The sequence below is a fragment of the Anas platyrhynchos genome, chromosome 2 (assembly GCF_047663525.1).
Source record: "Anas platyrhynchos isolate ZD024472 breed Pekin duck chromosome 2, IASCAAS_PekinDuck_T2T, whole genome shotgun sequence".
Lineage (NCBI taxonomy): Eukaryota > Metazoa > Chordata > Aves > Anseriformes > Anatidae > Anas > Anas platyrhynchos.
In genome coordinates this window covers 145073808-145621620 of record NC_092588.1, presented here as the reverse complement: position 1 = coordinate 145621620, position 547813 = coordinate 145073808, and the positions used below count along the sequence as shown (strand labels likewise).

The 547813-nt window shown below is 38.8% G+C and overlaps 2 protein-coding genes and 1 long non-coding RNA gene across 35 annotated transcripts; all 3 read left to right on the top strand.

Moving 5' to 3' along the window:
* Positions 1–8361: 8361 nt before the first annotated feature.
* CUL2 (cullin 2) lies at positions 8362–54752 on the top strand. 6 transcript variants are annotated; one of them, XM_027450502.3, is made up of 22 exons: positions 8362–8517; positions 11130–11268; positions 14503–14605; positions 16432–16526; positions 24958–25063; positions 29100–29182; positions 31938–32024; positions 35440–35536; positions 35629–35739; positions 36984–37146; positions 38327–38451; positions 40054–40161; positions 42265–42324; positions 42715–42843; positions 42933–43019; positions 43563–43715; positions 44091–44168; positions 45592–45658; positions 46267–46469; positions 49245–49346; positions 50097–50213; positions 54259–54752. In XM_027450502.3, exons 2-22 carry the CDS (start codon positions 11150–11152, stop codon positions 54388–54390), a joined length of 2325 nt encoding a protein of 774 aa, XP_027306303.1. In that variant the 5' UTR covers positions 8362–8517; positions 11130–11149; the 3' UTR covers positions 54391–54752. The 6 variants fall into 6 exon arrangements, with proteins under 6 accessions (XP_027306303.1, XP_071889908.1, XP_027306301.1 ...); XM_027450500.3 differs by lacking the exon at positions 8362–8517 and adding an exon at positions 8557–8660; XM_027450501.3 differs by lacking the exon at positions 8362–8517 and adding an exon at positions 8643–8766.
* Positions 54753–68670: 13918 nt separating this feature from the next.
* On the top strand, positions 68671–99443 carry LOC106014495 (uncharacterized). Of its 2 annotated transcripts, XR_011807080.1 has the most exons (4): positions 68671–68840; positions 68956–69052; positions 94154–96323; positions 98780–99443. It is a non-coding gene; the product is annotated as an uncharacterized lncRNA (long non-coding RNA). The 2 variants fall into 2 exon arrangements; XR_011807079.1 differs by having other exon boundaries at positions 68671–69052.
* Positions 99444–100754: 1311 nt separating this feature from the next.
* On the top strand, positions 100755–544543 carry PARD3 (par-3 family cell polarity regulator). 27 transcript variants are annotated; one of them, XM_072033793.1, is made up of 27 exons: positions 100755–101192; positions 148495–148596; positions 248552–248732; positions 276027–276205; positions 290994–291125; positions 322730–322821; positions 325809–325892; positions 334611–334736; positions 336080–336462; positions 346895–347034; positions 348392–348424; positions 348634–348762; positions 352639–352677; positions 365237–365425; positions 365900–366070; positions 376384–376534; positions 383517–383706; positions 388608–388759; positions 389400–389432; positions 389852–389896; positions 396264–396491; positions 402325–402541; positions 425086–425196; positions 443334–443588; positions 528566–528686; positions 538790–538917; positions 542441–544543. In XM_072033793.1, the coding sequence occupies exons 1-27, from the start codon at positions 101073–101075 to the stop codon at positions 542832–542834; spliced, it is 4125 nt and encodes a 1374-aa protein (XP_071889894.1). In that variant the 5' UTR covers positions 100755–101072; the 3' UTR covers positions 542835–544543. The 27 variants fall into 27 exon arrangements, with proteins under 27 accessions (XP_071889894.1, XP_071889878.1, XP_071889893.1 ...); XM_072033777.1 differs by having other exon boundaries at positions 100932–101192; positions 388608–388756; XM_072033792.1 differs by lacking the exon at positions 290994–291125 and having other exon boundaries at positions 100932–101192.
* Positions 544544–547813: the final 3270 nt, after the last annotated feature.

The following is a 547813-nucleotide window of genomic DNA, read 5'->3' as shown; positions in this document are numbered from 1 at the left end:
AAGGTGGTTCTGAACAAAAATTTAAAATCCAGGCACTTCACTGCCATCAGAATGACTGCCTGGATCATCTTTCCTCTCCAACCTGAAATGTCCAACTGTGTCCTACAACATCAAGGAAATACCAGCAATTCGGTAGTTTTTCATTGTTTTTGTTTGTTTTTATTTGCTTTTGGATTTGGTGCCCAAAGTCAGAACCTCTCTAAGGAGTTAAAAATGTGACTCAGTGCCAGCTTAAGCAGCCTCCAGTTTCTTCTAGCATCTCATTCCCACCGCTGAGGCAACCCAGAAGCCTATCTGGGAAGTAACTCGAGTTGGAAACAGTACACCAAGAAAAAAATAGTTGCCTTTAACCTGGATCAACCTGGCACTCTGCCCCATCACACAGAGAACTACGATCTTGACTGAGGGGTTAATATATGAGCAGGGAGTTGAGTGACTTCAGTTGGCACTGACGCCAAAAGAAATGCAAAAGAAACGTGATGCCCTTTGCTAAAAACGTAAATCCTTCACCAAGGTATATTACATCACTATGAACACTGTGTAATCTTCAAAAAACTGATTTTACATATTGGGTTTTCAATCTTTCAGATGGATTTTTTAAAGAATAGAGTTCAAAGAAGTTATATTTCAATTACAATCTTATAAGACACATGTAGTTTTCTTGTATAAAGTACAGAGATAGCCATAGCATAAGTAAGAACAGAAAAATGAATAAGCCGCTTATATTTGTAGATTTCTTTTAAATTAGAATCCAGGCATTTAAAGGTAATATAGGTTAGACTGATAGAAAAAAATGAAAAAAAAAAAAGTGGCATTCTAGTTGAAATAATACCAGTATTTAATATTTTTGCCTTTAAAAGTGATCCCAATATTGACACCTTGACTGATGTTTGTTTTTTTAATCTTACAGACATTTGGTGTATTACATATATCTCTTTCCAGCCCATTCCATGCTTACACACCCTAAACATTAAGAAATGATGAAGTAAAACTTACAGGTTAAAAAAAGTCTTTACTCAAATTATGTCTGAAAGGCCCTAAATGTTATTTGTACAAAGAAGGTAGTTATTTGTATAAAGAAGATAATAACTTACAGGTAGTTTTTTTATACCAGAAATAATTCCCATTGAACGCTTTGCTAAAAGATGTCCAGTAAATTTATTTTCATGTAGCACTTAATGAAACTCCCTGTTAGCATTTTCTACCCATGCTATGTTTTTCTTCAATTATGCAATCTGACATTTGATGTCTACATCTTTGTCTCCCTGAAGAGTGCATGTTTGTAATTATTGTTGTAGGTCATAAATTAATTCCTTGGTGGTTATATAAACCTAGAAAGACTGGGAGCGTAGTGATAGGACAAGGGGTACCGGTTTTAAACTAAAAGATGGGAGATTTAGATTAGGTATTAGAAGGAAATTCTTCACTCAGGGGGTGGTGAGGCACTGTACCTGGCTGCCCAGAGAAGCTGTGGCTGCCCCATCCCTGGAGGTGCTCAAGGCCAGGCTGGGTGGGGCCCTGAGCAACCTGGGTTGGTGGGAGGTGTCCCTGCCCATGGCAGGGGGTGGAACTGGCCAGGCTTTATGGTCCTGCCCAACCCAAACCATTCTCCAATTCCCTGGATTACCAAAAAATAATTGCACCACAGATCTCTTCATGGACCACTCACATTTTAGTGGGTCATTAATCAACTCTACCTCTACCCTTTCATTGCCTCTAAAGGAATTGATGTGCAGAACTTATAGGGTGGTCATACAAAAGTGTGGTCATACCACACAGCCATTGTTTTCACAACTGATTTTGTAAGTGTTGTGAAAGCCAGAAGTAACCAGTACCCTCATGATGCAACAGAATCCTGGCCTGTCTGAAACAGAGAACAGATTAGGCAAGAAGCATACTCTAAAAAGCATTAAATATAATATACTGTGATAGTAAAATATAAAGGTAATGATTTATGTTACCTCTTCTTATTTTATAATCTGCTTTCAAGGAATACATTTTCTAGGTATTATTACTTTGGTGTTTCTTGGGTTTGTAGTGATTTGTTTTTGGATAATAACTTGCAATAATGCTACAATATTTTACTTCCCTAAGCACAGACGCACAGCCTGAAATACAACAATTCAACGTACTTTAAATTTGACTTTTTGTTAGGATTTGTAATTCAAAATCTAATTTTATGAATACTAAACTGGAATTGCAAGTGGTACACTACTACCTGATATGCCATGTAGTTTGAAAGGAGGGCTGCTTACTGGTGCGCCAAAACCTGCCAAAGTAAAGCAGAGTACACCTGCAGCGAAACCATGGGTTATATTGAACATCATTCATCACTGCTTGAGTAACACAATGGTTAAAATGGTTTGTGAATGTGCAGCTAGATGTTTGGTGTGGTGTTTGTAAGAAAAGCTTTATGAGAAGGGGAATTAATAAAATTCACAGTGCCTGTTTCTCATCTGCCATCCCCAGGTTACATCTCTCCATGCACAGTGGAGCCAGGAGGAGCCAAAAACTGGGGAACCCCTTAAATACTCATAGCTGGGCAAGTAGCTTGAGGTTCTCTGAACTGCTGTGTACTCATCTGTCCCATGCTCATCTCATGCTTAAAGGATTGACTGGCAATTTCAGAACACATAAATGATGACATTTCTGCTGCAGCAGAAAAATAATGGCAGTTGAGATCTATTACACGATTTCTTTTATTTCTTCAGCAGAATAATGAACTTTCTCTATTTCCCTGTATAATAATTTCCTTGGTTATAACATGGACACAATATGTACTTTACAGTGTGCTTGATTATTTACATTTTATTACTGTTTGAAGAGATTCTTGCACTTCTTTGGTGTAAAGTATAAGGTTTATGTAACACATTTTTCTGTACTTATAGCATGAATATAAAATCATGTCCATTTGCACACAACTGGCTGAGTTCTATTTAAAATTTCAATACATAAAATTGTACTATTAAAAGTTTCCTGAGTAGGCTGCATAAGAGAAGTACATGGATAACAGAGTTTACCAATATGAAATGCTTCCTGAAAGGTTTAAAAGGCTCAGATAGCTCAATGAGAATATACTGTACCACAGGAATGTGCATACCACAAACTGCTTGCTGTTGTACAACCACGTTTTGCAAACGATTCATGCTGTAAAGCAAGGTAAGCAGATGTAATAATGTGGTGGGTGCTCGTACAGACATTGAGAGTCTGCCTCATGCAGAGGTGAATGCCAGGTGAATGGCATCAGCCATTTGGGTAATGCAGTAAAAGAGAAACACATATAAAGATCTCAGACTCCTTCAAAAATACATTCTGAAAATATGAAAAAATTAGAAAAAATGCATTTGTTTAACAGTCTGGCTGTAGACTATATTTTCTACCACCTGTAAGTTGTTTTTGATGGGGGAGCAGGTTGGTTTGTTTGTTTTCCTGTTAGATGGTTGTAAATGACCATGAAGTTTAAAAAGGGAGAAGAAAAAATGAAAAGCAAAAGCAACTGAATAAATGGAGCTCACCAGCCACAAAAGAGAGGTGTCTGAGTAAGTAAAGAGCAGGAAGAGATTCAAGTGAAAAATAATTAAATGGAGTAGTATTCAGTATAACAGGAGATTATCAAGCTATTCACCGTGTTATTTATGTGACAGAGCCATTATATTTCTTTCATGTCAAGAGTTATTTAGTTCTTAAGCTCCCAGTAATACACATAAATGGCTAAAGCAATGCGTTTTTCCTGGAGAGGAAATCTCCATCTTGTCTCTTTTATCAAATGCTGGCTCAACAAACTTGTCTCCTTGATGATGCTCTTTTGCCAGCTGACTAATATTTATGACCTGTTTTTTTTTTTTTGTTTGTTTGTTTGTTTTTTTTCCTCATTCTACTTGTCTGATACCTTTGCACATTACAAGAGGCTACAGTCTCCATTAAGTATGAAAAATGTGTTTTGCTGAACTACTTGAGAGACATGTTATTAAATAATTTCTTTAAAAAAAAAGCTGAGGAAAGTATCAGTGGACTTGAATCAGTGGACTGATCTCTGTTCTGATTTGAAAAAGATGTCTCAGAAGTAGGCACTAGACATTTTATATTTATTATATTTCAGTGAAGACCAATACTACTTGCCCCCTCCCCACCCCCTTTCTTTTTCCTGGAAACCATTCTGTAAATTCGATTTGTCTCAAAGCTAAATTCTGTTGCCTAAAATTTGTCATCACTAAGGACTGTGCAGTATCTGAATTTCAGTGTTTTTCTTCTTTCTATGTTTTTATACATACCCCACACAGAGATATCAAAGAGTAATATTCTGGGTTTTATGTTTTTATGTTTACTTTTTATGTTTAAATTACTATTTTCTCCATAACATTGTGCCCAGCAAACAGAAAGAAGCCAATTTCTTCCTCTCACAATATCTGTTAAACAATCCTTTTCCACTGTTTCACTACATTCCTTGTGAATATTAAAATGATGATTTGAATATGATTTTGATGTGGTATATACTTATAAAAAGTAGCCATACTGCTTAAAAAAAAAAAAATCATCATCATTATCTGAAGGCAGTTACACAATTTCTGAGTTAAAGGGGAAGGAGAGGGGCTTACTGGCCAGGTTGTTTGATTTACTACTGGTAGCATAAACAAATGTATTGCTTAATCATGAATGAGTAGGGGTAAAATAACTTACTCTCTAACTTATTCAACTTTCTTTCAGTTGTATACAGTGCCCTCAGGTGGCTGTTTCCTCTCCTAATGCAACAGATATTGTATATAATGTTTCAACTCTTCTATGTATTCAGTTGCTATTACATTTTGCAACACGTGCTGTCTCAGGGATTTTATGCACACACAACAAAGCACGAAAGCTACAAACAATATCTTGTTTACTATAGTAAACCTTTGGGGCCAGTTTTATATTCAAATTAAAAACCTTGAAGCAAAATCCCAATGATTGGTTCAACCCCATTGGTAAGGAATGACTCAGCTAGGCTTCCTCCATTTCCAGCAAGTCAGAAAAAAAGTAACATATTTCAATTAGAAGCTATTTTTTTGGTTGTTTGTTTCTTTTTTCCCCCCCCAAAAAAATTGCCTAGATTAGCAATGTGAGCAAGTGTGAAAACATCCTGATGCAGTGTGTTGGTATTTAATTATTATATCTATTTAATCCCAGCCAGTAACAAGTAAGTACCTGAGATGTCTGCATTTAATACACTCACAGAAGAGGATTAAAATCTTGTAATGGAACAAGGGAAAGCTCTAAAAGTCTTCCCTATTTTGATATCTTGCGTTGTGCAGGGAAGGTTGAACTAAATGATCTTTAAAGGTGCCTTCCAACCCAAATCATAATTATATGATATGAAGATATATCTGAAAAGTCCTTTAAATACTATTATTTTGATTCAGACTTACTGCAAATATATATTTATGTATGTATATATATATATAACCCACTGATCTTTAAATACAAGTTCTAAATATGCCATTTTACCTGTCAGTCGTGTTCTGGAATTTCACTAAAAATAATTGTGTGGCAAAAAAAAAAAAAAAAAAAAAAAAAGAGAGAGAAAATAGTTAAAGTTGTTCATACATACATTGAATTTAACTGTTTGGTTACAGTGACATGAAAATAAGTTGGTGCCCCTTTTTAGTAATGAAGGAAAAATTGACTCGTGATTTTTTTTTATTTTTTTTATTTTTTTTTCAGGTCTTGGGGCAGAACAGAACAAATATGGGAGCTGAACTAAGCCACTAATGGCTAACTAATAAATGCTGTTTGAGAAAGTTCAGCTTCTGTCTGTTTTCCTGTTTCATGTACAATAACAGATTTTGTTAGTCATGGTGTATGATGTGCAACTTTAATTCTTTAACTGCTATTTCTATATATTCAGCACTGACACCTAGTGGACATGACTGCAGTGAGATTATTTCTTTTCAAGAATTAAAGGTTTTGAAACATGAAATTATCACACTTCATAAACTCAGACTAAACTTCATAAACTTTATAAACTTCTGCAACTCAGACATATCAGAAAGAAGAAGAAATATTATAAAGATCTAAGAAAGTCAGGCATCATGGCAGGGGGGTTAAGGTCCCTTCAAACCCAAGCCATTCTATGATTTCTCACAGTGTCATTAGGCCTGGGGCAGGCACAAAGAACTAGTTGAGTGACAAGTAAATGTGCAAATTAGGATGATCCATACCTTTACAAATAAAAGGAGGCCTTGACTGATTTCTTTCTGCTGAGGGGTACCAGGCTCTGCCAGCAATTTATGAAGAAACCACAGTTTAAAGGTGAGGTTATTTTTAAACAAACCAATAGGCCATATATTGGTATATTTAATACAGTGTTTGTATTATCACAGGCTTAGGGATTCCTAATTTTGGACCAGAAAAACACAGTGTTAGATGTAGTATAAATATAAACAAAAGAGGCAGCTCCTGCCAAAAGAATTACGTAAGAGAAAACAAACTATTACAAACAGACAGAGAAACATAAGTATCAGATAAGAGAGAACAAATACATATAAACGCCAGGGGAATTTCAGGAAATACTGCAGTGCTGGTAAGAACGATGTGGAGGTAGCTGATGTAATCACAGAGCACTTACCATTTGCATAGGTGGTGTGGCAGTTTTAAGGTCACGTATGCATCTACTGCAAATTAACCCACGTAGCTCACTGACTGAAAGCAAATTAATAACTTATGCAATGAGTAGATGGAAAGAAGATTTCCAGGAAAAACAAACAAACAAAAAAACATTCTGAGTGTTTCCCACATTATAAACATTTTTGTATTTTGATGTTCTTTGTTTGCTTGTATTTACACTCACTATTGTGACACAGAACTGCTGGTGCTGAGGACTTGGTATCCGCACTGCGTTATTTTCAGAGGTTTTAGTTTGGACTTTTGAACTTGTGAACGTTAACAGTTAGAGTTTATCAGCTGGAATACCTGCTGATTTAAATGCCTGTATGTAATGTAATATGTAATAAAAATTATAACATTTTTATTTGGTGCATTTTTTTACAGCTGTCTGTGTGAAGACCACTGGCAAATTGAGAACCTAAAATATTCTTATTTTTTAAAATTTAAGGTTTAAAAAATTTTGCATATATGTAAAATTAAGATATTTTGTAGTACTATAATCATAATAATGTAAACCTGGCATAACTAAATCCAGTTTTACAAAAATACAGAAATGTGCACAATCTTTTCAATGTAGACTACAGAGTTAGCACTCATATATCTTAAGAACTTGATTTTCCATTTTGCGATAAAATACCTCTTTATTCAACATGCGTACTTAGGCTTGCTTTTGCATAACTGAAGAGTTGGACTTGACATTTAAGAAAAAATGGTAGCCCTTGTTTTCCACAGCCAAAGGGGAAAAAAAAAAAAAAAAGAAAGAAAAAGATATTTAAGCATTTGATGTCACTGGGTGTTTACATGCATGTGTAGAAATCCACCTTGGCTACATGCCAGGCCTTAACAAGTTTGTTCTGGAAGTTACAAGAAGTGTGAAAGAGTTTTAAGTCACTATTCAGAAAACGACCGCACTGTACCAGCTGTGTATTTCTGCAAATGCTATTTACACTTGGGCAAATAGGAAAAGAAAAAAAAAAAAGTATTTGAATAGCATGCGAAGGAGGATTCAGGTATGAAAACCACCTTGAACAATAGCAGCAGCTGTGTGGCATTTCCATAATTAAACAAACAAACATGCGGGCTGAAATCAGACACAGGTTTCCCTCTGGCAGGAAACACTATGCATAACAGAAAGGAGAAATTGGAATTATAAATGTATTGTATCTTGAGCGTTGCATGAACTGTGTTAGCAATTGCTATGCTGAATTTCGTATTTTTTCCTTCTTCCATAGCACTGTTTGATGTGTTTTGTTGTTGTTTCTTATTGTCTTCCTATTCTTCACATTCATGAACTTCCTGAGGAAAAAAAAAAAAAAAGAAACAAAATCAAACCCTCAAAACTTATAGTGAGCTATTTCTAAGCATTTCTGGACATGGATGCATTTTAGAAAGGAAAAAAAGCGTTTTGTGTGACGTAATGGTAACTCATGAACACGAAACTAAGGGAAAATATTAAGGAGAACATACTGTCTGAAGGAGTTACTAGTCATTTGTGAGCTGGTAATTGCTAAGGGATCTCTTAAGGCCACAAAAGGGATCAGATTTATTAAAGAGAAGGAATACAGATGTATTAAAGAGAAGAGGGTGGATGTTTAGTAACGTCAGGATCGGGCTCAGGACCGCTGCCCGCCCATCCCCACACAGCGCCCCAGCCCCATGGCGGCCCCGGCGCATGCGCAGCGCGGGCACCGTCGCCCATGGAGGCTCCCCCCACGGCCCATGCGCGGCGCGGGGCCTTGCGGCCCGCCGTGCTTGCCGTAGGGCGGCCCGTACCAATCGCCTCCCCTCGGGCGGGGGGGGGGAGGCGCGGCCGGAAAGCCTCGGTGTACCGGGAGCCGCTGCCCGCCGCTTGTCCTACCGGCGGCGGAGCGAGCCGAGAGGGTAATGGCAACAGAGGGCGGTGGGCGAAGCGGGTGAGGCGGCGGCGGGAGGGAGGCGAGCGGAGGCAGCGGGGCCGCGCCTCACCCCCGGCCCCGTCAGTGGGGGCGGCCGGCGGCGGGGCGGGGCGGGGCGCGAGCGGCTGGGTAATGGCAGCGCCGTGAGGACGGGGCGCGGGGCAGGGGCCGCGGCCGCGCGGCGGGGAGCGGGGGCGGCGGGGGGGCGCGCGCGGCGCGTGCTCGCGGCCGCCAGGTAAAGGCCGCGCCGGGCGCGCCCCCGCCGCGCTGAGGGGACGGGGACGGGGACGGAGCCGCGGCGCGGGGCCGGGGGGTGGCGGTGGGGCCGGGCCGCGGGAGGGAACCGGGCCCCCCCCCCTCCCGTGGGGGTCCCGGGGCAGCGCCCCCGGCTCGGGGGGGCCCCGCTGGGCGCTCCCCGGGCAGGGCCCTGAGGGGAGGGAGCGGCGGGGCCCGGCCCCGCCTGGTTTCGGTTTGGGGCGGGTGCCCGGGGGGTTGGGGTTGGGGTGGGGAGCTTGGGCTGCTGGCACCCAAAATCCTGGTGTTGTACGGAAAAAATTAGGCCAAATTGGTTGATTTGTTCATAAAGGTTCGGTTCGTGTTGGTTTAGAAGTTATAAGGGGTTACCAAGCTCTGCACGAAGCTGTTTAACCCCTCAGTGCTTCCCTGCTTACACCTTACGTGTTCAGCTGACGGTAAATACAGTGGTGCTGGTCCCGGGCCCTGTACTGAAGGGAAGAATTTTTCCTCAGCCTTCCTTCCTCCCCTCGGTTTTGCTCATCTCTAAAGGAGTGCCTGGTTATTTGGAGATACCAGGAGTGTCTTCTAGAGCCTGTAACATGTAACACTCAATTAAGTGTAACTTCATTAACACAGCTGCTTCTTGGGGTTCTTACAAGTTTTATGGGCCATGACAACAGCTTCTTGGCATCATCTGAAAATATCCTTGCATTTCCAGGAGACAAACATTAAAGCTTTTAGAAAAAGACTTTTTTTTTTCTCCTAGAAGAGAGCTTTGAAGTGGGTTGCTTCTACTGAAGTTCATGTTTCTTTGACACATGCATCAGTTTGTGTTTTTCAGTTTACCTTTGGTGGATATCTGTTTATTTTGTCAATTCTCATTGATTTTGTTGCGTAATGCATTCCAACCCATATATGGCAGTAGGAGAAGGCTTTTTTTTTTTAATTATCCAAAGCAGTAATATCCATGTTGCAAATATACCAACCTACATGTTGCTATTGAACTGAAAAGTGCATCCTAGAATCATTAGGGTTGGAAGAGACCTTCAAGATCATCTGGTCCAACCATCGTTTACTAATTTTTATTTTTTCTGCTGGAAAAAAAATCCTGTTCATAAAGCCCAGGATAATACCACTTCCTTGGTGTTATTTGCTACTCAGTTTCTTTATGAAATCAAAGCAAATGTGGGTAGTAAATTGATTGCACTTCAAATGGAAGTTGTTGTGTTGCAGGGTTTGGGAATCGGCCTTCTGAGGTTCCTGAGTTTACAGCAGTTAAGGAGCTTGGTTAACCAGTCAGGGTGATGTTTTGCAGATACAAGGTGTAGAAGTTGCGTTTGACGTGATTCTTATTTTCTTTAAACTGAGAAGCTGCATATTCTGCAGTTTGAAAATTGTTGTGTGCCTGAGAAAAATACAAAGGCAGTAGGGTTAGGGGAATAAGTTGGTCGGATAACCACCTTTTCAATATATTATTTGGTTCTTCCCCTTATAGACAACATGTCTGTAAGGGGAAGGCTTTTCATGCTAAAAGTCTGTCACTATTTTTTTTTCCTTCTGACCGTGAAAATGTGGGAATCAAGTGAGAAGTCACCTGCCTATCTAAATAAAATGAGAATAGGAATCTTATTCCTGTTCTTTATCTCATGATGCCATCCTTCTGAGCAGGATCTGGACTCACTGTGTGTGTGGAATGTCACATCAGCTCCTTGCTGGGTTGGGTGCATGGGACAGAGGCAAATGGGAACATGGAAGAGGCCTTCACAGTTTTTTGTCTTTCTCAGGATATCTTTTCTGAATTCTATTACTCTTCTCCTGGTTCTATTGCAGTAGTTTATTTTTTTGTTTGTTTCAATAAATCTCCAAGTATTTTTACATGAATTTGTTAACATGGCTTCTATATTTTCAATCCATGTTGTATTTGAAGGAGTTTGCTGTTTGTCCTGCTGCATAGTGCAATAAGCTGCACGAGCTGTGCTTACTGCTCTGTGTTGTTTTCTTGTCATCTTGATCAAAGCTTTTGGGTTTTGTGGCTTTTCAAATATAACACCAACAAATGTTTCATGAAAGCTTGAGGTGAACATTGGCTACAAGCAGACAACAGTAATTTCAGATAAACTGCTAATCTGGTGAGCGCGTTTCTGCTCAAAGTTCTCTCAGCTACTGAGAAGCTGAAGCAGTCTGTGAGTAAAAGTGACCAAAAACCTGCAGAAAAGTCAGTTTCTTCATGTGGCGCTGTTGAATGGGTACCTCTGTAAAGTGATGAACTTTGAGGCATGGTGTAGTTAGATAAACTGGTAAAAAATCAAATTAAATGTATTTATTGTGCAACGTTGCCTGATGTGTTTAATTTTTCTACAGATTAACACTAAAGCCCCACGATGTCCCTGAAACCACGAGTAGTTGACTTTGATGAAACATGGAACAAACTTCTAACAACAATTAAAGCTGTTGTTATGTTGGATTATGTTGAAAGAGCGACGTGGAACGACCGCTTCTCGTATCCTTTAAGTGACAGTCCTGGTAGGGTTGTGTGATGTGGCTAGCACGGAGCATGCCTGCGCTGTGTAACAGTTTCAGGGGTCTTGATCAGAAGTGCCTTTTCAGGTAGTGCCTGATGTTAAGCTCAGTGGAGACTGAGCTTTTGCTCGTTTTTACCATCAATATTTAGCTTGTGCTGTAGTTGTTCACAAAAGTACGTGTGTCAGTTTCCCCTATTGTGATAATGATTTTCTCTTACATGTTTAAGTGTGTGTGTTGTGAGGGGACCATCTAAGACAGAGAATTCATCTCTAAACTTTGTTGGCAATGGAGCTGAGGTTGGTTTTGGTTTGTTTAAACATGTCTCCATCTTCTTTGTGCTGTTAAACATTTCTGTAGCCAGGGTTTATAGAACAGCCTTCTTTTCTGCCACTGTTATTAGCTCCCTGGTCCTGAACAGTTAAGAGTGATTATTTTCGACAGATTTCTAGCTGTGATCATACAGGCTTACAGTTCACGTTATAACTGCACAAGTGATATTGTTGTAGTGAAAGGCTTGCATTTTATGTGTAAAACAGGCTTGTAATAAGATCTGTGTTTCAGTGAACTTTTGCAGAAGTAAAGCTGTGCCCTGTGTCTGCGCATTCATTACCCTTGTCAGTAGGGTGAATAATGAGAGAATTTTTGGAGGCTCAGAGCTGCTCCCCGGCAATCTGACTGAGTTGGATTTGATTATAAGGTGGAAGAATGGTTTAGACTTGTTTATCAGTTTTTTAAAATTCTGCTGGGTGGAAAAGGAAGCTTCCAAGAAGACTCTTAGGTAGAAGTTATTACAGCATGACCTTGTTCTTTGTGCAGGAGCTGGGCTCTAAAGCCTCTTCTCTTTCTGAATGTGTTCCTATTTCTTAGACTTGCTTTTCCATTTGCCTGTGACTTTGAGTCTGTGTATGTAAATATATAAATCCGTAGTTGCTCATAGGCCACGTAGAATATGGTTGTGCAGTTGTATGGTGCAATAATCTTTAAGTGGCTCTTTCATTTTAAAACTTTTAATTAATTTCTGGGGGCATGACTCCTCACCTTGTCTTTGAGTCAAGTTCAAATAACACCAAAACATTGGTGACTTTTTTTCGTTAATTAGGTGTGCACTGCCATGCTTACAGATAGTGCTGTAGTAATTCTTCCTAAGCAGATTTTAAGAACCACATGTTTCAGTCTTTAACGAATTGTTAACTTTTGTAGTGTAGAACTTTAACCATTTTAACAAGGACACCCAAAGTGGATTTTAAATTCAGAATAGCTGAATGAGATGTTGGATTGATTCCTCTTGTCATACTTCTCCACTTATAACTTCTTATGTAGAGACCTTGTACACAGGTCTGCTGTTTGATCCTCTTTTTGGGATTTACTTCAGTTGATTGAGCATCAGGAGGCGAACACTTAAGAACAGCAGACTCAGGAAGCAGTCTGGGAAGAATCATTTGGCAAGTAATTCTCTGAGAGATGACAGTAAGGCAGGCATTGTTAAATTCCTGGGAAGGTGACACTGTTAGTGCCGAATTCGGCACAGTCAGGAGCCTTTTGGAGTATTCTCCATGGCTGACTGACCTGAGGGGCTGGTGTGATCTGTAACTTCCAACCTTAAATGCAGGTTGGTACTTCTGCTGCATTAACCAAGCCGTATGTTTTAACATAAACTGTTGACCAAGTTGAGAACAGCTCAGTGAAACTGGTAGCTCTTCTGTACAGCTAGTGTGGAAGATTTTTCTTGGGTTTTAAATGTGTTTTTTTTTTTTTTATCTGAAATATTAATAATTTTTAAATGCCAAGTCTTCCTACAACGTCTCTTGTTCTGTGATAGCTCTTTACTCTCTGCCAAATTTAATTTGAGTAGAGTGTTTCTAAAGATCTAGAGGGATTGTAAAATTGGTGTATGTATCTGACCTCTTCATAGACCTGACTTAAAAATGGGTGAGGAAACGTTGGTTGTTTACTCTATTCGTCTTGCTGCTTGATAAGCATAATGAAGAGATGACCAATAGCTTTGCACAACGTGTTAATCCAGGCTGTTCTATTGATTATAGCACCAGATGATCAGCGTACTCCCTCTGTAGTTGCAACAATGACATAAAGAATGAGCTACAGCAAAGGAATGTGATTTCAGTCTGCAGCACTGTTCTCAGAAGTGATTGCTTTCTCTTATGTGCTGCTTGAGACAGCTGAGGTCAGGCGTGGTACACAGGCTAGCAGTACTTTAGGCCTGAGAAGCTTTGCAATGTGCAGATTCATCTTCTAGAACTAATTCTTGCATCATTGCTTTCCCAAAACTCAAATATAGTGTTTTCTTTATAACTGTGATAGTAATTTTATTGTTAAACATAGCTCATCTTTAAACTTAGCTAATACCTGGAAATGCTAGAACAATGAACTGAGAGCCCTGCTCTGTAAGGGTTAAAGAATCTTCTGGAAAAGATCACTTGAAAGACCATATGTCACTGTATTTAAACTGTGAGTCATCTCCAGCCACCTTTGACCTTCAGATCTCCTCAGCGGTTCTCTGTGGAAACAAGTGATTCTGGAGATGTTTCATTGTCCAGTAAATAAGTGACAGTTACATCTCTCCACTTGAGATACTATTTACAAGAATTTGGTTACTATGAACACCCAATACAATTTTAAGAGTTCGCTTCTAACTGTTCCGTTGGCTAGGGTGTGTTCTTTAAGTTAAGACGCTGATCAAGTTGAGTAGGGAGTGGTAGTTTATAACTTTGATAACTGTACTTTGATAACTGCTGTCTAACAGTTGGACTTTTTTGGGCAGGTAGAACGTCAGGATCTTCCTGTAATTGTCTTGGTGTTTTTTCAGCTGTAGAACTGATTGTTCCACCAACCACACTGGCTGCAGATACAGAAGTATTTCAGATGAATGTTGATTTTCACTTTCAGATAATCATATTTATCTGTAGATGATAAATAAGCGGTAGAAGCCACGTCAGTGTGGAGCTGATAGAAGTTCCAGGATCAGAGCCCTAATGTTCCCTCAGCTTCCACTAATTAAAACAGAGATATTGATAATTGAAGCTGAAAACTTGCTCTTTGCAAATCAGGGATTACAGAAACTTCAGAAAAAGATCAATTTAATCCCCAAAACAAAAAAAACTCTAAAACGTGGGTGGGTAGTTTATGTGACCTTTAAATTTTGTTGTTGAGTTTTCATACTTCAAGCAGATACAAGCCTTGACTCCTAACCCAGAGACATTTATGCTCTGTGTGTGGCCTATCCTGAACCTCTTGGAGAGAGACTTTATACTGAGACTAAAATTTTTTTGGAAAATCATGTACGCCATTTGCACAAGGTAACCTATGCAGTTAATGATGTGTGTGTGGTTATTGTTTGTCCTTTTTTCACTTCAGGGTGGGGTTTTGTTTTGTTCATGTGAAGTTGTGCATATTTTCTGAGGTAAAATCAGAGGTGTCAGTGTTCTGGAGCCAGAGTATACATCTACGAGAGAGACAGATGTCTGGATACATCACAGACTTACTTTTCAAGCCAAGAGTGAATGCATAAAATTTGTAATACATATGTTTGTTCTTCTCTGTTCACTGCTTGTAATCGAATGAGTTACAGAAATGTCTTAATTTCCAGAATGTGTTACAGTTTGTCATTAGCCTTCCCTTCAGTTAAAAACTGCTGTAGCGTTATGAGAGCCAACTGTGTATACTCGATGAAGGAAAAATGCTTGAGAGGGGAGGTGGTAATGGCAAATTATTTATTATGACATATAACAGTACTCCTATACCACTATAGCTGTAAATTAACATACATCATACCTGATGACACACAAATGCAACAGAATTGTGATTTATCAATGCATGAACAATATCTCCTTGTACATTAGTAAAAAAAAAAGAAGTAAACTAGATGTCTGTTTGTCTTTGGTGAAGGACATAAATATAATATATACATATGTAATCCCTATAGGGAGTGAAGAATTGCAAGTTCTGGACAGTATTGCTGAGCGGTTTATTGATGTTTGTTTGATCTTAAGTACCTGTATGTTGTATGTTTGACTGCATAGGCTAGACATCTTAATAGGTCAGTCCACTGGTTGCAGGGAGGCTACCTCTGATGCTTTGGCAGACTAAGTCAGTTCACAAAACTGGCAGGTAACTCAGTCACAAAGTTGTTTCTCGGTTATTTAGTGAGCTGAACGAGCTCACTTAGGGCAGTCAGGCACAGCAGAAGCTGTGGGAAGGAGTGGAAAGCATACATCCAGTTCTTAAACTGGCTATCCATCATTTGTCTTTGAAATAATTTTTCAAAATCTTTATGAAATTCATACTACAGAGGAAAGCACTCTTGATTTGATCTGGTCTACTGGCTTTCCTCTTTTACATTGTTTTGGAACAGGCTTTGTTGTTCCTTGAGAAAGTTTTAAATTGCAGTCTCTGGAGTTAAATTCCTAGGATCTTGTCTGCCTCCACAAATCATACTAATTTGTTTAAATCTAAATTGTTAAACTATATTCTTTTGAAATATTAATATATTTTGAGAACTTTAGTATGCCAGCAACTTCTTAGATGATAAATGGCTGATGTTCCAAAGAATTTGGGCCTAGCTTTACAGAACTTAAGCCGTGTTTAAGTTTGTATGTACCTGTGCTTTGTTAAAGTTGTTTTATTCCAGCATTATTGGTGATTATGAGGGTTTTTCAAATGAGTAATGCATACTGATTTTAAATAGTTACAGTGAGTGAGGCAACTCCTCCAGTGTGCATGTGGCTGCATGAGTTTAAAATTAGTTCATGTCAGTGGAGAAGTAGTTATGTGAGTTATCCACCAGCATATGCTGAGAATATGAACAGTCCTTGTTCAAGCCCGTGCTTTTGTAAGGACAGATAGAAAATTAAAGTATTATACAGATTGTCCTTGTAAAACACAAAATAAAACAACTTTGGCTGTTGTAGTTGACATATCAAAACTTCTACGTAACATTTGGTAGTTTTCAGATCATTGCAAAAATGTTGTTTTCACCGTTATTGAAGCTTAGGTGTGGTCTTAGTTTTGCATCTGGGGTTGTTCCAAAGCAGTAATCCTGTTATGACTTTCAATTTATACTGTTTTCTTACTAACTTTACCTGTGTGTGTGTGCACATATGTGCACACCTGTCTTCCTTCACAGAGAGTTCTGGAATCTGAAGAACAAGTACTGGTTATGTACCACAGATACTGGGAAGAGTATAGCAAAGGAGCAGACTATATGGACTGCTTATACAGGTAAGTTTTGCAAATGAGTTGTTAAACTTCTGAGATTATTACTGGGATCTACATATTAAACTGAAGAATGTTTAAAGACAGCAAGAGGTATATGTGCCCCAGGTGAGTTTTGTACAAAATGTAGTTATAGCAGCAGAACTTAAGAAAACAGGAATAATGCTCCAACAGGTTTTTCTGTGCACTGCTCCTTACCACTGAAGTAATTATCCAAAATGATTCCTATAATTCTGTCATCACTAGCATAGCCTACTTTAGTTGTTTCTGATGTTCCAGTGCCAAATTTGTCAGTGCTAACCAGCCCTGTAGTGAAGCAGCTTGTAATACTAGGTAGTTTTCTACATGATGGCATTGTCCTGTTGAACAATTTCAAACCTTGTCATTTCAAACCTTGGCCGTGTACCTTGGCAAAAACAGGCTCTCCTAGAAGGAAGAGGTATTTCTCACAAGGCTATGTGCTGTTGGGGTCTTTTCAGGTGGATGTGAAGGCTTCAGGTCTTAGAGGCAATGGAAATTTTTCTTTATTCCTTACAGAGAATTTCAGAAGCTAGTAGACTTTATACAGGCAATAAATTTCACTTTTTTTTAGTAAATTATAGCCAAGTCTGCAAATAAAAATACAACTGCTCCCTGTTATTTTTGTACTTTTGATGTTGCCTGAATTGTGAGTGTTCTTTGCTACTAGTGATAGCTTAAGCATGTAAAACTGGCTCCTGCATGAACTGACAGAATTGTAACTATATTGAGATGTTTTGAGATATTCTACGACTTAAATTTTAGTTCCGGTCTGGCTGCAGTTTGAACATACTAGTGTCCATTATGGTTGTGATACCCAGCAAGTAAATGTAACTTACAAGGTACTGCTAATACTGTGTTTTGTAACATTAGACAAGGTGATGTAAGGATTTACAAAGAGCTTCAAGACCTTTACCACTGCTTGAGCAGAATTGTTTGTCACCTTGAAGAATCCATTAAATGACCTCTAGCAGACTGGGAATGGATGTGCTGGAGTCTGTCCTAGGCTTGCAGACTTCAGTTCCGTAACACATTGCTGACCTAATGGGAGGTTTGATAAAGGGGGGAAAAAGTCCCATTTATTGTGTAGGAATCTCATTGATTCTGCTTTGTGTAACAGTTTTTCTGAACTCCTGAGTGCTTCTGGTCCTAAACCAACAAATTAAAATACTTTTCTAGCAGTGTGCACTTGTTTTTACATTTTTTTTAAAACTTGTCTTATTTTTAAACAACCCAGGACTTGTTTTTCTGTAACAGTTACTGTGCACACACTTACCTGTAAGTATATATAAGGTCAGTAACTGCGCAGTGATATTCAGTGAATCCAAACTTTTAAACTGTGAAGTTAATTTCACGTCAGCTCTGTTCATTCTAACTCTTCGGACTTTGCAAATAGTGTTTTGATCCAGAAAAATTACTTAACATCAGACATTCTGTTGGAAATAATTTTACCCTAAAGTTTAGTGGAGTTCTTTTGTATCTTCTTTCCTTCTTCTGAGATTGAGTTTTGTCATGTAGCATCTTTGAAAAGTCTTTAAAGGTATGACTTTATCTTCTATAATAAAACACCTTGTAATGGGAACTGAAAGACACTCTTAAGTGAAGGCAAGAACTAATTCAGTGCTTGATTAGTAGAATCATAATAGCTTGCATGCATTGGAAGCACTTGATTAAGTGTTATGTCACTCTTTCATTTTCCAAGAAAATGTTTTCGCTGGAAATACCTTTGAAGACCACAAATAGATATTCTGTTTTTATAAACTAGTTGAAGTTGTTTTCTTGTGTTCCTGCTCCCAAGAAGGTAGTATAAGGTAGTCAACTTCAGTTTTATCCCAGGATCTAATTTATATAATTCTTTCAGGAATTAAAAATAATAGATCTTTGAAGTTTATAATATTCTTTTATTAAAATTTGAATTCAATTTGAAAATTCAAATCCCACATGCTTGACTTAACACAAGATGATAAAACTGATGGAATAAGGAGTACTTGATGTTGACTAAACTGTAGGGTTTGTTATTATCAGCAGATTAACAATAGACAAAAGCAGTGCTAGTCATTGGGACTTCCCTGTGTCGTGCTACTGTAACTGTTTTCACAGGTAATTGTACAAATTCTGTTTCATGTATCATTATTTCAAACAACAGAGGGGGTTTCATACCCAGCAAATTGAATTTAATTTAAATGGTTGTTTGCTTTTTTAAAATAATTTTTAAATTTGCTCATAATTAAGCATAAAAGAACACAATACAGTTTTTGCTTTGTTCCATGTTGTCTTTTTTGTAACACTTGTTACAAAATATGAATGAATATACCAGCATATTCATCTGAAGTAATTTTCAGATCTTGAGCCTTATCTAGATATTTTTCTCATTTTACATGAGACATCTTGCACACAATTCAAACTGACATTAGTTCCAGTCCTCTTCTCTTGTTTTTTAAGTGTTAAGAAGCTGCTGTTCTTAGACTTGCCTTCTTGCTTACTAAATATGTAACTTAATTAATACAGGAAAGATTTGAACAAACAGTAAGTCCTTTCAGCTTTTCAAACCTAACTTGAACAATATTTTTCTATTGAGATTTCAACTGAAAGGACTGCCTTCATTTTAAGCTATAGCATTTTGTAGCCTTTGGAAGTTTACTTCCACGTCAGGTATGTATTAATGATCTCATCGTGTTGTTACAACTGTTGGAGTCACAACACTTTTATTATCTGCAGTGCTTTGTCATGTCGAAATGGCTTTCATTTATTAGGTAATGCTCAAATTGTGATTAGATGACTTAACCCTGTTTTACAGGTCTGCAGACCAGTGAATAGTTCATCTGTGAATCAGAACAGATATGATTATGAAAATTTCCAGTGCTACGAACTTGTATATACGTATTGCTAGATATGTTAAAGCATCCTGCTTGTATAAAGCAGAGTGGTTCTGCTGCTTTTAGTGTAACTCTGGTGAACAATGCTTTTACTGAAACATGTAATGGTGACTTTTCCTTTAAAAAAAAACAACAACACAACAACAAAACACCTAGGTCTTAAAGGAACTTCTGAAGGTCATCCAGTTCAACCTTATGTTTGGAGTAGGACTAACTTCAAAGTTACTCTAGGTTGCTTAAGGCTTTTGTTGAGTTGAATTCTGAGCTCCTTCAGGGACAGATTTTGCAACTTTCTGTTCAGCATACTTAATTACTCTCATTCTAAGAAAATTTTCCATGTCTGGTGTGCATTGTTTCTTGTCTTTCCTCTGTGCTCCTCAGAGAAGAGTTTATCTTCAACTTTGGTATGTCTTGTGCTTGGGAAGTGGTGGTGTCACTGTCCCTGGGGGTTTTTAAGGAGAGGTTGGACGTGGTACTTAGGGATGGGATGTGGTTTAGTGGGTGATATTGGTGGTAGGCTGGTGGTTGGACCAGATGATCTCAGAGGGCTTTTCCAACCTCAGTGATTCTATTTCACTGAGCTTTCTCTGGGCTCCCACTTGTAAACCTCTGTTGTATTTGGGTACTTGAACTAATATTCCAGGTGTGCTCTGGATAGTGCTGATGAAACAGTGGCATCCCTCCTCTTGCTGACATAGCAAAGGAAGTGGTTAATTGTCAACGCTGCAATGGCAATTTGCTGACTTAGTGCCCACCCACAAGCAGTGCTGTCTGCAGCTGGTCCCCAGGTGGATTTAGCACCAGTGACCCCTGCCTTTCCAGTCTGACAAGTCACTCGCCTTGTAGTCCATGATCCAGCCCTTTCCTGCTTGGTTACAAGGATACTATCAAAGACTTTGTGGAAGGCCACACCAATGGTAAATGAAATCATCTGCTCTCCCCTCATCCACAGTCCCACTTCATCCTATTCCAAGTTACTCAGGCATGATTTGCAGTTGGTAAATCAGTGCTAGCTGTTCCCAGTCGCTTTCTTATCTTGTAACTAGAAATGACTTTCAAGTGTTCTCTGCCATTTTACCAGGGACTGAGGTGTGACTTTGGTGGCGTTTCCCAGATGCTTCTGCCTTTTTTTTTTTAATCATTAAGTGTCCTCTGGTTGTCATAGACTTTCAGACATGATATAGTGTGGCCTTGCAGTGGTGTTCCCTAGCTCCCTCAGGATGGTTCTGTACACCCCCTATCACAGACTTAGTCACATCCAACTTCTGTTTTTTAAGACCCCAGTTTGATGCTGTATTGCATTTCCAGCTCAAGAGGTAAAACCTCCTTAAGGATTGAGTGCAAGTAACCCTTTCTTTTATATATATAAGTTCAAATAATTTATTTTTAAGATTTTACTGTTTATTCTGTCACCTGTAGTAGGTATTTTTGGTGTTTTTTTTTTTTTTGACAGTTCTGTCGTGTTACTGAAAAGCTTTTAAAAAAGCCCTTTTCCTTGGGAAAGAGTGTGTAAAGACTTCTTGAAGTGTCTTGTGGACTTTGGAATAATTTGTTTAGAGAACCCTTCCCCACTTTTTTGTTTTGTTGTTGACTGGGATGATGGTCCAGATAAAAAATCTTGGAGATTTTGCCTTTTTCAAAAGGCAGAAATATTAAGGAACAAATTATTTAGTTTTAAGCGTAAGTGCGTATGAAAGCATATTCAAATCATCAAAAGCATTAATAAGATTGCTACTTGCTGTTGTACAGTAATCTACCCCTTTGTAATTTTGCTATGCACTTAGTAAATGTATATGCCTATATGTTCAGTAGCTTGCAAAGAAGTGTATTTGTTAAATAAATAAATAATTCTTTTGAAAACTATCTATAATAATTAGGATTAATGAGTTATGGTTTTATTTGCTTCCTATGGCTCAGAACAGTGGATGGTATTGTCATGTAGGCTCTTTATCCTTTTATCCATGAGCACTTGCAACAATCTGTGAAAACTGTTCACATTGTTGCACTTCTGATGCAAATTTCTTAAAGCAATTTTCTCAGCACTTGGTTGAGTTTATTTCTGTATGCTGTCCTGCTGAGCTCATGTGCTATTTTGAGGATCAGTATAGAAAACAATTCTTTAAGTAGCTCTTTGTCTCATTTGCCAGTTATGTGTGAAAACTTGGATTGGTGCTTTAAACTGAAAATGGAGAGATCTAGCTAGAACTCTTTTTTATAACTTTTTTTCTCTCACATTTAGAGGAACAATTGACAATTGGTCATAAATAGCGTTTCATTGTCAATTAACGTGTTTTTCCTTGTACAGATTTTACTTATTTTGCACCCTAGAGGATGCTGCTAAAGTTTAAAATATGTAATATTTAAGTGGGGACAAGTTTGGATAAAAAAATTCCATTACTCAAAAGTTTCTTCTGTATGTTTGGAGAGCTTTCAGGGGAAGAAATAGCCTGAATAGGAGGGGTTCACAGTTTTTGCTTAAAGAAGTATGGTACTTCTAGAAATGTCCTGTTTTGTGGTGTCCTGTCATGGGTGGACAAAGATGTAATGAAGGTAAAGTTTTTTTGACTTAGGATGGAGAACAGAAAATTGCAAGGAGTTGTCTTGAGACAGGTACAGTCTCGGGTTTCTTATATTCAGGCTAAATTTCACAACATCTATTTTGCCAATGCTAATATTTGTTTCTTATCCAGGAGTGTGCAATGCAAATCATTAAACCCACGTAACATGTTTAAAGAAAAAAATATATATGCTCTACTAATCCTGACAAGGCTTTGCAATGTCTGTATCCTCAAGGACATTGCATGTTATTGTGATTTGGAAACATTGATTTGGGAATGTGGTCGCTGTATTTAGAACAGGGATCTCTGGATAGATTGGTGCCCTTGGTTGATCTAAAAATACCAAATAAGTGGAAGTTACCATGTAACCTGGCAATCTGTCCCAGTAATTAGCTACCCTTCTAATTATTAATGTTTGCAGTGTAATTTTTTTGGCTAAAATTCTTCAAGAAAGACTTATCTGCTGAATTATCAGGAGCCTTTTATCTGAAAAATTTTCCCCAAAAAATATGCATGTATGTACCAGCCACTTTTGTGCCGTTAACTGGTAATTCAGGTGGAACACTGGCTTTTAGTATTCCACTGTCAAATAGGTGATGGTTTTAAGTGAGTCCTGTAATGCTCTTCCAAATGTTTTAACCTTTTTCTGAAGTGAAACTTCAGAGGGTGTGTTTTGAGGTTTGGGTACCAAAAAGTGTATTGCCTCACTAACACTGTGAAAGGAAACGAACCTTAAAGTTTTTTTTTTTTTCCTCATTAGATAGCATAGCATAAGCCTGCATAGGTGTACTCCCAAATAATTGGGCCTGAGCTGTGTGGTAAGGTACTCCAGATTTTTACCTGGAAGTTGTATCACAATACAACTTTCAATACAAAGAAAGAGTCTGTAACAATACAAAGTAAGAGTAACAATAGAATAACAACAAGGGTAACAAAGAGTAATTTGTAACAATACAAAGTAAGAGTCTGTGGGTATTTTCTGCTATTATCAATTCCTACCCAGTCCTTGTCTCCAAAATAAGTTACTGATGAACCTCATGGGTTGTTTTTTACAAGTAAGAAATGTGGATTAAGTATTTTGAGTAGTTATTCAAGGTGAAAAATGGCTTATCACTTCAGTGGAGAGGATGATGTGAGATTATACTGTTTACACATCTTTTTTCATATGTTTGCTTGTGCTGGGAGCTGATGGTGAGATAAGTGGAAGGGAAATAGGGGCAAGTTTGTTCTCAGTATTTCTGAGCTCTTCTTGAAGGAGTGGTTCTGCCTGTCTCCTTCTCTTTGTTGAATCAGATAGGCCTGCAAAGAAGTACCTGATCTCGGTTAAACTCGTGTATTTACTTGTGGTTATGCTAGTTTTAAGTTTAATCAGTTGCCTGGTCTGAGATAGTTGAGAAGGCATGTGCTGTGAATAGGGAGAGTATAGGACTTTTTCCTTCCAAGCTAGCTAAAAAAAAAAAAAAAGTAGTATGGTACCTGCTGACATCTCAGAGCTACTAGACAGATCTGATATTTGAAGTTTTCTTAGTTATCTCGTTTAAGCATGAATGTAACAAACAGTATAAGTGTAGTTATGACAGACGGTATTAGAAAATTCTTCACGGTTCTCTGCAAGAGAGAGAGAGTGGTTCAATTTGAAAAAGTTACTGTATTTCTTTAAGGAATATTGGCAAGTTGGATGTTTTATCAGGTCATGTGCAAAAGCCATTTTCCGTTCTTTCAAAAACTATACATATGATAATAAATACAGAATCCTAAAATAAAAATTAATTTTAAAAGGCATTTGTAACATTTATTCTTTATAACCGTTCACAAGGTTAATTTATGCACATTCTTCTCTTCTCTTTAAAATTTGTGGTACAGCTATTTGCTAGTTGCAGTTACCATGATCTGAGTAAGGGATGTTACCTAACAAATTGACCGTGTTAAAATTGACATTATTTTTGGATTGCTTCCCAGAAAAAAAATCAAAATACTGAAGAGTATTTCTGTAGCACATGTATCTATGGCAAGTGAATGTGCATGAGTCTTAATCTTTGAGTTGTCCATGCAGTCCTGCTATAAGAAGGATTTAATCTCAAAATGACAGGCATTTTTTCTCAGCAGATTTTGTTGCTGAGTACTACTAGAAGGGCCATTTAGATTCCCCTAAAGTGCTTTGAGTTCACCTTTGTCAACAAAACAGTTTGAGTTCAGCACACATGTTGAGAACATGATTTTGAATACTAGCAGGAAAACAAATGCAAATTAAATTAATTTAGCTTGTCAGTCTTTTATTCTAGACTATAGTTCATTGTACATTGTCCCAAGTGTTGTCTTGGCTGAGGCAATGGAGTTTTCAATAATTCAGTGTAACTTTCAAGTGGTTCTTATAATCACTGATTTTTAGGAGATAGCTTTTATCATTATAAACATTCCCCTTTGGGATGCTGAAGATAGCCAGGATTGCGTAAACCAAGTTTTTTTCCAAAGTAGAAAATGTATTCTCAATTTAAACAGATTATGATGTCTGTGGAGTAGTAAAAATAATAATTGCATAAATTGTTGTACCTGAAATACAGTGAAACAGGTGGTGGTTTAGACTGAAAGCAATGCAAAGTAATAAGCTGAATAGTTAGAAAACACATAAAAGGGGGGTAGGGTGACGGCAAAAAAAAAAAAAAAAAAAAAAATGATGCTTGGGAACTTTTTTCTTCACTTTCCGTGGATTCTTATACAAGTATATTGCATGCCAAGAAAATGCTGACAAAGATCTATCAGACTAATATTTCAATTACTGCCACAGTACTGCTTTAACATGATGTAAGGTGCTTCAATATTCAAGTCATCTGTATTTTAAGAACTTTCTACAGATAACCACTTTTAACCAGTATCATTGCTATCTTTTATGATGTGGAAGACATCCCAGAATTCCAAATGTATTTTTAAAAACTAATAGCTCATTTTTTTTTCCATATTTTGATTAGAATTTGTTTATTTGTACAGGTACCTCAATACACAGTTTATTAAGAAGAACAAATTGACAGAAGCTGATCTTCAGTATGGCTATGGAGGGGTGGATATGAACGAACCATTGATGGAAATAGGAGAGGTAGGTATCTACAAATATCAACTGCATTCAGCTGCCTACAGGTGCAGCTTGGCCCTTTCAAATTTTGACTTTTCTGTGTCACAGAATCTGAATAGTTGATTAAAGTTGAAGATATAAATATTGAATCCTATGGAAAATGAGATTACAGTTGCAAAGTTGAAATATATATATATACATACACACGTAATGATCTTTATGGTGGAGGGCGGAAAGCAAATGTAAAGATTGTTGCAGAACTTCAAAGTGTTATCTCTTCTTGAGGAAAAAACAAATTGTTTTTTTCATGTGACACTACTATCTAGAAAATACTTTGAAGAGGTGATACTTTGGTTTGGGGAAATCTTTGAAATACAACTTTTAGGCTTATCTTTCGTGTTGTCGCAAAGTGTTACAGCTTTTTTGAGAGTAGAGCCTTCAGCAATACTGTACATCTTATTTTCCAGTGCAGGCTCTCTTGTGCTTCAGTTGTAACAGTTCAGATTTTGGAAGAAGAAGTAGGCCTTCTGTGCACTTAACTATCATGTAGGGAGGTCTTATCTATTAAAAAAAAAAAAGGGGGGGGGGAATAAACACAAGTGTGTTGATAACTACAGTTGGCTTATGTAAGTTGGAGAGTTTGAGGCTCATTTTTAGTTATCTGTAAAATGAAAAAAAAAAGTCAATAGTATGTTTGGAGATACCACCACCCTGTGCAATTCAGCTTTGCAGAAGTGAAGTGTACTTTGTTTCTGTCACTTCACAGCTACTGTTGCAGTCGAGGAGCCCTGAAATAAAAGAAAGTAAACTGAAAATTTCCCAGTATATAATCTTTCAGATTTTTCACAGCAGAATATTTTTGTATGTCTTTAGGAAGACTGAAAACACCACTTGAGTATGAATTGGAACAAAAACACAATCCAGAATACAGTTGAATAGAAACTTTTAATTTTGAATATTTTTTTTGTGTATCTGTTTGCTTTGCTTCTGTAACACAATGCTAGCTGGGGAATTGTTCTACTCTATTAACACTCAAAGTGTGTTTTTTTTTTTTCCTTTCCTTTCCTCTCTACATTTATGATTTTTCTCTAAAAAGGAAGCAAATACTTCTTCCTTTCTTGACTTGGAAAACTAGAAAGCTTTTATTTTTTTTTCTAATGTCAGAACTGGACCTGCAAGTTTTACTATTCTTCTAGCTGTTAGATTTCATTATTTTGAGTAGATCTCTTCTATCTTAGTTAAAAGCGGAGAGAATGTGCTGCATGAGGAAGCATCTTCTATCCTGATGAAGATGACATTGCCAGTTGAAGTTGCTAATTCTTTGACAGATTGGGGGTGGGCTGGAAAAAATACCATCAATATGAGACGCTTTAAATCAAGGCAGTTTAGAAAAGGAAATTCTTCTCTGATCTACCTGTACTGTCACCTGGGTTTTCTAATCAGTGTCATCTGTAAGAGCCTCTCAGAGCTTGGGAGAGCGTGATTCTGTGCTGTTTGTGCGGACTTCAAAATGCACTATGCATTTTTCATTATCTCCATGGGCTGAGATTTAACTGACTCCTCCACAATTGTTGGAGGTAGTCCTTAGCTCTGTGCAAATGACTACTTTAGTTCAGCTGCTTTTGGGACTGGGAATAGTTCTGGGCTATTCTGAGCTCCCTGGGGCTGGGAATTTGTGCACTGCTCCATTCTGAAGTATCAACCAAAGGATGGTAGTAGCAATTTTGCATTTTGTCCATAGCTCTCTGCCCTAGGATATGTTTACCAAAGAAGAATAAACAGCAGATATTTCAGCTTCTGAGTGTCCAGTTTTCCTCATATTTATGGAATTATAGGGGGGGAGGAATGATGACACTACTCTTCAAGCTTCCTAGAAGTTGATTATTGGACAGTACAGAATATCCATAGCTCATCATTTCAGTGGGTTATGGGGAGGATCAATGTTTTTAAGCTTCACCAGACAGTCGATGGTTTGAGACAAAGGTGTTCTGGATAATGTCTAGAATTCCACTAACCAATTTTTTACTATCTCACTCCCCACTATTCTTTCCATTTCTCTTTACAAATGCTGTCTTTGTAAGCTGTAATAGTGGGAGGTAAATTTTGGCTCCTGTGGCAGTGAAGTTAATCTTTGTTCGTTACTGATGTAGGAGTAGATTTATAGCAGTTACTCCTTTGCTCTGAAAAGCAGTGGGGATTGGAGTCCTACACACACAATTCAATGCACTTAAACTACAGTGTTCCAGAAATAAAACTAGTTCACATTTCTTGACCTGCAAGGCATTGGCCAAATGTATCAAGTCTTTGTTTTGAAAGCATTTTCTTTCATTTTGGTTCCTGTTTAGGATTCTGCCTTGTATTCATTGGACTACACTAGGGGCTTTGACAAAAGTCCATCTCCATTGTTCATCACTTTAGAACGGACGGAATTATCACTTAAATATTTTTGGATGATTGGGATGATCTGTCCTTTATCTACCCAAGAGCAAATGGGCTTATTTTATGTATAGGTCTTTTCAGTCTCGTGATGAAGTTACAAAAATAATATCCAGTATTTAGAATTTGTAGAAACAAAGTTCTCTCTGTGCACTGAAGTTTCTGTCTGAACATCAGTGACATGTATTCATGAAACTGTGGGAGCTTTTCAATAATCTTAAACAAGACTACGTGCCTGCTTAGTTCTTCTGGGGTATGTCACAATAGGAACATACGAGACTGTGGAAATATGTATGAAATACATATTGGCGTGGCCTCAAACATTTTATCATTCCAATAGGTGTTCCAGACGCTCAGTAATTCTTGTGCTAGGAAGACAGGATGAACTCAGTATATAAAAATAGTCTGGTAGTGCTTGCAAAATGAGATATTTTTTTGTCAATATTTTATGAATGCTTTATGAAGGGTATTGCTTTTTCTGAGTTGAGCTCATGTCAGTGACTTCAGAGTTCTGAGTTTTTAATGAGGGAGAGGACTCATGGGAGCCCTGAGCTAGTAGGGAGTTAGGCTGTCTTCTCTTTTTTTTTTCTTTCATCACGGGGAAACAAATTCTGGAAATTGGAGGAAACTGCCATGTTCTCTATTGTCAGTCTTAGGGGGAGAAGTAAGATCAATTCCTCTTTTCAAGGAGAAAAAGGTCTCCTGAACTGATAGGTCAGGTTGCTGGCTTGATCTGTCTGTAGCTTACTTGACAAGAAAATTCCAGCAGACAGCTTGAAGCTCTTACAAATTGGTCTTTAAAAGAAAGGTTTATTTTGCAGAGTGAATCAGATTGGATGCTTAGTAGCTAGATGCCTACTTTCAATTAAGACATACCTCCCCGATATTTCACGTTTAACAGCTAGGGAGCTGTTAGTTGTGTCAAAGGTTGTTTAGCAGCAAACTCCCTCAGTCCTCACTGGTTTGGGGCAGTTCAGTCTTTCCCAGTTTACCACCTATTGGAAGGTATCTTTAGAAGTCTCAAATATGTGGGGGTCTTCCCCCCACATACCAGGGATCACGTTATCCCCTTTGGACTTTAAATCTGACTTCTGACTGCCCTGTTGCAAAAACTCATTTGAACAATTGCAGCAATGTTTATAAAAATGGGGTGTTTTGGAAGTGATTACTATACCCACGAGAGTTTGAAATATTCAAGCCTGTTTGATCCCTGTAGTGATGTGTTAGGGACAGGGTCACCTGGATGCAAGGGATCTGTATGCTACCTTCGTACAGATTGCCTAAGAGACATTCTGTTTTGTCAGCTGAGGAGATTTGATACCATTTCTATAAATACTGGTGATTGTTGCAAAATGGCGTCTGTTCTTGAGATCTGCAGGGCAAACATGGTGTTGTTCTTCATTCATGTTTTCTCTATGCTTTATGCTAGGAATTGTGTGTCTGCACATGTTTCAGATGTGGAGGGGTATCCAAACAAAATCATTAGATATTCTTCTTTTTAAGTTCTTTATTTTTAAAATCCTGAACTGAGAATTGGGAGTTGTTATCTCTGCTATTTTTTTAATTTTATTTATTTATTTATTTATTTTTACTGATATAAACTTGTGGTGTTGTGTCCTGACAGCTAGCTCTTGATATGTGGAGAAAATTAATGATTGAGCCGCTACAGGCCATCCTTATTCGGATGCTCCTCCGAGAAATCAAAAAGTGAGTGCTTATTTTTTTTGCTTTTACACAGTGTGGGGGTATTGTACTACTTTTTTTTCAAAAAGTCTAACCACTTTGATCAAACTGGTTTATGATTTGATTGTAGATATGTTCTTGTCTGATAATGCTATTCTATCAGCTTTTATAAATGTAGCTATATGACTGCTATTCTTTTATGTGGAAGAAGACTGAGAAGGAAAAAAAACTTCATTTACTGTAACTCAAGTGTAGTGATCTTTTCTGTTTCAGCAACCTGTCTTAATAATAATGTGACTGGGGAATAGCTGGGATAATTCTCCAGGGCCCAAACAATGTCTTCTACTTCTTTCTTGATCCGATGCTGATTGCTTATGGTTTCTGTGCTGTCAGTAAATATAAGGTCTTACGCGAGGATTTGCCAAAGACAGAAAAGCTTCATTGCTTTGCCTGGGATTCAACATAAATTATTGCTTATCTGCAGCATCTGGGTTTCTGTTGTTCAGATGAGTGACTTAATGTTCTTGGTGCTTTACATTAATGGTGAAATTGAAATAATTATTTTTGGACTTTGAGGGAATTTATTGTTTTATTTTGGAGTCTTTGTTCCTTGACGTCCCTGGTAATTACATGGTAGATATGGTTGTAGTATCCCCATTAAATTCTTAGGGCTTTTTAAGTTTTGATTTAAAACCTTTGCACTATTTAACTCCTATAAGATCTTTTTATTTATAAATAACCAGAAATTTTGAAATCAACTACAGACGCTGTATCAGTTTCTACACTTTTACTGCTAGCTATGGTAGTTCTGGAGTTGCCTAATGACTGGGATTTTTTTTTAAGGAATTGCATGCCTCTGTGACTCAGGTGACTAGGCTAATTACATAAACTGAAAGAATGAGCTTATTTGGCAGATGAAGTTACCTTAGGATGTGGACTTCATCAGCCAAAAAGCTGTATCCATAAAGCACTGGAAGACTGATCTCAATATTAGAGCGTTTTCTTTTCCTTCCTGAATTAGATTTCTGAAGACTTAATAACTGGCAGGATGTTTCTCTCAGGTGGTATTTCTGAAGCCAGGAGATATTCACTTCTGGTTGTTGAACCATGCTTTCTTTGTAACCAGTGCTAATGTACCTTCTTTCATATGTTTACCGTAACAATTGTACTACGGCTTTATATTTACTAAATGAAGATTCCCTAATTCATGGTGAATAAAATTCTGCCTTTTTACATCAAGTGCAGTGAAACTGAATATTTCATTGAGAGGTGGAAGCAGAAATCTTAATGTTTTTTCAGCAGACATCTGATGCTGCTTAAAAGTAATGGTATAAATTTACCTTGAGGCTAACTGTGGACCTGGAAAGGATGTTTAGGTCATTAGCTTCACAGGATGTTAGATCTTGAGACGGTAACATGCTGATGTTATTTGTTAAACATTTTCAAACATTTTAAATAAAGCTTGAGTCATTGTCTACAGTAGTTGGGTCTGTAATTCCCCCATACACCTCTTTTTCTAAAAATACCTATCTAACTATCTGTATTAGTTTTGTTCTAGTCATTTTTTGATCTGTATATCATGTAATGAACTATGTAAGACAACTTAGTATTACAGCTGTTCTTCCTGATACCATGAAATGGGGGGATTGCTGTTTGTATCCTGAAGATTGTCTTTGCATGTAACTGCAGTACTGTTGCTGTTCTTTGCTCTTAGTCCACTGGTTGATGCAGGTTGCAAGAGACAATTTTGAAGTCTTTGTTGCAAGTGGCTGTTAAATGTCTTCTAGCGTTGAGTTCAGCAAATCAGGGATTAATGTTTTTAAAGAAATGGATATTAATAAAGTGCATCTATCAGAGGCACAAGAGTATGCATGATTGTTACCTAAAATAAATAATAAACTTAATAAAATTACTAATATATATACTTAAACTTATCCATCAGATGTCTTTAGTGTAGTAATTAAAACATGCATGATTTAATTTATTAAAATTTATTTTACAGAGAAAATAGAATTTAAATAGATGGACAATTGAACTTCTAATACCAGAAGATTTTGCATAGAATACAATACACAGAGTTAATAACCAACAAAGTAGTCAAATGGCTGTGTATAAAAGTATGTTTTAACTATGTCTTTATTGTACCAGGAAAGATATGGAGAGCAGAGCCATGTGTTTTGCTTTCAGTTTTTATGAATATGTTGAACTGGAATTTAAAGGGGGGGGGGAACAAAAACAAAACACGAAAACAAACAAACTGACTAAATTCTTACACATGTCCGCTGTTTTTAGAAGCTATAAACTTTTGCAATACCTATTAAAAATACATTGAAATTAAACACTCAGGGCCTGTGAAAATGAAGAAGCACAGATAGTAACTTGTGGTTCAGCGGAACAAGATGGTTAAACAGCTCTAAGAGTTTGCTAATGCCACGAAGCGGCAGGCAGTACCCTACCTACTACCTTTCTTGTGCTGACTTTACTTACCGAAGCCCTTACTGATCCAACTCAACAGCTAATACAACAGGAAACCATCTAGTCTTAATATTTCAGTGGATTGGCATGATGTATCAGTTCAGCAAAGACTTAGACGAGTGCCAAATTAGTGAAAGAGGGGATGCAGAAGCCTGTGACTGAGCAAAAGGGAGTAGTGTTAGCCCCCTTAAACAGCAGAGAGTTGTTAAATCACTTAAGCCAGGCTTGTCTGACTGCACTTCTCATAATACAGTTCTCTTAATACAGAGTTCTGAATATAACACTTTCTTCCCCCTCCCTCTAGCCCAAGCACTCCTTCTACAAGGCAAGCTGAATATCAACTTACGCATTTTTGTTTCAACACAACAGGAAGCCGACAAGATCTCGAATTGTGAGAAAATTCATCTCTGAAATTCTTAAATAATTTGGAAATTATGCAGGTGCTAGCTCAAATGTTGGTGTGATTAGCACGGACTAACCAGGAGATGCTTCTCTACTAAACACAACTAACACTTTCTAACTAACCGAACCTATTCCTCTCTAAGCTGATACAAATAACGTAACATTTGAAAGAAAATCTATTAGAAGTTAATAATTTCTTTTAAAGTGTTCCAAACAGGCTCTTCTGGTTCAGGACACGTTCTGTAGTTTTAGACAGGCCATTGGTCTGACACAGCAGAACACTTGAATAATGGAATCTTCTTTTAATGAATGTAGGATTTATTATTGTATATTGACCTTTAAATGTGTGCTGTATGGATATAATAGTACACTGTACAGTATGTGTTAAACTTCCACAGTTAGGTTTAGTCTTAAGGCTCAAGATGGAGTTAATAAAACAGCTCAATTTCCTTGAGCTTTTGCTTTGTAGTTTTCTGCATTGAATTTGAAAAAGGGAACCATATCAGCAGCAGAACTGGAGGAGCTTTTATTTCTGGTGCTTTATATTTTAGCTTGATTCCCCACCAAAAATTATTCTTTCATTCTCTTCCATCCTCCCACGCTGTCTTGTGACATCCCTACTTCAAACTGGGTGGCAGCTGCTTCTCTAAAAATTTGCATCCGTACTGCCTGCTGACTACCACCACACAGAAAGTATGCAGAACAAACATCCACCTCCTGGGTCACCAGTTTGTCTCATTCGAGTTCTCATTACTGCAACTTTCATAACAATAGTCCTTAAACCTTCTGCAACAACTGAGACTTCTATCAAGTTTTGTTGAAACTACCCATTTGTTCTCTAAGTTACCTTGAGAGGCGTTCAATAAATGTAAATAAAAACCTGATGATGCTACTGAACTGAGGAGAGTGATACTTTGGAGACATATGCTGCATATCTTGGAAACTGTACAGCTGAAAATAGGCTCATTTGAAGGACAGGTTCATACTGAAGTTCATAACATAGTTCTGTCAATAAATTTTGTGATAACTTTGCTGTAGGTGTGTAATGCTCACCCAGAGGAAACCTAGGTTAAATTGCTTAAAATTCTGTGAGTATGAGGGAAAAGAATGGGGAGTGTTGGCATCTGTGAAGTACTTCTTGGCAATTATTCTATTATTTTTTTTTTTACTGCATTAAACTATTAAAACAACACAATTCTGAAGGAAAACTACACCATTCTGAAGGCCTTGATGAAATCGGGTGAATCTAGCAGTGTGTAATTTTCCTGATACTAAGAATTTTGTTGCAAGTTTATCATTTGATTGGCAATCCCATCCTCACTACCACCCTATTCAACACCAGCTTATTAATTCTTACTTCTTTGTTGTGTACACCCAGCTTCCCCCATGGAAGGCCAGCTCTGCATTGCCATCCTTTTCCTCTATTGCCTTTATGCTGTATGGCCTCTGCATCTAAAAGCCTGTCTTCTCCCTTGCAGCTCAGGCAAGAGCTGCATCTGCTGCCTCTACTTTTTGTTAAAAAACAACAAAACAACAAAGAAACAAAAAAACCCCACTTCTTCTAATGATATGTTGCCCTTTGAATTCCCTAGCCTTGACCTTTGCTGCCCCTTCTCCAACATCTACATGAGCTAAGGTCTATGAATCAAGCAGCAGGGAGCTGGTTCATCCTCAGTTACAGTGCTTTATCACCCCTGTCTTTCCAGGTACAGAAACCTGCATGCCGAGGCAGGTTCCACCATCTCTTGGCAGAGCCCAGCTGTCCAATATGCTTACCTTCTGGTCCCCTAGCTTTCTCCATTCCATGACATTGCATTGTTTTCAGAGCTCATGCATCACACAGTCTTACTGTGCTGCTGGGCACCTCCTGGATGGAACTGCTTCCAGGTCCTGGTCTGGTGTTACACATCCCACTTCTCTTCTATGAGGTGCTGCCACCTGTCCATCATGTAAACAGACTTAGTAGAGGAGTATTGGAAAGAATGTGGGATGTCATTGCACGTACCCTAAAGCAGACCTCTTGTGCTGGCTCAGCTGCCAGAACCAGAGGAAGCCTTCCTATCCCCCAGGGGAAAGAAAATTCTTTCTAGTCATCATGAGCTTAAATCTAAGGATTCTTAGGATACGGCGGTATTTAGAAGCAACACGTATACTCAATAATGTGGACACAGGAATATGGTGTGGTGTGTGTAACACAGTAACTGCTGCTGTGGCTGCCCTGTTAAACCTCTCTGGGATGTCTCTCATGGGCATCCTCTGTATGTTTTTCATCAATTCTAAAATAAAGGCAAGGAAAGATGATTTCTCCATTGTTCCACCTGCAGCCTAGATGTGTGTATGTTAATGCTTGGATTTGAAGTGTTTACGCTGGCTTTGCCCCCCACCCCACCCCACCTCCCCGCTATTAATTTTTAAGTCATTCCTGTAACCCACTCTCCTGAGCCAACAGAGAACTGATTTTCTCTTTTCAGTGCAGACTTGGTAAAATTCCTATATCTACAATTATATATGTGTATAAATGTATTTAAATATTGAAAGCATTTGGAATTACAGCTGTGGATGTTTGCCTGTAAATATACTTTTTTAAAGTAGTATTTTAATCTTATCTACAAGTAGGAGTTAAGGATTTTTTTTTTTGGCAAAGTGTATGTGAAAGGTAGTCTTTTTTAGAACAGTTTGTGTTTCAGGAGTGCCTCTGCTGCTCTGAGTGGGTCTGTTATTTCCAGTCTTTGCAAAGGAATGAACACTGCTAATTGTAGCATGCAAAACACTTTTTTTTGACATTACTTTTGTTTTCAACTGAATGGAACTAAAGAGAATGTTTACTTTATTTGAGCCCACTCGCTTGAAGCTAAGAAATTGACTGGAAAATGCAAGGCTTTCCTTTTCCAACATAAGAGTAAAGATTGTGCCAAGTACATTATTTGTTCTACTTGACATCTGCATGTTGATTGAATAGCAAATATTCTGAAAAGCACACACTAGGCTTCTTGGTGTGATGTTGGCAAAACTTACTTTATTGGCAGAGATGGGAGTGTGAAAGTAATCTGTTCAATGAAGGCTACAGATACGAGGTGGAGCTTAATGTAACTTCTAAAGTTCTTGCTTAGACTATGTATGTAGGTTGGAATACTTAAATCCTTAGCAAATATTTGGAAGTTTCATGATCTTCAAATGCTTGTGAATAGTTTATGAATTGCCACTTTAACAATTTAAACATACAGGAGAGAAGAAACAGCGTATTTATTTATTTTGAAATTAATCCTATTCTTTTTTTGGCCAATTTAAACAGAGGAATTTACTAGAAAATGTTTTCATCCAATACTAAGTTATTTCATTAGGCTATCAGATTCGTTACACCTAGATGTCTGCATTCTCATGAATGTTTGTTTTCACTATTTCAGTGATCGCTGTGGAGAAGACCCAAACCAGAAAGTAATCCATGGGGTTATTAACTCCTTTGTTCATGTTGAACAGTATAAGAAAAAATTCCCCCTAAAGGTAGATACACATTTCTGATTTATATTCTGAATTGTGAATGTTAGTCTAGTATTTGCATTATTTGCACTTAAAAAAATATTTCTCCCCTTTAGTTTTATCAGGAAATTTTTGAGTGTCCTTTTCTGAATGAAACAGGGGAGTATTATAAACAAGAAGCTTCAAATTTATTGCAAGAGTCAAATTGCTCACAATACATGGAGAAGGTAAGAGATTCTTCTGTACACGTGTAGTAACTGAAATACAAGATTACCATTTTATAAATGATTCATGTGTTCCTGTTCTGTTCCATATTTGTTCTTTCTCGTGCTTTCTTACAGTTTGAGATTATTCTGATGGCATGCTGTATCTGAATATAGATTAATAACTTTGCCTAAATACATTATTTTGAAGCTAGCAACCTATAATAAATGATAAACAAATTGCATGAAAAGTAAAAATAAATATAGATATTTAAAAAACAGCAGTTTGATCCTTATTGCTTCCTCACTTCTTTGTTTTCCTTCTGTTTTTTCATAAAAGCACTTTATCTGTAACATGAGAGTTTTAGCAGTGTAATGTTTAGGGAAAACTATATGGTGGAGTAGTTACAGAGCATTTTTTAAAGATTATATATTCTGAAGATTATATATTTTCATTTTGTTTTGCGGTTTATGAAGTCAAGTTTTGGTACCTGTACCGTGGTTGAGAAGGCAGAGATTAATATAAGACTAGGTGTTAGTCCTTGGTGCTGTGCTGTTCACAGTAACAAGACGGAAAAGTTGAAGATAAGGTTGGGAGATTGCTTGTAACTGTAAGAAGCATAATGTAATAGTTAAACACCTGAGGTGAAATTCAGGGACAGGCTAAGGCTTCAACTGAACCACAAAAAAATGCAGATTTATCTTGCTTATTAGTGCTTTGCAGTTGTGCTAGTCTCCCTAGCATCCTTTCATATTCACCAGTTAAAAATACCTTTATGTCAGATATTCGTGATTTCTTTTATGGTAATACCTATTTCATTCATTGAGATTGTAAAGAGAGTTTTTCTGAATAGCTCAGGTGTAGATCTGTACATGTTTATGTACAAGCAAATGGGTTTAGAACAGAAAATTGATTTTTATATTTACATATGTATATTATGTACATACTTGCTCAGAAGGAATAGAAGAAGTGTAGTAGGAGAAATTGGTCACAAAGTCAAAGGAAAAAGAAATTTTGAGGACTAATGAATGCTATTAGATTTCCAGTAGTGACTGAGAAATAGAAGATTATGTTAATTCAGTAACTGCCTGATTCAAATCAGCAAATTCAATTATTCAGCATCTTGGGCGAGTTCATTTTTACCCTTTGGTTACTCATTTCTGTCTCTTTTTGTCTCTTATTCTATGTATTTATACTGTTCTGTATTCATGGATCTAAGCTGTTTGTTAGTATTTCATTTGCTCTCAGTTTAAAAACTTGTCTGTAGGTTTTAGGTAGATTAAAAGATGAAGAAATGCGGTGTCGGAAATATTTGCATCCGAGCTCATATGGCAAAGTGATTCATGAATGCCAACAGAGAATGGTAGCAGATCACTTGCAGTTTCTACATGCAGAATGTCATAATATTATCAGACAAGAGAAAAGAAGTGGTAAGACTTACCGATCTCAAAAAGCATGAAATGTTTTTTATTTTATTCATTTAGCATTGCAATTTATTATTTTTATTCAGTGAACTTTGATGTGCATAACCATTTTCAGCTGATATATATTACTCATTGAGAAACTCAATTCAATTCAAAATGAGGTTTTTCTTTTACCTTTCAAGTTGTCATCATTCTCCCAAATATACAGTCTAAGTCTTCCTTTGCATTTTACTGTGAACAAGCCTTCTTTTGGCTGAAACTCTTTCCCTTTCCTTGTCATAGTCAGCTTAAAAATGCACTGAAGTCTTGTGTCCTGTAGAATTAATCATATTTTATGCTTGTGTTTTCATTTGTAAACCAGTGGCTCTATCTTTACAGATTTCTTCATCTTCATTTGATGGGTCAGGATTATAAAACATTTTGGCTTCTTTCCATAGCCACTTTTTATTGTCCTGAATTTTGTGATCTCTCCTCCCAAATCCTTTTTTACAGAAGCAGATGTTCTTACATTTATATTCCCCCTTTTTTTTTTTAAAAAAAAAAAAAAAAAAAAAAAAAAAAAGCTTCCTGATAACTACATGCCTTTTACCCTTGAAAGAATAGTTATTCTTGCATGGAGGATGGTATCTATTATGTGAAACAAATTATTTTTCACAGGCAGAATGTATTTAATACTAGTGATCAACTTTCAAAGAGTTTTTGCACAACTGATCATGGCTTGGATTTTTTTTTTACATGAATTTAATAAAACCAGACATTGCTTATTTACAGATTTTCTTACCTGAGAAAAATCTCAAGCCACCGTTGGAGGAAAACAATGTCAAGAAGACATCAAAACTGATCTTAGTCGGCTGCTGCTAAGGGAGACGTAGGGAGGCAGAGGATTAAAAATAAACTAGCACAATACTTTTCTTTACCAGCCTACCTGTCCTTTTGGAGTCTATCCTAGATACGCACTATTGGAAGAGTAATGTAGTCCCAGTGGCAGTACTCAGTAAATGTTAATACTAGCCCTGCACTTTCCTTTTCTTCTTTTGTCGGTGATTCAGTGTATGTTAAATATTTTTTTCAAAACAGTTGGTCTTGTTTCAGTGTTTAAAAGTTCTGTGTGAAATTATGATACTATTGTAAGTGTTGATTTTTAGTGTTTCTAAGCATATTCTATAAAAATGTATCTCTGTTGCAGACATGGCAAATATGTATACTCTCCTTCGTGCTGTGTCAAGTGGTTTACCTCATATGATTCAGGAACTTCAAAACCATATCCATGATGAGGGCCTTAGAGCAACCAGCAATCTTTCTCAGGAAAATGTGAGTTTCTTTAGGCAGCTGAAATTACCTATTTGATTGACATTCCTAATGAAATGTTTACCCTTTTCTTTTTAGTATATTATGTTTCTTTAATTTTGTTTATATGAAATTGGTTTGGAACTTTATGCATAAATTGTAGTTTCTAATCAGCAATCTGAGCTGTACAACACATATCTATCCTGAGAGTTGATTGTTGTGATCTAACCAAAGCAACTACAGATAGATATTTTTCATTGTTGCTTGTTTAATGCTGTTGTGGCAAGTAGGTCCTTTTGTTGTATGTGTTTTTTTTCTATTGTTTTGGTTTGTTTTTTTTTTTTTCCCTGACATTTGCTGTTCTCATATGTTAGTAACCAGTGATACGATTTAGTTGAGCTATGTGTTATTTGTAAAGACTTGACATCCTGTCCTGATTTCAGTGTGGTGTTTTTCAGTAATAGTTTTGTAGTTTCATGTTTGTATGTGACGTTTGAAAATACTGTAGCTTAATTGCTCTACCGAAGTGGTTTTGTTTAAACTTTTTTTTCAATCGTGTATTTAAATTACTCAAATCAATTTTTGTTCCTTGAACATTACTGTTCAGAGGAGAAAACAAATATAACACCACATGGAAGCTCTTTTGTACATTTATACATCTTGCTGTCTAGATCTGTGCTCAATGTAGGACTTTAGCTATCCAGTATTTCTGTCTAAAAAAATAGAGAGATATGAGCTGTTGCAAACTAACTTCTGTTGACTGCACAGGAGTCTGCTTACTCCTCATAGCTCCTGTGTACCTTCAGAAAATGGACTGAAGTATTTAGTAGCATATTTTGATTTCCAAAAAAATAAGTATACCAAGTCTATTCTTTCAAGCTAATAGTGTCTCCACAGTGAAATCAATGCAGACCCATGAGGGTGATTCATAGCCTTACCTAGGTAAACTCAAATGTGAAATACTTGGCTCCACTATGTGGAGTACTTTGGCAACAAAACGTTTCTGCTGTGTGACCTGATAATGCACTTGGGGAGTCAAGTGACATAGTGAGTGCATTGCACACTCTTACATTGCAGCCTGCTATATGATCTGTGCAGGTGCTCCTTAAATTCACATCAGTTGTTTCCACACAAAATATTTTGCTGAAAGGTGGCACACTAAATTTGATTGGTAGCTGTTCTTCTACGTAGGAAAGTTCAAACGTCTCATCCAGCTTTCTGTATTCAGAGTCAGTAGAAGAAACAGCTAACTTATTTCAGTAGCTTTCCACTTGATTTCTGTATTTACATATTACCATTAACAATTTCTGAAAGTGCTCATAAATTATGTTCGGTCGTTATGGAAAAGATTAGATAGCATCGGAACAGTATAGACTCAAATATGTGATTGACTCTTAATGTAACCATAGACTTTTTAATTCAAAAACGTGCTCAAGCACACTAGTACAAGAGTATGTCTGCAGAAGCAATCCTCTCAAAGGTTTAATTACTAGTGATTTTAACTTTTTATCAGAAAGAATAATTAGAAAAAAAAAGTACAATTAAAGTAGATATAATTATGTTTGATATTATTATGATAGTAACCCTTTTCTTAATAACTTGCTTTCTGTTTTATCTCCTTTTTAGATGCCAACTCAGTTTGTGGAGTCAGTTTTGGAAGTGCATAGTAAATTTGTTCAACTTATCAACACAGTTTTGAATGGTGATCAACACTTTATGAGTGCCCTTGACAAGGTAATTTTAACCTATTAAGTATAAAAAAAAAAAAAAGCATTGGAAAACAAAATGTGAAACCCTGTTTCAGGTTCACCAGAGTTCTTCAGGGCACCAGCACATTTAATGATAGAATTCTCATGTAGTTTTTCTAGTTTGGAAATGCAGTGAAATAGACAAAATTCTAGTACTGGGAAAAAAAAAAAAAAGGTATGTACAAAGAAAAGCATGGTAATACTTAAAATTTTACTGAAAGGAAGACTTTTTAATCAAAAATCAAAACACAAAAATGGAGCTGACCCACTTAATATAAATTTAAGGTAATAAATAGGCAAATTGTGTGTTGCAAGAGTTTTGGCAACTCGGGAAAAGGTTTTCTACTCAGCACTGGTGAGGCCTTATCTGTGTCCAGTTTTGAGCCCCCCAGTACAAGAGAGACATGGAAAGAGTCCAACAGAGGACCAATGAGATGCTGAAGGGACTGGAGCTTGCCCAGATTCTTGTAAGATTGGGTGGTTCCTTCTCAAAGAAGAACATTTTATCTCATCCATTTGTTAATATCCCACTCTTCCAGATATATCATTGTATCTTTTATCCTGGAGAGTGAATATAATACTTACCTATCTAGATTTTTAAGTCATAAGATGTATGCATACATTACATTGCTCTTTTTCTGGTGTTTATAGTATTCGGAGTTTGTAATTAGTCTTATGCAAAGCTTTTGATAAGTTTCAGCCAAGGCTAGTCCAGAAAGGCATAGAGACAAAGATAGCAATAATAGAGTTGATAGGTAACCATCTGTCTTTGTGATACTGAGAAATTATTTATTTAGTATTTTAAAATGAATGCTTATTTCAGTACAACTTTTCAAGTGCAACTAAAGTCTTCTACCAGAAGGTGGAGTAAAAGGAGACTGACAGCTACTTTTACTGGTACACAGGCAGTGTACTTTTTCCTGAAATACTTCAGTTCTTCACTTCAGTGATCTTTATTACAACAAATATTTAAAATATTAATCTGTTGCCAGTTTTCCATGGTCAATATCAAAATTACTATTGTCACCTCCAGTATTATTACAAAATAGTGCTTTAAGCTTCAGATTTCCGTATTTCTTGTCAAATAATGTATCCCTTTGTCATAGGGATTCTAGGGACCTATTGTCAAATACTGAAATGTTGAGGCATTTTACAAAAACTTGTTTGTCAGTTCTTTTTAATAATAATAATAGTATTTTCTGCATAGGTTTATTTGAGCATTAATTTTTTGTAATGTGATATAGCAATTCAAGAAGTAATTTCCTGTACTCACACTAGTTTAAGTCTTACTGAATTTGGAAGCTAAAGTCACAAAACAGATTAAATTCCTAGGAACATGGTTGTGCAATATTTTTAGACCAGTATTAATGTAAAATGTTAATTTGATAGCTTGAATGTTAAATTTGATAGCTTATAAACTAATCTTGATGATTCTGATATCTTTATTGTGCAATTTCCAATTCCAAACTGCCATTATCTCCTTCCTTTTCTATTTCCTCATATTCAGGCTTTCTTCGGCTACCATGGTTTTTGTACCACACTGCTTCGAATTTCCACATAATCACTCTCAACAATATATTTTTTAATTTTCTTTAGTCTAACAAAAATCTGAAAACCAAAATAGTTTTCCTTTCTTACTGCATACCAAGTATGTTCTTCAAATCAAGCTGTGTTCTCTTGTAAGCTACTGTTGATGTGTGGCTTCTCAAATCTTCATCTGCTTTCCTTAGTTTCTTTCCATCCATAATTTTAGACTATACTTATTGCTGTATACCAAAACCTTCATACTTTGGCATTTAAGTTTCTAATTAATGTAAACAAAAGAGAGAAAGTTAATTCTCTCTCCTGCTTTTTGAAATTAACTCCTATTCCTCTACTTTTTCCACTTCAACTCAAATCTCAACTTAAAAATATTCAACAAATTCTCACACAGCTGTAATCCAAATCCTTTTATTCATTGCTTCTTTTGAGTTTCATAGGCTCTTGGATGGTCTGTACCTGAACATTTTTTTTAACTATTTTAAAATTCATAACAGAAAAAGTTTCAAGTCATTTCCATTTTATGTCTTTGCTTTGTGTTCCTATGTAGGCTTTGACATCAGTAGTTAACTATAGGGAGCCCAAGTCGATCTGCAAAGCACCTGAGTTGGTAAGTGATAAGTATTATTGTAGAATTTAATCATAATACTTCCTTATAACTGTCAAACAAAGTAGCACAGGGATTGTCACGCGAATATCCATTTCTCTAAGTCAGCATCAGGTGTGTATGTCAGTAGTGGTTACTTAACCCCCATGCACATTTGAAGGTATGCAAAAAAAAAAAAAAGGTGCAGTTACAGTTTTTCATATAGAATTTGTGTTTTTGGTGGATGTAGTTGGTGTCTTTTACCTGTGAATACTGCCCTTATAATAGAATATGAGACTATAGGCTGTGAATTACTTAATGTTTTAACCTTCATGTAGAATTTAAGAGTACTTTGGTATACATGTGTTCTCAAGCTTGACAAGTAGGTTTGGGTTTCTCTTTTTTTAACTTGAGCTGGCCAAATACTGTGACAACTTGTTGAAGAAGTCAGCAAAAGGAATGACAGAGAATGAAGTAGAAGACAAACTTACAAGTTTCATTACTGTTTTCAAATACATTGATGACAAAGATGTATTCCAAAAGGTAACTATTGATATTCAAATCTAAACTTTACACAAAGAATATGGTTACACTTTTAAAAATCCTTATATCTGATTTTTTTTTCCATGCAGTTCTATGCCAGAATGTTGGCAAAAAGGTTAATTCATGGTTTGTCTATGTCTATGGACTCTGAAGAAGCCATGATTAATAAACTAAAGGTAATATAATCCTCTTCTAATGCAAAGTAAACAAGCGTAAGAGAATGTAATGTTTAGAGGGAGCAGCAGAGGGTGCCAGAGATAACTTAGCAATCAGTAGATTCTGTTTAAAATAGTTGAAAACAAAAATGAAGTATTTCATAGTGTATGAAAGATACATTGTGAACTATCACTTAAATATTCAAGGTTTTTGGTGTGTGTGGTTTTTTTTTTTTATGATTTTTGGGCAGTTTATGAAGTGTATTCAATAGCCCATTTTTTATGTTGTAAAAGCACAAGCAGCCTGTCATAAACTAGCTTTATCTTTTAATTTTATAAGAAATTATATTGTTCATCTAAACTAGTGTGCACAAAGATAAGATAAATTTGATAATTTTCTTTTATAGCGTTTGTTTTCTATTATACTCGGTGTTCCCTGTAAACAGTGTATAACGCTTCTAAAAATTAGATATTCATATTATAGTAATAAATGCATGATTGTGCAATATTTATTTCATAAGTATTGTTTTCACAATGAAACTTCTTACAATTATTTTTTCACAGCAAGCCTGTGGTTATGAATTTACCAGCAAGCTTCATCGAATGTATACAGACATGAGTGTTAGTGCTGATCTCAACAATAAATTCAACAACTTCATCAAAAACCAAGACACGATTATAGATTTGGGAATTAGTTTTCAGATATATGTTCTACAGGTACTAATGTATGTTTATTATTACTGAGTTACCTGTACTTCTTTTTTTTTTTTTTTGATAACAAATGAAATACTTTTCTAACTAGGAACACTTCTTATATGACACCTTGTGATCAGTGTGGAATAATTTGTTTTCCTAGTTTTAATTTTTAAAATTAACCTGTTAGCACGCTAAGTAGTAGTGATGCAAAATGCCTTGTGTTTTTTACCTGAGTTTGTCTCACCGGGACATGTATAATGAGCAGTAAAACTTCTGGTCTCAGGTGAGCGTCTTATGACAATATACATTGTAAAACTGTTTAGTGGTGTTATTTTTTTTCTTGATATATATATTGTATGAAAATGTTAATGCTTTCATTTTTCCTGATACCCTTAGGCTGGTGCATGGCCTCTAACTCAGGCTCCTTCTTCTACATTTGCAATTCCTCAGGAACTGGAAAAAAGTGTACAGATGGTAGGTTAGTAGGAGGCTTCTTGTAAACATGTGGAAAATGTCAAAACTGAAAAAAAAAAAACACTATGATGATCACTCTAACAGAGGAAAACCTGAGCTATTTCATTTTGATTGTAGATCAAGGCTACCCTTTCTCTAGTTATATGAAATTTGGAAAGGTCACCCAAATGACATCTTGATTTCTATGTATGTATTTGCGTAACTTTTATTTCTTCTGTTTTCTACACTCAGTGATCGAAGAGGAAAATGCTACTAAATACAATCAAGTGAACTGACTTGATTCTTAACTTTAAAAACAATTCCAAATGATTTTAACCAATTACTTATATAATCTAAAAAGTAATATTAAAATTGAATAGACTTGGTATATTAAAAAGCAGATACAGCTTTCTTGTCGTGTATTTTGTATGAGCCACATTTTGTTCAAAATCAAACTCATGGAAACTTCTTTGAACATAATTTTGAGAATTCTCAAAGCATTAAAGGTTTTACTTTGGCCAAATATTCTCTTGCTATTTAACATTATTTCTGTTTTGTACGGGTAGAACATTTTATTAATTTTGATGATATTGTTCTGTTCTAAAAGTTATCTGTACAGTGTTTGTGTTCAAAACATATACTCTGTGTATTTCAGCTTTGCTAGCATATATTTTAATGATGAAGTACATTTTAGGTATAAAAATATAGCAGTTTTTATACTTGCTGTATGCTGCCTTGAGTTGCTATCTGATCTAAATTGTACTGGCAAATGTCTGCTTCAGTGGTGAAGGAGCTTTTTCACATTTTACCACTAAGTGTTAGAACTTAAATAATTCTCCTTTTATTTCTGATGCATTAAGTGGCAGTTGATTTTAGTAATAGTTTCCAACCTATATTCCGTGAATAACATGGGATCCACAGAAGGTAATTGATGACACATTGCTGTTCTTTGTGGGCTTAACATTTAGGACTATTGTGAGTTGTGTCTCATTTGAAAAACTGGAAAAGAAGGGCTTGCATATCAGAAGAAGCTCAGAGTCTGGGTGGCTTGTCTAGCTTCACTGTTTCGCCAGTTCAAAGGAGAAAACTTATTCTTGGGGCACCTGGCTAGAATTAATGCTCTGAATTTCACTGAGGAACTGTTGCATTCAGTCGAGTTACAGTACTTTTAGCTACAATATTTTATGCTTTGAGAGTATGAATGTCCCAACAATCTTTTTGATTGAGTCATCAAGTGGCATGTTAATGCGTTCAAGGAGTTCACTAAATAACTGGTGCTCGATCACCCATCTTCTAAAAGAAGGTGCTGTCATGAACTTATCAGCAAGGTCTGTATCTAATACAGTGAGCATAAAACCAGTATTTCTTTGCTGAAGTGTTAGTGTGATATTAAACTACTGTAAGTTTGTATGTGTGATTAACTGAAGTTCATCTTGTTTTGCAGTTTGAATTATTCTACAGTCAACATTTTAGTGGAAGGAAGCTTACTTGGTTACATTATCTTTGTACAGGTAAAAACAAACGCTTTGCTGACTTACGCTTTGTACAACTGGCAATTGTTTGTTAAAGGTCAAATGACGGCAAACATTGGAGGTGGAGCATTACATTGCATATTAAGTCAGTTTATTATTTTTGCATCATTAAGTTATATTTGCTATTTAGTATTTCCAAAATTTGTTTGTAAACCTGCATGGTACCTGTGATTTGTTAAATCCAGGGAAAACTACAGTTGTACCTTAGTGTACATTCTTCAGTGCCTTTTTTAATCACTATTCTGTGATTCTGTGTAAGCTATTACTAAGTGAAGCTTGCGTGTTGCACTTGAGGGTGTTTGGATTTTTTTTTACTACTTTAAATTGTATTGCAGTATTCAAATTCAACGCTTTCAGTTTTCTCCTGAAAACATCACTGTTGTGGTATTCATAATTAATCAGAGTTCTTTTTTTGCAAACCATATCGTATGTGCCTAAATTTACAACATCGGTTTTCATGTTCCCATGCCATACTGAGGTCTGAATTGCATGTGTGTAGGAACTGTATGAGTAGCTCTAGCAGTTAGGCTTCAGGTGTCTTTTCAGCACGTTAATCAGTTTATAAAATACTACTTGTATCATTACAGGTGAAGTAAAAATGAATTATTTGTGCAAACCGTATGTAGCCATGGTCACAACATACCAAATGGCAGTGTTGCTTGCCTTCAACAACAGTGAAACTGTCAGTTACAAGGAGCTTCAGGACAGTACACAAATGAATGAGAAGGAACTGACAAAAACTATCAAATCCTTACTCGATGTCAAAATGATCAACCATGACTCAGACAAGGTATGCAGTAATGATAAAAGTGTTTCATGTTTTCAGTCTTTTGATTCTACTGTTTGTCGAGGGCTTTTTTAATACAAAACAATCAGCTCTTTTTTTTTTTTTTAAATATATTATGGGCCTTGTTAGCAATTATAAATATTTATAAGGAAGGAGGGGAAGAAGTAGACCATCTTTGTTCTATATGCCTATAAAAGCAGGGTCTGCAAAAAAGGTAATAATACTAGGACTGTTTATTGTTCCTGTTGAATCCATGTGTCTTTAAACTCACTACTGTTGGATGGAAATTATCTTTAAATACATCACTTTCAAAGTAGTGGGATCATGGGAAGGAGCCTGCGTAGTAAATCAAAGTGCCTTAAAGAGATCCTTAAAATAAATTTGTGGGATTAAGAGACTGAAAGTAACAGCAACCATATACTTCCTGGCTGACACGTTACAGGAGAAGGAGGGAGGACAGAGAGCAAGGAGGGCTTGTGTGAGAGGATTTTTGCTGCATTTTGCCAAACGCTGTCATTCCATGAGTTTCATGGAGTTATAATAATAATATCTGAGCTTCGTTTGTGGTTAAGGCGAAGGTTCATACAGGTACTATTACCGACTCTGCCTCACACTTCTGTATGACATCAAATCACTTACCTTTTTTCCCCATGCAGTGAAGGGCACCAAAGTCTGTTACGTAAGTAATGCTACAGAAGTGCCTTTGCATACTGTACAAACTTTAGTATGCACTTACAGCTAGCCCAGAAAGCCAAAGTTACTCAGATAGTATCAAGCAGAAAAAACTGATAAGCTGTTCACTTGGCTTACGAGAAGAAATCCAAAGCTGCTCTGATAGCTGCTTTTTTTTTTTAACCAGGAAAATGTTAGAAAATGGAAAGTGAGATCTCAAGGAAGATCTGATGCTTGGCTGAAGCATAGGACATGCTTCCAATATCTAGAAATGAGCTCAGGTTGGAACAGTGGCTGGGAAGATGTCTGTTAAACCATGGGTGAAATATAACACTGGGAGCTATTACAGAAAACAGTGAGATTTTTCATCATCTTAGAAAGTTGCCCATTATTTAAAGGATTTACATTTATTTATGTTTGCCATATAAGGTTTATCTAGTTTCTTTAAGCATATGTCATTGAAGATTGAATGGTATAGCTTTCCAATCCTTTTACTTTTTAAAGTTTACCACTGCATTTTCTGGTTCTTTAACTTACAGGCTGCTGTATTCAAACATATTTCCTAATTCTGTTTTCTTTGCACTCCATCCAGCAATTTGAAAGCTGATCTGTATGCAGTCTGTCAGCTTACTCATTGGATAAGCCAGTGAAATTCAGTGGCTTAAGCAGTGAAATTAAATATACTGACTTCTCTCTACCTATGTCTGAGCTGCACAGCAAAGTACAATGTATTATATACTGCAGTTTGCTTTTGCTTGTTCTTTTTTTTTTTTAAACAAACTTTTGACAAAATCTTTATTGGTTTTGTTTTGTTTTACACTCAACTAAACAATATATTTATACTCAAATAAACACAACAGTACTAAAGTTTTTAGACATTTTTAAAGCTGTTGATCTTTGCCCTTTCATATTAAATTTTCTATACTATTACTAGATACTATATTCTAATACAGAATGTCTGCAGAATATAAAATTAAAAGTAATAGTATTTGGTATATTTTGTAAATAACTATTGACAGTGTTTGCTTAACAGTTTGCTCAAGTATTTGCTCTTGAGGCAACCATAGTTTGGCAAGATTCCAAAGTCTAAGAAGCCTGGTAACTGTGTTCTGCTGGAAATTGGTAATACTTGTACAGACTCTTGCCTGGAAATTGGAAAGATTGTTCAGGTCATCCTGTTAGTTGAATGCAAAGGTGTTGGGACTGCTGGGAATAGTTACAATTTATTGAAAGAAATGGACTTTGACATATGTAGGGGAAAAAAATTGAGATCCAGATGAGAAAAAAAAAAGAGAAATTGCATACGGTTGTGGAACTGTAGAAGTTGCAGTTCATCAACTGTTTCTGATACAACATAAAATGTTTAGTTTTTTTTCCTTAAGTTCTTTAAGGCAACTTTAGTAATGTTTGTGAAAGTAATAGCTTGCTCTCTTGAGGCTCTGCCATAAATAAATGCAAATCCTACTTTCTTTGCAGGGACAAAAATGTGTTTAAAAGGAGAGTGTTTCCAACTAAGATAAACTGTTGAAGTATTAAACCAGAACTTAAAACAGCTGTTCAATTATTAAAACTGAAATTGCTTTAATTGCTTCTCAGTAAAGAAGTTTTTCTTAGTGTTCAGACTAAACATTAGGAAAAACTCCTTTACCAAGATGGTAGGTATATGTTGGAACAGGCTTCCTAGAGAGGTGGTTGATGCGCTGTGCCTGTCCATGTTTAAGAGGAATTTGGATAACATTCTTAATGATAGTTTAACTTTGGGTCAGTTCTGAAGTAGTCTGACAGCTGGACAGTGATCTTTGTAGGCCCCTTCAGACTGGAACTATTCTATTCATAATATTGACTTACTAACAGTACTCATGTGTATCAGAGTTCTTTATAGTGTTTTGTAAAATAGACTGGATTTCTAGGTTAGTTAAACTGTAACTTTAAAAACTAACCTAATTCAGGCGGCTCTTTAGAATTTTCACCTAAAAATCCACTGAAATTGTTTGTATGCAAGCCCCTACCTGTGATTTTTTTAAGTAAACTGTTATCCTGGTAAATCCTTGCTGCTTATTCGTTTTTGGTTCCATTTCCGTTTTTTAAAAAGATTCTTTATTGCAGGAAGATGTAGAGGCAGAGTCTACATTTTCATTAAATATGAACTTCAGCAGTAAACGAACAAAATTTAAAATTACTACATCAATGCAGAAAGACACACCACAGGCAAGTATTCTTTGATGTTTGTAGATTGAACAGCTTATGAAGCTTATTTTTCTAAAATTGAATTGATGGTATTAGGTTAATAAAAGCAGATAAAAGGGTCTCTGTAAAGATTTACATCATTGTGAAAACATTGTTTAAGTTTACAGTTTAAGCACTGCAATTTTTTCTGTACTTAAAGTACAGGTAGAAAAAAAAATGGGTTGGGGAATAAGAAATAAAAATGAACAAGAACTATTCCTCTTGTACCAAACTGAATTGACATTCACCTTGTCTTATCTAGTGAGACTTTTTTTGTTAGTAGTGTTTATAAAAGTAATTTATTCTGGAAACAGCAGCGCCAATGAACTCTGTTTTCATATGGTTTTGCATCCTTTATCAACTATAATCAACTCAAATTTCGATAATCCAGGTTCCTTCTATATCTCCTAAGACATAGACATATATACAAGAGGTGTATGCGCTGATAAACTCAGTATCGTATAGTAAATTTTGCCCACTTTTCACCATAGCAAAATCTGATTTGGCTGGCTTCCTCCTATCTACCTGCTGACTTCCATGAAACCTTGTGTTCTTGATTTACAGAAGTGTTTTACATTGATCGTTATCTAGGTTTTTATATTAGTTTTAATACTTTTAATAAAGTACTTTTAATACTTTTAATAAAGTAAAAAGTTTAGATTCAAGGTACTTTTATGATGTGTTTATTGATCTTATTATATTTGAAGCTTTACCGTTCTTCCTATATCGCAGGAGATGGAACAGACCAGAAGCGCTGTAGATGAAGATAGAAAAATGTATCTTCAAGCTGCTATAGTCCGTATCATGAAAGCACGTAAAGTGTTGCGACATAATGCTCTTATTCAGGAGGTAAGAGAAAAATCCTCTTCTTAAGCATGATTTTGAGGAAAATCTTCAGGATAGCTGGATAAAACATCTGACCACAAAACTCCAATGTCAAAACTAATACTTCAGTGAAATTGATGAGAATTCCAATGGAATCTACTTTGAACCATAGCACCGGGGCACTTACCTGTGATCACTCAGACCTGTAAATATGTCTTAGCACTAAAGCATTAAGCGTTTCTGTGCTTGCTCTTTCCAGTTGGCTGGTTCTATGCCTGCAGATGTTGTGTCCTATGGGAATCGTTGCCAGAGCTGTAGGTTCAGTTGAAGACATTTGAGTATGGATATTCTAGATGTTACATTTCCACAGAAGTACCTAGCCAATTTGGAGCTCTAATTGTAAAGTTGGATTTTGTTCTAATTCATGGCTTACATTTTAAAAGTTGTCTGAATATGTAGACAAGCACCTCTTAATCTTTATTTTACTAGCAGTACAGTTGTCTAGTTTTTTAATATTCTAAAATAATGATCTGTGAACTGTCATGGACTGGCTTAGAAAAAGGAGCTGTTTCTTTCATTTTTCTTCTACTTTTCCATCTGTGATAGTTGCCTGCCTAATTGCATTTCCTATTCCAACCTAACCTTCACTCATACCAGCTAGTCCCTAGTTTTTCTCAACCTTCCAAGTCATTCTTGTGTCTCCCAAGCTTTGCTGGATAACTACCTCAGAGCAGATTGGTGGGAGAGGAAATAAAGATTCCTGCTTTTCTGGTCCATTTTGAATGTGGTGGAGAGGCATTCCATCATTTTGAGGTCTTCTGTATTCTTTATGTCCTGTGGTGATGGAGAAAACAGTTTACCATAGTTACCAATTATTTTTTATTATTTTCCTAAGCGAAATAAGCAGCTACAGAGAGCTTATAAGTCAGAGCTTTCATATTGACTGGTAACACGAGACATATGAAAGGTTTTGAATCTTTAAATAAATAGTGTTTGTACGCAAACTCTCTGAAAGCAAGCTTAATTTAAGAAATCTGATTTCGAACATGTAAAAGATGAGGAAGCATAGGCCTTGATTACTTCTCAAAATCTTCAGTTATTTGCTCTTCTATTACTTAAATTCATGCAATCATGATGAAATCCTCTAAGATTTCTATATTAAAACTAGAAAATGGTAGGCAAGCCCTGTTTTATCTTTGAAATTATTTTCCCCCATATTCGCAACTTTAAAAAGTTTTCAAAGTGTGCTTTAATTGAAACCCGTTTAAATGGTGGAAGAGAGAACAAACTTGAACAGCTTAGAAACAGAAAAACTACTTTTTCCTTTGTCCAGCTCAGGAGGCAGTATCTGACATGTTTATGCTGCATTTTGCTCGTGCAGTACTCTTGCAGAATAGTACAGTCTATTAACATCAGGAGATTTTTCAAGTTTTTCCAGAAAAGTGAGTATCTTGATAACTAGTCAGCTTAAAAAAACAGTACAGAATAAAGTTTGTGCTCCATTTATCTATCACCAGCCACATCAATGTGTAGTGTTTTTTTTACCCTATCTTTTAACTAAATTTATGACATATAAATTTACGAAAATCATGTCCTTATTCATTTAGTCTGTAGTTCCCAGTTTTTAATATTTAATGTTCTAATCCCCCCAGAATATAAGTAAAAACTGAAGGCTAGACTTCTAAATAATCCTTATCTATGTTGCAATGTACTGTGGAGACCTGATGTCATCTTAAATGAACAACTGTAGAACTTCAAGCAGTAACGTGAAGCAGTACAAAAATCCATTAGAGTTGATTTTTCGTGATTTTTAGCTGTTTGAATTTGTGCCAATCTTCATGCTTCCTCAGCTAAACTTTAACTAGGACATATGAGCTAGGTTCTTCAAAATCTGTTAGATATCTACGCTGCAGTCTAGGATACAGATGGACTCTTGGGTACTTCAGAAACTGTTGCCAGACTGCAGAGCAAATTGTGGGGAGACAGGTTTTGAGTATTTAGCGCTAAAAATGAAAACTTCATGGTAGGTGGAAATTTTACCTAGTTACATCTGCATTGAGATCAGTAACTTGTTTTGCTTTATATTAAATGAGTAAGCCCAGATTGCTAGGTGGTTTTAGGTTGAACATGCTCAGCTTTCTCAGTAGACTGACCTGTATTGCAAAAAAAAACAAACAACAAACCTACTAATACAAAATTCTGTCTTCAGATCTAACTGTCCTGAATAATACATGAAGTATTGGTTATGACAATGAGTCTGAGTGAGGCTGAAATTAGGTGAAATTTGAGCTGATCTAATAGCTTGTTAGCACCAAGTTTCATCTCATTTGAACTGCTGTGGAACTTACCAGACCGTTGGCTGCTAGCCCAACAAAACTATCTCTTCTGAGCTTTCTGTTTGTTCTGCTGGGTGATTTTTACCTGGTGAGTTCTGTTGGCTAACAGAGAGCTCCAGCTCCTCACTGGAGCTGGGACAATGCCAGCCATGAAAAGTTGTAAAGAAAACAGGAAATCCAGCTGAAATAAAAATCACTTTCTTTACAGAACAAACGTGAAACTACAGGCTAAATATATTCTAACACTTGAGTAGTTAGGTCTTTCGTTTCCCTCACTTCCCACTGCCAGGAAGTAGAAAGGAGAAAGTAATAGTAATTTTCTTTTCTACAAGTTGGCCACAAAACTTTAATGTGAAAAACTGTCCAAGTTACATATTCTGTTGCTACACGCCATTTCCTCGCTTATCTAGAAGAGAACGCACAGAACTCAAAACTATTAAGAGAGATCTGAAGTTTAGCCAGCAGCTGCTGTTTCTTCTGTAATGCACATATAGATTTGTTTTTATCATAAATATTTTTTTTATTGTATCTGTTAAAAAGTTCCAGCATAGCCGGATTGAACTTGCCAAATTGTAGGATCTTTAGTGACATAAATAAAGACTCATCCTAATAGTCTCAAATTGTATGGAAAAGGATGTCAGTGCTTCCATTCACACTGCTTCAGTTGTTCTGGTGTCTTTCAGGGCCAGGTGTGGGCTGGAATTTAGTAGACAAAACACAACAAATCTAGCTCACATCATAATAGGGTGGCAACTGAGACAGCAATGTTGTAGTGTAACTTCACAAAATAAATTTTTAAAAGTAAACCTTATTTTGTCTTACAAATTTGATTGCCTAGTGCAATACAGTCTCTGATGATAGGTTGCATTTTTAATGAATTTAAACTGTTAATAAAGAATGAATAAGCTCCTATTATAAGGTCCTAGTCCGACGTTAGGAGAATTTGCTATTTATCTGCATGCATGTCAGTTACTGTTTATAATGCTATAAAGAAAACACAGGATTCACAAAACTTTATTAAATGAAAATGTCTTCTCTATCTGTTCATAATAACAAAGGTGGTGATGCATGAGAGGAAAATTGTGTTCAGGTTTAGAAATAGTTCTGAGAAATCTGGTCAAGTGAAATTTAACCATTTATAATTGTATAAACTATTGTGAAAACTAAGATTAATGTATTTATTGCGTTGGCATTTATTGGCATTTATTTTCCAAGTAAGACTTGAAGGCAAGTCCACAAATTCATAAGCCTTTTGGGAGTCCACACATTAAATATTACAGAACAACACAAGTATATAAATGGAAGTAAAAGATACTTAACCTAGGAAGAGCCAGCATAGATACTGGAAAAGACACAGCTGGTTTTATAATGCTTTCACTTTGCTTAAACTCTACTAATAGTAAGTGAAGAAATGTTAGATCAATTTTAATTTGGATATTTATCCTCACTTGTACCAGAACAAATTAAGCAAGCAAGAGGACTGAAAAAATGTGGTTAATACGCAAACTGAACCAATGAGTTAAGCAGTCAGTTTAAGTCTCTTTACACTACTGTACAGAGATGCTTTGTTTATTGTTATAAATTAACTGTCCTGTATTTATTTAATCTTGTCTTTAAAAGAAATGTAAACTCTTGTTTGTTTTTTTTTTCCTTGAAGTGCTTAGTGAGTTTCCTGTTGCATTTATAACTGTTGTAAATGAAAATAACACATGGAACTTGTCTTTCTTTTGCAGGTGATTAGCCAATCAAGAGCTAGGTTTAACCCAAGTATCAGCATGATTAAGAAGTGTATTGAAGTTCTGATAGACAAACAGTACATAGAACGAAGCCAGGCCTCTGCAGACGAATACAGTTACGTAGCATGATGTTGCTATCCTGCAGGTATGATTGTGAGGAGATCATTGCTGTCACTGTTTGGTGTGTTCCTGTGGGAAGAGGCAGGCCTGTGCCTCCATAATTGGTCACTTGGCAGCCCCTGTTTTTCTGCTGTTTACAACATCACCAGTGCCATGTCATGAGCGTCAATGAAAATGCCTATAGATATTTCAAGCTCATGTCATTATGACATTTCTTAAAACTTTACTAAAAGAATGAGTGAAGTATTGCTGAAATGTGGAAATTTGGTTGGGTACCATGCTTTTTTTTTCCCCCCTTCCCTTTCACGTTTGCAGTTGATGTTTTTTAATGTATCTTAAGACAAAGTAAAAAAAAAAAAAAAAAAAAAAAACCTAAATATTGTAATATGACAGATAACCTAATAATTGTATCTACATTAAAATGTAAAAAAAAATAAAAAAAACGAACATGATACTGCTGCTTGTCAAATAAAAAAATAAAGTTATATGATGTGTCTCTAATTATTGTAAAAATGGATATAGCATTAATCTCTGTAAATAATACTGAGGCTGGTAAGATTGAAAATAATGTTGTGTTCAGGTTTTGAATAACCTCTGAAGTAGATTTGTTGTAAAGACTGTCATAAGACTTGTATATAAAACTGAGTACCAGGTATGATGTTATGTTTGATATGATTGCAAAAAAAAACAAAACACAAAAAAACCACCTCTGTTTAAGTGCATGTCTTGATTTCAGAGAATCACAGAACCATCTAGGTTGGAAGAGACCTCCAAGATCACTGAGTCCAACCTCTGACCTAACACTAAGTCCTCTACTAAACCATATCGCTGAGCTCTACATTTAAACATGTTTTAAAGACCTCCGGGGATGGTGACTCCACCACTTCCTTTGCAGCCCATTCCAGTGCCTAACAACCCTTTCGGTAAAGAAGTTCTTCATAATATCCAACCTAAACCTCCCCTGGCACAACTTAGCCCATTTCCCCTTGTCCTGTCACCAGGCACGTGGGAGAATAAACCAACCCCCACCTCACTACAGCCTCCTTTAAGGTACCTGTAGAGTGCGATACGGTTGCCCCTGAGCCTCCTTTTCTCCAGGCTGAACAAGCCCAGCTCCCTCAGCCACTCCTCGTAGGACTTGTTCTCCAGGCCCCTCACCAGCTTTGTCTCCCTTCTCTGGACTCGCTCGAGCACCTCGATGTCCTTCTTGTAGCGAGGGGCCCAAAACTGAACACAGTACTCGAGGTGCGGCCTCACCAGAGCCGAGTACAGGGGGATAATCACTTCCCTAGTGATTATCTGGCCACTCTGCTTCTTATACAAGCCAGGATGCTGTTGGCCTTCTTGGCCACCTGAGCACACTGCTGGCTCATATTCAGCTGACCAATACACCCAGGTCCTTCACTGCTAGGCAGCTCTCCAACCATTCATTTCCCAGCCTGTAGCTCTGCTTGGGGTTATTGCGCCCCGGGTGCAGGACCCAGCACTTGGCCTTGTTGAACTTCATGCAGTTGACCTCAGCCCATCGGTGCAGCCTATCCAGATCCTCCTGCAGAGCCTTCCTACCCTTGAGCAGATCGACACACGCACCTAACTTGGTGTCATCTGCAAACTTACTGAGGGTGCACTCGATGCCCCCATCCAGATCATTGATAAAGATATTAGAGAACTGGCCCCAGTACCGAGCCCTGGGGGACGCCACTAGTGACCGGCCTCCACCTGGACTTGAATCCATTCACCACGACTCTTTGGGCCTGGCTATCCAGCCAGTTTCTAACCCAATGAAGCGTGCGCCAGTCAAAGCCATGAGCAGCCAGTTTCTTGAGGAGAATGCTGTGGGAAATGGTGTCAAAAGCCTTACTGAAGTCAAGGTAGACCACATCCACAGCCTTTCCCTTTTCTGGAGACTAGACTAACTTCTTCCATTCTTAGTAAGGCCTACTCTGTCTTGTTAATCCCACTCTGTAGGAATATGTTACAAAAGAAAATCAACAGATGTTTGAGGGAATTTAAGTTGCATCATTCACAAAGAGTTAGGAATAGTTGCTGTAAATATTGAAGGTATAGTTCAGTGGCTTGTGAAACCACACTGTTACTGGGAAAGAATATACCAGACTGGTAACTGAAAAGTGTGTTCTTTCTGTAATGTATTGGGTAGAAACACTACATGGGTAGATGCCCATACTTGTTTCCACATAAGCCCGTAATGCATTTTTCTTGTTTTCCCTCCGAACTCTTATGGTTTTACTTATCTTATGTTTTCCCCTGACTCAATCAGGTTTCTGGTTTGAGTGGGACAAGGAGTCTGTGGGCTATTTCGTGTCCTTTGTTGTTCATCAGGGATGGCATGGTGACTGCTCACTATCAGACAAGGAAGGTGTAATTTTTAAAAGTGTTAACTCTACCAATGCAAATAATTAAAGTTTAAGATCATTAAGAGCGTGAACATACTGAATGCTTGCTGCAGAAACAAGCTTCCTCATGGCTATGCCTTCTGTTAGTCATTGATGAGATATATATTAACTTAAAATGTTCTATTTTTGCTGATTTTTATTTGGGTGTATATTAATATATGTATTATTTGTGATTTATTTTTTTTTTTAGTCCTTTTGATATTTCATCATCTTCTAAAAGTCCGCAGAACAAGAATTAATTTCAAAGGGAAAAAACCTTAGGAGGAAGCTTTTTTTTTGTTTTCTTTCTTTTTCTAGTTCTTCACTGTATGAATGGCTTGGCTTCTCTCTGCCTCTCAGATTGTTCCTGTTTCTTTTTTCTTAAGTAGCCTCACATTCATATGTCCTCTGGAGAGTATATAGTAAACATCCTGTGGCTAACTAGGGAATGCATCATGACATGGTAAGTTTTTCTTATGCGGATTTTGCTGAAGGCAAATAAAGGGCAGTAAACAATGAATGGCACTAAACACTTCTTCCATATTCATGGCACTTAGATATAGATTTTTGAAATTGGATTTGCCTTAAAGAACTTTTTTTTGATCTTTGTAGTACAGTAGGTCACTATCCAAAGTGGTAGTTCAGAGTTGTATATGGGTGTTGAAAGACAGCAGACATGCTTATCATGTCTTTAAGTGTAGCAAACAGGAGACACGTTAGCATAGATTTTCACAACAGCAACTTTTAATTTATTTCAGTGTGAAAAAACCTGTCCCTTATAAAAAGTAACTCATTATTACTTATGGGAAAAAAAAAAAAAAAAAAAAGAATAGATGAAATATTCTATGACACAATAGAAAAAAATCAAAAAATATTGCTTGAACACTGAATCATCAGATCCCTTCTCCGAAAAACAAACAATGGCACCAAAGCTTCTGAAAGCAAATGTATTTTATCTTGTAATTTGTGATCTGAGTTGACAGATTTTAAGCTTGTTTCTTTATTAAAGGTTTAATAAAAACTGTATTTAAATTGAATTGCAGTACCAAAATTGTAAGACTTGTGTTTGAAAAAGCTCTACCAAACTTATTTTCAAAATCAGTTCATAAACAAAACAGCCGCTTCACTGCTCCAGCCCAAACGTGTAAGGTTTTAGCGTTACCTTATCTCTGAATTTTTGCATACCTAAAACATCAAAAGTATTATTTTGTTTTTTAGATAAGCATGCTGCTGAGTTGAAACTTGTTTAGTGAGTTAAAAACATTCATATATTTCAGCACAATTGGCATCCCCAGACAATGTCTTTCATAATTATACACAAACTCAGTCTTTTCAGTGCCTCTTGGGAAACACAGCCATAGCTGGGAAACGTGTTGAATTCGACTGTATAACTCACACCTTCCCCTTAAGGAAAGAAGTAGTGAAAAGCCTCAGCCTTCTGTGGTTGGGTTAGGTCACTGAAGTCATCGTTGGCACACAGTGATGCAGCATATCGTGTAGGGCTGCGGCCTGGCAGCTAAATACGTCTGGAAAGGGTAATTTCATGGGTAATGGGTATTAAGACAAGGGCGAGTTATAAGAACAGAAGATGCCTAAAAATGCCATGAATTTTTAACTGACATAGGTGTGGAATTTTTCGTATTTGTTATACGCCTGTTAACATGTATGACCTGCCAGTTCATTGGGATCCACATAGCTGAGTCTGGAAGCATGATACGTTGATATATCTCATGTATTTCTGAGATCAAAATGTGTTTTGCCTATAGTACTGGGCATTATTGATAATTCTTATGCGAACTGAAAATATACTTCTATGAGGTTTAAATTTGTCTCTAGATCGATTGGCTTATTCTAGGAAAGAAAAGTGTGTGCCGATATTTCATTGTGTTCATATATACAGTGCTGCTGGAGCGTGAAAGGTACTTAGATGGGCATAACAGGAGAAACAGTTTTCAAACCTGATAGTTTTCTTTACTGAACATATACTTTGTAAGAAGTCATTTACTGAGTACATTGCTTTTCCAAATTAGGAGCAGAGCAGAGATCAGTCAAAGGAGAAATGCAATTTATAAACTGATATTTCGCAGCTATGCTTCAAAATCCATTTCTTACCCTTAAGAGCAATCCTTACAGCATGGTATTGGTTCATGAGTATCCTGAGGCAAATATGTTAGGACTGTCCGTGCTTTGCAAATGTGATAATTACCTACAGTCAATTAATCTATGGTATAACAACTTATGAAAACACATTCTCCTGAAGCAATTGTCTTTGAACTGAGTATTTGGTTTTATAATTTGGTCTTATAATTAACAAATTGGAAGTTATCCTGCACTTTCAAGCTGATAACAAAACAGAGAGTTTGTATGTTGCTAGGCAAAAGAAGAGGAAGCATCAAAACATTGTTTGGGTATAATAATTTTAAAACAGTGCAAGACTTTGCTAAACACAAGTATGTGTTTATGGTTTTAAAGAGGTGAAGAAATATGACGATAGAAGTCAGCAGGCGCATGTAACATAGAGGTGCATTTCTTGCTGTCTGCTTCATGGAACTCACACTTGCATCAACAGGAAGAAAACAACAGCCAGCTAAAGGAAAGAGGTAGATGAGGAGGCTGTCCAGTTGGACTTGCTTTTAGAAGTACTGAAATTCTATTTTTGTTATATATCTTTGAATGCTTTAAACATGTATATGTGATTAACAAGATTATTACTTAGTCCAGTAGTGAGGATGACTTATTGCACATTTGAGGAAGAAGTCTGTTAGGATATTCGAAGAAGCAGTGCATTTGACATAACCATGTGCTGGTGCTGCTCTTAGCAACTGTAACAGGAGCACGCAGGACAAGACTTGAAAGCTCCTTTGGTCTACCCAGTAAGTCCAGTCTTGTACATGCACCAGAGAAGTGAAGGACTCTTCTAAGCCTGAGCAGTACTAAGAAGCAAGTCAAGAGTTACTGATAGTCACTTCTAAAACAGTTCTAGATCTCCAGGAAATTATTTTCACCATTCATTCCTACCCCTTCTGTGTGACCCTTTTGACTGGAAGCTCAAAAGCTATCAAGGCTCTGAAAGCTGTCAAAGATGAGTTAAGCAAAATATGGTAATAAGTTGAGCAACAGGGTTGTGTGTGCATTATTATTACTATTATCAAGGAAAAACTTTACACTTTAACCACCAGTGAAGTAGAATCTAATGAATTTGCCGTATATAAACCCTTTCATGGCCTAGCCAGAAATACCTTCTGGTATTTTACATTCAGGAGGGCTATACTTATCTCTGTGCCCTTCCTTCCACTCCTCCATTGAGATAAATAAAATAATACACTGGTGTTTCCATAAATATTTCTCCCCCTTATCTTCTCTGTTGTATTGTTATGTAGCAGGAGCAGAAAATTGTGTGTTTTGAGACTACAGAAAGTAAAGTAAGATGGATGAAAGGCTGCCTAATGTCTGCATAGCCAAGGGATCAATTCCTTCAGTCTGACTCTTATCCAACCACACTTTTGATGTATTGGTGTTTACAGGAGCAATGGATACATAAGGAGACTTGGACATGTTTTCATCTGAAAGAGACCTTGTTCTTAGCCCAATCATTGAACAGGTAAACACTGTAATTATAACCTTTAGGTGGAAGCTGGTTGTTCTGATGTGTGTTAAACTAATTTTTTCAGCAGCTGTGAACAGTGGCACTGTGTTCACCAACAATTATTGAAGAGGAGTGATCTGAGGACTGTTTTGAAGTGTGGCAGATTGCTGTTGCCTGTCTTCCAGTGTTGGTTATATCATCTATAACTTCCTAAGTATGTAGGATAAGAACTCTCAGGTAGTTTTCACATTATGTTTCAGTTTCAGTTGAGTTCATCTGTTTTCCTTTCTTCTTTCCATCCACGAACCTCACCTGTAGCCTCATCTCAAAGCTTCCAGGTGAGGTTCTCTCTCTCCTTCCCCAGGTGGGTGTCTGCTGCCACATGTTTTAGTGTACTGGTAATGATGTACGTAAGCCTTGCTGTAGCCACAAATTGAAGGGAATAGATGTACACCCACAAAGCATGTGCTGCTTAAAATCTGAGTCATAGCTGTGAATCAGAAACGTGCCCATTGCAGCTGCTGAAAGAGATTTAGAAAGTGTATTATTCCCGTTGAGAACAACGGTAGTCTTAACCTTCCATCTTCATAAAAGCAGACTGTAGCCTTAAAAAATCTCTACCATTAAGAAGACCCCACAAATCCATCCACTTTTGAATAAAGTAATTGAGAAATTACACAAGCTGCTCATCAGCCCGCTTTCCTCAAGACCTTGCTTGTTTTGGATGTCCTCCCTCTTTCAGAGCACTAGGTACTTAATTTAAGAGGTCCGTATTTTAAAATACACATTCGTAGTTTGACAGATAGGATGGAGGAGGAGCAGGGCACGTGTCCCTGAGCGAGACTGGTGTTTACTGAAGTGGGCAGGGGCAAGTGGGGACATGAATTCCGGCCCCAAATGACAGAGTCTGGCAGTCAGGGCAAAGAAGTGTGGGCTTTTGCATGTGGACTGACAGACCCTCTTTATTCTTTCCCACACCCAGGCACAACCTTTGAAATGCAGACTTGACAGGCAGAGCTGGAATATCTACTTCCCTTCCTGGGGCAGCTCCTGCGAGCGCGAGGCCTGCCTGCCCCAACAGGCCCGGCCCTGCTGGCTGGCTCTGAGGGGCACGGCGCACCTCAGAGCCGGGCGCTGCTCGGGCAGTGTGCCCGGCTGCTACGGGCTCGCAGGTGGCAAAGGAGGCGTCACCCGTGTGGGCTTAATTCTGAGATAGGGACAGAGGCCATAAACTGCCTATAAAAACTCCAAGAAGCGGAGAAATGCTCTATGACTACATAGCCCCTAGCGGCATCTACCACATGTTCCTGCACGGCGTCACGGTGCGGCTCCGTTGCACAAGTTTGAGCAGATCAAACTTATTTTATTCGTCTCACACTTCATTAGCAGTTTCCATTGGATAAAGTTTTTCGTAGTTTACCTTTGATGTATCAGAGGAAGCAACAGGTTGTGTGGGTCACCTGCACTGACAAAGATGAAAATAGGGCTGGTAGAACAGCAGCTTCATGCACGGGTTTGCTTTTGCCCTTTTTGATCGGTTCATAAATCCTGTTGTAAAATAAAATGCAGACTTTGGAAAAGTTTGTCTTCGCAACGTTTATTTTGGAGGGTTTTTTATGCGATGTATAATTCAGATTTCCTGCTGACAGAACCTCTGGGTTTTTATCTTCCAGAATTTCCTTCCACATTGTCTAACCCGGGTGTTGTGCTGGTCCACGTCTGTAACGCTGGGCTTGGCAGAGCTCCAGATGTGGCAAAACTGTTCCTCTGCAGGGCCTGCTGCTGCTGTGGTGGGCACCTTCTCACTGCGTGGAGCTCTTCTCTCTTGCTGTACCCTCTTAGATTTTGCTGCCTCACTAAGGTGTTTTGTACATGGCATTTACGCATAGTGCCTTACATTTATTATTTTTTTTTTAATCTATATGTCAGTTTTCTACTCCTCTGTTTTTGTAGCAAGCAGTTTGGCCTAGCATTCCTCACAGGGTGATTTTGTTACTGTCATACTCTATGCAATACTAAAACAGGATTTATTCATGTGTTCATCACTGGTAATTTCTGATAGACCACTGCTTTGTACATTGATTATGAAACTGAAAAATCACTTTAGATCCTGCCCGTGCAGGCCAGTGTTGGTTTTACTCCTACAGAGCATTGCAGGCCATCAATTAGTCCTCCACGTGCTACAGTGATATAGTGAAGTAACTCCTTGTTGGGAATGCCATCTTTGGGGTTGTTTTGTTCATTTTTGTGTCTCTAAAATGTTCTTTGATAAAATGCTTGTGAAAACCTGCACTAAGCTACATACTGGGTGGAGTGCAGGCAAGACAAAGGCAAGCTGAACTGATGTCTGTACTGATGGAGGAAGCAACAGCTGTTACGTTCAATAACAACTGCACTAAAATCACCGATTGTGAGAGAAGCTACAGCATCGAAGGGAGGCATCTTTCTGTTGCCTTGCTTTCACATAATGGGATCATTAACTTCTTCATTCAACAGACTCTTTGGCTGATTGGGAAAATTGGGGGAAGAAGGCAGAAAGTTGTCAAGCCTGCTTGGGGCAGTTTCCATCAGCAGGCTGTTCTCATCTTTCCCAAATCCGCAGGTAAAATGTAATTTGCCTGCTAGCTCTGCAGCAGCATTACTCTGGATTAGAGTGTGGAAACTTGGGTGCTTTCCTCAAACTGTGTTCTTACAGGGGAATCTCTGCTTTCGTGAGAACGTTTCAAGCCCTGGAGACTGTGGAGAGAGCAGTGTGAAAACACATTCCATTGAAAAGGTCAAATATTGGGAGGCAAGTGCAAAGAAACTAAAACGCAGTGCTTCCCTCTGTTAACAGGGAGGTGGCTTGGGTGCACGCTGGCGGTGCTGCAGCAGGAGCTCTGCTGCAGCCCTGTGCCAGCAGAGGTTGCTGTGTCAGAGGGGCTGGGTGCAGGGAGCCAGCAGCATCGCTGCCCTCAGTACAGCCTCTGCTTGCTCCTGGCTGCTCCTGAGCCCCCTTCCACAGCAGCAGGCATTGGGAGTATGCTGGAGGAGAGGGCATGCGCTCTACTGTGGAGTCAGTATTTGGGGGATATTTGGCAAGTCTGTGCAGTCCAGCAAGGAGAATGGGAGAGCTTAGAGGGTGTGGGAAATTAGGATACAGGGAGAAATAAATTTGTGCAGAGATGCTTGGGAGCTGGGAAGAGAGTGCCACTGCCATCTCATGGTTTTGTGGGTGGAGATGTGGATTGAAAATTGAGACCCTACTGGGATGTATTTCTGCTGAGACAGGAAGCTGCAACCATTTAGCAAATTCGGGGAAGATGCTTTGCATCCCAATCAAATGCCTTCTCCAAGCAAGGATACCACAGGCTGCAGAATACCTCACTTTTCTGCTGCAGTGCTGGGTGGAAACGAGCATCATTCTCGTATGATGAGGAGGCTTGGGGAGCACGGAGGCTTATGAAAGAAATTGATCCTTCCCTTGCAAAGGCAAAGAGGTACAAAACCTGGGAAGCAAGATGCGTGTCTCGGGTTTAACTGGCAAGGATTTGGTAGCAGAGGGCTGCAGGGGTGGCCTCTGTGAACAGAGCCCAGCAGCTGCCCCATGTCAGATCAGAGCCAGCTCCAGCCAGCTCCAAAAGGGACCCGCTGCTGGCCAGAGCTGAGCCGTGAGTGATGCTGCTTGGGCCTCTGGGAGAGCAGGTTGAAGAAAGCAAGAAAAAAGAGAGCAAGGAGTGAGAGCCAGCCCCACAGGTCCCAAGGTCAGTGCAGCAGGAGGGCAGGAGGTGCTCCAGGCACTCAGCAGCAGTTCCCCTGAGGCCTGTGGAGAGGCCCCTGGTGGAGCAGGCTGTCCCCCTGCAGCCCATGGGTCCCACATGGAGCAGATCTCCACGATGCAGCCCGTGGAGGAGCCCCCAGTGGAGCAGGTGGCTGTGGCCTGGAGGAGGCTGCGGCCCATGGAGAGCCCCCACAGGAGCAGGCCCCGGGTGGGAGCTGCAGCCTGTGGAGAGGAGCCCACGCAGGAGCAGAGGGTCTGGGGGGAGCTGCCACCCGTGGTAGCTGGAGCAGTTTGCTCCTGGGGGATGGACCCCGTGGTACGGAGCTGTGTGGGAGCAGTTCCTGAAGAGCTGCTGCTTGTGAGCAGCCCCCACAGGCTCAGTTTGGGAAGGATGGCATCCCGTGGGAGGGACCCCATGGGGAGCAGGGGCAGAGAGGTACCAAGAAGGAGCAGCAGGGGACGAGGCGTTAGGGAGTGACCACAGCCCCATTCCCCATTTCTTGTGGTGCTCAGGGGTAGGAGAGTGAAGCAGGTAGAGGGTGAAACCATCACAGTGTGAAGCTATTCATGGCCAAATCACTGTTAAAGAATCACAGACTAGCTGAGGCTGGCAGGGAGCTCTGGGCCCAGCAGACCCTGCTCACACAAGACCACCCAGAGCAGGGAACCCAGGGCCATGGCCAGGCGGCTTCTGAAAATCCCCAAGGAGGAGACTCCACTGCCTCTCTGGGCAGCCTGTGTCAGCGCTCTGTCACCCCCACAGCACAGAAGGGCTTCTGGTGTTCAGATGGAGCCTCCTGTGGGCCACTTTGTGTCCATCGCGTCTTGTCCTGGCTCTGAGCACCACAAAAACGAGCCTGGCTCCATCCTGTTTGCAGCCTCCCTTCGGGTATTTATAGACATTGACAAGATCCCCCAGAGCCCTCTCTTCTCCAGGCTGAGCAGTCCCAGCTCCCTCAGCCTCTCCTCACAAGAGAGGTGCTCCAGTCCCTTCAGCATTGCAGTGGCCCTCTGTTGGACTCCTTCCATGTCTCTCTTGTACTGGGGGGGGGGGGGGGAAGGAGAGGGGGAAAGGACAGAACTGGAAACAGTACTCCAGATGTGGCCTCACCAATACTGAATAAAGGGGAAGGATCACCCCTTCATGGTAGAAGGGCTCTAGAAGTGTGGACAAAAACAGTTTGGGGATGCAGCAGTGTATGAAATAAAGAAATATACAGACAGAGCTGACAGTACAGAAATACTGGTGGTGTTTTTGTGTGTGGTACATCAGTTTTGTCTAGAGCAGGAAAAAAAACCCTACAAGCTGGGCAGTTAGTAAGCTTATACAGGCAACAAACGAGACACTCGGTGTCTGATTCCACACACACAGCTTGCTGATATCCTCCCTAAGTTCCTCAGCCCCAAACCTCTTTCCTTTGATTTTGTGTGGAGTATGTGATGCTATGGGTTTTTGGAGCCTTGTTGAAAATAAAGGGCTCCTTAGCTAGGGGTGATGCATGGGAGTGGAATTTGAGATCTGAACTTGATTTTGGGAACAAGCTGGTAATAGTGAAACCAATGAGAGATCCAGGTGCAGGTATCAAGTTTTCTTTCCAAATTTCTTGAAATGGGTCAGCAGTGCTGTGTGTGAATCCCCTGTGTGTATTGAGAGGAGTGGGCTGGAGAAAATGGGAGAAGCCCTGAAGCAGTGGAGCAGACCGGGAATGGAGCCAGGGACCTGCACCTGTGGTCCCATTCGAAACGAGCTGCAGTGAATCACTGTGGGGGGAGGAAGATGTGACAGCAGAAAATGGATGTAATAAATCCTGTCATTAGGAGGCTGGTACTGCACTGCTTAATGCTTCCTGATTGTTTTGAAGTTCCTGTCTGAATGTTGTTTGCTATTTTGTAATGTCTTTATGGTTTGGATGTTGCTTGTTTGTTTTCCAATTTTGTAGCAGAAGAAACTCTTAAAGAAAGCAAACTATAGATGTTGCCTTCCCATAATGAATTTGAAATATTTAAGTTTTCTGATTATCAGTTGTCCTAAAGACTTTAACCAGTTGTGTTACAGAATATCATTTTTTATAGAACTACCTGCATTTTCAGCACACTGGAGCTGAAACAGCTTTCAGCATTTTGTACGTCAGCATGGTATAAAGATACCAATATCAAAATCAGCTTGGCAATGAGGTTTCTGCTTGTGATCAGGAGTGAGGGAACTGAGTGGAATTAGGCAATGTGCACCTTTGGTGGCAGTGAGACTTTTGTGAGTTAAGCTGGGGCCTCGTTATTTATATTTATAGTTACAAGTTTTGAAATTAACTAAATATAAAATACATTTAGTCGAGATGCTTTTTTTTTTTTTTTTTTTTTCAAATTTAATAAAACAAACCCCCTATCTACTGCTGTTTCCTCAGAACATTCAAGAGCATCATCCAACTACAGTAAAGTTCAGATATTGCTGAGAAGTTCTGGAGATGCCTGTGGTCAGGTAATGAGGCTTTTTATAGGGAACAGTGATTACGTCAGAACAACTACTAGTTGCAGCTTTTAATTGTGAATAGACCTTATTTTTAAATTTTTCATTTTTAATTGGATTTTTGAGTACATCACTATTATTGTGGATAAATGAGATGCAATACCTGGAGTCCATTTTGTCCACTGAGTGAGGTTAAGAACATATACATTCACTCACCTTCCCTGAAAAACAGTTTTAAAAAAGATGGATGCTAAGTACAGTAAAATGCCTGCAACATGATGCTGTAAGCTGAGCAGGAAATATTTTATACCCCACCTGTGGAAGCACGTCTGCTGTGCTGAGAGGAGTTTAAGAGTTCAGAAGGGGAACCATAAGGGATCCTCGTTTGGTGGTTGCTCACACAGGGGTAGAGAAGCCTGGGTGCACACTTCGGCTCCCAGGTGACTGGTTTTGTCCCACTTTCGACAACCATTGAAGAAATCCAGGAATCCATTGTGGAACAAAGCTGTCACAGCAAGGTGGATCTGAAGTGGGTGGATCGCAACACTGTGGATTTTAAGAAACATGGAGAGATGTGGGAGCAGAAGCCAAGGCTTGCCCCAGGTAGCTGAGCAATGAGGGCGAGCTCTGGGTCTGTCCAGGTGGAGCCCTGGCTTCTTCCATGCTCAGCAGCATGGCCTCACTAATAGCAGCAGGGAGGAGCAAATTAACCTGTGCTTGGTGACTGGTGTGCCCCAGGCCAGGAGGCTGATTTGCATTACCTGGGGCTCAGTGTAGGGAACCGAGCCTGGATCTTCTGTTTCCTGGCCATATGCACTAGCCACCAGGCTATCAAATACAAGGGGTAGGTGAGAAGGCTGCTCTATTTCAGCCCCCTAGGGGGGCTGTGAAACTTCAGGATGACTTGGGTTTGTCACCCTTGGATTTAGCCTGATAATATGGCACTGTATTTTAATTTTGAATACATCCTGACCTAATAAAACCAATCCCCCATCTCTATGAGAAGCAGAGATATTATTTATTTTCCTGATAACATACAACAAAGGTCTTGAAGAATTTTTTGCAGGCAACCCCACTGGTGGATTAGTGCCCTAATTCAATCGGAGTTTGCAAAATACCAACCCTAGGCAGAGATAAACTACAAAGTGGAGGAGATTTTGACAATGCTAAATATAGTGAAAGCACCAGGGGAAAAAATATCTGCAATCCTCTTATATGATTATTAAAACAAAAGCACACACATGAAACCAGGGACATCTTAGAATGGGTGGCAGAGGGAGCTGGTAAGAGAACAGCCTGTTCCAGCTGGATGCTTTGGTATTAGTGCAGTGCTGTAACGTAGTAAATATTTCAGTACTCCCTGTAGGTCTCTGGGCAAGCTGGTAATGAGCACATTGGCCGTTTTCTCCTTCCCACAGCTACCTGGCACGTCCTTTCACCGTCCCTTTCTATTTGCACATTCTGTTCTCTTGCCCTTCAGATTTTTGACAAGCTTCTTGCTCATCCCTACTTCCACAACCCTCATCCACTGCCTTTCTCAAATATGCTTTTTCATCTACAACTGCACCCATGTCTGTGCTGTGGGTTTTCTTGAAGTCACATAGCCCCTTGTGCGCCCTGCTTGTTCACACAGGTCCTTTTGCACAGCATCCATGAGCAGAGCACATCGATTGTGGTACCTGCATCTGCACCAGAGCATCCCTGTGCTAGTGCCAACGCAAACATTTAGAAACAGATTAAAAAGCTCTAAGGAGTGTAACCTCACCTTCTGGCTTCTTTCTTTAGCACTTAATCAATAGCACCTGCATCCCTTCTCCGTGGAAAGAAAAAAAAAAAAAAAAGCATTAATAACAGGAGGTCCCAGCAGGAGACTAGATTGCTGCAGTGATATGAAGCTGTGTGAGAAGCCGTGGTGGGACAGCACAGTTTGCACTTCAGGCTGTTCCAATTAAAGTTAATGTCCTTTCCACTGCCATGCGTGAAACCTTACAGGTGAGGAATGATTTTAATTATGAGTAAATTGCATCTTGTTCATGGGGCTGAGGTCAGTGATTATACTCAGAAGACATAATGAAATAAACATGCGTAAAATTGCATGAGAAAATTAAAACCTCTGGGAGAGGAGCTAGAGGGAAAACAGAACGAAGCTGAATGGTGGAACAAATAACATCAGATTTACAAAAACAGTGGGAAAAAATTATGTTATCTCTTGCTGAGGCTGCAGACAGCGTGGTGGTACCTGAACTCCTCCTGCGTGTGAGTACCAGTAGTGTTATGTCAGCACAAGCTGCAGTGCTTCCCCTGGGGCTGGCTGTCGCTGGTGTTTCCTCCCTTGTTGCAGCCTAGCCTGCAGTGCTCTTGCATCTCCCAGTGCACAGCGTGGCTCTGCTCTGACGATGCCAGCCCTCATTAAGTACAGGACTGGCACCTCGGCCCAGCGGTGTGGCAGGAGGGCTGCAGAATCGCAGGTGAGCTCTCAGAGCATGCGCTGGTTTCAAGGGATGTGCTTGGGTTTAAAAACAGTTAATGTGCTGGGGGAGAACATCCACAGGGCTCCTAGGAGCTTTGCTCTTTGTCCTTTACAGAAATTAAACATGAGATTTTTTAATGCTTTAAATACAATTACACTTGCTTGCATCTCACAAGTGATCTACATTACAGTTGCAGTTGTTTTCAAACACTAAATTATTTTCGAAGTCCCTACTGAAAGCAAGGGCCTTCTGATTTAATGTCTTAGGTTTTGTTCCAGTGAGTAGGCAGTTTGTAATCATAAGCAGTTTTGCATTTAATAACAAACTTTGAAACGTATGTGTATGGGAATCGTTGCAGTTTTTATTTGTTGAATTAATATGCCCTTTTATCCCGATAGCATACACAGCCTTTTTTGATGTTATGAGTCGTCTAACTTCAGAAGTCCATAGCACAGGTGTTTATACCTGAGCTTCTCATCTGCTCTTGTGTAGTCAATAGCAAAATGTAGGTGCTTTGTGGTGTCCTCAGAGCTGGTTTTGCTCCTTGCAGAGAGCAAGGCTCCACAATAGCTATTGCCTGTATCAACTAGATGCCCACCAACTGCGAGGGCGGCTAGGTTATGTGTAGGCAGCTACATTTACGTAGGTGAGCCCTGTGCTAGGAGCTGGGCCATAGGGGGAACCAAGGCTAGGCCCAAAATTTGTCAGGAAAAAATCTGGAAATGTCTCCATCCTGAACTCAGGAATGCTCAGGGTGTGAACAGGGAATGGGAGCTGCTGTGGGAAATCAATTCTTCAGTAAGAAGGGTGTGCTTATTGAGACTGACTTTGGCAATAGAGGTCACAGCGGTGGGTGGTGTGGGAACGATGGGTAAGGATTATTGCTCGCTGTCTCTTCTGATACAAGGACTATGGGATACTGGGGGTCAGGCTAAAAATGATGATGATAATAAAGTGGATTTGCATAGAATGGGTAATTGAGTTGTTAAACTCCTCACGTAAAGGATGTTGTGACTGCTAAAAGTGTGTGTTGCTCAGAAGGAGACTGGACAAGTTCATGGAAATCTGTCAAGGGCTGCAAATACCGAGGAGCCCAAGAAGTCCCAGAGAACAGAGATTAGTGGCAGCAGTACAGCATGTTCTTGTACTGTTCGCATGCTCTGATCTGGGCTGAATCTTAAGGAGACAAGATACTGGGTTAGATGCACCTCAGCACTGACGTTTTACAACCCTTGTGAATGATCTTTCACGTGTAGAAAGCTACTTAATCTTCCTTAATTTGGTTGCATTTATTCCAGAGCAACTATGCATGTTTGCAGTAGTATAGAAACATCTTTTCTTTTCCTGTCATGTTGTAATTGTTTGTTTTGTTGGCCTTACTCATATTTGTTTTTAAAATGAGATATTTATCTCAGGGGAACAAAACGAATGGGGGGGGATGGGGGGAGGGAAGAGGGAAGATTTATGCCAAAGCACTCCTAAAGTGCAAAAACAGATCTCCCAGAAGATGTAGATTTAACTTGCTGAGATCAGACTTTCATCTTGTCTTCCAGAATAACCTACAAAGAGTTGTTTCTGCTTCTTTTTAAATTATTTAAAATGATCTCAGAAGACTTTTGACATTTAATAATTATGAGCTTGTCCTAAAAGCTGATGAGCAGCAACTCCAGGAGTGTGCTGGCATTGCTTACCCTGCCATGAATTAATGGTGCAAAACATGCCAGGCCTCTCTTGTGGGAAGCGCAAAGAATTACAATGGGCATAATAAATACTGGAGACTTTTGATTTTTACTAACTGTTCTTCCTTTAAATGATCTTCCCAGACTTCTTCCATTGTCTTAATGTTCCTCAATTTTCTGAGGGTACTTTTTTTTTTTTTTAACCCTCGGGTGATGTGCAAGGTGACATTAATCACGAAGGAGTGCAGATAGCTACACAACGGAAAGTACACAAATCTTCTTTGCTTTCATGATTAGCAGCTCTAGATAGAGGGGCTGATGCAAATCTACCACGGGTATAGGATCTAATTAGGAAAGTCGTTACCTTGAGGCACTTCTGGTTTTTCTAATCCCCATCCAAAGGGAAGTTCACTTGCACATTGCACTTCACTTTTATCTGCTCTGAGGAAAGGAACTGTACTTATCTCTCCCTTTTGTGTTTGCCTGGGTTGATGATCATGAGGCAGGTGAAAGTGAGCCTGATGCCCAGCTGTGACCGGTTGTGTATCTGGAAAAAGTGAGGTGTGCTCTGACAGCCTGCAGCTTGCAGGGCTGCTGCCACCTCTGGTGAGGAACGCAGCATGGTGGAGCCTGCAGTGGGTTCGTGGCAGGTGAGGGCTGACAGCATGTTGCCTGACCTGAAGGAAGAGTCCATCAAATTGGTGTCATTCATCAGTTTTTGCTATGGGAAGAGCTGAGTGGAAGATCTGGCTTCAATATTTCTGAGTGTGCTGTGTAATTGTCGTTATGCAGTCACAGTTGTATAATTCTGGGCTGTTACCTCAAAAACAAACTGTTTCTGAATGTCCAGAATTCTGCCTGTATCACAGAGATGGTGAGTCCTCACAGAAAGCACTGCAGTCCCTGAGATGTGTATTTTGGACATGCAAATACTCTGCAAACTGCAAAATTCACTGACAAGCGAGATGCTCAGAATTTCCTCTCAAGCATGTGGAAATGAGTGTGCTCACAGCAGTTCTGGTTTTGCCTTCATCTGCTTCAGACACTCTTATCCCATTTCCTAGTAAGTATCAGCTCAGAATTAATGAAAAGCACATGCATGCTGTAGTAAATTTGTTTTTAAAAGCTGTATGAAATGGCTGCCATTCTGCCTGGTGCAAAGACTGTTGTGCAATGTGAGGAAGGTTTGGGGCTCGGCTGTGAGGACCCATGGAGTGAGTCAACAAGCACTGGGTGCAGCAGGAGGCCTGGGGCAGGAGAGCCCTGTGGCTGTGCGGTCTCACTTCTGCCTCTTCTGTCTCTTCCTGATGCTGCTGTCACATCTACAGAAAGTAAATCAGGCAGGGATTTGGAAAAGGCTTCCCTGTGAGCAGGCATGTGTGAAGGGCTTTGCCCAGGGAAGCTTTTAGGGATCTTAAATACCTCTGTAATATAAATGATGGCACTTGTATCACAGCGATGGTAACACGTTGCTTTTAGCAGCAAGGGGAGCTGTACAAATCCTTAGGCAAAGTAAGCGTGGCCCAGACCTGAAATAAAAACAACAGACAAAGCCAACCCAAACAAACTTTTTTATGAGTAAAGCTGTGCTCAGAGTTGAATGAGCCCGTGGCCTTGGTGATAACAGGTAATAAAATATCTGCGATAACAGATACCTTGAGAAATTACCCACTATATAAGGGCTCAGAGGAGTGTGCACTAAGCTCCTTTACATTTTCACCTGCTAGCACTATTCCGTGCTTAGTCCCATGGGTAACATTGAACTGCTCAGCTTGGAAGTCAGGGGAGGAGAAGTGATGTATGTCTGCAAAGCAGAAGTGCTGTGCTGGAAAACAAGTGTTTATTTCTCTTTTTCCTGTTCCCAGGGATTTGCTCCAAGAGAACAATTTTTGCCTGGTCAGAAGCAGGTACAAAAATTAGTGGTGAATGTGCAGGGTGAGCTGACTCATCTTCAAAGCAAACCACCTTAGAAATGGCAGCAGAAAGAGAAGGAGGAAGCTATGTCCAGGGTCTGTGATGCTACCCTGGCACATGGCAGGAGCAGTGACCCACTGTGCAGGCACACAGCAGAGCTCCGAGGCTGTGACAGGCAGGAGGGCTGTGCTGGTGGTGGCTCCAGGTCTGCACGTGGAAAGCACCTGCTCCTTTTACCTGTCCTTCTGCAGGGCTCAGCCTGCAAGTACTGAGCCAGCTACATAGAGGTTCCTGAAATTGCTACCTGGAGGTTCCTGAAATTAACTCTTGAGAAGGTCTGACTCCAAATTTTCAGTCATAAACAGCCACAAGGCATAGCTCTCACATCAGCTGAGCATATTACTGAAATAATTGATTTTTAAATTAAAGCTCTGAAGAAGAGTGAGGAAAGTACCTGTGTTACCAAATGGATGCTTGACCAACAGCTGTTTGAATCAGTATGCTAGAAAGCTTCTATTTCTCTTCATAATTTTCAGACTGCTGTTTTGCCTGATTCTGAAGCAGTAGATGAGATCTCTTGTAGATGCCATGCGTATTATAAACCACACTTTGTAGTTTCCTTGCCTCTTTGAGGTAGATGGGGAGGAGCACAGACTTGGTACACAGAGGTGTAACAGATGCCACGATCACCTTGTGAGACCTGCCTGTGTCCTGCTGAGCTCTGACTTTCTCACAGACTTTGTATTCTTCATATGGTTATATCAAGCAAGTTGACATAACAAAAAGGGATTTAAGGCCAAGAAATGAAATTGCTCAGTCCGACGAACCCTTACTTCAATACCTCCTCACTCACCCACCCATCTACCCACCCACTGCTTTTGCACCGTATTTTCTTATTTTGTTGCATTGAACAGGGTGAGATTCTAGCTCAGCTGGGGTGTGGGAGCTGAGCACTTCTTTAAAAAAAAAAAATAATCAGAAAAATCTCAGAGAGATTATCACCAAGATATGAGGTATTTCTCTAGGCTGTAGTAATGCAATCTAGTCCAGGGACTTATGTGTTCTTCTGATCTGCATTTGGGAATGTTTCTGTCTGAAATGCCTTCAGACCATTGACCTATCAAGCACACATTCCTCACTAGCATGAGTTCAGCACTGGGCAACATCTGGGACCAGCTCTTCAGAGACAGTTGTGATTAGCAGAGTCTGATAGTTCGTGCTTTGGGAAAGGTGTGAGTGCTGCCTGACTTTGTACAAGGAAAGCGAGCTGAATTCGAAGGCAGAACAAGATGTTCTCTGTCTTTTTTTTTTTTTTTTAACAACAAAAAAAAAAAGCCAACATCTGAAAGCACTACAGTAAACAAATTAGAAAATCTTACAGCAGGGTAACCCTCGTGTGGGAGGTAGGACCTCTTTGATAGAGCCAAACAAACAAACCGTAAAAACTGTCTGCAGTCAGTGAGAGCAGGTCTGCTGATTACTCAAAAATATTTAGCATTTGCATTGTCTCTGCTAGTGTCATTCTGATTATACATCGTTGTGAAGCCTCAGAAGTCATAAAATAATCTTATATAAACACAAATAAAAGGGAGAGTGTGCTGTAAATTGCTGCTGCAGCCACGCTCCATGGGATAAGCTGGAGTTCCTCAGCAGGGACCACAGAGCTTGCAGTTCAACCGATACAGGGATCTCAATACCCTCCAAAGGGTTGCTTCAAATATTTGAATTGAAAGATTTGTGATTAATGTGAGGATGAGCATGGTTAAAGCCGAATCAGTTATACGCATGTGTTTTATATGGTATGGTCTCTGTCATTTTTTTCTGTGCATTTTTTGTTTGTTTTGTCATTGTTGTTTTTTAATCTGGTATAATTCTATATATAGGTAACCAAAGCCTGGGTTGCTGTGCGGTACTCCCTGTGCTGCAGTGTGTAGCTCGAGGCTACCTGTCGTTTTTGGAACCCGGACGGCTGCGGGGGACAGTCAGCAGCTCTACACCACGCTTGTTAGCTGGCTGCTTCTGCTGGAATCACCGGCCCACGCAGCATTGCATGCTTGGTGCTATCCAACAATAACAGACAGAATGCCAGACAGATGATGTTGCAGGCTGCAGCTGGCTTATGGGCTGCAGGATCTTCCCGACCTGCTCTAAATGATCAATTGTGAAATTATTAGGGAGGCTGATATACACGGCTGGTTTTTGGGCTTCAGGATAAGTAGTAAACATGGTCCAGGTGCATGCCTCCTTTGCTCCTGTTTATCTATAGAGCTCTGATCAATATACACATTGTTCTTATTTTACGCAACATTCACAGCTGTGTGTTCATGCTACAGCTCATGGACATATTGTTGGGCTCTTGTGCATTACGGTGGTTTCATGACCCAGTCCTCCTCTGGTTCCTGACTGAGGTGCTGAAGTAACAATCGGTGTAAAAGTAGTGTGTTCAGTTTTGGGCCCCTTGCTACAAGAAGGACATCGAGGTGCTTGAGCGGGTCCAGAGAAGGGCGACAAAGCTGGTGAGGGGCCTGGAGAACAAGTCCTATGAGGAGCGGCTGAAGGAGCTGGGCTTGTTCAGCCTGGAGAAGAGGAGGCTCAGGGGCGACCTTATTGCTCTACAGATACCTTAAAGGAGGCTGTAGCGAGGTGGGGGTTGGTCTGTTCTCCCACGTGCCTGGTGACAGGACGAGGGGGAATGGGCTTAAGTTGCGCCAGGGGAGTTTTAGGTTAGATGTTAGGAAGAACTTCTTTACTGAAAGGGTTGTTAGACACTGGAACAGGCTGCCCAGGGAAGTGGTGGAGTCACCATCTCTGGAAGTCTTTAAAAGACGTTTAGATGTAGAGTTTAGTGATATGGTTTAGTGGGGACTGTTAGTGTTAGGTTAGAGGTTAGACTCGATGATCTTGAGGTCTCTTCCAACCTAGAAATTCTGTGAAATTCTGTAAAAGCTGTCAGGTGGACTGATTCATGGGTCCCTCATACTTGACTTTCTTTTCCATGTACGAATCATGGCTTTTGCTACTCTGATATTCTTTTTATCAGTTACCACAAGCTCTCCCTCTGAGTTTTCTTCACGTCCTACTACTGAGACTGGGCAGTCAGAGCTGAGGCTCCCTGGAGCCCTTGCACAGTCCCCGGGGTGCAGAGCTTCTGCAGAGAGTTTCCTTGCGTGTCACTTTGGGCACATTCCATCCCGATGACTTGTTCTTATTTCATCATGTGAAGTTTAAGCTGCTTGTCTTCACCTTGAATGCCCTTCAGACTTCTGCTTCTCTCTCTTATCTTCTCCTGTCTTAACCCATAACCTTCACTTTACCAATGATACTTTCATTTTCCACCCACTTGTCTTTTTTCATTCATGTACAGAGATTTGTGTATGTATATATACACGTATGTACACACTTTTGTTTCATATTTGCCCATATACACAAAGATTCCTCCCCCAGTTCATCAGCAAGATTAGAACCCTCTCCCCAAAATATGCCTTTCTAAGGAAACAATGAGTAACAACAGCGTAGGACAAATGAAAGAAGCTACTATTTATGATTTAAAGGGAGGAAGGAGTGTGATGTTTGTTTGATCTAGATACCTAGTCCCCTTCTTCATAGCTCTTTTCTTTGAGAATTGGCTTTGTTCAACAGCAACTGCATTTCGCGTGTTTGCATGGCACGTTACACAACAGGGACGTGAGTCTAATGATTGAACCCTAACAGAAATATTTCCTAACAACTACTGTAAGTAAAGCAAGTCAAGTGAAATAACATCTGTCCTAAGTGCTTGGAAGAAGAAAATCATCAAAAAAAGGTGTTTTTTTGTTTGTTTGTTTTTTTAAGCTGTGCCTTTCTGAAATAGCATTTCTTATTTTCTTGGTTTTCATGCCCAACCTGGTCAGCAGCAGAGGCTTTCCCACTGGACACTTCCAGACCAGAACTGCTGCAGGCATTCCAGCTGTCACCCTGCTCACTGCAGGGTCTTGCTGGCAGGGCTCTGGAGAGTGTCTTGAGCTTTCCATTTTGAGAGACGTGGTGATTGTCAAGGAAACCCTAACTGATGTATTTGCCATTATATGGCAAATGTATAAAATACGTTTTTTCAGTTTGTATCATGGGTAGGAACATAAATGGCTGTCCGGAAGCTTAAGATAGAGTGTGAAAAGGAGTGCTAAGGGTACAGAAGAGAAGGTGGGCAGCATTCACAAATTCAGGCTCAATCTGGCCTTGGTGACATGGCACAGCTGCAGAAATATGGGCAGAAGATGCAGTATGAAAGCTTCCATTAGCAGAAATCATCTCCAAGTTCATCAGTACTTCTGGGAAGGGGCTGTACCGTATTAATAGATTGGCTAATGTTCAAGGATACTTTCTGTACATCTAAGTGTAATATATATACACTAACACACGGAGCCTTTTGTATGAGTCTCACCAGATAATAGAGTGTGAGAGGTCAAATATTTCAAAACATACATCAGCTTGTTTCTCTGAACAGTGCAGGAGCAGGATATCAGTAGGTAGCTGCTCAGCTTGGGGTTCCTGTTCCCTTTGTGCCACCCTTCCCCAGTGGTGCCTGTGCAATGCACTTCTTTGTTCCTTCACTTTTTACAGAAATTGTGTTGTAGCTCCAATACTCTAAGCAGAAAGAAGGTTTGTAAGGACAGGTAAAATACGTCTGCATTTGTGCAACAGGGAGAAATCAGCAGGAGATGAGATGTTGAGAGAACTGTAATGAACATAAAACCAATGTCTAGTCTGTATTATTTAATATTAAGTAGTGTAATAATTTTTAATACCAAATGTTTTGTAAATTCTTCCTTGAGGACTGAGATTAATATGTGAAAGGGAATTATTGTTTTGCTTTGTTAAATGATAAGTGTGCTTCCTTATTTCTAACTCGTGTGAGTTCATCCTAGAACATAATGGTAGGTAGGTTACACCCACGTGTATGCTACAAGGGCCTTTGGTTCACTGTATGATGTGTACCACACACTGCATGTCTGGATGTAAACCTGGAAGGTTCAGGAACTAAGAACACTTCTTATAGCTCTTCTGGGGGAAGGTTGGGAGCATTTGCACTTATGATTCTGATGAGATCTGCCAGTGCTCCACACTCTGTTTTCATTATTCATTTTGTTGGATGGAGTTTGAAAGACTGAGGGGTTGTTAGTGAACAAGTAGATTGAGCTGAGAAGAAAGTTGTTTTTTTTTTTCTTCTTTTTCTTTTCAAGGATGACTTTCTCCCCCACGAGTCTGTACATGTTTTCAGTAGATGCCAGTTTGAGGCAATATGTGACACACAGAAGTGGCTTGTCAACATGAGTTTTCTTCTTGTACATGATGCTTGTTAGAGGATGAGCCTAGTCTGTACTTTTCTTATGCACCAAGATGAGGGTAGCATTTATACCTATCAGCTTTAGTGATATTTAAGCCACAGTGCCAGTGTGAGAATATATCCAATGTAGAAAACTAAGTTTATATTTACATGTTTTATTCAAGATTCGTTGCTTTATTCATTTCTACTCACTCTGACTCAGTAGCTGTCTAAAACGTATCTTAAATGGAGACCTTCACAGCTGTGCAAAGCGTGCAGCAACCAACTGCGTAAGGTGGCCAGAAGGGGAAGCTACTTGAAGAATGGAGGCTTTTTCCAGATTTAAAAACGTCATATTTAAAATTCTTCTGTCACTGCATCATGGCGTGAACAGCTGCCACCACATCTAACTAGGAGCCCTGGAGGATTAGAAGTAAAAGCTTTGCTCACTGCAGAAAGGAAAGTTGTTGGAGTGGTTTTAAGCCATGGTGTCTGATGGTAGGAGCTCTGTCTGATTCCTCCTTATCTCCCCTTGAGCTCTACGGCATCCCCATCTGCAAGGTTTTCTGCCTTCATGACTTTCTCATGTGCATGGAAACGCTTATGTGTTCCTGAAATGCTGTGCATGATATGGTCTCTCAGCACTTTTTGGCAAAGCTTGAACCCTCTCTGCCTTCATAACTGTTAAAAACCATGGTCCGCCTCTGGCTGACCTGTCCTGTGTGCTGCTGCTTCCGTGTGACCCTGGGCGAGGATCCTCCTGCACAGAGCAGGAGCTGTGAATCTCAACCTGAGCAAGACCAGGACAAAAAGAAACATTTTTTTACAGCAATCACAATGCACAGAAACTCACCACGTTTAATACTAAGCTTGTATATTCTTTCAAATGGGTTTTTTAAAGTAAAATGCATTAATTCAAGGACACACACTAACAATAGTATGTCTTGTCTTACAAAAGACCTAGCAGCTCAAGTAAATGGTTAACCATTGTATAGCAGTTAAAAATGTGTGTATTGTTACGGAAAACACATTAAAACAGATGAACTACCCTCCTAGATTCAATCCTTATGTCTTTTTAAAGCATGTAGCAAGAGTAGCAATGAAACTCTACAGCTTTCAGCTTCCAGAAATATAGTAAGTCAGAAGGACAGAATATTAAATACCGACAAGATAAGGAATAGCAGGTTGGAGAGGGAGAAAAATCTGATTTGCGTAGTTTGGTGTGATGCTGCTTTCTTGCTTTCTTGGATTGGAACTAGTAAGTTATAAGGATAAGCTGTATTTCCATTTTTAAATTTTGCTAATAACGCTGAAGGGTTTATTCTGGGGATAATTTTGACTGACTGCACAGGAAGAATATCTCCTTGACATTATCTAGCAAAGTTTTACCAAAAATGTTCTTAATTAAGTTTAAACTTCCATCTTAGATATTGCTTCTGGTGCTGACGTCGGATAATGGAACTGGACCAGAATCAGAAGTGATCTATTTTAATTGTTAAACCAAATATAATGCATAAAGCTAAGGATTTTGGATAGTAACACAAGATGTTTAGGGGTTACATTTTCCAATACTTGACTAGTGATTTGGGAGCTATAATTTTATGTAAATACGTATATCTCCTGTATTTAATAACTTACATATATATATATTTAAAATCAGTAGTTTCATATCGTACCATATTATTGTTTTCTTTTCTTTGAGCTGTTGATTACCGAAGATGTTATCACGTAGCACTCATACAGTCAAGTCTTGCGGAGATCGGAGCTGGACTGCTTTCTAGTGCAAAGGCATGTATTAGGCCAAGCAGAGTCTTCCAAGGAAGAAACACTAAAGAATTAATCTGCTCATCCATCTCAGCGAACATTTCACCTGACCATAGGTGACTGAATTCACTGTGAAATGGTTGCTGAAGCCAGGGAATAGAGATCTGCGTGTCCAAGGGAGGCAGCACCTGGGCCAGCACGGCGCAATTTAGCTGTCCTTTGCTTCACCAAGTCTTTATGACAGAGCTCCTAGGATCACACTCACTATAGGAAGGAAAGATCTTTTGATAGATCAACGTATTTCTACTTTTTTTCTAAATAATTGTTTTAATGGCAGGCAAGAACAACTACATTTAACCATCAAGAAATAAGTATCTTATTAAAAACAAGCAAGCAGCAAGTTTGACGTTTGACTTAGCATCTCATGCTGATCTATGTGGTTATTTCAAAGGTTTTTTTTTTTTTCTTTTTTTAAATTTTATGGAGGTCTTGCACTATTTTCCAAGCAGCAGCCAAAACTGGCCTTGAAAACCTTGTAAACCATTTCCCTGCTCTTGGTGTGTTCGCTCTGTGCTCTGTTCAGCTCTTCTTTTCAGAGGTGTCTCTTCAGATTGAGATGTCTGTCTCTGGGTATCACCTGGCTTGGTGGAACTGGGCTCACTGGGAAACCGTCCCTGGAGCTCCTTGACACCTTTGAGATGCATTCATGCTATATAATTAGAGTGGTATGTGGTACCTTGATACAAAAATGATTGTTTTGACTGTTGACTCCAGTACCCACTTCCTGGAAGCAGATCCTGTGACTTGTACCCAGGGATATTCCACACCAGCTCAGGGGAATGCTCAGCCTAATCTATGACTGTTGGTGAAATAACTGAGAAAAAAAAAAACGAAAGTAGCATACATAAATCATATCATTTCTAATTATATTTTTAAATTATTTTGGGAATTTTCAAGCTGCTTCATTCACACACAATTACGAAAGACAAAATGCATTCCCTACTTGTGGAGTTACTGGGCTGTTTTTTTTTTTTTTTTTTTTTTTTTTTTTTTTTTTTTTTTTTTACAAATGTATCACTGTATAGCTAGCTGCCAGTTATATCAGTGGTGTTTAAGAGGAAGAGGGATGGGGAGGAGATTTCACAGCAGACAATGATGATCAGAAGCCAGGCAGCTGCAGGAGCTGGCCATGGAAGACCAGGGCTGAGAACAATGTCAAGTTTTTGGAAGGCGGTTTTTACCCAAGAGCTGCTCATCTGGAAGAAGGGCCTATGGGATACTCTTCTATGTGCTGTTGCTTCATGGAGTGATAGTGGGGAACTGAACACCCATCAACCACTGGAAATATATGTGAAACTATGAGAAATCTGTCAGCTCTCTCAGAGCTCCCCAGATCTACCCTGGTGCTGTGGTCACAGTCTGGCTGCATACTGGTCTAAAGTTGTGTGAATTAATCAAGAATCTTGCTCTAGATTGTGTTTACTGGTGATGTTTTTACTGCTATATGATTTTTTTTTTTTTTTAAATCTGCCAGCTGGAGAGGGGAGTTATGCCTAATTTAACAGCCATTGATCACACCGTCAATATTCAGGATCCTAGTTCTTCCTTTTATTGGAAATGAAAACAATACAAGCCACATATATTGGAGATACTATTTTTTATTTATGAGCATCATATGTGAAATGTTGATCTCTGGAAGGCAGGTATGAAAGAGCAGGAGGCGGTTGAGGAGCCCCAGAGCCCCTCCTAGCAGCACTGGAGGCAGTGGGCTCTGGTTGCCTGCCCTCCCAGCTGGCTAAACTCAGGCTCAGAGCATGTATCTGCTGTCATCCTGCCTTTCCTACTGCCTTCTTTGCTCTTCCCAGGAACATCTCCATGAAGCCATAATGCCCACCTCCCTCCCACTGCCTTCCTCACTGCCACCCACATCGTTTACTTATCACCAGTGCAACACCTGCCAGATGCAGCAGTTTTTTCTCATTTGGGCTAGTTTATTCTTAAAAGGAATTTAGCAGCTTATTTTTATCCTGAATGAAGGCTGCAATATTGTTCATGCTCTGCTTCAGTGAGGTTTCATTAAATTTCTACCCTAGTATTAATGATTTTTTTAAACTATCAGGAGTTCCAGAGAAATTGCTGTCAATGATCACTACGTGCTCTGTGTTTAGCAGAGAAAGATGCAGCTAAGAATATTTGCTAACCCATAAATTCCTTAGCAGAATTGCTTTAGGTAATGCCTCCACCTGCCATGAAGTCTCCTGTGCTTCTGGCACTGGAGGACTGGATCGCAGCAGAGGGCAGCTGGACAGCCGAGAGCAGCTTTGCCAAACCCTCTGTCAGCAGCAGGGTGCTTGGCCCCAACCTCAGCCACCGGCTGACACAGCAGCCCCCACGCCACCAGGGCTATTTCTGTTGCTTTTAAGCAAGTGGTGCTGGGCTGCGGGAGCCCACTCCAGATTCCTCCCAGTGTCAGCTGTTGCTACTGGTCATACGTACCCACGAATATCGTACTGACCTAACCCTGCTCAATTCAAGGCAGTCTTCTGGTGGGAAAACAATGAAAGGTGGTCTCTTTCCACGCCTGGGCCATGCATTGGAGCACGGACTAGCAGCAGCTCTGTTGTGTGGCTCTGAAATGGTGCACAGTGTTGTGATCCATTTCAGAAGCGTGCAGCTGCCTAGCAAAAATGCTGCTTTACAAGGAAAACAAGAAAAATAATACATAAAAAGATGAAGGAGTATTTTTGTATTTCTTCCTCTGCCTTCAAAATTCATCGTAGTATGATTTACAACAATGCAGTAAGGCTGATAAATAATAGTGACACGGGGAGAAATTAATGCTATTCATGCAAGACAGAGCGGGAAAAAACATTGTTTAGAAAGACTCAAGGTGAGATGAAAAATGAAAGGTATGATGGAAATCTTTTTTCTGATATTAAAAACTGCAGAGGAGAAACCCCTTTATGAAAGCCCTTCCATAGAGAAAAGGCAGTAGAAAAGCCAATAGCACATGAGAAATTAAGAAAGAAAATCCATCTGGCTAGAGAAAACACAGAGCCTATAAAAAGAAAGCTGTAGGCACAGCATCCCCCTCTGGACACATAGTCCAGAGAGAGGTAGAACTTGCCATTGGCTGCAAAAGAGCTTTTGCTTTAGTCTGGCTTTATAATTTGTATGCAGAGCAAGCTATCTGTGTTCAGCAAGAGTCTGTCAGGGGCTTTGCTGTGGAGGAGGTCACTGCAATGCTGAAGGGACTGGAGCACCTCTCCTGTGAGGAGAGGCTGAGGGAGCTGGGACTGCTCAGCCTGGAGAAGAGAGGGCTCTGGGGGATCTTGTCAATGTCTATAAATACCCAAAGGGAGGCTGCAAACAGGATAGAGCCAGGCTCTTTTCTGTGGTGCTCAGAGCCAGGACAAGAGGCAGTAGTCACAAAGTGGCCCACAGGAGGCTCCGTCTGAACACCAGAAGCCCTTCTGTGCTGTGGGGGTGATGGAGCGCTGTCAAGGGCTGCCCAGAGAGGTGGGGGGGTCTCCTTGGCGATTTTCAGAAGCAGCCTGCTCGTGGCCCTATGCTCCCTGCTCCTGGTGCTCCTGCAAAGAGTTGGGCCTGGTGGGCCCAGGGCTCCCTGCCAGCCTCAGGCAGCCTGTGAGGAGCTGGCCCAAGGAGGAGGCAGCGGTGCCTGGTGGTGTTGGTGGTGGAGGAAGAGGAGCTGGGCAGTGGGGTGGCAGCTGGAGTCTTGTGGGCACAGGAGCAGGTGCAGATGTCCCCAGCCCTGGGGCTGAGCCCTGCTCCAAGGCAGCTGCTCTGGTCACTCCATTTGTCACCACCCCTGGTGGCAGCCATTCTGCCACTGCCCTGAGTGGTTGTACCTTGTGTTTGGGGGTTATCTGACGACATTATTCCTACAAAGAAAACAGGCCTCTTGGGAAGTTTGACGAGTGATCCTGCGTTACTGTAGGTCTGCTAATTACAGTGATCTGCTTTGAACCAATGTGTTCTTAGAAATGTGTCAATGCAAGCATATGCATGGCCATAAACAGGGCAATTCCTCTATTTGCTTTTCTTGAAGAGATTGACAGTATTGTCTTGAGTGAGAGACAGACTTATCTCCACAGGCTAAACTTCAGCACTCTGAGACATAAACACAAACCTTGTCAGAGGACTGAATACAAAAACAGACCCAGATTTCACCCCCTGGGCCCTGGAGCAGAAGGTCGTGGGGCTGAGACAGGCCCTGTACGTGAAGCCTGTGCAGTGTTAGCTTTGGGATTTGCATGTATGAATAATGCAGTGACAGTGACTGTGCCTCAGAGATTTTTTTTCTCCAGTATTCCCAGTGTTTTATGAGCACTAATCCAGACTCTTAATCAGCTTGCTTCAATGGACAAAAAAAAAAGCCCAATGATGCGGAATTTGGTGATGAGAATGACGTTGGATAGGCTGATTCAGAACAGCCTGGAGGTTCACTGTTCTCTAGTGGGTACTTTTTATACTCTAGCACTAGGAGATATGGAAACATGGAAATATGTAATATCACATCAGGCAGATAAAAATTTAATGTGGTGCTGTGAGCTGGGAAGAAGTACATGTGGAGATTCACACTAAAAATTCTCTCCTGTAGTCTTTCCCCAAAACATTTTATACTAGTTGCTATACTGAGCTAGATGAGTATTGATTCTTGACAGAGTATGGCCATTTTTATGTTCTTATACATATGTATTAATTTAGTCTTGCTTGTTACAGTAATGCATTTCCAAATTGCTTCTTAGGAAAAAAAAAAAAAAAAGAGAGAGAGAGAAATGACCTCAATTTGTGGATTGGAGGAAAACCAGCATCCAGTAAAAAAAAGTTATTAACAGAAAGAATATGTGGAAGATGAGAATGAAAGAAACTGTAGTCAGAGGTGCTTTTGACCATCAAATATTATTTTATTGCTTATTGCAATTGAATCTAGTTGCTATTATGCATTATCTTGTAAGTATTTTGGTCAGACTGGGTAATGTCCTCAAGAGCTGTGGCAAAGAATTGGGAAGAAGCAGTGCAAACAATGAAAATGAGCAGAGTTATCACCTTGATTGTGAGAATGACTGTCTATAATCCCAGCACACAGCCGGGGCTCTGCTTCCAGGTTCCTGATATTAATCTGATCAGCAAGTATTCTGACTGCAATGCAAATTTTGAGATGGTGCTGCTGAGGATAGAACTGCACCCCAAGCTAGTTTTGAATTACGTAGCTTAGAAGCAATAATGTTTGTAAGGGGGGTTGGTGAAGAAAATATACCAGATGATAGCCATTGATGAAATTCAGCAGAGGATAAAGATGCCCAGTTTGGATATGAATTTTAAATAAGGAAACATGAATGTGCATTTATCTGTGAGATTTGTTTATGGTAGTCCTGCAAATCTATATTACTTTATTGAAGTCAGAATGTGAACCAGTTTTATGGCTGGCTAATAATCGTGACGACCAGTGTTTCAGACGTTTCTCTGAGCTGTTTATTTCCCCAGGTAGAAAAGGGTAAAGAGGGTAAAACTTATCTGCAGAGATATCACTCAACACATCCACCAGACCATATCATCCTGTACAGCATAGCAGGCTTATTTTTTCCACAAAGCTGATTTACTTGGTCCTGGGAAGCTTGTCTCTGGGAAGCATGTCCTGTAACAATTTGGATCTTGGGTACTGTTGATCCTTTGCTACCTGCTGTTCCCAACCCCGTGTGGGGGTGTGGGCAAAGCTGCTCAGGGCAGATGCCCTCATAGGATGCTCTTCCCGAGCAGCTTTTGAGTTCGTAGCCCTGCCTAACAAAGGTGGCGAGACACTCCCAGAGCACAAAGGGAAAAGGCGATTCAGAGAATAACCTCAAGATTAGGGTGATATAAAAGTGATACTTATGCCACTTTTCCAATCTCTGACTTGCACTCTCCAGTTTTGCTACGCCCAGCAAACTGGCCCACTGTTATGCTTTGGAAAAAGCGTTATTACAGGTTGAGGCAGGTTAGTTTAGGCAACACGCACTTTAAGAAGTCATTGCCTTCAAACGCCCATGCACACACCTACTTCTTTGTCCGCAGATAATTATATGTACATTAGATTATTCTGGATCCTAATTATGACATAAATTTGATAAATTTAAATGAAATTATATGTGCATCATATATAGAAACAGGATTATTTAAAACAAAAAGCTTAAAAGCAGACCTGAGAGAGGCTGATTTCACCGATAGGTTATTTCTACAGTTCTCTTTCATCCACCTGCTGTGTCTTGTTGTAACGCTTACCAGGGCAGGAGCCGTTTCCACAGTCTGTGAGGCTCCGGGTGCAGTGGGGCTCTTCATGCTGGTTGGGGCCAAAGGGGCTAACATCTGCAGGGCAGGAGGCAGCCAAGGTAAGGACTGGCAGGGAAGGAGGGGACTTTGTGAACACCCTGTGTGCCAGCCCACCAGACCTAGGACCTCTCCGTCACCTCATCTCTCCTACCTCAGTAACCCCCTAGATGAGAGATCCTGCAGCCTCCTCATCAGTCACAGTGCTTGGATGGTTGGTGTCGCCTGGTGGAAAAGGTTATCCCGTTCTTACTGAAAATAGAACATTATATTTCCTTTAATTCACACTAAGAAGGAGATATTTTTCAATCTAATAACGTAAATGAAAAGTCAGTGACCCGGGAGCTTGCAACTCTGGCTCTGGCAGTGACTCACTCTCTGACCCTAAATGCTGCTCTGAACTCTGGTTCCTGGTCTGTCAAAGGGGGAGATGAATACTTACTTGCATTTAACTGCAGTGATGCAAGAATTAATTAGCTCTGCTTGCTGAGAGCTCTGAAAATGGGGAAAAGTTACTGTTCTTGATCATCTCAAATAGCTGAAGGCTCATCTTTTCAACTCAGTGCTTACTGTTGGCCCCCTCCTCAGAAGTGAATGGGACATATGAAATCTCCTGGGTTTATTTTTTTGCCTCAGCCATGGTCAGGACACAACTGAAGCTAGGTCAGGGCTTTGGCTGTCTGAGTAGGTGGACAGAAACTGGGTGGTGTCAGAGGGGAGGCTCACATCCCACCTGCTGCTGGGCACATCAGTGCTGGGTTTCCTCTGGGCTGCGTTGGAGAAGGTGCTACAAGCAGCTGCCTCCTTAGCCCCAGGTTACATCTGCCTGCTCTACAACTACATTTTCTCAGCTCTTGTTTTGTTAACATGGTAACTCATCGGTGGAGGCTATTAAGAAATTATGGTTCCTCTGGCAGAACTCAGGCAGCAGCTGTACCAGCGAGAGCTGCTTCAACTTATTAAAAATAAATCAGAGAGGAATGTCATCAGAGAAGAAAATCTTCCATGCCAGTGAACAGGATCTTTCGAAATACGAGTTTTTCATTCAAACTTTTTTTTTTTTTTTTTTTTTTTTTTTTTTTTTTTTTCAAATGAGGCTGCTCACCCAATATTTGTGGGTGCGGCTCGTTCTGAGCTCCTCTTCCTTGGGCATGAGCAACCCTGGGGAAAACCCTCGCTCAGGGCCGGAGGGTTAGGCAGGCTGCGGAAGGAGGAGGACACCTCCATGAGCTTGTCCTACCATGCTGCAGTCAGGTTTCGTACGCCCAGGCTGTAAAACAGTTCTCGTTGAACTGGCCCAAACACGGCCAGTTCTTCCTACAGATTTACAGGAAGGAAGGAACTAGAAATCTGAGTTTTAGATACAGCAACCTTCATTTCTTCATACCTCCATTATCCAAGAGCCCATACTCCATTTTTATTAGCTCATCTTTTACACAGCCTGTGTATTTGCTGTGTGTCCCATGCAGTACATAAATGTTCATACACTGCCCACAGCTTTAGTGCTGTTCATTAACACAACAAAAGTTGAAGTCAGACTCGTTTGCAGAACAGGTGGAGTAGGTCTGGGCAACTCACAGAGGCTTTTGGCAGCTTTAACTTTGTGGTCCATGGACCCCTGAGGTGCTACCACAAAGAAGCAGCAAATAAAAAAAAAAAAAAAAAAAACCTCTTGTTGTCAATAGGCCTTGATTATTTATTGAAGGATCAAAGTCCATTGATGCTTTTTAGGGGAAGGATTGAAAACGGTTGAAACCACTAAACACAAGTTACCCTTAAAAAAAAAAAAGGTAAATGAAATGTGAGTCGCACACTATCAGACACAGATGGCCCACAAAGAGAAACGCCCAAGCAAGATGAAACAGTTACAACTTAAAATTAATCTTTCTGTAGTTAAGCTCATGTAATTTTGTGGTCATTGAATTACAGAATATAAAGAAATGAGGAAAATGCCTGGGGACAAAGTACAATTTTGGTGATAAGCGATTTGGGAATAATAATAATAAAAAAAGTTAGTGCATCCCCCTAACCATAGGTTGAGAAAATTAAATTTATTGCCTATTACATACATTTTGACAAAGTTAAACGTACCTGCATATAATTAACTGTCTTGTAGGTTTTATTTAAGTGACAATAATGAGACCTGCTATTTTGTACCTTTCCTTTCAAGTTGTATCAGCGTGTCTGTACTTGAAAAATGTTAACAGTTTGGCTGAAAAATCTTGCTACGATTGGCCAACCTCTTATAAGCTGCAATCCGATATCTGGCTTGAACACTTAGGTAAATATTAACCACGCTCGGGCAGTCAATTGATATTAGATTTGGGGTTATTTGTCATTCTGTCTCTAGCCTGAGTAAATCACTCAACCTGTCTTACCCATCTCTACATACACCTTCCCTCAGCAGTTCGCAGAACAGACTGTGCGGTGACTCGAGGGTGCCTCCGAAGCCCAGCACTGCAGCGCACACGAACATGAATCTTGCAGCCCGTTGTGAAAGAGCAGAACGGTTTTCTTTCATAGCACAAATCATCATTACTCAATTTTATTTTTACGAGGCTGCAATACCGTTGCCTCAGCCTCTTTTCCCTCCACCCTGGCAGGCTACCACTTATCTCCGCCATACCAACAATGAACTTTCCATGTCCCCCCCAAACCCTCCCAATATCTTCTTGGTCCCCCCCCGACAGCCCCTGACCACCTCCCCCGGGCTCGCTTGCATGCCGTGCCGGTGGTGGTGGTGGGCGGTCGCATGATTTCAGGCTCCTCGAGCTGGAAAACGCTGCCAGAGTGAATCACTTTGCTTTCTTATTACTGTAGTTAGAAGCAAGCCGAAACTTGCCATTTGCAAGGTAACTTTCATTTTGCTCCCTACATTGTTTCTTTGCCCTTGGCTCACAGAGCTGAGTTTTTTATTTGTTTCTTTATTCATTTTTAATTCTCTCCTGTGCCAGCTCTGCCTGGATCCAAAAATGGGCTGAGTGAAGGAGTTGCTCCTCTTTCAGACTAACCTGAAAGCCAACTGAATTCAGGTTAGTGCTTAGGATGTTTACTATTTGCACAGTTATCTATATTTATGCTTTTTGTTTTTTAAAGTGCTGGACTCCCCTGGTTGACATGAACAGTCAAGTTCAGTGCTGTGGGTTATTCCATGGTCTGATGAGAAACTGGTGATGAAATCAGGTGTGTCTGTGGCACAGTCCTGTTTATTTACAATCAAAGCCTAGTTTCCATTAGTATAGGGTAGATCTTAGGCAGCAGCAGTTTCTCAGATCTAAATCCTTTTCCAGGCTCACTCAGGCCTATTTGTGAGGCTTTTTCCCAGGGCCATGTGTCCAGGCCCTGTCTACACTTTGCTATTCTTCTACTGCTTGTTCCCTCAGCTTTCATGAATTTTCCATCCCTCTGTTAGACACATCAGACATCGGAAAATAATACCAAGGAAACTAATCCTTTTATATAGGTCTCTGTTTGGAGTGGTGAGGTACGTAATGGAAGCTGCTGGTCACAAAGTGGAGTTGCAGCTCTGCTTTGTATTCAGCCTGCTCGGCTGCAGACGTTAATGCAGTCGGATGGGAAATCATCGCAGTGCCATAGGGAGGTGGGGACAGGAGGTAGGAGAGGCATGGGGAGACCAAAGACTGTGTTCGTGTTGCTTTTGACAGCAGAGTTTTGGCCAGAGAGACAGTCGTCATGAAGAAGAAAACTGGCCCTATCAGCCTCAGGGATCACTGTTCTCATGATTGCAGGAGAAAAAGGAGATACTTGAGATAATATACTGAGATTTGGGGCAGGGAGGTGTTCTGTGGTATTTTCTCAAGGAGCTCTGTGCTTTACCAGCTCTCTTTCCCCATCAGGTGAGAGTAAAACAGAGACAAGCTTCTGCAGAGTGCCTGTTGAGTAAGGCTGAGCTTGTGGCAGCTGGGAGCGTGGCCAGGATTAGGCAGCTCCGGGAGGGAAGCGCTGGACTCCCGAGGAACCTCTGCCCCCAGGGAGGGCAGGGCTGCCTGGATGTGTTACTGACTCCTTGGTAGGCAGTGTAATCCTCCGAGCAGATATTCAAATAGGAACACGAGCCTGAGCCTGGTGACAGCCAAATCTTACTGCAGTTTGGAGGTAGATCAGGTGCCCGTTGGATTCATTTCTTTCCACTGTAGATGCTGACACCCAGATGGAAATGCTGTGTTACTTCAAGCTTCCTTCTAAGTTAAGGGTGTCACACTGAAGGCTTTGTCCTGGGCATACCTGTGCTTAAAATGGCAACCAGTGCTGTCTGCTGTGACTGACAAAGCCAAGATCTCTGAAATGTATCCCAAATAGAGCCAATTGCGGGTTGTTATTGTCTGACTGTTGGGAAATACATAGCACAGTAACAATATTCTCCATCTGCCCTTCAATAAAGTCTATAGAATTTAATGAAATAAAACTATATCATATTTATTTTATGATTTCACTACAATTGTTACAATACTGTGGGGCAAGCCAAGAAAAAGTTTTAAATAACTCTCAAGTCTCTGGTTGAGTAAGATAACACAATATATGTTTTCCTTCATATTTCCAGAGTCCATACATCCCCCAAGTATGTATTTTTCTCTGAGGAAGTACATCACAGGACAGTTTAGTGCCGAGTGTCTGTGCAGTGTTCCACAACAACAAATGAATGGTTTCCCCGTTTTGGTGCCTAGGAAAACCTGTTAATTTGCTTAGTTGCAGTACCAAAGATACATTGAATAATTTTGCATGCATGGAAGCAGTGACTCCACGGCAGAATAGGCAGACACCAGCAAAATGATGCTGCTAATCCTTCTGCTTCTATAGTACCTGTTCCGACTTTGCCTAGTCATTCAGTGCTCCAAAACAAGTGCTCAGGATTATTAAAGCACAACTCCCCATTGAAACCAGCAATGATGTTTTGCGCTAAGTTAGCGTAGGTAATAAAGCACTACACGAGCGAAATCTAGAGAAACATCTTCCATGTCTGATAAGTCTGGCACCTTTCACCACCACTAAAATTACTTCCAGCCTCCCACGCACTCAGGCTGTGCTTTACAATTAGTCCCACTAGCATCGATGAGAAAAAGCCTCCCGATGATGCTGGCAGCTGCAGCAGAGTTATCCTTCAGTACTGGGTCCCATGCGGCCTGGGCCCACCATGGCATATTAAAGAAGAGGAACAGAAAGAGAAATGATGGTTGGGAAGACTGAGAGGCAATATTAGCAAAAGGAAGCTCCCTCAAGTGCTTTGAGTGGGCATCTCTCACCTCCCTCGGTTGGGTATATGTTGGGCTTATATTAGGGATGAAAAGATTTTTTTTTTTAGTAAGCGGCTGTGATATCATGTATCTGTCTATGCAAAGAGGAAACGTAAATATAATTTAAAAAAAAGGAATATAAATATTACATAAACACTTCAGAAAAAGGGAATAGATGAAATTAAAATCTGATGAAAAAGAACAATGTGAAAAGTTAGAAAAAATCATCATATCCTAAAAGCTTGAGACATTTAAAAAGGTAAGAAAGCATATTCACTGTATCAGAATTAATAATGCAAGAAGATGCTATGGAAACAAGACTGACCTGTAAAGATGGGCAGAATATATTAAAACATTTGTATGATGAACTGCGAGAATCCAAAGTTGTGGTCGCTGCAAGAGCAAAACAAATTCAGAAAATTGCTCTGTGTGAGAGGGTGCCTGGAAGTACAGAAGTAGTGAGAGACTTACGCACAGGAGCTGTTTCCTGTCTGGGAAAACAAAACAAAACAAAACAAAAATGATTAGGTTCATCAACAGAAAAGCCTCAGGTGAGATGGAGAGGATCCATCGAACTGAGATTTCTCACAGACAATCACTCCCTGCAGAGCTTTCTGGTGAGGATGTTTATTTACTCGGCTGCCAATATGACTCTGGCTGAGCAGTGAGCCTTGTGGCAGGTGTGTAACTCAGAGCAAATATTAGGAGGTTAAGTGCTGACATAAATCACATCGTGTGTGAATGTTCACACCGACATCTTATTCTTATGATTTTGCCCATGCACATGCATGGTTATCCAAATTAACCAGATTGCTGTGGATTATAAAGCTTATATGACTAACGTGTATTCAGTTCTTTTGTTGTTGTTTAAAAAATATAAAATTATATAGAAAATCTATATCATAAGCTTTTTTCAGTTTTCCTGATAACCCCTAGGTTTTTTGAGCAGAGGTAAGAAACTCGGTGTGTAAGAATATGCAGAGATAGTCCTCTCCTCGAGTAAGTACACTGTAAAAAAAAAAAAGGGGGCTTTGAATCACGCCGGCCATTGCAGGCTATGATATGACTTACAGTGGTGCTGAGCATGCAGTCTGCCCGTTTGGGACCAGGTCAGCAACCTGTGGGAGAGAGGTGGAGATGAACACCCCTGGGCAGGGACCTCCAGACAGCTTTCCAGCTCTGATGTAGCTGTGTCTGCAGCACTGCAACTTTGCAACTCTAGGAGCTGGAAAACACGGGCTCAGTCCACATCTCTGCCCAGTAGTTATAGGCTTCACAATTTATTCTAGGCGCCAAAAGAAAGTATAGGGAAAACAGAGATCATGTGCTCTCGCTTCAAGCTGTGAGCTGGAGTAAGTACTGGGTTCGGTAAGGAATCAAACCTGGAATCTTCAGCAGCTTATTGATAAATCTTGCAAGGAAGAAAATGCTTTGCAAAACCATGTGTTGAGTGAATCATCTCTATCTGCTGTGTAATCAGCTTAACAGGCTAATAAGAAATAGTTTTCCATTATAGAAAACAGTTGTTTGACCCTGGCAGATTTTAATTATTGAACTCTTGCAACAGCCTATCTGTAATTAAACCTCTTGTCGGCTTCCCTGGGTTTCAGGTGGGGTTGTGCATTTGTAATTTCAGTGGTGTAAGGAAGACAGCCAATATTTCACTCTTTGAAAATGGTTATCATTTCTTATACAGACTGCATAAAGATATCCCATGCTTTAATTCCACTGTCTTTCTGGATTGAACATTGAACTAGACTAATGATTCACTGCTCTTGGATTCATCAATTTGAGGCATAATTTAAGTTCTGAATAATTTACTAGTAAGAAGTTGTGTGGGTTTCTTTTTCTTTTTTTCTTTTTTCCTTTTTTTTTTTTTTTTCTATCAAAAGAGGAAATGAACTGCAAGAAATACCACTGAGGGATATCTATGGCACATTTACCTCTGCACAAGAGTAATTATTAGAAGCAGGGTGCATAGAAGTCCTGGAGCAGATGTCAGGAGGGGTGTGAGGGCAGCACCACGGGATCAGCACGGAGCAGCGGTGTGTGAGCCGCTGGCACACGGGAGGGCTGCGGAGCCGGTGCCTGCCCAGCAGCAGGAGGATCAATAGGGCTAATCCTGTCTGGCTGATGCATCTGGTTTGGTGTGGATGTGCAAGTTTATCTGCTCTAAATTCTGCTCTCAGGTCTGACCATGTGGGCCCTGCAGCAGGACCTGTGCTCATGAGTGGTGCTCTATGAGTCTGTAATCCTAGGTGTAGGAACTTCTCCTTTTTCTGTGGACTGCTGAGCATCTGCTTGATTCCCTGTGTGTCATCTGCTGATGGGCCTGTGCAGAGGACAGTTTGCTGCTCGGTAGAATGAGATGAACCTGACTGAAGACCCTCGTGGCCTTGCGCAGTGGCTCTTGAGCTGCTCAGATGTTGCTCTCCTTGGGGTCGCTTCTGCAGCGTGCTGTAGCCTGTTTGTTGCAGCAGTCAGCAGCAGATGAAAACCCCAAATCTTGTGATTTCATTGCCACTGATTTCAGCTCTTCTTACCGGTTGCACCTCGATGCACTTGCTGTGTACCTGTGCCAGGCTGGCCCGTTGGCGTTGTGCTGGAGAAGGCAACTCAGTTTCGATTACAGATTTTGAATCTTTGCAGACCAGCTGAAGTTGCTGGGCTTTTTCTGGAAAGAATTAAAACATCCTTTTGCTGTAAAACACTGCACGGAGTGTTAGAAAACATGCTCATTTACTGTCATTTTTTCAGTCTTGAATAAAATGTTTTTTTGGCAGGCTGTGACAACCCATCACGTATTTTAACTCCTGGGGATTCTCCTATTTCATGTGTTTCTTCTTTTTACTTATTTCAGCAGCTGAATATACATTTAAGGAAGACAAACGGAAGGGAAGGCAATAAAAGGATGTAAGATGAAAGAAGAAATGGGAGAAGATATGGAAAAAGGAATAAAACAGAGCATGAGGAGGAGAAGAAAGGAGGCTTTGAGGGTCGTTAAAAGAACGTGGGGGAAAGCAGAGCATGAAACAGACCACGTGGCACCTCTGGTTCTTTGCTTCTTACTTCATCTTCCCTACATAAGCCATGAATGATTTTAAAAACAGTGTCCAGATTTCACCTGTCTGCTTTTGCCTGTTCTTTTTTCTGCAGGAGCTACAGGTGCCCAGCAGCACTCAGGTCTGGCCCAAGCACCTATTGGGGAGGTTGGGGAGGCTGCCAGGGAGCTGCTTTGCTGCAGCCCTGGAGGTGACCACACGTGTCCTGGTCCCGCTGCCTACACGGGGCTGTGCTGTCACTGCCTGCCCGTCCCCTGTGCTCCGACACTTGGCTGCTGTGCTACAAAAAGTGCTCCGCAGGTGCTATGGGACTTTGCTCGGGAGCAAACATTAACACAGGAGCAACAGTGTGTGTTTTCAGCGTAAGCAGTGCATTTAGCTCAGTGTGTAACAAACAGGGCATGTGTTCCAAGTGCATGCCTGCATCTGTGTTTCTCCAAATTCCTGTGCAAATTGGAAAGCCTCTGCTGCCATATCAGTACCCCATGCAGTCCTCCCTCTTACCAATGACATCAGGAGAAACTGACAAAAGGATGTGCTTCCCTTCATACCTACCAATATTTTCCTGTAATCATCAATAATCACCAAGATAACTTGCTATTGAAAGCCATGATATATCCCATCCCCTTTCATCACAACACGGGTGAGAATAAAGCAAGGCATTAAACAGGGATCCCTAAACAGGAAGAGCAGCTGAGAAATGTGTTCTTAGCATGTTCATAAACCACTTGAATAGTTGGTACAGTGGAATATACATACCATCGTGTTTTGATAGGTATTTTGTCTGACATACCCCCTGGGTGTTCCTCTTCATGTCACAGGAAGGTATTTTTTTAGGAATGCTCATCAATAGATATAACCTGATTGTGGTAAATAATTTGGCATTGCTTCTGTTCAGAAAATGGGTTCCTCTGACGGTATCTGAATTGGTTCCAGCCCTGGCAAGTACTTGACAAACAGAGCCCAGTGCTGCAGTTCTGTTTTAATGTTGTTTATTCATTATTTGGGTAGGGCAGATAAGGCCCTAGGGCCTGATCCAGTGCCCGCAGAAGTCAGCGAGAGGCTCCACAAGCCTTTTTAGTCATTGGAATCCTGTGCTCTGGGTCTCAGAGTCCACAAATCTGTGCCAGGAGCTTCGTCAATAACTGAAAAGCTGGAAGAAGAGCAATGAGTAAACTTCTGGACAGCCAGAAAGGAGGAAAGGGGATTGAAAGCCAGCAATAAATTCTCAGCAGAGACAAAATGTCTCCAAGAAGCTTTTGTAGGTGCCGATTGAGAAGATAAGTAACCTCTGAAACTTTCAGGAAAGCACCAAGACTCTAAAGGCTTTAAGACAAAACTAAAGTTAACATCTCGGGTCTTAAATTCCATTTACTCTGCAAGTAGCCTGTAGTTCAGTCTTCTGTAAATTAACTACGTTCACCTTGACTTCTTGTGGTGCTCGTAAATCCCCCAAGTTCTACTGTTCTTAGTGGTTTTATTTTTTGCTGATTTTAATGATAATTGATGGCTTACAGAAAAGTTGCTAAGAATTTACTTTTACTAATTAAACATTTATATATTTGCTCTCAGTATTATAAAGAGAGCCAGAAATCTACTTAGATTATCCAGTGTTTTCCATGCTGAAAAAACATTGCGATTTTCTTTCAAAACATTGGATTTCTTGTTGAGAAAATCTGATAGCCATATCTCGAGCTGCCCTTTGAAATTTGTCAGGAATGAAATTCCAGATCTGTTAAAAAGAGTATTTGGTCCATCAGTGCCAGGTTTACACTTGTCTGCTTTGCTGATACTCGTTCCAGCACTGCCCTCTCCTCCGTTGCAGGATTGCTGTCATTCCCAGAGCAGTGCTGGATGCACAGGACAGCGTCCCATGTCTTCTGGCCTCTCGTAATGTGAATTTAATCCTTTTTGACCCGTGGAGTACATGCAGTGCATGGGATGACACCTGGGACTGGGTAAAGCAAGGTGTGTGCACGTTTTATGACAATTTGTAGTTCTGGGAATGGGTCTGTAAAACCCTCAGCATTCATGCAGACTGTGCAGGTATCTCCTGGCAATGCCCCTTTGCCCCTTTCTCTACTCTGGACACCCCTGCTGTCTTCACTCTTTCTACAGAGCACGTTTTTTGCTTTTTACACCTCTAGCCATTCTGCTTCCTTTCCTGTGGATTATTTCCAAGAGTCCACACCAAGAAGTGACCCCAAACTCAAACTCAGTCCTTCACAGTGCTCAGCGCAGTGAAGCCAGTACGTGATACATCCTACAGGAATCACCCCAATCGAACCAACTTGAGGAGGGCTGAAAACCACCAGAGACTTAGTAAGGAAATTGTTAAAACCCCTTGAACATAATTCTGTTTAAACTACAATAAGGCCAGTAAAGATCTAGGGGACAAAGCAGTAAGTTCACCTTTACTTGTCTTCTACCCCTAACCATCTTTTCACTGCCTGAAGTTACTGGAGGCACAGGTTAGAGCCCTGGGCTTGTGGCTTTTCCTTCAAATCAGGGATTCTTCTTTGCTACAATTTCTTCCTTCTGTTATACTGCAAAGACAGTTCTTCTTGTCTACCTAAACTTTGCATGTGAGTCTCCCGAGCATGACATTAACACCTGTGTCTCTGTAATTACTTCTTAACGATTTAAGGACTTTCCATTCTCCAAATCCCTGCCTGTGTTGAGAAGTTGTAGGCAATAATTTTTAATTCAACTTTATTTTTTTCCAGGCCAGAGCTAGCCACAATTGCTTAATAAGCCTTAATGATTGTCTCATTCATAAAAGTAGATGCTAGGAACTACTGCCTTGCTCCTCTGTGGAAGTCCTGGAATTACATAGGAAAAAAATGTGAATTACAGCAGTGGAGAAGTCAACCCGTTCCTGTAGTTATAAAGTTATGCATAGGAAGATCTCAAAAAGCCCCATGCATGCTTGATCTGGTAAGAGCAGAGATACAGTGTAAACCGTCAATGATTTAGAACACCAAAAGTCAGATATTTAAAGAAATGACAAATATCCAAGTTAAAGTTTTAATAGTCTAATAATTGAGCAGGAGGAGAGTTAGGGCAGGTCAGGATGTTAATTCATTAAAACCTAGTAGGGTTTTGTTACAGGTCCTAAGTAATTTTTGAAAATGGCACTTTGTACTTACATCAGGTGCTGCAGGTGTGTTGTTGTTGTTGTTTTTATTGTTGCTGTAGTCTTTTGTTTTTTTTTGACTGCTTTATGTAACCTAGGCCCTCACTTTTTCATTATTAATATTATTATTATTATTTTTTTAATTTGACTTCTGTATGATTTAGATAACTTCTTTTATTTTTTTAACTTAATTCTTTGAGGAACAGTATTGATCTCCAGTTTGACACTGGTCTTTCCAGGGCTCTAAATTAACTTCTGCTTGGATTAAGGGAATGTCTGTATTTGAAACTGCATCAGCTTCAAGCATACTGTAAACTAAATCGGTGTCTTGTCAAACCATACCATGAAGAGATTACTAAATCCAACATGTGCAGAATAATTCCATATCAGTTCCTCAACACTGAGTAGAACTGGAGGATAAACTGTGAAGTAGTTCTGGAAATTAGCAACGTTCCAGTGCCTGGAGATTTTTAACATTCAGATAAAACTTACTTGTAGTAATGTGCACTGGGTTGCGAGATTCTCACTCCTTGTACATTTGTGGTGTCCACACCAGAGATTTCAACCACTTTTAAACAGAACACGGATATTTATCATCAGTAATCATAAGCTCTGTTTCTCTCCATCCCCTGCTCCATCTCCATCTTCTTTCTGCCAGACTGCCTCTCAGTGGAAGCCTTCCAAGACCGTACTGGTTAATAAATGGATTGTCAGGTTCTGGGGTATCTTAGCCCAGAAAAGCTCAACATCCAGACATATATATACCTGCCACCCATACTGCAACATGGTGCCCTCTCATTAAGTACACAGAAAGTACTTGTAATTTTTGTAAACCAGCAGCTCTTGCCAATTTTTCTCCTGATTAGTATAATCCTTTTCTCATAATCTCTTATAATAGTGTTTTATACTTCATTTATCTTACATAATTAGACCTTGGACACTCTCACAGACTTGTTACTTTTGTTTGTTAAAGCTTTCTTCTTTCTAAGACATCAACAAACACTAAACTTTGTAAACTGTATTCAAAATGTTTTCAGAATCCTGTATACGTAATGTGTATGTGTGTGTGTATCCAGCGAGAAAGAAACTCAAATCTCAAAGGTCCTCGCTCTTGTTAGCACTGTCACTATTCAAGCGATAGTCCTAGAGTTTTGGCCTCAAATCAGATTCCAGGATAAATTTGTTTTTCTTTGTACTTCACTACTGAATTTTCCCATTTTAAACACTGAATAGAAAAACTGTCAATATTTCTTTCTAAACTGTTTTAAGTTTTTTTTTTTTTTTCCAGGAGACTGTTAGAACTGCTGGGAAAACTGCCAAGAAACTTGCTAAAGACAGTAAGAGCCGGGATTAGATCACAAGAAAACATGAAAAACCTGTAGCAGTGTCGGAACAGTGAAATAATTGCTGTTGACCAGCAACTGTATCTATTAATAATAAGTTTTACAGCAGTGTGGTAAAGTTCCTGATATGCAACATTATGTTTCAGTGGATACATGCAAATGACTGCTGAAACATAATGTTGATCGTTACAAAGTCTATGCCACTGTAAAATTGCTTCTTAAAGGCAGTATGTCTTGGAAGAGTCTCTATTGACTTCACATTTTTACAGCTGTTCCTGCAAGCTTCTCAGATGATGCCTATTAAATCAAGGATTTATAACTCTTTTATCCTCTCAGTATGTTCTCGGCAGCTCTTATGATCACCTAGAAAGCACAAAAACAGCAGGTTAATGGAAATTTTCAGCGTTTTCCAATAATAAATTTGATAGGCTATGGCCATAAAATTGTGGAGCGTGCTCAGTTGTCTCAGTCGCAAGCTGGAAGCTGTTTACTCCAATTTTATTTCATTTCTGCCTTCCTGAAATCCTGCATGCTGCCGTTCTATTCCGCAGAAGTGAAACGCTGGGGATAAGATAAAATATTATAATAGGGCAGGTGTGCTTTTTTCCTGCTTTCACAGGCAGCCGTATCATTTCTCATCAAGAATTCAGATCCTCATCTATGTCATTAGTTCAGATAAGTCAGGTGGGTAATGGAAATAAAATTAACATGTAAACAAAGCAGAATCACCTGTAGACTACTGCATCTTTGTGCGTCCAGAAGCTTTCCAAATTTGCCACTAGTGGAAAAAACTATGGATTTCAGGGAAATTGGACCAGATATTTGAGGGACCAATACAAACTGACTCCTCTTCTTGCTTCAATTGGAAGTGCTAATTAGAATGCAAAGGGCTAGGGATGCCATTCTCATGATACCGTTGACTTAATTAGGCAATAATTTAAACCCTTGAAGTTTTCAGAAAATCGTTAATTCTGCCCTTTAACTATGTAGCCACAAAACTGGCGATAGCTCTGCCATTTGTATCATGTCTGAAGTTCTGAAAGTTACTAATACCACTGCCTATGGGCACCAGAATGGACTACCAACTGCTTCGTGTCTGTGGTACCACTAATAAATTCAGGGGAAAAAAGGCATTTTCCCTGCCTTGCTGTCCTCCAAACTCCACCTTTGCGCTGCAGTTACTTTGAATTTCACCATTTATACTCAAAAGCAATACGTTGTCAGCCCATACCGAGTGTTCGGTCAGCTGTGCAACTCCATTGTCCTGGGTGAAATCCATGAAAACATGCGAGTGATATCTGCAAAACCTTTTGACTTCTGAGTGCTTTGAGGAGAAAATTGCTGGGCGGTTTCATTGATGCTGGTGGTGGTGGTGACGCACCAGTTTTCTCCCCTCACTCTGTGTTGGTTCAGTCGCGTTACCAGAAACGCAAAGGACCACGAAGAGCACCTGGATTTGTGTGGTGGCTCTCCCAAACATCAGGTGGGAAAGCAGAAAGCGGAAAGCCAAATTGTGTGGTTTAGTGTCTTGGTTTCTTCACACTCACACCTCTGAGGGAGATCACTCAGACACACGCTCTGATTTTGGGGCGGTCCCGCGCGGCCCCAGCAGCCGGGGGCTCGAAGATCCTTGCGGGCCCTTTCCAACCGGGGACATTTTGCGGTTCTCCGGGTCATCGAGCAGGCAGCCCCCTGGATCAAGGCCAGGCATTCCCTGCGAGATCCCCATGGGGCCGCGGGGGTTTTTTACAGGCTCCCTAGCGCCAGCCCGGCGGCTCGGGACCCCGACCCAACCCGGCGGGCCACCGGCACGGCCCCTCAAGCGCCGCCTCAGCTCCTGGCCGGCCCCCGGCGGCTCGGAGGGGGGCTCCCCGCCGCTCCTCCCGGTCTGCCCCCGCCCCGCTGCAATGCCCCGAGCCTCCGGAGCGGGGAGGCAGCGCCGCCAGCGCCCCGCCCGCCGCCACCACCGCCGCCGCCGCCGCTGTGCCGGGGCAGGCGCCGAGCAGGTGGCCGCGGGCAGCGGCATGTGAGCGGCCCCCGCCTGCTCCCCGCTCCCCCTCCGCAGCCAGGCGGCCGCCGGGCCCCCTCGCCTTGCCGTGTCCCCGTCCCCTCGTCGCCGGGCCGGCCGGGGGGGGCGGCCGTGGCGGAGGGCGGAGAGGAGGAGGAGGAGGAGGAGGAGGAGGAAGGCTGCGAGGGGCCGGAGGGACGCGGGAGCAACCCCCCGCACCCCCCCGCAGGATGAAAGTCACGGTGTGCTTCGGGAGGACGCGGGTGGTCGTGCCCTGCGGGGACGGGAACATGAAAGTTTTCAGCCTCATCCAGCAAGCCGTCACCCGCTACAAGAAGGCGATCGCCAAGGTGAGGGGAGACGGAGGCGGGGGTCGCGGGGGGTGGGTGGGTGAATGGATGGATGGATGGGGGGGGGGGGTGCGCGGGGAGCGGCGCCCGCGATCAATATGGCGCTTCCCGGAGCGGGGAGGGAAAAGTCCGGGCTGCCCCGCTCCGCCCTTTGTTCGCCGGTGCCCGGCGGCCAGGAGGCGGCGGCGGCCCCCGGCGGGGTGCGGTTGAGCCGCGGGGGCCGCCCGCTCCCCGGCCGGGCGCGGAGGGACGCGGGGGCCCCGGCGCGGTGCCGGCTCTGCCTCCCCCCCCCCCTCCCCAAACCCCGGGGCCGTGGCGCCGAGCGGGGCCGGCCGGCTGCGGGCCGGGCGCGGGGGCCGCTGGAAATCCAGCCCCAGGCTTCCCGGCCCTCCAGGCCCCGCGGGGACGGAGGCCGGGGGCAGCTCCCCCCGAGGGGCCCGGAGCGACTCGGCGGGTGCGTGAGGCCCCGGCCTGCCGAGGGGCCGGTCCCGGCTCCCGCTGGTGCCGGCCTCCCTCAGCCCCATGTTGCAATCGGTGCCAGCAGGCTGGGTTTGCCTGCCGCAGGAGAGCTGCTGGGGCTTCAGCCCCGCTTTTTAAAAACCCTTCTTCTTCTCCTCGCACGGCGTTGTTGCAAAGTTCTCAGTCAGCCGGTTTGTCGGGACGGGAAACTTAAGCAAGCTCCCTTCCCCCCTTTTTTTATTTCCACCTGGCTCGTTCAAGCGGTGGGTTCAGCTTCGCTTCCGCAGCCTTTCCGGTGGTCTTCACTCAATCGGGACGTTTTGTTTTGGCAAATGCTGGCTCGGAGGCTGTCTGGAACCGCGCCTCGATGCTGGAGGAGCTCTGTGGATAGGACTGCCTGGTCTGAGAGGGCTCCCAGCAAAGTTTTTCAGATTAGTTTCCTCAGTGCTGTGGGGAGAAAAGTAACCGATGTTCCATCACCTCCCTGCTTTATGCCCAACGATCGTGGTTTTGGAGGGAAAAACCAGGAAACGTTCCCGATACGCTTTTATTACACCCCTTGCAACAGTTGTGTCTCTGGCTGGAGGAGGAATAAAAGGGTTTGCTGGGGAATGGCCGCACACCAGCTGTTACCTGCACGCTGCAGCGGGGCGCACGGCGACCTGCCCGCATGGGTGAGGCGGTGGGCGAAAGTGCTGCAGGTAACAGTGAGCACCCAAATGTGTCCCTCAGGGCAGCTCTGGGTGCTTCATCGGGGCGTTCAGATGAGGAGAGTTTGAAGAATTCGTTCTTCAGCGTGCTGACACTGATAAAAATTCATTATTTTGATGTCTCGTGTTCCAAACCCGTGTCCCGTGGGGAGGCAGCTCGGCTGGTGCCGCCCTTTGCTCCTGCCTCCAGCTGTTGAGCTGGGTTAGGGGATGGATACGATGCAGCAGAGGGAAGGTGTGCTGGGCACCGGGAAAGGGCACTGGGAAAGGGCTCTGGTTGCAGGTGGCACGGTTGTGCAGGAGGGAGGTGGCCCACCTGTGGAAAAGCAGAAGCGTTGTGATGTAACTTCTTCAAATGTGCTGGTGTATTTACTAACAAGACCATTTGCAGATGTGCAGGCGGACTTGGCCTGCCCCTTGGTCCCCAGTCCCCAGAGCTCTCGATCCAGGGTTTCAAATGACACGTTTTTATTTATTTATTAGTATTTATATGGCGGTTATGCTGTATGCCAGCGGTATGGACTTGAGGTAGTCATAATTACTGGGATTGCTTCTATTATATGGAAATACTGTGGTTGAAAGCACAGTAAGCAGAGTCCATGGGCTTTTCTCTGAGTGCTGTGTACAGGCACTGTCACCTTGCTTTTAGCTTAACTTCTGAAGCTTTTCCACAGTGATGTGTGGCAGTGAGAGACGGCTCCTCAGCGCCTGGTGAGCAAACCCATGGTGTGCATCCTGTGCTCTCTGTAGCATAACAGGGCTTCTGTGGCAGAATTTCGTAGATTGTTGCCTGTTTGTAGCACTTAGATAGTTTGTGTCTGTGCTAGTGTGGCAAAGGATCAAGTCTTCCCTTCAGAAAGGGACAGAGAGGAAACAAAGTAATTCCCGCACTGCCAGGGTAAAGGTATGTGGGCACATCTGGCAGGATCTGGCAGCTGGCGTCAAGCTGACACTGAGCTCTGCTTAACCACGACTGTGTTGTTAGGAAAAAAAAGCGTATCTGGTGGAACATTATTCAGAATACTTTAATTATGTTTATGGTTTTCATACTGACAGGAAAAACAGCGTTTCTCATCCTGCGAAAAAGAGCGTGCCTGCTCTATGCAGCAGTTCCTGCAGGAGAACCACTTGAAGCACACGAGAGCTGAAGTGCCAGCTGCGCTGAGCCCGCCTCGCGCTTTGCTGTGGTTTTCAGGTTACGGTTAGGAATAAGCTGCCCTGCCTGGGTAGCGGTGGCCAGACAGCAAGGCTTCGTGCTTGCAGGCTGCCACGAGCAAGTAACTTCAAGCTCTGACCTCGGTTTGAGTTTTCTCGACTTGGTGTTATTTAGGTTAAGTAGACGTGCTGAGAACGGAAAGAACGCGGGCAAAAATAACGAAGGTGATAGTAAGGTTCTCCTCTCTGTGAAATGTTAAGACTGTCGAAGAGCATATGGACAGCACACAATTCACTGCAGTGTGTTGTGGGTGCTGCTGGCTTTGCTTAGGATGCATAAATCTCAAAGCAGAAAAAATCAGGCTGGATTAACACAGCTCTCAATGCTAAATCTTTAAGTACTGAATAACTTAATATGGCGGGCTGTGCTCGGGGCTTGATCCGTGCAGTGTGTACAGGAAATCTTTCAGAGCCTTTCCTTTTAGTGCAGGAGAAGCTTTGTGTCTGAAATGTGCTCCGTTTTTCTTCCAGCTGTGTTTGTGGGGAAGGAAGAAGTGAAAATAGATGTCTGAGAAGTCCAGCTGTCCAGAGTAACTGGATGTGGCCAAAATTGATCACGGTCCATGAGATCTTGTTCGCACGGGGGCATACTAATGACGTTTTGTTTGTGGGGCTGGCCTGGTGCAGCCTCTGGCACAGTTTCTGCAGTGAGCATTTAACGAGTACGGTTTGTTCAGGTGGCGACTGGCCTGGGAAGTTTGAGGTGCGTTTCCCAAACTCCTTTTGTCGAGGAGGTCAGAGGCTTGGCAGGTTTTGTGTGTTTACGTAGTTCTGCTCATGGCTTTCTGTCAGATTTTTTGAGGACAGAAAACTGCTGGAGTAAGGTAGGAAGGAGTTTTGAGAGGGATGTCAGCTACACTTGATTTTCTTATCATTAATGGAAAGAAATTGTCAGCTACCCCAAAAAGGACACAGACAGGTAGGTGTTTGTGAAACATAGCAAATGATTGACTATAACCTAATGTGGAAAGTTTTCCTAAAAATAATGTAAGGTTGGAATGCATCAAGGAACCTTTTGTCAAAAGGAATTGTACATCCATCCTGTAGCTTTGCTTTAACCTGGTTCCGGTCAGAGACATTTGTGATTTTTATTTTTATTTTTGATTATTTATTTATTTGTAACCTTCTAGTGTCACCATTATCGTTTTATGTGTGGGGCCTTTTGAGATACAAGCATTTTGCTACTTTTTCTGCAAATGTAAATAGCCATGCATATACAATGGGTAGGTACATATTTTATTTTTATTTTTGTGCGTTAGCTTAAAGTCTTTGTGTGAGGTAAATGAGCACAGTAAACAAGAACTGGGAATTCGTATTTTTTTGGATTTATGGGAATTGTTCAGTCTCCCATTTGGTTTCTGCGGGGGTTGTTCAGGTTCTTTGTGATTGTTCAGTCTGATGTGCTGTGGACCATGAGCCTGTAGTAGCGTCCATAGATCATGAGCCTGTAGTAGTGTTTGTAGGCTCAGTGTGTAACACCATTTTTCTAGGAGAACTAATCAAATTAACCAAAACTACAAATGAACCAAAAATATTTTAGGAGACCTCTTCAGAGAGTCCTTTCCCCTCAGCCTAACCAAAAGGTTGTGGGAGATTAAATGCTGGAGGGATTGCGATACCGTGGAGAACAATGCTTGAATTGTTAATTTAGAAACCACAGCGCGTTAATGTTTGTTAGAAGCAATTGTAATCTGTTCCTTGATAGCATTTGAAGGCAGCTGCTGATATGAGACCGGAACTCAAAAAAAAGTTGGTCGTGTAAGCAAAGGTAACAAGTGTCAAATGCCACCCAAAGTTTAGGGCTCCACCTCGTTGGCAGGTCTGAAATTCATTGGCGGGGAAGGTGGTAGTCTTAGGGAAAGCGTGATGCGCTTCTCTTCTCTTCTTGAATTTTTCTTTTTGTTCCAGTGCCAGCTGAACAGGACTTCTCAGACTGATTATGCTTAAAAACCAGCTGCCAAGCAGCAGGCTGCCTTGCAGATGCACAGTGACAACTTTCGTGCCTCTCATGTTCTGTGGAGCAAACAATTGTGCGTTTGCACGTGAGCATGTTGTGAGGGGATAGTTTTTATGACCTGTTACATGGTGGAGAGCACACAGGAGTGGGTCGCTATGAAAATTTACTGATTTTAAGTGTACTTTGTATTGATCTCGGTGTTTTCCCTACTTAAGACCATCCACTAGGTTTTGGGTGCGGGTGCAGCTGGCTCCTCCAGGGACACTCCTTTGCAGTCACAGTGAAGATGCTTATGGGTACTAATGTACTATAGTCTAGCAAAGTTGTTTTTTTTTTTTTTTTAATTTGACTTCTTTTTGATACCTTTCTAAATCTTCAGACTGTTTTAAGTAGAAAGTAGTATCACAGGCTATTTTCACAGCGTGCAGGAACCTTCTTCACCCAAAAAGGTCCACAACACAACCAGAAACCAGAGAAAACCATCTCGCCCCTGCTGTTCAGCTGACTGGTTGCTTCCAGCTGACAACGTGGGGACGCAGTCTCTCTGCTCCTGCTGTGGTGTGTGCATGCTGGCATGGAAATGCTGTACCTGAGCTCAGCCAGGAGAGCCCTGGTTCCCAATGGAGAATGCCCTTCTGGGTGTTTTCTGGAGCCAGCTCTTGGCCTTGTTGCTACTGTTGTGCTCAAGGCAGTGGTGGTGAAACCCAGCTGATGGGTACCTCACTCTGCTGCAGCTTGGTGGGAACTCCAGACAGCGGTGGAAAGCTGCTGGTTTAACGAGGAAAAGTGCTGAAATGGGTTCCTGCATTGCACGAGAAGCTGCAGGGTAGAGGTAGGGCTCAGCCTGCAGCGTGGTGGTGGCCCTGTGGGTCCCTTGCACCTCACTGTGCAGAATTACTGAGCTCCCGGGACAGGAGGCTGCTCTGCAAGCCGGGCACGAAAGCTGGACAGCACAAAAGCAAGTCCTTCAGCTTGGGAAGTATTTTCAGTGTGGTATTACTTTGTTTTGCTTATGTGAGCAATACCTATCTGTAGCTGGATGGGGTGCGTCATTGCTTTCGGTTCAGCATTACGTGGTTTGTCAATACTTAAGCATCGCTTGCTGATGGCAGAAGTGGAGCGAGTGTTGGTGGAAGAGCCTTGCGAGCGATTTCACTACGAGCAGAAGCAACGTTGGGCTGCCGAGCCCAGTGCCTGTGGCTCCGTGGGAGAAGTTGTGGAAGCCTGTGAAAGCTCTCAGCACGTTACGTGAGTGGTTCCTGTCTGTAATTTGGGGTTTAGGGAGCTGCCAGCCTTCCTTGTCTCGGGCGATAGCCTCGACCAGTGGAAAACCATCTGACTCTCATAGTTCGGCTTCAGTTCTAATGGTTGCAGATGTTTTAGCTGGGTTATAAAAACACCATTGGAAGTAACACTTTCTCAGTTGTTCCAGACTATGACATCTTTCGGTCGTGGCGCATTTAATCTGGCAAAATAAGGTGGAGTAAATGGGGGAGAAACTTTGGCGATGTTAGTTATACCGAATATACTCCATGTAGCTTTAAAACAATTTCCTGGTTCTTCAAAGGAAAACAAACCTTTTCATCCCAGCAGAAATTGAATGGATAAAACATGCAACAATGCTGAACCGATGCTTATGTATATTGAAAATAAAGTGGAATTCTTCTAACATAAATCCAGAGCATAGCACAGATGTTCTCACTCAGAAATGTTTTGTGAGCAGTAAGAAAATAAAAAGTGGAGCAAAAAAAAAGTATTAAAAAAATTCAGCAAGATATGTTAGAGCATCTGTGCTTTTTGGTTTTTGGTTCCTTTTTAACGTACAGTATATATTTTCCTTGTTTCTTTGAGGTCATTTTACTGTAATGCTCAGCAAATCTGGTACTGGAAGACAGATGAAAAAAATCCAGCAAACCAAGCTGCCTTTGAGGGAAGTTACATAATCCAGTGGAACTGCTCAAAAGCGAGAAAGAAAAAAAGGATACTCGAGAGCTCGCAAGCACAGATGTACACAGCACTTGTCAGAAAGACTGATACTGCTCGTGAAAGGGAAATGAGTCAAATTCTGAAATCAGGAAAAAGTCATTTTAAACAAACAGAGGCCAATATGGTGCTTTTGTTCTTAAAATAATCACATCCATTTTGCTTGTTGTAGCAGTGTCACATTGTTTTCAGCCGGTAGCATTAGTTATTTTCTCAGATTGGTTCCAGGTATTTGTTAAATCAGAAATAATTTTTATGATTATTTTGTCACGCTTAGTCTTTTTTTTTTTTTTTTAAGCAGGTAGCAGGAACATGAGGGTGACGTACGTTCCACTTCAGTTTCTCGTTGTGGAGCGATAGGAAGGTAGTAACACAATTAGAGCTAAACAAAAGGCGAAATGCCTCCCGACTGAAAACTCTTGGACGAGTTCCCGTTTGCTTTATTTGCATGTGGGCCTGCTGGAAACGTGCACGGGAGTTTTCCCTGTCTCTGGCTGGAGGTGCAGTGCCTGGCCTCTGTGGTTCACCGTCTGCAGTGCCCGGCAAGTGCCCATGGCTCGAGGAAGTGTTGATGCAGAAGATCTTTGAACCTAAACTCAGTTCTCTGAGTGCTGTGTGAGGCGAGGGGCTTCACCAGGCACATGCACCAGCAAAAGCACCTGTGCTGATGAGGTGCGGGGTTGTTGATTTCACTAAATTACGGCCAAATGGGTGGTGTGCTGTGTCTCAGGGCTCAGGTTGCTGATGGAAGGGAAAATTAATGAAGGCCAAATGTGTTTGAGCACGGGGGGTGCAATGTGGCATCCCGCAGAGCTGGCCCTGGGCTGGCAGAAGGAGAAGGACTGGGGAGAAAAACAGTCTTAAGTAGGGGAGGAGAAAAAGCATGGGATGGCCCTGGAGACTGGCAAAGGGAAAAGCTCTGGGGGCAATGATAAGTGGGTGCAACTCCTGGTTCTGTTTCATTCACACGAGGGAAATGGGAGCTTGCATGGTAGCAAGGCCATGAGTCACTGACAAATAAAAAGAGCTGAAGATAGCAAGGAACTGGTTAACTCAGAGGTGAGCAGTCGATTTAGGAAGTGGATTGAAAATATGTCCTCAGTGACACCACAGCTGTCATTCAAAGGGCTTTCTTTTTACAAAGAAACCTGGGGAATTTATTCTAGCAAGCTTTCCCTTTCGTGCTAATAGGTGTCCTGAAAGTAGTGAATCTCTGACTTGGTAGGGAAAACAGACACCATTTTGGAGAAGTGATGTCACATTTTTGGACATACTTTCCACATTCTCTCACGCTCTGCCTGCTGCTGATGCAGCGAGATTCTGAGCCCTTCGCAGGAGGAGCGCGCTGGTACATCACCAGCAGTTTTCTTTTTAAGTGGCCAAGTTTATAGGATTTCTGTTCCGGGTATGCATGTCTTTACTGAACCAGGGACTCAGATGGGAATTTAAAATGTTTCTGGTATTCTTGCCGAATTACTAATAGGAGAGAGAAAGTTACGTGGGTATGAAATGTTTTAAATGGAGATAGGACTTGGGAGTGTCTGTATATTTGTGTGCGCACCCACTTAGGTGTTTTCATTTGTTTGAAGAAATTAAGCCACACTTACTAAATGAGAAAGTAGTTTCACCTTACCCCATCTTTTTTGCATGTGCTTTCAAAGTTCTTGAGTTACTCTGTATTCCCCTAGGCAAGGGCCACAAAGTTTTTTCTTCCCTATTAAATGTCAGAAGCAATATCCTCCTGGTGAGAAACTTGCCGAGATGCACCTCTTTGTGCGTGTGATGAGAAGAGCTGCTTTGTTCCAGTTCTCAGGATCTTCCTGAGCAGAAGTTGGTGAAATACAGAAGAAATGCAGGGATGCTGGAGCATCTCCGAGATGACTCTGATGTTGCCGTAACATATTAAGGGACAGTTTAAAAAAAAATTGGACCTTCCGAACTTTTAGCTTCTTTAATAAACCACTAAATGCAGCAACAGGGCTTGAGGTAAGGTGAGGAATTGTGCCGGATTATGAGTAGGTGATGGGAGCCCTGCCCCGTGCGCCACGGAGCCTGGCTGCGCAGAGCTCTGGAAGTGGCTCGCCTGCACCCAGCTCCCTGTGAAGGCTCCTCCGAGGCATGTGCAGGAGGCTGGGTGCTCCTGAGGCGTGTTGGGTGTGGATCAAGGTGAGGGTGTGCCCCTGCGGATTTGTTTATCGTGCTGCAGAAGATGGTGCTGCTCTGTAGGGCCAAGGGGACCAGGGCCAGAGGGGAAGAGAAGCCCCAGCACGGGTGGCTCCCCGTTGTCCTCAGGTGGGGGTCCTCCTTGACAGTATGTCAGGACATCTTTTCCCAATCCTATACTGGATATGATTTTTTTTTTCCTGCCATTAAGAATACTAATTTAAGAAGATCAGTATTTCCTGCTCTCACTGGATTTTCTTAACAGCAGCTTTTGTTGCTTCTTCTAGCTTTTCTTCATAAAATCCAGCACAAACAGACATTGCCTGTTATTATTCTGGAAAGTCCAAACTCAGAAATCACAAGAAAAAGTGGACTAGATGAAATAAATAGAGCTTTTAAATGTGATGCCTGTCAGCATGGGCTTTGTGTTGTAAAGCAACACAAAAGTCAGTGAACATGATTTTAAAAATCTGATACTCTGTGCACGTAAAATGCGTGTATGCTTAATTGTTGCTTTAGAAAATAAAAAAGGTAAAAGTCTTCTAAGTATTTTAGACTTAGCCAGCCTGGTCGAAAAAGAAAGCGTCATGCTCTGGATGTAAAGCAGGGTTTTGAGCTTGTTACATCAGGCACTGGAGCAGTCTCACCGCGTGTCCAGCAACCACTCCAGAGCGTAATGCTTCGGTAAACTAGAACCAGATGTTGATGTGTGAAATGTTATTGTATTCAGTGTCTTGCAAACCTCCCCTTTAGTAGTAGAGATGTCAGAGGTGAATTCCTGGTGCCCCTTTTGTTGTGTTGGCCTTGGTTGGTGCTAGCTGGAAGCCCCCGTGCTGAGCTGGGGGCCGCAGGTAACCCATGTCCCGCATCGCATCCGCTGGGGCTGGGGCAATACCGACCTGGCCCTGCTCCCCCAGAGCACAGACATCCCTGCTGGGTGGAATTCCCTAGCTGGAGAACGACAGCAGCAGCGAAGGAGGGCTTTTTTTATAAGAAAAGCTAATTTGTGCTGAGTTAAGTATTCTTTTGATATTTGAATACGGAGTAATTAGCTTGGATGTACTGCTGTTTACCCTTTAGGATTTGGAGAAGTCTAAACAAGCTGCTGAAGGGAACTGTATCGTAAATCTCCTTCTGAAATGGATTTGGCGATCGCGTGCTTCAGACTGAGACCAAATCTGCTTTTTGTGGTGTTTCTCTGGTGGGCAGCGACTGCTGGGAGGAGTGTGGGGCCACCTGGTTGGGGAGGGTCTGCTACGGGGAGATCTGATGGACCCGCCTGGGAGTCCCCCTTCTAAAAATGCTCTCAAGGTGGGCGTGTAATTGCTTATGCATGGATGCTACTCCTCTGGCTAAAAAAAAATAAAAAAATCTCTGTAGTTCAGTATTTACCATAGGCAGCTACTGTACTGGAGAGCACTTTGTAGGAAATGGTTTATTTTCTTCTAAATTATTTCCATTTCGTAATTCGGTACTTGCTTGGTCTCATAGTAAAAAGAAGGATGTTTTTCCTTGTTCTGCCTGAGAGTTATGATTTTCAGATCCAAAATATTTTAATATTAGCTAATTTTGTAAAGTGTATGTTGTGTTTTATAGGTGGTCTGTGTTTTGCTTTCTTGGACCATGTATTATGTCTGCGATTAGACAGTTGTAAAGGCTGCCCTAACTCTAGGTGCTTTCACAGTTTGCTTCTGCTTTGGTGTGTCCGTGCTTTGTTGCCTTCTGAAAGGCGTTGTTTCCAAACGTTACTGAATGCCAAACGTGTTGTAAGTAGAGACACAATAAAAACACAATTTTTCTTGATTACTTTTAGCGATTAAAGTTGCATGTAATAGTGAAATTATTCTTTTTCTGTAATGAATTCTGTTTCAGATGCATGCCATATATATTTAATCCAGAATTTTTCTGTCATTTGTTTTCCAAAAAGTGTGTTGCTCCTTTCTGAACTCGAGTGCAGAGCGTAATAATTCACTTTGTTGCTTTGTGTTATTCTGCAATATAAACTAAAAGCTGATGCAGGAAGCGGAGCTCTGAAATGGAACAGTTTATTACAAATAAATCTCTTTCACCTGATGCTCTGGCTCGAAAAAAGTGGGCTTTCAGGGCAGACCATGCAGCTTCAGATTCATCGGCTGTGCCTAGAGTTGGTGAGCAGGAGCAGCTGAGCTTCGCAGTGCCATCTCGTGCCATCCTGAACATCTTGTGCTCTCCTGAGCACCTCTGGCAAACAGGAGCCAGCCCCTTGCTGTTCACCTCCTCGCTTTGCTGCCTGTGGAGCTGTGCAGTGGGTGGTCCGGAGCATCTGGATCAAAGACCTGCCGATGGCTGAGCCCAGATTTCTCAGGAATTGCCTTCCGATGATGGCAGCAGAAGGATGTACTTTTTTTTCCTTGTAATGTTTTTCAACGTGCAGCTCTTCTGTGTATAAATTACAGAGTGTGTGGGAAGGATAGCATGTTGGAAATTGGTACCTACAGCAGGCAAACAACATGTGCTTACGTCTGTCCTGCGGAAGCCAAGGAAATTCAGAATCAAACCCTGATGTCCGATGACAACATTTCTTCCACCTATTTGAACTACAAAGCTCCCTCATTCCTCTGAAGAAGCAGGCCTAAAATCCAATGAGAGCTGTGAAAGCAAAGCAGTGGAGTCCTCCCCCCGGCTCTTGCATCTTCATAAATAATTTGCTCTGCAGACCGAATCGTTCCTCCTGCTGCCAGGCTCCTTCAGAGAGCTGCAGCCTCGCAGCCCAGCTCTGCTCACGCCTGGCGGTGACACGGCAGCAGCAGGGCACATCCTGGGGCTCCTCGGCCCTGCTGCTCGCCCATGGCCATTACATGGAGAAGGGAGAAACAAAACGTTGGAGTCATTTTGAAAGAAATATAATGTAAATACACAGAAGGAAAAAGGTGGAACTGATAAAAGTTATTTATTTATTTTAAAGCCTGAATTTTAATGTGTGCTATGCTCAGTATAGGAGAACTCCACTGATTAAAATTCCAGGTCTATGTTTTATTATTTCTTAGGTCATGTCAATGATCACAATTGCATTTAGCTGACTTTTTGTATCACTTTTAAAGTAATCTTTATAGTTGTGTACTGTCATAGGACTTGCCCCTCTGGGAAGCCTTTGGAACCCAGTTAGCAAAATCCACTTGAAATTTAATTGTTTAAAAACATGAAAGCTTGTTCTCTTCGTATCTTTATGTACACTTTTCGCCCTGGTCATTGCTGTGGGCTTCAATTTCCAGAGCTGCATCCACACTTACTGCTGAAGAGCTGCGCTGGCTTTGTACAGAACAGGCACCGGTGCTGTTACCGCGAGGTAACCGACCCGCAGCGAGGTCGTGCTGCCGTGGTGTACTGCTCTCTAGGAGCTTCCTGGCTTTTATAGCTTGCTTTCATTACAGGATGAACTGCTTCAGGTTGCCTTGGTTTTTAATGTGGAGGTGAGGTTATGCATGCAGGCTGTACAAGCTGTTGGTAAACACCAGATGCTTTGTGTCCCTGCACAGAGTTAAAAAGCTCCCAACCTTGTGTGCAACTCTGAAAGCAGCATCTTCAGAGAAGTATAATGGGACTTTGCATTATTGAAATTAGTGACAGGTGCTTTTTTGTGTGAAAATCATTCAATTTTGACAAATGTCCAAGTGCAAAGGATCCTCAGGGGTAGAAAGGTGCAGGAATGAATAGGGGAGACTATAAGTGGTGTGGTTAGGATTTAAGAAAATGCTTGCAGGTGGCTTTCGGCTCATTTCAGAGGCATTGGTTGAATCCTGTGGGGAAGATGTAGGAAACACCTACCTAGCCTTGCTCCACCAGTGCTGCGGTTTGAAAGGGGAGAGGTATCTGTTGGTGTTGTCAGGTGTGAAAGGGGAGCGCAGAGCAGGAACGGGCTCTCCCAGAGGAGCTGTGTGCTCGCACAGATGGAGCTGCTTCCCTGGGGAGTGCCAGTTCTCTGCAGAGACCTCGTCAGCAGCCTCTCACAGCAGCGCCTGCTAATTGCAGCAATCGGTGCTTGTACAGCGTCCGGCTGTGGTTTTTCTCTGCAGCTTTGTGTTACCTCAGGAAAGAGGGAAGTACTTCGCTGTGCCCGTCGTCCATGCTGCAGCAAATCCGTGATGTACCCATCGGTTATAACCACGCGTTGTACCTCGGATAGCTTCAATCTGAGTAGTTTGGGGTGAAGCACAGCAACAGGTGAGCTTCAGCTGCGTGTGCAGTTGCCTTGTGTCTGTGGTGCTGGGCTTTCAGTGCAGTTTTACTGAAATGAAGTCCACTGTGCTGTATACACCGCAGCCAGGCCTCTATTGCAGGTGCAGCAGCGCATCCGCTGCTGTCTGCAGCTCTCGCAGCGTTGGGCCATCTGGCAGCCTGGCCTCAGACCCTGCCTCTGCCTGCAGCACAGCACCAAATGGGAAAACGTGGTGTAGGGGTTACGTGGGAGCCTGGCTGAGGGTAGCTGTGGATGCTCCACATGTACCAGCGGGTGGTCAGCCATGCAGCTGGGTCCTGCGCAGTGTGCAGGGACGTCGGCCGCGGTAGTGTGAGCCTGCAGAAATCTGGAAGAACTTCTCGGAGACAGTGGGAGTCCTCGTTTCTGCCTTGGTGAAGAGGTATGAAGGAACTGCACCCACAGGCATGCAGCTGATCAGCGGAGAGAGGGAGAGAGTGTAAATATTTACAGCTGGGCCTCCCTCTTGTGTAGAGCATGCTCGGAAAACATGATTGCTCTTCAGCACCTTTGCCTCTTAATTCGGCAATTTCCTTATGTGCCTTGCTGCCTTCTCCCTTCAGAAAGCAAATCCACGAACAAATGTCACAGTGTTTGTCAAGTACGTAATTAACCCACTGAGCCAACGGGGGAAGCGAGGCACAGAAGGTCGCTGACTTGTCCAGGACCACACAAGCGGCTCGGCACCGAGCTAGAAATAAAGCACTGACCCGCTGGCTCCTTAACCACACGTCTCTTTCCCCTCTCGTAAGGATGTGGTAAAATATGGCTGTGTTTAATCCTTCTGCTCCTCGCTAGTTCAGCCTCTCTATGAAAAGACACTCCGTGCTTCGCCAGGCTGAAAAGGGAATATCTGGTGGTAATTGCCTGTTGAAAAGAAAGTATCGTCCTCTCAGGAAAGCGTGGGCTCTGTTGTGTTAGACTGCTTAATTACTGCTTCTTATGTAATTTATTTCACAGATCTCAATTTACTCATACTGTGGTTGAAACTTTTAGACGGTAATCCATACTTGGCACTGAGGACGTTGATGCCAATATTGCACGCGTGGTGAAATGGTTGTAACTTCAAAATAAAGCAAAGTGAAGGCTTATGTTTCACTTAAGCCCATTTAGATAGCTATATTAATGGAAATTGATTTTTTTAAAGCTAGGTGACACATGGAAGCCATAAGGAGAGGCATCAGTGATGTATTTGGCTGAAATAGGAGAAATTTAGAGGAGGGCAAATATTGGTCCGTGCGGGTGAAACTTAAGTCTGTTTTTTCTCTCATTAAAGTGCTGGAACTTTCTTTTAATGCTGAAGTGTCGCGAGTAAGGTGGTCTGAAGTAGGCAGTAAGTGCTCTAATGCTCAGCTGATGCTGGTAAGAAAAGGTGCTGGGTCAAAAGGCAAGTGCCCGAGTGAAAGACGTGTCTGCATGCCTACGTGCTCCTTTTAGATTGATGGGGTTAATTGCCATGCTCTCAGCTTTGCTCGGGCACTACTTTGCTACTGATGCTGACTGAAAGGAGCTCAGTCTACCACAACTTTTTAATCCCCTCTGCATGCCGTGCAGAAGAAAGCATGTTTTCCCCTTGTAAATGTAAGTTTTTGTGATTGTAATGTCATATCGGGCCACATTACAGTGCCACGTACTTCTCTGTGTTAAGGATAAGGAAACACGGAGAGCTGGAGTAGCGCTGTGTTTGCTATCGGATGTATTAAATAATGATAATACTAAGCCCTGAAAATTGAGATATTACAGATTATAATTTCACTCTAAAACATCTTATAAAGTGACTGCTTTGAGTTTAGCAAGCAGTCATTTATTCTTTTGTGCTTTAAAAAGCGTGCTATGGCACAACTGCAGTTCATTATCCTGCTTTTGTTGAGGACTCAGGTTCTGTCAGCAGCTGACACAGCCGTCGCGTTATCGCCAGCGGTTTGGAAAAACGCAGCTGGTGGGCTATGCAAACGGGCACATTTACTAAACAATTTTAGGTGGCATTATAACCATTGTTCATCGCCTGCCTCCAGACGATTTATTTTCAAGTGACTGTGTATGTCTGTGAGCAGCACGCTGCTATTAGGCATGAGGATGCACAATGCGCGGTGATTTCCTGAAACTGGATAGCCGGAGAGATTTCCACAAAACCTATTAACAAATATCTCTAATGATTAGCATGTATTATTTTGCGTCTCTTCCTTGTTGTGGCAGATTCCTCTCATTCTAGATGTATTTCTTCATTAGAGAGCCCCTGAGAAAGTGCAGGCTGCTTGTATTTAGATTTAACCACTTGTGAAGTTATCCGTGCTGCTGCTTGGCTTGCTTCTCTCCCTCAGCCTTCTCTCCCTTTGGAAACATATTTCTCACCTGTCCAATGCATTGCTGTTACCAGCTTTTTCATCAAAATTAATTCCATCTACTAGTTTATACCCTCTATTTTTTTTTCTCTGTATCTTGCAAGTAATAGTTATATGACAACGTCCACTTCCCTCATATGTGCTCACTATATGTGTGTCAAAGGCTCTGTTTTAGAGAGTTTCCTGGTTCTCACGCCTTGCTGGCTACATTACATGGAAGGAAATCAGAAAGCAGCATCTCATTTGTGGTCATTGCCTCATCGGCTGTGTCCTGCAGTAGAAGAAAAGAGGAGATAGTCTGCAGATGGTTATAAATGATGTATCAACTTCTCTTCCTTTACTCTGCCACACACATCTATATTTTTAGGCTGTCTCGGGGCTTCTTTTTTGCTGTCCTAGAATGAGGCTATTCATTACACCAGGACAGTAATCAAGGAATTCCACACAGCCCTCTTGATCTTGCATGCTGATTACATAAGCTGCTCCTGCAGGCATGCAGTACCAAAGCAAAAGGGGTGCTTGGTGTGCAGCAATAATGACAGCAGTGTGCTCCCTGTCTGGATGCTGTCGTGCTCGTACGGCCGTGCTGTTCTCATATGCATGATCAGGCTGGATGAGGAGGATACAGATGGACAGGTTTTCACGTACCTGCAGGACTGTCATGGGGTTCCTGCAAATGCTGCAGAGGCAGGATTTCCAACAAGAAGTTGAGTTGTATTGAACACAGTGGAAGTGCTGGGCATGGTGATCAGTGCATGTGTGGTGGTAGCAGTCTGTCGGTGCTGCTTCTCTTGTGTTTGCTCACTGCCTGTAGCTTATGAGTGGGATATGTTTCCAAATGGAGACTGGTCTGGTAATGGTTTAAAAGGATATTTCTGTGTCTGTTTTAATGTTGTAGCCCAGGATATATTTATCTTGAGTTTGTGCACCATTAAATAAACCCTGTTTAAACCTTTAGCAGCTAATGAAACTTTCTTTCACTTAACTGTGTTTAACAATGTTGAGGAGATGTGCATCCAGCAGTTGGGTGATAGCAGAAACAAAACGTGCTGTGGGAACTTACAGCCAAGCAAGCTGGGTGCAGAGATCAGTATCAGGAAAAAACAGGACATAATTTTGAAGAAGGGGAGATAATTTCGTTTAAAATGTAAGTAGATAACTGTCTGCTGTACACAACATACTTTTCATTGAAGTACAAATCCTATAAAATCAGGTATGTTCACTGATTCACGGGCTGCCAAACATGACTGCAATCTAAGACAACCAAAGTTCTTTCCTAAGGGAAAACATCATCACCTGAGGATCAGGAGCACTGAATGACACTCCTTCTTTGTTAATCTTCTGTTTCCAGCTGGAATGGGAAATGTTCTCATTTTTTTTCCCCTCTTTTTTTTTTTTTAATAGATTGCAGCTGTAGAGCTAACAAGGATGGGCTGTCAGCTTTCACAAGCCAAGCACGCTTCCATACAATTGTGGTGTTTGCCTCTTTCTTTATCAGTCCAGCGCAAACTGTTCCATCTATTCTTTTTACATAGCTCCTTTCCTTTTTATTGCCCTTGCACAGGGCACAGGCTTGGTTGTTAGCATTCAGGTGGACTGTGTACAAAAAATAAATAGGAGTCATCCCGACTGCCTTGGCCATTGAAATCCCTTATCTGCCTTTCTTGTTTTTAAAGAGCCAATTTACATTTTTCCTTGTATCTCATCTGGAAGTGCAAAGCGTAAAAACTTTACAAACATCCTACAGCTCATGCTGTGTGAATGAATTGAGAAAGCAGTCTGGTGCGTGCCCAGAATTTGGTGTCTACATATAACATCTGAAGGGTAGAGCACCTGAAAAAGAAAATTGTCTCAGCCCAGCTTCTGCTGTACACAATGTGAGTGCCACAGTTATCAAATATAAAGATACTTTCAAGTATTACGGTGAGCATACGTGGAACCAGTCCCCTTTGGGGGAATAATTGCCGTTGTGATGTGTTAGGTGACCAGGGTCATGTTTAGGTAGAATCACCCTGAAGTCAGCAGGTTTCTGTCCCGGCAGAGGGACCTGGCAGTAATGGTGCTTGTCAAATTCTGTAGGTAAACTTGTGTGGATATGCATTTAGGATCTGCAGTTTCTTCAGGTGGCGTCCCTGTCATTGGATTTGTGTCATGTCCTGTGCAGTGGGGTCCCCTCCCCTGCAAGCAGAGGTGGCCTCGAGCCCAGAGGCCTGCCCAGTCCCTGGCTCCCAGCAGGGTCGGTGCTGTGGTAGGGCTGGGTCACTGGGGGTTACTGGTGTGCAGAGGCAGCTGAAGATGGGAGTGGGATGGAGGGACAGAAGGAAGGACTTGTCTTGAGCTGTTACAATGACTGTCCACGTCTGTAAGCCTGCTCTTCGGAGGTGGTGACCATCACTGATAACACTTTCTTGAGTGGCTCTGCACTGCCACCTGTGGAAGGAGGGGTCCTGTGGGCCATTGGGACTTCCAGGGCCAGAGGGGACCTTCTGCCTCGTTAGCCTGTGTGTCGTTACTCTTCCAGGAGCCCCCACATTGTCCCTATGGAGTGAGGTGCCCGAGTGGGTGGCAGCCCCTTTTGATGGTGTCAGGGTGTTCCCGAGAGAAGGGTCTGAGGTGCTGTGACAGGCTTCTGGTGAAGGTGCCACCTTTCTAGGTAAACACCACAGTGCGTGGTTTTGTTGAGAACGTGCACTGTATTTCCAGGCTGAATTCAGAGCTGCGTTTTCTAGCCTTGTGTTGGGTCCTGTGTTGAAGCCAACGTGGTGGGTATTTGATCTTCAAGAGCAGGTTCTGCTTGAACTATTTGGTGGCACTGCAGGGCCCCATGGATCAAATTGTTCAGTGCCTACGGATACTTGCAGGCTCTGTGGTGTCCTTCCTGCTCTGGATAAATAGTTTGAACTAAATATCATCTATATGGAGGAATGAAGAGCAGAAGGGTAATGGGGTAAGAGCCTGTGGTTGACCTTGCAATGGCTTCCTTCAGGTGAAGTCTCCCTTTGGCTCTGGATAATCTCAGGATTGAATTTCATTGGATTTCAGTTACAGGAGCAGGCCATAATTAAGGAGTTCAGCGAATGGCTCTCAGCGTCAGATTACCTTCATTTGTAGGAGTCACTTGAATGAAAATTAAGCAGTCACTTTGAGGGTTGAAAGTTTATGGGCTTTTATTAATTAATTGACCTTTTAAATTGTCACTCTCACACTCACACACGCATACAAAGACCCTACTGAAGTAGATTTTAGTTGCTGTATTTTCCGGAAAGAATTTAAGTTTTGTTCTGAGAAAAAAAAAAAAAGAAAGAAGAAATTTGTGTGGCCAAGGGCCTCCACACATGCTCTGCTTCTCCTCAGGGTGAGGAGCAGATCTGTGTGGAAATGCTCAGTTTCTTGGCAGGCCAGCTGCTCCCCTGTCACGGGCTGAGTGGAGCATGTGGTTTGGTTTTTGGGTGACGATGCCGCTGGCATCAGCAGGTGTAGGTGGCCTGCTTTTCTTCATGGCCAAGGGTTGACGTTTTGGCCCTCCTGCTGGTCCAGGTGACATGGTCCCGGTGAGAAGGATGCTCCTGACTTGTGTATGAATTGCATGAGTGTCAGGACTCACAGAATGGCACCCTGCTTTCAAGAGAAAGAAATCCACAGTCATGTAAAAAGTAATTTTTCTTCTAAATTTCATCTTCCACAGTTCTGCTGAATTGCTATTCATGCATAGTGCTATACCCCTGAGCGGGACACCTGGTGTCTGCAGTGTCTCCTTGTGCAGCTTTGTGTCTACAAGTGTTAAAGCTCTTCAAGAGAAGCCTGTTCAGTGCTGAATGGATTCAATGATTCAGCTGTTTGCGAGGCTAAAAGAAAAAAACAGGAAATCTGAGCACTGTTTCGTGGCGTTTGGCAATCTGCTTTCACACAAGAAATGAAGCTTTTCCAGCACTCACAAGCACTGGTGTCTCTGGGCTCTTACAAATGTGCAGCACGGGCTGCTTTAGCAATATGCACCTCTTAAGCAAGTGGGAGAGGGATTGGAGCCAGCTGGCCCTGAGCTCAGGGTGAGAGATCTAAGAAATCACAGATTTCGTAATTCCATATGTTCAAGAGTGTACGCAATAGCTGCTTCAGCACGTTTACCTACTTTATATTTTAGATTTAGGATCACAAGCAGTGAGTTCTCAAGCATTACCATCAAGTAGCCTTGCATGTTGACGGGTGTCCTTCAGTGCTGTTGGTCTCATTGGAAACACGTGGCGTTGTCACATTGCCTGGAAGCCTTCTGAGATGCACAAGAGGTTGTCCTTGCTCATTTGCTGCGTGGAAGTGCTCTGGTAATATTATAATAGAGGGAGCTTTGATTGTAATCAAGTGCTGGCACAGCTCATGCTCTTTACAGTTAACTTTTTTTCCCCCCAATAAATGATCCCTGATAAATTTGTCCATTTGTGGCAACAAACACGGTTTTGAAGCCTTTAAGCAAGATGTTCATTTTGACATGGAACATGTTACATTTCCTGCATTGAGTCTTGTTGGAGCCCATCCAGACTCCTCCTCGTGTTGCTATTTCACAAAATTAATATTCATCCCAAAAAAGCCAATACATTTTAATAATATTAGTAATTATAAACAAACAAAGCCTTTGCTGTCCTGTGATGTGTTGTATCTCTTTTTATTTAATGAAATTACAGCAGACTTAAAGCGCTTGTTCTGAACGTACGTGATCCCAAATGTAAATCATTGCGAAAGAAAGCGAGCACAGTCTCGTTGCTCTGGGTAAATGCGCTGCTGGTTAAAGGTGTACCTTCGCACTGGGAAACCAACAATAAATCAAATCACAAATCAGCTCACACCGTGCCCTGCACATGAGTCAGGCAGTGCTGGCTGCGTGGGTGCATGCGTTCACGGACTGAGCACGACGGCGTTGTGCTGGAGCCGCAGCTGTGTGGTGTGAGAATTTGTTGAATTAAAACACTCAGAGCTACATGGGAGTGGGTACTGAGGCTTCTGAATAAGAGGAAAGGTTGCGTTGACCCAAACAGGGAGAAGATGTTGAATATTACAGTGCTAGGGCTCCTACATGTCAGGGTTTAACCACGCAGTTTGCCACTACTGCGTATAATGTCAGAGTGTGTGTGAGGTGTCATCACCAGTATCTTTGTTTTTATTTTTGCTTCATATTTCAGGTTCTGAGATTAAAACCCTGTTTGGACTAGAGGAGTTTGTGCAACCATCGTTTTCTTTTGGATAGCCTCGGGTGCTTTTGTAGCACACTTCCTTGTATTGAACACCGTGCTGTCCCATGCCCAAAGCTGTGATCTCCCCCTGGCCTTAAGAACTGATACCCTTAGGCTGAGATATATTATCCTCGCCTCTCCCACCCCAGCTAAATTTGACGGGTACAAAGTTGGTGCAAATAAATCCATGGTTTTAAGGTGTGGCTCACCTAATTCCCAAGTAGCCATATATAACAGCTCAATTTTTGGAGTCTGGGAGCTGGCTGCATTATGCCTGCAACTGCACCAGCACCATAAGCAAAAAGCAGCCGCGTGCCTTCCTTCGGCACGCACACCTCTGCTGCTGACCTCCAGCAGATCCCATCTATTATGCATGCCCTCTTGTCACAGATCCCCCTCACACAGAAGTGTGATCTACTGAGCAGCTGCTTGCTCTGTGAAAAAGTAAGCATATGCGTTGAAAAAAGCACAAGATGCCAAAAATAAAACACAAGCCACCAAAAGCCTCTGCCTCGAGCTCATTGTGTGGCCCCAGGAATGTTGCACTTTTATGTTAGTTTGAACAAAATGCTCACATCTTGCAGGTTGCTGTGGGAGCTGCACAATGTACGAGATGATGCTTCAGCAGTGAGTTATGGACTACAGGCTTCTCTGGGCTCTGGGGAGCACTCAGCTTCACGCTGAGAAATGCTGCTTTGTCTTTTCTTGGGAGGAGAGCTGGGGGCTCCTCTGCTCCTCCCAGCAGTGGCATCTACTCCAATTTTCAATATGACAGCCAGATAATTTAGTGATTTTTTTTTAATGCCAGCCATTTATGAATCAAAATGTTGAGGAAAAAATCACACACATATATACACATATATTGCATTCTAAATAAGCTCAGAGAAAATCTCCAAACCCAACAGGTCTTAGTTCAAACTTAGAAAAAGGAGTGTAAGAGCCGGTGTGTATCTGTCATCTGCTTTCTTTTGTTCCTTTGCTGCTTCCAAGCTGGATAACATTTGACACCGACCCCTGTTACAAATGGAAGCAGAAGTGATTTTAAATGACTTAATTCAACAAAATAACGCCCTGTACTGAAGTGTTTCGAGATCTGCGTGCCTGCTCTTTCCACAGCTCTGAAACCAGATAGCTAAGTGGTGATGGGGTGGAGGCAAATGGGTTTTACACGTGCCTTACTGCTACATGTGAAATGTGGCCTGTAAATATTGAGAGCCCTGGAAAAAAAAGCACGGGAGAAGCACCAGGGTTGTATAACTGCTGCTGGGGAGCGCGAAGCGGTGTCAGGCAGATACACAGGCGTGTTGAAGCAGATCTGGGAGCTGTTCGAAAAGAAATTGTGGCCATTGTTCCTTCTAACGTAAACATTTTGTAACTCTAATTAAAAGGTACAAGAAGGCAACAGTTGTGCTTGCAAGCAGGGAGTTGTTGAATGGTGTGTTGGGGGAAACAAACGCTATTGTTCTGCAATTTATGTAATGTCACTTGACAAATAAAGCTGCTTTTGGGGCATGGCCTTATGGATGTAGTCAGCGGCAGGTAGCTCTCATCTGCAGGCAACCTGCTGCAAACAGGAGCAGGTCTGTAAAGGTGCAGGCTGTTACTTGCAGTGTTTTGAAGCTAATGGCTTGGCAGTGTTGGTAAACTTGGTAGTAAAACTTTTTTCATCTCTTTATAAGAGTGTAAGAAGGAAATCTTTCATTATCCCCATAATATCTTGGCATAAATGCTATCACACACGGTCGAGTTGTCACCAGATGCTGAAATCAAAATGATTATGAGAGCAAATACTCATTTGTGGTTTTGAAATATTTTTTTTTCAGCTGAGGATTTGACAAGCTTGGGGAATTTTGTACCACTGTCGGGGTTATTCTTGAACCTGTTGAACCTATTTTTGTGACCTGCTTCCACAATATTGTTTCTTGCTGGTGCTCAGCAAAATACTGAGAGTTGTTTCAGGGCTGTGAACCTATCCATTTCTAAGGATGTAGTTTACCACTGAAACTAAGTTTTAACTGCCAGGGCTGCTCTGTGTTGAAGTTACGGAGCCAGGAAGATAAACACATCTCTGTGTGTTGCTTTGCTTGCTCTACAAGTCGTGTCTTCATTTATGTCAACATGCTTCTGGGCACAGAGAGAGCACTGGAGGAAAAGAGCGAATATTTTAAAGCAATTCTGCTTTTCAGTGATTTTTACCTGCTATTTTTCTCAATTTCCATTTGATTTTGTAGTCCTGCTCTGCCCTGGCGAATCCTGATGCTTATACCCGCATGCACTGACATTCGTGTCCCGCACTGTTAACATCTACTCTGGAGTGAGAAGAGCTGCTCACACGATGCTGACAGCTCGGGGTTTTGAACCCGCAGCTGCTCATGCCCTTAAAAACGATGTTTCACAGCTGCGAGGTTTTGTTTCCCTGCATCCTTCACATGAAAGTGCCGAGCTAGAGGTGACAACCCTGAATTTACAGCAATATTCCCCTCGGTAGCGTGAACAACTGTACAGTAGCAGTCACGGCAATTGCTGTGAAACCGTAAATCTGGATGGGGATGGGGGGGTTGGCGGTCAAGTGCAGGAGCACGTGGGAATGGGTAAGCAAGGTTCAGGGGTAGTGCGATGGTTTATGGTCGGCAGTGACCTGTGAAGCAGTCTGGGTGGCGTGTTGGATTTCCAGAGCAAAAACCCGGCTCCTTGGCAGCACACAAACCTCTCTGGCTGGGCATCACCAGCATAAAAGTTCAGGCAAGGTAAATCCTGAGATTCTTTGTTTAATACTTGCTTGGAGTTTTTAATTTCTCAGTTTATTTGCTTCAGATGTTTGCGCAAATGTGAGGTTCCTGGAAGTCTCCCTGTGCCGCTATTGCTAGACGGGTACGTGCAGACTTTTAGTGTCCTGAAGTTGTTTGAAAGGAAACACTCCAATTAACAGCTGCCAGCCTTAAAATGGGCTGCTCTAAGATCTGTTATTCTGCACGGTGCAAGTTCAACGCAGACTTTGTTATTGTTATTTAAGATGTGTCTGCTGATTAGGTTCCAGTGTCTGAGCAAAAGTAATATTGGTATCCAGCACTGCAAAAATGTACACCAAAAGGGCCAGGAGAAGGAGTTCTTCCTTTCAGTGCCCAGACTGAATTTATCAGGCCTAAGTTTCTCTTCTCTGGTTCAATTACACTGCATTCAAATATAAGTTGAAAGATTGTGGGGGGAGGAAAAAAGATGTGGGGAAACTCAAGAATCATTTTGTAAGGGAGCTGAGAGTATCCTGGCCTTCAGGAAATCAGCTTTCTGGTTTCTCCATTTCCTCCTAATTCCGAGTGGTTCTCTGCCTCCAGGCTCTCTAGCCTGGGTTTTGAACAGCAGCTTAAGGAGATAAGGACTGCCATTACTTGGCAGTTTACAACCCAAATCGGGTACCACTTTCAGGAGCGGTAGGTGGTTGTGGTGGGAGATCCTCAAAGTTTTAGTGCTTTTTAAAAAAAAATCTATATATCATCAGTGGCAGTTAAATCAATAGCAGATCAAAACCCTATACATGCACCATAATAACGGTGTTTTTTGATCTGAAAACACGAAATGTGCTGGTTTTCCTGTGCAGAGGGAGCCTGCTGCAGGTCGGATGCAGCAGCAGTGGGTTCCCCTGGGTGGGGTGAGTAGGGGCAGGGAGCCCACGCTTGGGATTTGCTTGAGGAAGGGGACAGAGCTTTCTGCTGAGACCCTGCTGGAGCAAAAACTCGAAAAGGTTTGTTTGGGGTGCGGTGAGCAAGTGGTCTTCTAGGAAAGGCTTTGGAAAGTGTAAGCAGTGGCAGGAATGGGGAAGAACCTGACAGGCGAGTAGGGTAGGTCCCATGGAGAAGGGTAGGATGTTGTAGCCAGGGGCAAGGAATAATAAGGCCAGGAAGGATAATCATCCCTGCGGGAACGCCGTGCTGAGCAGAGAGGAAGGTTCAGTTATGGCCCTGCCAGCAACGCTTTGAAGTGGACCAGAAACTCCTGTAGCCTTTGGACAACATGGGTGAGAAAAAAGTTGTGAAAGAATTTGTTTTGCTTAAAACTTCAGTGGACAGGGTGTAAACTTCTGCTGGGGGATGGGACAGGAGAGCAATCTGCCTGCAACCAGCAGGAGCAAGGATGGATTTCTGCTGTTCATGAAAAAGGCAGGAACCAGGAAGGGAGATGCTTGAAAACTGCAAGCCTGTGTCATCCTGGGAGCACTGGGGGAAAGTGAAAGCTGCACGGCTGCACACCAGGGCCAACTGGAGCTGAAGTCAAACTGCAGTCAGGAATTTAACATCCTCGTGTTTATCAGTACAGTCACCCCCATAAAATAAGCAAGGAAACAAAAAATATTAGAAAAAAAACACCCACAGTCAAACAAACAAGAACAAACCCAACCAGAAAGCATGGTCCTACCAAGAAACCATCCTTCCCTACAAGCCACCTTTCTGTGTCATTTGGTTCCATTTCTAGTTTTTAGGGTGCTAATAAAAACAAACTCGTGCAGGCGTCATCTTCCTGTCTTTAAATCCTTGCACAGATTTGTTTTTTGTATTTAATACGAATGCTCAGTATTCGCATTGCTCTTCCTACACAGAAAACAGGGGCAGCAGGCTGTTGGCTCTCTTTCAAACACTGTGCACCTACAGATCCCAGTGAAATCGATAGGAGGGATGTGGAGAGGTTTCTCTAAGTCTGAGCTGCAAGTTATCCATCAATAATTATTTTAAGAAACATCGGGTCTCAGTTAAAAATTCCTGCTTTCTGGTCCCTTATTTGGTCAACGTGGTGTTCTCCGCAGCACAGAAACAAATAGATCTTCCCCTCCTCCCACCACTTACACTGGTGTCTACTCCTTTATAAATTATTGGCATGTTCCCTAGTTAATGCTTTGATGACAACAAAAAGACGCTTGTATCTCATTTCAGTAGACAGCAGTTTCCCTGGGGTGAATATTTCATTGCTTTTGCATTGCTGCATTGTGTTGGCTTCTGTAATCTCCGCTTCTTGCTTCGTAAATTGATTAGATTAATAATAATAACAGCAACAATAATAATAATAAACAGCATGAAGGACAGAGCTGAAGTGTTTTGTTCTGCTGCAGGCATTACGTTATCTGAACGACACAGCTGAGAACAGAAGGGGAAGAACTGGAAGTATCTGCTTCTAAGGAAGGAGCAGAAGGGTTAAAAATAGGACAGCTTTAAAGGATAAAGGGTGGGTGTAATTCAAGTGATGTACAAGATGGGCACATCTGCTTTACGGAAGGGATGCCCTTAGAATGACATCGGCCAGCTGGTTGCAAATCTGCATTTTCTTGTGTGGTAGTTGTGACTTTGGTGAAGTTCAGCGGATCAGGATGCGCCCTTGCTTTAGCTGTGTAGCTACTGCAGTGGGGAGAGATGGGCTGGAGCATCGAGCAAGTCAGGGAGGTAAATGAAGAGATAAATGAAGAACAGAAAGACCTGAGCTAAGTACATCTGCTTGTCTTGAATTTGTGCTGCATCACGGTGTGGAGGTCCTGCTGTGTTTGCTTCTTTCTGAAGAATGTGACCAATCTCCACAGACTCTAGGGCACTCCTGTGCTGGTAGTGCTAACCTTACAGACAGATGTTTTCAGCAGAAATTGCTGATCTCTTGTATGGCCTTAACTCTGAACTACTTAAAGAAGTAGTGTCTATCTCATCCGGCACCAGGGGTTTCATCAAGCCCCCAGCCTCACCCTAATCCCGAAGCTTTTGGTGGATCCAGAACGTTTTAGTGACCAACAAAGCACGGAATCGCAAAGCAGATGTTTCTAGGGGTTCAAATGATGCACATGCATAATGAGGGCAGTCGCGTTTCCCGTGTTAATACTGAACAAACGCAGCACATCACCATGTGCTCTGCTCTGACATCCTGAGCTGGAAGGCTTCCAGGCACTGCTGCTGGACCAGCGTTTGCAGGTGTGGAGTCCATGGCTTTGGGAGCAGATCCGCACCCCGCTGTGCTGCACAACGCTGCATGCAGCATTTGGAGTATTCCTATCTGTGTTTCAAGTTTTCTTCTGCCCATTTCAAGTTTGCAATGTATTGTGAGCGTTGCTTGTGTGTTTTCACCGATACCTATCTGTTCAGTAAATGCATCAATTTAGTTAAAGAGAAGTTAAAATGGTATCTATAAGAATGCCTAATATTGGAAGTTTTTGTAAACTTCTGGAAGGCACAGAATTTCATGAAAAATTACTTATTTTGGTTATGTTTTACTTACTGCCACAAATTTTTTTTATACTTGAGGTTATAAAATGGAGGCTGTTCCTCCAAAGTTTCCAGTAAGAACATTCCCACCAGATGCTGTAACAACAGAAGGGACTGAGCCTCCTGCCCATTTCGTTACAACAAATTTCTCCGGAGTTGTTGAGATGCAATTCTTATTATTTATATAGCGTTATGTTAAATGTACTTTGAGATTTTTAGGTCTGTTGCTGAAGTACTGCTCTTGCAGAGCTGATGTTTTTTTCCTCCTAAATTTTCTGTCATAGGAGGACAGTTCTGAATTTAGAATAATAATAATAAAAACAGTTTAAAAAAAAAAAAAAAAAGAAAACATGAAGAAAATCAAAAATGCCCAAGCAGGTATTCCTCGTACTCCCCCCTCTTCCCACTGTATCCTACTGTTTTGATTTTATTTTTACAGTAGAGGAGGCATATTCTTTCCAGACAAGGTGGGGGAGAGTTGTCCATAATTTCTTTCAGATTTTAAAAATACGAACCTCTTTCAGTCTAAATGAATGGAAACAATATACCAGTGAATTTGTTTGCTTGTACTTAAAATTTTGCTAACTAGTGAATAGTGTGTTTTTAGTGAAGGCAGGCATTTGCAGTAATTTGAAGATATTGCAGAATATCCAGGGCTTTTGGAGATCTCTCTTTGTGATGCCAGGTCTGAACACGGCCTTTCTGTTATTTTGGGGTCGTCTTCATTTCCTAAAGCTCTGTGCTGGAGATAGATGCTGGACTGCTGGGGGCAAATGTGCACTGAGGGGCACCAGGTAGGGAAGCCTGAGCCCACTGCAATGGAGTGCTCACAGCTTGTTCCTGCAAGAGGAATTAATTTGTCATGTGCATTAAAAAAAAAAAAAAAGGAAAAAAAGCAAAGCTGAGCTTGTTTAATACATAGCCCAATAAAATGGAAACTGGTACAGGAGGTGGTACAAGGCCTGTACACGTAACCATACAGTGTGTCAGTGCAACAGACTTTTAGTCAAAGGAGTAATTTCATCAGTGGCGGACAGAAGGAAATCGGAAGGACAGAGGCAGCATCTGTGGCTCATCTTCACATTTCCTTCAGCCCCCTTACTGCAGCGCATCCGCCGTGCCTGTGAGGTGTTGGTGCTCCCAGCCCGATGGCTCTGGGTGTGCGCGTTTATGGGCTTTTTACACACATTGTGAGTAAGTCCTGTTCATTTTGGGTTTGTAGACTACATATCAGAATGGGATATAACTTGAAGTGACCTGGGTGCATGCAAATAGCCATGCAGGACATGTACAACTAGCCTGGATGTCCACAAACAGCTGCCTGCAGGAGCTCTGACATCGGGAGCCAGCAGGCAGGCTGTGGGAGCAGCGCCCTGACCCCACTGAGCTCGGGGCCACGTTCCCATATGGCCGTGCTTTGCTGGGGCCTTTTTGCTGTCCCATAGGGAGCCCGTGGCCGCTGAGCGAGCCAAGCTGGGCCCTGCGGGTCCCTACAGCCCAGAGGAGGCGAGGCTGGGCCTTGAGAGGGAGCCTTGTTGTGGGGAAAGGATGATTTTGTGTTTTAATTTCTAATAAAGTGAATCATCTGGAGAGCTCTTAGGTGTGTTTGTTTTTTTCTCATTCCCCTTCTTTTGCTTCTGAATGGCTGGGGTAAAGTGTTCAGCGTTAGGAACAGAGCATTGTGAAATGCTGTGAATGGTAAAACACGATTTGCTGCAAGATGGGATTTTCTTTGTCTCGTCCAGTGAACTCAGCTCACCGAGGAGGCTGACTTATACTTGTTTTGGTTTTTGTCATTTTTGTCATGGTTTCCATATTGCATGGTTTGCCAGCTAAATCCTTAGGTATGGATCGGTTTTCCACGCCGTGCAGTGATAACTGCATTTTAATGCACCCAGAGCTACATTTCTCCAGCTATCCCAGGCTATTTTAAAGATGCCAGTAAATCAGATTTCGTTTTGTTTGCATTTTCCAAGTGTAATTAGCATTAAAACTTGTGTACACAGCAAAAGCCACTTCAATAATACTCTAAGATTTGGAGCAAAGCAGGCAAAGTATTTTATTTGCTTTGTCCACAGATTCACTTCCTGCCATTGTGGGGAACTTGCTTAATTCTCTCTGAAATCTTCATTTGGTGGGGCCTGTCTTTGCACTGGTGATTTTGGTGCTGACAGCTTTTGAAAAAAAAATAAATCCCTCTAGTTATGTGTGCTACAAACCCCTCTGTTTTCTGGGGAGATAAATGTGTAGTTTTCTGTAAGTGGTTGTTATTTCTGATGTATTTATTTTTGCAATGTGTAAGATACTGTAATATCAACAAAGCAAGTGGGTTATGAGAGCAGCTTCGTGTTCTCCTGCAAGATCTGTTGCAAAATGAGTAGTTGTATTATCTTTTTTAAGGGTCATTAGATGTGATCAAGGCTTCGTGAGAACCAGGCGGAGAATGTGAAGAGCCCTGTGTGAAATGACACCAAGAGCTGGAGCTCCCTTGGTGTCTGTGGTGAATGCTAAAAGGCTCCTGCAGGTGTGGCTGGCTTGGGCAGGAGGCTTTGGTGGTAGCCCACTGGTGGCAGGAGAGGGAACACTGAAGCTCAGGGGATGGGGGGATGCTTTGTCTTGAGCTTTATTTAAATACTCGGTGCATGTGATTGCTCCATGAACTTCTTCAATATGCAGGGAAACTGCACCTCCTCCCTTCCCCACGTTTCTTACCTTCCTGAAAGTAAATTTATGGAGCTGGTATAGACAGGGGTTTGTGCTGCAAGCCTCAGCAGTGCCTTTTGCTGGGAATTGCTCCTGTTGTTCTCTGCTAGACAGTGGGGATGTTGTGTGTATATGTGACTGCTCAGCAGCAGTACAGTATTTGGTCCCTGTATTGCTGCAGCTTTTAAAAACATTTATCTAAGGTCACCTGGTTTACGGTGGCTGGGGCATGTGTTGTCCCCCCCAAGATGCAGTACTGTGCATTCATGTTTTCTGTCATGATGTCCTTGGCCTGTGTGGTTGTACTCCTCTCTTGGCAGAGGGCTTGGAAAACCCTCTATCACTTTGACTTTTTTTTTTTTTAAATAAGAAACAGGGCAAAGTTGGGAAGGATCTTGCTGCCTTTTGCCAGGCTGCAGTGAATTTGTCCACTGAGCCTCCTGCCCTCCCTTACTCACATGCTGTGTTAGTCAGCGGTGCATCAGAGGAGGCCGTCACACCTCGTGGTTTGGGTGCATCTTCGGCCCCAGGCTGCCGGCTCTGACAGCAGGACCAGGTCCGGGGCCATCGGTGCTGCTGGCCAAAGTGCACACCGGTTGCATGCCACGTTCCTTGGGCACCTCGATTCTCTCCCTTTTTCAGTCTAGAAGCAGCTGGATGTAACCCTGCATCCTGCTTTGTCCCAGACTACAGCATAATTTTAGTCTTTTAACAAAACATTTTCCAGTATTGATTGTACTGCAGCAGTCAGAACAGTTTTATCAGCACAAACGGGAACAAAATATGCAACAAAAATGTACGTAGAAAAATCATCTGGGAGAGCTGAGACCTTCGCAGCGATCTTTTCCCAGGGGCAGGCAGTGCAGTTACTCTGCAGATCATCACATACAACCTCCAGTTGCTTCTGTCCTGCCTGTCATAGCTGGCCCAAACTTCTGGTAGTAATTACACTGAAATTCCTTAATCCTGCCATCCCCAAAGTCATTTGCAACAAGCCTGCGAGTTTCCTTTCGCTTGTTGGCAGTGAAGTCCTCGATGTGCATTGAATCTGCGCTCTGGCAAAGAGGGGAGCCCTAAAGTCATGTGCTAGCTATTACATAGGCATTTCATGTACAACAACACGCTTTCATTATTTATTCTTACGTGCCAAGTGCCCTGTGTCACAGCACAGTACCTGCTTTATAGCAAAACGCCTGTTTTCCTCTTGCCTTGTCCCGTGGGTTGTGAGTTAGACGGATTTCTGAACTTTGATTATTTGCTTTGCTTCCTAAGTGGTTCGTGTGCACGTGGAGCTGAAAATTTTGCAAATGTTTGTTAACATTGATCCATTGTGAAGACAGAGCACGCAAGAATCTCACAAGAACAGGACACGGCCTTCTCTGCCAGGATACAAGGCTTGAAAGTGAGTTGGAGCCAGCAAGAAATACACCACAGGCGTGCCATACGGACGGGTTGGCAGGAGACAAGGGCTCTTCGTCGTCTACCCACCATCGCTCCCTGAGCCTGGCAAAATGTTCCTGTAGTGCATGTGTATGGCTTTTCAGACTACTAGTAAATAGGGCTTAACGCTGCATTCAAGCACAGGCTGAGCCTCTCTGGAGGCTGGGGCACTTTCTACTGACTCCAAGGCCGTTTGAGCCAGAACCAATTCTGTGATTGCACGTTTATCTTGGCCTTTGAGTAGTCTCTTTTGGATTTAGTCTGTAATCAAAAGGGAATGCATGAAACAGAAGTCTCAAATAACCTTTCCCTGATCCTGTTTCGCCTGTAAGATTTGAAACAGGAAAGACTTATATAGACAGCAATATCCTAGAGCTAAATTTGAGTTAATTGCACAAAAACCTGCGCTTACCTTGTGCTGACTGCTCTGTTTTGTGAAAATTTGAGTTCTGAGTTGTAGTCTGAAGACAAGCTATGTTTTTCAGAGTTCAGCAGAAATTATGAGTTTTTCTTTTAAGGGATGTAGATCTATTAGTAATGACAAATGCTGTATTTTTTTTTTTTTTTTTTCTCCTTTCTGTGACATTTCTGAGCATCATCTTGGTACAGAGCTGCTGTGTCTGCCCACCCTCCTGCTTGCCTCGGCTAACCCAGGCCCATCCCTGTAATTTAGACTCTTAAGGCCTCTCAATGTGAGACAAAAACCCCAAGCCTCTGAAGTGATTGCAATAGCAGTGGTTTGTGTCATTTCCCCAGACTCTTTTGCTGCTGGTTGGAGCCCACTGATGTTTACTTCTGGTTTGAAGCCCTCTCTCATTTTCTTGTTTTGCCTGCAGAGGTGGCCAGGAGGGCAGAGGGGTGAGGGGGCAGAGCCCATGCAAGGACAGCAGTGCAGCTGGCTTGGGGGCCAGGCTTTAGCCCATCACAGAAGTGAAAAGTGCTTCTTGTTTCACCCAGCTGGCACCAAATTCTGCTGCAGATAAGCCTGGTGCAGAGTTAAAAGCTGGATTTGCATCCACAGTTTGTGGCTGTGGGCATGTCCCTTTAGTGGGACACCCCTGTCCACATACCAGCTTCTCTGGAAAAAATACAGTGAGCTTTAGGAAATTCAGCTAGGTAAATCACTGTAACTTCAAGTGGATCAGCTGTAAGCTAAGTTTGCTGGGACTGATGCTCCATCTCTTGGAAAGCACCTTGATTCCTGCTGAAATCTCGAGCTGTTGTGATAAGCGATGAGCTGTGGGGAGGAGCAGGAAGAAGAGGAGGAGATGTCGCTGAGCCCCTCTGTGTCCCTGCACCTCCATGGGCTGTGCACAGCCTGCTGCCCCGATGCTTGCTTTTCCTGGCATGGCTCCTTGCTCTGTGTCACTTGAGCAAGTAATTACATTTGGGCCTTGCTTATTTGTGATGCATTTGTATGAAGCTACCTTCAAACAGAGCTTTCCATTTAAGGATCTCTGGATCCTGAAGTGTGAAAGTCCCAAACACAGACGTGCTTTGTATGTGTATATACATATACATATATATATATACATATACATATATATATACATATATAAATATATATATATTAACCATTTTGATCATGGTAGTGTTGTGAATCAAAGTGCAGGCAGCTTTTCCATTTTGACCCAGGTCCAACTTTTGCACCCTGAATATCTCTGTAAAGAGTAATACCTGTAAACATGATTACATATGGAATTATTTCTGATGCCTGTCATTAGTACAGTGATCTGAATTATCTCAGCCTAGTGTGTTTCTCTTGGGCACAAGTATAACACTGTAGGCACAAAATCTGTTTTATGATGGAAAGGGTAGCTGTTTTGAATTTTTTTTTTTTTTTGGTCCCTTTGAGTCTTGAGAGAGGCATGTAGTTTATCAAATTCTGTGTGGTGAAATATTCAAGGTTTCAAGGAAGTCTTCTCTTTCTAAATATTTAAAAATGTGTTTGCATCCGTCATCCATGCAAGACTGATGTAAGATTCAAAATACAAGAATTTTTATTAGATTCACTGTGTGTAAAGTATCACTTCAAGACATCAGTGTGCTAAATTCTAATTGACTTGTTTAATTGTACAAAACATGCCTTGTTCTCAATTAACAGCATAAAGACATCTGCTCTTGCTCTCACTTTACAGAGCAATGCAGAGAACAGCTCATACAGATTAATGTGTTAAATTGTATTGTGCAACAGGACTGTGCTTCTCACAGCGAGCAGGAAAAATTCCAGAGTTCAAGACATTTTTTGATTCTTTCTGTCTTTATAATTTAGGAGAGTGTTTGACTATCACAGTGTTAAGTTCGATCTCATCTGATGCCAGAACTGTCTGAAAAGGATGTATTGTTTGAGCTTGAGAGGTCTGAAAGATTGGAGTCCAAGACAGTTTAAAAAATGTATTTATGAACCACGAAAGCTTAGTAAGTTTTCAAACAACCAAGTTTTACATAAAACTAGCTAGTGAACAAGCTTTCTGTTGCGAGAAGAAAATCAGGTTTTTATTTATTTGGCATTTCAATGGTAGTGGGAGCTTTTGTAAGAAGTAATTCCTGCAGTGCCTGGCAGAGCTGGGTCAGAGGCTGGGCAGTGGGAGGCCGGCAGTGAGGGCTGCATCTCCTGCAGCCTGCGTGTCAGGTGCCATCAGAACCAACACCCCTGCCTGGTCCTCTCAAAGGAAAACCCTGTCAAAATTGGTGTTTTTACTTCAAGTTTTGTTTTCGAGGAGCTTGCGTGGAAGAAACTCTCCTGAGGGTGAGGACTGAAGCATTGTAAAGGGCTACCCAATGGTGGAGTCCCCAGCTCTGGAGGGATTTAAGAGACGTGTGGACACGGCATTAAGGGACACAGTTCAGTTTTGGGACTTGGTAGGGCAGGCTGGTGGTTGGACTTGCTGATCCTGAAGGTCTTTTCCAACCTAGGTGATGACATGATTCTAGATTTCTATTCCACTTCTCTAAGCCATCTAAAACATTCCTATTAAATCGCAAAATTTTACTTTACTGTTAATTTTTGTGTTATATTTTGTATTTGTAGGCAGGATGAGAACATTCCAAGTGTGAAAATGTCCGTGCTATTTAAGAGTAGAAAGAAATGAAATCACCTCCAAAATAGGAAGGCTAGAAGAGGTACAAGTCATCCAGCAAAATCAAATGTTACTAGGGCTAAATTTTACTGTTCGGCGCAAACCTCCTGATGAAATCCATGCACGCGAACTTGGAACAGAAGTGTGGCCTGGCCCAGAGTATCGCTGTGAGTCAGCGTCTGATTCATGACAGCCGGGAGAATATAATCCCTCTTCCTCCATTACCTAGTGTGTGTGCAGCATTCATCCCCCCACCTACTTTATGGCCATGCAATCTCTTACATGTGCTTGTATAAACAGTCTGTTTTTAAAATTGAGGGCTAAATGAAGAGGAGGTTTTTTGCCTCACCCTTTTGTTCGGCACCGATGCATAAAAAAGCAGCAAAACATTGATTTCTCCCCCTTCCTACTTAATTTTGAAGGGGCGAGGGGCTCTGGATTAGAAATGCTTTCTGCCTGCAAGATAGCAACGGCCCCCAGCCAACTTTATCTTTAGCTTGCAGCCTGTAGATCTTGCTCTTGTCTCACCAAAGTAAGGAAGTTCATGACCTCTCCATATCTGAAAAAGTTCACTAAATATAGACTGGGGGCTTTTTTGGGAATTCTCCCAGCAGCAAGTCTCATAAAGCCACGGAGAAGCTGAATCCCCTGGTAATGCAGGGGAGGTATCGGGTGTAAGTGACCTCTGTGTGGGGTTGGCTTGTCCATGGGGCGCTGGGGCTTTCGTCTGTGCACACTTGCGAGTTACTTGCCTGTAGCAAAATGCATGTAAAAGCAGCCATAAAACCAGCCAAACTGAAGAATTCTACACTAGAAAGCAAGTCCTCACTACCTGGGAAATGGAAACGCGTGTTTAGGGTCTTGAAAATGCTTTGTTTTTTCTTAGGGTTTTCAGTTGGTTAAGCATACATCAGGTTTTGTTTTGTTTTGTTTTGTTTTCCCCTTTGCTCAATCAAAGCAGAGCATGAGGGAAGAGTGAGAATCCAAATACAAAATGTTTTTGTGGCAGATTTCCTCTTTAAGAACAATATTCTTAGTTTTAAAAATCGGAGAGTGGGCTTTATCTATGCAAGGAGGTTGTGTTGTTGCTTGCAAGCTTCTGTCACTCCAGTTTTTAAAAAGTTTTTGTTTTCTAGTGTATTTTTATCCCAGTTATTGAAACTTTATTGTATTTTTAGCAGTGCTGCTGCTATTAATGTAGAAGAGAAGAGACACAACAAAGGACCCTTGGTTGCTAGGGGATAACTTGCAAAGTTAAATTAATTCATTTGAAGTGTTTTGCAAAAATACATGAAGAGAGGCTGTGGTTAGATGAAATGGTTTAAAACTTCATTTAGCTTGATGTAGTACTGGCTTGGGAGTTGTTTGGGAGTGTATGCTATCTAAAATATATGCTGCAACAGCCAAAAAGATGCTGTATTTTAATCTATTCCTACTCAGCAAGCTCTTTTCTTTTTGCTATCCTGTACGGTTACAGAACAGCAAGCAGTTTGTGCTCCTCACTGGAACCGAAGACACTATTTTAATGCAAGTAACAACAGCAGTGGTTAAACACTAGTAATTCGAAGTTAGCAAGAGATGTTGGCACCTTCCTATCTCAGCCTTTTGGTGTGGCACCAGTTGGAGAGAGCCCAGATGAATAATATAGACAGGTTTTCCAAAAAAAAAAAAAAAAAAAAAAAGACTTGTGTAGTTTCTAAGAACCTGTTTTTTTCTAGGGCTCATTAGCCAGGGTTTGCTACTTGTTTTTCTTCCTCTCAAATGTACTGTATTAATTTTAAAGGAATTACTAACAGAAAGTAAAACTTCAAAACAAAACTTTTCTGTAAATGTATGAACTGCATGCAACTGAGTTTTTTTTTTTAATTTGTTTTTGTTTTTAATCTTCTTTGGCTTTACGAAAAATTCCCAGAAATAAGTACACGGTTTTACTCAAAGTATTTTTATAAAGTCGGTTTCTCAAAGCATGTAAGGAAGTAGAAACTGGATTTTGAAAAGCCAGGTTTGAGCAAGTAACAAATACTTCCTTACTCATCTTCCAGAAAAGGAAAGATAACTACTTGGTTTTTACAGGGCTGGAAGATACAATTGAAGGTGGAATATTGTGTTGCGTTTTAGTACATTTCTGACATACTTACCCTGCATACATTTGAGCCATTGATCTCTGTCTTTTGCCAGGGTTGACTTTGCTATGAAGATGGGAATTTCTAACTTAGACCACATTATAAGTTAGGACTGGGAGCACCAGAGTGTCTAGAGGCACAGATCATGCTGTCCAAAGCTGGAAAAATTAAGCTGCTTTTACAATTTCCTATATGATGTACTCACAGCTCAGTTGAGAAGACTTAAAGGTTTACCTTTTGTTCAAAACAGGGCTTGGCATTGCTTCACTGGTTTTAATGGTTATTTTTTTTTTCTTGCTTTCATTTCAGGTCAAGAAGACTAGCTGGTTTTGCTTCTCTCTTAATCAAGACTTCTGCTTTAATTTTGACGAGTGCAGACATGCTGTTAGAGATTTAAGCAATTTTGGAAGATGCGTAATGGGTTAGAGTTCAGTGCCCTGCTGTTAGCTGCTCCCTATCGCTGTAGGTGACAAGGGAGAAGATAACTAAGAAAGTAAAATGAGGCTCTTATTGCTAGCCCCCAACTTCCTACGTTAGAGGATTCATTTTTGGGGCTTAACTTTGCATGCTTTGTTCATGCTGGGCACTAATGCAGCTGGGTCTGCAAGGGTATCGTGAGGTAAAGTTGGGAGGAATACTGATATAGTGATTGCGGTGTAGCAAATGGAGGGCTGATGCTTTTACAACATTTTTTTTTTTTCCCAATAATTGTCATCAGTGTTTGCTTTAATATCTTGGGAGTGCTCTCTGTTGCTGCTGCTGGCCAGCTATGGAAGTGATGGTGAGCCATAAATAATTACGGATGATGAAGGAGAAGAGTAGGTTTTGAGGAGGGAGAGGAAGAAGGGGGAGGTTGTGGTGCACCCGGCAGCATTAGGGACCAGATGATTTTTGGTATAAATGGCATTCTGGAACTGTAAATAGGGTTTAGGGAAAAGAGAACTTAGTGGGGAGTAAGGGTAGAGTCACTGCAGAGATGAGGGCTCAGGGCAAGAAGAAGTTAGGGTTCACCTGTTAGGAGCTGTTTTCACCACTCAGAGAGTGGGAATTGGGACGCTGGTTTCCTCTGGTTAAATGGGGCTGGCCTTGAGCTTGGGCCAGGCATGAGCTTAGTTATTGATTTGAAAAAGAGGATTACAGCAGGTTTGCGAGGAAGAACTGTAACTGATGACCTTTGACCTTAGCATGGACACAAACTCTCAGCATTCATTCTGTCTTTATTTTCCCCATGAAGTCTCCAACCTGCTATGGTGCTAATTATGCTTTATCATAAAAAACGGTAATACCCTGCAGTGTGGTCAGGCAGCTAAAATACAGGCGTGCTAAACCTAAGGCTACCTCAGAGTAATCTTTTTTTTTTTTTTTTAATCTTTATCTTCAGAAGTTATGCAAACATTTGAAAACAAAGCAAATAATCCTTGAGATTATTACTGCTAGGAGTTTGGAGGTAAGGTGTTTTCTTTCTTGCACCCATACCTGGAGCAAAACCTTGCAGTTCCTGCTCTGGATTGGCAGGATTCAGAGCCCTGAATTCAGAGATTGGCAAATCTGTTTTATTTCACCTTACAAAAATAATAATGATTGTAATCGTATTTATATAGTGATTGTTCTCAACATTTTAGACAAATGCTAGGAGTGCCTAGAAATGAATGACTGTTCCCTTCAATCAGAGCCACAAGACAGTATTGAAGTTACACTGCTTCACAAAGACTGGCCAGTTTGGAAAAGTAATAGCTAAATATTGTTGCTAAAACTTTCCCCCAGAGATGAAAATAAGGCCTGTTTTGGTTAAAACGTCTTGAAAAGTATTTAACAGATAAATTAACATGCTACTATGATTATTTCCACATTGCTTTTGCAGACTAACTGGAAATAAATCTTCCCTGGTGGGTCTGACCCACAGGCACTTGTGGGTGCACACAGGTGTGTGTGAAACAGCCATCCTGTGCCTCTGGTGTCTGATCCTTGTGGATGTGATGATGGGTGCTGGTGTGAGGGTCCTCTGTCAGCCTAATTAGGACACGTAGAAGCAGGCTATGGTGTGATCTACAATCTCCACACAGGTGTGGAGGATGAAGGAAGGGGAAGCATTGCCATCTCCTTGTCCTCCAAATGGTGACAAGGTTGTTGTAGTCTTGGGAGTAGTTCTGTAGGGCACGGTGGAAACTCCCGAAGCCTTCAATCCCCTTCTTTCTTATTAGCAACAAGCACAGAGGTTGGGCCACCTGGCAGAGCAAGGGCAGGTGCTTTCCATATTGGTCTCTAGAGATGATGCATTGGTTTGTGCCCTCCTAGAACACATTTATCCTTGTTACTGAACACACAGTGCTGTACAAGTGCTTTATCTATTCACATCATTTTCATACTTGTCTATTGTCTACTTGTGCTTCTGTTTTCAGGAAAAAAATCCTTTCTGCTTGACTAATTAACAAAACTATAAATCCTATCAAAAACATAAGATACCGTATCGCTGACCTAAAAAGTGATATCTTTCCTGTGATTCACATAACTTGTGCATTCCATCTACGTGGTTCAGCAAAGCTGTTGGTATTGCAGAGCCCTACCCACCACGCTTTGACTTTGAAGCTTCCAGAGGAATAGTAGTCTTCTGGAGAGAGAAGGACTTTTCGTATTACCTACTAACTTTGTAGCTTACAGGGTGTTGGAAATGTAAGGCTCTGTTTGCACTAATGTTTTTACAACTCTCTCTGCATATTAATCGTAGTTTAGAGCTCATATACTACAAGATTAATTGACTCTGCCCACCGGGGAGCATGTATCAGATTTTGTTGTTTCCATCTTTCACGGTGTTTGATATTAATAGCCCCCAAATGAAAGTCTTATTTCCAGTACATTTCTGAAATAAATTAGGCTCTTCGTCTCACGCTGGTTGTCAGTAGAGCAGACAGCTGTATTTGTGCCCTCCTAAATCTCCCCTTGAAGCATTTTGTCAGATACTTTTTTTTTTTTTAACATTTAATTGACATAGGTCAATCGTACACGTCAGTCTGCACCATCTATTTCTGTATATGAAGGCATACGCATGTGGCTGTTTATTCCCGTAAAATACATTATTCCAGTCTAAATCTAGCGCTGAGTTTGAAGGGCTGTCATTGTGGCTGAAAAACCAATGAAAGCCTAAATCCAAGCAGTGCTGTAATGATGGATGGATGTAAGGGAGACGCTCTCAGGAGAACTAGAAAACACTTCTCTCTAATCAAATTCACTCACAGATCAATTGTCAAGCAAAAAGCCAGAGGCTCTGCATTGCTTTCACCCTCGCTGCCCGAATAACGATGTCTCTGCATAGCAGATCCTGCACCATTATAGTCAGTGCGTTTCATTAAGCGTTTGTGAACTCTGGACTCGATTGCTGTGATTCATATCCATGATCTGAAGCTAGTACTAATAATTATAAATTGTATTTCATGAGCTGTTTTGTTGCATTTTGTTGTTGTGTTTACTATGCAGATTTGTGGCATCATCTCTGCATTACAGCAAAATACTCTGAAAAGGACAATTTTCTCTCACCTCCCTTGCGGATTTATCACACTTGGAGGCTGTGGCAGTGCTGGGATAGAGGTCTAGGATTTTTAGGATTTTCCTGTGGAGGAATAAATCCCACAGAAAAGTTACTTTGCAGTTTAAACAGGGTGGTGCTACTGAGTGCTCGCAACATGGATGTGAAGGAGTTTACAGATCCACTCGATACATTTCCCTCAAATATTTTTATTTTTGTTACCCCCCAGGCAAACACGATCACGCAGCACAAAGGAACAGTAGGGGTGGTAAAGAAAAACACAGGGGAGAAGCGCGTTGATCTGTCACAGACGCGAGGCTTCCCCCCGCCTTCGCTCAGGCCTCGGCGCCCCGAGGGCGGCAGCGGCGGCCGGGAGCCGGCCCCTGCCCTTTGGCAGCGGCACCTCCTAGCGGCCGCCTGGCCCCGGAGCCGCTGCCCCCGGCCCCAGCAGCTCCTCCGGGGCCGCCTTCGGCAGTACCCGGGGGAAGGAGGCGGCAGGAGCTGCCCAGAGCTCGGCCAGGGCCCGCCGCGGGGACCGGGAGGCCCCGGGTGGCAGCAGGCTGCGGCCTGAGGGGAGGCAGGGGCCGTGCCCCAGCTCCCCATCCCGCACCCGGGTCCCTGCCAGCCCCAGCCATGCCGTGGGTGTTCGTTGTCTAGAGTACATCTGTTTTACTGGTGTATTTTAGAAATCGTTATGTGCAAGGACATTTATTTCACAAAAGCAAGAGGTTCCTATGTAGAAAGGTTGGAATTAGATGACCCTTAAGGTCCCTCCCAGCCCAAGCCATTTTGTGACCTATGATCTGAAAGTTTATGCAAACTTCATCGTGGTTAACAAAGCTCGCTCACTGTTTTAACAGCACACTTTTGCTGTTTACAGCAAGAACCCGTAGCTCCTTGACGCTTTTTTGTACTCCCATAGTAATGCAACACAACTCAGTACGTGGTAGTGTCCCATTGGGTTACTGACCATACTATTTCAATGTAGTGGGCTTTTGGAGACATTTAATTTCAAAAGTCACCTAATAATTGGCTCATATTCCTTTGGCTATCAGACTTTTATACTGAGGACTGAAGCTGATGGAGTAACGTGATAAATTTTTAAGTAAATCACTGTTATTGCTAAAAGTAGGCATGTAGGATGCATGCAAAAGCTAACATTGCTTTTCACTTCATAAACACCCTTTCCAACATTTCATTGTCTCAGGAAGAATGATACTGGCCAGATGTTCTTGTTATCTTGAATGGATCATTGCTAAGTTAAAGACCATTTAGTGAGGCTGGAAAAGTATTGGTGAATGTAAAAATGGAACAAGATGCTTCAGTTATTAGACGTGCATGTTTTTCTCGTTTTCATAGCTGCTTCGTATCTGCAATCAGTTATGCAATTCTTGGTTGAAGATACCGTATGTATACCTACATGTTTCAAAAAAAAAAGAATCCCTGACCAAACCTTTTTCTTAATGTGTATGTAACCTTCCCAGCTGTAGTGCTCTGTTTCTTGGTTGTACAAAATACTAATACATTTACTTTAGCGTGGTACCTAGTCCAAAGAGCAATTTTATGGGTTAAAGGAAGAAAAAGCCCTGTTTTCTTTACTGCGTGGGGCACAGGGCAAGGTAAACATGCTCCAAAACTGCTAGGTAGGGAGTGACTGCAGGGGGAGTGCCAGCAGAAAAGGAGGAGGTGACAGTCCCTGCAGCTCGGGGCCAGGTAACCTGCGAGTTGTAGGTATCAGACTCTTCCTGATGCATACTGCTGGAGTACTGTCATTAATGCAGGCTTTTTTTTTTTTTGTTTTTTTTTTTTAAATTAATGCAGGCAGTATTTTGCAGGCTTGTGCCCTTGCAGAGACAGTGAACATCCTTATGTTGAAAACCATGGCTCTCTGCCCCTGGTGCAATGTCAGCACGCCTAAGAGAAAGCAGTTGTCTTTAACCTGCTTCCCCCCCACCGTGTCGGTGCAGTGCGTTACACAGGTCTGTGTGTCTGAAGTTCCAGTGGGTCTGTGATGGGGGCGAGATGCCGTGCAAAGCCAGGTGTTTGCCCTCCTTCCCGGCCTGTGGGGCTGTGCAACGTGACTGGAGCCCAGCGTCCGTGGCTTTTCCTTGGCACCTGACAGCTTGTTTTGACGGTTCCCTCCTGCAGTACAGAGCTAGACAGGGAAATGAATGAACTCGTTGGCAAATTTTCAGATGCATTAGTTTTTATTAACCATTATTTTCCTTTCAGCCTGTGTTAACACGCCCAAGTGCCATATGCTGCTGAACAGACAAGTCCAGTCCACGCCCGAGCTGGGTTATTGTGTTAGTTTTGATCCGTGTGTAGTCTCTTGCCACAAAAGCTTTATCTGTTCTCAGAATACTCAAACAGTGAAGATAGCCACACACGTTGTGATATACTCTTAAACTCCAGATGATTTTAAGCAGAGGCTAGAAATGCATGTTTACTTTCCCTTTCTCTTCATTTACAAATGAGAAGTTGTATTGAAACTTAGGGAGTTGCTCCTGCAGCTCCACTCTTCTTTGTGCAGCATCTGTTCCTTTGAGATTTGCACTACAATATTTGGGCACAACTGTCTTGTTGAGTGTTTTTTAAAAATCCTCTGAGGATCTGTGTAATGAAAAGGGTCTTAAAAAGCTATAAATTATATCCAAATTTAAATCACTTCACTTTTAGAAAGGTGGTCTCAGAGGGGCTCAGGGAGCTGCGGTGAGCTCGACGTGACAATGACAACCCATTTCCTGAGGTACTTCTCTATGCTAAGAAATACTCTTGCCATTTCGGCCTTAACAGATGTAGGTGTGTGTGGTAAAAATCTAGTTTACCTGACTTCCAGATGTGCAACAAACTGTCGTGGTGAGTGCAACTGGTGTGCATCCACGTGAAGGCTGAGGTTGGATGATGGATGCCCAGGCCGTGCGACTGCAGGTGGGGCGTGAAGGCAGGAGCTGGGGAGCGCTCGCTGCCCTGCTCCAGCACTGCTCTCTGCTGGAGGCCTCGTGGGCAGGTTTCAAACAAAACTCAACATCTTATTGCCCAGCCCTGGCTACATGATCATAGTCACGCAGATTCAATATCCGTGGTACTTTGGGACCTGCCTGGTGTGGCAGGTGAGGTGGAATCACAGCAGCAGGCATCATCTGGTGGCACGTAGATGTGAAAACACTGCACATCGTAAGGCGGACGGGACATTTTAGGAGGCTGGCTTTCTGTTAAATAAATGGCTTCTTCTGATGAAGTTTATGGTGTTCTCTTCTTGTACAATATGGAAAAAAAAATCCAAAGGACAAGCTTCTTTATTGTAACTTTTGATGTTAAACACTTTTACACATTTTTTTTTGAGTACATTTGCAAAACCCAAGACATATTTAGAAATAAAGGGGTAAGAAATCTTTCAGTGCCATTAGTAAGAACACATTGTAGTTTCCATTCCTGTTTCTAGGTATTGTTTTGCACATATGGTCCTTGTTTCCATTATGTGGGAACATGAAATTGTTAGCTGCAGAATACTGAATGATGCTACTTAAATGAATGGTTTTCTCAGTTTTTCCTTTGTGCTTTTTACAAGTCATGTCATATGGAATAAACAGAATATGAGTGACTGCATTCATACGGGCTTTGCTAAGCTGTTTTTGCTTCCACTCTCAATGTTAGTGTTCACTTAGCAAATATTTATCTTCCATTATAGAGGACTTTGGAGCAGAAAATGTGGTGCTCATGTGTTTAAATTATAAGTACCTTTATAATAGTCGTCAAGTAGAATAGTTAAATGGGTGTACACAGGAAATGGGAGATCTGACTTGCTTAGACTTGAGCTGAGTGATGCAATATTTAAATGAAGATGTTATAAATCAGGTTTAGCATTACTTCTGTCCTCGTATTCAATGAAGTGAACTTGCTAGTTCTTCTGCATGCACTAGTGACAAAGACTTATATATAGCTTTTATGAAAGAATTGTGCATTGCTAATTTGCACAGTGGTAGAGCAGTGTAGCTAATGAGTTTTCTATCAGTGTGCTTTGATACCCCTAAATGCATTGCAGGTATGGACAGTGTAAGTACCCTTTGGAGCAATCACAAGCAAGAGGGAGAGAGATTATAAACATGGCTTTGTTTTCTTCAACAAACTGTGCAAATCTAATTGTAATTTACAAATTTTTGAAGCTAGAGGAAAATATCCAAGCCTGGGATTGTTGCTGTCTTAAACCAGAACAATTCTGAAGAAGGTTTCTTGAAAATACTCATTTTAAAAATATATTACTTTAAATTTTGTTTAATATTTTTTTAATCTTTGCAGAAAATGACTTCTCCACCTTCTAGACCTGAAGTCCTTTGCACTTCTTATATTTTGCAATGAGCAGACCTTTCCTTAGCCCTGTAAGCACCCCTTTCCATCCGCTGTGAGCAGGCAGCATCTCCAGGGGTTGCTGCTGGAGCAGGTCCTTCGTTTGTGAGCCCTCACCTGTGGGCTCTGCACTGCCACCAGGAGATGGCAACCCTCAAGGTCTGAGGTGTCCTGAAGGAAGGATTGGACCAGTTTACCCCACAGATGAAGTTGTGTAAACTGCAGTAAACTCTTGTTAATTGCTGATTTCCACATTATGAATCACTAACTGTTCTAAGCCAAAACAGTATTTTTTTTTGACTGCTTCAGAAAATGTTTGAAGACTGTGCCACTGCTATTGCATAGGAAATTATGAGTGGCTGTGTGCTGGCTGCAAGGAGAAATGCAGCTGAGAAATGCAACTGGACTGAGCTGTGAATTTGGGTACCCTTGTAAAGCCAGTGCACTTGAATTTGTCAGAGCTAAGCTTGGTTCAGTTTCTTTTGCATTTAGCAAATAAAGCATATGAGCTTATGCAGCACGTGTTCTTATACAATGTGTGCTGGGATTTAATTTGAGCATTTAAGCAGTTTAAATGTTTCCATCTTTTTTGTTTAGTTATTGCATGGCATTAATTGTTACAGTTTGGGGCCATCTATTGCTACGTACCTTGTAAGTACAGTAAAATGATGAGCTTTTTGGGGGGTTAAAGGCTGTGTGATATAACTAATCTCTACCAAATGTGACTCCCCACTTAGACCTCTCTTACTTCCCAAGCCTCCCCCACCAAATCTGTGATTTATGGGAAAATGTTAATAGAGCAAAAGGGCCTCAAGAGCAGGGCTGCTCTGTGAAGTTTGGAAAAGGCTTTAATGAAAAGTTTCATTGTTATTTCATATTTACTTACCAAATCCTGCCAGAGTGAGCTCTTGCCAAACTAGTTTTCTCTATTTCTTGTCTGGTCTTGCAAACTTCTTGTTTTGTATCAAGGCCTCGTCGAACAGGAAGAGCGACCAGAATAGCTCAGCTTATGGCACAACAAATAGGTACTGCAGGAAAAAAGGAGGCTATCTGAAACGGCTTATGCAACGCCGAGAGACTTTTAAAGGAACTAATTAGCAAAGTGATGCAGCGTACAGCAAAGCTATTTTTAATGCAGGTTGAACACGCCGAAATAGCACAACTGTGCATCAGAAGTGGGCGTTTCTGTTATTGATTCCTGATTCTGTAATCTCACACGTTTCCTTGTATTTGCCTTGGAGGTGGGAAGTAGTTGTGGTAGGAAGGCAAAAAAAAAAAAAAAAAAAAAAAAAAAGCCTCCAGGAATAGTGAAGTCTCGCTTTGGGTGCAGTTTGTTGTGATGGATGTAGTCCAGTCACTGAGCCAGCGTTGCAGTTCTCTGTTTCTAATGTTTCACTTTTCACCAAGAAGGTTAAGTGATGCACACACAAATTGTAATGTGTACTAAACACGAGGGATCGGACTCTCTCTTAAACCCCAAATTAGTTTCTCCATTTCTATTTCTGCAGTGAAGCCCAGCTGATGGTTCAGTTCTAACTTCAGTTTTGAGCTGGAGTAATCAGCAGTGGAAACAAGAACCAAGTCCTTGAGGCTTCCTAGCTTGTCAGTTCTTATGTGTCATCAAAGCCTGGGTCTTCATAACTGTGTTTCAGTGTCTGCTTTAGGTACCAGAGACGGAGGAGTATTTCATAATGGGATAGATGATGAAGAAAGGTGTCTTCCCTTTTAGCCTGGGAGCAGAATTTGCAAAGGCACATCTTTGGTGGACTTTGCTTTAGAACTCATTTGTTAAAGGTCTTTGAAGTTCCTTAGCATCTTGAAGTTCCTCTGCATGCATGATAATGTGAAGAATGTAGTGCTGCTTTAAATCATTTCTGAAATTTTACTTTGCAGAAATGGATGCTGAGTTATTTCCTATAATGCGCTGCAATGCTAATTGCAGTGTGGGGAACAGCCATACATTAGGAAAATCAGCTAGTTTGGTGATAAATACTTGCTTAGCAGAAATTTAAGGTAACGATCTTAATAGTTACAGAAATTAGAGCAAAACATCACTAATTTAATTTCTGAAATGAATAGCCTAATGTCTGTAAAATGTAATTCTGAAATCTGAGCATCTGATGGTGATAATTTACAGCAGTACTTAAGCTGGATATACTTAGAAATGAAGCAACTTTCATGGTTATCAAATTTCTTCAAAATCATTGACCGACGCTACATATCACATGCAATGTTGGCTTTCAAACTTTGGAAATTGTTTTCTAGTATATTACAAACAAAATTAATGTCACTTGACGTTCTTCCCTGAAGCATGTTGTCCAAAACTTCATGTCCTGTCGAGATTTGAAAATACAAATGGATTTAGAGGAATTCTGCTTGTCCGATTTTTTGTCCTGTTCTATCCTTTAAGAAATCAAAGGATTTTCAAGGTTGTTGCTGTTGTTGTTGTTGTTGTTATTATTCCTTCTAGACACTGGTACCAGAAAAGATGTTGATGTTAGTTCCTGTCTTTCTAGGAGGTCAGGCACACTTTGCAAGATGGTGCGAGTTGGAAGGTCCTCAAATTCGTCACTTTTTGCAGTCATGTCTGTTCTGTGAAAGGCAGCAAAGCTCTGTTACTATTCCACCTGTAACAACAGCCCAGGGCATTGGCTTTGTAAAGGGGGAATATTTGAGAAGCAAGAAAACATAATGCATCATGTTCAGGTGGTGTGTTTGTAGTGCAACTTTTCCCTGTTGGAAAACAACCCCTTTAAGAACAGCAGGTTGAGTACTAGGCTGCAGCCAGGAAATACATGCACAACAATATGCAGCAGGCACTTTGTGGGTGCAACATTGCTCTGTCAGTTCTGGTGTCCTTCTGTATTAGAAGTAATGGTGAAGACTATAAAGGCAGTTTTTCCCAGTTACTGGTGGACATATATATCTGTACACACACACGCGCATATATATGTGTCTGTGTGTTTATGTGTCTTTTCTGAATTAAAATATGGAGTGTTCTTTGTCTAAGATTCAGATATCCCACATACCAACTCTACCAAAACACAGGTAGAAAGCTCTTTGACTGCAATATATTGATTTCTACCTGTAAGATAAGCTGTTAAACCTTTACGGCTGTCACATAAAAAACAAACAAACAAACAAAAAAAAACACGCAAAATAAACAAACAGACATTGCTGCTTTCTTGTACAGCTTTGTACCTGTAGACCACTGTCTGGGATAGCTCGAGGAGGATGTACTTTGCTTTTATATATATAATATATATATATATGTATATACATTTGGTAACATCGGGAACGTTTTTCTTCTCTGTCAGTGATGGCACTGAATCATGCCTGTCCGATGAAAGTGGGAAGTGTCTGTACGTATGTACGTGGGTGATTAAAAAAAACACCTTTGGCTTCATATTCCAATTTACATTTCTTTACATGAATATGACATAAATGGCTGTTTTTAATGTTGAACATTCATAGGATTGCAATGTTATCTATATGTGTGAATAACCTTTTTCCTATTTTAAAAATATGTATATATATGTGATGTTTTTCTTTTTTCTTTCTGCCTTTTATGCAGGATCCAAACTACTGGATACAAGTACATCGACTGGAGCATGGGGATGGTGGGATCCTAGATCTGGATGACATTCTTTGTGATGTAGCTGATGACAAAGACCGTGTAAGTACAAACAGCTACAAAAGAAGCCCAGCACGCACTGTATGTGGTTAGGACAGTATTCTGTGCTTCCAGCACATGTCTGGAGGTGGAGTCAAACAGTCCAAAGGTTTTAGTTTTTTGATACAGCTTGCTTGACGGGTGTAGGAGTTTGTTACTATTATGATTTTCAAAAAAGCTCAGGAATTAGTTTATTTAAATCATGTGCCTTTTTTTTTTTTTCTAAATTCAAGTAATAAAATGAGCTGCGATACTAAAAATAAAAATCTCAAAGGTGAACAATAATGCAAAAAAAAACCAAACAACTGAATAAGTAAGCTAAGATTTTAGCTTTATGTTACCAGTTGAATATATGAAAAACGCATGCTATTTTTAAACAGTGGAGGGTTGATTGTTTGTTCTTGTAAATCTGTTTGGGTAGAATTGCTGGATACACAGAACTTCAGAAAATAACTATACACTGTTTGTTGGGCATTGTGTGTGCTTTTTAAGTACAGATGTAGATTACCATCATCTGGGAGGTTTTTCATTATTGGTCGGTTGATTGCGCATATAGATACACCTGTCTTTAAATTACATGTTCATGGTAAGGTAAGAAACACTGTGGCAAACAGTAAGGGCTTACGTAAATATGCTACTCTTCTCTGCAACATTGCACATGTTTGCTGAAGGTCTTAAAGAGTGCCTGAGCCCGATGCAGACTTCAGTCTGGAAATGTGCTTTAGGACCCTGCTCCCTTCATGGACAGGATCTGTAATTGCCTCTGTTGGAAGCAACAGGCACTCTGAATACTCCTTGAAAAGCGGCCAAATGATGACTCTTCAGTTAATTTTTCAGAAATAAATACTTTGCCTGCAGTCATTTCTTGTGACAAAACTTAATTGTCTTGGTTATTTCAACCAGGACTTTATAAATAAAAATTATGAGAGGAGTCTTGGGACATGAAGACTCCTCGCTGTCTGAAATATTGGGATTACTCAAGCTGTATAGAGTAACAGAGCTGAGTTTTCAGGAATTTCTTCAATAAAAATAGTGCCCATCTAAGATTTCATGAAAAGCTAATTAAAACCTCCAGCTAGTTATCTCATACTCAAGGCTTGAAGTTGTACGATTAGTTTAGCTTTTGCTTACGGGCTTCAAGGAGACTGGTGGAAGCTGTCACTAACTACATACATATATATATATACACACACACACACACATGCACACACATATATATAAGTATGACTTATTTGAATCATGCACTTCTTAGCTCCTCACATGCTCCTCCTCCCTTCAAAAGGAGAAGTTTAAATTCTGGTGACTTCAAGACCTCATTTGTTGGCTGTTACCTTAGCTTGCCGCCTTCAAGTGGGGTAATTCCTCCCAGTGAAACTCTGTGGGTGTTTACGTGTGCATGACTAATAGCTGAAAAACTCTTGACTGCAACTGAAACAAGCAGTGTCATTATTGCAATATTGTTTTTGTGTACAGATGGACAAGATACCTAATAGCTAGTAGTATTTATTTCCGTGTTTGCCAAGCTCATTTCCTCTGATTTTGTGAATCTGGCATATCTCTACTCGTAGCATTTGTAAGATAAATTTCTTTCTTTTTTCTTTTCAAGACCTTGTAAGATTGAGTAGGAAGGTGCAATATAAACATGCACCATGCTATATTGGTCTATATTCTTGAATTAATCATTCTCAGTTGACCTTCACATTTGGTTCTCTTCAAGCGTCTCAATCATTAGTCATTGTTTTTCAGTTTCCTATCTTGCATTTTACAGCTGACCTTCCTGGTTCCCTGTAGGTTTGGATTGTTAGCATTGCGTTTTGCGCTTCCTCCATATCGAGCGTATCTGCTAGTTCTGTGTTAGCAGAACCTGATATCCATGTAGGTCTCGTTTCTGCAAGGTTCTGAGTATAGCTTCAACTAATAGTATCTTATATATATACACACATACTTCAGCTCATCTTGTTTAAAAAACAGATTATGCCTTACATTTAAATTATCTGCTTGTTTAGTTACGGTCAAAGTTAAACATAAGCTTATACATTTTTTTTTTTTTTACGGGGACAAAAATATCCCAAATATTGCAAAACTGAAAACTTAATGCCATAGTTTTCATTTCATCTTCACAAGGAAGATATTTACATTCTTGGTGACAAAGGTGGTTGTGTTGTTTCCTACCTGTCATGTGTACTTCTGAAAATCAACTTGCTATTACCATGATTCTTTAGATGTAAGCATTGTTCCCACAGTGAAAAATATTACAATTTGTGCTTTTTATATTGCTTCTATGCCGCAGTTGTTTGTGCGATGTCATAAAAGCACAGTGAATGTGAAGCAGCTAAGGAGCAGCCTGTCCTCTAGCTAAACTTTTCACTCTTTATAGTCAACTGTATTAGTAATACAGAACTCTAAGAAATGCGAGGAATATATTTACCCCTATTCCACTGTCTCCATGGAGAAAGTGTTCTATCCTATAACAAATACAAAGATCCTTAGAGACAGCAGCTGTTCTGAATGGAATAAGAGAAGTATCTTTGTGACAGTGTCCTTCCCATTAACGTGCAGCCTGATAGGGCGACTTTATTTAGCTTTTTCTGTCCCTGTAATTTGGAATTCTTTTGTCACTTGGTAAAACAGAACAGAAGAGTAAGGGTTAACCAGTTGCTCTTTGGAATAATTTGCAAAGTTTGGTGTTGTTTACTCTTTAAAAAAAAAAAAAAAAAGAAAAGAAAAAAGAGAAGAACACAAAACAAACTACATGGAAAAATTTGAGTTTGCTAAGCTGGTTTGTTCCTTTCTGAAACAGCTTTCCTTAAGCCTTTTAACATAGTTCATTGACAAAGTGCATAATGCCTTCTAAATTAGCTGGCAAGCAACTCCAACATTTGTACTGCACAATGTCACTACACATAAAGTTGGCGATGAAAACTTGGTTAATGCAGTTATTTGCAGTAACACTATTAAAGCAATTAAAGGAAAAGTTAATAAATGCTCACATGAATAGTGTTTTCATGGACATCTTTTTTTTTTTTTTTATGCTTGAAATTAAAAAAAAATGACTAGGTTTTGTTATGGAAGATAGTTTCCAATGGAAATGCATCAGTATTCTCCCTCCCTCTCACCCTTCATGAATACAAGTGGGTAGTCTTTTTTTTTTTTTTTCTCGTTACTGTTTGAGGAAGCTCCTTGAAATGCTTGGGCAGATGAATGATGAATGTCCAAGATCTCTGTACCAGTACAAAAGGAGAAACAATTCCCTTCAATTTGCTTTTAGTGAATGCATAACCTATTTCAATTATTTTAAAAATACACGGCTCTTGTTGTCCATGTAGTAATTAGAACAATATGTTTAAGTTAGGTTGATAAGCTTTTATTTGGATTTCTATTACTTGTAGAAGTAGCCTTTCATTTGAAGGTTTTCAAAAAACATATGTTAACTTGTCAGCTTTCCAGCTGGATAACATAATGGATGACTTCAGTTCTTACTAGGTAGACATTATTAGCAGCAAAAAAAAGTCCCCACCAACTAAACAAAACCCAGCAACTATCTTTAGTGATGCTTTTTCCTGGCAGATCAAAGCACGTGGACACTTCAGTGATCCTCATACTTTGTGTATTACATGGAAGTACTTATTCAGGGGTCCCATAGGCTCGTGTTTGTCTATGGAAAAAAATATTCAAGACATTGTTGTTTCATCTCCTATTTTAAAAGTGTGTGTATGAACATTACTTACTCCCAATTGAATTCTCACTGAAAATGTCACTTGTATTTTGGACAATTAAAAAAAACAACAACGTGTAATTATATGTAATTCTTTCCTTCATAGTAATGCTCAGGCTGTTACTCAGTGAAAAGCTTTACAGACCACAATGTCTGTTCTCTGTGTAGCTACAACATTTCTGAGAAATTAGAGGCTTTGCTTCCCAAGAAAGCAATGAGGAGCTGCCACTAAGAGTCACTGGTTTTGGTAAGCAGCTGGACAAATAGAGCTCATTTGAAACATTGCAGGGTATGAAGCTAAGGATAATTATTAATAAACTCATTTACCCTAATGTATTAGTTTTTTTTTTTTTAGCTCGTGATTAGCAACCCTTAGCTGTAAAGGCACTTGCATCTCATGATTTCACTCATCACTGTCCTAATAAATTCAACACTCTACTTCTCAAAAATAACCACCATTAATTTGCTGTATTTTGGTGTATGCTTGAGTTACAGCCTGAGTAATGCTCTCTAAACTGAAAAATGGGCTTTCTGTGGTAGATTTACCATTTTCAAATATTTGGTCATGTCTGCACCCTGCATAATTCATATTTATGTCCACTTAGTGCAGACATACAAAATGGAGCAATATTGATTGGTAGTGTCTGAAGCGAACTTTGGTGCTTACCATGGTGTTTGTGTGCATGTTGGTTGTATCTGGGTCAGTGTAAGTTGAAGGTGATGTTGGTGCTTGGTGCTGGTGAGGCATTCTTTGAAATTCCTAGAAGACACTGAAAAAAAACGTTGCTCTTTTGAGTGACGAAATGGGATGAATATTCATTTAATATGAACATTAATTAATTGAATATTAACATTAATTTAATAGATCTGTGTCAAAACAAAGTTCATAAATGTTCATAATCTAGAGTTAACTAATTTAAATAATTGAATTGCAGCTGAAATGCAGTGAGATCAATTGCAATTCATTTGCATCCCCTTTTTGTAGAGACCTACCAATGCTCTGTTAGGATTATTGTGAATTTAATACTTACTTGTTTCTTTCATGATAGGGAGGAAGCCTGACCAGTTTCTTTACATACTATGAAGGCATTTTAGGAAATTTAGACATATTATATTTTCCCAGAATAGTGGAAAGGAAATGAACTTTTGTTTTTTGTGTTAAACATATGGTCAATTCTAAATAATACTGTTGTTTTGTTTACTTCCTCTTGGAAAGCACTGTTGAGCTAGAGAGGCATGTGATACACAAAATGTGGCTTTGGAAAGGATGACTCTATTTGTTTGTAACAAATGTTAACTTGAAACCAACACAGAAATAACTCTATTTTGAGCAAATGCATTATGGTCCTAAGGTTAAAGGCCAGCTCGGGACCGGAGAGCTGTGACTGCAATATCTGCTGCTATTGATTTTTGGTCTGTCGCTGTTATTTTTCAGGAGAGTTATGCAAGACCCCAGTTTTATAGTAAATTCTGGGTAGACCAGTGAAAACATGATGCTCATAGAAAGAATGAGATTCTGGTAACCCAGTGTCTGCTTATTCTCTGTGATGTTAAGGAGCTTTTGAACTTGAAAGTTGCACAGATAAACTTGCGTTATCTTTAGATTTCCATCAGCACATAATCAGAATACTCAAAGTAGTGTTGTTTGTTCTAAATTTGGGTCACTCTGCCTCATTTAAGCAAACTTACAGCTGCATTTACATTTGAATTTTCTTTGACTTGGCAACTTAATTTAACCCTAAGAGCGTAAACAGAGAACTTTTTTTGTTGTGCTTCTAGGGCTTTAATCTGCAAAAGGCACACAAACTTTAGAACATCTAGATCCAGTGCAGCAAATCTGATAGCAGAACCTGAAAATGCCCCCAATGCTACTCAAATTTATACTTTGAATGCCATTCCCTTTCATTTTTTTATCTAAACTGACATAGAATTATATTTTAACTACTGTCATGTTTCTCTCTGCTACAGTGTCCAGCTTCTCTCATTTTGTTCTGTGACTTCCTTTGCTGTATCCCAGGAAAGCAGAATGACCTTGAAACAATTTGTTGTTACTCATAAGTGACTTGGCAAAACACGTTTTGAGCATAAGGCATGCTTTTCTTGTAGCAGCTTAAAATAACTTCTTGTGCAGCTGAGCTTGGGAAAGTATTGATATTGGGGAAAAAAACCTCTCATACAATTCCATGTTTTTGTCTGTAAGAAAATTTAAAAACTTCAGTTTAACAATGAACTCTTCATGTCCTCTAGTATTCTGCAGCATGTTTTGTTTTAACTATACTTTGACAGAATTGACAATTTGTTTTTAACTGACAAATGGATGAGAACAGAATGTCTCTGTTTTAATGTCTCAGGTTTTCCAGCTTTAACAGTATCGACTTGTTATTAGTGGGTTGGCCAAAAGATTTTTAGATTCATCTTGCTGATGGATTTAAACCAAAGGAAAATCAATGTACTTTACATAGCTGGTATTTAATGAAGACGTATTTGGAAATAACAGACTCCAAACATAAACATTTTGTTCTCTCAAATAATTGAATTAAGATGCTTGTAATATTTCTAATAAAATAAATTTTAACTTCACAATGTTTATGGATGAGACTATCTCCTATGGAACTGAGGAAATACAGGGCATAATATACTAATACCAAAATGTGTGGATTTTCCAGGCACTAAGAGATATTAGAGCTAACTAAAGGTTTTATCCCATCTTTTATATCTCTTTCAGTGCTGTCCTCCAAATTTATTCCCATTTAATCTCATTTACTCTTCCTAGCTCTGTAAAGACAGCATCTCTATTCATGATCCATTGTTTATTTTGGGGATAAACTGGGATAAACTGCAATATGCAAATTCCCTTGCTGAATCACTGAAGTTGTTGTATCAATGCCCTAATGACTCCCAGGTAAGAGAGGAATGAAACTGAGACAATTTTATTATTTGGAAGTAAGTTTCTATAGAGATCCGAAGAGCTGTGGGTAAGGCTGACTTCTGAAAGTTAAATAATTTGGTGAAAACTGTTCTTTAAATAATAGTGGGTTCATGCATGAGCATGATATACTGGGAAAGACCACGACAGTGTTGTGAAAGAAAGTTGTGCCTGACAAATCTGACAGAATTCTCTGCAGAAAGAAAGACTTCAGCAACAGTGTTTGTGTAATCAAATAACCCACAAACCTAGCACAGGATGAAAAAAGGGTCTTATGGACAAATACGTGATGGGAGGATGGCAAGTAGAACATCCGTGATTGTGCATATTTGCAATTGCCCTGGAAGAAGGAGAAGAGGGGATCTGAATACTGGAGTGACGCGCTCACTCCATTGCTGTGTGCGAAGCTGAATGTTGGTGGTGAAACACCGGCTGGGGAGTTGCAGAAGTGTCCCGTGCTACAGGAGTGCACAATAGTGTGGTTCATGAAGTCAGACGTTGGCAAATGTGATGTGCTTTCAGTGAAAGACTCCTTTAATTGAATACACAGAATAATGAGTTCTGAGCTAGCTATTGTATTTGGGAAAATGTTCTTGGTTTTGTAATAGATCTCTGGAAACACAGCTTCTGCTGCAAGGTATGGCTCTCTGAGATGTAACAGGAGAAAATAAGGCTCCCAGCAGCTTGCCCTTGTGCTTGCCTCTTTCTCACATTGTTGTCCTCTCCTGCCACTTACCTCATGCAGGCTCTGGCAGTCTTGACCCTGTCTCTCAGCCACTTAATTCACCAGGACACTAGAGGACTCACCCTTACAAAAATAAATGAATGCTTTTCTGTTCTACCGAAGGACCTGGCAAGGTGGTGAAGGAAAGAGAGGACGTCACCGGTGGGAGCAGTTGAGGTGTGAAGGAAGAAGTGAGATGAGGGAGAATGGGAATGTGAGCAGGCGGAAGAGCAGGGTGAGACCTTCCCTGTCAGTGCCCAGAGGTTGCTGGTGGCTGTGGAGCCACCAGAGGGGTCCCTGCAGTGAATCAAGGGCAGGGAAGGGAAGAGGCAAGCACCTGGTGCTGTGCGTGCTGGTGGAGGGACTTCAGGCTGCATCCAGCCATCAACCACCCAACTGACCAAGAGAAGTTTTGTACACATAGCAAGAGTCCAGAGGAAGTGCCAATGCTGATTCCAGGTGTAGATTAAAGGCTTCTCCTCTAGCAGTGCTTAAATGGACCAGGACTCTCAGCCTTGCACAGAGGATGAAAGAGACGAACTGTAGATGACTGTAAAATCACTGTTGACTTTGAGGAATTCTTCGCCTTTTCAATGCAAGACCCTAAAAGAGGGTAGGCTTAAATCAGATCTAAGGAAGAAATTCTTTACTCAGAGGGTGGTGAGATTGCCCAGAGAAGCTGTGGCTGCCCCATTCCTGGAGATGTTCAAGGCCAAGTGGGATCGGGCTTTGAGCAGCCTGGTCTGGTGGGAGGTGTCCCTGCCCATGGCAGGAGGGTGGAATTAGATGGGTTTTAAGGTCCCTTCCAACTTTAACCACTCCATAATTCTCTGGTTCTATGATCTGGGGGCATCAGATGAAGCTAAAGTTTTCATTAGCAAAGCAAGTGAAAAGGGGATACAGTTCTTGGATAAAATACTGCCTTTTGTTTTCAAATAAACACGATTAGCCTAACTTGTAGGAGTAGCTACCTGTGAAAGGCTTTCATATTTTTCTTGACTTTAATTGTTATGGTGTATCAGAGTATATGTGATTTTTGGCAGATGGTGCAGATGCTTAAAGAGGTTTTGAAGGGCTGTAATTGTTTTTGAGATGTCGTGGTTTAAAAGTACTCATTATGCTGGCTTAACTGATTATGATTTACTCTTCAGAAAGATGATGCTGGTAAGTCATGGGAACTGTTAATTTAAATACTTAAATTGTTTGTAAGTAGGAATCTCTTTAAACTTCACTGAAAATCGCAGTGTGTGGAAATGGTGATGGTCTCACGGTGTCTAATGCTGGTAGTGCTGAAAGTCGATATGTGGCTATGGATGGTGGCTGCTAGAGAATTATAAACTCATCACAAGAGATGCTTTGTACCAAAACTATTTAATAATTGATTTTTTCTTTCTATATCTTGTAGTAATTATAAGATTCACTAATTAGATGGAGTTGTAGATAATATGAAGAAGTGTTTTATAATTCTTCACAGTGTAAATCTCCACAGTGAATCTAGAATTAGGTCATTATGGCTAACAAATGCATGATATTCTGATATCTTTTCATTAATTTTAGCAAAATCACTTTGTCCTAGAGGTGTGTTATTCATCCCACAACAAAAGAAAAAACTGCAGTTAAGGTTTGTTGTGGGAATTCATTATCTTCTTACTCACTGATATCATCAGGTCTTAAAAGAAACACTTCACAGCAATAGCTTCACAGATATTTCCTAATAGAGATGGTGAGACTCGTACACTAGAGGACTGACCCATATTAAAGCTTAATTATAGTAATGGATAATCTGGCAAGTATAAATTATTCACGGTTGCTTTGTACGTGAAGTAGTGCCATGAATAAATTAAGGAAAAGTTTCTGGAGAAGACCCTGAACAGTGGCATAAGTTTGTCAAAAGAAAGTTTTCCTTTTTGTCTTTTAACCCAGATTTGAATCTGACGCTGTTAGATTTGCAAGCATGTTCCCATCGGTGCAACTTCGCGCTTTGGAGATGTTTTGTTTAATCAAAACCAATAGCAGGGAGTCTTGGTCTTCTACACCCTTGTAGTGTTCCTTGACTAATCTGTTATGCAAGGGAAACATTCCTACCTAAACACAGGCCTGGTACAAAAGCTGCAATCTCAGCTGTCTGATAAGATTCCCACACTGTCACTAGGTTGGGAATTAATTTACATTGCCCTCTTATCCATCCGTACTAATAGGTCTTAGATGAGTGCTGTAACTTCGGAGTTATTTCCCAGAAAGGACAGTAGGGTTCATACATAGGCTTGGACTTCATTTTCTAGAAGGCTTAGTAGCTGAGTACCTCCTAAATAATATGTAGCATGAATAGCCATCTGACAAAGGGATGACTTGAATCAGGTCAAAACAGGGTCTCTAATGAATGGGGCAGCTCTCTCATGTGAAAGGTTCCTTCAGCAAGTGCTTCAGGTCCAAGAAGAAGAAAGTAATGCTGTCTTTTTGGAGGAACTTTTCAGCAGCCTGACTTTTCAGATACCTTGTTAGTAGTAGCCTAGAAAGGAAGGAGTTAAGAAGATGCTTTGAACCCAAAGTCTTCTGCTTCATCCCCACACCCTGTTGGTGTACTTCCACACCCTCCTGGTGTGTAGGGAACTACCTTCCGCTCACCTTCAGCGTGCTCAGCAGGATAGTCACTACATTTTTCAGATTAGCATCACTGCTGAAGCCTGTTTGAGTTTACACAGCAAGAAGGAGTTCTGCCTGCTCTTCAGTGACACGCAGCATTGCAGGACCATCGCCTTTTTCATCTGTACATCCTGCTGGAAAAACAGATTGTTCTTTGGTGGGCTTGACTCCTTGGAGGTTGCTTCACTTCCTACAGGACTGAAGACTGTTCGCTGTAAGCTCGGTTGGAAGCTTGATGGTACTGAGGCTTTGTTTTCTCGGGACACTGTTTGCTTGAAGATCCCACATTTTGGTGGATGAAATGGCAGACACACCTAAAAGGAAAATTACAAAGAAGTCGTCGTCTTTTTCATACGATCGCCGGAGAGATTCAGTGAAGGTCAGGAGACAGTCCAAGTCTCTGAGCTTTAAGTCAGCTACATTGGATGCTCAGAAAAGACAGGCAAAGAAAAAGCAGGTTTGTGTTTGGCTGTTTCTTAAAAAAAATATCTTTACTTCCAAAATTCGTATAAAGATTGTAAAACTTGCTTTGTTAACGTGAAGCGGAAAGCAGTCTGCTGATTTGCAACCTGTGTGTGAGTACGGATGTGTACATACACAAACTTGTGGGCAGGTAAAGCTGGGGTGGCTTCTTTTTTCTTTCTAATATTTCCTGTGAGCTAGTGAAAACTTGTGGTGTGAATTGGATTGCAAGAAAAGCCTCTAACTTCTTTGCTTTTGAGATTTCTGTTTTGTTGTGGGGAGCTGCCTCTGTAGCGTATCACGCACCCTGTGAGCTTTTGGTAGCGTTTTGTCTGTTGTGCTGACACACACGGTGGGTGCTGAGCCTTCAGAAATTATTATTCAGGTTACAAGCAGTGTTTCACTGCTCTTCATTATTATTGTTCCTTTTTTTAAATGTTAAAACGTACCAGACTGAGAGCTTTAGGGAGTGCAATATTTTACTTATTCCAGAACAGGTAGTGCCAGTCAGCGGCAGCACCTGTTCTGGTGGGACCAGTTCCTAGGGTTAGAGGGCAGCTTAATGCCTTGGCGTTATTGCACTTCAATAGTAAAAGGCTCATACGCAGGTCTTTATCTTTTATAGTTGGAATATAATTAAATGAAATTTCTCCGAAGAGCCAGCGTACTGTGCGCTGGAGCAAATGGAATGAAAACAAGTGAGTCAGTCCATGAAATGGCTTTGTGTACTGATCCACGATTTAATCTAATATGAAAGGAGCTCAGGCTCACGGACTTTGCAGTGCTCTTGCTCTGAATTTGTGTGCGCAGGGTGCCTTTTTGAAAGGGTTGAAGAAACTTTCAAGGGAATTTTTAATTAACTGTAGAACATACAAGTTTTTAATACTTTGCAAATAATGCTTCCACAAGTGCTTTAAGTAATCTGGATTGTCATTAAGCAGTATTAGTGAATGTCTCATACGCAAGTAATTTTCAGGACCTGACCACTACATCTGCTCCTAAATTTAGATGACAGTGTACCCAGTCAGATTTAAGAGCGTGAAAGTTATTGTGTCCCGAGTAAGGTTAAAAACATAATGGATTTAATGTGTTTGGGTTCCTATGTGTTTTATTACTATTTCTGTTGTTATTGAATGCTTAGTATATCTACTCTCATCGCAAAAACTGACTATTAGAGTATTAGGATATCGATGCTTCAGTGTGGTTCTTTAATGTAAATTAGAGTCACAGGTGAAGCCCCTTTGTCTGAACAAAAGTTTCCAAACGAGGGAATATTTGAAGAAATGAAGAACACCTTCAAAAGGGCACCAAGCTCTAGTTTTGCTTTGCTTTATTCTCAGATGTCATTTGAGAAGTTAAATCAGAATTCTAACTTTTACGGAGGTATGTGAGCATTAAAGATCATTGGATTCTTTCAGGAAGTTGAAAGACTACTCAAATTATTTCAACAATTTTGTTTATAAGTGCAAATGAGTGAGTACCCCTGTATTCTAATTTTCCCAGACCTTAAGGTTTCTGCAGCCTCTCAACTTTTGGATAACTGCCATGGTTACTGTGTGACCTCTAGTGGTTAATGAAAAATACGCTCAATTACTGAATTCAAGCTGATGCTTGACTAAGTCCCTAAAATGTTTTCTTGTTGGCTTAATTACTTGATCCTCCAAATTCTTTTATTTTTGAAAAGAAAATAATATAATTTGCTTTAAGTTAATCTTTTATGATGTCACTTCCAGAAAAAAAATGTTTTGCTAAAATCATTGCACACTTGGGTGTGTGTCTGAAGAACAGTACTGACAGATGGGGAATTATAAGAGTAGTATTAAAAACTTTTTACTACCTTGGCTTGGTGAATGTATGCTAGAGGATGAAATTACTGAAATGAAGCACTCTCCGTGAAGCCTTGTTTTGGTCAACTTCTATAGCTGCAAAATAACTGTTCTGCCTCAAGAATGCATTTTTTTCCCCTCTAAATGCTCCAATTAACTCTAAAAATTGTTGCTTTTTCCTACAAGCTTGGTCTTGTTTCAATCTGTAGATCACTGTAATTGAGACAAAACCATCCTCACCTCCTCCCTGCTCTGTCCCTCCTTGCAATGGCAGCTAATGATGGATGCATAGGAAATGCTATTGAACACAAAACATGGCTGCTTTTGTTATTGTCAAACTTTCAAAATAGTGAAAAAAAGTTATAGGTTTGAATTTATCGGAATTTGATCAGTGTTTAACTAACTCCGTTCAGTACAGCGTAACATCAGTGAGTATGCTGGCTTCTTCATGGCCTGAGAAGTACATGTAGGTCAATTACTGCAACAGGAGAAATAGTTCTTAGAAGTGCCTTTTTTGTTGCTTTAGTCTTTTTCCCTCTCTCTTTTTTTTTTTTTTCTTGAACATTCTCTTGATGTGTGTTTGGCACCTGCAAATACTTAAAGCTTTGCTTTTCTCAAATGTTTTGGGACACAATAGTAGGCTTGCTGCTGACAAGGTAAGAGGCCTTCCAGGAGTTGTTTCGTGGAGGAACAAGACTGCCTCTGTTTATGGAGACAGGCAAGCTAAAATTAGTTTTCTAAACATTATGGAGGATTGTTATCAAACCCAGTCCATTAAAATCATAACACTCTGCAAAATCATTTTGTGGTGGTAAAAATTCAATTTTGATCTTCTTTCATAACACATTAAGACTCTTATATCACTAATGAAATATTAATGAGAATCTGAGAACATTTTAAAAAGGCATTTGTCACAGTTTCTGTGTCACAATGATATGGCTATGTTTAAAGCAAATTGAACATTTGCTTTTTTTTTTTTAGTTAGTTTATTTATTATAAGCTGAAAACCATAAATTTTTCATAACCAGCAATTTTAAATACCTCATATAATATGAAAAGGAACCAACCTCGTCCTAGAGAATCACCCCATCAAGTTATTTATTAATAAAATTTATCTCTAATGATTTTTCTTTCCATTCCCAATACCTGAAGACTTTGATGCAAATCTCAGGAATGAAACCATTTTTAATTGTTCAAATTTTTCATTTTCTGTTCAAATTAGCACAGTTAATTTGCAGTGAAAATATTTTCATGGCCCTTTTCAGTGCAGTTTATGGCAGGCACAGAGGCACCCCCTACTCTTTCAACTAGGAAGGCATCTCAGCCTTCTTGGCTTATGGGATTTCTGTGTCTGGTCCTTGCTGACTTGCTTTCCACTCCTGCTGGTGGCTTCTGTTATTTTGGTGGAAAAAAAATATGAAACAAGGCTTATCTCTTCTAAAATAGAAAATATGATGCTAATTACTTTCACTGTCTGCTGATACTGTCTATTAGTTGATCTGAATGTAAAGCCACACAATTATGCTGGAGGTGACTTCTCAGCCACATGAGTATTATGCAATGTAATCTATGAAATGAATGACAGTTTTAGGAGAAAAAATTGCCTATTTTTACATTTTGAATGAAGAACAAATTCAGTTATATGAAGTAAAACCCTTAAATAAGTTTTAAGAAAACTGAAGATTGAGATATTTACATGCAGGATAATATATTAAAGTGATGCAGTGCAATTTTGAACTGTTTTGTGAGAACTTCCGAAATCCTATTTCTTTCTGTCATCACCAGCTGTCTGATAACTGTGACGTGGTCTGGCACCTCAGTTGATTAATTATGATCTGAGACTATTTTCCTGATAACTGCTTAGGTTTTGGAACAAGTTTTGGTGGGGTTTATAAACTGTGGTAGAATCCAGAGAACATGCATAGTACTTTTTTTCCATTTAGTCTTATTTTTCGTGTGGAGTTCTGTGGAATTGAGCTGAATAACTTTTTTTTTTTTTTTAACTATATAATCCCGGAACCGTGTGGGATGTGCCATCCGCTATCCCAGTTGCAGAACAATATGAACAAAGAGGGTGTTGTTAGAAAATCTCCAGATCCTTGTGTTTAAATATGACTCAATTAATAGGAGTGCTCCAGATTCCATGTTATGAGCATCTCAGTAGACTATGGCCTATGGATTACTCTCTTTGCTGTCTTGTTAGAAAGAAACACTGGGTGGAAAAAAGGCATTGGGAAGGCTGTGAATGTGAGGGAAGGGGGCCACGGGTAGAGAGTGAGCATTTATCACATTGAACTCTGCTGTTGGGAACGTTTATAATATAACTATGTATAGCATAGTGCCACGTGCTGCGTTTCTGGGGTGTGACAAAGCTGGTGAGCACATCCCATAGAGCCAACACCAGCAACCCAAATTTTTTGTAATCTATTAAGATACCTAAGTTGTAAAGAAAAGTTAGGGGTGGAGGACATCTCCATCCCTAATCTCTAATAATTAATTTTCGGACGTTATTTGTGAAAGCCATAACCTGTGATCGCTTTTCTTCTACTGCTTTACTTACTATTTTTTTTTTTTGCCAGAGCTCGTTTTGAAGTCCCTTGGGAATCTTAAATGTCCTTTCCAGGGAGCAGGAAGTCAGCTTCAAGTGTGAGCTCTCAGGATTTGTTGTGAAAATCTGATCCTGTTTCTTTTCAGATAAAACCAGACAAGCACGTAAAAGAGAAAAAAAAAGATGTGTGCGACAGAGTAGCAGGAGATAAGAGCACGTTGGTTCCTCTGGCGGTTTGGTAGAGGAAATGTAGACCATCAAAACTCAATCACCCTGGAACATGGCCAGATCTGAACTGTGGTGGTTACCTGTTGTTATTAAATGTGTGATTGCAGCAAGGCATGGTGTGTCGTAGCCGGCTGAGCAGGCCCATCTCGAGTTAAATGCAGAGGAAAATCAGAGCAAAGAGGAATGGCAGCAAGCCTTGAGTTCTTGCATTCCTTCTCTTACCGAGGCTTGTTTGTGGAGATTGTGGTAAATGCCTGCATCAGAATAATTCCCAGGATAAGGAAAAAGATACATCTATAGAGCATAAATCACCGTGCCTTGGCTGTGCTCATGCCCTCCATTGCGCCGGCTTCCAGTGCTTGGCAGGAGAGGTGCCCACTGGTAGGGGCAGTAAACTCCCTCCCTCAATGGCATGTCCTGGTGGTTGACATGGCTCCACATACGATCATACTAGCTCAGAAAATACTTTGTTATGGTGTTGAAATAATGGCGTATTGCCAGGAGCTTTTCAGATGTAATTGGTGATTTCCTTGATGCAAGCCAACTAGTAGGTCTTATTTTGACAATTTTACAAGTTCACCTGCTCTAAACTGAGCTACTATTTTTCATTGTCTCTGAATAACTCTTGTTATAACTCATGTACGAGTCAGGTCAATTAACCACAGCTTTGGTTTCCTGAAGGTGTGGCTTTGTGATGGATTTCAGCACATCCGAGGCTGTGGTGCTGCGCAGGGGGAGCTGTAGCCCTTGGCAGGCCGTGGCCCTGCTTTCCACCTCTCCCTGGCGCTGGCGGCAGGAATTGTCAGTTGTGAAGCACCCTGGCTGAAAACACCCTGCCAGGAGAAAGGACGGTGGTGGTGGGAAGGAGTTGGGGGTCTGTTGGTGGTTGCCTGGGGAAGAGGAGCAAGGCCGGGGCACAGCATTGGGCGCTCCGAACCCTGCCAGCCGAGGGAGCAGAGCAGCAGATCAGGGCTCTCGTCTGGCAGTGCATGGTGTCACTGAATGTGGAGCGGGACAGGAGTGATGAGGAGGGCAGAAATCCTTGGGATGGGAGTGCTAAGGCGGGCAGGCCCTGAGGAAGGGAGTGCTGAGGCGTGCAGGGCCTCGGTCTGGCAGCCCCCAGCGGGCGGTGGTGACTCACAGAGGGCTGGGTGAAGCGTGGCCAAAGGGAGCGTGCTGAGCTGATGGATTATGCATGGATTCACTGCACTTGTTATGGCTGAAATTATGCACCTTGCCTTGGTTAAGGCTTTTGATCCGATGTTGAAACATAGGCGCAAGCGAAGGAGGGTGAGAAACAAAACAGTCACAGAATTGCAGAAGGGCTTAGGCTGGACAGGACCTCTGGAGTCATCCAGTCCAACCCCCTGCTCCAAACTGCGCCACTTTGTGCAGGGCCTGTGCAGTCTGTGTCTCCAAGGATGGAGGTTGCACAGCCTCCCTGGGCACCTGTTTCAGCGTTTGTTTCCTTGGTGGAAATTGTGATCCTTAATCTGAGTTCCTGGCATTGCAATTAGTGTGTGTGGTGCCTCTCCTCCCACCACCCTTCACCTCTGTCTTTCTTTTTTCTCTGCCCTCCTGTGTGGCAGCTGAAGACAATAATCTCCCCTGTTGGCCTCCTCTTAAAACTGAACAAGCACAGCTCCTTTGGCATCCCCTCATGCTCCAACCCGTGGCCATGCTTCATGCCATCACCAGACCTGCTGCCGCCTGTGGGTGGGCAGCCCTAAAGCAGATGCAGAACTCCAGACCTGCACCCTCAAGGGCTGAGCAGGGGGGAGCAATTCCCTCCTGCACCTCCTGGCCACCCTCAGGCCAGCACAGCCCTCATGTGAGGGCCTGCTCCTGACTCGCCTCTGGAGTGCTGTCTGGGAGGCATCTGGCCCTGCATTTCCATAGAGCTGCTGTGTACCTGGCTGGCACCCAGCCAGGATGGCTGCACGCAGGTCATTCATTTGAAGTTCTTGGTACCTGCCCCTGATTATCAAGCAAATGGCACACTTTTTTTTTAATAAAATCCCTGTCTGAGTTTTACTGTCTTGGAGTATACGTTTATTTTGTTGCTTGTTTGCTGTTTGTGCAGGATTGTATCCTCAGAGCGGGGATAATAAGTTTCAAAGCACACTGCTGTCAGCTGAAGTAATGCCAGTAAGAGATGCCTGTTCTAGGTTCAGCCATCCTGCTCCAATTAAAGGGTGAAAGACCCAAGAAGAAATTGTGTGGAAAAAAGTAAAAAAAAAAAAAAAAAAAGAAAGGGAGGAGGAATGGTTTCTGGGTTCACCTACTGGTACCTCATTTCAATGCTTATATTCTCAGTGGTTTAGAAGAAACACAAATGTTTTATTTCCTTTCAGTACTTAAAAGTACTTCTCAAGTGTCCTGCTAGTACTGTTAATGTTTTTATGGAACACTTTGACACTTGTGTGGGTTGAAACTTGCATTGTTTTGTGCTGAAAAAACAATATTTTGACTTGAATAGTTACTGAAGTTCTGATTGCATGGTCTTTTCTGTCATTTTCGTACTATTAGAAAAAGCCATGGTTTAATGTTACAGAATTTGCTGATTGAAAATAATTTTGTCACATCTCCAAATAACACGTTTGTCACTTTGGTAAAAGCAAGAACTTTGCCCTGCATTATTCCAAGCATTTTGCTTTACAGGAGGTTGATTTTAACATTTCTTGACAAAAGGGAAGGAAAATTAATTTTAATTATCTAAAAATATGTCCCCTGGCTCAAAGTATAGTTCTCAGATAGAAAGAAAGCAGTGTTTTGCTTTCTCAGCAATTTCTGTCACTTGAACCGTGAGTTGATCATGGAGGTAATAGAACATGGGGAAAATCCAGAGGGAGCTGTCTGATTTCATACGTGTTTCTGTTTGAGCACTTACATTCTTTTGATTTGTGGACTGTAATTTTCACTGACAGTATTAGCAGCTTTTAGAAGAACAGCCACTGACAGATGACATCCATCTAACCAGCTGCTGCCTAATCTGACTTCAGTCTGCTGATGGCATTATCTAACCGATTTGCAGTACAGTAAATATTAATGGCTGTTCATCTGTTATTTAAAATAAAGTAGTGAGAGGGTGGTGGTCACATTTCACACTTATGCTGTAACTAGCGTCACGTCATCTGTTAAGATACTATCAACTTTTGTGACTGACAGACATCCTTAGGTAATTCATTTGGGAAAATTCAATATTGTTTTAATTCTTTTTTCCTCTCACAGTCTTTTCGGTTTCCAGTATGGTCACAAATAGTGAGACGTTCCATGTGCTGTGAATTTAGAAATGGAAAATAAAGATCTTATTTTCCTTGTGAATTTTATGAAAACTACCTTTCAACTTAAATGGATATAATCAAAAAATGATCAATAAAGTTGAGAAAATAACAAAGTAGTATATTATAGATACTGATCAGAAAACAAATTTTGCACAAGGGCTTGGGCTCACGTCAGCCATATGTAGACGGTTAGCTTACTATAAACTTAGAGAGTATTTATTTATTTTTGTGCCAGTCATCTTTAAGATGTTATGGAAAGTTTTTGTAATACAATTTTCCACTTTATCTGTTAATGCTTTAAAATATACAACAGCCCCCCCAACAGACAAAAAACAACCAAACAACAAAGCCAAACAAACTACACAGAACCCCCTCGGTTTTCCATTTCCCAAAAAGAATGCTGAAGAAGATCAAGGTGCTGATGACTCTGCCATATATTTGGCTGTCATTGCCTTCATTCGGGTTTTACTGAGTGCAAGATCAAACATGGAACGTCATAAATTGGTGCTTTTGAGGACTGTGGTGTCTATCACTCCTGAAGTCAATTTGTTCGTTAAGGACTGCTCCAATTTTTCAATACTGTAAACCTGAAACATTCTTACTAAGCTCCCTTAGAGTATCTTCTACAATCCTTGCTTTCCAATATTTAGCATTTAAGTAACTGAATTGCCTGCTCTTCCTCTATTAATACTTGTTGAGGCATACTACATTGATTTCTTTGTTTTGAATATTATGTTATTCTTGTTGCACATTTTTCATCAAAAATAACAGTCATAAATATGTCACCTGTCATAAATAGAAGTCGGCTTTGAAAACTTTTTAAATATTGCAATACATTTTCATTAAAACAAGTTGTCAGTAGAGCACATAATTCTTTCCTTGACACCGTCATACAGCATTGATGAATGACACCCGGCGCTGGTGTTATACTTTATTGCGTTAGTCGAGTACAATAACAGCGTTGCAGATGCAGGACCAAGACATCCATCTTTTTCCTATCAGCCTGCTGCACCTGTTTGATTCACAGGAAAGCGCCAGAGTACTGACGCTGAGGCTTGCTCGCAGACATTGATAGATTTGCATTGAAGGAAGCAGTTGCAGGATGGTGGGGTAGTAGTTTGTTGTCATCTTGGAACAACAGTGATGTCCCGAATCTTTAAAAATGTTAATGCTGCAAAACAATTCACCAAGTTAATTAGTATTGTGCATGTGAAAATATGTTCATGTTTTTACCTGTATTTAATTCCTTTTTCTTCCTCATTCCATGCTCTGTCAGAAACTAGGCGGGTTGACCATAAACACTTAATCTGCTGCTGTCACTATATATTGAATTAAATAACTTAAGCACTGCCTGCGACTTAATACCTTGGTGCCAGATTACTTTAGTATTTAGATACCTGAATGGGTACATTTGCACTACGGAACACAGTATTCAAATTCAACTTTTTTTTTTTTTTTTTTTTTTTTTTTATAATTTTCACATGCATCTTAACAATAGCTAACATCTGCTAATTTGTTTAAAAAACAAACAAACAATAGGACTTGAGTCCTTCCAGATGACACAGTGTGGTTTACTGAGCAAATAAACGCAATTGTAAAGTGTTTTATTCTTTGCATACATAGGACACGACATACATCCTTGTCGTTTGTGTAGCTTGCAGGTTGTGATTGTATGCAGAAGCGGTGCAGCCAGGGTAAGACAGGTCTTCAGGGCACTGCTGTCTAGCCCTTTGCCTTTTGGCTCTCTGGCCTCCATTTAGATACTCAGTCTTTTAAGTAGCCATCAAATGTGAAAGCAGGGGGGTATTTGCTGATAATTGAAGTATTGGCCTGTAGAGATGTTACAAAGCTGGTGTATAATGTGTAATAGTGCAAGGATCAGGTTGAACATCTTGACATGCCCTTTTTTGCCTTTCCCCACCCCTTTCATTTTTATGGCTGCCAAAAGCAAGTATGTTTTTATCTGGAAAAAAAAAAAAAAAAAAAGTTGTTATGTATACCCTCACTTTACTTTTATTAGGTGGAAAACTGCTTGACTGGCCAGTCTGAATGTATTGCATATATCATATAGAAAGGTCAGTGTTTCCTTCTGAGTTCCGCAGGACCTCTCAGATGCCGTATGGATATTGAATCCAGGTTAAGCAAATATTTGGAATGGCTCTTACCTGTTTGTAATTGTTTCCAAATGTGATGGCCTGGTGATACGGAGCCTAAGTAGGCTACTTTTAAATTGCTCCTGAAGTTGATAGGTATGAATTGATGTACTTTGTGAATTTATGTGTTGGTAACTTTGCAGAGATTAACACATTAATCTTTTGCTGTGTTTTAGTAAACGTTTCATTATTCTCATACCTTGCAATTGAAAACCTGTTGCAGATTTGGACTTAGTTTGTCCCAGCACTCAGACTGTTTAGATCAGCATTTTGGTTGGGTTCATAAAACATAGCAGCTGTATTGGATGCTTTGATCAGCCAATTTTTTTTTTTTTTTTTTTTTTTTAAGATTTACTGATTTTGTTTCTAGTTTCTCTGTTATAAGCCTAAAATTGTACCTAAAATTGTACCATATGTATCATAATCTTAAGATAAAACCTTCAATTTTTATTATTTTCTTTATATTAATTCTGTTATATTAATTTCTAAAATGGAGCTTGAATTTTCAGTACTTTATTTCTTTTGTTTTCAAGCTTATCTTTCTGTCGCTACTTATTTACTTAATTCTAGTGCTAGAAACTCAAGTTTTACTGAAAAACTGAAGTGAAAAGGCATGTGGTTTTTTATTGGTCTTGAGGGAATTATTCTTGGCACCATGACAAAATTAGTGGGGAAAAAAGTAGAGCAGTTGGTTTTTTGTTGGTGGTGGTGGTTTTGCCTTCCGCTTCATTATGCGCTTAGGAGATAAATCAATATCAACATCTGTAACAGTGAATTAATTTAATGGAAGAAATTTGGCAGTGGTAAATTAGTGACAAGGCAACAAGTTTCAGTGTAGACAGAAATAAGACAGTACCTTTTGAAAACTTTTAATAATAAAACCTTTTAAGATGATAGACGATTAAAGAAATTCAGAAATAATTTCTAGGTTACTTTTTTAGAAAATGCCAGTGAAGGAGATAAGCACAACTTACAGAAATCCCAGAGATCTTAACGGTGGCGAGCTCTAGGTACTTTGCAAGTCTCATCTATGTACAAGCAGTTATGTCTAATTATGATACTCTGATTAACAGAAATGGACATTGTGTAGAAGAAAATGAGTATATTAAACTTCACATTTATTGAAATCACAAATAGGACTGTCGTTTCAAAGAGCAGCAGACCACTGTTACACACGAGAGCCCCTGGCATACAGTAGCCTGGGTTGTTCAATAAACACAGTTTCCTAAAAGAAAACAGAACAACTTTAAGAATGAACCATGAATGAGCCTGATGTACAGGATCACAAAGCTGAGCTAATAGAAGGAAGGATTTCTCTCCTGGAAGTAAGCGGAACAGCCTGGGGACTTCTGGGAAACAGGGATGTTTCACCCCTTCTGTGGCTGCTTGTGTTTTGGCTCCATCACAAGCATCCGTATTACTGTGGGCAGGTCTGTTTGGGAGAAATGGTTGGTCTGGCACACATCGGTAATGAGGAGAAGGAATGTGGCAGGGCCAGCCCGGCTGTGTTACACAATAAAACTGCTGCAGGCAGGGAGTGGGGCCTGAGTTCCCCAGGAGCAAGCTGAAGGACTTCACCGATTGATTGCTCCTCTTACGTGTTGTTGCTTTTTTTTTTTTTTTTAATGAATTGAAATGAACCCTAAGTGCACACATTTATATATCTGCCCTTTTTTCCCTCTGTTTCCACATGTACTTGTAAGACCTTCTGTGTTCAGATTGTTCTGGCACTGTACAAGTTGGGTGGCACGTAGAAAAGAGGAGGTGTGAGGTGGAACAGGCTTTTTGCAGCAGGGGGAGCATTAACTAGATGCAGCAAATGCCAGGATAGTTGGTTTGGTATGTGTTACAGCAGATCTGGTGGTTTCACTTGGATTTTACTGGGAACATAAGCTTTGGAATTAGATACGAACGTGTATCCTAAATTCCATTTTTAGAAAAGTTTGTGTATTGAAATGAATGACACAGCTCCTACTGATTACAATACAACTAAGATTTTAACTGTTATAATTCCAAAGAAGAGCCTGAAAAACTAATCCAATTAAAATCTCCCCTCTTTCCCCCTTTTTTGGTGGTTTAAACCTCATAATTTCTAATGCTAAAGGAGTGATGTTACTTCTTTGTGGATTTACTACTTTTATTAAGTGACCAGTTTATGTAGTAGTTTTTCAATTTTATTTATATATGTATATAAAGCTCTGTGAACATTGTCATAGCAATTTAAAACAATTATTTCTATTTGTGTTGCAGCCATCGTTGTTATCGATAAGATGGAGAGATAATCCTACTGTTTAGCAGTGTAGCAGTGTGGAAACGTGTTCACTGAGCATTAATATAAGCACTTTGTTGTCTGTTCACAACCCGATAGGTGGAGTACTTCTTCATCTAGGATATATATAGTGAGGCCTAGATGAATAATACGAGAAGTACTGTACTTTGATTTTATTTCCTTAAAACCCTGTCTAATCTTAAATGGGCAAGTGCACGTTGGTAGAGTAATTGCATCACAGACACAATGAAAAGCGCATCCCCGTTCTTGCTATCTGTTTTGAATCTGCCATTTGTAGTATGTCTTGTTGATAGTAGTCACAACAATTTTTAACATTCATCACTTAAAAAAATTGTTAAAACCTTTTCAGAGGGTCTGTTTTGCCTTGCTTAGGCACTCCCACGCCATGTGGTACCACGTCACTTTGTGAGGCCCTTCCTTTGAAGGCTGACTTTAGGGAAAGCGAGGCTAAATTCCCCTGCTCCCTAGCCGGTGGTGTTGGGCTCTGAATGCTCCCGGAGGGGCAGCTCTCTGAGCCGTGGGGTGCCAGAGTTGGCTTCTGTGAAAGCCTCTGCAGTCTTGTTTCCAGATGCTCTCGAAGGTCCGATTTGAAGAAGCACCTTGGGTGCCTAACTGCCTAAATCCCTTGACTCTGACAGAGTCCAGACATCGTACCCAGAGCTGTGAACACGTGTCTCAGAAATGGTTGAACTCCAGAAGAATGCTTATTGTCTGCGTGGCCGCTTCCCTCTCACCCCTTCCTGATAGCGAGCCTGCCCTCGGCAGGCTCTGCCTGGCTTCTCCTTCCACTCGTCCTTGTTCCCATTTGCAAAGCAGCCTATGCAAAACTGGGGAGTGGAATAAAACAGTTCTCATTAACAGCATGCAATTAAGTGGGGAATGATGCAGGTCCTGCATTAGGGCTCCTGCAGGCCTCGATGTAGGCCTTTGTCAGTTCTCCAGTCAGGTTGCGTAGACTTTGTTTTGCTTGAGTTCAGGCCAAAAGAAACTGGTATCCATCCTCCCTGGCTGATACTTAATCTCCTTTGGTGCTTCAATGTGTGTATGCTCCAGGATCGGATTCCTCCGGTTTGTCTTGTCAAATGAATGTCAGCATTTAATGAGGTGAGCTGGTAAGAGTATTAGCTGCATTACCTGCTTCTCCATTTTAACAGCAAGGCAGTCTATGCTATTAGCATCGAAGCTGGTGCAGGTGCCACTATGATAAACTGGAAAAAAAACATATTTTCCATTGAGTGTGTTTGGCTGTGTTGAAACTTGAATGTGTTTAGCTGCCTATGTTAACTGTTTCACTAAATCTGTAAAAGTTTTAAAAATAAACATGATTCAAATAAATCATTGCTTGAAATGTTTTAACAATAACTCAAATAGGTATGTGAAAAGTCAAATGGGGAGTAAAACAAATATACAAATTATGAAGGGGCTGCCACTTTGTCTTATTCTATGCCTTGTAAAATTTTCATAATGACATGTGTTTGTGTGGAGTCACTGAGAACTGACAGGAAGTCAGAATTGAAATAAAAAGCTTTCATTCAAAGTACAGAGTTTCAGACAAATCTTAGCATTGGCTTTGTGGTAAATATTAACTCTTAAGTTATAGTCTGATCTTTTATCTTTGGTTCATTCATTCATTTGAGGAATGTTAGCTGAGACTGGGAACCTGCCATCGCAGCGGCATGCCTGCTCTGATAAAGGCATCCCTAAAAACAGTTCGTAATCAGCAGTTTATATATATATGTGTATGTTTGTGCATGTGTGTACACACATAGGAGAACGCTGCATATCATTTGCATAGAGAGAGCTTTAATTCTGGTAGTGCTTCTGAGAGGTTGCACGTCCAAAATTCATTGCAGTTGTACATAGGTTAAGTTAGGAGCTGCACCTGTGATGTTTACATACTTGTTTTCACGAATATAGCAAAAGACAAAACGTTATAAAATGTCCCCCCCCGCCCCCCCCCCCCCCCCCAAGATTTTGGGCATTATTTTCAGATGCTCTGTGGTTTAAACAACACATACCTCCTACAAATTAAGTATGAACATTTGGGTGCTTTATATTTTCAGACAATCCTAAAAGTTCTTTCAAGAGCCCCTTTGCAGCATATTTACACCTGGCATGCGAGCCCCAGCTCCGAGCTGTCCTAAGTGTCTGCAGCACCTGGCTTGGGGTTGCAGAACGCGCAGGCTTACCTGGAGCTCCTGGTCCCTGCTGCAGGAGCCCGGCCGCTCGTCTCGGCCTGCTGCAGCCCCGTGCTATGCTGCATGATGAGCCTCCTCTTCCAGTTCTCAGCATGTGCATAATGAATGGGAGAAACTGTTAGAGAACGAACCACAGACAGGTATGGGTCATCACAGCCAGGTGTTTAATTGTTGTCATTAGAAAGCATTTGGTGTGCGCTTCTGGAAACATAACAGTAACTGGATCCCTTTGGATTTTGATGGATTTGTCCATTGTATTAAATGATGATTAAGGTGATTAGATGCACAATGTTGAAGCATTAATTTTCTGAACATCTTTATCAAGAAGAGGTAATAATTATAGTCTCCTTGATATGTTATGCACATCATACTCCTGGTAGCTGATTTGTCTGCAACTGTGCAAGAGTTTAATTAACATACTTGAACAGTATGAAAACTTGTGCATTTATAATTATATCTTCAGTAACATTGTTACTGTGCTTTCAAAAAGGTACATTTATCATACGAAAAATGCTTAGAATTAGGGTCAGTCATAATCATCTTGAAGAAGATGCTGGGGGGAAGCAGATGGCATTCATTTTCATCGGGGGGGGGGGGGGGGAACAGCAGCTGACAGAAACTTTTCTGTGTGGACTCAGGGCTTAGTTATGAAATGACTCAGAGCGAACAAGGTGCTTTCCACGGGGCTGAAGCCAGAACAATCCTCTCATTGTTCTCTGTGAACCTTTTGAGGCTGGAAAACTTTCATTTTTCCTCATCTTTAAAAGCAAATCAGTCCGTGTGGCAACTCGCTTGCCATTCTGTCCTCATGTTTGGGAGGAGTACATGAGAACATGGAGACACTAGCTACCTCTTGTGTTCAGTCTCTTTAATTACATTCACGAGAGATTATTTATTTATTTATTTATTTATTTATTTATTTATTTATTTTCCCCCAAGAAGACTGAGAAGCCTCTCGTTGGTTGTTAGTATTTCTGACAATTTTCTGAAATATAATAGGTGGTAGCATTGGTGGTTCGCTGTTGTGCAGAAAGGTGAATCAATATTTCTACCTGTATCTCTTTTAATAAGGTATATGTTTTTAAGACTTAGTTATAGAGGAGACATTTTTATTTTGGATTAATGAAACTTAGAAACTGTTAAGGAAATAAAAGAAGATCTGAATTCACTAACCTTTGTTTTTACTTTCTATTACAGCATTGCAAAATCTGTAGTTTATTTGGAGATAGATATCTAGAGATATGTATATGTTCCATAAATGAAGATGGATTATATATATATAGGCACAATTTTATATTATATATATCTTTCAGTATTTGCTTAACACCCAATAAAATATATTGAAAATGCAATCAAATGACTTATCTGTTGGATACTTCTTTTTTTTTTCAAGCATTTGGGAAATCTTTCTTTAATATTTAAGCTTTATTTAGGGAGAATCCAGCCTGCTAGTTTTAATTTATTGTGTATATATGTTTTGTCTTGAAGGATTCAGATATGATTAACTTCTGTAGAAGGAATACATAGCAATACCTATCACAGTGCTGCAAGGTATTATACCACATTCTGTTACGACCTAAACTGTTGAAATCAGATCATTGCTTGAAAATTCCAATTTCTCTTTCAGATGACACTGGTATAGATTAGGGCTCTTCAGCCTTCTTGGTTTGTGAACTCCTGAACTTTTTCTAATGGAGGTTAGGTACACATTATTACATTTGAATCTCCAACTATTTCAACAATTGGAGACAGAGCAGATGTATTTTGTTTTGAAACTGAAATTAAAAAATACATTTTTTATAATACTTGGAGGGTAAAGAGTATTAATTGTGAGTGATTTAGGTAGATAACAGTATCGTTGCAGAGGTAATTCTATAGCATGTTTACCTCGTTTAAGAAGCCAGCTGCAAAAGAAAAAATAAATTTTTATTTCTAAATCAACTGCAAAAAAATAGATGGAAACTTTCCAGTGTTTGTATAAACATGGTTTGGTGATTTCTGCTCAGCTTTTGTTCACCCACATGTCCGTAATCAAGAGATATACTCTCTAACCTGTAGCTTTTTCCTTGGGTCCAGTGTCAACTCTAAGTGGGAATGCAAAGTATTACCAGTGTTCAGGAAATGTTGTAAGTATGGTGGCTTCTGAGTGCTCGACTCTAGTGTTCTCTGTAAGAGTTTCATATTTAAAAATGACAGTTCCTGTTTGTGTTCAGTGTGGACTGTCTCTGAGGATAAAAGCTGTCCTCTCTCAATCACTTGAATCTTCTTGTTTCCTCTTTTTGCCTGGAATTTCTTTTTGTTCTGGGATGCTTTTACTCTCTCGGTATTGACAGACAGCTGAAGAAGACTTGTCATTCTCCTGGAAGTTTGATTGAGCCCTGAAAGGACTGCTTGGTTTTGTTATTCACGGTGTAATAGAAATGTAAGGCAAAATGTTTTTGCTGGATCTTCTTAATACGCCAGAGATGATTGTGGAGAGATGCAAGGAATAGCTCATTTCCCCTTTCAATAAATAGGTTTTCATTAAGCACAGCATTTACTTTTGAAGGATTTGTAGAGTGTTATTTCTTACAGCATTTTATATGTTTCATAGACCTGTACCATCGTGCAGACCTGTATTTATTTTGCATTGCCTTGGAAGATGCTTTGGGCACTATTATTTCTCTAAATACCAATGCAATGCTCTCCCTTGTGTTATCGCAGCAGGGACTGACCCAAGGTGCCGTTCTGGTCCTCTGGTGCTTGGTACCCGTGGCTCATGTTTGGCAGCCGCTCTTGGGTTACCCCAAGAAATGCCGCTCCTTTCAAAGCAGGGTCTTTGCCTGGAAGATGTTGCTTTTACTGCTGGGCGAGTAGTAGTCATCTCGGGGGAAAAACACTCTTGTTCTATGTGTTTAGGGAGCTACTGCTTGTTTTCTCCCTTCCTCCACTTTAAGCTGTTTTATCTAATTCGGGGTATTTCAAGTTATTATTCTAGACGGTCACTTAAATAAAAATAAACAATTTAAAATACATCATTAAAAAGTATACTGTGCCCCAAAAGGAGTCAATGATGTGTCCCACAGGACCAGAAAATGAACTTTATAATATTATGGACAATTTAAAATGGGCAAATTTAATTATAGCGGGAGTGTGCAATTACTGAATGAGGTATGAGAGACATGGGAAATGTTCCCATCTAAATAATGACCAGAATATGCTTGTTCTAATAATATTCCATAACACATTTAGGGCCTTAGGATTACAACACTTTCAGGTTATTAGAAGACGATGATAATAGTGTGTTTTATTACCAAATTACTACCATACTCTCTGAGGTATGAAGCGATATTAATGACCGTTTTCAATAAGGAATAACATTTTGCAACATCAGTAGCATTTAACCATATTAAAATATGTTGCGTTGTGCGGTAAAGCCCAGGGGTACAGAGATGAAAACTAGGGAGTTTAATTTTGAGATGCAATTGGGAAATTATTTGGGCATTCAAAAAAAGCTTTAGGGCAGAAATATATTAATGAAGTACATTTTTTAAAACTATTTGCAATAAATAAAAAGGTGCGTGTATATTACTTGGTTGTAATTTTGGTTTATAAAAACGCTAAAATCAGTGCATGACCTACATTCTGCTTAGTGTGCTATATAAAATTTCAATTACCAAAGTGTCTGTTAAATCTAGAAATGAACCAGTTAAAGAGAAAATTAGTACATCTCTGTAAATGCGTGATGGTTGGAAGTACACATATCAAAAATATTTCTCAGAATGGAGGCATCTTTATAAAACAGGTGACAAGACAGCATTCAGTTTCTCTATTAATGTATTCTTTTCATGAGAAGCTCTGTGCTAATACACCAATTTACCAACAGCCATTCTTCACAGATTTGTCTGTAAATATTGCAATATTGTTTTGCCAAGGTCAGATGTTCAGAGTCGGTGGCCTCCCTGTCATTGATCTAATCAACTGTAACTCTCATACCATCTGATTAAGTTATTATGTTAATTTGAGTAAATAAGTTCATTCCAGTCCCTCAGATCTGCCAAAGACAGAGTATTTTGTGGTGTCAAAATATGTCTCTGAAGCTAAATAAGCCCTCTGTACATATTGTGTGTTACGGAATGTTGTAAAAACTAAAGATGTGTTTTCCAGTTGAAACATCACTTCCATTTGTTCAAAACAAATCTTAGTTTTATGTAAAACCATAAAAATATGGAAATCATATTGTGGTTTCACAGTAACTGTAAAGTTACATAAAATATTTGTAAGTTTCCATCTTGCTGTTGAGTCAGCAACAGAGGCATTGCACGTGATATACGTACTAATTGTATGTGGTATCTTTTTATGAGATACAAGTATCGTTAAATGGGCACAACAGAATACATGAAGGATTGTTTTGGAGCCATGACCTTGTATTTAATATCAGACGTGGAAGTGTTGGAATTGGAAATCTTGCAGTACGTCTACCTACAAATAATGGGAAGAACGTGCTATGCATAGAGTTAAAGCCTTGGTTCCCCTTAAAGATATAATGATGAACTTCATCCTTTAATTAAACATTGTGAGCTAATTCTGTACTAAATCATTGAAGCTTAAGTTCTATTATCCCATAATGTTCAAAGATCCTGGTTTGAGTGCTGAAAATTCAAGAGGTTACCTTTTAAAAGCCATGGGATTTCTTTGAAGTGAATGTTGGTCATGAGAATATCGTCATTGTGACATTGCATGAGAATGTGTCTTGAAAAACTGAAGCATCTGGAGTTTAAGCACAAACCAGTATCATGAGACTGGATCAAAATCACAAGAATTAGGTGATATTTTAGACTGAAATGACTGAATTTTTTGTTAGGACTTGAATGTCCTGTTTCATTTCCGATGTGATATGTATCCCCGTTTGCCATATTTTGAAATGTGTAGGTTTGTGTCTCCTTCATAACTTGGTGCTACTCCAGCTGTCACTCTGCTGCTTAATTCAAAATTACCTTGGTATTTAAGAAGTTGAAAAATAAAAGTTTTGTTATAGTCATAAAAAGAAACTTTGCTCGAGTGTGTCAGATCACAAACTCTTGAGACTGATGAGTCTGCATGGCTTAGGGCCGGAGGGCACAGAAGAGGTGGTGTCTGGTGGCGTTGATACGGCACCATGGCCTTGGGAGCACTTGTGTCTAAATGAGCTGAGTGATCCCAGAGCCTCCCGGGGAAGGATTAGTGTTTGGTGGCACAGTATGCAAACTCCTTGCTTGGTAACATGGCATGTAATGCAATTTGGGATGGAGCTTTAACTACTCCAGCTTCATGCATATATTTAAGCTTTTTAAATTGGTCTGAGTTTAACATTGCATATTTTCCTGGATGTTGTTTAAATAAAATCACCTTGCTGTATAGATGTGCGCAGTAGGAGTAAACGACTCCTGCAAGTGCTGATTAAAGATGTGATATTGATAAATTCAACATTTGCAGTGTTTCCTTGTGGCAGGAGCTAGCCAGTGAGCTATTCCTTCTTGTTCTGCATCCAGAAGAGGTTCAGCTACCTGCTGTGCTGTCACAGGGAGGGAGCTGTGAGCCTTTTTTCATTACCAGCTGCTGGCCCGTGCCCTGCTGGAGACCTTTCCTGGTGGGAATTCCTTTTCCTGGAAGTTCTGAGATGGGTTGAGCATAAAGCGCAAAAGTGCTGTTTGCTTTATAAACCAGAAACTGACAGAAAAACTGCTGTGCACACTGCATGTTCCTTCATTAATGGGTTATTGGAATGGCATCAAGTTTGCTTTATTGTGTTGTAGCGGTTTGTCAAATAAGAGCCTCGCTTATCATTCAGGAATGCTCTGTGAATACACAGGCAGTTAAGTGTATATACATGTATATGTGTGTGCGTGTGTGTGTTTTTATATATTCATGTAGATAGAGAAATTTGCCATGTATTCACTAGTCCAAAACTTCTCCGTGTTCACGTGCATTCTAGCCTGACGTAAATTCTTGTGCTGTGCCATGTCTTCGCACTCTTGCTCTTTCCAAGGACCTAAAAGCACTGGTGATCCAGCTGTAGATTTCTGCAGGAGGATAACGTCTAGTGGAAAAGTGCATTTCAATTATTGTAAGCCTGTAAATATCTAAAATTATTAAAGATGATTTAAGCTAGAAGAATATTTTTAACACAGTTAGTTTGGCTAGCTTTGAATAAAATGCATCCTGTCTCCATGTACATCTTCATATTTCATAAAAAAAGAGGTGGTAGTAACAAACTTTGTGTTTCTTCGAACCAAAATAGCTGAGCCACAGCTCATCTGTGTGCGGCAGGGATGAAGGTATTTGCCTGAGTCTAGACCTCTCTGAGGTCCATAAGTTTTATTAACGAGCCCCCTATTTAGGAGCGAACCCATGTATCTTCATGGAAAAAAAAAAATATATATATATATATATAAATATATATATATTTAACTTTCAGCAAGCAGGAGTTACTTTTCAGTACCCCTGTGTGGGCTGAGGGTACTTAGACACCTCCCGTGTTCTTTCTGAGTCCTAGAGAAAATGCTGATGGATTTGGCTGGAGAGCACCAGCTATTTTCCTTGCAGTAACCCAAGAAAGATGATGGACTTGAGTCTGTGTAAAAAAGGAGAATGCCAGCAGGAGAAGATAGTTGCAGCGCCTAGTGCCAGGAAGAAAACTGGAGCTACAGAGGGAACAGGGGCTGAAGTGATGTTACCCCTACCCAAACTCAGAAATGGAGCCCAGGAGGGATGTGGAGAGTGCTTCTATTCTTCAGACTTGTTTCTCGTACCCGTTCTGCCTGGGCAGACAGAGCTGTGCTCGGAGCTGTGGCTGGGCTTCCCCCCGGTAAAGCAGAATGTGGGAGATGGTGTGGGGAGAAGAAGGTGGATGAGGTGATCCCACTTGCTGTGGCCCTGGCCACGGGGCAGGTAGCCCCAAGCTGCCTCTGCTCACCCCGCATGGCTGCTGCAGGGCACAGCTGGGGACAAACAGTGACCTGGCAGAGTCGAGGCTGGTCTGAAACTTAGTACCTAGCCTAGAAAAAGGATCTTGAGCAATGGAAACATTCACTCAAGTCTTAGAAGTATGGCAGGCAGAGATTGCTGAATTGTCTCACTTACAGGAACTCGGTTGCGCTGCAGCCACTGCTGCTCTCATCCAAGTCATTATTTAGACCCGGGGAAGCACAAGCACCGCAGTGTTGTTTAATTTACCGGAATAAGTGTAATTCTTTAGTGGATAGTTGAAATTACTAGCTGTAGCCAAAAACATTAAATAGCTCGCAAAGTCACGTATAAAGCTTTGTTCCAAAGCTTCTCTGTTTGTGTTGGGTTATCGGAAGATTCCTCCTGGTAGTTCTGCATAAAATTTTATCTGACTAATATCAAGCAGAGCTATGTGTTTCACAGCTGAGATGGTGACAGGCTTTTCAAAACCTTGTTTGTGCAACTGCTTTGCAAGCGCTGGCTTTGGCAGTGCAGCTGCATTTTCTGTGTGTGTGGAAGATGCGCTAACTGTTCAGCAGAGGTCACTCTAAGTTTGTGGTTGAGACGTTTTAATGATACTTACCAAAATGTACGACTGAAGACATTAATATTATGACTAGGAAATTCTTGTGCCTGCATTAGTTTAGAGATTAAATGGTATGAATTTTAAGAAAGATCTTTTTTTTTTGGTGGAAGTAGAAAGTGGAGGTGATTATACGATTTCAAGGAAACTTGAATAGCCTTAAGAAATGTGGCACGTACCCATAATTTCATCATATTTAGTGTTACTTATCAAGACTTATCCAAATGATTACTTCTGTCACAGCACCTCCTCCTCCTTCCAAAATGTGCCATGCCTCCCTTCCCCAGAAGCCAGGTGTTTCAGGGCTGTTCCCTCTCGCCTTTCTGGACTCCAGTTGTCCTGCATCGAAAGGCTGCAAAATGAAGTCAAAAAGGAGTGTGGCTTGCTTGTTTGCTTTGTGCATTGCTAAGTGGCCTTGAAATCTTTCTCTTTCATAATTCAGTGATTGAATTAGTTTTTAAATGCATTGCATTTGCTATTTTAAAAGCCATTTTGATCTTCCGTAACTACTTTTTGATGAAACAGAAGTTTGTTTTCCCACAGATGATTAGGAGTGCCTGTTACGGAATATTGCTGTGGCAGTCATCTTGTCCAGAGGTAATGGGTGCTCCTCGATGTGCTATCATCATCTCTTCAGTAAGGGAGAGTTGCAAATGATCAGGGCAGCCTTCTCCCCATCGACATTAGTTCTGTTATCCTTATAATGAACCTGATGTGAGAGTTTCAGTGTGCTGGTGTTGCTGTTTTATCCCAACTCTTTATCATCTCATTCTTTGCGGAAATAGTGCCAACAGATGGTTGCAGTTTTGCATCGGCTGCAGAACTATTGCTGCGTAAGCTTAGGGGGCTGTGGGAGGTGATTAGTGGAGAGAAGCAGGTGGACTGAGGTTGCTAATAGGTGTTTGGGAGGAATAGCGAGGAGCTCAGATATCATTCAAGAGAACACGGGAAGGAGGGGTTCACGTTGGTAAGGGCGCTGCACGGGGATGCGCTGTTTGTGAAGTGGGCCACGCTAGGGGGAGTCTTGTGTTAGACCAGCAAATGCAGCCCTCCCAGACATAAATCCTCTCGTTTTTGTTCTCTCTTTGTCAGTTTGCAGTTGGTTTTTGTGGTTGCACTGAGGTGAAGTAAACCGGAAGCCCAGCACGCTGAACCTTGTGGTAGATCCCGTGTATATCTGCGCCCTCAGAAGCCGCTGGTTTCTGGCACTTGCCAGAAACGGGAACTTGGTCAATTAAGTGCCTCAGTGTGGTCCTAGATCATTTCAGTTATATTCTGGCTTAGTCATGATTCACGCTACCTTCTTTTTATAAAGCCAAAAAAACACCTAAAGTGTGCACTGGGTCCGAAAGGGTGGGTGGCGGTGAAGGGCTCAGCTGTATTCCTGTTCCTCCTTTGCCCGTGGTGAAGTCCTCTGAGCGTGCCTTGCCTCCAGAGCAGCTTCTTGGCCGACACTGGGGAAGAAGGGGTTTCTGTGGCTGCTTCTACCTCTAGCACACAGCTCAAACCACCCGGCCCCTCTCTCATGCTCACTGCTCCTTGCATCCTGTAACTCCAGTCCTGCAAAACTCTTCCTGAGGGAAAACCAGAATTCCTCACCAACCCAGTCCTGCTTTTCACCATCGCTCCTTTCTTCTTAGCTTCATCTCGGACCCAATACAATATCTGATCCCACAGCCCTATGTCCTTTCTCCAAAGCCTTTCTCCTTTCAAGCCTCAGGTGCCCACTGGGTGCCACCCCTGTCTCTCTTTCCCTTTTCTCCTGCTCCGTGCACCTCACTGACCACCAGCTCCCTCCACTTGCCCCCTGAAGTCGGTGTGTCCCCAGGCAGAAGACGTGGGGCTCCAGCTTTGGAAAGACTCAGGCCCAGCCTGCAGGTACCAGCAGCCTGCTTGCAGGGGCCCCGGTGGGATGTTGGAGCCCGCAGATTTGGGGCCTCGAGCTCCCTCCGCTCTTCTAGGAGAGGGGCACTGAGCAGCTCATGGGTGCAGCTCCAGGCAAGGCAGGATTACTGACAATTCAAGATGCAGATTTTGAAAGCAGCATGCTGGGTGTGAAGTTGTCATTGCCTTTGTTCCTTTCTCTGCAGGATAACAAAGCAAAGTCGAAGAAGCCAAAGTGCAGTAGAAGTGCTGTGCTAAAGCTGTGTGTAAAAGCTGTAGATGGATTTTCAAAAACATGCTGCAGACGTTACTATTTTTTTTTTCCTCAATGTTTCTTCTCTGCAGCGGTAACTTCTATAAACTGTTACATCCCACACGAACAGTGCACGCTCCAACACAGCTGGGTTTCCCGAAGGTGAACTGTACTGCTTAGGCTAACGTTAAGTTCACCCATATGTCAGTTAAAGCAGATTTTTGCTGGTAGACCGCAATTTATCACAAAATTCCCTTTTAATGGGAGACAAAATAATCCTTTTAAGTTGTCAGCTTGAAACATTTGTGCTTGTTTCTATAAAGATGGTATGGCTGAGGCAGCACGTTTATGGATGTGCCTGCAGATAGAGGAGGACTTCATGCAAAGCACAGAGGCTTGCCTAGGATGGTTTGTTATCTTTAACAAGTTGTATGTCCAAGGAGCTTCATTCTGTGGTGGGCCCGTCCTCAGGTATTCTTCAGTGCATGATGGTTTGGGTGTTGCTGTGCAGATGCAGTTTGGGATTCCTGAAGAAGGTATTTCTGACTTCAATAGCTGCTCCTACTCCTGAGCAGCTTATCTTAAGGTGAACTCACAAAAATTGCAGCAGTGAATGGCTTCTTCCTGTGACAGGATTTTGTGCCTGCTGGACTCTGTTGCTGTCTTGAGAAGGGAAAGATTTTGGTCTGGCTGTTGTGTAAAAAAACCTCTCACACATACCTACAAAACAGACAAACAAACAAGAAAAACACAAGTGAGAACAAACCGCACAACAACAATCCTCCCTCCACCCCAAAAAACAAAACCCAACCAAATTAAAACAAAACAAAACAAACCCAGCACTCTCCGAGAGTGTTTTTATGTGGCCGAGAAAAGCATACATGTGTGGCGGATAAACTTAAGGCTGTTTTGATTAAAAAGTGTCTGTTTTAAACTTGAAATAGATGTGTGTAAGGATGGGAAATGGGGGGCAGCTCTGATATCTGCTGTACTCTCGTGCCTTCGGTCATGATGCTCACCTGCATGGCACAAGATGCTCATGCAGAGGAGATGCTTCTTGCAGACATTTCCCTTCAGCCTTTATCAGTAATGAGAATGCTTTCAAATGGTAAAGCAGAAATTGCCAACTCATCCTCAATTAGGTGATAAAAACTTCATGCATTGGTTTCTGGGCCTGCTCTGGGTTTCTGATCCTGTACTGGGTAAACAAAGGAGAGCCCCCACTCGTGCTGTGTTTGTGGTAGGGCCGTGGGGTTGGGTTTTCCCAGCAAGGCTGAGGAGAGATCACATTAATTTAACCTTCTCATGCTAAGGCGTGGATGAGACAGTTGTGGTAGGAATGTAATTTTAACACCTACTGTTGGGAAAATAAATTGAAATTGTTTAATATGTGGTGCTAGTGATAAGTAGCGTTCTGCTTGTTAGAACTGATAGCCGCTATGTTTGTGTTCTACACGTTCATGTGCTGTATGTGTCCTGTAGAAAAACAGTTCATTGCTACCTTATCCAAATATATATTTCGTAACTATTAATTCTCTGGTGGTGTTCTGCCATCCTTTCAGTGACCGTCCTCCTTTCTAAGAGAAAAGTGTAAAAATAACGCAGGACGAGCTGTGAAATTCAGCAGTAGCTGTGGGCTTCAAAGCACGGCCCTGCGACTGATTGTCCAAACGGGAATCCCAATCCAGAGCTGTGGTCCCACGGGTTAAATACAAGGACTTTATTGTCCCTCAGCTTTGTTCCTTGCAGTCTTTTAACACAGGTAAGGGAGGGTAGCTTCAGAGTCTCTCTCTTATGTGTGGTCAAAATCCACCTTGCTGGCAGGCTTCACGGGGAGGTGTCCGGTGGCTGCCAGCTGTTGCTGCTCTCATGGCTACATGAAAAGCTGCTCCTAATCCCCTTCTTCCCCTCCTCTCCATCTCCTTGCAGACAGCCGTTCGCTATTATTGTTTATGTATTCTCCCTTTGCTTAAAAAGGGATTAGGAAGGGTAAAAAATAAAAACCAGAGGAAGCCCCACCAGCCTGAGGATTCAGTGTCCGGGGGCTGAAGTGCAAGTGGAAGAGGTGAGCCGGCAGTTTCCAAGGATGGAGACTTGCTTGGTAAATCCTCCCCGTAAAGAAACTGAAGGTTTCTTTCAAAGGGGTGCTTGCTCAGTCCTCAGCGTAGTTTATTTAGAGAGCTGTGATATGCAAAGTATTGAAATAGTCACAAGCAGCGAAATATATCTTTCATTTTATTTCTGCTTTGATCAGTTACCGACATTTTGGCTCTGTGTTACCCTCCACGTGTCAGTATTTGATATGCAGAAGGCTAGGGGATGGAGAGCTCTGCAACCTTCAGGTTTTTGTCCCAGCAAAAGACTTGTCTAAGGAGAAATACTGCCAGTTCTCTGAACAACCAAAGGGCAGCTCCTCTGGAGACCTGGTCCTGCGCCTTAGTGTGGTTGATTTTTAGCTCTGGGAGTTGGTGACACCCCTGAGTGCTCGCTGCCCCCTTACAGACGCAGATCCCAAGCTGGGGAGCGAGTTCAGCTGCAAGCAATTACACCCGTGCATACCTTTGACAATCACGTACTGCTGTGGTTGCTCTTGTTTTGGAAGCGTGTTTGTGTATGTTTATGTGTATATACAAGGATTTTGTAGCAGTTTGTGAACAACGTCCCAGCTTGGGTTTTGCAGCCAGTTATGACCTTTTCTGAAGTATTACTCTGAAATCGGTTTTGGACGTAGCAAGGAGTTAGCTAATTTGGCCAGGATTGGGAATTTTTGTTTTTGTTCAGGTTGGGTGTGTGAAAACGGTGCTTCCCAGCTCGCAGTGTCACTAATCCAATTTGTTGATTTAAGAGATACGATTGCTTGACTGCAAATCTAATCTAGCAAGGTCACTGGGAAAATTTGGAATCGGCCAAGCTGGCAGAGAAGGAATGTCTTTGTGCAGAGCAGAGGCTCTGTCTGCTGAAATTGGTTTTCTCAGTGGAGAAGGCAATAGTTTTCTTTAGTTCTTTAGTTCTTTATTTCTGTTCTCACTTTCTCTTCTGAGGATTTCTACATTACTTCATACCTCCTGAAGCATCTTAAAGGAAAAGTGGAGTTTTTCTTGAAAACCTCAATTCTACCAAAACAACAGCAACAACAAAGTGTTACCACCACCAAAACCTCACCCAACTGGCTGGTGTTAGTGAGTGGGTAACGTGCAATTAAGAGTAAGATAAATAGCTCAGCATCTAGGGTGGCTTGGGCTGTGGTAGTATACTATCTACATGTAAAAAAGAACAACAAAATCCTCTTAAACAAAGAAATCACAGAATCACAGAATCATCTAGGTTGGAAGAGACCTCCGAGATCACCAAGTCCAACCTCTGACCTAACACTAACAAGTCCTCCACTAAACCATATCACTGAGCTCTACATCTAAACATCTTTCAAAGACCTCCAGGGACAGTGACTCCACCACTTCCCTGGGCAGCCTGTTCCAATGTCTAACAACCCTTTCGGTAAAGAAGTTCTTCCTAACATCTAACGTAAACCTCCCCTGGTGCAACTTTAGCCCATTTCCCCTCGTCCTTTTTAACTTTGTGATGAGAGTAAGTACGCTTTCTCTGGGAAGGCTAGAGAAGGTACACAAGCCTGCCACGCTACCAAATAGATGCAGTGTTTGTATATTTGATCATACTAAATAAATTATCTTTTAAATAAGGTAGCGTCTTTGAGGTCAGATTTCATTTCCTCCTGCTGGCTCCTGTACTCAAACGTCATTAGCATGACTATACAGCATTGTAAACTTTTTGAAGGTAATGAGATGACTACCCTACACCTAGGGTCTTCAAGATGTTACTCTCATGAACGTAAAAAAACATCTACCATGGTCCTGATTGGAGCCATGTCCGTGAAACTTTAACAGAAGGTCAAGATTTCTGTTCCTCCTTGGGTTCTGCCATGGTGCAGGGGTATCTGCTTGTACTATAGCATCTACACCAGGAACGATACCACATTTTGGAGCTGTTTTTACAAAAAGAGCTAAAGACCATAATTCAGCCTAAGGACTCAATTAGTGGAGATGAGAGCTGAGCAGACGGCTTCAATACTAAGATTTGTGAGTTAGCTGAGACGCTGAATGTTAAACACAGGCTTAAAGCTTTTTCCTTCATGTTTTTAAGGATCTGCAGGTTTCCCATTCCTCTTGTAGCCTTATTTGGTGCCTCCTGGCCTTATGTGATAAGCATTTTTAGAGGAACCCAGTGGGGTAATAGAATATTTCTGTTACAGGTTTACAGTTGCAGAGCTAATAAAAGGTCAGCTGATCAGTGTAGAAACTCCTGTCATCTGTGTTATTCCCACCTTCTGGGAAATGACTACCTCCCTTAATCCCCTAGCTAGCAGAAGAAATCATATAATGACTTCCCTGCTTGAGCGTGAAGTCAGCTGGCCTCGCTGCTGATGGTGGGTGTCTGAATTAATCTGAACTCAAAGGGTCAGGTCTGCAAATTGTGCTCCAAAACGACCTGCCTGCACCCTCAAGTGCCAATTTAGGCTCCCAAGTCTTGCGCCATCCTTTTTTCAGCTGTAAGATTTTTAAAACTTCCTGCTTTTTATTTATTGCGTCCATTTCTAGAAAACATAACATTAAAATTAACAGAATCTTAATTTAACAGAAAAAAATATATATTTTTTTTCTTTTTGCCTCCCTGTCATGGCTTGAGTATTCTGAGCAGGGTGTGGATATACTTTCATTTCACTTGGCCCTGTGCCTTTCCCACCCAGCCACATGAACAAGAGGGAGCATCTTCTTATTCAGAAGTTGGCAAAAATAATGGAGCAGCAAAATTCCACCCTTGGGAAAAATTTTGATATTCTTTTAAGAATGCGAGAAAAGCAGCAGGCTTTGCCTTAAGGTACCAGGGTGAAAATTGATATCTTTGCAGAGAATCTTTCATTAACACATGGAAGAACACAGAGAACACATGGGAAGATGTACAGAAAAGTGCTACTACTTGGCAAGAATACCAGCTTTTTTTACTAGGGATTTGGGGCATTTTGGATATTCCCTCTACATATTCACCTAGAGTTTTGTAGCTAGCTGATGTTTCCTATTTTCTTCAAGTCATTTTTTGTCTTTATTATCTTTGTTCAGAAGCACTGACATTACTAAAAAAAAGTTATTTCATCCCATTATAGTTTAAATTGAAAAAATACGAATCAGTGCTGTATATGAATGAGAAGGAATATAACTGACTGGTGTTGGGTTAGCTTTCTAGTTTTTTATTCAGGAATAAACAGAAAAGTATAAATGATTCAAATATAAAAGATCAGAGAAGTTGCAGCGTAGATCAGGGAGTTTTATGCCAATAACCAATTCTTGATTATATTCAGCACCAGATGCGTGCTTTGAATTTGCCTTCTTTTTTGTCTCTGATTTCTCAATAGACCCAGGCTGGAGTCCCAAAACACGACAGTTTCCAGCATTCATTGCTGTACTCTTAACCCCTGAAGACGACACAGGGAATTTTACGATGACGCTGATGATCATAGCTGGCTCTGTGTCATGGGGCTAACAGAGCTACCAGGCTAGGGCTGTAGCTGACTGCCGCACAAGCAGCAGAGCCACAGCACAAGTAGGGCACCAAATTAACAGGTGTGCCCACATCCTGCCAGTCGCTGTTTCTCCCGATCCTCTGTCCCAAAGAGAAGGGCTGCTCTGACAGCTGGGGCATCCCCAGGGAAAATTTGCTGCCACTCAGTAGGAACCGCGTAGTTTGTGGCAAGATGGGCAGCAGCAGGAGAGCATCACAGAGAGTAGCATAAGGGTACTACTTCTGCATGCTGTATTCTGGAGCCAATTTTTTTTTTTTTTGGTTGTTTTTTAGCAGTGTGAATCAGATAAAATTAAAGTTTGTGCTTCTGTTGTAAAGTTTCTGTTTGGCTGCACTCTTTTACAGCATGTGTAGGACAAGGAGCTATTGTCTGTAGGCATTTTTGCACATCTTGAACTCAAATTTCATGTGAAGAAAGCCACTATTTTTCTTTCAAAACACCTATTGTGAAATTTCTTAGTCTAGAAAACTGAGAGCTATAGTAATAGCGGCTGTATTAGTCCTGAGGACCTGTGCATTGAAGAGCTGAGTGTCGGTGCTGTCCATACAGCTACCTAACAGCGCGGAGAACTGCTGGCGTGCTGTCTCTGCCAATATCGCATACTTGAACAGTAATTTCTACATCGGTGTCTAGTTTATTGATTGGAGATTGTGTAGGCTGCTGGTGGGAAATACCAGTAAGTGCAGCTGAGGTTGAGAAATGGTAGCGTGACTGATAGGAAAAAGAAACCTCCTGTGTTGTTATAGAGGTCACTGTGGTTTGTGAAACCGTATGGAGTGGCTGCATTCCGGAGGGTATATTTTTGCAATATTTAAGGGGTAATCTGCTGGCTGTGATATTTATATTCCCAGAAGAGAGCAATATTCTACATTCTGAATTCACTGTTCGCACTCAAGCTCTTTCGTTACCATTTATAGGGCACAGTGCTTTGCAGAAATAAATCATTTCATACAGAAATCCACTCAGAGGAGGTTTCATTCTGATTTTGTAATTAACATGAATTAATTTACTAACTTGCAGGTAAATAAAGATTATCAAAGTGTTAAAAAGATAATAATCTGTTAGATTAATCTATACTGTGGTTTCCTTTTTTATATGCACAAAGCAGGACTGTGCCATTTAACAGAACAGTTGTTTCACTGCAAGAGCATGTATTCACACACAGACTTTCCTGCCTGGATGAGACTGTTTTTTGTGGAAGTACGCTGGTCCAAAAAGTTCTTAAAATGAAGCAAAGCTAAATGACACACTGTGATTGGATAAATTTGTGATAATAAAATATCAGGGAATGTACATAATGCTAGAATGCATGTATTGGTAAAAACCATTTAACATCTGCTTTATGTTACCGGCAGTGACACAGCTACAGTAGTTTCTCGAGGAACTTGAAATTGCCAACACAGTTACCAGGCTGCCTGGGACTCGATTCTGGCTATATTGAACATCTGTGGAGTAATTGTTTTTCTGTCATTTTTAATTCTTTCCCTATTTCCTTCTTTTTTTTTCTTTTTTTTTTTTTTTTTTTCCTTGCATGTTGACAGTTGCAGTAGGCTGCCTAATTACAGAGTCATCGCAAATCTTTCTTCTTCAGAGCTTTGCTAATGGCAGTTGTTGATTAACGAGAAGCTGCGTTAAGGTGTCATTATATAACCACTGAAACGTTTCTTTCCATTTCATGGTCAGTGACTCTTGTTGACCCCGCTGATTAGATCATAAATGCAGAAATGTCCTCCTGGAAGTTCTGAGGTTCAGCTAAGGGCAGGAAAGAATTTTAATATTGTTTTATTGTCAAGCCATATTCAAAAGTAATACAGAATTCTGTTGATGTGCTTCACCTCTAGGATATAAATTATTCTTGGGAAAAATATTGCTCACAAAGTTAATTCGGAATACAGGCACAAATTAATATAGATTGTTTAGCATTCTCTGATTTTCAGAACTGGTATTTTTACTTATTTTTCTCCCATAATACATGGCATATATAGTTAGGTGTGTATATACACCTGGAAACTTCACCCTTCGGCAAAATTAGTCTTTCACTGTTGAAATTTCACTGCTGATTTGACTCCTTCACACAGTCTCAAAGTCTCTATCTGCAAGTGTAAATAATCCATAGCTGCTTGTGTAGAATGTTAATAATTACCAAGTATGATTAAAATAATCATTAAATAACCAAATGAATCACTCCCCAGGAAGCAATGCTGGAATTAAAGCTTTATCTTTGTATTTTTAATTTCCATATAGTAGCTTATAAGTGTTTCACTCCTTGAGTGTAATTTCTCATGGCTGTGAAATACAAACTGGAAACCACGTTTGGCTCCAGCATCCTATCGTGCCATGCTGGTTATTGAGAGTTCAGTACCTCTAAAATGCCGTGACAGGTAGAAGCAGGATGTTTTGCCCATTCTCATTCAGGTAACCAGGAGAGAACCCACGTCTTTAACCAGTGCAGTACGTCAGAGGAATGCTTTCAGTTGACTGTGGGGGGGAGCATGAGCAATGACTGATGAAGACTTTTGTGCCCCTTTCTACTGAATTGCATATATTTCACTTGCTCCCTTCCAGCCTCTTCCATCTTGTCTTGCTTTTCTCTCAGTTCTTTTATGGAGATAATGCCAATTTCTCATCCTTCCTGCCCAGGACCATATATTACCCAGTGCTAGTCTATGTCCTCCCCCCTGCTGCTTTGGAAAGATTTCCTCCTTTTTTTCTGCTGTGATGTTCTGGGCACCAGTTTGATCTGTTATTAGTAAAAGTGTCTGCTGTGCATGGCATAAGAGGTAGATAAAATGAGCCCCTAACGAAGTGATGATCCTTAGGGAAAAACTGATAATCTGAATTAGAGCACTAAGACTTGCTGGTCTCTCTAAAGCATCAGCTTCTCAAGGTTTCCTTTGTGGTAGTTATTTATGGCAGCTCACTGATCATAGTTTTTCTGTTCATGTTCATTTTGGCAGAGGATTTATTCTGAAATCTTTAAGTTTTGAAATCTTTTTTTCCCCCCCACCAAAAAAGTAAGAATTGTGAACCTCGCAAGATAAATCTGATTTGTCTTTATGGCCTTTCTTCAGCTGAAGTCAAATACATTCAGGTTAGCTTGTTCCCATGTTGCCTTCCTGTCTAAACTTTCTTCCGGGCTAGAAAATTGATAAGTATCTGATAACCGCTGTGGAGACAAAACAGAAACATAAAGATCATATGTTGTGTAATCATCCTGATTACTCTGAACAGTACTATGCTGCAGGTTTCTCTAATCAAGATTAATTGTGATGTAGGCTACGTGAAAAGCCATGTAGAGTGGATTGTAATTAAATAAAAATATAATCATTTTAACATTGTGCCACTAATATGTATTTACAATAGGTAGTACTTTTGAAAAGACTCTTATTCCCTACAGTGATTAGGAAGCAGAGTTATATTTTCTAACTGCACAGATGTTGTTAAAAGCTCATGTTTCAGGCCATAAAGACTTATTATATTCGAGGTTGTACTGCAATAGAAAAATGGTTTGTGCATCTGTTTATTGTGTGAGAGACTAAAATTAAAAAAAAAACAGAAATACTAGGGATTTATGAAAAACCTAATATGTGTTTGTATATACATTTAATATGTGGTAGATAATTTATAGTACGGCATTGGTAACAAAAAAATTGCTTTGACAGGTCTTTACAGCTATATTTAATATAGTGCAAAATAAGAGAATCACCTCTATTTCAGCTTTCTCAGAGTGAGCTGGCAGGTCTTAACTTGACTTCTTTCATGTGATATCTTTGAATTGTTGACTAGAAAGGATTGTACTAGTACTCCATTTTGAAGCTTAATGAATCAAAACATTTTTAGGGTGTGTATACTCAGGTTTTTTATGTGGGTCCTAAATCTATTTTCCAGAATATTCTGTTCTATATTCTGACACCTAGAAATGTAGTAACTTTAAATATTCCTTGTATTAATCATAAGAAAGGGACAAGTCCTTGGCAACCATACAAAAGTATTAAAAACTTGAGCATGTGATTGGATTTCTGCCCATGTGCAGAGTGGCTTTTTTTGGTGACATTTTTCTCTGCCGATGCTGTTTTCGCCTGTCACTGTCCTTTTCCTAGATAGTGCTTTCTCAGGTGCCTGAACTTCCACTCTTACCTCTTTTGGGGATAACGGAGTGCATCTCAGAAGACCTTTGGCTCTTCCAGCCGGTGGATGCTGGCCGAACGAGGGCAGCTGCCCATGCCGGCTGTTGCACTGGCTGTTAGAGAAACCCAGTTTTTGACCGTGTTTCGTTTTGGTGAGAGCCATACTGGTGTTGCAAGTGTACTAAACACTTGTGGGGGGATCACATCGATGCTGGAAAGAAGCCCTGGTGTCATGAATCGAGCTGTCTTGGGCACTTGGCTGAGATGTTATCAGTTCCGTGGCTGTGCTGCGAGCACCAGATGCGGTGGGCTTTTTCTAAATGTGATTTTCTTTTAAAAGATGTGCTTGTTAAAACTGAAGGAAATTTAATTCAAACGTGCTTTCAGATTATATTAAGTCAAGAAAATAAGTGGATAAAAGCAAGGAACTTCTAGCTAGCAGTGTTGTTTGCCTTTCTCCGTCCATCACGGGCTGCAGGCGGGGTGTACACGAGGCCTGAGGCCTGCAGGATCTGATCCTGCTCCCGGCTGTCCAGGCCTCCATCACTCACTGTATAACCTTGGTGTAACCTGTGAGCAGCCATGGGGCTAGAAGTCCTGTGAAGGGTCTGGCCTGAGGAAACCATGCCAGCTTCTAACCATGTAGGAGGTTAAATTTGGCCTGGAGGTTAAATTGTGCCGGCTGGTGTCCAGATGGAGTTTGGAATTTCTTGATTTCTTCCTGTTTTTAAGAATGATGAGAAAATATTGTTAAATGCTAACTTTCCTTGTCTTGTTGTAAACAAGCTGCACCCAATTTACAGACACAAACATTATGTATTTAAATTTCTGTCAGAACTGCAGGAGGGCTCAAACCGTTCCAGGGAGCATCAACACTCGATGACAGGGCAGCCAATGCCAATTTTGCTTCTTAGTATGGTTTTGATTTTGCAGACTGGCTTGAGATCATCAAAGATGTCTGTTAAATGTAGTGTCATCCAGATTGTTTTCTTTAGCACTTTTGAGCCCCATTCTCAAATTCTCAACAGTTCATCACAGTGCTGCCAGCCTGGGCAGGCCGCACTCAGGTACAGATGCAGAACTGCTCCTGGGGCCCTCTGCAATGTTTTGTTCTTTGAGCTTCATGTATGATCAAAAGAAAAGCCTTTTAAAGTGTCATTTGAGCCTAGACAATGAGACAATTGAGACAATATTGAGAAATGAGAATGAGAATTCTCAATATATTGAGAATGAGAAACCACTTATCCCAGGAAATATTCTTCTTCTCACTAAATTATTGTCATAATTAAAAGATACAAAGAATATATATATTTTTAAACAAATTAGGGAAGACCATACGTTTCTGTCTTTCTCAGGACTGGATGCTGGTAACCGAAATGCTTTTTAAATTGGTAATTTGCATTTACGTGATGACCATATGAAAATATAAACACCATACCATGTGGGTCAGGAACCACAGTGCTTGCCAGCTCTTTACTCTGAGTACCTTCACGTGGCCTCTGAAAATGGCCAAAACAATTTTGTGACTGACTTTGAAGGAGATGAGCCACTCCAAATTGCCCATCTCTCACTCATTGCAGTAGCAGTAGTAGAGCTGTAACCAGGGGCAAATTTTGGCAGTTTTCCTCAGGCCCTACCCATTCCTGGCAGAGAGGCCATGAATTTGTTGAGGGCTGGGAGGAGGTTTCTATGGTGGATCCAGCTGAGGGGCAGGATGCAGTAAAAAACGACAACGAAAAAATCATTGCTGTGATTAAATACATCATTTGTTCAACCTGCAACTACACAGTGTCAGAAAAATTGTCTGTTCTAAGCAAACGTCTAATGAATATTATTTATCCAACCGTGACAAGTGAGGCACTGTTGATTTCCCAACTAAATGTAATTAAAGGAATGTTATTAAGCTTTAGCAGCTTCAGTTTTGCAAAGATTAATGAGTGAGTGTGTGGGCTTTATAGTTTAGTATTACTATATGACTCTCAGGTCCTATTACAACTTACATTTCTTCTGTAACGGCGAGTGCTTTTAGAGGGTACCCACTGAACGATGGGCAGTCCTTGTGCTCAGGCACACTCCAGCTCTCTTCTGTTTTTCAAAGAAGACATCCTCACTTTTCTACACCCTAAAATAGGTGGTTTCCTTCCTGTAGATGCAGTTCGATAAGAACTTGGACAGTGAAGTTACATTCATTTCATTGCGACTATTTAAACTGAAATTTAACCTCACGTATTAAATGCTTTGCCGAGTCTGGGTTTGAGTGGGATGAGATGATTGCAGCGGGAAATGGATACTGCTTGGCACTTTCCCAGGCTTCCGTGCATTGTAAAGGTGTTTCTAATGTGTGTGGTGAGTTGTTGACTATTTTGGGAAGGCAGGAAGTGAATCCACCGTATCAGAAGAGAAGACAATTTTTCCATTTTCTTCTCACAGAAGAATGCCAGGTAGTGGGGGATGTTTCTCAAACTCTTCTTAGATCTACCTCATTTAAACTTTGGATTGTCAGGAAGTTACGATATTCCTAGTCAAAATAATAATTTGATGTGGGACTCATTACATATTATTGCTGAATCCTAATTGTGTAGGGGAAAAAAAAAGTTTTCCATCTCCCTGTTATGATCTTCAAGTCGCCTTATAATCTTTGAGTTGCTGATGTTTTCATAAGTCTATTTAACTTTTTGGCTACAAAAAATGCAAATATCTTTATTACACTTCCTTTTTAAAAATTTGGATGGAAAAGAACTTATCTTTTCCTTTTCCCTATCTCTAAATATGTTTTATGAAATTTTCTTTTGAATTAATTATTTTGCCTTTTATTTGAACTCATACTCTCTGTTTCCCATTGGGCTTTTGAAACTCTAAGGGAATCACTGTAATTGCATGAACAGCCTTAACTGAACTGTACAAATGTGTGGACCATGAAACAACATTCTGTTCTTCTATATTTTATGCATATTCTCTCTTCCATCTTTAAAAAGGTGATAGTGCCTGTATAACAGATATATATATATATATTCATACACACAGACTTATGTGATCTAACTTATGCTACTGTCTCTTAAATTCTTACATGAACTGTCAGTCTTATTGTTCCCTGGGAGCTGATTTTCTCTTAAAGATGAAGTCTTTCTAGGAGATACAGTAAAATAAGATTACAGTTAGATAAGTAATCAATATGGATTGACTATAGCTGAGGGCAAGTTTATTTCCTGAACAAAAAGAAATGTGACTTTTTCTGCTTGGGTTTATTACTTTAAAATTAATGTGACTAGCGTAAATCAGAAAGGCTTAGTATGCCAAACGTAGTGTAGCTATTTGGAGTGATACTGAGATGAGACATTCTGGAACAAATGGCAACAAGACATTTTACAAAAGTAGTCATAATGCTGAAACCAAAGCCTGTGTTATCTCTTGATTAGTCTTTGATTTTGTGATCAGAAGAGAGATTCTGGTCCTCAGAGATGGCTATAATGTATTTTGAAAACACGTATGTGATCTGGCAGGGGGTCTCTACTTCAGTAGCTACATGGTTTTTCCTGTCCCCTTCAGAGGTGCTCTGCAATTTACTGCATTTGAGCAAATCAATCCTTCGGGTATAGAGAATGGGCTAAGGAAATAGGTGAGGACACTTTGTAAGTAAAGAAGCTGTAGTTTAAAGAGGTAAACTGCAATAAGTGCTTCCGCCTAATCTCAGAGGACTAGAGGAAAAGAAGAGATCAAATCCACAGAATTAGAGATCAGCAGAAAGAATTCTGTTTTTTGTAATAAAAATGCTTTGTGGGAATTATTCCTATTGAAATACATTTAAACAATTGTTATGTCTGTATAACAGCCTGCCAAATTACAGGAGGTCAGATTTTAACCACTCTATTGTTCAGATATTTTTTTAGGCTGGAGACAACTGGCCTGTTCTAGCACTACAGGATGTAAGCTGGGGACAGTGGGCATGGGAAGTGCTGGTTTGGGGCCGAGATGCACGGACCCACAGATCCCGTTCCCACGAAACGGCTCTGAATCCATAGGTACATGTGAGTGAGGGGTGAGGGTAGGAAGGAAAGCGTGCTGGCAGTCTGAGTGTATATTTAACTACGAAAGGAAACTGGATACCGAAAGAAGAAATAGGCATGAGGAAAGGGAGCCGTGGAAGCAAATGATAACACATAGTTGTGAGAAACGTCTCTTGGCTTTATCACAGAGCTCTGAGGTAGCACAGCAACACTGTAGTTTCACGAAAGCCTCCATTTGCAAAAGGTGTTATTTTTATTTTATTTTATTTTTTATCTCCCCGTTTCCCTATTCGGAAGAAACCTTACTCAAACTACCAAATTTGGAAGAAAATTATTGTTTATGAATCTCGGACTTACCTATTAATTTTCCTGTAATGGAAAACACACAGACAAAACTCCCCCACTCCTGCTGCTGCAGATCCTCTAAGCCCTCTAAAAGTATAGAAAATGCTGGACTTTCTTCTTATTTAAATCATTTATAACATCATGGCTGTTAGCCAGGTAGTCTGTGGGTGGAGCGGTGAACCACAAAGAGTTTTCCTAGTAAACCTTTCATCAATACATTTTTAACAACGGTGTGATTAAAAAGAAATATTTAGTTGCATCAAGAGCATTTCAGACATGGGCTTCTTGATCTGCACTGGGGCTTGGTGTTCAGAAAGAATCTGATTTCATACCTGGTGATTTTATTTATTTATTTTTTGAGTAGTGTTGTCACTTTACAAAGGCAAAAGACATGCTTCCTTCTATGTTTATTAGAGGTGTTCAACTTTTTTAACAAGCTGTCTGGTAGCAAAACACCCGCACTTATTTGATTAAAACATAATTTACAGCTGGCTAAAGCATTTCCACCAGATACGGCTCAGATTTGAAAATTCAAATAAATGAAAACCCAGCTTTTCTCATCACTTTGTGACAACAATTAATGAAAGTTGCTGTTAATTAACACAGTGAAACCTAATTTTATTGGTACTATTTCCTCTGCCCATCTCCCCTAAAACTTTCTGAAGTAGTCTTTTGGAGAATGAATTTTAGAAGTAAGATCAACTTGGCTGTAGTGTTGTTTTAAAGAGGAAGATATTTTCCCTGATTATTCTCTCCTAATTGAATTTTCTTTTCTAATGAGGTCTTTTGCACTACATATATGAAATCCTTTCATTGAGAACAATTCATTTTTACATTACCGAAGTGGCAAGATTAAATCTCTAATTCCTTTGAGGGGAGGAAAAGTTAATAGAAATTTTACTGAGAACAGAACACAACTAAAAAGAAAGGGACTGTTCGGTGAACACAAAACTAGACAAATAAACAAAGCCCGTCCTGTACTTACATGTAAATCAATCCTTATGTGGGGAAAGAAAATGGACATTAAGATATGCTACTGGTTTTGAAGGGATAGTTATACACAGGTAACAGAAGTTGCTTGTATGTGAGAAATTCATGACAAAAATCTTCTAGATATGGCTTTATTTTCTTTTTCTTCAGAAAAAATATTGACATGACTTTGGGATAACACTTATTTTATTGCTATAGAAAATTCAGTTTTCTTTTTGAAGCAGAGAAGGAAGAAAGCATTTTTCAACCCACTTTTTCATTCCTAGCAATAGTCTTATCCCTCACAATATCACATTTTCTTTGTTTATATGCATTATGTGTGTGCATGATGGGAGGTCTATTTAGTTACACAGACGGACCTTGCACACTGTATTCTGAAGTCTGGGAAACAGCCTCCACTTGTGTTGATGTTGGATGCTTCGTTGAAGCTTGTAGCAAGATGTTTAGCTCTTTGGAAATGTCTTACTCATCTTCAGATGGCTTACTTCAGAGCTGATAGATTTTATTTCATTTTGTCTCTGGCACAGGATCACTTACCTTCCTAGTTTTGCACATCCGTATTTTGTCTCTTTCCTCCAAGTAAACTGCCCTTAGAGTGACATCTGACTAGTAAACTCTCTGTCAGTCATGTTGCAATCCACCGAAGAGCTTTTTTACTCCCTTTAAATACAGCTTTTAGGAAAGGTTGAGTGAAGATATTATAGATGAGAAGATGTTGATATTTTTCTGGTTTTTGCATTAGTGCCTTCTTCAGTGTGTTACTATGACTCTACCCGTCTCCAGACCTGTGGTATCAATACATCACTTTTATGTACTTATGCTTCTTTTTTTACCTGGTTGTAGCAAGTGCTTGGACACAAACATCTGTCATTCCTTTCTGTGCAGCCTCTCTCTCAAATAGGAAGCTTTAACAAGAATATGCACTCTATTTGACTTCGGTTTGTGATCTTTTGGTAGGATAATGAGTACGTACTGAAGAGAGAGCACTGCCTAGGGGTACTCTGAATTACCTTCTTCAAAAGTTCATCTGACAGCAGAGGGAGCCTTGGTTCAGACACTTGCAGTACATGCACGCATTTCAATTACGCTGCTACCAATTAATTACCTGTGCATTGCGACTCTTACAGTGTTATGGTTGGTAATATTTTGTGTCGACCACCTAATACTGTGTTGGCTGGCTTGCAGACTTAATTACAAATACATGCTTTACTTTTGCAATCTGTAATGCTCGACAGTGCTGGTACTGGTGATAAGTCTATCAGTTTTTACTTGGTCAGTAGCACACTACCAGCATTAAATCCTAAATGGCAGACTCTGTGTTCACTGTCTGTGCTATCTCTGATAAAACATTAATCATTTCAAGGTTCCATTCAAACCCATTGATAGAAATTGTGAAATGTAATTTAGCTTTGAGAATAGAATTAATGTTTTCTAATAGCTCTAAGATCTTCTATGATTTATTGGTTCCACTGCTTGAGGGTTTTTATAATCTAAATTGGTGATTACAGATGATACACAACATTGTGTATCATAAATAGGAATTATGTGTCTGGTGAAAATGATAATGGGTTTTTGTACCTTGTATGTATATTAGTCTATTCAGTAGTATATTAAAGCCTATTTTAGAATCTGTAGATAATTTTGCCCACATATAGATCTTGCCAGCTCATTCAGTTAGTCAATCTGCTGCTATTTACTAGTTTTTCTGTAATTCGATAAGTATGCATTGCATCAGAACATCGTAAAATTAAGGGTACACCTGTGGAATCTCATTATCTGTTACATGCTCTCCTTTACATCGTGCTTACTATTTTTTGCTTGGTTTTGAGGAAGCAGTTAAGACTGTAATACTGATTTGTGTTATAATAATGTGATTTCTGAGGGAGTTTTAATCTAATGATTGATTGGCAATGAAGGTTGTGTCTGGTAGGTTCATCTGCATCTAGCCAACTCCACCATTGGAAGACACCTTTATAAACACGGAGAAGATGAAGTGGACATCTTTGTGGATAATGAAAATTTTATATATTTGCATTGAAATTTTAACGTGCTGTTATTTTTATTTCCTGACCTACATTTCCCAAATTCCTGCCCTGGAGTAAACTCCAGGCCAGTATGGAGCTGTTCTTTCTGTCCTCACTTGGTTGGTAGCCTTCTGTGATCATTTTCAACAACCAGTGGTTTTGGGAGAAATTTAAAACCTGTTGTGATAAAGGAAAATAAGTGTGACTGCTTGAAAGTGATCTGGAACAAATGACTTGTAATAGTGATTTGTAAGTTCCTCCTCTAAACATTCATTGATTTATTTAAATTTAAATATTATGAAAAACAGACATTCAAATACCCAAATATTGCTTGATTTTTCTTATTCTTAATATGAAGATATGCAATAAAAGCAAATGTTAAATAGTAGAACTAATGCTGTAATGATTTTTGGTGGAAATTAATTATACAATGAAACAAGGTATTTCTTATCAAATTGAGCAAACCACTGTATATTTCTTATTTATGGTGTATACATCTAACCATAGACAAATTCACTTTAGACAAGGCTTTCAATGAAACCAGGAAGTCATTTATTACATCCCTCTTAGAATTTGTAACGTACTCAGGTTTCATAGTGATGACCATTTACTTCTATTTTTATTGTATAAATACTTAGATGAAGAGAAATCAGTTGCTTTCATAGTTGCCAACAATGAATTGAATAATAAAAAACCTCAACCCTACTGAACAATAACTTGATTTAGTTTAGAATTTCTTTAGCAAATGTAGCGGTATTAATCAGGAGAGAATGCTTCAAATATAAAATCTGATTTTCTTTGAGGAAAATCAGTTTGCTTTATCAAACTCTTAAGGTCTCTTCTCCCTTTCTCTCCCCACCATAGAATCCTCCTTTTGCAGCAAGTCTAAATCAGATTTGTCTGAAGCAGTAATTGGTGATTATCTACTAACGGCAAGATATAGTTAAGCCTCTTTGGTTAATCCTATCTTGCTTGCCATCTATAGTGAGTCAGAGCAAGGCAAGTAAGAGAGGACTTGAAATGTGATTTCTAAGATCATTTTTCCTGTGAGGTGTGATTATGTACAAGAGCTCTGCAAATTGTGGAGAGAATGGCCACTGGGCCTCAGCACGGACGTGAAATGGTTGTGGTGGAGACCTGCTCCCTGCCTCTGCATCAACGTGGTCACTGTGTGGTACTGTGATGAGGCAGGAGGACTCCCCCAGTGTTTCTTGGTTTTGTGGAAAAGTAGAAAACCTTTTAGAAAAGTTTTTCTTGTCATGTAAGCTTTCTTGTGTACTCTTGCATAACGTGTTCATTATTTTCACTAATGAAGTGTTACAAGATGAAATTTACCTAATGGATCCCTACTTCATTCTGTATAGAAATTTAAAATGAAAAGTGAGGATTTTTTATGCTTACGTGTTGTTCTACCTTCTGTTAAAAGCCTCGGTTTTGCTTCACACACGAGGAAAGTTTTATGTACTCCAGTACCTATTATTATTATTATTACTATTACTTCTATCTAATAAAAGATGTCCATCTCTCACTTCAAACCCTGATTTGCTTGTTTTATCCATACTTCTTAGCATCACTTTGTCAAGCATGACAGTTTCTGTAGAGGTAATGCTCCTCTGAAAGATACTGAGAACCTTTCCAGTGACCTCTGGTGGAGCCAGGAGGATGATTTATAATTTTATTAGCAAAGCCTTCTCCTAGAGACAGCTTCTTTAGATATTTTATGGGAAAAGACGTATCTTAGAAGTCCAGCTACTAGTTTGTTATATACCAGGAAACCTCACTGCACCCAGGTTCTTGGTTCTTTGGGTAGAAGTCCCACTGCAGTCAGAACAGTCCTATGCAGTGTGGGAAGAGAATAGCAAAATGGTAATGAGAATGTAATTTCACAGTTTATTAATTCATTCTGCATCATCTCCTTATCTAGCCTATGCTGCTCTCAATTTTGAAGAGCAGATCAATGTGATAACTAAGAAATCAATCTATAGGTAATGTTGCATAAAACTAACAACTATAAAGGACCTTTTTCATAAATTACTGATATTTATGCCTTGTGTTCTCTCAAAGTATTTTGTACGGTATTTTCATTTGCTCTTTAGTGACACCATGATGGAAGGAAGATTTTTTACGTAATTAAGTTCTTCATATATAATTTTGTTAGTGTAAACCTACACAGAGGCTTCAACAAGAGCTTTCCCCTTTTCAATTTGCCATACATTTGAAATGATGTTTTCATATTCTTGCATCAGCAGAATGCTTTGTCCTGCATATTTCTGTAGAAAATGTACTAAAATCTCTGCTACTGAGGTAAAAATCTATTACCTCCTCTGAAAAAAAGCGACTTGACTTTATTAGGACCGTGTCTCTTACATTTAGATAATACAGTAGACTGAATTTTCAGGCCATTGGCAAATTTTCTGCATGCATAATCCAGTTTTAGCTACTTTGTGGCTGTTCTTAAATCCTTTTTCTTAAGATGTCAGTTGGGCAAAAGCAAAGCCTCTAAAAAGGCTGTAGCACAACATCTGCAACTTCAACAAACCTTGTGCTTTGTGTGTTGCCTAAGAGGGCCTGGGATGCAGCCAGAATCGAAGTCCTTAGGTCTGCAAGGTCGATGTAGGAATGCTAAAATCATCAAGGTTATGTTAAACAAAGAACAATGAAGGGAGACTGTGCAACAAAGTTGTATTTATGCTTTGGGAACATGCCAGAGAGACTTTTATTGTAGTATTAAAATGAAATAATTTAAGTTGTTAATAATTTTCAATAACGCTAAAACTTTTTATTAACTTTTTTTCTCTGTTCTTGAAATCAGTCAATACGTAGATGAAGTATGGCATACTGGAGCTCATTCTAACTTTTAGAACTTCAGCATTTTTTCCTGTGTGGTTGTGGTCATTACCTATACTAAAATCACAGTGATATTCACTGAAGATATATACTAACTATTGAGTTATGGTTGGAACTTCACAAGTAAAAACACAAAAAATAGGTTTGTTGCCTTTGCCCCCCCCTTCAGTTGGGAGGTGGGTTATGCCAACACTTACAAGAGGATTCATTATTCTTTGTTTTCCATTCCTACAACATGAAAGGTGTGGCTGAACAAAGAATACAGCATCAAAGCATGAAAGATGTGTGCTTGATTTAGCAAGTGTATTAACTTCATAATTTTCTGAATTATGGTTGGGTACAGAGACGATTAAAACTAAATATATTGAGATTATTGCCTCAATCTATACACAACTCCCCTCATGGTGCAGATCTTGCTTTTGTTTTTTGATGGTGTGAAGCAGTTGTCGATTGTATACAACGGCACAGCAGCACTGACTTGGCATGTGGGATTCTCTGACACTGGCACTTAATCAGCTCTGGTCAACTGTGCGTGCACAATGGTGTTTTGGCATAGGAGTAAACAAGAAGCCTGTGTGTCCCTCATTTTCATATTTTTGTCTTGTACTTCTGCATTCTAGGCTCTTAGGGTAAAATGACAGTATGCTGCTTTCAGCATTTCCATTACCAAATCTGTTGTGTGATGATGCGTGAGGTATCCGGCCGGGAAGGTCAAAGCAACTCATTTTCTGCCAATTTGGGTTGTGGGTTGGCTATTCAGAAGTGACACCACGACCGAAGTAAGTTCTCTGGCCAAGAAATGTTGCCCTTTCTGTGTACTTGCAGATGTGGGGAATGAATACATTTTCATGGGTATTTTGTGCTGTGGAGGGAGATGCATATGAAACAAAATAATTAACCTGACTCCGATGTTTGAAATCTGCTTTCTTTTTTTCCTCCATAATTACTGAAGATAAGCTTAAAATTATTTGTTCACATTTTCAATTTAATTAGTACATGTTTAATTTTTTTTTCTTTTTTTTTTTTTGTAATTGTAGTTTCTTTACCTTTCACAAAAGGAATCAGTGATAAGATTCCTTTTTTTTTTTTTTTTTGGTTAGTCATTAGTATTCACTGCTCTATTAGACTGCAGTTCAAACTCTTTCACTTGTTTTTGTCACGGAAGATGATGGAGCAAGGTTGCTTAGAAACACTTAGCCACACTCGCAATGGGAGTTATCAATCTGTGCAGTGCATTCACCTCCACATGCAGGGGAGAAAATTGGGTTTCACTACTTCGCAGGTTTGTTATAGCAGTAGCATGTTTAAAGATATATAAGCATGCATTTTCTCTCATTATATCTAATGTAATGATCTAATATCAAAATGCAGAGTAAAATATTGACTCCTTCATAACAGTGATTTCGAAGTATTAGAGATTTAATTTGCTGATATACCCTGCAAAAATACAAAGCTTTAAAGTTGTTAGCTGAGATGGTCAAGGAATTGTCCAGATTGTCCTTTATCAGTAAGCTGCATAAATTTGAGGTTATTTCATGATCTATTTAAAAAAGATATATATATTTATAAGTTACTAGCTTTAGTCTTCAGTTCAAGAAAATATGTCTCATTTGACGACCAACAGCAATTACATATTTCCCTAACCTAATGAAATTCTTGATCTTTGTAAGACTGGTCTAAAAATAGTCCAAGTCACTCAAGTTATAAAATTTTTGATCTTTTCAACTTTGAGTGACTTGGCCTATTTTTAGGCCAGCAGTAATTGTACACTAATGTGCTAGGAAAGATGAATGTAGCATTTTATCACCCTGGTTTCTAACCACTCCAATTATTAACTTATTAAATATGCTGGAAATGCATATATTTCCTCCTGTGAGTCTGGGATAGACTTCAGTGTCTTTTCCAGAGCCTTAAATATTTCATACCATTGAGATCCTACCACTCTTTCTAACACATGAGCTGTTGTAGAGTGGGTCATTGACACTTGATCCCCTGCTTTATCCTCCTTACTTTATGCTGAACTCATATTCTGATAAACCAAGAAACAAGAAATTAGGTCAAATATAACTGCTGCACAACAAAGTGCTTCTGTAAAGGTATACAATGCTTGCAGCTAGTTTATAAAATTTAGTTAATAAAACGATAGAAAAGAATATCTATAACTACAGTGGTGTCAGTCTGGTAGCAGACCAAGAGAATGGCATTTGGGAAAGCAGGAAATCTTTTAATTCTCACTTTAGTTTTAATATGATTTTAATAAAAATGAAATTTGAGTAATGTTATTTATGAAAGCATCTTACATGCTGATAATGGTTGAATTAGTCTGGTGCCTGTAGGCTTAGATACATTTAAAGTGTATCCATGGTAGAACTTCACATTTGATGTCATTGAATCTGGATTTTCACATGGAAGATAGATGGTTGAGAAAGTATTTGGTGGGGAAATATTTTTAAAATATATACTTAAAATGCTGCAGTCAAAGTGCCATCAGGTCAGCTATGTAACTAGGGAAAGATAAGGAGCCAAAGATTTCCTGAAAGGAACAGCATGGAGAAGTGGTTGAGGAGGGCAGGTAGGATGTACTCCTGCGGTAAGAATAGATGAGCCTAGTTAAATTGCAAAATAAAACATGCATTCTTATTTACCCCCTTAGGGTAACGTTTGTAGCAAGCTAGAGGTATATCTCAGTAAGCACAACACATCTGAGTTGTGACCTGCCTTACCTGCAGTAGTCTGATTGTGTCCATAGCTATTGTGGTCCTTTCTGTGGCTGCTGAGGGAGAACAAGGGACTGCTTTTCTTTGCTTAATTTTGCAAATATGCAAATTAACTGCTTGTGCCTAGGGGAGAATGCTCCTTTTCAACACAATTTTAGTTTGTTTTCTGCTTGTCAGTTCAGATACTTCCTTGCTATTTCCTAAACTTCTTTGGATTCAGATATGCAATTTTGTTCACTGTTTGTGGTACTTGGATCATCCCAGAGCAAGACAGCAACTACCTTTTAGGAAAGAAATAAGAAATAACAGTAATTAATTCTTGGTACTATTTCTTCATATCAATTATTTGCTTCAAATTAAAACTGAACTAAATTGTGAATAGTAACATCCTCTAAGGAGTTCTTCGGCTATTAAAAACAAGCATGTTTTAAAGCTGCTAAGTATCCTGAGAGAAATTCATGTCTTTTTTTTTTTTCTTTCTTTTTTTTTCTTTCAGTTGAGAACTGTTTTGGGTTGCTCAGAATGTGTATGGAAACAATCCAGGATTAAAACCATCCGTGTCACTGCTAATAAAAATTCACTTTTAAGTTGTCTTCTGAGAGAAATCCCAGCAGAAAATGCAAAAACTCCTACCTGTGTTAATAAAAGGAATTCTCTTGGGAGAGTCTGTACATCAAGTAAGACACAGACACAAGGAAGCAGAACCCAAAATATTCTCAAGAGTAAAACTGAGAGGAAAGCAAGCTGAAAACACTCTCATTTTCCGCAGAGTTTGCCTGTTCATCTGCTTTTTGTTCTCCTAGTTCTGAGACGCGTCATCATTTCCATACAGCAAGAATAACAGAATTTTGCACCATTTCCATACAGCCCAAATAAGAGAATTCTGTAAGAATTGCGGTTCCCAAACCACTGCCCGGTGCCTCAAGGCTGCAATGCAGATTCTGCCTTTTTGCTGTGATTGCCACGGGTTGTTGGAATCGTTTCAGAGCGTTTGACACCATTTCTGAATCTTCCTCCCTTGCTCATGTTCCTAACCCAGTGCTTATTTGTGCAACCAGCATGAAATATCGCTGGAAGTAAAGGTGATAGACTGTCTTCTGCTCTCCTTTAGGCTACTGTGAGTTTTCTTTCAGTGCTGCAAGTCTTGGTGGAATAAAACTCAATAAATCAGGTTCACGTCAGCTTAACAGGAACATGGAGGGAGGAAAAGTTCCCCATCACTGACATTTCCGTATTAAACTTGTTCTCAGGTTCTTCAAAACCATTAAAAGATACATGTTTCAGATAAAGCAAAATAGGCAGTTCTTCAGATCTTCTAACAAAGGCAGATTGTTTGGATGGTTGAGGAAGGATGCGATTGCCTCAGTGTTTTGCTGAAAATGGAGTTGTCTGTTACAGATCCCAGGTTCCTCTTGTTTACTTGCTTGCTAAGCTTCAAGCAAAGCTGCAGAGGGACCATTCGGATGACCCATGAGTGACTGCTTTCCTCACTCCCCTTTACTACCCAGTGACTATGAGAATTGAGCTTATTTCATAGCTCTAGGAAGTCAGGAACTTTCTCACCTTTTCTGACCTTTCTTATTGCTGCTCATCACCTAAGGTGTTAAACACCAGGCACAAAAATCGGTTTTTGGTATGATGGTGAGTGGGAACGGAGCTTTTTAAATGTACTTGAACAGGATTTTGTTTTCATAGGTCCTAGTTTCTAAAAGTTAATAGGCAGTTGTGGGTATATGTGCATAGCTCCTGATGTGTGGAGTGCACGTATATTGTAAAGGCATGATTTCATTCCTATGCTGACTTTGGTAGTGGTGTTAGGAAAGAGAATTTTGGGGCTTTCAGAAGGTAGAAATTATTAAAGTTGCGGTTTTTGTGCCTTCCTCTGGAAGGTGGGTGGTACATGCAAGGAATTCTTTGTCATTGTTTTGGGAATGAGGATTAGAGTCCATTAGTGGGGAGGTCAAGGAACACTGCGCAGTAGGAAATCTGTGTGTAGAGGCTCTGTTTTTCAGTCTTGTAGACAGAGTAGAATTGAAGGGAAGCAACACTTGAGGTGGAAAGATTTTAAGGTCTTAAGAAAATTTTGGAAAGCTTTAACAGATTTAATGTATGTTTCCCATGGAGATCTTTTAAAAACTAGCAGAGACCATTATGATGTTTAAAACTAGAGGGCTTTATATTGTTAGGTGGAAATATTCCCTGTCTTGAACCCCAAAAGCTTGTATTTAAGCTGGAGACCCTCACGTTGTCATGTGCATAGTAATATTCTTTTGTTTTTCCCTAATGCAGGAGTTAGTTCACAAATATAGCTTGTTTTAAATACCTTAATGTGGTGTCATTATCGTTCAATTTACCAGTCCTATACCAGCCTAAAGTAGCTCGTGTATCAGTAATTGCCTTGCATGGTACTGCTTAATACTGGGAGCTGTGCTGTAACGAAGGCAATGATCTATACCTCTGTGGAAAGCAGGTGCATCTTTTCCTGCTAAAGAGAGTTGTTTACTACACTTTGTGTTTTATGACATTTTTGTACCTTGTTTTTGAGGAAAACCAATTTTTGCCTCTAAAACAATACACTGTAGCTGTTTTTTGCAATTTTACAGTGAATACATTTTTTTTTACTCTGCTTAACTAGGAGGTAACTTACCTTAATAGGTTTGCTAAAAATGATGGTATAATGGCTGAAAAAATCTTCATGACATCAAAAAAGGAAAAGTAACTTCTACATTTCCCCCTTGTATACATTTCTTATTGTAAGGAAGATTTATGATTGGTAATGTGACCCTTTGAGTTCAGCCACTGTCTGCAGAACGTGATTTCAGCACCTAAAGCAGCAGGAATGATTGCAACGCATGTTTTGCATTTTGATTTCTATCCTGTAATGTTGACCTTTAGTTTCTCTTCATTTCTGTCATGTTTGCCTTCCTTTCTGCATACTGTGTATTGCTGCTGCTTTTTCTTCATATTGATAATGTTTTCAGTAACTTCTGTCTTTGTTCACTGGGATGGTTAAATGCTTTAAAGCATGATTAAATGCCATGTTAGGTGTTGAATTATTGCTAATAAACACACCACTCTAAAATCATCCTTAAATCTCGCTGTATTCTGTATGTTCCTCGGGTAGCATTAACTGTATTCTGTATGCATTTCTGGTACTGTTGGAGCTGCTTTGATTGCATAGAGTGAAACAGAGAACATTGTGAAAAGAGGGAATATTGATTTTTTGTCTACTTAAGCAGCAGTTTTCCAAGTGACAGAGCTCAATTATATTATACTGGTTATAGGACTATTTAACATATGCCTTTTTAGTGAAGTGATTCTGGTCAGTAATGTCCTGTATCTTAATTAAACCAATATTGTGAGGGCAGTTGGATAGAACATACATTTGAAAATGTAAATGTCAAGTATATTGTACCAAGGCTTATCTGTTAAATACTGTTAGGTTACAATCCAGATGAGACTGCTGGGAGAAAGAACAATTGTTCAGCCTTTCCTCTTTCTTTTGTTGCTGTGTAATTGGATCATCACGTTGCCCATTTGATAACTACTGGAAAGTGCAAATTAGAGTAAGTTGGAAGTGAGTGTATAAACATGGTATTTAAATCTTTAATTAATGAGTTGGAGTAGGTGCTCTGCATGAGGTCAGCCTTCAGGCCTCTCACAGAAGTGTTGTCAGAAAATTCCATTTAACATTAAGGAAAATGCTGAGAGAGAAGAAGTGAGTTTTGAATGACAAAGACAGCTCCAGCACTTTAGGGAATTAAAAGCACTTTTAGAAATAGGTGAGAAACTGGCACTGTACAGTGCGGTCACAGTTTGTCTGTCTAGATTTTGTGCTCCTTATGGATTTACCTCGTATTTTGAGGTATCCTGACTTTCCACTGTGTGGGTACATGGGTGTGTGTGTGGAGGTAATCGCAGGTTTACCCAGCAGTGAGCAACAATTCATTGCCTGTTCTGGGAAGCGCTGTATGGATTACAGTTAGGTGTGTCACAGTTTCCGTATTGATCTGAAACCACTGCAAATACAAATAAAATCAAAATTAATGTTAATTGGATCTTATTAACCTTGTGTTTCTGCATTGATATATGCATTTTAGCATACGTTTTGGGTCTTTTGCTTCCTGCTGTTTCGTTCCTTTGCTCAAACCCCAAATAATCACCAGTACTACCATCTCCAGGTACTACAAGGAAAAGGTACACAAAGACATTGCCATCAACTGTAGCTATGCAATGCAGACATGTTTCTGTATAGTGGGAAATATTTTTATAGTTTGGGAAGAATATTCTTTTCCAGTTTTCTTTGTATATTACGTTTCTGATTCAGTTAAATAGCAATGATGGTTCCAAGTTCTAAAAATGCCATGCAGAAGGTATGATAGATGTTTAAAATTTGTTTCAGCAATGTTTTTAGATTTGATAAAAATACAGTGGTATGGTGTGCAATACCAGTACAGTATTATGTCAATGTGATAGAAAGTGTGCATCTTACACAGGTTTGTATTCCACTTTTTTTCCTCCTTAGTTTAGACTACTTGAAAAGTTTTTAAATCTAGAATATGTCAATTGAAATCTTTTTGAAGTTAGTAGAAGAAAAGAACTTCTCTATAGTTCAGCAATCAAGATAAAAATATGACATGCTTTGTTTGAGGGATAAGTAAGTGGCCGTCTTGTTATCTCAGAGCTTCTGTGTTGTTTTGCAGGATGTGACCTTTCTGTTCTGCAAGTCCATGATAAGGGTATCTGTAGCAGTGATTCTTTCTTAAAATAATGCATAGAGACTAGGGAAAAGAACAAGAACCAAAGGCTTCACCTTGTAAAGTTTGATGGTATTTACCTTCACAATAGCAATACTTGATTGATAGTGTATGTGTTTACAGCTGCCAGATGCTGATGTGTTTCTCTTTTTGCTGCTGCTCAGATTTGACAGTGTTCGGACTTGTAAGGTTTTTGTTCATTTGGATTGACGAAATCTGTCAGCTGGGGGAAGTTTGTTGAGTGATCAGGCTGCAGAGGCAGTCTGGGTGTAAACTTTCTATTTTGGAAAAGGTTAAGGAAAGCAAAAGCCACTGCACATTACTTCATGAAGTTATTTGAGACCTTCAAAGTTCTGTTCTATCCTGCACGAAAATGTGTTTTCCAGCATGTTAAAAAGAGGAACCAGCAGGACTGTCCTACCTTGGAAAGATTAATTCAGGCCCTGGTATTTCTGATGTCGTATTTCTTGGGCTTCAGTCTTTTTACCAATGTAAGGGCAGTAACTTAACAGTAAAGACACAAAGTAATGGAGTCCCACAAGATAATTACAGTTTTATGATCATTCTTCTACGAAAACATATCCTACTTTTCCCTTGCTTATGGCAGGCTATGAAGGTATGTCTTTCTTTCTGTCTAAAAAAAATGATTAAGATCTATTAACTTTTTTCAGTTACATAATAAAAGTAACTGAATGTCATATAAACACGTACAGTTGAAATATTCACAAAATGGAGAAGACTTGAACCAATTTAATTTACAGCCAGGATTTTGTGGTTACCATACATCTGTATAGGCAACTGTTGATGGAATAACATGCTTATGCTCTTTAACAACTTTTTGATTTATAGTCTGTTTTATCTTCCAGTTAACAGGGCGTCCCCCCATAAGCAAGGTCCCCACTGTTGTCTTGTTAACTCCCCCACATTTTGCACTGACGATGCAGCTCTGTGGAGGGAATATTTCCACACAGACACATCATATGAAAGACATTTAGTGACAAAGACAAAGCAGATGATAGCAGGTACTGCCTTGATCAATAATCTGACTCTAAGAACTCAGCTCCCGATCTATGATATGTAACTACTTCTGGGTAATTCTGCTCTGCTCACCGGTGGGATTGATTGCATTTTCATAGTCATTAATGTCTGCAGTGCAAAAAATGAGAAATGATAGGGCAAGAGGAATGAGAGGTTACACGAAATGTGCTCTGCATCACCAAGCTGTTTAGTAACACCTGCTAAAAACTTGATTTCTGTAAGACAGAGTACACTACAAATGAAAGAAACCCTTTTTTGCTGTGGACTGACATGGTGCTTTCCCATGCGAAGCATGGGCTCCGACCCTGTTGACCTTTATGCATGTCAGTGACTACCCCTGCTAGTTACCTGTTGACCTGAGGTGAATTTGCTGCACCCATGTTCAGAAAGGAGCAGGTTTGGTGGTAGGCCCGATGCGAGCTTCCTCCTGTTGGAGGAGCGATTGGCACCCTGCCGCTGTCTCTGCTCTGTGGAGCTAAGCCCCAGAGGAGGGATTAATTCAAGTTACTGCATTTATCTTGTCAATGCTTTTCAGATATTGAGCTCAACTTTGGGTTCTGAAAGTCCAAAATTCAAACCATGTCTCCATGGGCAGCAGCGTGGTCATGGGCAGCAGCGTGGTCTCTGCTGCCTATAGACTCCTTTAACACTTCTGCTGAAGGTGAGAATATTATTACCATGTTACTTGGTTAATCTTTCCAACAAAATCTTTACATTTTGTCACAGCTCAGCCTTGGCCAGACCCTTCCTGCACATACCCTGCCAGGTTCAGGGCTCGAAGAGCTCAGCAGGGGCAGGAGGATCCTGGCCGGTGCTGGGAGTGGGAAGTGCGTGGGCCCATGCGTATCCCTGGTGGCCTGCTGTGAAGTGATGCACAGAGCCTGAACCGGTTAGGGAAACAGCAGAATGAGATGCTGGCTGTGTTTTTCTTGGACGTATTTCTTCCAATCTGCAGTTTTTGTTTCTCCTGAGCATTATTGAGGATCCTGGAGTTGTAGCTCTGAAAATATTACCATGTTTGTTGGGCTTTAAATTGCAGTAGTTTACTTTTAGTCTTAACATTAATGAAATTTTGTCTCTAGGGTGAATTTGGATAGTGAGAATAAAGAACTGGTAAAGCTGAATCTCACATCTTTGTTGATATATGGGGATTAATGTCCTGTCTTGGAAATTATAAAACCATAATCTATTAAAAGAGCTGGAGGGACGTGATTTAGACCTAGCTATTCAAGAATATTCAGACTTAAGGTGGAAACAGTATTCAACCCCACTGTATTCTGTATAGAGGGTGGGGATTACAAAATAAATATAATAATAATAATAATAAAAAGTAAAAATAAAAAAATGGTATTTGTCCATGAGCTACTAGGCAGTATACCCTAATGGTGAAGTGGGCTCTGATCTGTAAATAATCATGTCTTGGCTGTACGTTGATCTTAACTGAGAGAAGTTTGGTCATTGTTTTTTCATTACTCAGTTACAGAAATGGGCCAGTTTAAGTCAAATATTGAGCTCATGGTAGGGCAAGCTAGAAATGTGCTAAATCTCATATTTAATTGCATTGGCAAAGCAGTTGTTTCATTTGCTCATCTTTTCTAAAAAAATCATGTAGAGAGTGTTTCCACATCAGTGTCTGGTCTTCAGGAGATGTCAGTGTTTGAGAAATTTGTACCCTTGCTTTTTGTCTAGTATTCATTTTGTAGTTAAATGAGTGCTTGTTCCTAGAAACAGTGTTTTTTAAGGCAGAGTGCTTGGATTTGGGATAACTATGCTCCACATTCAGCTTCTCTATGGTACAGTTCTTGTGGGACTTCAAACAAACACCTGACTTTCCTGTCTTTTACTTTTTTCTTCTATGAAACCTGTATCATACTTTCTAGATGAGGAAAATAGCATCAGGCCAGATCCATTGGTTTGTAAAACACTGCTCAGGCTCACATATCAAGAGTGTCATATGAGTGTGAAAGGTACAACCTGGCATTAGGATGCCCGTTCTTAGTTACCTGCTGTGCATATTGTCTTATTGTTGCTGCTGAGTACAAAAACACCTTTGTGTACTTATGGCTGAAAGAACAGCTTACTTATGAAAGATAGCATAGCTGTTACTTGGTAACTTCTGACTGTGGAAGTCTTGTCCATTTCTTGTCCAGAAATGAGAATTTCTTTATGCTTGTTTGTGCCTGAGACATCATTTCTGCAGGCTGTCAACCTGACTGTACTGCTAAATATGAAACAATCTTGTTAAGAGTTATTTTTGCATGGTTAATTATAGCATTTCAAATAAAATGCATTTTGCATTTATTGTCAGTGTACTCTTTTTAATGTTCCACATCTGTTAAATTTCATATTTAAATGCATATCATCCTTGGCAGTGAATACTTTCTGGAAGCATCTGAAACTATATAAACACAACTTCTGAAATTTTTGGTTTTTCTTCTCCCACCCTGTTTGTAGGATGTATCATGTTTATGTTTTGATGATGATATCAGGCACTTTTTCATCTGTTTACAAACTCTTGCTGGATGGGAACTCTGAAGAACTGTTTTGGAGACATGGTTAAACATCTTCTGGTTAGGATGATCTAAGAAACCTTGTGTTTTTTTCTCACAGTTCTTCAAAGAGTCCTCATAAATTATTTGGGAAATGCCTCCCCATTAACTTTCTTGAAATTGGCAGTGAATAAAATATGTTAACTTGGAGAGAGTGACACAAACTCTTCTGCATTTTTTTTGCATGTGCTTTGTAGTTATCCAGTGAAATTTGAATTCTGCAGGCATTAAAAGCAACTTGAAGATTGAGTTTTTTGCACAAGATGAGATATATGGGGGCCAGCTTTAAGCTGTGTCAAATGTAATATATATTTTTTTTCAATACAGTGTTGCTAGGCATATACAGTATAGAAATAAAGAAATATTTATAAAAATAGGTAACATAAGGGTTGCTTTGTTTTTCAAGCTGTGCCTTTAGGTATATGAAAATGGGATGTCTTACTTGAATAAAATGTAAGACTGGAAACAGGGAATCTAGTTTTCTATTCTAGCTTTTACAGATTTCCAGTGTAGTTTTGAGAAGAAACATACTTGATCGGGCATTGTCCTTCTGTTTGTGAAATAGCTAAACTTAGGTATGTCTAGAATTTATTTTAAGAATACTTTTTTAAAAACAGAGTCACTTTTATGGGCTTAATAGTGTGTTCCAGGCATTTTCTTTCATCACTAAACATTGGGTTGCCTTGCAATACTAAAAAATATTATTGAAGACGTTTGTACGGAGATGTAAACTTACCATCAAACAGTGTTATACTGAAGCTTATCTGTCCAAGAGATGGGTACGTGGAACACATGCCTTAGCTGCTTCTCAGTCTTTGGTGGAGCTTTCTGTCAATAGCAATTCACAGTACGTCCCCGTAGTACTGGGGTGATGTTGCAGAGTTATGCTATGAAGGCAGCCATTACGACTGCTGGGGAGCAATAATAATTATGTCTGAGATCATTATTCTTCATTTACAAGTTGGGTTGAAGTGGGATTTGCCTTGTTATGTTATTCATTGAAAATCAGTTGAAGGCTAGGTGAGTAGTTAAAAAAAAAAAAAAAAAAGTAATCAGAAAATCAATTGTCAGGGCCTTTCGACACAAACATGTTTTCATGCTCTTTTAGAACATTTTTCCACTTTTCCTAACTTGCAGAGACCTTTATGGTTGTAGTGAAAGTGCAGACCTCTTGGCAGTGAATTTGGCATGTTAATGCCACTTGATTTTCATAGCTCCTTCCTGTGGACGTGTTTAGAAGAGGTCTGCAGACCAGCAGGTGTTACAGGGCTCAAGGTGAAAAGCCAGTGTTTTAGACTTCAGGTGTTTACTGCTGTGATTCTCTGGTTTTGCTGCAGCCAAGAAAGGCTGAAGTTTTGCTTTGGAGAACTGGATTACGTGCAAGAAGAAAGCTGGGTGCTATCTTAGTATGTTTTTAATATGTATGTCAAGTCCAAGGATTTTAAAAAGTGTTTGATCATTACGGTATTGAAAAGGTCATAATATAGCATTGTGCAAACATGTAGCAAATCATGTGCTCATGCCACAATGTATTGCTGCGGATTTCAGAGTACTGGATATATTATTAGAGAAGGTGGACTTAGGATGAACTCTGAAAGATGCCTTACGGGAGCAAGCCAAATACTTGAGAACTTTTAGAAGCACCGGAGCAAGCTAGTCTTCTGCCACACACAGAAAGTTCAGAGTCCTGTTATTAAAGATGCTATGGCATTTTGACTGCTTTATTTTGTATGTTATTGATGGAGAGCAGGTAATAGAATTTATTGATGGAAAATTTCTTCCATGAATGGAAGATTTCTTTCATGAATTCCTGACAGTATTTTTCACAAATGTGCCAGTGTTAGACATTTACATAATTTGTTATCTTTTAATTTTTGATTAAAACAATAAATCTGTCATTAGGATTGAGTATACCTAGTAAAATACTGGAAGCATGTCATTGGATTCCTATTTCCTTCTCTTTGCCATCACAACAATAAAAAGAAAGTAATGTACAGTTTACATAAAAGTGATATCAGAAATAGAGTAATTAAAAGCTTTCTATTTCAATTGTTATTCAAGAAAATGACCAAGGGTCCAGTAAGTAGCCAGTCAGGAGAATTATGATTGAGGAGCAACGTAGGTATCGCATTTAATTCTTTGCATGTAGCATATTCTAAATCATCTCTTTCCTGAGTGCCCCTCAAGTTGATGGCTACCAGCATTCACCAGCTAGTAGGCAAAAACTCTGAGCAGCCAACAGGCTGTGGGACACATGATGCCTGGCTTATCTGCAGTTCTAACTTCTTAACCTATCGCTCCGAAGATTTTTTGAAGGTCTTTTGAACAGTAGATTGCTACAAGCTGTGTCTTGGGAAGCATAATGTGAATTACATGTTGTCATCTTGCATAGAGTGAAGATAATTACATGCTACTTTCCTAGTGATGTGGAAGTTTTCTGGAAGCTTTCCATTTCCCTCGTACCCCATGGTACATTGGTAGTTTAGCAGTTGTGGATTTCAACCTTTGCTTTACAGCTCCCTGCATTATTATTTTTTCTTTATAGAGAAACCAAAGAGTTGTTGGTTTAATAAAACATTTTTGATAATTATACACACTAATGCACTTCCTTTTATTGTTGTATTAATGACACAGCCATAACCCCCTACTGAATTTATCAGTCCCAGTCAACCATAAAGATAAACGGGAGAGCTGTGATTTTTAGCAGAATGTTTTGAAATATGAGCAAATTGAAAAATGACTGTTATTACAAATCATGCTTCTCTGCAGAATTGGTATAAAACCCTTCTTAAGTCTAATATATAAAATCATATTGTGGATCATATGTGAACATTTCTAAATGGTATTCACATCTGCTGTATTTTTCTATTAGCGACATCTACTTCAGAAGTGCTTTTTTGTTGTTCATATGTGCACTTTTAGTTTCAGTAAGTGAGCAAAGTCGAATTATATTGCTGTCTTGGGAGTCTCTTTTCTAGTCGTTTATCTGCATTTTTTGGTGGATGAGCAACTCTATTAAAGTGCAGAATAACAGTTTAAAGGAAGGAGTGCAGTTCTTCTGTGAGGTACCACAGGAAGCCTGGCCTTCCTGCAAAAGCCACCTGTGAGGTGTGTTTAAGGGACTGCACTCGTTCCTTTGTGTCGAGCCTTTTTCTTTCACAGCTGTACTGTGTGGGTGCCATATAATGAGCAGCAATCCTGTACTTATCCCTGTCACACTAAAACGAAGTGTAACATGGGCTGAGATCTTATTGTGGCATTATTCCTTTCAGATCCTGGCCTATTAGAAGCAGTGGGCATTAACCACGCAGCGATACGTGCTAGGACTGTGGGCTTCTGCTCAGGATTTGGACATTTTTAAGCTTACACTGGAATTGCCCGTAGTTACATAGTTTCCTTAAATGTACAGCAGTAGGTTTATAGACCCAAGAGAAGAAAGTTTTGGGTGGGTGACAGAAGTGATTGCTCATGGAGATCCCCTGGACATCAGTGCCTCCACAGAGGTCCCTGTCTCTGAGGAGACATTGAAGGACTTGGGGCCATTCGTGCCACATCCTGGTGTGTTGAAAGCACCTGGTCACCTGTGGCAGCAATCTGGCTGAGACGTGAGGGTTTAAAGACAATTTCTGTCAGTGTTTTGGCCCTCTGTACATGGCTGGGGCAGGACAGTGACCTGAGCAGGGCCCGGGCCCAGGCCTGCATTGGTGCAGCCACTATGGCCGTCATGTTGAGTGAGCTGAGCCCAGGGAGCGCTGGGCAGCCCAGCGGGTGCAAGACATGCCAGAGTGGTTTTGTCAAGAAGAATTAGCGCTTCCTGAAGGCTAATTTTAATGTAACTCATTGAAAATAGTACACACACACACACATGTATTTGTATAATATATATATTATATATTATACAAATAATATGTTATTTGTAATATATTTGTAATAATATGTTAGCCTGTTAATGGCAGGCTGATGAGAAGAGGGGTGATGTGTCCAGACGTCTGTCTTTTCTCGGAATGTTTGAATTGGCCTATTTATTATTCTGCCTCTCTCTATAAAATCTGCTTCTTTAAATGTCCAGGAATTAAATATTCACACACTACAGAGAGTCTTTTTCTGGTTTGTTTGGTTTGTCAGGAGGTGTTTGTATCAATCCTTTTGTTTCTCAGTGCAAAATCGATTTACTTTTAGGGGAAATCAGTTAGGCCAGAGGTAAGCAAGTGGGAACAAAGTTTAATTTGGTGAGCTTTGACGAATATTGTATTGCTGTTGATGGCCTGAACCAAACATTCAACTTAGTAAGTCTCATTCAAGTATATCAAGTGGGATGTGGTTCAGTTTCTTGTTTCGTTGTTTTAGAAACACACAGCGTTCAGTGTGTCTAATTGCATCAGACTTCAGGGCAGCACTCCTTGAATAACAAGTCTTTTGACTTCAAAACATTTCATGGTTATCTTGCATTTCTCCGTTTTTTATTTTTTATTTTTTCATTTTGTATAATATGCTGCTTTCACCCTGGATTACTTGGCAATTTTCTAATATTAAATCCCAGCACTGAGATTAAAATCTGTTCTTTAACTGAAAGATATTTCTATCTATGATACTTGTTTTGTATTTTAAAGCAGCCCACATTTTAAGATGAAAGGAAAGTTGCTTTTTACCATATTAATAAAGACCTAATAATACCAGAGTCAGCGATGGGTGGTGGTGTTAATAATTGGCAAATAACGTTTCAGCAGATTCAGGAGTATCTGTGAACTGTGAAATGAAACACTTTCTTTTTAACAAAATGTCTGGGCATATTATTTCCAGGGAGAGATAGCAATAAAAAGGGGGGAAAGGTGTATTAATAACTTACAAAAAGTCATAATTCATAGAAATGTTGCTATCTCTTATTGTGTATCATAATAAATAAATCAGTTCTCTGTTTTCAGACTTTTTATTCTGGCCATTTTGTCCCATGTTTATCTGACAATTGAAATCTTTCATCTGGGAAGGATGGAAACATGCAAAAGGACTCTGGATTACTCTGTGTGTATATATATATATATATATATTTCAGTTTAGCTGACTTTCAGTGAAATACAAGTTTTTTTCAATATTTTTCTTGAAGTTACTGACTTCCTTTATCTGTGATAACATAGTTTTACTTGTTTTCTTGCAGCTGTGCAAAAGACAATTTGACTAGCTAGAGCGTACTACACTTAGAAAAATTAGGGAATTTGTAAAAGTTTAAATTTTTTTTAAGGCAGTCTTAGGCTTTTAAAAAGCAAAAAGACAAGATGAGCAACAACAACAACAAAACCACTTATTTTAGAATATAAATGCATAGAAAAGCATAATGAATTGAAATCCAAATTCAGAGAAGGTGGTGGAAGAACACTATGTTCTTTGCTGTTAGTTGAAAGTTTTTATCTAACTTGTTTTTCTTTAGCCAAAGTAGATTAGTTTTTCATTCATACAGAAAATTAGAGTAGCTGAATTTCTTTTGAAATTTCCTCTTAAAAATGTGCACAGGGGATTTTTGTTCACATGTAGATATTCCTGGTTATTTCTTACATTTAAATATGTTTATTCTGGAACAGGACTGTTGCTAAGATTTTGGTTATCTTTATCTGTAAAGTGGAAACAATAAAGTAAAAACAAAAGCAAATGATTTTCTAGAACAAGTGTTTCACACAAAGAGCTGTTCAGAAACTGCTGTTGTGCTTTAAGTGGACTCCTGTGTCAAATTTGAGCAATAAAGAGCCTGACGATAGATGAAGGTTCATCAGTTTTCTCTGAGTAAATGAAGCCTTTTGTATGTTCTATTACTTGAGGTTTGAAATATCAAATTGTTCTGTTTTGCAGGGCAGACAGAAATTACATGCTCAAAATTGAGAGACTCTAGGATATGAAATACACAACCAATCTGTTTTTAGGATTTTTTTTTTTATTTATCTCAACAATTGTTTGTTACAAATGGAGCAGCCCTTGCTGTAAATTATAAACAGGTTTATTTTTTGTGCTTTTCTCTATCCCTTGTCTCCCATTTCAAAGCACTTCCTATTATACAGAAACCAGCTCACATACTGGCTGATGTGTGTGATGAAATTACTTTAACTTCTGCCATAAGCCTGTATGCAACAAATACTTCTTCAGTGTCACGGAAAACTGAAAAAAATCAGTTTTGATGTTCTTACAGCATACAGATCTCAAGGTGGAGGAAAAGCACCAAGGAAATGTTGATGTAGTTGAAGAGGGGTGCTCATTTGCTATACCTGGAAGATAAGTAGCGATAAGCAGAGTATTGAAACCCTATAAGTTCACTGTCTGCCATAACCAGATGTCTGGCACAGGTAAAGAGAGAAGGGGAAGAAAGAGTATGATGTTTTTTTCTTTTATGCTGATACTTAAAGGGAATTATGTGGGGTAAAACAGATTCCAGGGCAGAAACAGGTTGTTACTAAGAGAGCATTTTGATGTTGCTCCACCTGTAATGTAAATCTGGTGCTGTTGATCTTGATCATGTAAGACATTTTGTCAAGCCTTCCAGTACATCCCTGTGGTGGTGTTTTCCTTAATTAGACACAGATTACTGTTTGCTGCACTGACTTTCAGTGGAACTGTTGTTTTCATGGAGACTACCCCATACTTCCAGCATAGCTAACAGGATTATTTTACTACTGAACCTTCATTTTTTGAAGAATTCAAGGGTCCTTTTCCGTTCAAGTTTTCAAAGCTATTTAATACGTTGACTTTCACAGTCTAATTTTGCATTCTACTTAACCCTGCATACAAGTCAGGTATTTCCTGAAAGGATAAGTATGCTGCATTCTGCCCTCTGGCTGAAGACATTTGTCATTGTCTGTATTTATTTATTTTTATTATTGAAGCCAGTTAAGGGGTATTAATCAAGTCTTTAAAAGCATTTTGATTTTCAGGGGTAATAAACAATAATTAAAGTAATTAGAGAAGAGAAAACAAGTTGTAGGCACCATACTGAACATGGAGCTGGCCTGTAAGAAACGCAGTGCTGTCTTCCTGCTGCTTGGCCAAAGGCTTTTGAGAAATGTTGATGTCATCAGTCACTTCAGAGCCCTAGAGACCCTTTGAAAACCAAACAAATGTTTCAGGTAAGGAATGTGTTGGTGTTGATTCATTTACTTCGCCATTAGGGCGAGTGCATTAATCACCTCCCTATCTTGAGAGCACGAGCAGGAAGCAGGGGGGAGCCCAGGCACGGGCACCTTGCCTTAGGTGTAGGGGCAGGTGGCTTTGTGTGGGGACCTCCATCTGTCCTCCCTCCACGTCTGCTCTCATCTCCTGATGGTTTTAATGAGATCAACTTTTAAGTAGAATTTTCTCTTGGTGGGAGGGACAGAAGAGGGTATTTTATTAGGTTACAGAGTAAAAGTGCCGTCTGTCATGCTGCCCTGTCAAGATAGAATTATCAGACTTTTAATGTTCCTGTGTCTGGACTCTCTTCTGAACCGTGGTATAGCTTTACAGAGCCTTTTCTTCTTTACCTGCTTTGGGGGTGCAAGGAGTGTTTGTTTTAGATATAAGGTAGATTTGAAAAAAGGGAGTTTCTTAACTGTACATTGATGTATGTGAAGTTGTCCTGATTATCTGGACTGGTAAAGCCTTCTTCTTCTTGCTTGCTTGCTTTTCATGTGAAAGATTTGGGAAAAAAAAAAATCAGCTGTAACTGATCATGTGAAGACATTTTGCTGTCTCTGCACTCAGTTTTACGTTCGCATCAGTTTTCCTTTGGTGCATGATTTCATGGAGTAGCACTTTTTGCAATTGCCACTTTTTATAGTGTGGTTGTTGCTTCTCTGGATTCTTAGAGCAGCCCTCTGTTCTTGTTCAAGAAACCTGCATCAGAGGAGGCTTGCACAGCCTCATGTAATCCAATGCAAGAAGCAATTGACTTCACCAGGGTGTATGAGGAGGTCTGGAAATAAATCTCCTCATTCCCCCATCTGCTTAGACCTTTAGGCCCCAATAAGGTGTTGTGTGCAGCTTTCTGAGTAGTAGGAGAGGCGCCTTCCTCATGGAGGAGCAAAGCCACTGTGTTCATATTGAATCCCCTGAACTGGATCTTTCAGAAATACTTCTAGGAATCCTGGAGTAATTTCTTTATTTCTTATGGAACTAACTACATTTTAAAACAATTATAAACATGTAATTTCTAGATAGTATTGAGAAATATTGTTAACATCGTTACTTATGAGCTCCTGAGATCCAGTTTACCTCTCTTTAATTTGATTTGGATTTTCCTGACTTGGCTCATTAAAGTCCCTGAGAGAGATTTACATCAAAATTAATCATATCAATGGTTGAATTGCTTAAGCAGCTCAGAGAACTCAGTTTTGAATAGGTTTTAAGATGCTGTTTAGATAGTATGCTTATGTTTCACAAAATGATTTGTTACGAACCCTATAGATTCTCATCAAAGATGGCCCTCACAGAGGTAGGGGCCTCTGAAAAGGACCTTGGAAATGCATATTATGCATGTACTTTGTATCTTTGTAAAGTTCATTACCGAATGTTGGAATATATGTTAAAAATGTAGGTACTGTAGTAGAAACTTAATAGTTACAAATTTGCTTCTATGGAAAGTGTTAATTTTTATGAAAAGAAGTAAAAAAAAAAATATCAAAACTCAATGGGACTAGTGGTATTTTGTCACTCTATGAATAACTGTTCAGAAAAGATAATTCAAGTTCGACTTTTCCAATAGACTTAAAAACGTGTTTATCAGAGCTAATACATTTATTTGTCAGTTGTTCAGTGGCTTTGCTGAATTGGTGTGTTACAATATCTACTTATCTTGAGAGAGAGTTTAAACTTTTAAGGACTGTTCTGTTGATGTGGAAAAATAAACTATTTCTCCTTTTCTCAACAGTTTTGGTTACTTTTAGAGCACATCTCTTGTTTTTTTTTTTTTTTTTCTTCTCCCACATTTTTCACTTTAAATTGCCATAAAGCCATATTCAACTCCTACTTCTCCTGCTTCCTTTCTGTGGCGATGCAGACCTATAAAAATAGAACTAGTAATTAATATATATGATCGAGTACCTGGTTTGAAAGACGTGATGCAATTACAATAGCAGGACTTCTGTGTTTTATAGAAAGACTCCTAATCGTTCATAGAAAGTGAACACGTAAACCATATTTGCAAAGTACTTTGATATATTTAAAAGGTTTTAAAATCTTATTTAGTTCTTTCTCTTTTTTTTTTTTCTTTTTTTCTTTTCAGAAAGGAGTATAAATACAACATAATATGATTTAGCATAATGAAAAACAGAATCACTTAGAAAACAGAACACAACAGTGTTATGCTCCTGCTGTTTTATTGTTACTCTGAACAGTTAAGGACTGAAAAACTATTTATCACTTTGCAATCAGGAGAAAATACTTGGTGGCCCTACCATTGCGTGACTGCAGAACTTGCATTCTCACAGGAGGACGCCTCCCTTCTTCTGAACGTGCCTTGAAGAACAGAGGAGCCCATCAAATTTCAGAGCACCTCTTTATTAGTTTTGACAGTGTTTCCACTGCACGCTGAGACTTCCCAGGAAGGCAAAGAGGCTGTTCTTGGGGAAAGGGTGCACTGCAGTGCATTGCAAGGAACCTGTGTTCTGGAGGTAGCCAGCCTGCTGAAAGAAACCTGGGTCATTTGTCCCTGTTTTGATGGTTCTCGTGTCAGAAGCTGTTCTCCAGGATTCTTTCAGAGTTTCTGTAACCCAGGAAGGGTAGTAATGCAGTTTTTAAAATTACCTAGTTAGCATAAATAGTATTTAAATTTGAAACTAAATGCAATGAACTCTTTAGGACTCAAAAGGGCTTTTAAATAGAAAAGAAATTCCTGAGGTTATCGTGCATGCTGGGTGTCCAGGCTGATTTGGAACATATTTTGAAGTTTGTATGGATCAGCATGATGTAAATTGTTGTGGAAAAAATAGAGAAAAACATGTGAGATCTGTAATTTGGAAGTTTTGCTTTGAAACATGCTGTGCTTGAAAAGAATAGGTCTGATCAGATCTGAACAGGAGCATAAATAGTGCGAAGTCCAACAGTCTGGATTTTGATCAGTTTCAAAATATTTGGATAAAATATTTTTATTATCAATTTATATTTAATTCTGGCTTAGACAGTGTAAATACAAATATGGTATAAATGACCTACGATGTCTCTGAGCTGCAAGCCCCTTGATAGCTGAGGTAGGAAGTATTTTTGCCCTGGTCTTTTGGTATCTGCTGCTGGAAACTGTTGGAGGCAGAATTTTGGGATGGGCAGATCAAGCACAGCTGTGTGTATTTTTTTTTTTTTTTTTATATAAATGCCTGGTTTTCTAGAAACATTTGAGAATTGCTTTTCCACATGGACCTAATTGTATCTTTAATACACATGGAAGGTATCAGCGGACTTCTCTGCTCAAATGTCAAAATGGCCTGCTGCTGAATGTTATTACATAGTTAATTTGTTTTAATGCCACTTTTATGTACATGCTATCTAGGGATGCGATTTCATCATCAAACAGTATTGGCCCCCCTGGATGACTTCAGAAAGTAGGGATGCTCAGAGAAACCCTTTGGAGACAACTGTAATTTTGGCAGCTGCTCATCACAACAGGAACGATAGGGGCTGCCTGGCACCGTGTGCTGGGAGCCAGTTACTGTGAGACCGGCCCCGTACCACACTGGATGCTCTCCTCCACTGAAGTCATTGTCAGTCACTATTGTCAGTGCACTTGTTCCCCCAGTAGCAAGCTGGGAAGGATGCAAACTCACTGATTTTCAATTTCCCACTTTTACTACCATTCAGAAAAGTATTTCCCTTTCCTGTTCTCTTCACTGTTGCATTAGGGTTTTATATTTTCCAACTATTAGGTGCAGTAGAAAATACTGTGTAATTATAGATGAACCTAGTTAAAATAGGTAAAGCTGGTATATGAACATGGCAGCAACCATGGTGGTTTTTTTTTATTTTATTTTTTTAAACTACAGCAGGAAAGAGTGAAGTGGCTGCTTTTGTTTAGTCCTCTTATGCTCCTAGGCTTATCTTTATTAAAGAGAATGCCTGTTGTATCACAAATTTTACTTGCTGCAAAGTTACTGTGCACTGAAATGACATTACCTGGTTGATTAATATGTATAATTTAAGATATAGAATTTAAGGTAATACTATATTTTTTTCTAAGGAAAAATAATTTAATTTACCAGTATTTTGATTTAGAATTCATATCCTGCATCTCCTCAAGGGAATTAAAAAAAAAAAAAAGAAAAAAAGAAAATGAAAACCTAACAACTACCCCCCCCAACCACAAAAGTAAAATATTCTTCCTTCCCTTTTCCAGAAAGTTGTCTTCTGACCAACAGGCTAATAACTTCTTGCCATGTTCAGAATATTCCATTTGAGTGCTGACAGTAATAACCATGTTTTATTTGGCTGTCAGGAGCCCTGTAATATGGACAGGTAATGTGTTCATTCTCTGTCCAGTGGGAAGAGAATACATTAACCGCCTGAAATGATGTGAAAAGAATGAGAACTAGTTAAGTTGATTTTAAGGAAAATAAAAGCAATGTATTTATTTGCAGTGGTGTCTTGCAAGTTGTCTGTTAGCTGGGCACTGGTTATTCCTTGTGGATATCAGAACACACAAAACAAAACCACAGCCTTTCATTTTTGTGAGCACACACAGCCACGTGCTGTTGAGGTGCCATCACTTGAGATGTGATGACAACAAAGCCGACGTGCTTTATCGTTTCCTGTACATCGACAAGTTCGAACCTTTCTACATCCACGTTACATGAGATTTAAACTGTAACGAAAAATCTGAAATGGAGTGCAGCTTTAAAAGTGCAATACACTTTCTGGGACATCTGGTGTAGAAAAACTGGCTCATCCAAGCTCAGCGTGGTGTGTAACAAGTGGTAGCTGCGTGGGCACCCGAAGGCTGCTTAGCGTGCTGCAAACTCTGAGGAGCCTGACTTGGGGACGAGGAGTAATTCATCCCAAGCCCACGGGAGTACGTGGCATATGTGTGGGGGCGTGCAGAGACTCGAGCAGTGCTGTGTCAGGGGGTGCAGGATGCAGCTCCCTCTCCATCGTCAGCAGCGTGCCGTAGCAGTGAGGCAGCCCTGGCCTTCCCAGCACTCGTGGCATGTGGGGAATGCAGGAGATGCCTGTTTTCTCTAATTGCTCTCTTGTTTTCTTGTTGCCCAGTTGCAAAATGTCAGAATGCATTCCTGATCTCTCACCTGGTGGCAGAGCCATGGGGAAAGGAATTGCTGCCCATACATTGCTTTGGTTCATATCGCTGCCAGCTGCCTGCATCCCACCTCAGTCACCTAGTGAGTCAAGTACTTCTGGCTGCAAGTCTGTAGTGGAAAACAGCCTCTACGTGCGATTTCAGTGTGTTTAAGGAGATCCATGTCTCAAAAGAACGAAGTAGATGGACCGTTAATAGAGGATGGACAGATCTGGGATGCTAAATCTAAACAGCCACCCGTTTTGCAGTCCCTTATGCCTCCCAAAGAGCTGTGATGAGAGCTCTGCCCTAGTTAAAATAACTTCTTTCCTGGTTGACTGTCAGAGCATAACAGGGATAGTAAGAGAGGTTATTTGCTGAGGGAGGTAGAGTTATACTCGGCTGCATTACTAGGTTGTGTCTAAAATGGCTTGCACATGGAAGCTGGGCTGTGTCCCCCTAACACAAGGAGGGGCAGTTCCAGATGAGGCGTGAGGCAGAGCCCTTGGAGCGGGGATGCAGCAGGGTGCACAGCCAAGCCAGCAGTTTGTTCTCTGCCCGGGGGACAATTCCAGGGGAACTGGGGCAGGCAACCCCTTACTGCTTTCTGCTTGTGTCCAGCCTGCATCCTTCTCAATGCTGAATACTTCTGCAGGTCACGCTATGACCTGCAGGCGGTCTGTAGCTGTTTTACATATGTCACATGCGTGGTTATGGTGATTATGAGTACTTTTAACAGGAATTTCCCCTAACTTGCTCGCAGCATTTTAATTAAGATGACACTAGTTTTCCACACAGTCTTCTGTATGACATCAATAAACACTTGACTGATTGCCCATGTGGCTAATGCAGCTGGACAGTTGTCAAGACAATCTGCAGTCTTTTCATGTATTCAAGAGTAAAGACATCTGAGTGTCCAAATTTTATTCCGTCGGCCTGTTCATTTATTCCTTGAGCACAGTCAACTCTCGTTAGGTTGCTGAGTCAAAGATATGAAAATGACCTCTTGTGTCATTTTGATGCAGTTTGAACTGCTGCTTCAAAATAAAAATTGGATCACAGAATGCATGATTTTATGAGCACTTCATACATAACCTTTGTTTCTTGCTTTCAGACTAGCTTTTAAACATTAGCCTCAGTCTAGAAGAGGCTGGTGGACACTATTAACTGCCACATCAGTCGTACGTATTACATCTTTGCAGTCAATTGTTCCTTGATTTGGTCCATGTGGTTAAGATAATGCACAACATGTAATGTTACCATGTTTGAAGTAAGCCTTGTTCTTTGACCAGATGTACTGGGGATTTAATGTTTCTAATATGTTGTAAATGATATTTGATGGTAGTTCTCATATTTATTATCATCTAATAATTTAATAATTGGAAGCATAGCTCTTTTAGTTCGTTTAGTGGAATATTACAGAACTCTATTTTTATCTGCTCCTCTCCATTTCTCAAATACTTCTGTGGTTGAGTAACACAGATGGGTATTTCAGCTGCCTAATTTTAGGCATCTGATTTGTGCTAAAGTTAAGCATTTACGGTCGTGTCTCAGAGCTAGAGGGAGACAGTTCCGCCCCTGCAGCGAGCCATTGAGCGCTAGGCGCTCTGAACTCCCCCCACCTCTCCGGAGAGTCGCATGAGGGCAGCTTCTCAAAAGTAGAATCCCAGTTTGATGTCTGAAGTTAAGCAAAGCTTCTCCAGAAAAAAATAAAAATAAAAAATTACTGAAAGGTGATGTTCAGTCAATGGTTTTATGGTTGACTCTTAAGGTCAATTCGCAAAGTTGCCTGCTGCCTCACAGTATCTAAATGGAAGGCGCTGAGTGCGTAGAAGGCTCTGGTGCACAGGCTGTAGGAAGTACGTCTGGCTGCTGAATAGATGCCAAGCAATTTAGTTCTTGATGCTTTTTGCTTGCTAGCTGTTCTGCTAACATTCTTGCAAAATCCCAGACTTTGGGGTATCAGAAAAACATCTTACAGAATATATGTGAAATGCTACTGCTTTAGGTTTAGCTGGCATCGACAACCAGGTTCTGGCAGGAGTGATTACTGTTTCTCTGTGCAGGAGTATAGTCTGAATATAGTCACAACTTGTATCTTTAAAGCACATGAAACCTTTATTTTGTAATCACCGGTAGTCATGCCTGTTGCAGATAAATGACTTAAATAACACAGAAGGTAAAATTATGCATAGTGTCCATTTTCTTATTTGATGAATCTAATCTTTACAAAGAGGTGTGAGGCTCACAACATATGAGATGAGCTCACAACATCTGTTTTACTAATAGTAGGCTTCAGTCACTGGTTCTACAGGTGGCCATCCTCCATTTCTCCTCCTGACATGCCCCTGCTTTTGCTGATGTTGGCCATCTCTCCTTTCTTTGGTTTTGAAGGGATCACCTGCTGCTGGAATTGGCAAATAAATAGTGGTGGAGTAAGAATACACACACCTCCTGCCTTTCCCCTGGGCAGTCAGGAGGCTCTTCTCTGGCTAAGGAGCCCAAGCCAACACTTGTGGCCACCTTAGTGCATGTACTGTCTCAGAGTTAAGAGTTTCGTGGTAGTCTCTGTGCTGCGTGTTGGCTCCATGCTGCACAGTCCTTCTCTGGGAGAGTTGTCCCATGCTCAGCTTCAGTCGCTGTGGAGGATGCAGCTGCAGGATTTCAAACCCAGCCAATTCCCATGTTTTGGAAAGCAGAGCAGACAGATGATATACGTTAATCAGAAGCCTTTCATCTCAAATTCAGTCATTGGTCTTAATTATTTTATTACCCAAGGAAGCAGAAAATGAGAGGTGGTCCAAGCTTTCTGAAGTCAGTCGTTTAGGGATTAGAGGAAGGGGAAGCAGGATCATCCCCTCAGGTTTCACCATCAAGAGCCTTTTGCCAACACTTTTGATTGTGTCTGTTCCCTTGTCTGAGTGTACTCTGCATGTGAATCATGCAGGAGAAAATTAGAAGACTCTAGTATCTACCAGCTAGATTTGAGCTGTTTATACCTGACGTGCTTGCATATAAGATACACTGGATGTTTCACGAAACAATTAAGAAAAGCAATAACCTTTCCTAGTTTGATGATAGAAAGTAAAAAATGCAGGTTGAGCATGTGTTTTGATGAGAATTAATTACAGCTTGAGTGCTTTAGCTGAATGATTTTTTTTTTTCAGCATTTTGAATTGTAAAATATATGTGGCAAGTGGTCTGTTAAATATTCTTAATTATTGTGGCTCTTCCGATGTAGCATTGTTTCATAAAATTTTGCTTTGTACACAAGAAAATGTTCTACAATAACCTTAGGATTGCATCTGAACACAAAAACTAATATATGTTTGCTGGAAGTTGTATGGAAAAGTACTTCGGTTTTAAGTGGAATTTATAGGGATCAGCAAAGTGTAAATTAGATTCTAATGAACTTTCAATGCAATATTTAGAGCAGGCTGTACTGAGCTGTTTATTGCTTTTGCTCACAGGCCTCAAAAGTTGTTTTTGGCTTGGAGACTGCTCTCAAAAGATGAGTGTGCTTTGCATTTCTTCACCCACCCTTGCCTGTGCTTTTCCACTTCTGTGCAAAAATCTAAGGGGGGAACCTCTTCCTGAGCCACTCTGGGACAAGCCTCATGTGTCCTTCTGGCCTCAGGAGTCCATGAGGAGGTAGGGCATGTGCCTGCCCGTACCATAGTCCCCAGGCCTGTTTTGGGAAGCACTGAGCCCTTGTTAGTTTAGGTGTGTTGTGTCAGGATCTGCACTGCATTCTTGCTCAGAAGAGCAGTGCAAAACACTGAATTAAGTTCTTAAAAATACTTGTACTTGAGCACCTGGCGCCTTCAGCTCTGCAGTGGATTAACACCAGCACCAGTGTTTCCTCTGCAGGTTGTAAGTAGCTTCACCTGGTGCTCCCCCGCTGAAGGTGTTTGAATACACAAGGGAGCCCCTTTACTGAGTCTTGAGTCTTAGGGATGGGCATAGGGTGGGACTAGCACATTCATAGCCCAAAGTGGAGCTAGATTTTATTTTGTGGGAGTTTTGGACAACAAAACTGATCATACTCAGTTGTCTCCTCTGAGGACACTCCATCCACATACCACCGCCTTGATGGGATCCACCTGATGTCTTCAATGTACAGTTTTTAAATTATAAGTGAAGGAACATAGCTGGTAACAAACCCAAAATAAACATCACAGACTCATAAATTCAGCTTCCTTCAGTGCAACAAAACAGACAAAGAGGGAACAAAAGCAGATATAAGGATGGCAGCTTTCTGAGGGAGGCAGGGAGTGAGGGTGGAGGAGCCATAGGCCCTTTTTCAGGGGGCTGGATTAAGTGCTCTCAAAAGAAATATTTATTGTTCTTGGTCTTCAGCACAAGTCATTCCCCAAATTTCATCTAGAAATTAATGACTGGTGAATTCCACTGTGAAGGGGGAGATCTGCTTTGTAATTGCTGGCTCTGAGATGTAGCCCTGTCATCTTCTCCTTGCTGGCAGTGGGTGTCAATAGGGGTCAGTGAATGCTTTAACGCCAGCACTGGCCTGGCTGCCCAGGCCTGCCAGGCCTTCCAGGCCAGCCCCGTGGCCTCGTGCTCCTGTGGTGCCTTTTCTGTCAGCCTGCTCCTCACCTTGGGATGACTGCCCCATGCTGCCACCTCCTGTGGCCCTTCGTTGCCCCTTAATGCCATCAACATACAGGTTTCCTGGGAAAAAGATCATTACCAGGGCACTTGCTGGTGCATGGAGCTATGACCTGTGTTTATGCACATTCTGCTTTCCTTACATGCACACATGTTTATTTTTGACTCATCTGTGAGCAGTATGGAGGACGCAATCAACATGCAGTTGAGGCAACAGAAAACTCAAACAATGCCAAGCTGTTGGTGCCAAATTAGAAATGATAGGCATGATAACCTTTTTTTTAAAATCATTTTCAGTTACTGTGTAACTTCTCTTTCCCCTCTAGAAATGATTTTATTTTTCTCCTTTCTTCATGTTTCACCATGTCACATGAATATGGCTGAAACAGTCCAGGAGGTATTTCCCTTTCTGATAAAATCAATAGCATAGTCCAGGGCCCCAAACCTCCAAAAATCCCCTCAGTGCCATTCACCCCCACCACCCCCACCTCAGAAACATCTATACCATAACACCCAAAGCACAGTTTCTGCTTTTTTGTCCTTAATGTTAGATATATGTTTGTGGAAAACTTTAGCATTTTAAGCATTTTTTTTCCTTCTCTGCATATGGATTTTTTATTTTTGTTACTGAGGTTAGTTTTAAAAGAAACTTGTGTGGTTGGCAGCCAGCGCTGACAGTGCCAGCCTGGGCTGGGAGGCAGCGCAGTGACTCCTCACTGTCTTTTCTCTTTTTGTTAGCTGCCGCTTGCCTTTGCCAGACAGAAGGAACCTTTGCTCTGGCAGGCAGGGAGAGCTGCAGTTTTTCCTGTGTGATTTCTGAGGGAGTTTAGTAAAATTCCTCTTTGGACTGAGCTTTGATTCCTGTGGCCATGTGGTACTGTTAGCTGGGGCTAACCACCCATGCGTGTCCTGGTAGAAGAAAAGCAGCTTGGCAGATTTACATTTCTTGTTTGCATTTTTAGGCAGTTGCACACGTCCACCTTTGAGGAGTAATCGCCTTTTCTTCTGCATTAGTTATTCTGGAATTATGCAGAAAATGGAACTATTACAAATCTGAAACTCAAGGATTTATCATTTGGAGTTTTAGGGGACTTAGAGTAGGATTTGAACCTCAAATGCTCTAAGTAAACTAGCAAGCATTTAAAATTTTGATTTAGATCAGCTTAAGGAGAAAATGCTTTATCAGTGATCTGTAAATTGTATTAGCTACAACTGAAAACACTGAAAAGCTTCCTTTTCAGCCAATTGTCACTTCTCATAAGGAACTGCATACTATGGCAGTGAGGCACACTACCTAGTACTTAACTCCCTTAACAGGATCCAGGAGGAGGCCAAGGCTTTCAAGCAAGTATGCCTGAAGTTAGACATACTTAGCCAGTCAGTTATGCCTGAGCAAACCATAACTGAGACACTACCCCCCCTCCCTGGGGGTTTCTGCTTTAATAGAAGAGTGTTTTCTGAACTGTGAGGGTGTTAACAGCCATTCTTTGTTTCTGGTACTCTTGTCACTTCTACTGAGCCTGATATTTACACGAGCCAAGTCAACAGTGTTTCACTTTTCGGACAATAAGAAGAATGTGGAATGAAATGAGAACTAATTTCCTCAAATTGTTTATATAATGAGTATATTTATGTAATGAACATAATATGAATATATTTATATAATGAGTAAAAATTACTTAGAGATGTGTATCTGGAGGTAGTTAGCACCAATGTTTTCCAGCGAAAGACGTATATTATTTTACTAGTGGATGCAATGCCCCAGTACATACAAAAAGGGGAATTTCAGATCATTTGAGCTGTCAGTGATGGATGGAAAAGGAAAAAATGGAGAAAAACGATCTATCTTTTGCTGTTTACCCTCCTCACTGACCGTGCGATCTGTGCAAACCATCTGTAGGTTCCAAGTTGGCCAGAGGCTGGTCAATATGCTGCAGCTTGTAAACTGGGCGTGCTGGAGCTTCACAACGAGGAGCCTTCACCTCCCTTCCCCCTGCTTCTGGCAGCTGACTGGTTTGCTCTTACTCTTGCTCATCTGTTCCGTCAGCCATGTGCACGTCTTGCGTGTCTCCTTTCTCCCACTCTGTCATTTTAAGCTTTGGGTTTTCACGTTGTGCTCCATTCTGCTCTGTGTTCTCCACAGGAACATTTGAGGTTCCTATCTCATGAATTCCTGCCAAGTTCTGATCCCAGCATCTGTTCCAGACATTATCCAGATGCTCTAATTTTGGGACCTTTAAAGACAGGACTTTTTTCTGATCCTACGTTTCTATGAAACCCAAGTAACCTGAAGCACAGATATGATTGTGAAAACATTAATCTAATAGTTAAACAATAGGAAAGGCATTCTGGAAATGACACTTTTGACCACAAGAGTTTTTGTAATTGCTGGTATGTGCTGAATGTAAATTAATTCACTCTGCTGGGGATAAAGTTACTTTTGTGTAGCTGTGGCTAGATGGAGCTGTCAGAATGTGTAAGACGGTTTGATTTATGTGCAAAGGCTATATGCATTAGACTTCCCTGGTATGCGCTATTCATTTTAGCTACTTATGGGGTTGAATGTTGATGCCCTTTTACTGTTTTAGCAGAGATGATATAATGTTTGGTAATTATTTTGGAAAGTAGAGAAATCATTTGGGATACAACAATTAGGCACAGAGACTGGGAAATAAGGCTGGCTTTTGATGAGGGGTAAGACCATCTTCAAGCAAGGACATTTGAAAAAATAGTGAATGCATAAATATTTCTGATTAAATGTGTATTTTTTGTATTTATGTGGTTAGAATTGTTTTAATAAGTGAGTGGTCTCCAGTGAGGCAGGTAATCTGAAAGTGGTATTTCACGCTGGAAAAGGTGACCCCTAATGAGAAAGTGTTCTGTTCACAAGCTATGCTGTCTCTCATTTTCAGTCTTTTCCTTTTAATATTAATTACTGGGATGTTTTAATTAAAAACAGATCTTGGAGGTATTATCTGCTTCCTCTGTTTAGTCCTTTTAAATGTTAATCACTTATGACAGCATAATTTACAGAGCAACCTGCACGAGCCTTGTGCAATGTGTCTGCTTTGTGTAGTGCCAGACTGCAAACTGCACCCCAAAAGTGTTTTAAAAAGTGCACACAATTGCATAGGTTCAACCTGGCAGGAGAAATACAAGGAAAATAATGGCTTTTTTTTTTCTTCTTTTGATGACTTAAAAATTAAATGAAGGCTTAGTGAGACAGTGTGACAGAAAATCTATTTCAAGATGGCTGGAGCTTCCCAAGAACTGATGCTTACGCTTGGGGTGACCAGGATGAATTCACTCCTGTTTCCATGAGAAGACATTTAGAGAAGAGTGGAAGGTGAGAGGCGAGATTCAAGGGAGTCTTGGTACCCATGGAGAGATTTCATCAAACAGAATTGTGAAGTGTGCACAGAAGAACACTTAAAAAACAACGAACACAAAAAAAAAATAAAAAAGAAAAAAGAAAAAGAAATCAGCAAGGTGAAAAGGCATAGAGAAATAGTGAGGGTTTTTTGTTTGTTTGTTTGTTTAATCTAATATTGAATTTCACATAAACATGTAGTGAGATCTCTGCCCTTGATTTGTCAAGCAACACGAATGGAGCTCTGGGCATGCCACGGGAGCTCTGCCCTACCCAGCCCGAGGCTGAGGAGTGGGAGGAAGGAAGTGGCATGGCAGGGGGAAGGCACAGGGAAGGGACCTGTAGGGTGAGACACAAAAAATGGGTTTTGGCAGTGTAAAGAAGAGAGAATGCACAGGCAGCTGGCATGTTGGCACTAAGTCTCTGTGGGGTTAATGTTCTCCCTCCCTCTGCCCCCAGCTCTTCTCCCCATCCTGCCAGAGCTGGCCTTGCTCACTCATCCTTTGGAAGGCAAAACAAGCATCCTCAAGGTCCCTTCAGCTGTGGCTATGCTGTGCTTAAAATACTTTTCAAGCTGGAAATATTTTAAAGCAAAATAGTATTTTTTTATAGCTGCATATCAGCAGAAAATCACCAAATCTTACTCAGAAGGACGTAAACCTAATAAAATATCTCTGTTATAAGCACAGAAGCAGAGTGAGTGCTCCTTTGATTGTATTTTTCAGTATAATTTGCTGAGAAATGAAATTCGGCAACAAAGCCCTCCCAAACGTGCTGATTTTCAAGGACTTAGCCTCTCCCAGCTACTGAACAAGAAAAGTAACTTTGCTTTTTGCTGGGTCCTCAAATTTAAGGGTGTTTGAAAGCAAACGTTGGGTTCTGAAAGATGTGGTTTCTGTAGAAAGCTGCCATGTTTGAAATGCAAACAAAATTGGGGCTACATTCATTCCTTGTCTAACGCAGCAGTTCTGGGTGAAATGAAGATCCCACAGTGACCAAATCAAATCTCAAACTGTTGTAATATTCCTTTGCAATATGGCCAGCCATTGGCATCCTCTTTTTTCTCTCTGCCTTTTGGCTCCCTGTATTCTTCTTTCTCTGAGATTTTTTTTCCCCTTGTCAACAGCTGGTTTTATTTTCAGTAACTAAAGGTATAGTTGTCAGTTCATAAATCTAAACAATTACTGTATTTATCCCTACAAGGGAATATCTATATTCATACATGGGCATTATTCCCTAAGAGCACGGGAGGTATAGTTCAGAGGGGCTTTTTTTGAGCATATAATAGTAAAAACTAAAGGGAACTATCAACGAGTTGGAACACCATTAATTCAGTAAGCACTGGTCAGAAGTATTAATGCGTTTGTAGGTTTAAGATAAATAATCTTCTACTGCACGAGCGAAACTGCTTGTTCTGTGTGATGTTTCTGAATGGAACCTTTGGTAATCTGATTCCACACACGCTTTAACCTTGTGCAAAATTTAATGAAAAATACAGTTACTACTGAATGTACTGTTTTGCCAGCTCAACAAAAGATGTTAAGTTCTGCATATTTTTGCATAATAAAGATAAGTGTTGACAGTGTAATGATCCATTTGGCATAGATAAAATCATGAATGATTTTAATAACCTTACAACAATATTTGAATTCACTATGAAATATAATATAGGCACTTCAAACAGAGGCAGGCCTGATGCCCTGGTATGGAGTGCCAGCTTCTTATAACCTTAATTTTTCTAGGAGGAAAAAAACAGAGAAACAGAGGGACTAGACCAGCACACAGGAGACAGGGAAGAATTAGGACAGCTAACAAATGGAAGAGATCTTTTTCGAAGTTTTCAGTGAAGCCCTTATATGCAGGTTGACATGGATGGGTTTTGGCAATGCTTGCATCTCCTTCCACAGTTTGGGTATTTTAGTTGTATCATGTGTTGGAAAATGCATTCATCTGTATGGGGTGAATCAAGCTAAACTGTAATAATGGTACAGTGTTCCCAAGTTGGGTAGCTTGAAATGATTGTACATACAAATGTAATTTATCTTGGGTATTTCTTTTTAAAAATGTTTTTCAGGTTCATGTAGGTGATACAGGTGCTTCAGTTCCAGTTTCTGTGTTGATTTAGGGAATGAATTTCCAAAATGACTTCTGAAAATTGAATCTGGAGTCTTTGAAGATTTCACACTAAATGATTTAGGAGTAACGTCCCAGCCAAAGTCACTGCTTGTGTTTCTGTCTATTTGGTTATAATGCATCCCTACATAAACAGAGCACTGTAAGGCGGTGGAGTGTTCTGTGCCAAGTAATCAAGAATCACAGACTGATGCAAAGTGTCATTAGAGTAAAGTTGGGGATCTCCTTTACTATTCACTCCTGTGTTTCACTTAGACAAAAGCACTTGGCTTCCAGCAGTTGTGTTTTGATACTGGATGTGATGGTATTAACTGGCTAGATTTCTTCTGAGGTCTTCAGATGTTTATCTTCATTTCTTCTTGCTGCATTTATTTCTGTTCATGTTTGTTTTCATAAGCGTTTAGAGGTCAGGTTTGAAAAGCCACCAGGCAGCCTTTAAAAGCAGACTTTCAAAAATATCTTGGAATCTAATTCCTAATGATTTTACAGGGTGTAAGTGAGGTGCCTTTCTGCAACCCAATGAGCTGATTATCGTTCAAAATCTGGCCCCAGATCATTTTGAAAATGATTTTGGCATTGGGGTGCTAGGTTTTAGTGAAAGTCCCTGGGGATCAGGTATGGCATCGTTTAACTTGTGGGTGTTTTGTGTGGAACAAACACAGTCCCTACAGATTACAGTGTATGGTGGGTGGATATACTTCTGGATGGGGATGCACCAGGATATTTTTTCTTTGTACAGACATTATTATAATCCTGGCAGTTGTAGAAAGCTGAGAGGCATTTAGTAAGAACTGTAGTACAACGGTTCAGGGATCCTCTCCCTTACTACACTATCAAATGTAATCTAATTGGTGTCTTCTGCTTAAGAGCAGAGCTCTTTGTCTGCCTCTTGCCCATTGCGTACCATCAGCCCCTCTCTGGCAGTGCACATAGCTGCTGGCAGAGCATTGCACGCTGATTTGTAAGGGTGGCCCTAGTGGGCTTCAGGTTGTTGCATTGCTTTCACTGTCGTTATATTTAAAAATAATATAAAATGTTAGTCATGGGGGAACAATCAGGCATTTGCATCAAAGATTTTTTTAGAACCTTACTTAAAGAAAGGGAGACAAGCGTTATTGACTAATGCGCTGATTATTTTTGCCATTATGCATAAAATAAAGAATATCATTATTGTTATTTTAAAATGCCAGAAATAAATGTCTCTTTCTTTGACATTTAAGAAATACTAGATAATGAAGTTAGCTAAAAAAAACATTCCACTCTTGTTTTTCTTAAGGCCTCTGAAAAGTTTCTGGGGGGAAAAAAGGAAGTGTTATACAAAAAGTAAAGGGTATGTAGAGTTTTACCTTTTGAACAGACCTTGACGTTGATTTAAAATAAGCCTTATTTAATAGGTATTGTATTGCACACTGAAGATAATTTAGGCTAATGTCAAGGACAAGTGTTATCTATTCCTTTGTTGTAGTGAGGTATTGAAATAATGAGTGGAACAGAAGGGAATCAGAAAATGTTTGAAGTTTTTCATCTGTGTCTCTAGATGGGTATTTTTAATCACATTCTCCTGGCTTTTGCATGCAAATTACACTGAACAGCACATACTATAAAAATTAAGAGCTGTATTTTACAAAATGTATTTTCTTGAAGTTTAATAAGCTTGCAAAGATTTGACTGTGCCTTAACTAACTAGATACCTTTTTGTACCTCAGCTGAAATTAAAATCTTAGATTTTTCAGTGCTGCTGTTTTGATCCCATAACATTGAAGAAATGTTGAGAAATTGAAAGCCTTTGGTATTTTTGGAGGTTTCTGAAGCCATTTTTTCCTTGGTACTCAAGGGCTGCAGCTCCCAATGACAGATGAGACAACCGTTAAGATTTAATACATCTTTATTTCAGCAATATATCTTGCTGTGCGACACCAGCCCCTCTAATAACCCCAGTGTCTGGATTACTTACTGCATAGCGTCACTGTTTAACTGCTGACCTCTGTGTCAGAAATAAAACACAAAACTCCTCCGTGGCCCACACTGTTGACTTGGAAGTCTGCTGACCTGCGGAGTCATCCCATCCTCACAGGCTCAGCTGAATGGGGAACAGTCTGTGGGTATCTTTCCGAGCTCTGTCCTCTTAAAAGAGGAGGCAGAATTTTATAGTGCACTCTAATAAAATGTAAAATTGCTTCCAAAGTAATATTAAGAACATTGTCCTGAGTGTAGTTCGCATAAATTAGTGCTGAAGGAGCAAAAATGGAGGAGATGAAATTGGCTTATTCAAGTATTCAGATGTGTACCTGCTGCTTTCCATGCATAATGCACTCTCTTCTGATACCATGTTTTCTTTGCACTCCTCTTTAAAAGCAGAATAGATTTTTTTTCCTATTTCTTTTCAAAATGAGCTAAAGAGATACGATGGTGAATCATATACTGTGGTAGTTTTGCAGAGTATGTCCTTAGCCTAGCGTAAGAGGTCTGTTTGTACAAAGGGATTTTGGAAGAAATCCTTTTTGTATAAATTGAAGATTTAAGAAAATAACAGGATAGCACCATATTCTATTTGCTTTCAAGGGACGGGCCGGTGAAGAAACAATCCAGTATAAAAGCCCTATGATAAAACAAAAACAACAAAAAACATGATTGAAAAACTTTCTAATTTAGGGCCGTTTCCCCAGCTGTTCTCACATCCCAGCTGAGCATTGTTTTAACCAGTTTGGTGTCTGCTGTGTGGAGGGACTGCAGCAACTGAAGAAAACCAACTTCTGTCCAATAGTAATATCTTCATTTTTGCTGAGAATCATCAGAGAAAAAATAAAGGTTGTTTAAAAGAAATTAAAATATTTTTATCTATTCTTCCACTCCCATTTTAGCAGTAGCTTTGTGCTTAGTTACAGGCTCAGGAATTTCTTTCCCCAAAATCTCACCCGGATCACTTGCTTTTGCAACGTGATGCACCTGTAGGGTTTCTGCGCTTTGGCTTTTGTGTGGCTGCACCCATCCTAGAGGTCAGTGCATTGATGGCATCGCCTGCTCTTTCGCCAGGACAGCTGATACTGGTGGGGATCAGTGTTCCCTGGAGAAGGTTGGGCTGGTCGCCACTTCATACTGGTGGGAGCCTTCCTTAGCGTGGCGAAAGAGAACAGCAGAAGCACAGCTATCAGGAGCATGAGCTAAAGTCATGAACTGGAGCATTCACTTCACAGCTAATGAAAAAACACCCTGGATACCTGCATACATCATCATCTCCCAGTGTGCTTCATGACATACACTGCTTCTGGCGTTTCTTTTTGCGTTGAATGCCTTCTGGCCATTTGGGACAGGGCTGGTGGATTGTAGGGCTACTAGAACTGTGGTGCTGGGCTTGCTGTGCCCATGCAGTAGTTTGGCTGGGTAAGCAGGCCAGAAGGACCTTGCAGAGGACTGAGTTTGTGCATGCTCTGTATGTGCTTGTCTGGCAGGCCACACACTGGGGCTGGGGGCTTGGTGCTCATTGAGCATATCATGGTATATCTGGTGTATTCAAGGCACATCCAGCCAACTTGTCAGGAAGCTCAGTGGCATCTACCTCTAATTGTGGCCGTAATGCTTCTAACACTGCCCAGTTATTGTCTTGTTTCTTGGTCTAAACCCCAGCACGGAGGTCGAGCAGAGAGCAGTTCAGTGGGAACAGACACGCTGTGCTTTCCAGGGTGCCACAGTCATGCTTGCTTTCAGTCTGTTGCTCAGCAGTACAGGAGAGGAGGGAGGAAAAGTCTTTTAAAAATATGTCATCTTAAACTAATATATTTTAAAAATAGTCTAGTAAATTACAGTATAGTAACTAAAACTGTATTTAATTCCTACTGGGAGAAGATTAGATTGCAATTTAATATTGCTCCTAGAATTTCTCAGATCAAAGTGCTGTAGGCAATGAATAATCAAAAGCAATGTTTTAATAAAAAGCTTGTATATTTACTTCAGAATCATTTCTTAGATTTAAAGAATTATGAAAGCAGCAGATTCTTAAACTATCTGTAAAATTAAAGTGTTCTTTGAACGTGTTCTGATCTTGCAAATCTGATTTAACTTGGAATGTTATGTTGAGCTTCGAAAGGGAAGGGTGTTTGCTTAGTCAGCAGAGTAGAGAATGACTTTCAATTAGATCTGTGATGTGTTTTCCAGCAGTTTTATATCAGGGGCTTTTGAGGGGGCAGAATGTATTCAGCAAAGGCAAATGTGGAGTCCTGCACCTGGGCTGGAAAAACCCCATAGAGCAGTGTAGGCTGGGGGCCTACCGGCTGCATAGGAACAGACCCGGTGGACAGCCTTGTGATGAAGACCAGCTCCATCCTGGGCTATATCAGCAAGCATATGGCCAGCAGGTTGAGGGAAGTAGCTACTTCCCTCTGCTTCTGCACTGTTTTGGCTTCCCCAGTACAAGAAAGACATTTCTATGCTGGCCCAGCCAGGGGCCACCAGGATGATTTAGGGGACCGGGAGACATCACACGGGAATGGGGGCTGAGACCGGGGTTCAGCCTTAGGAAGGGAGGCCTCCAGGGGTGCTGTTTGCTATGCACTCAGCATTGTCTCTGTAACTGCTCTGTGTCAGGTACGGAGAAGAGGCAGCCAGACCTCTCTGAGGCGTGCAGGAGCAGTGCAAGAGGCAGCAGACATGAATTGCAACAGAATCATAGAATCATAGAATCATAGAATATCCTGAGTTGGAAGGGACCCTTAAGGATCATCAAGTCCAACTCTTGACACCGCACAGGTCTACCCAAAAGTTCAGACCATGTGACTAAGTGCACAGTCCAATCTCTTCTTAAATTCAGTCAGGCTCGGTGCAGTGACCACTTCCCTGGGGAGCCTGTTCCAGTGTGCAACCACCCTCTCTGTGAAGAACCCCCTCCTGATGTCAAGCCTAAATTTCCCCTGCCTCAGCTTAACCCCGTTCCCGCGGGTCCTGTCACTGGTGTTAATGGAGAAAAGGTCTCCTGCCTCTCGACACCCCCTTACGAGGAAGTTGTAGACTGCGATGAGGTCTCCCCTCAGAAGATTCAATGCAGTGCAAGGAAAATGAATCTTAAAAGCAAGGGTTGTCCAATACTGGGAAAGGTTGCCTAAAGAGGTTATGGAGTCGAAAGTCTTTAGTGTTACTCAAAACCTTACTGGATATGGGCCCAAACAACCTCCTTGTGCTGACCCTAATTGGAGCTGGGGTTTGGACTAGGTGACCTGCAGGGGTCTCTTCTGGTTATGATTATTCTACATGAGCTTACACTTCTGTTTAAGTCACATAAGATCTAATACAAAGTGTTAATTTGATAGTAGAATGTGACCCTTGAAATGGTCTTAATATTTTTTTTCAAAAGCAATAATGCAATAAAGCTATTAGAGGAATATCAGTTGTTTTGCTCCCTTCTAGCTAAACTACTGTGCAAAGTTGTTATTGAAAGCCAGTTCTGACTTCTGACTGAACTTGATTAGGACAGGTAAAGACTTTCTTGAAATTACAAAGGCTTATGTTCTGTGTCAGCTCATCTAAAATTTAAACTGTGCTTGCCTTTTTTCTTCTGTTAAAGTGTTGGGTGATCTCTTGGTCTGTGTTGAGGGGATGCAGGCTGGAGGTATAACACAGGATGCCTCTTAGATGATATTTTTTCTAATCCATCCTATTTTATGTCTGTGGGTAGCAGTGCCTTATTTGTTTAAATGTTCCTTTTTTTCCCTATTTCCTCTTATCAGTTTCTTAGTACGGTAGTTATGTTTAAATGGCTTTTTAATAAACCATGTAGAAAAATGAAGCTGAAGGAATTACAAATATTTAGATATGCCATGGTGTCATTAAAGTCAGTTCAGCCATCAGAAAGCCTACAAATTGATTTCATATTTAGATTATTTGCCATCTTAATAATAATTAGCTACTACCTTGTTAATTATTTTCCCAAATTTGTGTTTTTGCACTCTTACCTGTTCCTTCACATGTGCAGCAACTTGTATTTCAGGACACTTTGGAGCCTGAGCTGAAATTTGATTTCCTGCTGGGCAAGAGCAGTAAGCGAGTACTTGGGTTTGCACCGTAGGACTGAGAAGCAGCCCATGCTGACTGCTTTGGGTTACGCACGGCTATTGCCAATTCTGCAGAGTTTTTCTAGACATTTGTTGGTGGTCTCTTGAATGTTCTTCAGCTGTGCTCATTGCAAAGGAAGTGTGTGGTTAGTTGTGTGGTACGGCTTTGCTTGAGTGCATAACTTCTGGAGAAGCTTTAGGCCGAGGAGGACAGGTTGCCAGTGATGCTATTGGTTATATTTTCTGTCAGCCTTCTCCATGTCCAATTTCTACATACAGTATGTCTGAAAGTATGCGGCAATGCTCCCACATCAGCAGGTTGAATGTCTGTCTAAAAGTGTGTGCGAAAGAGACCTCTTCTTGGGGACTGCTGGACAGGGCATAACCCTCTGGCATCAATTTTTAGGAAATAAAGGAACTATTTTAGCAAGAGATATATTGGAAGTTAGATTGTAAAATTTCGTTTGGACCTTCAAAATCTCTCTCTTCAAGATCCAAAATTTCCTATGAAAGTTATTTAGTTCAGTTATTAGAACTGAGATCTTCTTGGTGCTAAGCATGAAGGAAGAACCAGCATCCTTGCCTGTGTCAGCACCTGTCCGGAGGTGAGCATAGAGCTGCACCAGTCCTCTGGGCTGCCTTGGAGGTGAGCACCTCTACTGCTCTCTGCTGGAAGCAGAAACACAATCACTTGTGAGAAAGGCAGTTTTTGAAGGGCCATGCTGTAGGAGAAGATGTGCACATGCACTTGAGGAGAGCACAGCAGCTGTAAGCAAGCTGTAAGCTTACACAGTGAGCTGTGTATGGCCACATCTGGATATCATTGTGTGGGCCAGCAGGGGAAGCCTGCAGTGCAGCCCGAGGCACTGAGACACGTCTGGTTCCTCTACAGATCAACTGCAGAGCAATGGGCCTCTGAATAGTAGAACAAATCGGGAATGTCGTTCTGTGAAATTATCTGATAAGCATCCTTCCGGTGAGGAGAAAATATATTTAAAATAGCTCTTAATGATTCAGAAAGATAAGGGACTTATCTTTTGCTTCATGTTAGAAAGAGTGGACAGGATTGTGCAGAGGATATGAAACCAGAGCAACGGTTGCCATCTTTCTGGTGTGAGAACGGAGCTGTCATCCCAACTGATGCTGAAATCAGTCCGAAATCTTCACAGGCACTGATACCTACCCATGATACAGCAACAGAGTTGTCAATATATTACAAAAGTTTTAGAGAGACACTTAGGAATACGTAAAATTCAAGTGATCTTTTTGACAGTCTTACATGTCATAGGGCAAAGATACAGCAGAAGTGCCTAGCTTTATGGATTTTGTGAAGTGGAGGATTTCTGGTTCCGTGGTAGAGCAGGATGACCTAATTGCACCATGTGATAGTGATGAATTGTTTTATATGGTATGAGTATTTAATCAGAATGTAAACAACCATTGCTGGTGTGATTTTTAAAAAAATCCAGTTAATTAACATTTAAGTACTTAATCTAGTCTATTAATTAAGCCTGCATATGTGTTTACTAATTTTTAATTGCCTTAGAATCAAAGGAAATTGTAATAATGAATGTTGGAATGCAGACTGCTGCTGCTGCATCAATATGAAAAGAAATCTTTCTTCTTGCTTTTTGTTTATTTGAGTACATATAACCTGGCTAACATGATATGGCTGGAACAAAGCAATAGAAAAACTCATAATGGTCTCCATTTCAGAGAGAGCTGAAATAAGTCTGGAGCTAAATGTTGGAGAAATTAAATGAATATTTCCATAGGCTGTAATCTCAGCAAAGCTCCTGTCTTTATATTTGAAAGTGTTACTGAATATCTGATACATTTTTGTACATTTTTTTTAAAAACACACAACTAGTACATGCTTTCTCTGGGGATGAAATAGCCTGTTCAAACTGGCGTTTCTTCCTATGCTAGTTTACATTCATGAAGAGCGTGGACATGTATTGAAACCTCTTTTCCATTGCTGTCATAATTAGAAATGTAAACATGTCAGTCTAAATTAAGGCTACAATTTATTAAATTTGTTACAGGATAACAAAGTGGTTTGTTGTTACTGAATTTTATTTCTTAGTTCCAGATTTTTAGTTCAGTGATTGAAAAATGCAAGCAGTGTGTGTCCTGTGCTAGTCTGTTACCGCAGTCCCACTTCTTTGATGCATTAGGTTCAGGCCCCTTGGAGTCGTGGGCTGAGGAGGAATAGCCTAAAATCTTGCTATTACTATTAGTGCTATGATTATTTATTTATTACTGTTGTTGCCATGATATTTGGTCTTTGGCAGTGTTTTTTTTTTTTCTTTTTTTTTTTCTTTTTTTACTTTTCTAATGGATTCAGACAAGCCAAATTGCTCCCATTTTCACCAAATTTGTGTGGAAGATATGTTAAAGAGCTGAACTAATATTAAACAGCTTAGCTGTTTTCTGCTTTCTTCATGCTTTGTTATGGCTTCTTCATCCTGTCTGCCGATTTCTAGTGTAAGAGTGGCTGGTACGGTGGGCTCTGCGGGTCACTGCGAATGATGAGATCTAAGATTGAAAGATGGAGAACAGGAGGCACACCTGGTGTCATGCATTGAGTGTAATCATTGCAGAATAATTCCGGAAAGCAGTACGCCGTCCATTGTATTTGAAAATGGACACTGGGCGTGACTATGGTAACTTCAGTTAAAAAAAGAGAAAAGGAGAGAGAAAAGAGAAAGAGTCAACGTGGAGTCAAAGCTGTCTCCCTGCAGGTGCTGTTGTTTTCAGGCAAGACAGTCATCTTTGTTTTCTGTGCTCTTTGTAAACTTGGTATTTAAAACCTATCAAATTACGATAGGTTTACCATTGACTTTAAGGCTGCAAGCAGCTGGTCTAGTAATCTGTGTTACGTGCTTGGCCAAATTAACACCATCCCTGGCATGAAGCAGCTGTTACTGCTGCAGATTCCCGTGCACAAGGTTCCTGGTGGGTGCAGTGAGCTCCTGGTCTGGCTTCTGTCCAAGTAGCCCCTCACGGCGTCTTTTAATGTATGTGTTTTGTGTCTCATTGCTGCAGAAATGACAGTGGAGATGTGGTTAGTGGTAAGATCACCTCGCTGGTTGTATGTAGGACATTTGGGACAGAAATGCGCAGGACATGGAGCACACAGCACGTCTCACGCTTCTTCACGTGGCACTTTCTGTGGCTGTGCTACATAAATGCATGCCACGGGGGTCGTGGGGTTTGAGTGTTGGGGGCCAGTCTGCAGCAGGATCTGGCCTGGTGCTTGTGTCCTGCATTTCTAGGCTTCCAGAGGCACAGCTGTGGTAATTCCTTACATTGCTCCTTGAAGAATTTCCTTTGAGGAAAAGCAAAATGTGCTGGAGAAAGCAGAAATCAGTGCTCAATGTAAGGGCAGGGTGGGAGATGTTCGGTCTGCCCTTGTTTCCTGTAACCTCACCGTCATCCAAAGTGTGGCATCCCCAGCTCTGGAAATCCAACGTTGTCATTTATTTTAAGTCTTCCAGTCCCCAAGACTCATCATTAGGGATAAGTATACCTTGTAAAACTGTTTTACAACCAACACGCTAACTAGTGTAGCTGAGCTGCAGCAAACCTGTGTTGAATTATCTAATTAGTCTTGAGGAAAGCCAATGCAGCTTGTATATCTTTACAGGCTTTATGCAAAAATGTTACAACTTGGTAGGCTTTTTATTGGAACCGAAGCCTTTTGAAGATTTGATGCTGTCAAAATGGCGAATACCTGTGCAAATACAAAAGATCAAAAGCTGAGCTTGAGATGAGCACCATTCAGTTTTAGATGTTCTGAAGTCATAGGTTGTAGGCTGCTGGAATAGGCAAAAAGCTCGAGGCAACTTATGGTAGAACATGAACACACACATAAACATATTTATATATTGATATGTACATACAATTTGATGTGGTTAATATATATAAAATACTTGCAGCAGCATACCATGATATTTTTTCATTGGCCTCAAGGGAACAGAATGTAATTTGGGGATTTATCTTGATACATGCCCTAGTACAGTAGAAGATTTGATGGTTCATCCTTGGAATTCTTAAACGCATCCTTTGTGTTTTGTTCTGATACCTTGCACATTTTCACTTGTGGATTAGTTTATTTTCAGTTGCTGGAGATTGGTAATTAGCTTGTTATAAAACAGATAGTCAAAGTGCTATGAGTGTAAAGTGTGTTGCTTTTGAGAAATAAGCTTCAGTTTATGTAAGCACGGATATTTCTCAATGAGTTAGAATATTAACCTGTCTCCTACTGTTGAGGTACTGATGGTGTAGGTATTGACAGATCTCTTCTGGTGTTATCTTGTATACAGATTTCTCAAAAATAAAATAGCAAATTGTATGTTAAAAACACGCTCACTGTGTCTGCTGTTGCAGCCTGGTTTTCCTTGTGCTGCCTACCTCCCAAATAACCCTGTAGAGAGATTGCTGACTTTTACCCGTTACCAGTTTGCTCTTTCTCTTTCACACATGCCAGCGCCTAAATTTGCATTAGGTCTGGAATTACTGGCAGAAGATTGCTACTCTGCAATTTCAAAACTACTCATTAAAAAAACGTTAATGCCTGAAAGTAGCTTCAAAGGCTGTATTCCCAAACCATTTCCACTTGGGCTTCCAGTTGCAGTTTTAATATTTATTTATTTTAAACCAATGTTTTTGTAAGTCAGATTAGAGTAATGGCACTAATGTTAAAATCTGTAGGATGAGGTGATGCCAAATTCCCTGAAAGAAAAAAGGAAAAAAGAAGAACGAAAATGACCCCTGAAATGATTCCTTTAGGTTATACGAAGCTTTAAGTGTTGTTATAACAAAATAAACAATTTGCAGAGATCAGCGCAGGTTTAAGCTGATTTGCTCCATTTACCCTACCAATTTGGACAGAAGAATGTAATGTGTTCTTGGAAATGCCTTTCAAATATTACATTATAGATTAATTTATAGGCTGCAGAATGCTGTTATCCATAGGACTTTTCTACCCATCTTGAAAATTAAGTTCTAAAATTAAATGTGTATAAGAGCTGGCCTTTTCTTTTTCAGTAGGTCACTAAAGATAAATCGGGAGAAATTATTTGTTTCAAATAAAAGCCTTCATATACAGTGGAATAAGTATCTCACATTTACTGAAAAACATCACAATGTTTTCCCTAGTTCTCTCACGATGGTGAACACAGGTTTAGTAAATCTTCATTAAATTAGTGACCTGGCTAAGTTTCCAATTGGGCTTCGGTTCGTATTCTTTTCGTGGAGAATCTGAATGCAAACAACAGAAGTATTTCTGGAAATTTGGATAATGAAATTTTGCAAGGGAAGCCCACAACCTAATCATATTAATAGCTTGTAATAGGTGTCAGATTAATAGATGAAAAGAAATTTGTAGTTTAGGATGGCTGCGTATTTTGCTTGTAGCTTACAATGTGTATTAATGTCATTTCTTACTGTACATTTTTATTCCATTAACTTGCATTATCACTCATGATTTGACTTTGTAATAATGATTACATGTAGAGGTATCAAGACAGGTGATAACTTCCAGTGCTCAGGTGTTGGCATTCAGGTAATTCTCTGCATTGCTGGGCAAGATGAAGGGGTTTGCTGGACATGTGTGACTCTGCCTTTCCTGACTTGGTGCCATTCACTCTAGGGCTTGCAGCGTTGGGTTTTGTGTCATGTCAGAGCTGCTGACCCTTGGCACTAGCCAGTTAATGGCTGCCTTTCCTTGGGCCGATGTTGAGATCCAGGCATTGGTTTGGGTCATTGCTGATAGGCATTTCTTGCTATTTGATGGGAAGAATGATAAAATGCTCATCTACAATGGCACTTTGATGTTGCTGAAGGTTTCTTTCTAACAGTAAATTAAATGTCATTTGCAGCTGGTAGCTGTGTTTGATGAGCAAGACCCCCACCATGGAGGTGATGGCACCAGCGCCAGCTCGACAGGCACGCAAAGCCCCGAGATTTTTGGCAGTGAGCTTGGAACCAACACAGCGTCGGCCTTTCAGCCCTACCAAGCTACGAGTGAAATTGAGGTCACCCCTTCAGTCCTTCGTGCAAGTAAGTAAATGATCTCCACATCTTGACGTATTTCATCTTAATTTACGAGGATGCCAAGCGCTGCTACCCATTCATGCTGCTGGGAATGTGATTCATTATCTGTCCTTATCGAATGCTGATCAAAATTGAGAATCTGCATAAATGCCGGTTGTATGTAAGCAAATAAGCCTGTTTTAATAAATTATTTATAAGCTGCTTTTAGGAGCAATAAGCTCTCTCTGTGCTGCCAGTTTAAAATTGTCCTAACACTGAAAATCACAGCAAAATTTCCAAATGCAGTTGCTGCATGCTGTAATGTGCAGTTTGCCAGTTTTATTCCATTAAATGAAGAAAAGGGTAAAAAGAAACTACAGATAGGAGCACTTTGTATTGAACCTGTCAGTGTTGCTAGGTTATGCTTGTCACCTTTCCGTAAAAACACCTTGTGATACATGTATTTACTATGTTGGAGAAAGATACTCTTCTAAAAAAATAAACCCAGGAACATCCCTTTGGTTTGTTTAGTTCAAAATGAGGACAATTTGCTGCAAAATCATGAAGTATGAACTATGTATCACCATTCTTGTTTAGGCAGGATTTTGAATATTTCAGCTTACTAAGAAGGAAAAATGTCCATATGGCACAACAATGTAATTTTCATTGATGTTAAGAGTTCCATGCAAAGAAGACAACAGTAGAGTAAGTGACATGCCCCTCTTGTAGTATCTGTCATTTCCTTCATTAAGGATTTGAAGTAGTGACTCCATTCCAGAAAATTCTTAGCAGAAGTTAGCATCGGTCAGTCCTTCAATATTCTGTGAGTATCATGTTTTAAACGAGGATTTGTAATTCCCAAGAGATTACTTTTCTGTAGATGTTCCTTTAATGGATAAAATGTGTATTTAAGTAATCAGGTAAAAACACAAATGGAAAAGTTACAACTCCATTTAAAGTTTGAGGGATTTTGTACCAGTGTGTTTTCTGTAAAAAATAAGGGAACATTTAAGAATTAGCTTGCACAGACTTGAATGTATATCATTTCAGGCTGTGACTATGTTTCACTGTAACACAGAATTAAATGAGGGAAAGGATAAACGGCAGATGAGAATAAAATAATAATAATAAAAAAGAAACCTGGAATTTTGGGGCCCTTTAGTTTTGCTGTTGTTAGAGTATACCACTGCTAAATGCACATCTCATTTCTATGCATAAGCCAAAGAGCTGTCCTCCTGGGTTTGCAACTCAGGCTGGCTTAGAGCAGATACATACACACACACACACATTTTTTCCTTAGTTTGATTATCTGGTGTATTATTCAGTATGTTGATGTTGGCACATCAAATGCATATAGTGCAGATGAAATTCAGTGATATATTGGACAGCTCACTTATCTTTGGTGTCATTCTGGAGAATGCATGTAATACTTAGTCAGTTCACTGATTGTTAAAAGGACCAAAAAGTGCTTTAAAACCCAGTAATACAAAGGTCTGTAGCCATGCGCTGAGTTGGTAAGCATTACAGTTCTTTTGACATTTTAATAAAATCATGCAAAAATAAAATGGGTGAAACAATTTGTCATAAATGTTACTGCAAATCAGAGATGCTCTCTTACCTAGCTAATGCTTTTTTTTCTTGATGTTGACAATTAGATATATTTTGTTTGTAAATGTTCCAAGCCACAGCCTTAGAATCCCAGTCCAGTAATATTATCCCATATTAAACCCAACTATTTCAAGAATTTCATTTAAATATACATTGAAAATGGAAATAATATCCCTATTGTATTTCCTTTATAATTTGTGAAGTGAAGCATAGCATACAAATGGTATTCTCAGTATTTCAAATAATTATCTTCTTACTGTGTAAGTTCTATTCAGCAAATAAAACCCATCCAGTTTTGTGGTAGATGCAGATCCCGATTATTACATGTTGACAAGGTCATATATCTATTAATTGGATTGGAGATGGGATACAAAATTGCTGTAATTATTGTAATTTTCTAGCTAATTGCAGGGTTGGCGGTGAATATTTTACTTCTAACAAATGAAAAACAGTATTCCGCCTGAAATTGGTTTATAGCATTTTAGACATTTTGTTTTACATCTCTGGTGCTTTTTGCTCGCAGGCTGGGCTCTGTCTCTCGGCAGCCCATGCACGACCGCCCGGCTGTGTGCCGTCTTGCTGCCGCTCACCTGCACCCGGGGGGCTGGCGGCGGTCCCCGGGTCCCCGTGCAGAGGCAGGATCCGAGAGGCTGGGGCTGGGGCTCAGGGGCCTGCTGAGATTTTCGTCTCTTTGTTCTGGTTGCCATGCCAGCCCTTTTGTTTGTTTAGAGATCACGCCACCGCTCCTCTCCCAGCCAGGGAAAGGTTAGCTAGATCAGGTCCAGCTGGAAAAGTAATATTCCTCCGGCTTCCCTCTTTTCCCATGCACAAACAGAACCTGGACTTTGCACGTGGGGGGTTGTATCAAATTGAATCTTCCCATCTAAAGGTGGAAACAACAATGATGCTGGCCCATACCCCCCAGTGTTTTTTTGCGTTGGGAAAAGGCAGTTCATCAAGGCGAGCAGTTGGTTTACGCTTCTCATCTAGCTCTTTCTCCTTTTATTGTTTTTCTGTAACCTAAGTTAAACTTCCCGTTGTTCTATTTCATCACTTGAGCTGCATTTTTTTCTGTAAGCATACAGTAAACAAGGCATTTTTTTGTGTGTGCCTGCATGCTTTCTGAGAAGAGGTTGGAAGCTCGCTGCAGAAGATTGTTAAAGCAGACTGATGTTTATTCCCTGCTGAAATATAAACTCGAGGCGCAGGTGAAAATTGCCAAACCTAATGAGCAATTTGGCAGATAAGACAGGATGTCAGGCAATGACAGTTCAGCAGCGGGTGCACTGCCTGTGAACCAAGTTGTTTGTTTCACAGTACTGCATTTAAATATTGTAAATAAAATTCCTTTTCAGCTACGTGAGTTACTGTGAAAAGGGCCATCTCTTTGTCTAGTGCTCCTTTTAAGTTATTTAGCTCTACCAAATAACCAAGGGTGGTCTTAGTTCTTGTCTCGGTGTGATTATACGTTACAAGTCTCTGAATGTTTCAGTATTGCAGTTAATGAGCATTTTTAACATAAAACATTATTTGGGAAATACATTAGGGGAGGCTGAGAGGACTGATATTTTCCAGTTCAGAGTACAGGAGAGTAAGGGCAGTGGGAGATCCTCTTTCTGTAGCTTCATCCAGAGGGAGGCTATCAGGAAGATGAAGCTATCAGGAAGATGAAGTTAGTGTGTTCTCATATGGGCAAAGTGACAGGGCTGGTGGCAACAAACACAGGTTACAACAAGGACGATTCCAGTTTTTCAAGGAACTGACACAGCTACTGGTGTGGTTCTCCTGCAGGCTGGATGCTGAGCATCTCCTGCAGCGCTGGCCGGAGCAATCTAGGAAATTACTAAGAGCTAGCTGGAAATGGTGCTCTCCAGTGGTGTATTTGCTCAAGTGTATTTTAGTAGCACTCTGGACATCAGTTTCATATTCTGTTCTCAGAAGGAGAGTATGGCAAAAGTGGTCTAGATGAGAATATTATGCAGTGAGCGCACAGCTGGCTGTAAAGACGTGCTGAAAGTGCAGAGGAGCAAATAACTTGCTGCACTTCCCCTTCTTTGTTTAGCCAGCAGCACGCCTGTTGCTCTGAGGTCACCTGTGTGCATGTGTGCTCTCACCCTGCGATGGGAACAGGTTTATTCCTCACAGGTAAGAGCACGCATGCAGACTGCCACTGTGAATTACTTGATATATTAGAGTTCGTGACCTTCCCTGCCTTTGAGTTTGTGCATCTCTCTGTGCCCTCTCAGCAGTTTTCAGTAGTTTAATGGCAAATTAGGAGGATATATCAAGTGTAGTCCCTGAGGACTCTCTTAGGCTGAGGACTGTTCAGTATTTTAATAAATCTGAACTGGAATACAGAGTATTGCATTAAAAGCTAAGAAGGTGTTTCAAGTACTTGGGGTGTCAAGGTTTCAGTTCAGCCTTCACTACACACATTTATAAACTCTTTTGAAATCAGTGAGATATGCATAGTCACTACAATGAGAAAGAAAAAAGTAATTTGCAAGCCAATACTAGTGCACAGCAACTGCATAGGACAGCTAGAAGGATCTGGGCATTATTGCAGGGCATGTGGGCATTATGTTCCACCTTCAAAGGCAAATGCTGTTGTGGGCTCACTGAAGTAGGTGCAAGCAGGAAGACTAAAGCTGGGGTAACCAGTGCTGGTGCCAGACTTAGAGAAATTGTAAACCAGTTGGAAAGCGATGAAATGCAGCAATGAGAAGGTACTTTTGAGACTACAACCAAGCGTTGGAAAGATTGGCTTATCCAATTAAGATAAAATTGATAGAATCCAAGTCTTCAAATGTACAATTTTTTTTGTTTGTTTTCTGTGTCTAGTAAGAGAAAAGCAGTTGGCATTTCTTGGAGAAAAAACATTTTTTTGTAATCTGAAGGCCTGCTAAGCTTTTTCTACACCTCACACAACAAATGGGTCTTTGTGGGAATGGTTCAGAGACATCTGCTCACTGCTAAACACCGTCATGTGCTCTGCTGCAAGGCAGTCACTCATCTGTGTCAGGTCTGTCTGGTTCCTGGCTAAGCCATTGAGCTGTTTTGTAACCACGGGCCAGCCACTTCCTGCATCCCTTGCAAATATGTGTCTTTTCTTAGCATCTTTCAATTGGAGTATTCAAAAAATCAAATACTAAGCAAAACAGTTAAAGGTGTGAGTGTATAAATAAACGTGTGAATTTCAAGTACTTTAAACTTGAAAAGCTTGCATTTCATTTTACTTCTGATTTGATACAAGTATTTATCTATTGAATCCCAAATGCATGTTCTAAGAATTAATTTGTTAATATTTCTGAGTGCCTTCATTTAAGAAACTGGATTTCTGCATGTAGCTTGGCAAAGAGTTGCAGAGGTAAATTTGTAGTAAATTTGTAGTCCAGTTTCAAAAATGATTATGGTTTCAGCACTCTTTCCTACATATGGCCACTAGAAACATTTTCTTTCTTGGATCTCTCTATCTCCTTATTTATCAGTGAGTCAGCTTTATATATGGAAACACAGAGTCATTTTCAAGTGATGAAGAACCAAGGAAGCAAGAGATTAGAAAAGGGAGGCAGAGAAACATGCGTTCTTCAAAAACCAGATGTTTGGAGCTTGATCAGATGGAGTTGTCTTTAAGTACCTGCTTACTAAATGTAGAGAAATTCAGCCACATTAATAATAAAATATTATAGTTTTAGAGGCAAAGCTTGCTAAAGTCACTGGGACTTTTTCCACCAGCTCCAACAAGCTTGGGGTCAGGTCAACTTTCCGTGGTGTTCCCTCAGTCAGAAACGTTCACTGGAACCACTGTGAGGTGTTAGGTGTCCATCGTTCAGTGCAGTAATGGGAATGAATCCCTGGAGATTTCATAACCATAACCATCATTCCCACTTTTAATGCATTGCCAGCTTCTCAGACGTTTCTTTTATGGTGTCAGATAATATTAAAAGAAGCTAAAACTGAGGCTTGCGCTGAGCTGTTGGCAGCTGAGTAAGAAAGGTTTCTCATGCGTCAGAGTCGGAGGAGAAGCTTTAGCAATGTCTGCTTCCTCACCTTCTGGTGCTCTCGCCATCCAAGAATTCTTATCACAATTATCCCCATAGCTCTATCAAGGAAGTGATTGTTTTAAAGCCAGAGTTATTGAATCAAAAAATCAGTACCAGGTGCTGCTTTCTTCCACGAGGCTAAATTTGTTCTCTCTGCAGTGCAGCTCTGACTTGAGTGATCTCCAGTTGGTGTTTTCTCCAAGTGTAGTGCTCTGCTGTTAATTTGGGATTGTCGAACAGTTTAAAAACCATGTGTTTTTGATGAGACCGTGACACGTTTGTAAAAACAAATGGCTTTTAAACTGCTTAAGTTTCTAAATTAACCTTTAATATCTTCAATCTTCTCCGTATATCATCAAATAAAATGCTGTAGCTTCTACTAGGATTAAAAAAATCACAAAAGCAATATAGTAAAGAATTTTCAAACTCACTGGGTTCTCTAAAGAAAACCTTAGTAATCATGGGGCATTTCAGGATTTCTTTCCATATGGTGAGAGCTTCTTTCTTTGAGTATTGATAAGGGGAAGTAATAAAAACACAGTATTGTATCTGATACCTGGTGGTACCGTGTATCATAGCTACAGAATATAGTACAAGACAGATAATAAGGAAGGGTTATGAAGATGTGAAGTATTGAATTTGAATAGTTTAAGAAGTCAGGTTGGATATTAGTCTGAATTTGACATGTTAAATAGATTTAATGATCACTTGAACAAGAAGCTATTATGGAAATCACAGCTGTATTCCGGGAATGTTTCAAAATGTATGTGTGGTGGTGGTGGTGGTTTTTGTTTTCCCCATTCTTTGAATGAAAGGTAATTTTTTCCCCTCAGAGAACTGCATTTTTATGTATAGAAAAATGTTGTGCCGTTTTCTCCAACCAAACATCACAGAGGAGCTGTGAAGTTTATTGTATTTGGGTACCATGGGTTTATTCCCATTGTGATAAAGCTGTTTGTTTATGGAGTTTGTCATCATGCATGTACCAAGAAGTGTAATAACCCTTTCTAGAGACAATTTCTTGATTACTCCTTTAGTTCTTGTTATTTCAATGTAAGCAAATAAGAAGAAGCACAGTGAAGATAAAGAAACATGAGTTTGAAGTGAGTAGGAAATGCCTTTTCACGGTACAGACAACTATCCTGCTATTTATTTATTTTTACTTCAGCGATGCATGTGTATATTATACATGGGAGTGTAGATCAGGTGTAACAGTCCTATTTATCCAACTCATTGTAAAAAAAATAGCATAGTATTTATAGTTACTTATTTTAAAATGTGATAAACACCGTGCTTCAAGGCATCCTTAATATCCAGAGCCACCAGTCCTCAAGAGTGACGGGTGTCCAGGTCTCATTTTGCTTTGCTTAGAGGCACCAGCCTTGGTCTCTGTGGGGGTGCAATGCTGACATGAATTACTCGCAGACAATTTGCCAACAGGGAGAGGATGCAGAGTTTGTCAAATGTGCTTAATGATTCACTTAGTCCTAAGTGGGATGACCTTATTGAAGGGGTGTTGGAGGGCTGGTGAAGAGCTCTGCGCTGCTGGGGGCTCCGTGCCGTGCTGCCGGCAGGGTTGCCCTGGGGCCCGGGCAGCAATCTTCAGCTCAACAGCAGCACTCGCCCCCCGCTGAAAACAAAGCAGCATGTGGGTTATGTTTCCGACCACACGCCCAAGGCTGTAAGATATTATGCCTAAAGTATATCCTTAATTACACTGAATTTATGCTTCGTTGAGAGCGTTGTTGCTTGGTTTTGTTGTAAATTCACAAGGAATCTTCTTCTCTCGATTTTATTTGCTGCACGTGAACTCACGTGGTCTTTTTTTTCAGATGGGGACATGTTTTGGAGATAGACCATCTCTTGCTGATTGCTGGGAAAAAGTTGCTTTCAATTCTCTGTCTTTTGACATGTGCTTTTGAGGGGGATGAAACACTGACAGATGGCTGCTAGTTGAATAGGCTTGTTTTTAGTTTGTATTTTATTTACTCATGCACTGAATAGGACTGAACAATGATACAGAAATGAAGGAGTGGATGAGAAATAACTCACCATTAATTTATTGCTTGATTTCATACTTTAAAACAACCAAATTTGTTCCTTCTCCCACCCGTCTCTTGTTGTAAATCTGAAACAAATTGTGTAAATAAGATGAGCTCCAGCTTCAGAAATGCACTGGGTTCATTTTAGGGGCAAATTAAGTATTTAGGGTGAGAATCCTGCCTAAATCCCACAGAGATTTGGGCCTCCAGTACCACTGGATGCTGCAGAGGTGACAGGCCCAGCTCAAGCCCACGAGCCCAGAGGAGCCGAGCTGCCTGCTGCCAACCCGCTGTGGTGCTCCTGTCCCCTCTGCTCTGCGGGCAGGGACCCCTCGTCCCTCCCTCTGTGGCATTGTGGCCACGTCCCTGGGGTGGCTTTCACGGCCTGGCTGATGCCAGAGCTCGGCTGTTGAGGGTTGGAGGTGGATGTGAGCTCAGGCTGTGGTCCAGGTCGATATTTCTTTCCTCCGTTATGGATTTAGGTAATTAATTCTGTCAACAATTATAGATTTGGAGAAACTGGAAGTGATTGTATAAATGGGAAGGGAGCTGGGGAGTGTGGGTTTTTACAAACAAAAGCAAAAAATGGTGCTTAGGTTAACACAAAATCTTTGTGCTGCTACTTCCCTGCATGCAGTAAAGGGAGGCACGAAGGTATCAATACAAAGCACACAAAGTGTTAGCTTCTGGAAACTGTGCCTACAACCTGGGGACTAGGCTTCTGAAAGCAATCTTGTGGTCAACCATTAAAACTTTATCCCTAATGACGGGATTTGATCCTGCTGTCTGTGCATCAGCACTGTTAACAGGGGGAAGTAAAATCTAAAAAGAGGAATTCAAAGGAAGTAAGAAGACTTCTTTTGGCAGTCGCTGGGCAACAGCTGATTCAAAGCAGGGGCACAGTGGATGGGATGAATATCAACAAACTTCACGTACTGCACCTGAGCTAAACACTCAAGGCAGTCCTCTTTCTCATCCCTGGGGAAGAACAGACACCTTTAGGATGTGTTTGTCCGACCTATTTTACAGCTTATTTCACGATGAGATGGGACATGGCCTAGGCAAGCTGCACTGGCTGGTCTCTATTGATCAGGGAGAAACAGGGGTGACCAGTTCAGAAATAGGTGTCTGCAGCTGTGTGAATCCCATTCTGCTTCTGATTCACAGGCTGTGAAAGTAAAAGGGTTTTTATTTAAAAGTCTGTCTGTCTTTCTTTCTTTCGTTCTCTCTCTCTCTCTCTCTCTCTCTCTCTCTCTCTCTCTCTCTCCATGTTGCCTTAAAAAATGGTCATTTGTACTTCTGGAAAAGTAAAGCTAAGTGGCATTTTGCAAAGTCAGAGGCTTCTAAAATGTGGCCTGCAGAGCAATTTTACAAGGCTCCAGGAAGTTCCTGCACAGCCATAATTAAGCGTGGGAAGTATATTTGGGTTGTATGTCATGACTGCAGATGGTCACATGTTAATTTTTTTTCAGAGCAAAATTGGGTTCAGCAAGCTTTTATGAAAATCTGTGGTAAAACCAATAATGTCATCGTCTCGGGTCTGGAACCGGTCTGTAGTCACTTCAGCAGCACCACTCCCAGCTTGGTAAACCTCAGTAAAGGGGCAGCTCTGCTTCCTCTGGCAATGCTCAGTTCCCGAAGCATAACGTAACGCCACGTGGCCCTGCAGTCAGCCCAGACCTGGAGAAACAAGCATGGCATGGGGTTAATCAGCATGGAAGGACGTTGGTGGCTTTGCTGGTCAGTGTAGCCAAGTGTCTCTGCGTCACGTTTCCCCGTGTACCTTGCAACATTGCTGCTTTGTGGCTGCCCTGGTGGTGCTGCTGTGGGTGTGTGCTGGGGAGATGAAGGCTCTCGATACACCCAGCTTCTTGGTGGGCAGCTGGGGAGAGAAACCATCCCTGCAATACGGGCTATTAAACTAAATGCCTTTGCAGGTCTGCAGAGAGAATGAGGGTAACGGTGAGCAACAGCTACCGAGACTGTTTCAAGTGAAATGATGTTTGAGCCAATGCAAGCGGTTCGTTTTTAGTACATTATAGAGGAATGAAATTGTTTACCAGTTTCTGATAAGCTGGAGCATGAATAGGCGCACGTATCTTGTTAACCAGCCCTGTGCGATGTGCAAGTCAATCTCTCGGTGGTTTTTGATAGGTCCTCTGTTTGTCTCTCTGCTCTTGGGCTTTTTGGCACCAAAATCTCAGAAATGTTTTGAGTATGAAAGCTTTCTCCACCAGATAGAAAACTGATGTTAGCTCTTCAATTCCAATCTGTTTTAAGCTCTGATCTTTAAGACCTTCATTAGATGACACAGGGATTTGAGGTCGAGCACTGTCAGACTTTCACGATGATTTCCATCTGAAGGGTCTTGCATAGTGAAGTGTCTTGATGTTTTATTTAAAATTTTAGTTAGGCTCTTGACTCATGGAAAAATAAATAAAAATGAAGGGCTTGCTAGGAGTGCCGCAGTGAAAAAATTATGGAACTGCTTTTTCAAATGAACTGCGTGACATTTATCCGTGAGAAATATCCATTAAGTAGGTGTATAAAGTTACTGCTCCAGTTTGACACAGTAGGCAATATTTCTCTGAGTATTGTACATGTAGATGATTTACCTCTACCTCTGCTTTAAGTTCACCTTTAAAGTAATAAAACATAAGTGGACAAAGTCTTCCCATAATCCTGTTTTCCCATAGCTCCGTGCTGTGCTGTTTAAAAGGCAGCACTGCACTGAAATAAGTATTTTTATTTGTTCTGCCCATGGAGGGTGGGGAGAAATCAGTTTCTGGTGCTGCTGCAGGAGGGTGGCTGGCTGTGCTTGGGCAGAGACCAGCAGTGCAAGTGGCAGGGCTGGGGACCACAAGTGCCCAGTAAGCAGAGGGCAGGGGAAGCAAACTGCTGGAAGCCTGCCTCAGAGGGGTGGGAAGTTAAAAAGCCTCAGTGAAACCGTCACCAAGAATGCGTACAGGCGTTTGTTTATTGCAGCTTGGTCTGTGTATTTACTGTGTTAGCTAAAGAGTTTGCCCTGTGTGCCTGGTGGCAGTTCATCTGTGCAGCAGTGCGTGGCCGTGAGCAAACCCAGAAAGCCCAAGCCCACAGAGGATGAGTACCAAAAAAATCTCTGTCCTTGGCGAGGCAGGGAGCGAGCAGTTGTGTTCCTGGGGTTGCCAGCTGTGAGTCTGGGGGTGACCTGGATGAAAGCTGCTCCTTTCACCTTGCCCAAGCTTGCTGTGTGGCTCTTGGAAAGTGTGCTTGGGAAGCACAGCCAAACACATACCAGTTATTTATTTATTTTTATTAAATGAGATAACCAGTTATTTATTTATTTTTATTAAATGAGATTTAAGGCAGGTTGCTGTAGCACTAATATTTATTGGTATGTCTGCATGCCTGCTGGTGTACAAACAAGTTTGTTTGCCCTGCGTTTTACCAGAATTATTTTGTGGACGTGCATTCTGCGCATGGGATTCCTGTTAAGGGCTGCAATGAATATTCAATTACTCCTCAAACCCTCGAGGCAGTACATCAGCTTCACTCACACTAAGCAATCTGTGCCGTGCTATATGTGCCATGTACAGGCTTCAGTTTCGTAATTCTCACAGGGCTAGGATTTTGTTCCATGCATTTACATTTTTCGTTTTCAAAGTCAGAATGTTTTACGAAGGGTCAAAAATATTTTTAGTGAAGTATTTTTAATTTGTTCTCATGTTATTGGTTTGTAATCCCCCACCCCAACCCACCCCAAGATTCAGCAGATGTTTAAAACATTTTCTGAGTACATGTGCTTTTCAAGGTTTTTCTGAAAATCAAATCATGTTTACCAGGCACTGAGTCCTTGCAAATTGAGGTTGTGTTTTCCTCTACTTTAAACCTCCCATTCTGGCAGATGTCTTGGAGTTCTAGGACAAGAGATTTTCAGTGTTTTCTCTATGAAAGCAGATAAGATATCTGTGGTGCATAGTTAGAATTCACTCTGAGAGATGCAAAGTAAGTTTCAGACCTCTGTGGGAGGAAGGTCCGTGGACCACGATTTTTTGGTAGAACTTAGTAAATTTAGTAAATAATTAAATCCAGTAATGCAGACGATGCTTTATCAAAAAGTGGTGGCTTTTGTAAGGAAAGCCGTACTTGTCTTTTTTTTAACTTGAGGGTGGCATATGTTGCATGTAAAGAAAATGTCATGTTGTCTTGATCTTACTATGGAAAAGGTTCTTGATCTTAAAATCACAGCTTTAGAAAGATCATTTTCACTCATTGATAGATATGCTTAACGTCCAAGTTTCGCTTTCATCTTGGCCAGAAAAAATAAATGTATTTGTTTCATGTATTTTTTTCCCACCTGTATTGCAATATAAATTCCGTGTTTCCTTACTTGATTTTTTCCACTTACTTTTTCTGTCATTTACTTTAAGACACCTGAAGGATCATTTTTAACGATGAAAAGTAAGGCAATGGCAGTGGTAGGGCTACTTATTAGGGCTCTTCTTGTGTTCTGTGCTTTCAATCTGTAGTTAGCAAGCTGCAGAACGAGAGGTGCCCAGTGTGTGGGGACCTGGGTGTAACCTTTGAGAAGGTTGGCTGGTGACATGGTGCTCCTTCCTCTGCTTCTCACTGCTGACTTCCAGATTCAGAAGCCATTGAAGCTTGGTTTACTTCGTGAAAATTTTAGATTTCTGTGCTGAAAATTTCCATTCATATCAGCCCATGACCAGAAACAGAGATAAAGGAAAACAGAAGGCATGAAGAATTGAAGAACAAAGGAGCATGAATCAGAAAAGCAGAAAGGAGCTAGTGGCAAGGAATGCTTATCTCCCTGAGGACAAATAAAAATACATAACTGTTTCCTTGATGTTACTTTGCCATATAAACAATTAGTCTAGGAGCCATGTAGATGATGTATGACTATGAAAGAAAGTGAGTCAGTTTCTTTTGCCCTCCCTCTGCCCCTTTTGTGCTCTTTGCAGAACCATCTTGAGAATCTGAGACCTGGTCCGTGCCAAAAACAGAGAGAAAAAAATAAATAAAAGAAACCAAACCCTTAAAAGAAATGAAAAGGAAGGATAATCCCACATGATTACACTTTTGTTATTTCTCAAGTGTTAATCACAAAATGAAAAATGGTATTGTGTGTAATCGTAGATTTGTGTAAGTGCATGATGACATTTTGAATTACCTTTCCTGAAACACAAACTGTGGATGTCTCAGACGCAGCAGACATTCAGTGAATTGCAAAGCTTTAAAAATGACAGTCCTGGGGTTTTGATGGATTCTCTGTCTCCTGAAGTCTTGAAATTAAAGTCAATATTTTTCTGTATTTCCAACAGAAGTTAAAGACTAAATGCAGACATTATTGCAGAGTACCTGGGCTTATATAGGTGTTTGACAAGATGATCACAGGGTGTCTTCAGGATTTGAGTTGTGAGGCTTGTTTGGAGACTTGCCGTGGTGCTGCCGTGTGTGTGGTGAACCATTCTTTGCATACTTGGCCTTGTGCTTTTCTCATTTAACATTCTTCATTATTTATTTTCTTTCTTGTTGTTGTTGTTGTTGTTGTTGCTGCAGTTTCTTCAGCTGCACTCCCTTCCTGTGATTACTCTGTCCTCTACAGCCAGTTTTTGTGTTTTTCTCATCCTGTTTCCCTTCTCTACCTGTGTAGCTTTAATCCCCTTTCTTCCCACAAGACAGCCAATTCCCACCCATGCCCCAGCTTGTTTGTAGGTGGAGAGTTAGTAGTTTTGTTGTTGGTGTTTTATTCTTTTAAGGAGAAAAGGGAGAAAATTCACTTCACATTATTTTTGCATTTGTGTTTTGCTTCGGTTCCTCCTTCGTGCAGCCCGCGGCTGTGGAGCAGCACCTGGCTTCTTCACCATGGCGCGGCCTGGTCCCGGCCTCCTGTCAGACTGACTGGAGATGGAGCTGCTGTCCCAAAAACCAGGCTGCCAAACATCCTGCATCGATGTTTTACACGGTCTTGGCCCATCAACAGCGACTGATCTGGCTTGGCTCAGCTAAAAAATGGACATCTTGAGCCCTTTCTTCCCAGAGTATTTCTCCTCCTTACAGTACTCAGTGGCCAACTGCTGGCATAGCTGTAGCAGTGACAGTGCCTGGAATGGTGTTTTGCAAGTGTGGCTCGACTTATCTGGTGGGAAAGCAGCTTATAATATCTCTGGCTGTGCTGAGGGCTTTGTACTCTTCTGTCATGACTGCTTATTGTTGAACCATCAATGCATAAGAGCTAGTTTACCTTACAGATAATGTAATTTTTTTTTTCAAACAGGAAAATAGGTTAAAAATGTAAAGCGCCACACAAATGCTAAGTATTGTTACAAAACGCAAAAATGATGATGATACAAAATTCTGTGAGAAAAGCCATGCAGGAATGCCTGTAGACCCAGGTTTTTATTCCTTTGCTTTTACAGAAAAAGACCCAAAATGCTTATGCAATATTAATTCAGGATATACAGCAAATTGGCGTTTGGAAGCATTCAATTTTCTTCATAATTGTTCTCCATTCACTTGGCAGATTATCAGTAATTTCAGGGAATTAGAGATGCTCCTTTCAGAAGTTTCTAGTGAACTCTTTAGAATTGTCAAACAATGACAAACCTGCCACTTAGGCAGCAATTTTCCCTCTCACTGTCCTCGCACTAATGTTATAATGCTGTTTGGAAAGGCTAGACAACCAAACTGCCGTGTAGTAAATCAGGAGAAATTTTTTTCAGCCTCATGCTGCTGAGTGAATTTTGATCCAAGAGGTTTTTTTTCATGTGTTTTGTTCATGCAAAAGCTTTTATCCTCCCATGTGGGTTTGGGAAGGTTGTTTTTTCTTGGTAGCAAGATTTGCAAAAGTATATTTTGCTAAAGGACTTAATACTACATTTTTGTAGATTAAGCTTTCATTTCTTTAGTAATCTCCAGATGAGTCCCACAGGCTAGTAATTTGAAGTGTATGATGTCCAGGTCTTCTGTTTCCATCTGCTGTAAAATGAAAAGGAGATTGTTTGACGTGGTTGTCAGTGGGAGAAGGGAGTGGGATTCAGAGACCCGGTGGGGTATGTTAGGTCCCCAGCTGCGGGATTTGGAAGCGCTGGGCAGCATCTCTCTGCCTTGCATTAGCGGGACGAGGGGACTGATTTCTCAGTGCTGCCCCTGTGCCAGCTGCGAGTGGCGGCTGACGACATCTGTGTGTGGGATTAGGTTCAGGTTAGGGTTAGGGTTTTGGCTGCCATTCCTCTCACTTTAACTGCTTCCAGGTCTGCTGTGGTGCTGCTGCTGTGGGGTGCAAAGCTCACAGAGGTGTCTAATTGCTTTTCTCTCCACCAGTGTGGAAACAACAGAAACGGCGAGCCTTGATCAGTGCATCTAGTCCAGTAGTTGTTTTGTTTCAGAACATGTGAGGCAGTTTGCTTTTGACAAAGGGTTTTGTTAATCTCAGAAAAATGCAAAGATACCTGTTTGCTTTGTCTTAGTCTGCCCTTCAATAGAAGTACCATAGTAATCACGCAAAAAGTACAATGATGCTTAGATTCCAAGAGCTTAGAAATGATGAAAACTGGACCTGCATCTGAGAGCCTTTCCTCTGTGAGCAGCCATGCCAGCTGTTGGCTTTTTCCTGTTGAGACAGAGCCCCTCTCCTAGAAATCCTGTTACGGGGAGGCAGGGACAACCCTCCGTTATACATGTGATTTCCCATATGTGCTTAGTCCTGGCTCCTCTTTTAAATTTTTTTGAAAAAGTCTGCATTTTGTACATGTGTTGCGTGACCAATGGATTTGTTTTCTCTGCTCCTAAATTTGAACTTTGAGTCTAAGACAAAGGGTGTTGGACATACTTTGGAAGTATTTTCAAATGTTTTAAAAATAAACAAATCCAAGTCCATGTGAGACACAAACTCGAACTATGTTATGAATTAATAACTTTTTAAGTAGCTTTACAAATTCCAGAGAAGAAACACAAGGCAATGAACTTAATTCTCAAAAAAACTATTTAGTTTCAAAAAACATGTGACAAATATTTTTAGTTTAAGTGAGTAGGCTTCATATTCAGTTAAAGATCCCAACTAAATGCAGTGGGTAGCTGTATAAATGCAGATTTACTTTTATTCTGTAGTGGACTTAAAAAAAAAAACAAAAAACAAAAAACATCTGCATGAGTGGTTATAGGGTTCTTTGTTTTAAATAGCCTTTTTTATTTGTAGTGATGAGCAAGTGTGATAGATACTGTTTTAAATTATACATATTTTGACATCTGATATGGACTATTAAATACACTAGCTCTCATATTTGTTAAAATGCCTACCTCTGCCCTCAGAGATTACATAAATATTAAGTAACTAAACAATAATCTATTTCTCTGCTCTCATGTGGTTTACATGAAATTCAATATAGCTACTTTTATTAAACAGTAAAATATGTTTTAGTCAGAAGCTCCACGTGTAATGTAAAAATACTGGAGTTTGGCAAAATATATGTGAACAGTTTCTTACGGTGACTTTCAGATTTTGATCTAAGTGCTCCAAAAAACTTTCCTGCTAGAAGCAGACAGACTCCTTGATGCATGCTGCAGAGAAGCTGATGATCTGTGAGCCTGTAGATGTTCTTCTCTCAGTCATCTGTGCATCTTCCCCTGGTGTATGCTGTGAGAGTCCAGGTGCTGTGTACAAACCTCATAAGGATACATGGACTGAAAAATCAATATGCTAGGGAGGTTGTAGCATCAGAAAGCTTTCTAAATTCTAATGTAAGGAAAAAAAAAAAAGATACTGAGAATTGTTCCGTAGAATCCATCATTCTCAGGTGAGTTAAAAAAATAACTGCATCAGTACAGGAGATGGCTCTTTTCTCCTGTGGCTTTCTTTTTGTGGTTATGCAAGATAACCATCTTCCTTTAAGGAGTGGAAAATAACTGAATTGCATTTCACAGAGCCTTTGTGGAGAACTTAAAAAGAGAAAAAATAAAAGTGAGTTTTACTTTTGGTTGTACCAGCAGCATCTTACAGGTGTGCTGCTACATGCTGGGTAGGGGAATCCTGCCTGGTCACCACGGTGCTCTTGCTGCATTCCTTCACCTACTGACCGTGACATCTGTGAGCAGGGTGCTCTCCTGCAGAAAGGTATCTCCTCCCTTGCCTCTCTGCATGGGGGCAGTTGGATGGATAGCGAGCCTTCCATGTTCCTGTTTCACTTGTGGATACGTTTTCTTGTAGACTGAGGTTGTTCGCTATGATGCTGTGGGGTGCCTGCCATGCAGGGAGGTGGGTGCCCAGCCATGTGCCAGCTGCCCTGACCAAACCTTGCAAGGACTAAAGGCCCTAACAGGCCAGGGATCTTTTTCTTCCTTCCTTTCTCTAATTTCCCTAGAGCTGTTGAACTTTTGTCAGCTTTGTTGCCAGACAACGGACAGGCATTATGCTGTATTTCTGCAGGGATGCCTTGGAGAGAGAGGTACCTGTAGGAGGAACATGAGGCACTTAACTGGGTGCAGGTGGCAGATGTGTTGTAACAACATTTTTCTTCTGCTCTGTGGAAAATGCAATGAGTTGGAGTGGCTTTGCAGGCTACTTTTGTCCAGCAAGCTACTTGCAGTGTGTTTTCTGGGTATCCTGTCCTGGACTATTGATTTTTCCTTCAATCTCTTGGGATTCCTCTTGTTCGAGCATAGGCCTCCAATTATTCATACTGGTGGAAGAGGACGAAGTCACATACAGTGACTGTCCCCTCCTTTTCTCATCTCAATGTATCAATGCATTTTGGGTCGCAGAAGAATAAATACCTCATTAATCACCTTTGAAGAATGAAAAATTCTTAATAGTATAAAATTAGTAATACTTATAATCATTTTTTAAGTAATAATTGTAAAATAAAATATGCCTGCCTTATGTCCCCTTTCTTTGTGGAGATAATCCCAAACTGTAGTAGCACATTATAGGATGATACAAGGAGCGAGGCTTGTGGTGTGGAGACAGCTTGGAAAAGTTAGCTGCTGGGAGTCTGACAAATTCTGGCATGATGTACATACCATAGTATTTCAGTAAATATCTTCTGTTAGTTCTGGCTAAAGCTGTACCTCCAGAAAGAAAGCCGATCTTCATCTCTGGGCTAGAACCAATCACAAATGGTGACGGAAATTGGCAACGGTAAGCCTGAAAAGTCATTGATCCAAAAATTCACAAACCGTCTTTCATGTAGCGAGATTTCTTTTTGAACTCAGCCGAGCTTCTTCTTATTTGCTTATTCTTAGTTTTGAACTTTTAGGAATAATTTTGACTCTCTTCAGCCTTAGCAACGTGACATAAAAAAAGAAGCGAGAGCTGCGTAATTAGGCATGCAGTGTAACCACGGGCTTCCAGGGCTGTAAAAGGGAGGAGGGGCAAACGTTGCTGAAGTTTCTCCAAGGAGTGGTGGGTTTTGTACATTTCCAGAAGAGACCAATTCAGGCTCCCAGTAGTTGTGATGTGTTTGGTGAAGTACATATAAATACAGGTAGGGATCTTCAACTTCAAGCAGCAGCTAGGTCTCCTACCACTCATCAAGCTTGGCTTGAAGAAAGAAGGGGATACGGTTTATTAGTATAATCTGCTTCTAGTAGGGCAGAAGAATTAAAGATGTCCGTTGGTCTGTCACCCCTTGGAGAGCAGCATATGTTCTGTTTTATTGTCCCATTGTGGGCATTATCTAAACAATTTAACTAACAACTTCCAATGTAGTCTAAATTGCCTTACTCTCTATTTGGCTACTGGGAACCCCAGAGGTTTTTGCAGAAAGTGATCTTTAACCTTGAGAGCTAATGAGAAGATTTCAGCGCCTTGTAGCGCTGGAGCATCTTATTCCCCACTCAGGTAATTGGAAAGAGCTTGTTCTGATGCCAGTAGGTTTGTGTTGTCCCCTGTTGCCTCTGACCTACTCAGCCCATCCTCTGACCTAGTAGCAGGTCAGAGACAGCATCGCATCTCTTTGCTGGCTGCCCTCCCATGTTGTGGGCACGGCAGCCCCACTGCTGCGCATCCCCTGCTGATGAGGAGGATTGGTGGCATTTCATCTCGTTGGTTTAAACACGCAAATACTTGATTCGTCTTTGGGGATTCAGCGTGATACTTGTAGCAGAATGATGGAAAATAATGGTCTTACCTTGAGATCTTCATGCCCTGTGCTTTGCCTCTGAGCTGTGTTAGTCCCCATGTGCAGAAGAAGCTTCTGCTAAAAATTATTTGTCTGAGTGTGCGGGGTGACAGGACGTGGTCTTTTCCTAGCTCTTTTGTTCCTCTTGGTCACCAGCAGCAGAAATGAGCTTGGTGAAATATTAACTCAGAGGGATTTGATAACACTTTAAATGAGAGCGTGTTTCTTGAGTTTCAACATGTTTCTAATAATCACAGTAAATATTTCTGTCACGGAAACAAGAACAAGTGCCATTAAAATTACAGAAGCTGTTAGTCATTTTTAATAGTTATTCTGGACCGTGTACACCCTATCTTGTTATAGAAGTTAGTTGTATTTTTTTTGGCCATGTGAGAAACTCATGAATGTGCAGTACAATATATTCCTTCCCACACCTTCTTTTTTCTTTATACTCTATGCATGCAGATATGAAAATGTATGTACAGATCGTTTCTGACAAAAAAAAACACTTTTAAATTATTGTGGTAAAGTTTGTTTGTTTGTTTGCCATAACTATCGTACTTCAATTAGAAATCTGTCTAAATCATTTTCATAATGAAGCTATGTGGATTTTGGGCAACACAGGTTGAGCTTCACCTCCAGGTGCTGATACCCCAAACCTGTTGCCTTCTGCTGCCTCACAGTGGCCTGTGAGCTGGATGTAAGTGTTCATCCTCATGTCTTAAATAACCTTAACTGTGTTTTTGACAATTCTTACACTTCTCTGGAGTGGAGCAAGGCCGGAGCTGGCTGTGCTCACCCTAGACTATTTATATTTAATTTCATTTATTATTATTATCATTAGTATTATTATTATTACCAATCCAGAAGGGTTTTTGACTTTTTACCCTAACCCCTGCAGAAATACTGTAGATTTTCATTCCTTGCTGTGTGCAGTGCTGTTTGCCCTGGGCAGTGTTGGTGGGTAGGGTTTCCTCTGCCAGATGTGTGGGTCAGGGCAGGAGCCTCAGCAGTGCTGCTGATGGGCAGTGATGATGCTCCTCAGCCCTTGGGGCCGTGCAGACCTTTATGGTTTTACAGCTGACTTTACAGAAAAGTCAGCTAGCTCCATAGATCAGGAGCAAGGATGCTGCATGAGGTTCTGATGGAGAGTAGGGTAGGGGAGATATTCCTGTTCCAGCTTTGTAAGGATTTGTGTAACAAGAAGTCCCCTGCTAATTACACACACACACATGCTGAATTGCAATTAAGCATATCTAACTCTGGTACCTGGACACGATCCACATATGAATTTCCACCTCACACAGAAGGTGATGTATGAGGCTGTGTCAGCAACAGATGTTGAAAGTTTGATTCAAGAGAAAGTCAGAAGTGGATATGGACAAGAAAAGCTGACAGGTAGTTTTGAACCCTTAACATCTTGCATGGCAGAGCAGCGGCACTTTCTGCCTACCCCTTTCACTCCTCACATAAAGGCACAGTGGTGGCCTGGGGACCAGATGGAGGAGGCGATGGCACAGGGGCGACCACAGCAGGGTTTTTTTTGAAACTTACTAATGAAAGAACCATGATGTGTAGTATACACATTATTATCATTATTGGTTCTTCCTAATTAAGTTCTTTAAGTTACAATATAAATCCTGTTGTTGCATCTCTATTTTTTCCTTCTGTCCAGGAAAAAATTGCAAACTTCCTTCTCTAAGTGAGCCTTTCCAAGCCTACCACAAGCAATACACAGTTTTCCCAGCATTTTATTATGTGATGGGAAATTTTACCACTCAGTTTAAGGATATTTTTCACAGTTGTGGCAAGAATAATACTTGCCAACCTTCTTGGCTTTATCAACTCAAACTAGCTAGGAATTTGCTCCCGTCTCTGCACACCCTTGTCTGCACCACAAAATGAGTTTTGAATGAAGATGCAAAACCACAGTACCTTCAAGAGAAAATAACTATAACTAAAAATCAATCAGAATCTTATTGTGTAGGGTTGTTCAGTGATGTAAGCAGAAATGCGTCAGCAGAAGTAAAGTTGACTACAGTACTTCTACTCTCACACCAGTGCTTGAAGAAGTAATGAATAGAATGTTATTTGGCAATGATTTGTAACATCTTGGGGGCTGCAAGTGCATTTTCCTTGATCTGCTGCAATGGTGTGAAAATAGGTGAAAAGGTAATCCAGAACGATTTAAAGAAATCCACAATGAATGTACCCAAAAAACTGAGACTGCAGCTCATTAAAACATACTAAAATGTAATTTTTGACAGAGATGAGTAGAACATTTGTAAGATCTGACATTTTTGTCTTTTCTTTTGGCATGCAAAGACATTTGCATTTTAGAAAAAAGCCCAGAGAAAGGAGATGGAAAGAGTGTACATAATTAAATTTTAATTTCAGTTTTAAAGATCTTTCCCTAATTAGCTTTAAAAGTCAGTGTCTAAGTAAATTGAGTTTCAAGGTGCAATCATCTTTTTCCTCCCTGGATCTTAGTATTCAAAAGTAAGAAGAAAGAATAGTAGAGAAAGAAAGAAGACTGTTATTTTACAGGCCTTTCAAGATAAGGATTTAACATTACCTCATTATTAAAATATATGTGGCAGGTTGATGTTTTCTTGTTTTTAAATTTGATAGTCATTGAGCAGGCATGGTAGGGAAAACTGAAAACTTAGGTTCTACTAGAAGACAATGAAAATGATATTAAGTAGGTAAGGATTTTTGTCTCTTCTGCTGTATGATAAGACTTTTTTGATGGAGTGGTTGCTTTCTTTTTAATGTCATCCATTCTTCCAGAGATGATGACATTTATACATTAGTATGGGTGTTTTCTGAACAGGTTACGACCAGAATAATATTTACAAAAATGAACGCCAACAGAGAATTAAGAGAAGGCAGAGGTGAAGTTATGTATTCTTTAGCACCGAGCAATGGTTATGACCATGGGAAATGTTATAATTGTATGTGACACATGAAAGGAAAGATAGGTTTTTTAGTGAAAGGGAGATAACTCAAAACAGAAGGATCAGCCTGGGGAAATAATAATAATACAAATTGAGAAGAAAATATATATAAATTTTTTAAGATTTTGACCAAATAGTATTCTCTTTGGGAAATGCTGTAAATTCTTTTACAGAATCATATGATAGTTATATAAAAGTGGACTGGATTATGTAGGAGAGAAAAACATTGCTCTGTGCCATGAAGAGACAGTTGGGGTTGTACATGCTTTTCCTTTGCTGTCATGTCTGAAAATGTTTCTGTAAAAGTCTATAACTGATAATGTGTGGCCACGTAGTGCTACCATTTAGCAGTCCTCTCTGTACTGCGTGCCAGAGTTTACTCTTTAGGAAAGATGGCATAGTAGTACAGGGTACAGATCTTTATCTTCTGGAACTGCTTTATTTTTATTATATTTTTTTTCTTTTTTAATTCTAGATGCCTACTGTTGATTTTCACTGCATTGTTAATCTTGAATAGAAGTGCTGATTTAGATTCATTGCTGTTAGGGTTTAATGCAGTTTGTAGCAAAGTTCACAATCAGTTACTTTTTTTGTTCTCTGACTCGTTTTCTTCTACGTGAAGAGAAAAAGCATTGAAAACCTTTGTAGCTGTCCAGTTTGCAACAGCCTCGATGTTCTGTGGAAGTTATCATCATCTTGTCTCTAGAGGCTTGCAGGAATGAAAGTTGGTCAGATTTGGGGGATTTGAGGTTTTGAAGGTCATAAGAGATGTTTTTCTCTCACTGTGTCTGGCTGAGTAGAACAACGAGCTGGACCTACTGAAATTTGAACCACAGCTGTAGGAACTGTGCTGGTGTGTGAAACTCAAGGCTAATCTAACTATTTTTAACAGGTATTTCAGTTAAATATTGATGAAGTCTTAGCTTGTAATTTCAAATACTGAAGGCTTAAAGAAGCAGTCCTGCTGTCCTCAGCCCCAGGATGGACCCGAACTCATCCTTCTTCTTGAAGGCCAATGAGGATTTGGGTGGTAGGATGAACCAGATAGGTGACACAAGCAGTAAAACTGTTAAATCTCTTTCTCCTGTCCCCTGACCAGTTTTTTGATGCTGAGGTAGGATCTCTGCATCTGAGGTATGATCTCTCTTATGTGTTCGACACCACTCAATGTACCTACAATGTACATACAGGCTCACTTCAAGAAACTTTGTCAAACTTGAGAAGCATTCTTGTTGAAACCTACTCCTTCCCACAGAGGTTTTTTTTTGTTTGTTTGTTTTACTGAATCATCATTTTTCTAGAGAAAGCTCTTGAGTGTGTGTGGGGAAGAAAAAAAGATAAAATAAAAAGTCCTGTTCATGTCTACTCCTCAGTCTTGGGCCTGATAGCCTGTTTGAGGCAGCCAAAAATCACCTTATGCCCATTTTTCATGTCTTAAAATTCACTGCATGCCAAACTGCAAGCTGTCAGTGATACCAAGGAGCTGAAACATCAGCTGAAATCTTCACAGTGAAAAATTGTCCGTGCTACGCATCTTTTTCTAGTCATACCCTCCTAAGCTGCTGTCTGAGAGGAAATTGATATGGGAACATATATATATGCTCCACTCTGAAAGGCCAGCAGCTCTGGTGTGGCATGGTTGCCGTTCAGAATAAGGCAGTCAGCTTTATGGATGAAATCTGCCAGATCCTCTCACGCTTTTGCTCGTGAGCACGTTTGAAAATCAGAAAAGGTGATGACCCTTTTAAAATAAAAATGGAATTGCTGGCAGGAAGGAAAGGTACAACTCAGTGTTCTTAGCATTTAAAGATGGTTATAAAATGTATATTGGCTGTTTTTATAATTTATAGTGAAACTGCTGTTGCTTTTAATAAAATGAGACTTCCAGTCAGAGTTTCATGATTATGAATGTGGGCATTTTGTTACCCAGCTTGGATTTATCCTACAAATAACCATTTTCTAACATAACTGTGGGCATATACATAACTTAATGGGATTCTCTGTCACACATAATTCTTTCTCAACTTCTAGGGGTTGGACTTGTTGCTGAATACTTAAAGTCCTTGAATAAAGCTCAAGAACTGAGTGATGACTTTCATGATTTTTAATTTAATTTTTTCCTTAATTCTTAGACTTTTAAAACTTCCTGTAATTCATTATTATTAGATTTACCATTTCAAGTGCTTATTTAAAAGGCACCTTAGCTGCTGAAGCAAATCAATATTTACAGTGCATTAGTGCCACAGAGAATTTGAAGCCTTGTGATTAGAGTTCATTGCTGTTTTATCCAGTCTTCAAAGAAACTCCAGACTTCAAACACTATCAGCCATCATCCTGAAATCAGTGACATTGCATTGGTCCCATGCGTACTTCATCTTGTGGTTTAATTATTAAGTTTCTTTCCTTTGATTTTCCTTTTAATATTTCAAAGTATATCGTCTTCAAATCTATAAATTTAAGGAAACCTGAAGATTGTAACCACCAATATATTGGTAGTAAAATCTGTTCAATATATTCTTTTTTGTTATTGTTCTAATGGACGGTATGGAAACTGAGCTAGAGCAGAGTCAGAATAGAACTGAAGAGAGGAGTACAGGAGATGGTATTTATCAATTGTGGTTAACACAGCATGAATAAAATGTAATCCCTAGATCAATACCTGGTGAAGTATTGTCCACTGCCAAGGACCATGCCCTAGAGCTTCATGTACTTGTCCCATTCCAGTGATAAAAAAAAAAATAAATAAAAATTACCACCCCCAAATTTCTAATTTAACTTGGAAATGCATAGATCTAGCACACCCAAATGATTATCTTTTATAATTCATTTTCTTGTGAAGTTTGGCTAGCAATGCAAGTTATGTTTCCTTATACATGGAGCCATTTTCATAAGGAGTGACTAGAGTTGATCAAGTTGTATCTTTGAATTGACAGAACACCATTTTTTTTCGGAGATTTGGAGAAATGTTCAATAAATGTCTGAAAGTACCTCAGTAGCTAACCTTAATAAAATGAGATGGGTCATATTAAAGGTGGCACAGCAGCAAATAATTTTTTTAGAGAAACATCTTGCATTGATGTTTTCTCTGGGAAATTAATATTTGGAAATTCTGTTGCATAATTAACTTTCTGTGTTGTGAAAAGTCTCTGACACTTAGCATGGTTCAAACTGTGATGTTTTAGCTACAAAGAAAAAGGCAATGCAGTGATAATTGCTCTCTCCTCTCCAGAAGTGCTGACTTGAGTTCCATTTTCTTCCCTTTATTTCTTTGTTGGCAATTCAGCTTCTCCTCTTACAGAAGTTCACTGAACTGAACTTTTGTTTTGTCAAGTAATTTGAAGAAAGAGTGTAAAAATACAAGAACATTTTGCTATCGCCATGCTTATATATAGATGTATGAGCATAAGGAGCAAGTGAACTCATGTTTGAAAATGATAATTCCCTGTTGTATGTAGGGTGGGTAGCTAAGGCAAACAGGATAATATGCATGCGCTGCTGCTTGGAACAAATATAGATTGGTATTTCTCTTAAGTGGCACCACTCATGCTACAGACCCACTTTCTTGACCAGGCTAATCCAATAAATGAGAGTGTCCGTTCGGAGCGAAGGCAGCAGCACAGACACTGCTGTTAATGGGTCACTTCATTATGCTTTGCGGTGCTGTTGCCTGTGACCACAGCTGTGGCACCTTTGTTATATGGATCTCCGGTGATTTGCTAGGGTACTTTTATTATGTTTACCATCTAGTGGGAAATGAGGGGCTTTGCTTTCAGCTGCTTCATGAAACTTGAAGTAGTTGAAGACAAGGCAATCAAAGAAAAACCCTCTGTTATGCGTTTTGTGAGTATATACTGAGTAATCACATTCTAACTAGAGTTGACTCAGACCATAAATACTTTTCTGCATAATTAACGTGATCTTTCCTGAAATATTCTTTTAATTATTTCTTGTTCCATTATACTCTCGTATATACATATTTATAAAAGAAAAAAAAAATCTATGCTGGAAATTAACTCTTGTGAATGTCTTTGTTATGAAAATGGAAAAAAAAAAAGAATTTTCAAAGGGAAGAGAAATAGTACAGTGTTAGTGGGAAAAACATTAATTAATTCTCTGTTATTCTCATTTACCAGATTGGACATGAAATAGAATGACTGTGTTCATGTTTTGTTGTGTACCACTTGTGCATATCTCAGCAGCACAAGTCCTGGTTGTTCCAAAAAGCTCCTTGCACATGTACTTTCTCTGTGTGGCAAGACCTGCTAGCTATATTTCTCAGTGTCTTTATAATGCCATAGGAAATAAGATTTTGTATTTTAATGTTGTTCTGTGTAGCTTTAACATAATGACATTGTAAAGCTTAAGAGCAGTCAGTTATCCAACTGCTGTCATTGTATTTTCTGGCTGGTATTGTGACACGTGAACCTTCAGCTTCTTCAGGAACTGCTTGATCATGGCATTAAAAAATAGTCCTGGTATCATTCTCAGATGTTGGCCAGTGTGCCTTCCCCAGTGACTCTGCTTGCTTACGTGCCATAGTTTTCACCTTTTCCTTTTTCACTTTGCATTCAAGGTTCTCAGTGCAGCAGTAAAGAGAAATAAGACTGATAAATCACATCACCTCCATTCTGGTGTTGAGTGGGAGAGTGGTAAGAGGTCGCAAATGCAGGCAATGAAACTTCTGTTTGGGCATGAAGACTGTAGATGTGTGGATATTTGCTGTAGGATAATAAATGAAATTGGAAAAATTAAGTTGTATTTCAAGTGAAACAAACTTTAATGTGCCATCAAAGTTTCCAGACCTGATTTGACCTCCACATATATTAAAAAACCCTATCTCTTCCCAATCAGTCTACCTGCCTGATGCACCATTTATTACTAATGAAATATTTTTCTCCTGTCAATCATGCCAGCTGGCAAGCTAAGGGAATCAAGGTAAATCAACACAGACCTTCCAGACACAGTCAGGGAAAGGAATAATGCAGAACAGAAACCAGTCACCCCCAGAAGTTCTAAGAAAGGCACGGAGAGTGTATTGCCCAAGCAGAAGAGCTTTCCCTGCAGAGGCTGCTGTGCCACCCCTTGCAAGCATGCTCTGGCTGGCAGTGCCCACACTGGGAAGCGTGGCCCTAGTCCACTCCTTGTTTTGGCATCAGGCTCTTTGGACCTTTGGCTACTTGCCCTTTAAAACAGCTTTAAGTTGCCTTAGTTGGTTGCTCAAGCTTATTCTGTTTTTTTGTTTTAAATTTACACAACAACCAACAGATGGTAGCGATACCATGTTTGTACTTATAAAGCCAAAGAGCTGTACAAGGTTAAAAGAATTATGTTTGGCCCTTGTTTTCTTCTCATGTGGTCAAGTAGCAAGGCTGTGGTTTTAAAGGAAACAGACCTTGTCCTTGAGGAACTATGCTGAGGTCAATAACCGGTTACCCTGCGAAACCACATTTGGTCAAAACCACCCATCCAGGGCTTGAAAATTTTTTTTTTCCTATGTGAAAAACATTTTAAATCTAGTCAGAGTTTATTTACTGTCTCTTTTGTTTTTCAGATATGCCTCTTCATGTACGGCGGAGTAGTGACCCTGCACTGATTGGCCTCTCAACATCTGTAAGTGATACAAATTTTTCTTCAGAAGAACCTTCACGAAAAAACCCTACAAGGTGGTCCACAACAGCAGGCTTCCTCAAGCAGAACACCCCTGGTGTACCCACTACTCATGAAAGAAAGGTATATTTCTTTTCACCTCTTCATTCAATAAATGAGAAATGTGCATGCATCTTCACTTCTTTTGTCCTTCTCTTGTGTACTCCAGGCTTAAACCTTTGTTTTCAGACCTTGTCCAACAAACCACATTATCAGCAGAACTCTGTGCCAGTCACATGTGTACCTACTTCTTAGCAAGTCCTCAGTGGCACCCACAGCAGGTGTTACAAATGTTTGATTTTGCCATTAAGTGCCATTGAAGCTCTGATTACTCATTACTCTGTTAAGCAGGGCCTAAATACTGTCACATATTTTCTTTGAATGCAAATAGGCGGTTTATATAATGACTTCTATCTCTGCAGAAGTCCTAATGTCAGTGAATAATCTGCATGCCTACAGCCATTCTGGCTCTGTCTTTCTGACATAGCAATGCTAGTTTTCATTTTCTGAGGCACTAGTCAAGTAATACAAAGCAAAAATTGCAAATGCTGTATTATTTGCTTTCATTTTTTCTTTCATTTTTTCAATATGATTTCAGTTATCTCTACCTGAATTGCTTTACTAGCTGGAGAAGTCAGTAGGAAGCACTCTCCTCAGTGCATTATTGGGAAAAAAAAAAAAAAAAAGAAGAAGATGTAAGAAAGATTCCCTTTTGTGTAGCTCCCTACATTGCCCAATATTGTGATGGTAACATAAAAACAAACTGAAAAGGATTTTTTTTTCCAACAGAAAGTTACCCTATAGCAAGTTGCACTTTCAGTTGCCATTCTGACTGCACAGCATAAGATCCTGTCAGAAAACAGGCAGCTTATTACAGTTCTTTTTTTTTCCTTTATTGTTATTAATTCTGTGTAGTATAAACACAAGCTAAGAAGATGCAGCTAGAACTCCCAAATCCCAAAGAAAGAAATCTTTACATGCTGCTAATGAAGTCACCTATCTCCCATGGGATTTTAGTTACTTCAAAAATATCAATAAAGACACAGGACTCATAGGCATTAAGGTCTGCATTCTTACAGAGTTTTCAGTTTAATCTGGTACCTTTGGGTCTCTGCTTGATCAGGATTTCAGGTAGGTGAAGGTATATATTCTGTCACTTGTGCTGGTGCAGTATAGAAGTGTGTGTTGTTTTGAAAAGTATTTTACAGTATTCTGATTTGGAGAAGAAAAGTGATAATCTAATCCCTTTGAAGTGTTAACATTTTGATTTAATTTTTCTGAAATCATAATGAGGCTGTACTTCATTACTCCACAAGCATGAATGTAGAAGGCCATACATAAATAGCATAGTCAGATTTCTTTAGAGTGTGTGAAGTTCGCAGAAATTGGAGAGAATTGAACAGCAGTTGATCTTTCACACTAGTCTTCTTGCATCATTAGTTGTTCATCATGTATTTGCACTTGATTTTCATAAAAATATTTGCTGTCTACTGGAGCATGGTGACTGAAATGGAAAGGAATTCATATGATCTCATGTAGTGATGGGAAGGTAGGCACAAGAGAACATTAAATCAAGAAGATGGTTTAGAGCTAATGTAGGTTAGCTAGTGCTACAGATATTGTTAATTTCCTTTACTCTTTTTTAATTTTATTTTATACACTGTATACATTAATCCTTCAAATAGAGCAGATCACTGAGTAGACTATTTTTAATAGATAAGATGCAGTAAACAACTGCAATTGAATAATAATTGCTTGTGCAACATATGTTGTGAATTAATACTGAGTTAATTTGTGCTAGATTGTTTATTTCTGTTGTCAGCATCTTGATTCTGTCATGTGAGTCAAGATTTCATAGTGAATCCTATTGCTCACAGGAATTGATATTAGTAATTCTCCTTTCTTGCTCAAATATGAGCAACAATTTAATTTGTGTTATCATTCTAAAAGGTGCTTTTTTGAAGTTCTCTATCACTTACCAAAGTACTGACACTGAATTTTTGTGAATGTGTTCATGTTATTTGAACTACAGCAACTCCTCACTGTTATTGTTTTCTTCAGCTACTCAGATAACAAGAAGAGATGGCTGTGCTTTGTTCCAGACTATTTCATTGATTATAGATGACACAGACATTTCAAGCAAAGCAATGAGAACAATCTTAATTTTCTGCTCTGTGCATTGGACTTAAGCACCCATATATCTTTTGTGGGCGGTTGGCACTACGTAATGTTTTCACTGCAGTTCCCTCTCTTGACAGCACAAGAACATATGTTCTTGGGCTGAAATTTGCAGCACAGTTGTAGATTAGCAACTTTACCCCAGCAATATCTGTATGTCTCTTGCAGAAACAAGAAAAGGGTTTCTGGGAGAGTTGCCAAAAGCTTCATCCACCTACTGACTCTAAGAAGTGACATTACTTTCAGCCCGTCACCTCCAAAGAGAAATAATTGACAGGTAGAAACCCTGTCCAATTTTTAGAGGAATTAGCAAAGGGAGGCTGCATGTATCTGGCAGAAGGGATTTATTTCTCAGGGGCGAGTGAGAGAAGACTCCTTATTGGTGTTTATTTCATTTTGGGTAAGAACAATTTGGAATGGCAGGAAAATGGGCAGATGCTCAAGATTAGATGAAATGAAAGGGGTGGGATTGCTGCCATGCACTGAAGGCTGTGAAGAGCCAGGACATATGCCAGTAGTTCTGGGCAAATAAAAAGGGAAAAGGGCACCTGGAAAGAGGAAAAATGTGGGAGGTTTGAAGGATACCATTGAAAAATTTGTAGTGCCTTTAGGTATTAGGGTGGAACTGAGCTCTCATTTGTTTTTCATATCACTTCACTGTAAAGAAACCTTTATTGTCATGCTGTCCCAGTACTCTGTGTTTCCTTAGAACTGGAATCTCGACCTTTTCTGTTTTCTGTTGCTCACCTGTACTTAGGTCTTGTAAGAGCAACTTGAAACCAGATGTTGATGTTCTCTGTCCTAAAGTACTTACGTATTTGAAGAATTATCATTATTATTGATTATTTAAAAGTTACTGTACTGTTGGTCACTGTGCTCAGCTAGGTAGTTCCTGACCTCTTTCTTCTGTGTCCTTGTCCTGAGCGGTCTCAACAGAATGATTAGGGCTCCTTGTCTGTGCAAGATATTTGCAAAATTGGCTCATAATTATCAAGCACTTCCTTAGGTAAATTCACTTCTCAAGATTCTTTTAAAACTAAATACTAAAATCACTCTCAAATACGTTTTTGTGTGTGAGACATATCCATATTCCATAATGATTCAAGGCTTGACTTAATCACGTCTCTTGCTTCCTTGAGCCATTCTAATGAAACAAGAAATCTCTTAGTAAAAATATCTTCGCAGAGGCCTGCAGTAATACCTGATTTGCAAGCTGTAATTTTGTTTGAATTGTATTGAACTGTACAGTTGAACAGATTGTATGCAGCTGAAGTGTACCACGTGTGATTCCTACCATCACAGTCAAATGTTTTTTGATATTGCTGTTTTCTGAATAACCATTAATTTGGATCACAGTCTTAATAATGCAGTACCAAAGACTATTGGCTTAACGAGCTGCACTAACGAAAATTGGGTTTCCTTTCCCTTAGATGTTTGTGTTAGTGTACAAGAAAGACATATAAATGCAGCAGCCAGATAAATTGCATATGAATACAAATCAGTTATCTGCTTGGATCCTGCTTCTCTGAAATAGGCAAGGCTTATCTAGTTAACCTGCCTTGCTTAGTACAGGGGTATATCATGGCTACCTGGCTTATGAAAATTTTCACTCTGTGACTTTTCAGAGTTTGATTCATATATTGTTGCATCAGAGATAACAGCACTCGTATAGCATAAAGAGGTGAAAATGTGCACTACGAAAGAGAACTCAAGAGAGAGCAATGAGAAAGAAAAATGATTGTGCCTGGGCTTCTGTGCCTCTCTCACTCCTGGATTCACCCACCTGGAGCAAAGCAAATGGCACGCAACATGCTCTGCAGGGTGGATCATCATCAGCAAACACATAGCTGAGTATACTCAGCACATCATTTTTTTTCCCTTTTTGCCTTTGCCATTTAGTCAGCAGCCATTTTTTTGTTTGTTTGTTTGAATAGGCTTCCCATGAACGTATGATGAGTTTGAGAACAGCCATGCCTTGTAGGAATGACTGTTTTAGGATGTGCTTGCTTCCTGCTTGGAAGCCTTATCTTTTTGGGGCTCTGTAAACTGCAGAGGAAGAATCTGTTGCCATATGAGAGTGATCTAAGTCTCATACAGTGTCAAATCCCTTATCTGTAAAACATTGTGTCTCTCACCGTCTCTTCTTGTAGGTATTTTTACTGTTCCTATTGGATTGAGACAGATAATATTCACATTGTTGGAATGCATTTTTTCATTTATGTGAAAGATGCAATGCTTTCTAATTTCCTATTCTAATAGGGTATAAGCATTTCTGTATTAAAGTATGTCTAGATAGGAGAAAAGCATACATGGATTATAGGAGATGTATATACCATACAAAAATGGCACGTCCAATGGTGTGCCATCAGATTCAAAATGAAAACTAGTTTCACTTAGCTTTGAGTCTTTTTAAAGCTGTCTTAGTGAAGTTTGCTCTATCACTGTCACCAAAGACATGGTATTTCAGTAGATTTGAACTGTAACTCAGAGGATTGAACTGTGACTCAGAGCTCTATATTAAAAGAGCATGTATGAGTTTCATTTTATAGCCAGGGAGTCTGAATCACAGAGTGGGCATCATTCTGGGAACAAGCTCATTTCTTTTTGGTCGGGTTTTGTCATTTCAGTTGTGATTGCATATAGTGTAAGAGGAAAGGAAAATGAGAGCCATTTACAAATGCTGATATTAAGTATTTTAATGCAAAAAAAAAATGTTGCTATGGGAGTGAGATGGATGGGTATTTAAACAACAAAAGTTATATGCACCAGTTTTCTTTCTTCGTGATAGAAAATCATTGCTGGCAGCTTGTCACATGATGATGAAATAGGTTAGAGGAAACGTACGCAGACAGTGCAATATGAAATAAACATAGTATGTGTTATTTTTGTCCTGGGTAATGTGTAAAATTCCCAAATTTCATAGAATCACAGAACAGCTGAGGTTGGAAGATACGTCTGGAGATCTTCTTGTCCAACCACTCTGCTCAAAGGAGCATCAACCAGAGCAGCTTGCTCAGGTTTGTGTCCAGTTGGGTTTTGAGTATACTTGTCTCCAAGGTTGCAGCCTGCACCGCTTCTCTGGGCAAGCTTTTCCAGCGTTCAATCACTCCTTCATAATGACTTGTACTTCAGTACGTGCCTGTTGCCTCTTGTTACCACTGAGAAGAGTCTGGCTTTCCATACAGAGCAGCTAGTGATATTTTAGTACAATAAAAATTAAAATCTCTATGGAAAAACTCAGCATTCCAAAATGTGAAAACAAACACAGTATTTCTCACCATCAGCAGCATGTTGAAAATGGGAGATAAAAAATGAAGAATCTTTGCCTGGTGCACAGAGAGATAACAGACAGCGTGTATCACTTGATGCTGTGCTCTGCTCTTTGCCGAGTACTGTGTACACAGGCGGGATTCAGCTATTTGGATCCAAAAGTCAGTCATGACCAGACTTGTTAAGAAGCAGGGGAAAAGCCAACAATAAAAGCAGCCAATCCAAAGTAAGTTACAGTTTTCTCCATCTCTTGTTCTTTTACCTTTTTTTCACTGGGAGATTGCCACTTGTGGAAACCCATTTATCAAATTTCCCCTCTGTCCCCCAAACAAGATGGATTATTGGCACAGGGTGCTAAAGAGGTCTGAGAACTGGTGGTTTTTTTGCACATCCACTCTGAAGTTGAGCAAGTGTGTTGATTGCTCTCAATCTCTGCTCTTCATCAGTGAGGCAGGAAGAATGTCTTTCTCTCAGAGTGCTGTGCTGCCCCATCCCTCTGTCTGTGTGACAGGTGAGCAATGTAGGTGAGAGGACAAGGTGCTGCATCATGAGCTGGGACTGCCAAGGAGGGTCTGGGTGACCCTCCTCTTAAGTTGTAATGAATGGCTGACTTTTCCTCCACCATTCAGCGAAGTGTACATGTACTTGTAAATCCCATGTTTAAATGTTCACCTCTTTTTTTTTTTTTAATTTTGTTACTATCTCTCTGTCTGGGTTTGAGACCAAAAATGCACAGGCATGAAAGAGTAACCTGATAAAAAATTGAATAATTTAAGGAAAGAAAAAAAAAAAAAAGAAAATGAGACTGGATGTTCAGGTGTAGTGATTTTGTTAAGATTAGAAAAGCACATAGGTTTTCATTGGCAGTGGTTGGATCTGGGTTTTGACCTGTTGTCATCTATTTGATCATAACCCAGAGCAGTGTATTTACACTGCATTTGCAGTACACACTTGTGTTTCAAGAGTGTCTGCAGATGCATATTCATATATTTGTCCGTCTGCCTTGTTTCCGTGTTACCAAGGCTGAGCATTGGTGCAGAGCAGGCCTGGATTTTGGCTGGACGAGCAGGCAGGCAGTCGCACGTGCAGTACGAGCCACGCAGCAGCAGTCTGGGCTTTCCTGTAGTGTCCTGATGTGAGTCTGGGTGGTGTCAGCAGTGATTATTCCAGCCTTTTTTTTTTTTTTTTTTCTGCATTTGTTGTATTTTTAAATGAATTTATGTCATTTTGTAATGAATACTAGTCATACAAGAAAAAAAAAAAAGATTTCTCAGACTGAAATTCACTGTCCATAGAACCAATATATACATGTACAAAGGGGCAGTGTGATTGGGACGGAGATGGTGAACTTACCTTTAAAACCAGGAAAGGCTGGGCTTAGTTCTGGGCTAAACCTTCTGGGCTTAGTTCTGTCTTGACTGAATTTGGGCCGAAACAGATGCTGCTTGTCCTGTCTTGGTAAAGCTCTTGGGAAGGAGTCTGGCCAAGGTCTGAAATGAATTTGCAAGTCGGCTGAGCCAACTGCTTCCTTCACAGCTTTCCAGGGAGCCCCACTGAGTCCCGTTTATATTGTTAAATGCAGAACATGGGGCTGATTTTGGTAAGGGCTGGGTAGGCCGGAGGGGACGCTGGCGGTGGCGTGGTGAGGGCACAGCCGCTGCCTTTGGGCCTTGCTGCTGCCTGGGGCTCTGCCCGTAAGGCACTGTCCTTCCTTGAGATAAGGAGGAAAGAAAAATTAAGTTTCATTAGCCTGAGGAGACAGAATGGTTCTCTTATCCCCCTCAACCAATTTTTGTTGTTTTCAGGCATGCAGACACAATTTTCTCAACATAAAAACAGCAGGTTGAAGATATTCTCAAATGCTTATTTTAGAGGTATGACCACCTGAAAGCATTTACCTACACTTAAAAGGATAATGCAGGTGCTTTATAAGATATTCTTCATTTTGAGATCTAAATATAAGATTCTTGTGAAGTTTCCTGTACCTTGCTGCTTCCTGTCTCCCTTAACTCTCCAAATGTATTTTATATTTATAAAATCCTGTTTGTTAAATCCTATATTCAGAGCATACTTTTGAAATTACTTAATTGCCAGCTTTTTTCCTTTCCTGGAATTTAATTTCTTGGCTCTCCCAAGGATTGAAATGAAGGGATGTTAACATTAAGATAAATAAACAGCTTTACAAATGCTGTTTCACTAAATCCAAATTGACATAAAGCATTGGGTACAAAATCAAATATCAGTGAAAATGACAGGACTGTGCATAATTCCATTATAGCACATAAATAACTGTATAGATTCATAAATAGCTGGATATAAACAACTATTTAGAATCCTTTAAAGCAGCACAGCAAAATGAGGTGGGAATTGACTGAGTCAAGAACATTTCAAAAGAGGTCTGATTTTACAGATATTGTTGTACAGGCCAGTTGGAATTGCAACTTGGGAGGGAACTGTAAATCAGCTCTTTTTTAAAAAAAAAAAATATTTTATTTTTATTTTTATTTTGGACAAAATTTTACTAGCTTTAAAAGAAGTCTAAAAGACCTAAGTGATTTATTTTTCTTAAAGAACACTTTCTAGATGTTCTACAGTTGGTCTAAAAAAATAATTCACCGGTGTGAGAAAAAAATGGAAGGGGAAACCGCTTAGAAAGTATTATGTGTACAGGAATCAGAACTGTAGCTTCTTGGCATTTTAAGTTAACTGATTCATTTGTTTTTCTTTAAAATGATGCTATGGAAGGCGATGCCTTTTTAGTGTTGTTTCAAGAAGCTTACAGAAATAAAATCCAGCTTCAGAATTATAATTACAGAATATCAACTGCCATATGTTATTTTGGTTGTTTAGCATTACCTCTCATGAGATTTTATTGTGAGATTAACAAGTAAGGAGTGAATTGAAGAGGAAGCTTTTTTTCCTGTCCCTCAGTCTGAGAAAAAACAATATACACTGCGTGGTAAGTTTTGTTTTTGCATCTGTACTTGCAAAGATCATGATATTTTTGTTTTCCCTTGTAAACAAGAGCGACCAACAGAATGATTTGGATAGGCAGTGTCACAGTTTTTAGTTTACTCTTAATTTAGCCCATGTTCTTTGACACTGAATAGCTACATGTAGCACCACATGTACAGAAAACTGTCTGTCCATCATGGCCCCTACATACTGCTCTTTCTTCAGATCAGACCTTGCTTGTCAATCAAGGCATAATATGGAATATATGAATTGGAATTGCACAACTTTGGAAATTTCGGAACATTGGCTTTTATGTTGTCTTTCTCCTCATTGGCATCTAATGAGCTATTGTCAACACATAATAAATTATTTCTATTCACAGATCCATAGAAGGGGTCATTTCTGAAGACAAGTCTTTCTAGATTTTCTGAAGGCATCAGAATGACTGTAGTGTTGTCATTCTTCACATATATTTCCATTATAACATGGAATACAAATGACTATATTCTGCACTGGAATATTAGATATGCATCTTTTGCATCCTAAGACATTTTTTGTGGGTTGGTGGAAGTGGTCCATGTTCCAGGTTGGAGTTAAGAGGAGGCATAAATACGAGGTAACCCTTTAATACAAGAGTCCTCTCTTTACTCCTAGTAATGGCCTAAGATTAGAAGCTCCTGATAGTTACTTGGTGATTGGGACTGGATTCTTGTTATATGCATTTGGCTGGGCTGTATCCAGGTTATTGTACCTTCTGAGGTCTTGTTCTCCAATATACAGCAAACAAAGCTAGCTTTCAAACTAAACTGTAGAGAGATAAATAAACTGAATCTTCTGAGAGGAAAAGCAAAATCACCCAAGTGGTAGTGTCAGTTTCTTAGGATACGCACATGTTTATAAAGAGTTACTTATTCAGTTCCTGCTCAGGTAAACTGTTGAAATATGGTACAATTTGTTGATAAAAAGCTGCTCATGAATAGAGAGATTGAATCCAAGATTGAATCCAAATCTGATCTCTAGGTAAGAAGTATTTTTTACTGCGGATTTCTGTAAGTACATCACATCTACTGGGTTAATTAATTTCCCATATATAATGGATTTTCCCTGGAAAATAGATGTGCTCTATTAAGAAATGGGGTCCAGTTTGTTTTGTTCCTCATTTATTTATTTAAAGTCCACAAACAAACAAACCAACCCAATAAACCAAACAACAAAAACAACAACAAAAAAACATATTACTGAATTAGTAAACAGATGTGTGTATTAGAGCTGTATTTAAATTCATGACATGGGTGTTTTGTTAATTGCAGCTTTTACAGTCCTGTCCAAGTATGACATTAAACTGTCCAGGGTCAAGCATGGACACAGTGGAGCATAAAAAGAAAGAAGAGCAGCTTTTATAATGATTCAACCAATAAATATACTTACAAACATTTACTTGCCCAAAGTTGATCAAATGAAAATTGTAATCTCAGAAGATGAAGCAAAGACCCGTCTCTCATCAACATGGACATATGGCCTCAGTCCAAGGCCATCACAAGGTATCAAAAGCAAACAAAAACCCTTCTCCAGAAGGTGCAGCATACAAGAAAAAAGATATAGCTAAAAATTTTCAAGTGCCCCAAATGGTTTCTCTTAGTGAAGCTTCTGAACAAGAGGTGAATAACTTGCTGTAGAAATAGCTATAGAGAAAACTTGAGATTTTTGGATCTCCTTCCAGAGAATTGCCATGAAGCAAAGTCTTCAATCTGTTTGACTCTTGTTGTATTGATGTCTAGTAGTAAGAGAAACGACCATTCACTACACTTTACATTAGAGATACAGGATGCAAAAGGAAAGAAGAAAGCTCCCTTCCTTTACAATTTGGAAAGCGGTGTAGTTGCAAATGAGGTAACAGGCATGGACAAGGCACCGTATGGTGTGAAGGACTTTCTGTTGGGTTAGTAACGCTGGGAGTCTTTAGTGGTACAACTGCAGGGTAAAATCACTAATGAGTTTATGCACTGACAGCTAGTAATTAAAGTACATGGATCATACTAATGTATCATTTCATCTACAAGCTGTGGAGTCTTTGATGAGGAGCTTGTTATATATTTCAATTCATCTGAAATTAAAAGTACAACAAAATCGCTTCACTTCTGTCCCCTTTCACCCAAGCCTCCAGCAAAGCTCTTCAGGGACACCATGCTGAACTAAATCTTAAGGAGTTAGATTCTATGTCCTCATTAAAAATACTGCAAAATGCTACTATTAAGTATAGTGGCAATATGGTGATTTGACAGTTTTAGTGTTATATTGATCAATTTCCATTTCAAATATCATAAACCTGCCATGGCCCACAGTCCCCAAAGATGTTTGGTAAAGAACCTTTTTTTAAAAAATTACAGCATTTAATTGTAACTGATGATGCGTGTCAGTACCAGTCTCAGGAGGGCTTCCAGCTGCAGCTCCAGAAGAAATGAGAATTCCCTGCGTGACCCTGATGGCTTCTGCACCATAAAATCTTTCTCTTTATGGTATTGAAGTTAAAAGCAACACATACCTTTCCCAGTTGGATGTTTGGAGCGGGCGTGCTAATGCCAAATCATGCTGAATAGAAGGAAAGCTTTCTGGGTTATTCATTTGCATATTTTACGACATATATATGTTTGTATGTTTGCTTTAAGTAGCAAACAGCATTGCAGCTTGTTCAGTAAGCCCCAACATCTAAGCTGCAGTTATGTGTTTTTCCCTTCCATCACTATAGTTGATAAAACCGTTCTGGTTGGAAAAGACCTCCAAGATCATCTGGTCCAACCATCCCCCTACCACTAATGTCACCCACTAAACCATGTCCCTGAGCACCACATCCAACCTTTCCTTGAACACCCCCAGCGACGGTGACTCCACCACCCTTTCCAATGCCTGACTGCTCTTTCTGACAAGAAGTATCTCTTAATTTCCAACCTAAAGCTCTCCTGGTGCAACTTGAGGCCATTCTCTCTAGTCCCATCACTGGTTATCTGCAAGAAGAGGTTGACCCCCAGCTTCCCACAACTTCCTTTCAGGTAGTCATAGAGAGCAATAAGGTCTCCCCTGAGCCTTCTGTTCCCCAGACTAAACAACCCCAGTTCCCTCAGCTGCTCCTCACAGGACTTGTGCTCCAGACCCTTCACCAGCTTCGTAGCCCGTCTCTGGACATGCTCCAGGGCCTCGATGTCCTTCTTGTAGTGAGGACCCTAAGACTGAACACAGCACTCGAGGTGTGGCCTCACCAGAGCAGAATACAGGGGGACGATCACCTCCCTGCTCCTGCTGGCTACACTATCCCTGATGCAAGTCAGGGTGCTGTTGGCCTTCTTGGCCAGCTGGGCACACTGATGGCTCATGTTCAGGCAAGCATCAATCAGCACCCTCAGATCCTTTTCCTCATCACAGCTTTCCAGACACTCTGCCCCAAACCTATAACACTGCATGGGGTTGTTGTGACCAAAGTGCAGGACCCGGCGCTTAGCCGTGTTGAACCTCATCCCATTGGCCTCTGTTCATCAACCCATCCTGTCCACGTCCCTCTGCAGGGCCTTCAGACCCTCCGGCAGATTGACACTTCCCCCCAATTTGGTGTCATCTGCAAATTTACTGAGGGTGCACTCAATTCCCTCATCCAAGTCATCAGTGAAGATATCAAAGAGAATGGGCCCCTACACTCATCCCCACTGCTATCTTTGAATTAAGTCTGTCAGTTGCAGTAGTGGAGGTCTCCATGCAGATGGGATTCCAGGCTGCCAGCAGCATCTGGAGGTCTTGCACAGGTGACAGGACTGGGAGCAGCAGGGTTAGAAGTGCTCCTAGTCCAGCTCCCTTCTTGCAGTAGTGCCACCACCAGCAGAGCACACAGATAGCTTTTGGCCACAGCAAAGAACCAAGTGTCATTCTTATCTATGACAGGTTGTTTTTCTGTCTTACTGTTTGGCTCTGTGTGTGATTCAAACCCTGGTAAAGCATTTTGTCACATGCTGATGATAGTGCCGGTTTGAGTGGTCTCTGAGCTGTGCTGCAGAGCACAAGAAGTCACAGGGACCACATCTCTTCCAGAAAAATTGCTGAGTAACTTTTAATACCCTCTGTAAAAAGTGATCTGGTGTATGCCTTATCAAGAGAAGGGCAATCTTCTGTGGAAGTGGACTACAGCAGAAATATTTTGGTAGATAGGAAGAATATATTCTTCTGGCCAGCACAGAGATTACTAGGCATAAACTCCTTGCAGAATTCTTGATACAGTATAGCTATACCAAACAGAGGCCTAATTTAACTCTCTTTTACTCTTAGCAAATTTCACCTGTATTGTGTGCTGTGATATTAAAAGACATTTCACAGCAGGAAGTTCCAATATAAACTGTAAGCAAACTGTTGTCCTGCATAATTCAGATCAGAGACACTTAGTGTTTGAATGATTGAAGAACACTTCCTTGAACATCATCCTTTGATGAACTTTTTATTTTTTTTCCTTCTCTCTTACTTTTGAAAAAATCTGGATTATACATGGCTAATGGGGGCTCTGTGGAGAGGGATTTTTGTGTATTATAGAAAAAAGAAGTCTTTTTGTTTGTATTGAAGATTGTAAACATGAATCACTAAAAATAGAATTATCTATAAAGTATAGGGATACAGAAAACGTAAGAGGAAGAAATTTCTATTCATTCAGACTGGTCTGTCAGATAACAAGTTACTGTCAGATAACAATAACTCATGCACCAACTGAATGGAGTTTTATGTGCATAAAATAATCCTTCTTTATTTCTTTGTCCAGGTTTTGATTTTGTTGTTATACCTTTCCACCACTTTGAGCAAGACAAATTGTTGTTTTGGCTTATAGGAACTGTGCCACCTCTGTCACCAAACGAATTGAATAAGAGAAGCAATAGGAAAAAATCAATTTCTGCATACTGTTTCCTGTCTCTTATGGCTCTTGCTGCAGTTGTACAAAGTGATGACTGACTTCCACTATCCCTTTTGTAAGCAAGGAGTTAGTTTGATGTGTGGTTAATCACACTGGAAAACTGGAACATTTCAGTAGTTGAAAGATGTGAAGTTCTTACTCATTTGGTTAACTATTAGTTTAAGTATAGGTTAAACTATTTTATGATGCAGATTTATTAGGCTAGTTACTTGTGCAGGCATATTTTTGCAAGGATATCTTGTGCTGGTTGAATTCAAACTTTAATGTCACAAAATGGAAGATTTCTTTTATGCTACAAAGTCCCCTTCAAGAAAAGAACTTGTCCTCAATTAAGAAAGCTTAAGTTTGATATGGATAGAAAAAGACTGCTCTCACCCAGGAAGCTTTTGAAAACTCTCCTATGTATCACAGTTATATTGAGAGTTCAATTTCCTAGCAAAGCATGTCATACATTTACAAGAAATCAAATTGTAACAGCCAGTTGTAAGGGAATTGATGCTACAGTCTGTGTTTTAGAGTATTGGACTAACACTGTGCCAGGCAAAAGAAATATCAATAGACTAAATAGGGGAAGGAAATACTTATGCTGATGGAATGAAGTATTGATTTAAAAAGGGGTCAAAACTTTGCTGTGTGTGCTATAAATAATAAAACTGTGAATGTGCACTGGTGTTTTTTTTTAGAGATTTTCAAGATTCCTAGAGGCAGTAATACTGCAAAATATATGGAACTACAGTCCTATTTTATTTGCTTATGTATGACTGTAAGAAAAATAGATACTCTCTAAATTGTCTGACTTGGTATTGAGGTAGATATACTAGAAAAAATATTCTGCTTCTGAAGGAAGAATCCTTATTTACAACCTGTTTTTGAAAAGCTGAGGGGACTTTCAGTTCCATATATGTGTTCAGTTGGAGGGCACTAACGGGTGTAAATCAACAATTGGTCTGTAGACTTCGGGCTAAGGGTAACTCCCAACACTAAGGATCTGCCACTTGTTTTTATTGGCTTTTGGTGGTCAGGCTGGGTAAGGACTAAGTGTCTTTAGAGGCTGAAGAATTTGTACTTGTGGGAAAGATAAGCAGAAAATGCTTATAATTTGTCAATTAAAAATCTATAAATATTTTTATCACAACGTGGTAAATGTATTTCAATTTAGCACAGTCTCCACCTGCACAGTCTTCACCTGCTGCAGTTTTACAGATAAGGCTGTATCTGTACATCCCCAGACTAACCAAGGAAACAGGGACAGGGGAAAAAAATTCTCTGAAGTGGGTTTGGGAGCTACCAACCCACTGAAGGCTGTGTTTGGACTTCATGGGTGCCAAGGAAGGGGAGCTCTTGCCACTGAGTGGCCACGTGCACACACCAGGCAGTCGAGGTGTGCATGTGGCTGCTTCTTGGGACCAGCCAGGCCTGCTTTCTCCTTTGTCCGCGTTCCCTTTGTGTTATTTTAATAACCAGCTGCATTGATGATGTGCAAGGACTGGTTGTTTTTTATAAGCCACTTTTTTGTTTCTTTTAAAATAGAAAGATGAAAACTACAGAAGCCTACCACGAGATACTAGTAGCTGGTCTAACCAGTTTCAGAGAGACAATGCTCGGTCATCGTTAAGTGCCAGTCATCCCATGGTGGACAAGTGGCTGGAGAGGCAAGACCAGGTAATATATATGTATATATATATATTACTTTATTCGATCTAATCGTTATGCTACTCCAAAGTATTACATAGAAGTATATTCTTATGTGATATTGGCTCTCTAGGCAAGATTCAAACTCCAGAAGTATGCTGACTAAATCTGTATGGGATTGCTTCTGCTTCCAAAAAACTGCACTAAGCACAAAATTGGGCAGCTGCAAACTATTTCATTTTTGGGTTATACACCCACTTATATAGTATGTGAAATACTGCTGTTCTTCACAAGTAATACCAAGAGGGTTAATTTATTTAGAGATTATTATTTTTATAAATATTTTGCTGTTAAAAGTTAATAATATTATTACACAAGAGACCAATGTGGGTCAGGTTAGATATTGCAGTTTTAAATGCTTGTTATTCTTAACCTTGCAAAATATATGAATAATAAATATGAAGAAACTGCTATCATATTTATTTAGTGTACATTTCTACCACTTCTGATCTTGGGATATTTTGAGACAGTAGTTCCAATTTGTTTTTCCTATATTAATAAGCTGGCAGTCATAGAGGGTTGAAGGTCTTAAATTAATATTGCATAGCAGTCACTTCATGTATTTGTCTGTGTCTGAGATTTTTCAAGAAGTGTCTTGAAATGTACAATGAAAATGCAGCTTTATTCTGGAGACTGGAGGTATAACAGGAAGCCTATACATAGAATAGTGCATATGTGGGATTATTTTCTCATTTTTCTTCTTTATGCAATGTTGAATTTTTGCATTGACATTATTGTACAAGGTTTGTATTTCATGGCATTAGGCTATAAAAACAGAATTTGCTTTATACAGATGAGTTTCAAAGAGAAGTTTACCTCCTGATGTAGCCCAAGCTTTTCACACTGTGCTGTGTGAACAGAGGAAAAGTTTTAAAATCCAAACCTGGGTTGGTATCTTGCGACTGCTCTCCCTTACCCACAGAAGTCATAATTGATAGTTGAAGTTCAGCATGCCTTAATCCTAGGGTATTCCAAACATTGTTTATTCATCCCTATTCTTATTTAAAGAATGTTACCTAAGTAATATCACACAGTATAAAAACCTTAAAAACGAACAAACTAAAAAAACCCTAAACCCTCACAAACCAACAAATGTGAGCTATTAGCTATTTTTGTATCTGTGATTAGCTGCAGATTCATTTCAGCTCATACGGCTCATGAAGAAACTTTGTCCTTGGTCCTTGTATTTTTTCCTCTGCACATTTAATGATAGGAACGGTGCTGGCAATTCCATTGCTGTTTTCCTCTCAGAAGGAGTCCAGGTAGTACGGGTGAGTTTTACTGCTGTCGTCTCCATCTATATTGCAATGGAAAGTTGGTGCCCAAATCTGAAGGTGTCTCCTGTGATAGTGCTGTTTGTTTGATGTTTTCGAGGCATACTTCATGCGTCATTAGATTTTCACTGTGGCAGTTAATGAAACTGTTGTCTCAGCAAAAGAGGTTGGATTGGGAATCTTAATAGTGATCTTCCTGTAAAATGTTGGGTACATGAATATTTTAATAGATGAGCATCCATGTTCAAAGAAGCATTAAGTTTTCTGCTGATTTTAGTCTCTGAACAGCTTAACTAGTTCAATTTATTCACAAATCAGGTAAATAATTGGGCACTAGTGGTAGTCTGAAAGTGCATTTATTACCCTAGTTAACCGGTCCAAGTCTGAATTTGCAAATTTCATATTTCTTCTGAGCAAGGTTTTGGCTTTTTGTTTGTTGTTTTTTGAAAGAGAAAGGATTAATTCTTTCAATGTGTTAATGAATCTGTCTGTATCTGGAAGATGCTTGTGCGATTTCATGCCAGCAGGATAATTAATTAGACTGGAAACCAACTAACAGGGTATGAACAGGAGAAGGCCTGTGGTGAAGAAGGGCTGAAGCACAGCTCTGCAGAGAAGGGAGGGATGGGCCTAGGGGAGAAATTCCCTTCCCTTTGTCTTTAGGTTTTAAACTCTTGTATCTTATTCAGTGTCCTTTGTGGGCTTTTTGTTTTTCATTGGTTAGGCCTTTCACTTCTGTTTGCTTTTTGTTTAATTTAGTGGACTTTTCTGGAAAGCGTGGTGATAAGCAAACCAGAAATTTCAGAACACAGTCACGTTCTTGTTCTTTTAAAAAGACAAGTAACGAGTTCTTGTAACTGCAGGAACTACAAATAGATGAGATAATCATGCCAGAGACAAAAGGCCAGTCTTATCTTACTGCCCCTGGCTTTAAAGCATATTACTCACTCAGAAATATTGTTGAATTTATAAATATTCTAGTTATAAATATTCTATATATTCCAGTTCCAATGCTTTTGTGTATATAGCATTTATTTTTCTTGCAATATAGTTTTCCATATCCTATTTTCTCCCCTTTACTAAAGCTCTGTATTCAAAACTGTAGAAATACTGTCAGTGGAAATGGGTAACCTGAGAGCAGACGTGCAAAATGAGAAGCTCCAACAAAAAGGCTGCAGTGTAGTCTAATCTGGCAAAGTCAATTCATTTAGCGACTTCCAGACCAATGCCTGTGTGTTCAGCACAGCCCTGGAGGCGGCTGGAGAGGTCTGTGCCAGTACGTGCATAAGAAGTAGCAGACGGTAGGTCTGGTGAGAGGTGTTAGGCCATGCCAAGAAGAAACCAGTTGTGCAGGGCTCATGACAGATAGGAGGGATGATAACAGTGCTGGTCCAACCTGCCTCTATGGCTCTGCAGACTGGATGGTCGGAAACACTGCGTTCATCTGGCAGACTCCAGGGGCTTGTTCTTGGATGGCGGCTTTCCTGGCTTGGATTGAGTTGCTTCTCTCAAAGTTGCCTCATCTCCTCATTAGAATATAAGGAGAAAAAACACAGCAAAAATGTCAGGATGATCGCTGTCAGTTTCTACCATACACGAACATTTGCTGGAATTGTGATGTGCCAAACAAGTGCAGTTGTTTTTCTGTGGACAGCGCCTCATTTCCGATAACCAGAACCGCAGAGCAAACAATAGTCCTGCAACATCATGGCCTGCCCTGCAGATGAAAGTGCAAGATACCTCCTTTCTAGGAAATCATTATGGGCTGCTGTAGCAGGGACTAATCAAGGCAGGTTAGATTTATATTCTAGTAGTTGTAGAGAAATACTTCTTTAGACTCGTGTAGGTTTTAGTGTCTTAAATGGAAGAATGCATGAAGCCTGTTAAAATTCCTTGAAGTAATTGCTTTTGCTCCTACCTATTGAGCTTTACTAGGCTCTGCTAAATTAGAATGATACATCAAAGAAGTGGGAAAGATTAATTTTGCCTCCTGCATCCTTTAAGATGTTATGGTTGTATATGCTGGTGAGCTACTTTTACCTGAGGTTTGTTCCAGTTTGTTCTCCAGTTTTCCACAGGGCAAACTGCTCAGTGTAATTCTCAGAAAGCTTTGGTATTTCTTGTGGCCATGAAGGCAGTTATGTGAAACTGTACCAGAGAATCACTTTGCCATTATAAAATCAAAAATCCAAATACCATTTCAGAATAAGTTTAGAAAATTAAGGCCTGTATTTTTTGTTACTGCTTCACCCAGTAATTTCACTAGTTCTGCCATACAGATTGCCAAATGATAATGATAAAAAATTAATTTTGAAATCTTTTAAGAAAAGTTTTTTTTTCTCCCTTCTTCACCTTCCCTTCCACAGCACTTTCTTTTCTCCTGCAGCAACCAGACTTTGAGGAATTACTTGAAATACTTTACTTCTATCCAAATTAATTCATCTATATGGTAATATCACTTTTATTTGAGAAATCTTTTCTTTTTTTTTTTCTTCGTTTCACCTCAAGACTTGCTCAGGGGCTGATCAAATCTGGAATCATGCTGTTTCGTACCAGAGAGACATGAAAATGTAACATATGAAGGAGTTAAATTTTCACCAATTTTTGAAATTTAAGTATACAGAACGCTTCTCTTGGGTGGTCATTTTAGTTTCATTAGTCGAATATTGAAGCTGGCAGTGATCAAGAAACCTTGAATTGAAATAGTATATTCCTTGCTCTGTTGGAGAAGCCTATTTCGCAGAAGGATTAAGAGCACCCTGCTGTTCTGTGCGCTGGGAAAAGGTGCGAGAACAGCAGGAAAGGGAACTTCTACAGCTGCCCTGCTTTGTTTTGAAGCGGTTGATCAGATTTGCAAATACAAAGAGATTGGTTCAATTAAACCCATATTTAAATATATATGCATATATGTATTTGTATTTGATACATATCTATATATATGTGTACTTGCCAGCTAATGAAAGCAAGGTAGGAGATGAAGTAAAATTTCATGGTTATTACAGCAGAACAGGTCTGGTTCCTAAAATCGCAGTGGCTTCCAAGTACCTAGCAAAAGCCAGAGATGAAAGCAACTAAATTATATCCTGAAATGGGATGAGAAGTGGTTGCTATTGCTGTCCTCTTGAGCAGAAATTTGCTGTGCAGAACACTTCTGGTAAGTTGTTTATGACATCCATCCATAGTGATCTTGTACAGTCTCTCTGGTTCCTTTTCCAACAATGAGATCAGATGTTCAAATAGCATATGGTCTTAAATCTCCAGCTATAGAGTACCTGCCTTCAGCTGTTATTTTCAGCACAATAAAGCCTGCTTTTAATATGATTGAATCGACTCTAAAAACATTCAGATGGTATAAATTAGTGCATTTCAGCACTATCAGTTGAAAAAGAAAATCAGAGCTTTAGAGATAGGTTGGTGAATTTAAACCATTTCCTTTGGATTCTTATATGCCAATTTACCCATGTTGTCAAATTTTTCATTTAACAACAAAAGCCCTGATTCTATTTTATGCCTTTATATAAGAATAGAAGGTAGAAATGTAGCTAATTTGTTCTGTTTAGTTTTAAATGTTTCACGGGGGTAAAGCTAATGTATATAATCATCTTTATTTTCACCGGTGTACCTCTTTTGTGTTTCTCCTTGTCCAACAGGTCTATTTTTTACTTTTTTGTTTGTTTGTTTTACTATTTCTGTAATTATACTACATAAAGGTCTGCAATTTCTGTGTTTCATGAACAGGAGATGGAGAGGCTTGAGGGGCAGAGTTTGTTCCTCCCTCAAAATGCTCATGTGTGGAGATTGAAACTGCAGGAAAAGATTGTCATTAGTAAGGAATTCTGCTAGTTAAAGATTTGGAAAAAGGAATAGCTAGGCTTCAGTCTTAACCAGTTCTCTGTTATTCTGCACAGTGTCAAATGGAGTCTAATTGCTTTCCTCCCTATCCGAGTATGTACATTTCATAATGGTAACCTTAATGAATATAGAACCATGACAGCAGATAAAGTGTAAAACAGAAAGATGGTAGGAAATGTTATGTTCTTTAGAACACCTTTCTGTCACAAAGACAGGTATGCTATCTATATGTTCACAGCTCTAGGCCTAATGGAGGGGGCTTGTCTTTTTTGGGGGGGAGACTTCACTGGATTGCCGCAGCCAGCCAGGAGGCTGTCCAGGCACTGCGAGACCACGCATGACCATGCTGTGGTTGATTATGAGATAAAGAAGCGTTACCAGGCAGTGTACATGGCCCCAGCTTTATCATGCAGTTTGCTGTGTTTCTTCAGGCAGAGCTGTAGGACAAGGACAAGAAAGGCTGGACTTGGCATATGCTATCATATTAAGTGTTAGGCCATAGGGTAAACATGGGCAGGTAGAGGTAGTGGCCAGCAGTGACCATTGGTAGAGGACTCACTTATGGTTTATGTTAGTCAAAGAGCTGATCAGAAGGCCTCAAGGTGCTCCTACAAAAGTTCAGTCTCCCCAGTCCCATACCCACTTGCACCCACTCAGCTTTTTCACTACTTGAGGCTGGTTCTTGTCCATGTGATCCTATGTGATGTCCATGTGATGGCTTCCACCTGCTGGGATGGTCAACATTATTTTATGATGGTCAGCACCCATATTTGCACAGTGTTAACTCCTTTAGCTCAGGAACAAAAATGTCCACTTCTGACTCAGCAAGGGCAGCAGCTGCATCTAGCTCTGGGCCAACGAAATGCCCCATGTGGCTGTCAGATGAGCACCATGATGCCTCGGAGCCATGTCTGCACACAGGTGTAATAAAATACATACATTTTTTGACTAATCACACCTTAGGGATGGTTTGTATATATGATAGAGTCAAAACCATTAAACTTCCCAGAAGAAAATGTAGTGGTGTTAGGTATCACTAATCTATACACAACCGCAATTGAATGATTATTCTCTTGACTTGTTTCAATGTTCTCCTCCATTGTATCTATGATTATTATTGTTGTTACTAATACCACTACTACTATTACATTAGAAAAAACACTGTGCAGTGAGATCCAAAATGAGATGCCTGTATTGCCTGTATTTAGGTGTTGAGGTGTATGTGAGGGCAACTGAGCTGCCTCCAGGCTGGACTCCACTGAGACACTTCCAGTGGCTGAGGCTCTGCTGGGTGTTTAGGTGCCCAGGTCCCACAGTAACAAGCTCTTATGATGGCCATGTCAATTTTGTATTTTTATATTTGTGATTTCTGCTTTAGAAGGTTGAAATTTTTATTTTTATTTATTTTTTTTTTTTTTACTGTGAGAATCGGAGTTGCAGGTCTTCTCTAGATTTGAGTCTGACTTTGAACCCAGATGGCTTCAGATCCAGATTTCTAAATCTAAACTTCATTTCCATATCTAAAAGCCATTTGTTTTAGGTTCTAACTTGATCTATGCCTGGTTTTTGTGTAGACTCAAATTCTTTTCCCATTAGAATAGTTGTCACATATGCCGAATTCAGAAGAATCTATGTAGTCTTCTTCAGGTAGCTCAGATATGAGTATGCTAATACACATATTTATTAATATTCTTTAAATGTGTGTATAACCACAGAAAAAGAAGCCTTAAAGAGAAAGGCCCATCTTTATAATGAATACATTAGTATGTAGAGAGATAAAATTTCAAAGTTCAAACTACAATATGTGTCAGTTTTAAGAAAATATGATTGTGGAATTCAAAAGCTTGTGTATTTTTATGCAAAATGGACATTTATGGACATGCCCTGAATTGTATATTTTGGAAGGAGTTTCTTTTTTGTATTTGTCTTGGAGTTATGAACAGCTTTAATGTTATTTTTCTGTGCTGAGGGTTTCGGTTTATATGAGATAGGAGGTTGGAATAAACAGCTTTATTGCTTGGGGACAGCTGTAGTAGTGCTGCTTTTATAAACAGTGTTTCATGCTGGCATCTATCTTGTTCTCCTTCAAAAATAATCTGTCATTTCATACTGTGTATTAAATAGGTGAGACAGTTTCAGGGCTACAGCCTATGTTTGGTTATGTGCTGCTGTGTAGATATGAACGCAGTGGCAGGACGCAGTTCTGTATGTGGAGAGGTGTCAGTAGTCCACATTTAAAAAAAAAAAAAGTTGACTTTACCAAAACAAAACAAAAAACCTCTCATGGATTTTAATTCTTGTCGAAATAGACATGCACCATATGCAGATGTGTATCCGAAACAGTCACTCTTACAGACATGTATACATATACACCTACGTACAGATGGACTGGGCTAAAGTCTGAACAAGACCTACTCTCTTCTGCAAAGCCTTACTGAGGAGTGTTGGCACACGTCACGGGCATTTTTAGGGTTGCTGGTAACCACACACTGCTGGTTTCCTGCCCTTTTTGGATCAAACTATTTAAGTAATCATGTTATAATGGTAGTTAATGGTAATTAAGCTATGATACCAGGGAAGTATGTCATAACTCTTTTAAATTACATGGAGATTCTGTAAGAAGCTTTAAATAAATTATTGCTGTTATTTTTCCTACCATTTCCTAAACATGTTGCAGAACAGTACCATCTCTGGCTTTTTTGACTGCTGCCTGTCCGTGATAGCAGGTCAGATAAGGACATCTGAAGGTCCCTTACTGTGCATAGAAGAATGTTTTGTCTAAAGGGATGTTTGAGATCTTCCTTCCCTGATTTTTAAAACTTGCTTTCCTTTCCTTTCATCGCGCTGCGGGGGAGATTTATCTTCCAGTGTGTTTTCTTCTTAGCACAGGCATACACAATGTTGTATCCCAACTATATAGCTGTTTATAACAGAAACGGTCTCGGTATTTTCATGATGTGCCTGCTGCTGCTCCCATGCTGTGTCCTCAGAAGCCCTGGTGGGAAGGCGCGATGAGTTCTTACTGCTGGAGGTGCTGATGGCTGGCGGTGCCGCAGCTCCCTGGCGCTGGTCCCCAGGCTCCTGACATGGGGCCGAGTGGGGTGGCTTGGCTCAGCACAGATCAGCACACCCCAACGTGCAAGGAGGAGAGCCCAGGGAGCGCTGCGATGGCCTCTGTAATGTGAGAGTTAGCAATACAGACTGCCAGGGTAACGCAGGAGTGAAATACATTAATAAAATTAAAATTTGTCCTCATTCCCTTGGTGGGTAATACAGCTAATGAAAATAGATCTCACCAAATCAAGATAATTTATTTCATTAGTTTATAGCACTAGAACTTTTCAGGGGAGTGCATGAGGTTGGTGCACCTCATGGGCATTTTTAGGGTTGCTGGTAACCACATAATGCTGTTTTCCTGCCTTTTTGGACAAAACTATTTAAGCACAAACCTGAAATAAATGTGGTTCCACTGTCTGCTTCAAAGACCACAAGGTTAAAAGTTTTAAGTGTATTAAACCAATTTTGTTAATTGTGTCTATAGAGGATTCTTCCTCGCCCTTGGTGAAGCTTCTTAATTTAAAATTCACATTCTGCTGCATTCCGGCCTTTTAACCAAAGTGTAAATGTGCAAATGATTAGTTGTATCATTGCTGCTTAGAAAGAGATTCTGCATTTATGTTTCAGAAGATAGTACTGGTAGTGCCTGATATTGATATTTTTAATGGAAAGAAAAAAAAACACTTCTGTGCTCTCATTTTCTCATTTCTTTTCTTCTTCCTGCATGTCTGTTTTGTGATTTGCAATGTATATTTCTACTGGAAAGCTTCTTCCTTTCTTCCTAGGAAAGAAGTGATGCCGTCTCAAAACCCCAGCTCCCCAAATCCCTTTTCTGTTTTATTTTCAGGTGTCTTGATGTCTTTCTTCATGTTCTATCAGAAAGACACCATTTAAAATTGAAAAGTTGTCTCAACTGTATTTTTTTCCCTCTGTTCCTTTCAAATCATAAGAAAATCCAGGACTGAGAATTTGCTTGATTTTGCTGCCAAGCCAAACTTTTATAACTCTGCATTAGAAGTCAGCCTGGCCTTAGCTAAAGCTTCAAGTTAACTTAATTTTCAGTTAATTTGATTTTCATTTTAGAATTTGCTTGCCTTGAAATGGAAAAATAAGTGCTCTTTTTTATTATTATTTTTTAATAGTCTAATTTTCTTCCTGGTACAATTTTTCTTCTAAATGGCAAATGTTTCTTATTTTCAATAAATATTTGTATTAAAAGTTTCTAGTGGAAACTGTAGTATTTTCTGCAATAAAACACAATGAGTTACCCAGACAGAAACATGGAATTAGGACTTGTTGCTTCTCACTGTAGTTATTAGGAGAGATTCAGGTAAATCCTTTGGAGTCACGCAAGCCAATTAATTCCAAACAGAACAGAAATAAAGTAAGAGTGCTTATTTTGGGCAAGGGAAGATGACAGATTTTATATGAATGGGAATTTTAAACTAATTTATTCAATTATAGCAGGATGATTATTTTTCCTTCTGTGAATTATTAGTTATAGGAAGATGCTTGCAGAAGAGGGCCAAATTTGACCTGATGATTGTGGAAGAGATAATTCATTTTCCATTGATGTAAATAACAGTCTGTTATTTTTTAAAAACCTTGCATGGGCAACTGATTTTAATGCCGTAGTTGCACTTTGCTGTAAAGGTGGATGATGGTACTATATAACTTGGAGTTAATAATTGAATTACATGGAGCAATTTGTCTGTGTTTTTGTTTTATTTGTGGTTTCAAATTTAATCTTGATTTTATTGCTTAAGTATGAGTGTTTCGTTATTTAATGTTGTCCTCTTTAGCTATATTAAGTGGTTAATGTAATTTATAGGTTACTTTGAGAAATGTCGTGATTCTTCATGAAATGACACAAGATTTAGTGAGTCCAGCAACTCAGTGAATGGAATTACGTAATGTGACCTAGCTGATGGGATATACCACAAGATTTTAATTTATTTAATTGGTATAAGGGGAAGAAAAAAGAAGATAATAGACCAGCCTTGCCAATTCATTCTTTGACTGATTTGAAAGTAAGTCCATCCTGAATTTATCTTGAAAATACTTGGAGTTGCATCTGACATGGTCAAGCTAGATAGCGTCCAGTCTAGATAGCGTCTGGTGAGAGGACGAGGAGAGAGAACAGGTGTTAGGTTGGGTAGGAAATCAGGATGTACTAAACAGTTATTTACTTTTGTATGTGTCAAATGCAAACCAGGAGAAGCAACGATGTGCCTTTCTTTTAATCTTCTCTTTTTATTTGATCCGATTTAATAAATAAAATTGTTTTTGTAAGACCCAGCAACTAACTGCCAGCTGCCTTGTGGCACTGGTAAGGGTTTTTGCTCAGTCCCAAAGAAGGAAAACTGATTTGTAACTCTCGCTGATGGAAGTTCCATACTCGGGGTATACAAAATTAAAATAAATTCAGCACAGCTAGTGTTTCCATGAGGAAGCAATCGATTGGAAACACATGATGCTAGTGGCACTACAAATATTAATGAACTAAAGATTTCCTGTAATAGACTGCTGTAAAGATTTTGCTTTTGAAATAAATGTTCCTTTTAAGTTCCGATCTTCTGTATGTTATATTTTAAGCATTCCATATTAAGGTATCACTCACTTTCATCCCAGCTGCATATGATTACTTTAACTTCATTTGGGTTGATTTTTTATACTATATATATATATTTCAGCCCAGAGATAGCTATTTTTAAATATGAGCAAAATCAGTTGGCTATTTGCGTTATTTTAGCACATTTGCCACTTAAAGCATTGTTTATTTTCACAGTTAATATTGAGGCCAGCATACATATGTGCAACTATTTCCAAAAGGAAAGAAAAAAAGATATTCTTCAGGCTGTATGTTGTAAACATTCTTACATGCTGTGGAATAAACACCTGTGGAGTGAGGTATTGAGTATGAACAAAACCTCTCTGGTCTTACCAATATTTCTTCAGGGTGCTTGGCAGGGAGCCAGTGTTCAGTCACTTTATATCAAAGCTTAATTTCCTCTTCCTCGTGGACACCCTCATTTGTCTTCAAAAATCTTTACTTTCGTAATGCTCAAGAATTCATGATTGCTTATAATTTCAACCCATTTATCCAGAGCGCAGACTAAATTAAATGCCCCAAAAGAAAGCAGTCATATCTGTGAGCATCTCTATTTAAAATTATTGAAACTTAGACTGACTATTCCATCAAGCCACTTTTATTTATCTTGATTTCCTAGGCAATAATTATAACAACAAAGCGCAGAGTTCAGAAAGTAAACCCATCAGTATTTCGTCCTTGTAGCTATACTCCATCAATATAAATAGCTCTCTTCGTGAAGACTGTTTTAACTCATCCTCTCATCAGAACTGATGGATTTTGCTGGTGATTTGAAGGTCACTAAAACCAGGCTGTGTGCAAAGGCAACATCTGACACCGTCATTCCTGGGCAGGCTAGTGCGGATTGCACGCCCAGAGCAGCCATGCTGCCAGTGCACTGGAAATACCAAACTGTTCCTAGCTGCCCACTTCCACAAGCAGTGTTTTAAAGTGCTCTCATTGACATCACATACATATATAAATGTGTGTGTCTATATGTTTAAATGTATCCCTACATCAATTGTAGAGCTGACTTTAGATAAGTGATTTTCCAGTCACCTTCTTAACATATGCTTATCGGGTATAGTATATCCTCCTTGAGTTTTAGAGGAGAAAGTGTCCTGTGTAATTGTTTGCATATTAAAAGGGGTAGTAAAGAATAATGTTTTGTTTTCTTTGACTTTTACTTTGCTTTAGCCCCCCCAAAACCTGTAGACTCTGTGGGTATATACCTACAGCTAGCCTGAAATCATTGTGGTAGTGTAAGATGCTGGTTTTGATAAATAAGGTAGCAGTATCAATTGAATTCACTTATCAATTTGCAACACGAGTCGTTAGCAGCGTGTTTTAAAAGTAGGAATGATAATTATTTATCTCTATTTTTGATTTGAAGAATATTTTTCAGGAAAAACTGAACTTAAAGCACACAGCAGTTTCTCAAATTTCAGATTTTGTATTATTTCTCTTTCCCTGTGTTAGTACTGGTAGCCTGAACCATGACGGCTTTGTGTGATTGTGGTGGCTGAAGTCAGGAGACCTGGAATAAGATTGGAAACCAGCAAAGCTTTTAACGTGGCAAAGTTGAACAATGCTGAACCTCGGAAGCACAGGCTCGCTTCCAGCTGGGGTGTGCAGCCAGAATAGTTTCAGAAAAGAATGCTTCAAAAGTGCTTAAATAACCAATTCATGCTTAGTTCTGTAGTATTATAAATCTGCAAATGGATTCTGTAAGTCACCTCTCTTATCTCATTTACACAGTTATTTTTTTTTTTTTTAATTTTTTATATTTTTTTCCTGAAGACATTAATTTCACAGTGTTGGATAGCTTAATTTTCTTCTCTCATATTTTAGTAGACTGGCAGTGCCGATATCACCACGTCTGACACGTCATTTTTTCTCTGTACAATACGGTGTATTTTGTGGATCTAGTGCAGCAGTAGACTGGCCCAGAAATCACAATCTGGGATTATTGTCTTTGTGTATCCTCAAGGAGTAATATTTTAAAGTCACTGCATCTGTTGGTACTTAAAAGCACGATTTTAACTTTTTATTTTTGCCAGTTTTTACCATCTGTGTGTCTGTTTTTTGGCTCCTTGATTTAATTTTTCAGTTTAATTTCTCAGTTGCAGTGGGATTTCTTTTCTTTCTCACACATGCTCTTTTTGACTCATCCATGAACTTGCATTAAAAAAATAGAAATTATTTACAGCAGTTGCATTGTAAAATTCTTGGCCTTCATGATTTGGAGGTTTTTTTAATGATAGCTTTTTATCGAGTCTTTTCTAGTAAAAGCACGTCATTTTTGGAAGTGAAATAACTTTTATTACACTTTGTTTAAGTTTTCAAACATTACCTTGGATTAGATTGAAGCATTTTGGCGGGAAAAGCTACCTTGGTCACATTAAACACATTCTAGTCTTTCATACTCGTTTAGTTTTTAATGCTCAGGAGGGAATAATTTTCTTGAGAAATCTGTGTTATAATCATAAACAGACATAATTCAGTAATTTTCTCATGAAACATTGGCTGAAGTTTTGGCGCTAATGACTTGAAACTCACACAAGCAGGAACATTTTTGTTTAAATTCCAAGAAAAATACTAATGAAATATATTATAATAGAAACAAAATACACATACAGTGTTTTACAGACTGTTTTCAATCAAACGGGTGTATCTTCAGTTGATAAATGTCTCATGAATTCAGGCATGTTCTAGCATCTCAAGAATGTACTGATAGAACTCGAGTCATTTTATATGTTTATCCCTGACAAGTTTACAAAAAAAAGTTACAATATGTAAACAATTTTTAATATACTAGGGTAACTGTTTAGCACATCTATCAAATATTTTGCTTCTGTATTTATTTGTGAATATTGAAAGCTCTGCTGTTCTTATCTTTTCTCCGACATATGCACTGTGCTTCTCACTTGAAATATAATGCATTCTTTAAGGTCAAATTTAATGGCTTTTTAAGAAATAAGCAGATGGATTTTTAGCCTTTTTTGAATATTTTTGTAACCAAGTTTTTAAAAGTTTATTTTTACCTCCTGGTGTACTTACTTGCTCATAGTTCATTTTCAAACCAGAATATGGACCTGCTTCCTTTTTAATCTTTTTTTTTTTTCTTTCTTTTTTTCTGGTTTCTATTTAGTATTTTGCGTAGTGCTGCAGAAAATAATGAGTTACATGAAAATATTAGCATTAGAAGGTAAAAACATGTTCTTTTTTAGATACGTGGCTCCAACAACCTGTAATATGCTTTTTGTACTGTGTGGTCTGCCTTGATTTATTTTTCTTAGCAATGATGTAGACTATTAAAAGGCCAAAAGAAATACTTTCTTCCCTTGATAAAGCATTTTTGAAAGGAAACAGTGCTGTGAAATTCCGAGGAGCAGAATTGGTCGTCGTCTTTTCTATCTGCATATGCTGGTAGATTTTCCTATGTGCTGTAACCCCTTTTTACTGTGTTATGGAACTGGGAGAGCGTAGTGTTTTTTCACAAACTTATCTGAGCTTTCATTCTCACTCAATTCATGTTGTGTTTTGCTGAAAGGATTTTGTTTTGAAAGAAGAGGAGTATTAGATCCTTATTTGAAGTTCTCAGTTGTCATAAAAAATAATAAATAAATAAACTTCCCAATTTTGGATACTTTTCCAGTTTTATTAATAAATGTCCAAGAAGACCATTTATAAGGGAACCAGGAACGATTAAACTCCATTCTCAAAACTGAGTTCCAAAATTTTCCCTTGCTCTAAGAATTTTATTACTGCCATGTTTAGCTTCCTGTTCTGCTGGCAAATGTTCTACTGTTACTGTAAGTAATGGGGAAAACTGATTGAGGAAACCAGTACTCATTTCCCATCATGCTGAGATGTGCACTGCGTTACAACACTGTAATGATGACCATGCATGAATGGAACTGATTTAGAGATGATAATATGTGATCAAGAGACCGCTGAGCTTTGTTTCCCTGTGTCTTTAATCTTGAAAAGTTGGGAATTTTTGAGAGGAAAAAAATGGAGAAGTTTTCAGACAAAAATAAAAGTCGAGAATAAAAGAGGATTCTTTTGCTACTACAGTTTGTTGTCCGTAGGGGTACTTAGAAAATGATGGCTGAAATAATCACCTCTTCTTTCTTTTATTCCTTGCCTTCTCTGTGGAATACAAGCTGGTCTTGTTTTCTGGTAAGATGGAGTTGTAGGACCATGTAATTAGAATGTGTCTGCCTTGTCCTTTTGGTAGTGTTAGTTTTCTTTGGACCAAGAGAACTCAAGCAATGCGAAGAGATGGGCACTTGAAGTGCCGGAGAGCAGTCCATCAGTTTCCAGCGACATCCTGTCCCAACCTGTGTGTTGCTCCTACCTGGAGTCTCAACTGACTTTGTCTTAAGCACAACCCATAAATGCGCTCAGCTGTGCTTTACTATATATTTTAAAAGGCTCGTGGGAAGCTGGATATAAACTTTCACGCTAGACAGTGACCCGACTGACGCAAACATTGAACTCCTTGAGGAGAGGAGGTGCTCGTTCAGTTTGTTCCCAACCCTTGCATTGCAGTCGCTTTCTGCAGTGACGTGTAAGGATTGATTTCCATGGCAACATGGCTCTAGCTTGTGCTGCTGTGAATGTGGCTAATGGTAATAGAATTACAGAGTCATTTTAAATCCTGTTATGTTATTAGGTCATCCGAACCATCCTCTTACTATGCATCGAGTTATTCCCTGCAACCTATCTTGTAGTTCTTTGTCTGCGCTGCTTTTACTTGTGTTGAGCAGTGGGGATTCTGCCTCTTCCTTGGGAGACTTTCACCATCACAATCACCCCACTGAGGATTTTCTTGTGATATTTAGCCTCATTTCACCTACTTTCTCCCAGCTCTATGGATTTATACCATGTGGAACTTCCGCTCTGATCTTCTTACTTTACCTATCAAGCAATTGTAGTTAATCTTCTCCTTCCCCTTCGTCAGAATGTAACTGCTTGGTTCTTGTGCTTTTCAGGGTTTTCATATGCGGAAAAGTGGGTTTATAAAGTGGCTTTTTGACTACCTCATTTTGATAGTGTCTGGTGCTTGGTACTCAGATACTATTTAGATGACCTGGATTGACACAAAGAGCTTCCAACTTTCCAGTGCTGAGATTGCTTTGTGTATGTACCACTACAGTGCTGGTTTTTATGCATGTGTGTGTGCCCTGCTACATTCGATGCATATAGCAGCGTGTGATGAGTGGGAAGATAAGTTTTTTCTCATAAAGCTCAAGAGACCATTTAACCATTAAGCTCCTTAACCATTGCCACAAGTCAGCTGAAGTATGCTTTCAGTTTGTCCTGCTTGTTTGCCCAATATAAATGTGGATGGGTGTAGACACCTCTGTTGTCCTGCAGATACACAGGTTGCACACTTCGTCCGCTGTTGTGCTGTACTCTTTCTAAATCCTTCCTATCTACACTCCTTTTCCGCCATGAAGAGAAATAATTTCTAAATCTGTCCAAAGAGACATACAAGTTATTCTGCTCTACTTTGGACATGGCATGGTCTCTGCTGAGTGTAGCTTGGTCAGATCAGGAATTAGTTTAGAACAGGTAAAAGAAAGTAGATTGCTACACAGCAGGTAGGGAGGTGTTGGAGTGATCTGCTGCTGTCTCACAGGGGTGTCTGCAGATACATGAAATCCTTGTACTCTACCTGCTTTCTCAAAAATTGTTGTGAATTTAGTAAGAAAGATGGAATATTGACATCTTTTCAGTAATGTGTTGTTCCCACTGCAACTTTGGCATTCTCACATCATTTTCTTTATTAATATCTTATACAGATGCCCACTTCTTTTGCATTTTATTCATTTACAGAGTAAATAAGTACGTATTACATTAATATTCATCCATACTACCCCAAGAGGGTAGAAGACTGGGAATTGCCATTTTAAATTACTTTTAGAGCTAAATGTGCTGCAAAAATATTAATGCTGCAGTAAAATTCAGGTATATTAAATCCACCACACTATTATCATGCGCTAATTCTTTAATTTGTGGTGACATTTGCTGTTGTTTTTTTTTTAGAGGTGGTGCTACTTTTTCTGAGATTCTTCCCTTTGAGAATTAGATCAGATTAGATTTCTCAGTATGCATTATCTTACATTTATTCAAGTTTCAATTTCCTCAGTCACCAGGCTTCTCAGTCCACCAGTGTGAAATATATATATCAAAAGTCTCACAAAGCTCATTGATTGTGTTTTAAAAGATTGTTTTAAACCCAAGTTTTATTTCACTAACAAATTTTGTCACTTTATTTTTAACTTGCTTTCCAGATTATTAATTCTTTAGATAATATTATCTCACTGTCAGTTCCTTAGGAAAGCATTAGCTTTTCTATTTTAAAGATTATTTTAATGTTATTTTGTTTCTGTGTGCATAAACAATCTCTTTCTCATTTTCTTTTTCTCTGTTCATTATTGCCTTCAACCTGGTTATATGTAGGGAGAGAGAGACAAGTTCATTTCATTAATTTTATAGATTCTTCTTGCCTGCATTGCCTAGAATCCATGTGTACAAGATATTTATTGAAGTTTTTTTTTTTTAATAAATCAAATCAAATTGCAAAAAGGTTATAATTAATATTATTAGAGAACTGTTCTGAGCTTTTACGTAGTTGAGGAATAAACTGTGCTTATGTGTTGAGGCACTGAAAAAATAGTAGGGAACCTGCTGATTACAGTGAATGAAAATTCAGTTTTGAACTCGTGTGTGTTTCTTCCCATGTTTTCTTGTTGTCTTCAAGTCATGTAGTTCTGTGTGAACACCACGAGCTTTGTTAATTTCAGTGAGAAACCACAGCCTTTGTCACAGAATATTTCTCTTTATTTAATTATTTTTAACTGATGTTACCTTTATATTGAATCTGTTCTTAATTATAAGGTATGAAGAGGTAAACAAAAACAAAAACAAAACAAACATCAAACAAACAAAAAACATTCAAAAAAAACACATTGCTTCAGGAAGACCTTAGACAGGCCTGGCTTCATTGACTACCTTATCTGGGCTTTGAATATGCTTTACAGAAACTGGATAACAAGCTCCTGTACGTTTGGAAACCTACAACTTGGCATTACCTTGTTTATACCTGACTAAGTGGCACCTAAGGAAACCATACGTCAAAATTAAAGTGTTTCAATGTGGGGTTTAACAATGCCAATCCCCTTTAAATCCTAATTGACACAAGTAGTTCTGATTTTGGAATCTAGTTCCCCCAAATGCTATTGTTAACCTTTAAAAGAATGTTTATGTAGACAGCCGAATATTAAATCCTATGACTTTCTAATGAAGAGAGGCACTTTGGCACATGGCTCTGTAAGAGGTATATGACTTTTAACATGCTTTTGCCTCTGCTTTTTGGGATGAAAAGAGATTCAACCACTAAAAGTGTTGCTTCTTTCTCTCCCTCCCCCCTTCTGTTTATGCATCTCTTATTTTTTAATGAACTCAGGAGATGGCACTCAAAAGCCTTGTGGTGTCTCTGTCTTAATTTGATGTTGTCTAAGGAAGATGGTGGAATCTGAGTAATCTCTGTGAAGTTGTTTAGATAAATAGTTCTGTGGTGACAAATGAAATTCTGCTGTAAATTAGAAATCGTGAAAGAGGAAAACACATTATGGAAAATAGGTCAGCAGTATACAAGGGCAAGAGGGATTTATTCCTGGAAAGCATGCTTGTTTTGAAGACGGTAAGTGCTGAGATGGCAACTTCAGTAAAGGGACACAATTATTTAGATTAGTTGCAAATGAGTAGGATTTAGGAGGAGGCAGTGGGAGAGGGATGAGATTTGGCATAGAGCAGTGCAAGTTACTGGATGTGGGAGGGTACTTTGAGCTATACGCTAAACAGCAGATGAACGGTATGCCTCCAAACAAAGGTCTGAGGCCACACGGCTAGAGATGTTTTAAGTCCCTGTTGACAAGAGAAGCAGTCTTGGCCGTGCTTTGCTTCCTCCCTTGTGTCTTTGTAAGCTTTTATGAGACTGTTAATTAGACTGAACTGGATCAGCCGGGGAAACGTAACCAATTAAAATTGTTTTTATTAAACATTAATTTTAATTTAGACCTTTTGTCTAGTGACACAAATGCTTGAATAAGCAGAAAGAAGAAGGTGGACAGAGGGATCCAGGGATGAGGATGACCAGCTGGGGAGGGGAAGAAATGAGTCTGCCTCTTTCAGCAGAGCGTGTGGTTTGCACTGACCTCACAGCTTAACAAAGCATCAGGAGGCTGAGATGTTATTATGAACAACACAATGGAAATACAATTGCTTGAAAATATTGCATCTCCATCTTCATCACGTGTTTTGTAAGAGCTTTGCGTGACAGAGAGCAATTTGCATGCTGGGCTCATATTAGGACCCCACTACTCAGAGAGAGCTTGTGCTTTTCCCAATATCTCTCTCTCTAGTCACCAGCCTCCTTTGTGAAAGCTGTGTGCTAACCTGACCAGTCAATGACTTCATTGTCTGACATGAAGAATCTAGATGTTTCTTGTTGTTTTCAGAAATTTCCCTAGGGCTATTTTACTTTCAAAGTGCCATTTCAGCTTCTGGCCTTGTTGGTTGACTCCAGTGGTACTGGTGAATATTTTGTATTTTTCTGAAGATAAGGCTCTGGCTATCTCAAAGAGATGACCTCAAACTGAAAGCATCTAAGGCTGGAGATGCTTTCTAAGCCTGAAAAAGATAGAAAGGAATCTTCTGTGCCTCAGTTTCCTCGAAAGAAGAAAAAAATTGAGAATAACTTTTAATTTGCATCCGGAGGGTGCAATGAAGCTAAAGTCATTATTGTCCACAAAGTGCTTTTGCCATACTGTGCTGGAAGGCACTACAGAAGTACTGAGTACTATTTATTTTAGTTTTGATTTAATGCTTTTGATTAAAAAATTAATAAAATTGTCATAGACCAGATTGTAACCCTGTAGGCACTTGAAATGGAGCATTCGTAAATGAAGCATTTACTGAGAAGTTTGAAATTGTTTTTCATGTTGACTTCAGCAAAACAAATTGAGCAAAGAAAGTGAAAAATGCTATAGTATTTTCCGTTATTAAAATAGTGAATTTGTTTGGTGCCTTAGGTAAAATCCACGTAGTGCAAAAGACCAAAAAAAAAAAAAGCTTCAGTGTAACACAGAAGCCCAACTGAAACAATTTTAGTGGAGTTTCTAGGTGAAGGATGAGGTGGAATGCCAGAAGTGGCATGCTACTCTGCTGTTCTGGAAAAGAGAAGTACAAGATGAAAGTGCAAATGGTAAAATCTCATGACTAAAATTTTGCCCAGCACCTAAGAGACTGGGAGAGCAGGCTTGCATGCCCTGTGCTTCTGCAGTGAGGCTGAGCACCCCACACTGTTGCAGGGGGTTGATGCTTTGGCTCTCTTCTGCTGCATGGCCATGCCCCTGAAGAACTGTGCTGGCCTCTGGGGTCTTGCCTGTTTTTTTTGTTTTGTTTTGTTTGTTTGTTTTTTCCTTTAGTGGAGAGGAAGATGAAATGGGAAGAATTAGCTGTGTGAGATGGTTACCCCATCTGTGCGATGTGTAACACAGAAGACCTTTAATACAGACGCATGGGTATTGTTTCATTGCAGCAATGACAATTTGCATTTTGACTTTAAAAAAGTCAAGAATCAAAACTGTTTGTTACCAAATCCTAGCAAATTAGAACTAACAATAAATCCCTATAAATGAGAGGAGAACCATGTACTTTCCTTTAAGCAAAATGATAAAATCATATAATTATGTTTTTCCAACTCTTTGGGCTAAGTTAACTGGGTGATTTTTAGTAACACAAAAGCCAAACCTTTGAAAGTTAGGTTTCCTAAATTAGATGAAATTCAAAGTTAAGAATACATGCCAACTTTAAACTCCCACTGATGTCAGGACTTTTATCGTCTTGGTAAACATTTATTGTATTTTAATAGTCTTTTTAAAAAGCAAACTCTTTAATAAACAGTCTGATGTCATCTCTTAACAGTCTTGTGGCATGATGAGAAAAATATCCAGAATCGAATTTTGTTATTAAAATGCCCATGTGAGTGAAGTGATGTTTTGTGTGACAGAGAACAGAGAGCTACTCTTTTAGTTTGCCTCTAAATTGACTCTACGTTCAGTACTCAAGGGGATCGAACTGTTCTGTACTTAGCTGAAGCTAGTGAAATCCTTGCATGCTGATACAGATCTGCAAATCAAGCAACAAGGGACTATTTCAGATTAAAAAAAGAAAAAAAAGAAACGAATAAGGATAAAAGAGCTATGAGACCTGTTTGAAAATTGCCTAATGACAAATTCAAGTTGCTAAATAAGAAATGCTTTTTGTGTCTTAAAAAAAAAAAAAATCCTCAGAAGGATGAAAATCATGGTCTTTGAAAAGGTGAGGTGAATAGTAATATATTCAGGAACATTACAGGGAAAATGTGAAGTGATTTATGCAGAATTTTCTCCTTTCCTTTGTCTCAATATCAAGGGGAAACTATGTGACTCATCTATAATACATCTCTGCAGAAATCTTTCAGATCTTTAAACTTATAGGTGGAGGCATGGACATTTATTTTTCTGCAGGGGAAAAAACTGTGTCCCAGTTTCATATATTCATTGTCATTTATTTGGCTTTTAAAAATCACACAGGATTTAATGACTTTTTTTTTTTTTTTTTTTTTTTTTAATTACATACATACAGAATAAGCTAACTTGTCAGATTAAAGGAAAAAGTATTTAAAATTCTGTTGTTCTACATTAGTTACAAGCAGGTGAACTCAGTGTGGCTCTATTTTTAGGAGAACTAATGGACATGCCTAACCTGACCTACTTCAGACTACTCAACAGAAAAAACAAAAACACTGTCGTTGTACCCGTGCAGAGTACCTTATTTCTTCTTCAAGAACAAAATACTGTCATTATTGTTGTGGCCTTCTAAATATGTATGTGTATTTAGAAGCCAACAAATATGTAGGTTTGTTTCCTGGATGCCATAGTAACTCCCTATGTTAGAGGTATATTGTAGTGTCTTTTTTTTTTTTTTCTTCTTTCTAGAAATGTCAACTTCTCCATGTAAAATGAATGTTTTTGTTGTTTGCTGGTCATGAAATCCCAGATCTCTATAACATGGAATTGTGGAGGCAGAAGAACTCAAGTTCTTAAAGAAAACAGTACATCGTGCTATAAAAAAACACTCCTATGGTTTTATATTTGAACTATAGAAATAGTTCAAATGAAGTACCTTCTGCCAATGCAGGGGTGATTGTTTTCTGTATATGTAGGTCTTATGAGTTACTCAGAGGTGGTGGTGGTACATACATGTAGATACATATGTAGGTTCATAGATACATATGTATGTATTAGCATGAGGAAAGATAAGATAAATGGCATGGGATGCCATAAATCAAAAGAGGATTTGTTAACGACAAGTGTCACATTCATGTTGGCTCACCATGCCGGGATGTCTCTGTACATGAGGTAATCCTTGTGTTAATCAAGGTAGGTGATAAAAGAGCCTGCACAAAATGAGGCCTGGCCTTTGGGCTAAGTTTTCCAGGGGAATTTGATTACATGCTGACCTATAATTGGAGCCTTGTTTCAAATAACGGTGATAACTATTTCAATTAAAAATATTTCCTATGACTTTGACGTCAAAGTATGACTTTGAATCTGTCTTTAATATGAACTCTAGTATTTGCTTTACACTGATCTTGGTGGTCTCTGTGTCAGTCTGTGAATCATATAGAAAAAGTATAAAATTTCAGAGATTCAAACATGGAAATAGTCAGTAGATAAGCCTTATTTAAAACAAACAAAGAATATAGACTTTCGTCTGTGAAACTTTTATTCCACAGATATGTTTTGAATCCTGAGAGAAAACAGAAACCAGAATAAAAACTGTAACCAGGCAGTTACATGAAATGAACCCATTTTATTTTTAGGACAACAATCAATCTGAGGTAATTTGATATAGTTTTACATAGATCTATAAGATAAGTATGTCTCTTTCTGATACAGTGCAAATTTCTATAATTTGTTATTGATCAGATCTTCAAAAGCTCTTTAGATGCTTTAGTTAATATTGAAAGTTAATATTCCACATTTTACATATTTCAAATATTTACCTCAGGAGAGAGCAGTACTTTCTGCTTCCATCTAACCTTTTGGTTGACTTTCTGTCATCAGACTGCTTTCTAAAACCTCATTTCAGTGGGCTCACCAACAGGCGGCACTATTGTCACTGAAATGCCCATCAGGTCATACCCAACCTTGGCTGGGCGTTTCTGCTCACAGGTTGCTCTGTAAGTGAACTGTCTCGCAAATCAATTAGGTAATGAAATGTCTTGAATTTTGTAATCCTTCAGATGCTTTGCATCTAAGAAAAAGCTTAAAAAATAGGTTGTGAACTGCAAATGTTAGCTGGTTATCACAGAACGAAGAGGTGAAGCTCATCTGGTATCTTCCAGCAAGAAGAGGTGTTTTGTGGCTCAGCATCCTAAGATGCTGCTGAGACATTTAAGATCTGTTTTAATGGTATTGCCTTTAGAAGTACCTTATCCAAAATCTCAAAGCTGTTTTGCAAAACTGGAGTATTATCCCCAACATACTACTAATGAAACACGCTTTTAAGTGATTTTTGACACTGTTGTTTAGCAAAACAGTGCAGAAGTTGAGAAAAGACACAATGTTCTCTTCATCCTGAGTCTGTCTTTGACATAGTAAATAGACTATCAAGATATTATAAGTTTAAATTTGGGAACAATTTACCCATTTATAAGTGAACAGAAGTTCAGAGCATTGAATTATTATAATATTTTCTAATATGCTCTGACTATTATGACAGTACATATTATTTGTGGGATAAGAGCTGCTGCAAAATGACATACCACAAAATAGTTCCTGTGCTATAATAGCAGTAGTCTTCTTTGAAAAGTCCCTTAAATATGGTCTGGTTGGAAGAACTACACATCTTTTTTATCTACTTAATACTTGTCATCCGTAGAGGAACCGTGCTCTATGAATTTGTTACAGTAGCTATCAAATTACAGTAAAAATAAATTAGTAGATTACAGCATACCTTCTCACTCTGCCAAGCACCTTGCACTGCCAGTAGTCCTGGAGACATCACTGAAACGTTGTAGAGCAGGATGCTGCTTGGTAAAGGGAATACTAATGTAGTTTTCACCCAAATGTTGAATGCAGTTTATGACATATAATTACAGTGCACATTGAGGAATCATAGAATCACAGAATGGCTTGGGTTGGAAAGTGAACCATAAAGGTCATCTAGTTCTAACCCCTCTGCCATGAGCAGGGTCACCTCCCACCAGATCAGATTGGCCAAAGCCTCGTCCAGCCTGGCCTTACCTCCAGGGACGGGGCATCCACAGCTTCTCTGTGCCAGTGCCTCACCACCCTCTGAGTGAAGGATTTCCTCCTAATATCCAATCTAAATCTCCCATCTTTTAGTTTACATTTGAGAATTAGCAATGCTTTAGCCATTTTCTTTGTCTGATCCCATTTTGTGCCCTTTCCCTTGCACAGTTTTGCTGAGTTTCTTCAGTATTTGCAAAATCTTTAATTTTGCAATATTCTTTCTCTGATGGTAGGCATAGACCATTTAGCAACATTAATTCATGCTAACGTGTTTGATCAGTAACAATGACAAAAAAGAGTTTTAGTGCATTTCTTAATGTTTCTTCCTGAGGTATCACTGTAGGGTCATGGTAAAGCCCCTTTCTTTAGAGAAAGAGCCACAGCAGCAGGTAGGATGGGGCTGGCTGTGCCACAGGAAGGTCAGAGGGCAGCATGCAGTGTGTGCTGCAGAGCTGGTGCTTGGCAGGGTCACTCAGTGCCTATTCATGTTTGTCTGGTTCCCCTTTCTGTTTGTATGCTTTTTATTGAGGAGCATGGGAGGATTTGGTGAATGCTCCATCAAACTAAAATTTTTGCTGCAAACTTTCAGTTCATTTTTAAATTTAAGAATTTTAATAATGTGCAATAGTGGAGGCAAACATCCCTAAGACATATTTTGCTACAGATTTGTTATTTATTTATTTATTTATTTATTTATTTTTACTGTAAAGAAGCAAATCAGCAATATACCTCAAGTTAAATTCTCTATTGAGAAAACCTTTTGTCTAACCCACTAAAACTCTTTGAGGGCTCTTGTGTATGTCAGTGCTGTCTGCACCACCATTTATAAAAAAGAATTAACAGACAGCTGTGTATAATCACTGAAAGGATTTTTTAGTGAAAGCTACTTTAAATGGTAAGCATTATTTGTGTTGTGCTTCTGTAGTTATCATTGCTATCTGTGTTATAGGGATGTACATGGTGTAATTGTTACGGAATAGGTGAATATGACTTCAGCGAGATATCACAGATTTTTGAGCCCCAAAGGGGCCCCCCAGGACTTCAGTAAACCTCTAAACAAATACATGTTACAAAATAATTGAGGTACTTCAGGGCTTGTCCAGGTTTTTTTTAGTATTACAAGACTTTAAATACATGTTTTAAGACAAGTCATTAGGCATGAAATGAAATGGTAGTTAGTGAAAACTGAATCAAGTGTTGTACAAGCTTGTCAAAGGGAGGTTGTATCAAACTAATTATCTTCGCTGACTATCTGGTGTTTTGTTTCTTTTGGACAAAAACAAATAAAATACATCTCTCTTATACCTGTATAAACATTTCCTTCTAAGGCATTTTGCAATAGAAATCATGCCATCATGAAGCCAGGCAGTTTTAAGGCTCAGCTTGATCCGTTTATTAAATGGGAAATAAGAGATGATTGCTTGTGATAGCAGGGGATGAATTTGATATTCATCAGGAGACCCAGGAAATCCCTTCCATTCTGTGCTACTCTGTGTCTATGTGATATCTTTTTAGTGATTTGACTGTGCAAAGCAAATTTCATTTTGGAGTAGTGAGGCATATAGAAACTATGTGAATATTGCCATTTCCAATTGTGGGGTGACCCTGCTGAACAACACAGGATTGACTGACATGTAAGAAGAATAATCTCTATAAAAAGAAAAAAAAATCAGCTGATTTTGTTGTTTTGTGTTTTAAGTGGATGATGATTTAATATAAGGTTTCTCCTTCTCTTCTCTCTCCCTGGGTTGCTGATAATAGCAGTGCACCTCGTATAGAACTGATGTGGATTACACAAAGCTCTTATCTAATTATAGGTGCATGTATATGTTTGTGTGCAAGAGGGAGAAACCCTACTTTTTATTCAATAACTTTTGTTTTTTCCCCATGTGATCTTTGTAACCGTTCTTCAGATTTGATTGAAAATTGCCCTTCTCTGGAGATTTGGCCAGTTAATCAAGAAGTGAGAACATTAGCACAAAAGCCTGATGCTGGTATATTTGTGCTAGTTAAGACAGAGGAAATAGGTCCCTTAGGAGCTGTTTCCTATCAAGCCTGATCATACAGAGAGAGAACCTACTTTATGTTGCAAGGACCAAACAAACATTTATAAAATGTGGCTGCCAGGAGACTAATAGCAAATATGGTCTCTTCTTCCATAATCATTTCAGAGAAGAGCAAGAGAATAAAAGGGGGAAGATGAAGGGAAGGGCATGTTTTAATAACATAAGCATTGTTTTTGTTGTGCCCCAGCTGGGGAAAAAATACTGGTATGCGGTCTTTTGGGAGCTTTTCTTTATTGATAATGTATCCTTCTGTACATTAAAATCTGAAGTATCTGTTGAAGTTTTATACTGTTATTTTCTGTTCAGTATTCACGGTGCTTGAGTTCACTACACTAGGATTTAAAACATAAATGTTGGAAAACAAACAAGCTGGACTGCTCCTCCCAAAACACAGAGGCTGTGTATTGCAAGGCTTCTATTTGTAGAGGTGTGTATGTCAGACACATTTATCATACGCTGCTCACGCTGGCAGCTCTGCCTGTTTGCCCTAATGGTGGCAATTCCTTGCCATTTCAGGACCCTGCTTTCTGTTGATAACGCTAGGAGAAAAGCTGAAAGTGCTGTGTGGTGAGACCAGCCAACCCACGTGAAAATACTTCTCTGCAGTTACTGTGCAGACTACTAAAAATACAAAATGGGTTTAATTATGTTGTAAAAGACTGTTTATTGTATAGCCTTCGTGTACCCATGTCAACCCATCTTGTTGTCGAGCTGTTAACAACAACTCATCTTGTTGTCGAGTTGGAGAAAAAATTGCTTTGTGTACAGTGAGAACAGATTTACTACAGCTTACAGCTAAATTTCCCAGGTATTCTCTTTTCACTGAAAACCTTCAAGTCTTTGCCACCACAGGCTGATGAGGCTGCCCAAAGCCTTCTTGTTCCCTCACACAGATGTGGTGGTGCAGCTGGGCTGGCGGTGATGCTGGCTGGCGTCTGCTACGGGCTGCGGCCAGGCCTGGATACTGAACGCCCCTTCTGACAAGTTGGAGGATTAAGCTGTCTAAATTAAGTGTAAGTTAACAGGAAAAACAGGGTAGGAAGGCACAGGCTTGGCTGAGGGAGCCTGTAATTGGAGGTGCAGAAGCCAGAGTAATAAATATAATGCTGTAGGTTGCAGAAGTGAACGAGGAAAATGTGCAGAAAGGAGATTGGTAGTGAAACCTTAGCACAGCTCCATGGACATACTGTGAAAATCTTCACGTACAGCTCCCCTTTCTTTAATGTTAACTTGGATTTGTTCAGTGCACAAGACAGTTGCTGTTTGCATAACAAGTGACTGTTCAGTTTTTTTCCTCTTACTCTAGTCAGCATTGCAGGCCTTCCTCTACGGTGTTCAGACCATTTGAAAACAGAGCTACTCTTTTTCTTTTTACTCTTTTCTTGCCCTTGTCACTAAAATATCCAATCACTTTCTGAACGACAGTGGAATAATTATTGTTTCACTCTGAAGTGGGGAAAAAAAAAACAACACAACTTCACTCCCTTCTTTCAGTTATTGATAGAATGGAGAAATTGCTATCACGTTAGAGATCTGGGCTTTAAGTGTTCAGAGAAGACGTATGTATACATAACCCTTACATGTCTTAGAGCCTGTTTCCCATTGTATCTGACTGAAGTAGATGTGGCAGCACCTACCTGCCTGGAGGTGAAGAATGCACCAGTGAAATGTGGAGAAATATAAGTGAAGGGCTAACTTTATTCAGACTCCGTAGCTGCTGTTGAGTTTTCTGCAGGTAGTTGTCAAAAGAAGAGCTTCAGAAGGGAAGGTGAAGAAGGAAAATGAAATAGATTTGCTTATGTTTTTGGAGAGGCCATAACAATTGCATAGAACAGATGTGTGCTTGTTTGAAAATAAAGAAGTGACCGGTGGTGACTTCATTGCTGGAAGTTTTAGCTGTTATAAGACAGCAGTTTTGGACAGATGCAGCTAAAAGTAGGAATACATCTTTGAAATCCCTAATTCTCTTAACCTACTTAATTATTATTATTAATAATTTTTTTTTTTTTTAAAGCCATTGTTCAAGGTCATAAATATATTGTTTAACCTCTGTCTTAGTAGCCTAAATATATGGCATATGAGCTTTATGGAAAGTTGCATCCAAGTCTTGTGGCACAGCAAGACTCTGGTGGCTCTGGGTGAAGTCACCTCAGTTAACGGCGAAAGGGAACTGATGGCATTTTGTACTGAATGCATTAGGTACATAGAAGTACATTGGAAAAGGTGCTTTAAATTTATTTCGGTGCTCTAAAAATGAAATTACCTTTAATTACTTTATTTCAATTTTGGAAAAATAAACCACTCTGTCTTTAATGGCTGCGTGTTAATTTCATGAGAAACTGTACCTTTTGATATAACAGGTATTGGTGATGCATAGAGATAAAGAAACCTTAGGAGTTTCCTCAAATCACCTATTTCTGAAAAATGTCTGCAGTAATATCCATCTGGGCTCTGAGAATCTTTCTTGCTCTTCTAAATGTCCTTTTCCTTGGTTTACCTTGTGATAGCACGTACAGGTGGAATTTGCCTTTCAAAAGAAAACTACTTTCCAAATAAAGAAATAATTGCTAGATGCAGAGATTTTCACAGCTAGTTACTTTTCGTAGTAAATCAGAATTTTAAGTCAAATCCCTCTGCAGGTGTCCAATTTTTCTCTCCGTTCACTTCAATGTAAATCAAAATCTGTGTTATTTTGAGAAGAAAAGAGTGCCTGATTACTGTAATATTAAAGATTTTTAAAAGGATACATCATGCATCTGTTGATTATGGCAGTACTTTAGTTAGGGCTGTGATTCCTCCTCTGAGCACCTATTTACAGGCACATACATGTTGTTGATACAGATCTGTCTGCTGCCCGGGAGAAGCCAGACACAGGCAAGTGGGAGCCGCTTTTTCTTAATTGCTTGGATAACTGACAGTGTGTCTGGTCCAAAACTGACTGTGTTTATAATTCTTGAAAGAAAGGCACAAAGCTAAATGTGGTCGTGCCAGATAGCTTGTGGTTTGCAGATTTTGATGTGTCACCTTCTAATTTTAAAAGATAGGCTCTAGCAGCAGGCAGGTAAGTTGGCTGTGGTCTTCATCCTGGGTCAGGCAGGGGGTACTTCTGCTGTGGCAGAAGAAACCTCTTGAAGAGACAGAAACTGCAAAGAGTGGAATGGCTTAAGTACGAGCCGATAATTAGGAGGCTCTGGGAATGCGAGCAGGGATGCTATCAAGTCTGTTGTGCACAGTGGGCTGTAACTCTGCTGTGCATACCAAACACCAAAGGAGGACCCCAGAATAGGGTCTGTCAAGAGCAAGTCCAAAGGAAGACCCCCAAAACTAAGTAGGACAAGAGGAAGTTTGCACACATTCAGACACTTTAAAATAGTCAAGGGAAACATATGGGTTTGAAGGGTGCTACAATGTAGGACCCAAGAAGTACTAGATGAATGATGCTTACATGGCAAATACATCGATGTGTTTGCTAAAATGACACAATACAAAGCCAGTCTTCTTGTTGTTGTTAGTGGGGGTGTATCCTTGTAATATGTAGGATGTTATTTCAATTTTTCTTAAATGTGTACATATGAATTGTGTGTTTGCTTGAAAAGCCTGCACAAAGAAAATTGCCAAAAACGCTGCATTAAGAAAATAACATTTGTGTTGGCTTCTTAATATAGCTGAGATACAAAATTGTATTTTTTCAGCAACTCAGATTTTAGACTTAGAGGTAATAACTCTACTGCAAAATTATAGATTATAGAGACCTACTTACATAGGTCTCTATAATCACCAGTGTCCCTAACTTCAAAGCAAGAAACCCACGACAAGGTTCTGTAAGATGCTGTAGGAAACAGGGTGAAACACTTCTTTGTAATGGGAAACTACTGCAAATGTTCTGTTTTCCCTATCATCTGTTTCTTTCTGTTTTTTTCTCCACCCAAACTGTATGTAACCTTATAATCGCAATGAAGATTTGAATATTTATTTAATTTTAACCTTTATTCCTTGTACTCAGTTGTACATACAGAACTTCACCTGAAATCAGTAAATACAGAAGTATAAACATTTGCTTATGACATATTTATGAATTTTATGGGTTATCATTTATAGTGGGTTTATAAGCAACTTCTGCTATATGGAAATATTTTATTTTGAGTTCTTGTTTGCGTTCATAATGTAGTTCTAGGTAGGTTCAAGATGCTGGTTAACCTTTGAAATGTATTACTTGCCTAGTGCTTAACAGAGATAGATGACGAAGAAGTGCATATTAAAGCCTCTCAAAACACAGGATCATCAATCTTCAAGTAGCTCGGCTTCATGCAGCACGCTGCTATCCAGGATGCATGAGGCATATCTACAGCTCATGGAAGCCTGCTGTAGCCAGCCTCCTGCTTTTGCAGACTCTCAGTGGAAATGTCAATTGGACATTACCAACTGCCTCTGCCTTGCTTTAATATCTCTTCAATAATTTAATATATTGTCTGACACTGTGTGCTGAACTCATAACCTATCGCTTATTATTCTATTGACTTGATTGCTCTGACTCTAGAATCTCAGTCTGTGTTTGAATCCTACCACTCACACTTTGTCATATTTTCTCCTTGGTCATACAGGTAATTAAAACCATAAGCTTATAATGAGTAACATAGCCATAATAGGAAGGGTTGTCGGTCATCTTACTGGTAGTCCTTGAATTACCCTGGCCTAAATTTGTACGTACAGCATTCCCGACTTTGACATGAAAATTATACATTCGGTGAATAATGCATGTACTTTTTGGAAAGTCAAATTAAAAACAAAATCAATTGGTTAGCATTAAAGCCTCATGTAACTCTTTGATGTCAGCCATTCCTGGCATGCCATTAATAATGGGCTGCGATAAAATGTTTAAAGAGGTCTTGGTACTTTATTTCTTCTACTGTTCTTAACTTTGCAAAGGAACCTCAGTGAGCTGCCTTGTGTCTTTGTTGGAGTTCCCAGTAACCTTCCTGGAGAGAGCTCTGAAGGAGTTTGCACCCACACTGCTCTGGCTGTCGGCTGCTTTTCTGTCTTAACTTGTGTGCCTTCAAAAAAATACTGCCTCTGATAGCTTCTGAAGCATTGATTTTACACATGTAGCAAAGTTAAGATATAAACCAGACTAAACTGTAAATATCATTACAAAAAAGTGTAAAGTGATGAAAACAATTTACAGCAGTTTCAGGTAGCAACAGAAAAGATTTTTTGTAGTTGTGGCAGCACACATTTCTGCTGTCACTGCGGAGACTGCCTTCATTTAAAAATGGGAAAATGTCATTATTACAATAAGTGAAACTATTGAAGCTAGATTTAATTTTCTTCATTTTTTTATTTTTTATTTACTGTCTAGGATGAGGATCGAACAGAGGAGGACAACAGCAGAGTTGAGCCTGTTGGACATGCAGACACTGGTTTGGAAAACGCGACCAATTTTTCCCTGGAGTAAGTTACTGGCAGAACACATTGTTTTAATGATGAGTCTTGGGGCTGAACACAGACTAGCAAAAAACTCAGAATAATATGAGTTATACTGTTCTTAAACAAGCAGGACAGCCTTTTTTAGGTCATATGTAGTTTGTTTTTATGCAGTTTTCTCCATGCACCCTTTCAAGGCAGTCTTTAAGCGCTTTAAAGAAGCCTGTCTCAAGGATGCACACTGGACGCTTGGCGTTTCTAAGTGCTGATGCTAAGTGCTGATTTTCTGCTTCAGAGAAGATGCTTATGTGATGGAACTCAGAAAACTTGGCGGAAGGAATAGGGTCAGTGCTAGCACAAATAAATCAACAGGCAAGAATTTCAAAGAGGAAATTCTTAATACCTGTCAGCAGTTCGCAGTCTGCTCAAAAGACAGATGTATGTGGGGTCTCATAAGTTACATAGTCAAATGCTTATAATTTCTGAATGGATCAAAACTTATGTTGTTTAGGACTGGGAAATTCCTATTTTTTAAAATTCAGTAAAGGATATTTTATTTCATCACAAGATACAGCAAGCATTTCATTGCACAGAACTGAACCATACCTCACTATGGAATTAATGAGAAAATATCTCTTCTACCCTTAAATTAAACCTTTAAAATTGATTAGAATTAATTTTGAAATAAAAATAAATCTTTTGCTCATATTATTTCTGAATTAACTTATAAATTAGGTACAGGGGGGTTAAATGCTAGATAAAGATCATAGTGACATCTATTAAGCAATACACTCTGAGTTTTACTCCATTCCATTTGCAAAAGCAATTGTAAATTCAAAATGCTGCCTGCTAAATAGAGTTTACAGAACTTCTGTCAAATTGAATGCTTCTTGGTGTTGCTTTTAACTAACTCACTGGCTTTTCATCATATGCTGCTTCATTCTTTTCTGTTTTGATATCATACTTCGTGTGTTTGTTTGAAGTACTTGGCTCGAAGTCATGAGAAAATCTGTGTGAGAAGCAGGATTGAAACAATATCTCGTAGGAAGGGATCATTCCTTTTCATTTTCCATTTTACAGAGCTTAACATTTGAATTTGGAATGGAGTTTTGTAAGAAAAACAGTAGAAGAAAAATGAGTATGTAGGCCTAGTGCATATATTGGAAAAAAGGAAGGGTAGTGGCTCAAGAAACAGGACAAGTTTAATGGTGCAGTCTGCTTATAAAAACCGATGTTCTTTTGTTTAAGCAGGTTTTCCCCTTAGGACATTTCCAAGTGAATCCCATGGATTTTTCTTGTTCTCTTCCTTAGCTCTCATTTTTTTCTCAGGAAAGTCAGAAGAAATGATCATAGGGGGCCACAGGCAAACCAACAGTAGATGTTTTTTCATAGACCTTTTTGGGGTGAGAGACATTGCTTGTTTCCTGTGAGCTGATTTGCATGAAAGTTAACGAAAATTTAGCCTTAATGAACAGTGAGAAAGAAATGAATTCAGCCTGTGCAGAAACTAGGACAGGAAACATTACCAAGTGCTGTAATGCTATCAGTCTTAAAAAGTTTATCGGGAGCTGAAGAATAATACTTTTCTGGCTGCTGTCTCTCAGCTCTCCTACACTTTCAATACTTTATTGAGCTAAACAATGGTAACAGGGATAGAGAAATTCCATTGTGTCATTTCAAAAATGAGTCAAAACCAGACCTAAATTGGGGCATAAAACAAATGTGAGGCCTACCTTAAGAATATTTAAAAAAAAAAAATAATAATGTGGAACAAATGTAGAACAAACTGGATTGCAGGATTTTTGTTGACTTCCTAACAAAATGTGGTCTGGTTATTCTCAGATTCCAGATTAAGCATGGCAAGCTTTTGTGATGGGCCACCATATCATCAAGAGCCTATTGAAGGAAGTAGAAAATCTTTTACTGGTATCAGAGGGCATTGGTCTTGCTCCATTTCTAGATTAAGTTTGATTTGTATGCTTATTAAAAACAAACTTCTCAAAAATGTGTGTATGTATAATACATATGTATGTATTGGGCCAGGAAATATGGGAAAAGTATGTAATACTAGAGAGAGGCATAATCCAAAAATTTAGATTGTGGCTTTTGTTCAGATCTGTCTCTTCCAGATTTGCTAAGAGGTTTGGCCTTCGTGTATTATTTTCTCATCTGGGTATTTATAACTCTTTAGGACCTCTGGGCTGTATTCCACCTTTCCAGCTGTGTGCATGTTTCAAACTCACCAGAAGATTTGGTCCAAATCTATTTGTAGAATCTTTGCAGATCTTTTCTGAACCTGTACTTTCCTCTTTTGCTTTTTCCCTCTTTACAGCAAAAGGTATAATTGAAAACTAGCTGGATGGCTGTTTCAGGAGGACATGTGGTTGTTTCGGAATGTTATAGCTAAATCCTACTGTGGAAACTTTGCCTCGTAAGGAAATACAGATACAGCAAGCTTTCAATAAAATATATGGAAACACAATAAAGCAAATAAATGCATTGTAAAACCAGAAGAATTTAAACAATTATGAATTAAATAATTCTTACTTAATTAAAGGGCATTTTTGTAAAGACAAATATTATGGCTTGGAATGGGGTCTCTCTACTATAAGCAAATAAAGCACGCTAGTACTATGATTAGGTTTTAGGCTTTAGGGGGAAAAATTGTATGTGGTATTTAAGATGTTTCTGCTTGGCACTACAAACAGTTACATTTAACTTCAGAATAAGGAAGAAATAAAGCAACATTCATGTGATGATGATACCTATTTTTATAGAATAAACTAATTATCAGTTGCTTTGATTTTTCACTTATTTTATTAATTGAACTATTTTTGCTGATTGATCTCCTTTCATGCCATCAGATTAGTATTCAGGTATGTAGTATTCAATAATGCTTTCATCACCATGACTTAATTTCTGGAGCATTTTGTTTTTCTGTGTGTGTTTGTGTGGGGCTTTTTGGTTCATTCACGGTACATGTTCACATTCCCTCATTCATCGTTGTCTCACAGTGATATGGTAAAGCTCGTAGAAGTCTCCAACGACGGTGGGCCTTTGGGAATCCATGTAGTGCCTTTCAGTGCCCGAGGTGGAAGGTAATGTATCGTGTAGGATTTTAATTGAATCATAACTTGCTGTGTTTTATCTTAGTTATGTTAATTCTTGTATTGTGTGCCTTTGGCTTATGTGAAATACTGAATTTTTTTAAGAAAGGCAGAAATGCAAGTTTACTGACTGTACTCTGTAATGTAAAGGCTCTGCTTAAAATGAGTTGGAATTGCAGGGTTGTCGTGTGATCCCTTGGGAAACCGAACTATGAGGATGTTACCTTTTGGACTCTTACAAATTATAATCTGCTCCTTTAGTTCAGGTGGATATTTAGGTAACATTTCCCCACTGACTGTTTATAGCCACATGTTCAAAAAGAACAACAGTCTAAACCTGAGGCTTCCTGTGTCTGTGTTTGATAAGAGTGGAATAAAAACCAATTATCATACTTCTGATATTTAGTATTGTCCCATGTGTTGGGGTTAAAATGAAGTTGCAAAAACAGTTGAAACATTCTGGTTTTGGGGAAGATGAACCTGTTTGCATTAACTCACAAGCTGTAATGTTTATGAAGAGTGCAAAGAAAATCTTCTACTTTAAAAAATCAAAATCATTTTGGGGACAGTACACATCGTCTCTAATGCTTTGGTAAAGCAGAGATTTGGCATTTAGTGCCTTTAATCAAAACACTAACAGTCTCAGAAAAATAGCTTAACTTTCATAGTAATTAGCGGTGGGTTTGAAGCTTTTAAGTGTGTTGAAAAAATTATTTATCACAAGTATAAGCAAATTTTATTTTGGTGCAGGGTCAGCACGCACTCTGACCTGGCTTGACGTTTCTGTTCTCACTGCAGATGTCTCCAGCTTCCTCCCTCATTTGGGGACAGCTGTGTGTCTGCTGCTCTAGTGAGCTTTGTCTGCTCTGAACTGAAAAAAATGCTGGGGGGAGAAGCTTGTGTTCGTGTCTTGAAAATGTGGAGGAGCAGCCAGAGGTGGAGAGGACCTCTCTGCTTCCAGAGCATTTCTCCTATACTTTGTATGTAGTCATGGAAGGAAAAGGAGAGGTCATTGCTCACTATTGATTATAAACACTGCTGTTGTGCTGCTGCTTTACTGCCAGCTGTACTCACGTCCCTACATGCTTTCAGTGAGAACAAAGGCATTTTCTCCAGCTGCCTGCTTGCAGTGTGGGGAGGGAAGGGAATACATCTATCTTCAATTTTGGAGGACTTGGTGTGTTCTTTTTCTTTTTTCTTTTTTCTTTTTTCTTTTTCCTTTTTTTTTTTTTCTTTTTTTCCCACTGCTGGGCCCCCATCTCTTTTGAACAAATAATAGACACTTGGTTTTACTTTTGCTAGATTCAGAGGGAGAGCAGATGCTTGGCAGGGATGCTCTTCTGCCCACTTTCTCACTCCAGCACATGGCTGCTCTTTGTCCATCCTCTGGCTGCAAAGCCACTTCTCTGTGCTGCACTGAGCAATCTTACTTGAGCAGGGGATCTGCTCATTAGAAACCTAAATATACAAAAACCAAAGTCAATAAAAGACTTTGATCAGCAATGTCAAAAAAGAAAAGATCAGATGTATCGTATAACCTAGCATATAGCTTTTTACACTGGCCCACCATGTTTCATATTTGTTTGGTGTTCAGTTACGGTTATGCTGTGTTTTCAGTTCTTCCAGTTCCTTTCATTCTCTTTTGAAAATGTTACTTTAACAAGCAATGGTTATTAAAATAATAATTTACTTTCAAAAGTGTAAAAACATACTAATACAGTTCTCCCTCTTTCCCCCCTGAAAAGCAAACACCCTAAACCTTTAAAAAGTATGTGCCACAACTATGTCCTTTGCTTATTTTGAGGAAATATTTGGCTCTTTCATGGTCTTTTGTGGTAGGCTTCAGTTTGGAGTAAGAATCTGTCTTCTGTATTGGCTCATGATTTTGAACAAAATTTGTAAAGATCTCTGCCTCATCTATGGAGATGCTACTGATTATTCCTACTCCTGGAAAAAACGTTATTTTTTATGAAAGAATAAAAAACCCCTCTCAGTTATTCTCTGGGAAATATTCTATTGATTTATCCAGACATGGTCAACACTTTCTTTTAGGGATATATTTGCCTATTATTCCTCTGTTTTTACTTCTACAAATACATCTGTCCTTTATTGGCCCTTTTGACCATATGCTTTGGGTAACAGTTTATTCACCTTGTCAAAAGAGAGAAGGGGTATACATATTCATCACCTTATGGTTGTGAAATTTTTCAAGATTAAATTTCTGTTTGCAAAATCAGCTTGCTTTTTGTAATGGTGTAAGTTCAGTCTTAAGCAGAATATAAGGCATGAAAAATGAAAGCAGAAAGAAAGAACAGAATGTAAACAGGAAAGTGTTTACATAAAGAGAAGAACAAGGAGGAAAAGAAGGAGAACAATGAGATGAAAGCAGAAAGGGAAAAAATTATCAAAATCTGTGAAGAATTGCTGTTAGCATCAGTCTGTCCTTCATATTACAGAAGAAAGTAGGTGCTCAGAGAGGACAGCAAGCACTCAGTCTGTTAAGAATTTAACATTTGAGCAATCCTGACTGATTGAAGAAGTTATGTTGATGCATATTATAGCATGATTTACTGTTATATGGCCTCTTCTACTTTTATGAGACTTTGAAATTTTCTTGAGCTCTAAACCATTGCTGCACTTCTGAAATGGTGCCATATCTTTCTTCGGGAGGAGGTTCAGCTGACACAAGGAATATATGAGATAACATCAGAAATCTCTGTGAATAGCAGTGGGGAAAGCTCCATAGTCCCAAGACTATTGTGAAGTTTGCGTTACTGGAACAGAAAAAGATTTTACTATTTACCTGAAAAAACTTTGAAAGAACTTTCATTAATAAATACCAGACATATTATTTTGATTCAGAGCTGTGAATTTGTGGGGCTTTGCCTGCTGTCCTTCCTATCAAAACATGCCATGGAATCCATGATGAAATCTAAAACGTGGCAGCTAAAAATATTCAGTCTGTGTTTTTAGGTTATATATCCTGAATGTCCTAAAAATATTAAAGAAGTCTTAGAAGGATGGGAAAACTAAGAGTCTGCATTTTCTTACTTTTTGCCGGTTTATATCACAAATTTAACTGATTTAATTAAGAAAAAAAGTTTTATTATAAAATTCATGTATACACAATCCCTGTGCTAGAAAATTCGTACACATTTTTCTGCTCTATGGGTTTTTGATTTTTCTTTTCTTTTTTTTTCTTTTTTCTTTTAGTAGAAGTGCCCTTCACTGTCTAGAACTTATGAAGCAGTTTATATTTCACTGTAAAAGTTTTATTCTTTTCCTCAAGACACAAAACCCCTAAAGTCACATCTAATGCCTATTGTCTATGCTGAGATTCCTTAATATTGCTTTCAAGGTGACATTCTAACAATCACATTGTATTTGATCATCCAGTAGGTATGTGTTACCTGCATCTCCATTTATTTCTTCTGCATTTCCAGCCTTTTAAGTCTCAGAAGTAGCTTTTGGTTTTCATATGCATTGGGAAAAGATTCCTGTGGAGTGAATGTACCATTCCCTCATTCTCGTAGCTGAATTCAAGGCTTTCTTTGTCTGATCTCATCCTTTTAAAAGTTGTATAAACTTAATTTGAAGTATTGTTCAAACTAAAAAGCTGAGAAATAGTTGCCAAAGATAGGAACTTGGTCCCGGACTTCAGGCATCAAAGCTGACAAAGTTATGTTAATATGGTACAGTAGCTCGGTGACATAAATGTTGTGTAAAGGAGTTGATGTCCAATTTAGCATTGATCAGCCACGATAATTTAACTTAAACAAACAAGCTGATTTGCCTACTCTGACCTCCTAGTCTCAAGAAATTTGCACTGTGTTTGTGTTCCTGTCAAACATCTCAGAGCTTTTCCATTGTTGCATAGTTTGTTTGAAACTGCTACACATCTGTTTTTGAATCCATCATTATTTTTGCCCCTTAATCTAGTTTTTGCCTTTTCATGTTAGTGACTTTCATAGACATCTAAATTGGTTATTTTCTCTTCTGCCTGATTTGATTACGTGCGGTTAGTTTGTAGGTAAGAGGTAAATAACTTCAGTGTGTACGTGCAGTGGGCAGTGATGGCTGAATCATAGTCTGGATGCTCGAAGTAATATTTTTATTACTCTCACACTATCTACACTGTCAGTTTTTATTAAGACAAATTATCATCATTTCCATACAGCTGGGTGGCATGTGGGGAGTTCACAATTTCAAAGAACTACTCAGACAAACTCAGGCAATTTAGACGTCAATAAAACACTTGCTGCTTATTTCTAGTTTTATCATTGGTTGTAATTTATACTTAGAACTGAAACGTTAACTCATGTAGCTGAGTTTATTTTAATTGTATAATTAGAGTAATGAACCTTGTGGAAATACAGTGGTGCAAATGCTAATATAATCTAAGCTGTTTACATTCCCAATTATGTATTTAAAACAAATACAAAGATAGAGCTTTGCACTGTGGTGCTGTTTCCCTTTTGTCCCCTCCTCAGCTAATGCTAGTCTAAAACAGAGAAGGTACCAAATTTCCATTTATAAGTGTTGTTTCTACAGGCTTGGAGACTTGTAGAGTGTTTGCAGAGTGCAGAGGTTCACACAACATTTAACCCCGTTCTCAAAGAAGTTGTAAGTTAAGATATTTATAATGGAAGAACTTACATCAGAAAACTTGTGGTCTGACTTTCACTGATAATACTAAGCAAGTACAAATAAATGCACCCATATATTTGTATGCCACATGGTTGTGTTCAAACAGATATGTATGCTCTTCTGTATTTTACAGTAGATTAGTTTATAGGCTGACAAAATTTATATGGTTTCCTAATGTAGGAAAGGTAATTCTGAAACCGTAGTAGAGCTTACAGCTCCACTTTTCAGAATTAATGGTAGTACCATGTGGCAGGGAAGCAAAATCCAATTAGTGTTTAGGTTAGTGCATGTTTGCCATAGCAGCTCTACCCTGTTTGTCTGTGGTCACTGCAACAACAAACATGAATCCCTGTAATGCATTTTTGAGAGTAATTTTCCTGCACCTAACCATAGTTTGCTGAAAAAAATCTGTAGGAAATTGATAGGCTTTTGTTACTAAAATTTTCGGGTATATATGTTTTCCAGGAGTGTTTACCACGCTATGCAGAACTGTGTTCAGTAAGTTGTTTACAGAACCGCGTCTAAAGGGATCTTTGTTCCATGTGTTTGTAAAAAAAAAAAAAAAAAAAAAAAAAGAAAATGAAAAGACAGGCATTGCGAAGATCCTGGTTTCAAATTTGACTCAGGCTGCTCATCCAGCTTTGAATCTGTTCTCAGTGTCTTCAGCTTTATGTGCCTTGGTTAGCCTAGCTCTAACATTTGTTAAAAAGAGAAGTCCTCATGAGCACCATATGTTGTGTCTGAGATGAGCAATCTTGCATTAGTAGAACTTGTAGCCTTTGTTTAATGAGATTATTTGCAATTTTGACTGGTAGCACATTTATGTGTTACATTATTTTACCATTGGTTAAGATTAGTACAATTTGTACTAGATTTAAGGATTTAGCTGAATAAAGTTTAAAAAAAAAATACAAGCCATGCATAAAGATGTCTTGCATTAATAAAATTTTTAATACTCCTTCAGAATGCAAAACAGTGGAAAGTTGTTTTTCAAGAAAAATGCTATGCAAAAAATGATAGACCACTTGCTTTGTGAGTGTATGAGTATGTGAAGATGTTGGGATAAAGTAATCATAGATTTTTGTGTTCTGTATTATTACTGTAATACTGACTCAGAGTATTGTAGTGGATGTGGAATTTTTTGATATTTAATACGTTGGTATTTTGATATTTCTAATATTTAAGCATATAAACAAAAGACCTGTTGCTGTTACTGTGTGTGTTCTCATGCAATCAGTGCATGCACCTCCAAATTCTGTATCTGTGGGCATTACAGTGGAGCTCACCCACAACAGACTACTCCTGGGCATGAAGAGAAAGAAGAGAAAGAGCAGACACAGTTCTTTCCTCTTCCCCTCAAATGTTGTGGGATGGTTTCTCTCAAAAGTAGTATTCACGTTTTTGTATTAGCTTGCTCTTTCCCTTGTAGAGATACCCCTTCAGTAACTTCACTTTGGGGCCCAAAGACATTACCCAGAGAAATTTAACAACTCACAAGTGAAAAAGTAGCCAAACTTGTTTTTTAACCATCAGTTTTAAATGTATGAAAACTGAAGTTCCAATAAAACTCATGTAGAGAGGGCATACAAGTATTTTTTATTTATTAGAGAAATAGAAATACTTTTACTACTAACATTCATAAATAGTATTTTTTTTTCTTTCTGTAACTAAAAACAGTGTATAAAATTTTATTTTCTAGAATTATTTATGATGATGTAAAAATCTGAGATGGTGTTTGACACTTTTATTAGTGAATAGAAGGAAAAAGGGATAGTATGAACATTTTATAAATTTGTTTTGTTTTACTTCATGTGACACTTCCGCATTATTTTGAGCAAATGTTAGTATAATAAATGCAGCACAATGTGATCATTAAACTATTGTTTGACTTTCGTGGACTTGTTTTTTTACTTTTTTATTTTTTATTTTTTTCATGCAAACTGTTAACAGGAATGTGGGAAAGGCAAACAGGAAAACACCTTAAAACGTATAGATAATACTTCCGAGATTATATCCTAAAAGGTGTTTCACTAGCTAGGTTATCACTAGCTAGGTTTTTGCTTTGGGGAAAACAAACAAAGAAACAAACAAAGTTTATTTATTTATTTATTTAATTATAATGGAAGACACAGGGTTGTTGGAAGGAATCTACAAAAGGTGGAACTTTCCAAAACCGAAGAATATCAACGTGGGATGGGGAAGGATAGGACTAGACACATACTAGTATCTGTTGTCTTTTTCAAGACTTTTTTTTTCTGAAACGCTTGTATTCTAGAGAGCTGATACTTTAGCTTTATGGAACCTTTCTAATCATTGTGTTTGCCACTGTTATTGTGAAGAGACAGATTGCTAATTGCAACAGCTGAGCTCAAGTTGAGCCCAATCACAGTTAGCATCAGTGACAGTGACTGCACCCCAGTGGTGCATCAGGAACAAGTGAGGGCACTGAAGGTTTGTCACTCATGGGACCTGGACAAGTTGAAGGTTAGGTATGCAGTATGCTAGGCGTTTGCAAAATATACTGTATGAGCTGGAAACAGAATAGTGTCAGTTAAATGTTAATGTCTGATTCAAACTTCATTTGATGATTTCTGTTGTCAAAATGATTTATGTCGTTTTTCTTGTTCTGTTTGCATGTATAGATCCTTTACACTTCGTATCTTATTGTCTCCAGTAAGTTCCAAAGTGGAAATACTAAAAAAATAAATAAAAAAAAAATATTATTTCTCTTACTCCTTCATCTGGCTTGTAGAAGAAACAGTATGACTATTCTGTAAAATAAATGTCTGACATATGTTGGTGGTAACTTGATAAATGAAGAATTTAAAATGGAAGACTAAGTTCAAGTTAATTTTGCCTTTCTGACCCATTTGATGAAGTGCTCAAGTACATTCTAACTTTCAAGTGCATGAGAAGTCCTTTTAAGCATCATTGACTGCTCATTTTCTTTGAGGTATGTGTGAACTGAAGTGCTATGTTCACTGTAAGTTTTGTTCTAAAAGGCGTATGTGGTCTTGCAATTTCTGCCATGCAGCTAAGGACTTTCCACACCATGCCTTGAAGTGACTTTTTCAAAAGTAATTCTGTTGACTAGGATGCTGTGAATTTGACCCTCTGATATGTCCTGTGGGATTTCATTATAAAGCTGATTTTCAAACAAACAAACAAACAAATGCAGTGTCGATGCAAGAATAATTCTGAAGATTGAATCCTTCTTCAAACCTAGAGTTCAGGTATAGAAACATCATTTACTTTTCACACAGTCCTACCAGTACCTAAGAAATCCACTCTTCAGGATCCATTTCATAATATCAGGTTGAACATTCATTTATATTTCCTTTCTATGAATGTCAGTAAGACAACATTGTACCTAAGCACTAAGCAGATGTGATCAACTCATAGCACAGAAGCTATCAGATACTAATTGTTTTCAGTCATTACTGAACCAATTCCCTGAAGATAATATGTTGAATTAAAAATGACATTCAAGTTTTTAATTTCCTTTTTGCTGTTTTGCAAGAAAAGTTAAGGTTTACAACAAAAGTGTTTGGTTCACAAGAAATTCCTGAATCCTTTGTCCATCCTTTCATTATAGGGTGGTTATTACATGAGATGACCCCACATTTCACTTGCACAGGAGCAGTAGCGATGGCTGTGGTATTCTCTGCTAATTCAGAAATTCGTATCTTAAGTTGAACTTCTTCAACTTTAGTTAACCATCAGAAGAGATGATGACTGTCAGATATGCAGTGCTTCATGAAACCAAGTTCTACTTTTCAAACATCTAGGCCTTTTGCAAGAATAAATTTGATATCATCATGCTGCCTGCACTTTTTTACTTTTAAATGACATACCTGTTTCACCTAGGGTCTTCGTTTCATGGATAATGGATAGTAATTCAGGTAATGTTCATAAATTATTTGAAACTTTGGTATCCTACTCCCAGGTAAAGATGGTTTAAAATTTAGTTTATATAATTATTATGATAAAATATTAAACCAGTAGGATTTTATATGCTGCAAAATGTTAAATCTGTAATCACTTGTAATCTTAATGTTCCAGAACCTTGGGGCTGCTAGTAAAGCGGTTGGAAAAAGGTGGAAAAGCTGAACAAGAAAACCTTTTTCGTGAGAATGACTGTATTGTCAGGATTAATGATGGAGACCTTCGGAACAGGAGATTTGAACAGTAAGTTTATTTACTGCTACATTACCATATTTAATTTTTAACACTGCACAATGAAGTCGTTTGTGGCAATGTAGTATTTATGAAAAAATTGTCTAAGCTTGCCTTGGACATTAGTAGTAGTTTTCAATTAGCTAAACTACAAAAATTCAAGATAATTGCTGTCATTAGAATATATACACTTCTTATTCAGTTCTTTTTTGTGGTTTTGAATGTTACAATCTTCTTCTTCTTTCATTCACAAAGTGTTTGTCATGAAATTCTCACATGATTTTTGCTTTTATACTTGTAATGCATCATGTTCAATATACATGGACAACATGAAGACTTTAATGTATAAAAAATATTTGTGGTTTTGTATATGTGAAAACTAAAGTTACTTTATGGAGAAACTTTCTAGAGAGGCTCAAGACATCATAAATACTTGCTTAGTGGAAGCTTGGAATTGGTAGAATCCTGAAAATGTGAATCGGAAAGACTTTTAACATTGAAATCAGATTATAGTTTACACACAGATAATTAAAAGAGAATGTGGGAAAGAGGTATGCAGAAAACATATCATTTTAAAGATAAAATTTTTCTGAAAACTTAAATATGCTGAGAGTCAGAGGAATATCGTTTAGACTGATCATCCTATACTTTGATATATATCTGATTTTTTTTTTAATTTCTTTAACCCATATTGGAATATAACCCTTTACCATATGGTAAAAAGCAGCTTGTGTCTGCTTACTCTAAGATTCTGAATCAAAACTGAGGTCTGAAGAGACTTCTTGACTTTGTGTACTTCTCATCATGACCTAGAGCCCAATGCCCATCTGTGCAGGATTAAGCATTTTGTTCCTATTAGTGTTGCGTTCTGAAAGACTACTTATGTACAAAAAGTGAAGTGTAATCTGGATTTTTTTACAAGACTGCATATACTCTCAGCAAATAAGGAAATACACAGTCTTTGTATAAGTGTAATTTTAATAATTCTGTCATCACCGTGATTACTGTATCTAAAGAAACAATTATCAAGTTTCAAAGCAAAAGAACACTGCAATCCTGCCATAGAACTGCCTGCCTTTCAAGGCTGTGGTTAAAATTTTTGCTCTTCTGAGTACAGTATTTGGAATGTTAGATTTTAAGCATATTTAACCATTGTATTACCCTAAGGCAATAAACCTTAGCAAAAAGCAGACAAAGTAGACTAATGAACAGATTCAGGTTTTACAGTTTATGCTTGAGTTTCTGCAATGTGTCTGTCAGCTCATGTTGCTTAATTAACATCAGTAATTATGCTTATAATGTCTTGTAGTCTGCCAGTCCTAATTTGCTAATTTTCTGTTCATTTTGAAACCTAGAGCACAGCATATGTTTCGCCAAGCCATGCGTACGCCGTTCATTTGGTTCCACGTGGTCCCTGCAGCAAGTAAAGAGAAGTACGAACAGTTGTCCCAGAGCGAGAAGAACACGTACTACTCCAACCGCTTCAGCCCTGATTCCCAGTATACCGATGGCAAAAGTATTCACAATTCTGGACTTCACACGTTACAAAGAATGTCTAGAGCGGGTAACCAGTCCGATCAGACAGAATCCTACTCACAGCTACCTCATAGTGTGAATTCATCAGGGAAACCACCATCGGGCCTGGTACCATCACCTCAGAAAGTTCTCACCTCCACTGCAAACAGTGGGTATAACACCAAAAAGATAGGGAAGAGGCTCAGTATACAACTGAGAAAAGGTAAGGCGCTGGTGCATTTCTCATACATCATGAGCTGTGTAAGTGTGGTGTATGTATATGTGCCCAATGCCATTATGTTAGTCACGGCAGTCTGCAGATGCGATGGATTGGTTATTGAAACACAGGTGCTACTCATTCATTCTCAGGCCAAATGGTTGTTTTGTGCCCTAAAGCAGTCTTTCCTTGCCTTTGGCATATGCAGCATATTTATAAAAGGCCATTTTAAAGAATGCTTTAACGTTCCTTTCTGTCTCTTAACTAAAAAAAGTGAAGTGTTATGAGTGCTACAACTTCTGTTGGCCAAGACCCAGGGAGCGAAGAACTATTTAACTAAAAAAAGTAAATAAGCTAAAATGGGCTATTTTCTGTACTTTACAGAAAATCATGACTTTATCATGACTTTCAAACTCAGTAGCTAGTTTTGCTGTTAGTTTTTAAAAGTCTGTTGAATTGAGCTGGTAGACTGGAGTTTCTAATTTCCAGCTAACGTGTTTTTTTTAGTCCACTGGGATGTGAAAGTCTTTGTTTAAACAGTAGAGAAGTAACGTGATATTTCCTATCTTGGGCCTTATGCTAATGTAATTCGAATAGGGGTGAGAGACTATTTAAGGGCAGAGAAGAAAGCACTGCCTGCTTCTCTTAACATCTGTATTATATGTATTTACTACATATAAATGCATCGGTGCATCTACACTCATGGAATTTGTATGACACATTAAATGCACTTAGTAAGGAAAATTGATATTTTTTATACAGTTACCATCTAGATGCTTTTAACGGTGTTTAAATTACAGTAAAATGGCATCTAGGTACAAATATTTCTTATCTCTTTGTAAAAGATTTTTTAAAAGATTATACATGCTGCAAGCTCTATGATATTAAAATGAGCATGTTTAAGGTTAGATATAACCTTTGGTCTCTAGGAACAAGAACTTTATTTACATTACACAGCAAAAAATTTACGTGTTTGACAACATTCTCCGTGAACTTGAAATATTTTCCCCTTAGGAAATTTTATCTGCTTAGTGTTAATAATTCTTATTAATTACTTTTTTTTTTTATAGAAAGGTACCAAAGACAGTGCATTGAATGGTAGATATTTTAGTTTCACAGGTGCCAGGCTACTTGTCACATTATCATAATGCTTTCTTTTCTATGAACTTCACATGAACCACCAGATTGCTTCTTTCTGGTTGCTGAATTTTAAGCTCTACAAACTTAGATGACATAAGGTTGAGTTGACAGTTTGCTTCTGTTGTTGATGCTCCTTCAAGAAATACTTCAGGCCATCAGCTCAAATCAGCCTGCTTGGAAAAACTTACTGCTATTGGCTGAGTAAGGAGTTACTCTGCTTACACAGAAGTTTTCAGACACTGCAGTGATTTTTACGTATTTTTTGGTGTCTACTGTCATTTGGACATTATGTAAAATAGTTCTTAGCCAGGAGTGTAAATACATATTTCATATAATTTAAAAGCAACAACAAATGAATATGGAATATGGAAAAACAATATTTTTGCATAAAATGTGTGTGACATAGATGATAAGAAAATGTAATTTTTATATATTATGGATTCTTTGATTGACATGAGTTTACATTTTGGTCCTCTTGCACTGGGTATTATTCCATTAATAATCTCTCCCCACCTCTATAATGTAATTCAGCTTTACAAGCACGAGTACATTAGGTGGTTTTGGAGAGGAGGAGATGCATGCTACCTATTGAAGTGACCTGTAAGATTCTTCAACATCTAGTTCACACCAGAAAAAAAATAACTTTTGCTAATAAAAGCTTTGAAATCCATAGCTAAAATATATTTCAGAAGTTTACAGGGAATATTTGCTCTTAACATTGTTTATATGAGAATAATACTTATGCAGAGATTACACCTTGCTCAGATTATAGAGACAGAAACTGTTTAGTGTTCCATATTTTGTGTGTGATGATATTAAAAAAAAAATATCTGTGCATAAAGAAGGGTACCTCTTTATCACTGCTGTCCTTCATTTGTTAATTTACACTGTGAGGAGAGGAGAGGTAAAGCATCCCATTTTGGCTTTCATTTGATTGCTCTGAGAACATACATCTGGAGCAACAAATGAAGCAAAACACTTAAGTATATGCCTAAGTTGTTTGTTATAAATATGAGTACAATAGGGATGCTAATCATCTTTGATTATTTCTAATGAAGGATGTTGTAATAATACAGGCTTTATGGGAACTTAACAAATGTGCTTTCTTTGTAGCTAACAGACAGTAGTTATTTCATCAATTACCATCATTAAATTAAAAAATGTGCATTAAGGTATACAAGCATGTAAGGCTTCATCTTAAAATTCACTTTAGATTTAACCTGTGCGTTCTGGTTAATGATGTAGTATATGAGAATTGACTTTTTTTCAATACAGAGAGACCTTTATTACAGCTGCGTTTCTATATATTGCATGAGCTATATTATAAAAAATGACATGGTAAGATAGCCCTACAGTATGTGCTTCTGTAATTATGATTTCTTAATATTTATTGCTGTTTTGGCATTTTAAAATAACCTGAACTTTCATAGGATTTAGCTGTTTAATAAAGTCAGAAGAGAAGGTCAGTCATATGTTTCAGTCAATGCAGAATGTTTGTTGGCTTTTCTAAATGAAAATGGATATCTGTTTATCTTTCCTTAAAGGTCAGGGCCTGAACTTTTAGCATATAGATGTAGGGGTTATTACTGATATTCGAATGCTGTTAGGGTGTATAACAGTCTGGCTTAATAGTTCACGCAAATTAAGATAGCACAAGAGATGACAGCCACACTATGTTTATATATATATATTAGTGTAAGATCATACTCAGTATTTTACAAAATTCCAAAAAAAATAATATAAAAAAAAAGTTTTTTACAGCTAATATTTAGAGAAAATAAGATCACTGATGTAGCACACAGAGGGTTAGGAAAAATTTTTATCTCATCTAAAATAGTACAGTTCCAGAGTGATTTTTTTGACTGCAAAAAATTTAGTCCAGCACTTATAAGTAACCTATGATACACCAAAGTATTCTAAGGCTCTGTCTCTGAGCACGTGCAGCATTTAGCCTGGTAACTCAACTGAAGTGTTCAAAATACTTCTTTTCAATTGGACATTGCATTAATCAGATTTGCATTAATTGGACGTTGCATTAATCAGATATTTTTGACTGTACTAAGTACAAGTCCAAAGTACTCAATCTTTAAATTAGCTTCTTCAAATTTGATTGCCCTCAAATATGATAATACTGTGCTGGATCATTTCTAACTATATCTGCCTTTTTTGTCCAGCTAAATTGAATATATAATTATTTAGGTAAAATGTCAAAATCGAGCTCCTGTTTTCTAAGTTGGTCTTAGTTGCACCAAATATTTAGCGATTTTTTGTCTAAAATGTTCAGTGTGTTTGGCCTTCAGTCCATATCTCTCTGCTGCCAGCCAGGGGAACTGTGCTCATCTCTTCCTTCTTGGACCAAAAAGTATTTATCTCTTGTAAAATATTATAGCTTCATGGGAAATAAATTAGTGGTAGAACTACAGGATAACCTTATAACAAGAAACCTGTAGGAATTGACAGGCCCATCACGGAAAGGGCGTAGTAGCCATGTTCTAGGAGATGGTTAGTCCTTAAAGGAAGGAGCCACTTTAGGACACTACAACAGAGAAGAAATGTGTAAATTGTAGATGTGAGCAGGATTACAAGGCTCCTTGCTCTTCAGACTTTCCTACTGGATTCCTGTTCGCTTGCTCTCCCTTCTGTGGTTGCTACTGCACCGTCTCGTATACAGAACCCAAACGCTGCAAGTCCCACCAGGTGACTGGGCATTCAGTGTTGTAGCACCTTTACACTCAGCCCTGCAACACCTGATTTTTTTCTGCAGAAGTCATTAGAGACATAAATAAGATGGTATGGGTAGTTTCAAAGCATGCTAATTTAAGATATTAAAAAAAGATATTAAACTGACATTAATATATATAAAACATAAGGATGTTAAGATACTTGAATGCATACAGAGGAGGACAGCAAAGCTGGTTAAAGGTCAGGAAGGCAAGTTCTGTGAGGAGAGGCTTAGGACACTCGTTTTTTCTAGTCTGTAGAAAAGGAGGCCAAGAGGCGACCTCATTGTCTCTACAACTTTCTGAGGAGGGGAAGTAGAGGGGGAGGTGGTCACCTCTTCTTTCTGGTAACCATTGACAGGATGTGTAGGAATGGCACAAAGCTGCACCAAAGGAGGTTCAGACTGAATTTTAGGAAAAATTTCTTTATCATGAGGGTGCTAAACTGTGGAACAGTCTTCCTAGTGAGGTGCTTGATGCCCCATGCTTGTCAATACTCGAGGTGTTTGGATAATGCCCTTCATATCATGCTTTAAATTTTTGTTAGCCCCGAAGTGGCCAGGTAGTCGGACTCGATGGTCTTTGTAGTTCCCTTCCAACTGAACTGTCCTGTTCTGTTCTAAAATTCCATCATATTTGTTCTGGAGTAAAACATACGTATGGGCAGTTACTTGTTTTACTTGTGTTAAACGGCTTAAATAGCAGAGCATCCAAGACAGGATCTTAAACTTGACTAATAAGATATCCTGCATCATATATCTGAACTGTACAGATTTACATGCATTTTTCATCATTATCTCCTGCTTTCCCACACAGTTTTTTGAGCCAGACTTTGAACTGACATTTAAAATTTTTATTTAAAATTTCTTTTGAAATGATTGAAATGTTATCTTAGAAACAGGCTGATTTTAGATTTTCTTTTGAGATGCAGTAGTGGTGTTTGTCACTTTTGAAATGAAATATGTAGGCTCCTAAATTGCTTAACTGACCTTGAGAAATGAGATTCAGAAGGGAAGCAAATAATTTTGGGCATTACTAGCCACTGAAGTAAAATAAACTGCATTGAGTTTCACCTTTCCACTTTTTTTCACACTTCTCATCACTATTTATTAGCAGACTGTAGCAAAAAAGGAAGAATGTTTCTATTAGGTTGATCAAAGATCTTCTTGAGAAGTCTGAGCTTTGCTTGGAGAAAAAAGTTAAATCATGCAACTGCATAAAAAGGGCCATGCAATTAATTTGTCTTGATTGTGTGTGTGTGGCTGCAGAAATTTTCTAGACAGCTGAGCAGTTAAACTTCTAAGCAGTCGTTTGCACTTATAATTATGCTGACTGTTCACGCACAAATTCTGAAAATGTGGGGCTTAAAATAGGGGCAGTAAAATAACTTTTCAGGAAGTATCTAAAATGGTTACATTATGGTCTTGGTTACATTATGGAAGCCCTTATCAATGAGGATAGCATATTTTCTGTTCAGCTCTTGCATGAGGTTCAGTCCTTAATAAAAACTGCTTTCCAGGGTAAAATAGTAGGATAATTATTTTGGCAATCATCCATCCGTACATGGATGTCAAGAAATAGTCTACTGTGAAAAAGCAGGAATTTGAAATGCTTGGAAGGAAAGTGTCTGCTCTGATTATTGTCACAGAAAGTTCAGCCCTTCTACTTAGTTTTGTTGCAATGTTATCTCCCTCCCTGTGCTTAATAATTTCATAATGTAATGCTTTCATTAAGTGGGGATGTTTTATTTTGTAATTCAGTTGTTTAAACTACTTTCTGTCACAAACTGTTTGCATGTGTAACCAACATCCCATATTATTTTTTAAAATGAGATTGTGTTTCATGTCTTTCATGTTGTAATGAAGAATCTGCACTTTTCCTTCACAATCCTTTATTCTGTCTGAAAACTCTTCACCCACATGCATTTTCCATATTTAGGTTGTTCTAAAATGATCTCTGCTTTTCTTGCATAAGTACTATTAAATACAGTCCCAATTGTCTGGTTATCAAACATTATACATTGTTTTAGAGGTGAGGTTTAGTGTGTTGTTTTTAGTTTGTTTGCTTTTTTTTCTTTTTCTTTTTTAATTTAGGGAGATCTGTACTGAAATACCTTACAACTCATCTGCATTTTCTTAAATTAAAGGAGAAAAAAGAGCATGATTTACTTCAAGTTCTGCTTGCAGTCCTGTAGGGGAAGATAACTAAGAGAAGTATTGTAAAAAGTTGACAGTGTAGGTCCTTCAGACATTCCCTGTTGGGTCTCTGAACTAATGTCCTTTTGAGAGTGACATGAAAGCACTGGAACCAATGTTGAGGTGATGCTTGCTTTTTGTCTTGTATTCTGGCAGTATTTCAGTAGTGCATTTTTCTCCTGAGAATTTAGACTTCCTGTTGATGCTGGTTGAGGACTGCACAATTTTTCATGCAGAAGAGGCACAGAATGTAAGATGTGTATCCAGACACACTTCCCTACAATCAAGAAGATAACCCTAGCGTTAGTGAGAAATTAAACACTTCACTAGGAGATAATAGGAAATCTAGCAATCTCCAGCAAGGTTTAATAATTATTTTAACATCCTGTCTGTTTACAGTCAGGCTGATTCCATGTAAGATGATGACATTCATTTTGAACATATGTTTAAGGAAATTCTGTGCAGGATTTTTTTCTATTTTTTTATTTTATTTTATTTTATTTTTTTACATGTCTTATTGCTAATAGAATCAATTTATTTCAAAACAGCAACTGAAATATCAAATCTGCCTCAATTCAATTTGTACAACACAGTTCCTTTACTGTTGTAACTGTCCTTTTTATTTATCTAAAACTACTTTGTCTTCAGGTCAGAGCTGGCTGAGCTCTCTAGGGTAACATGACCTTAGAAGGCATGTTGAGCATGAGAAAAGGGGAGCTCTAACTTGTCGAGAAAGATGCTGATATATCAAAAGAAGACTAAGAATTTGAATTACCCAAATTAGTGGGTAATTTTTAAATGTTATTATCACTTGGTGTAATTTGATAGTTGTCAGAGATGACAGCTATGGAGAGAGGAAGATGTTCTATTACATTTTTTTTTTAAATCTCTAAAAGATTAAGTTGAATATAATCTAGACCTTGCAAACTTAAACTCCTAGCTTTGAGTAGGATGACTCCTGTGTTTTCAAACAGATGGAAATTCCTCCTTTTTTCTGCTCTTGTTCTGGTTCTGCCTATATGTGTCCAGTTTCTCCCATCTTAAAGGCTTTTATTTAAATTATAAATTGGAGATATGAGCGGCTTCTAGAGCAAGTTTTCACAATTCCCTTGTTATGGTAACCTACAATTTTACATTATCAGAACTAAAAGCATTTTAGCATCAGGGAGATGTTATATGCATTTCGATTAATGGAACTACTGAAATGCATGGAATAGGTATAACTGAATTAGTTATGTGTATAAAAAGGGAGGGAAAAAAAAAAAAGCTTAAAATCAATCCAGTCACAGAAGTTGTATTTTTGGCCTCAGTCAAACATATCTGTTTATTTCCTGATCTTGACAACTTTTAACTTTAATACAATAAGCTTGGGAGTTTGCAAAGCTATATTATACAGGTAAGGGCAGCTATAGTACACGAATAGTAAAGTGAAGCTGTGAAAAAATCAGCTTTTGGCTGTCATTTTCATCAGCCTCATGCAAAGCTGCATAAAGCAGCAGAGCAAAATGAAGCCCAGTCAAGCCCTCTCTTTCCACAGAAACAAGTAATTAGAATTTTATTCTGCTAATATCTGGACCCAGTTGGGGTGGATTTGTGGTGTTCTGCTAGCTTTGGTAAAGGCTTTCTGAAGATTTGACAGCAGAAAATGCCACAGTCCAGGCTTATATCCTGTATGCATTTGTAATGTGAACATTTCAACTTCTGTTTTTTTTCCATGGGGATTTAAAGTGGAGTGTGTGAACCAGACATCTGTAATGACACCATAATCGGGCTATGGGGATTAAGCTTATTAATAATGAAATATTGTCCTGGGCATGCTGTCATGTTTTGATATTACTTTAGAAATTTTAAAACACAAAATATGTATTCAAAGAGCAGTATTCTACACAGATCCTTAAATGAAGGAAAAGATAAGTTCAATCAGAAGCTGAGTTGCTACTTAAAAAAACACAAACCAAACCACTTTCATTTTTATAGATCATCTTCACATATTGCAAGGAGCTAAAGAGCTCTATGAACGTTTGAAGCATCATTAAAATTGTGAAGTCTCCAAAGTAAAATATGGATGTTATGAGATCCAATATTTTTTCATCTCTGTGTAATAGCACTGATAAATTTTATATCAGCCTGAAAGTGAATGAAGACTGTCAGATTCAAATACCAGTTTTTTTCCATCTATCTTGAATGCTGCAGACATAAGGAAGGGAAGTTGTGTCATGATAGTTAGCCTTGAGGAATTGATGGAAATTTCTTCAACAATATGATTTGCATACACTTGCTGTGGATAAATTAGGACTTAGCTACTTTCAAGATGAAGACTTTAAAAGGTTATGTCCCTTCAGTCACCTAGAATCATAGAATATCCTGGGTTGAAGGGGGACCCACAAGGATCATCAAGTCCAACTCCTGGCTCCACACAGGACCACCCAAAAACGAAACCGTATGTGTGAGAGCATTATCCAAATACTTCTTGAACTCCATCAGGCTTGGTGGTATGACCACTTCCCTAAGGAGCCTGTCCCAGTGCCCGGCCGCCCTCTGGGTGCAGAACCTTTCCCTAACCCCCAGCCTGACCCTCCCCTGTCCCAGCTCCATGCCGTCCCCTCGGGTCCTGTCGCTGTCCCCAGAGAGCAGAGCTCAGCGCCTGCCCCTCCGCTCCCCTCATGAGGGAGCTGCAGGCCGCCATGAGGCCTCCCCTCAGCCTGCTCTGCTCGAGGCTGAGCAAACCCAGGGCCCTCAGCCACTCCTCATACGTATTTCCCTCTAGACCCTTCACCATCCCGTTAGCCCTGAACACACTCTAATAGTCTTATGTCCTTCCTATAACATGGTGCCCAAAAGTGCACACACTACACGAGGTGAGGTTGCACCAGAGCAGAGTGGGACAATCCCTTGCTCAACCAGCTAGCAGTGCCATGCCCGATGCGCTCCAGGATATGGTTGGCCCTTTTGGCTGCCGGGGCACATTGTTTGCTCATCGTCAATTTGCCATCAACCAGAGCCCCCAGATCCCTTTCTGCTGTGCTACTCTCCAGCCTGTTGCCCGCAATCTGTCTGTATATCTAACGCTGTCCCATCCTAGATGCAAAATCCAGCACAACTGACTGTGTCAACAACTGTGTCAACTTACTTTTTTCCATGACTGCCATTTTGACAACAAAATATATTTTACTTTTATACAATATCTTGACAACAAAATATATTGTAAATCTAGGTTGGGCATGTGTGTGCCCACGTAGTGAACTCGAACTGTAGACATATCTTGACAGCTTATGAGGTGTTTCAAATTGGAGTTTTAGATACTGGCACTCTGTCAGGGAGGCTCTCGGCTGAATGGCTGGTTGGTTTTTATGCTAAGTTAAATGTTCTGAATGCACTTAGGTATAATGTTGTGGAGGCCTCGGCACAGATTTTCAAAGGTTTTCAATAATAATGGATGGATTATTTTAGATAGAGGATCACAAATGAGCTTTCCACATAGTAGGAAAGACTTCTGTTTGTCCTCTCTGCTTGTGAATACCAGCGCTGGTGGGGTGCTGCCATAAGGTACACTTCAGGGACCAGTTGTGGGCATTTCTTTGAGATATGAGGAAGCTTCATTTGCCATATTGACTGAATGCCCTTGTGGATTTCTCCAGGTCATCTTAAAGGTCTCTGTTTTGCCTCAGTCCATTTTAACTGAGTGTTGTCAGACACTGTGGTGCACAGCATGACCTCAGCAGGGAGTGTAGGAGTTACTGCCTGGCTCTGCCACCTGCTAGCAGCACATCGCTGCATGGCACCACATGTGGTGGGATCTGACAAGAGCCAGGCTGGGAACCCCACATGGCAGAGGAGCTGCTGACAGAGAACAGCCTGAGGTCTCTCAGAGCAGAAAGAATAAGACCAGTGAGCTCCAGTTCTGCCCATTCCCTGCCAGTGCCCATAACAGAGCTAGTGAAGCTCCATGGTCCACTGTCAACCACCCTCAGTGGAAGAGTGACAGTAGAGAAAGAGAGGATTATTGACAAAACCCAGATTGACGTGGGGGAAGGCAGTGATAGGACATCAGATATGCTTTCTTCTGGTTCCTTGTCACTCATCTCATCTGAAATAGAAAGATGGAATATGGCAATATGGCAATGACTTGGAAATCAGAACAGCGAGTTACAGGGAGGGCCTGCTAAGCCACCTGTGCCAAGAGTCAGTACTTCATCTATATTGTGCTTTTTTGTTGTGTTTTTTTTTTTTTTTTTTTCCATGCAGTAATTCTTAAATCCTACATATGTATTTTCATGGATTGTATCAGTCAGGTATGCATTTGTTCTGCTGGATAAAGTTAAAACACAATATAAAATATAAAAAGTTCATTTTAACAAATAATATTTTGCATTCTTTATGCAGGTACAGAAGGCTTGGGATTTAGCATTACTTCAAGAGATGTCCCAATTGGTGGCTCAGCTCCAATTTATGTGAAAAATATCCTTCCAAGAGGTGCAGCTATTCAAGATGGAAGACTAAAAGCTGGGGACCGATTAATTGAGGTGAGGTGTTGCATGTTGTTTGTCTGTTATTTGATGTGAGCCCATGGACTAGTTCGCTTCAAAAGCTCTTAATAGTTTATGATAGGGGGGTAGTGCTACTGAGAATCAAGGCTACTCCCCTCCTGAAGGGAGGATGTTCTCAAGGGAATTAAAATTCTCTTAAATTGGCATACAGCAGATATCTTCCTGCGGATCTAGCTGGAATGACATAAGATGTTACCACCCACAGCTCTTCATTACTGTCCCTAAGCCAAATGACACTGGAGGTACAGCTGAGATTTTTGTAACTGCTTCTGTGTGCCTTAACTTCACTTTACTGCAGAATTGACAAAGTCAGCTTGAATTGTTGCTAGAGGACATAGCCTTCTGTAATTACTGTCATTGCTGAAAGTATTTCAAGGTAACCCAAATGACTTGGGTAGAAGGAGACTAAGAAGCACTTAAGCAGATAGTTATGGCATCTCAACTGTGTGAGCTGTGATCTCTTATGAGGGGAAGGAATAAGATGGTTTGCTATCTTCCAAGCACCAAGCTCTCTTGCTTGACACTATTAGCTGATTTGCCTTACGTTTCCATAATGTTTCTGAACAGCTCAGTCTGATAATATCCTATCTTTCCTGGGCTTCTCCGTTAAACAAGCTAGCTCATAGAATCATACAGTGGGAAATTTTCCAGTAAATGTTCCATATTTGTCTTTACTGTGTAAGTTGCATATGGAGACCAAGGGGTCAAATCGCTGAACAAAAGCAAAATAAAGAACAACTGACTCTGAGTTATTTGGAGAAACAAATGTTTTCTACTTTTGGCACAATTTGCTCTGGAAGATGTATTTGGAAGATATGTAAAACACCAAGACGTGGAAACAGAACCATCTTTGGATTACACGTTGTTTTTTGTCAAAAGATTTCTATGCAGAAATACTGATAGATTAAATTAGTTTAGAGTATAATGTGGAATATACTGTTGCTGCTTAACATTGCTGGAAACATTGCTGTCTTATTTCTCATTTGTATTCATATGTAAAGAATGCATGCCTTATTAGTAATGTTATATCTAGCATAAATTCTTATGAATTCTTGAAGGAAGGTAAGAGTGAAGTGTAGTAAGTAAGAGTACTGAGGATTGAGAACAGGAAAAAGAAAATACGAGTAAAGCCAGGTTATTGACTGGAGGATTGAAATAGCAAAAGCAAGAAAACTACTACTACTACTATGTATCTGTTTGAAAGAGAGAGAAAGAGAGAGAAAACAGCCATGAAAGAGGTCAGATTAAATACAATTGTTTCATAGAAGAGTTTTTTTTTTTTTTTGTAGTTCTTTGGCCACTGTTATTAACTAGGTTTGTGTAATATTTCTAGACAAAGGACTGGTGGTCTGTTCCTGAAGATCAAGTAAGTATGGTTTGAGTTTATTTGGGTAATTTAGTTTTGTAATTTACTGCAGTTTCTATTAAATGGAATTTATACTGAGCCAATGAGCAATTTATTGCAGTGAGTTTTTAATACTATTTCAGGAGAATCAGTTGTATTTTCTATATGAATTTATAATATTTTTTCCTATTCCAGAGTCTTATCAAATTCTAATATTTCCTTTGTCACAGGTAAATGGAGTTGATTTAACAGGCAAAACTCAAGAAGAAGTTGTGTCCTTGCTGAGAAGCACCAAGATGGGAGGGACCGTCAGCCTTCAGATTTTTCGACAGGAAGAAACATTCCATCCAAGGGAACTGGTGCGTAAAATAGAGAGAAGCTAAGAGATTTAGATGAATGTGAGCAAATGATTTGATCTTGTCACCTACTAGTAAACATGCATGATCAGCACTGCATATAAGCAATAAAAAATGGTATTTTGCTTTATTTAGGATGTTTTACATGAATGTTTTTTATCCTCTTTGAGATCTGGTTATGGAATTAAATATTTGTTAATAATGTATAAGTGAGAGTTTTACTTCGAGTGAAGATGTTTACTAGAGAAGAAGCTCCTGGATGAACTTTATTTGGTTGCATGCAGACAAGCAGATTATTTCATATCTTTCACATAGGCAAATCTATGTTTGAAAGCTTGCCATTCATCCCTCTACTTGCTCACTAAAATATTTCAGTGCATATGATATTATGCCAAAACAGGATATGTAAATACCTTTCTATCAAAAAGTGGAATATATAAGAAATAGTAGCCCTTTTTGAATATAACTGCAATCTCTCTATGGAATGGAAACCCTGCAGTTATTAATTTAGCAGGGTAATTCAGAAAATGTTTCTGAGGAATTTACGTGAAATGGAAATAAAATGATGTTTCGTACTGTTTCATACATTACCTGTTCCACTTGCATAGTGTATACAGATATTTCTCTGATAATTATTCAAGATAATTTCTGTTATGAAAAGGTAGACTGTGAATGTAGCAGTCTTACTTTGTTCTGTATTCAATTAAGTTTCTGAAGTTATTTATTATTTGTATTATCATAGCTATATATAGCTCTAAAAATAAATTATTTGGCTGCATTATCATAAGAAGATAGACAAATATTAGTGTGATGAATAGATTGCTTAATTTTTCTATTGGATTTGTGGTATTTTGAATGCAAAAAGAATGAATTTTTGTTTGGCCATATCAAGACATTTAACATTAGTCTTTTACTTTTCAAAGCTACAATTAAACCTAGTAAGTCAAAGTGACAGGGAAGGTTGCAAATGAACCACAATTTTAGCTTAATATTCTTGGAACATAACTTAAGATACTGATAAAGTTAAGTGAAAGTTGTCATAAAATGAGGAGAACTGAACTATTTGAAGTCATATTATGCCCTACATTATTGCTGGAACTGTGAAAGCAATCTGTTTGTAGGTTCCTCTGATGTAATTTTCACAGTATTGCTATCTTACATAAAGGTGAATGAAAATGCTTTAAAAGTTTTCTAAATAAACTTAGAAGTAAGAAAATGTCTTAATTTTGTGTATATTATTTCTATATTGAAGCAAGGAAGTTAAATGCATAATTTAACATTTGTTTCAATGTCTTGTGAACAAAGCTATGTTGCAACTATGGCAGGGTTATAACCATTGTAATACTTGATTTAGTTTTAAATATAACAGCACATCAGCCCACTTATGTGAGTTTAACGTCAGTAGCCTCCCTGCTGCTGCTCAGGTGATACTCTCGGCTAGTTTGGCAAACATCAACACAGGCAAGCCAGATCTCCTCTTGGCTGCATCAGGTGGGAAGTGGGCTTTTCACTAAGTAGTCAGAGGGTCAGATGTGAACTGGAGTACATTTCTATAGCTCCAGCTGAACAAATTGCATTGTGAGGATCTGACAGTATATGTGTGTGATGATCCTCTGTTGCATAAGGATTTGTTTGTTTGCAGTCTGACAAGAAAGAATGTTAGGTGTGCTCTGCTGACAGCTGTCAAAGAGCATGAGCAGAATTGCTGGGGAAAGGTGTTGAATTAAAACCCATCATGAGGGCTGTTCTTTCTTCTCTGGTAAGAAATAATCTTAAAAGAAAAAAAAAAAGTGTTTTCATCCAGTTCCTCTCATTGACTTTTACTAGCTTTATGTACAAAATAAAAGAAAATGAATACTGGAGGAGGGAGGGGAATGATCTGAAATCATGCAGTTCATCTTTCTCCCATACAAACCTTCTTTGGCCACCTAGTAACAATTTGTATTTCCATCCTTCCCCTATTGCTGTCACATTTTCTACATTTGTATGCATTGAATATTATCTTAATGAGATGTGCCTCAGAAACTATACACATAAAATCATGTTATTTGATATTATCTGTCTCATAAAGTGCAGGACTTGCTGTTCCTTTCTGAGGAACACTCCATTAAAACCATTTTATATTTGCCAACATTTGTACAGATAGTAATCCCAATAAAAGAGGTGTTTAGATTTTATGTTTTTGGCTATGGCTACATGAATGACTTTCAAAAAGTTATTTATCCTTGGGTTTATTTATAAGTAAAATGAAGATATTAAACTTTCAGGAGAGTTGTGAAATTTAATGTCTTTGAATTTTGTTGCCATTATTGTCTGGAAGGGACTTTTAAAAAAAAAAAAGTATAGTTGCATATAAAACTTATGGGAATGTTAAGCTGAGCCCGTTGAGGTTAGTATGGGATCTTTGCATTGTGAGGTTAAGTGCTGCGTGTGTGATAGAGAGCCACCATTATATGTAGCAGCTTCTACAGTACAGATCATGGTAAGAGTGAGTAAAATGTGGAAGCAGGGAAGAAAATCAGGAGTCAGGAGTCAGGAGTCAACTCTTACCAGTGAGACCTGGAAGAACAATTACGCTTCTCCAGAATACCAGGCATTTTATTGCTTCCAGTGTTACCTAATGCCAGATAGTTAATATATTAGGGTTTGTCCACATCAATTTGAGAAGCACATTTTCTCTTAAAAAACCTTTCTCCTTCCTTTATGAAAGGATTGAGGATTACTGCAATTAAGTTTAACTCAATATACTGTCATTACCTCACATAACTAAACACAGCTTGCTCTGAAGGATTTTTGTGGAGCTCGCTACCGACTATATGAACCCATGAAGTATTGGGTTAGTTGGCTTTTGAGATAAACTCTCAATATCGTCAAAGGGAGACTGACTTGTAGAGTTAGTCTCCTGTACCCTACAAGCTATTATGTCCATTGCTACATATGGCTCTTTACATGGTAGTTGACACCTTCATTTTTTATTCTTATTCTTATTGGCTGTTGGGTAAAGCTAACTGGATGTTTGTGTTAACATTTGACAACTATGTTTTTTGAGCCTAACCATTCTAATCTCCTACAAGACAGTCCAAAGCAAAAATGTCCAGTAAGTCGTAGGTTTTCATCTTGGCACAACAGAAAATGGCTGGTTTGCCTGAAAGTGATCATCCAGCCAGCAGCAAGGTGGCTCCTGGGTCTTTAAAGGGGTTTTAATATGAGTGGACGTGGGCTTGGAAGAGCAATATTCCTTACATGTGCTTCCAAAATTGTTTGGCGGAATGCAGAAAGGTTTACCAATGATGTATTGATACAGCCTTTTGAGCCCTGAGATACAAATGAAGAATGCAGGGTACTGGAGTGTGCCACCAATGGTGGACTGAAAGCTCCCTCCTGTCCTGGGATACCCAGTTCTGTTATTCTGGATCATTCAAATGCACTCTAAAGGGAAATCCCTTATTAAAATGAGAATGGATGTTTCAAAAATAGGTACTTGTTTAAAGTATTTGAAACGGTTCATCTGGACTGCTGAGGTCATTCTATGAAGCTTTCAAAGCAGAAGAGAAATGCCAGGGAGCATCCATGAACGAGAACACTCCACCAGCCAGAAAATGGTGGTGAGCGGTTGTGATCCTTCCTTAGCCAGATAGCCACCTCCTTTGTAACCAGATAAAGTCAGGTGCACTGGCCCAAGATCAGTGGAGGTTATTTTCGTTCACTTCTCCTTTAGTGCAAATTTGGAAAAAAATTGAATCAGAGAGTGTGACAACACCCTTCATTTTTCCCTTACCACTTCATATCAGAATTAGACCTCTTTGTTTAGTCCCCTGTTAATAGATAGTTTATGTCGTATGTAGCCATGTTCTTATTTATTTTTTTTACTTCCTTTAGAATGCAGAACAAAACCAGTCACAAATTCCAAAGGAAACGGTAAGAGCTTTGTCTTTTCCATACTGGAAGACTCCCAAATGTTTTTAAATTGATATGGCACTTCTCCATCAAAGTTTCACAGATCCTCCTTTCACATTATATACTGTAGATGGCTCTCTCTAGCTTTACATTTTGAATGCATTTTTTATGTAATTTCAAATACTGTTTGAATATTACGTACAATTCAATTATTACCTACATTCAAGTGCTATTTGAAATTACATCTTTTATATACAATCAGAAGCCTAAAGTTGGAATGATAACAGTAGACTCTTAGTTTGGGTTACTTCTTGGAACTAATTGTTTAAAGCATGATTATATGACCAAACTTGAGATGCAAAAAAAGAGAAATTAAGCAGTTTGTGTTTAAGTCTGAATTGTACCCTCATAGCAAACTGGTGTTTGTTATTTATTTTAAAGAAACTACAGGGAAGTAGTATCAAGTTTAACCCTTGAAAGATTGTAACAGGTTGCATGTCAAGTATCAGAGGCTGTGAATTTTTTATATACTTCATTTTAGTCACTGGGACAAGGTCAGTCTTAATACAGTTTATGCTAACATGCAAAAATGTTTACTAAAAGAAGTATTAACAGAGGATATTACAATAATATGTTACCATAAATGTATACAACATCTGAATTAAAAACATAATTCAGGAAGCTTCATTCAGTTAGGCACCTATTTCAAAATTAAATAATAAATTAGATTACAGAGAAATTAAAAAGATCCATGCTGGGATTTGAAATTTGTTAGAAAAGCTGCTGAAGAACAGAAAAATCTATCTAGATGAAGTGGAGTACATTGCCAGCAATGGTGAGATAGTATCCGAGATTAAATCAAATTTAGGAAAAGAGCAGTCATCTCAGTTTAGGGAACACTGGTTGATACTGGTTTTAGGCCAGTATAATGTTACCTCTAAAATGTAACATTCTACTTTGGACTGAAAGTAGCAATACTTTTATCTTTCCATGTTTTTTTTTTTTTTTTTTTTTCTTTATACAGCCTCTAGTACGAAACTCATCTGCTCAAGGGCTTTGCAAAACTATGGGTGTATCATTGTTTCTGACATGCCTTACAGTATCTTTTTAGCACATCTCATCAGTGCATGCGTATTCTTATCTTCATAGTTTCTTGCCATGTACTGCTGATATATGAAGAGATCAAAGATCAAAGCTCAAGATAGCATTTTTGCCTGTAATTGAGTACAATTGAAAATAATTTGTGGGTGCAGTCTTATAAAAGTGTCCTGATTTTAGGAGTTATATTGAAATACTTCCCCCAAACCTCATTATGATTAGCCAGGTTGCCTATAGGTGCTTTATACAAAGCAATTGCTCATCTGTTGCAAAATTAATTGTTTGTAACAAATTCCGTGGTGAAATCCTTTCTCTGCCATTTTTTTGAACCAACCTCCTCACTTCATCTAAGAAAAGTCCAAAAGAAAATAAGACACTCTTGTTTTTTCTCTAAAGATGTGAGCCATAAATTGTGTTTTATCAAGGGGATTATGCAGGAGCAATAGGGAGTTTATGAGCTAGGGATTGCTGAAAAACTGGGCTTGAATCAGCCAGAAAACTCAAGCAAGATCTGAAAAGAAGGAAGTGAATTGGGAAGCATGTGGAGACATACAGCGTGGGTATGAAGCCAGAAAGCTGATCAATACAAAAATGTTTTTGTATAACGTGTGTTTTTTTCAATCTTTATGGGGTGAGGTTTTTTTTTTTTTTTTTTTTTTTTTTTAATTTGTTTAAAAGCTTAAAGCAATAGTGATCAATAGTAGTATGAATAGTACATGTCTTTAGATTTGCTTGCCCCTGGGTGGGAATAAAAAAATGGGCTGAATGTTAAAGGTAGCAGTAAGTGTTTAAAACGCACAATGCTTTTGCTCTTGCCCACCCTCCTTCCAATTTCCTTTGCTTTGGATAACTGCGATACTACCATTCTACAGAACTAAATTTTCTCAGCTGCACATTAATAATACAGTCACACACTTATCTTCTTCTTTTTTTTTTTTTTTTTTCCTGGTAATTTTAATTTTTTAAAGTATTTTTCATTCCTTGCCTTTATTCTCTTTGGTTGTGTCTCAATTCCTGTTTATTCCTTCTCTGTCTACTTTTCTCGTCTTTGAGATTTCTAATCTTGCAATTTCTATTTCTGTGCCTGCTCTGATGTGCTGTTATTTGTGCGGTTTTAGTCTCCAAGTGTCAAGGACTTGATATAGTTGAAAGCAAAGCAAAAAATAAAAAATAATAATATAAAAAAGGAAAAAGAAAAGCTTGATGAAAGCAGCGAAGCTGTAGAAATGAGAGAGGTGAAGTACAAAAATCTGCTTTTAATTTAAAGGCAAAATAGCTGTAGTTTTTTTTGTTTTGTTTTTGATATGTCTTTGTGGGGAAATAGAAGAAAAATGCACCTTTGAAATTAAAAATGAAGAAAAAGAAAATGGAAGGCCTGAATAAAATTTATATATTACAGAATAGAACAGATATTGATGAAAGAATGTAAAGCCTAATTTGTCAGTACATTATTAACACTCAGGGGTAACATTCATGAAACTGTTTGTTTGAAATCATTTATACAAGTATTATGGCACTTGAATGCAGTAGTTAGAATACGATACAATAAAAGAAAACCTTGAAAATTAGTTTCTTAATTTATTTCTGGCCAGAAATCACAGAGAGTGGCTTACTCTGTAACTGCCCATCCAAGAAAGCATACGGCTTTATATTTTGTACACCTCCATGGAATACACATTCTCATATTCTCATTCATGAATTTCCATAAATAAGGGGGTTTCTTAACATGCTAACCTTGCAGAATTTAAGCTTTGCTCTCCAGTTATCCATAGGCAATGCAAATTGCTAATGTATTTTCAGCTCTACCCAGTATGTGTTACCTCGTGAAAACAGTACTGATGTTTTTACGTTGTGTTTTGCTGACAGTTGGAACAGGCACTCAGTTTACTCCTGATGCACGGAAATCTCCTGTATCACATTTGAAAGCATTGCTTCACCCAGCCACTAGTTTGTACCATTTGTATAGCTAATGACAAAATGGAACAGATGCACCTATTTCTGAACATGGTGATTATTTGGAATGTAGGAGATTGACCGTAATATGAAAACTAGTAATTTATCATTATTACATTTCTGTTTCTAAGTATAATTATCTTAATCTTGTTACAGAGCATTGAAATGAACTGTTAATTATGCTATGTAAAACATCTGCCAATTAATTTTTCCTCATACTCTTTGAAAGTCAATAGTGTTTCAGTAATATTTTGCTTTTACAATAGTCATTTACTGTTTGTTTTCTGAATTCAGACTGGTGAGTTAACTTCCATGTAAGCATAATGCTAGAAAAATAATAATTATCATATATGGAAGTTTTTCTAGGGAGTGTTGTCTGTTGATAAAGGGAGATTCAAAGTTGGGATTCAGACTCCATTTGACGATTGCTGCACTCAGCAGCATGGGAAAGCTTCAGTTTTCTGTTCTCATTTGTTCCTCTGTCAAATCATTGTAAGTGAGCAGAATGTTATGAATTTCAGTGAGTGCAGGCTTCCTAACAGTGACACAACAAGAGCGGTTGGTGTGTTGGAACAATATATAAATGTTTAGCAGCCCTTATAGAAATTGCAAATGTGATTGCTTTTTATTTTCCTCTGAACTTGAGCATCTGATACTTCTATTATTATCTAAATTTCACTTTGCTCACCATGTTTTTTCAGAACCCAAGGATAATGTTATAGCTAAACCTCACAGCATGCTTGGATTCAGTTGCTGCTCTTGCCATAGACTTTTCTGTATGATTTTGAGTAAATTAGCTATGGTTTTTATGTGAGAATTTCACCACCTATTGGAATTGGGTGATAAAGCTGCCTTGGTCAGAGGCATTTTGTCACAGCTAATGCATAATCATTTTTGTACACTTTTTGTATACAACTATTTTTGTTAGCATTATGAGAGATATACCAGCCAATGCCTGCAAAAACAAAATTTATATTGAGTGATGGATGGAAAATCCTTGGAGATCAGTCTTGGGAAAAAGTGCTATGAGTTCTGAGCTTTACGTAGTGGTGTTCTGGGTGTGGCTTATTTTTTGTTTTGTTTTGTTTTATTTTTTGATTGCTTTTTGCAAAAAAAATGTACAATATATGTACCCATAGCTCTATTTTTCAAAAGCTGTCAGTTAAGTTCCCATCACTTCATCTTTAGGCATTTGCTTAGAACTTCAGCTTATATAGCAGCTTTGTATCACTTAGTAAATGTAACATTTCTTTACACAGAATCTCCTTTGGGAAAGTTTCATCAATTTTTGTTGCTAGAACAGGTGATTGAAACACCTAAAAATTGAGCCAAAATTGTACATTCACCCGTACCAGCCAACACCAACAGCAGGGCTGATATCATTAGGTACAGCATGATTTTATCAAATAAGGAGAAGTTTGGATGTTCATGGAGCTGACGCTGTTATTTTCTCTGTGATGTTTAGGAACAGTGCAAACAACAGGAGCTGATTGTTTTTATACCTTTTTTTAACAGTGTGAGACAGAAGGGTGCTTACAATGTATTCGAAGTACTATTTTGAATGGGTATAGATTCTATTTTTCATCAAGTTGTGGCATAAGGAACAGATCAAATGAAAGAAAGAGCAAATGTGTAATCTTCTGCAAGATAATGTTGTGTTTTGAGTCTTCTACCATAGGAGGTACTCCATTATTAAATAGCTTGTTCTGGGGGCATTAATGAGCTGAGCTGAGACATAATTTGTTGTGAATAATTAATAACAGCAGTTGAGGGACTGTGTTTATGAATGCTCTTTGAGTAGTTTGAATTTCCTGGAATGTTCAAGGATAATCCACAAAAAAACTTCTGTGTAATGAGTGCTGTGCTTGGGACTGACCCTCCTGCTCGGAGCTGTGTCTCTGTCACCCTCAGTGATGTAGCCGGGCTGTAATGTGACTGTGGCACATGGGAAGATGCACCCCAACAGTCTTTGAGTGAGCTGTGAGTGAAATGCATCCTTAGCCATTTTCTCAATGCTTAGTTTTATGAAACTTGCTGGACAGTTTCATGCAAGCCAATGTAAGTGTCCCTGCACTGAGGTTCTGTGACTGCTGCTTCTACAGAGTCATCCTGAAGCCCCACTAGTGTGCACATCGTTATTCACCATTATTACACTATTTCCTACATAACAACCTCAAGTTATTTTGGACAATGAGAAGTTGGCTGTATAAGGTATTTACAATTCAAACAACAGCTATAGGATGTGAGAGTGAAAGGGGCCCCCAGGTCCTTTAATGGTCATCTGCTACCACAGGCACTGAGGTCACGGGTTTTTCCAAACACTTGGTTTAACTTGGGGCAGTGCAAAGTTCATGTTGTTGCTTAAAATTCCTATTTAAGCCTTTGGACACTCATTGGTTATGTGCAAAGCTTGTTTTACTGCACTGTTGGTTTTAGGTGCTTGATGTTAATTCTTCCTTGCCTTTAAATCCTGGGAAAATAGTGAGATGAACTGGTTTGCCATGGCTGCCTGACGTTCTGTAGGAGAATTAGGAGTGAGACATGGGGCACTCCCAGTTCTGGCTGGCGTTCCCAAACACTCTGTATCTGCTTCGTTTGTCTTTCTGGTCTTGTACAGCCAATAGGCCAATAAGAGAAGTAAAATGATTTTTAGGGAGCTGTGCCATTATTGTATTGGGTATTGAAGGTTTTCTGGAACAAGGGATAGTGCAGAGATCTATGGCTTTATAGACTTCTGGCAGAGCAGACACCTGCTGTGTATCTAATCCCTTGGTTTTCATTTATCCAGGATAAGCATCTGTAAAAAAATAATAATAAAAAAAAGAGGTTAGCATTACAATTGCATGTTTGTTTCAGAGCATACGGTAGGAGCGCAAAGTTTGAGTAGGAACAACAATTTGGAGTGGGGTTTGGTGGCCTTAATAAATGGTAGTTATTAGGGTAACTGCAAGAGACTATTGCCTGTATGAAATTCTGAAATGTATAATGAACGAAAGAGTTTTAGCGGTCTGATCAGTTGATTTTAAACATAGATTTTCAACTCCTTAAAACAGTTCCTACAACACCCCAGATCAGCATGTTAGCATTAGGAAGAATAATGTTAGCATAGACGAGCAATGGCGTTCTCATATAGATAAATAACAAACATGTGGATACACTTAAACATGGGCTTTTGCAAAGCTTTGATTTTCATACTAAATAAAAATCACATGCTAGAATTTTTTGTGCTTTGGAAAAAAAAAATTTTTTTTCCTAAACCATTTTTTAATCCATCAAAAGCATTAAACCGGAGACGTTTTTGAATACGGAACATGTTTTTTGGTACTGAATTAAATCCTTAGAATGGATGTAACTGGAAATGTTACAGGTCTGTTTCTCGGTATTTTCATGAGCTAGCATTTCTACATATAAAGACGTACCAAAGTTAATCCACATGTAATATGCAAAAAACTTTTCCTTGATGGGATTAAAATTAAAGCAGACCACATTTCCCATAAAATCTTAGAATTCAAATGTAGTTTTTGATATTTAGCAGCTGCTGCTTGATTTGAACAAGAGTGCAGTATTCGCCAGATGTGACTTATTAACTTAGCTAATATGAATAATGAGTCTCAGTGTATACGTGCAAATAAGATTCATTAGTGTTTATCTAATGTATGGGAGATTAAAATACTTAACCTAGGAAGAATTAAATGACAAAGCAGGCATAAGAATTTTAGTTGTTTAGTTGGCTTACACCTGATATCATTTTATAAACTAGGTAAGTTGACAGTTTATGCTCTTGTAGCCTTTAACACAACACACAAGTGTTTGATTTAAAAAAAAAAAAAAAAAAGAAAAAAAAAAGGAAAGAACGATAAAAGGCTTTGTAGTATTTCTGGAAGAAACTCAAATGGAAACTTGGAATGTGTGTGGGGCTACATGATCAGGAGGCAGGAGGCAGGCTTTTCTTTGCTGGAGGTCCAGTTTGAAATCTGAATGAGCTGCTGTTGTTATATTTACCTTTAGTGCCTAGCCACACCGGGATGCATCAGCTCTCAGTAATTCCTCCTGAGGAGAGGCCTCGACTGAAGTCAGAGCGGTGTGCTACAGGCCACCTACATTGCTCTGTTTTCAGTCCCTCCAGCAGTACTACATCTACATTTACAAGAGTAGCAAACATCACGCCCCATAAAACAGTTGTTGACCAATGAAGCTGTTGTTTTGGTTCCTTAAAGCTGCCTGATACTAATGTTATGTGTTTGTTTATGTGATGCCATGTGATAAAAATGAGTGTTGCCATGTTTCTGTGTATCTCGGTTTAGAATACCTGATACCACAGCAGTGTCACCTGCCTGACTTGGAGGACAAAACAGAGTCCTCTCTGATGCCAAGAATGTCTTTGCACAATGCCTAGCTGGTATCTCCTTCCTCCCGCATATATCACATACGCTTCAAAATAAGAATTCTGTTATAATAATTTTGAGGTAGATTTTACTGGCTTCCTAATGTTATGGTTTCTCAGTTTCACAGGTGCTTTTTGAGAAAGGAATAAAGAATGAATACTATGTTAAAATCTTACAAAGATTGAAACTATCCTGGGAAGAGCTGTGACCTTAGGCTGGTTCCCCAGTATTGGAACCAAATGAGTACATCTGTGATTTTGCATATTCCATTCCTTTTACTTGTATAACTTACATTGCTTTGACCTGGTGGGCTCTTGGAAGGCCCTGGAACTTCAAACTTACCTTTCAGGCACTTGGGGTTTCCAGTCAGGCAAATTCAAAATGACACATTTGTGAGGCAAAAGCTGGGTAGGCCAACAAAATAAGGATTAAACAAGGGCTAATAGGCTTAGGGCTGTAATGTGGGAAGACTGGACAGGGAAAGATCCAGGGCTGGTAAAATAAGTAGTGTTGATGGGGTCATCAGAGGCATTAGATGGGGTTTGTGCTATAGTTACTTAATCTATCACATGAACATGATCATTATATACAAAGGATGTGTTTGTGTATGTACAGCCATACATGTGTTTATACAGGAGCCCTGTAAATGTCTCCATTTGTGTTGTATGGAAATACATCTTCTCCTTAGGTGTGGGGTGCAGAGCTTTATTATTTGCCTCTGTGAAAGAAAACAGCACTGCATTGGATTTTTGCTTAGAGTCGCATGATTAACTTATTTCTTTTCTCCACACATAATCACAAAGCAACTTGCAGACAAGTTTCAGTGGCTTAATAGCTGCTGAGAAGACAGCATGTCTAAGCTTGCAAGAGAATGAACTTCTCGGTAGAGAATGCAGCCGGATTTGTAGCTGCAGCAAGCCACTTTGAAAACCTGTCCCAGATTGATTGAAAATTGTTTCCCCCGTTAGGTGGGAGGACGTTTTTCTTTTTTGTTAGGTTTCTTTTTTTTTTTTTTTTTTTTTTTTCACCCATCTCATGCTGCTTATTCACCAGCTGAACCCTGATGGGATTTTATAAAGGGAAGAAGTCCCAAGCAAGAAATTTCTTTGTAGTGTTTAAAACATAAAAGAATAAGTAGGAGATGCTGTTACTAACACGATAAAATAGGCTTATTGCACCGTTAGTGTCAAGGTCCATTTTAATGTCATTTTTAAGATTATATCAAGTTTTTTAATGAGATCAGAAACTGATCTTATGTAGAAGAGGAAAGTAATTTCCCCCTTTTTATCTTTTTTTTTTTTTTTTTTTTTAAATCTCCATATATATCTAAACACTGCCATAATTTCACTCTAGTCATCAAGTTTATCTTTAAATTTGCTATATATTTATATTGTATTTAAAAAGTGAAACACTTATCTCAAATGTCGTTTAGCATAAATTGGTGCTAAGTATGAATTTGAAGAAAAAAAAAATCACCTACAGATATTTTCACCAATCGAATTTTTATTGCAGATTACATACTTGAGCAGCTTCATTCATCCAGCTGAAGTGATTTCAGATGACCTTTTCCTCAGCAGACTCTGTTTGAACAGAATATTGTCCTGCTGTTAATTGTTTTGGACATAATATGTGAAAAATCTTAAGGGAGTTGAATTTTGTTGTGTAGGGTTCACAGTACATAAATTTGCTTGCATATTTACTGCTGGTCTGTCAAAGTGTATGAAGCAATAAATTTCTCTCACAGATCAACTAATCATGAAACTAGTATTGAGGTGTTTGATTGACGTAGTGAAGCTGTTAATTTAGAGTATATCGAGATCAAATGGAAGTTATTGCAATTAGGAAGTGATTGTGTTCCCAGTTTAAATTTTTTAATGGTGTATTTTAGATTTCTGTGCATTTTTATGCTGTATTAAGGAATTTCTATGGTTTGTTACGTTTAAATTCTTAATATTCTCTACAATTTCAATGTAAATTTTACTTTTTGTAGTGGTTGATACTTAGTTTCTTTGAGGAGAGTAAATTTATGTTTAGTGTTTCTGTAACCACTTATGTTAACAAAGGATTCAGCCAGTTCTAATGCATTTTTTTTTATCCTCCACCCTCCACCCCCCAACCGTGGTTCAAATGTCAAGGTATCAGGCTAAAATCTTGCTGCTAATTTCTCTGAGAATGGCTCCTTTTTGTCACACCTAGAGGTTCATGGCCAATACATAGTTCTGTTACACAGTCTGTATGAAATAGAATTGGTGTTCAATACTTCATATATACCTAGACCTTCTTTGGTACCATGAAGGGGTACAAATATTACAGTCTGTACTTCCATATCCATAGTCCTTGAATCTTAATGGTTCAGTTCTTGAATATCACATTTTCTCGCAAGTGTTTCTAGAAGTTGTGGGGCGTGAAAAATGTGCATTTTGTCTCTTGCTTTCTCTTTCTAAAATCTACATTTAGGCATATGATACTGACAGACGATGCTAAGATTATGGAGAGCAAAAGGCTTCCATGTCCCCAAAACTGTAGACACAGGTGGGGAAACAAGCTGGCTTACTTGAAAAACGCTGTGGGTACCCAATGAAGCCCCTAAATAATCTAGCATTAACCCAGTAACAGCCATCTATTCTTTGGATGAGTTGAGCAATTTTCTCATGGCTTCAGTACAAGCCAGGAGGCTGCTTGTCTCTCTTTTGTTCATGCACATGATCTGCTTGTTCCTGTGCAGCTCCAAGGAGTAGTTTGCTCCAGGTTTAGGCATTAAGTTTCATCTTCACACTCGGGTGTCTGTAGCTCTGTATTAGATTGTTTCCTTATTTAAGGCTGGGGAAAATAAGCAAGCAGAAGAATCACATCAGGGGTAGCACTGAGCTGATAATGCAGCTCCTTGGTCTCAGTGCAGAGAAGAAGCATAGTGGCCTTGAGCCAGGTCCCTGGGGATGCTGCCTGAGGCATGACCCTTTGGCATGTAGAAGTACACCTGGTGGACTCTGTGGAGAAGCAGTTTTGCTCCCTGCACTGGAAAGAAGATCACCGTGGCTGAAGTGCTTGCGTATTTTTTACATTAGAAAATACTGGGAAGAGGAGGGATTGATTGTAAAATTATGATAACAGTAGTAAAGACAAATCCGATAAGCTTATATGCTTCTTTGGATTACCCATACGGCCTGCCTTGGCTTTATTTCCCTTTTGGCTCACTAGCTTTTATTCCTACCATTACTTATTAAGGAAAATGAAAGTGATCAGTGCTATGGAAACTCAAAGGTAATGCTCTGCTTGCTCGGGTTGCTTTATTCTGCAGCTACCTGACAAAAGGTGCATCTCAAGTGTACCCTGAAGCTTTTGTGACCTAAACAGGAAAATTAGGGTTGTAATTTTGCCAAAATTTGGGAATTTTATTTTTTTTTTAATCCAGTATTTTTTCCATGGGCACAGAGCACATTTCCATTTGTTACAGCTAGCACAGATAATGCTGATTTGCAAGGTCAAAAGATGTGTTTGGAAAATGGGATTCCTGAGCAAACCAACCTGATTATGGCACTTTGAGAGACGGTGTTCTTTTTTTAAAATTTAATTGAAGAAGTATTATTCTTTATTATAACAAAAAAAATGGTTATATGTGTGTGTCTAATGTGAGGGAAAGGGCTGGTGAGCACATTAAGGCTCATGCTTTTAACCAAGTGGGAAAAGGCAGAGCTCCTGTTTTTCTTCCCTTGGCTGTTGCAGTGCTCTCAGCAATCTGACTTCCTTCCCATCTGACATTTTCACATTGCATTTCTAGGTCAATGGTGACAAAACTAACATGCTTGTGCCCAAATTGATAATCTCAGTCTGCTGTACTCCACATGGCTTTCACATCCATCTCTGCAGTAGTCTGTGTTTGGATTTCAGAAGAGCCTGTCAGCTTTGCATTTCCTCAGGTCTTAAGAAACAGGGATGGCTCAGCAGGCAAAAGTTAGCTTGTGATGTGTACTGCCCTGCTCCCAGAGTCTGGGAGTAGAGAAACAGGAGGAGTGAGGTTTGCAAAGAGATGAGAGTGACATGGGAAAAGTCGGTATAAAATCCAAGTCAGTAAGAGGGGTGATCTCAGTAAATCTTATTTGCTAAGATTATGAAAAAATTGGCCAGATTAATTCTTCCAGAGAAGAACTACTGACTACAGGGACTTAACATGCATGTTCTGGTGGGCATTCTCCTGCTGCTGCTCCTTTGTGGGGGTGAGAAAGTAACAGTACACTTGGGCTCACCATTACCTTTCCCCAGCACTGTACTCACACTTGCTGCCTTCACGCATGCCATGCTCTGTTAGGGCATCCCGGGGGCCCCTGCTCCCAGCCTGTCCCCACAGCACTTGCCAGGCCATCCTGAGTTTGGCAGAGGTGAGGCAAGAAGGCAAGGTTGCCCTTGCATGGCTTTCCTTGCATGGGCAATGTCACTGAGCACCTTATTGCCAGGGGCACTAGCTGGGCTGGGACTATAATTCCAGGTGTTCAAAACCTGTGGTCGTCCCAGCCAAGCTAAAACAGAGTGGGGAGGGCAGTAAAGAACCAAAGATGTGGGTAGGAGAACAGAAGAGAAGGAAGGAGCCAGGGAAGACAGGAAAATTGGCACTCTGAACTGGATTTGATGCTAAACCTGGCAATAGCAGAGATGTGCTGTTTCAGATCTCAGCTGTGTAATTTTCTATTTTTCCTAACACAGCTAGTTTTAAACAAATTGAGGTGAATGAGTGATTTTTCAATTTAATCTTCTTGCACATAGTTTCTCCCCATGGTTTACAAAGATGATAATATTTTAAAAGTTCTGTAGATTTTCAAATCAGAAAATGTTTCTGATGCAGCATTTTTGGCTCGTAAGGTACCTTACGTGTGAGTCGGTATTAATGGCACATTCAGTAATGACATGTGATTCAATTATTTTACTACACAGAGAAGCACTTAGGCAGAAGCATGAGATATTTCTGAATCTGGGCGTCAGTTGGAGGTGATTGAAAATACAGTATTTGTGCATGTTTCTTCAAATAATTACTGTGGAAAATATTGTGGCATTGTACTTAAAAGCACTTTTTTAATGCTAATAGCTGTGGAACGAAGAGAATTCCCAAAGAGAAATGCTCTTCTATAATCCCATGTTAATCTTCCTGACAGAAAGCAGAGGAAGAGGAGCTTGTTCTCACACCTGATGGCACCAGGGAATTCCTGACATTTGAAGTTCCGCTTAATGACTCTGGATCAGCTGGACTTGGTGTGAGTGTCAAAGGGAATCGGTCAAAAGAAAACCATGCCGACTTAGGAATCTTTGTCAAGTCCATTATTAATGGTGGAGCAGCATCCAAGGTAAGAGGGAACATCTGTGTACCTTTGTCTTCCTCTGTTTTCCGTAATTGGGCAGTTTTGGAAATGAACACAGGTTCAAGAAGAGATTGCTCTTTAACTAGCATTTTTGATTTACACCATCAAAGCATATAGATTTCTACAAAAATTCACCTTTATGCATCTGATGATTTAAACAGATTTTAAAGATTCTTACGACGGACACAAGCAGTCTCTGCTTCTGTCAATAATGTGCTATTTGTGCAGATTATGATAATAGCTTTAAGTGCAAATCTATAAATGATTGGAATAGACATTTCCTACAATGCTTGCAATAGAAGCTATTGCACCTGTGTTCACTTGGCTATAAACTATTAGGACTAAGTATAGTTATTTGATTATTTTTCTTTGGTTGTTTTCTTCCCCCTCCCTCCAGAAGACTTCACTTCTTTCATAGAGGGTTTTGTGTAACTGGGTATACAACCTTTCAATTTCTAGGATGGCAGGCTTCGAGTGAATGATCAACTAATAGCGGTAAATGGAGAATCGTTATTGGGCAAAACAAATCAAGATGCTATGGAAACCTTAAGAAGGTCCATGTCCACTGAAGGAAACAAACGAGGAATGATTCAGCTTATTGTGGCGAGGCGAATAAGTAAATGCAATGAGGTAATACACTTTTGATATTGGGATTGGGCGTTTTAACTTCTTCTAAGGTATTTGTGTTTATAGGAGATGTCATGTTTCCTCTGAGAGCAGGAAAATAATATTTGAGGAACTAAAGAAAGAGAGAATTACAAAATGATCTGAAATTCAGTGTTAGACATGCTAACCTTATTACTGGATCAATAAAGTTTTTCTTTTGAGTATTTTCATCAATGAATAACAGGAAACACTGAATAAAGCTATATTGATTTTGTAATTGGATCCCACTGCTTATGTGATTTTTGTTCTTTAGAGGTTTTTATGTAGGTCTATTGAATCTTTCATTTATAGACTTGGTGTTAACTGACTTGCTCCTTTGTCACTTTCAATTTTTTTTAATTAAGAGTAGAGCTCATACATTTCATTACTATATTTTATCTAAGCAATTAAAAGTTCTATGTAAAGAATATATAAAACTTGATGCAAATAATTCTGTTATTTCTGATTTTCAATATGTTGTGGCTTGGCCTTTGTTGCAGGGAAGTATCAAATACTGAATTCAGGGCTAAGTAGTGATTCTTTTCCTGATATTGTTTGCAGCTTCTGTCTCCTCCAGTACTATGTTAATGTGTTGATGTTTTGAAATGTTTTCATGATTTGTAATAGTTTATCTTCTAGATTAATGTAAATAATGCTCTCTAGTAGAAATATGTGGACGTGTGATACTGAGAAGGACTGCAGATGCTGTGGAGGATAGAGTTAGACTTCAAAATGGTTTTGATGCATTGGAGAAATGCACTGTGTTAAATAGTGTGCGGTTGAATGGGAGGTCAAGGAGGCATCTGTTCTTAAAACAACCCAAAGTCATTCTTTTACCCATGCTAAACACCAGCAAGGTCTCACCTGGAATATTTTTTTCTTGAGTATCATGCTTCAGAAAATGATGTGCACAAATGGGTTTAGGGGTTTCCCCCTGATCCTACCTAGGGGGAAAGGGTATGGTTTATTTTTTAATGCATAAAATTGATCTTAAAAAAGTTCCCGTTCATATCTTATTATAAAATCTTGTTTAAAAAAGATACTAGTCTTTCTGAAAGTACTAAGTTCTTCCTGATTGCTTATACACAGCTTCAATACATGTACTCACAGCACTGGAAAGCCAGTTTGGAGGCACATGGATTCTCACCTGGTATTGAAATAATTCATACCTTTTAATATTTGGTAACATCCTGTTTTAGCAAGAATACTGAACTTAGACCCAGAGAGCGCAGACAACTTTGTAGATTGTTTCTTACTCCTACCCAATTTCAGGTGTATTTTATATGTTTCTTCATAGGATGAAATATTTTAGGCTGTTTTGTTTTTGTTTGTTTGTTTGATTCAGAAAGGTTAGGGAAGGTGTTCACTCTTCTCTTAATAAAAGTCTTGTGGAACAAATATATTAAGACAGTGTTTGTAAACGGAATTGGAGCAAATCCAGCAATGATGAACCAAAGACTTTTTTCCTTAAATCCATTAGAATTTATGGTCATTCTCATCAAGAATAGTTCGCTGCCCTACATCTATTTGACATTTACAAACTTATTTTGCAGAAATCACATGGCAAAAGTGGCACAGCTTGGTCTACCATGCTCTGAGATGAAAGAAGTGATGTTAGAACCAGACCTAGATACACTGAAATGGATCTGTATCAGGAGCAGTGCAGGAAGCTGTGTCTGTCTGGGCCTACTTTGGGGGTTTTGTGCATTTCCTAACTCCTTAATAAGTTAGTGAGATGAGCCATAACGATTTTGGGAAGTGGTGATGTTCAGTTATTGGTACAGTGATCAACTTTACGAAACATTTTTTTGGTAACAATTTTTTTTCTCAGGAATTCTTGCTGTCATCATATTCAGCCAAAGGAAATACAATGTCAATACTCTTTGCATATTTTAATATGATGAAAGCACAAGTTGCATGGACATAAAACTGTGGTAATATTATTTATGCATATTACATGAATACCACATATGAGTAGAGTATTCAGGCAGTTCAGCCCCAAGATAACGGATGTGTGGGCTGGTACCTAGATGAAGTGCAGCACTACATGACTCATGACTGAGCCTGGAAATGATGGTCGCTTTCCCATGGAGCGCCAGATATTGGCCGTGTCTGGCAGCAGGAGCTAAATTATGCTTAATTCAGCAACTGATTTCTGAGACACACTGGTATGTAGGTGTCCCCTTAGAATATTCCTGTAACTGCTACCAGATAGGTATACAGTCTCAGCCGAGATTTTTAGTAATAGAACAAAAAATACATGACATCTGACTGGCAGAAAATTCATGAGCTTGCAGACTAAAAGTAAAAGCTTCATAAGGGCAGACCCTATCATACGTTTTACCAGCTTGTTCCTCAGAAATGGGTTTTTATTTTTTTTTCTTAAAGACAAAACAAAATGTTTGCCTTCTGACAACTCTTTTATTTTCCCTGATATTTCATATGCCTTGCCTCACGTTCGGTTCTCCAAACCTGTCACCACAAAATAACAAAAACAAGGATCCCGTTCAATTGATTCCTTTCCTGTGTTGATTCAAGGTTTTAGTGGAACGGAGCCTGATTATATTCCCCTTGGTGCATAGTCAACAGAATTGTTTATTCCATTCCAGTGACATGGTCAATCCCACACCGCAGGCCTTGGTCAGACTTCTGCCTCCTGGAATTCCTCACCTTTCCCCGGAACAGCCTCAAATGTCTCAGAAGGGGAATTTAGCCTGTGGAATCTGTACAAGGGGTGATAGTGCCAATGCAAAAAAGAATTATGCTTAGTGTCTGGATGATAAAAACATTTGCTGTCTGGCTGCTAAAACACAGCAGCAAGGGGAAAAAAAAAAAAAAAGAAGAATGCTCTACTTGTCTTCCCCCCCCCCCCCAGCTTCAAGTCCAGTAATTGTTTTCACATTTGCAAAATGAAACTGAATTCTTTTGAGATAGATAGGCAACTGCAACTCATCTTTTCTCTTCAGTAAAATAGAGTTTGAATTGGATTCTAAGAAAGTAGTGTGAATACTGTTCTTTTATTGTTAATATTCATTTCCAGAATGAGCCCTAAGCATTGTATGGGGGAGAGAATTGGTGTAACAGTGCCAGTCTTTTGGGTTTCTGTTCAGGCCAGATTTTCATGTGCTCGTGATCCCTTTCATGCTTTGGCTCTTGTCTAGAATGGAGGATGGCTCCATCCCTAGGTGGTGGTTTAGAAAGGCAGGGACAGTTGCCTCCCTTCTGCTGCAGAGGAGCTATTTTTTTATTTTATTTTTATTTTTTACCAGAAAGTAGTCTTAGGCTTCCATAGTTTACTTGAGCATAAAACTGTTTCAAAATGTACTGACGTCACCTCTGATACTCCTTTTTTGTGCCAGCATTATTCTCATGTAGCTTCACCAGTTCTCATGTTATAGACTAAGCTTCCAAAGCAATTACAGTAACAATAACAGCACACATAAACACCATAGGAGTATTATCTTGTCTTCAGAGAGGTAGTGAGGAGATCATTTACATCATCAGTTCTGACATAACTGTAAACTCAGAAGAGACCACAAACTTCCCAGAAGGTAAAAAGCATTTTTATGCTGTTGTGGTTTTCCTGCACTGAAGGGTTGCCTGTCAAAAGAATTTTCATTGACTCACCAGGAGACAGAGTATAACCCGTCCAGGTTTTCAAGTGAATTATCTTGTAGTAAATATTGATAAAAGCACGGAGCGAGTGGTAGTTATGAATGAACTCCAAGCCAAGGCTGAGTGTTAGGGTTGTTCTCCCGTTTGCATTGCATCTACACAGAGTACAGTAATAACATTGACTCTGTGACTATACTAGTGTAAACGTTGCAAAGCTTTGTTTAATATCTCAGCCACTCCAGCCCAAATCACACAGTGAGCATATGATGGATGTTGTTAGATTAGCGCAACAAAAACATTTTTCTAACAGTTAGCTTGGGTTTTGTATATATCTAAGGTTCTGTCCACCCCCTTTCAAAAAAGTTAAATACGCCGTTCCAATCTATGTTTATGGCTTTCAGCCGTGCCCTCTGTGATTAACATTTTGTGTTGACTCTTCAACATTTTACGATATAAGCAGGGAGACTTAAGTTATATTTCCAAAGTTGTGCAGATGGTGGCAAAAACAGGAAGAATAACAATGGTATCGACTTGATAATCCCATATGGCCAGTGTGTAACAGGTCAGTTTTCACAGGATGCGGCCATCAGCTTTTTTGGATCTTTAACTCAGGGTTGACATTTTTTTAATTACTGAGGAGCTTTAAGATTTAAGGAGAAACGCTGGAGCCTCCTTGCAGTGTGTTCAGTTAATTAGTGATATTATTATGATTAGCCTGTATGGGCAAACAGCTGCCGGCTCTATCACCATAATGCATACGCAGCGCTTAGGCACAACTGTCAGGCAGATCAGTGCAGCTGGTGGCAGTATGTGCTGATTCAAGAAAATAGAGGTAATTGTTACTTTCGGAATCCTGCTCTGTTCAGTCCTGCAACCTGGACAGCTTACAGGCGCAGATTGCTTGTCTGCACTCTGTTCATGTCACACGCAGTCAGTGCTTGTCTGCCATTAAGAGAGAGCACATCACCATTTTCCTCAAAATGAGAGATTGCATGCGTTTTCTTCTCTACCTCACTTTCTTGACAGAATTAATGTCTTACCAAACTTGCCTGAAAAAAAGATTTGTGAACGGCTCGCAGATCCCCAAATTTCTTTCTGTGTCTGTTCATCTTTGCTCCGGTCGAAAACAGAGCATACCACAAAGTGGAGAAAGTCGTGAATCCAGCCCATGCAAGGTCCATACAACTGCATAAATAAATTGACCTGCAGATCAGTGAGAGAATGTTCAAGTGAGTGGTTTTGTTATAAAAGAAAGGAAACAAGCGAACATCTATTTTTTTCCTGCATCTGTGGACATATAAAACATTCAGCATCATTTTTCCCTCGATGCATTACTTTGAAATTGATATGCTGTGTTTGTTTGTTTGTTTTTCCTCACTGGATTAGTTTTGTGAAGTCCTTCTGGAGTTGATTTAACTGTCAAAAAGACTTTAGTATCTTCTCCAAAAACTGATTTTACTGTTCACTCCCTTCTCTAGGTCATTGGTAAAGCTGCTCATCAGCCTAAGCTGTTTCCAACCCTGATCCGTGGGGGAACTTACAGCTGACTCCTCTCCATCCTGAAGATTGATTTATGTTTCCTATCCGTTAGCCAGTTTTCGATCTGGAAAATGAAAACGTAGTCCAGTCCCATGAAAAATTAGTTTTGATATGAAGCTTTGGGAAAGGCTTATTGAAAATGCAAATATTTTATGTCTTGTTTATTGCCTGAGAGTGCTTGGAGAACTTATTGGCATCTTTGTGCCAGTCCAGCATGTCAGTGAGGTAGGATTTCCTCTGGCAGAGCAGTGGTGCCTCCCCACAGACCTTCGTGCTCTGTGAGTATTTTGTTTATTATAGAGCCCACCACTTTATCCAGAAGGTCAGACTTGTAGGTCTGTCCAAGGTCCCCTCTTGGCCCAGTTTCTTCCTCATACCCAGTAATCTCCCACCTAAGTACTTTTTGTAAAGGTGCATGGGTTCCCTCCCACCCTCCTGAAAGCACTGTGTCCTCTGCTTGCCTTTTAGCATTATCAGAACACGAATGCAATATTTCTTAGAAATATAGTAGTGATTATACATTTAATAGTGCATGATAGTGCATATAAGTCAAAACTGACCTTTTACTGGCTGTTACCTACGCTTTTCCATCTTGAAAAGTTTCTCCTTAATGTAGTATCCCAAATCGTAGTTAATATTGGTAGTATTATTGTAAAATTATCTCTGTTGAAAAAAGAAGCTGAAGCATTTTGGACATATTAGCCACAGTACACTGATAAGAAAGGAAAAAGAAAGCTTGAAGATTAATTCAGTGTGACAGAAAGCTTCAGTACCCTGGATGCAGTGCAGTAAATATCAAATTTATATACTGGCTTCTTTAAAATCCATAACGCTTGCAGTATTGCCAGTATTTGGATAATATACTTTCTAAAGGAAAAACAGAGTATGATTATTGTTTCTTAAAAAAAAAAAAAAAAGAAAAAAAGGAAAAAGTTTGTTTATGCTTTGAATATTTTGGCAATGTTCTTGTGTATAAACTTTTTTCATATTTATGTGCATAACTTCAGTTAGAATGGATGGTGGTGTTTAAGTAAAAAGGACCACATTAGTTGTCCTTTTATCATCTAGATAAGCAGCAGCTGGGCTAGTTAGTACAGATAGTGCTTTAGCAAACAGCTGGTTCTTATCTGAATGACAAAAGGCCAGGGTGGAGACCTTTTTTTATTTAAAAGAAAAAAAAAAAAAAGGAAAGAAAAAAATGTTTCTATTTTTATATGAAGAGAATGGAGAGAAAAGGAGCTTTAGGCAATCTGTAGTATGTAAAGTTTTCTTGTATTTTGACTAATATGATCATTTATTACAGATCAGTGCTAGGACCCAGAGAGGAAACTCTCTCTGTTCAGTGTAGAGATGAAGGAGGCACAGGGGGATCTTAGCAGTGTCAGTAAATCCCTGACAGAGTCGCTAAAGAAGTCTCATCCAGCCTCTTCTCAGTGCTACCCAGTGCCAGGATAAGAGGCTGTGGGTATAAACTGAAATCAGTTTAAGCATGAGAAGAAACTCTTCTGCTGGGGGAGTGGTCAAGCTCTGGCTCAGGTAGCCCAAAGAGGTTGCGGTCTCCATCCTTGGAGGTATTCAAAACCCAGCTGGAAAAGGCCCTGGGCAACCTGCCCTTGCTGACAAGGTTTGAGCAAGACATTGGACTGGATGCTGTGCAGAGGTGCCATCCAACCTCAGCAAGTCCCTGACTCTGAATTCTCATTCCAAGCAGTACCGCTGCTTGGGGTGCCTGGCTATTGGTATGAAGAACAGGGGGCCAGTTGCTGCCTGGCTTGCTTTCCTAGCCAGGCCTTTAACGAAGGTCAGGAATTCATACGCCTTTGTTTATATTACCTAGTCGTTATCAGTTAATCGAATTAAATTATACTGGATAACACCAACATCAGCTAAGGAAAGAAACTGCAATGTATAATTCAAGCTCTTTAATAGAAATGCATGAGGAAGAGTAGCTCTTTATTTCAACTGTAATCCTGCTTTGGACTGTCGATCTCTTTGTCTTCCCACAGAACAGTTTCCAAATTAAATGCATTTTTTTCTTGCATAAACTTTCTGTTGGCAGTGTAAGGAAAAGTTTTTTTGTGTGTGTGAAAGTCACTTGTGTAATTTCTGTCTAATTTTTGTTACTTTATAAAAGGCATTGTATCTTTTGTAAAATGTTTTTGTAGTTGGCTGGCTATGCCTTTGTTTAAACACATCTTTTTGAGATGCTAATTAGAGATGGAAAAAGTTTTCCCTATGAAAATGATAAAACACATGATTCACTTTGCAAATTTCAGCCATTTGAATACAGCACTCCTGCTATTTCTTTTATTTAGCTTGTACTTCCCTACTTTATGAGGTGTAAATTTCTATGCATTTCGTTGGTTCTGAGCTTTCCTCTTGTCAGTATCTTTCTAAAAATCTCTTGAGACCTTCCTACAAATGAGTTTGAAATTTGATGGGTTGTCACACGAACAAGGTCTGCGTGATATGGCTCACTAAAAGCTGGACACTTGTTACATAAAGTCATCAATATAGCACTGGGAGAAGAAATCCCAAAGCACTTTGATATTTTCACACCTTATTTAAAGGCAGTGAAATAAAGGTTAGTTTAGCATTTAATACATTTACCATGCAAGTTTAAGCTCTCAAGTAGTCTAATGTTTCTGTATGTACTTTTTTTTTTTAATTAATGTTTCAAAATTTAGCATTTCTGTGTTTTTTTTTTTTTTTTTAATTTGCCTTAGATTTCTTTATAACAGAAGCTACAAATATTGTTTAATTTACTTTTCAGTAAAGCTGTCAGTTGTAATCTGCAATTTAAAAAAACTAATAAAACAAATCCTCATTTCACAATTTAAACCTTATTGAGTCTAATTCACTTGCACTGCAAGTTTATTATTCTCCTGCAGCTTGACGTGCCTCCAATTGTAATTGTGTTGACCCTCCGATGCAGTAAATCTCCCCAGTGCTTATCAAACTGGGAAAGATAAGTCTACAATTTGGAACTTCATTAAATATCTCATTTATATTAAACAGATGATGGCTTTGAACAGAAATAATAATTTTTACAGGCTCCGCGACCTCCGATTGTGGTCTCAGCGACTCTGGCATGCGGCATTTCGCAAATCTCCACCCGCGCTGTGGCCCTGGCCGCCCGCCAGCAACCAAATGTCAAAAGTTGTTCGTCCATCGGGCTGACTTCAAAGCCATTCTCTGAAGACTGTGGTCGAGGGCTTTGTAGCCCTCCAAGCAGATTTTTTAGAAATCTTTCATGGCATACACTTCTTAGTCATCTGGGAATTGCGGGCAGAGTGATTAATAACGGGCAGCTGTTTAAAGAAAAAAAGCACACAACAAACATGTTAGTTGTTATTATAATTCGGGAAGCTATGAACTACTCCGTTTGTGCTTGCTCGGAGACCAGCCCAGTGAAATAAGCATTCCCAGTGGCTTCAAAGAGTTTGCAGCGTGCTCGATACCTTGCAGTATCGGGTTCCCCGCTGGATTTCAGCACATATAAAATACTTGCTGTGGGAGTTGTGTAGGCATATTGTTCTTGAGATTTAACTTTGCACATCAAAATGAAAAGGTGTGTTGGTGAAAACAGATAATACTTTGATGTGTGAGTTCATACAATTACCATGAAAAACACATCTATTTTTTACATTTCTTTTTTATTATTATTATATTTAATAGAGCTGGATTCAGTTCATGCCGCTTGGTTGGTTTCATGCTCTCAGGGGAGCTCATGCGGGAGCAGTAGCAAGGCAGCAGAAGGGTGCTGGAGCTCAGGAGAGCTGAGAGCCTTGCAGGTGGGAGGGCTGGATGGTGAGGGGCTGGGTGATGGGGTACGAGGCCTTGTATCTCCCCTGCTGGCTGCTGACTGCTGACAAGCAATCTCTGAGCTGACTGCCGAGCACAGGCGTTTCTTCACCCCTCTCTGAGGAGCTGTGTTGGCAGTGCCCGTAGCTAATGGGGTGTCTAAACCCAGCGAGGTGGTTTTGTTGTTTTTTTTCTTCTTCAAAACAATCTTCTTCAAAGATTGTTTTCTTTCTTTGCCGTGCACCGGTTCTGCTTTCCACTGAGATCTCTCTGGCTCTCTGAGGAAAAGGCAGTATTTCCTCTCCTCTGGAAAAATCTGAGAGGCACACGCAAAATAAAAAGGGATGGCCAGGTTCTGCAAACAAAGGCTGAGCTGGGAAGTCGCTCAGAGGAAGGAGGCTTCTGACGGAAGGCAGCTGGGACGGGGAAAAGGCCACACACGCCAACTTCTCCCCTGTGCCAAGCAGGCTGTCTCCGTCAATTCCTCCACCACCTACTTCATCTGGCTCTTAATGCCCCATGGAGGTCTGCTGGGGGTCCTGGAGGGCAGGGACTGGCTGCTCCAGTGGGATCAGGCAGCCAAGAGCTCGCCAGTTGTAATTTTTGTTCCTCTGGCATGATGCCACAGCAGTGCCATGGATCAGGCCAAACGAAGCGTGTGAGGTCTCCATACACAGTGGCCAGGAAAGGCAGAGCAAAGAACTCATCACAAATAGCAAAAAAAAAAAAAACATGTAATGCGAAGCCTGACTTTTCTTTCATTCTATCTTTTTTTTTTTTTTTTTTTTTTTTTTTCCTAAGTAAAAGGTGTCAATGTTTGTGTATTGGTTGCTAATATGTGTGATGGAGTTTCATGGGGCTTTCCATGATGATTACATTTGAAAGCAAATTGCGCCTCTTCAAAGAGCGCCAGCAGCCCAATTCCAAAAGGAGTTCGTGCTCTGTGCCCCTGACAGGAGTCTTGTTCTGACAGGCTGTCAGGGTGGGAAAGATGGCCCAGCTGTCTGCCTCATAACACTAAAAAAGCCCAAACCGTCTGCTTAAGAAATTCTGTAACAAAGAGACACCAATATGCAATGTGGTTTGTTGATTTATTTATTTTTTTTAACCAATTTTCTGCTGAAGGATTTGAAATTTGACAGGGCGCCATAGGAGGTGCAGAGCAAAGTGGCTTACAAAGTTGGTCATTAAGCAGAGCTGTCATTGCAAATTATATTTGTCCAGGGTGAGAAGTTCTAGCTCATTTGGTGCCCAGACAGGTCTAGGCCTTAGGCAAGTTGTTAGAGTTCCCCCATGCTGCTAAATGGACTTTCAGCGCTAATTTTCCTCTCTCTGTGCAGTTGGAGTCACCTGGGAGCCCCTCAGGGCCAGAGCTGCCCATAGAGACGCTGCTGGACGACAGGGAGCGCAGGATTTCCCATTCCCTGTACAGCGGGATCGAGGGGCTCAGCGAGTCACCCACGAGGAATGCAGCTCTGAGCAGGATCATGGGTGAGTTCCACTAATCATGCCTTGTTTTCGTCTCTTCTGGGATCCATGGAAGGGTGACTAATGCATTATTTGTGTGGGAGTCGGGGAACATGGAGGTTTGTACTGACCAAATTAAAAAGTGCCTTAAAATTATGCCAAGCAAGCCTTCTGGATACATAATTTGAGAAAGAAAGCTAATAAAAGGATTTATAAAGTGAATTTCTCATTCCATGGTAGGTCATAGAACAAACCACAGTAGCACTTAACATGGTTTTTCATGGTTTTTCTGGGAAGAGAAGTTATTGGTTGGTCTAGTTTCTAGCTTCATTCAGATGAAAAGTCACCACTTTCTATAAGGAATTTATAATTAATTTCAGCATTTGTTCTCTTCCACGTCAGTCATATAGAATAAACAAGGTAACTTGTACCCATTTATGCTTATTAGGTTATTTCATTAATTTGTTTTATTTTTTTTATTCACAGGACAACAATTTTAAAACCTTATAACTAATTTTAAGCATCCTTTGTGCAAATTCTGTCTTCATGGCCCCAGCGGATAATGAGGTTATTAGTGGTTGTTCCGCAGCAATTCAGTTTCTTGTGTACAGAGCTAGCTAATAAAGACTTTTCTTGTCACAGGAGTGGTTGCATTTACTGACTGTGATGGAGTTAGTCTGAAAAGATCTTCAAATTTAAAACACAAAAGGCAGTTTGATTAAAATAGCACTTGACATAAGATGTTACGATTGCTTGCTTGAGCTGCAAGTTTTGAACATTAAAAATGGCCATTAAATCTTTGACTTTTCTTTAGTGTGCTTGACACACAGAGATTATGTTAGAAGATGCTGCTACAAAGTGGATATAAAACAACAGTGAATTTAGTTTGGAATTACTTAAGGTTGATTTTCAGCCTTAGAAAAATGAATGTCTACATTTTTTCCAGCCAACAGTTTGTATATATCTTTCACTATGTCTTGGGGTTGTTGTTTTTATTATTATTATTATTATTATTTAATTTGGGATTTGTTTTTTTGTTAGCAGTAGCAGAATAACAGTAAACTCCCTAAAAATCCACAAATTTGCTATTTAAAATACTTCATCCCTCAGGTCTTTTGTCTTCTTTAGTACATCTGGGCAACAGTAATTAGAAACAAATCACATTCTGTTCTATGGCATTACATCTCTTGGAAGCTGGAAGAATGATAGTGTACCTGAGAATCACTGGAGCATGAAACATTTTCACCCAAAGTCATATGCTATTAAAGATAACATTTAAAAAAAACCTACATATTTGTTGAAAAAATTAAGGAATGGTAAAATAATCTGAAGTCTTTAGCACTACTTTTCCTAAGAAGAGACTAGCTCCTGTGGTGTCAGGGGTTTAGATAAAATATATTCAAAGCACTACCTTCTGCTTTTCCCATCAGTGTTGGAGAGGATTTACAAGTCCAACTCCTATAAGCATTAAGGAGTTAGCGCTTAAACACCTTGTCCAGTGATGGGAGAAGAAACCCTGAGAGAGTCTGCATGTATGTGCATCAGGCAGTGCAGTGTGTTGCCCCATCAAAGCAACACCCAACTTGCCATGCCAAATCAAACCAGTGCTTCATCAGTCTGGTGTCACCCCTTTAGTGGTAGCCCATAACATATGTTCGAATGAAAGACCAAAAGTCTTTCCAAAGCCTTTAAAACCTAGTGCTTTTGGATACCTCTGCAACATACAGATAGGGGTAAAAAATCTCTCCTGCATTTTGTATTAGCTCTATAATCTGAAATGTATGGCTCGATTTCCTCTCTATCATTCTTTATTTATTGTTTTCAGAGACCGGGAACTATGTAGAAAGTTGGTTTAGAATAGGTTATGACTGAAAACCATTAATGCTTTAGTTGGAAGCACATGAAAGATCAAATCGTGCCTGCATCTCATAGTAAATGTGGAATGCTGTAACTGAAAACTGGTTTTGCCAGAACTGCGTCATTCCCTTCTGCAGTCATATGGGCTTCACAAAGCTGTCATGTTTAAAGATGGTTTTCAGATAGCGGTCAGTTTCCTAATATGCTAATTTTTGTGAATGAATCAGAACACCACTACATCAAAGCCACAGTGTTTACAGTCTTTTGTGATGTTACTGCACGCATGTTTTGTTGCAGTGCTGTACAGCAGAACAGTGTTGTTACCTGTTGGCAGAGACATGTCCAGGTTGCTTGATTCAGGTAGCTACAGTTTGTAAGGCTCGTTTATTATCCAGTGGACTTCCTGGACTAGCATGCATAAGGAGAAAACTCTCAACTGCCTTTATTTTCCTGAGAAGGCAGTGTTACGTGACTCTTCAAAAGTTTTCCTCCTCTCTTGAAAATTGGCCTAAAAGCAAGGATCAGTTAGAAGAATAGTCTGGCTGAGTAAATCCAGGGGTCTGGCCCTCCCCATCCTGGTTCTGACCATGAAAAGAAGCAAAAAGAAGTGCTTTTATAGCACTTTTTGTAGTGCTGATTCCTCCGAGTACTCTCCCAGTATTGAGGAGCCATCTGACTTAGGGGCTCTCTGAATCACTTGGTGTCTTTTTATTCAGCCCTCAATAGATTTAACAATGCAAACTCTTGGTACTTGGCGGCAAGCACAAATCCCAGTTTGATTTCATGTGCTAAGTACTGTGGCTTTCCGATTCCTTTGCTATTTGATAAAACTGATGCATTTTGAGTTTGTTTTTTTTTTTTTCCTTCCCAAGGTCAACTATTCAAAAGTGATAGTCTTAAGGTCTGGAAAATTCCTTTTCTCTTCAGTCATTGCTTAAAGTTGGAAAAAAACTTTTAAAGGAATTTTTTTTCTTTTAAATATACCTAATGTAATTGTCAGGGAAAGTATTTAAAACAGTTTGCTTTACTCTTTCAACCTATAACTGACAGCAGCACTGCTTGTCAGAGCCTTGTCGTGAGAGTGGGAATGAAATACCCATTTTAGAATGCCATTTGTGTTATGTAAAGTAATATTTGCTTACTGGAGAAAGGCAGCACAAATCTTTCAATTTTTCAGATGATTGTTATGTTGATCTACTTCTCTAGAAGATTATTGCTACTAATTTATAGATTTTCTTATGCTTCTTCACTTTATTTAACTGAAATTTTTTGATGAAGAAGAGAGGTGATACCTCTCTGTATTCGGGGAATGATCTTTTTGTATGTACAGCGTGATTTTCTGTGTTCAGGGAATGATACAATGCAGATACTCTCTTCTAAGCATTAGGCAGCTATGGTAAACCCTTAGGTTTATTTATTTATTTTTAATGCTTTCAGGTCGCATGATGGGAGTACATTTGAAATAACTGTTATGCTAGTTTGCTTGTCTCTGTGATTAAAAATTCAAGTCTTTCCTTCTGATACACCATTCTTGTATAGAATCCATTATGCTCCTGAGTTTTGCAATACGCAAATACATAGCTGCTGTCTATATAAATTATTCTTATTCAACAAACAGTTTAGTACAAAGTCCTCTTTCATCTCTTTCTTCCAGTTGCTGGTATTTTTTTTTTACGAACATAGTGGGTTTTGTTGCTAGCAGTGACTAAACAGAGTTATTTTTCAGAGGTTACACAGAATAACAATGGCTTGCATTGAATCAGCTTTTCATCCCAAAGTATCCCCCAGAACTTGGTAAAAAATGATAGTTACTGCACAACAGGAAGTACTTTGTTCTCTGCACAAATAATTGCTATCGTCAGGATAGAAATCAGGAGGAAGCACTAAAAAGAAAAAAAGAAAAAGCTAGAGATGTAGAGTGTTTGTGCCAATGAAATGAACATAACCCTTTACAAGCAGAATGCAGTTCCCCAGCTGTGAATCTGAGCCGAACATGGTGGTCTACTACAGTCTTGACAGTCCTGAGTACTCTCTTGAGATCCAAAGCCTGGATACAGTGGAGACATTTATGCCCTTACACATTCCTCATGCATCTATTCCCAATCCCACACCTTTAATTAGCCTGCAAAATTAAACGATGTGTCTATCTGGGGGAAATTTTGCCATAAGTCACTATAGTGTTGGGGACAAATATGCTGTTAGTGAAAAATAAATAAGTTTAGATCTGGAGAAGTTCAAATTTCTCATTGCCCAATCCTCTGTATTGCTCCTGTAAGAAGTCTTATTGCTATTGCCATCGTCACCATCACTATTTTCTTTTATTATTATTTCTATTAGTATTTTCTCATCTTGTGAACAAGAATCTGACCAGATATACATGTAGATGGGTGAGTTGGTCTTCCCAGCGCAGTGTAGTATGGTAGCCAAATTATTTTAATAAAGAGATTAACAGAATTTCAAGGATTTTTAAGATTTAAAAGAACTTCCTGGGAGCTGGAGTAGTTGGCTTCTATGGGAGAAAACCAGCTGATCATTTTATGTATTGTGTATGCTCATTTTGTTTGTTTGTTTTGTTTTGGAATAGGCCATGTTGGTGGCTTAGTTCAGTTCCAAACCATTTTTGATCAAGTTTAAAGCATTGTTTCTTGACATATTTTTCCTTGTAAACTGAAAGTCCTCATAGACCTGGAGACCATCCATTTGGTATTGGAGCTCTGAGACTCCCTTTTCTGCACAGACAGATGGGAACTCTTCTTACCCTAGGCTTGGGTCCCCTAGCTATGGTTGTTTTGTTCAGTAACTTGTTCAAGAAATTTGAGCCTCATTGTCCTGAGGTGAGACACACTTGAAAGGAAGAATTTGCCTTCCTCATTACCGTGTACACAATACTACATATTATTACAGAACTGAACTTGAATTAATGTATGCAGAACTGGACTTGAAGTGTATTCAGATTCTAAATTTAATAGCACTTTTCTAGCCCGAGAGAAAATTGTTGTCTCGGAGAGGTTTGTCGGCAGCTCGAGTAAAGTCTCAGATTTGTAGATCAGTCAAATATACTGACGATTACTAGGTTTGAAGTTTCTTTGATGTTTCCTTGTAATGTTTCTCACAAAACTTGCAGAGTTGCTTTCTCCAAGGGGTATTTTCTGTCCACTTCAGCTGAGCTCTCTACAAAGGACATACCGAGCCTTTTGCTGAGGTCTGGCTAACCATCTGCTGGAGGTGAAGCCTTTCACCTGCTTTTAGCTTCATCTGCAGTGAAAAGCATAGGCATGTCAGATGGGTTTTCTGCTTAATTCCAAAGCAACTATTAAAATGTCACTCTTCACCCTTGTCAGATATAAAGAAGGGTAGTGAAAAGTTAAAAATGTTACTGAATTACTTGAGCCTCTCAAATGGGAAGTTCAATCTGCAGAATGCCATAAGGTTATACCTTTTCTCAATCAATTCTTTGGAGACATTATTAACTACAGAGTTAACAATCTTGTAGGCATTATATTTGGAAAGAAGTACATCACCACGCTAAACATTAACCCGTCCATCAAAGAAGCTATTGCTGGGCAAAGAATCAGCTGTTATGCAAACTGAACCATTCATTTCATTTTGACAGTGATGAGATGTTTGCTGTGCAGGACCTTTTCCTTCCAGCCACTTTCACCTTTTCAAAGATCTCTTTTGAAGCCAGTTTCGCCCCCTTTGGAAAGCTATACAAAATGTATTATCTAGGCATTGATGATTTTAGCTAGCTATGTAGTAATTAGCTAATTACTCTTTATGTGTGTCTTCCCCCCCCTCCTCCCCTATAATTGCAAAAAAGTGGTAACAGTAAATGAAACATTTCCAGGGAAAAAAAAAAAAGTGGGTGGGTGGGTGGGGAATGGACAGAAGGGGAGTACTTTTCACCTAATTGCATGCAGTCTGACAGCTTTGTCATATCTGTAGTAAAAATATAGGGTGAGTATTTGCCGTATCCATACAAGTGGCTCATGTTATGGAAATCAGAAATTTGCTGTATGTTATTCCTGCAGTGCATCACAGTTTTAGAATAGTCAAGTTTGTTGTCAGCTTAATGGTTGATTAAGCTAGGGCTTTTCCCCTCATAAGATGTGACAATTTTACTAATTGTTTTAGAAAGTAATACATATCCAGTAGTAAAATTCATGTAATGTCATGATCTTTCATTAGAAATAATATTGTGTGTAGTGAGAGTTGGGACCAAACATTTTAATTGGTAGTTATTTTATTTTAATTTATTTTATTTTATTTTATTTTATTTTGCTTGAGGATCAATATGAATATTAAAAAAATTTTTTTGAAGATTCTTTCAGAGAATAAAAAGTGCATCTAATATGAAGGAATCACACTTAATACTTTGCCATTGCCTCAGATAACTCTATAATGTTAATTCAGGTTTGCAAATCATTTTTTTTCCTTACAGCAAGTTTTAGCTTAGTGTTTCTAAATACTGAAATAACCTGTTTATTTCAAGTTAAGAACTGAAATGCTGATAATTCTATGTTTCTACCATCTTCCAAATAATGATAGATAATCCCTATTTTCTCAGCTCTGTATTTCATGCCTATATCCTGAAAACAGATTTATTCAGCTTAGACCAAAGCATTGCAATGAAAATGTTACTCTTTCTGATAGTCTTTATGGTTGTTTAGTTTGTTTTGGTAACAAAATTTTCTGTAGGCTTAAAAGTTGCTTCTACTCTGTACTCAGCAGTTTGAAAACTGATACACAGTTTTATGCATCAAAATGCATTGAAATACTGGAAAATACAATTATATTGTATTTTTTTTTGTGTTTGTATATTTATCACTGTAAAAGGAGCAGTGGTAGTGGGTTCGTAATGTTTATATATGCATTCCCTTCGTTACCTCAGAAGTGTTTGATGCAAGAGAAGATAAGACTTCTTGCAGTAGGCTGCAGGTACAAGTGGTGTATGTTGCTTTTCAGACCTCTGCATAGAACTATGTATATAAAGTGAGACATACCTGATGTTATTATCTGTGTTATGTTGCTCTTATCAGTAGGATTGCTGTTTGACATGATGTTTTATTGGTCTTGTTTATAAGTTATTCGAGGTACTCTCTGTGATGATTTAGTTTTCATTTTTGTTTTATTTCCTTTTGTTTTTCAGGTAAATATCAGCTGTCTCCAACAGTGAACATGCCCCAGGATGACACTGTCATTATTGAAGATGACAGGCTGTCAGTACTCCCTCCACATCTCTCTGACCAGTCGTCATCTAGTTCCCATGATGATGTTGGATTTGGCACTGTTGATGCTGGTGGATGGGCTAAAGCTGCAATTAATGAGTCAACAGACTGGTAAGAAGTTAAAAATAGATGACTGCAGTTACATCTTAATCTTTAGTTTAATTTTTGGCTACTGCTAATATTAATCTTTTTTTCTTTTTTTTTCTTTTTCATTGCATTTAGATTTCACTATTTTTAGACTTGTAATTGCTCCTGTTTCTGGAAGGAAGTCTGTAAATATTATTTATTAAACTTTTTTTTACTTTTGGATGGAGTTTTGTGCTGTCTTCAAGCCCACTTGTGGAAATTTGCTAATTGTTTTAAGACCAAATTAGCATATAGCTGTGCTCATTTGAAGATTTAATATTAATTCAGTTACCAACTGAGATAGCTAAAAAAAAAAAAAAAAAAAAAGCTAAATTTAGCAAAGATGAAAAAATTCCAATTCAAAAATTTAATTTATAATTCTTGCTGTAAATATTTCTAAGTCTATAAGATAAATGTTTTATTTTTTATATTTTTGTAAATATTTAGCAGCCTTCTAATATACTTCTTTATACTTTCTTGATTTTCGTAATAACATATAGTAATTTTAAAATCTGTTTAGAGGACAAGGTAGGTCTTTGTACTTCCCTGTTAGTGTTAATGGTTGTGCAACAAGAATTAGTTAAGACTTCTTTATTATGAAGGGATACCTTTTATATCATAATATGATTTGTATCATGCAAAGGTAGTGTACTATAATAATTTAACGTTTAAAAATATTGAAAGTCATTCTATTTTATATGTTTAATCCATAATAAAAATAATTTCTTTAAATCTTAGGTTGATTCTCTAATTACTTTTATACATTTTAATATGAGACTCTTAATGAGAAGTGCATTGATTTCTATTATTGACTTGCTTATATTCCTGGCAAAGAAATACTGTTTATTAGCTTAGTTAGTATACAATTAATACAGATCTAAGATTTAATTTGCAAGTCCTGTAATTATCTATAGTAAGAGCAAAATAAAAGCCCACCTCTGTACACTTCAACTTCTTAAAGCTAGATAATTACCACAAATGGTGTGAAGTGTATGAATTTTCTTATTTCTCTTGTCTCTCGAGCCTGTTATGAATGTGTCAGCAATATCTTAATAAAACAGCAATAGCACCTGTCAGCTGATATGCACCTGTCAGCTTCTTCTGTGGTTTATATTAGTTTATTTCTTCTTATGTCTGGGAATTGTGCTCTGTATTTTTAAACACAGTTTTAATGATTGTATAAAACGATAAAGTTTTTTCATCCTCATTTGCCTTTTTCGATGTTGCAGCTCTTCTCGCGGACAAGTCATACCTCTAATTTGGGCTCTTGAAAAGTCCATCTGTCTTCTGTAAAAGCTTTTAGAGCTGAAAATCTGAGATGTTTAAATAGCATAGTACTCAAGACTGCATATAATGGCTTATTGCTGAGGGATTTTTTTTATCCGAATATGAGCAAAAAAATACAGCACAAAGTAAGAGGCCATTTGAAACCTGCAGATGCTTTTACATTTACTTCTGCAGCGTATCTTGCTATTCATATACTTCTTTGAAAATGAGCATTACAGTAAAGAAAATAGAGATTAGATATTGTGGAATTGATCATGCTCAAAACCTTTAAACCTGTATCTTTATAAGAAATTGTAAAGGTCTTCAAATACAATTGCAGTTAAAAGAGTAGATGAGTACAGCGCCTTACAGGATAATGTATTCTATTTGTAAAAAAAGTAAATAGCAGTAGAAGTAGATTGTTGCATTAATTTCCTGCTGCTAATGGATGAAGGAAGACTTGTAAAATGAAGGTGCATTGTATGATTTAGCTGGAAGGCACAAAGGGTAAAACTAAGAATATGGATGAAGGGTTATCCAAACAAGAATGGCAGCTGTTCTGAATCACAGAAGAAAATGTAAGCTTTTCCAGCCTGACAATATCTCCCTAATCCTTGATGAAAATGTTATGAAAACAAAGGGGCAATAAGACAGGATTAATAAGTGGAATTTTAATAACATTGAGGGTCAGAAGACGGTTACATTCTTTTAAGGATCAGCTGTCATTCCAGAAACCTTATTTGTTAAGTATTCTAGAATATAGTAAATTGCATTTGGCAATGCTTAATGACTTGCATTAAATTCACCTTCTGTCTTCCATTAATGTAGTTGAAAAATATTAAAATGAGGCATTTTTAGGGGTATTAGTTACTCCTCTGTGCTCTCTGGCTTTTCTAGTTACGGATCTTCAGTGGGGCTTTTGAACACTTGCGCAAAATAGATGTATTCAAACTCCTATGATCTGCATGTTCCCTAATTTCTAAAACACCTGTGGATCATTAATAATAGAAATAAACCAGAACATGAAAACTGATGACAGAACGTAGGACTCTGACATTTGTACTCTAAAAAGGTATGGGATATCATGTCAGAGAGTAAGTAATTTTTGATGCTAAATAGCTCCGCTCGTATTCTAGATACGATGCAAACATACGGTAATAATCCCCATAAGAAATGTGTGTGGAAGATAGGTGTGCTAAATGCAGATATGGGCAATGCCCTTAAACATGGAGACAGTTGAAACACTGGGATTTGATCTCCAGAATTTGTGATTGCTGATGCTGTGTCAGACCCCACCATCCTCTACATGAGAATGCCCTTTCCAAGTTTTATTTAACTTTGGAGTTTCAGTGTGTTCTCAGGACTTCAAATGAATATATGCATGCAGGCTGTATTTACATGAAAATGATATTCAGCTTTATTAGAAGCTTTATGTATGCTGATCAAAGCAAGCTCATATGAAAAAAGGAGCATGCAGCCAAAACAAATAGTGTTAGAAATTCACCCCTTTTGAAGGAAGTGCCACATGATACATTTTGTTCGGCAGGATGGAGCTGGTCATCCTTAACTAACGTGAGCTGCATTAACAGATGTTGCTAGAGAAAATTTTCACTTAGTAAAACCACATTTTTCTAGCTTCTTTCTAGTAGAGAGCCAGAAACTCCTGTGTGGCCTTGGGAAAGCCATTTATGATCTGATTACGAAAGGTGTTGAGTTGGGTCACTCAGAGAATGTTTTCAAACTTAGGTGGTTCATATTCATCTACAAGTTGCACTGCTGAAAATGCTAGAAGTATGTATTGACTTCATCCATTTTACCTTTTGGTTGTGTGGAGATCATTTTTTCCCTGTTTTGTGGGTGTGAATGCAAGGACTAAATAGTGTTTTTTTTCGTTCAGGCTCTGATTCATCAGAGCTTTTAAGCATATGCTTCAAAACCTTGCTAAACTATGCAGACATCTCTGAAATAGTTGCTGCAATTAAATGTAAAACGTTATGAGCCTGAGCCAGAAATATTAAAGTCAAAAGGCACTTGACATTGACTTTATTCATAAAAAGTTCTGATTCTGCTCTTATTTAAGTATTACATGCTTGTCACATGCACGTATCTTATTATTTGTAAATCTGCCACTACTAGACTGAATTTCTTCTACACTGCCTAGTAATGCAGATAGTGATTTTCATCATTTATAGGACTCGATGCCTCTGGACACATTTCCTTAGCTCTCTTCATTGTTGTGCCTAGTACCCAGGTGTTTCTTGATCAAAGATGCTTCTATAAATTACCGTATGTGGCATGCATAAGCATGTTCACATTACATAATTTAAAAGTATAAGTTCATTTCTGCAGAAACTTTTCCTGTTTCTCACTAGGTATAAAATGTGAATTTTAACTGGCCCTTAAAATAGAAAATAATTATTTTGAAATATACTGCATAGTAACATGTAGGTATACAATATTTTGAATGACATGTAGAGAGACATGCTTAGAGATCTCAGTGACAAGATATTCAGCTTTTTTATCATGAAGTGCAACAATTGAAAGAGGAATTTTGAGGATTTTTTCCCTACTAGATAGATAATGATGGTGCAAAGTACTTTATTTTTTTTTCCTGTTGTTTGTTTGTTTGTTTTTCTCAGTAATTTATGCTTTAGATTTCTCCTTCTGTCAACTTAAGTAGAAATCTAAATCTTTGGGCTTGCCTTCAGGCTCTTATTAACAGTTTTCCCTTTTTTTGGGAGTCAGAAGACCCTTGTGTGAATTTTCTTTCAGTTGGTCTATTTGCAGTAAGTGATCTTACAGTGGTCCTTTAATTGCTTCTCTTTCTCTCTCCTTCTCTCCCTCTCTCTCCCTTTCTCTGTGGTGTGGCCACGGTGACACATTACAAGCCTAGGATTTAGCTTGCACACCAAACTCATTTTGCCTGTGTTCTTGCATTCATAATTCTACCAACATCAGACCAACATTATTAAATCTGTCTTCAGAAAGCTTCTGAAGCCAAGTTCATGCAAGAAACCTACAGAAGAGACCAAATCTGAGAACAACTTAATGATGAAACCATTGTGGCGAATACTTGCTCTTTAGTGGAGTACTAAGTAAAAATATGTTTGTCTATCATAGCCAAGTTAAAGCCAGGAAATGCTATAGAATTTTAATAGGCAGTCTTTAAATTAAGAACTTTGGGAAGTCTCTGTGGGCTTCAGGCAGGACAGATTCTGTGTATGCTTTACAAAAAATATTTTGTGATGAAGAAAAATATGATAAGTTGGTATTAAGAGAATATACTGGTTTCTCATTAAGAACATGGATTTTTTTATTCTCTCTCAAATTATTCCTGTGTTGGGGTCATATATTCTGATAGTATATGTATAGCTTTACACGAGATATGTACATCTTTCATTAAAGCTCGCGAGTGAATTTTTTTATTCTTTTTAACTGGAGTTGCTTGATGCAGTGAAACAAATTCATTGTGTGTGTAACTGACTACTTGTATTGGTTTATTTAAAAATGTGTACTTTATTGTTGGTTGAAGTCACATGCTAAATAAATGCTTTTCTCTGCAGAGTGAAAGGTTGCGTGATCTTGATAAATGTTCGCATGATTTTTCTCCCTTCCTACAGCACTCTTAGTCCAGATGTTGATCCAGTGCTTGCCTTCCAGCGAGAGGGTTTTGGACGCCAGAGCATGTCAGAAAAGCGTACAAAGCAATTTTCAGATGCCAGTCAGTTGGAGTTTGTTAAAACACGAAAATCCAAAAGCATGGATCTAGGTAGTGAGTGATATTTTTTTAATTGTTTTCTTTGAACCTGATTTTCACGTTGTAAGTATATAGATTTTCTAATTTCAAACACATTATTTATGTGCAGTAATACTGTGCATAAGGTCTACTGGTGTGAAGTAAAGTATTCTTAACATGAATGTCCAAGTGGCCTGTGTATTGTTCTTACCACTTGTAAATGTCCATACATTTAAATATCAGAACCCTCTGGATATACAGTTATATGTAAATATTGAATATATTCATTAAAATAGAGGTGAAAAGTGCATTTAACAATCCATGTAGAATAACTGTGTAAAAATGTACCATGCTGTGGTTATGGGTGCATAGAATTATTCTTCGTTCATGATTATAATTCAATTAGCCTTAAAGACCCTTAGTAGCTTTTATTTTATAGGTGGATTTTGATTAAGATATTAAAGACGCAAAGTGTTTTTTTTTGAAGAAATCGTTCAGAATTAGAAAATCAAGGTAGTCTGACTTCTGGTTGAGACCTAAGTTTTATATTTGTCTCAGAAGCCCTGAAACTAGGAGCAACTGAGACAGGCCATCAACTGTGATCATTTTAACTGGTAAAACAACTGAGAGGAAGCAAATGCTAACCAGCCCATCTATTTTTCTGTATTGAATTTAGATTCTGAAGTGCGGAATCTAGTAACCTTAAACAGTGAGTTTTAATTGCTTAAACATAAAAATCCATACTCAGAATAATAAAATATAATCAGATTTGCTCCTTTACAATAATTGTCAGTATCTTACCTGCAATCCCTAATTCACCAACTTCTTCAGAGGACAGTAAGGTTGGTGGCATTGACTTGTCTTGACTAGTTGCGATGTGCTAACGTGTAAATAACATATTGTACCTGCCTGTGATGTGAACACGACTGACATTGCATGAAGGTTACTTGTTTGCTGCCATTTCTATCCAGAATGTTTGCTTACTGTTACAGTTTATATGCATGAAGGATGACATTGCTAAGGCCCCCCTAACTTGAAAAAAATTATAGAAAAAAAAAAAGGAATGTTGGATGCATGTGGGGCATGGGCACTAACTGGGCTAACCGTTATACATTTACCTTTTAACAGTAGCTGACGAGACTAAGCTCAGTACAATGGATGACCAGAAAACAGGTAAGAATTGACAGTAAGGCTGTTGCTATAGAAACCTTGGTCAAAGCAGCTTACCACAATTACAGAACTGCCAATCAAATTGCATGAAAACATGAATATTCCAGTACTTGCATGGCTGCTCTCTATTGTTGTGAATAATCAAGTCATAGAGAAAAAGAAAATTCTCTATAGAGATAAGTATCTAGGGTGGTATATTCAAGCAGGTCATATATATCTGGCTGTAGGTAGACACCTGTTTCTACACTTTGAACTCATAAATATTCACAGTTGTCTTGATTTTTGTCCTTTCAACAAAATCTTGGAAAATCTTCTCCTCACTTCAAACTGAGAGGAATGTAGAAGAGTCGAATGTTTGGCTTACACTGCTAACACAGTGCTTGAAAATAATTCCTTTAATTCCAAAATTACTATCTTTGCCTTGAGTGGTCATCAGATAGATGTTGTGAGTTGAACTGAGGAATATTAGTGCAACTCGATTTGCTTTTGGAACTGAAACCAGAGCAGTGTAACAGAACAAAAGAATATGTAAATAGAATATTTTTCACATACGATAGATTGTAACACTTCACACAATGATAATGAGAAATAGCTTTCAAAGCATATTTTTTATTAGTAATTAAAATAATGCACCAACTGCAATTATTAGCCTTTATGATTTATTAATACAAGTTAGCTTTTGACCTTTGGAATGCTGTTTTAATTAGGCTAGATCCAGAGGACACCATAACATTACTTAGCTCTAATTAGGAACAATTCACCTTTTAAACCTGACAATATTATTTATTTTAGCATGATTTGGGGAGCAGGGCATTCCACACAGAATTTATGATTAATAATTCACAACTGCATCTCTGTTTAACGACACTTTACAACATGAGTAGGAACATTGAGAAGCTGTAACTAATCAATTGACTGCATTATATTTTTTATTAAAACAGATAAAACTTCAAGCTCTTAAAATGTTGTAGAATATGGTCATAAACTTGCAACCTTACAAATTGAGTATGAATAAAAAAAAATAATATTGAATGTTTTGAAAGATTAGGGCCATCAGAATGTATGAATTGTGTTAATGGTTATGGTAAGAAACAGAGCTTGGGAACTGCCTTCACCATGAGCACTATTCACAGAAAAAGAAGTTAAAGATCAAACACAAATTACTTGTAAATAATTCTTCATTTAATTATTAGCCTGCTTATTGGAATGGGATGTGATAACAATGATGTAAATCCTGTGTTTTAGCAAAATATGATGCTTAGGTTTAAAAGTGCATAGTGCTTTTGGTGGTATCAACAGAGTATAGTTTTTCTATATGTGTGACACCTGGATTAAATTCCAAAAAGAGACACGTCAGACAACTTGGGTGAACAAGCGTGACCGTAACCATCTGGACTAAGCAGTTACATATTTTGTGCACAGCAAGCTCAGTGGCTGGAAAAAAGGGAAAAAAAAAAAAACACACACCACACCTTTGACTGTACTTTTTCTTATTTATTTTGTGTGCTTTTAACCAGGTTTAGTATGTAAACATTGCATTTCTCCCATTACTGAAGATGGATGTGGTTTTTAAACAAACCACTTACTGCAATTTGGCTGAAAAATCATCTGGTATAAGAAAAAAAATACGTCAAATGTGTGGTGAACTATGATTTGATGAACTGTAGAAGCCAGACAAATTCAGCATATATTTACTTAAAAGAAAAATAAAAACAAACACTGTTGCAGTCAAAGTTGGATTTAATAGTATTAGCTGAAAAGGAGAGCGTAGAACTCACCAGCCCTAGTAACTATAATAGATTTTTAATTATTTTTCTTTCTGTAGTTCACTTGAAGTGCCTAATCCTTGCAGTGTTTATAGTTCATTCTAGAGGTTAGAAGTATATTCAGTAGCAATTGAGCGTGGCTCATTTATTGAGTCCCAGGCATGCTAGCAGGTTGGTTTTTTCTTTTTTCCATGTCCACAGTGAGGAAAGGCCAAAACACTCTCTCTCAAGCCAAACAACAGCAAAACAAACAAGCAAAACCAACAAGCAAAACCAACACAGAAGATGTATTTAAATTATTTATTTTTACGGGATGCTTTTAAAGTAAACTTTTGTTAAATGGAAACAAAGCTGAAATACTTTTGATGCAGTTACTTGTTTTAGTCTTCCCCTGCCCCCCTTCCAGCAAAAAATGTTACTCTTTTTGTATGAATTGAACCAGAAATAGAAGAATTTATCAAATCTAATGTAGCAGATGTTAGTAAATTCAAAAATAGACTAATGTCCTTTAAGAAAGTGCTTAAAAGTAGACTTTGTGCCTTTGCAAAACTGCTTTAATCAAATAGAGGGAAGTTTTTGACGTCACTGGTAGCATTTAACCTAAGAGTTAGTAAAAATAATGTTCCAGAAAGAAACAAAAGCATCATTTAAAATCATTTAAAGGGAAGTGCTTTTATAGCACTAAAAAATACTTTTATAGCTTTTAAAAATAGTCACCAAAGGAAGCCTCCTACGTCCTTTAACACCAGACTTTTTGCCTTTGCAATTCGCCCATGCAGACTTGTGGCACCTTATAAATACTTAACGTAAGATTAGAGAGGTGGGAGCATCGTGAGTTGTTAAACAGTCACTGCAACGGGAAAAAAAGGGGGCTTGGAGCAGGGAGCATCACGTAGGTTTAATGTGGTCTGTGAGTATTAGATGTTTCATTGGATCTGTGTGTGCGGTGAAGCCCTGAGGTGCCTGTGCCACATGAGAGCCGATGCATGCAACGCCCGTAGGTCGTGCATGAGCAGAGGGTGCTGCATGGTCTGGAGAGCAAGGCTTTCCCCAGGGACTGGCCAGCTGAGACACAAGGGTGGCGGTGCATGCCTGGTGGGCAGGGGCTTGGGATGGCGTGAGCATGGCACAGAGCCTGTGAGAGGTGGATCTGGGTGTACGGCACGCAGAGGAGAGCAGCGTGGATGGACGTGTAAGCAGCGTGCAGGGAGGCTGCGCACGCGGTAGGATTTACGGATGGGGTGCTTCTGTGTTGCAGATGGCTGAATCCACCTCAAAGGGTGGATTATTTGTTAATAAAATTGTTGGAATGGAAAATTTTGATTAACTTCAAATTTTAAAAAATGATAAAAGAACCCCTTTCATCCCTCAGTCATATGAAGATGCTTTAGGTAGATGTGTTTTTTTTTATTTCTTTCTTTTTATTTTTCTGTTTCAAATTCTGCTGTCAAAATAGAACTCAGCAGATAACATTTCTGATGATTACCACCAGCACTGTAAAGTCTAGAAGAAAATGCTGACATTTTTGTATTTAGAATACAAGGTTTTGATGTGACTCATAAATTTTAAACAAAATGCATCTTAAAGAAAGTGTGCAGTTTCTCAATGGATTATGAATAAACAGCTCACTTTCTGGCTAGTGAATTCTAGTAATAAATTCTGAACTCACTCAATTTACAGGGAGGCTTAACCATATATTTTGAAAATAGCAAACTTGCTATGAAGTGGCCATAGAAGCTGGTGAAGGTATTGAAATACACATAGCTTTACGATCACAGTGCTTAAACTGCTTGTGTAATGACATTTTCCTCTTTCAAATTCTACAACCTGTCCACATTTGTGTTCATGACCACCCAAGTTCAATAAATATTCATATCATTTCTGTAATCTGTTATTAGTTTTACAGTACTGAAGTAACATTAGGTCATATCCCATCTAGCTTTTCCTTTGGGAAAGCACAACTTACATAAATATTGTTCTCACAAAGATCTGTATTGGGTAGCAGGAAATGGAATTTTTTTTAATGTTCTGTATGAACATAAACGGGCATATAAATGCTTGCTTTATAATTACTGTTTACAAAAAGAGCCACTCAGTAATTAGGAAAAGATATACGAGCATTTCATTTAGAAGGTTGCAAAGCAGAATCTGGAATAAGGGAGTTTACAGTAAGTTGCCATGTAAGAGGATACCCTTTCCCTTTGTATATGAAACTGAATCTGTCAAACAGCTGGTTCATATAGGATTGTCCTGTCTCTTCTCTTCTTCTTTTTTTTTCCCCCTTCAAAATGTTGCATTCATTTTTCTTTTCTGTCTTGTGGATTGTTTTTATCAAACCACAGTCCCAAAAAGCAAAAAACCAAAATCTTATTTGTTGTGAACTGCAGGCTTTAGTGGGGGACCAGCAATTTGTGACATATGTTAGGAAGTGGACAGTTTCTAGGGCATTGCCCAAGTTGAAGCTCTTTCACTTGGTATAGTGTTCTATGAAAATCCTTGCATTAGACTTCGGGCCATGTTCGAAACTTGGGGGAACCTGGACTGCAGTTTGTTTGCACAGCTGGGAAGCCATCAAACATCCTTGTCCCAGCTGCCTGCTCTTGCTCACCCCAGCAGCTGCTCTGTGCCCCCAGCTATCCTCATGACCCTCACAACCAGGGGCGGTGGGCGAGAGGGTGGCTTCTTCGGTGAGATGCAAGTTCATCAAGATAAAATTCTGAATTTGGTGGGGTGTGTTTGTTTCCGACTGAGGGTGAAAACAGCAGGACCCCAGACCTCTGGGGGAACGAAACTGCAGCAATTCTCCAGACCTGTGAAAAAGGATTGTTGTTTTGTTTCTGTTTACAAATTCATCTCAAAAGTAGGGCAGCTACAGGGAATTCTTTGACAGCTGCTTCTTGAATCTATTTGATCTAAGGGATTTTATTTTAACTTAGTTGTTCAGACTCTTAATAGATGAGTGGAAAATGACAGCATTTGTCACCTTGCTCTACCTAACACCAAGCTAGCAAAAAACACAGAGAGGACCTGCCATGCTGCCTTTCTGCAGGTCCCGCACCCCTCTTCCGGCTTCCATCCCGCACCTCCCAACACTGACTGATGAGAGAAACTGTTATTAGTGCTATTCCTCCTCCCCCTTCCCCATTTAATGTAACTTCACATAACTGTGTCACAGAAGTTTGACAGATACTGTCTCTCCTCTCCTCCAACATCTGCCGTAACAGGAATCAATTCCAGGGCTTTATATTATTCTGATATAAATACTTTAAACAGATAACTCGTTTTTTGCATCATTCACACCAGACCTTGCTTACAAGCAGGTTGTTTATAGGTTTGGTGGCCCTGTTCAGTGCTTGGCTCTGTCGTCCCTTGATCTTTCTGTACCTCTGTAAGATGAGGGTGGTGACTAACTACCCCCTCCCCCCCCCAGGGACTGCTGTGGTGCCACAGCACCCTTCTCTGTTCAGCTCCCTTCAGGTCAAGAAAAAAGGAGATTTTCTATATTCTGGGTGAGGGCTCTGATCTCATAACTTCAGGAAATCTGGCTGAGATGATCATGCCTCTTCTATCTCTCAAGCCACAAATCCTATGGAAGAGCTGGCCAGGACTATTCTTCGCTTCTGAACAAAATCACTCTAAACAAACACAGTGAATTTTTATTTATCTATTTATTGCCTGATAGATCTCTCTCCATTTTAACTGTGAGATCCAACTGTGCAATTGTCAGCACTGTGAGCGTGTGTATCTAAAAACAGAAGCTAGACATTTAGTTCACAAAGCCAAGAAGACAAGTCTGGATGGGGAAGGAGTTTTGCAGAACACTGGCTAGGGCTTTCTTGGCACTCCTCTGAGCGTGCAGCAGTGATAAGAGCTGCCCTCAGCCCCAAGCACCAACCTGGGCACTGCCAGGAATGTGTTTCTTTTCCAGCTGGGTAGCTGGTATTGCCTGGCTAATTGGGTCCTTTCCACAGAATTTTTTTTTTAAACAAATTCACAAAATCCCAGCAAGTCAACTGATATTTCTCAGAAGTATTTCATTATGAAATAGTTAGCATTTTGATGTGAGTCTTTAAAACTCAATTAAAACCAAACAACATGAAGCCAGAACAACATGAAGCCTTGAAGCCAGAAGTTGGGGTACTTTGCAAGAATATTACTCGAAACACAATAGGATTCATGCCCAGAATATGCTCTCAGTTGCTAGTACAGATGAAATTTTAATCTCTAAACAAAAAATAATTAATAGTTTTGTCTGATGCAGTTAGATATGTATCTCTGTTGTTTTCATGAGCTGTGTTTTTAAAGCCCCATGATTACTTTATCATTCAAATTGGTAAAATAATAGTAAGAGATGTTGGTATCTTTTCACTAATTTGAAAAGCCAGACGTTACTAACATTGTCGGTTTCGTTGACTATAACTTGACATACTCATTCACTTCTGAGACCAACAAATCTGCAGAGAATTCCCTACAGATTATTGAGAGATGATGTGAATAATGTTAAGTGTGTCCCCAAAGACTTTCACAATGGATATGCATAATCAAGCATGCAGTTCTCTACACTAATTCTAATTACTTTTTTTTTTCTTCCCTAAATCACTAAGGTTCCCCAACCAGAGATGTGGGGCCTTCATTAGGTCTGAAGAAATCCAGCTCATTAGAAAGCCTGCAGACAGCAGTTGCTGAGGTGACTCTGAATGGTGATATTCCCTTCCACCGCCCACGCCCACGAATTATCCGAGGACGAGGCTGCAATGAAAGCTTCAGAGCTGCCATAGACAAATCGTATGATAAACCTGTAGCAGATGATGATGATGAAGGCATGGAAACTCGTAAGTAAACTATTGTTATACATAAAAAGTGTTAACAATATAAGTTAATCCTTTAGAAGGTGATTAAAAGTGATAGAAGATTATCCTAGGGTTTTAAAAGAATAGAACTAACTTCTCTTCATGGCTTTGTTCAGGCTTTTGCCCTTCATATGCATTAGCAGATTGCAACACTCTGCAGCTTCCTTCCTTCCTAAAACAAGGAAATAAGATTATTAGGATTATGTTTACTTAAATTACTTACTATGAAAATTTTCTCTAAGACAGCTAATTAATTTACTGATGTAAATTAGAAACATTTTACGCAGAAAGAAAAAGAAACACTGAATTCATGTTACAAAAATATGTGCATCTAACTTAGAAAGGGTACATTTGTAGTGTCTGGGGGAAAAAAAAGAAATCACTGTCCTTTAATTAGAATGAGTAAGGCTGGCAGATCTAATAAAATATAAAGTTAATGATCAGCTATTACCCACCCTAATGGGCATTCATTTACATTTTCAGTTCTTTAACCCGAAGTATGACCCAACATGTGGAGAATGTCATTAACATAAAAGAATCACTTCAAAGCTAACCTTATCATTATTGAACTATGTAAGAATGGGCTGGTAAAATGACAACTCATATTGAATGAAAATAGTGTGAATGGTAAATTACCTCAATCAGGGGTTGTATTAAAATTATTGAATTTTTAACCTTCATGTTGTACTAGTTTCGACTTGTCACACACCAGCAGCTTTTTTTTTTTTTTTTAATCTACCTGCAGCTAGTTAGTAGTTTATGAATGAATAAGATATTTGGAAAGCTGAAGTGGTAAAATATTTAGCCTGAATACTAACAGAAAAAGCTTGAAAAGAGATTTTTCACTCTCTTTTAAAAATTTTTTTACTTTCAGAAAATCTTTCTCAGAAGTGTCATTCTATAATGTTCTGTTGTAAGCGACTTGTGTAGTCACTCTTTTATTTTTTAAAACTCTTCTGTTGTTTTTCTTTTAATATGTCTGTTTCTAAAACTGTTCTGAGACTGAAAGGGAGGTCATTTTGCCAGTCACTTTTCTCAAAGGTAGTTATGGACAGAATTAATTCTGCTTCCCTCTCACAGCACCTAGCAATTTCACGCAGCAGTGAGGCTAAATGTTGGTCTGGTGCTGTTGGCTGTCAATCTATTCCTGGCCAGTAGAAGAACAGGTATGAGAAAATGCGTAGTGATCATGATAATTCTCCCAAACTTCATGCCTGTGGTCTTCTGGGACACAAGACAGCATTTTTCTAAAGGGTCTTGTTTGTTGTGAGCCAACTGAGTAATATCCTGTTTTGAGGCATTAAATATCTAGGGCTTATCCAGAAGTTACACATGACAGCAAAACTTATCAAGAAAGACTTTCTAGGTGAGTATAGGTTTATGAGATTACTGCAAGAGGTTTTGAGCGTATTGATACAACACATAGAGTGGAAAGGAACTGTTTGATGGCCTTTGTATCCTTTGCATGGGAGTAGTGGAAACCAGACAAAACCGTCTGGCTGAAAGTGAAATGCCATGGGGTGAGTCTTTGTCCTCATTTCCTCGTGGATGAAGAATTCTGGCATTGATGGACCAAGAGCCACCTTGGGAGAGCCAGTGAGAGGTTGTTCTCAAATCCCATATGGTACAGAAGGGCTGAACAAAGTGTGACCTAGGAACATGCATAGTATTGCACATTCTGTTGAAGTTGCATGCGTTTTTATAGCTTCCATATATTACAATAAAACATCTAAATAGTAATCTGGAAACTTGGACTGCCAAGGTAATAGAAGCAGACAAGTTGTAAAGCAAATGCAGGATGTTGGCTGGACACAGCTCATTCCCAGGAATGGCACAGAAGGCTCTCTAGGTTTTTGCTTCTGATGGTGAACGTGGAGCTTAAGAGCTGGCCCAGCCATGTGGGGCCTGGAATCAGCTCAAAATACTAGGTCTACAGTACTGAGGTCTGTCTTTTTCGGAACATTTCTGTGTCTGTGCAGTCTCCTCCACTTTGTGTAAATTATATGTGGCTTCAGATTTCAGAGAATTTGCCAAGTGATGTCTTCAGCTGGAAAAAGCCTGGACACCTTTGAATACATAGAAGTTGATTTAACAATCTGGTACTAATGTGACTAATGTCTCACTGCTGCCATAATGACATGGCATAAGTTTTTTTTTTTTTTTAAATTGCATTTAATTATTCTGTAATTGTTTGAAATTAAAATGTGGCTTTCTGGCATTATAAAACCCAGGCAAACATGTTGGTGGTCAATTTGCTGATGCCCTTGAGGTTGGATTCATTTGCTTTACTTGATATTTTTCCCAAGTATTTCTCCAAATGTTTCAGTGCTGAGTGCTTTTTTCTTCCAGACATTGTGACCCTCTTTGGAGCAGCAAATAACAGCACTGCAATATATTTTATAGAATAATTCTTAACATGTCATCACCCAATATAAGAAAGCCATATAAATACAGGTAGCATATGTAGCAGAGGGGCTAACTCTCCTATGAATGTATTTGCTGTCCTTGGAAAAAGATGTTATTAAATTACCAGATGCGGGATGAAAATCAGATCACTGTGTCCAGTTCCAGGACAACATTTTAAGAAGTATTTGAGAAGATGGGTATGAATTTTAATCTCTGTAAAGAAGTAATATTTGTGGAAAGGTGTGGGTGTTTAGCTTTTACAGATCATTTTGCCTGATTCTCTTTTCTTGTTTTTTTTTTTTTTTTCCCCTCCTTAATACTCGAAATAGCTGACTGAAAGCAAAATGTTTATCTTTAGTGACTTGAATGAGAGCAGGGCATTTGGATTGGGAGAGATCGGCAAAGCTTTCTAATCTTTTGCTGAATCTTAATTGCTAGAATCTACGGCTGTATTAAATATCACAATAAGAGGCCTGGAAGCTTAGTGGCAAAATAGCTTCACATTAAGTAGCTTTGATTCCTCATGTGCATCTTTTCCATTTTATGGCCTAATTAGGAGAATAGCTTCATAATACCTGTTTGTGTAGATCTCTTCAGTACAGTGTGGTTCATGAAATGACGCTAGTTTTCAGCTTTAATTGATGTTTAAAGTATACTCCAATTTATTTTTTTTGGCTTCAGCATCCTGCATAGAGAGGGGGGAGGAATAGGAGTCTGCAGGAAAAGAAGGAAGGAAATAACAGCACCAAAGCAAATGCATTCTGTGTCTTGTGGCAACCTAATGTCATTACTTCAACTTAGCAGAAATGAGAAGTTTCATTTGTAGCCTGGGCTTGAATTTTTAATTGAGCAGCCTTTGCATTTGTTCTAAACACTAGTAATTAGGTGTATGTTAATTGCAGAATGACTGTTCTGCATAAAAGTGAAACAAGTTTCTTCATGTCATGCCTTTTTAAGAAAACTGGAAATCTATTTACTCCAGTAGAGTCACCAGTGTTTATTTCGAGAGAACAGGTGTCCTACATGTAGTTCACACAACTTGTTCTAAGCTATGGAGTTAACTGCGAGCAAAATGTGTGTGATAGACAAATATTTATTGTAGCACAACTGTGGAAGGGAGGCAATATTATTTCCACAGAATATGCAAAACAATAAGACGAGGCATTGTTATGACAAGTTGTTCAGCAACTCAGCATAGCACAATACACTTAATACATATTTAGGAGTAAAATAATGTGTTGTCATATGAATATGAACAACCATAGGACAAAATATGTTCATCTTTAAAATTCTAGAAATTCTGGAAATGAAGTACCAAGTAAACATTTGACTTCAGAATTTGCCAGATTTCTAATTTTTAATTTTTAATTTTACTAATTATAATCATTTGCAAGTACAATCATTTAAATGTCTATTTGGTTTAATGGGAACAGATTGTAGCTATAAATTAACATGCAAAAAATTAGCATCTCTATTCCAAAGTGGTTTTCCAATACTCTTAATAATAATTAAATATCATCCCAAACTTTGTCTAAACAACACTTTCACCAAAAAAAATACAAGTACAGCTAGTACACAGATGTATAGGAAATGCCTATTCATTTTCTAAAATAAAATTATCCAAACATTAAATCAGTGCCTACAACTGAGAAGTTGTTTCATCTGCTTAATTGATAGCAGTCCTGAGGATAAATTAATAAGAATTTTGGGGACCATGTTTTTTCTTTTTCTTTTTCTTTTTTATTCTTTTTTCCCCTTGCTGGTGATTTGTAATTCAGAGTATGTAATTCAGAGCTGAGATTCAAAAATAGTTATTAATGTTGATATTTATCTAATATGGTATGTTTTTCTTGAAATATATTTTTGTGATCTTCCAGGGTTGGAGAATATTTATAGAAATCTTGGGATACTCACTGAGCAAGTATTAAGTCTATTGGACAGGTCTGTGTATTATAATATTAGAGTATAAACACTATTTTCTTGGCAAGCATCTGAGAGAGAGAAGATAGAATATTGAGTGGCTTTCAGCTCGTGATTTGTAGACTTTTCAGGTTCAGTGAATTACTGGTAAGGTGAATATGAAAGATGACTAAGAAAAACAAATTTATATTCTACAGTACTCTATGTATGAGAAATTTCTTAAAAATCACACACTTTCATTGGCTGTAGAGGAGTCGCTGAGGTCTACAAATAACAGTACTAGTAGGAGTAATAATAATATGTAAACATATGCTAAATTAAAAGTGATTTATTTTTTTTCCCTCTATGTCATGGCAATTTCCAAATTTTTTTGGCTATTAAAAAAAAAAGTTTATTTCCAATAGCCTATACTTGAAAAAAAAATAATAAATTTTCCAACCTCTACTGCCAAAAGTTGTTTGGAGCCTCTTAGAGCTACAGGAAACACTACAAAGTATGCACCTGTGATTCTAATTGCTGCTTTATGCTGTCTGTTGGAAGATGGTGTAGCCCTGCTTTTAAGGTGATGATAGAACATGTTAAAGCTCCTGGGTGATCACAGCTTGACTCTAAGCTAAGTCAGAAAGGCTGCAGTATTCTAACTCCTGTGCTTGACATATTTTATTTCTTTCTCGCTAAACTACTGGGGGAGTTTTCAGTTTCTGATTGGATTGTTTCTTTTGGTCATTTCTGTTTCAGGCTTTCTGCAATACATGTAGTCTGTTTAAACTTGACCTTAGCTATACTCTAGGATTCTCTGGGTCTTGTTCTTGGATTAGAAACAGAGAAGAATCATGTTAGGGGCTCTTAAAATGTTTTGCTTGTTGCGCTTGGTGGAATCTCCCCACCTGAGCCTCCCAAGCTGCTCCATCACAAGCAGTCTATGGAAGAACAAAAGCCATGATGCATGACATGCTTTATACTTCTCCAGGAAATGAAGTAGTGCAAGAAAACCATTATAGTATTTGTAGCAGAAGAAAAAGTCTATTAAGGCTTCTATTGAGGGTTAACAGTCCTTAATGACTTTCATATTTTTATGGGAGTATTACTAAGAATTTCCTGACAGGGCATGCTGCACTGCTGCTGTTTCTTGCAGACATTTCTGAAGCTTTCTTCAACTGATTTAGGTGGTGAAACAAAAGAGTCCAATTTACATCACTTTAATAATCCTCCCTATTAATCTATATGTTATTCAGAATACCCACAAAGCACGAATCAAGTTTTCAGAGTGTTCTGCAGAGGTGAATTCCTTGTCTTTAAGATTGCGTGTAATAACACACAGGGGCATTCCAGGAGAAACCCAAATCATCAGATACTGATTTTGGAAAAGAATGGAATTATTTTATTTTTGTCCACATAACCTACTTGAAAATAAATTATGTAATATGCCAAAAAACTGCCTTTATTGTTTGTTGTTATCCCATTGATGTTTCTTAATTTGTACTTTCAGTGGAGGAAGACACAGAGGAAAGCTCAAGATCTGGTAGAGAATCTGTGTCTACAGCAAGTGACCAGCCATCCCACTCGTTGGAGAGACAGATGAATGGAAGCCAAGATAAAGGCGACAGAAAAAAGGCTGGAAAGGAAAAGAAGAAAGATCGAGATAAAGAGAAGGATAAAATTAAGGCAAAGAAAGGAATGCTGAAGGGCTTAGGAGACATGTTCAGGTAGGTCCTTTGCAATCAAATATGAGAATGAATTATAAAATGCAGCTTTGTCTTTTAGGTTAAGCCTTTATATTGTAACTGTTTCCTGAGGCCGTATTTTACTAGAAAAACACATGCACGACTTATTTAGGCATATCTCTCATTTTCTGAGTTTATGAAAAGTGTCATGAAAGGAAAGCAGCTCAGAATGGAAGAAAAGCTGTTGGGTATAGTGGGCTAAAGGGACTGCAAAGGAAAAATGTGTTTTAAGAATTCAAGCTGCCTGGTCTGTAAAAGAGTCATTGCTGATGTCTAAGTAGTGCACATATTCCTCAACAGATCAAATTTTTTTTTATTTTTATTTTTTTTTACTTCTTAACCTGTGCTGTTCCTAATCCTTTACCCAAAGCTTACGTGTTACTAAATGTGTGGGTATTTTTGCTTTACTGTTAAGCTGTTTGGTGTTATGGAAGTAAGATGCGAAAGAGATACATCAGTTTGAGAATGCAAAGCAGCAGGCTTGTGTCAAGGAAATCAGGATCTAAATAAGATTGGGTGTTCTGTGAACCCACACTCTGGAGAAGGGGTCAGTGTAAGACATGATTTTTACCAAGTACTGAATTTTTTGAAGGGAGACGGTTGTCTCTCCAGCAGACATAAGGGATCTGAAAGGAGCAGACTGCTGAGGGACACCCTGCTGTTCTGGGTAAATGGTGAAACATGACAAACACCTTTGAACACTTGTGGGAAGGGGTGAGAGAGTAAGAAAATCGGTCTTTATTTTAACTAGCTAAAGTAAATAAATATATTTCCAAGAAAAAATAATATGGAAGTGTTTGATTTCTTTTATGTATGCAGTGATTCACTATTTAATTTTGAAGTGAGATACTGGTGTTATTTTAAAGCTTTACTAACAGTGATTCTACTCTGAAAACTTTTAAGTGGAGCTTCAATTTACTTAAAACCTGTTATCATCTTTATCCTGTGATTGAACTTTGGTTGTACCTGCTGAGGTTCTTGAGAGTTGTTCTGTCAGAATGACATTACAAAACTAGTTAACTTTGGATTTAAAAAGTTTGAAAATAATAGTTAGAAAATTTATTTAGAAAAGAAACAAAATCATATCAGGTTGTTAGGCAGCATACACAACAGTACCAAAAGTGTCATAAAAGATAGCCCCACACTTCAGTAGGAGGAGAGTACCTCAGCCTGATCGTATGAATGTGCTGTGGGGCTACCTTCATTTTCTGGGTGCTTGCCTGCCCGAATTGAAGCCCAGCGCAGGGCTGCACCCTGCTCAAGGGGAGAGGAGAAGGTTAGGGATGCAAAATGCCAACCGGTTCTTTTCTGTAGTCTTTGCCATTTTTCTGCAGCTTTGTTTTAGGACTTTAAGATTTCTGGTATAAATGGCTATCACAATATAAATGACAGGCAAAATTGAGGCAAATTATACATAATAAATTCTGCAGGCTGTAAGTAGCTTACTGGGTAACATGAGTGTTATTTGGTGAGGCAGTTCAGTCAGAAGGTATTGCACAGCATCTAGAAATCTGGGCAGCTCCTTAGTCTTTGGGTTCCCCCTGTATAATGCTCCTCGTGCCCAGAGCACCTGTGAGGGAGCTGCTTCCTCTTGCAAGTGTTGGTACGGAGACAAAGATCTGACTTGCAGAGAGTCACCTCCAAACAGGGAAGGCTTCTTGTTTCGGAGAGCCAAGTCAGTCCAGACGTTGTCATCTGCTTTCTTCCCTTCGGCGTTAGAGCCTCGTGTCTGGTGTTCCAGTGTAGCTCTGAAAGCTCTGAATGGAAATTAATGTGAAAGCGGCAATTAGTACAATTTTTAATCAGACACTCCCAGCAAAATATGAAGTAACCTTGTCTGTATGTTTGATATAACACTTCTTACATCTTTAATCTGAAAACTATAATTTTACTGATAAGAAGGTCTGATGATCACTTTGTTGTCTGCACTTCCTAACAGTCAATGTTTCCTTGAGTTATTTTTTCCCTCAGTACCATTTCTGAGTGAACTTTACTTTTCAGTCTCCTCTTAATTAACGTGGGAGCAGTGCTATCCGGATGCAGTTTGACTTCTCCTGGATCTTTAAATTAGCTTGCACCTTGTCAGCCCACCCAGGAGAGGTGCTCCTGGCAAACAGGAAAATGCTGATTGAAGGAATTAAATGTTATGCCTCATTTCCACTCGGTGCTCAGATTTGCTTTGTTGACAGGCATCTCAATAATGTTTGAGAGAGAGGCTTTATTATGGCTGAAAGATAAGCTAGTGCTTCTGCCTATACCATGCTTTGTTTTTGCTGTATATCCAACATACATCATAGATACCGAGTAATCAGGGAAAGAAGTGGTGCAGTGGAAAATAATGATGACAGTAACACTTGAAATTCAAGCCATGATCAAAGCGTAATTGGCTGTTTGGGTTCTTTGCAACACTGTCATTTCTTTGTAGGTCTTTTTCTTTTCTCCTTTTTCTTTCTTTCCTCCTTTTCATTGCTCTTATCGTAAAACAATCTTTCTTCATTAAGTTGTATGGGCAAGAACACTTGCGGGGTGAAATTACTGTTAACTGACACTTTATTCGATGCCTGTATTTAGCCAAGGGGCTTTTTACTGCCTGTATGCAAACTGACAGCTTCTGAAGCAGAGTCTATGTAATGTATAAAAATAAGTCTCCTTGCCTTCAGTTAAAATCTTAGGATTTGGTACTGGGATCTTCATTAAACTGTACCATGAGATGAGAACTCCCACAAGGGGATCCTAGGTTACATTTATCCTTCAGCATCTAGTCATCATTTCCAAGAAATCCCAGGATGATTCAGATAGCAGGTTAAAATCATAAGTAAATCTTTTAAGTACTCGCATTGTTTTACTGCTTTCATCAAACAGAGCAGAGAGGCTTGATGTAACCGTGAGCGAGAGCTGTAAAACACAGTGCTCTGACACACCAAGCTCCCCTTGTTTCCTGAGGACCTTTGCTCACACTGGGCTGCAGACAGTCTGGAAGTTCACCCTTCTCTCAATGAAATAAATCTGTCTGAGTACGTGTGTATTTCTTTTTCCAAATTGACATTTGAGAGCAGAAGAGAATAATATTTATAAATTTGACATTTGGCTTAACGGTCTCTCTTTCAGCTCACAGATAAATATAGGGTATAAGTAAACCTAGAAAAATGTTGAACAAAAATATTGATCTCTCTGGGGAGATTCTGACAGATCAGCTTTGGTGCTGCTTGTGGGTGCTGCAGAACTTGCTTACACCAGAACATATTTGTTTTACCTGAGCAGTTGCATCATCCCCCTGTCTGTCTTATCCCTGCAGTGGGATTATGTGTTATATTCTCTGTCTTTAATCACATACCGGGGAGAGGCTGTGCAGTTCCACCTTCTCCACTGCTGACATTTAAGGGGTGCCTGGATGGCCATTGACAGCTGAGCAAATAATTTTGGGGAAGCTGATAAAAAGTTCTGCTAGTTTTTGTGTCTTGCTGCTAAGAAGGCTTGAATAGATGTATGTTTTGACATCAGAAGATTATAAAAATCTTTATGCATCTCCAACTGGAAGCTAAAATACGTTTACTCATTTCTGAGTGTGATTTTGTTTATTTCTGTAGAGATTTTTCTTCCTGATTAAATGAACCTGACAAAACCATCCAGTTGATAAATAAGTCATTGTAGTACTGCGTTAAGCAAGAGGCTCCGTAGTTTCAAACAGTGCACCTATAATTAGTGCTGGTAGGGATGCATTAATTTGATGGGCTTCTAAGTTGTGGGATTCTGTGATGTTCCTCTCCTGAGAGAGAAAATTGTGTATGCTGCTTACTTTTCCCTCCTCCTGCCCCTGTCAATACAGGATATTTTAATTTATGAAAGTGGGGACTGTCAGTATGTAAGATTTGAGATTATTCTTACTTGTAGCTGTGCATGAAATGATGCTCTGCTGTGGTGCAGCTGATTGCCTGAGATCCTTATACTTCCTCCCTGCTTATTCACAGTGTACAAGCTTGGATAAAGTCTTTAGATGGTTGACTAGCCTGATGAAATAATATGTCATAGATGGAAGAAGTGGCAGCTCTGCATCTTTCCCCAGCTTCCCCAAACCACGTATAATATTCTCTGATAGCCCAAAACCATGACTTGGTAACACGGTGACATCACTATGATTGTTCCACTAATGTTTTGGATTTTATTTTGTTTGCAGGGAAGTAGAAGGCCACAATCTTACTGGGGATTTTGTATAGGAGGACTCTCAATGGAGAGTTTTGTGATTGAAAAATTATGTCTGGCAAAGTGCTCAGTCTCAGGAAACGCTGTGTCTGAGGAATAACGTGTTTAGAGAAACTGAACTACTAAGATGTTGAGAAAAAAAGAGAAAGGCAGCTTTGGGTTTCCAAAAGGAAGAAGAGAAGTAGCAACAAGTCATGTCATGGTAAAATAATATTGGAGGGACAGTCACTGTGTGATAACAAAAGCATGCTGAAACAAATTGATATATATCAATACAATGAGATAAAAATGGGTTCGAAAATACAAATGGTATGTTTGAGTTTTTGTGGGGAACTGCTGAGGAGAATGAAAGATGTGGGGATATACCTACTGTGTCTTAACCTCTAGTTGAATTTAGAAAATATTTTCATTATTTTTGGAGTTTGCTAATGAGAAGGATGTAATATACTTTGAAGTAACTGTGGATAAGTATGTAACAAGAAATAAATACATTTTCTACTGTAGGAATTAAAACCTCAGTCCACAGAAACATAGTTTGTCAGTGGGGAAGCACGGGGTGTTGAAGTTTATGGAACAAGACAATATATTTAACATTAAACATATGCATAGGTGTTTTTATTACTGGAGACTGTATATTTCAAGATCTGGCCTGTCAGGATGATAAAAATGTAAATCTGTGACGTATGGTGACTAATCTTCAATTCCTCTCTTGATTATTGTAGCATCCAGGTGAGTAAATCAATGCACTGAATAGTGAATGCAAATGTAATATGTCAGATTACCATTAAAATCTAATCCTAAAATTACATTTAAAATGATTACTGGGAACCTTGTAGTGTTGTTTATTCCAGTTCTGTAAGAGGAAATAGATAATTTATTTTACAACCTTGTTTAGCTGAAATCAGATACACTGTTGTCTTTTTCCCCCTTTTTCCCACACAGCTGCTTCCAAGGTGCTGAGAATATGTCCCTTTAATAACAACATTCAGAAAGTTTAATAACAACCTTCAGACTTTTAAGCAGACACGTGGCAAAAAGGTTTCTGACTTGTGTAAAATACTGTTGAATTATATCCCAATCAACAAGACTGGCAAATACCTTGAACCTGATAAAGTCAGTGGTCTGATTTTCATCATGCAATTACTTAAGAAGCAGCAATAATTGTATTTTGTGTGGAAGCATGGCTAATAGGACTTCCTATCGGTGAATAACACTTTTTGATACATGAACTTGATAGAAAACATAGGAATAAACTCTGCAAGTTAGACTTTTTTTTTTTTTTTTTTTAAAGTGCTCTGCTTTTGGCACAAAATACCATAAATCTTGAGTCTTAGAACATAGAGGAAGAGATTATTGCTTAAGCACCTGTCTGTTGTATCATCTTAAACTTCAAAGATTGTTGCTTGTACACTGAATTGCACCTGGATTTGCTAATACTCATCTGAGAACATTGCAGACAGCTTGTGGTACTTATGCTAAAAATTTCATCAAAAAAGTTGAGCTGGGTCGTTGCTCAGGTAAATGGAATTTGGGGCCATTTGTGCTCTGTTTTTTGCCTGCTACTACTCTCTGTGCCAGCTGGCACAACTATCATTAAGTCCACATCTGCTTCCCCTCTTCTACCAGCTAGAAAAAGTGTGTGCAACCCACTGAAAGCCTAAATGCAAGGTCTAAGTGTGCTGGGTTTTAATTTTTCTGGGGAAGGAGCGTAGTCCTCATCCTGGCTGCAAGCTGAATACTGCTAATGACACCTTGGTCTGCGCTGCTCTGGGCTACTTTGTCCTGATCCATTTTCAAAGTTTCAGGCAGCCCCTGGGATGCACAGTCAGTAAAGCCTTTCAAATGAAATCAGCCATGCAGCAAATTGTCATCTTTGATGCAGACAATTACCCAGGACTCTTGCAAATGTCTTTCAAAGTATTTTCATATTTTTTACTTCCTTCTTTCCAATTAAAAGTAAATAAGGGACAGAAAGAGATAAGCTTGATTGAAAATAGCTTTTCTTTTCAGAAAGGCAAGCGATTCTCCTTTCTTCCTCTCCACACTTTTTCTCTTTCCCGTTGTTTCCTTCTGCATGGGGTAATCAGTTGCTTGGAGGAGATTTGTGTTTCATTGCCCGCATCCCCAAACACCCCGTGGTACAGATGTTGATGACTAAAATATAATTGGGGCAGGGGGCAGTGGAAAGGCAAATTCTTTTTTGTAATCCGAACAACCTCACATAATCTGTCAGGGATTTAAGGAATGTAGCTTCATTAAATGGTTGGTAAACTCTGTGACTTTTACACGAAACACAGAAAGCGGTGGTATGCAATTGTGCGAGAGAGATCTGAAACGAGAGATTAACATAATCGTATGTGGCTTTCTAGTTTGTCATTCTGACAGAAAGCAGCTCTTTGTTGCATGTACTCTTAACACCGGATTTTCCCATAGTAAATCTTGAACTTGTAAATCTGACGAGGGTATATTGTATGTTTTTTTAATTTGGATAGAATCAGAGCTTTTGTTTCTAACATCCTGAAATAAGTGTCGGGATGACCTGATACTAGAGACAAGTTCATAGTAGCTGCTAACATATTCTCCCAGTATTCTTCCTTTGCTTGTCAGTGAGTTTAAATAGAGAACCTTTGACATCTACAGTACCGTATCTGACTGCAAAGCAAGTGAGGGAGGCATGCAGCATGACAGCTGAGCCCTCCAAGATCCTTCCTGGCGCTCTGCAGCGTTTCTCTTCCAGGCCTGGAGTATGAATATAGAATGCAAGTGTCAAGGATGACACCTACTTTATAATCTCTGTAAAGCAAGCCTTTTCATAGAAGAATTTGTTGACAGTTCAGAGATTCAAAGTCAATTTCAGTTTTAGCTCGTTTAGAAATAGGATTTTTTCCTCCACCTGATGTGATAATTGAAGACTACTAACTAGTCAACGTGTTAGTCCCTAACAAAGTACGGTAAATAAATACTGTCTTCAGAAGTGAAGAATCTGTTAGATGAAAAGCTCCACTAATGGCATTTGTTTCATTATCTGTTGGAAATGTTCCTTGGGGATTTAATTTGCTGCTGATAGCACTGGTATATTGATACAGGTTACAGATGCTTTGCCTCTAGATTGTTTTTAAAGCTGAGTCTTTTTTTGAAAATCCTTTTTAAAAACAGGAATAGGAATGTATTTCTTGGAAGAAAATTAATGTAACTTGAAGTATTTTTACAGCAGAAGATGTCACAGGCTATTACGTCGTAGTTACTCGAGGTACCTAAGCGGGCAGCTGCAGGAGAGCTGATCCTTTTCTAAAAGACAAAGCTCTAACTTACAGCTGCGTTTCACTTCTTGTGAGCAATCTGGATTCACAGTGTGTAGGAATGTTGATGCCCTGCTAGGATTTTCGTGTGTCTTACTGTTGTGCAGAGAAATAATCATTAAATACAGAGCTGTAAAACACTTCAGTGAGAATGGCAAAATAGGTTTAAGTCAGTATGATTTCTGAAATGAAATATACTGGAATAGAAATAGTCTGTGAGGTCATGCATTTTCATGAATACAGTAAGAAAAGGGTGGATATAAGGCATTTAGAGAGCTTATTTAGGCTTTTATGTTGTTGTTGCTATTTCTGAGAAAAATAAGAGGAACAGAAGTTTTGTAGAAAGAGTAGAAGAGAAGCTGATATTAGAAACACAATACCCATGGGGTTTGCAAGTGCTATGTCCCCCACTTTGAATCCTTTTATCAGTTCTTCTAGAGGGGAAAAAAAAAAAAAAAGGAAGAAAAACAAGAAGCAATCAAACAAACAAAAGAAACGAAAAGGAAAAAAGTAGAATTAGGAAGAACTGAACAGACATTGAAAATAATACACTGATGGAATGATTCCGGCAGGAAGGGATCTCTGCTTGGTTCAACCCCTGCTCACAGCAGTCCAACTTGCACATTTCATCAGCTTGCCGAGTGTCAAGCCCCGTTGAGTTTCAAATATCTCCAAGGATGGAGATTCGGCTGCCTCTGTCGGCAGCCTGTTCCAGTGCTTAACCACTCTCCTAGTGAAAACTATTTGTCCTCGGCAAAAGGAGATGGGAACAAGATTCATTGAATAATCACTGGTACAAAAAATCAGAATCAATTAACATCTACTTATCCTTCTCACGAAGCACAAATATGTATGTAAAATAAGATTGTCATCCAAAAAGTTTAAATTTTAAAGGATGTTTGTGATACACGATTACCCTGAGGGTCTTGCTGGCCCTGAAGTTCCTTGATCATCAAGAATATAGAAAATAACATGGCTAAGCACACGTTTGTGACTGTGAGCCACCCATTGTGTGTTAAGTTTTAAGTAAAAATTTACCTGTAAACAGGTGATTTTTGCTGTGTTTCTGTGTGTCTTGCTCTAAATAGTTTTGAACTAGCAACTAGTGAGACACCAAGCGTGACTGTCTGATACCTAATAGCAACCAGTATAATCCACTGAGCTAGAAAAGATTACGATTTTCTTTAGAACCGAGGAAGAAACAGTCTGCGGAAATCTTTCTTTCTACTATTTCATGTGACACTGGAAACTATCATCTGGTTTTCAATTAAAAATATAAATTCTGTGTTGCACTCATTCTGGTATTCTTCACTTTCATCTCGAAGTACAGATACAAAGTAAAACCTTGAGCATTTGTAGTTCAGCCAGTCACAAAGAAGGTGGTTTATATTACTTTTGGAGGGAGAGAAAATGTTATTTTAATTCTTTTTGTGTTCAGCACATTCTATAAAGTTTTGTGTAAAAATATAAGAATGCAGCGATACTTGGTTGAATGATAACTGGTAAGCCCCCTTACCCTGATATTTTGTCTTTGATGGTAATCAGTAGTAACTGCCAAAGGTGGAGTACCAGGACAGGTAACTATATAGTGGTTCTTCTCTGACCTGTCTAATAGGCTTTCAGTGTTCATCAGCTCAAGAATCTTTTGAGATAATAACACAGGTGCCTTTGTATTCAAGTACAAAATAGTATGTCTGTCTTCAGTTCTTAGCAATTTATCCTGTTGCTGACAATTTGTTATGTATTTCCCTAATTCCAAAACACTAACAAATTTTGTAGAAGATCATAAACAAAATTCTCTTTTGAAGATCATGTAGAATGACTTGTATCAAGGAGATACTTTTACACGATGAGAGTGAAGACCTGATTGCAATGCATTGCAATAGATCTGACTCATTATATGTCAGTGTTTTATGGCACTCAGGTAAGCATGTTTGCAAAGTAGCAGTAAACCTTTTTGATGTGCAATAACATTTCAGTAGTTAATGTAGTGTTCCTCTGCATATTAACTTTTACTGCTTCTGTACAAGCTTACAATGAGCAGGAGTGCAAGAAAAGGCTGTAGATGTTTGTAAAATAGACCCTGCTGGAATACATTCATTTCATGAACTAGTTTTACAGGGTATGTTTGGCTAGCTGATGATGTGACTAACAGTAAATCTTGAAATGTTTACTTCTGCAGAAGATAAATTCGTAGTCTGTACAAATGCTAACACTTTTTTTCAGGACTTTTTTTGACGTCAGCCTTATAGCTCCTGCTCCTAAAAGGAAAAAGAATATGGTGTGTTTTCATGGAGCTACTTCATGGTTCTATCTGCAGCATACCTAATAACATCATATCGATATAGCTATTTTAAAGGATTTGAAAGTTTATGTTGGAAGTATGTTAGTAATGCTGTATCGGTAGGAAAATTATTAAAAAATAATTAGTTTAGCAGATGTATTAACTTTATAGACTTTACTTTGTCAGGGAGATGCTAACAGTAGAGGCTGCAGAAAGTTAGTCCCAGAGTTATTTGTGCTTGCAGTCTAGAAGTCTCTGGGAGTTTGACAGGCCATTTAAGCTTTGAGGAAGAACTGTTTTCTCATTGTGAAAATGGGATAGCACCTTCTCCATGCTACAGTCTCCAAGTGCTTTGATGTTCTCTGGCATTTCCTGCCTTATAGAAATACAAAATATCTGTGTGCTAAAAGCATAGGCTATCTACTGCTTCCAGATGGTGGTGTTGGGTTTAGTTTGGAAGGTGGATGTGATTTTTGGAAGACTGAAAATATATGTAGATTTTCTGTTAATGCTGCTGCAGGTAGTACTTCATAAGAAAATGTCTAATCAGAAACAAAGTTTGTGGATTAGCTATATAAAGTTTTGCAAAAGAGAATTTAGTAACAAAAATGCATCTCGAATCTTAGCTGTATCAGCATTTTTGAGTACCACAATAATGAATGTAGGACATTTTTGTACCAATTGCAAATGCTTCCAGCATATTCAACACCAGGTGTACCAGAAATATTTAGAATGCAAGATGAATTACTGTTACACATTTCAACAGCAACATACCACAAATAAATCTCAAATATTTCACAATATTATTTTAGATACTATCTTTGTCTGTAACCCATAGTGCTAAAATCCTGAAACTGAGAACACAACATGCTTCTACAAGCACCAGTTTCATGTGTAATGTTACAGATAAAGTATTTCTTTCCTCTGATGTTGCTGAGCAGGTAATGATACCAACAGTGCTATCATCTGTAACTGCTAGGGGTCCTGATATCATCTTTGGAACTCAAAATACTTTGCTAATTCTGTTTGCCTTTTATAACTGTAAAAGTAAGAAAACAGCTTGTGTAAGATAAAAGTGAAGACTAGGTGCCATTTTCAACAGGACTTAAGTTTTTTTTTAAGATTTTTTTTTAGACTATAATAAAAATTATGTTTTACATTCAGAAGAAATACTAACATGGCAGTGGCGATTGCTGTAATACTGTCTGCAGCACAAAGCGCAAGCAGACCTGATCTCATTTCAGGAAGAAAATCTTGGGAGCTGAGTATCTTAGATGTCAAGATTGGGTTTATTTTAAATATCATCTGTCTGGTTTTCTAAATAAATATAAGCTCAGTCACTCACTTATAGTGCCTGAGCAGATACAAATGAGATCAAAAATGCCAGTGCATATGGGGCTGGTGCCAGTCTCAGATCTTCTGTGCTAGGAGCTTATTTACAGGGGGGCTGAAACCCCAAATCAAACCCCACCACCCCACATCTCTTGCCTTTAATTAGTCCAGTACGAGTCCTGGCTTGTACACATTTTCAATCTGAAATAAATCTCTGTTCCCAAATTGGCCCTGAAATAATCAGCAGCGTAAATCGCAACTGATAGAGTTATCTCGACTGCAGTTACCGTGCAGACAGCTCAGGCTCCAACTACTGGCAGCTGCAGGATGCTGGGGGTCCCCAGGGCTCAAGGTAGCTCTGGGCAAGCCCCTGCGCCAGCTGCTGTGGGGACTCGCTGCCAAGCTGGCTTCCCAGGGCTGATCCACCCGAGCCTCATTGCGTCCGCCCTGGAGATGTTTTGTTCCGCTGCTGCCGCTGTGGTGCAAAGTCTTGCTCTTCGTTTTCCACCCGGAAGGTATCGCGTATATAAACTCAATTTTCGTGCCGCTGGGCAGAGTACCAGCTGATAGAATCGGCAGAAATGTGCGAAGCCAGCAAGGGCATGCTAACGCGTGCTAAAAAAGAGGCTTGGCTCAGGCTGGGTCCTCTGGCTTAGCCTTGTCTTTGTAGCAGAGTTCCAGAACAGCGTAGCTATTATTTTTTGCCTTTTGTTTTTATGACCACTCAGGGGCATTCAGTGTAACTTAATTAAGTTTTGTTCTAGAGCACTTGGATAAGTTTCCTATTGGCATTAATTTTTAATAATTTGCAAGTAAAGTTGATTCTTTTTCATCTCCGAAGAGACTTAAGTGATGCTGTAGAACCCAGAACGGGACAGGAAACCCTCAAATGTAGCCCACAGCCACCTGTGCTCAGGTACTGCAGCTCAACAAGGGGAATTGCATTTTTCTGCCATAGGCGTCCTCAAAGATAATGGCAGCTGCCAGCTCATCTGGGCTTTGGGGAATATTTTCGTTAGACACGTCCCACAGATCCTACAGTATTGTCTGTTGTCCTGTACTGAAAAACAGTTGTGTCTTCCCTGCTTCCTATGAAGTGTAAATATGTGAACGAGACTAAAGATATAGAGACATCACTTATAGCTTAATTTACCCTACAGAGGTTATTTTCTAGGAGATTCGTATCAACCACGACTTTCAGTAATTGACAGAAAAAGTGCTGACTGACATATTAACATTTCTAGATAATGAGATCTGTAGGGAAGTTTTAATCTTTGGAAGGTTCCGGATGAACTGTCAGTAGTTTGATTAACTTTTTGTGCATCTGTGTTGGCTTTTGCTGATTTTATACAGTGTAATTGCCAGGCTGCACAACTAAGTTGTTGGAGTAATGTTACTGCAATTTCCTGGTCTAACTAGCTGGTGTTTTACATTTGTGTCCTCCCTTCTTTGCTGGTTGCAAGTGTATCTTCAATAATCTCTTTTATTGCAACTCACGTTTACATAAAGTATGCCGTGTTCATATATACACGAGCAAGCGTTTCAGTTGCAAACTGGAGTAATGAAGACTTTTTGTACCAAAAAAAAACCCAACAACTATATATATTTTTTCTTTTCTGCCAAGAAAGAGTTGAAGCAAATTTCCCTTGCAACTTTTCTTTCTTTTTTCTTTTTTTTTTTTTTTTGGCCTTGAGTGCCAGTAAAACGGATGGTTTTTTATGCTTCATTAGCATTTCTTATAAGATCTGCCTTTAGACCAGTACCCATTTTCTAAATTGTACTTCTGTAAGGTTGGAAAAAATCATGGTAACCAGATGCAGTATTTGTCTCTGGCCTGGCAAAGTGTTAGATTTAACAAAAGAAGCTAATAGAAATGTTCAAATTGACCCTTCTCATCATTTGGACTTCTTGGAGCTCAATCAATCTCTCATTATTATCAGAGTTATTCACGCAGAGGCAGAAGTGCTAGTATTTCTCATAATCAGCCCTTGAGCCAGATGTAATTTGCAATTTTGTAGCATTGTATTTTGAAACAATAATGCATTAAAATGAACAGAGCAGGAATTAGAACTGTAGCTGTCAGGATCATGTTGAAGAGTAGCCATGGTTTAAACGCTCTCTGTGAGCACTCCTAGTGGACACTGGTAATTAGAGGCATACAATGTAGTATTATTAATACCTAAATTGGCCCACAATTTTTGAACTAATCTGTAGAGTGCAACAAGTACAGCAGTAGACGTGTCCCCATCCTGGTCTGCATGGTTGCACTGTAGCAGTTGTCCAGTGAATTGCGTGGGGACGAGGTTTTGTGACTTGCTCAACATGGCGTGAGCAAGAGCAAGAGGGCCCAGCATGCTGGGCAGGAACATTTTACCCAACTCAGAAAAGGTTGCTTAGGTTGTAGAAGAATAATCACTGTGCTTTAGAATCAAAACTAGTGGGGCACCTGCTAACAGTAGGCGACTATTGGTGCTTAGCATGTAGGATTACTTTTTTACAAAACCTGTTTTATAGCATTACATAGAGCAAAGCAGAGGGTTGTATGTCCATTTCTATGTATGTAGAGTGAGAATGATGACTTGACATCCTGGAGGCCTTCACGTAGACTTTTTCAGGATTCTTGCTCTTCATTTTGTAAGTGAAACTTAACTTTATTTTTCTGCAGTTTGTATTTATAGTTTTCCATTTATTGTTGTAACATCTTATTGCCCAGCATTCCCAGTACTGGATTACTTGACAGGACAGTCTGCAGTCTGGAGTGGCAAATTCTTGCTGAGAAGGAGGACAGGAGCATTTTTAAGTGCATTAAATAACAGTGCGGAAAGGATATGCTGCCCATGAAGTTTACATTCTCTATGAAAAGACTGAAGTAGTTTGGCTGTATCACACATATCAGTTACTTTCTTCCATGACAAATAGCTCATGCTTTGTATGTGAACTCTAATCTTGGAGCAAGGAACTCTGTGGTCAATAACTACTCTCATTTTGGTATATATTTGCACTATATTAAAGAGGTTTTCTCACAAAAGCAAACTTTAAAATACTTAGTTACAAAACTTCCCTTAAAATGTCATGTAGTGCTTTTGTGGCTGCTGCTACCATTGATGTTTGCTTGCAGAGCTGTATCTAAGCAGAAGCTTTCTCTTTCATTCCTCATTCCTTCCAGGATGCCACAATCCACAGCTTAACAGGTTTTGGCTCACCACCATGGAAATCAGTTATTTATGGTGACTTTTAGTACGTTGTGGTATTGCTTACTGAGTTGGTTCGGCCGTTCAACAGATGAATCTCTTGTTTGTTTGCTGTCTCGGTGGTGTTTTTACAATATTATCATTGTAAAAGTATCCCCACTTCCTTTGACCTTCTCAGCCTGCAGTAGTTTGGATTAGTAGTTTGTTTTGTTTTTTTCTTATTTCTTGTGAATTATTATTATTATTTTATTACACCTGTCAATGGTTCCTGCTGCTTTTAGGCAATCACAAGAAGCAATGCAAGATTATCTTCTGTTTAGAAATTTGCAAACAGATGGTATCTCCTAAAAGAAATCTGTTTTTAAAAGTTCCACCATTTTATGCTGGAAGTAAATATTACAAATGCTTAAGTTGTGAAAAGAGAGCGCCTTGGTGTGAATAATATTCTGCCTGTTGTGTCATGCCTTTCAGGAAATGTTATCAAAACTGTTTATGAAAATAATTGAATGAAACCTCATGACATGTCTATTGGTTTGGCATTATACCCGCTTTCTATGAAGTCGGGATATTGACTCACAAAGGCAGGCGGATTAAGCTTCAGCGGCTGGAACCAGTTACCAGTCCCATATGTTGTTTCCACGTCTTTCCAGGAAGTTGTTGGGGGAATGGCTGGTAATGTCGCACACGAAGTGTGGCGATGTTTCTGCTGTCCTAGCTGCTGGTTTTGGGAAGCCTTCGTTTGTTCAGCTCTACATGAATCCCTACCTGAACAGCACCAAAAGTGTTTTTTAGTGTTTGTAAAGTGAACCACAGGATGCAGGGAGAAAATATGTGAATATGATATCACAGAAGAGCCTTGCGTGTTGTGTAGTACTCATTGACTGGAAGGCAACTGCAGAGAGGGCTAAAAGTTTGGTTGTCCTGGTTTTAGTTTCTTTATTCATGAGCACATGAGTGTATTGCTTGAAGATGATCTTTATTGCTCTGAAGTGATATGCGTGTATCTCTCCAGAGGTTTTCTCAATTTCCATGAGTTATCTGTGTCTTTCTGTAATGCCTGTTTCTTGGTTTGGGACACCTAAATTCTCCAGGAACCTTCCTGGCAGAGAGGGGTTTCAGCTGACTGCTGTACCAGAAAGTCTGCTGTTTCCTCAGGTTTAACATCACCGAGGAAACCTGTACAAAATAAAAAGTTGTAAATGCTCAGTTCAACTATGCCCACAAGCTCCTGTAGCCAGGTACCTTGCTCCTGCTTGCCTGTACATCAGCGCTTCTGTATCACCTCAGGACAGTGATGCTGCTGAGTCACTCCAGCTTCTTCTGTCATCCCTCCTAACAAGTGGAGCTTTATCCACTAATTTGATTAGATGTGACAACTGGCTGTTGCTTGAAATACACTTCGAGTATGTAAATGTTTGCACTTAAAAGGATATTTTTAAAAATAGCACTTGCACAATTTTGCTTCTAAAAGAAGGCTTATAAACACTCAAGTCATCACGAGCCAGGGTGATTTTTGTTTGTGTGCTGTGTTGAACTGTTGTTTATGCTTATTAAATTTTATTTTAGCAACAGAATGTTTGTGTGTGTCACAATAATCTTTTGCAATATAAATCTTACCATTTTGCTGACACAGGAGGGTGAAAAAGACTACACAAGTCATTGCAAAATCCTGTGAGTAGCATTAGGTTGCGTGTGTGAGCACTGTTGCTACTACAGGGAAAAGAACATGCATTGAAGACAGAAGGCACTGATGGAGTAGCTCAAGACACTTACCATTTGTTAATTTTTAATGATGGCCTTTTTTCTATTAAGGAACATAATGCTACTGAACTTCTTCTGTCTCAATCAATTTTTGTGTTTTTTCATTAATCAACTAATGCATGTTTCTTCTATAGCTCTTTATTCTAATGAAATATGTGGATGATTTGGCAGACGACAATGGTCTCATCAGTAACGCATCAGAGAAAAATCCATTTAGCAGATTATATGTATATTTGTTTTGTTGTATCAAGGAGACTGGTATATATTCTTGTAAACTGAAGCTATTTTTAAGATAAGTTGTAAATATGGAATTTCTGCTGCTACCAACCATACATTCTCCTTTCTTCATTTCTTCAGTCTATTTATTTATGAAAAATCATTTACATGTACATTTTATATCCATTTTACATATCTTTATATATGGCATCATGATGTAGCTTGAGCTTGTTCTTTAAATGTTCTGTTGCAATCCAAGCAGCTTCCTTCTCTGTTTAGTCTCGCACTGTTTAGTCGCTCTGATGCATTGGCCCACAGCCACTTTCTAGTTGGTATCTTTCTGTCGAGTGTGATAGGTGCTGGATGAGGCCACCTCTTTGTGGGTGACGGTCATTCAAGCAAGTAAGTTTGAATGTAAGCCAGCTAGGGACTGACAGAGAGATCTGGGTGTGCATTTGAGTTTGATTAGATTATCCTCAAAGTTCATGGGATTTCCTATTTTAGGGTCAAGCATCAGGCGTATAGGTCTGTGTTCTCGTCTTTTTGTTAAGTATAATACAACAAACTAGTACCATAGGGTCTGAGGATAGCCCTTTCCTCTAATGTGATCTTTAAAAAATGATCCGCTCATATTTTTGGATTTTTTCACTTACTATAATTGCTATTGTTGGCTGAGTTTCAGGATTCAGTCTGTGGATCGGTGAATATGACTTTGAGCATTTACACTTATCTTGAAATTTTCTCTAACCCTTAATGTAAAAGGAGAATTAAGAAGCTATAAATTAAGTAGAACCCTGGAGTATCTTGGCAATTAGAATGAACAAGATTTCAGCTGCTCTCTTTCATCTATTTCTCACACTCTTGGACAGACAGGGTATTTTTAATTTACAACCTGTATTCAATTAGTCATAGAAGTTTTTTTTCTGGAAGTTCTTGCTTATGCAGTTACAGAATAAAATTAAACTGTTTTTAGCTAACTTTTTATAGCTAACGTTTAGCTGTACTGTAAACAGGGTTTAGATGAGAGAACTGCTGAATAAAGTAGCTGATAAGTGAGATGTTGTTCATGTCTTTAAATGTTGCTACTGTTATAAAAATATCATTATTTAATACACGTGTGTACTCAAAGAAATACTAAGCTATGTCTATGAAAGAATATGATAATAAACAGGTAATTTTTTTAATTGTTTGGGGGGGAAATGTCCATTTTCCTTTTGATCTTTATTTTTCACTCTGTGTTCTGCTTCTTACAACTCAGACTGGGGGAAGTGGTGGCTGCAGATCAGCACTGTGCTGCTGTGACAGCAGGTGCTCCACAGCATCTGATGTAGCTCAAGCTTTAGCATCAGGACTTATTCTGTCCTAAATATGCAAGGCAGCAGTGTATGCAACTCAGCTGCTTGTGCTGTGCGTCATGGGGTGACTTGTGTCTCTGCAGTGGTATCTTGTGCGCTGATTTTAGGTAGGGCTTTTATAGCTCACAAATTGTTGGCAGCACACTTAGGATATGACAGGAGCTTGGAATTAGATTCTCAGGATTGTCTGAACATCAGTGTCGCAGATGCTCCTTTTCTGCACTGTTTTGGTTTTTAATTGCAACAGGAGTTCTTGCCTTTGTTTTTAAACACGATCCTCCTTTTCACTAGTGCAAGAAGCTTTGATTCTGCACTGGTCCTGAGCAGTTCAGTTCTTGTGTCTACTTCAGGAAAAAAAAAATAAAAAAATAAAGTTGTAATTTCATTTGCATTTGTAAGACCTGCAACGAGTATAGCAGCATCCAGCTTCACAGCAATGAGAATGAGATGATCATGGGTTCAGACAAGGGCCTGCAAATCTCCAGGTGCTTCAGGCACACACTACCCAGCTGTGTGCAGTTGAGAACAGCTCCTGCATCAGTGAGGTGAGCAGCGAGGGCTGGGATCAAATCACTCGGCAGTATTCTCAAGGCCATGTTCTCGCAGAAGTCTGGAGACTCTCTGACACAGGACAAATGGGCGGTGATTGCTATTTTGCAAGGGAGATATTGTTAGCGATTGCACTCTGTGAGCTTCCAGCCGTAGGTTGTTATTACGAGTGAGCAGTTGCTTCAGTGGGGGAAGTTATTATGTGGGTGTGCCAGGACATTCAATGTGTGCATTATGGAAGAAATAGTGCTGGCAGCAGTAAAATTCCTAAGTTGCCGTGGGTCATGTATAGGACACGCATCCTAATTCCATCGTTCCTTCCTTTGGAGTGAGCAGTAAAGAAATAAGACTTCACAATGATGCACGTGCTGGTGGGTTGCAGGGAATGTGTCACTCACGTTATAGTGCTCATGGGACAAGTCCCAGAGTGTGCCACTTGCACATTTAATAAGGTGAAACTTTTACAGAGGTAAGCCAGATCTTTTCCCTGAGCCAATCTGGGGTGTTATAAAATGCCAGGAGTAATTCTGGGGACCTGACCCACACTTTGCTTCTTTTGAATCACACAGGTACACAAGTGCCACTGGAGAACAGGGAGGGGTTCTAGCATGGGCTGCCAAGCCTCTGGGTGGCTGTATGAGGTGTATTTGGTGTTTTGAAAGGATATTGCATGGACTGCTTAAATCTCAGTGATCTAAAAACCTTTATTTTTATTTTTAAGTGTCCTGTTTTGCCTAATATTTACAAATCAGAGTAGAAAACATCTACATGAGGTAACTGGAAGAACTGGTGATTTTGGGTAGCTTGACACCAGCCTAATCCCCAGAGTGCATTGAGTGTTGTACAGTTAGGGGAGTGCTTAGCAGCTTGCTTTAATGGCGTACCTCACTATTGCTCTATGTTGCTCTTATGTGGTTAAACTTGGCTTGAACATGAATGTTAAATAATTTATAAATAACTTATAAATTTGGTGGAGAGGATGCTGATTTGGGGTTTGTGGGTTTCATTATGGCTATAAATCATACTTCACGGAACAAATACTTTTAACAGAAATAAATAACAAACACACTTAGTGAGAGTAATCTTAGCAAAAGCTTTGAACATCATTCAGAGTGGGGAATGTTGGCTCCCTCTACATAAATTAAAGGCTTGGGGGGGAGAAGGTATGCATGCATAGATATGTACATACCCACTTCATGGATCTTTCAAACACCTTTCTCAAGTGTTGCTGCTGAGCCTGGAAAATGTTTTTCTGTTGTTTGTTACTGCTACTGTTGTAAGCTGAAGCTTAACAGAGATGGGGGACTTGCGATCTCAGTGGAAAAGAGGAATCTTGAACTTGTAAATATTTTTGCACAGATGTCTTACTAAAAGCATGCGGACTTGTTTAGAGTCAGACTCAGTTAGGGCAGCGTGCTTCCGAAACTGTTGTGCAGGTCTGTGACATATGAGTATCATGGAGAAATACCTACCTGTGCAGGTGATGCTGTTAAGGACGTGAAGCCACAATCAGGGCGGTGGGAGGACAGCATTGATGATTCTGGGTCCGAGTGTAGGGACAGTGCAGTTAATGTTGCTGAACTTATTACAGGCAGTGGTGATTATGGCACATATATCACTCCTGCGGGTGACAAAGTCCAGAGAAGGCAACTTTCCAAGACCACCGTGGTTCATATTCTGCCAGGCTGTCCACTGCTGGGATGACCACAGAACTTATCAGAGATTGACACTGGAAAATCTCCTGTCAAAATGGGGAAATTTTGAAATGCCTGGGAAAGGACCAGCGATGTCTTCTTGAAACTCTATCAGGAATGTCCCTGAGGGCAGAAGATGATAAGAAAATACCCTGAAAGAGAAGAAGGGTTGTTGTCACAGCTTGCTCACGAGTCAAAGCAAAATGAGCCGTACCGCTCCACCGAGCACTACCTGTGTGGTAATTTCCCCCAGCCTCTGTTGAAACCCAGCACACATGTGGCTTGTTCTGGACTTGGACGGTTGGATCCGGAAACTCAAACCATTGATTTTTGCTAGGTTTGCATTACATGTTAATGTGAGAAGTAGTCTCCCCACAATCATGCAGCCCGACCAGACATTTACTAGATTGCTTACAAGGATTATTATAAATTTCCTGTGTAGATTTCTTTTTTTTTTCTTAATAAGGTATTGATTTCAATATATTTCTGTTCATACTTACAATTAATTGATTTATGGTGGTAGAAATTCTGTTTTGCTGCCAAAATCTGCTGGGTATTAACTGATTCAATTTTACCTTTTTCTGTTTTCTTTTTAACCAGTAGTTCATTTTCAAAAAATGAACTGGCTGCTCCAGAAGTGGGTTCCTTTGTTTGCCTGACATTTCAAATGGGGCGAGGAAGGGCAGCAGGGAGAAGCAGACGTGGGCATCCCAGAGGTGGTGTGCTCCAGCACGACATATGTCGTGCATCTCCTCCCAGCCCCACATGTTGTGTTGCTCTGAGCCCTGCCACCCCCAGCCCTCCTTGGGTATTAGGGTAAAATGGCTCCGTTCCATGCTTCTTCTGCCAAGGTTTTTCTCCTCTCTTGGCTAGAAGATTTAGGGCTATTTTAAATTAGCCATTCTCTTTTGTCTGGTGTAAGACATCCAGAACATGATTGGAATCTCTCGTATCATATATGTAAATGTTTTGTATAATGTTTTTGACTGTTCTTTAATAAATAAGTGGATGTTTTAAAAGGTATAAGCTGGTGTTTCTGGTCACTGAATATAGTCCGTTTTAAATGTAACACATTACAGCATCAGAGATTTAACTTTATATAGTATTTTGTGCTTCTTAACCCTATCATGTCCTCTGACTTTCATTTTTCAGATAATTATTATTGAACGATTTTAGTTTTCATATGCCAGAATTTGGAATTGAGCAGTCTGGGAACTGTGGAGAACAGCCATGCACTTTAAAGTTTACGTACATACTCCTACACTGCTCTTTTTTTTTTTTTTTTAAACAGATGCTTCAGGAACCATGAGCATGGTTACACAGTATATTAGTATCTCTCAACTGAGAGGCCAGAAATTAATCTTTCTGCAGGTTCACTATTGTAAGAAACATTCTGAAGGGTTTATTTTCATGGGTTAGAAGAAAGTTTTAAGAATTGCATGTTTTATTTCACTGTTTGTGAGCATTTTGGAGCCTGCATTATTGCTGGACATGGCACATTTCAGTTCTTTTGTTTCACTGTTGATGTGGGCCCTTGAGTGCTGTAAGTGTCAATCTGTGGAGTAAAATTCTTGCTGCTTTTTGGTGTGTTAAATGATCCCATGTTTAATAGGTATGTATTATAAAAAGATACTGTGCAATAGATATGTGTTATCCTCTCAGCCTTAAGTAGACAAAAAATGGTCATCTAGACTTGGGCTCTATTTAGAGTGTGTTTGGTTTGCAAAAGTTGTTCCTATCTGAGTAGATCTGAAATGCCTAACAAATACACAAATTTTTGTCCTAATAATAGCTAAATATCTCAAATGCCAGACTGTGCTCTCCCTGAAAGTCTAAAAAAAAATGTGGTGGAATGTGCAAATATGGAACAAATGTAAAATACTTGAAACATAGCCTGTAAAGGGGGAGAGAGGTAAAAGATGCAAGATCTTGCCACTGGGCTGGCAATACCCTGCTGCATCTGGGGCAGCCTGGCCAGCGCCATCCCTCTGCTCTTACTCATTGCACTGAACTCCCTTGGAGGAAAAGAGAGTCATGAGTAACAAAGTTAAAAACAAAACAAACAAACAAAAAAGCATACATTTCTCTTTTGGGTGCTTTCCATTGGATGGTGAAACTGCTTTGTGGGAAGGGTGAGGAGGGTGATACTTCTGGAGGGCAGTTGTTGGACATACAGCTGGGTGTTTCTTTGCAGTTCATATGTGAAAGCCTTCACTCAATGTAAACTTGATTTGCATTCTTTGGCAGTGTTAGTGTTAAATAATTTCTAAAACATTGCTTGACCATGTATTTAAGAATCACACAGAATAGTGACACAAAACTCCTGGCAGAAATCAAGAATGTGGCACTATAAGTCTTTTGGTTTGTTCTGTTCTTTAGTGAGGAATTCTGTAAACTTTTAAGAGGAGTGAAGAAAAAAAATGAACAACTTATGCAAAAACAAACAAACAAACGAAAAAAAAAAAAAAAAAAAAAACACGAAAGCAGCCTGTAAAGATTAATAATTGAAATTCTGAGGTCTTTGTGCTTTCCCTTCCTGGTTTTCAAGCAGCCTTTCTTGGAGGATTTTTTTTTGTCTTAGGAAAAGGAAAATACAGTTGTGTTCATTTCACAAGTTAGATTCTTTTTTTGTGTGTTATTAACAGGTTTGGCAAACATCGCAAAGATGACAAGAGTGAGAAAACGGGTAAAATAAAAGTGCAGGAAGCTCTTACTTCAGAAGAGGAGAGAATACGAATGAAGCAAGAACAGGAGAGGTAGACTTCAGTATTTGCTTAAACCTTGATAGAGAGAGTTTGTTTTTTAAACTAAATAACCGAAGTTCAATTTTCACTGATGAAATTTCCCAAATGTTGATATGTTTATATATTTTAAATAACAAGACAAAGCTGGATTTATTTTGGACACTAGTATCCACAGCTTTTTTGGCTGCAGTAAGCATCTTTTATAGACCAGAGCTCCTTTCCTTATTGAGGAGACTGGAGTAATAACATGAAATGTTTTCTCTATACATTCTATTACTGATTTTATTGACTTTTTCAGAAAACAAGTATTTATATAGAATGAAGTATGTTTTGTATTTTTCTTCAAAGTCTTGCATATATAGTTTTTTCACTGATATATTTAGAAACAACCTAAAAATTATAATTTTCAGTGTAATTGTCACTGGGGTTCAGTCTATTTATGTGTCATGCAGTCTGTTTATGGAATTATATGTATATTAAACTGCTAATTGTAAAAATGAGTGGTGAGTACCTCTATTTTTCTTTGTCAGCTTCCTTTACCATTAAAACCTATTAAATGTATATGTCATATGCTCTTCTCAATATTTCCATTCTACTTTTCATCCTGTCTCTTGTAGCCCTAAGTTATTTGGGGCCTATCTCTTTTATCAATATAGCTAAAATCTTGGAAAGACTAGGTTGTAAATTAACTAGCATACAGGGGTGTGTGTGGAAACAAGGCCTCTGTGAATAGATAACTCTTCAGTAAGGAGACAAACTTTAAAGGGCTACATAGCTTGAATGTTGAATGGTAAATAGGTTCAGACACATTTAGCAGTGAAAGTGAACAATGAGTTGAGATGATTTATCTAAAAATTATCATATAGCTTAGCCATAAATTTTGGATTGAAGTAGGAACTATGGAGGGAAATTTTGTTGTCCTTGTACAGGAGGTGTGACTAGTTAGTCATAATGATCCCTTTGACCATCATCTCTATGCACCTTGGGCTTCTGTGGGTAAGAACAGAAGTTTGCAAATGATGGCTTCATCATTCTGACAATTTACTGGAATAGCAGAGCCATATCTCTTGTGTAGTCTCCTCAGTTCAACATAAAATGGTTAGCTCTCAGTTGTTTTAAGGCTGAGCGATTTACATTACAGTTAAGGCAGGCTATGCATTTATGAGTTACTGAAGATCAACAGTAACTTGTTAAACTGCAGAAACTTTATCATATGAGACCATCTGTTTGGATTACATTATGGGATTTTTTTTTTCTCTTTAACAGATATACTAGCATAAATCTATGTAAAAAGTTATTCATGTCTTTCTCCATCCATTCTGACAGTAGAGGGTGGCTGGATCACAGTGTTTGGTTGGTTTTTACTTGACAGATTATTTTTTATTTTCTCTCTTTTAACAAAAGTGAAACAGGATCACTAAATCTGTTCCTGTTTTTAAGAGTAATCTGCTTTCAGATTAATGGTAAAGGGAAATAGTGGAAATGAGGGAAATAAGTTAATTTGGATATAAGCGTGATTGTGCAGTCAACTTTCCTTTAAGCATGGGCAGACCATCCAATTTGGGGATAAACTTTTACTGGGGATGCAGAGACACTGAAAGCTTCCGTAGCTCCAGCCAGCTCAGGGTTGCAGAAAGCATAGCCACATGTGCACAGTGCTGATGATCCCTGGCTTAATGGGCTCTGCTGAACCCAAGGTCGCCCAGCACTTACGAGTTTGTTAGCAACTACAGGTCCCCAGGTAATCAGCCATGTACATTTTTGCAAGAAGGAAGACTGGGCGTTGAGTTAGTAATGTTTTTTCTCTCTTCATTCTCTCTTCTTTCTCTGTCTCTCTGTCTCTCTCTGTCTCTCTCAGTAAGAATGGTGAGAGTATAAACTGTCCATGTGATGATATGAGAGAGGTTGCAATAGTCACGCTGGGTACCAAGGTAGAATTATGAAATTATTTGTATAGCCACTTGTGCATGGAGCAAATTCCTAATCCCTGTCCATCAAGTTATGCTAACCATTTTGACTCTTTCCTGGAATCTCACTCCTTGTGTGCCGTAAAACAATTTTATGTCTTCACTGAAACTGCAGAAAATGCATGTGCCAGAACTTCATAACAGCTTGATGTTATCATAACACGGGTCCTCTTCCTCCCGTTATTCTCTTTCCCTAACTGTGTATTTGCTTTCCTTTGTGTTATGTCTATAAGAGAATGCAAGTTCTTTGGGGTAGTGGCATGTACAACTAATAAAAGATAATAAAATAGCAACCAAATGTGTGAGGTGCTTCCTTATGTTTCTGAAAAATTCAGATGTTGATTTGATCCGTTGAGACTTTAAATCTTTGTGCAGTTAGATTGCAGAGAGTTTTATTTTGATCCTGTAAAATAATGCTGTTAGATACATGCTATTAATGAAGAGTACTCTTGCAAATTAACTGAACAATCCCTCAAAGTGCTTGTGAGGAGACAGAGTGAAATATTACTGTGTTAACAAGTGTTGGTTCATAATGGCTGCTATTCTAACTTTGTTTTCTGTGGGTTTTTTCCCCCTCAATGTTTTTAGCGGTACAATTCACTTGCTCTGTTTTACTTGGTATTTGATGCTATATACCTCTGTAATGATGCAATACTTTGGGGAAATAGGCTGGATTTAATGAATTTACTATGTATGAAAGGCTTGGAAGAAAAATCCTTAGGGGGTCAGAGAACAAGTGAATGGTCCATTAAAAAATCAATCATGCCCACAATTTTATAAAATTATTATGCTTTGACTTGATAATTTTAAGAGTATTGTGCTTACAATAGATTTTCTTTAATCTTAAAAATAGTACTCATATTGACTATAAGCAAGTAAGTAAATTAATGTTCTTCAATTTACCATTATTAAAATAGTAAAATTGCCTTGTATAAATATATCATTAGCAATAATTTCTTATTAAGGAGGATATCTCTTCTGCTGTATATGGTACAAGTTTACTGACAATCTTAACAAAGGAGTTTTGAATAGGAAAATAAATTATCTAGTCACAAATACAGGCAGCTTTCAATGAAATAAAATATTGGACCAATTAGGCATGTCATTTGATGAGACCACCCACTAGTCTTACCAAAAGTGCTCTAAGATGCTTGCTACTTGTAAATTCGTAGAAGTTCAGACTAATGGTTCTTTCAAGGGCATAGGACATTGTCTACTTGTATCACTATTCTTGTATCACACTGGTTTACTCCAGAAAAAGAAGTTTACTTGTATTATCCTTGAATGTCTGTGAAGCACTTCTGAAAATCCAGTTGGTTTCTGGTGTGCTGTTGAGAAAGTTGTTTCTTTCCACCAATGGACACCAATCAAAACTGTAAAACAAAACTAAGCAATAGGTTTTCTGAACTTGGCTTTGCATCTCCTAAAAAAGACTGTACTGCAGAGTCTTGAGGAATTTGAGTAAGGCATGAATTGAACTACCTCTATTCTTGTGCCCAATCACAGCCATTTTATGTATATATTAACTTGGAGCCCCTCTTTGCAATCCTGTTTTCCAGTCCATCAATGGACCACTAGAACTGGACACCACTGAGGTCCTACATTGGCTGGGGTAGACTGGGAAAACAGATTTGGGTGCTTCTTAGTCTTTTTATATATAGTAAGTGGTCTGCCAATTCCAGACTTTCCTGATGAACCTGTAATTGGCCTGTCTTCCTCAGAGTAATGCCTTGAATTGTACACATTGGAGATGTATGGGATATCTTGAGCTTACAGAAATGCTTCAATCTGCTTACAGTCTCACACAAGCATTGCTATGTAGGGTAGACTTAAAATCAGATTCTGAAACTTTTGTCAATGGCCATCATGCATTAGAGTTACAACCCACTTGTTTTCATATGGATGGTCACCTTCTGCTGTCCTACTGGACCTAAGCCTTGGGAAGCCCACAGACCTTTTCACTTTAGATACAAACTCTATACATCTGGTCCCTGAGGGCCTCCCAGGTGAGGGTTTTCTCACCATGTAGCCAATGTGTCCATGGAGTATCCTGCAGTCTGATTGTCCTGAAATGTTTTCTGACTCTTTCAAGACACTGTAGACCCTTTTTCTTAGGAGATGTGAAGGCAGAAATGTTCAGAAAACTCACTGCTTAGATTTGTCTGCTGGTTTTGGTTGATGGCTTGTGCTGAAGGGAGACATTTCCCTGACAGCAGGTTCTAATACCTCCCTCCTTCACCCTTGGATTTTTCCTTGCATTTTATTCCCCTGCAGCTCTGGGTTCAGTGCATAAGAAAATAAATCTTTAGCAAAATCAAAGCCCTTTGCCTGTGTTCTGCCCATCCTCAGCTCAGGCACCTTCTGTTCATGACACCTGCATGGCCCAGCCAGGTGTGCTTGGCTTGTCTGAAGCCTTGGACTCCCTTTATCAAAACAAACACTCCCCAACCTAAACAACTTTCCTCTTTGTGCCCAGGCAGTGTATAACAGAAGAACAAAATAAATATACTTCGTGAAGTTTTCAACAAGTTCAGCTGTATTTAGCACATTTCACTGCTAGATAATACTTAAAAAGATGAAAGCTGCAATTCTAATGTAATCTCATGATTCAGAGTATGTGATCCCAGCTATGGGTGAATACTGCTTATGCTTCAATCCGCCTCTAGAGCCACTGCTTCTTCAGGAAAAAAAAACACACCAGTCTACAGGATATTTTCTCCATTTTGCTAATACACTGAGTAAAGAGCTTTACTCGTGTTCTGCAAATCTATCTGTTACCGTACAGATACGTTAATCTTAGCTTTGTATTCTTCCTCAACTTCCAAAGAAATGAATGCAAAATCAGGTGCTTAAACACCTGTATGGTGAGGATCAGTAGTGAGGCGATAAGGAGAAACCTTTTGGAAAAGAATGATTTAGCTGTATCACTGGAAGTGCTAAGGCAGAGTAGTCAAGTGCTTCTGGAGCCAGGGAGCCAGCAGGGTGTGCCTTTCTCTGCTCTGAGAAAGAAGCTCTATACATTGCCAGTCTTGGCTGGACTTGGAGGAAGATAAACACACAGCAAAGCAGTGCCACGCTTCATGCATACATGTGTATGTGTAATTGTTATCTGCAAAATAAACATCTTTCCTTTCTAGTTTTCCCACGTTACGTTATGGAAAATCTAACCTTTTGTTCCTGTGGGCTATAAAGGGAATTACATTTACATCAATCTGCTGTTATTTGTATCCTTGCCTGTGCACATGGCATCACTGTCGTGGCAGTGTCGCCTGTGGGCTGCAGAGCCAGGAGGGGGAGCTCCCAACGAGGCTTTGTGAGGGGCTGCCCAGGCTGGGGCTGCCCTGGGCTGGGGAAGCAGCAGCAGGCTGGGGCTCTGCGATGATGCTCGTGGCTCACCAGGGTTTGGGATGGCAGAGTATGTCTTAATGCCTTGCTATCAACCATGGAAAACTCTTTTAGAATGGGAACTGGGGGGAGTTTTAGTGATTAGAGGTAGGACGTGGTGCTCTTACAGCTTCAAGGGAGTATGGCCAAAAAAAAAAAAAAAAAGGAAAAATGGCTGAGGATCTTTGTTGTGCAGAGATCCTGTCTGGGAGAGGTGGGTCAGGCATTTGTCTCTGTATTGGCTGTTTTGCTGTTACTTTTGCAGAACGATCAATGGGCTGACAATGTTTTTTGGTGCTAACATAAACGAGCACAATTTTGGTGGGCGTTTTTCACGTAATGATTTTTCCTAAACTTAGAGCGAAGCATTCTGTATGTTCATTAGTAACTAAAATAACACCAATATCTTTTCCTGAATGTTTCGGTCATTCCATAAATTGTTTCCTAAGGGTATAAGAGTCTTTATCTCCAACATATAATAAACTTCTCTTCATCTTTCTCTAGTGCCATTAAAGCCACAAGCCTTTTGTTGTAAAAGTATACTAATGAATAGAAATGTTACAACAAGAACAGAAGTCTTGTGTTTTCCCTTCATCATGCATCATCCATTTTAATTAGACGAAAGGGTGGTGAGTACTGTGACAAGAGTCTGGAATTAAAATCATTAATTGATGTCAAGCTGACGAGAGACTGCTAACATGAATTTACTGACAGCAGGAAAGAAATTAACCTTATTACTTTATTTAGTACATTGGGACTATTTATTATATTTTCGTATGCAAGTTCAGTGAGTTCCATTTATGATTATAGAGAAAGACAAATAATTAATAAACACTACATAAAGTTTTATTACCTCCTATCAATGAAGTTTACATGAAAACCACATCGATAACTTAAAAAAAAAAAAAAACAAACACACAACAAACTGCCATGTCCCTTTAATCGACATAACTCATCAAAGCAATTACAGCAATATTTTTTATATTTTAAATGAGTATAATATACTGTGCTGTGCTCTCTAGCCAAGTACAATTTTAAAAGTGATCTGATTTAAAACTACGCCTTAGTGTAGCCTCAATGTCAGTGTTGCAAAAAATGAAACATATTTTCTCCAGCAGTGACGTTGATTGGAATAACTGTCTGTTTTGATCATCATTGGAAGGTCACCCTAACAAAGATGTGTTTTAATGTTAAGCATCTTTATCCGTTAGATGAAAGATATAATAGTGTCTTACAGAATGACAGCAGCATCCTATGGATAATTTGTGACCCAAAGGTCATAATAAAAGAATAGAGGGGAGGTCATCCTGTAGTAAAGGCCATCTGGAACTGTTAAAGTATCAGATGGAGTAGGGGGCTGAACAGCAGGACACTCTTGGTGTCTTTCCAGATTTCCCAGAGAGACCATAATATTTTTATTGGAAAATCCCAACTTTTTCCCCTTAAGCAAAATATTTTCATGAAGCTGTTTCATCTTACTTTTAGGAAAAGAGACAACATACTGTGATATGAAGAGAATTTTTGCTTCATATATAACCTAAGTGCTATCTGTCTTTAAAATAATGCAAAGATTCAACTTCAGTTTCTTTGCTTCTGTATTTTGATGCCATTTTACAGCTTTCATGAGAAATATTAACTCTAAATGCATAATTATTGCAAACATTCAGAATATAAATGTTTTCTAAAGTGACTTGCATAAAATCCTTTCTGATAAAACTTCTACCCCCTTCCCAGCTCATAGGAGAGCAGAGGAAAAAAAATAATTTCTCTGTGAATCAGAAAATCAAAGCAACGTGTTTCTCATTGTCACTTATTTTGAGATGGGGTCTGTTTGTGAAGTGATATTCCAGTTTCACTGAGACTTGCAGCATTGTTTTTGGCATTTGTTTTTTACATAAAGGATGAGGGTGCAGAATGTGAAAAACAAATCAACAGCAGTATTTTTTGTAAAACACAGAAGTGAAGCATGAGAACATTAAGCTTTGGAAAAATATTTCAGAGCAGTTCCACTTCATAAAAGCACAGACTTCCAGAGATATGTAAATTGAAGCTTTTGTGAAATAATAGTTGCCGAGATGTTTTTTAAACAAAGCTCCTTACATTCTCTAAGTACATTTTGTAAGTATACAGATTGAGATTATAAGATATCACACTAAAAATGTATTTTCACTGTTATTCTTCTGCAGAGATTCAAGACATTGTACTGAGCAAGGTCTGGCCAAGTCCTTTGCCATAAGTCTAAAAATATAATTTATTTGGTCTTTGTAATCTGATTTATAAATTTGGTTAAGGTGTCTTGCAGATCATACAAGTTCAGCATTCTGTTACTTCTAAGTAAAGGCCACTAGTTTGTAGTATTCACTTTTTGAATGCCAAGAATTTTAGGTAGGACAACAGCCTGTCCTCTGTTGACTGATAAACCATGCTGTTAGTGGTAGAGTTTGTGTAGCAAATACTTATTTAAGAATGAAAGAAATTGTAGCATAATAATAATTACTGACTTATTGAATGTGGCTGTGTGTATTGTTGCTGAGTTGAACATAACTGAAAACCCTTTAGATTTTCCAGACTCAACTATAGGAGTCAAGTAGCTTACTATAGTAACCTATAGGAGGTTAGTAACCTATAGTACAGTGACTATTATAGGTTATTACAGTAAGCTACTGCACTAAAACCTCTCTTTGTTCTAATTTTTAGATACAGCAGAAACTATCTGACTAATTACAAAGATACCTAATGACACATTCACAACAGGCAGACAGGTCTGTCCACACCACATCTCACCTTTTATTTTGCAACCAGTTACTTACAAAACCTTGCAATACAAACCTCTTAATGGGTTATAAGAAACCTAGTTCAGTGTCTGGCCATGCTGTAGATATATGCTGTCACTCAGTACTGCGAACCATCAGGATTTTTAGAAGTGAATTCTGAGAGGTGTTAATGGGTGCCAACTTTTGATCCTAAGCAAAAAATACTGACATAAAAGCTATATTCTCCCTTCCCTTCCCTTCCCTTCCCTTCCCTTCCCTTCCCTTCCCTTCCCTTCCCTTCCCTTCCCTTCCCTTCCCTTCCCTTCCCTTCCCTTCCCTTCCCTTCCCTTCCCTTCCCTTCCCTTCCCTTCCCTTCCCTTCCCTTCCCTTCCCTTCCCTTCCCTTCCCTTCCCTTCCCTTCCCTTCCCTTCCCTTCCCTTCCCTTCCCTTCCCTTCCCTTCCCTTCCCTTCCCTTCCCTTCCCTTCCCTTCCCTTCCCTTCCCTTCCCTTCCCTTCCCTTCCCTTCCCCACATAATCCCTTGTTTTGTTGTAGGGGTTTTCATTGTAATCTTTTGTCACTTCGCACTGTTTCATTTTCCAACTTCAGGATTAGGCTACTTCAACATAGCACTCTAGAAACAGAATAACGGACCTGAAATTGAGCTAGTGGCAGTATTTCATACCCACTTATGTTACTGGGCTGACTGAAGGAGGGTGATGCTGGAGAGGGTCAGCTCAATGGACTGATGACAGCATTGTAACTGGGCCTCCAGTTACTGCCTGTAGCATCTGTGAATGACTGATCTGATATGTGGTATGATATATGGTAGCAGTTGATATATGGTATGTCTTTGTCATTAGCTTCTTGCACATACAAGAACAGCTGCTCCTTACATATCTAACTGCAGCATTCAGGTGTTCATGCTGCTTGCTGTCTTTGTTCTCCTGTTGAAAAAATATTGTCGGGAAAGAAATTGCCCAGAAAACCTCTCCGAGAGAGAAAACCAGCAGTCTTAAGCGAGTAGGGTTTAAAGCAGGAGCTTTTCCAAGTTATGTTTTAGCTATAGTTGAATCTCATGATCTGCTTCGGTACTGCTTCAGTCCAAAAGGGCTAATAGGAGGTTAGAGCTACATTAATCTAATGACCAGGGATCTGTCTCATAGGTGCAAATATCAGCTAATCTGTTTGTTTTTATAAAGCAGAAGAAAAAAATCCATTTTCCTCACAGAGAGCAATGATGTTCTTTGATGCACCCTGGTTCCCAGCAGGAATTGGGCTACTGCTCCAGTTGCCCATTTGGGGGATCTCCACTGCTGGGGCTGCTGACCCTCGGATCAGACATGAAAATTAGACAAAAAAAAAAAAAAAAAAAAATCAGTCCTTGTAGTGTTTCTTTTGGGGATGTGAGGACCTGCTATCCTGCCTATGTACCTGATAAATTTGGCTTTGGTTGGAACATATCTTTAAAGACATCACAGCACACAGCAGGTATACCCTCCACCTCAAGACCCCCAAATGCTGCAGACTATTAACTGGATAAAGCAGTCTAAAAGTGCCATTGAAATGCAAGTAACGTAGTAATTTACAGATTTATTTGTTTATTTATTTATTTATTTTTCAAAATAGCAGGGATATTCACTGATTTACTCCAAGATCCGAGAAAGCAGGGTTGAGATACTCTGCTAAGGGAAAATGTATCTTCACGTTGGAAAAACTTTGGTGACTCAAGAAGGTCAGAGATTAAAAAAAAAAAAAAAAAAAGGTAGAGGTTAGAGAAAACAATTATGGTGTCTCCTTTAGTTTCATCAGTGTCACTTGGTCTCAAATTTCTGTTTGCACTTTATCTACTTATAATATTTATCTTCTGCTTTTTTTTCATTTCTTCACATCTTCATTTTACTTTGTTACCTTCTCTATCAGCATTCTTTATGACTCCTTACAAAAATGAGCATGCTGTTCTCTTCTGAATATACATGTAGTAGGGCACTTATAGTAATCACTTTTTTTTCTTTTTTTTTTTTTTTTTTTAACTACATCCCTCCTCAGTTGTAGCTCATTAAAGGTTTTTGAAATTCTCATGGATCTCTTCTGCATGTGGGATTTAAAGAGGGGGAACTGCAGGGAGACCTAGGCACTGTCACATTTTCTAATTGGCAAATATGCTGTGGTTGCTGGAGGAGGAAAAAAATAAGACTGTATGACTGTGTGGGTGTATTCCTTTAATTTCAAGGTGGTGGACACCGTTTTTGTTAGTTTGTTTGTTATTTATAAAAATTTAGTCCCTGTTACATTAGTCTGTTCTTGTAGAAATATTACATGGAAAATACATGTGTATAAAATTTCTGTGAAAGTGTAGCATTATATATCTAGAGGAGAGGGCATGTCACTTTTCCAAGGTTGGATCTCCATTGTATGTCATTCCTGCAAGATGTTTGTTTCATCCTTTTTTTTAATGCTTTTTTTTTTTTTAATGATATAGTTTCGATAGCTTCCCTTAGTTAGAAGGTTCCCCTGCCCACAATATCTAGGCTCAGTCATTATTGCTGGAGTTTAAATACCTAATACTTGCATTAAAGATGGAAGACATTGTAATTTTCCTCCTTATGTATTAGGAGACTGCTATTATGTCCCCACTGTCTTTTTTCTTTTCCACAGCAGCTTGACATTGCTAACCTGTGTATATCTGTCATCCAGTACAATTTCCAGATCCATTCCTGAAAAAGCAGCTCACAGTTTTTTTCCTACTTCTAATTGATATGCTTAATTATTCTATGTAAATTACCTTCTACTTGTTATTATTGAAGTTAATTCTATTTTTGAAGTCCACTCTGTCCTTCAGGAGCATTTGAAATTTTAATCCTTTCCTCTATTGTTCATTTTGTTCATCTGGGCTTTGTGCAGATTCAATAGCATCCTAATTAATAATGAAAACCCTGAGCAAACTCAGGGAGGGATCCATGTAGAAAATGCCACAATCCGTCCTCCTGGTGTGACTGTGAATTGCTGAAACCTACACTTTAGATACTTTGTAGGAACTGCCCAGTTCAACCTATTGCATCCATCCTGTTGCCGTTTTTTCTTAGCCTTAGATCTACTGTTTTTCCTGTATTCACAAGGCCTTTTACTGTGTTATAGAAGGAAATCAGATTGCCTTGACTACATCTGTTCTTGATATGGTGGCTACTGCTTGTCCTGTTATCTTTTCAGTGGTTACTGATAGTTGGATTCAAAGTTTCTCAGGGGACTGAAGTTAAACTGACGAGTTAATAATTCTCTTGCTCCTCCAAAGGGATGTTGACTTCCTCTAGTCTCTCAATACTTTGGCTGTCCTCAACAGCTTCTCACAATTATTGGAAAAGGTCTGAGGCAATCTGAGACAGTGATGTGTGCAGGATGTACAAATAGCTTTACTAGCTTAACCAGTTTCTAGCTACTTCTTTTGATGTTAGACTTGAGATATTTTTTGTTATTGGTGGCAATATCAATAGTGCTGGCCACTTGCTTGCAATCAACCATTTTAGTGAAGATAGATGAAAAGAAAAAAACAACAAATTAAGCCTTAGGTTTCCTCAGCATCATCTGTCAATATCGTTCCCTCACTACTGAGCAGGGAAGCAACCTTTTCTTTGCTCTTCCTTTTACTGCTAATGCAATTACACAATGATTTATTGTTATCTTCAAAGCTCCCTGCTACTTTTACCTCACGTTATGCCTTGGCCTTTCTGATTTTGACCCTGTATTCTTGTGCTTATCTGACCACATTTTGTGTATGTTTCTTCAAGTGCTTAAAGTCAAAGTAGTCATATTTTAGGCAACTGGATACATATGCGTGCACACATCATATTGTTTGTTTTTTTTTTTTTAATTTATTAACTTCAAAAGGTTGTTTTCCAATTTAAAAATACTTAGCAGTACTTTATTTATTTATTTTTTAACATTCTTAAGTTTTGAATGAAATAGAAGGGACACACGAGGAAGAAAAGGTGTCTCTGTTTGCAGCTTGTTGCTGCTCATGATTACCCATTGCCCACAGCAATCCTTTAGAATGATTTCCCCAGGAACAAGGCAGCTTTGCTGTTATAATGGTTATAACTATGATAACTGACTAGCTCTAATCACAATAAGAAAAGCTAAGTGTAATATGCAGGTTCAGAAGGAAATCACAATAATGTCCATAATCAAGGTACCCTTGTTAGAAGAGCAGTTGTCAGAAAATTTCTGCTTGGATCCAAAGGCCAAAGAAAAATACAGAAGGGGACAAACTCCCATATTGGCTTGACTGCCAAAATTTAGGGAAACGGCCATTAAAGCACTGAAGGCAGTCAGAGGGAGGGTGAGGAGGAGCAGTGAGACCTGGCTTATCGCTAGCGTGCTATACCCACAAGGTATTTTTCACTAGCAGGGGAGGAGGGGACATGATTGACAAGGTCTGGCTACTGACCAGTGCACCTCCAGACCTTTTTATTAGAAACGATATCTGGCAAAAACTAGACCAAATGTTGTCATCCCATCCGACTAACTTAGGCAAGCTGACTGGTGTTATAAATGTCTCGTTGTTTTTCCTCTGTTCTTAATCCATCATATAGAGGAATGCCAGTCTGGTGGCAGAAGAACTGAGAACTGGCAGTGTTGGATGGCTTGTCATTTAGCTTCTGTCCTTACACAATGCTGTTTCTATCCTTAATAAACATTGTCAGCCACCTCACATATGTGGATTGCAAGTGTTCAATACCGATTTTGTAAATCAGCAAGCCTCGGTGGAAAAGACTAGGTTGTGGATAATCACTTGGGCAATCACTGAGTCCTGGCAGCAGCAGGATGATTAATTGAATTGACCAAGCAATTGCACACCAGAAACAGCAGCCAACTTCGTTTCTGCTCTTGTGGGAGGACGTTGCTGCCATTGCAACAGCAACTGTAATGTGTTAGCCATGAATATCCTTCCCATACTGTATTAATCAATTAAGATGAATAGTCAGTTTTTAAAGGATCTAAATTACTAGTATGAAAAAATCCTCCAAAGTGGGCTTGGTGCTTCTAAGGGACTGGGCATATATTTATTATTTCACTCCTAATGCTACTTGAAATTAAGGTTGATTTCTTTTGCTAACTTTGCTTGTTCACTTTTTCTCACAAGAGCTCTGCAGGCATCACAGTCTGGAGTTCTCTATTGATGGAAAAAGTTAAAATTTTGCTCCCACATAGCTGGTGTGAATGTTTGGCTGGGTGTGAGATTTGACTAGCCAATTAATTTGGTATCTACATGTGAGCTACCAGGCTAAATGACCTTTGTGGCTGAGGGAGGTGCACTTGGCACATCCATTAGAAGCCAGGCCCCACGGGCCGTGGCCTGGTGTGTGAATCTAGACCAGCCCTACTGTCAGACCAAAACACATGCTGACACCTAAATTTGGGTGTCTAAAATGGCAGTTTCCCTCATCTGACAGCTGAATCCCACTCACAGAGTTCTGAAAAGAGAACAAGGTGTCTGCTCTTTGCTGAAGACAGCAAAGCAAAAGCTTTTCCTTTACATTTGTGACCACTGTTTCCCATGCATAAGAATTGCTCTACAATGGGTATGTCTATCATTACTGGATTAGCTTGCAATGAAAAGCTCGTCAAACAATTATAGGAAGTTCTGCAGCTAACAATATTGTCATTCGAAGCAGTTATCATTAGCTTTTGAATTGAATGCCACACAAATGCGTGAGGATAGTTTATACTTTACTGAACATTATAATTTGAGTCTCAAAAGCACGACAGTACGTTGTTGACATTTTCAATATTAACACTTCAGCGAGAAGGGTTTAGAAACTTCTTGGGGTAGCTTTTGTATTTTCGAAAGTTCAGTTCCTTTTAAACACTGCAAAATTTATTAGCAGTTTTTGCAAAATTCTTTCAAGATGAAAAGACTTATATAAATGCTAAGCATTATTATCATTGTTAAGCCCATACAGAATCTGTAGGAAGGCCATAAATCCTCAAAATTAGCTGATCTGAAATTTCAGACATATGCGTTTTTATTGTGTCGTGTCATAAAGCAACACTGCTCAGTGAAGACAAGTTAATACGAATATCCACATTGTGAGACTGAAGCACTCTGGTCAAATGCTTCTCCAGATACGGCATTTCAATAGCAAGAGCACTGCTGATTAGGGCTGAAGTACACAGCAAATTCCAGGTTCTTGTCTGCACTACAGTGTGTTCACATAATCATTTTAATCTTTCCCACAGTAGTCTGCACTGACATTTTCCGTATGTGCACTTAATTCAGTATATACTAATGGAAGAGTTAAGCCACACCATGTGTACACACATACACATGCACTCTATATAAAAATAATGTAGTATTAAGTTCAAGTTACTTATATAAAAATGTATTTGGATTTTAAAACTATTTCAAGTGAAAAAGGGATAGAGCAATATTTAGCTGCTAGGTACTGTTCTTTTCAAGAGTATGTCTACATATTTTTCTTTGGTCATTTGGTTCTTCTGAGTTTGGAGACATAATGTTTAATGTTAATATTAAATATAACATATCCTGAAGAAGACAGAAACAAAGCAGTATTTTAAACAATATTCAAAAATAAATAATCAGAATACCTATGTTTTTGTCAGGGGAATAGGACTTATACAGTGGTTTAGACTTGACACATAGAAAATTAATTAAGAGATAAAAATCACATTTTGGGTATCAGTATAGTTGGAAGTCTTGTAAGTCTCATTTTTTGGTCTGATTTTGTAAATGTTACTTACTGTAACTGCTTACTGAATACTTTGGTTATAATTAACAGGAAGATGTATAATGCATTTGGGCTCTGATTTTTAATACTGTGTATGTGTATTAACACATTTTATTAGCAATTGTAGAAAATGTTCTAAAAAAATTCCTGGTGGATATGAACATAATTATTTGCAAAACACTTCAACAATCAGTTCTCTCCCACTTGAATAGGAGTAAGTATTCTTCATTGAACCATGCATGGGAAAATCTTAATGTTATGCTGCAAACGGTGCTATTTAAGAGTTCAAATGTATTAAATAGCCAATAAGTAGATACATGAGAAAACTTGGTTAACATGAAACAAGGGACCCTAGTGTCTGCACGTGTGGAGAGTGAAGTGATATTCATGGTCAGAAATTAGAACAATCACTGGCACATCTCATGGCAGTCTGTATGACACTGAGGCCAATATCACCAGTTATCACCAGATAATTCAGTTTTATAAGCATGTCAGGTAACAATGTTTTCTCCTGACTGTATTACTTGGTGCCACGTTATTGCTATATTGTCAAATTTCATGCACTAAAATACACAAATATACACAAATATTTTTTTTTGCTCAGATTGATGTCAGCCAGTGTTCAAATATTTGATGATACATTTACCATTGAAATTAAAATTACATTCCAGAATCTAGCAATATCTAGAAAATTGCTGTTTTCTTTTGCTTTTCCCATTCAGAGGAGATTTATAAAGGGATAAATACATTCTGCCATGGGGTAATTAACACAGGACTACAAATTGGAAATGAAATCTACAGAGAGATGAAATCAACAAGTACAGGTCATCTCCAGGCCTATTTTTCCTTCTACACCTTCCAAGTGATTAAGGCTGTAATGTTTCTGAATTGCAGCTTTGGAATATAGGACTATGTAAAGTATATCTTTTATATTTTAAAAATAGACACAATTTAAATTTGAAATGGGTTTGGGATTTAAGCCTGTGTCCTTTGTCACTCTAAATTAAAAAAAAAAAACATCCTGTTGGAGGTTGCTGAAATTTCAGAAGAGTGTGCTGTCAGCTGAACATTGTTGTAGTTTTCTTGTCCATTTTTCCCCTCTTAACATAAAAAGCAATCTGTAAAGAAAAATCTTGACTATGAAAATTGCATAATTAAAAAATTATGTTGGCTTAAGTTAATTTTTCTCAGATTTCTACTATTTACATTTTCTTTTTGTTTATATGGTTGTTTTTCTTTCCACTGGGACTGAATATGAGTGAGACTTGTGGTTTACATGCCAGTAGTAGTGGACATAAGAAGGAAGAATTAGGCTGAGGTGTAATTCAGGGCATTTACATTAATCACCGAACCATTTATGTAGATGTTGCTGACTGTTGAAGGGAGTTCAGCTGGTCAATTTTGCTCCCAGATCAGTACCCTTGGTCAATACTTGTGGGATTTTTAAGGAAAATAGGTCTGCCTTCTGTGCCACCCTTCTATTCCCTTTTTTCTTACCAGGATCTCTGTTAGCACAGAAAGAATAATTTGCTTGGGGCTCAGTCTGATGAAGACACTTGAATTTAGACTTTCACATTCAGGCTCAGAGCTGGATTCTCATGCTCATACACAGTTGTCTTGTGTCATTTGAGTTGTCACAGTCTCTGAGATGCCAGCACAGGGCTGGCAGATGTGACGGGGACCTATGGGAGACCTTGTCTTGCAGCTGGAGGTCCAGCAGTGTTTCCTGGGGCTCCCGGTGGCTGTAGCTGCCCATGTTTGAGCAGCTGAATTGAGGCTGGCTATCCAAACTCCCAAAGGAGGCCTAAACAGCAGTGTCACAAGTATCTGTACAGTGACTCTTTTCATGCTAGGACACGCTGCCTGGCACAGCAGCACTGTAACTCTCTGGAGTCTGCTGAATTACAGCTCCCTCGGCTGTAACAGGAGCTCGCACATGTAGCTGATGTGAACTCACCTACTGCAGGCACCTGCATTGTAGTGTCTTAAACTGTACCCCGAATCCTGCCCTTTGTGTAGCCCCTTTTCAAAGGGATGTCTTTGAATATCATGTGGCTAAGTTTAAAATTTCCAAAAAAATGTAAAAGTAACCTAACTTTAAGGCTTTTCTATTTTCGGAAGAAGCAAGGCTTGCTTTCCGAAGAGACAGAGGCTTTGAGTAGGCTGCTCTTGGTAACAGTCGGTGAGCAAGCTGTCTTTGGAAATGGCACGTAGCAGGGGGGTGCACAGAGCTGCAGCCGGGATGGATAGATGTTGTCACACCATAGCCATGACTGTATTAGATGAAAAAGTAGCACATTTTACTAATGGAAGGGAGGAGACAGCTCAGTGCTTCATTTTGCGATGATGACAGAGCATTAAATCGGTCTGGGGAGACTGATGGGAAGAGGGTTGTTGTTTTTTTCAGTTCACTGTGTATGTGTGTGATACATCAAATTTTCTAAAATGCCAATGAAACTTTGAAGCCCAGATCAAATTTTAGTAATAGGTTTGTGTGCCTTTGAAAACATGACCTGTACTCAGTTTGTGTTTGTCAGATGGCTAAATGTTGCCTGTTTTTATCTGTCACTTTTAATCATAGAGCTAAACAAATGCAATTGTGTACAAAATCCCAATGTAGCATCACTTTTCATTTGTAACTTTAACATAATGCACATGTTGATACTTTCTGTGAAGAAACTGCCCACTTTTAGTAGGTGCCAGATTCTGTTTGTTTACATATTAAACAAATCAAACACATTTTAAACAATGTGTACAAGAAACTGCTTCTACAGTTTACTGCATATATACATACATAACATACATATATATGTGTGTGTTTTATTCTTGTTGGGATTTTAAATTTTGAAAAAAGTACGATTTTTGTAGTATTGGGCCAAGAAAGTACATTAACATTAATCTCTAAAGACAGCCATTAGAACCACTAAATCTGTCAGGTTTTGATGGACTACAAGATGATATGAACCGTGTCTGTCTCGGACAGGTCAGGTAATAGCACAAACATCCTAAGACGCATGAAACAACCAATAAACTCTGAGAACTATGGCTAGTCCTTTATTTCACTTGATAATGAAATAAAAGGCTGTGGATAATCAGACTTCTTTCTTAAAGACCACTGTTGATCATGACATTACTTAGATCTAGTCTTCAATATCCAATGTACACCTGAGACTCAATGACAAACTGAAACTAGAAACACGTCAGTGGTTTTCATTAGGATGGGTGCCCAAAGTGTCTGTTAACTGCTGCTTTCAGATGAAAGGGGGGGAAAATTAGTTTCAGCCTTCTTTTAATTTTTCAGAATTCAAGCAAAAACTAGAGAATTTCGAGAGAGACAAGCTCGTGAACGGGACTATGCTGAGATACAGGACTTTAACCGGACGTTTGGCTGTGATGCGGACCCAATGTATGCAGGGATTGCTTCCTATGACTCTTCAAATAGCGGCACGATAACGCTGACCACCAGACCGCAGAGCCCGAGGGAAGGGCAGACAGTTGAAGCCTTGTACGCCCAAGTGAAGAAACCACGGAATTCAAAGTCTTCACCTGTAGACAGGTAGGCACCAGACAGCAATCAATATGCTCTTTTGAAATCCACCCTCCTAATGCTTGTGTTGTGGGAGATGACTGTACGTCAATTGGCAAGTCAGAACTGCATTTTTATTAATGGCTTTTTAAAAGCCTTTATGCAGAAAAGTATTGAGCTCACACAAATCAAACTGTGGCAGAATGGGATCTGAAAGTTTATCCCGCAGAGCCACAGATTTTCTTCTCAGTCTTCAGTTGGTTTTGAATTTTAGAGCCCCTGTTTGTTGTTCAATTTAAATTCAAACTTGTAACATCAGCTTATTTATTTATCACAACTCTAACTAATACGACTGTTGAATACCACCTTTCCAACCTATTCAAAGAAATTACGAAATCTTTGGAAAGTTCTTACTGTTAAAGCAGAAGTGGGTTAAAGCTTACCTGGATTTTACCTGGTTAAAGCTTACCTGGATTTTAGTCCTACCACAGTCCTGAACTTCTGTATAGTGGGTGGAACTTTGTGATAAAATACAGACCAACTGAGTAAACTCCAAGCTTGACTTATGAGTTACGTTCTCTTCTCAGGCTGTAGCTTATGATTTATACTTTTCCTGGGGTTACATTGTCTGAACTATGTCATGCTAAGTTTTATGTTGAAATCCAGCAAAATTCTGGTTTCTGTTGATGGAGTTTTGAGTTCATTCAAAAACCTGAAGCTAAAAAACAGGCATGCAAACTAGCATAAAGTAGAAATAACCAAAGGCAAAATGAATAGCTTTTTTTGCACTTTAACAATGGAAATACATCTGTTTTCTTGGCTGACATCTATGATGTTGAAGTTCTGCATTTTCTCAGCTTTACAAAAATGAGCATTGAAATCCTAGTACAGGAGGTATTGTTAACTCATTCAGAGGTTATTAATTTAGCTCATAGTAAAATAACTTGTAGTTTTGTTTTCTACCCCGTTCTTTCCAGAAGAAAAATACTGGACATTCGCTTAAATGATCAGAACAGTATCTTTGGTTACAGTGCTGGAGGTCTGTATAGCTCTCCATATGGAGTGGCGTTGATCTTGCCTATTCTGTTCTGAGTGTTAAATAGAGTCATTTGTACTTAAGGAAAGCAGCTGTCATGCAGAGTCCAGTTAATTGTCTAAAAGTTTTTTAATGAGCACTGCTTGGTGTATTTAACCCTCTGCTATATCTACTAAAGTTTCTTTGCATAATATTGGCAAAAAAATATAATGTTGTCTGACATGACAAATAAGGACATTTCAGATGTATACATTTTCACTAAAAATGAGTAGCACAGCTGCCTTTTTATTTTCTCACACAGTTATTCTGTATTGTGCTGTGTAAAAGGTCTATGTATTAAATAAACATAGTTTATATATTGTAGATATGTATGTTTATGTATTGTAGATATGTATGTTATTTCAGTGAAGGGAGCAAAATGATTTGAAAAAAACACAGTTTCATTTGTGCCCTTGAAATTTTGTGTTACCTAGCCTTATATTGACCAGCCGTGGTATGCCCAAATGCCTGACATTTCAGTGCTTTTGTTATTTTGGAAATCAAGATAGCTTGGTTGGATATGGCAGCCACGTGGTGCTTCTCGCGGCTGTTTTTGTTAGACCAAAGTGTTTCATGCCTGAGTTGAATGGCATCTATGTCACATCAACAAAAAAAAAAGTTCTTTGATGCAAACCTGGCACGGGGAAGTATAAGACCTGTGTGACCTAGCTAACTCTGTGTGATTGCTGATAAAAGAGCCAGAAGAGAGTGAGTAAAACTGAAGATAACGGTGTACTGAGGGAACCTGATGTTAATGATAAGGGTGGGATTGAAGAGCAGTGTGGCAGTTTCACACATTCAGGCTGCTTTGCTAGAGCCTGGGAGCACAGAGGGCTCCGACTCACTCAGCTGGATCATGCTGGGAAAAAAGGGCAGGCCCTGCACGCAGAACAGGCTGGAGCAGAGGTAGAAAACACAAGTCAGGTATGAGAGCAAGAATCATAGAATAATTCGGGTTGGAAGAGGCCGTAAGGATCATACAGTTACAACCCCCCTGCTGTGGGCAGGGACACCTCCCACTAGGCAAGAAAAACCATCCTTGGTTTAGTGATAAGGGAATGATATAGGACATTCAGCAAGGAATACCTGGAAATAAATAGTTCAGATGGAAAAAGGTTATTACTTACTACCGATGTCCTCTGAAGTATCTGTTTGGGAGAACCCACGTATGAGCTTGTGGCTGAGCATCCCAAGGCTGCTCTGCATTCTACAAATTTCCTCTTAGATGTATTAAGGAAATATAATCTGAACATCATTTTTAGGAATAGTTCTGCCTGTGTGGGCCTGAGATGCTTGTTAGATGAGATGTCACCCTGTCTGTAGGATATCTGGCTTCTCACACCATGTACATCACCACTTGTTTCTTGCTGTCCCTTTCTAGCACTGAGACCTTCCCCCTTCACATGGCATCTCCTGTAATGTCTCTTGCCACAGCAAGTATCCACGTGCCTCTTCATGAGGCTTTTCTCCAGGGAACTCTTTTCTCTGCAGGCTGATTTATCCTCATAATGCCACAAGAAATCTGAGGAGAAACAGTCGGTTACAGCTCTGTGTTCTTAACACACCATTTATGTTAGCGTTCACCTGCACCAAGTGTTACTTTCCCTGTTTTACCCCTTTGCCCTGCCATCCTTTCCTTCCTCTGTGAGTTTCAGAGGTTACCTAAATAGAAGCCGTCCCTTCCAGCCCTTGTGGATGGGAAGAGAAATCACTAACACACGTTGCCCGCGTGCTGAACTGCCAGGAGCTGGTAACGGCCAGGCTGTCTCAAATCTTTAGCACATACATATTAAAAGCAGCCTTGTTTATATGGGAAATGTTATTTCTATTGCAGTTTGGTGCTTAGTGCCAAACACAATCTGACATTTAAATATGTCCAAAAGGTTATTTAAAAGTCTCTTACAAAGAAGCCCATAACAAAATGTCCCATAATAGTTTGCATACCATTGTTGAACACATGACAATTTTTTCCTTAACTTGCAAGTGAATTACTGCATCTGTGTGTGAGGCCTTGTCAGGGTTTGTTTTTATTTAATATTCTTCAAGCTTCTCTCTTATTTTCATGAACACATGCCACCAACTGATGCAAATTTAACCATGTCATGGTGTGTGAATGATAACAAAGTGGAGGACAAGTATATGAACTGCTTTGTCAGAATATTTTTTTTTTTTAATTTTTATGTATTTTTTTCAAAATTTAGGATATTATGAGGGTGACTACAACTAACTAAGCTGCACCCAAAGGTGGTACTTTCATGTTGTCAGGCAGAGATCCCCAAAGTATTTTATAACCTAACTTGAAACCAGGGTTAAAAATAAGCCTGTGCTTTTGTTCTCCTTCTTCAATGTATTTAATATTTGTCCATATCCCAAGCGCACATTAATTGGCAGATAGAACAAAACAATAAAAAGTTTAAAAAAGTGTTTATTCCCTAATCATTTTGTCCGTTTATTTCTCTTAATTAGAAAATGGATTGTACAATGCCAAAATACAGCAAAGGAGAAAGAGCTGTTGACTTACTCATTGGAAACTTGCACATTGGTGTATGTGTGGATTGGTGTATGTGTGGAAGTAACATTGCTTCAAACATCTTACCAACTATATATATATATAAATTTATATATATATTTATTTATATATATATATAAATATATATATAAAAGCCTATAAATAGTAAATTTTTACTCAAAATTCCTTACAACTTGGAACTGTTTTAGAATTGCTTTAATGCAGATTTGTGTTGGATCAGAATTAAATAAATCATTGATGGATATTGGTGGCTTTTTTCTTCTTCTAGTGCTAGTTATTATCTGTTAAATATGTAGTTGAAATTAAAAGCTCAAAGTAAAGAACCTTCCATATGTAATCCATATGCAAGTATAGATCCTGTGAATCTTGAAGTACATTTTAAATTCCAGTTATACTACTCATAGCAATTCTCTCTAGTAGCACCAAGAAAGTGTTTTTTGATCCTGATCCTAAAGAATTAAAGCAGAGTCTTTTCCTTAACAGAAAAGCAATTTATTGCTTAGTAGAAATGAAACTCTAGCAATAAATAAACAAATAAAATCTGTTGGGGGTGTTTGGTGATCAGGATAGCTGCTTATCCATCAGCTGCCCTTGCTACGTTAGCTCCATCCTATGTATCAATAGCTTACAGAGACAGGATGCTAAGCATTTTTTTCATTTAGCAACTTTTAACGTTAGCCATTACTGGAGCAAAATCTAGGTGGAATGTATAATCCATGTTTATTTTACAGTATTGGAAAGAAGTGTCTTGAGAATTGTGTTCTTGTGGATAAAGCTTTTACTTTAACTGAGAAATGTCTCTAGTATGTTTTGCATCACACGGAAGAGAAGCTGCACTACTGATCAATAGTATTTTTCATGTAGATGACAATGATGCTATACAATGGGGTTTTATGGTGATCACCTGACACCCATAGTTGAGCAGTATATAGAAAGACAACTCCTAATGGACGTTTACTGGCTGTCACTGTGTAATCATTTCCCACCAAGAGTGCATTGTCCTGAAATATAATTGAAATAAAATAGGCACTGTGCTGCTGTAAATCTAAATAGCCTGAAAATAGTAGGCTAGACTCCCACAGCTTGCTGAGGACATTTTAATGGAAACATAAATACCATAATCATATGCTTTTTGCATGCATTTTACCATTAAAAAGAAAAAAAAATTGTTCATTTTAGAAAGGGAGACCTTTATGAACTGGTTTCTTTTCTATCAGAAGTGGAATCAAGTTATGTCAACGGAATATTTGGGAACTGAAAATCAACCCGTTTGCTTTAACTGTCATCTGCTCTGTGCTGAGGCAAAAATGTTGTTTTTAAGGTCAGGCCACATACTTTGCTTGCTGCTTTTCCAAAAAGAAAGGGAGACCATTTTATTTAGATGTTAACTTTTATTCACTCAGTAGTATCTTTGTGCTTAAATTGGCACGAGAGTAATGAATCCTGGAAGCTGGAAAGAAACATTCTAATATAACATAGCAATATGTTAAAAGCAGACCCTGTCTTTCTAGTGTGTGTAAAATGATTCTTAGCAATAGCAGAATGGGTCGTAAAAGCTATGAAATGCTATATTGCAATGCCTGGATAAATATTTGTTAAAAAAACAAGACACTTGTGCAGCTATATTAAACTTCTTTATTAGTAGTGTCAGTCATAGGAGTGTGCCTAAAGTCTGCGGAATCATTTATGCATAGAAATCTGAGCTTATTGCCAGTCCCATAGATGAAGATATGAGTTATTACTCAGGGCAATGCATCCCATAAGTGCTAGGAAATTTCTTTTTTCTTAAATGAAGAGAGTTTTAGACAGAAGTTGACTTGAGGACCACCACACAAAGGGGAAGGCCGTGGTGCCGTAACCCATCTAGCCAATGACATTTAAAAACTGTAGAGCTGTTCAAAAAGCTAACAGCCTAGGCTGAACAAGATTATGAGTAAGCTCTTCCCTCCTACCTTTGTTTACTTCTGTTCACTGATGTGGAAGTGTATTCCGAAGTCCTGAATCCTCATTCTTCCTTCCATTTATCACTCTCTACCGTCAGAGTCCTACGGATGGCGTAGTTGCGGAGGAAGGCACTGTTCATGTGGGTGGATATACCATAAATACTTGATTAGCTTGCAGTCATTTCAGAGCAGTCACCCCTTCGTTTTCCAGGCTCCTTAAACAATTGGTAATATTTCAGAAATTAGTAGTAACAGGTTTAAAATCCTTATCTTCCAGAGATTGTCACCCTTTCAAGGCATAATGAAGCTTCATTCCTATGAGAATTTGGCTTCTGCAAAGACTTCCCTGACCTAGAAAACGGCACATATGCCATTATGGGATCATCAAACAGACTTTCCAAAGCAACCCTGTGGAGAGCTGTGGGTTAATGAACTATTTGCAGTTCTCTCCCAAGTAAAACTGAAAGTCATTGTGGTATTTTCTTCCTTTCTGTGATAACCTGGAGAAGGATTAGTTAGAGCCTCTGTGAGACTCTTCATGGGGTTTAATTTCACGTTAGCACTAACACATTGGGGGTTTTTTTGTTCCTCTACCCTTCATCCTATAAGCCAGTAATCCTTACCCCCAGGACTGTCTAAAAATTAGCTTGGTCTCTCATAGACCCATGCATTTAGAACCCAATAGACACTATTAGCATTGGTATTTTATTATCTTAGGTTGGTTGTTTTCTTTTGTTCTTCCATCTTGATAGAATATAAGACAAATTTAATATAAATTCATGAGGATTTATGTAGACTCCCTATTGTGAAAGTATGCAGTTGCACTCCCTGTTTGGGTTACTGCTTTGGTGGAATAAGTGGCAGACTCACAGTGAACTCTATTCAGACTCCCATTTTAATTACTTGAAAGTCTTAGGTTTGCTTTTTTTTTTTTTTTTTTTTTTTTTTTTTTTTTTAAATAGATACCAAACACTGATACTGTTGTGAGAACCACGACTCTCCATTTACAACAGCCACAGCCTCACTTAAACCCTGGTATTTTTGCTTCCTCTCACTTCAAGCTGACTTGCTGCCTAATCTAAAGCATGAGAGCTATTTGTTTGTTTTAACAAAAGCAGAAGAAGTTGGTATCCTACAAATGGCAGCAGTGGGAAAATGCACAGAAAGATAAGAGAGAAATGAACTTTTACTCGGGTTACAAAACACAGAGGTGAAACAGGGCCCAGTGAAGGCAGACTGTCCTTATTGCCCGTATTCTGAGACACTGTGAACTAGCACCCTGTGCTGTAATTAGTAAGATCAGTTTGGTTTTGTAATTTTCAATTCTTTAATTCTTTGCATCCACCACTTATGATGAGCCAAGGTAGTTACAAAGGTAGATCAAAACCAGGCACTTTTCTTAATTTTAAGAGTATTTTTGGTATTTAAAGTATATTGTAGATTAATTATATATATATTTTTTTAATATTGGGATATTAGTGCAATTTACACACAGATACAGATCAGTTATGCATTTTGTTGCTTGGATAAAAAGAATGGCCTTTAAATTTCTTCAGATGGTAGGAAGCAGCATTTAATTAAAAATAAAGGAAGGAAACCTAAATGATAAATCCTAGTATAAAACAGAACATGATGTAAAAACTAGAAAAGCCTATGTCTGACACTGAATGGTTTGAATGGTTATGTATACCTTGAGATTGTAGTTAAAAAAAAAAAAAAAAAAAAAGAGCTTACATGCACATCTTTATTTCCCACTGATGCCATCAATAAAATGTGGAGTTCTTCATCCTGAGAAAATTATAGAGAATATCTGAGAATGCAAAGCTGAAAAAGCAAAGGCTTACCAATTCCTTAAATGAAGTGCTTCAATCCTACCAGTCTAAACTGTTTAAATCTGTCCTTTGCTAGTCCTGTTAACCAAAATTTGGATGGTGAACTGATGTTATGTAGCACTTGAATGCCATAATTTAATCAATTAAATTTGCTGTTGCTGTTGAACGTGGCCCTTTTTAAGTGGAACACAAATTTATGATTCTTCTGTCTTTTATGTCCCTCCAGTCAACCCATCTGTTCCTCTTTGGTGAAAGATTCTGGCTTCTGCTCTCCATGTATTTAAAAAGCTGAGGTTTTGCATTTTTGAGTTGTCTGATTATAGGAGAGGATTGCAGAGGCTGAACTTGTAGGATGTGTTGTGAATTCACAAAATCCTATCTCTCCTCTTGCTAAAACAAAATACCCAAATTGAAGTTAGGTCTTTAAATTAATACAGCTTATCAGTTGAAAAGTAAAGTAAGAATTAATTTTACATATGTTCTTCTAATCTAGAATATTAGATTTGGAGGTTTTTGGAGATTTTTGTGTTCTGTTCTTTTCTTATGAATGGTATCTGTTTCACAGATGAGACAAACTATATTTAACTACATTGTTTATCTTTATGGACAGTCTTGTTTGTTTACGTGACTGAGAAAGCATCCTGCGGATGGTCTTAAGTGGTTTGTCACTAGAGGAAGTTGTGGAATACAACTGTGGGAAGGAATCCTCTGCAGTAAACTTCAGGAAGGAAAATAACATTGCTACATATAGGTTAGCATGTGTGTTCATGTTAATTCCTTTTATCATCTTGTAAATTCATTGAATGAGTGCTTATGAAACATACCACGCTGACAACCCCAGAAACTGAGAAGTAGCTCAAAGATCTCATTTCATTTTGTTCTTAGTCAGAAAGCTGAAGGCTAATTCTTTTACACTGTCCCCTCAGCAAACAGCACTTATTACTCAAGTATTATACATTGTAGCTTATTTTAAAAAATTGTTCCTTAAGGTTCAAACACTATGATGTGAGGTGTTAAAAGCTTCTTGCACAACCTATTTTATATGATTATGCATTTCTGAAAAATGTTATTCTAAGATAAGACTTATTTACTTGCCATGTATATATATATATATTTCACTCCTTAAAATACTGGTGACATTTAAACAGCTTTTCAGTTTGATGCATTTATAGAAATCTTTCTTATGTATATAGAGTATTTTTACAGTAAATAGATCATGTATTTGTAATGGACAGGTAATTTCATCTGCCTTGTGTTTAGACAGTGATATAGCATATAGGGCTTAATTTATGAAAGCAAAAGCAAAAGAACAGATTTTGCTTCATTTTAATTTTTGTGTATAGTTTTGTGACAATAACACATGGCACACCTGAGTTGCATTGCATGCTATGATATGTCTTCTGTGTGCAGCAGTTCAGTCTCGATTACAGCTTTTTCTCATTCATAGGTTTAGCTTTAAAGGAAAGCACAGTACGAACTAGGATGAAAAGAAAAGGCAGTATTACTACTACTAACATTCTAAAAAGCAATTAGAACCTGTGCCACACAAGGTATATGAGAAGTAAAGTCCCTCACACTTCTAATTTCCACTTATCTTGGGGAAGGAAATTTATTTGCAGAAGACCACAGTACCAGGCCTCCTAAGCAGTAGGAGTAATTGTCCTAAAAACTCTCTGACCTGGCAAACAAAGGAGACAGAAAATAGTAACATGGGTCTGTATTTCCTGAGATGTTGTTCATGGCTCATTAATAGTTGCAGTATATACCATGGGGTATTGTATGCTGCAGATGAAACAAGCAGAAGTTTATTTTGTAATTGTAATAATAGATATAGTGTGAAAAAAATAGAGGAAAAAGAAACAGAACATTATGTGATGCATTATTTTGCACATCTTCTTAAACTGTGCTGCGTCTGCTTGCTTAAGATAAACTCTGTGCATATTTGCTAAAATGTTGTCAAATTAACCCACCCGTTTCAGACGATTGCTAAATGCCCATCAAGGAATGGAGGGATGCATTGAAGCTATTTTAATTAGCAAAGTGTGATTTAAAGGTTGCTAAAATCAAAAAGAGCTTATTCATTTTTCATCAATAATCATTTTCCTTAATATTTCATCAAAACCTGCTGATTCGGAGACCACCTTCTGGGCTTTGATTCATTATGACTGCAGACATAATTTAATTTTTCCCCCCTTCCTCATTCTGTGATATGCTCTTTCATCTTTGAGACATTGTTAAGATGTTTCTAGCATTCACAGATTGCTAATTGATCCAACTTTTTTAAAACTGTACTTAAGACAGAGGCTTCTTTTCTGTAGAAGCAATTTTTCATACATTTGCTTTTACTAATGTTTCTTTACATCTTTGTATCTGATAAAGTATGAATTCTCATACAGACATGAAAAATTGAGAACATGTGGCTTTCCTTTTTTGGCCCTAGTATGGTCAATTCCTATTTCAGAATACTTTTTGAAAATGCTTTTATTATTAAGGTTAAAGATGATACACAAATGTTTTCATACCAATGGTTTCTGCATCCCAGTAGTACTACTGCATCCAGGGATGTGATAGATTCTTCTGATTACAAATTTGACCTGGTCCCCCATTTAGTTTTACTTTGCATATATGACAAGTGAAGTAAAAATACCACAGAGATGATCGAGTGAAATTTAAAGAGTTGTTATGGTCAGTAAGATTGAGAAGTTAGCAAGTTAGACTTTAGTTCATCTAAAACAAACTTGGAATTAAAACAGTGCTGTAAGTAATGTTTTTATCTAGGTCTTTGGGGGATCATTAAAAAAAGCAATTATGGGAATTTATGCAAAGCATTTTGTGAAAGGATGTACGCTTAAAAGAAATTGTTCCTTTCACTCCAGCAGGGCTGTTCATCTAAATTTTGTCTACATTACCATACTCTGGTAATATTTTAGTCACCAAATGCTTTTCTGTTACTATTTTAACTCAAGTTTCATAACCTGTTTCTTCTTGGAAGGTCTCCCTGTAGAGTAGTACCCAGGAAACTTTTAATTCAGATACTGTATTAAACAACAAATTATTGATTGCTCGGCATCAACAAAATTCAGTGGATTGAACCAGTCTCACTGCGGTGAAGTGTACGCTGAACTTTTTCTGTGGGTGGTTGGAGAAAATTCACAATCCTCATTTTTCTTCAATCACCTCTCACTGATGAAAAGCCTGTCACACTTTGTGGATGCAGTTGATGTCCAAACTGTGCACCCATTGTGACTGAGGGCAGGACCATTTTTTTTTTCTTTTTATATTCATAGCAATTTTCCTCAATCCAGTCTAATTAGAATTTCAAAAAATGTCCTTTAAGTCTTGCGTAGATCGTCAGAGCTAAATTGTTGCTTCTCTTCTAAAGTTCATATAGACTGAATTTCATTAGCTTTCATTAGTTACACTATTTTTGATATAGCTAAAATCGCTGCAGCTTAAGATGTCAGAATTTAACAGGAAAATAGGTAAAACTGAGACAGCATTTAGTGTCAGGAATAATCCTGCTATATTGGACCTCATGCTTACCTTTTTTAATATTCCCTCTCACACTCACGTACCTCCATCGTCTATGCAGCATGTTATTTGTGAGTGTGCATCCATATTCAGTAGAGCACATACACATGTGCAGAATAAGATGCAGACACATGAATGTGTCTCGCTGGCAGATTTTTTATGTTTGTATTTATCTATGTTAGTATGTGTATAAAAAATCATCTCTAAAAATTCCTTCGCTTCAGAGAAAGTGACTTCCAGAGCTCATCTAGTCCAAGCCCCTGCTCAAAGCAGGTTTGACCAGGTCAGGTTGCTCAGGGCTGTAGTTATATCTCTGAGGATGGGGATTTCATCAACTCCCTGGGTGCCTGTTCCAGCATTTGACTATCTTCTTCATACTAACTATATAAACAAGCAAACAGACAACAACAACAAAAAGACCTTCTAATATCAGAATTTTCTGTGCTTCAGTTTGTGTCTATTGCTTCTCATCCTGTTGCTGTGCAACTCTAAAAACTCTGGTGTGTATGTGAAAAAAAAATAAAAAATCATCTTCTGTAAGATTAGGAATATTGTAACAACTGACTCAAAATTTTCAGGCATTGAAAACATTTTCTAAAACAATAAGGATAATAAGGATTGCTTTGCAAAATAATGCTTCTTTGTTGACATTTAGTTTTCCTAATGATTGGGAAGTTTTTAATCATATATCACCTGTTGTATTTCCATATTTCACAGGTACACTCAGGTATGTGGCTTGTTTCTCCCAAATTATTTTCAATATAGCTGTTGTTTTTTTCTCTGCTATACTATTCTTAGTATGAACAAAAAGCTTGAGGACAAATCATAACTCTTAATTGCTCTTAAGATATAGGAAGCTGCCTTTTGTCCTTTATTTCACAGCTTTTGTATTATGGGTACAGCATTCAATTCCACCAAAAACAGTGCCTCTCAAAGTACTTTCCAAAAACATTCAGAGCTGTGTCTGCTATTGGATTGTGTATGCTCCGTATATGTACTTATATATGCACTTACATGTACTTTTGAGCTGATCCTGTTCTGCCAGGGGATTAGTGTATTGCTCTCCTGCTCAGGTGTTGTTACTGTTGTGCTGGACCTGCTGCTGTGACAGCCTCTATTCTTCTGCAAAAGGACTTTCAGCATTTCTCTGAATTGCAGTTCTACATCTCATCTGCACAGTTTTCTAGTCAAAAATAAATCATAGGTCCCAGAGAAATGGTAGTGTATTGGCAAGGAATTGGAAACAAATGTTTCCAAGCAGTTCTCAAAACCCTGCTCATCTACGTTTGTTTGTGAGCTAAAATTTGCAGATGGCAAGTGCTGTGGCGTTGCAGGAACTGAACCTCAAGAGACGTGGGTGCCTCCTGCAGAGCTGAAGGACTCCACCGGAGGAGAGGGAGGGGAGGAAATGAAGCAACGCTCCTGCGGAGATCAGGAGCACTGCAGGATGGTGATCGGGGAGAGGAAGCTGCCTGCTGAGCTTGCTATGACAAAGGGGAGCCAGCTATCCTCTCACCCTCAGAAGAAAGAAAAAAAATCAACTGCCCTCCTTATATGCACAGATGAGGCATAGGATGATCCATGCAGGATTGTCTTTCATCTATATAGCGCATTTGCAAGGACTTAAAGAACTTTGTAAACTTTAATGGGGACTCGTAGTCAATATAATTTCATTTCGCACCTGATCCCCTCACTGCTCCCTGCACTGACAAGCAGCCAGCTGTGCAGTAAAACACTGCTGCTGTTTAATTGCATATAAATCAGGGTCAGGGAATAGAGACAAGCCAGGAGAGTCTGGAAGGAGAATGTAAGTGAAAAAGGTAATTACCTGAGCTGGAACATGGCCAGGGCACCAAGGTTAACACCTGTATGCTTGCAAGAAGTGCCTGGTGATGTTCTTCCAGAAGCCATTTTCTACTGAATTATAGAAAAGACCTTGTTAGTCACTTGATCTGACTCCCTTCTTACACTGAATTGGTTCCTACTGTGGTTTATTCCATAACTTGTGTAGTGCACACTTAGTCACTCTGAAATGGGGTTTCTCTACCCATTTTATGTGGAGAGAGAGACTACTCTCTGTCCTTTATAGATCTTGGTTGAGAAGACAATTGCCTACATCTAACCTGAATTTTTATTTTATCAGGTCCATGTTCTCTTGAATGTATTAGTGTCTAGGGCAGAAAGATATAGTGTCTGGAATTCCCAGTACTTGTCTGAAGGTGTCCGATGAGATCTTAAGGAGACAGAAAAAAATGGTTTTGATGTGTGCTTCTCAGTCACAAAACAGGGCAAAAGAGCTGCTGCTGGGACCTTCATTGCTGTGCTTAGACTGCTGTGAAGACAGACGCTAGCTCAGTCACCACCCCATCACATCACAGAAGATCCATACCCTTCCCATTTTCATTTTCTCCTCTGTTTGGAGACAAATTTAATATTTTATTATTATTATTATTTTAAACATAGTTTAATCATATTTATCTTTTATGTTTCACACTTTTAGTTCATTACTCCATCTTTCATCAACTTGAATTCTCTGTGTAGAGTGCAGGAGTATACTTTGAAGCAACTCAACAGTTTTATCCTCCCAGGTTACTCACACTTTATGGAGGAGTTACAGAGGATGTACAGAGTCATACCAGAAAAGTATTTCTCACTTTATTTCTGTTAGATATTTAACTGAACTTAAAATCCCTAAAACTTTCACCCAAAGATGGCTAGTTTATGATTTACTCTCTCTCTATGGTAGGTAAAATAATTTTTGGGTTGCTTTTGACCTTTTTATTGATGGATGCTTTTCGTGTTTAAGAAACCTACAGCATTTCACAGAGTTGTGCAGAGGCAAATTGCATGTTGTGCCTCTCAGTATTACCTGATCAGGTCTTTAGAGACGGTGTGCAAGACATTGTGTCTGTCGGCTCTGAATGTGGACATTGAGAACTAAAACTACTTCCTACAAGTTGAGCTCAGTCTCAGTAACTATGGCTCTAATATTTGCATTCCACACAGATGGGCAATGGAAAAGACTTCTGTGTATTCAGCAGTTAGTTACACCATCTCTACACAAGCAAGGAAGTTAAAGATATGCTTTTCTTTTTTTTTTTTGGTTGCTATTACTTTTTATAGTTGATAGCACAGTGATCATAAATATTTCACTGACATTTATTATGAAAGAGAAGTATATTGCTATATTAGAGAGAGAAGTTGAAACTTGCATGTGATTTTAAACTTTGCTGTGTACACAGACTGACAAATTGTGCTGGCACATAGAAAATAAAAGGAGCTAAGAGAAGTTTAAAATCATGTGAGCAATTTGCAATTCACGTGAGGATGGCAATTTTATATAGTGAATAAATAAGATATTAGGAGCGATGACATTAGGGAAGTGGTTGATATGAGAGGAACATGTCAAAATAGGAGGAAATGAAGGTTAGAAGTATCAGGGTGAGTAATAAAGAGTGAGAATGAAATTGTGTGTGTGTCTAAGGCAAAAAGAACTCCCAGACTGAAACTTGGAGGTGATGAGGAGTAGGGATGAAGATAGTTGTAGGGGAAATAGAAAGGTAGTTATATTTCAGCAGTCTGTAGTCTATGTTAGTAATCTCCTTCACTATGATATAATTCATACACAGTTCACCAGAATACAACCAAAAAAAAAAAAAAAAACACTGCCGTAGTGTTCCTGCCCTATAAGAGCTGTCCTCCAGGATTAATTTAAGATTAGACAAAGACATCTCAGCTCTGTTCATTCCTGCCCTTGCAACTTCAACAATGCTGCAGATACAAAAATGAAGTCCTAACTGCTGCATCCCATCATCTAAATTCAGCTGTTCTTCCCCTTGGTATTACATCAGAACAATTTAAAGAGGCATGAAACAGCAGGAGCCACAATGTAGGTGTTTAGGTTCTTGCTGCTTGGTCACATTACTATCTTGCTGTATCTGCAAGAGTGTTGCAGACTTGATTAAAAAAATTAATGATGAGAAACAAAAGGATGAGCAAAGAGAACAAAAGAAAAAAGTGAAGAGAGCGTGGAAGAAGTTTATTGCATGCAAGTCATCCAATTATCCCTGAGAGCCCCAATCCCTTGTCTAATTGCCTAAGTTGATCCTTCAGGACTGAACGGATTAAATGAAATAGCAGGGTTGGTAGAAAGCAGCCTATGGGAGGCATTTTGTGAATAGGCTCGCATGAACAGCAGAATGGTTTCTATTTGTTTCTGTTTGTCTCAGCCTTCTGTTATCAAAATTGTAGCAAAGAATGAAAAATATGAGGGCTTTTGATTAGAAAATAGTCCCTTTGGCACAGAGTTGAGGCAGGTGCTGGGAAACCTATCCCGATGCTTTTTGTGCTATGCTAGTATGCTAGTATTCTGTATCTCTCGCTGGGATCATAAACTCTCACTTTACACTATGTTAAGTTCATTTGAAAAACTGAGGGAAAAGACAAACTTCTTTCAGATACCTCTCTGCAAAATCACTAGACACTGGCAAATGTCTGAATTGAACTGGCACAGAAATGGGAGCAAGCTGCATCCGAAATCATTGTCTTGTGTCAGTTGCATGTGCCAACAGCAACTGAACTTGCAATGGAGGAAAGAAGACTGTCAGGTTTAATGTACCTTAAAGGACTTCTTTTTAACACATTCTTCTGCATATGCACTGGATAAGGAAGAGTCCTCTGTAATAGCCTAGCAGATCATTCTGTCATGGAAACTATCTCCTGTAATTACCCCCTTTTAGACAACCTCAATCCTCCCAGCGCTAGGGGTCAGGAAGGGAAAGAAAACAAGAATCTCCTGTAAAAGAGGGGAAATGAGGGGAAAACAAATATTTTTCCAGCCTTGTTTCCTCTTAGCCAAAGCCTTCAGTTTTTCCCAAAAGACTGCCCCGTGAAAGAGGGTTTGCAGGACATAAGCAAATTCTCAAGCAGCGATGCTATCTTATTTTTATTTATAGAGTGCTATAGAGTGTGGTGCAGCACTTTATAGAGTTTATAATAAAATCAGGTTGTATCCCATAAAGATCTTGCAGTTGTTATGTGAAATGTTAAGATGTAAGACAGCATTAGAAGGAAAAGAGGCTACAAAAATGTTAGATGGTTCATTTGGATGTCCTCAGGTGACATCCAGCTAAGAAATTAATTTCCTGAGAGAAACCTGCAGCAGAATGGAAACATTATCTGAAGTGAAAGGAGCTTAGCAGAGAAGAAAAAGGAGTGCTTTCTAAGCAGTCCTAAACTTGACTTATTCTTACATACACCTTCCTTCCTTATACCTATAACTGTAGTTAAGAATAATAATTTTTTTAGAATCCCACTCAGTTATTTCCATCAAATCCTTCTTCCAGACCCGCTCTGTGGTGAACACTGAAATGATTCATGCAGTCATACCTTTCTGACTGAATAATTGATACATTTTGACAGGCTGAATGTTCAATGCATTACATTTGCTTCTCAATATATATATGATGATTAACATAACTAGGTCTTACATGTGCTCATCAAGGGGAGAGAATGCCCCAATGAGAATATTATTTGATGGTTCGATGAACTGAACTTTGATACTGCACTTAGACTGTTGATAGCATTAAGATAGTCATGATGGTTTATGGATCTAACTGTCAAATTAGAAAATTTCACTGAGTTAGAGAGAAAAGATGGTGAAAAGTAGAGAATGTATATATAAAAAAAAATCATTAACTTGCTAAGATCTGAAATTTCTCTTTCCAAATTCTAGTCTTAGCTCCTGGAGGATGAATGGGTATCTCTGAAATACTCTGACTGAATGTGATTCCATTGGATCTAAATCTGTCGGGATCTTTCCTCACCAAAGCCACTGAGGTTTCATGAAAAATAATTTGAAGCTCTAAAAAGGTGCTTATTCCTGCCTAAATCAGAAAGCCAAGCTTTCTATATAGTCAAAGGAGAGAACTAGTGGCCTCAGGAGAGCAATTCAGAGCATCCAAGCGAGATAGCTCTAGGCAGAGTTGTAAATGCTCCCTCCCCATACATATTAATCTTACCCTGAGGTGATTTAGTTAGCAAGCTGATATGAACTCATTAAGTCCAAAGTCAACTGAGCTTCTCTGTGCATGGTGCAAATGTGTGTCCGTTCATGAAGGCTTGTCCATCCATAGCTCTCCAGGTATTGTGGGTATTGTGTGTTTTGAGCTTATATTATTGTATGCTCCTGCAGTCATGGTGAATGAATGTCACTTTTGCATCTAGCTTCACCACTGTGATTCTCATAAAATAGAGGCACTGAGAAGGATGTTCACCCATGGTTAGTGTATTAGGATATTAGGAGAGAGAAATCCATACCTAGTCCACGGATAGAGATGATATCACCAAAAGGTAAACCAAAACACTTGAGAAACATGGCTTTCTCTACAGTCTGTGCAGAAAACCTGGTTTTCATAATGTAGGTACTGAAAATCAGATGTGTTGAGTACCTTCAGAATGACAAATGTAATGCCTAAATGTAAATGTTCAGAGCAATTCTGGATGTTCTGGAGAATGCTACTGAGCCTCTAGGACCAATCAAGAAGGATGTGGGACTGCATTAAGACCTTTCCATATTTTCAATTCGTATGAAAGTAAGTCTTCCCTGTCTTCCTTCTGGTGTATAAGAAGGCAAAGTATTATGTCTGAATATGACAATGCCTAGATGACTCTCATAAATACTCAAATGCACTTAAATATTGCAATATTTAAATACATTTAAATATGTCAAATGAATTCTATTTAAAGGATTTCATTAAGAGGATTTTCATCAAGTATTTGGACCTTGCATTCACTTCTCTCTGCTCCTATTTCTCTCCATTATTTGGAAGGGAAATCTAGGTTCCTAAACTGCCTTCATAAGCTGTTATTTGAGACAGGAAAAAATTCAAAAGGAAAAGCAGTAAATATTCAGTGTGTGGAATATGGCTAGTTTCAGAATGTTTCTGAGCTTGTATTCTTCTGGAGAGTCAGAAATTGTTAACTAAATACTGCTTATTTCACTGAATTCTGAACTTGTTCTTTCTTTTAAAGTGACTTGCATAAATGTCTGATATATCTTAATCAGCTATTTCTTTTATATGGCTATTTAAAAATTACAGAGCATAAACCTGGTTACCAAATTGGTAATTAACTGTTTTTTGTTTTCTTTTAAGAAAGGTATTGGTTTTATATTGTACTATGAAAGTTGATATCCTTCTGTGAAAATAATGCCTTAATTGTAGAATAATGTCTATTGGCAGTTTTTGAGTAAACTGTGCTGTGCAGTCTCTACCTACTGAAAGCTGAGTTTGAAAACCTGCACATTGTTTACAGACTTTCTCAGCAGTTTCATTTGTATATGGCATCCCTGTTTTGTGGCTGAACCTCTGAATATCTGCTAGAAATGAATTTGTCTTTCAAGGGGTATTGCTTGGGGATATTGGTTGATAGCCAGCTGAACATGAGCCAGCAGTGTGCTCAGGTGGCCAAGAAGGCCAATGGCATCCTGGCTTACATGTATATCAGAAATACAGTGGACAGAAATAGGGAAGTGATTGTCCCCCTGTACTTGGCTCTGGTGAATACTGTGTTGTTTTGCACCAAGCAGTAGGACAAGAGGAAATGGCCTTGTCTTGTGCCAGGGGAGGTTTAGGTTGGATATTAAGATTTTTATTTTTTTTTTTTCACTGAAAGGGTTGTGAAGCATTGGAACAGGCTGCCCAGGGAAGTGGGTGAGTCACCATCCCTGGAGGGATTAAAAAGATGTGTAGGCGCAGTGCTTAGGGACATGGTTTAGTGGTAGACTTGGCAGTGCTAGGTTAATGGTTGGACCTGATGATCTCAGAGTTTTTTTCCAACCTAAATTATTCTATGGTTCTATGAAGGGCAAAATAGCAATTGTATTCAGTCCCTTACTCCTACAAGTTCTAGCAATAGCATTTACTCAAGCAAGAGGAGAGCTTATTTTATTAGCTATTTTGAGAATCTGTAAGACCATAACAGTTCTGGCTTTATGTAGACACTATAGTACATGATAGACTGGTGGAGACATTGTTCAAAGAATGATTTGAAATATCATAGAAGAATTCAGATATCTCAGCACTTGTCATATTGCTAAAGAAGTCACAGTATAATGTAGTTAAATCCCTTAAAATGCGATAAGAGATTATTTTAAGGTTGGTAATGGAATTTTTCTCTCTTGTTAATTATAATTGGCTTTATAAGTAAAACATTTTATATATTTTATGTTGGGAATGCCAGCATAACAAAGGACTTAACATTAGAGAAATAAAAATGGACTTTGTTTTAGTTCATGTGCAATAATTATTGGTGGAAAATGGGTTCAATGGGTTCATTCTCAAAAGGATACACATTTTTTTCAAGAGCTGTTTTCCCCTACTATCGAACTCTAAGGGCCACCCCAATATGATGTAATAGGTTTCTCAAAAGAAGAGAATAATCTATTCTCCCTGTTGTCCAACTGCAAGGCAAAAAAAGCAGTAGATTACACTGCAGGTTAAAAAAGGTATTCAGAAAATATGTCTAGTAATAAGGAGAGTGAAGTGCTGTAAGGATATGACATGTACAGGTTGTGGTTTTCTCCAGAATCAGAAATTTTTGTGGCTGGGTGTGGCTGGTATAACCAGGTATAGGTGATTGTCCTCAGAGCAGAAGACCTTCAGGTCCCTTCCAGCTCTGTTCAGCCAGGTAAAAGCATCTCAATTCACTGAGCATTTTTATGTTTACTATTATGTGCTATTGTGTAGACTCTCTGATGGAAAGTTACTGATTTGACTTCTGTATTTTTCTGCAAGCATATTTTTATTTTTCTGCTAGTCATGTAGCATTAGGTGATTTTTTAGGAATCTTTGCCCCAATAAAATCTGTGTGTGTGTGTCATGCTAATATATTTACCTCATAAGCTTTGGAGAATTTTTGCTTAGACTGACAGGGAATAAAAAGAAAAAGAAAGCTGATAGAGGTGATAGCATGTATTGCAAAGACGTTTTGTCTTAAGTGCTTCAAAATGGGGTAAATTATCTTGCCCTTTACATAAACTCAGTACATTACAGAAAGTTGCAACTTAGAGCTAATGCTCTGAAAATTTATAAAGAAGTAACTTTGCCAGAGAAGCAAATGTTTGTATTTTTTCTTCATTTCTCAAAAATAAAAACTGTAACTACTATGTTACTATGTTTAAAATGCTGTTATAATAAATATTTTTAAATAAGTATATTGCTTTGGGTTCTTTAAGAAACACCTCATTATTGCTGCAGTAGTCTTCAGGGTGCTTTTAATCAGAAAATCATGTAAATTGTTAGACTGGTTGGCAGCTAATAGACTTCAAGCTTTGGATGAATTATTTTATACTCATACAAATAATAGTCATATTAAATCTGAGCATTTCATCATCAAATCTCTAATACAAGTGAAATATATTGAATTGTGATTCTTGGCGCTTGTAAAGTGCTTTAGCACTCTGAAGCATTTCACAGACAATTGTTACTGAAACCCTATGAGGGCTAAGTTGTTACCTCTGCTTAAAAACAAAATATCAACATAGCTAAAGAAGTCTGTAGCGCCAATTGCATTGACTGGAAATGCATATGAGAGAGGTTTCTTTATATGCTTACACTCTTCCCTGAATTTTTATTGTTGGTCACTGACGAGTAGATGGATCTTTTCCAGTCCAGCTGTTCTTGTTTCTTTTAAGATGGAAAATTAAGTTAGAATAGGAAAAAAAATATGCATAAATAAAGAGTCTATAGTTTAGTGAACTTAATTACATACATAACTTACTGGCTTCTTGGATCCCACTTGCAGGCACTTTGCAAAGTGAATAGGATTCATCCAATTAGATGCAAACATGAGCAAAACTGAGCAAGTCACCCATGTTTTTCCTATAGAAAATGAAAATCTAATTAATACAGTCAAAGAGATCTGTGATGTGATTTACCTCATCCTAAAAGTGTCTTAATAGGTCAGTTAAATATCTCCTAACAGTCTTATTTATGTTAATTGACTAAGATGAATAACTTAGATACATATGTCTTTATTTTATTAGTTGAATCCCATTCCCTGTCATGCATATGTGCATGAAGTGTCCATTTATACTTGTGACAATGTGCCTTTTACTGATGGTAGGGAATAATGGTGCCCTGAGGCTATATGTAGCTATTGTGCAGCTACCTGAATTTTATTTTTGGTGGCAGTGGTGGAAGGGGTTTTGTTATTGCTTTACCAGTTTCACCACTAATGAAGGCAGGTTGTAGGTTGGGGTGGCTCTGAGGACTGTCACTTCCAGCAGCACAGTGGATGCTACTCCCACTCACAAGCCGTCTACTATTTTTTAGTACCTCACCTGTTTAGGGTTGTGATGAGGAATGAGAATTATGCAGCTTGTATACTAAAGTTGCCTACTTTAGCATTGTTTGCCAGAGTTTTTTGACTGCTTTGTATTAAACTTCTCTACCATAATTTTCAACTGCTTGCACCCTTTGACTGCTGTAGGATCCTGTATCCAAAAAATGTTCTTGAGTCAAACAAATCTGATTTTTTTTTTTTTTTCCCTGAATTGGCTGTCAGAATCTCGCACTGAGGTGCTGCATTAGGAACCTAGTACCATACACCTCCCCACATGCAAAGAGTAGCTTTGAGTTGAGTCCGGTGTGCTGCAGTTCCTGCTTTTGGGTTACACTGAGAGATCAGGCCTTGTGTGACATGCCTATTTTGTAGAAGAACCTGAGTGGTTTGAGCTGGTTTAGATTAAATTAGATTCCAACAGTGCTCTAGATTTTATTATCACCAAAAGAAACATTCAATTCACCTGCCATTTAATCTCTTCTCTTCCTCCTTTTCTGTTCAAGACAGAACAAATGTTGAATAAAATTACTTTAAACCCACACATTTGAGACTTATTAAATTTAATCTTTCTTGTCCCGGTATGTTTGAAGTTGTCTGCTTTGTCAATTATCAACACCCTGACTCCTTCTGGACTTTATTCAGTACTTTTCTGTTTCATTATAGGAAAGTAAATTAGAATTGTGAGTTTAGCATATAATTTCTCTTTTTTTTTTTTTTTTTTTTATGCACTCTCTCTGGAGATGTGTTATGTTTTCAAGTATTCAGATTTTTAATCTTCAACCTAGAATTCATCTTTAGAACACAGTTACAAGATACATTTCCTTATAGAACTCTGTGATGTCTGTTCAGTAAAATACAGCCTATATACTAATCAGTTTCTCTTGATATCTATCTATTAGGTTTCTCATTTATTTATTTACTGCTTAGGAATCATTTGAGCATTCACTTCGTGTTTTGTTGTTGTTGTTTTTAAATAATGCATCTAACAACAGACAGTGTTATTTTTCTTTTTCTTTCATGAGCTATGTACATCCACCCACTTCCTTTTTGCTATGATGAATTTCCTTTGTACTTGATTATAGTGATTTTTTTCTGGTTTGACATCCCTCAGGCTCTGCCTACTAAATCAATATCATCTTTCAGTGAATGTTGGTGTTATGATGAGCATTTTTCCCCATTTAAAGAATACTTTAGAATAAACCCAAGCAGAGATTTTTTATGATGTGTCAATTTACTTTTTCTTCATATGCCTGTTTCTCAGTCAAATCTAAATCAATTGTTGTCTAAAGGTTTCTCATTTTCTACTCTTTTAAATTACTACAGTCCAATTTTTTGTTTCCCAGGCCAGCATTTATCTTTGTCGTGTAGCAGTCCACATTCTGAAGTATACAAATGCTGTAGACCTCTGACGTTCCTTCATTAAATGTATTTGAGGTGTTGACCAGATTATGGAACTCATCAATTACTTCTTAAGACATTAAATGCATCCTGAGTTCTGTGGAAAGAGGCGAAAAAAAAATGTTGTTTGCCTACTCATCTGGGAAGCTACAAACTGTTACCAAAGCCAGTTATCCTGAGCTTTGATTAGAAATCAGGACAGGCAGATGCTGAAAAACATATTAAGAAAAAATGTATCCAGTTAAAGAAGAGTTTCTTTGACTTTTGAAGAGCAGAGGGACATCACCAAGGCAATCTAAATGTGCATTTCTTTTAGAATGTACCTGGCTATATTCTAGGTTGGTGTGTCTGTTGTTGTTATTAGAATGTCACTCTCTCATTATCTCTCTATATGACCTGAGCATCTATTTTTCTTTAAATTTAATTTCTATTATTTGTCCTGCATCTAAATGTATAGGCTCTCAGTAAATCAATTTTTCTAAAATCTGCCCATGAATGCATTTGGCTTTAGTTGAACGATTACTAGTATAAAGTCTTGCCAGCAGAGTGGAGGTGGGATTCTGTACCGATTTAGAAGTGAGTAGTTAATTGCTGCACTTCTGAGTATTTTTCTCCTTGCCATTCCATTTATCAGGTGGTCCCTCCTTCTCAAAGCAAAACTTCAACAAATTGTTTAATTCAGAATTTCAAAAACTTTACTGAAAAAGCTCATTATCCTATGAAGCTTCCCAACTGCTATGACTTGCTTTTGCAATTTTTCCAACTCAACTCACTGAAGGACTTTATATACCGAGATGTCTATCGTGGTGCAAGTCAACCTGAGGCCATCACCACCAATGTTAATATCGCTGTAAAGAACTAGTTCCCATTCCCAACAGCAGTAATGGTCTGCTTCCCTAAATAACTGAGCAGGTGCAGTGTTTCACAGACACTAAAAACCAGGACTGTTTCATTGCCTTGCCTAGCTTCCTCAGTTTTGGATCATTGGCCTTCTCCCAGTGCCATTCACAGGCCATTCACTGAGCAAGGTCTGCTCACTTACTAAGCAGAAAATTATATTTTCTCCCAGGTTAGTTCTCTGCTGAGCTGACGGCATTGCTAGTCTCACAAAAAGCCTAATGAGAGCTGGTGTTAGATGAACACAGTGTTAGTTTATGAGCATGGAGGTGGGAGTGGGAAGAAGAGGTCCTGGAAGGGGCACAGCTGGGTTTTTCTAAACACTTTCATTGCCACCCATTTTTGCAGCCTAAGGTGAATTCGTGTGCCTTTCCCACTTTATCCTAATGTAATATACAGAGCTTCAAAGTAGGGGATCAGACCTGGATTCTTTCTGTATTATTTCCATGATGTTTTTATTTATTTTGTTATGTTAATAGTTGGTCATTAAGTAAAATCCATGGTAATGCTGTTTTAAGTTCTTCAAGTTCCTTTTATATTAAGGGTTTTATAGTTTTTAGATAAGATTTTAATTTTCTGTCATTACTGTAATTGTATAAGGCTTACTTCAGCATTTAAATTTAAGAAGTCCATACTGAGGGCATTATTTTCCACTTTAGGTACTTTTATTTTTTCTGCCATCTATTTTCTGTAATCTGGTAAAACTTATTTTCAATGACATAATATCTGTGGTTTTGAAACATGAATTTGGAAGCTGCTGCTCTGAATTAACCCATTTTAACTTTGGCGCCTAACGGGAGGTCTCAGCATTGGAAAATATTGATCATATGTTAAGCAAATATTGCTAGACTAACATTAATCGACACGGGCATTAGGTGTGTTTAGCATTTGTGAAAGTGGATGACCTGCAAAGAGAAAATAAAGATGACATGAGAAGAAATGCTGTAGCAACTAATCAAAAATCTTCTGATATTACAAGTACATGATACATTGTGACAGCAGTAAATTGAAAATATGAGGATCAGCTTTGACAGAATAACTAGTAGAAAGCTGTTAACATGAAAGAGAGTTTGCTTGATGCTCCAGACTAAGAAGGGCATCCCAAGCAATGTCATTGACCCCAGTGGGAAGATACAAAGGGAAGCTTTTGGGCTCCTGAATCTGAGCTGGTGTGGCAGAGCAGATGGTTTTTAGCTGGCTTCTGCTCAGGATTGGCGGTGCCCGTGGTATCTATACACACAAAAATACTAAGTGGGTGTAGTCGATGTTTTTCTTCTTTTTTTTTTATATATTTTATTTATTTTTATTTATTTATTTATTTTAACTGTAATTGTTCTACGTTTCTTACTCCCCCATTTTTTGTTTAGAGCAGAGCTGCAGTAACTCAAGTTCCATTCTTAATTTGAAAGCAATGGTATTAAGCTACCTGGCAAGAATTCAGCAGTCAGAGTCACGACACCTACCTACTATAGTTTATTTTGAAGGATTAGACATTTGTTTTTCATCTCTAGTGGTTGAAACAATTGAGCAAATTCCTTGCAGTAATAAAAAAAAAAAAAAAAAAAAAGAATAAAGAGACTATTTAAGTAATCCTTCATCTTTTTCATGTTATCTTGTAATTATGTAGATAGCAAATTTTGAGCCACTCTAAAAAAAACACAGAAATTTTCTAATATAATAATTTCTCACAGAAATGTATTTCTGTTCCATTTCATTTGCATTCTGTCATACAATGTCATTGGTAAGCCGGAAGATAAAATACATCTCTTGCATGATACTGAACAGAATGGTCTATGGGATGCTGCAACACAGCCGCGAATGCAATGCCAATGTATTTCAAAGGTGAGACAGCATATCAGCTAAAACTGTGAGTCAGGAGGCCCCTCATGGCAGTTAAGTTTATCAAAACACAGAAAGAGCTTTTGGAGAGAAAAAATGCTGTGAAAGGGAGCAGTACATGCACCATATTGCTCCTTGAGTAACACATCCTACTCCTCGAACTTCTCTGTTCAGGGAATGCCCAGTGAGAGATGAATTAGCCTTTTTTTTTTCTTTTTTTTTTTTTTCCTCTTAATGCCTTTGCTTATACTGTTACTGCTGTTTGATCTTTGATTTAGCATGCATATTGGAGAAGCATCACGTAGTTCAGGCCCCACCGTTCTGGGTGTAACTGTATAGCAAGCAGCTCATCGTGACCCCGTGCTGCATATAGTTACGGTACAGAAGCTGCCAATAGATGAGACAAACGGATGCAGGAGTAGAGCCAAAATAAGAGAAATGCAAAAAATATCACAATTTTGTTACAATTTTTAGCAAAGTTCGTGTAGCAGAATATTATATAGCATATTTTGTACCAAAGTATGTACATATATAAATGGGGATTATATGTATTTTGTAATTATGGAGTGTGATTATGTGATGCATTTTCTTCCTTACAAAGACACATGAGGCATTAGATAATTATACAGCAGTGATACCAATTCTGACATTAAAATTATTACTTTGAGATTTATGTATCTTTTTAAAAGCCCTTAAACAGTAAGGCCTTCAGGTATGCTCAGTGTTTACTAACTTGTAAGACATTAAGATGTTGTTGTGTCCTTTCCTGAATCTGCTCATTTGAAAGCTTAACCCTTTAAAGTATTCTGCTCTGCTCATTACTGCAGCAAGCTGTGACACTTAAACACAACAAAGATAACATTCACATATGAGCAACGGATCACAAAAAAATACTTTCATCCTCGCTTCTGACCATCTGTTTAAAAAAGTCGCAGAAAGCCGGTCTGTATGTAATCTGCAGTTAAGAGTTTAAAATCACACGCGTTTCTTTGTGACACGTGCATGTAAAGTGCTGTACCAGAGTTTGTATTAGCTGTAAAGGTTGGGGGATTTGACCTCGGCATCTGTCAGATATGCCCACTCTTCTCACAAAAAAAAAAAAAAAAAAAAGTTTTTTTTCTGTCTGAAACTCACATATGTGTGTATGATTTAATTTCCCTTAAAACTACCTTCCCCTGGTGTGCTATTTATTTTTAACTGCAGGGTTTTTTAACCATTCACATATATTTCAGTGTTACTTTCTTAAGTGATAAAACTGTTGCATATAACCTATGTGCATATTCTTTTCTTTCTGAATATTTTTGGTCTTCTAATGCCTTGTCAGTAGTCTTCAAATTTACAATGATGCTTTACAAGAAATTAAATGCTAGCTTCTAGATTGAGGTTCATCACATCTTATGCAAAAATTTCTCATGAAATCCTGAAACCTGTGGCAAGGCAGAGAGAAAACTTACAAACTAGGCTGCAATACCTAAACAAAAAAATGCAACAGGCTTATGTTAGCTTCTGTGACAGATCAATGTTGTCTCTACAGGATTTTTCTCTATGGCATAATCACCAGGATTCACAATCACAAACTTTACCAACCCAATGTTAAATGCCTCAAATAATGGAATGCCCATTCTCATCCTAGGAAAATTTTCTGTTCTAAAACTCAGGTGAGCCACATGATTTTTTGCTGGAAGTCTCTGTGTTTTAAAAGCCTGGAAAAAATCTGCAAAGCTGCACCAAGCAAAGTAAAATTATTCTGGGATTCAGTAGTTAGTCTTTTACATTCTCTTAACTCTAGCCTTTTGCTGTTTGGGAACCATTGATTTCAACTTACTTTAAGAGATAGAGGGAGAGGGAAAGATGTATGAAAATATTCTACACATATTCCAGGCAATCTGACGACAGCATCTTAACCCTGGACAACGTTCATTTAAAATCTCTGGTTTTTAACTGTTCCTTTAGCCACTTGTACTTCAAGAATACTTAGTTCCTCTGAATTAGGTGCTTTTGGAAACTTTACTGACGGACTACAGTGACCAAAAATCATTCTGTAGTTTTTGTTGTTGTGTTTTGGTTTGTTTTCTAAATGTACAATCATAGTTAAAAGAAATACAACAAATCTAAGAAATTTCAAAAAGAAAATGCATTAAAAGAGACTGACTCAACAGCACTGTGATTTATATATAACCAGTGGGAGGTGGCATGTTTAATAGTGTGTGGAAGCATAAAGCTCTTATTGTCAGTGGTGTTTTGTGAAGTGTATTTTTCCTTTCTAAATTTGTAATCCATAGCTGTAGCAACAAATAAATATAGCAGTCACATTTACAACACAGTTATTGTGTTTTGCATTTGCTATAAAAGGTATGTTTTAAAATAATTCTCAGAAGATAGATTACTAGAGTTTTGCATTGGGGTTAGCTTCCTAATCGGTCCTCAGAGTGAGAATGCTCAGCATTTGCTGTTTGCTAAAATGAATCACAAAGTTTTCTAGATCTGGCGTTAATGCTGTGACTTGCATTAGGAATTAGGTTTTCAAAGCATGCATGTGACTGTATTTCAAAATACTCCATTCTTTTTTTATATCAATCATCTCAGGAATTCCACAGTTAACTACAGTTTGCCACAGTTATAAAGTAGGAGCTCCTATTTATTGGTCAAGTACTATTTTTATGTTTGAACAAAACACCTATTGTTTTGCATTGCTTATCAACAAGCACCACTGTTTTCAGCTAAGGTTACATTTAATAATTAGGTTTTCTAGGGCCAAGAAGTCAACTATATCTTTAATGAGTTCAGTGACATCACTAGGGCTGCTTATGCTCCTTGGCAATAGTCTGCTTTGTGTGAGTAGATCACATTAGCTTTAGGAGGAGTAGCACAGATGCCAAGGTCAGGGCATTGGTAAGTAAGAGATCTTTGAGTAAAATAAAGACCTAAAGCCAAAACTATCCAAGCCAGGAGAACAATGAACCGCTGTTTAGGAATATGGTAGAAGCTCTCTTAAGAATTGGTGCTTATTGTTTTTATTTTATTATTATTATTATTTTTATTATTTTTTTTACCATGTTAAGTGTTTACCATATGTTCTCTCCCAGGGAAAGTTGTGTGAGAAGCAAGGAGGATTCTGAAGGTCTGGTCTAGGAGTAGTAGAAAGAAAAAAACTATATGCTGAAAGCATGGTTGTATTGTCCTTTCTGCCATTTTTCATTGGAGCATGTTGAATATGATGGCACCTTAAATAAGGTGACCTTCATAATTCAGTGGAAAAGTAACCTTTGCAGGAGAAGAACTGAAGGCAAATTTTTATTCTTCAATATCTCGTTGAGAAGGTCTACTTTCTGAAGTTGATCTGTGGTTTGGCATTGATAGACAGAAGTATAATGTAAAAAGTCTGTTCCTTTATCTCTTCTCAGCAAGCGAATTTGTCAAATTCTCACCCACTCTTGCTTCAGAGTATTCCTTTAAGTGGTGTGCACAGAAAGACCAGGACCTGCTTCTCACCTTGAATCAGGGAGAAGACCAGGAGAGGACAGTATTAATACAAAGAAAATGGGAAGGGAGGCAGTGAAATGAGTCATTTACAGAAGAGAGTGAGCGCCGGTAATGGATGTTACAGCAGATAGAGAAGCTGAGAGAAAAGGCTGAAGAAAGGCTGAAGTTTTAACTGAAAATAGCTTTCAACAAAAACCATAGAGTGTTCAGAGGGAAGTGGGGAATAACATGTGGATGTTAGTAAGAGATTTAAAAATTGTGCGTCTGATCGAGCTGAGTAACATTCATCAGTGCTTTGCATATTGCTGCAAATGTTAGCTTTTTCATGTGAGTACACATTCACGCCACTTGCCAGCTTACTCTCATAGATTCAAAATGTAGCTTCCTCTGGTTGTGCTAGAACTATACAGGGAATAAAAATGCCCAATTACTGAAATAGGTACAGACAAAAAAAGATTCTCTACGTAGTACGAGTTGATTGCTTTTCCCTCAAGGGGACTGGCAACAATAAAAGTATAAAGTTAACTGTGTACATGTTCCAGGTGATCTGAAAACTTAAAACATCATATCTCATTTTTTTTTAAGTGATATATTTGCCTCATTGTCAGGACAAGATACCTTTACTACTGGGATGTAGACTTATGAAAGCATTTAAAGCCTTTCAGCTTGGAGGCTTCTTACCCTGAAATTGTTACCTGAGAACTTTGCTTGACGGCTGCCTAACTGTCACGGTGCCTACACTGGGGAGGGTGCCTCGTGTTTAATTTAGGATTCCTTGGGTGCCCTCAGCTCTGCTTCAGTGCGTGACCAAAACCGTACTAATCCAAGTAGCTTGACATTTCCCTGCCTACTCCCATCTGTGTACGCAGAGCACAGCGAGCGTGCACTGACTCAGCTGGAGGCCCCTCGCAATGTGTCGAGGTGGCTGTTAACACAAAGAGGAGCCAAACTCATCAGCTAGCACCAGAACGGGTAAAGCACTTTTTAGCAAATGAAAGGCAGGAATTCACTTCTCACCTTGGTGTGGTTGAGGAGATACCACTTTGCAGAAGGTGCTCTAATAGCCAGTCTGCAGCTGGCTTGAGAGGGGTGATTTGTGCTGCATTTCCCCCTTTGTCGCAACAGTGCCACTGCAGAGTAAAAAATTTCCTTTGCCAGAGAAAGGGACAATGAATCTTCCCTTGAAGCTTATGGCATCTTGAGGAGTCCTGGATATTTATGTCTTTGCCTTTCTGTATTCTGGTCAGTGACTCTTGATGCATATTGTATAAACAGATCTCCAAATCATTTATACTTTATCTTTTATTAGATATGTCCCAATTCTACAATGCAACGGGGTGGCAGAACTGAAATGATTTCTCCTGTCATTTAATGTCATACTCATTTTTTTTCAGATGCTGCTGCCTTGTATATTTACAGAAACAACTGCTTTCTAGGGAATGGGTTGGAGGGCTGAAGAGGAAAATGTTTTCTTCTAAGCAGGTTTATGGGAGCTACTTTGCTCTGATTGATTGTGAGAGTCTAAGTGTCTGAACACCAAAACAAAGGCAGGAAGAAAAAGGTGGGGGAGAAAGAAGACAACAGAGATCTGAGAAAACAAATTGTTCAATAAATACAAACTGCACAAGCTCCCTCATTCTGTAGGTGGCTTGTTCAGGTTTCCACAAGAAGTGTCGCCACATCGCTTTTGGGTAGGAAATGGCAATACAGATTTTAGTGTATTGGGAAAAACGAGAGTGCTAGAATGGTTATAGCACAAATGCCAACAGGTTGCTGTCTTCTGGCTCAGAGCTTTGCTTGTCCCCATCACTTTCTTAAGCCACTGCTCCTGGGTTAGTCCCATCTGTCCATCACAGAAGCACATGCCTTTCCATGCAAAGTTTGCTGTCAGCACTTTGAGGTCTGACTGAGGAGGTGTTTTTGTTCTTTATGAAACATAAGGTGCAACAGGTACCTTAAATCCTAAATAAAGAAAAGGGAAAATCAAACATTATCTCTGAGACCTTGTCATGAAGACATCTGCTTAAATACCGTCTCTTTCGTAGTCACTTCAGTCATTCTCCATGAGCACTTGAGTTGCCTTCCTGAATCTTGCTGTGCACGAATGTTTTCCTGCTCAACTTTTTCTCTGTACTTTGTGACTGACCTTATTGCTGATAGAAGCACTGCACGTATCACATGTTGTGTGATTAGGAAGTAGCTATTTCTGTTCTTTTGGCTCTTAGTATGGTATCCAAATACTCAGTTTAGAACTGTGACGATCAGCTTACAGGACACCTTGTTGATGTTGTTGTACTTGAATATATCAATGGGACAAATGAGAAATCTGGCCCAGTAGACAGTGCTGCCTTTTAATGAGAGCTCAGTGCTTCTCTGTAATGTCATTATCTCTGTAATGAATGTGTTACCAGACATTAATATGTTATCAAATGCTAAATACTATGATATTAGCACCATAGGGTTTCTTCAGGGCCTGTTCATGGCTCAAGCTGATGGTTAAACTAATCCAGGAATTCCACTACTGGAAAAATGAACCTCTTACCACCCTGGCATATGTGTAGTAACTTTGTGCCAACCTAGCAGACCATAAATGTGCAGCAGCAACAAAATCCAATGAAAACTGAAATGCAGCAGTTTGCTCTGTTTACTCTGTTTTGGAGTATCAGGAGATCAGATCTTGAAAACTTGGTGATGGATCATGCTATACTCTGCCACTGAAAAGCAGCATTAAGAAGGGTGTTGTTTGCCAACTTTTCAGAAATATACTGTCAAATAAAACCCTATCTTAGATAAGATAGGCATTGCATCAAAAAGCTCACAAAAATGTAAATTAGTATTTGGCTTCCTTCTAGATAGAGTTAATTCCTTAAAGATATATCTTTTTTCTCAGAAGTATTTGGTATAGGTTTTTATTAGACCCCTGGATCATGGTATACCACATGTCTTCTGTTTATGTTTCCAACTACTCAGCTCTCTGGTGAGTGATCTGGTGCTCAGTTTGATGAATAATCTTAGCAAACCTATGAGCTATGCAGACCTGAGCTGGGAGAAGTTCAGATTTGTCCAGACTAGCTGTGTGTCAGAGCATATTACGTCTGCCTGCATATAATGCACCAAATGCAGTCATGCAATGGAGGGGAATATCAAAGATGTTTTGAAGGTTGCAAATGGGTTTTATGAGTGAGAATCATCCTTTTTGTTGCTTCCAAAGATGAAAGTGCTCAATTTTCACACACAGGGAAAAAGGAAAAGAAAAAAAAATAGTAGAAGAAAAAAAAAGGTAAGGAAAAAAAAAAGACTGTCAGATGTTTTAAATGTAAAAACTGCATAATGTGGCTTCTTGTCATATCTGTGGTTCCCTTGTGGATGAAAATTTTAATCAGATGGTTTTGTACTTTAAAGATTTTTCATTTGATTTACAACTTGTAGGAGTGGAGTAGCAGTAAGCAATCAGGGAGAATGCCATGAAGAGGACAAAAGGAAGGTGAAACACAACGTTAATAATTTAGTTTCAATAACCTTAAAAGGTTTACCAGTCACTTTTAACCTTGTATCAGAAAAGAGAAAAGCACAAAAAGCAAGCTACTGCAGTGAATCATAAAAACGTTTCTTTTAATTTGTAACTCATTTATCTAAGTCCAGATACAAAAGCAACTGATGCATTTGTTAAACAAAAGGGTCAAAAAGACAACTACCCATCAATTTGACTTAGTCCTTTCAGCACGGCTGCCTGCAGTTTCTCCTGGCTCAGGAAAGTCGTAAAGTAAGGATGATTGTAGCTGTGTTATTAGTATTACAGACTAACCAGAACAAGATTTTAAGCATGCAATTGGGCTTTCAAAAGTGCTTAAGCAGGTTAGGCATCTAAATGTTAATGATCTCTGTGGGAATTAGATAGCAATGCAAAAGCTCACACATTTTAAAAAACAAAACAGCAAAACAAAATGAGGAACTGGTAAGTACCTGTGTTCAGGTTTCTTACCTGCTGCTTTGCAGGTCTGTATCTGGTCTCCTTTAAGCCAGAGTGGTAACAAAAAGTGCCATCTTCAAGATGGTGGTGTGGGAGTTTTAAAAGAAGAATCTATTTATTTATTTATTTGGGATCAGGACATAATAACAATTCATATGGTATTTGTATACATAGCTCCTCAGCTGAACAGTTGTGTTTCTATGTTTTGAAGATGCACGTTTTAAATTTTGCCCCAAATGAGCTACATGTAATCCAAATTTTGGCAAAATACTTTGAATCCATAGTCATAACTCTCTGTCATCATGGTATCAGGAGCTTGTACAACACTGACTATGGAAACTGAAGGTGTTCCTAAGTAAAGAAATTAAATGACTGAGATCTGAACTTCAGGATCAGCTATGGTCTAGTTTCATTTAAAAAAAAATAAATCTAATTAGATCTAAAGATCTAATGCTGACTATCTAATATTCAGAGGCTAAAACACCTGGGATGTACAATGGGTTATGGAGAATTTTTGTATGCATATGGCATATGTAGTGATAATAATAATTTGTCAATAAAGTTATCCAAAAGCTTTATACAATGATTTTGTACAATAAACCTTCAATGCCCATTTGTATATCTTATGAGCAATTCTTCTTTATGTGACCAAGACTTAAATTAGAGTATTTATTACTCCACTCAAAACTGCAAGTCAATCTCTCCCTCTTTTTTTTTTTTTTTTTAATAGTACTATTACCATTTGCTAGTCAGATGCTGTACATGATTTGTCTTTGCACTTTTATGTTAGATTTGAGAAGTTTTTGAGTTCCCAGTGTCCTTTTCTGTTCCATATCAGAGGACATAATCATTTACTTGCATTGCAAAAATGAGCAATGACTCCACTTGCTGTAGGTATAAAACAATTGTATGTGAAAACAGAACCCCTCCTCTTCAGGCTTTACTTCTTCATTTATACTGAGAAATATCACGTAAGTGTGGCAAATAGTAAGGAGCATTTGAGTGATGATTATATCATTTTCAGTGTTGCACAACCTGGGGACTGTAAAGAATTATTATTTTTTTAAAAATATATGAGGTGGTAAAATGGATTACTTCCAGCTTGTGGCATTGTTGACTGACTAATTACTGTTTAGCAGTATACCAAAATTGTTTCTCTGAGAAGAAGTTAAATGAAATCTGAGGGCAGAAAATTCTCAGTTTAATCCAGAGAATGGGCAGGTTGCTTGAAAATAAAGTTGAAATTACAAGCACTGAAACCTCCTCAAATGAAGACCTCTGTGAGTGGGTCACGATGGATTTAATTGGCCTTAGAAATATGTTCATATGCTTAGCTGCTCTTTGGTGTAGGTATTTTGCTGAGATAGAGCACTATGCTTGTTCTAATATTGGTTTATGAGAGATTAAAGTGAGGTCTTTCTGATTTGTTTGCATTTTAATGAGAATGTAATTTCTTAGTCTTACATCCATATAATACCCCCACACTGTCAGATTTGTAGGAATATACATGAGTTTAGAAGAAGTAGCAGTTAATTAGCATTTTGAATATATGTCTTTGACCAGGGGTGGGACAAGTCTGAAACTGAAATAGAGCGGTACGCCATAAGTTTCTATTTGAAGTGAACTAATTGAACTAAATTAGGGCTTTTGGTATTCGTGGGTAGTCTGTCTCCTCTGATTTTTATTATTTCTACTAAATTACTCCTTATTAGAAATGGCTGTAGTTGAGTTCATGAATTGTTGACAAAAGAATCTCTTCAACTCTGTCTTTGATTATTTGTGGTATGCTGTTGATCTTTAGAATAATGTTCTATAGTTTCAGCTTTAGAGAAGGGGAGTAAAACTTTTCTAAACAGAAAGAAGGGAAGTTAGAAAGATTTTAGACCAGCTATGCAAACTGTTTCCATTTGAGGATTTTGTTCCAAGAGGGTTTTGTTCACATTAACAGAACAAACAAGCTCATAGGTATCAAATGAGTTTTTAAATTTTTCTCCAAGGAATATCTGTCCATACTTTGTTACAAAATTTCCTCATATGTAGCATGCAGTGTGTTGCAAGACTTTCAGTAGTAAGCAGCTTGCTTGTTAAGTAATGCACAAGTATCTAAATTGCAATTGTGTTTGTACTATTTCTTAATCTTAGTCTTGACTGTATTTTTCTTGGAATCTTTGCTAAATTTATTTCCAAGGCACTGGCATATGGGAGCAGTCCCATGATTTCAAGCTGAGGTTTGAAAAGGCATTTTGTAACATTTATGGAGTTCATTTATTGACTTTTCTGTGAGGCTCAGTGCTGTTGTGTCTGAACACCTCTTGGACACTAATGCATCGAGCATCTCAGCACTTTGGTGCAGTTAGGGAAGTTTTATGTTATGGATGGGGAGTTAAAGCTCTTAAAAATGGCTGGCACAAGTTCACTGGCATCTTGTGGCAGAGGAAAGAACCTGCGTTGTTTAATTCCCACACCAGTATCTAGAGTAAAAGACCATCTTTTCTCTCTAAACAAGTTTTTGCTTGTTTTCCAGTGACAAATAGGCTGTCAAAGGAGTTTAAAGGTCTGTCATGGTTGGAAGCCATCAGCTGTGATTCCAAAGTTAACCATGAGCTTAAATTTCCTCTCTTGTTGACAATGGCCACTAGCCTTTGAATTGCGTGGTACCATAGCACCCTGAGGGATGCAACATGATTTTGTTGTAGTTCAGATGAAATTGAAAACTCTGAGCATTTTGGGATGTGGAATAGGCACCAGAGAACTGCAAGTTATATATATATATCTGTATGTCTGTATTTTCACTGTGAAATCATTGATAACGCTGTGACAGGCACACGGCTGGAGGGGTCTCGGGGGATGACTTGGAGCCAACCTGTGTTACGCCTGTGACAGCAGAGCTCCCATCTGCCCAGGTGCTTCGTTGAGGCTTTCCATGGCTGGTTCTGACATTTGGGGCAAAGCTCTGCATTTATAGATCTTTTTTTTTTTTTTTTCCATCAAAAGGGAACATAGTTGTGCTGTCAGGGCTGTAGGAAGATAAGGAGAAAAATGTCATCAGTTTAGTTTCGTCCTGCTTGCTTCTGAAGAAGAGCCTGTGTCAGAGTTTCCTATTACCCAGTCTTAAGTTACTATTGGATATTTCTTGCAAAGAAACATGTCATTTGTGTGTGTAAAAAAAAAAAATAGAAAAAGGAGGACAGAACAATATGATTGCCAAAAAAGAAGTGTTTGCATGTGGGAATATCATCAACATGGGGGAGGGGTGGTTGGGAAAATTTTCTGATCTGCCAAGTTTGTTTGAGTTTGGTACATCTGTACAAATGCAATTTACCTCTAAGCATAATTGGCTGTAGTGTTAAGCTCCCTGTCCAGTGTGAGGAAATCACCATTATAGCTTTCAGATGCGAAGGAATTCGGGAGAGCCTTGTTTACATTGCTGCCATTTATAAAACATTTAAAGCAGCTATCCTGCTGAATAAACATTCAAGAGCCTGAAGGATAAGCATATCGCTTAAACTTCTTAAGACTAAACTTTCCAAACCATTTCCTGCCAGAGGGACCTAGCAGTAAAATTGCAAACTCTGTGCTCCAAGATGAGATAGGCAGAATTAGATTAAGCAGCTTACTGTTGACATGTCTATTGATCTGGGTTCAGTGCCGTTTCCTGTCTCTGCTAGCAGTTAGATTGCTGTGTACAATAACGTAGTGGCCTGGTTTATGTGAAATTGGGGGACTCCAAGCATCAATTACTCCAGGAAGGCAGTGGCACTGGGAGATAAGGTTAAGCTGCTCACAGTGTTTAAGACTGCTGAAACCCGAGCAACATATTTGCTGTCTAAATTGCTGCTTATAAATTTGACAGTGTTCCATTTACGTTGTTGATTTTTTCCCCTTCTCCAAAGAGAGATCATCCTGTATTATTCTCTGCAGGTAGCACTTCGGTTCTCATTATAAGCACGCATTGTTAGTTAGTCTTCCCTTTCCATCATCCCTTTGTTAAAAGTTCTAAGCATCACCTGGATATTTGCATAGAAAATAGTTAGACATGAGGGAGAAATATGTGAAATGTTACAGAAACTACCCATAATAAACTAACAAAATTTTCACGGTTATATGGATTCTGGTACTGCATTAAAGGAATTCTTTCTTTTTTTTTCCTTGCTGTCTGGGAACGCAGCACTAACAGTGGCAAAGTGGAAAGAAATCTGGTACCCTTGAATTTCTCACTTAGTCTTCTGTTTTCTTCATATGCGGTTCTCTCTTATGCCATGTTACTTTTTTATCTTTCTCAAAGACTGTTATCAGAGTCAGTTGAAAGCAAAATGATGCCTTTCACATTCAAAGAAGCCTGGAGAGAATTGTTTCAGGGGTCTGCTTGTGATGAACTCAACCTCATTTTTTTTTTCCTCTGGAAGAGGGTCACACAGAAGAGTTTGTCTCCAGGGGGTACCTTTTAAACTACTTTACAGGTGGCTATCTCAGTTAGATGCCGCATGCATTGCCATTGTCTTAAATTCAACCTTCAAAGAGCAATTCAATATTCTCACAGAAGTATTAGCAAAGTTGAGTCAGTTCTGGCATTGCAATGGGAGATCTGTGCTGTGAAACTGATGAAAGGAAATATTTTAATAGTGACATTTGAGTTCGTTTATCATGACATTTTAGGGACTTCGTGGTATGTATTTTTATCTTTGAACAATCTCTCAGCAGTCTACTGCCGCTGAGGTGGGGGAGGGCACTTCTTTCACACAGACTACAATGCTATAAAAGCCCAATATGGCCCACACTGCAAAACACAAGTAGGAATTTTAGCTGGTACGCTACAAAAATGAAATCAGGTCTCCTTTCATTAATTTAATTTTAAAATATCTTGCTATGCTGCAATTAACATTACCCTATGCTAAAATTACAACTACATCTGAGCTTCAGTAGATTGGCTCATACCTTGGTACTAACTGAATATAGGAATGTTGGAAAGCTAGCAGAACATATTTCAAATACATTATTTTAGCATTTCACTGGTATGGTTTTGAGTGTCATTTTAATGAGTTGCTGATTGATGTTATTGTTGGCTTTTGCGTAAGTGGCACTAAAGTATCAGCAGCAGGTGGGCACTAATAAATACTTTATATTGCTTATGATTACAACTATCAATACAAAACCTATTCCAATTATTGCAAGGAGGCTGAACCCACAAAGTCCATTTTCACCAAGATTTATAATTCCATCCTCATCTAATGCTATTGTGCAGGTATGTGTGTGATCTTTACGGGGAGTATCCACTTTCAGACGCTGCACTGTCTCATCACAATAGGATTCTGTCATTTAGTGATTTAAATTACATCCTTTTATTTTGTTAACTCCTTTAATAAGTGTTTTAAACAGCCACCTTCTGCTCTGTCTTTCTTGCACCTTCTCCCCCCTGCAGAGTCTCCTTGCAGGCTTGCTAATTTGTAGGGGGTTTCCCGACACCTTCCTGTCCATCAGTCCTGTACCATTAATCAAGGGAACCAGTGAGCATGCAGGGGTTAGCCTGGAGAGGAGTTAATCGGGTTTGCTTTGGCTTAATTGTGCCTATTGTTGTAGGGGAAATAAGCACATAGTGCAGGAGGCCTGTTCTGCTGATTGCTTGAGAGGCTCAGCTTGCTGTAGGATGTACAATATGGTGTTCAACCCCTGAGTTGCTGCCAGTAGTTCAGAAACACTTCTAACATTTTTAGCCTTGAAATATGCAGAAGTAATAGCTATAAAGTAAGTAACCTTTTACCCTGGGAAGAAAAATAAAGAGCAAATTAATAATACCCAATAGGGGTATTGTTTTGGACTGCTGGAAATGTATTAGAAGTGAGTTGGTTGCAGCAAATTCATCATTTAACTATGAGCACTCTCTGGCATACCTATACACACTCTAGTGTATCCAAACAGTAAGAATGAACTGTAAGAAAGTGATGTGGAGCTGCACAAATTAGTGCAGCTGAAGAGATCAAAACCCCATGCGTTTTAAAGAACTAACACAACTTTATCACCAAATGCCATTGATTATAATTTGACTCTTTGTCCACAAAAATCCAGGAAAGTCAATTCTATTCTAATTTTAAATGCTAAATTTCCACTGAAAATGATCTTGTGTTACATGCAGAATAGTTGTATTATTTTTTACTTTCATTAAAAAGCAACCTAAGGATAAACAGATAAGGACAAAATTAAATCTTATGATTGTTGACTTGTATATGCTTACACATTTAAAGCTTGGGTGACTACAGACTTAGCTCTAGCTCTGCAGTTGTCTCTTTGATGGTGTTATGTTACAAAATGAACACTTACAAAGTGAAAAATGAAAATAGGATATAACAAACCATTAGAACCCAGCAAAAAGCCATACAAAAATCACATGAATTGAGAAATAGAAAGGGTTCTGCAGATTCTGTCAGATGAGCTGTTACCCAATTGTACATCAAAAGAAAACTAGCCTCATAGACTGTTCCACATTTTTTTCATAATCTCTAAGTCTCTCTGTCTTTGTAAGATCCAGAAGCTACAACATCTTCAGCAATATGTGAAATACCTGTAATAGTGTGATAAACAGCTCATGTATGCCATGGGGTAGATGCAGTTTCCCGTTTCATATCAGCAGTATCTGCATTGATAGCATTTCAACATAACAGTAAGGAAAACAAAATCCCATGACATTATTATTTTTTGTTATTTAACATTGTTTTCCCAGCTCAGTATGAAAAGAATGAAATCTTTTTGAGGTTTTCCAGATGATAAACTCCCCAGTGGTGTCAGGGCTCTCAGCATTCAAAGGAATGTTTTGTAAAAAGGTAAACACTATGATAGTAAATCACTGGAATTTATGAAATTCATTCTAAAAATGAAATTATAATTTCCTAAATAATGAAAAGAAAAACTACTAAAATTGTTTACACTTTCTTCTTATTGGTTTCATGTGACCAGAGCTTTGAACTGAAAACTGAAATAAAACCTTTGTCCTTCTCCTCAACCTTGATCTCTCCTTTATGTTTTAATAGGTTGCTGTTTTAGGATATGTAAGGTTTCAAATACAGTGGCTATTTTCCCAGTCTTAAATAAACATTTTATTTTATTTAATATGCTAGGTTTTAGATCTTTACTTCTGACATTCTACTTCTTTTTTTTTTTTTTATCTGTAGTAAGTATTTTTTAGCATTTTGTTTTTTATCATTTTGAATTGTTTCTCAAGAGGAGAATTTGTTATGTTTGAAGTAGTCTGACATAGATGGAAGAATAGCTCGTGTAAGTCCAGTTCATGCTAGCTTTTCACCTGGAGCTCTCAAGATGCAGTCATTTAAAATTTCCCTTTGTGGATAAATGATTATCTGTACACTTTCTAAAACTACAGGGTTTTGCACTTTGCCACAGAACAGTAGTACTGAGTTCACTGCAGCCTGCTCTATCTGCTGTCCTTTGTTTCCCTAATTTGTCTATAACACACCATGACCTTTCACAGGGTGGTGTTTCTTTGTGGCAATTTAAAGAGGAAGAAAAATAAGAGTTTACACTTTCTAACAAGTGGAACAATATTTGGTTTTAAAGGTAGTGTTACCTTTTAATGTAGTATTTAAAGGCATCATTTCTTTATTCCTTTGTTCTATTGAGTTCTCCAGTACTCTGGAACATAGCATAACTGCAAGCTAAAGCTTATACATGGAATTTATGATTACTCAGTCCATAATCACGTCACTGTGCTTACAAGTAATAGCATTTTTATTGTTTAGTCCAATACAGTAATAACGATTACAGTAATTGCTTATTAATTTGTTCTCCAAAATGTATTTTAACATTTTCATCTTTAAAAATGACCTGCAGGAGGAAGAGGAGAATTTAAAAGCATATATTAACAAAGAATGGAAAAAAAGAATTGTACCTAATGCCTCTAAATTTTAAAAATAAATAAAATTCTAGGAGTAAAAATGAAATAGGCTATAAGAAAAAATTTTGGTTCTTGTGTTTTCATAAGCAAGACTTTTTTTTTTTTTTTTTTTTTTTTTTTTTTTTTAAGTGTCCTCAGGAAGATTTGTGAGCTGGATTGTACAAGCAGTGATAAAGTCAGACTCAATGAGGAAATAAAAGAGCTTTGCATTTAGCGATTCCTCACCCAAGACATATATTTTGACATGCATGGGGTCTGTTTTTCTATAAGGATAGAGAAACAGTAAAAGAAAATATTGTCATATATACGTGCACAGCAGAATCTAAATTCATTCCTTTCTGTACATAAATTTGCTATCTTCCAAGTAGGAACGGAAGGTTCCCCGTGATGTTGCAGAAGCTGCCGCGCAGAAGGCATCATCATACACTGGATAGACAGGCATTCTCCATACGTCAGACTTCTCCATGCTCAATTGGAAAAGCTATTAAGCAGTGACTGCAGGGCAGTGTTTTTACTTTTTCCATGTCTTGGCTTGTTTATGTTAAATCAGACTGCAGGAGGTCTGTTGCGTTTCTTTGGCAGTTATTGCAAGGCTTGCTGTGGCAAATTCTATTTATGACACTTTCTGTATCCTAGGTGCAGTGAATCTTGGCAGACAATCTGGAAAATTTCCCATCTTCGTACTTGCAGAATGTAATATCTCAGTAATGGTGTGACTGTGGTGACTCACTGTGAAGGTCCTAAGTTCAACTGCCACGGTAGCCAAAAAATCTAGACACGCTTTAATTGCTGGCATGATATTTGAAGTATTTGTTTGACCACTGGATGTAAAATATTAATTTAAAACTCCCCCAGTTTTGACTAGAGTATATTCAAATTGCAGATAATTTCCAAAAGAAGCATTTCAAAGGTGTAGGAGAATGGATTCCAGTCTGCATTTATTTATTTATTTGTTTGTTTTATTTTTACCAATGCAGTGGTCATAGCTATTAAGAGAAAATTATCTTACATATGTCTATTTTAGTACTGCAGCTATTTTCACTGATGTGTACACTGTCAATCATGCAATTATCCTACACAAATAACATATTGGTGATTACAGAGCTCTGTGATTCCATTATGGTTCTGTATAAGTGTAAACATGTTTCTCCATAATCATTTATTCGTACACTAAAAGTCCTTGTTTATTCCATTAAGACTCACTTTAAAACTGATGAGTAACTTTCCTTTATGCAGAAGTATATCATACTGGAGTTATGTTATTTCTAAAGAAAAAGACCATCACAACTTTTTTTGAAAGCTATTTCATATACATTTGCAGAATCTTCACTTCTGAGAATAAAAGCAGTTTATCTGTGGAGTGAATAAAACTTAAGCAAGATTAAACTGTTAAGCTATCCTGAATAACTTTCTTGTGGGAACTTTTCTGTAAAATTAGCCCACCTAGTTATAAAACAAACCAATGTGGGGTCTCAGAACCCTATAATCTGAATGAAAATTATGATTATATAGCTGGTCATTGAAAGACCAATGCTCATATGACTGCTGGGTGAATAATAATCCTTCTATGGGGGTTTTGGTGCCTTGGCATTAAAATGGGCTTCTGATGTGTTTTGATAAATGTGCACAGCTAGAGGATCCATGGGATAATTGGCAAACTCCCCCCAGATCTCTGGGAGGTTGCCCGGAGCATCTGCCCATCAGGCATGGCCCTCAGACTGAGCCCCAGCCCTGGCAGCACCATGGACTTCCCGGCCACCTTGCCATTAGCTTCAACATAATGACAGAGCACATGGGTCCGCTCGGTTGCTCTGTGGAGGCTGCAGCAGCATGGACTAACCTTTTCCTGGTTTCTCTCCTTTTCTGTGCCATATCGCATTTCCAAATTCTCATGCAGTTTCACGTGTCTGTCATTGGCATGGAAGAGTTGACAGCTGCTACATGAAGGCAAGGCAAATGTATCCTTGCCTCCTTGCAGGCCTCCTACTTGTGAATCATATAGCTTTTCTGAAGGAGAGTAAAAAGGCTTCAAAGACAAAGAATTTCTTTCGACACTTTTGGGTGACTTTTTCTTTCTCATGAGGCACCATCAGAGTAAGATATTTTGGGACAGGAGACATGTCTGCTTTTTAAGAATGATGCCTGTGGAGTAACATAACTAACGTATGAACCTTAAAGTGATAACAGAAGACAAAGGAAATGAAACAGAGCTCAGGCTAGTGCTTTCCAGCTGCTGATGCCAGTGACTTCAGTAACAAATGCCTATCATGCCAGAAATACAAACAGCATGTGGATGAGGTTTGTTTCCATTGTAAAGAGATAGCATACTTAATTAATTTCACGAGCCCTCTAGGCTGCTGTTGACAAAATGTGCTTATGCCACAAAGTTAGGTTGTGGGTTAAGGGTAGGGGTAGGGAAGGTTTGAAGTGCTGATCCCTAGACTCAAATTACTTTTAACATTTTCTTTAATGATACAGATACAACAGTTTTGTTTAATTACACTGCTGTCTCAAGCAATCTTTCCCTTGAGCCACTGAAAGTTTTATTACAACGCCTTAATATGATTATGAAAATTAATGGACTTGTACTATCTTTTAATTTGCAAGTACAAAATCTCCCTTTTTTATTTAAACCAAATTAAAAGTATTTAGTAGAGATGTGAGTTTGAAAGCCTTGTAGTGTGAAGTGATCCTATAAAGGGTTGAGTGAAATTTATAGAATAGAAATAGCAACATGCTAATGACCTGGTGCAAATCAGCACAAAAATCTTTTTCAAAATATTTAACATTTGCTATAATTTAAGTAAAATTTAGAGAAATGTATATTGTATCACACAGGATAGATATATCTCATTTAGAGGATGTGTAGGAAAGTATACACATGAGAAAAAAAGGGTGGTAGAAGGAAACACAAAATGTTGGTGAAAGCCTGAAGACACACGTTTTGTTTCCTACAAATTTGGCTTAGTTGAAGCAGAAGGTAACTTCCCCTTTTACAGTTAACTCATGGCAGCTCTGCTTTTAGGGCCCCAGGCTGCATCCACAGTAATCCCAGGCTTTTATCTACATTGTGTACACCCTGTAGAGAGCCATGAGTTGTGCTGAAGTCCTTCAGTCATTAGCTCTCTCTGATACCATGAGTTACTGACACCAATGATATGATGAAAGCCAGATAAAATTATCACTGTGGCAGACTGCAGGAATTCATGCATGTTTTAGCAAAATACAGCCACGATGATTTCCTGACACCCTGCAGAATTTCCTAATGCGCTTCCTTAGAAAGCTCAACTGTAGTGCAGCATCTGTTCTGCATTTTTTTCTTTAAATCTTTCTTTGCCTTTCTAGCGAGTTCCTGATTTTACATGTGTGCTATAGAGACATGGGGTTGTAATGTGAGACAGTTTGGATATAATAAAGAAATAAATGAAGAGAGTTAACCTATACGGTATTTCTAAGGAACGAGAAGCCATTGGCCACTGTGCTGAGAACAGGCATGTTTTAGTACCAGTTTCTTAGAGATACAGCTAGTGGCTAGGAGGAATGTTGCCACATATGAAAATCACAGCAAGCTTTAAAAGATTAAGAAAATATGCTGAACGTAAGTGCTAAAAATACTGAGAATTTATTTGAACATATTTTAATGTCATCTAAGAAACAATGCACAGATAGCACAGGACCCAAAAATGGTAGCAGAAATACTTAAATTTGCATCCACATTACATTTTTCATTACTGGACCCATGATTCCTCCCCATTACTTGTCAAAGATGGGTCTATAAAAGTTGGGAAAATATAAATTTAGACAAGAACCAGAACATATCAAGGTGATGATTCAACTTGCTAGGAAATTAAAAAAAAAAAAAAAAGAGAGAGAATAACACCAGTTGTATTTATTTTATATCTGTATACATTAAAAAAACACTGTTGGATTTAAAAAAAAAACTACTACATGAAAAAAAAAAAGTTATTTCTGAGAAGAACCGTTCAATACTTATGCAGTTAATAAAAGTAATTTTCTAACTAAAGTCAGAAAACAAACATTCAATATGTTTTTTACAGAAATGATATTTTCATTTAAAGTCAAAATGATGGATTTCCTTGCTACCTTTTTTTCAGCTTTTCCTGCAAATTGTATGTAAATGAATGCAAATAAGCAGTCCTCACTGCTAAGTTGCTTAGAAGTGTAGAAATGCATAAAATTAAGATGCTCAGACAGAGATGTGAATCTCATTTATGTAAAGAATGTTTAAATTTAAATTAGATATTTCAGATAAAAGTGTTATTGTTTCAGGTCCTAAAATGTTTCTGTGCATTTCAGAGAAGGTGCACAGAAATTTTGTTATATTTCGAAGACCTGGTAGTGTGTGTGAGTTTGTTCCATGTCAGCCAACATAAAGAAAGAAAATTAAAAATCTAGAAAATAGCTTTAAGGTCAGTCAGTGCTTCTGTTTTGACCATGTTCTACCAGCATGTGGCCTAAGCTCCACCAGACATCATGACCTGTTGTTCGCCAGTCTACTCAGCACTTCTGCAGTGAATAAACCTGAAACTCAGTGGAAATAAAACCATGAAAACCACAGAGACGTTCTTTTTGGTTCAGACCTGTTTAAAACCTGGTCCTACAGCCAGCAGGCTCTCAACCCAACTTTAATGGTGCCATACATCATGAAAAAGGGAAATTCTCTTTGATTTTCACTAAGATACCAGGCTTGAGTAATGCCGATGGTGCCGTAAGGGATTAATGATCTCTGTGCTATTTATAATCGCACAAACTAAATTGCAATTTTTTTCATAGAATTACCAGAGTTTTACTGTGCTGCCCAGACTAATTCAATGAGTAGGACTCATTAGTGTGTAAAATGGAGTTAATTTATACTGAGTATCCCCTGTCTTTGGATAGGTGGCTCTATGTAAATCATCTATTCTGGTCATTAGTTTAGGCTGTTTGCATTTCCTTTGCTGCATGACTGTAAGTATGAAATATTAATGAAACTTTCTTGGCAAAAGTGCCCCCTCGTGCCTCATACTTGTTGTAGAAAACATTTGCTCTTCTTGCAGATCTCCCATGTAATTGAGGGGTGAGAGTGGTATTATGTAGTTAAAATGCCTAGTGATAATTGGTATTTAAAACAAATTTCTATAGCTCTAGAAACAGGAAACCAAGGTATCTCAGGAAAGCCATTTGATGTGCACTTCTGAAATATTGGCAAAAGTGCAGTGAATCTTTCAATGGCTGATTCCATCATGATTGATCTTACAGATTTTTGAAGTAATTGATGGTATTGCTTTAGTTCAGTCCGTTAGTGCAAATAATTATTAATCAATATGCACTCAGCCCTTACTTTAGAAGATAATTTTAACACATGATTTATTCTGAACATTTCAATTGAGCTACCTTTACAAGGAGAAAATCAATTGGCTAGTGGTCTAAAGCACTTTAATTATCTGAAGAGCTATGCTCTTCTTTTTAGGCTTTTTTTTAAATCATTTTTCCCTACTCATAAGACACCCTTCTTCTGGGCAGTACCTCGTGGTCTAATGCAATAATTCTCTCTTTCAGGTTATTTGGAAATTAAATAATATATAAAATGGAGAAAAAAAAATCTCATTTTGTGTGTTTCTGTGTTTTTGTGTGTGTTTGTGAATGTGTCAGCACATTTGTAGTTTCTTTGGATGTTTGCTCATTTGTAACAAATGTAGCAGTGGAAAATTACAGCTAATATGAAAGGATAACATGATGATGGAACTTAGCAAGAGGTTTAAAACATTATAGGACAAAAGGTGAAATCATTAATTCATTTGCAGTGGATGTTAAATTCCTGAAATATGCATTGCTCCCATTATATTTATATTTACCTGTTTTAATATGCCTGTAAATATTATGGTGAGTCTTTGAAGCAGCATTTGCACAGTGTCCATGAGCATGTCAATATATCCTCTCAAAGTAATTTGCACTTGGACTGAGGCATCAGGTTACGGAACCATCTGTCATCATGAAAAGTCATTAGAATAAAGAGTGTGACATAATTTATCTCATGCTCATGATATGTTTTCTTTCAACTACATGAGAACAAACTCTACCCTCAGGTGCCTTTAATAGGCTTAATACTGAAACTTGAAAAAAATTGTGTGCCCACAAAAATCCAATGCCAACAGATTCACACCAAAATAAGATTTTAGTCCTGTGGCTACTTTTCAGGTTGCAGGGTGGAATTCCCAAGAAGTAAATGGATAAGAATTTTGGTTTATAATAACAAAAGAAGCTGATATTCTTGAAATGACCTAAATGTAATATTCATTCTATATCTTGTATTTATCCCAAATTAGACAATGAATGTATAATCATAAGTGTCCAGTTTTCTGTTTAAAGAGATTATAGTCAATATTGTTTCTGAGTTCTCGTGGGCTTTCACCATACAGCAAGAGATGAATCAATTTTTCCTTTGGAACAGTACAGGAAATATTTAGAATTTTCATCTAGCAAATAAAGCCATATATCTTCAAGGTAAAAAAGTTCAGATTTTAGGACTGTATTGTGCTGGAAAGATTCTTTAAGGAGCTTCTTTAGAGGATGTTAGTAAGGTACTTGTAAGATTTTTAACGAGTCAAATAATAAAGAGACAGCACTACAGTCTAAGGACCCAATTACTGAAACACTTCTATGTATGTTTATTTTAAAGTCATTAAGTACTGTGCATATGGAAAACGTCATGTCCTTAATTTCTGAGCCTTGATCTTCAAATGTAAGTGTTGTAAAACAGAGCTTTTGAGCCCTATCCTATTAGATGCCAAGTGCCTTATTTTCTGTCTGAGCTAGTGGGAGTTCTGCCTGCTCGATAGCTTGTAGCAGCTAACTGTTATCCAGACAATTAGAAAAGAAGGTGTGGTTTTGCTTTAGGGTGTTTTGCTTTTAGGGTTTTACTTGATGTTAATTCCCACAGCTGACTAAAAACTGAATAACTTCCCAGAGGATGTCCTGGAAGGAAGTGTAATGGTGGTGTGTGTTTTCCAGACAAAAGGCTGTGACTGATGACCGTACTTCCAATTCTGTTTTAGATGAGATAGAAGCAATAACAATGTTGAAATAAATTCCAGGATAAGAAGATTAGAATAATAATATTGATAGAACAAATCTCTGTTCATTTCAAGAGCATAGTTGAGGTTTGTGAGTGGCTTCATTTGGGATCGAGATTTCTATAGGATCAAGAGAGAGGGGTCAGTCCTTAGATATATTTGCTGCTCTTGCTTGGTTTCTGTGTGTCTGTGTGCTTTCTCCCCTTCTGCAGAAATAACAGCTCTTTTGTTTTCCTCAGTGATGATGCTTGCAGTCTAAACTTTTACCTTAGTATATATAGCTAAAGTTATTAATGGGAATCCTGACCTGGTTTAAATCAACTGGATTTTTTCCATTCAATTCATTTAATGGGCTTTCTATTTTTACTCAAAGTCTTTCTGAAGAACTGCTTTAAAATATCCAGGATTGAAAGCAGCACTGTATCCTCTGGTTTATGAGAAAACATAGATGAAGAAAACATGTTCATGTTTCATGTAGATAATACTTTTTTTTTTTTTTTTTTTTAACTTGGCTGTTTTAACTGTATCTATTTTTGGAGGTGATTATCTCCATCACCAGATAGTATGTCTAACGAGTATAACAAAGGTGATCTCTTTTAGCTTATTTAGTTCAACTTCCAACAGAAGTGAGCTATTCAGGAAGTGTATTTAGAAAAGTCTATTTTTAAAGAGTTCTAACAGTAGAACAAAGGACAAGAGATCACGATATTATGCTGGCAGGACTGCCACATGCAAAAGTACAATAGTGAGCACCTCTGACTGCGGAGGAACTGTTGAAGCACTGTAAAATCTAGTTGGTATGTGTGAAAGATCAAGCAGGTTAACTCCTGGGATTTTTTCTATCAAGATACTTTCTTCCTTCCATTCTGTTGCCTGCTGTCTTCAGAGCACAGCAGTATCGAGGCTCTACAGATTTAAAACATCTGTCTTTCCATCTCCGGTGTGCTACAGAAGGATAGCTCTGAAATTTAGCAGTGTCATAAAAGCTTTAGCTGATGTGTTAGGCTGCCTTTGTTTATAGGAATTTTTGTCGTCAGTAAGGCTACACACTAAGTGCCAATGCTGCCAATATTTTGTATAATGTAACCCTACTTTTTTTTTTTTTTTGAGAATCTTTGTAGTTATTATTATGTATTTTGATCCAGTTAATTACAATGGAATTATGTACCTAAATTATTTTTCATTGCCCAGTTTTCTTCAGAGTTTAAAGGCTGTTCCTGAGATGCATGAAAACAACAGTGATCTGGGTATTGTTGTAAGGGAAGATCATAGTATTACATTAAAAAGAAGTTGGAAATAGATTAATTTTACTCATGGTAAATAGTCAATAACATACTTCTATAAATATTGGAATGTTCATTTTGCAATGCATTTGATGGATTTTGCTCATGGATACTAAAAAACTACTAAAACACTACAAGAACTAAAAATTCATATACACTTAGGTCTATGAAGAAGTGTGCATTGAAAGTAAGTCTTGAGAATAAATTGTAAAGTTTATGTTTTTAAGTTATGCATGGCAAATATAATTGTAATGTCTTTATTAATACTCACCATGGGCTTAATCTTTCAGGTCTGAACTCATGTAAAGCTGTCTTAATTTATAAGCTGTGTTATGTTAGTATTGGATAACTAGGTAGAAGATAAATCTGTACTTAATACAAATCTGTCTGAGTTGATGATGTTGGATATAATTTATATAGAAAGTCTAGTTTTGTTGTGAGAAAAAGAGTAGTTTTTATATGACAGTAAGGTTATTAATCTTTGTTGCATAATTCTCAGGATTTTTTTTTTTACTTAGCAAATAAGGATTTAATTTTTTAATTTTATTTATTTATTTATTTATTTACGTTCTGTGATTATTCACAGCAAAAGTTCATTGTGATACAATTTGGAGGTTTATATTTTTAATGACTATTTTAATTTTCCATAGTCTCTGTTGAGAACTAATTTTGGTACATTCAATAAAAGCACATTAGTGGGGGATTGGTCTCAGGTCTTATTTTCTGCCTTCTGATGTTGTCCATTGTGGTTGAAAAAGGAGAAAGGTGTTCACTATGTCTGGTGATCATATTGTATAAAGGCAGTTATAGATGTCTCCTCTGTATTGTGTTTTGGGAGTACTGGTCCAGAAGTAGTATGTCAGAAGTGGTTTCCTTGTACTTTATTCACTGGATGTGACACAAACCAGTCTCATAACTGATTAGTATGGTATGCTATTCATAAACATGCAATTAGCATATACTACTAATAAGCAATATTTAGCTGAAATGTCAGCGTCCAAGCAGCTTAGACAACATCTGTTTGAACAAAACATGCAATACATATTATATCCCTATTTTAGAGAAAACCACTTCACCAAAATTCTTGGTTAGCTGGAGTTCGCTTATATCCCTCAGGGCTGTACAGCGTGCAGACACTAGTCAGCTTAGCTGAGCATAGTCCCTGTAAAGCTGGCATTTTAGAAGCCAGCTGGCATCTTTCTACTGTATTCTGGGATTGAGAATATGAAACAGCCTGTTTGAAAGGAGAGGAGTCCAGCGAGCATTGGAAAAGCTGAGAAAATCTTTTCCTTTCTGATAAAATAAATGGGATTTCAGCTGAAGGTTTTTATGGTCCCTCAATACATTTGACTAAGCATGAAGATGGAGGTGTAGAAATGTGTCACTGTGGCATATCTGTGACTCCATATATATGATGCATGTGTATGTTTCCATATAAATACTGATATGTGGGAGAAGATAACACAAGAAACTAAGAATACATTTCTAAATATACTATTCTGCCAGAATATTAAGTCTCTTTTTCAAGAAGTTCATAAGCGTCTTTGCACTGACAATTTCCTTGAAAGGTTTTATTACTCTGCTCTGTGTTTGTGGTCCTACGTGAAATGGCCATTTTCTGTAGGGTCTGATTGTATGAATCAGCTTGAGGTTCTGATTTCAGTCCCTCTTCCTATTTAGTGGTCAGTGTCCAAAGTAATTTGTCTTTGTTCTTATTGTTCATGCTGTGGTTCCAAGGAGTGATAGTTCATCTGCAGTCAATAAAACAATTCCTCTTATTATCAAGCCCATTTTCCCCACTATTACTGACTTGAAGAATGAATTTGCTTCATTGTATTAGAGAGAATATTTTCTGACAGCTTTTGAGTACAGATCATTAAAAAATTACCAGTTTGAAATGTTGACTTTTGTCTCTTTCTTTGTCTCCTTCTATCTCAAAAATAGCTTATCACATCTTTCAACTTTCTAAATAATTAAATCTGCTTGAAAACTCATGCATATTCTGTGTTGGATAGAACAGGTTGCAATTAAGCAGAGTTATTAAGGATTTTGTTGTTGATAAATTTGGGCCCATCTCTGCTCTTGCACATATCAGTTGACTTTATTGGTTTGATCTTTCTCCATAGAGGTTACTGTTGTAAAACTGGAGCAACAGAATAGAAAACCACCAAAATTTTGTGTTTGCTCTATGCATAGTGGAAAAATTGCCATATCTCTAACTGTCCTCTTTACATTTCACAGCTCCTGCTCTGCAAAGAATGAGATAGAACAGTGCTTTGTTGTCACTTAACAATTGTCAGCTGACTTATGAAATTAGTTGGATTTACTGTGTTGGAATAAAACAGAAATGTTGTACACTCTGGATTTGTATCCAAGTCCAAGTCATGCTAACAACATGACCAAAGTTCTGTTTAAGTACTGTCTTTGTTAAGCAAAGGTTATTTTAAGATATGCTATCATAACTATCAGCATCCAAAAGAGCCTTACCATTTCCTAGCTGCATTCTTGATAGGACATTTTTATTAAAAGCCTTCCAAGTAAACCCAATGCATATTGTTTTCAGATTTACTAATCAGCTACCTAAACAAAACAAAACAAAACAAACAAACAAACAAAAAACCACAGATATTTCCATTTTTAATTTAAATTAATTTAAATTTTTCTTTCATACCTATCCTTCCCTCATCTGATTTGTCTGAGTTTCTTTGTCCATAGCTGAAATTACTGAGTGCTATTTTTCTGCAGCTGTTTCAGTGATAGAAAATATTGGAAAAGAGCACTGGTGTTAATTTTTCCTTCATTGACATCTCTCAGTTATATCTCTCGTTTTTAAGAGGATGTAACACAACACAGAACACTTCACTAGAGCTTCGCCTGCTACCCTCTTAGAGCCTAAAATGATGCTCTCCTAACAGACAGGATATAAGAAATTACATGCCCCTTGTGTTGACATTCTTACCCTTTGTCTTTCTGACAAGGTAGATTCAGGCTACAAACCAGAACAATTTTACTCTTTTTGACAGGAGAGCTTTTATGCAATAGAAATGTGTGCTGTGATTAGAAGTGCATGCTTATCTTGCAGATTAAAAAGGTAAGCAGAGCTTCACTACAACACTTTGGGGCATTTTTTTACATCCTTAACTTTCCGTATCAAACACCGATGCACAAGTTAATCTTCCCTAGCTGTTTACTTAGTGGAGAGAAAGATGGTCTGAATTTAGCTTTCTGAAAAGCCTGTTCCCCTCTATTGAGGGTAGCCTATTAAGGAACCTGAGGTGCCTGACCTGTGCCACATGTACGTGTCTCTCTCCTGCATCATGCTCTCCTTAACCTGGCCAGTAAAAATGCTGTCAGTTTAGCCCAAGCCAGTAAAGTAAATGCTCTAGCTTATCACTGTCAGGAAAAAGATAGGCTATCAAAGCACCTCTGATGTTCATTTGAAAAGACTGACGTCCCGCAATTTTAGAGGGATCTTGTTGATCATAAATTGCTGTTAAGGAAGGAATAGTTGGACTTCAGTGCTTGGGGTCAGTTTAATTGAGCACTTGAGTAAAGGTTGCAGAGGATAAATGAAAGGGAGAAGAAAGGTCGTGATTAGGGAGGAAAAGAAGAAACTGTGGAAGCTTCTAATAGTTTTACGTAAATTAAATTCCATCTGGTATTTTTATTTTTTTCAAATGCAGTAGACAAAAAAAGAATCTGTTTCTACTTTCGTGAATTTATTTTTCTGCTGCAGTGACCTATAGGCTTGTATTCAATTATTTATAATGACGTATCAGTAGCTGTGGAGGGTTCAGATCTAATATGCTAATGAAAGTATTGTATCAGCATATGAACTTAAAAATGAGGTAGAATGAAACATTTTAGAGTAATGTTTTAGTCTCTGCTATTAACCTTTAATAACTTCAACTCTTCTATGTTGATGTAATTTTTTAAGGAACAGCTGAATATGAGTTTTTAGAGGTTAATGCTTTCCATAGGTGTCTTATAAGTTTATTAGAAACAAATTCATGAAAATGGCAAAATATTTCCATCACATGGTTACATGTAAACATGTGAGTCTGAGTCCTGTCTGTAACCAGCAGCACAACAGACATCTTTCTGAGGATTCCCAGTGTATTTTGCAGTGAATCAAGACATAGAAAAACAGGGCAATTCAGCCCTTGTCCTGAACTCCTTGTTTGTATTTCCTTTGGGGAAATTCCTCTTCTGTATTTCTATGAGCATCACATCTCAAATGTGTTTCACTTTTAAAAAAGGATTTTGTCCTGGCATCTTTTTCTTGTAGCCTCTTACAGTATTATCAATGTTGGTCATCCCAAGATCATAAGGGTGCTTAAAGAAGTCTTGAGATTAAAATTCTTCTGTTCTTTTGACTCTGTTTATTGATTTTTGAGCCTTTAGAGATTTAGTGACTTGTGCTTGCAGGTTTTTCTGCAGCAACCATGTGAGTAGGTCTTACTTTAAAAGGGAATATATTGTGTTTTTTTGAGCAGCAGAACTGAAAGTCTTTTGTCCTTCAGATTTTAGTCCTGTATTTTCTAAACTCTTTGTCTCCAGCAAGACAGCATGAGCTACCTTCTTATTACATTCCCACAGGAAAAGAAGCAGCAGTTGTACAAAGTTCAGCAAGTCTAAGACTGTGTGCATGCCAAGTGCGTAGCCAGGACAGGTATGTTGATTAAGCAGCTGCCAGCTCCGAAGCAGTGTCTTAGGACTGAGTTATGACTGTTTCCAATGGAGAGGCCAGCAATTTCAATTTCTGTCCTAGACCAATCCAGTGACTTGAACTCTTAGGAACTTAATTATCATTGAGAATTCCATCCTTAATTTTAACTTAAATCAGCCTGTAGGTTCAAAAGTTATTAGAAGGCTCTTCATGGATTGAAATATAGAGCAGCATAATCATAAAAGCTTCCTTTTCTTAGGAAACTAGATTAAAAATGTAAGGGATGTATAACTCCCATCAGTTGGAGCTTTGGGAAAATACATAAATGTCATAAAACTAGGGATTAAATCATGAGACTTGGATAACAGAACGGTTCTGTGCTGCTCATAAACTGATCTAATTTCTCAGATATAAAATGTGTGAGTGGGCTGTGCAGTTTTAAGCACATTTTTCCTATTTACCATGGCAGACTATTGGCAGGAGGAAGCAAAACTGCCTATTACATAGGCATGATAAAACTATAGCAGCTAAGTGGAAACTGAGGTGGAAACCCAGACAGAGGACTTTCGTTAAGAGAATAAGAGCCTCTGTTCTCCACCAGCATTGCTAATCACTTCCTATTGGTGATTTTATAACCACAGAAAGCTCTGTGAATTTAATTGCTGGAAGTTACCTTTTCATTTCTTTTAACAGCATCTAAAATTCATGCTCAGGGACACCAATCAATCAGAAAACAAGTCTCTGCTCTGAGTTAGCCTTTGCAGGTGCTTTAAAGAAAATTTAATTCTTTCCCATTTGGGTATGTGAAACACCTTTATCCTCTCAACGAGGTCAATGTGAAAACCTCCTCTGAGCCCATTGTCAGTGCTGCTGTAGTTGACTGGTGAGCCTGAGGTGCTAAAAAATCGTGCAGGTGGCAAGCTTTGCCCATGAGATGAAGCACATCACCTCTGTGCCTATTATTTTGCATAAAAATAAGTAAGTGAACCTTTCCCAGAAGTGGCAGCAATAAACAATTGTACCACTTCCAGCTTCAGCAACTTTAAGTGCTAATTATATGTGTTGTATGTGCTAATGGATAAGCATGGGGGCTCTTCTAAAAAAATGTTATACTTTTTTTTTCTCCACCCTTTGTCATTGTGTTCACAGTCCTCTCATTATTAGGACTTACTGATTGTCTATTGTGCAACTTCTTAGCAATACTTTCCTAGTTTTTCTGCTTGCTTCCTCCTGAACATGTGTCATGCCATTTCTCAAGTGGTTTAGTAATGACCCCTGACCTTCAAAATAAAATGAAGCTAAATTAGGTTTTTACCTGAAATACTTTAAAAGTGGCCTCTACTGTACCTTTTCCAAGTCCATCCAAGAGCGATCGTTCATTACTCAGTGTTCCTGAAGTAGATGAAACAACATGGTATATGTCTCCTTCTTTCTAATAACATTTGTTTTAAATCATGAAAGATTTAATTTTTGGTAAAGAGATGTTATTAAATAAATGTACAAAGAGAATGATTTGTTACTGAATTATTTATGATATACTGAGTGTTAGCCAGAAACACGGACTTATTTGTCCATTTCAAGCACCTGTAGCAGTATGTTTATGAAGGGTGTTCTTTATCACTGAACTAACTGAGATCACATTTACATTAGTGCTTAAATTCAGTGGAAGAAAACAATGTGGCATGAATATGACAGATGTACCATAAGAGCTTAAACACCTGTTTTCTGTTTAGTAATTTAAGAGACTTGGAAAGCACAAGTACAATGTAGACTTCTGTGATGAATATAATTTCTCTTTAAAATTCTTGGTCAACTCATAAAGGCAATTGTTTTAAATGTGTTGTTTTCTTTGTTTGTTTTTACAATATCACTACTTCTATTTCCTGCTGTTATGAAACTGGCAGTTGTTGTTAATCTCTTTAAAAATTTGGGGAATTCCTCTATCATAGGGAGTGAAATATTGCAGTGCTTGAAAGCTGGATTTTCCCAACTGCAAACAGATAATTTGTGGAGAGGGGCTGCTCTAGCCACTCTTCAAAGGGAAAGTTCCTGAGACTTATTTGCAAGTGTGAATCTGGAGTGGTGTCGCAGAGGTCAATGTATTGCCATATGGAAGCATATTTCAGTTTAACTTTCATCCTTTGTGTTTGTCCCAGTGTGTTGTTTATATGAGAAATGAGCGCCGGAAGAGTTAAGTGGAAAGGGAGAAATAATGTATTTATCATATCACTGATGTAACAAGAGAGTGTAATGTTATCATCATTTTAAAAAAGGATACTCTGCTTTGAGTACTAAACTGACTGTTGCTTAGCATCAGAGGGACCTTAAAGTAAAACTTGCTTAAATTCTCTATATTCTTCAATTACAAGGCAACCTTCACTGCAAAACTCAGTTTTTAGAGACAAGTCTTCAAGAAGACTATGTGACTAAGTTTTCCGACTTTATGTGGATTATCTTTTTATTTTTCTAAGATTGCAGCCAGAAAAAAAGGACACAAAGAGTGGCCAAATATAATCTCTGAGCCCTTAAATAGCCAACCCCCTGTCATCTCATCCCTCCTCCCCTCTCAACAGCATATCCCTTAAAGGATACTCAAAGGGAGTGACAGGTGAAAGTTTGCCTTACCATGAAGTCTCCCACATGAAATGAAATTTTCAATTTATTGACCTCCAACACAAAGTGGAATAGAGCTAAAGTTCTGCCCCGCATCAGTTAGGAAGTTCTCTTAACTCTAACTGGGACTCCAAAGTACTGCTTCAGTTGGTTAGACCTCATTGTGTTTATACACATATGCAGGCAAATACTTGGAGGAAAGCAATTATACCACATAATGAACAAAACATTTTAACATATATTTTTTTAAAGATTTTTCCTTTCAGCTCTCTTGTGCATTTGTGTATCAAAAATAATACATATATTTCTTTTTGTAATTAGTGTATATTGTCATGCAAATTTCACAGCTATAACCAAATCTTTCAATCAGCAAAAAAAATGCAGTTCTTACTTGCTACTACTACTGGTTGATATATAGATAAAATAAATAAATAAAGAGAGGCCTTGCACAGCCAAGTGCCTCTCAGCTTCAGAAATGCTAAAGTGTATTTGTCTGTAATAACTGGTAACTCTGGGAGTAGTCCAAAACAGCTCATTTTCAGCAGGTAGAAGTGGAGGGCACACGTTATTTCTCTAACTGTTTTACAGAGCTGACAGGCTTATAACTATTGTTTTAATCTTGTTTGCTACTTGGGTTTTAGTATCTTGTTGAGGCTGTAGGCTGAGCTGATCCCTGATGGTGTCAGATACTGTTTGAGCACAGTCTCATTTGAAACTCAACAGAACTAATGAATAATATTGAAATGCAGAAGATAGAACCAGTAAACACTGAAGAACACATGTTTATTCCCTTATTTCTAGCATCAAAATAATTCCACAAAAAACATTGAATTCAGTTTCAGTTCCACAGCTCCTCTGTGAGCCAACGAAATATCCATGCTGAAGGATTAGCCTGGATGGTATTTTACCTTTGTACCAAAATGTGTTCTCTATGAGAATAAATAAAGGTTTATTGGTCTTTTGAATCTACTTCATACTTTAAATCTGGAATTTCTTCATCAATTCCTTTTTCCCTTGTTCAGTTTAGTATTTTGAGTCCAGCCAATCTCAATTTAAGTTCTGAAGTAAGGGAAAAAATAAACCACATATAATGTAAGTTGTTCTAGAGGTTAATCACCCTTTTTGTGACAATATACAGTTTTCTTTTAGTAGACATCCATTTAAAAGTGTGCTAATCAGAACTGCATGTTACATTATTTTAATCATATCAATGTCCTGTGCAGAAATATGTGACTTTTCTGTTCCTACATTCCACATCCATGTACTTGAATTTACAAAATACAAAAGTTCTGAGAGGCAATGTGTAAGAATCCATGTTAAGTTGGTTATTTGCTAGGATTCCTAAGATATTTTTAATTATCTGCTGTCCACAATTTTGTTCTGAACTAGTTAGATGTTCAAATGTGTATAAAGAACTGCTGCTCAGTCCTTTATAGTCCTTTTTTTTTTTTTTTTTCCAATATCACTGAAGATATTCCTTTTAGATGTTGTTTCCTCATTTACAATCTATTTTTCAGATACTCAGTGTTACTCAGTGTTTTTAACATGTTTAACATAAGCTGTGCTGATTTTGTGCAATGCTACTTTTTCATCAGAGAGATAATAGGGAGAGATATTTATACAGAAATTAAAGTGAGTATTTTCAAAAGTTATCTTTATCTACTGAATTTGTAATATCATCACAAAATGATATGAAATTTCCTAAGAAGACCTGTTTTCTATTAAACAGTGTTGATTGGTATTAATCATGCTACTACTCTATCTAACTGATTGCCTCTTTTAACATTATTTTCACAAATTTTCCTTACAATGATGCCATGTTGAGATGATTCCACTTACTTCCTCAAAATGTTGACACACCATTTTTTATTTTTTTTTTTTAGATTTTAGAATTTCCTCTGTGTAGATATACTTCAAAATCCATGACCAGAGTCAATCCCAGGCCATTCCTTAGAAATTATAAAGCACAAGTAATCAGGTCTTTCCGATTAGAAAAAGAGTTCATTACAGATGCCTTTTAGTAGTTTCCTTATTTACTATTTAGTTTGACAGCACTTTTTTTGGTTTGACAGCACTTTTTCCCCTAATATAAGGAAAAAAAATATTTGCATTATTAATAATTATTTTTACCTAGTAAGGGATGTGAAGGTATTTTCTATTTTAATATGTTCAATATTTTTTTCTCGTTAGAGAGATGTATCTGCTACATTCTTTAAAGCAAAAATGAAACGTATAGATTGTAGAATTCCAATTTTCTATGCTTTTCTAAGTTTTGAATGTGGGGACCACTGTTATGGGCTATTCTGACAGCACGTGTGTATTGGAAACTTAATGCTACGTTACCATATTTTTTTTTGTATTTAGTATCAATCATTAATGCAAAAGTGGTCCAAACAGTTATTAGTTCATATCTTTAATGAAATTATACATACATTAGGATAATGTTTCAAATGATTTTTTAAATTGTGCAGCTGAATGTTTGGTACCAGTAAAAACTCAATTATTTCTAACATATGTGCCTTACATCTTGGATATTGTTGGTTTTATTTTATTTCAAAATCCATTTAAGTGCATAGTTCTGCTTCTCTGCTTCCTTATATCTTTAAAATTTTATTTTGGCATTGCCGAACTGAATGTACAAATGCCAACAGAATCCTCAAGCTGTGTTGAGAAGCTTTCTAGTAGTCCAGGCAACTGTATAACGGGAGCTTGAAATGCTTCAGGCTCTTTTTTTTTTTTTTTTTTTTTTTTCCTATCGAGCAGGGTTACTTTTGAAAAAGTAGAACATAATTCTTGCTTAGTTTTAAATAACAGTCTAACAGATTTGAAGTTTGCATCATAAATTAAATTTACTTACTCTAACAAAAAGGTCAACATGAAATTTTCTTATTGCCAAGGTTAGAAAAGAATAAGTTATCTAACACATGCTTTCGCTGAAGAGCTCTCTTGATTTTGAAAAGGCAACACTTCCAGACTGCCTGATTTGAAATAAGGGTCCGTATGATCTTCCAGAATTGAAAAAACAATCAGGGGAATTGTAGTACTTATATTTTTCCGGGGTTTGTTACTTAAAAGAGAATCCTATCCATACTTTGCAACAATTTGCTTCCTTAAGGAGTGGTCTCCTTAAGGCTTTCTACAACGTGCATTGATTGTTGCTGCTAATTGGTAAAGTAATTGAAACATGCCTGCCTGTTGTGTTTTACAACAGTGCATTGTCATTAGAAAAAAACTATGCCCTCTGACCCTTATTGCCCTCAGGGGTCAAAATATATAATTATACTGGAGCACAGTATTTCATAACAAAGGCAGGAGTATAGCTTAAACATTTTATTTGTTTATTTATTTATTTTAGTGAAAAGAATAGTTTATCAAGGAAAAGAATGACCTGCTAACTATATTTATCTTCTGCTTTGAGTAACTGCTGGCAAAATAAAGTTCTTAGATGTGTTGTGTAAATATTTTATGAAGGAAGCTTCTCCAGCAGAGATGTTAATAATTTAAAATATGATGTACTACATACTGAGTTTTAGGCATAGACATTTAGTAATAAATTTGTATTTTGTATGAAAGTCTAGTAAATGACTCCCTTGCCACATATTTTGTGTTACAATTGTGTTTGGAAGTCTTCCTTTATAAATTATGTCCATGTATATACATGTCATAATAAACTTTGATTTTAAAACCAGACATGATTCCAGGATGCATTCAGAAAGGATTATAGGTCAGACCTAAAAAAGATGTAGCCTCCAAGTCTATGCCTTCAAGAAACCAATATTTTGTTGAGTTGTACGACCATTCTTTTCCATCTGAATCTTCCTGTGCAGCTGATAGGGTGATTCAAAGGCCTCAGAAGTAGAGTTCTGCAAGTATTGTTTTTATATCAGGTTTTATTCTGTTAAGCAGGGTTGCAGTGAGGGTAGCATTCGTCTCTTGGTTAGAGAAGGTGGCCAGGAAACACAGAACCAACGTTGTAGATGCTTTTCTGTCCACATCCCGGTCTAGGTACATAAATCTTCTGGATTCGTCTTTAAATTTTCTTTATTTAGAAAGCTAATTTATGATATTGTGCATACTACTTGAACTCTGTGGATTGTTTCAGAATAATGTTGCTGCAATAAGTACTCACATTATAATTCTGATTTTTCACAGGATTCATGCTGGGGAAACAAAGTTGGTAGACCACACAACAATAAATCAATAAAAGGACGAGCTTATAAATGTGGCACTCAGAACATCTTTTAGTTCTCCATTTTTAAATTTTTTTTTGGCAATTCTGCTGTTTGTGTTGCTCTCTTATCTTTTTGTCCTTAGTTGCACTTGCTGTTTTATTATTATTATTTATTATGATACATATATATATATTTTAAATAGGGATTTAAGACTGCTCTATGTAGAATTAACCAGAGAGAGCATTCAGAACAAGCTGCTACATGCCAGTATATTGGCATAGCTTTGCCATTTCCTACATGTGAAATACGGTATTTATGGCTGTAATATAATAAAATATTTAAAGTTCAGATTAAATCTCTTCTGTACTAAAAATTCAGAACATTTTCTGTCAGGTAGGAGTATTATATCTCAGTATTAACTCTGTCTCTCTGCATCAGACAATGCTCCCTATTTATATTTGTTAATGAGTGCAGACATTCATATTTTAGTACCTGATGGGGCTGTTAGAGACAGAATATAGATTTTTTCCCCCTAAATTAGAAAATTATCTGAATGGATGGTTGATTAATAATCATTCTAAATTAAAGTGCTTTCATAAGCTACCATACAGAACCTCACTTTTAAAAAATCAATCTTTCAAAGCTGTCACTTTTGTCATTTGTTAAGCATTTGTTGAGGAGGAAAGAGAATATTTGTCCTAATTCTGAGCTCCCTAAGCTGTGCCAAGAAAATGCAGGGAAAAAAAAGTCATCCAGCTAATGCACTGTATTGCAACAGAGATTAAATTGCTTAGGTATTTCCAGAATGCCCCTTGCTGTAGTATTTGGGCTCTTTACTGATGTGCCATATACTGCACTGATAGGTAATAGAAAATATTTGAGTAGCTAGCAATATATCTAATTCCACAAATGACTTTTGCCATGGTGGATTATTGCAGTCCTAAACCTAATGTTTGAAAAGCCTGAGACTCCGAGTCTTTGGTGAAATGCTAAGAAGAAAGGAGGAGCAAATTTCTCAAGTAGCGTAAGCCTTTTTTGAGGACATGATGGCGCAGAGCCTACTCAGGGAACTTTCCCACAGAAGTTTATTGCAGGACTGGGACTGAGACCGAGAGTGAGAAACAGTAATTTATAAGTACTGATCCTGGATCTGTCATCTCCTCTCTGAGTGGTTTTAACACAGAATTCTGCCACAATTTCCTCTTCTTAATGAGCCAGTGAGGATGAATCAGTTAATGTTTCAACATATCTTTGAAAATGTTACAGGCTGTTCTTGTGTGACTTTCATTAAGCTTTTATTTTAATTGAAAAAGACAAGTCATATACAAAAGATTTGCAAAGTACTTTGTATTTTTGGCCAAAGCCTATTTAGGAATACTATACTGTAAAAGGGGGGTGAGGAGTAAGAAGAGAGAAAGAGAGAAACTGGATAAAACCTTCAGTGCATTTACTAAGCATATCTCCCCATATGACTGACCTGGAATACCTCATGCTGAAGCTTTTTGCAGACAGTCCTGGGTCTTGCATAAAACCAAGCACACACCGAGGAAGGAATTTGCAGTTTTGCTGCAGGTAAACTTCCTGTCATAATGGATGTGTTCAATAAGCTTTAGTTATTGAATTTAAACACAGAGTCTCAGTTCTTAGAGTAATTCAAGGAGTTTGGGACACTGAGACCCAACAAATGCCATTTTTGACCTCTTAATAAATTATAAATACATGACTCAAGGGCTCAGAGTGTGGATGCATTGCATTTCCTCTGTTTGAAAACAGTGATGCCAACTCAAGAAAGGAGCACTCGGTTGGGCAGCATTGTGCTTTGTTTCTTTCTTGCTCTGTAGTTTCTTTTATTGCCTTTGGACATGCTGTAAACAAACACCAATCTCTTTCCTCTATCACATTAACACACAGACTACTCAACAATCCTCAAAGTCTCGCAAAGGTCATAGCATTTCTTTAACTATATACAGTTTACTTTTCCTGTGGCCACCCAGTTTCCATGCTGTTGTCTAGAAAACAAAGCAAGTGATATTATCCTGTGGGTGTTCTGTTTGTTTGTATCCCTAAGAGGAAGTTGAAAGCTGACAAGATCACAGATTCTTGATTGTTTGTTGTTTTGAATTTATATCGTATTTAATTAATTCCACACTTAATGTCATCTATTATTTACTTGAAAAGGCCAGAAATATTTTTGACTTAGGAAGCCAAGTGTTTGGAGAACAGGGTCTTCATCTGAGGTTTCAGATGTCACATTTTGAGAAGTGCTGATGCTTCACATTGTATGGAAAAGGGCTGCTTGTGTACTTCACACTTAAACTCGGGGATAAGATGGACACCCCTTCTGAAGTCATGAAACATTTTCCTCAGGTCACGCTGATAGAGACCTGTATATGAAGGCGAAAGGTTTGTTTTCTTTTTTAAGTCAAATGTAGTCCTCAAAGGACTGTCCAGGCATTTTCACTAACTCTTGATGGTGCCTGTACTCTCTCTTTTCCTGGCACAAGGAGTTTCTTACACTTTTTGTCCTTGCTACTGTGAGTTTTATTTTTTTCTCATGGAGTATTTTACAGCTTTTGAGGTGTTCCTGGCAAGAGAGTAGAAAAGGAGGGCTCTTCTGAAGTAAAGTTATGCTAAGCCTCAGGCTATAGGGAAGAGGAATTAGTGGGTTTTGCTGACCTTCCACTCCTGTGCCATAGTGAGACATTCAGCTTCTGGAAGGACAAAGCTACATGCACCTAATAAGTTTTCAGACTAGAAACAAAAGGACACCATGTATAAAGGTTATGATCTCAGAGGTCAAACTTTGTTATTTCACCCTGTACTCAAAAGTTGAATGAAACAAACTTTCTGTTAGCACCCCACTCCCCAGGTTTTATTGTCTCTGCTGACTTTTCCTTCTCCTACACACTTGTGGGATTTGTTCAGGCTTTCTTCTCATTCTCATGTGCTTTTATCTCCTCTCTACTTCTGTCTTCACTTGCCTGAGTCTGGTCTTCCCTCAGTTAAAACATCAATTGGTCTTCACCTTCCTAGTCTCAGTGTCAGCATGGGAGTCCTTTCTGTATATAGGTTTGATTTCCATTAAAGTCCCTTTACATTCAGTAGAAAGAAAGAAGCCTCTCTAGAGGGCATTTCCTCCGGGATCCATAGGTGTCTAAGGCAAGTGTTACAGCTACTAGTCACTGTGCCTACATACTGATTTCTTTCCTTAGATTAAAAACTGACAAGCTTTCATTCCGACATTTAAGTGTCTAAAATTTAAGTGAGGCGATCCTCACTGTTACTTTCTAGTTTTCATTGCCTCTTAGAAAGTCTTTGTTTCCTAACAGATTTTTTAAACCCCATTTGTCTATTTCATCTCTTCCCAGTATTTTTTTCCAGTACTACTGTTACATCTTTATCATCATCCATTTTCCTTTCAAATTTGTGTGTAAATACTTAATCATTCTTTAAATCTCTTGGTATCTCCATAAACATCGTATTTGTTCCTCCCTCTTCTTTCCCCCTTGAAGTTCCCTTAGCTGTTCTCTAAATCAGATTACTCTTCCAAAAATCACTTTCTCCCACATGAGTTATCTACAATCCTCTTCTTTTAATCTCCTTCCTAACTGATATGTAGAAGAAAATAAGAGCTTAAATAAGTCAGAAATTTCTTGGCAATCTCTTTCTTGCATTTATACCAGCTAATACACGACCAAGAATTTCTGAGCCTATTTTCACTGCCATGCTTTCTTTCTTTCCATTCCCTCTCCCCAGCATCCTACAGTACTGCTAAGAATTATCCAGCTCCACTGACTTTCTGCCTGCAGAAGGCAGGTGGTCGGATGCCATGGAAGGCAAAAACATGGATCTAACTCATGAAGAGCAGATGTGTGCATTGGCCTGCAGTAAATAGCCAAAAAACCCTAGTAATCCCCTCCTTTTACCCAGAAAGAGCTATTTCATACTACTGTCATTAACATTTCCCTCCTGCAGTGGCCTATTATTGTTTAAAGTCTCTGACACATAAAACCGAAGTCTTTATTTGAGAGGGAGTAAGCAGGGGAAAAATACGCATTCCATCCAGCGAATTTGCTCTATTACCATATGTTCTTACTCTGCGGCTCCTTTTCCTGACTTTCAACACTGTTGTAACAGCAACAGCAGCACCACCTGCCTCTCTGAGGCTTCCCGTGAGCACCCTTAATCGGTTTTCTCTCAAGTCCCCCTCTCCATCAGAGCTGCCCTTAGCTTGCTGCTGGAGAGGGAGGGGGGGCTTGCATCATTTCTTTCTTGTTTCTCTTCTCCCTTACATGCGTTGCACTTGTACTAAACTCACCTCATTAGAACAGAGGACTGAAAAGTCCTCATGAACGGATCAGACCTTAAACAAGTTTCTTTTTAAAATTCTGCTTACCAGGCCTCACGGTATTTCATGCCATTTAAAATGAGGGTTGTAGTAATTTAATCGCAACACTCCTCTTACCAACTTGGTCAATAACTGAGTGATACGAAGGGTCAAGGTTTACAAACTAGTGAACTCTGCTCTTGGATACTGCTGTTCTCCTACTTGCTTTTCCCATTGAAAAGCAATTGCTTTGAGCACCAGAAATGATTGCAGAAGATTACACCTTTTAAAGCAATCTCAGGATCTCATTCACAGGAAGAACACAGTCTGTAAAATGTTGTATGGCTCGCCCAGCAATTACTCACTTTGTTGTAGCTAATTTCAGAAAGCATAAATTGCCTATTATTTCTGAATAGGGTTTCTTTTTGAACAGCAGTACTGAAAATGTATGCTTTCCCCATATATTGTCGTATGGCTTCCACACAGTTCTACAAATGAGAAAAAAAAAATATATATATATATTTATTTAATTTCTCACAATTGTTGTTAGATTTTAATTGTTATTTGACAGTGTAATATTTTTATGGTAGAATTTGTTGATGAGCAAAGTTTAATAAAGCACTGAAACTTCCTGAAAGATACATTTTAATTTTAATTTGTTATTTATTTATTTATTTATTTATTTAATGTCAATATCAACACTGTATGTTGGTATTGCCTTTTGTGGGAACTCACTACTGGGCATTCATGAGGCAGTATATACTTACTTCTGGTTGAATTTTTGTGGCAGATATCATAAAATGTGTAGTTTCAGTAAGAAAATCCAACCTGTTTGGAGCATAGCTGCACAGAATACTTGAACTGCCATCCATGCTTGTTTAGATATGAGGTATCATTGAATCTTTCTGGATGGAGCTTGAGTAGTTGTGATTATATTTATTTTAACTTTGAAAGGGGTCGGTCTATCTTTCATGGACTATTAAAGGGAAAAGATGATCAATCAATTTTAAAACCAGATATATTTGGACAGTGAAAAGACACAGCACAGTCAGATCCACCACTAGAAGAACAAGAAAATTAAATTACAGCTAACTCTAAGAGACCACTGTGTTAACACTGGGAAAAACAACAACAACAGCAACTACAACAACAAACACTGTCTGAAATGCATTTAGGAATAGGAAGTTCTAGGATGCCTGAATATCTAAACAGATGAGCAGTTTGAGCAAATAACTTGGTGTTCTACACATCAAAGCCTGATTTTATTTTAAAATACATGCTGAAAAAATTGTCAAAGACTCGACTGTCTTCCTGTGTTGCAGAGTGTGTGTGTGCACATATGCTCACACATCTGTGGCATTGTGCATTTACCACATAATAGTTGAGATCATCCCATTTTCTGGGTCTGTAAACCCACACTGCAACATAATAAAAGTGAAGTAATAATGCTTGAGTTTCTAGAGGAAAGAAAAAAATAATAACAAAAAAAGTTTATTCATCTGTTCATAAAAATTAACCTGCCTAAGCCTAATAGCTTTTTCATAACAGGCATTATTAGGAACTGGCTGATCAGCAATACTTCCCACTTTCACCTAGCACCAAATTTTCCAAAGATAGAGATTTTTTATTATCTTAAAATAAGCAATCACTATAGGGTAAATCCTACTCCTTTAGTGCCCTGCTCAATATTTAAACTTCTTTCTTGGCTCTTTCTGTTGGGAATATCTGTATTCTGTACAGTGTCAGGTGGCATGGATCTAAAAAGTAATTGTCCAAACCCAGAGTAATGGTGAACTGAAAAAGTGCGGCCAGTGCTTTACAGAATAATCCAGTTTTCAATTAGTACAAAGAAGCAAAAGACAGCTGGGCAAAAAATGACTAGATTTAGAATTGCGTGTGCCACAATGACCATGCAATCCAGGGGACTGCTGACTGACAGCAGATCACATCTGATTTAGCAAGTAAGGTATATTAAACAGATGCATTCAGAAACTAGGAGGGACAATGATTTCTGATTATGGAAAGAAACAGTAAAATAAGTGCTGCTTTTCTCCTGGTTCTCTTGTGGAAAAGGGAAGAAGCAAACCAAACCTGCAAAAGGTGACAGCTCATATGAAGTCTAACCCTGCTGGTTTACCACTGAGAATAATTTTAATTTCCAACTGCCATTGGGATTTACAATTCTGTATATAAAATCACCCTTAGTGGGTATTTTTTGACTGCTGATGAGCTTTATTCCATTACTTGCTGGATACTCCCAGCTCCTGTTGACTGCCAGGGGCACTGGGGACAGAGCAGCAGTTACAAAGCTCTCCTCCAAACATGTAAATTTAGGGGTGTGAGTACTGGTTCCCTTGCACTGCTTGAAGTCAACTTCTAGCTATGTTGGTTACCTGGGAAACAGCTGTCAGCACAGTGAAAAGGAATCTATCTAGTATGGTGGATAGGTGATTTTTTTTTTTTTTTTTTAAAGAAAGAAACAACAACAAAGAAGCCATTGCTTCATAATTTAGTTTTTTATTTGTATAATGAAAGAAACATTAGGTAGGGTGTACTTTTTAAAAAGTTTGTTAAGAATGAATTATTCCCTGAGCAAATTGTCTGGAACTGCATAAATGGTTTAATTTATAGGAAGAGTTTTTTAATAAGGGATTTACATGTCAATAGTAGCTCAAAATTTGTTTATAACAATAATAGTGAATATAACATTTTTTTTGCCAGTTATTTTCAATTTGTATGCTACAAACATGCTCTAACTGAGAATATTTAAGCTGTTGTCAGTTTTTCATCTTCAGGGTTCTTGCAGAACCATTAGTCTTTAGAGCACCCCTCTAATATTGTTGGATTTTTCAGATAGCGATTCCTAAAGCTGCCACAGGGAGAGGTTAAGAATAGCTTTTCCAGAGTTGTCAGAATTGAAAATTCTTGACTTCTGCTCTGTGCTCAGATTCACTGACCTGTGTCACATCTCAGAGACAAAGGCAGAAATGACAGTGAAATGAAAAATCTTGTTATCCTGGCATCGAGTTATCATGCATTTCTGATGACAGAATGATAATGGCAATATCAAAGCTCAAGTTGTTACCTATTTTGCTGTGCAGTTTCCCTCTTTTTAGAGTGGGTTTCATGCTGCTGTTTTGGCAAAGAAAAATAACTGCAGTGTAATTTATATAAAGTACATATGTAAAGTAGATGCCTGCCAATCTTCCTACTTTATAAATTTCAGTTTTAATTGTTGTTAATGATTTCAATTTTAAATGAACTCTGAACATCTCAGCACTGATTTGTTGACTTCATACCACCAAGTGTGCTTCCAGAGTTTCCTCTTTCCTGTAAGTGCAGAGTTACTCTGGTAAGTTCCTCTTCTGCTTTAACCCCGGCTTCCTTAAGGCTGCCAGAAGAGTTTAACATCCCCTTCTGTTGATGTACAGAAGGTGTGTAATACCACAGCGAGCAGTTCCTGTGAAGGAAAAAAGAAAAAAAAATTCTCTGCTTTTTCCTGTGTCCCATGTTGCATGTGCTTTCTGATGCTATTGCTCACAATCGGAGGGAACAGATCTTTCTGAAAACAAATCCTTTAAAGGAAGAAGAGAAAAGAAAATAAGTAATATTTTTCATTCAGCTCTTTGATTTGGATAGCCATGTGATTTCATGAGTGCTTTGTGGCTCAAGGTTGAGATGGGAACATTGAGCTGTGGAAAGCAGCACTTCTCTACAGCAGCCAACACTTAGATCATCTCCAACCTAGGATGAAACACAGTAGTTATCTGAAACAGTTTTGAGAATCCTAGCCTAAAAAAGTCATGCTGTTATTTTACAACACTAATCTCCCAGTCATTTGATTTAGTTCTCTAACTAAAGATTTAAGAAATGACTCTTGAAAGGTGTAACAGAGAAATTCCATTTAACTGATGCATCACATCAGTCAGCCAATAGGTTTGCATATAAATGTACTAAATGTACTGAATGTACTAAAATGAAGGATGAGTGTGAGGTATAGTATAAGGTACATGTGTTTGTTCATGAGTAAATGTGTTGAAATCAGGCAAGGAACAGCTTTGAACTATTAAATAAACAGGAAGTCAGTTTCTTAGGAATTTTTGAAGTAAAACCAAATAACACATTTGTACCTCCATATATTATGAAATTCTGGTGCGTTTTTGTTTGTTTGTTTTGAGAAATTTCTTTTGGAAAATTCCATTTAGTCTAATCAGTACTAAATATTTAGCCATCAGCTGGAAAATTATTATCTCAATTATCCATTTATCCACAGAATCATAGAGTCTTTCAGGTTGGAAGTGACCTCAAACATCATCTAGTCCAACCTGTAACCTTGTGCTAGAGTCCACCACTAAACCAGGCTACCAAGTTCTAAATCTACATGTTTCCTGAAGACCTCCAGGGACTCAGTCCCTTCCCTGGGCAGCCTATTCCAATGCTGCAACACTTTCAGTAAATAAATTTTCCTAATATCCAACCTAAGCCTCTCCAGATGCAACTTGAGGCCTTATCTCTTCGTCTTATCACTTGGTGCTTGGGAGAAGAGCCTGATCCCCACCTCTCTATAACCTCTTTACTTTTAAGGTAATTGAAGAACGAAATGTTTCAATATCTAACATATCCCAAGCTTCCAAGATTAGGAAAGGTGTCATATACCATTAGTCTGGAAAACAACTGCTCCATAATGCTCAGTTTCCATTTCTAGTCTTCCTGATCGATATTCTCAAAACCACAGTCCTTGGCTTAAGTTAAATGCAATTATCTTGTAGGGAAGATGGGAAGGCAGGAAAAATATCCTGAAGGCTATTTGATGGCAACTAAAGGTAGCAGAGAGCACTTGATGAGAGGAAATGGTGCTGGATGGATGCAGTTTATTTCATGAGTTCATACTCTATTGTTCTAGAAGTAAAGGTGTTTGTTCTAAACACTGTATATGGTTTTACTTTTACATTTTTAAACCAATCTGATGACAACATTATTTCCTTCATTATCCTTTATGTGAAAAAATAAATAAATAAATTAAGCCTGCCTAAAGGAACCAGACCATATCTATTCCTACAGATGTAGAAGCCAAATATAGCACAGAGGTGTCCATGAGTAAAATGACATGTCATGAAAAGGTTTTTCCACAGAGGAGAGTTTCATGTGACTATAAGAATACATTTATGCTAATTAAGAGGACATCTAGGGTGGAGAGGCTGGAGAAGTGGATATTACTGTACAGAATATATATGATCAATCTTAAATATGTTGTGCCTGTAACTGCATATTACTATATGCTACACACTATACTTAGCAAGTCTGTCTGTCAGAAAGCTCTAATTGCTTTATGTGTGAGAACATTAAGCTGCAATAAATTTATATACACAGCTGTTCCATTACTGCAGAACAAGTTTTATCTCCTAATAAATTGATGTTTCTTTTTAGTGTCAACTCAACCCAAAATTTACACCCAAGAAGGTGAACCTTAACATCACATAATTAGTTCAGTGACACCAGTGGTAATAGAGGGTGCATGCTGTACATCTCTTCAACATATTGATGGAGAAAAGTTTTGACTTCTGTTAATTGTTTCTTGAAAGCTTAATTGTGATTAAGAGCAGCTTTAATTGGAAAGGGAAAAGAAATCATGACCTTTAAAATACACACTGCAAATAGCATGTCTGCGTTTACAAGGAGGTACACCATAATGGAAAAAAAACAAAAAAAAACAAAAAAAAAAACAAACTTCTTTAAAATAGGGTGCAGAAAAAAAACCTCATTGTGGTTCTGTATAGAGTCACATTTAGGTTAATGGAACAGAAGCATAGACTGCCCTGGACTTTTGATTAATATTTAATTAATCTTCCATAGAAGACTCTGATTTGAATTAAACTGGGTACTAATAAAGGAACCAATCCACCAAAGAGTTCACGTAAATTTGACCTGCCATTACGAGGATTTAAATTAAAATGGCCAAAGTTTTGTTTTCTGCACATTTTATGGCTCCTCTACATCAAGTGCAAGTAATTTACTAGGAGTGATAGAGTCAGGAAAAATGTGACCTGAATTGTGCACTAGTAATAGAGCCATAGCTGCAAAATAAGACATGCCATTTGGTTTATTTTACCATGAGCTAACGAGTTGTATTGTTCTCTCAAAACAGGCTTTTACAATCCTTGCAAAAGAAGCAATTACCTGTACACAACCTGGGGAAGTATAGTTGCTTATGTGTAATCAGATAACCAGATTTGTGTCTCTGCCCTTGATTGTCTTGGGTTCAGCTGACAGGAGAATGAAAGAAGGAGGCCTTATATAAGTCTCGTGGCATTTATTATTTTGTTTGTGCCATTGGCTTGAAAATTATATTGCTTGATGGGGGGGGGGGGGGGGGGGGGGGAAGATCTTTTGATCCTCACTTTTCCATCACTGTCATACCTTCATATATTCATGATGAAGGATAAATACTTTTCCCCTGTAAGATAGTCTTTCATCTTGTGCTCAGAAACTCATATTTTGTGTTTGGGAGAGTGGTTTTGGGGATCTGCTCATGCTTCTATGTTGTTTCAAAGTGGCAACAAAAATGATGGAAATGAAGGCTGTCCTGAACTGCTGTGACTTCCTTGACTTTCCATCCTCTGTAGGGGTATCTGGCGTCAGTATTGCCTGCTGCCAAGATAGGGAGGGGCTGAAGGGCTCTAACACGATCCTCCTTTATATCCAGCTGATACATATTTGAAGGGCAAAATAAGATCAGATCTTTGTTGGTCCTGCTTCCTAAGGATATATGTCATTCTTGTCTTATGTAACCTTAAATTCCTGGGTTTGGTTTCCCTGAAAAGCAAATCACTATGCAGTTCAAATGGGAAAATTCATTGGAACTGTACTTTATCTGAGTTAGCATCATAGCAATATAAATTGCTCCCTGGAACTTGTGTCTTGCCTAGTTCATTTTGAAAATTCCCATAGATACTCATGGAGTTCTGTTGCCTTTTGTAGGGGAGAATGCATTTTCAGTGAAAGCTAGTGTTTACACAAGTTCTCTTATACCACTTGTAAGTCAGGTGTCTTATACTACTGGCCTATTTACAACATCATAGCAGTCACATGTGACAAAAAAATACAATGTGATCTGTTACAGTACAACCCTTGGGTTACAGAGGCAGTACTACACCATGACTTTGTTTCAGAGATTAATCACAAATACCAGTGAAGTTTTGTGTTGGTATTTCACTAGTCTTTCATGTAACAGCTCATTGCATTAATAAAGATCATTGTATTTAGCAAAGAAGATTTAAACAAACAAATAAACAATTTAATTCCTATTTTTAAGGTTATTAAAGAATATTCACTGAGCTTTTAAACTCAAGAGTTAGAAAAATATTGTATACATTGTTTTTAATAAATACAAACATTTGTTAAAAGACCCATATTCTTCTATATAGACGTCTCAGACAGTTCAGCCTATTTGTTTTTTGCTGATGAAGAATGGCCAGTGCCAGTAGAAACAAGTCTATAATTTGCATGAAATGGAACTGGCTCTGCAGTATTGCTTATGTTAATAGCTGCTGTTACTTGCCTGTAATATTTCATCTTGTCTTTTGGGATCATGAAAGAGCATTTTGTAGGTATGTAGCAAATTCTTTGGGTCAACTGGGTTCACAGTTACACATGCTCCCACTCCTATAGCTTCATTTTGTTCTGCTGGCAGGAGCTCCTCCTCCCTGGAAGTACCCCAAGGAATCTCTTGAAGAAAATGTGGAGCAAATTAGAATGTCAGGGTACAACGTAGCCTTCTGTCATTCATTTAATAATTACACAGTTTCTGGTGTTGTAACAATTAATTCCTTTTACAGGAAAGTCATCATGTATGAACTTTATATGGACTAATTAGTTGTTTCCCTGGAATATACATTGCTGTTATCAACTGTTTGAGAAATTCCAATTTCATTTCAATGTGTTTCTGTCATCCTAGCAATGCCTTTAGAGCCTTAATCCTGAAATGAGAGATGAGGGGAAAATATTTTAAATAATGAGTAGCAATGGCAAACTTTTATTTTGGGGGGTTGTTTTTCACAGACATTTGTTTACTGTGTAGATCAAATGCTTAGTGTGTCCTTTGACAAGTACAGTCCATTAAATGCTTTATTCATGATCTGGGATCAAGGGATTGTCTCAGTTCTAGCCTGATGTCTGAAATATGATAATACAAGCAATTTCTATTAAGTATTATGCTTTAGAAGAGTGGGGGGAAAAGGAGAAATTCTTTAATCCCTTTGATCAGATTTGAATGGTAGAGAAATCTAATGCATTAATGTTTAAAATTAGAGATTTTATCAGCAATCATTTTGGTAAGTAGAACTTGGGCTGTGGTACTGAATAAATATACTTAGTACATGTAATGTGTTGATTTCCCTGGAGTTCCTCTTTAATTCATTGTAGAGAAGATTCAAGAACTAGTAAATAGCAGAATGAAGAAAATGTGGGATACTACTGTATGTGGACTTGTTCAAACTGGTGTGACATGCATCCTTAGCCTAGGGATAACTTAGCAGATCATTTTTGTAGCAAATCATTTCAGAATCAATCCCTGAATTTCATATTGGCAACAAGAAGCTCCAAACTCGCAATTATTCATAATTTCTTCCCTTAAAACCTTTTCAAAATTCTTGGTCAGATCTAGAGATGCCTGTAAACTCTCAAAGCTTCGTTGGATTCAGTGGGACTAGACAGGTTTGTGCTAGTTAAAGCTCAACTCTGGCGTTGCGTTTCAGAGCACTGTATTGGAACTGGCATTGCTGTTCTTCAGTTAGAATTACGTATGTAGCAATTTCCATTTCAGTGAAGCTTATGAATTAGGAATCTCACATTTTAATAGCATGCAGGAAATAATTTCTGGTTTCTATAGAGGGAATCATGAAGTGTGTGCACGTCAGACACTCCAACAGCAACAGAAGGTTCTGGTTTGTGGCAGCATGTTAGCTGCTGGGCCTCCTGCCTGGAGTGTCTGAAATAGAATTACAGAACCATTTATTAAATTTATTATCAAGCTCTAGAAGAAAAAACATTTTCATGTTTTTATGATCTGACTGTTGATCTGTATTATGTGACTAATCTGTTATATTTTTGGGATATCTGGCCTGTACAAGTTACAACAGCAGCAATGCATGCTATACAGCTGTGTTTAGCATTTTCAAAACTTTTATTTATTTTTTATTTATTTATTTACCTTTTTTTTAGCTCTTGCCACTAGGTCTAAAATCTTCCTAATTAATGGTGTCAGAGTAAAGCAGTATGTTAGAAATCCAACTGAAACTATGTAAAGATGACAAAATAAAGTGATATCAGTTTGGATATTTTTTAACATGATGTCAAAACATATTGTCATCAAGATCCCCAGAGACACCATTATGGTGTCAAAATGAAACTATCAACTGAAGACTGTAAGAATAACAACATGAAACGATACCATTGTAACTTTCTAACATAACGTCAATATCATGCAAAATAAATCTGAATTACTAAGTAGAATTACTTATTATACATATTTCATTTCTTTCTGTTTACTAAAAAAAAAAAAAAAGGCAATTATGTTACTGGAAAAAACCTTGTAACATTTGTTGATATAATGTGAAAGTTGAAATACAAATAATCTGTACCAAGGAGATCTTAACCACAGAAGCTGTTATGTTGCAATCCTTGGCTTATTTCAGGCAAGACTGATAATGTCTGTGTGTTTCAGAAACTAAAACATTTTGTGCTTTTTTTTTTTTTTTTTTCCCCTATAAATATTAGGAAGGGAAGGGAAGGGAAGGGAAGGGAAGGGAAGGGAAGGGAAGGGAAGGGAAGGGAAGGGAAGGGAAGGGAAGGGAAGGGAAGGGAAGGGAAAAGTTGAAAGGGACCTTCCAGTCCAACTGTCTGACCACTTCAGGGCTAACCAAAAGCTAAAGTATATTAAATATATAATTAAATACAAATTTGAATTACAAACAGTAGCATTGTATACTCTGTAAAATCAGTAAAATTGTAGTACAGTACATTAGAACAAAAACATACAATCAACTAGGCTGAAAAAGACCTTCAAATCATCAGGTCCCACCATCAGCCTGACCTACCAAGTCCTATCACTAAACCATGTCCCTTGGTCCCACTTTATGCAGGCTCTCGGAATCACTTTGCCAATTTATAGATATGTGAACTCAAATACAGACAGGCTGAGTGACCATGGATCACAGACGGGCAGAAAATTTTATTCTAATTATTTCTCCTGCCTAAGGACTAAATGGTTAGATTATACTGCCATGCCAGTTGACTATCACCTTCCACCAGGCATTGCTGGCACTAGACCTTCTCAGGAGAATTAATTTTTCATTTACCTTGAGTCCAAATTAGTCATCTAGGGTATGATTCATCTGCTCTCATATAGTTGTCTAAATCTACCTATTGAAGTCTGAGCTCGTCACTCTATACTTCTTCGTCAATGAAGAGAACTAATGAGCTCTCAAGGGTGAGTAATTGCATCCTAAGACAGGTGCTGTGAATTTCCACCCTGGAGTAATTTATTTCTGTATATTTCCCTCACAAAGGGCCTAGATATCTAGTTTTAACGTCACACCTACCTTTTAGATGAATAAAATTGGTTGACAAAAATCCTGCCTTTACCTTTTTCTGGTAAATAGCTTAGCTTTCCTATAACCTTTATCAGGCTAATTGTCTTGGTAAACCAATAAAATGGTGTTACAAGTAAATACTGTATTTATTCTACAGTGAAAGAAATACCCACATTTGAGTATCTGAAATCAGTGCTTGGGATGAGACTAAGCCACCCAAGAATAATAAAGATAAGACTTCAGTATTTCTTATCCAGTGTTTCAAAACATAGCAAACCATCGGCAATTACTGAGCATCCTGCTCAGTACATCTGAAAAAAATAATTCCAGAGGAACAGATGCTTTCAGCACTTCCAAGAGAAAAAATAAATGAAATATTTTGCAAATATATTATGTAGTATAATCTGAATCCTAGATGATTTCCTGAGTAACCTACTGAATTTTTGGATAAAAGGCAAGTGCTTTTCTTCTCTGTCCCTGCTTAGAATTGCCTTTTTTTTTTTTTTTAATAGCTCTCACACCATCACTTTATGGCAATTTCTAGTTTTAAGTTAATCAAGAATATGTGGTGGTAATGCATAATTAAAATGTATTAAAATCTTTAAAATCATTTTGCAGTAAAATGCTGTAAAGAATTTATCCAAAAATCAGTTGTTTTACAAGATATCATAAAGATTTTTTATCTTCAGATATAGATATTACTTAATTAAAACTCTTAATTAGTTTTTTTTTTGTTAGTCAGTATAAATCTTAGCGATCAACTTCATAAGAAGGCACCAGCCATGTGAATTTAAGCACCAGTTGAAGTAATCAGTCGTAGCTTTGATTTTCATTTTTTCATACCTGAGTCATAGGGGAAACTGCACTCACAGACACTAACTGATGAAATGCTTAACAATAAGCTCAGATTTAAAGTTTTATTTAGAGGTTGCAGATTATTTATCGTCAAAAATTAAACATTGATTCCACATTTCTCTATGTTTTATGTAGATTTTCTCATCAGCTACTGATGCTCCTAGCAGAGGGAATTTTCCCAAGTTTCAGATTTCTGAAACCTCACGAAGCTTTGACCTAGCCCTGAAATTTTTAAGCCAGTCGCTTTTGTTTGTTTTTAATGGACAACTTCTCATTTTGCACATGGAAATTGGTCTATCGTTAGAGTAAGATGTAATGTAAAATCAATCACAATATTATTTAGAGATTTATAATGCAATAGCCTCTCTGTTAAAGAACAGAAATAATTATGCCATAACTATATTAGCTGCTGCTAGGGACTGTGGATGCCATGTGAACTTTGTGTAATGTATGATCTTTTTAAATATTCTGGCATTTTAAAGAGATCTCTTTGCCTGTACATCACAGTTTCTCTAGTGATGTACTGCTTGATACCATAGTTCTATTTGTTACTTAAAAATAAAAATGTCATTTTTAGTGAGGGCAAATGCTTATGAGTCAAAAACATTCTGTTGCATTTTGCTAGTTACAACAGCCTGAAATCTATTTCCTAAGCTTTTATCTGTAGTTAAAGAGAAGTAAAACAATTCAATATATATAGATAGATATATTTCAAGTATAGCTTATGTCAGTGTGTTAAGCAAGACCTAAATACCTCTTAAAGATTTTTTTTTGGCATTGGAATGAAACTAAATTTCACCATTTACAAGGACAGTGTATTAGTCACTCAGTTTCAGTGCATCCTTCAAATCAAAAGGTGCAATCAGGATCCACCCATGAAAAGACACAGGCTTTTTTTCTGCCTGATAATGTTGGATAGAGTTTGGCAGTCAAGCAGATTTTATACTGTAAACTGTCACCATGTTTCCATAGCTGAAGTCATGTAAGGTGTGCTGGAGTAAGCTGGGTTGTCCCTATGTAACAACATTCACACTATCCAGGTGGTGCTGGCTATGGGCAGATGTCTTTTTTTGCAAATAGCTGGTGCGCTTTAAGTTACTGCTCCCTGACTGCTTCTGCAGCTCCACTGACGAAGAATTCTGCTCTACATCTCATCTGGAGAGGAGATCAGAGAGAGCACTCCCTAAATAGCTTCCAGCAAAGCAGTTGGATTAGCTTGGAGATGATGGCTGACATCACCTGAAGGTTGCTTGGGATTGCTCCGATGATCCCTTCTGTTAGCACAGGAATGGCCAGCTAGGCCACGAGAGGATTTATACACTGTGGTCTTTGTTAAGTGTATTTGTATTACTGGGCCAGGCAAGCCTCCTTGTATTGACACAAAATATTCTGTGATGACTAATTGTGGATGTTTATCAGACATTACAGCGCTGGAACCAGCATTGTCTGTTCCAGTTAGGATGAGAAGAAATTTATAAGATCAGAGCCTGCTTCTTCGCCTGCCTCTGACAGAACTTTTTATTTCAGATAGAATCAAAAATGCTAAATTTTCCTTAGCTTGATCAAAGTTTAAACTTTATTTTCTTTTCCCATGATTTATTAAATCTTTGTAGGTGTGCTTTTGCTATTTCCCTAATATTTTGATATGAAATTCAGGGTTAGGTGTCACATTTTTGTTTAGGTTATATGTGGTGTTCCCTTTTCTTTTTCTTTTTTCTTTTTTCCTTTTTTTTTTTCTTTTGTTAACTTCAAAAATGCAATACCCTATAACAACAGCTGTAACAACTTTTATGTAGTTGAAAATTGCCTTAGCTTGTATCTGCAAAATCTAACAGCTCTAAAGGAAGGTTTAGACTGCATGATAACCCAGTAGCTGAGTATCTGTTTTCAGATGTTTATAGCAAACTCCTAAAATCTCTGCTTTTCTTTTTAGTAGAAGTACTCCCCTGAAAAGTAAGACTGGATTTCTGTCTCCGGTGTGCAGGCTCTGACAGGCTAATAAGGAAGAGTGATGGTGGCAATAAAAAGGGTCTTGGGTGCATTCTTCAAATTTCACTGTTTGTAAAATGATGGCCCTGCTACAGAATGGTCACATAGGGACTTGAAGTGAAATTTTGTCTAGACAGTTTGAAGAAACTGTTGTAGTGAAGTGACCTCCCCATCAGCTCCATCCCTCTGTGTTGTTTATGGCTATCACATCTGAAGTGAGTGCTGAATTAACAGCATTTGAGACTACCTTTTTAGCTCTGAGAATATAGATGTATATTTTAGACTTTTAATGATATACTCGCTTGAAATTAGTGTGAAGTTATCAACCAATCTCAATGTCAAAATCTGAAAAGACATTTCAGCCTCTGAAGGAAGCGAGTGCATATGGGCACTTGCAGAGCTTCTTTGTAGTATGTTTGGTATTGGAGCCGATGACTACCGCTGTGAAAGTAAACTGGAAATGACATAAAACTTCCTAAAGAGCTGATTTCACATTCATATATGTTGACATATATCCTAAGCTTTAAATCTTTGTTTTGATGGAATTAATATGCTAAAGTGTGTAGGTATGTGTGCAGGTAATGTGTTAGATCTCACCTGTCACATTAAGCCAATCCCTGAATTTAGCTGCATTTAAGACTTGCAGGCTTTAAAAGATATATAATGCTCTGTATTCATTCATATTTCAGCAAATACGCAATGGCAGGAGAGAAGGATTTTTTATAACCTTCTGAACAGTAGAAATAAGTCAAGATTGAAAAAGATCTGGAAAAAAAAAAATCAGATAGGATGTATACCCTTCAGCATGCAAGAAGCTGCCCTTGTTAGAAGCTAAGTTTGCATGCATAATTAATTTGAGCAGCACATTCAGTTTCTTACAACTAGAAGAGAAATTGAATTCAGGTGTTTGGTGAACATATGGGGGATTTACTGTGAATTTATGACCTGTGGTTTGAGTGTAAAACCCCAAGATACTAGCTGATAAAACTTAATGAAGCTTGTTCAGAGAAGCTATTTTTATTTGCAGTTTTGTAATTGATACATTTTCTTTTCTTTTCTTTTTTTTTTTTTTTACACTTCTCTTCCACTTTTTAATTCCTTATTCACAATAAGCTCTTTGACACTTAAGAAAAACAAAAGTAGTTTAAAATAAACCTTTCTGTGCCTCCTTACATGTTGCAAGTACAATTGCACCATGTTACAGTTGTAGTCCTAACGAATTTTATCTCTTGCTCAACTGCAACTGATTTTTTCTCAGACTGACTGTAGTGAGTATGTAGCCATGCAATAGTTCTTCTATATGACGCTGGCTGTGGTCAGTCCTGTTTGTGCATTGTGCCCATACGTGTTTATATCAGTGTGTTCATGCAAAACTGATTCCCTGGTGTCTCAGAGAATCATTGTATGTAGCACACTTGAAGGAGACGACCAACAATAGTTTAAGCTTGAGGACTGGTATTTAGCTGTCAGAAAATAAGCCATAGAAAAAAAAATTGTAGGAAAAGACCAACCTGCTCTGCCAATGTGCTGGCAGGAAGGAAAGAGTGAAACTTCCATCAGTGCTCAGCCATCATTAACACTGCAGTGTGTGGGCACAGTCGTCTGTGTCAGCAACGATTAACAAGTCTGTTTAAGGTGAACAGACCAGCAGACTGTGCAGTGCAGTACGGTGCTAACTTTAAGCCTGGTAAAGGGCATACTTTCATTTTATTTTACATTCATGGTTTTTTGCAACAACTTGACAGTTTCTGTTTATCCGCCCTCAAGGGCCTTCTGAAAAAGAGAAATCCATCTGCTTGGAGTAAGCACCGTGCCGAGAGGGTGCTTGAGTTTCATTAAATGTAGCAGGAGCCTTTGTATTAGATTATCACCACTCTGCTTTCTGTTGTGCTGTTTTCAACCTGCTCAAGCCAGAAGGAAGGGGCCCATTTTGTAGGTAGTCAACTTGTTCTGCACTTTGGTAAAGGTGCACGGTGCCAGCTAACGGACAGCCGCCAGAGTAAGGACAGCGTTAATCTTCCTTGGGTTGGAAATAAGCTCTTTTTCTGCTGCTTTGTAGCTGTAGATACAGGTAGATTCACATTCAGCTCTTGATTTTTAAAGTAATGCAAGCTATCTGTCCAAAGAGAAATAAACTTATTTTATACAAATAGGTGATATTTGTTTGCTAGCTTGAAGTAAATAAGAACCCATCTGTGTTTTATAACTGCTATCCAGAGATCTAAGCAGCCCATCAGCCCAGAGAGTCCCTGACAGCTCAAATCTGTTTTAGAAGATTTCAAGGTGTAAAGAATGCTGTTTGTTTAGTAACCTTTTGGTTATTCTAGTCATGTTGTAACTGCCTGGTAATGTTGTTAAGACCCTTTTCTGTGCTTTTTCAGGCCAATAAATTTTTTTCCAAAGCTTTAGTCATCCTGTTCAGTAGCATGTTTGTATCTACTTTATCACACTGAAAATCTGTCTGTTTTGAAAGCATTACAACTCTGTACATCAGTGCATGACATCACACTGAGACATTGCTTAATGATCTGAAACTCTGATGGTCATTGCTACAGCTGCTTGTTTCTGGAAATATGTGACAGCCCTTGCCTATCTAAGCCTTGCTTACAGTTGCATTTTTAGCCCATACTGGTGGTTGTATGTTTTAAAGCACACAACGTAGCTGATTGTAGATGGAAGGCAATTGGGTACTGAATAGAGAAGTGGTGCAATGACACCCAGCTCCTTTGCAACCCCATCTACTTTGCCCCTTAACGTCTTTCCTTGTTTTTTGTTTCTTTTGAGAACACTTAATAATGACAGCATGTTGAAGAAAAACATAGCTTATATCTCATGCTAGGAGGTGCTAATTGTCTTCTCTAAGTTCACAGACATCCTAAGTAGGCTTAGGGGAAGGTTCATAACTGAAGTACTGTTTAGGTAAGCTGTGGTTACTGTAGACTGCTGTAATTCCAGTTTTGTTGAAGTTTTTAACGTTACCGTAGGTCAAATCTTCAATAAACTTTGGATGGATTTCAAGTTAACCTCCTTCCTTCCCACATGTAGTCCTGCATTCTTTGAGGTGGATTTACCTTCAGATTTTCAGTTCCTTTGAATGAAAAGCTCAAACAAATCATCGTACATTTAATTAAACTTTCGAGGACTTGAACCATACATCTGCCAAAGTCAAAAGGTAGTTTAAGCATTGGGAACACCTGCATCCTAGTAGTCTGTTTGTTGATATGACCCTGCCTCTCTTGGCCTCTTCATCCAACAAGTCAAAATTCATTTTGCCTTAGACTGGCTGAGGACACTTCATGTTGGATGTAATGTTTGGATCTATTCCAAGGGATAATGAAGTGACTCGCAAAAAATGGTAAATAAATCAGAACATCTCATAACCTAAAAAAATAAAGTTAGGTTTTCACTTTTTTTTTTTTATGTGCCTGCTTCTTATTATAATTATCTTATTATATTATCTTTTTATAATTATGATTATTGTAATAACCCCTTTGAAAATCGTAAGTGTTGACTGGGGTTTAAATGAGTTATCAAGTGTTTCCCAAGTGGAGAAGACCTCAAAAGTTGCAGTAGGAGACAGACAGTACATTAAAAATATATATTTTTTAAAAAAGGCATTAATTATAAAATTAACTGGATGAAGAAAGACATGGAAAGAAATAGGAGAAAACATGGCAGGCCAGGGTGGAGATGTGCAAACCTTCACTGGTGGGAAAGAGTGAAAAAAGAAAGAGTGTGAAAGAGTGGGAAAAGTGTTCACAGGTGACCAGTTTTACCAAGAGAATGAGGACATGATTGAGAGGAAAATGGAAATGAAAGAAAACAAACCTTAGATAAAGTCTAAGACATAAATAATCATTTTTCTTAAAGGTATCTTACCCCTAATTGACTTCCTTTCCCCTTTTTCTCTACTAAATAAATTGTTTTAAACTTTTTTTATTTATTATTATTATGCAGCTGCTCACTTGACATCACTTTCTGTGTCTCAGATTTTTTGAGTGAAAAGAAATTTGAGTAGATACAGAAGTGGTTTTGTCCTTTAATTTAGTTCTTTCTTTACTGTGAAATATTCCTTTTTATTATTCACTTTTGCAATTTTCTAAATTTGGGTCAAGTCCTTTGCTTTTGTGATAAAATAGAACTATTGTTAAAAGATTTATCTTCTGTTATCAAGCCTTTTTAATAACTCTGAATAACTTTTCTTACATCAGCTTGACTTTTTTATTTTTCTAATGTCATTGGAATAAGTTGTTCTTAGGTCTGGAGACAAGTTAATCATATATCCCAAGACCCTTCTTATCCTTCCTTTTTCTGCCTCCCCAGTGTAAAGGCTGTCAAATTCATGCATTTGGTTATCTGTAAAAGACGTACACTTTAGCTTCATGGCATGGACACAATGCACTTTCGTTCTGTTTCTCTGTTGGTGTAATTTTTTTCATTAATAATGATAACAAAAGGTACAAAATTCCCCGTACCTGTAATAACCCTTCCAGCAGCCCATTTTGGAGCTGGTAGAATATGTCTGTTCCTTATGATGCATAGGCTTTTCTTCAGTACTTTTTAGGGTTTTCCTTGAGATTTTTCTTTGCCATGGAATGCCATGTGACACTCCAGTGTCACATTTGCATTGTGATCCCTTAGAGTTTGAAATAAACATGATTGAAAGACTGATTACTTACCGATCAGCTTGAGTACTTCAAGGTGTCTATGTACAGTGCTTTGCTAGTAATTTCACACTGAAGTTCAAGGGCATTTCTCCTTCAAACATGTTCTTACACCTCAAATATTAACACTTAATTTTAAATGCAATGTAGCTTGTAAAAAACACTATGTGTATAGAATGTATTGGACTATTTATTTGTTAGATTAACAATACCATTTTTAAAAATCAACCAACCATTGTGAAATATTTTGCACATCTTGGATTGGATTGTGATGATTGCATTTTTAAAAGTGCTGTGTATAGCAGTGCATGGGAAAAAACAAATGCTTATATAGAAAAGCTGGGCAGAATTTGACAATAAAGAATGAATTTACATAACATACAACTGCAAAGAGAGATAAGCTGTTCCACAAAATTAAGTTGAATTGAGGAAATAGAATTAGCCAAACACCTACAATGAAGGGGAAATTTTGAAAGTGCCATAATGTCTCATTTCCACCTGTTATAAATAAAGCTTTCTTTTAGCTGTACTTTTCAAAATGGCAATCTGCATATAGAATTGACCTAACCTATAAATAAAACATTTCTTGAGGCTCCAGACTGGGGAAAAAAAAATACCCAAATTCCTTTATTTTCTTTGTCTTTTGTTTCATAGGAAAAAATAATCTTTAAAAATTCTTCTTTTCTAGAACCATGCTAATTTTAGAACCATGCTATTTTTTCTGTTTGGCTAACCAGGCAATGATAAGCTCAATTTAATGTCACTGAAAAGAGTGGAAGGTAATGTTTCAAACATCTATGTCCTCCAGTCTACTGTACCTACCAATATGGAAAGATGTGGCAAATAGTCACAAATGGTCTCCAGAATTATCTCTTTTCATATGGTAGAAGACCTGGGATATTAATTCTCTCTTTTATTGTTCCCTGTATCACAGAATGGGGATGTACGGAGTTATTTTCCATTGCATCTCTGTAGTTTTCTCTTTCGAAAGAACGTAAGAACTGACCGTTCCTCATCATCTCTTCTGAAATAAATGCTAAAATGTGGGGTTTAAAAAGACCATAATAAGAGACTAAAATATTTGTGGTTAGTCTTGATATAACATTACCTGTTTGTCAGACTTCCTGTGATTCCCACATTAACATGATTGAAATATGGTGGGGTTTTTAGGAGTCGGGCGAGAGCTGCACAGATGGAAAAATGGCAATGAGATTAATAAAAATCCCCTTTCCCTCTGCCCCGTGAAATAAACCACTCCTGTGCATATTTCACCATAGTTTCAAATAAACCTGAGCTATGGAGAAAGGATTACCTTGTGATAGGCATTGGGGAAAAAATTATGTTGAGGATTCACTTGTACTTTTTCCATAAGGGTAACTCTGGGGTTGAGCCCTCCCCAGCACAGCAGCAGCTGCAGAACAGGAGCCAGCAGCCAGTCTGATGCTGAATGCAGTCCTGTGCACGGCGCTGCCAGGGGGGTGGCTTCTCACTGGCCCAGGAGCCTTCTGATGCTTTCAGGCTGATCAGCTTAAAAGACTTGTTAAAAACAGAGCTGAGGGATGACAAGCTCTTATTGATTGGGGAAAATAATCAAATTTTATATAGGTAAGGCCTTCAGACATTGTGATTAATTTGATGTGAATAAAGATGTGGCAGTGCTACAGTTTATTGATAGGAAAGAAATACCTTTCATGTTTATTCAGTAGTAGAGATCATTAGCACTTTTCTTGTAATTTTCCTCTTTGTTAAGGCTGACAGTAACATGTATTCCTCTTCATTTCAAGGAGCAACATATACTGAAAAGATGCCAGTAATTTTTGTTGATTTTTAGCAATAGGCTCGTTCATCCTTTCCTTACATTGTCTGAAGTTTATAAGTCAAATGACATTAATCATAACAAAAAATAAATATAGGTTTTTATATTGAATGCCTGGAAATTATTTTTAAGTCTGTACCCCCATACAGTAGTGGTGGTGCCTGGCTAGGAAACTACAGTCACATTGATCATTTCTATCTTCCTTCTTTTAGCAACAGATCAACTCCTAACAATCATGACCGGATACAGCGCCTGAGACAAGAATTTCAGCAAGCAAAACAAGATGAGGACGTAGAAGACAGGAGACGTACTTACAGTTTTGAGCAGCCGTGGGTAAGTGTACATAGTGTGCCTAATCTGGAGACTTGCACCAACCACCTCTCTCCCTGCTCTGGTTGGGAACAAGGCAGTGCGGACCTATGGTCCTCTGCCACCAGACTTCTGCCTATTCTGCTGGCCACGTTTTTGTTCCACTGATGTTTATTTCACTTTTAAATTTCTTCAGCCATCTGTTCTCTGTGCATGTAGCATTATTTGCTCTGTGTTTAGACCCTTGAATCTGTGAGTTACTACATGTTTTTTTTACGTCAAAAGCAATATCAATTATTCTGAAATTTTCTAGGAAAATAAAAATAAAACACATACCAATGATAAATAATTTAGAAAGATCATGTAAACTTGCAGATGGTATTTTCTTTGAAGAAATATCTCTATGATTAGTTCTTTTCCTTAGGAGGAAGAGGTATGTATTTTCACAGCAAAAAAGAAGAGAGATGCATGCCTCACAATAATACCCCTTTGCCACTTACATTAGCTGAGACTCTTCTGTCTTGAGATATACGTCCTAATTGATCATTTAAATCCTGTTCAATCTGATCTAGCAAAGTGATACAATTATGTAAATCCATGCTGCTTATCTTGTTTAACATAATTGAATGAATCACTGTTGCTTTTTAATCAATTATGTATCCTAAATTAGGATCCTTTAAATACGGGATAAATATTGTATTGTATTTTTGTTTCAAAATTCTATAATAAAGATGGTGAACAAATTGCTCACATTCCCAAGTAAACAGAAGCTGTATCATGACAGCTGTAGAATTTCTCGCATCTCCAAAATGAACGTAGGTGATGTTAGAGCTACTTAGCATTACAATGCACGGGAGACTGAGGTGGAAATATCCAAAGATCCACATCTCTGTATGAAGGCACTGTGAACAACCCAGGTAACATTACCATGCATATGCATCTTTGCTTGCTGTTATGGTGGACATAGAAAAAATTTTGACCTGTTGAGTCGTTGCGTCCTTGTCCATCTTAAGCTTACCAATTTGAAACTGTGGTATTTTTAACATGCAGCATGGAGAGGAACAAAGGTAAACGTATTCCTAAGTGACCTGACATGCTGTATCGGAATATAGGCTTCTTGCTTCCCATGTTAGAAAACCCTTAACCTTCTCTGAAATTGAATAAATAAAATAAACATTTTCTTTATGACCAGATGTTTTTGATTTGATGTGGTGAACATAATGTGATTGCTCATCTTGGTTATAGTGTAATGGTTTTTGGAAGAAAGGGGGCTGGGTGTAGGAGGTACTTCCCATTATGCATATCAACTGCTGTTTATTCTCCAAAAGAGAGATTTGAGCTGTGTTCTTGGGAAAACTGTCTATGAGAAAAACTTGCACTCTTGAAGACTTGGGAACTTAACTACTGAAGGTCACGGGCCACATTGTTGTATATCTAAATGCCATAGCAACTTTAGACAGGCAACTTGGCTTTTATTATAGTTTCTTGTAATGAGCGAGTAGGGAATTATTTGGATGACAGGCTGATTACCTTAGGAATGGAATAATTTCCTAAATTGTGGGTCAGAACATTGACCTTTCCTTTTTCTGTTATTCAAACAAATGGGATCTCTCTGTTTACTCCCTTTCTACAGATCATGCAAATGAGCTCAAAGTGACTAATTCAGCTTAATGTATTAATATTAATTCTGAAGCTCATTGTTGCTTTTGTAGGAGCTGCTGTTGTAAAGTATTTAGGTGACCAAATGTTTTATTTTAGATATGTACTCTTAAAAAATTGGCCCAGAGTACTTTTGAATTATATTTTTTTTTCCATCGTGTACTCCAGGCTTTCAAGATCTCAGTGCTTGGAAAGGATAAAACAATGATCTCATCCATTTCAACAGTTCACAGTCATTTCAGTGTTAAGGAACCATAACCCTCTCTCTTAAGGAGAATGTATTACTTTAACATATTAGTCTAAGATGACGGTCTTTGTTAAGACACCCTCTCAAAACAGATCCAGATGTACTATTAAATATCAGTGACACACACACAAAAATGCAAAAGTAGTTAATAATACGTATGCAGGAAAATACTTATGTGCATTCATCAACCTCCTTTCAGTCTTCTCCATCTGTAAGCTGTTGGTTACAAACCATAGCAGAGACAAGTGCACCTGTATGTGGACCGTTGTTGAAAAGTATGCTTTCACCTGAGGGAGATGGCTTGTGCAGCCTACATAAACAAAAGGCTTTGAATCCAGAGATGCCTCTTGAGCCACTTGACAGCAGCCAACTCTGACCTGGTTTGGATAGAAGGAGAAAAAAAAAAAAAGAACAATCTTTCATCCACTGAGAAGTATATGCTATGAGGTGATAAGTAGTTTGCATTTCTCATTAACAAGATGATGGGAGGATTGAGGATAGGGAACAGAGTGCTGATGTGATGTGGGACTATTGGTTACTTTAAGGAAGTGTAAATGAACATAAAGTTTGCATTGTGGATGCTGATGGAAATCTGGCAGATCTAAGGATATTCAGAGGAGCTCAATAGCTCAAGAACCTGCTAATATATTATCGAAATGATCATGTGAACGTCACCAACTCCAATCCATCCCGGACTATTAATGTCCTGTGACACAACAGCTCAGTTACCTATGACAAATACATTCAGACTCCTCCAGAGTTTTGAGACAGATCTCTGTGCCATGGAGCACTACATCATGTTGGCCCTGAGCGATATCTGTGGCAGAGAGACCCGTGCCTAACCCCAGCCATTTCTGGCTGTTCCCGTCAAGTGAAGGTTATTTCTCTGTAGATGAGCAATGTGACAGAGCTGGACTTTTTGCCCGCTGTATTTACCCTGCCAGTAAACAAAATACTTGACTGCCTACAAGAGTTCATACAGCATCAGGCAGCTTAACAGACACAAGAAGTGATAGTGCTGGAATGAGACAACACCGTCTATTAAACAGTGCAGCATTCCTGCTCAAGGCCATTTGAATGACACATTGTTAAGGTTTAATAACTGACTAACTGTTGCAACGGAGAGTCATCTCTAAAATCCAGCAGTTCTGTGGTTGAGTCAAAGCTTTATGGAAAAGCTTTTTGTTTATAAGATAACTTTCTCAGTCTTCGTGATTTTTTTTCCTCTTGCATGCCCTTTTCTTTTTTTTTTTTGGTGTATCAAAAACAAGGTACAAGAAGACTTACAAGGGCATGACTGTATGTCTGATATTGCACAGGGAAAAAATAAATGAAAAATAACATCAAGTATGATTTATCCATTTTAATGCTGCTGGTGTTAATTCCACTCAGGTTTGCAGAAATGTGTACTTGGGCATATAGAATTACATGGAGTCACAGTATGTCTGCTAATGTTTAAGGCCCTTGCTGTTGCTATGGCAAATTTTAAACCAATGCAAGGTCCTTTTGGAGTTGATTTTTCTGTTCAGCAACAAAGTTGAGTCTCTCTGTTTCTGTTTTTGTCTTTCTGTTTTTCTTTGTTTATTAGTTTTCTGGGTAGTGTTGGGTTTGCTGAGGTTTAGCTTCGCTTGCACCAGTCCCGGGGTGAGGGGATTTTTATTGTAATTTGTTCCATACCTTGTATTTTTGCCTAGTCACATCTTAATTAACAGATCTTCACCTTCAATAACAAAACCACAGTATTATAACCCTAAACATCATGGGAGTGAACAATCCAATTAAACAAAATAGTATATTTAATCAGTTGAAAACACTACAATTGCTTGCCAGTCCTTCTTGTGGAAGTGCACTGTCTATCAGAAAAACACGAAGACTCTGGAGAGACAAAAGTTGGTGGTTTAGTTCTTCATCTTTAATATAAAACTCGGTTCTAAAAATGGGAAATGACAACTTCCATTCACAAATACATTCTTCTCCAGTCATCTCAAATCTATTTGGATGGTTGGAAAAAAATGCAGCTGCGCAAACTCTACTTTAAATATTTAGGAGTCAAATAAAAAGATATTTTTATTCTAAGGATAGCAGCTAGCTGAGTCAAAATGAATATACTACCTTACTCATTTGAGTATACCTTTAATTATGTGCATAGATTTGTGAAAGGTAAGTAATTGCAAGATTTTGATAGAGGATTTCAGAAATCTTAATAGCATGGCTTCATAGATAAATACTGTGTAAAAACAAGATAAAAACAAGTCTAGGGACTTGTTTTATTCTGCCGTTTGTTGGTTTGTAGATCTTGTCTCTACGAGAGATTTAAAGAGAAAATATGTTATTTTATTTATTTATTTATTTATTATCAGTGGTACTCATTTCTTATCCCTGTATTCAGGTCCTTAACATATTCAAAACCATAATTCTAAATAATCTAAAATCCCTTTAGAAAAACAAAAGCCTGATTTTTATCACTGTAACTTCTACTGTAACATATTTATTTGACCTGGAAAATGAATAGCAATATATTTAAAACAAATACTGCAAACTTTACATCAGGATCTAAATTCTGGAGAATTACTCTACACGTTGAGAAAGAAAAACAGTATAGTCATTCTTTTTACTTTTAATCAATTTGAAGAGTCTTGTTCAAGAAATGTTATTCAAGATATTAGGTAATACCTAATGGAACATTACAGTCTGACAAAGAATAACAGCTGACTTGCTGTTCTTTCTATCTCAGTCTCTTTCAGAGAGGAAACCAGTTATGCAGGGCATCCTCTCCACAGGTAGTTTCTCATCAGTTGTGCAATTGATATCCATTGATTGTAAAACCTGGGAAAGTTTCATAAAATACCATGCATCTCTTTCCACATTTCAGACTTGGGCTTTCAAATTTTTTATATATATATAATAGATAGATAGATAGATAGAAAGATATATTTCTTTTCCTACCAGTTTCAATCTATCATTTTATAGGAAGCATAAAATGAAGATAGAAAATTTTTAAAAAGAAATTAAATAATTTAATTTTGTAAATAAACATATTTATAGCTCACAGCCATGCTGCATGTAAATGACCCAAGCAGAACTTCAAGGCTCTCTAAATGTTAAGTTTCTGACATAGTGAAGATTTCTTTCTTTTGCTGCTATTACACAGAGAGGAAATCTTAGACCCAAACCGTGCCATTCAGCTTCCTACACGTACACCAGAGAAAAATACATAAAGAGATGGGATTTTCTTATTATATGGTGTTTGAATTAGTACACACCTGTTGGTATTTTTTAAAAGAAGTAATGCTATATGTTCTGTTTACCATGGCAACAAAAATAAAAAGATGGAAATAAATATAGTTTTCAAGGACATTTACAAGAACCACAGAATGTTTTTTATCATTCTGAATTTTGATATACAGTCACTGGATTGACTATCAGCTGTGCCAAGTACATACATAAAGCAGGCAAGGTTGTTTAATCTTATCTATTTCTAATTAGTGCTGAACTAAAAGAACGACAGACTTTTTGGGGACCTCATGTCTACTGCCTTCCCAGGTGAAGTTTAAACTTCTAGGTTAAACACAGAGCTTAATCTGGAAAAAAGAGTAAATATTTTAATATTAAATAACAGTCTTTTTAAAGTAACCAGGAAACTACAAAAGGATTTGTTCATCTCCCTATTAGCTTCCTTGCCTTGCCTTGCCTTGCCTTGCCTTGCCTTGCCTTCCCTTCCCTTGTAGAATTTCTATAAGTTTGAGCAAGTATTTCGCCCAATTTCTCACTATGACCGTAGGCTGTGAGATAAGTGTGTCAGCAGTACTGGTGGATCTGGCTCAAAATTCAGTTCTCTTGATTTTCCCCATGACCTCCTTTCTGTGATTGTGTAGCAGCTCTGATCTGTGCCAGTCCTGGGGGATCCACACTTCCACTTACTAAGCTACCTTCTGTGGGCTGACATGCCCACTCCGCAGTGAAAGAAACTGCGAAGATTTAGTTAGGAAAGAGAAGAGGGACCTTTAACCCTAAAACAAGCTGTCCTTAACTGCCAAGAGTGGTCAGTGCAGCATGACACATGGTATATTCTGTGCAAACTGAAAAAAAAAAATATATTGTTTGGATAAAATGAGAAATCTGTAGAAACTTCTAACTTCACATCTCTAGTTTTAAATTAATGTCTCTTTGAGAAGAGAACTGTCTAATTTCATGTATCTCAAAACACGGTTTTACAAGCTGAGTATTGCTTAACAATGCTGAATGCAATAACTATCATTGTCACTTACATGTATTGTGGAAGACATGAACATACATTTATTTGTATAATGCAGCCTTGGTTGTTATTGTGGCCTTGACTGCATCCTGATTTAAAAGGTCAATGCTTGTCATACGTCTCATTGCAAACAAGGCCAGAGTTCTTATCAATCTGCACTGTGAAGAAAGAGCTGTTGCCAGGTTTCTTGGATGGTTTCAAGTTGTTATAATTGTGCTTAGCCTTGTGTCACCCAGTTGATATCAGTGTTAAAATTATTTTGTTGTATTCCTTATTTATTTTTTGTTGTTGTTGTTATTGCTGTTGAAAGATGTGCAAATGTCTCAACTTATTTTTAATTACCTCCATTTTGTGCTGACATAAATGGGGTGTGCATGTATATGGATGCATTTGTGTATATATTGTAACACTGTTTGTGTATATGTTGGTAAAAAATACTAATTAGATTTTGAGTATTAAGGTTACTAATTATTTAAATGTTTTTAGTTCATATACTTTAATCAAAAGCATCTTGAAAAGATAAATCACTGTACAGGGATTTGCATTTTTTCTGAACAAGTTAAGGGACCAAAAATAAATATGTTACATTTTTATATTATCATAATCATATATCAAGGGCATTCACTATGGTATCACTGAGATTTTTAATGAAAAGATTTTAAAGAAATGCCTTTTCACTGGTAAAATGACTGAATGTACCCATCTATGTGTATATAAGCTATATTATAGAACATGTGATTATGTATAGATAGAGGGAATATTTTTATGTCTCATTGGTATAGTTTTGGAGGCCTGAAATCAGGCAGCAGAATGATTACATGAACAGCATACTGCTGATATGGACAGTATGTAGACTCAATAAGTATCTAACATGTACTCAATAAGTATCTTACTTTTCATGTTAGCTAAGTATTGCAGATGGGGCATACAGGTACTTGTACCTTCAGAAAATCAGTTAATTGATTTTAGATGCTTCCATTTAGACCCATCAAATTATAAATCTTGTCCCTGAGACAGGGGAAAAAGCTTCTTCATCAAGAGGGGGGTTGGTCACTGGAACAGGCTCCCCAGGGCAGTGGTCACAGCACTGAGCTGCCAGAGTTCAAGAGGCATTTGGACACTGCTCTCAGACATATGGTTTGGTTTTTGGGTGGTCCTGCATGGAGCCAGGAGTAGGACTCAATGATCCCTGTGGGTCACTTCCAACTCAGGATATTCTGTGATTCTGTATGAACTTCTTTGTGAACGGCTGAGATTCAAGACCTTTACCCTCCAAGACAGTAGTTGTGGGTGGGTGCTACAGAAGGCAGGCAGGTGTGGCAGCCCCTGTCTCTGTTTAATCATTATTTCCTATGTGCATTAAAACAAAATCTCTCTGAAGCTAAGTTTTGGTCTTAGTCCATTCATAGTCCAGTAGTGCTTTCAAAGCCTCTGCTTCCTTAGTAAAAAATTTATGGGAACTTCAACTCTTACTTGCATCCATACCTTCTAGATCATGCAATTTAGTGTCTTGCATAAACTTAAACTGAGTAGCAGCTCAATTCTAGTTCCACCTGTTTGATAACTTAACCATTCACTGCACAGTAAATTCTTTTTCATTATATTTACAGTGAACTGAGGCAAGTGAAACTGTTTTCAAATAAAGAGTAGCAATTATGATTTCATGTCTCGTTTGTGGTAACTATTTTCTCACATGTGACATAGCTTCCCGGCAATATGCAAGCATTCCAACATTGTTGAAATGGAACCCGTGAAATGATGAGATTGTCTCTAAAATCTTAGTTTAAATGCTTGTATTCCTTATGGAGATTTTGAAATGGGAACTTCTAAGTTTCCCTGTGGTTCTCTGTAAGCTGCTTATAACCACACTGGAGAGAATTCACAAATAAATCTTGTAATTTTCAGGTAATCACTTGCTTCCATAGCTGAGCCATTCAATAAAATACCAAATGTCAGAAGACTCTCAATAAAGTCAAGAAAGTTACAAATGTTGACATATGCAATAACTGAAATGCTGCTCCATATGGGTTGCCCTTATTTAATATAGTAGGAAATCTCCATGGGGGTTGTTGGTTTGGACATACATATGTACAGCTTATTCATCTCTCAGAAAAATTTCCCACAAGGCTGACACAATTCTGTTTTCTGAACTTGTTGCCTCATCATGCCATTCCTAAAACATTTTTCATTGGAAGTACTGTTTTGCTGAGGCTTTTACAGAGTGAATCTGTTCTGAAGTGGACATCACTGTTGCATTAAGGATTCTTTTAAATAAGTTACTTATAGTTTATGCTTTCACATTCTGATACTTTTACACAATAATCTTCAGCTAAGGGGAAAAGCAGTTGTTCACCAAATTGTAGCTGTTAACTTTTGATGATAAAGTTAACATCATGCTCTGAAGTGTTAGCAAAGATGAATTTTCTAAAAGTTGCACAGTTGTTTCAGCTTTGTTGTGTTTTTGGCTACCTGCAAGTACTTGACTCTATAGTAAAACAAAGGAGATGTTTATGTCACAAACGACAATTTCTGGTTTCTAAAACTTGTCTTCAGTGTAAGAAGAATTTGAAAAGCCTTTTATCTTTTAGATGTTTGTCAGCCATTATAATATCTATTTGCAGCTGAAATTATAAGGGTTGTGGGGGGGGAGGGGGGGAAGGGGAGTTCATTATGAGCGAATGTGTGAGGGAACGCACAGATCAGAAGGTAAAATGTGCTTTAACAAAAGCAGATCCAAGACAAGCTGTGTCAGTCCAGGGCTCAGTCAAGTGGCTGTACTCCTTAACCTCCCAGTGATCACAAAATCATTCTGTGGCTTTTGTGGCACTCTGTTTTGCAACTAGAGATCAAAAATATGAATAATATAGTAACACAAAAAGTGAAATATTCACAAAAGTAAACTTTTTTCATATCCCAAGTTTGAATACAGCCATCCTGCCTGATTTTGACTGGTAATGCTACACATTCCCAGAATGGCCATCCATTTCATCCATTTTCACGTGCTCTTGGCATTGTCCGCAAAGTTTCAGATGGCCACCTTAATAAGTTGTTATCTAAATTCTTCTCTGTGGCAGAGGATTCCCTGTTGTCCACAACAGACTTGCTATATGTGTCTCTTTGAACATATCAAACCAGAAACTGTTTCCCTGTCTCAGAAAAGTAAGTGGTATATGCCTGGACCAACAGCGAAATAGGATGGCAATGCCAAGGAAGAACATCATTGCTTGAGAATTGAGAACGTTGCTCCCTACTCCCTCAGGTCCTCAGGAGGGTGTAGAAGTTAGCATTAGCATGGCTAGGTTAGCTTATGGTGTCTAAAGATCTCTTCCACTTAATTCATTTAAATTTCAGTATTACTATAAGAGCACAACCCATTCTGGACCAATATTTTTCTGATACATGTCATAGTAGTTGTATCATCTTAGTCTGTAGAAGAGGTTGTTTTCTATAGTTACATGAAAAGAAGTTGTGGGGAGCTGGGTTTTGGCCTCCTCTCACAGATAACTAGCAATAGAATAAGAGGGAATGGCCTCAAGTGGCACCAGGGGAGGTTCAGGTTGGAAATTAGGAGAAATTTTTTCTCAGAAAGAGTGGTTAGGCATTAGAATGGGTTGTCCAGGAAGGTGATGGCATCACTGTCTCTGGGGGTGTTTAAGGAGGAAAGGTTGGACCTGGTGCTTAGGGACGTGGTTTAGTGGGTAATATTGGTGGTACGGGGATGGTTGGACCAGATGATCTTGGAGGTATTTTCCAACTTATGATTCTATGATTCTATAATTGGTAGGTCAGGAGCAAAATCTGTAGCACAGGACGCAGAGTGATGGATCTGAGTTTAACATAATTGTTATGAATGAGCTACTTGAATCACATTTGTACAAATATGACGGTGTAATAGTGATTTAAATGATAGCTCTTTTGTGGGTATTTTTCTGCTTTGTTTAAGACATTTTTGTTTCCATTTTACAGCCAAGCTCCAAGACATACTCGCAGAGTGGCAGACACTCAGTATCAGTAGAGGTTCAAATGCAGCGGCAGCGACAAGAAGAAAGAGAGAGTTTCCAGCAAGCTCAGCGACAGTACAGCTCTTTACCCAGGTATGGCAACTGTCTGAAGCTATTCAGTGTATATGAGCCTGGAGCTAATTTCGTTTGTAAAAGGAAAATGGTGTGCTTAGTGCAGACACTTTTGTTTAGCGTTGATATAAGGTGGAATATATTCAGCGTGGAAGAGGCATAAAATTTCTTAAGTGAGAGCATGTGGTAGCTGTTTATTTTAGTAGAATTACTTCAGAGCTGATTTCAGTGGGATTTGATGTCACTCAGCACCCAATAGAATTAAGACGTTGAAACAAAGCTATTCTTTGTGGGACACCATACAGTTTCATTTTCTGCAATTACAAAAATCTCCTGAGCATGACATGGGTTGCCCCCTTTTGACAGGTCAAATTTTTTTTTTCTTTTTTTTTTTTTCTGTCACATAATTCTTTACTGGGTAGAAATTCTATCTTTGTGATGCTGATACAAAGCAAAAATTAAAAGGAAAAAAGTAATCTCAAGACCCAGAACAATAGAAAATGGAACTGAGAAACTATCCAAAAAAACAAGAGCCTCCAGTATATACTTTTCTTCTAAGTTACTGGATTATTAGCAATTGAATGCTGAAAATTGATGCACTTTTTGTCTAAAAAATCTGTATTTAAAAATTCTTAGGTTTTTAAAATGAACTGGTTGGGTAAAAATTTATTTGATATTTATCAACCAGAATTATTAAACATTTACCCAACTGATATTGTAAATCAGTTTAGCTATCATAGCTAAACTATATATCATAGCTAAACTATCATAGTTTAGCAATATGCAAGTAGTCTTTACATTTTCAAATATCAACGGCAATGGCTGAGTGGAGAATCCTTTACTCCAGAGGTTGGTGTCAAATTTTCTGGTTTTTAACAACTCATATTTTAGCAATTACATCATAGCTATTTTACTGAAACAAATAGTAGCTTCATGATCAAAGTTATCTTACCATGAGCTCTTATCTTACCAGCTTCTTTGAAAATAAAACAGATCTCAAATTTTCGCATGGTATAGCACCTTTCAGTGTAAAATTTGTTAAGTTTAGAAGAAGGTGAGAAAGGAAAATGTAAAGTTATTGTATTTTCTTAGAAAGAGTGATGGTATGTTATTTTGAAAGTCCTTATATTTCCTTTGCTTCTTACTTCTACCTTACTTCTGAAGTGATTACATGTATAAATGCTATGCTTGTTATCTTGATAAATTCTCTTTTAATGTTACTAGTTCCAGCAGTAGATTAAGTAGGAAAGCATGAATGCTAGTGTTGTTTTTAAGCTGGGGGAGAAGGGGAGGAATTATTTTTAATTTGAAAACTGTGATTTGTAAAACTTGCTTCCCCTGTTCTGCTTAATCACTGGTAACATTTAAAAGGTAGAATTCAGTTTCAGTGCTGTTCCAGTGGTAGAAATTCGTAACTGTAAGGAGAAAATTCAGCTACAAGAAATTTGAAAAATTATTCTTTGGGCCATAGAAATGCTTGTTTTGAAATGAGTGAGTGAGAACTTCACTCAATGTGGTTTTCAACATCAGAAATGACTAGCAAGCTGGTAACAATGCATGTTACTAAGTAATTAATGATTATTTAATGATTGTGATTGAGCACTCTGGGAGTGCAGCGCAGCACTCAGCTGCACTGGGAGAAGAGAGAATTTTAGGATCTTGGACTAAAGTTGAGTTCTATGAATACAGCAATATTTCTATAACAAGCTGGGACATCTGTTTCTCCAGCTTTACAAACTGTTTGTAACTCTAGGACAGATCTGTAAAGAAATCTTAATCTTACTCTGAAACTTAGGTCCCAAGGTTAATGTCACAACTATGGCTTTGTAATGCTTATAGTTTGTGTGCTTGATTAATTCTGGAGCTTTGTTGCTTTTCATCTTGTGTAGTCTCAAGGAGCCTCTCTCTTTTTTTTTTTTTTTCTCTTTTTTTTTTTCTCTCTTTTTTTTTTTTTTTCCTTTGTACTTTTAAATCATCAGCACTGGAGGCAAATAAACTCTTTAGTCAATTTTAAGGAATCTTCCCAGAAAGACAATGAAAGTGGGCCAAATTATTTTGAACAAGTACCAGAAAACAGTCAGTAAATTAAATCAGTTCAACTAGTCATCGTCTTGTCCCATGTGAAACTGTAAAAGCAATGTTTAACTCCAAGTTAATTTTGTAGTACTTAAAATTTATCTTGCTCTAGATCAGAAACCTGACAGTTTCGTAGCCTACAGAGGTTCATTCAATTTCCTCTTGTTCCAGGGAGTGATAAAACATGGCTCAAAAACATTGTTTCTTTGGCAGAGTTGGATATGTGAATACCAAGAACAGCTATAACAATTTGCATAAGAATTTACATTATGTTATAATTTATGCTGTAATAATTTACATTCATCCTGAATAACAGTTTTCATCCAGAGGTCTCAAAATACTTTACAAAAATAGGTGGATATGGTCATTTTCAAGTTACATGTGTGGAAGGAATATTGCAAAAACATCAGCAAGTGTTGTTACTTTTACTAATGGCAGTGAATTTTTCCAGGTCTCCGTCTCGCCAATGCATATTCATTGGATGAGACCAAATTGAGTCATGTGTGTTGACATGTAAAACCAAGCCATATATACACAAATAAATGATTTTCTTATTGATTAATGTCACAATATATTTTGTTTTACTGCTTGATTCTCATACACCAATGTGAATCTCGAAGTGGGTATCTCTTTTGCTGCGACACAAAATTGTTTTACTTTATCATCACCAATCTTATTTTAAATTCATAAAAGTATCTAGCAGCTTGATAGTAAATTAAAGCTATTTCAAAGCCATAATCTGTCTTCAAAACAATGTAGTGATTTATTGTGAAAAGAGATAAGAATTTGTAATTCCTCTGTGTATATGATTTATTTATCTACCCCCATGATGGAGGTTTAAAAAAAAAAATCTGCCTTTTCTCTTATTGAAGCCATTGCAAATTGGAAAATTTTGTCCTGATAGCACAAAATTCCTTCATTCTGGAACTGTGAAGAAGAAACTCTCATCTGTGTAACTACTTATCAATAATGTGTTTTATCTTCTGACTTGTGCAGTGTTAGAGCAAATGCTTTAAAGATCTGCTTCCTGCATTTTTAATCATGTATGAGTCTAGATTCAAATCTTTCATGAGTGACTACAAGTGCTGGCTGCTATCTGGTTTCCTTAGGTAGCAGAGCATTGTATATGGTCTTTCCTAGTCTGTAGCTGAATTGTTGCACTTTTGTCTTGGGAACATGATCAGTTGTAATACTGTATGGATATTCACAACTTATTCCTACTGGAGAGTCCTGGAAGCATAGCTCAACTCTATAGGAAGAGTTCTCCCAGCAAAAGAGATAAGGTACCTCTTTTGGACAAGGCTTCTTGAGAATTCTGTAGCTGAGGGAAGCCTGCTGGCTTTGCAGAAGCACCCTTCTTTCTACACCCTTCTTTCTAGGGATTGTTGTCAGTAACATTAAGCGGGTACCAGAACATTTGTCTTAAAAGCGCTTTTTTTTTTTTTTTTTTTTTTTTTTTTTAATCCAGGCAAAGCAGAAAAAATGCCAGTTCTGTATCTCAAGACTCCTGGGAGCAGAGCTATTCCCCTGGTGAAGGGTTCCAGACTGCAAAGGAAAATCCCAGATATTCCAGCTACCAGGGATCGAGGAACGGCTATATGGGGGGACATGGCTTCAATGCCAGGGTGATGCTGGAAACACAAGAACTGCTCCGTCAAGAGCAGAGAAGGAAAGAACAACAACTGAAAAAAAAAACTTCCTCTGAAGGACCTAGCAACTATGACTCATATAAGAAAATTCAGGACCCTAATTATACTCCGCCTAAAGGTCCTTTCAGGCAAGATGTACCACCTTCACCATCTCAGGTAGCCAGGCTGAACAGATTACAAACACCAGAAAAGGGAAGACCGTTTTATTCTTGAGGTGAAGAAAATGAAGATCAACTCATCATGCAATAAGGAACATTTTCATATAAAGACTTATATTTTGAAAACTTTTTAAATTGATGGTACTAAGGAATATATCCGTTGTCTGTTTCAGTGCCTTTAACAATAGGGGCAAAGAGTTGGTGGGCCTTATGTCTTTGCCATTCTGTCTCAAGTGTTCAATTCATGGAAGGATTTTCCACCATTTGACAATCATAGCGGAAGTGAGCAATGCCGCCCCTGCTTACCAAGCCCTGTAGCCCAGTTCAGTAGTTGTCAATGGGTTATTACTAGGATTTGTTGTAATGTGTTTTACTTTGCAGTGACTTCTTACACCAACATGCAGCTTTGTGGCATAAAATTAATGAATTTGAGGTTGAGCAAAGCATTGACATGCCCCTTTTTTATTTCTCTTGGGTCAGGATGGGGGTTGCATATCACTCTTGAGTGGATAAGGCTCAGCTCTACTCAGTATCCAGTCCTAGGATGTTTTATGGTGGAGTCATTACCAGTCTTTGTTGATCCATATGCTGAAAAGCTATCCCTCACCTATTATGCACATATGCACTCTTTTTCTGTCTTTCTCCCCACTCCGAGCTTATTAAAAAAGCCCTTATCCTAATTCATGAGGAAAACAATATTAGGCTCTCAGTTATCCTGAGGATACTGTTACAATCGCCGTATATCTTAAGACACAGTCCATTATGAATGAAATAACTTGAGAGAGATTATACGGTCACAGCCAAGCCCTTAATAAGTATATTTCATTATTTCATTAAATACGGAGACTCAAGAACAAACAAACAAGTGGTTTCTGTTTTGCTTTACTGCTAAACTCATGTGGTCATACGACAACTGTGTCTAGGAAGAGAACTCAGGAGGGAGTCATCCCATGGTCACCTGATACAGACTTGTCATAGTTTGGGGAGATAACTTAAAACAAGAGTGAAAGAAAGAAAGAGAGAAAGAAAGAAAGTTTTCTTTGGATTAAAAAAAAATAAAAATAAAACAATTTCTTCTTTTTACAATTTGTGAAGCTTTGTGAACAATTGCCTTGTGCTTCCATATACTGTACTGTTGCATCGTGATGCTACATTAAAAATAAACCTTTAAGTACATGAATGAGACATAAGTGGAGACAAACTGTTACACATCATCCTGAAAACATGTCAGGATCCAAAAATAACTAAAATGAAAAAGATTGCTCTAGCAGTGAGTAATATTTGAATGTGCATATGGGATATGAGAGTTTCTTTTGCAACAGCTGTTTTTATGTTTGTTGGTCTGAACTTCATGTATTGTAAAAATGTAGCTGGGTTGCTGAAGTGCCTGCAAATCCTGATGTGAAAAGGCTTGAGAATGTATCTCAGCATATCATGTACAAAAAGGAAAGAAAGAAAGCAAGAAAGAAAAATCATGTATTTCGTGATTTTAAAAATGCCTATTTTTTTTTACTGGCACATTTTATTTTTGCGCCAACTTGTTTCTAGAATATATGTGAAATATCAGCACACATATCTGTGTCTTTTATGCCTGTTTGTTAATGGTTTTTGTTGTTAATAATGTACTCCATGTTTAAAAGTTGTTACTAATGTAAGCACAGTGACATTGGATGACAATAGCTCTTTTACGCAGAATTTCCAGAACTGTGTAAAACAGCTTTCCGTGTACATACGAAATTTAGAATAAAAGGCTGTTTACATTCTTGTCTTGGTATTGACTGTAGACCCTTAGGAGAACTGCTGCAGACATTAAGTTTAAAAAACCCTTAACAGATGTTATTTTATCCTATTCGTAATGATTTGCGTGTGTCTTTGTGTGAGTGCTTATAAACATAGGCAAAAAAAATAAATAAGATTTACAGCCCAGCTGAACACCTGAAGAATATCCTCAGAGGGAAAAAATGCTCAGCTTAGCACCTTATGTTATTTCAGGTCATACCTGTGACATTTGAAAGGTACATTTTAAAGAAAAACTCTGTGGCAAAACTTTCCAGGCTGTTGAGTGGATTGCTCTCCCTGAGGAGAGTGTCATCAGGATACGGGCACCCTCTGTGCTCTGACCAAAACTGGGCACATGTGAGGAAGCCCCCTTGGCACCCACTGGGTATTTTGAGCTCTGATGCAAGTCCTTAACAGGAATGTTGACATGGTGAAAAATGGGAGAGGGCAGATTTATGAATAAAGTAATATTTACAGTGCCAATAGTGATACTCTGTTTCCCCCATTAGCATTGAAGCTGTAGAGGGAGATTTTCTCCCTCTTCCCTTCATTCCTCCTTTTGTTGGATACTGCAGGAATGTCAATCATAATTCTGTATATGCATGACATCAGGCTGTTGCCATGGCAATAATAGTGTCAAATTATTCACTGTGACTTTAGTGTGGGATCTCAAGGGGAAGAGTAGCAGGAGACACAAGGTGGACAGGCAGCTTTTGGTGCCCAAATAAACCAAAGGCATGATTTTGCAAAGGACCTAAACTGCAGTGGCTTGCATTTGAGAGAGAGAAAATAATGCTATTTGCAGTTTTACAGGCCTTGCTGTCTCATCTCCTGCCTCTGCTCCTAGTATTCAATAGCTTGATGCTTCTATGGAGTTATTTGGACAGGCAAATAATTGCAAGCACTAAAAAATGCATCCACAGAAAAGGAAAACAGGTTGAAGTCCTTTTCAAAATAAGGTCTTTGATAAACTGTTGTTGGAAAAAGGGTATGTGTTTGAAAAAGTATGAAGTATGGGATGTTTTAGGTGTGAGGATGGCATATGTTAAAGTTTACCCTTGTATGAAACTCCTCTTCAAGGTGTTAACAATTTGCCATAATTAGATGTGTTCATGAAAGAAGTCAGATGTTCTCTTTGGGCCATGTCTGTGTTATGTTAGCAAAGAATAAGGTCTTTTTCTGGCTTCGTCATCCTGTCTTCTTCCTGACATAGCGTAGACAGGATTTCTAATATTAACTCCCATAAGTTGCAAAGGGCGATAAGGAAGTGGGAGGGAGACGTTTTAATAGAAAATGACCTTTAGTTCTGCATAGTGAATAGATCCAAAAGTTAATTGAGCTAACTGCATTACTGCAGTAATTTGTTTGTGGACGTATTACCATTATGAAATTAACTCTGTGACATTAGTGTGTTTAAGAATGGTCACAGGACAGACTGTAAGAGAGCTTACAACATCGAGGAGTGGGTGTAGAGCTTGCACATTTTTTTCTCCTGAAACCCTAAAAAATCCATCCACAAAGCCTGTTGGTATTTTATCAAAATAATTTGTTAATGCTATTGAAATTTCATGGGAAAGTTTAAAATTATTCATGTAGAAGACTGCTGCCTTTCTAAAAAAGCCTACTTCCCTTCTTGTTACAGGGCCTCCTTGGAAACAAGACTCTAGCCTTAGTGAATTATTGCATGGGCCAGATATTTTAATATATGTCTTGGAGAACTCTGCCATCAAAAACAGCAAAAAATGGCAGAGAGCCCAGATGAACATGGTTGGAAAGTACAATTGCCATTTATTGCTGGCAAACAGTGGGAAGAACAACAAAACAAAATTTAAACCCAACATGATTGTGGATGTATGGCCTGTCTTTCAAAGCTGTGCTGATGTTTTGCTCACATTCAAGCTGTTTATGAGTGTCTGTAACATTACATTTCTCTGTGCTGGGTATGTTGAGAAAGGAAAGGAAGAAACATTGGCCAGACAAGGAAGAGATGCGCCAGATTAGCAGTGTTGGCTAAACACAGGATATTCTTGAGTAATTCAAACCTTTGAACTTGCGTTGTTGAGACTTAAAGTGAATTTGGCTATTGCATGTCCTGGCTTGCAAGTCTATTTTCAAAATATTTCCTAATTCTATTTGTTCTGCCTGACTGTTTCTACATCTTCTCTCCTGAGTCCTCAGTCTGGTTCATAGGAGTTGTGAGGAATCTGTCAGGAATGCAAATGTAGAAAAAAAACCTCATCTTCTCCTTGAGCTGCTGTTGTGCCACCACACCCTGGCCATTCAGACCTACTATAAAGGTCAGCCCTGACTTGGCAGAGGAAGAGCAAGGGTCAGAAGTCCAGGATGGGGAACTGACTTCGTGCAAGTGGGTTGTGTGCATGTGTGTGTACATGTGGGAGAGTGAAAGAGGCACAGATTGGATTCATTTGCCTATAATTCATGTCCAGCTTGAAACCCTCTTCAAATATCTTGTAGCATTTCTTCAGAGCTCTTTCCATCTGTGCAGAAACCAAGATGATGATTTGATGCACATGTTTATTGTTTCATGCCCTCTCGTACATATTTTTTATTTTGTATCACTATCACACTCTCTTTTACATCTGCTGATTAATTCTGTTGCTTTTATTTGTTTCTCCAATTGGTGTGGAATTCATTCATATCCTGGTCTGCTTCTTGCTAGTGATTGATATTTATTCCAGCATTTCAAACTTATCTTAATATTTTCTGTCCTCAAGAGCAGTGTTATCTTTTGTAATTTACACTTTAATCACATTTTAAAAATTGAGACTGGAAGCTTGAGCTGGGATTACACAGAAACAAACTAAAGAATATGGCTCTCATTGCTATTCTGTGTGCAGTGCACACTTCCAGGCACTTGCAGGAACCATACAGAGTACTGTCTGAATGAGATGAAGAAAAGCATCAAGCCCAGGAGCTTTAGAGAAAAAAAAAAAAAAAAAAAAAATTTGAAAATGTTTATGCCCAGTACACCTACTGTGAAAAAAATAATTCCTTAGAAACATCAACGTTTGTCTGAATAGCTGATGGTTTCAGGGTTCAGACTTGACTGGTTTAGACAGAGGACTGGAAAAGGAAGCTGCTTGTGCCAATCTAAAGGACACCAGAAACCTCTTACCCTTGTAAATTAGCTCCTGAAATGCCATTTCCAGCTGCACATTTTACAGTAGCCAAGATGGGAATGGGCTTACCTTCATGCACTGAGCTAAAAACTGCAGTGACATCTGTCAGAGAAGG

Bases quoted from the DNA above. Each gene is read 5' to 3' on its own strand.
- CUL2 (XM_027450502.3), top strand. From the start codon at position 11,150: ATGTCCCTGAAACCACGAGTAGTTGACTTTGATGAAACATGGAACAAA. The intron at 38,452-40,053 runs GTGAGTTTCTTT...TCTCCTTTTTAG, and splicing joins GCAATCTTTCTCAGGAAAAT to ATGCCAACTCAGTTTGTGGA. The intron at 49,347-50,096 runs GCAAGTATTCTT...CCTATATCGCAG, and splicing joins TGCAGAAAGACACACCACAG to GAGATGGAACAGACCAGAAG.
- PARD3 (XM_072033793.1), top strand. From the start codon at position 101,073: ATGAAAGTCACGGTGTGCTTCGGGAGGACGCGGGTGGTCGTGCCCTGC. The intron at 276,206-290,993 runs GTATATTTCTTT...CTTTTAAAATAG, and splicing joins CCACTACTCATGAAAGAAAG to AAAGATGAAAACTACAGAAG. The intron at 388,760-389,399 runs GTGAGTGATATT...TATTGAATTTAG, and splicing joins CAAAAGCATGGATCTAGGTA to ATTCTGAAGTGCGGAATCTA.